General features: G+C 40.6%; 10 protein-coding genes, 3 non-coding genes and 2 pseudogenes across 45 annotated transcripts; 6 read left to right on the top strand and 9 right to left on the bottom strand.

Annotated features, from left to right (window-relative positions):
• The first annotated feature begins 5,395 nt into the window (after positions 1–5,395).
• On the top strand, positions 5,396–40,229 carry OIT3 (oncoprotein induced transcript 3). Of its 2 annotated transcripts, XM_001104470.5 has the most exons (9): positions 5,396–5,688; positions 10,501–10,875; positions 12,218–12,325; positions 17,935–18,057; positions 23,311–23,433; positions 24,893–25,053; positions 36,510–36,925; positions 37,381–37,480; positions 39,553–40,229. In XM_001104470.5, exons 1-9 carry the CDS (start codon positions 5,628–5,630, stop codon positions 39,721–39,723), a joined length of 1,638 nt encoding a protein of 545 aa, XP_001104470.2. In that variant the 5' UTR covers positions 5,396–5,627; the 3' UTR covers positions 39,724–40,229. The 2 variants fall into 2 exon arrangements, with proteins under 2 accessions (XP_001104470.2, XP_077802757.1); XM_077946631.1 differs by lacking the exon at positions 23,311–23,433 and having other exon boundaries at positions 5,420–5,688.
• On the bottom strand, positions 29,462–30,532 carry LOC708236 (nucleophosmin pseudogene; annotated as a pseudogene).
• A 548-nt stretch (positions 40,230–40,777) lies between the features above and the next one.
• On the bottom strand, positions 40,778–75,690 carry PLA2G12B (phospholipase A2 group XIIB). 4 transcript variants are annotated; one of them, XM_077946632.1, is made up of 4 exons: positions 75,326–75,684; positions 57,475–57,551; positions 55,996–56,161; positions 40,778–42,963 (listed from the first exon to the last, which is right to left on the bottom strand). In XM_077946632.1, the coding sequence occupies exons 1-4, from the start codon at positions 75,534–75,536 to the stop codon at positions 42,845–42,847; spliced, it is 573 nt and encodes a 190-aa protein (XP_077802758.1). In that variant the 5' UTR covers positions 75,537–75,684; the 3' UTR covers positions 40,778–42,844. The 4 variants fall into 4 exon arrangements, with proteins under 4 accessions (XP_077802758.1, XP_015002888.1, XP_001104302.1 ...); XM_015147402.3 differs by having other exon boundaries at positions 42,413–42,966; positions 57,463–57,551; positions 75,326–75,690; XM_001104302.4 differs by having other exon boundaries at positions 42,413–42,963; positions 57,463–57,551; positions 75,326–75,690.
• Positions 75,691–119,700: 44,010 nt separating this feature from the next.
• Positions 119,701–220,072, bottom strand: P4HA1 (prolyl 4-hydroxylase subunit alpha 1). 5 transcript variants are annotated; one of them, XM_077946626.1, is made up of 15 exons: positions 219,817–220,072; positions 191,447–191,554; positions 190,378–190,474; positions 188,365–188,516; positions 185,227–185,364; positions 168,934–169,173; positions 166,631–166,827; positions 163,788–163,964; positions 160,736–160,806; positions 140,410–140,509; positions 129,460–129,513; positions 126,815–126,880; positions 123,312–123,380; positions 122,224–122,320; positions 119,701–120,385 (listed from the first exon to the last, which is right to left on the bottom strand). In XM_077946626.1, exons 2-15 carry the CDS (start codon positions 191,520–191,522, stop codon positions 120,315–120,317), a joined length of 1,605 nt encoding a protein of 534 aa, XP_077802752.1. In that variant the 5' UTR covers positions 191,523–191,554; positions 219,817–220,072; the 3' UTR covers positions 119,701–120,314. The 5 variants fall into 5 exon arrangements, with proteins under 5 accessions (XP_077802752.1, XP_015002886.1, XP_015002887.1 ...); XM_015147400.3 differs by lacking the exons at positions 160,736–160,806; positions 219,817–220,072 and adding exons at positions 161,820–161,890; positions 206,421–206,517; XM_015147401.3 differs by lacking the exon at positions 219,817–220,072 and adding an exon at positions 206,421–206,517.
• On the top strand, positions 205,973–220,476 carry LOC144331145 (uncharacterized). Its single transcript, XM_077946629.1, has 2 exons — positions 205,973–206,737; positions 220,286–220,476. The coding sequence occupies exons 1-2, from the start codon at positions 206,338–206,340 to the stop codon at positions 220,315–220,317; spliced, it is 432 nt and encodes a 143-aa protein (XP_077802755.1). The 5' UTR covers positions 205,973–206,337; the 3' UTR covers positions 220,318–220,476.
• Positions 219,999–277,947, bottom strand: ECD (ecdysoneless cell cycle regulator). Of its 4 annotated transcripts, none has more exons than XM_028853440.2 (15): positions 277,735–277,947; positions 273,590–274,189; positions 270,282–270,399; positions 266,444–266,531; positions 266,151–266,329; positions 264,127–264,319; positions 262,151–262,279; positions 259,853–259,981; positions 257,849–257,934; positions 250,865–250,971; positions 250,539–250,725; positions 249,248–249,315; positions 247,954–248,168; positions 245,859–246,069; positions 219,999–220,440 (listed from the first exon to the last, which is right to left on the bottom strand). In XM_028853440.2, the coding sequence occupies exons 2-15, from the start codon at positions 273,858–273,860 to the stop codon at positions 220,319–220,321; spliced, it is 2,103 nt and encodes a 700-aa protein (XP_028709273.2). In that variant the 5' UTR covers positions 273,861–274,189; positions 277,735–277,947; the 3' UTR covers positions 219,999–220,318.
• NUDT13 (nudix hydrolase 13) lies at positions 220,410–261,473 on the top strand. Of its 6 annotated transcripts, none has more exons than XR_003719355.2 (10): positions 220,410–220,476; positions 224,466–224,557; positions 231,060–231,199; positions 233,201–233,335; positions 235,260–235,366; positions 236,162–236,287; positions 236,442–236,553; positions 237,759–237,913; positions 259,877–259,994; positions 260,984–261,473. XR_003719355.2 is itself a non-coding variant. In XM_028826488.2 (10 exons), the coding sequence occupies exons 3-10, from the start codon at positions 224,475–224,477 to the stop codon at positions 242,176–242,178; spliced, it is 1,059 nt and encodes a 352-aa protein (XP_028682321.1). In that variant the 5' UTR covers positions 220,410–220,476; positions 221,769–221,860; positions 224,466–224,474; the 3' UTR covers positions 242,179–243,106. The 6 variants fall into 6 exon arrangements, 3 of the variants coding, with proteins under 3 accessions (XP_028682321.1, XP_015002878.2, XP_015002875.2); XR_013398086.1 differs by having other exon boundaries at positions 237,722–237,913; XM_028826488.2 differs by lacking the exons at positions 259,877–259,994; positions 260,984–261,473 and adding exons at positions 221,769–221,860; positions 241,978–243,106.
• LOC114670230 (small nucleolar RNA SNORA11) lies at positions 237,154–237,281 on the bottom strand. Its single transcript, XR_003719711.1, has one exon. It is a non-coding gene; the product is annotated as a small nucleolar RNA SNORA11 (small nucleolar RNA).
• Positions 277,948–277,994: 47 nt separating the features above from the next.
• Positions 277,995–359,860, top strand: FAM149B1 (family with sequence similarity 149 member B1). 3 transcript variants are annotated; one of them, XM_015147347.2, is made up of 14 exons: positions 277,995–278,254; positions 285,299–285,403; positions 288,552–288,681; positions 304,879–305,021; positions 305,805–305,921; positions 321,921–322,010; positions 327,942–328,129; positions 345,845–345,969; positions 348,214–348,317; positions 350,673–350,897; positions 352,863–352,986; positions 353,240–353,365; positions 357,613–357,685; positions 359,200–359,860. In XM_015147347.2, exons 1-14 carry the CDS (start codon positions 278,208–278,210, stop codon positions 359,271–359,273), a joined length of 1,671 nt encoding a protein of 556 aa, XP_015002833.1. In that variant the 5' UTR covers positions 277,995–278,207; the 3' UTR covers positions 359,274–359,860.
• Positions 312,015–313,980, top strand: LOC107000159 (eukaryotic initiation factor 4A-II-like; annotated as a pseudogene).
• DNAJC9 (DnaJ heat shock protein family (Hsp40) member C9) lies at positions 350,035–365,724 on the bottom strand. 3 transcript variants are annotated; one of them, XM_015147398.3, is made up of 5 exons: positions 365,479–365,724; positions 365,156–365,296; positions 364,412–364,666; positions 362,338–362,424; positions 350,035–350,866 (listed from the first exon to the last, which is right to left on the bottom strand). In XM_015147398.3, exons 1-5 carry the CDS (start codon positions 365,656–365,658, stop codon positions 350,831–350,833), a joined length of 699 nt encoding a protein of 232 aa, XP_015002884.2. In that variant the 5' UTR covers positions 365,659–365,724; the 3' UTR covers positions 350,035–350,830. The 3 variants fall into 3 exon arrangements, with proteins under 3 accessions (XP_015002884.2, XP_015002883.2, XP_001103305.3); XM_015147397.3 differs by lacking the exon at positions 350,035–350,866 and adding an exon at positions 359,909–360,009; XM_001103305.5 differs by lacking the exon at positions 350,035–350,866 and adding an exon at positions 361,353–362,014.
• MRPS16 (mitochondrial ribosomal protein S16) lies at positions 365,660–370,799 on the bottom strand. Of its 4 annotated transcripts, none has more exons than XR_003732787.2 (4): positions 370,637–370,799; positions 369,922–370,182; positions 368,640–369,157; positions 367,312–367,791 (listed from the first exon to the last, which is right to left on the bottom strand). XR_003732787.2 is itself a non-coding variant. In XM_077945228.1 (4 exons), the coding sequence occupies exons 1-3, from the start codon at positions 370,647–370,649 to the stop codon at positions 369,018–369,020; spliced, it is 414 nt and encodes a 137-aa protein (XP_077801354.1). In that variant the 5' UTR covers positions 370,650–370,799; the 3' UTR covers positions 367,312–367,791.
• Positions 370,800–371,932: 1,133 nt separating this feature from the next.
• On the bottom strand, positions 371,933–487,160 carry CFAP70 (cilia and flagella associated protein 70). 10 transcript variants are annotated; one of them, XM_077946616.1, is made up of 28 exons: positions 487,129–487,160; positions 482,453–482,555; positions 481,072–481,258; positions 476,004–476,102; positions 475,736–475,815; positions 472,335–472,514; positions 468,800–468,982; positions 462,886–462,980; positions 458,587–458,686; positions 456,589–456,723; positions 436,515–436,685; positions 435,875–435,955; positions 434,186–434,277; positions 422,927–422,991; positions 422,235–422,425; positions 420,376–420,507; positions 416,570–416,695; positions 415,205–415,338; positions 414,964–415,079; positions 414,547–414,768; positions 395,690–395,848; positions 394,439–394,560; positions 392,667–392,819; positions 391,921–392,082; positions 390,406–390,495; positions 387,053–387,154; positions 374,328–374,375; positions 371,933–372,226 (listed from the first exon to the last, which is right to left on the bottom strand). In XM_077946616.1, exons 2-28 carry the CDS (start codon positions 482,513–482,515, stop codon positions 372,146–372,148), a joined length of 3,369 nt encoding a protein of 1,122 aa, XP_077802742.1. In that variant the 5' UTR covers positions 482,516–482,555; positions 487,129–487,160; the 3' UTR covers positions 371,933–372,145. The 10 variants fall into 10 exon arrangements, with proteins under 10 accessions (XP_077802742.1, XP_077802744.1, XP_077802743.1 ...); XM_077946618.1 differs by having other exon boundaries at positions 435,875–435,952; XM_077946617.1 differs by lacking the exon at positions 487,129–487,160 and adding an exon at positions 486,919–487,055.
• LOC114670164 (U6 spliceosomal RNA) lies at positions 396,262–396,365 on the top strand. Its single transcript, XR_003719652.1, has one exon. It is a non-coding gene; the product is annotated as a U6 spliceosomal RNA (small nuclear RNA).
• LOC114670237 (small nucleolar RNA U13) lies at positions 425,067–425,170 on the bottom strand. Its single transcript, XR_003719718.1, has one exon. It is a non-coding gene; the product is annotated as a small nucleolar RNA U13 (small nucleolar RNA).
• Positions 487,161–499,351: the final 12,191 nt, after the last annotated feature.

Raw genomic sequence — 499,351 nt, 5'->3', positions numbered from 1 at the left:
TGTTCAAACAGCCTCTGTAGCTGTGGTCCTGCCTTCTGGCAGCTTACAGCAGCCTAACACAGACAACCCTCACCCACATGTAAGGTGTAAGAATTTAAGGTTTGACAGAGCAGGAGCATCGCCATCTTGGACAAGCACCGCCATTTTAAGTTCCCTTTGATTAAAAACCGCCTAAATCCAGCCCAAAATCATCAGCTTAATGGCTAATGTCAGCATGACCATAAACCACAAATGACACCTTAGACCAGAAACATTCCAACCCTGAGATAAAGCCCCCTCTGACCAGAAACATCCCAGCCCCGAGATAACCTCTCCTCTGAACAGACATTCCAACCCTGCAATAAAATTCTCCTCCACCCAGAAATACTCCGAGCCTGCGATAGGCTCTCCCTCACTAAACCCTGAAGTACCCATAGTCTGTAAGAGAATGCTCCTGATCGAAATCAGCCAGAATATTCTCCAAAATAAACCTGTCTTTGACTATGGAGCCACTTTTTGTGTTTCTTTCTTCTTCAATTCTTACAAGGTTGAAAATATTAAGTCATTTTTTGCATTCAATAAATAGTATCTACATACTGCACACATTCTGTTAAGCTTTGCAGGGTTGTTTTTGTTTTGGTTAGGTTTTTTAAGGAAAATAAAAACATGATTCCTGCCTTTAAGGAGCTTACAATTTAAAGTTTAAAGCAGGAGTGTCCAATCTTTTGGCTTCCCTGAGCCATACTAGAAGAAGAATTGTCTTGGGCCACACATAAAGTACACCAACACTAATGATAACTGATGAGCTAAAACAAAACGCAAAAAAACCTCAATGTTTTAAGAAAGTTTACAAATTTGTGTTGGGCTGCATGCGGCCTGCGAACCATGGGTAGGACAAGCTTAAAGTATAGTGAACCTAACAACAAAGGAAACCTGATTTAAAAATGATCAAAGGAGTTGAACAGTTCTCCAAAAAGATATACAAATGGCCAATAAACACGAAAAGATGCTCAACATCACTAATAATTAAGGAAAGGTAAAACTACCGTGAAATACCACGTCACACCCATTAGAATGGCTATTATCAGAAAAAGCAGAAAATAAAACGGTGGTGAGGAAGCAGAGAAATTGGAACCCTTGGCACTGCTGGTGGGAATGTAAAATGGTTTGTCTCCCATGGAAAACAGTATGGTGGCTCCTCAGAAAGTGGAACAATTACCATATGATCCAGCAATTCCATTTCTGGGCATATGTCCAAAAGAATTGAAAGTAGGGACAAACAGACGTGTACACACATGTTCACAGCAGCAGCATTCACAATAGCCAAAAGGTAGGAGCAATCCGAGTGTCCGCCAACAAATGAATGGATCAACAAAATATGGTGTGTACACACAGCTGATTATTATTCAGCCATACAAGAATGGAATTTGGTCACATGCTGTAATGAGGATGAGCCTTGAAGACACATGCTAAATGAATCGAGCTAGTCACAAAAGGACAATTACTGTATGATTCCACTTATATGAGTAGTCAAATTCATAGAAATACAAAGTAAAATAGTGGCTGCCAGGGATAAGGGAGGGGAGAATGGGAAGTTATTGTTTAATGCATACAGAGTTTCAGTTTGGGAAGATGACAAAGGTCTGGAGGCGGGTGGTGGTGATGGTTGCCCAACAATGTGAATGTACCTAATGCCACTGAACTGTACACTTAAGTGGTTAAAATGATAGATTTTATGTATATTTTACCACAATGGAAATTTTAAAAGCATAGTGGATTAGAGGCAAATAATGATAGCATCAAATCTATTACTGAGTGTAAGTAATGCAGTTTCGCTGAGGGAGCATAGACTTTAGAGGTGGAAAAAGTAAAAGGGTTCTCAGAACATGGTCCCCAGAACAGCAGCATGTCATCTCCTGGAGTTGTTAGAAATGCAAGTTTTCCAGTCCCTCTTGCATCAGAAACTAGGAGTGGATCCAAGTGTTCAACAAACCCTCCTGGTGATTCTGATGAGAACCCTTGATCTAGCCTAACCATTGCTTTAAAGAGAAAGGAACGAAGGCACAGAGATGGCGTCTATGTCACAACTCCTCAGAGCGTCCTGTAGTCAAGTACCAGATGAAGTGACTGGAGGACTGCTGAGCATGGTGACTGGTGAGTAGAAAAGATGTAACCAGGGGTCATGTTAACGCTAATGTGGTATCTTGCTCGTCAGGGTGCAGCGGTAAGCATGTGGTAGACGCTTTCAAACACAAATACAAATAGGTTGACTTTTAAAATCTATCTGGAAAGATTTCACAGAAAAATAGGACTTCTTAGATTTTAGAGCTCAGTTTCACCGAAACACTTCAGAGTTTTAATTCAGTTTCATCACTGCCAACCTTTGTTGCTCTTCCAAGTAAGTCCAAACTCCTTGTTTCCCATGGTGCACTTGTGATATTTCCTTAGGATAAATGTATAGGTCATTTTTAATGAATCCTACTGAATATAAGATTATCTACTTTGCCTGTAATCCCAGCACTTTGGGAGACCAAGGTGGGTGGATAGCTTGAGTTCAGGAGTTCAAGACCAGCCTGGGCAACATGGCAAAACCCCATCTCTACTAAAAATACAAAAATTAGCCGGGCGTGGTGGTGCACACCTGTAGTCCCAGCTACTCGGGTGGCTGAGGCAGGAGAATCACTTGAACCCCGAAGGCAGAGAATGCAGTGAGCTGAGATCGCGCCATTGCACTCCACCCTGGGCGACAGAGTGAGACCCTGTCTCAAAAGAATACTTATTTGATAAATGTTTATATTTTATAAATGCATCATACACTGAGCAACCCCTCCTCTTTGAATTTCGGCTCCTGTGACTCCACCCTTGCATTTCCTTTCATAAATCTGTGATTACTTCTTGGTCTCCTTTACAGCGTTGTATTCCTCTGTCCATATCTTTGATATCAGGCTTCCCCAAGGTTCCATCTTGGACCCCATTTTCCATGGGTGTGATCTCACCCCCCTCCCCTATTTCAATTACCATTTATATGTTGGTAGCTCTCAAATTGTTACTCTAGCTCAGATGCAGATCGTAGACTGATTTATTCACTTCCTAACTGGTCTATTTCTAGCATTGCCTTCTGTACATTAAATTCTCTCAGTGTCACCAGAGTATTTTTGTTTTTAAATTCTAATGGCACATAATTAAGAAAAATTATAACATATGACCAAGCATCAACATTAAATATGGGGGAGGAGACAAGACACCACAAAGAAGCAATTCACCAAACCCAAAACTTGGAACATTCTGTAGGACAAATGGTGGGGTTTCGTCAACAAATGGAAGAAAGAGGGGAAGACCATTATGGATTTAATATATATATATTTTTATATATATTAATATAAATATATATATTTTTGAAACGGAGTCTCCCTCTGTTGCCCAGGCTGGAGTTCAATGGTACAATCACAGCTCACTGCAACCTCCGCCTCCCAGGTTCAAGTGATTTTCCTGTCTCAGCCTCCCAAGTAGCTGGGATTATAGATGTGCACCATCACACTCAGCTAGTCTTGCATTTTTAGTAGAGATGGGGTTTCTCCATATTGGCAGGGCTGGTCTCGAACTCCTGACCTCAGGTGATCCACCCGCCTTGGCCTCCCAAAGTGCTGGGATTACAGGCATGAGCCACTGCACCCAGCCAATAAAAATAAATTTAAGTGACAACCAAAGTGTAATATATAAATCTTGTTTGAATCCTGACTCGATCCAGGATTAAAAGGAATATTTGGAACTATTGGAGCAATTTAAATATGGTTTGGGTATGAGTTAAGGAATTATTACTAATTTTCATAGTTGTAATAAAAGCATCATGATTATGTAAAAAAAAAGACCATGTGTTAGAAATGCATACTGGTATGTAAATGAAATGAGATTGACAAAATGTTAGTAATTATTATAGCTGGGTGTTCATTATCGTTCTTTATACTTTTGTATATATATTTGAAATGTTTCATCATAAACAGTAAAAAATGAAAGGGCAGGTCAACTAAAAAGGAAAAAATAGAAATAAGGTGGAAAAAAACTTACCATCCTGGGAATTCTTGTTTACAGAACCAAAAGCTATCTGGTGAAAGTCCTTGACTCCAGCAATCAATCCTCGCAACAAGTCTGGGTTTATCTCATGCACACGTCCTCTGTTTCTCTGCAACACATATGAAGCCCTCAGATGGCTTCCTAGGCACAGGAAGTTGTGGGGGTTTGGTTTTTTTGTTTAAAGCACTAATACTTAGCAACACTATCCTGCAATGAGACAGCAGGGTCATCCATTGCTGCCATCAAACCACAGCTTAATAAGTTAATGGTCAAATTGCCTGTGTCCCACTGATGTTAGTAATAAAGTAGCTAACTAAAATTTTAGATCAATGGAAACCCCTTGCTTGACCATAAACCCTGTGCTTCTGGAGACCATTTGTACTTTTGTCACTGGCAAAAACCAGTGATTGGGCGGGCTCGGTGGCTTACACCTCTAATCGCAGCACTTTGGGGGGCCAAGGCAGGTGGATCACGAGGTCAGGAGATTGAGACCATCCTGGCTAACATGGTGAAACCCCGTCTCTACTAAAAATACAAAAAAGTTAGCTGGGCATGGTGGTGGGTGCCTGTAGTCCCAGCTACTCAGGAGGCTGAGGCAGGAGAATGGCGTGAAGCTGGGAGGTGGAGCTTGCAGTGAGCCGAGATCAGGCCACTGCACTCCAGCCTGAGCGACAGAGCAAGACTCTGTCTCAAAAAATGTGCTATGAAGCACATTTTCTCTCCTTTGTCTAAATGTGAAACTTCAGTAAATTTTGACATTTAATTTTCCAGAGTGTTAATTTAATGAGTAGTTTCTAATTTTAAGCTCCTACCCCATCTTAATGTGAGAATTAGTGAAATAAATAACATAAAACCATTTTTTAATTTTGGGAGTAAAGACAATAAAAACATGAGGTATTGCTGCTTGAATTGGTAAAAACACAATTTAAATCTTGTTTCTTTTAGAAGTTTTGATGTCAAAGACCGTAATAAAACAAACTTAGGAGCTCATTTCAAGAGAATACTGTCCTTGTCCCATACCTGTCCTTACTACTTTGTTTTGTGTGCTATTGTAAGCTCCTTGACTATCTGACCAAGACAGGTTCAGTGATTTGGCTTCATCCATTCTTGTTTAGTGTGCAATGCTATGGCTGCAACATTGTGAAATCAATTCCTATAAGTCACAAAGCAAGAATTTGATGTGAGGGGATGTCCCTCATTTAGAATTCCCTTCTGGATAAGATACTGGAGGTTCCGTTGCAGGGAATTCTTGAGAGAAAACAATAGGAGGATGAGGGATTATGGTTTGGTTTTGTTTTGTTTTCCTAAAGAAAACTATCAATAAAGGAACCGTGTTGACAGTGTAAAGCAGTGCTTCTCTCTGGGGCCAAGGCCAGAGCTGTGGACACCTTGTCCCACTCATCCTCATCCTCTTCCTCTGATAAAGCCCCTGCCAGTGCTGATAAAGTCTTTCTCGTGAGAGCCTAGAGGCCTTAAAAAAAAAAAAAAAGAAAAAAAAAGTGCTTGAAAGAGAAGGGGACAAAAGAACACCAGTATTAAGAGGATTTTCCAGTGTTTCTGGCAGTTGGTCCAGAAGGATGCCTCCGTTCCTGCTTCTCACCTGCCTCTTCATCACAGGCACCTCCGTGTCACCCGTGGGTGAGTCTCACGTCAAGAACTTGGCACAATGCACTTTTTGTTGTGGCAATTTGCTATAATGTACAGATGATTAAGAACTAGATTCCAGTACCTTAAATGCTAGCTCTAGAATCTTGTAAGAAAAGTCCCTGAAAATAGATTTCCAGAGAATTTCTGTTACATGTTCCATTTAGCCTCTCGCCTGGACATCCAAAATTTCCATGGATCTGCCATATCCCACAGCTTTCACTAGCTAAAGAGTTCCTGGAGTTTGTGTAAAAATAATTCTGTCTTCTTTGTGTTCTAGGCACTTTTATAGTTCCAACTTGAAGAGCAAAAAAAAAAAAAAAAAAAAAAAAAAATTTAAAGTTGAGCATAGAGTTTTTCTTTAATGAAGGCAAGGGACTGAAAGCTCTGTTGCCATGAGGGGCACAGATCTGGATAAACCAAACTTACCAGTCTTTATATCAGAATATACTTTTTGCACAGATCGAGTGAATCTTAAATTGTCTCCCTCCTCAGACTTGGTGCAAAACTGGCCAATCAGACAAAGAAAAGTTTCAATTCCAGTTACTAACAGATTTCTCTCTTGCCTCTTTTTCTAGTAGAATATCAGTACTAACTGGAAGAGAGGGTGGGGGTGAGATGGAGAGAACCATCCTTCTTGACACTTTTGAGTAGTTCAGTATTTAATTGACCCTGGTCTATTTCTTCATGGTTGCTCTAGCACCTTAAAGGATACACATTAAACAAAAGCTTGTGGCCAGGCACGGTGGCTCACACCTGTAATCCCAGCACTTTGGGAGGCCAAAGTGGGCAGATCACCTGAGGTCAGGAGTTCGAGGCCAGCCTGGCCAATGTGGTGAAACCCCATCTCTACTAAAAATACAGACACACACAAAATTAGATGGGCATGGTGTCGCATGCCTGTAATTCCAACTACTTGGGAGGCTGAGGCGGGAGAACCACTTGAACTCAGGATGTGGAGGTTGCAGTGGGCTGAGATCGAACCACTGCACTTCAGCCTGGGCAACAGAGGGAGACTCCGTCTCAAAAAAATAAAAAATAAAAATTCATTTTAAAAAATGGCGGTTTGAGACCCTCAGGAGACCTGATACCTAAATGTAATGTGGGATCCTGGAACAGAAAGATATAGGTGGAAACTAAGGAAGTCTGCATAAGTGTGGACTTGAGTTAATAAGAAGGTATCAATAGTGGCTCATTAACGCGACAAAGTTACCATGCTAATGTATGGTAAGTGTATGGCTAAAGGTAACACGCCATAACAAGGGAAACTGGGTGTAGGGCATGTGGGATCTCTTTGTCCTATCATCTCAATTATGCTGTAAATCCAAAACTGTTCCAAAAAATATGCTTGAGCTACCTGTCATTAATCACCCCATATCTGCTGCCAATAACTAACCCAAGGTTCTCTCAGAAAGTTGTCCTCCTGAAAAATCTCCACTCCCCTTTCTTCCCACCCTTCTCCTTACCTATTCTGCCTCTAGTACCTCCTGTATTCCCCATTCTTTCCATATACCCTTGCCCTTCCCAGATCTTTTCCTCCAACCCCCAACTCCTCAAGGATGATATATGGCTCAATGCCAGAGGCGTGATAAAGGGGGAACTTTGAGGACTGGAGCTGGTGTTTGCCCTGGAAGTGAGAGAAGAGGGAAAAGAAGGGATGAGAAAGGGGGAAGCAAAGTGGGGTGATGAGGGAGGAGGATGGAAGAGGAGGGAGCAGGAAAGAAGGGGTGCTTCCCAACCAAGCTCAGGCGCAGGGTCGAAAGTGGGCTGTGATTCAGGGGAGGCTGTCTGTTGGATAGGACCTGGAGGGTTGGAGGACTCAACACTGGGGCGAAAGGGTGGGGACACAGACATCGGTTCTCTGCCCTTGGCCCTACATGGTCCTGGTGGAAGACGCCAGAGGAGTGGCTGGCAAGTGGGCATCTTAGCAAACCATTGAGGAGCTTCTGGCAGGCCAGGAAGGAACCCACAGGGCTGTTCTTTTTGAAGCCCTCCCAATTAGATGTATAGATCAGCAGTTTAGGATGAATGTGTGCAATACCAGATTCTGGGCTTCACACTGAGATTGAAAACAGGATATAAAACCAGCAGCCAGATTATTAGATTGGATTGCTGCCTTAAAAGGATGTAGAGTGGGATGGGTACATTTAACGTCAGAAAGTATTGGATGGTTAACTTTTAAAAATACGTATGTATTATTTAGTTAGTTACAGAAGGTGGCAGATAAATTTCTCCTCCTCATACCCTATCTCCCCTACAGCAGGGGAGCAAGTGAACTTTTAGCAGACAGCCAAGAAATGACATTTTACTTGAAGGAAAACTTTATAAATAAGGAAATAGTTACTGAGAGAGGTTTAGGAGTTTCTGTAGAAGCCATTAAAAGTTGAGTATCTAGCCATCTCTTATAAAATTAGAGCCAGGGAGAGGAACCAAATATTTCCATGACTCTATAATCACCTGTGAAACTGCTCTGGAAACTTGTTTGTAAGAAAAAGCCACAGCTGGGAGAGCAAAGGAGGAAATTTGTCCCCTTTGAGGAGAGAGAGAATCTGAGGATCTTTCTTCCCCTCAAAGGATTCTGGTCTAGGGCTCAGCTGAGATACATAAGGGGCATTTTAAAGAAAGAGGGTTGTTTCTGCCATTTGCATCCCTGCGTGTTATTTCCAGAAAATGCAATATCCCACTTCTTTCTTACCTTAAATTGTCATATTTTCTTGGAGGCCATTAGCAGTGGGCTATACTTTTCTCTACGTGTGACTGAAGTTTAGAGAGTAAACTTAACTTTGAAATATGGATATGTAGATTGGAAACATCTAAAGTATTTTCTGGACAAGTTAGATTTGGTGATCATGGCCGATTCATATTTAATCGTTGTGCAGTATTTGCGAATACTGAATTCCCTGCCCACGAAATATATTGGCCCTAATGTGAATTCCCTGCCTACGAGATCAGTTACGTAAGTCAACCTCATGTGCATTAAGAAGAATAATATAGTACTCTCTGGCCAATGTTCCTTTCTAGAATTTCTTGGTTTCATAGATTCTTCATAAGGACCATTTACCTATGTTGATTCATTAATTAGTTTCCCTGGAGCTAAGGGGAGCAATGAGAATATTGGAGATATTGGTGTCTTCAGTCATTGAAATGTTGTTTTTCTATTTATTTATTTATTTGTTTGTTTATTTATGAGACAAAGTTTTACTCATGTTGCCCAGGCTGGAATGCAGTGGCATGGTCTTGGCTCACTGAAACCTCTGCCTCCTGAGTTCAAGCGATTCTCCTGCCTCAGCCTCCCAAGAAGTTGGGATTACAGGCACACGCTACCACACCTAGCTAATTTCTGTATTTTTAGTAGAGATGGGGTTTCACCATGTTGACCAGGCTGGTCTCGAACTCCTGACCTCAGGTAATCCACCCACCTCACCCTCCCAAAGTGCTGGGATTACAGGCGTGAGCCACCGCACCCAGTCAAAATGTTGTTTTTCAATGTCTTCATGACATATGATAAAATGTTTTGGTTGAGATATGGTAATTTATGCACTAAACATATATGCCTGAGAAACTTGGCTATATGACAGCTAGGATAATAATGCCATGGTTAACTACGAATACACAAAGTTCTTGGTATTTTCAATAAGCTGGTAGAAGATATACCAAAATTCACTTTGAGAATATTTCTGGTAACTACATGCTAGTATACTGTGTATTTCAAAGTAGGTGGCATGTGCCCGAGGCTTTTATCTTTTCAGTGGAATGAGCTTTTACACATTCCTGATCAAGTCAAACTTTCTAACAATGCAAAATTCCACCTATAATCTTTACAAATAGTCAGCCAAATACTTTTTTGAATATTTCCAAGGATTGGAAGCTAACTGCCCTGTGACATAGCCTCTCCCATGACTGGATAGCTGAACTGAAATGTGCTTCCCCATAATTCGTACTTGTTCTTGTAACAGAATAGCTAATTCCTCTTCCACAAGCCTATTCCAGATTTTTAAAAAACGAATATGTGTTTTCTTCAGTCTTCTTTTTTCAAAACCATAATTCTCAACTTCACCAGTAAATAATTTTTAGGACCCCTTCTAAGTCTGGTCAACTTTCTCTGAAGTTTGTCAATTGCTTTCAAAAAATACAGTCTCCAGCAGAGCGCCAAGTTCATGCCTGTAATCCCAGCACTTTGGGAGGCTGAGGCAGGAGGATCACTTGAGCCCAGGAGTTCAAGACCAGCCTGGACAAGATGCCAGAACCCTATCTCTACCAAAAAAAAACCCCCAAAAATTAGCCAGGTGTGGTGGCATACACCTGTGGTCCCAGCTACTTCAGAGGCTGAGTGGGGAGGATCACTTGAGTCCAGGAGGCGGAGGTTGCAGTGAGCCATGATTGTACCACTGCACTCCAGCCTGGGCGACAGAGCCAAACCCTGTCTCAAAAATAATAATAATACAGTTTCCAGGTAATGAACAAAATACTCAGAGTATGGTCTGACTCGCGCAGAGTTCAGTGAGTCTTTAATCCTAACCTCCCTTGGTCTGAACACCTATCCTTCTATCAAATAATTATTATGGATAAAAATACAGTTCAAGCTAACGCTTAATATTAGGTTTGAAATAATTTTGAAAAGGGCATTTATGCAGCATGTTTAAATCAACCTAAGGAACCTTAAACAACTAATTTTTTTGGGACCTTAACTAATTTCTCTTTTGAATTCAAAAATGTCCAAATGCAAGACCAGGAAGGTGGACTTGGGCTGTTGGTGCTGTGATCTGAAACACTCCAGGTACTCTGAGGTATCCTTTTCATTTCCAGCCCTAGACCCTTGTTCTGCTTACATCAGCCTGAATGAGCCCTGGAGGAACACTGACCACCAACTGGATGAGTCTCAAGGTCCTCCTCTATGTGACAACCATGTGGATGGGGAGTGGTACCGCTTCACGGGCATGGCAGGAGATGCCATGCCTACCTTCTGCATACCAGAAAACCACTGTGGAACCCACGCACCTGTCTGGCTCAATGGCAGCCACCCCCTAGAAGGTGACGGTATTGTGCAACGCCAGGCTTGTGCCAGCTTCAATGGGAACTGCTGCCTCTGGAACACCACAGTGGAGGTCAAGGCTTGCCCTGGAGGCTACTATGTGTATCGTCTGACCAAGCCCAGCGTCTGCTTCCACGTCTACTGTGGTCGTGAGTACCTTCCCTGTGCTCTTTTTCTCCACCAACAAGGCCACGGATGGAGTCCAAAAGTGCCAACTATAGGATACGCAGTTACAGTGACAACTATATCTCAATCTGAACAACATTGATGTGGGGCCAAAGATACCTCTAGATTGTGATTTCTGAGATCTCTTCATAGAACTTCTGAAAAATTCCTGAAGAAATAGAAGGGGAAAGGGGCTATGACTTTAATCAGTTATTTTTAATTTTGTCCGAATTCCATTCAAACAACACATTAGAAAATGAAATATTGGGCTAGGTGTGATGGCTCACATCTGTAATCCCAGCACTTTGGGAGGACGAGGCAGGTGGATCACATGGTCAGGAGTTTAAGACCAGCCTGGCCAAGAGACCAGCCTGGCCAATATGGTAAAACACCGTCTCTACTAAAAATACAAAAATTAGCCAGGTGTGGTGGCGTGCACTTGTAACCCCAGCTACTCGGGAGACTGTGGCAGGAGAATTGCTTGAACCCGGGAGGTGGAAGTTGCAGTGAGCCGAAAAATCACGCCATTGCACTCCAGCCTGGGTGACAGAGTGAGACTCCGACCCAAAAAAAAAAAAAAAGAAAATGAAACATTGATTTAGGTTATCTAAATAGTGGATTTCCAACTTGTTTGAGTATGGAGAACCCCTTTTTAAGATAGATAGATAGATAGATAGATAGATAGATAGATAGATAGATAGATAGATAGACAGACAGATAATCAGCCACCCATATGGTTGGATTGTGTTTGGTGTCCACTGATTTTTAAAAATGATATATAATGGGAAGAAGCTACTTTGTGTCAGCAATACTTCTAATTTCTGTGTTATTAATCCTGTCAAGATCTGTATTCATTTTAAAAATAGAGCACTAGAAGAGTAAGACGTAACACTTTCTTAGTCTACAGCTCATTTATGGTGAGGTTTTAGATTTGCAGACAGTCTGTGGCCACTCAAGGGCCTATGGATCTGAAGTTGGGAATCATTGATCTAGAAGACAGAAGATGCCCTAGTTTGTTGTTTTCCATTGGGTTATATAAACCCTGAACAATGAGAATTCCCTCGATGGTGGCTGGAAACTCATCCCCCAGGCTACACTCATGAGGCTCTCTCAAGGAGAGGGTCAGCTGGATGCAGTGGCTTATGCTTGTAGTGCCAGCTACTTGGGAGGCCAAGGTGGGAGAATTGCTTAAGCCCAGGGGTTTGAGGCCAGCCTGGGCAACATAGGGAGACCACCCCTCCTGCCCCACCGCACCATCTCTAAAATGAATGAAAGCGTGTCCTCTGGTCTCCTCCTCTCATGAAGATAATCTTTATTCTTCCGTAGATTTTTATGACATCTGCGACGAGGACTGCCATGGCAGCTGCTCAGATACCAGCGAGTGCACATGCGCTCCAGGAACTGTGCTAGGCCCTGACAGGCAGACATGCTTTGGTAAGAAACTCATCAAAGGTAGAATCAGGCTATTAGGATTGAAAGGACAAATCAAAAACTCTTCCTGCCTCAGAGCGCCATCATTTTCCCAGTTTGTGTCTCCAAACACTTGGAATGGCGTTTCCTTTTTAGTTTATACCTGGACTGAAAGCCCCACACCAAATTTGTATCACGGTTAGGGACAGTGGAGAATTGTGCCCTCCACTAGAGTAGCCACAGGTGGCCATGGCTCACTTGAAATGTGGCTAGTATGACGGAAAAACTGAATTTTAATTTAATTTTATTTTAATTTTAAAACCAATGTTTGGCCATGCACGGTGGCTCACGCCTGTAATCCTAGCGCTTTGGGAGGCTGAGGCTGGCAGATGGCTTGAGCCCAGGAGTTCAAGACCACCCTGGGCAACAAAGAAAAACCTCATCTCTACAAAAAATATGAAAATTATCTGGGTATGATGGCATGTATCCATAGTCCCAGCTCCTCAGGAGGCTGAGGTGGGAGGATCACTTGAACTTGGGAGTTCAAGGTTACAGTAAGCCATGACACCACTGCTCTCTAGCCTGGGTGACAGAGCGAGACTCTGTTTCTAATAATAATAATAATAATAATAATAATAATAATACTATCTTTAATATTGGTTATATATAAAAGTGAAAATATTTTGCATATAATTGGGTTATATAAAATATTCTTAAAATTAATTTCACCAGTTTCTTTTTTAAAAATTTTAATGTGACTACTAAAAAATTTTAAATATGTAATTTGCTTTATATTTCTATTGGACAGCACTGGTTTAGAATTATCTAAGGACTTACTCCTCTAGCTTCACTGATATAATTTTGGTCATTCTGAGTAGCAAGAAAGATGAGTCAGATTATCCATAGGAAATCCAGAGTTGTTGAATTGTATACTATGTTGTCTATAACTAGAAGAGAACAGAGATGAAAACCCCAAGATTGAATATCATCTCTCTTTCTCTGTAATGTTATGAAGGTTTTGGATTCAGACTCAAATAGATTTAAAACAAGTCTAGAGAGAAAGGGGAAGATTGCCCTACCTGGTCCCCCAAGAAGAACAGTAACAGGTCAGGATTGAGGCAGGAGATTAAGGTGAAAGGAGCATAAAAGGCTTATTGGTATTTGTTTGTTTGTTTTTGAGACAGGATCTTGATCTGTCACCCAGACTGGAGTGCAGTGGTGTGATCTCAGCTTATTGCAGCTTCGACATCCTGGGCCCAAGTGCTTCTTGTTTTAGAAAAGCTTTTGCTCTTCAGTCTCCTAAATGAGCCAGGGGCAATGGCTCATGCCTGTAATCCCAGTGCTTTGGGAGGAGGAAGCAAGAGGATTGCTTGAGACCAGGAGTTTAAGGCTAGCTTGGGCAACATAGTTAGACCCCATCTCTATAAAATAAAAAATAAATTAGCCAGGCATGGTGGCAGCCTTCCAAAGTAGCTGAAGTTTCAGCTGAGGCAGGTGGATTGCTTGAGCCCAGGAATTTAAGGCTGCTGTCAGCTCCAATTGCATCACTGCACTCCAGCCTGGGCAGAAGAGCAAGACCCTGTCTAAAAAAAAAAAAAAAATCATAAATACATCAATAAATAAAACCTCCTAAATGAACCCCACTGACCATCCTGTGGAGCAGGTTTCAGCCCTGCCATAGGAGTTGTTAGGGGTCTGGTGTGGTTGATTCTGAGTATGTGATTTAATGCTAAATGGCTTGGGGTAGGGGCAATAGTGGTTCCTGAAATCTCTCCCTACCCTCATGTATTCCTGTTCAAAAATATTTGGCTTTATTTTAAACCAGGAGTTGTTTATGCATTTCTTTGCTTTTGTTTTAATACAACTCTTGAAGAGGTAATACATTTAAATGGTTCTCAAATTAAACAACATGAAAAAGTATACAGCAGGCTGTCAACTCTCAGTCACCCTCTTGCCCCATTTCCCTCTTCCTCAACTCCATCCCAAGGAAACGGCTGTATTATTTTCTTATATGTGCTTCCAGGGTTTCTACAGTCAGATTTTAAAATGCAAATATATATATGTGTATTAGCCTGTTCTCATGCTGCTAGTAAAGGCATACCCAAGCCTAGATTTATAAAGGAAATTTACAAAGGAAAGAAGTGTAATTGACTCACAGTTCCACATTGCCGGGGAGGCCTCACAATCATGGCAGAAGATGAGGAGAAGCAAAGTCACATCTTACATGGCAGCAGGCAGGAGAGCATGCGTAGGGGAATTCCCATTTATAAAACCATTGGATCTCGTGAGACTTACTCACTACCAAGAGAACAGTGTGGGGGAAACTGCACCCATGATTCAATTGTCTCCACCTGGCCCCACCCTTGACACGTGGGGATTATTACAATTCAGGGTGAGATTTGGGTGCAGACAGCCAAATCATATCAATATGTTTACTTATTGGCCATTTTTAAACATCAAAGGTAGCGTATCGTTCACTTCTCTTCCTTAATTTATCTTAGACAATCTTTTTCTATCAAAGCCCCAAGTTCCTTTGAGGGATCTGTGGGACTTCAGGGAGGTGAATCCTCTGAAACTGTAGACAGTGTTTTGTGTTTGTGAGCATGTGTCAATTTTCCTTTAGTTTTTATTTAAAAGTAATAATTTTATTTATTTTAAATTACATAATTTGTTCAGGCAGCATACAAGAAAATAATATAACAGACCCTCATGTACCTAGATTTAACTAGAGTTAAGTTTTGCTTCCTTTTTTTCTTTTTTTTGAGATAGAGTTTCACTCTTTTGCCCAGGCTGGAGTGCAATGGCACCATCTCAACTCACTGCAACCTCCACCTCCTGGGTTCAAGTGATTCTCCTGCCTCAGCCTCCAGAGTAGCTAGGATTACAGGTGCCCACCACCACGCCCGGCTAAATTTTTTGTATTTTTAGTAGAGACAGGGTTTCACCATGTTGGCCAGGCTGGTCTTGAGCTCCTGACCTCAGGTGATCCACCCGCCTTGGCCTCCCAAAGTGCTGGGATTACAGGCGTGAGCCACCGTGCCCAGCCCTCTTTTTCTTTTAATTTAAATAAAATTTTGTAAATACAATAAAGCCATCCTACCCCATCCTGCTTTCTTCTCTCACCCTCCAGCGGTAATGACTGTTTTGAAGTTAGCATGTGTTCTTCTGGTCCCATTTTAATGCTTTTATTATTTATGTATATACCCATAACAGTAGATAGCATTGTTTTGTGTGTTCTTAGAATTAACATAAAAATGGTACCTTCCCCAATGTGTGAGATTTTCTCTAGCAGGTACCCGTAAGAATGGAATTGCTGGGGCACAGAGTGTCTTCACTGGCTATAAACAATAAACCCCCAAATAATGATGGCTTTAAAAAGTAGAAGTTTATTTCTCTCTCATAAGATAAGCAGTCCAGGCTTGGAATGGAGGCTTCTAAGGGACCTACCCAAGCATGGGTGTCACCATGTCCACATCTGGGAAGGCTGTGAGCCTCTAACCGTCTACTTTCCAGGCAGTATAATGAGGAAAGGGAAAGAAGGGGCCCTGATAAAGATTCTTAATATTATCAACTACATTTTGCATTTCTACAAGTTCTGTTTGTTTGTTTTCAGTTCTGCCTTGTCTTTTTACACACTTCTTTTATTTTGCTTATTATCCTTTCTTTTATCTTTTTACTAATTCTTTAAATACTTGTATTATGGACTTTTCTGGATAATTCTGTTATCTCCAGTTCAAAGCCTCCAAAGATCACGCCAACGCTGTCTCACAGTGGATTGTTCCTCATTTAGTGTCTTGTGGCAAACCATCTTCTGTTGTAGTTTTTTTCTGTAGGACACCACTCTTGTCATCTGGTATCTTTGTTTAGTGTGGCTATAAAGGAATACCTGAGGCTGGGTAATTTATAAACAAAATGGGTTTATTTGGTTTATGATGCTGCTGGCTGGGAGACTGAGCATCTGGGGAGGGCCTCAGGCTGCTTCCACTCATGGAGGAAGGTGAAGGGTGCTGGCATGTGCAGAGATCTCATGGCAAGACAGGAAGTGAGAGTGAGAAGGGGGAGGTGGCAGGCTCCTTTTAAACATGCTGAAACTAATCTAATAGAGCAAGAACTCACTCATTACTGCAAAGATAGCACCAAGCCATTCACAGGGGACCTGCCTCCAAGACCCGAACACCTCCCATTAGGCCTCACCTCCAACATTGAGATCAAATCTCAATATGAGGCCAGGAATGGAGGCTCATGTCTGTAATCCCAGCAGTTTGGGAGGCCGAGGCAGTTGGATCACTTGAAGTCAGGAGTTCATGACCAGCCTGGCCAACATGGTAAAGCCCCATTTCCACCAAAAATACAAAAATTAGCTGGGCGTGGTGGCGCGTACCTGTAATCCCAGCTACTCGGAAGGCTGAGGCGGGAGAATCGCTTGAAACCTGGAGGCGGAGGTTGCGGTGAGGTGAGATCATGCCACTCCACTCCAGTCTGGGTGACAGAGACTCTGTCCCCAAAAAAAAAGAAAAATCTCACTATGAGATTTGGAGGGGTCAAATATCCAAACCACATCACCTGGTTTGAGGAGGTTTTACACAGAGCACTTTTTCAAATGCTTCTGTTGGCATCACAGATTCTTTATCAGACCAGGCCAAATTTTCCATCAATTTCTCAGCTTCAAGATTCCCCATACCGTGTGGGAAGTGTAAAACCATACTTGAGCCATGGTAGAGCCCTGGCTTGGGGTTTCCATTGGTTGTGAAGGCTTTTCTTTCTCCTAGAGCCTTGGGCGGAGTTTCCTTATTGTTTCCCTGGGCCGCTGGGCAAAGTTCTCCCCATCTCATTGAGGGGATACATTTTCTGGGGTTTAGACTTAAGCAGGGTTTCAGTCACAGCTTATCTCCTCTCCTGGGGCCAAGGTCATGACTCCTGTCACCGCATGGGTGTTTAAACCTCAGTCCATGGTTTATGTCCTATCTAGGCCTGTTATTCCTGAAGACCATGACAGATTTAGCTCCCAAGCTTCCCTTTCCTTGTTTGTAGAAAGAAAGGCATAGACATTTTCTGCCAGCTGTGCATTTTTTTACAGCAAGAGTCCACACCCTCCATCAGATTCTTAAAAAGATTAGCAACCATTGCTTAAGTACAGTGTGAGAATATACTAATTTAAAAAACAGATTTTGAGGGCAATAGTTCATATTATAAAAGAAAATTGCCTTACAAAATATTTTATCAGCTATTTCCTTCTGTAATGTAAGCTCCTCTCATGACTTAAAACAATTTACTTTATAAGTTTGTATTTATTTAGCAACTTCTCAGGAACTCATTAAAGAAAGTGAAATTCACCAATACAAATAAGTAGGCGTACCCAGGACACAAAAGGAACTTCATTTTCCCATTGTTTTTCCCTGAAGAGAAGGTAATTGGCAAGCAGTTAGGTACCTTCCACTCAGTAAAGGGCAGATGAACCAATAACATGGTTAAGGAGATCAGGTAGATGGGAGCGATGATAGTGGATCAGAGGGGGAGCTGGGTGGTGGAAGGTCCATCAACAGGATCTGAAAAGATGTGGAAACTCTGCCCGGGGGTTTGGGAAAGGCTGAATCACTCAGCAGTATAGAAACAGTGTGGTTTCTCTTCTGCAGATGAAAATGAATGTGAGCAAAACAATGGTGGCTGCAGTGAGATCTGTGTGAACCTCAAAAACTCCTACCGCTGTGAGTGTGGGGTTGGCCGTGTGCTGAGAAGTGATGGCAAGACTTGTGAAGGTGAGAATGGGCAAGAAGGGACCCAAATCAAGAGCCAAAGGAAGCCACTGGCTTATTCTCTGATGTTCAGGAAACTGCCTTAGTGTCCGAAGAGAGCAACAGTTTGGCTGTGCAAAGAAACGACAAAGGGGTTCATCAACATTGAGAATACTCACACTGTGGACAGAATTCAGTTTTGATTTTGTCTCTAAGATTTAACAGGAGCGAATTTTGCAAGAGGCAGAAAGCCACATTTTTATACGAGAAATAAAAATAGGGTGTTCTGGCCAGGTGCAGTGGCTCATGCCTGAAATCACAGCACTTTGGGAGGCTGGAGTGGGAGGATCACTTGAGGCCAGGAGTTTGAAAGACCAGCCTGGGCAACATAGTAAGACACTATCTCTACAAAAAATTAAAAAATAAAAATTAGCTGGGTATGGTGGTGCATGCTTGTAGTCTCAGCCACTCAGAGGACTGAGGATTACTTGAGCCCAAGAGTTTGAGGCTGCATTAAGCTATGATTGCACCACTGCACTCCAGCCTGGGCAACAGAGAGAAAATATCTCAAAAAAAAACAAAAAAAGGAGGGGGGATATTCGGTATTTCTCAAACTTTAATGTGCCCATGAATCACTTAGGATCGTGTCAAAATGCAGATTCTGATTTAGTAGGTCTGAGATCAGGTCAATATATTGCATTTTTAAAGACGTTCTAGGAGTCACCTATGCTGCTGGTCCAAGGAGCACACCTGGACTAGCCAGGTAATAGAGGCAGTAGCATAACCACTGGCCGACAGCTGTGTTTCCCAAACTTCCCTGCTGCTGAGAAGCACCTGGGGCTTTTACACCCAGCCCCTCCGAGACCCTCTCCTGCAGCCTCAGCTTCAGAGGAGCTAAGATGGGGCCTTAGAGTTTGTGTTTTCAACAAGTTCCACGGGTGACTTTTATCATCTTGGAAGTTTAAGCCATTTCCTCTCCTCCCCATATGCTTTGTGTTTATGGGAGATGAATACAGTTTGGGGGGATAAATAAAGTAATCTATTTAATTTTACTTTTAGATCTGTTTTTAATAGCAGACATATTATAGGACTTTATACATTTATATAACTAATAACAAAAAAGAATTCATAATATATATCAAATAATTGAAATGGAAATTGCCTACCATTATTATATGAAACTTAGATAATATCCCTTCTCTAAGGCACATTTACCCTTGCAAATTGTCACAGCTAAAATTCGCCAGGCACGGTGGCTCATGCCTGTAATCCCAGTACTTTGGGAGACTGAGGTGGGTGGATCACTTGAGGTCAAGAGTTGGTGATCAGCCTGGCCAACATGGTAAAACCCCATCTCTACTAAAAATTCAAAAATTAGTTAGGTGTGATGGTGGGCGCCTGTAATCCCAACTACTCAGGAGGCTGAGGCACCAGAATCACTTGAACCTGGGAGGCAGAGGTTGCAGTGAGCTGAGATAGCGCCACTGCACTCCAGTCTGGGCAACAAAGAGAAACTCCATCTTAAAAAAAAGAAAAAAAAATTCCATCACTTCTACTTTAATAAGTCAGAGTTCTCATGACACCTTGCAGATTATATGGAGAGATAAATGGTATAATTGTTATTATTTACAGAGGATATATATTTGTTCCTTAGGATAATTAAATTTGTGGAATAATAGAGCTGTGGTACTACTTACAAAAGTTCACTTTATTCTAGCTATATTCAAAATAATAAAATACTACGCCAAAGGGAAAAATTATGGCTAGTGTCCATATTTTATTTCATGCAACAAACTTTGCATTATTAACTGAGAGACCATTAACTGGAATATTAAATTACTGTTCCTTATAATAAGACTAAATGTATTTTAAACTTTATTGAGTAGGGGTAATATCCAGAGTCCTCCTTAAATCTTAATTATTTTATGTATGAATCTTTGCATATTTGAATGTTAATAAAATGTTCCATAAAAACATTTGTAATTATTTATGAGTACTTTATTGGAAAGATTGCAGTTAATCCTGCCTCATATAATCTTAAAACCTAATAACCGGCCGGGCGCGGTGGCTCAAGCCTGTAATCCCAGCACTTTGGGAGGCCGAGACGGGCGGATCACGAGGTCAGGAGATCGAGAGACGATCCCGGCTAACACGGTGAAACCCCGTCTCTACTAAAAAATACAAAAAATTAGCCGGGTGAGGTGGCGGGCGCCTGTAGTCCCAGCTACTCGGGAGGCTGAGGCAGGAGAATGGCGTGAACCCGGGAGGCGGAGCTTGCAGTGAGCTGAGATCCGGCCACTGCACTCCAGCCTGGGTGACAGCGCGAGACTCCGTCTCAAAAAAAAAAAAAAACCTAATAACCATAACTGAAAAAATATTTTAGCAGAAGATGAAAATTAAGTGTGAGTTATACTTTAGGATTAATATTCCTGTTTATAACCCTTAAGTTTTATTGATAGTCCAAACATATATGTTTCTTTAGCTAAGCTATTTGATAATTATATGTTCATTTTTTTTTTAATGGCCTTTTTAATTTTTTTTTTTTAGATTCAGGGGGTACATGCACAGGTTTGTTACATGGAGACATTGCTTAATGCTGGGGTTTGGGTTTCTATTGAGCCTGTCACCCAAATAGTGAATATAGTACCCAATAGGTAGTTTTTCAACCCTCACCCTGCTCCCTCCTCCCACCTTTTGGAGTTCCCAGTTTCTTTTTTTTTTTTTTTCTTTTGAGACAAGGTCTCACTCTGTCACCCAGGCTAAAGTACAGTGATGCCATCTTGGTTCACCGTAGCTTCTGCCTCCCTGAGCTCAGGTGATCCTCCCACCTCAGCCTCTCGAGAAGCTGGGACTATAGGCATGCACCACCACGCCAAGCTAATTTTTGTAGAAACAGGGTTTCACCATGTTGGCCAGGCTGCTCTCGAACTCCTGAGCTCAAGCAATCCGCCTGCCTTGGTTTCCCAAAGTGCTGAGGTTCCAGGTGTGAGCCACTGTGCCAGGCTCCCTGTGTCTATTTTTATATAGTTTATATTTGTCCCATCTTTATGCCTGTGTGTACCCATTGTTTAGCTCCCACTTGCAAGTGAGAACATGCAGTATTTTTCTGTTCCTGCATTAATTCAGCTCTTGTTAGTTTTTAAGTAATTTTTATTTTTTGTTTTACTTATTATTTATTTATTTATTTATTTATTATTATTATTATTTTTAAGACAGAGTCTCACTTTGTTGCCCAAGCTAGAGTGCAGTGGGGCGATCTCAGCTCACTGCAACTTCTGCCTCCCAGGTCAAGTGATTCTCCTCCCTCAACTTCCTGAGTAGCTGGGATTACAGGTGCCTGCCACCATGCCCAGCTAATTTTTAGTAGAGACAGGGTTTCACCATGTTGGCCAGGCTAGTTTTGAACTCCTAAGCTCACACAGTCCACCTGTCTTGACCTCCCAAAGTGCTGGATTACAGGTGTGAGCTACCACACCTGCCTGTTTTGTTTTATCACAAAAGTGTAGAAGAAAATACAGAGGAGCAAGAGAAAAATAATTAAAATGACCCACAATCCATTTGCCAGACATAGCCATTCTAAACATTTTGGTATATCTTCCTGAGAGACTTAAATATTTTAAGCTAATTTAAATTTTCAGTTTCTTTTATATTTTGTATTTTTAGACCTGGAAATATCCTGAGTGAACATTTAGTACAACCTCTTCATTTTACAGATATTGAAATTGTGACTCAGAGAAATAAAATGACTTAAGGAAGGCAATTTTTAAGGAAAAAAAGTGCTATTAATGTTCATTTTAACATCTTACAACATATTTTTGTGCTTTCTTCTATAGTATTATATATAATCTTCAGCCATTTCAAAAGCCCTTAGGTATGCTTTTATCCTTCAAAAATATACAGATGTATAATGGCCAGGCATGGTGGCTCACACCTGTAATTCCAGCACTTTGGGAGGCCAAGATGGGCGAATCACGAGGTCAGGAGATTGAGACCATCCTGGCTAACACGGTGAAACCCCGTCTCTACTAAAAATACAAAAAACAAACAAACAAAAAATACAGATGTATAAACTAGTATTACTTAATCTCTTTTAAGTGTTGCAAAGAGTAATTCATTGCCATATTTTTCTCTATATACATTTCACAAAAACTAATTCATCCTAAGTTAATTTATTGATGTTCCAAATAACTGCTTTTTAAAAACTATTATTGAACTGAGAGAGTTATTGCTATAACTGGAAATCAGCTTTTATCTTTCCCTGAGCATCTCAGATGTTTTGAAAACATTCCCTTTCTTTATTTTAACCTAGAACAGGGGTCAACAAATTTTTCTCCAAAGGTCAGATGGTAAATACTTTAGGCTTTGTGGACCATACAGAATCTGTAGAAACTACTCAACTCTGTTCTTGTAGTGAGAAAGCAGCCATGCAGGTAAATGAATGCACACGGCTATGTGCCAATAAAACTTTATTTGTAATAATGTGTAGCAGATTAGAATTTGACAACCTCTGACCTAGAAGATAATGTCCAAGTCCCACAAAGGTCATTTTTTTTTTCTCTGTTAAACATGAAATCACCTTATAGATTCTTCAGTTTTCAATGGAATATTTTTCCTTTTTGTCCATTGCCTTGAGTTTGCTTTTTGAACATGCAAAACATTAAAAAGGGAAAATTAAACAAAACCATCTCATAAGAGGACAATCACCAAGAATTTCGTTGAATGGACTCAGCATGTTGTCCAGGCCTCATTTTTATAGTTTGCTGTCAGCCCAAAGCCCTTTACCCCCAGTGCTCTTGTCCTAGATATTTGAGGAGAGGGCCAGGTGACCCAGCCAGTCCACAATAAGTCAGATCTATCCAGCCAATTCAGGTGAATTTGTATTCTGTCAGTCTCTTTTACGTCAATAATGCTCTATAAAATGTCAAATTGGTTGGATTAAATGTTACAGCAAATAAGAAATCACTTTTGGGTCCTAGTCCTAAAAACTCATAACCCCCAGCTAACCATAAGAAAAACATCAGACAAACCCAAACTGAAGGACATGCTACAAAATTCCTGACCAGCTTAATTGGGTAGAGTTACCGATATTGGAAGATTGCTCTTTGTAGCTATGATATTTCATAAACATTCTTTGAGGTCTTGCCCAAATGTCTCAGTCACTAGGTTAGGCACCAGGGATGCTGCCATAAGTTAAGTATAATCCCTGATGCAAAGTGCCAGAATTCTAGGGGTAGAGGGTTGCAAGATGATTCCCTTTTCTGTTGGCTTCTACTGCAGACATTGAAGGATGCCACAATAACAATGGTGGCTGCAGCCACTCTTGCCTTGGATCTGAGAAAGGCTACCAGTGCGAATGTCCCCGGGGCCTGGTGCTGTCTGAGGATAACCACACTTGCCAAGGTAGTACATGGGGCGGAACGGGGGCTTGTCTCTACTCTGATTACACTTCTTCCTCTCCCAAAGCTCTTTGTCTTCCTCCCCCAAGTGTGTCAGGGTTCTCATCTTTTAGAACAATGGGTCTTTGAGCAGTGTATATTGCTGAATCATCACTCTGGAATCATTTAACAGAGAAGATCTCTAAGAAAGGATTACCAGAAAGTTAACTTTCCTTTGCTGTTTATCTTTGGTTTTTGACTACTTTCTATGGTTAGTTGTATGACTAATACTCAATATGGAAGCATAAGTCATTGATACAGCTCCTCTCTTTTCTAACAGGGTTTGAAACTAAGTGAACTCAGTTGAAAGCCCTGAGGAACATATTCCTCTCCCTACACTTAGGATATGAGGGTTAACAATCCTCTGATAATTATTTTCTGGAAATCTAATTTTTTTTTTTTTTTGGCAGAGTCTCACTCTGTTGCTCAGATGGAGTGCAGTGATGTGATTTCAGCTCACTGCAACCTCCACCTCCTAGGTTCAAGCAATTCTCCTTCCTCAGCCTCCTGAGTAGCTGGGATTACAGGCTTGTGCCACCATGCCTGGCTAATTTTTGTGTTTTTAGTAGAGGTGGGGTTTCACCATATTGGCCAGGCTGGTCTCGAACTCCTGACCTCAAGTGAGCCGCCCTCCTCGGCTTCCCAAAGTGCTGGGATTACAGGCACGAGCCACCGTGCCTGGCCTGGAAATGTAGTTCCTGATGTCCAGAATATTCATCCATTCATCTACCAAACATATAAGGGGCACCTGTGTCTGATTTCTTTGCACCACTACACCATCGTTATGATGTGTCTTCATGTATTGGACGCTGACAGAACTCAAGTATTCTTTTCAGGATATTTGCAGAGTCTAGAGAAGAACCTGGGAATGCTAAGGAAAAGCAATCTTTTTTATATTAAGCTAAAGTGGTGAAATTTATAGTCAGAGTTTATGGTTTCCTGAGCAATGCAAGGACAATTTGGAAGCCTTTCCCAAGTGCGCTAACACTGTTTTTATTGTCTCTGTTTTACTAGGCAGTAATTAATGGTAAAGTCACAGCAGTATCGTTATGTACCTTAGGCCTATATCAAAGCAGCACTTTTTCTGTATTGCCAGTAAACTGTGTTTGTGCTGAAAGTTAATCTCTTAGGTGTTTCAGTTCACAGAGTTATGCTGGCTACACTTTGAAACCAATGTTTGGTGAATTGAAAGTCGAACCTGGTATTTCCTAATTCGGGGAACCATATATTTGAGGAACATTATTTCACCATAATCTTGGGAGTTAGGAATAGTGGTTTTATTCACCAACTTGTTTTCAGCCCCTCTGATTTCCTTGGGGATGGAACAAAAAACTCAGGTTGTGTGAGGGTGAAATTATTTCTCCTAAAAGCCTTCCTCTCGATTCAGGTTTCCTGGCTCTAACAGTGGCCTCTTTTCTCTGCAGTCCCTGTGTTGTGCAAATCAAATGCCATTGAAGTGAGCATCCCCAGGGAGCTGGTTGGTGGCCTGGAGCTCTTCCTGACCAACACCTCCTGCCGAGGAGTGTCCAACGGCACCCATGTCAACATCCTCTTCTCTCTCAAGACGTGTGGTACAGTGGTCGATGTAGGTTCCTCCTGGAGGGCACTCGGGGAATGGCCAAAAGCCGGTTATTTGGGAGGTGGTGGACAGAGGTATGCCACGTGGCTTGTGTCATAGATGAGATATTTACGCACAAAAGATTTGAGCTCAAAACATCTTATGTCATTCATTTAACCAACACGTTCTTGAGCATCTGCTGTGGTCCTGGCACTATGAAGAATTCTGCTATTCCTGTTTTCAAATACCCCATCTCTCCAGTATGCGCAGACATTTTCCTGAATGCATCAGTACCAGTGGTACTGGAAGGCTGGCTACATCCCCTCTGACCAACTATTTTATTTGAAGAAAGTAACTAATACAGATGATGGTTCATTTATGGTGGAGAGTTCAAGTATTGAACCAGGTTGAGTGAAAAGGTTTATATTTTCATCCCAAAATCTGCACACAGCCCTGTGCTGGAGAGTTAGACATGTATGAAGTCCTGCCTTTTAGGAACTTGCACAGCAAAATTGAGATGATGACACAGAAAACGTAAGGAAAGGATGAACAGTGAGATGGATGACAGGTCCTGTAGGAGTCCAGTCAAGGGACAAACACAGGAGCAGTCAAGACAAGTGGGACTTGGATCCAGGTGGAAGTGTGTGTGTGGTTTACACAGCAGAGAGGAAAAGAAAGGGCCTTTCAGATGGGAAACAAGTGAGCTAGTCTCTGAGAGGGGATATGCAGGCCTGTGCGGAGGCATGTGGAGAGTGCAGCCGGACTGGCCGGGAATTCCTACTGGAAAATGAAACCAGAAAAGTAGATGGGGCGGGCTGAGCTTCCAAAGGCCTGCCTTGTGTGCTAGGGTGAGCCGTCTGGATTTGATCCCACAGAAATGGGTTTAGGCAGGGACTGTGGTGATGAATGCCATGATCTGACAGCAGCTTGCAAGATGGATAGAGCAGAGGGGGCCTGCATGTGGATCAGCACGGAGGCCTTTGCCATCATTTGGTTAAATGAATATTTATTTATGACTCTAATTAAATGAAAATCAGAAAGCTGATTCGACTTGCAGTGAGACAAGTGGGGGATATCCAAGGAGCAGGTGGTCCCACTTGAGGCAAGTTATGTTGATCATATCGGTGGATAATCAAATGGACATGCCGCATGGTAGCTTGGCGCTATTCTCCAGTGTACGGCAGAGCAGAGGAATCTGGAGATAAAGAGCTGAAGACCATCCGGTGAATGCCACAGCCGAAATTCTGAGTGTGCAAGAGTTCACACAAGGTCATGCTGCCGCCGCATCACCAGGTCTAAAATTCCTGAAAGAAACATAACGGGCGGAAGCTGTCCTTTTCTAAAATACCAGAGCTTTGGATTCGCTGATTCTGCAGAGATCGGGTATTATGAGTAATACTCTAAAGGAATGTGTGGGGCTGCCCAAGAAGTAGTGTGTAAAACTCTTTTTTTTTTTTTCTTTTTTTTTTGAGATGGAGTTTTGCTCTTATTGCCCAGGCTGGCAATGGAACAATCTTGATTCACTGCAACCTCTGCCTCCTGGGTTCAAGCGATTCTTCTGCCTCAGCCTCCCAAGTAGCTGGGATTATAGGCACCTGCCACCACGCCCGGTTGATTTTTGTATTTTTGTTGAGACGAGATTTCACCATGTTGGTCAGGCTGGTCTTGAACTCCTGACCTCAGGTGATCCACCCGCCTCAGACCCCCAAAGTGCTGGGATTACAGGTGTAAGCCACTGCACCCAGCCTTTTTTTTTTTTTTTTTTGGTATTATTTTCTTATTTATTAAAAAGTACACAGCAAAGAGTTAGGCTGTATAATACCAATAGTTAGGATATAAAGCCATGTATAATAATGGGCTAATTAGGAGGTAGAGAGAAGCTCTAAATGCGAGCCATGTGAGTTTAAGTTACAGTTGATTCTTGTTATTCACGGTAGTTATGTTCTACCAAGCTGCCACAAGCAATGAATTAGGTAATACGGAAGCTAATTTCTTTAGCAATTAAGCATTGCTCCTAGGGGAAACACTGGGTTAGGTTCCTGTAATCCTCTGGTTACAACATTTTTGTTAACCAATCAGTTAACAGTCTTGTTCTGTGTGTGTTTCCGTTTAAAGATACCTTATTTAATATGCATTATAGATTCATTAACATTGCACTCATGGCCAGCAGCACTGCAACTCATATCTGGAGTTCATCAAACACCTATTTTCCCATTTTCCCTGTAAGGCTGTCATAGCCTCCTTGTGCTTGGGATCACTAGACAGCCCATCTGCATTGCATGTGTGGGTGCCTTTCAACAGCAACATTGCTCACAAAACACAAACATGCAAAAGCATGCCGTTCTGTAGATCACAAAAAGGATCCTGGTTTACAGTATGAGAGCTAAAACAAGAAGGCAGTGGTGCCTTGTTGGACCTCAGCTGGGAATGTGCCACTGTGCACATTCTGAGAATAACCTCAGAAGCATAGTGAGTACCGATTTTGGGGTTATAAATAAATGTTAGCTGCTAGATGAATTCACACATACTAAATGCACGAATAATGGGCATCAACTGTACATGGTAAACCTGGGGGGACTTCATAGAAGAGATGAGTTTGAGTGAGGCATTGAAGGATGGGTAAATGAAGATGGGAATGATGGATGAGGAGAGATGTCAGCCACTAATGAGTTCTAGTCTCATCATCACACTCGTCCCTTTCTGACCACAGATCATTTCTTTTTTTTTTTTTTTTTTTTTTTTTTGAGACGGAGTTTCACTCTGTTGCCCAGGCTGGAGTCCAGTGGCGCAATCTCAGCTCATCACAACCTCTACCTCCCAGGTTCAAGCAATTCACCTGCCTCAGCTTCCCAAGTAGCTGGGACTATAGGTGTGTGCCACCACGCTCAGCTAATTTTTATATTTTTAGTAGGGACAAGGTTCCACCATGTTGATCAGGCTGGTCTTGAGCTCCTGACCTCATGATCCACCCGCCTCGGCCTCCTGAAGTGCTGGGATTACAGGCATGAGCCACCGTGCCCAGCCGACCACAGATCATTTCTTACTCTTGTATACCATAGTCTTTGAAGCTGAGTTTTATTTTTATTTTTATTTTAAGCTCAGGGGTACATGTGCAGCATGTGCAGGTTTGTTACATAGGTAAATGTGTGTCATGGGGGTTGGTTATACAAATTATTTCATCACCCAGGTATTAAGCCTACTGCCTGTTAGTTATATTTCCTGCTTCTCTCCCTCCTCCTACCTTCCACTCTCTGATAGGCCCCAGTGTGTGCTGTTCCCCACTATGTGTCAGTGTGTTCTCATCATTTAGCTCCCACTTATAAGTGAGAACATATGGTATTTGGTTTTCTGTTCCTGTGTTAGTTGGCTAAGGATAATGGCCTTCAGCTCCATCCACGTCCCTGCAAAGGACATGATCTCATTCTTTTTTTTGTGGCTACAAGTATTCTTTGGTGTATATGTACCACATTTTCTTTATCCAGCCTATCATTGATGGGCATTTAGTTGGATTCCATGTCTTTGCTATTGTGAATAGTGCTGCAGTAAACATACACGTGCATTGCATGTGTCTTTATAATAGGACGATTTATAATCTTTTGGGTATATACCCAGTAATGGCATTGCTGGGTCAAAGGGTAGGTCTGTCTTTGGGTCTTTGAGGAATCACCACACGGTCTTCCACAATGGTTGAACTAATTTACACTCCCAACAACAGTGTAAAAACATTCCTTTTTCTCCACAACATCACCAGCATGTTATTTCTTGACTTTTACTAATAGCCATTCTGACTGGTGTCAGATGATATCTCATTGTGGTTTTGATTTGCATTTCTGTAATAATCAGTGATGTTGAGCTTTTTTTTCATATGTTTGTTGGCCACATGTGTGTCTCCTTTTGAGAAGTGTCTGCTCATGTCCTTTTCCACTTTTTAATGTTTTTTTCCTTATAAATTTAAGTTTCTTGTAGATGCTGGATATTAGACCTTCATCAGAGAAAAAAAAATTTTCTCCCATTCTGTAGGTTGTCTGTTCTCTCTGATGATAGCTTCTTTTGCTGTGCAGAAGCTCTTTAATTTAATTAGATCCCATTTGTCAATGTTTGCTTTTATTGCAATTGCTTTTGACATCTTCATCATGAAATCTTTGCTTGTGCCTATGTCTCAAATGGTACTGCCTCGGTTGTCTTCCAGGATTTTTATAGTTTTGGGTTTTACATTTAAGTTTTTTTTTTTTTTTTTTTTTTACTTTATGAAAATACTGAGTTTTATTTTATGTGTATCTTTTTGTCTCTCCACCATTTCCATGTCCAACCACTGCTACTACTATGTCCTATCATAACATTCCACACATGCTTAAACCCAAGTAAAGGGTGGAGTTCCATCTTTGAAAACTAAACAGGTATTTTGGACAACACATTCTTGGCAATGGAACCTGGACAACATTTATCAAACATAGTAGGGAAAGTTCTCACTCTGCATTACAAAAAGGACAGCCAGATATCAACTGTTACAGAAACGAAATAAGATGGAAAATTTTTAACAAATTGTTTAAACTATTTTTTTAAAGAGACTTCCTCCATTGCCAGAGATCTTGAATAGCCTCCTGGTCAGTCATCTGGAAGCAATTCTTCACATAATTGATGAACTTGGCTTCCACTTTGGGAAGAGAATCACGTTTTTCTATACTTGCTTGCATTTTTGCTGTAATGTCTTTTACAGAACTAGATCCTTTTGGTGTTTTAGGAGTTTTTCTGTTTTTTTGAAGGGTTCTTGTCCTTTTGATCTTGGTGTTGATGATGGTTTTGAGTCTTTTCCATTCTGATTTAAGTTTTGTGCATTTTTGGCTGGAGTATCTTGTATAGATTTCTTCACTTTTTCTTCAGCTTCCTCATCATCTTCATCATCATCATCATCTTCATCATCATCTTCATCAGCAGCAAGTTTTACTTTTTTCTGTGGAACCTTGCTACTACCTCCAGGGGCAGACTGCTTTCCAGATATACTTAAGAGTTTCACATCCTCCCCCTCTTCATCTTCTGACTCTGCATCTTCCTCCACAGTTACTCAGTACTGTCCACTAATGTGCAGTGGACCTGAACCACACTTCAACCTTAAGACCACTGGTGGTGTTATTTCAAAGCCCCCAAGGGAAATGGTTGGCTGTACAGACATTTGCAAAGTTGCCAGTGTTACTTTAATTGGACTGCCTTTGTAATTCATTGCCTCTGCTTCAACAATGTGCAATTCGTCCTTTGCACCAGCCTCTAAACTGACCGTTATTAAAGATAACTGGTGCTCATTTTCATCATTATCCACCTTAAAGTGATAATCTTTGTCAGCCTTTAGTTCACAACCAAAAAGATAGTTCTGGGGCCTCAGGGGGCTCATGTCCATGTCCATCGAATCTTCCATTGGGTGGCGGCACACACTTAGGTGGGAGAGAAGGCGGACGGAGATAAACAACCACTGCTCAAGAGAACAGCCGCACAGGACGGAATCACACCAGGGTACACTTAAGTTTTTAACCCATCTTGAGTTAATTTTCCTATATGGTGTAAGGAAGGGGTCCAGTTTCAATTTTCTGCGTATGACTAGCCATGTATCCCAGCACTGTTTCCTCATTGCTTGTTTTGGTCAGGTTTGTTGAAGATCAGATAGTTGTAGGTGTGCAGTCTTATTTCTGGGTTCTCTTTTCTGTTCCATTGATCTGTGTCTGTTCTTGTACCAATACCTTGCTGTTTTGGTTACTGTAGCCCTATAGCATAATTTGAAGTTGGGTAGCATGATGCCTCTAGCTTTGTTATTTGCTTAGGATTGCCTTGGCTATTCAGGCTCTTTTTTGGTTCAATATGAATTTTAAAATAGATTTTTTCTGCAAAGAATATCAGTGGTAGTTTAATGGAAAAGCATTGAATCTATAAATTGCTTTGAGCAGTATGGTCATTTTAATAATATTGATTCTTCCTATATATTTCCATTTGTTTGTGTCATCTCTGATTTCTTTAAGCAGTAGTTTATAGTTCTCCTTTTAGAGATCTTTCACTTCCCTTGTTAGCTGTTTTCCTAGGTATTCTTTTCCTGGCAATTGCAAATGGGAGTTCATTTGTTATTTGGCTCTCAGTTTGACTGTTGATGGTATATAACAATGCTGGTATTTCTGCACATTGATTTTGTATTCTGATACTTTGATGAAGTTGTTTATCAGCTTAAGAAGCTTTTGGGCTGAGATGATAGGGTTTTCTAGATACAGAATCATGTCATCTGCAAACAGGGATAGTTTGACTCCTCTCTTACTATTTGAATGCCCTTTATTTCTTTCTCTTGCCTGATTGCTCTGGCAACTTCCAACACTATGTTGAATAGGAGTGGTGAGAGAGTACATCTTTGTCTTGTGCTTGTTTTGAAGGGGAATGCTTCCAGCTTTTGCCCATTCAGTATGATGTTGGCTGTGGGTTTGTCATACATGGCTTTTATTATTTTGAAGTATATTCCTTCAATACCTAGTTTATTGAGAGTTTTTAACATGAAAGGATGCCAAAATTTATTGAAATCCTTTTCTATATCTGTTGAGATAATCATATGGTTTTTGTCTTTAGTTTTATTTATGTAATGTATCACATTTATTGATTTGCATATGTTGAACCAACCTTGCATCCTGGGGATGAAGCCTACTTGATTGTGGTGAATAAGATTTTTGATGTACTGCTGGATTCAGTTTGCCAGTATTTTGCTGAGGATTTTTGCATCAATGTTCATCAAGGATATTGGTCTGAGGTTTTCTTTTTTTGTTGTATCTCTGCCAGATTTTGGTTCAGGATGATGCTTGCCTCATAGAACAACTTAAGGAAGAGTCTCTCCCTTTCAATTTTTTGAAATGGTTGCAGTAGGAATGGTACCAGCTCTTCTTTGTACAGGGGGTAGAATTCAGCTGTGAATCTGTCTGGTCCTGGGCTTTTTTTTTTTTTTTTTTTTTTTGGTTGTAGGCTATTACTGCCTCATTTTCAGGGCCTCATTATTGGTCTCTTCAGGGATTCAACTTCATCCTGGTTCAGTCTTGAGAGGATGTATGTGTCCAGGAATTTATCCATTTCTTCTAGGTTTTCTAGCGTATATGCATAGAGGCATTTATAATATTCTCTGATGGTTGTTTGTATTTCTGTGGGGTCAGTGGTAATATCCCCTTATCATTTCTGATTGTGCTTATTTGATTCTTCTCTCTTTTCTTCCTTGTCTAGCTAGTGGTCTATCTATTTTATTAACTTTTTTGGAAAAACCAGCTCCTAGATTTGTTGATCTTTTGAATGGTTTTTTTGTGTCTTTATCTCTTCCAGTTCACCTCTAAGTTTGGTTATTTCTTGTCCTCTGTTAGCTATGGGGTTTGTTTCCTCTTGGTTCTCTAGTTCTTTTAGTTGTGATGTTGGGTTGTTAACTTGAAATCTTTATAGCTTTTAATGTGGGCATTTAGTGCTATAAATTTCTCTCTTAACACTGCCTAACCTGTGTCCCTGAGGTTCTGGTATGTTATATCTTTGTTCTCATTAGTTTCAAATAACTTCTTGATTTCTGCCTTAATTTCATTATTTACCCAAAAGTCATTCAGAATCAGGTTATTACATTTCCATGTAATTGTATGGTTTGGAGTGAATTTCTTAGTCTTGGGTTCTAATTTGATTGTGCTGTGGTCTGAGAGACTGTTATGATTTCAGTTCTTTTGCATTTGCTGAGGAGTGTTTTACTTCCGATTATGGGTCAATTTTAGAGTAAGTACCATGTAGTGATGAGAAGAATGTATATTCTGTTGTTTTGGGGTGAAGACTTCTATAGATAATTATCAAGTCCAACTGATCAAGAGTTGAGTTCAGGTCCTAAATATCTTTGTTAATTTCTGTCTTGATGGTCTAATATTGTCAGTGGGGTGTTGAAGTCTCCCACTATTATTGTGTGGGAATCTAAGTCTCTTTGAAGGCTTCTAAGAACTTGCTTTATGAATCTGGTTGCTCCTGTGTTGGGTGCATATATATTTACCATAGTTACCTCTTCTTGTTGAATTGAACCCTTTATCATTATGTGATGCCTTTCTTTGTCTTTTTTGATCTTTGCTAATTTAAAGTCTGTTTTGTTGGAAACTAGGATTGCAACTCTTGCTTTTTCCTGTTTTCCATTTGCTTGATAAATTTTCCTCAATCCCTTTACTTTGAGCCTGTGTGTGTCTTTGCATGTGAGATGGATCTCTTGAAGACAGCATATCAATGGGTCTTAGCTCTGTATCCAGTTTGCCACTCTGTGTCTTTTAATTGGGGCATTTAATCCATTTACATTTAAGGTTAGTATTATTATGTGTGAATTCGATCCTGTCATTGTGTACTTCAGTATGTTTTTATAGTGGCTGGTAGTGGTTTTACCTTTGCATATTTAGTGTTTCCTTAGGAGCTCTAGTAAGGCAGGTGTGGTGGTAACAAATTCCCTCAGCATTTGCTTCTCTGAAAAGGATCTTATTTATTCTTCACTTATGAAGCTTAGTTTGGCTGGATATGAAATTTTGGGTTGAAAATTCTTTTTCTTTTCTTTTCTTCCTTCCTCTTTCTCTCTCTCTCTCTTTCTTTCTTTCCTTCTTTCTTTCTTTTGACAGAGTCTTGCTTTGTCTTCCAGGCTGGAGTGCAGTGGTATGATCTCAGCACACTGCAACCTCTGTCTCCCAGGTTCAAGTGATTCTCCTGCCTCAGCCTCCTGAGTAGTTGGGACTACACGCATGCCTGGCTAATTTTTATATTTTTAGTAGAGATGCGGTTTTATCATGTTGGCCAGGCTGGTGTCAAACTCCTGACCTCAAGTGATCTGCCTGCCTCAGCCTCCCAAAGTGCTGGAATTACAGGTGTGAGCCACTGTGCCTGGCCATTTAAAATTCTTTGCTTTAAGAATGTTGAATATTGGCCCCCAGTCTCTCCTGGCCTGTAGGGTTTCTGCTGAAGGGTCCACTGTTAGTCTGATGGGCTTCCCTTGTAGGTGACTTAGCCTTTCTCCCTGGCTGCCCTTAACATGTTTTCTTTCATTTCAACTTTGGAGAATCTGAAGATTTTGTGTCTCAGGGATGATCTTCTTGTGGAGTATCTTCCTGGGGTTCTCTGCATTTCCTGAATTTGAATGTTGGCCTGTCTAGCAAGGTTGGGGAAGCGCTCATGGATATCTTGAAATATGTTTTCCAAATTGGTTTTATTCTCCCAGCTCTTTCAGGTACTCAAATCAGTCGTATATTCAGTCTCTTTACATAATCCCATATTTCTTGGAGGTTTTGTTCATTCCTTTTTATTACTTTTTCTCTATTCTTGTCTGCCTGTCTTATTTCAGAAAGACAGTCTTCAAGCTCTGAGATTCTTTCCTCTGCTTGATCCATTCTGCTATTAATACTTGCAATTGCATTATGAAATTCTTGTGTTTTTTTTAGCTCTATCAGGTTGGTTATGCTCTTCTCTATCTTGGCTATTTTCTTTTCTTTTCTTTTCTTTTTTTTTTTTTTTTTTTGAGATGGAGTCTCACTCTGTCATCCAGGCTAGAGTGCAGTGGCATAATCTCAGCTCACTGCAAGCTCCGCCTCCCAGGTTCATGCCATTCTCCTGCCTCAGCCTCCCCAGCAGCTGGGACTATAGGCACACACCACCATGCCCAGCTAATTTTTGTATTTTTAGTAGAGATGGGGTTTCACCGTGTTAATCAGGATGATCTCGATCTCCTGACCTTGTGATCCACCTGCCTTGGCCTCCCAAAGTGCTGGAATTACAGGCATGAGACACCACGCCTGGCCTATCTTGGCTATTTTCTTTGTCAGTTTCTATAATGTTTCATCATGATTTTTAGCTTCCTTGCATTGAGTTAGAACATGCTCCTTTAGCTCAGCAAAGTTCGTTTTTATCCACATTCTGAGGTCCACTTCTATTATTTCAGCCCTGTCAGCTGCAGCCCCATTCCAAACCCTTGCTGGAGTGGTGATGTAGTCATTTGAGGGAGAGAGGGCACTCTAGCTTTTTGAGTTTTCCCTGTGTTCTTGCACTGATTCTTTCTCATCTTTGAGGGCTTATCTACCTTCAGTCTTTGATGTTGCTGATCTTTGGATGAGGTTTGGGGGGTTTTGTTCTCCCACTTTTTTTTTTGAAATGGACCCTCACTCTTGTCACCCAGGCTGGAGTGCAGTGGTGCAATCTTGGCTCACTGCAACCTTTGCCTCCGGCATTCAAGCGATTCTCCTGCCTCAGCCTCTTGAGTAGCTGGAATTACAGGCCCATGCCATGACACTTGGCTAATTTTTGTGTATTTTTAGTAGAGATGGGGTTTCACCATGTTGGCTACTGGTTTCGAACTCCTGACTTCAGGTGATCCACCTGACTGGGACCCCCAAAGTACTGGAATTACAGGTGTACTGATTTGGCCTTTTTTTCCCCCTTTTAACAGTCTGGCCACCTTTCTGTAGGGTTGCTGTGGTTAGCTGGGCATCTGCTCCAGTCCCTAGTCACCTCAGATTTTCCAGTACCTGGAGGTATCACCAGTGAAGACTGTGAAACAGCAAAGATAGCAGCCTGCCCCTTCCTCTGGGAGCTCCATCCCTGCACAGTACAGACCTGTTGCCAGTCTTAACATACCTGTAGATGGTGGTTGGAAACCCCGGTTGGGAGGTCTCACTCAGCCAGGAAGAAAAGGATTGGGGACCTGCTTAAAGAAGCAGTCTAGCCCTGCTTTCATAGAGCAACTGAAGTGTGCTGAGGTACCATTTCCATCACCCCCCAGTCAGGTTGAGCTCTCCAAAGCCTGGAGGCTGAAACAGCTAAGTTGCTGAAACAGCAAAGATGGTGGCCTGCCCCTTCCTCTGGGAGCTCCATCCCAGTGGGTACAGACCTGTTGCTTACCTGAACACACCTTTAGGAGGTGACTGGTACCCCATTTGGGAGATCTCACCCAGCCAGGAGGAAAAGGATCGAGGACCCGCTTAAAGAAGCCGTGTGGCCATGCTTTCCTAGAGCAGCTATGCCATCCTGGGGTACTGCGTCCACTTCTAGACAGTTTGGACTCCCTGCAGGCTAAAATGGCTGAGTTGTCCAAACAGTTGTCCAAACAGCCTACCCCTCCCCCTTGGCACTCCATCGCAGGTAGAAATCAAAACTCTGTCTGCTGGAGAATATGGGCAGAGCCAGTAGGAGGCCCCAGTTGGGAGGTCCCCCCCAGAGATAAGGAGCAGAACAGGGTCCCACTTAAAGAAGCAGTCTGGCTGTGTTTTGGTAGAGCTAAGACTCTTAACAGTCAGGATGGCGTGATAAAAAGAGGAGGGCAGTGGGAAAAAACAAAACAAAACAAAACTCAGCCTTAGGCAACCAAATCTCTAATATGTTTTGAGTTAGATAGACACTGGTAGAATGTTAAGGTGAGAGGGGAGGATAAAAAAAACTCTGTAGAAATAAACAGACAATCTCTTTCCTCTCCTCACCCTCACCTGGCTCAGGTGGTGAATGACAAGATTGTGGCCAGCAACCTCGTGACAGGTCTACCCAAGCAGACCCCAGGCAGCAGCGGGGACTTCATCATCCGAACCAGCAAGCTGCTGATCCCAGTGACCTGCGAGTTTCCATGCCTGTACACCATTTCTGAAGGATACGTTCCCAACCTTAGAAACTCCCCACTGGAAATCATGAGCCGAAATCATGGGATCTTCCCATTCACTCTGGAGATCTTCAAGGACAATGAGTTTGAGGAACCTTACCGGGAAGCTCTGCCTACCCTCAAGCTTCGTGACTCCCTCTACTTTGGCATTGAGCCCCTGGTGCACGTGAGCGGCTTGGAAAGCTTGGTGGAGAGCTGCTTCGCCACCCCCACCTCCAAGATCGACGAGGTCCTGAAATACTACCTCATCCGGGATGGGTAATGCTGCTGCGGGAATAGTCTCATCACCCCTAGTTCGCATCCAGCCTCTAAGTTCACAGCACACCCAGTTATTTACTAAAACTGCATGGCACGACTGTCAGCTCTTTATTAGTTCAGGAACCACTTACTGACATTTTGGAGGTAAAACTAGTGAAGGAGAGGAGAGTCAAAAATGGCTCCTAGGCTGGGCGCAGTGGCTCATGACACAAACTGGTGTCCAGTTTGTGAGTACAGCGAATGATAAATGGGACAGACGCTATTAGTGAAAAAGGCTAGGTCTGAAGAGGCCTTCACAGGGAAAACTTTAATTTTTCTTTCATTCCCAAAAAGCTTGAGTACACTCCAGCCTCCTCCACCCCTTTGGCTCTCCTTGGGCCAAAATGTTGGGCTAGATTGTTTTTCCACCTCTGTTGAAGCAATCAAGTCTTATGTGCTATCTGCCCTACTTTCAGCTGCGTTTCAGATGACTCGGTAAAGCAGTACACATCCCGGGATCACCTAGCAAAGCACTTCCAGGTCCCTGTCTTCAAGTTTGTGGGCAAAGACCACAAGGTGAGTTGAACATCTTTAATTTATAACCCCTGAACCTGAGCCTTTTTTTTTTTTTTTTTTTTTTTTTGGTGTCCCAATACATTGACATTCCAAGAGCCCACTGTGAGGATCTGCATGGGCTCAAGAAAAAATACAGAGAAACTGGCCATTGAGAAGCTTAACCCTTTCATGCATGTCACACCCCACTGCCTGCCAAAATCACTGTGCTGTTCAAAGAAAATATTATAGGATCATAATTTAATTTAAAATCTTTGCGGGCAGTTATGGTTGAAAAGTCAGTGTGGTGATTGGTCAAATGGCAAGGGATATGGACAGGAAATTCACAGAAAAGACAAATAGTGAAATGTTCACTGAAAATAGTACTTAAGTGCTGATGAAAACAATTATAAGACACCATTTTATACATATTAAATTTATGAAAATTATAAAATACAACACTTACAAGGTTACAGGGAGAAGTATACAGTGACAGTATAAATTGGTACATTTTCTGGAACATTGTCTGATAATATGTAATAATAATCATAAAATCATCATATTCTTTTATCTAAAAATTCCAATTCTGACAGTTTCTTAAAAACAAAACAAAACAGAGGCAGGTGGATTGCTTGAGGCCAGGAGTTTGAGACCAGCTTGGGCAACATAGCAAGACCTCTTCTCTACAAAAAATTTTAAAATTAGTTGGGCATAGTGGCACACATCTGTAGTCCTAGCTTACTCAGGCAGCTGAGGCAGGTCACTTGAGCCCAGGAGTTCAAGGTTACAGTGAGCTATGATCAGGCCATTGTACTTCCAGCCTGGGTGAGAGAATGAGACCCTGTCCCTAAAAACAAACAAAATTTTTTTTTTTTTTTTTTTTTTTTTTTTTTTTTTTTTTTTGAGACGGAGTCTTGCTCTGTCACCCAGTCTGGAGTGCAGTGGTGTGATCTCAGCTCACTGCAAACTCTGCCTCCCGGGTTCACGCCATTCTCCTGCCTCAGCCTCCCAAGTAGCTGGGACTTCAGGCAGTCCCCACCACACCCGGCTTATTTTTTGTATTTTTAGTAGAGACAGGATTTCACCGTGTTAGCCAGGATAGTCTTAATCTCCTGGCCTTGTGATCCGCCCGCCTCGGCCTCCCAAAGTGCTGGGATTACAGGCGTGAGCCAATGTGCCTGGCCCCAAAAAGATTTTTAAGCCAAAATGGACAAGATGTGTTGGAAGTGTCTGTAGAGCATTGTTATAAGGGGGTAGAAGAAAAAGCCCCAAACAAACAGGGCTAAGGGCCACAGTATATCAATTTAATGCAATATTAAGAGTTATTAAAATGATAAATACGGGAAAAGCAGACATAAAAACTGCTGTCATAGCAATTTACAGGCATATTAAATATGTTACATTTAAAAAACATGTATACTCATGGATAGAGGTTATAAAGGGCTATATAGAAAAGGTTGTAGTGAGATAAGCTGAAAGTTTTTTTATCGTTGTTGTTAGAGTGTAGTTGCGCAACATTTAAACAAAAGGAAGTTGAAGAGGCCGACATTCTTTTCCACACTGCTTGTAAGTATATGCGGGTCCATTGCAGCTATACCATGGTTACAGAACAACTGCTGACAATGATGGCTGATCCCGATCGCCCTCAATCAGGCAGGTAGCCCAGGCAGTTACCTACAGAAAGGCGCTTGCAGAGAACACTGGTTATTTGACAGCGCAAGTGCATGGGAGCCAATGCTATCCCCAGACCTTGGTGTGAAGAAGGAAGATGTTCTAGTAGATGTTGCTTCACAAAGGCCTCTTCTGTTCCAGCTCCATGCAGGAGTTATGAATATGGGTTTTTTAATCACCCACGTGACTTAAATGCAACCTTTGCCACATTTTTTACTAAATGTTTACATTTTGGCAAGTTCCTTAACCTCTCTGTCTGTTTCCTTATCTGTAAAACGGGGATGATAACCTCTGCTTGTGGGTGTCCTTGTTAAGATTACATGAGTTAATGCTTGGGAACATTGAGTATTGTGTCTGGCTCCTTAAGGTGCCCCCCAAGTGGCAGCAGTTACTGTTTTTATTAACAATCGTGACCATCTCTTCAGGAAGTGTTTCTGCACTGCCGGGTTCTTGTCTGTGGAGTGTTGGACGAGCGTTCCCGCTGTGCCCAGGGTTGCCACCGGCGAATGCGTCGCGGGGCAGGAGGAGAGGACTCAGCCGGTCTACAGAGCCAGACGCTAACAGGCGGCCCCATCCGTATTGACTGGGAGGATTAGTTCGCAGCCACACCTCGAGTCCCTGTATTGGGTGGCTCTGCTCTTTGGAGCTTCTCCCCCCGGACCTCTAAGAACATCCGCCAACACCTAGGCTCAGACTTCACACTGTGAGTTCAGACTCCCAGCACCAACTCACTCTGATTTGGTCCATTCGGTCGGCACAGGCCACAGCACTGCTGAACAACGTGGCCTGGGTGGGGTTTCATCTTTCTAGGGCTGAAAACTAAACTGTCCACCCAGAAAGACACTCACCCCATTTCTCTCATTTCCTTCCTACACTTAAATACCTCGTGTACGATGCAATCAGATCACAAAATCAGAAGCCGGGTATAATATTTCAAGTAATAAACCCTAGAAAAATTAAACAGTTACTGAAATTATGACTTAAATACCCAGTGACTCCTTAAATATGTAAATAATAGTTATACCTTGTAATTTCAATTCAAATGCAGACTAATGATAGGGGAGTTGGAAGTTTATCAATAAAATAGTATATAATTTTAAAAGTAGTATTTAGTTTTTCTGTCTCATACTAATTTCTTTTTTTCTCTCTCTTTTTTTTTTTTTTGAGATAGAGTCTTGCTCTGTCACCCAGGCTGAAGTGCAGAGGCGCAATCTCAGCTCACTGTAACCTTTGCCTCCAGGGTTCAAGCAATTCTCCCGCCTCAGTCTTTTGAGTGGCTGGGACTACAGGCATGCGTGTACCACCACACCCAGCTAAATTTTGTGTTTTTAGTAGAGATGGGGTTTTTCCAGGTTGACCAGGCTGGCTCGAACTCTTGGTCTCAGGTGATCCACCCACTTCAGCCTCCCAAAGTGCTGGGATTACAGGCGTGAGCCACCGTGCCCGGCCATCTTTTGATACTTCTAATATATTGCCTTAAGTGAAATATTTTTACCTAATAAATATTAATAAATTCATCAACATGTATTTAAGTGCTTCAATGAGATGTAACAGAATTAAAGTTTGGTACCATATTCCCTGTTATTTGGTATTCTGTACCCTCAGGTTGATAAGATAATAGAAAAAAGTATACAATTCTGCCACACTCTGTTTTGTAGGTACTTAATAAGTTTTATTGAAATAAAGTTATAAACCACAAAAAATAAAAATATAAACCACAAAGATAAATTTTATCTGCAGTTAACTCCAATTTCTTTATATGCCAATTAATTTTATGGCCTTTACATAAGATCAGAAAAGTTTTTCTGCTTTTAGTTTTTAAAAGTTGCTGCAGTCTGGGCTCAGTGGCTCATGCCTGGAATCCCAGCACTTCAGAGGCCAACGTGGGAGATTTCCTTGAGCCCAGGAGCTCAAGACTAGCCTAGGCAACATAGTGAGACTTCGTCTCTACAAAAAAATTGTTTTAAATTCGCCTGGCATGGTGGTGTGCCACTGTGGTTCCAGCTACTTGGGGAGCTGAGGTAGGAGGATTGCTTGGGCTCAGGAGGTTGAGGCTGCAGTGAGCCATGGTAGTGCTCCAGCCTGGGTGACAGAGTGAGACATTGTTCCAAAAAACCCCAAATCCCAACAAACAAACAAACAAACAAACAAAATGCTACATTTAATAGTTCTTAGTAGAAAAGTAAAATTAACAAAAGTAAGGGCAAGGAGAAAAGGATTTAGATAGAAGTCAGCAACTTTTTCTGTAAAAAGCCAACCGGTAAATGTATTAGGCTTTCTGAGCCCTGCAGTCTTTGCCACAGCTACTCAACTCTGCTGTTGTAGTGCAAGGACAGCCACAGAGAATATGTGAACAAATATGAGCATGGTTATTGCAAAAAAGGATTCAAAACCAGGCTTTGAGCCAGGTGTGGTGGCTCATGCCTGTAAACCCAGCACTTTGGGAGGCCGAGGCAGTCGGATTATTTGAGGTCAGGAGTTCGAGACCAGCCGGGCCAACATGGTGAAACCCCGTCTCTACTAAAAATACAAAAATTAGCCAGGCCTGGTGGCAGGCACCTGTAATCCCAGCTATTCAGGAGGCTGAGACAAGAGAATCGCTTGAACCCAGGAGGCGGAGGTTGCAGTGAGCCAAGATCTAGCCACTGCACTCCAGCCTGGGTGGCAGAGTGAGACTCCCTCTCAAACAAATAAACAAACAACAACAACAACAACAACAAAAACAGGCTTTGGGCTAGGCTTGGTCCACAGGACTTAGTGAGCCAATTTCTGCTGTAGATTAGTGGCCCCCAGCCCTTCTGTGCAGCAGAATCACCTGGAAAACATTTATAAAATACCAGTGTGTATTCTTTATTGGTTTGTTTTAAAGGATTCTCAGGTGATTCTAATCCATGGTTAGGGTTGTGACCCGCAAGTTGGGGAATGGCCACTTGTCTCTCACTCCCGACAGGCTGCAGGGACTTTTCCTAGCCAGCTCCGTTAGTAACTCTTACCAAGTACATCTCAGATCTTAGCATGGCTCTAACGTCATTTAGTAACTGGGAACACCAGCAGGGTCAGGTCACCGAAGGGAAAAGTGAATCCTCAGAGACCTAATTCCATCTGACCTTCCCCTCCATTGGCCTTAATCAGGTAAGCCTCTGAACCTGCCCACCTATTTTCTCTTTTTAGCATCAGTGGGAATAACTGTGGTCATCGGTGGAACTTACCAGGTTGGGTTTTGGTCTCTTCTAAGTGAAATGGAAGCATATTGGTGATAATGGAATTCATTCATCTCTATCCAAATGTTCTAAAAAGTACACTTTATTAAATGTGAGATGCTTACTGGCAACTGAAACATGGGCCAGCAGAAAGTCATTGCCTCCCAAATGCCTGGACTCCCCACAATTTCACTCATGAAAATAATTGTCAGGTCCAGGAATTGCAGGGTTTTCTTGCATTTTAGTCTTTAAGCTAAGAACTGAATTTCCAGGCAACGTGTCTTGGTTGGGGAGAGCAGTCTTAAATGAAGAGTAGCCTTCAAACCACTCCATGTTTTTTTCAATTTTCCTCAAAAGATAGGACTCACTTTCCAGGTGTAGAAAAATGTTTCCTTTCTCCTGCTTTGTGGTGTCCAAACTGTTGGAAGAACGAATGAGTCACGCTGACTCGAAGATTGACATCTCGAAGGCTGACAGCTGTGGTGTCACTCAAAACCGGGAAGGAATCACTTCTTCCTCATAACTCTTCCTTCTCCTCCTCTGCACAGATGCAAGCTGCCCGCTGACTATTCATAAAGGGGCGGCAGCCCAAAGTCCACACGGTGTTGAACACAGTGTCAACCAGGGAATCACAGGCTACTTGAAAAAGATGAAGAGGGACAGAAAGGTTAACATTGAGTAATTCTGAAGAGGAACTGTATTTCCAGAGATGACATGATACCCAGAGGAAAGTAGAGACAGTAATCCAAATACAGAATTCAAAGGAAGAGCATACATTTCAGAGAACATTCTCAGAAAAGCTCCCGCCCAATCCAGTAAAGCAGAAGACACCCGGAGGTGCCCTCGCAGGTGGGCCCTTGGTCAAAACAATGGTGAGCAACCAGAACCTCCCACACCACCGTGCTCACTCCATGGAGAATGTTTTTTCCGGAAGACTCCCTCTTTTATGTTTCCATAGCTTTCCCATCTATGGACATACCACCTGGAACACACCCAATCTCGCCTATAGTTTTCACTGTTCAGGTATTGGATGAACAACCATTCGCTGATGGAAAAACATTTGCATGTGTTGGATATGTTCGTTAGCCACTGTCTTAGGAGCCAAGGATACAGAGACAAAAGGCATCATCCTCAACTTAAGGACTCCACAGTTTGGATAAAGAGGTGGACAGGTAAACAGATAGCTACACTACTTCATGATGAAAATAACCCCAAGGTGGTATGGGAGCCCACAGAAAGGGTCCCTATCCCTTCGCAGCAAGGGTTATTAGGGGAGGTATCTTAGGGGAAGTAATATATCTAAGTTTAAACTTCAAGAATGGTCAGGAAAACGAAGTACTGATGCATACTAAAACATGGATGAATCTTGAAAACATTATGTTAAGCAGAAGAAGCCGGACACAAAAGGCCACATATTGTATGATTCCGTTTATATGAAATTTTCAGAATAGGCAATCCATATGGAGAGTAAAACAGTGATTGTCTAGGGCTGGGGTGGGGTAGGGAAGGTAATGAGTAATGACTGTTAATGGCTACAGGGTTTCTTTTGGGACTAATGAAAATGTTCTAGAATTAGATTGTGGTGATGGTTGTACAATTCTGTGAATATACAAAAACCACTGAAGTGAAGGGTATATTTTACGGTATGTGAATGATATATCAAATTTTTTAAGTTGGTTCATTGAAAAGATAAAAAATGTTGACAAACTTTTAGCTAGACTAACCAAGAAAAAAAGAGAGGATTCAAATTACCAAATTCAGAAATAAGAGAGAAATGTCACCAACAATCTTACAGAAATAAAAAGGATTAGGGCCAGGCACAGTGGCTCACGCCTGTAATCTCAGCACTTTGGGAGGCCGAAGCAGGCAGATCAGAGGCCAGGAGACCTCCTGGCTAACGAGACCCTCTAGGCTAACACAGTGAAACCCTGTCTCTACGAAAAATACAAAAAATTAGCAGGGTGTGGTGGCGGGCGCCTGTAGTCTCAGCTACTCGGGAGGCTGAGGCAGGAGAATGGCGTGAACCCGGGGGCAGAGATTGCAGTGAGCCAAGATTGCACCACTGCACTCCAGCCTGGGCTACACAGTGAGATTCCGTCTCAAAAAAATAAAAATAAAAAGGATTATAAGGGAATACTATGAATAACTACATGCCAAAAAATGTGGAAAACTTGGATGGAATGGACAAGTTCGTAGAAAGACATGAACTGCTGAAACTGACTCAAGAAGAATAGAAAATATGAATAGACTGTTAGTGTATACAAATACAATTACTAACCCAAGCTGGTGATTTAGTAATTAAAAACTTCCCCAAAGAAATCCAGTTCTACTTGGCTTTACTGGGGAATTTTACCAAACATTTTAAGAATTAATATCAATCCTTTCTAAACTTTTTAAAAAATTAGGAGAGAAGGGATCATTGCCCAACTCATTTTACGAGGTCAATATTACTCTGATACCAAAACCAAAGACATCACAAAAATAACAAACTATAGACTAGTATCTCTTGTGACTATAGATGCAAAATCCTTAACAAAATACTAGTAAACTGAATCCACCAACATATAAAAAGGTTTACATCATGACTAAGTGGGATTTAGCCCACGAATGCTAAACTATACTAAAATCAATTAATATGATACACTACATCAATAGAATATAGAACAAATACCACATGATCATCTCAATAGATGCAGAAAAAACATTTGAAAATATCCAACACTTTTTCATGATAAAAACATTCAGCCAGATGCAGTGGCTCATGCCTTTAATCCTAACACTTTGGGAGGCCAAGGCGGGTGGAGCACCTGAGGTCAGGAGTTCCAGACCAGCCTAGCCAACATGGTGAAACACTGTCTCTACTAAAAATACAAAAATTAGCCAGGCATGGTGGCGGGCGCCTGTAATCCCAGCTACTCAGGAGGCTGAGGCAGGAGAATCGCTTGAACCCGGGGTGCGGAGGTTGCAGTGAGCTGAGATCACACCACTTCACTCCAGCCTGGGCATAAGAGTGAAACTCTGTCTCAGGAAAAAAAAAAAAAAAAAGAAGAAGAAGAAGAAGAAGAATTAAAAAAAAAAAAAAAAAAAACTCAACAAACTGGGAAAAGAGGAGAACTCCCACAACCTGATAAAGCCCATCTAGAGACAGCCATAGCTAACAATCATGCTCAATGGTGAAAGATGAAATGCTTTTACTCTAAGATCAGAAACAAGACAAGAATGTCCACTCACAACACTTCTATTCAATGTTGTATTGGAAGCTCTAGCCAGGGCAATTAGGCAAGAGAAAAAAATTTTAAAAATCCAAATTGTAAAGGAAGATGAAAAGCAGATGGCATTATCTTATATATAGAAAAACCTATGGAATCCATGAAAAAAATCAATTAGAACTAAGGAGTTATTTCAGCTGTGTTGTAGGATATAAGATGAATGTACAAAAATCAAATGTATTTCTATACATTATTAGTAAATGATCTGAAAATAAAATTTAAATACAATTACATTTCAATAGCATTAAAAAGAGTAAAATACTTAGGAATAAATTTAACAGAAGTCCAAGATTTGTACTGTGAAAACTATAAACACATTGTTGAAATAAAGAAGACCTAAATAAATGGAAAGGACATTGATATAAATATAATTTTGTTAAGATGGCAATATTCTCAAATTGATCTATAGATTCAATGATAACCCTCTCAAAATTCTACCTGCCATTCCTTGGAGAAATTGACTAACAGTTCCTAAAATTCATATGGAAATGTGAGGGATCCAGAATGTCCAAAATAGTTTTGACAAAAAAGTACACAGTTTAAGAACACATCTTGATTTCAAAATTTACTGCATAACAACAGTAACAGACAGCATGGTCCTGACATAGATCAGTGGAATAGAACTGAGCGTCTAGAAATAAATCTTAACCTTTATGGTCAATTGATTTTTGACAAGGGTGCAAAGATAATTTAATGTAGGAAAGAATAGTCTTTTCAACAAACGGTGCCAGAACAACTGAATATCCACATAGAAAAGAATGAAATTGGACCTTTTTCTTACATCATATACAAATATTAATTCAAAATGAATCACAGACCTAAATGTTAAGAGCTACAACAATGAAACTCTTAGAAGAAAACATGAGTAAATCTTTGTGACCTTGGGTTAGGCAAAGCATTACTACATATGACACCAAAAGTACAAATGACAAAAGAACAGATTAAAAAATAGATAAATTGGACTTAGAATTTGAAACTTCTGTGCTACAAATAATACCATCAAGAAAGTAAGGGGAAAAAAACAAAAAAAGGGGGGAGAAAATGTTTGCTAATCATATCTCTGATAAAGGACTTGAATATATAAAGAACTCTTACAATTCAATAATAAAAAGACAACACAATTTAAAAAGAGACAAAGAATCCTAATAGACATCCAAGTATATATGCAATGGCCAATAAGCACATAAAAAGATGCCCAACATCAGTAACTGTCAGGGAACTGCAAATTAAAATCACCATGAGATACAGCTTCACAGGGAGTAGGGTCTATAATTAAAAAGACAGATAATGACAAATGTTGGTGAGGATGTGGAAGAGCCTGAGCCTTCACAATTTGCTGGTGAGAATGCAAAATGGTGTGGCCACTTTGGAAAACAGTTTGGCAGCTTTTCAAAATGTTAAACATAGAGTTACCATTTAACCTAGCAATTCCTCTCCTAGATACATACCCAAAAGAAATTAAAACATATGTTTCCACAAAAATTTGTGCATAAATGTTCATAGCAGTATTATTCATAATAGCCAGAGGGTAGAAACAACACAAATGTCCATCAATTGATGAATGGATAAAGAAAGTATGTTGAGGGAGGTTCCAAGATGGCCAAATAGTAACAGCTCCAGTCTACAGCTCCCAGCGTGAGCGATACAGAAGATGGGTGATTTCTGCATTTCCAACTGCATTTCCAACTGAGGTACCAGGTTTATCTCACTGGGGTTTGTTGGACAGTGGGTGCAGCCCACGGAGTGTGAGCCGAAGCATCGCCTCACCCAGGAAGCGCAAGGGGTCAGGGAATTCCCTTTCCTAGCCAAAGGAAGCCGTGACAGACAGTACCTGGAAAATCAGGACACTCCCACCCTAATACTGCACTTTTTCAATGGTCTTAGCAAAAAGCATACCACATTATATCCTGCACCCAGCTCAGAGGGTCCCATGCCCACGGAGCCTCGCTCACCACTAGCACAGCAGTCTGAGATCAAACTGCAAGGGGGCAGCGAGGCTGGGGGAGGGACGTCACCATTGCTGAGGCTTGAGTAGGTAAAAAAAGCTGCTGGGGGCCGGGCGCGGTGGCTCAAGCCTGTAATCCCAGCACTTTGGGAGGCCGAGACGGGCGGATCACGAGGTCAGGAGATCGAGACCATCCTGGCTAACACAATGAAACCCCGTCTCCACTAAAAATACAAAAAAATTAGCCAGGCGTGGTGGCGGCGCCTGTAGTCCCAGCTACTCGGGAGGCTGAGGCAGGAGAATGGAGGGAACCCGGGAGGCGGAGCTTGCAGTGAGCCGAGATCGCACCACTGCACTCCAGCCCTGGGCAACAGAGCGAGACTCCGCCTCAAAAAAAAAAAAAAAAAAAAAAAAAAAAAAGCTGCTGGGAAGCTCGAACTGGGTGGAGCCCACTGCAGCACAAGGAGGCCTGCCTGCCTCTGTAGACTCCACCTCTAGGGGCAGGGCATAACTGAAGAAAAGGCAGCAGAAACTTTTGCAGACTTAAACATCCCTGTCTGACAGCTTTGAAGAGAGTAGTGGTTCTCCCAGCATGGAGTTTGAGATCTGAGAACGGACAGACTGCCTCCACAAGTGGGTCCCTGACCCCCGAGTAGCCTAACTGGGAGACAGCTCCCAGTAAGGGCCGACAGACACCTCATACAGCTGGGTGCCCCTCTGAGATGAAGCTTCCAGAGAAAGGATCAGGCAGAAACATTTGCCGTTCTGCAGTATTTGCTGTTCTGCAGCCTCCGCTGGTGATACCCAGGCAAACAGGGTCTGGAGTGGACCTCCAGCAAACTCCAACAGACCTGCAGCTGAGGGTCCTGACTGTTAGAAGGAAAAGTAACAAACAAAGGACATCCACACCAAAACCCCATCTGTAGGTCACCATCATCAAAGACCAAAGGTAGATAAAACTACAAAGATAGGGAGAAACCAGAGCAGAAAAGCTGAAAATTCTAAACATCAGAGAGCCTCTTCTCCTCCAAAGGAACGCAGTTCCTCACCAGCAATGGAACAAAGCTGGACGGAGAATGATTTTGACGAGTTGAGAGAAGAAGGCTTCAGACGATCGGTAATAACAAACTTCTCCAAGCTAAAGGAGGATGTTTGAACCCATCGCAAAGAAGCTAAAAACCTTGAAAAAAGAATAGACAAATGGCTAACTAGAATAAACAGCATAGAGAAGACCTTAAACCACCTGGTGGAGTTGAAAACCATGGCATGAGAACTACATGATGCATGCACAAGCTTCAGTAGCCAATTCAATCAAGTGGAAGAAAGGGTATCAGTGATTGAAGATCAAATTAATGAAATGAAGCGAGAAGTTTAGAGAAAAAAGAGTAAAAACAAATGAACAAAGCCTCCAAGAAATATGTGACTATGTGAAAAGACCAAATCTACGTTTGATTGGTATATCTGAAAGTGATGGGGAGAATAGAACCAAGTTGGAAATCACTCTTCAGGATATTATCCAGGAGAACTTCCCCAACCTAGCAAGGCAGGCCAACATTCGAATTCAGGAAATACAGAGAATGCCATAAAGATACTCCTCGAGAAGAGCAACTCCAAGACACATAATTGTCAGATTCACCAAAGTTGAAATGAAGGAAAAAATGTTAAGGGCAGCCAGAGAGAAAGGTCGGGTTACCCACAAAACAAAGGGAAGCCCATCAGACTAACAGTGGATCTCTTGGCAGAAACCCTACAAGCCAGAAGAGAGTGGGGCCAATATTCAACATTCTTAAAGAAAAGAATTTCAACTCAGAATTTCATATCCAGCCAAATTAAGCTTCATAAGTGAAGGAGAAATAAAATCCTTTACAGATAAGCAAATGCTGAGAGATTTTGTCACCACCTGGCCTGCCTTACAAGAGTTCCTAAAGGAAGCACTAAATGTGGAAAGGAACAACCAGTGCCAGCCACTGCAAGAACATGCCAAATTGTAAAGACTATTGATGCTACGAAGAAACTGCATCAACTAACGAGCAAAATAACCAGTGAACATCATAATGACGGGATCAAATTCACACATAACAATATTAACCTTAAATGTAAATAGGCTAAATGCTCCAATTAAAAGACACAGACTGGCAAATTGGATAAAGAGTCAAGACTCATCAGTGTGCTGTATTCAGGAGACTCATCTCACGTGCAGAGACACACATAGGCTCAAAATAAAGGGATGGAGGAAGATCTACCAAGCAAATGGAAAACAAAACAAAACAAAAAGCAGGCTTGCAATCCTATTCTCTGATAAAACAGACTTTAAACCAACAAAGATCAAAAGAGACAAAGAAGGCCATTACATAATGGTAAAGGGATCAATTCAACAAGAAGATCTAACTATCTAAATATATATGCACCCAATCGAGGAGCACCCAGATTCATAAAGCAAGTCCTTAGAGACCTACAAAGAGACTTAGACTCCCACACAATAATAATGGGAGACTTTAACACCCCACTGTCAACATTAGACAGACCAACAAGACAGAAAGTTAACAAGGATATCCAGGACTTGAACTCAGCTCTACACCAAGCAGACCTAATAGACATCTACAGAACTCTCCACCCCAAATCAACAGAATATACATTCTTCTCAGCACCACATCGCACTTATTCCACAATTGACCACATAGTTGGAAGTAAAATACTCCTCAGCAAATGTAAAAGAACAGAAATTATAACAAACTGTCTCTCAGAACACAGTGCAATCAAACTAGAACTCAGGATTAAGAAACTCACTCAAAACCACTCAACTACTTGGAAACTGAACAACCTGCTCCTGAATGACTACTGGGTACATAATGAAATGAAGGCAGAAATAAAGATGTTCTTTGAAAACAATGAGAACAAAGACACAACATACCAGAATCTCTGCGACACATTTAAAGCAGTGTGTAGAGGGAAATTTAAAGCACTAAATGCCCACAAGAGAAAGCAGGAAAGATCTAAAATTGACACCCTAACATCACAATTAAAAGAACTAGAGAAGAAAGAGCAAACACATTGAAAAGTTAGCAGAAGGCAAGAAATAACTAAGATCAGAGCAGAACTGAAGGAAATAGGGACACAAAAAACCCTTCAAAAAAATCAATGAATCCAGGAGCTGGTTTTTTGAAAAGATCAACAAAATTGATAGACCACTAGCAAGACTAATGAAGCAGAAAAGAGAGAAGAATCAAATAGATGCAATAAAAAAATGATAAAGGGAACATCACCACTGATCCCACAGAAATACAAACTACCATCAGAGAATACAATAAACACCTCTATGCAAATAAACTAGAAAATGAAGAAGAAATGAATAAATTCCTGCACATACACCCTCCCAAGACTAAACCAGGAAGAGGTTGAATCTCTGAATAGACCAATATCAGGCTCTGAAATTGAGGCAATAATTAATAGCCTACCAACCGAAAAAAGTCCAGGACCAGATGTATTCACAGCTGAATTCTACCAGAGGTACAAAGAGGAGCTGGTACCATCCCTTCTGAAACTATCCCAATCAATAGAAAAAGAGGGAATCCTCCCTCACTCATTTTATGAGGCCAATATCATCCTGATACCAAAGCCTGGCAGAGACACAACAAAAAAAGAGAATTTTAGACCAATATCCCTGATGAACATCGATGCGAAAATCCTCAATAAAATACTGGCAAACCGAATCCAGCAGCACATCAAAAAGCTTATCCACCACGAACAAGTTGGCTTCATCCCTGGGATGCAAGGCTGGTTCAACAAATGCAAATCAATAAATGTAATCCATCATATAAACAGAACCAAAGACAAAAACCACATGATTATCTCGATAGATGCAGAAAAGACCTTCAACAAAATTCATCAGCCCTTCATGCTAAAAACTCTCAATAAACTAGTATTGATGGAACATATCTCAAAATAATAAGAGCTATTTATGACAAACCCACAGCCAATATAATACTGAATGGGCAAAAACTGGAAGCATTCCCTTTGAAAACTGGCCCAAGGCAGGGATGCCCTCTCTCACCAATCCTATTCAACATAGTGTTGGAAGTTCTGGCCAGGGCAATCAGGCAAGAAGAGAAATAAAGGGTATTCAGTTAGGAAAAGAGGAAGTCAAATTGTCCCTGTTTGCAGATGACATGATTGTATATTTAGAAAACCCCATGGTCTCAGCCCAAAATCTCCTTAAGCTGATATGCAACTTCTGCAAAGCCTACAGATACAAAATCAATATGCAAAAATCACACACATTCCTATACACCAATAACAGACAAACAGAGAGCCAAATCATGAGTGAACTCCCATTCACAATTGCTTCAAAGAGAATAAAATACCTAAGAATCCAACTTACAAGGGATGCGAAGGACCTCTTCAAGGAGAACTACAAACCACTGCTCAATGAAATAAAAGAGGACACAAACGAATGGAAGAACATTCCATGTTCATGGATAGGAAGAATCAATATCATGAAAATGGCCATTCTGCCCAAGGTAATTTATAGATTCAAGGTCATCCCCATCAAGCTACCAATGAGTTTCTTCACAGAATTGGAAAAAACTACTTTAAAGTTCATATGGAACCAAAAAAGAGCCCACATTGCCAAGACAATCCTAAGCCAAAAGAACAAAGTTGGAGGCATCATGCTACCTGACTTCAAACTATACTACAAGGCTACAGTAACCAAAACAGCATGGTACTGGTACCAAAACAGAGATATAGACCAATGGAACAGAACAGAGGCCTCAGAACAGAGGCCTCAATGGAACACCACACATCTACACCCATCTAATCTTTGACAAACCTGACAAAAACAAGAAATGGGGAAGGATTCCCTATTTAATAAATGGTGCTGGGAAAACTTGCTAGCCATATGTAGAAAGCTGAAACTGGATCCCTTCCTTACACCTTATACAAATATTAATTCAACATAGATTAAAGACTTAAATGTTAGACCTAACACCATAAAAACCCTAGAAGACAACCTAGGCAATCCCATTCAGGACATAGGCATGGGCAAGGGCTTCATGACTGAAACACCAAAAGCAACGGCAACAAAAGCCAAAATTGACAAATGGGATCTAATTAAACTAAAGAGCTTCTGCACAGCAAAAGAAACTACCAGCAGAGTGAACAGGCAGCCCACAGAATGGGAGAAAATTTTTACAATCTACCCATCTGACAAAGGGCTAATATCCAGAATCTACAAAGAACTCAAACAAATTTACAAGAAAAAATCAAACAACTCCATCAAAAAGTGGGCGAAGGATATAAACATACACTTCTCAAAAGAAGACATTTATGCAGCCAACAGACACATGAAAAAATGCTCATCATCACTGGTCATCAGAGAAATGCAAATCAAAACCACAATGAGATACCATCTCACACCAGTTAGAATGGCGATCATTAAAAAGTCAGGCAACAACAGGTGCTGGAGAGGATGTGGAGAAATAGAAACACTTATACATTGTTGTTGGGACTGTAAACCAGTTCAATCATTGTGGAAGACAGTGTGGCAATTCCTCAAGGATCTACAACTAGAAATACCATTTGGCCCAGCCATCCCATTACTGGGTATATACCCAAAGGATTGTAAGTCATGGTACTATAAAGACACATGCACACGTATGTTTATTGCAGCACTATTCACAATAGCAAAGACTTGGAACCAACCCAAATGTCCATCAATGATAGACTGGATTAAGAAAATGTGGCACATATACACCATGGAATACTATGCATCCATAAAAAGGATGAGTTCATGTCCTTTGTAGGGACATGGATGAAGCTGGAAACCATTATTCTCAGCAAACTATCACAAGGACAGAAAACCAAACACCGCATGGTCTCACTCATAGTTGAGAATTGAACAATGAGAACACTTGGACACAGTGTGGGGAACATCACACACCAGGGCCTGTCGTGGGGTGGAGGGATGGGGGAGGGATAGCATTAGGAGATATACCTAATGTAAATGACGAGTTAATGGGTGCAGCACACCAACATGGCACATGTATACATATGTAACAAACCTGCACGTTGTGCACATGTACCCTAGAACTTAAAGTAGAATTAAAAAAGAAAAAAAGAAAAAAAAAAGAAAATATGTTACAGCCATACAATGGAATATTATTTAGCAATAAAAAGGAATGGAATACTGATACATTCTACAATATGGATAAACCTTGCCAAGTAATGTAAGTCAGTCACAGAAAACCATATATTATATGATTCCATTTATACTAAATGTCCAGAATAGGCAGTTCTAGAGGTAGAAAGTAGATTCGTGATTTCCTCAAGCTGGGCAGGGGGAGTTTGGGGAGAGACTGTTAATGGCCCTGGGGTTCCTTTTCAGGGTGATGAATATGTTCTAAAATTGACTGTGGGATTGACTGCATAATTCTGTGGACATATTTAAAAGCATTTAAATGGGTGAATTGTATCGTGTGTGAATTGTAACTTAATAAATCTGTTTCAACAACAACAAAAAATGAATGATTAGTGCGTTTCACACAGGGGCAGAAAGGAATGGGCCATCTACCCAAGTAGTTTATTCACCAGGTCGGAAACACTCTGTGCAGAATCTACGAAGGGACATTTCTGAGCCTACTGAGGCCCATAAGGAAAAATAGAATATTCTGTGATAAAAATGAGAAATAAGCAATCTTTGAAAATGCAGTATGATGGGTGGATTCATCTCACAGAACGGAACCTGTGTTTTGATTCACCAGGTTGGAAACACGCTTTTTGTAGAATCTACAAAGGGACATTTCTCAGCCCATTGAGGGCTATAAGAAAAACATCTAATATCCCGTGATAAAAACTAGAAGCAAGCTATCTGAAAATGCTTTGTGATGTGTGGATTCATCTCGCAGAATGGAACCTGTGTTTTGATTCACCAGGTTGGAAACACTCTTTTTGTAGAATCTACGAAGGGACAGTTCTGAGCCCACTGAGGCAGGAGTCAGGAGAGAGACCAGGAATGCCCAAGATGATGGTGGAGAGGAAGGCTAGGGCTGAATCAGAAAGGGCCATGTACGGCATACTGAGGAGTCTGGATTTAATCCGTAAGGAGGAATGTATTGAATGATTTACACAGGGGGTCAAGATGATCAGATTTGTGTGGCATATCTGGTCCCAATGGTGACCATCAATTAGATGGGACACAGAGACTGGGTTAATTTGCAGTAACCAGGCAAGTGGGATATGAAAGAGATACTTGGGAGAATGAATCAATAGGACATTGCTTGCAGAAAGTAACTTGACCTGACCAGAGATTAGCAGCAGGCACTTTTTCATCCTCTGTAGAAACAAAATAGGATGATACTCCCTTTCATAGGGCACACTGAATTATTCACATTTCCAAGCCCTCACACCTTCACCTCCAGACTGCACTCTAGACATTGATCTATGAAAAGATCCAAAATTCTCTCTGCTGCAGACACTGTCTGTGGTGTGGAGCCAGCTCTTTATCAGCCTGCATTTCAACTCTTGTCTTCTAAAAATAGAAAATGCTAATTCACACCTGGATACAATATCCTGGCTTCGAAAACTGAGAGTAAAAACTTCCTAAGTAAATTAGGAAAAAGAAATAGTCAGTGCTAGAAACTAGGTAGCAAAGCAGTTGTTTAAAATAACTATCCTTGCTGGGCACGGTGGCTCACGCCTGTAATCCCAGCACTTTGGGAGGCTGAGGCAGGCAGATCACTTGAGTTCAGGAGTTCGAGGCCAGCCTGGGCGACATGGCGAGACCCCCCATCTCTACTAAAAATACAAAAATCAGCTGGGCATGGTGGCACATGCCTATAAATCCCTGCTACATGGGAGGCTGAGGCACAGGAATCACTTGAACCCGGAAACAGAGGTTGTAGTGAGCCAAAATCACACCACTGCACTCCAGCCTGGGTGACGGAATGAGATTCTGTCTCAAAAATTTTTTTAAAATTTTTAAATAAAATAATTGTCCCCAAGTGTATAGAGATCTTTACACCGAAAAGGTTTTTTGAATTCCTACCCTGACTGAAAACAAAACAAACAAACAAAAAAGGCTTAAGCCAAACCAAGTGGTCCTATAAAGAATAATTCCTGATATGGAAAATTATTTAACAGTGGAATGGATAATCCAAGCCAGTTGGGCAATTCCTTCTCCAGCCTTAAATGATAGATTTTTATTTTTTCTGGGAAGGCTTTGGTGTAGTAGTTTACCTTCAGGAGTGGTGCCAGCAGCTCGCGGGCAGGACAGCAAGAACTTTAGTGAAGGAGTGCCCAGAATCTTTCCTTCACCATTTCTTGCTCAGCCACAGTGTTCCGTCAAGAATATTCAGTTAGCTCTGATGATCTCTTTGAGTCTAGGGGTTCTGGCTATATCTCAGTGTGAAAACAGGAACAAAACTCCCTGTGCACTGTACATGCCATTGAGATACCTACCTTCCACTTTGGAGACAAAGCCCAGACTCCGCTTGAGGTCAGAGCAGATGGAGTGGAGACACCATCGGAATTTTGCATCGCAGCGATATTTGTTGGCACCGCACGTGTCATAGCAGACGTCCAGCTGGTTGCAGCACTTGGTCATTGCTGGAATGCCCAAGTCCATCTGGGGAAAAGGGAAGGAAGGGAAAAGAAGGGGAAGAAATGCCACGTTTAGACTAAGGACCTTAGGCAACCTTGCCCACCTTGTTATTAACTAGCCGGTTCTCACATTTCTATTGCATATCCCAATCAATTCAGAAACACCAATGACTCAGTAAAATGCCAACAGTCACAGGATTACAAGTTTTCATTGTTACTTAGTTATTAGTTCAATAAGCGATTCTGGCCCATTTTTCACCTTTTTTTTTTTTTTTTTTTTTTTTTAGATGTTAGTAATTTTACAATTCAGAGGCAGCTTACAGTAATGAAAATAGAGACCGGAAGGGTAGTCAAGAGAGCAGAGCCACAGGGCTTCTAAATTAATTAACACTTAACATTCCCATGTGAGATTTTGTGTGAGCAAAGGATTCTATGGCTAAGAAGTATAAAAAAATTCAGCCTCAGTTCATCAAGAGATCACCAGCATCCCAGACAGCACTATTTTAAAGGTGTGTGTGTGTGAGTGTGTGTGGATGTGTTGGAAAGTAGAGTGGGTATAGAACACACAGCTCCTGATCACAAGAGGGCTGTAGTTAAACCACAACATCTCACACACACCCATGCTTACTAAGCATCCTATAAACAACTGTAAATGTAGTGGCATAAACTGTGTAACTAAGTTCATAAAATGCCACATGTGTCTGGGCGTGGTGGCTCACGACTATAATCCCAGTCACCTTTGGGAGGCCGAGGTGGGTGGATCACTTGAGGTCAGGAGTTCGAGACCACCCTGGCCAACATGGTGAAACCCCGTTTCTACCAAAAATACAAAAATTAGCAGGGCATGGGGTATGTTTGTGTGTTTGCAGATTTCTACGATGTCAGCACTCCAAACATAGCCAGTTTGGCACTACTAACATGAAGTCAGCTGCTTGCAAAAGTCATGATGATATGTAACAATCAGCTCTCACTGGCCAGCACCAGCTGGCTCCGGCACATCACTGGAATGGTCCACTAATTTCAATAAGTCAAACCTGTCAGATCTATCTCAAATTAAGTTATGTCGTGATGTCCTAAGTCTCAGCTGACATTTTCAGTGGTGATTTCAAAGTTCTGATCCACTACCAAGGGTTTATCTGAGGGACAGCTGTCCCTGGGAAAAGGAAATCACATATCTTCTTTGAAAATTCTCTCCCTCATATCCTTAAAATACTTAATTGTATTGCTCAACTTTTTTCCAGAAACAATCACTTCCATCAAGGATAACTCTAGGATTGCTCTCAGTCAGAACCAATGAACCAAGAAGGTAATGCTGGCAGTACATACACTTTCTGGTACCTTGAGACCCAGGAAATAGGAGCCGCAGCCGTTGGGCTCTTGGGGCTTGTAGCCAGGTCTGGGCATCGGTGCCTTTCCTTGCAGGAGGAAGAAAGGAAAGCAAGAAGAAATATTTAGAAATCAAGCATTTGGGAACATTCATCAAATGAAAATTTTCTAAAAGCATATTTCACTTTTTCTTTAAAAGTCACTGTTCCTCACATCCAAATCAGGTGATGATGATGATGATGTCACAGAAGAATAATGACTTTCAGACGACTCTGACTTTTTCTCCTAATCTCAAAAAATCTCATGAGCTTTTTTTTTTTTTTTTTTTTTTTTTTGAGACAGGTTCTCTCTGTCACCCAGGCTGGAGTACAGTGGTGTGATCTTGGCTTATTGCAACCTCTGCCTCCTGAGTTCAAGCAATTCTCGTGCCTCAGCCTCCCAAGTAGCTGGGATTACAGGCATGGGCCACCACGCCCAGCTAATTTTTGTAATTTTAGAAGAGACAGGGTTTCACCATGTTGGCCAGGTTGGTCTCGAACTCCTGACCTCGAGTGATCCACCTGCCTCGGCCTCCCAAAGTGCTGGGATTACAGGCGTGAGCCACCGCACTCAGTGAGCACTTCTTTACTGACATTTCTAATGTTTTTTAAATGCATAACCTTGAAGATAAGGGCCATGGCAAAACCCAACTAAAGCTCAAGTTTCCTCATTCCTTAACCACTGCAAGACCATACGCCACTCAAAGAACAAGCAGAACACAACTTATCGTACACTGAAGGAATCGGAGTTGTAACAACACCACAAAAGGGTTTTAACTTGCAGGAGATTCAAGCAAGATTCCATAAACCTAGAGCATGATTGAGCAAAGAGCAAAGAAATCACCCTGATGTGGTATCTTAGGCATTTATTTCATAGAAGTAAGCAGAAATGATCTGAACAGCTTTGAATTTCTGTTTTTTATGATCTTTCAAATGTGTAGAGAGAAGCTTTATCAGTTACATCGATGGCAGTGCCCACAGGTAAAGATAACCTTGACCTGACATGACCTCAAGACAGCCATCTGCAGTGGGTATTTTATCCCATTATCCAGATAAGAAACTCAGGCTAAAAAGTCGCATGACTTACCTAACATCATAGAAAAAGTGGGGGAAATAGGATATAAAGTCAGATTTCCTGTTTGTCTCCAAAACCCATGCTCCTTCACCACATCTCTGCCTCTTTTTAGGAGATACAAGACCTTAGAGTAAGGCATAAGACACTCCTTCTTTCTTTCTTTCTCTTTTTCTTTCTTTCTTTTCTTTCTTTTCTTTTTTTTTCTTTTCTTTCTTTCTCTCTCTCTCTTTCTCTTTCTTTCTCTTCTTCTTCTTCCTTCTTCTTCTCCTCCTCCTCCTTCTTCTCCTTCCTTCCTTTTCTTCTTCTGCTTCTTTTTTTCTTTTCTTTTATTCATTCATTCTTTCTTTCTTTCCTTCCTTCCTTCCTTCCTTCCATCTTCTCCTACCAGGTATTTATTTTTTAATTATTTCGTATTATGAAATATTTCAAAACTGTTGAAAGGCCGGGCGCGGTGGCTCAAGCCTGTAATCCCAGCACTTTGGGAGGCCGAGACGGGCGGATCACGAGGTCAGGAGATCAAGACCATCCGGGCTAACACGGTGAAACCCCGTCTCTACTAAAAATACAAAAAATTAGCCGGGCATGGTGGCGGGCGCCTGTAGTCCCAGCTACTCAGGAGGCTGAGGCAGGAGGATGGCGTAAACCCGGGAGGCGGAGCTTGCAGTGAGCTGAGATCAGGCCACTGTACTCCAGCCTGGGTGACAGAGCGAGACTCCGTCTCAAAAAACACGGAGGTTGAGATCTGAGAAGGGACAGACTCCCTGCTCAAGTGGGTCCCTGACCCCTGAGTAGCCTAACTGGGAGACATCCCCCACTAGGGGCAGTCTGACACCCCACACCTCACAGGGTGGAGTACACCCCTGAGAGGAAGCTTCCAAAGCAAGAATCAGACAGGTACACTCGCTGTTCAGAAATATTCTATCTTCTGCAGCCTCTGCTGCTGATACCCAGGCAAACAGGGTCTGGAGTGGACCTCAAGCAATCTCCAACAGACCTACAGCTGAGGGTCCTGACTGTTAGAAGGAAAACTATCAAACAGGAAGGACACCTACACCAAAACCCCATCAGTACATCACCATCATCAAAGACCAGAGGCAGATAAAACCACAAAGATGGGGAAAAAGCAGGGCAGAAAAGCTGGAAATTCAAAAAATAAGAGCGCATCTCCCCCGGCAAAGGAGCGCAGCTCATCGCCAGCAACTGATCAAAGCTGGACGGAGAATGACTTTGACGAGATGAGAGAAGAAGGCTTCAGTCCATCAAATTTCTCAGAGCTAAAGGAGGAATTACGTACCCAGCGCAAAGAAACTAAAAATCTTGAAAAAAAAGTGGAAGAATAGATGGCTAGAGTAATTAATGCAGAGAAGGTCATAAACGAAATGAAAGAGATGAAAACCATGACACGAGAAATACGTGACAAATGCACAAGCTTCAGTAACCGACTCGATCAACTGGAAGAAAGAGTATCTGCGATTGAGGATCAAATGAATGAAATGAAGCGAGAAGAGAAACCAAAAGAAAAAAGAAGAAAAAGAAATGAACAAAGCCTGCAAGAAGTATGGGATTATGTAAAAAGACCAAATCTACGTCTGATTGGGGTGCCTGAAAGTGAGGGGGAAAATGAAACCAAGTTGGAAAACACTCTTCAGGATATCATCCAGGAGAACTTCCCCAACCTAGTAGGGCAGGCCAACATTCAAATCCAGGAAATACAGAGAACGCCACAAAGATACTCCTCGAGAAGAGCAACTCCAAGACACATAATTGCCAGATTCACCAAAGTTGAAATGAAGGAAAAAATCTTAAGGGCAGCCAGAGAGAAAGGTCGGGTTACCCACAAAGGGAAGCCCATCAGACTAACAGCAGATCTCTCGGCAGAAACTCTCCAAGCCAGAAGAGAGTGGGGGCCAATATTCAACATTCTTAAAGAAAAGAATTTTAAACCCAGAATTTCATATCCAGCCAAACTAAGTTTCATAAGTGAAGGAGAAATAAAATCCTTTACAGATAAGCAAACGCTTAGAGATTTTGTCACCACTAGGCCTGCCTTACAAGAGACCCTGAAGGAAGCACTAAACATGGAAAGGAACAACCGGTACCAGCCATTGCAAAAACATGCCAAAATGTAAAGATCATCGAGGCTAGGAAGAAACTGCATCAACTAACGAGCAAAATAACCAGTTAATATCATAATGGCAGGATCAAGTTCACACATAACAATCTTAACCTTAAATGTAAATGGACTAAATGCTCCAATTAAAAGATACAGACTGGCAAACTGGATAAAGAGTCAAGACCCATCAGTCTGCTGTATTCAGGAGACCCATCTCACACGCAGAGACATACATAGGCTCAAAATAAAGGGATGGAGGAAGATTTACCAAGCAAATGGAGAACAAAAAAAAGCGGGGGTTGCAATACTAGTCTCTGATAAAACAGCCTTTAAACCATCAAAGATCAAAAGAGACAAAGAAGGCCATTACATAATGGTAAAGGGATCAATTCAACAGGAAGAGCTAACTATCCTAAATATATATGCACCCAATACAGGAGCACCCAGATTCATCAAGCAAGTCCTTAGAGACTTACAAAGAGACTTAGACTCCCATACAATAATAATGGGAGACTTCAACACTCCACTGTCAACATTAGACAGATCAACGAGACAGAAAGTTAACAAGGATATCCAGGAATTGAACTCATCTCTGCAGCAAGCAGACCTAATAGACATCTATAGAACTCTCCACCCCAAATCAACAGAATATACATTCTTCTCAGCACCACATCGTACTTACTCCAAAATCGACCACGTAATTGGAAGTAAAGCACTCCTCAGCAAATGTACAAGAACAGAAATTATAACAAACTGTCTCTCAGACCACAGTGCAATCAAACTGGAACTCAGGACTAAGAAACTCAATCAAAACCGCTCAACTACATGGAAACTGAACAACCTGCTCCTGAATGACTACTGGGTACATAACGAAATGAAGGCAGAAATAAAGATGTTCTTTGAAACCAATGAGAACAAAGATACAACATACCAGAATCTCTGGGACACATTTAAAGCAGTGTGTAGAGGGAAATTTATAGCACTAAATGCCCACAAGAGAAAGCAGGAAAGATCTAAAATTGACACTCTAACATCACAATTAAAAGAACTAGAGAAGCAAGAGCAAACACATTCGAAAGCTAGCAGAAGGCTAGAAATAACTAAGATCAGAGCAGAACTGAAGGAGATAGAGACACAAAAAACTCTCCAAAAAATCAATGAATCCAGGAGTTGGTTTTTTGAAAAGATCAACAAAATTGACAGACCACTAGCAAGACTAATAAAGAAGAAAAGAGAGAAGAATCAAATCGACGCAATTAAAAATGATAAAGGGGATATCACCACCGACCCCACAGAAATACAAACTACCATCAGAGAATACTATAAACACCTCTACACAAATAAACTGGAAAATCTAGAAGAAATGGATAATTTCCTGGACACTTACACTCTTCCAAGACTAAACCAGGAAGAAGTTGAATTCCTGAATAGACCAATAGCAGGCTCTGAAATTGAGGCAATAATTAATAGCCTACCAACCAAAAAAAGTCCAGGACCAGATGGATTCACAGCTGAATTCTACCAGAGGTACAAGGAGGAGTTGGTACCATTCCTTCTGAAACTATTCCAATCAATAGAAAAAGAGGGAATCCTCCCTAACTCATTTTATGAGGCCAACATCATCCTGATACCAAAGCCTGGCAGAGACACAACAAAAAAAGAGAATTTTAGACCAATATCACTGATGAACATCGATGCAAAAATCCTCAATAAAATACTGGCAAACCGGATTCAGCAACACATCAAAAAGCTTATCCACCATGATCAAGTGGGCTTCATCCCTGGGATGCAAGGCTGGTTCAACATTCGCAAATCAATACACATAATCCAGCATATAAACAGAACCAAAGACAAGAACCACATGATTATCTCAATAGATGCAGAAAAGGCTTTTGACAAAATTCAACAGCCCTTCATGCTAAAAACGCTCAATAAATTCGGTATTGATGGAACGTACCTCAAAATAATAACAGCTATTTATGACAAACCCACAGCCAATATCATACTGAATGGGCAAAAACTGGAAAAATTCCCTTTGAAAACTGGCACAAGACAGGGATGCCCTCTCTCACCACTCCTATTCAACATAGTGTTGGAAGTTCTGGCTAGGGCAATTAGGCAAGAGAAAGAAATCAAGGGTATTCAGTTAGGAAAAGAAGAAGTCAAACTGTCCCTGTTTGCAGATGACATGATTGTATATTTAGAAAACCCCATTGTCTCAGCCCAAAATCTCCTTAAGCTGATAAGCAACTTCAGCAAAGTCTCAGGATACAAAATTAATGTGCAAAAATCACAAGCATTCTTATACACCAGTAACAGACAAACAGAGAGCCAAATCAGGAATGAACTTCCATTCACAATTGCTTCAAAGAGAATAAAATACCTAGGAATCCAACTTACAAGGGATGTAAAGGACCTCTTCAAGGAGAACTACAAACCACTGCTCAGTGAAATCAAAGAGGACACAAACAAATGGAAGAACATACCATGCTCATGGATAGGAAGAATCAATATCGTGAAAATGGCCATACTGCCCAAGGTAATTTATAGATTCAATGCCATCCCCATCAAGCTACCAATGAGTTTCTTCACAGAATTGGAAAAAACTGCTTTAAAGTTCATATGGAACCAAAAAAGAGCCCGCATCTCCAAGACAATCCTAAGTCAAAAGAACAAAGCTGGAGGCATCACGCTACCTGACTTCAAACTATACTACAAGGCTACAGTAACCAAAACAGCATGGTACTGGTACCAAAACAGAGATATAGACCAATGGAACAGAACAGAGTCCTCAGAAATAATACCACACATCTACAGCCATCTGATCTTTGACAAACCTGAGAGAAACAAGAAATGGGGAAAGGATTCCCTATTTAATAAATGGTGCTGGGAAAATTGGCTAGCCATAAGTAGAAAGCTGAAACTGGATCCTTTCCTTACTCCTTATACGAAAATTAATTCAAGATGGATTAGAGACTTAAATGTTAGACCTAATACCATAAAAATCCTAGAGGAAAACCTAGGTAGTACCATTCAGGACATAGGCATGGGCAAAGACTTCATGTCTAAAACACCAAAAGCAACGGCAGCAAAAGCCAAAATTGACAAATGGGATCTCATTAAATTAAAGAGCTTCTGCACAGCAAAAGAAACTACCATCAGAGTGAACAGGCAACCTACAGAATGGGAGAAAATTTTTGCAATCTACTCATCTGACAAAGGGCTAATATCCAGAACCTACAAAGAACTCAAACAAATTTACAAGAAAAAAACAAACAACCCCATCAAAAAGTGGGCAAAGGATATGAACAGACATTTCTCAAAAGAAGACATTCATACAGTCAACAGACACATGAAAAAATGCTCATCATCACTGGCCATCAGAGAAATGCAAATCAAAACCACAATGAGATACCATCTCACACCAGTTAGAATGGCGATCATTAAAAAGTCAGGAAACAACAGGTGCTGGAGAGGATGTGGAGAAATAGGAACACTTTTACACTGTTGGTGGGATTGTAAACTAGTTCAACCATTATGGAAAACAGTATGGCGATTCCTCAAGGATCTAGAACTAGATGTACCATATGACCCAGCCATCCCATTACTGGGTATATACCCAAAGGATTATAAATTATGCTGCTATAAAGACACATGCACATGTATGTTTATTGCGGCACTATTCACAATAGCAAAGACTTGGAATCAACCCAAATGTCCATCAGTGACAGATTGGATTAAGAAAATGTGGCACATATACACCATGGAATACTATGCAGCCATAAAAAAGGATGAGTTTGTGTCCTTTGTAGGGACATGGATGCAGCTGGAAACCATCATTCTTAGCAAACTATCACAAGAACAGAAAACCAAACACCGCATGTTCTCACTCATAGGTGGGAACTGAACAATAAGATCACTTGGACTCAGGAAGGGGAACATCACACACAGGGGCCTATCATGGGGAGGGGGGAGGGGGGAGGGATTGCATTGGGAGTTATACCTGATGTAAATGATGAGTTGATGGGTGCAGCACACCAACATGGCACAAGTATACATATGTAACAAACCTGCACGTTATGCACATGTACCCTACAACTTAAAGTATAATAATAATAAATAAATTAAAAAAAAAAAGAATGAAAAAAAAAAACAAAACTGTTGAAAAGTCAGAGAAACAAACAACTCGTACCAAATGCACAAACATAATAAATGTTAACATCTGCCGAACTTGCTATAAATGTTTTTTGTTTTTTAATTAAATGTGACAGTTAAAGTACAGGTTTAGGGTGCTGTTGAAGCCTCTTTGCACTCATCATTCTGTTTTAACTTTTAGACACTAAGTTTATATTTTAAAGCCCTCACTTTGTATCATTCTGCAAAATTGTCTTGATTATGCTTGGACCTTTACTCTCACAAAGAACTTTGCAATTTTTTTGAATTTGTAGAACCAACTTAGTAAATTCTGCAAGAAAGATGGTCAAGAGTTTTATTGAAAAATTCATCGAATGTATAGATTTGGAGACAGCTGCCTTTCTTAGGATACTCAGTCTTCCCAAATACAGACACGGTATAGTTCTCTGTTTACTTATGTCTTCCTGTATGTCATTCAACAGAGCACTGCAATTTTCTCCATATGTGTATTATACTTTCTATATACCTATATTATTCAGATCCTTAAACAAGATGGAATATCTCATAAAAATCCGGAGCTAAGACTCATGCCTCTGGTATAGTAAATCTGCACTTTCCTGGAACCCAGGCTGCTTCCAGCTTTCTACTCTACCAGCTGTAGAGTGTAGCCCTGGCTCTCATGGTCTAAGATGTCGCTTCAGCCAACATCCATATTACCTGTAACAGGACGGGAGGAGTTGGAAGCGTCCAGCCCCTCTCTTCAGTAAACACACTCCAGAATGTTATACCCGTCACTTCCTCATACTTCCCTCTGGCCAGACCTTAATCAAATGGCAAAATCTGGTTGCAAAGGTGGGCTAGAAAATGAAGTGGGCAGCCATGAGCCCAGCTACAACGTGGAAGGAGGGGCTTGATACTGTAGAAAAGAGGAAGAATGGACATTAGGGGACACTAAGCAGTTTCTGCCACACTTTGGGTATTTGTTGCTGTGATACATGTGGTTATAACATTGTGGTCCAAGATGACTTCCAATAATCCCCACCTCCTGGTATTCACCTCCTTGTATATAGTCCCAGGAGTGGTCTGTGTGACCAAGAGAATACTGCAGACGTGGAGGTGTGCTCCTCCTAAGACTAAGCTATAAAAGACCACAATTTCTGTCTTGGACTCTCTTATTCTCCCTCTCTCACCGTTCACTCTAGGGGAAGTTATGTCATGAACAGTCCCATGGAAAGACCCATCTGGCAAAGAACTAAAACCTCCTGACAATAGCCACATGAATTTAACAAGAGATCCTCCAGCCCCAGCTGAATCTCCAGAGATGGCAGCATCAGCTGGGCAACATGACCTCAACCTTACGAGAAACTGAGCCAGAATTGCCCAGCAAAGCCACTCCAGGATCCCCGACCCTTAGCAACTGTGTGATATAATCTTTGCTACTGTAAGCTGCTAAGTTTTGAGGTACCTTGTTGCTCAATAATATATAACTGTTTCAGTTGCCATTAGATTTTTTTTTTTGAGACGGAATCTCACTCTGTCGCCCAGGCTGGAGTGCAGTGGTGCAATCTTGGCTCACTGCAGTCTCTGCCTCCCAAGTTCAAGTGATTCTTCTGCCTCAGCCTCCTGAGTAGCTGGGGTTACAGGTGCACACCATCACACCCAGCTACTTTTTGTATTTTTAGTAGAGCTGGGGTTTCACTATGTTGGCCAGGCTGGTCTCGAACTCCTGGCATCAAGTGATCCACCCACCTTGGCCTCCCAAAGTGCTGGGATTACAGGTGTGAGCCACCTTGCCTGGCCTGCCATTATGATTTTAATCTCTTTGTTATATTTTTTTCTATGACAGCTTTATTGAGCTATAATTCATATATCATATACATTCACTCATTTAATGTGTACGATTCAATGGTTTTGGCATATCCACATAGTTGTCCAGTCAACACCATAATCTAATTTTAGAACATTATAATCTCAAAAAGAAACCCTGTACCCATTAGTCACCACTCCCATCTCCCTACCCCCAGCCCTAGGCAACTCCTTCACATGAATTAAATCATACAACAGGTGGCCTTTAGTGTCTGGCTTCTTTCACTTAGCATAATGTTTTCTGGTTTCATACATGTTGTAGTATGTATCAGTACTTAAGTTCTTTTTATTGCCAGAAAAACCTTCCATTGTATAGGCATACTATATTTTGTTTACCCATTCATCAGTTAATAGACATTTGCGTTGTTTTCACCCTTTAGCTATTATGAATAATACTGCTACTAATATTTGTAGACAGGTTTTTGTGTGGACATGTGTTTCATTTCTCCATAAGAATAGGATTGCTGGGTCATATGGTAACTCTGTTGAACATTTTAAGGAATTGCCACACTGTTTTCCAAAGTGGCTGCACCACATTCCCACCAGCAATGCATGAGGGTTCCAGTTTCTCCACATCCTCACTAACACTAGCTATTGTCTGTCTTTTTTATTGTAGCCATCCTGGCGGGAGTGAGGTGGTGTTTCATGGTAGTTTTGATTTGCATTTCTCTAATGATTATGTTGAGCATCTTTTTATGTGCTTATTGGCCATTCATATAAATTCTTTTGGAAAATGTCTTTTTAAAGCCTCTACCCACTCTATAATTGAGTTATTTATCTTTTTACTGTTGAGTTGTAAGTGTTCTTTATGTATTTTGGAAGCAAGTGCCTTGTCAAATCTGCAAACATTTTCTCCCATTCTGTGGGTTGTCTTTTCACTTTTTTGATGGTGTAACTATTTATTTTTTTCTTCTTCTTTTTTTTTAAGGGATGGGGTCTCACTGTGTCACCCAGGTTGGAGTGCAGTGGCACAATCATAGCTCACTGCAGCTTCAAGCTCCCTGGTTCAAGTGATCCTCCTGCCTCAGCTGTCCACGTAGCTATGACTGCAGGTGCATGCCATCATGCATGGCTAACTTGTAAATTTTTTTATAGAGATGGGGTCTTGCTGTGTTGCCCAGGCTGGTCTTAAACTCCTAGGCGCAAGCAGCTCTCCAACCTCAGCTTAATGAGCTGCTAGAATTACAGGCATGAGCCACTGTGCCCTGCCTCTTTTCATTTTCTTCTTTTCTTTTATTTTTTGAGACAGGGTCTCTCACTCTGTCACCCAGGCTGGAGTGCAGTGGTGTGATCTTGGCACACTACAGCCTCAATCTCCCAGGCCCAAGCAAGCCTCCCACCTCAGCCTCCCTAGTAGCTGGGACCACAAGTGCTATCACTGCACCTGACTAATTTTTGTATTTTTTTGTGAAGATGGGGTTTTGCTATGTTGCCCAAGCTAGTCTTGAATTCCCAGACTGAAGCTATCCACCCGTCTTGGCTTTCCAAAGGGCTGAGATTATAGGCATGAACCACGGCACCCAGCCTTCTTTTTCTTATTGAGGTGAAATTCAGATAACACAAAATTAACCATCTTAAAGTATGCAATTAAATATATTCACAATGTTGTACAACCATCACCTTTATCTAGTTCAAAAACATTTTCATCACCCCCAAGGTAGACCTTGTGCCCATTCAGCAGTCACTCCCTGTCTCAGGCAGTTTGGATGCTATAACAAAAATACCATAGACTGGATGGCTTACACAGCAGAAATTTATTCCTCACAGTGCTGAAGGCTGGGAATTCCAAGATCAGGATGCCAGTGCATTCCATATCTGGTGAGGGCCTTCTTCCCGGCTTGCAGATGGCCTTGTCTTCTCTTCTTTCTCTTTCTCTTCTTACGAGGACCCTAGTCTCATCATGGTGGCCCCACACTCAAGATAGCATCTCAGCTCACTGCAACCTCTGCCTCCTGGGTTCAAGCCATTCTCCTGCCTCAGCCTCTGGAGTAGCTGGGATTACAGGTGCCTGCCACCACGCCTGGCTAAGTTTTTGTATTTTTAGTAGAGACAGGGTTTCGCCATGTTGTCCAGGCTGGTCTTGAACGCCTGACCTTAAGGGATCTGCCCTCCTCGGCCTCCCAAAGTGCCAAGGTTACAGGAGTGAGCCACCACGCCTAGCCAGAGAAGGAAACATCTTTTTCACAACTTTGCTGAAAAGGGCATTCGCTACAGACTTGGCTCAGTTTCTTGGGTTACCCTCTGCCTTTTTGCCCTTGATAACTCACAGAAGATAAAACTCTGCTATTCTAGTTTGAAAGATACCGGAATGGAATTCCTATCCAGCCTGCAGCTGATGATGGTTATTTTTATTTTATTTAATGTTTTATGTTAACTGCAGAAATTCTGTTTAGAAATGAAGCTGAAAGTATAAGTTCTAAGACAAAAGGTAATGGTTTCAGTCTAGGCAGAAACAGAAATCATTCAAGAATACCATATCCTCAAATTATCGTTTGAGGAGCTTATGGTTGATGTTTTAAGTCTAGGCATTAATAATGTATCATATCCACAGATGTTTTATTTTCTGGCTGGAGCTGTTTATAGGAGTGAGAGGCCGACAACTTGATCCTGTTCAAATTCACATTTTAGTGTTCATAAAAAAAGTTTTATTGGAACACAGCCGCACTCACGATTTAGCTATGGCTGCATTCACAGAAAAAAACAGCAGAATACTGTTCTAATCTTGATGTGAGGATGGTTTTCTAATCAAGACATAAAATTCAGAAGCCATAAAGAAAGAGACTGACAGATTTGATCTTATAAAACTTAAAAGCTTCTGAATAAAGTGAAATACCATAAAAGTCTTAAAAGACAAACTGGAGGGAGATTGAGAAGAGTTAGCCAAGAATCCAAGAGCTCTGCCTGCCAGTGGTGGACACTGCCTCCTGAGCCCACCCTTTTATCTCTGTCACTGGAAAGAGCAGCACAAACTTTCAGGGCTTTGTGTCCCAGGGCAAGAGTTTTGCCTTCCCGGGAGGGTGCATCCATCCTTTCCACCCAGCTGGTTCCCCGGGAGGTGCTAGCAGGGAGTGAGTACGCTTTATTGAAAGGTACATCTGCAGCAAACCACCGTGGCACACATTTGCCTGTGTAACCAAACTGCACATCCTGCACATGTACCCCAGAACTTAAAAATCTACATTAAAAAAAGGATTAACATTTGTATTTCCAAAAGAAATTCACGGGAGTGATTTTTTCCTCTCTGGCAGCAATAGTTCTTATCACTCTTCTTTTAAATTTTGCCACTCTGTTGGCTAAAAGTGGCATCTCATTGTTACTTTAATTTGTAGGCCCCTGATCAATACTGAATTCAACCATATTATTTGTATGCAAACCATTTGGTTTTTCTTTTCTGTCAATTGCCTATTTCCATTCTTTGCTCATTTTTCTTTTAGACCTTTCGCCTATTTCTTCACAGTTCGTAAGAACCTTTTTGTAGTATACATATTGTGTCTTTGTCATTTGTTTTACAATTTTCCACTTAATAGTATGATTTTTCTATTAATGTTGTATTGTTATAAAGAACAGATAATGATACCAAATGAATAATAAGAGTATTTACTAAACTATTATAGGCATGGCTTCATCAACAACCCCGACTAGCTGTCTCAAACGTGAGAAAAAATAATTTCCAGGCGGGGAGCAGTGGCTCACACCTGTAATCCCAGCACTTTAGGAAGCCCAGCAGGGGGATCACCTGAGGTCACAAGTTCGAGACCAGCCTGGCCAACATGGTGAAAGCCCGTCACTACTAAAAATACAAAGTAGCTGGGTGTGGTGGCGCATGCCTGTAATCCCAGCTACACCAGGAGGCTGAGGCAGGAGAATCACTTGAACCCAGAAGGTGGAGACTGCAGAGAGCCGAGATGGTGCCACTGCACTCCAGCCTGGGTGACAGAGGGAGACTCCATCTCAAGAAAAACAAAATTCCAGAAAAAAAAAAGAAAGAAAAGTATGTCTTCCTTCCTCCCAGAAACACTCAGATGCAACATGACTAACACATCAACGGAACACAGCAGGACAGAGGCAATTCTCCTGAAGAGAAGAACTCTGTATTACAGTTGCGAAAACAGATTAAGTTACTGCAAAAGGTAGGGTGACCAACTTGTCCTGGTTTGCCTGGTACCATCCCAGTGTTAGTACTGAAAGTCCCACATCCCAGGAGCATCTCCCCTACTCCCTGAGTCCCCAGCAGACTAGGAGGTCAGTCACCCAAAAACAAGAATAATCTGTTTGCCTCTAAGCCAGTGGCTGTTTTCATTTTTTGGGCTCTGGATCCCCTGGAGAATCTGATGAAGTCTGTGAGTTATTTCCCTGGAAAAAGATACAAACTCACAGGTTTATAAAATTTTGCTGTAAAACGTCAGATAAAAATTCTCTTTAAAAAATAGACTGATATTTATTTTTATTTATGTGTTTATTTTTATTTAATCTCGCTCTGTTGCCCAGGCTGGAGTGCAATGGTGTGATCTCGGCTCACTGCAACCTCTGCCTCCCGGGTTCAAGTGATTCTCCTGCCTCAGCCTCCCAAGTAGCTAGGATTACAGGTCGCGCCACCACACCCAGCTAATTTTTGTATTTTTAGTACAGATGGGGTTTCACCATGTTGGCCAGGCTGGTCTCAAACTCCTGACTTCAAATGATCCACCTGCCTCAGCGTCCCAAAGTGCTGGGATTACAATAGACTGATGGTTAAAGAAACTTTTAAGATACTTTTACTCTTGGAACTAAATCCAGGAAGAAATTCATTTTCAGGATCTTTTATTAAAGTGTGAAAGCGTGAACAGCATCATCATAGAAACTCTGCTCCATTGACCCAGCTCCAGAGACCTTCGTGAGGCAGGTAACTCTCCAGTCATTGTTCCCTCGAGGGACTTCTTCCAGAAGCTGAGAGGCTGTTGTCCAGCCACTGGGATTTCTGGGATTTTTCATTTTTATGTTGAAAGAGAACTGGAAGAATCTGAATGCAATTAACCTGTTCACTAGATTGTCTTTCTCATAACGTTTATAAAATTTGTTTGGTACCTACCATGCTCTCTATATACTACTGATTCTTTATGTATATTATCTTTAATTCTCACAACACCTTTGCAAGGTGGGTATTAGTAACACTATTTTTACATATTTGAGGAAACTAAGGTTGAGAGAGTCAGATAACTCACCCAAGGTCACCAGCAATGGGATATTTTCCCCTAAATTCAAATCCATGATTTTTCCATTACCATGCTTATTTCTCAAAGTCTGGTTCAAAGACTACCCATTAAAAGTGCAGTTCCAGCCGGGCGAGGTGGCTCACATCTGTAATCCCAGCACTTTGGGAGGCCGAGGGGGGCGGATCACGAGATCAGGAGATCGAGACCATCCTAGCTCACAATGAAACCCCGTCTCTACTAAAAATACAAAAAATTAGCTGGGCGTGGTGGTGGTGCATTCCAGCCTGGGTGATAGAGTGAGACTCTGTCTCAAAAAAAAAAAAAAAAAAAGTGCAGTTCCAAGGTCCCTCCACAGGCCTACTGCATCAGAATCTCTGGAGATGGAAAAGGGTATCTACATTTTGGAAACAATTCTCAAGGAAATCTTGTTTGCATTGGTACAGAGTCTTTTTTTTTTTTTTTTTTTTTTTTTTCAGACGGAATCTCGCTCTGTCGCCCAGGCTGGAGTGCAGTGGCGCAATCTCGGCTCACTGCAAGCTCCACCTCCCGGGTTCACACCATTCTTCTGCCTCAGCCTCCCGAGTAGCTGGGACTACAGGCGCCCGCCACCACGCCCGGCTATTTTTTTTTGTATTTTTAGTAGAGACAGGGTTTCACCATGTTAGCCAGGATGGTCTCGATCTCTTGACCTCGTGATCTGCCCACCTCGGCCTCCCAAAGTGCTGGCATTACAGGCTTGAGCCACCGCGCCCAGCTGGTACAGACTCCTTAATGACAGCTGTGCTAGGTATGCCATTGACACACGCTGGATCTTGTCATATTTATAGCCCACTTGTTTGACAAGTACAGATTTTGTGTGTTGGCACGAGAACAAATTACTTTAGATACGAGAAGCACGGAAAACAATGTTGACATGCTATCATGGGCTACCAGGATACATACACAGTTTTATCTGCCTGCATAATTTAACCTGTGGGCTGAAGTTCTCTAAGAATGACGTCATAGAATGGCATTCCTTTACCTCGGCTGTGCTTTGCAATCACCTGGGAAAAACGTTAAACTACTGATGTCTGGGACCAACCCACAGAAATTTTGATTTAATTGATTTGGTGCCAGGTGTTGTTAAAGCCCCTCAGGTGATCTGAAGGGTACCCAAGTTAGAAAGCCGCTGTTTTAAATAGTAGTTAGTACCTATCAAAGGTAAGATCTGGCTGGTGCTGTGGCTCACGCCTATAATCCCAGCAATTTGGGAGGCCAAGTTGGGAGGATTGCTGGAACCCCGGAGTTGGAGACCAGCCTGGGTAAGATGGTGAGACTCCCTTCTCTACAAAAAGTTACAACATTATCTGGGCATGGTGGCGCATACTTGTAGCCCAAGCTAACTGAAAGGCTGAGGCAGGAGGATCTCCTAAGCCCAGAAACTTACTAATCAGAAACACCTGGAGTGGGGCCCGGTGACCTATTTAAATCAGCCCTCCAGGGGCTTCAATGCACAGGCGAGTTTGAGAATCACTACTTAAAAAACAAGCACGGTGCGTGAGAGCTGTGTCACAGAGCAAACTACAAAAGCGCAGACTCGTTAGTAGGCGTTGTCTGTTCCAAAGATTGCTCGATTCACAATCAATTTGAGAAGATATTTTGTACTCTTGGGCACAGCCGACAGGTTTTTGGCTCCACTGGGTTCCAAGGTAAGGAGGCGTAGTCCCCTATTTTTCTAAGTGTTTTTCAGGCCTCTCATTGAGCAGGCCGTTTTACACAAAGTGAGAAGAGTTATTTGCCTTCCTCTTCTCTCTATTTACTCTTCCCATCCCCCACCAGTTGCTGCTGGCGTCCACCCTGCCCAGCCAGAGGCTCTGCAACTAAAATTTGCTGAAGTCTTTTAATGCTGTTTTGCTAGAGAAGGAAGAAGAGGGTTTGGTTCTTGATTTCCTAATAGAAATTCCTGCTGTTACCTATTTGCTGAACCACAGATATTAGTCTTGTGTTGCCTTTAGGAAGGAAAACACCTGTGTTGATTCCAATGTCTGAAGTGAGTCAACCCCTTCCCTGCCCCATCTGTGCAAACGAGGTGAGCATAATCCAGTGGCAAGGCCTCTGCATTGGTCTAACTGCCTTGGCCAAATACACGGTTTCAGGGCCAGGTGGGTCCTAACAGACCAGGCGTTTTTCTCTGTGAAGCTTTCACAAAGAAGCTGCAGCATAGATGGTTAAACCATAGATTTTAACTATAGATGGTTAAACCATCTATGCTGCAAAACTTTGGGTCCTGATGCAATGATTAACCATTACCTCCTAGTCACTGTTAGTGTATAAGGAAGCGATTTTCCCCACTCAAAAACGAATAGAGAGACTTATGGGGTGAGTCCGGGAAGTTTGTAGTTTTTTTGTGCATCTCTTGAAAGCGGACTTTTTCTCTGTTATTTGGAGAAAATATTTCTCAAATAATTTTTCCTGTTAGGCTAAACTGACCATTTTCATTTCTAATCCCATGATGAGATAGTTGACTAATTAAACCATAAAACTAATGCTACCCATGACCTGAGACTGTGCATGCTTTCATGCGCATTGGCAATTACAAGGTGCTACCCAGCTTCAGGGCCTGGGGCTCCACATTTTGCTCCCGTTACATTAATTTCCAGGGCCCAGTGAAGGAAGCACTTGTGCCAGGGACTCCGTGCCGGCAGTCAGGTGTGCACCTTAGCTCCTGTGTACCCCAGTCCTACTCAGGCAAGGTAGGGGAAGTGCTCCTGCTAGCTCACAATTCTACATCTGGCGCCAAGCCCAGGGGACAGCCCTTGGGATCCCTGGTGAGCCACGAACCCTTCCTCTCCACAGCAGGCCTGTCATTGCCGAGGCCGCAGGCAGGGACAGCTCCCCTGGGAAAGTCCAATAAATTGATGGCAGTCAGGGACCGAGAGCTGGGAGGACGGTGTGAACTGCAACAGCGGGGAGGGACAATTTGTTTCCAAGCTGAGCACAGAGCAACTGAAGAGGCGGTTTTGCCCCGTGGCAGATTTTCCTCTGCATGTTCAGCTTCAGTTTTCATCCCTGGGAACTCCTCACAGAGACCTCTCACACCCACCCTCCTTCTTCCCACCCCAGGTACCCTTTTCCTAAGAACAGCCTCACAACAAACTCATAAAATGGCCCAGGGAAGGTTACCCAGATACAATACAGGAAGCTCAGTGAAATGTGAGTTTGAGATAACAAAGATTTTGTCAGGATAAGTATGTTCCAGATATTTCACTGGATATACTTATACTAATGACTTATTTGTTGTTCATTTGGATTTCACATTTCACTGGGTGTCCTACATTTTTATCTGCTAAATCTGGCAGCTCTAAATGGTTAACAGGAAAAAGTCCAAGACAGATCGTGGCCTCTCTGGGGCTGCCCATGGGTCCATCAGCGACAGTTTTCACAGAAAGAGAAACCGCACACTCACCATATCGGCACCTGTACTGACAGACTCCATTCTTCCCTCCCAGCAGCTCCAGAAAAGAATCGAAGTAGCTGTTGACAGATTCAAAGCTTCCCCGGAGGTGCCGAAGGCCCCAGTCTGAATAGGACTCCTCTGCATCAGGGCTCGTGTCACTCTGAGCCAGGACAACCCCAAGGCTGAGCCACAAAACCAAGAAGCCACTGGCCAGCTTCATCCTGCAGCCAGGTAGGTACTGGGTTCTCTCCTCAAACCCCAGCCAGTGTCCCAGAAGTCCAGGGACAAACCCCCTACCCAGATGTCAGGCAGGACTGGGAAAGGGATTATCTGGAACATTCAATCTGTCTGTTCCCCAGAGGTGGACTTTAAACATAGCTACGGAGGTTGGGATGAGATCAGGGCAATTAGAAAGAGGGCAAAGGTTAGGGAGTGGGAGGGCCAGGGAGAGAGAACACTTCAAAGTGGATTCTGCCACCCTGGAGGAGGGAGATGTTGACCAACTTCGAGGACACAGAAACGGTGGAGCATTCGGAGTTCTACCCCCACCAGCTTGTTTACCTATTGATCAGTTACAAGTGTGGCTCTTCAGGGCCAGTCTCTTGGTAGAAGAGCTTGCCTGAAGGTCCTAGCCGCACCCCTCAGCCAGCTAGCTACCTACACAGTCTCCAAGGAGAGTCAGGAGGATGTGTAAAGGGCTCAGGAAAGCCCCAGTGATAGGGGTTAATAGTCACTTTACCAAGGGTCACAATATTGTCAGAGTTTGTACCAAGTGTGTGTTAAGTAGAAGTTCAGATGTGAGACCCCGGCTTCTGCTTTGGAACCCACATGGCTCTCAGACTCATAAATCCTCTAATTTGGCAGAGCTCCCAGATGCAGCCATCTGAGTGCAGGGACAGTTTTGCTTCTATTTACAGCAGTGTCTCTGTTTACACTCAGCAGCACTGAATCGTAAGACAAGATCTACAGATGGCCCAAGGACGATTCCGGGGGCACTCTGCTCTCCTGCTGCTGTTTTTCCTTTGAGTTACTTAAAAGTCAGAGGGTTTATCAAATAGTGTATTTGAGAGTTTAGGCTTTTAAGACTGTTGACTGAAGTCTAGTGTTTTCGTATCATTTTCAGTTTAGACTCTTTTAGTCGTGTGAAGAAATGCCATCTATAAAATCACTAGTCTAGGGCCAGGCATGGTGGCACATGCCTGTAATCCCAGCATTCTGGGAGGCCGAGTCGTGTGGATCACCTGAGGTCAGGAGTTTGAGACCAGCCTGGCCAACATGGCGAAACCCCGTCTCTACTAATAATACAAAAATTAGCCGGGCGAGGTAGTGGCTGCCTGTAATCCCAGCTACTAGGAAGGCTAAGGCAGGAGAATCGCTTGAACCCAGGAGGCGGAGGTTGCAGTGAGCCAAAAACACGCCATTGCACTCCAGCATAGGCGACAAGAGCAAAACTCTATCTCAAAATAATAATAATAATAAAATAATCACCAGTCTATAAAAATGATACCTTTATGGACCACATGAATCATTTAGCTCCTTTCTCAAGCGTTTGTCTGGAAAGCCCCATGGAAAATAATGAATTAAATGAATTAATTTCTTCATTTCAAGTAAATGTGTTTGGCTAAAGAGTCAGACTCCAGGAAGGGCAGTGGTTAAAAATTATTCACAGTCACAACAATGCCACCCAATATTTTAAAGCATCTATACTTTTTCAAACCACTTTCACACACACACACATACACAGACACGGAGACATACACATGCACATATGCACAAATGTTCACGCAGGGTAAATATTCCCATTTGGGAGGTGAGAAAACTGGTGCAGGGGGTAAGTGACTTGATCAAAGCTGGACAGGCTATCAATGGGTAAGCTGGCACCAGGGCCAGCTACATAATTTGTGGGGCTTCGCCAAAACAAAACTGAGAATACAGAGCTCCTTTTCCAAAAGCAGAGGAACGTGCCATTAATATACTAACTATAGGCTGGGCATGGTGGCTCACACCTGTAATCCCAGCACTGTGGGAGGCCGAGGCAGGCGGATCACCTGAGGTCAGGGGTTCGAGACCAGACTGGCCAACATGGTGAAACCCTGTCTCTATTAAAAATACAAAAAGATTAGCCAGGTGTGGTGGTGCGTGCCTGTAATCCCAGATACTCAGGGGGCTGAGGCAGGAGAATTGCTTGAACCGGGGAAGTGGAGGCTGCAGTGAGCCAAGATCGTGCCACTGCACTCAAGCCTGGGTGACAGAGCGAGACTCTGCCTCAAAAAAAAAAAAAAAAGCTAACTATAAAGCTTTTTCCTTTAAAAAATGTTTTATTATTTGTAAAATATAATAAGGTTAATAGAGATACATGGGTATCAATATATACATAAATTTTAAAAAAATTTGTTGGTGTCATAATTTTATATGATACTATATATTACTTTATGCAATATCTTGATCATAGGATTTTTCTGACCAGCTTTTCTGAAAATTCATTGATTAGGTCATCAAAGTTTATGCTTTTTTTTTTTTTTTTTTTTTTTTTTTTTTGAGACGGAGTCTCGCTCTGTCGCCCAGGCTGGAGTGCAGTGGCGTGATCTCGGCTCACTGCAAGCTCCGCCTCCTGGGTTTACACCATTCTCCTGCCTCAGCCTCCTGAGTAGCTGGGACTACAGGCGCCCGCCACCGCGCCCGGCTAATTTTTTGTATTTTTAGTAGAGACGGGGTTTCACCGTGGTCTCGATCTCCTGACCTTGTGATCCGCCCGCCTCGGCCTCCCAAAGTGCTGGGATTACAGGCGTGAGCCACCACGCCCGGCCAAGTTTATGCTTTTAACAACCTAATTTTCAATCAGTATAACTGAATGTGATGTCAGTTGCTCTTGGCAGTTGTAAGATAGCAAGGAATATTTGATACTTTTTCATTTTGAGAAGGATCTTTTTGCTGATGCAACTGTTACTAGAGTTGTTAATAGTATTTTCCCCCCATTTCTTGAAACTTTATACATTTTTTAACTGTGATAAAATATACATAACATATTTACCATTTTAACAATTTTTAAGTGTGCAATGCAGTGACATTAAGATTATTCATATATTGTTATGCAACCGTCACCACTATACATCTCCAGAACTTTTTCATCATCCTGAACCAAGATTCTGTTCCCATTAAGTGGTAAGTCCCCATTCCCCCTTTCCCCAGGCTCTGGCAGCCACTATTCTACTTTCTGTTCTTATGAATTTGCCTATTCTAGGTACCCCACATAAATGGAATAATATAATATGTGTCCTTTTGTGTCTGGCTGATTTCACTTAGTATAATTTTCAGTTCATCCATGTGGTATGTATCAATACTTCACTGAGAATACTGCTGCTATGAATATTGGTGTACAAATACCCATTCAAGTCCCTGTTTTCAATTCTTTTGGGTATCATATACCTAGAAGTGGGTTTGCTGGGTGGTAATTCTATGTTTAACTTTCAAAGAACCATTATACTGCTTTCCACAGTGGCTGTACCATTTTACATTCCTGCCAGCAATGGACAAGATTTCTAATTTCTCCACATCCTCGTCAACACTTGTTTCCTTTTTTTTTTTTTTTTTTTGACAATGGTCATCCTAATGACTGTGAGGTAGTATCTCATGCATGTCCCTCATAATTAGTGATGTTGAGCATCTTTTCATGTGCTTTTTGGCTGTTTGTATATTTTCTTTGGAGAAACATCTATTTAAGACCTTTGTCCATTTTTCAATTGGGTTTTTTGTTATTGTTGAGTGTCAGAAGTTCTCTATATACTCTGGATATTAATCTCTTATCAGGGCCAGGCATGGTGGCTCATGCCTGTAATCCCAGGACTTTGGGAGGCTGAGGTGGGTGGATTGCTTGAGCTCAGGAGTTCAAGACCAGCCTGAGCAACATGGCAAAACCCCACCTCTACAAAAAACAGCCAGGTGTAGTGGTGTGTGCCTGTAGTCCCAGCTACTCAGCGGGCTAAGAGGGGAGGATGGTTTGAGCCCACGAGGTTGAGGCTGCAGTGAGCTGAGAACATGCCACTGTGCTCCAGCCTGGACAAAAGAGCAAGACTCTGTCTCAAATCATCATCATCATCATCATCTCTTATCAGATATATAATTTGCATATATTTTCTCCCATTTTGTTGGTTGCCTTTTCACTCTTTGGTAGTGTCCTTTGCACAAAAGTTTGAAATTTTGATGAAGTCCAATTTATCTATTTTTTTGTCCTTTGTTGACTGATTTTGTGTCATAGCCAAGAAAGCGTTGGCAAATCCAAAGTCATGAAGATCTTGACCCTATGTTTTCTTTAAGAGTCTTAGAGTTTTAGCTCTTATGTCTTTGATCCATTTTTAAAAATCACATAACAGGGTTGGGAGCTGTGGCTCACCCCTGTAACCCCAGCACTTTGGGAGGCCAAGGAGGGCAGATGGCTCAAGACCAGCCTGGGAAACATTAGGAACGTTGTCTCTACAAAAAACACAAAAAATCAGCCGGGCATGGTGGCGTTTGCCTATAGTCCCAGATACTCTGGAAGCTGAAGTGGGAGGATTGCTTTAGCCCAGGAGGTGGAGGTTGTGGTAAACTAAGATTGTGCCACTGCACTCCAGCCTGGGTGACAGAGCAAGACCCTGTCTCAAAATAATAATAATAATAGTAATAATAGTTTTGTTTATGTTGCTAGGATTGAGGTACAAGTCTATTTCTTTGGAATTATAGTTTTTTATGAGACAGAATATCACCCTGTCACCCAGGCTGCAGTGCAGTGGCACAATCTTGGCTCACTGCAACCTCCATCTCCTGGGTACAAGCGATTCTCCTGCCTCAGTCTCCCAAGTAGCTGGGATTATGGGCACCCACCACCATGCCCAGCTAATTTTTGTATTTTTAGTAGAGACAAGGTTTTACCATGTTGGCCAGGCTGGTCTTGAACTCCTGACCTCAAGTGATCCACCCATCTCAGCCTCCCAAAGTGCTGGGATTACAGGCATGAGCCACAGTGCCTGGCCTGGAATTATAGATCTTCTGTGTTGGCAGGAATATGAAAGTTAATCTCGTCCAGCAGGTCTTCTAATACTTGAATTCCCTCTATGCTCATCAGCTTTCTTGGTAGCTTCAGAGTTAGCTATTACATTTTTAATATGTAAGGCAGGAATGATTATGTTTTAGTTTGAAAATTTAAACATGCTTTTTTTTTTTGAGACAGGGTCTCACTCAGTCACCTGGAGACAGTGGCTTGATCATGGCTCACTGCAGCCTTCACCTCCTGGGTGAAGCAAAGCTTTCTCTTAATAAAAAGAAAATTTAGCCTATCATGACTCCCAGTGTTTTTCTCAAAATTGTAAAGAATGAAGCAAATGGATTTCTAGAGAAAGAATATAGCACATTCCCTTCCTGAGTTGTTTCTACCTAGACTCTAAGGTTTGACTTCTGCAGTTGCTGACATGCCATCATTATGATGAGAGATGCTGTCAGTTTTGAATGAGAAACAGAAGAATATCGTTGGAATACGTAAAGAAAAATTGAGCATTACTTATTTACAAGATGCTTTTCTCTATGTGACAACCAGCATTCACTACCTAAATTAATAGCATATTTTAGAAATCAGCCTCTTTATACCATGGGTTTTCTAACTCAACAACTTGGTTAGGGATTTAGTGAAGAGAACAGGGTATTTCTGAATGTCAGTCTCACGAATTCTAGCTACACTTTCCATCTGTTTTCATCAAACTCTTGGGTTCCAAATGTCTTCATTCTTTCACAAAGTTTTCCTCCCTCTTTTATTTCCATATAGAAGTTTTTGGAATACCCTTACTTTATGTATGAGAAAGGATGAAAAGTAATGAGATCAATTTCATCAATAATGTATGTGCTAATGAACACTGACCTTCAAAGTTAGTTAAAACTTGTCTCGGGGGCCCAGTGTTGTCATTGTTAAAAATAGCTCAAAAATGTTTCGGAACTGCTTTAGGAGCCACATAGCCTGTTCCACTGCACTGGGGCTAGATCGGTTGTTCTAAACCTTGTTTCACATTAGGATCACATAGGGAGCTTTAAAAATATGATGTCCAGGCCCGCCCCCAGAAATTCTGATTAATTTATATGGGATTTGATTTATTTTGAGTTAATTTTTGTATGTGGTGTAAGGTAAGGTATCAAATTCATTCTTTTTCACGTGGATATCCAATTTTCTTAGTACCATTTGTTGAAAAGACTATCCTTTCCACCATTGAAAAGTCTTGGCATCCTTGTCAAAATCATTTAACCATATATGTATGGGCTCTTTATTCCATTCCATTGGTCTGTATGTCTGTGTATAAGCCAATACCATACTGTTTTGATTAGCTCTGTATCAAATTTTAGTGTTTTATTTTTATTTTTTGTAGGTACATAGTAGGTGTATATAATTATGGAATACATGAGACACTTTGATACAGGCATGCAATGCATAGTAATCACATCATGGAAAATGGAGTATCCATCCCCTCAAGCATTTATCCTTGGTGTTACAAGCAATCCAATCATACTGTTTTAGTTAAAGTGTACAATTAAATTATGATGGACTAAAGTCACCCTATGGTGCTATCAAATACTTTGTCTTATTCTTTCCAGCTATTTTTTTGTACCCATTAACCATCCCCACTTCCTCGCTATGCCCACTACCTTTCCCAGCTTCTGGTAACCATCCTTCTACTTTCTATCTCCATGAATTCAGTTGTTTTTATTTTTAGATCCCACAAATAAGTGAGAACATGTAAAGTGTGTCTTTCTATGCCTGGCTTATTTCACTTAACAAACATAATGATCTCCAATTGTATCCATGTTGTGGCAAATGACAGGATCTCATTCTTTTTTATGGCTGAATAGTGCTCTGTTATATATATGTACTGTATTTTCTTATCCATTCATCTGTTGATGGACACTTAGTTGCTTCCAAATCTTGGCTATTATGAACAGTGCTGCAAAAAAACGGAGGAGTACAGATATCTCTTCAATATACTGATTTCCTTTCTTTTAGGTATATACCCAGCAGTGGGATGAATGGATCATGTGGTAGTTCTATTTTTAGGTTTTTGTTTGTTTGTTTGTTTTGGGGAAACCTCCAAAGTGTTTTCCATAGTAGTTGTACTAATTTACATTCCCACCAACAGTGTATGAGGATTCCTTTTTCTCTGTATGCTCGCCAGCATTTGCTATTGCCTGTCTTTGGATAAAAGCCATTTTAGCTGGGATTAGGTATCTCTTTGCAGTTTTTATTTGCATTCTCCAATGATGTTGAGAACCTTTTCATATACCCCTTTGCCTTTCATATATCTTCTTTTGAGAAATGGCTATTCAGAATTTTTCTATTTTTTAAATTGAATCATTCACTTCCCACCCCTCCCCCCCACCCCATGGAGTTGTTTGAGCTCCTCATATATTCTGGTTATTAATCCCGTGTCAGCGGAGTAGTTTGCAAATATTTTCTCCAATTCTGTATGTTGGTTCTTCACTTTGTTGATTGTTTTCTTTGCTGCGCAGAAGTTTTTTGTTGTTTTTGCTTTTTACCTTGATGTGATCTAATTTGCTCATTTTTGCTTTGGTTGCCTGTGCTTGCAGGGTATCACTCCAGACCAATGTCCTGGAGAGTTTTCCTGATGTTTTCTTGTAGTTTCATAGTTTGAGGCTTAGATTTAAGTCTTTAATCCATTTTAGTTTGAGTTTTGCATGTGGTAAGAGACAGGAGTCAAGTTTCATTCTTCTTCATATGGGTATCCAGTTTGCCCAGCACCATTTATTGAAGAGACTTTCTTTTCCCCAATGAATGTTTTTGGCACCTTTGTCAAAAATGATTTCACTATAGGTATGTGGATTAGTTTCTGGATTCTCTATTCTGTTCTATTGGTTTATGTGTCTGTTTTTATGACAGTACCATGCTGTTTTGGTTAGCATAGCTCTGTAGTATAATTTGAAGTCAGGTAAAGTGATTCCTCCAGTTTTGTTCTTTTTGTTCAGAATAGCTTTGGCTATTCTGGGTCAAATTTTAGGATTGTTTATTCTACTTCTGTGAAGAATGTCGTTGGTATTTTGATAGGGATTGCATTAACTCTGTAGATTGCTTTGAATAGTAATGGACATTTTAACAATATTGATTCTTCCAATCCACGAACATGGAATATTTTTCCATTTTTTTGTGTGTCCTCTTCAATTTCTTTCATCAGTGTTTAATAGTTTTTCTTGTAGAGATCTCTCACTTCTTTGGTTAATTCCTAGGTATTTAATTTTATTTGGGGCTATTGTAAATGGGATTACTTTTAAAATTTCTTTTTCAGATTGTTCACTGTTGGCATACAGAAATACTACTGATTTTTGTATATTGAATTTGTATCCCACAACTTTACTAAATTTGTCAGTTCTAATAGTGTTTTGGTGGAATCTTTAGGTCTTCCCAAATATAAGATCATATCATCTGCAAACAAGGATAATATGACTTCTTCCTTTCTAATTTGGAGGCCCATTATTTCTTTCTCTTGTCTTACTGCTTTAGGTAGGACTTCCAGTACTATATTGAATAACAGTGATGAAAGTGGGCATCCTTATCGTACTCCATATCTTAAAGGAAAGGCTTTCAGTTTGTCCCCATTCAGTATGATACTAGCTGTGGGTCTGTCATATATGGCTATTATTGTGTTAAGGTATGTTCCTTCTATCCCCAGTTTTTTTTTGTTTGTTTGTTTTGTTTTTTTAGGATTTTTATCACTAAGATATGTTGAATTTTATCAGATGTTTTTTCAGCATTAATTGAAATGATCATACAATTTTTGTCCTTCATTCTGTTGATATGATGTATTACATTGATTGATTTACATATATTGACCCATCTTTGCATCCCTGGGATAAATCCCACTTGGTCATGATGAATGATCTTTTAAATGTATTGTTGAATTTGGTTTGCTAGTTTTTAGTTGAGGATGTTTGTATCAATATTCATCAGAGATGCTGGCCTATAGTTTTGTTTTGTTTTTTTAATGTTTTTGTCTGGTTTTAGTATCAGGGTAATACTGGCCTTACAGAATAAATTTGGAAGTATTCCTTCTTCCTGTGTTTTTTAGAATAGTTAACGTAGAATTGGTATTAATTCTTCTTTAAATGTTTGGTAGAATTCATCAGTGAAGCCATCAGGTCTCAAGCTTTTCTTTGCTGGGACACTTTATTGCAGCTTCGATCTTGTTACTTGTTATTGATCTGTTCAGGTTTTGGATTTCTTCATGGTTCAATCTTGGTAGGTTATATGTGTCTATGAATTTATCCATTTCTTCTAGATTTTTCAATTTGTTGGCATACAGTTGCTCATAGTAGCCATTAATAATCCTTTGAATTTCTACAGAATCAGTTGTGATGTCTTTTTTTTTTTTTTTTTTTTTTTTGAGATGGAGTCTCACTCTGTCGCCCAGGCTGGAGTGCAGTGGCGTGATCTCGGCTCACTGCAAGCTCCGCCTCCTGGGTTCATGCCATTCTCCTGCCTCAGCCTCCCGAGTAGCTGGGACTACAGGCGCCTGCCACTGCACCCGGCTCATTTTTTGTATTTTTAGTAGAGACGGAGTTTCACCGTGGTCTCGATCTCCTGACCTTGTGATCCGCCCACCTCGGCCTCCCAAAGTGCTGGGATTACAGGCGTGCGCCACCACGCCTGGCCTGTAATGTCTTTTTTAGCTCTGATTATTTATTTGGATCTTCTTTCTTTTTTCTTAGTCTGTTTAAGGGTTTGTAAGTTTTATTTATCTGTCTAAAGGTTTGTAAGTTTTATCTTTTCAAAAGATGAACTTTTCATTTCATTGATCTTTTGTATGCTTTTCAAATTACTTATTTCTGCTCTGATCTTTATTATTTCCTTTTTTCTACTTTTGGTTTGGTGTGCTCTGCTCTTGCTTTTTAGTTCTTTAAGGTGCATCATTAGGTTATTTGTTTGAAATTTTTCTTTTTTGATGTTGACACTTACAGCTATAAAATTCCCTCTCAGTGCTGCTTTTGCTATATCCTATAGGTTTTGGGATATTGTGTTTCCATTATTTGTTTCAAGAAAATTCTCAATTTCTTTCTTAATCTCTTCATTGACCCACTGATCATTCAGTAGAATATTGTTTAATTTCCATGTGTTTGTATAGTTTCCAAAAATTCTTCTTATTGATTTCTAGTTTCATTTTGTGGTCAGAATGATGCTTATATTTCAATTTTTGGATGTTTAAAGACTTGTTTTGTGACCTAACATATGGAATATCCTTGAGAATGATGTATGTGTTGAAGGAAAGAATGTGCATTCTGCAACTGTTGGATGAAATGTTCTGTAAATATCTATTAGGTCCATTTGTTCTGTAGTGCAGATTAAGTTCAACGTTTCTTTGTTAATTTTCTGTTTGGAAGATCACATCTAGTGCTGAAAGTCGGATGTTGAAGTCTCCGGCTATTATTGTATTGCGGTCTCTCTCTCTCTCTCTCTCTCTCTCTCTCTCTCTCTCTCTCTCTCTCTCTCTCTCTCTTCCTCCCTCCCTCCCTCCCTCCCTCCCTCCCTCCCTTCCTCTCCCCCCTCCCTCCCTCCCTCCCTTCCTCTCCCCCCTTTATCTCTAATAATATTTGCTTTATGTATCTGGGTGCTCCACCCTGGGGGGCATACATATTTACAATTGTTATATCCTCTTGCTGAAATGACCCTTTTATTATTATATAATGACTTTCTTTGTCTCTCATTACAGTTTTTGTCTCGAAGTCTATTTTGGGCATAGAGATGCACGGTGGCTCATGCCTGTAATCCCAGCACTTTGGGAGGCTAAGGCAGGCAGATCACTTGAGGTCAGCAGTTCGAGACCAGCCTGGCTAACATGGTAAAATCCCATATCTACTAAAAATACAAAAATTAGCTGGGCATGGTGGCATGTGCCTGTAATCCCAGCTACTTGGGAGGCTGAGGCAGGAGAATTGCTTGAACCAGGGAGGCAGAGGTTGCAGTGAGCCAAGATTGCCCCACTACACACCAGCCTGGGTGACAAGGCGAGACTCCATCTCAAAAAAAGAAATCTATTTTGTCTGATGTAAGTATAGCTACTGCTGCTTTTTCATTGTTTCCTTTGACATGGAATATCTTTTTCCATCCCTTTATTTTCAGTCTGTGTGTATCTTTACAGGTGAGGTGTGTTTCTTATAGGCAACAGATCAGTGGGTCCTGCTTTTTTATCCATTCAGCCATTTTTGACTGGAGAGTGTAGTCCATTTACATTCAGTGTTGTTATTAATAAGTAAGGACTTACTCCTGCCATTTTGTTATTTGTTTTCTGGTTGCTTTGTGGTCTTCTCTTTCTTCTTTCCTTCCTTCCTATCTTCCTTTTAGTAAAGGTGATTTTCTCTGGCATGATTTAATTTGTTTCTTTTTATTTTTTGGTATCTGTTGTATGTTTTTCTTTTCTTTTCTTGAGATGGAGCCTTGCTCTGTCAATCAGGCTAGAGTGCAATGGTGCAATCTTGGCTCACTGCAACTGCCACCTCCCAGGTTCAAGTGATTCTCCTGCCTCAGCCTCCTGAGTAGCTGAGACTACAGGCATGCGCCACCATGCCCAGCTAATTTTTGTATTTTTAGTAGAGACAGGGTTTTGCCATGTTGACAAGGCTGGTCTTGAACTCCTGACCTCAGGTGATCCACCCACCCCGGCCTCTCAAAGTGCTGGGATTACAGGCGAGAGCCACCACACCCGGCCATGTTGTATGTTTTCCAATTTGAAGTTAACATGAGGCTTGCAAATACTATCCTATAATCCTCTATTTAAACTGATGACAACTTAACAATGATTGCATAAACAAACATGCAAAAAGAAAATAAAAACTGTACACTTTAATTTCATTACTCTACTTTTAGCTTTTGGTTGTTTTTCTTTGTCTTATTGTACTGTCTTAAAGTAGTTGTAGATACTATTTTTGATTGGTTCATTTAGTCTTTCTACTTAAGACTAGTTTATACACCATGATTACAGTGTTACAATGTTCTGTGTTTTCTTCGTGCTATTACTAGTGAGTTTATACCTTCAGATGCTTTAGATATATATATGCAGGGTCTCACTCTGTCACCCAGACTAGAATGCAGTGGCACAATCATGTCTTACTGTAGCCTCGACCTCCCAGGCTCAAGCAATTTTCCAACCTCAGCCTTCCAAGGAGCTGGGACTACAGGTGCATGTTACCACTCTGGCTTGCTTGCTTGCTTATTTATTTATTTATTTATTTATTTAGTAGAAATAAGGTTTCACCATGTCACCCTGGCTGGTCTTGAACTCCGGGGCTTAAGTGATTTGCCCTCCTGTGCCTCTCAAAGTGCTAGAATTACAGGCATGAACCATCATGCCTAGCTGAGATGATTTCTTATTGCTCATCAATCTCCTTTTCTTTCAGGTTAAAAAACTCCCTTTAGCATTTCTTGTAGGATAGGTCTAGTGTTGGTGAAAGCTTTTAGCTTTTGTTTATCTGGGAAGGTCTTCTTGCTTGAAGGATATTTTCACCAGATATATTATTCTAGGGTAAAAGTTTTTTCCTTCAGCACTTTAAGTGTGTCATGCCACACTCTCCTGGCCTGTAAGGTTTCTACTGAAAAGTCTGCTGTCAGACATGTTGGTGCTCCGTTGGGCAACAGAGCAAGATTTGTCTCCAACAACGACAACAACAACAAAAAAAAAACAAAAAAAAAAAAAACAAGACTCTGATGCATTCTTTAGTATTTAAATTGCATTTTTCAACTCTAGAATTTCTGCTTGACTCATTTTAATAATTTCTCTGTCTGAAAGGCCACATAGCTCTGTTTCTCCAGAATTGGTCCCTGGTGACTTATTTAATTTGTTTGGTGAGGTCATGTTTTCCTGGATGGTCTTGATGCTTGTAGATGTCCATGGGTGTCTAGGCATTGAAGAGTTAGGCATTTTTTGTAGTCTTTGCAGTCTGAGCTTGTTTGTGCCCATCTACTTAGAAAAGTTTTCCCAGTATTGGAAGGGACTTGGGCTCTAAACTCAGTAACACTGTGGTTCTTGCAGACTTATAGAAGTATGGCCTTGGTGGTCTTGGATAAAATCCAGAAGAATTCTCTGGATTACCAGGCAGAGACACTTGTTTCCCCTGCCCCCCGCCCCTTCCTTTCTCTTACTTTGTTCTCCCAAACAAAGCCTTTCTCACTGTGCTGGACTGCCTGGAACTGGGGCTGGGGGAACACAAGCACCCCTGTGGCCACCACTGTTGGGACTGTGCTGGTTTAGACCTGAAGCCAGCACAGCACTGGGTCTTGCCCAAAGTCTGCTGTAATCACTACCTTGCTACCACCTATGTTCACTCAAGGACCTATGGCTCTTCGATCAGCAGGTGGCAAAGCCAGCCAGGTTTGTGTCCCTTCCTGTTCAGAGCAGCAAGCTCCCCCAGGCCCCAGGTGGGTCTAGAGATGCTGTCTGGGAGTGAGGGATTGGAGTCAAAAACCTTAAAAATCTACCTGATGTTTTGTTCTGTTGCAGCTACGCTGGTACTCCAGCCACAAGACAAAGTCCCACCTGGTCTTCCCTCCCCTTTCTGCAAGCAGAGGAGCCTCTCTCTGGGCATCACCATCAGTGGCCCAAGGGGTGTTCTGCCAGGCCGCTGACAGTGTTCACTTAAACCCAAGAGCTCTTCAGTCAGCTTGTGGTGAATGCTTCCAGGCCGGGAACTCACCCTTCAGGGCAGTGGGCTCCCCTTTGGCCCAGGTCCAGAAATGCTTTCCAAGAGCCTAGGTTTGGACTCAAGGACCCCAACAGCCTGCTTTGTGCTCTACCCCACTGTAGCCAAGCTGGTACTTAAGGTACAAGATGAAGTTTTATTTACTTTTCCCTCTGCTTTCCTCAAACAGAAGGAATCTTTCACTGTAACACCATACCCAGGAATGTGCTGGGTCACACCTGAATTCAGCCCTTCTCAGAGCCCAAGGCCCATGGCATATTCCCTGGGTATCACTGTTGGTTATTCAGGGCCCAAAGGCTCTTCAGTAAGTAGGTGATGAATCCTGTCAGGATTGGATCCTCCCCTTCAAGGCAGCAGGTTCCCTTTTGACCCAGGGTATGTCTAGAAATGTCTAGGAGCTAGGGCTGGGAACAGGGGCCTCATGACTGACTGGTACCCTATCCTGCTGTGGCTGAGCTGGTATCCAAGATGCAATACAAAGCCCTCTCAACTCTTCACTCTCCTCAAGCAGAAGGAAGGAGACACTTCCATTGCTGTGAGGGGGGCTGCCTGTGGTGTGGGGAGGGTGGCACAAGCCCACACTTAGCTGCCCCATCTGCTATCTTCCTAAGTCACATGCCACCCTAGTCTACTGGCTCTGAGTCCTGCCCAGTCCTGAGTCAAAAACCTTAGAAATCTACCTGATTTCTAAGAGTTGCCTAGGAATTGCAATCCTTGTGTCCTAGACTGCCTTTCGTTTACCTAGAACCCCAGAGCACTTTGGCCATAGTGGCGAGAACTCAGGTTCTTACTGCTGGCATGGGCACTTCCTTTCTGGCTAGGGCTGGTCCTGATGCTGTCTCTGCGCATGAGCACTGGCTGAGCCCCGCACAGCTTGCTCTCTGCTGTGTCAGGACAGCACCGAGTCCAATGTAAAGTCCCCCAGTTGGCCTGGCACAGTGGCTCATGCTTGTAATCCTAGAAATTTGGGAGGCTGAGGCGGGTGGATCACTTGAGTACAGGAGTTTGAGACCAGTCTGGGCAACATGGCAAAATCCCATCTCTACAAAAAATAACAAAAGTTAAGCAGGTGTGGTGGCATGTGCCTGTAGTTCCAGTTACTTGGGACTGAGGTAGGAGGATTGCTTGAGCACAGGAGGTTGAGGTTGCAGTGAGCCAAGATTGCGCTACTGCACTTCAGCCTGAGTGACAGAGTGAGAGTCTATTTCAGAAAAAAAAAAGAGAGAGACAGAGAGACAGAGAGCCCCCCAGTTACTGTACCTTCCCTTTCCCAAGGTCACAGATTTCTCCCTGCCGAATGGTTGTTGCGGGGGTGTGGGGTGGCAGGGAGGGGTGCAATTCAAGACTGCTTCTCTTACCTTTTCCAGTGCCTCCTTCAGTAGTATAAAGTTAAAACCAGGTACTGCAATTGCTCACCCGATTTTGATTCTTGTGATGATGCTTTTTGTGTGCAGTTAGCTGTTAAAATTTGGTGTTCCTGAAGAGAGGACAAATGGTATACGCTCCTATTTTGCCATGTTGCTCCACACCTCTCCCCCACCCCATATCAAGTTCTTTGTTTTTTTGTTTTTTTGTTTATTTGTTTGTTTGAGATAGAATTTCGCTCTGTCACTCAGGCTGGAGTGAAGTGGCATGATCTCAGCTCACTGCAACCTCCGCCTCCTGGGTTCAAGCAATTCTCCTGCCTCAACCTCCCAAGTTGCTGGGACTACAGGTGCACGCCACCATGTCCAGCTAATTTTTGTATTTTTAGTAGAGATAGGGTTTCACCATGTTGGTCAGGCTGGTCTCAAACTCCTGACCTCAAATGATCCCCCAACCTCGGCCTCCCAAAATGCTGAGATTGCAGGTGTGAGCCACTGCGCCCAGCACCATATCAAGTTTTGAAATCAGGAAACAGGAGTTCTCCAACTTTGTTCTTTTTCATAACTGTTTAGGCTGTTTGGGGATCCTTACGATTCCACATGAATTTTAGGATGGACTTTTCTATTTCTGCAAAAAAATCATTGGGATTTTTAACAGGAATTGCATCAAATCTGTAGACGACTTTGGTTAATATTGTCACCTCAACAATATTAAGTCTTCCAATCCATGAACACAAGATGCCTTCATTTATTTACATCCTCTTTGATTTATTTTAACAATGCTTTATATTTTTCAGTATATAAGACTTTCACACTGGGTGCAGTGGCTCACGCCTGTAACCCCAGCACTTTGGGAGGCCAAGGTAGGCGGATCACAAGGTCAGGAAATCGAGACCATCCTGGCTAACACAGTGAAACTCCGTTTCTACTAAAAATACAAAAAATTAGCCAGGCACGGTGGTGGGCGCCTGTTGTCCCAGCTACTTGGGAGGCTGAGGCAGGAGAATGGCATGAACCCAGGAGGTGGGGCTTGTAGTGAGCCGAGATCGCACCACTGCACTCCAGCCTGGGCGACAGAGCAAGGCTGTCACTTCCTTGAAGTGAAAAAGACTTTCACTTCCTTGAATAAATTTCTTCCTAAGTATTTTATTCTTTGATGCTTTTGTAAATTGAATTATTTTCTTAATTTCCTTATCAATTGCCAATTATTAATGTATAAAATGCAACTTATTTTTTGTGTTGCTTTTGTATCCTACAATTTTGCTGAATTCATTGTTTGGTTCTAACAATGTGTGTGTGTGTATGTATATGTGTGTGTGCACACATGCACATGTATCTTAAGAATTTTCTACATATAAGATCATGTCATCTGTGAACAGAGATTCTTTCACTTCTTTTTTTCCAATTTAAATGCCTTTTGTTGCTTTATTTTTTCCTAATTGCTGTGGTTAGAACTTACAATACTATGGCGAACAAAAGTGATATAAGCTGGTATTATCGTCTTATTCCTGATCTTAGGGAAAAAGCTCTCAGTCTTTCACCATCGAGTATGATGTTAACTGTGGGTTCTTCACACATGGCCTCTATCACATTAAGAAGATTTCTGTCTATTCCTAGTGTGTTGAGTGTTTTTATCATGAAAAGGTATTGAAATTTGCCCGATGCATTTTGTATATAAAGTGAGATGATTGTGTGGGTTTTTTCCCCTCCATTCTATTAATGTGAGGTTTACATTATTATTTTTTTTTTCCCCAAGACGGAGTCTTGTTCTGTCGCCCAGGCTTGAGTGCAGTGGCACCGTCTCAGCTCACTGCAACCTCCACCTCCTGGACTCAAGCAATTCTCCTGCCTCAGCCTCCCTAGTGGCTGGGATTACAGGTGCCTGCCACCATGTCCAGCTAATTTTTGTATTTTGGTAGAGACAGGGTTTCGCCATGTTGGCCAGGCTGGTCTTGAACTCCTGACCTCAAGCAATACACCCACCTTGGCCTCCCAAAGTGCTGAGATTACAGGTGTGAGCCACCACACCCAGCCTTAATTGATTTTTTAATACATTGAACCATCCTTGTATTTCAGGAATAAATCTCAGTTGATCAAGATGTATAATCCTTTAAAATTTATTATTGATTTTGATATGCTAGTATTTTTTAAGAGTCTTGGCTGGGCACAGTGGCTCATGCCTGTAATCTCAGCACTTTAGGAGGCCAGAACAAGAACATCACCTGATACCAGCAGTTTGAGACCAGCCTGGAAAATAGGCAACATAGCAAGACTCCACCTCTATAAAAAAATTTTAAAATAGCTGGATGCAGTGGATGCGTCTATATTCCCAGCTACTTAGGAGGCTGAGGCAGGAGGATCACTTGAGTCCAGGAGGTCAAGGCTGCAGTGAGCCATGACCATGCCACTGCACTCCGGCCTGGGTGACAGTAAGACCTTGTTTCAAAACAAAAAAAAATTTTTAAACCGGTGGCTCAAGCCTGTAATCCCAGCACTTTGGGAGGCCGAGACGGGTGGATCACGAGGTCAGGAGATCGAGACCATCCTGGCTAACACGGTGAAACCCCGTCTCTACTAAAAAAATACAAAAACAAACTAGCCGGGCGAGGTGGCAGGTGCCTGTAGTCCCAGCTACTCGGGAGGCTGAGGCAGGAGAATGGCGTGAACCCGGGAGGCGGAGCTTGCAGTGAGCTGAGATCCGGTCACCGCACTCCAGCCTGGGTGACAGAGCGAGACTCCGTCTCAAAAAAAAAAAAAAATACAAAAACAAAACAAAAATAATAAAAAAACAGAATCTCATTATGTTGCCCAGGCTGGAGTGCAGTGGCTATTCACAGGCATGATTGTGTATACTACAGCTTCTAACTTCTAGGCACACAGATGTGTGCCACTGAGCCTGGCAATTCACTAGTACTGTTTGTTTGTTTATAGACATAGGGTATCACTCTTGCCCAAGCTGGAGTATGGTGGCATGATCATAACTCACTGCAGCCTCAAACTCCTGGGCTCAAGTGATCTTCCTGCCTCAGCCTCCCAAGTACCTAGGACTACAGGCTCACACCTGGCTAATTTATTTTTATTTTTATTTTTTATTTTTTAAGAGAAGAGGTCTTACACTATGTTGTCCAGGCTTGTCTCAAACTCCTGACTTTAAGCAATCCTCCTGCCTTAGTCTACCAATGTCCTGAGATTACAGATGTGAGCCACTATACTCAGACTTGCTAGTATTTTGATGAGGATATTTGTATCTTTATTTGTGAGGGATGTTGGTCTGTAGTTTTCTTGTAGTGTGCCTGGCTTTAGGATTCGAATTTTGCTGGGTTCTTAGAATAAGTGAGAAAGTTACTTTTGGAGGCCGAGGTAGGTGGATCATCTGAGGTCAGGAGTTCGAGACCAGCCTGGCCAATATGGTGAAACCTTGTCTCTACTTCAAAAAAAAAAAAAATTAGCCAGGCGTGGTGGCAGGCACCTGTAATCCTAGCTACTTGGGAGGCTGAGGCAGGAGAATTGCTTGAACCCAGGAGGCGGAGGTTGCAGTGGGCCAAGGTCATGCCATTGTACTCTAGACTGGGTGACAGAGCAAGACTCTGTCTCAAGAATAAGTGAGAAAGTGTTCTCCTCTCTTTAGTTTTTTGAAAAATTTGAGAAGGTTTGGTGTTAATTCTTTAAATGTTTTGTAGAATTCACCAGTGAAGCCATCTGGTCCAGGGCTTTTCTTTATTGGTAAATTTTTGATTACTGATTCAATCCCATACTCTGTTCCTATTTCTTCATTAGTCTGTTCCTATTTCATAAGTCTGTTCCTATTTCTTCATTATTGAGTTTTGGCAGATCATGCATTTTTAAGGAAGTTGTATATATATATATATATATATTTTTTTTTTTTTTTTGAGACGAAGTCTCGCTCTGTCGCCCAGGCTGGAGTGCAGTGGCGCAATCTCGGCTCACTGCAAGCTCCGCCTCCCGGGTTCACGCCATTCTCCTGCCTCAGCCTCCCGAGTAGCTGGGACTACAGGCGCCCGCCCCTGCGCCCGGCTAATTTTTTCTATTTTTAGTAGAGACGGGGTTTCACCATGGTCTCGATCTCCTGACCTTGTGATCCGCCCACCTCGGCCTCCCAAAGTGCTGGGATTACAGGCGTGAGCCACCACGCCCGGCCGGAAGTTGTATATTTCATGTAGGTTATCCAACTTGCTTGTGTACAGTTGTTCACAGTATTCCCTTATAACCCTTTTTATTTCTGTAAAATTAGTAGTAATGTCCCTACTTTCATTTCTGATTTTAGTGATTTGAGTCTTCTTTTTTACTAAGTCATTCTAACTAAAGGTTTGTCAATTTTGTTGATCTTTTAATAGACCCATCTTTGGTTTTGTTGATTTTTCTCCATTGTTTTACTATTCTCTATTTTATTTTTTTCTTGTTCAAATCTTTATTATTTCCTTCCCCCTTAGACTTTTGGGTTTAGTTTGCTCTTCTTTTTCTTTTCTTTTCTTTAATTTTTGTTTCTGTGAAGGGGTCTCACTCTGTCGCCCAGGCTGGAGAGCAGTGGCATGATCTCATCTCACTGTAACCTCCACCTCCCAGGTTCAAGTGATTTTCTTGCCTCAGCCTCCAGAGTAGTTGGGACTACAGGTGTGTGCCACCATGCCTGGCTAATTTTTAGATTTTTAATAGAGACACGGTTTCACCATGTTGACCAGGATGGTCTCAAACTCCTGACCTCAAGTGATCCACCTGCTTCAGCCTCCCAGAGTGCTGAGATTACAGGCACAAGCCACCGCACACAGCCTGCTCTCCTTTTTTTTCTTTTTTGAGATGGAGTTTCAATCTTGTTGCCCAGACTGGAGTGTAGTGGCATGATCTTGGCTCACTACAACCTCTGCCTCCTGGGTTCAAGCGATTCTCCTCCCTCAGCCTCCCAAGTAGCAGGGATTACAGGCATGTGCCACGACACCTGACTAATTTTTGTATTTTTAGTAGAGACAGGGTTTCACCACATTGGCCAGGCTGGTCTTGAACTCCTGACCTCAGGTGATGCCCCCTCCTTGGCCTCCCAAAGTACTGGGATTACAGGCATGAGCCACTCACTGTGCCTGGCCTTTTCTATTTCTTTAAGGTATAAAGTTAGGTTATTTACTTAGCTCTTCCCTCTTTTTTAATACATTTACTTACAACTATAAATCTCTCTCTCAGCACTGTTTTTACTGTATCCCATAAGTTTTAATATATTTATGTTTTCATTTGTCTCAAGGTATTTCCTAATTTCTCTTGTGATTGCTTCTTTGACGCATTGGTTGTTTAAGACTACATTGTTTAATTTCCATATATTTATGAAGTTTCCAGTTTTTCTTCTGTTGATTTCAAATTTAATTCCATTTTGGTTGGAAAGATACTTTGTATGATTTCAATATTTTAAAATTCTTTAATTTTCTTTATTTTAAATTGACAAATAATAGGCCAGGCTTGGTGGCCCATGCTTGTGGTCTCAGCTACTCAGGAGGCTGAGGACTGCTTAAGGCCATGAGTTTGAAAGCAGCCTAGGCAACAGAGCAAGACCCCACACCCCATCTAAAAATAAATAAATAAATAAACAAATACAAATTAGCTGGATGTGGTAGCATGCACCTGTAGTCTCAGCTACTTGGGAGACTGAGGCAGGAGGATCACTGGGGCCCAGGAGTTCAAGGCTACAGTGAGTTATGGTTGTTCCACTGCACTCCAGCCTGGGCAAAAGAATGAGACCTCCATCTCTAAAAATAATAATTATTATTGTATATATACATGGGGGCTACATAGTGATGTTTCAATACATATATAGTGATTAGATCAGGGTAATTAGCATATCAATCATCAAACATTTATCATTTCTTTTTGCTGAAAACATTCAATATCCTCCTCCTAGCTATTTGAAACCATATATTATTAACTAGAGTCATCCTACAGTGATATAGAACACTAGAACTTCGTCCTCCTGTTTAGCTGTAATTTTGTATCTTTCAACAAAACTCTCCCTTCCTCCCACCCTTCCCAGTCTCTAGTATCCTCTCTTCTAGTTTTTACTTCTGTGAGATAAACATTTATTAGCTTTCACATAAAAGTGTGAACATATTCATTTATTATACTTAATAGAAAGTATTTAACTTTCTGTTCCTGGCTTGTTTCACTTAGCAAAAGGTCCTCCAGTTCCATCCATGTTGCCACCAATGACAAGATTTTGTTCTTTTTTATGGCTGAATAGTAGATACATATATATATATATATATCACATTTTCTGTACCTATTCATCTGTTGTTGGACACCTAAGTTGATTCTATCTCTTGGCTATTGTGGATAGTGCTGAAATAAACATGGGAATGAAGACGTCTCTTTGATATACTGATTTCCTTTCCTGTGGATAAATGCTCAGTGGTGAGATTGCTGGATCACTTGGTAGTTCTATTTGTAGTTTTTTGAGGAATCTCCATACTATTCTCCAAAACTAGTTTACATTCCCACCAACAATGTATAAGAGTTCCATTTTCTCTACATCCTTGACAGTATTTGCTATTTTTCAGTCTTTTTGATAGTAGACATTCTAACTGGGGAAAAATGATACCTCATTGCGGTTCTGATTTGCATTTATCTGATGATTAGTGATGCTGAGTATTTTTTCATATATTTGTAGCCATTTGTGTGTCTTCTTTGGAAAAATGTCTATTTGGATCATTTGCTCATTTAATCATAGTGAGTTTTTTTTTTTTTTTTTTTTTTTTTTCTGTTGAGCTCTTTGAGTCCTTCACATATTCTGGATATTAATCTCCTATCAGATGAGTAGTTTGAAAACATTTTATCTCATTCTGTAGGTTGTCTTTTCACTCTGTTGATTGTTTTGTTTTGTGGTTTTCTGTGCAGAAGCCTTGTAGTTTGATATAATCCAATTTGTTTATTTTTGCTCTTGTTGCCTGTGCATTTGAGGTTTTATTTATGTTTTCCTAGATGAATGTCCTGAAATTTTTTCCCTGTTTTCTTCTAGCAGTTTGATAGTTTTGGGTCTTATGTTTATGTCTTTGATCCATTTTTATTATTAAACAGATTTGCCTATAGAGTGATAGGTGGGGTTCCAGTTCCATTCTTCTGCATGTAGATATCCAGTTTTCCCAGCATCATTTATTAAAGAGACTGTCCTTCACCCATGAGTATTCTTGGTACCTTTATCAAAAATCAGTTAGCTGTAATATGGATTAATTTCTGGGATTCCCTATTCTGTTCTGTTGATCTGTTTGTCTCTTTGGGTACCATGCTGTTTGGGTTACTACAGCTTTGTAATATATTTTGATATCAGATAATGTGATTTCTCCAGCTTTCTTCTTTTTGCTCAGAATTGCATTGGCTATTTGGGATCTGTTGGAGTTCCAAACGCTTTTTAAGATTATTTTTTCTATTTCTGTGAGGATGCAATTGGTATTTTGATATGGATTGCATTGGATCTGTAGATTTCTTTGAATGGTATTGTCATTTTAACAATATTCTGCAATCTATAAGCATGAGATGTCTTTCTATTTGTATCCTCTTCAATTTCTTTCATCAGTGTTTTTCAGTTTTCCTTGTAAAGAGAGATCTTTTATTTCCCTGGTTAAATGTATTCCTAGGTGTTTATTTTTTGTAGCTATTGCAAATGAGTTTGCCTTCTTGATATCTTTTTCAGCTAGTTTGTTGTTGGTGTATAGAAACACTACTGATTTTTGTATATTGATTTTGTAACCTGCAAATTTACTGAATTTTTTTCCCAGTTCCAAGAGTTTTTTAGTAGTCTTTAGGTTTTTCTGTATATAAGATCATGTCCTCTGCAAAAGACAATTTGACTTCTTCCTTTCAAATCTGGATGTCCTTTATTTCCTTCTCTTGTCTAATTGTTCTAGCTAGGACTTCTAGTACTATGTTGAATAAGAGTGGTGAGAGTGGACCGGGCATGGTAGCTCACACAGGTAATCCCAGCACTTTGGGAGGCTGATGTGGGTGGATCATTTGAGCCCAGGAGTTCAAGATCAGCATGGGCAACGTGGTGTGACCCTATCTCTACAAATAATAATAATAATAATAATAATACAAAAAATAAATTGCTAGGTGTGGTGACATGTGCCTGTAGTCCCAGCTACTCAGGAGGCTGAGGTGGGAGGATCACTTGAGCCCAAAAGTTCAAGGCTGCAATGAACTATAATCATGCCACTGCACTCTAGCCTGGGTGACAGAATAAGACCCTGTCTCAAAAAAAGAGAAAAAAAAAAGATGGTGAGAGTGGACATCCTTGTCTTGTTCAAGTTCTTAGAGAAAAATCTTTTAGCTTTTCTCCATTCAGTAAGATGTTAGCCATGGGTTTGTCACATACGGCCTTTATTATGTTGAGATAATATCCTTGTATATCTAATTTCTTAAGAGTTTTTATTGTGGGCCAGGCACGGTAGCTCACAGCTATAATCCTAGCACTTTGGGAGGCTGAAGCAGGCGGATCCCTTGAGCCTAGGAGTTTGAGACCAGCCTGGAAAACGTGGCAAAACCCTGTCTCTACAAAAAATACCAAAAAAAAAAAAAAAAAATAGCCAGGTGTGGTGGCAAGTGCCCATAGTCCCAGCTACTTGGGGGGCTGAGGCAGGAGGATCGCTTGAACCTGGAAGGTCAAAGCTTCAGTAAGCCAAGATCATGCCACTGCACTCCAGCCTGGGTGACAAAGTGAGACACTGTCTCAAAAAAAAAAGGGGGGTTTTATTGTGAAGGGATGTCTATCAGATGCTTTTTCTGCATCTATTGAGATGATTATACAACTTTTGTCTTTCATTCTATTGATGTATAATGTTTATTGAGTTGTGTATGTTGAACCATCCTTGCATTCCTAGGATAAATCCTACTTGATCATGGTGTGTTATCTTTTTGATGTACTGTTGAATTTGCTTGCTAGTATTTTGTGGAGGATTTTTGTGTCTGTTCACTAAGGATATTGGCCTGTAGTATTCTTTTTTGTTGTGTTCTTTCTGGTTTTGTTATCAGGGTTATCCTGACCTCATAGAAGGAGTCAGGAAGAATTCCCTCTGTTTCAATTTTTTAAAATAGTTTGACAAAATTGGTTTTAATTCTTTAAAACTTCAGTAGAATTTAGCAGTGAGGCATTCTGTTCCTGTGTTTTCTTTTGCTTGGAGACTTTTTATTATTGATTCAATCTCATTACTTGTTACTGGTTTGTGCAGATTTTATATTTCTTCTTGGTTCAATCTTGATAGGTTGTATCTGTCCGGGAATGTACCCATTTTCTCTAGGTTTTTAAATGTATTAGAATAGTTGTTCATATTAGTCTCTAATGATCCTTTATATTTCTGTGGTATCTGTTGTGTTGTGACAACTCCTTTTTTGTTTCTTTTCTTTTCTTTTTCCTTTTTTTTTTTGATACAGAGTCTCACTCTGTTTCCCAGGCTGGAGTGCAGTGGCATAGTCTCAGCTCACTGCAACCTCTGCCTCCCAGGTTCAAGCAGTTCTCCTGCCTCGGCCTCCTGAGTAGTTGGGATCATAGGCTCGTGCCACCATGCCTGACTGATTTTTATATTTTTAGTAGAGACAGGGTTTCACCATGTTGACCAGGCTGGTCTCAAACTCCTGACCTCAGGTGATCTACCTGCCTTGGCCTCCCAAAGTGCTGGGATTACAGGTATGAGCCACCATGCTAGTCCTGTTTCTAATTATTTTATTTATTTGGGTCTTCTCCCCCTCGTTTTTTTGTTTTTGTTTTTGTTTTTGTTTTCAGTCTAGTTAATGGTTTGTTGATTTTAGTTTTTTAAAAAAAAAAATCTTTTTGTTTAACTGATCTTTTGTATTTTTAGTCTCAATTTTGTTTATTTCTGGTCTGATTTTTTTTTCTTCTATTGATATTGGGCTTGGTTTGTTCTTACTTTTCTAGTTCCTTGAGGTATATTGCTAAGTTGTTTATTGGAAACCTTTTTACTTTTTTGGTGTAGGCATTTATCTCTATAAACTTGCCTCTTAATACTGCTTTTGTTGTATCCCATAGATTTTGGTGTGTTTCTATTTTCATTTGTTTCAAGGAATTTTAAATTTTCATTCTTAATTTCTTCCTTTACCCCTTGGTCATTCAGAGGCATGTTGTTTAATTTTTGTGCATTTATATAGTTTCAAGTGTACCTCTTGTTATGTCTACTTTTATTCAATTGTGATCAGATAAGATACTTGATATATTTTTATTTTAAAAAAAATTTTGAGAACTATTTTGTGTCCTAACATATGGTCAGTCTTGGAAAATCCAATCCATGTCCTGATGAGAAGAATGTATATTTTGCTGCTGTTGGGTGAAATGTTCTATAACTGTCTGTTAGGTCTATTTGGTTTATGGTACAGTTTAAATCTGATGTTTCTTTGTTGATTTTCTGTCTAGATGATTCATCTAATGCTGAACATGGGGTGTTGAAGTCCCCAATTATTATTGTTTTGGGGTCTATCTCTTCTTTGGTGTTGGGTGCATATTTATTTACAATATTCTCTTGCTATATTGATCCCTTTAGTACTATATAATGTCCTTCTCTCTCTGTCTTTTTCTTTTAACAGATTTTGACTTGAAGTTGTTTTGTCTGATGTAAGTGTAGCTATTCCTGCTTGATTTTTGTTTCTAATTGCATGGAATATCTTTTTCCATTCCTTCCCATTCAATCTATGTGTGTCTTTAAAGATGAGATTAATTTCTTGTAGGCAGCATAGAGTTAAGTCTTGTTTTTTTTTTAATCCATTCAGCCAGTCTATATCTTTTAAATGGGGGAATTTAATCATTTATATTCAAGGTTACTATTGACAGGTGAGGACTTATTCTTATAATTTTATTGATTGTCTTCTTTTGTTTCATATATCCTTTGGTCCTTACTTCCTCTGTTATTTTAGTGATTGAGTGGTTTTCTGTAGTGATAAAGTTAGATTCCTTCTCCTTTTTTCTTGGTATATCAGCACTACCAGTGAGTCTTATATTTTTCATGTTTTCATTATGGCGATTATCATATTTTCATTTCCAGATGTAGGACTATTTTGAGCACTTCTTGTAAGCTGGTCTAGTGATGAATTCACTTTGTTTTTGCTTGTCTGTGAATGACTATTTCTCCCTCATTTTTGAAAGAGAGTCTTGCTGGGTATAATATTCTTGGCCAACAGGGTTTTTTTGTTTGTTTGTTTCCTTTCAGTCCTTTGAATATATCCTCCCATTCTCTCCTTGCCTATAAGGTTTCTGTCAAGAAATCCACTTTTAGCCTAATGGGGACTCTCTTGTACATGATCTGCTGCTTTTCTCTTGCTGCTTTTAGAATTCTTTCTTTGGCTTTGACTTTTGATATTTGACTAGAGTGTGCCTCAGAGATTATCTGTTTGGGGTGAAATATATTATTTTTTGAGATGCCTGGACCTGGATGTCCATCTCTCTCCCAAGACTTGGAAAAAGTTTTCTGCTATCATTTCATTAAATATGTTATCCTCACCTTTCCCCTTCTCTTCTAGAATGCCCATAATACAAATATTTGTTTACTTAATGGTGTCCCACAAATCCTGTAAGCTTTCTTCATTTTTTTTTCTTTTCTTGTCTATTTTTGTTATTTCAAAAGACTTGTCTTCAACTTCAGCAATTCTTTCTACTGGTTGGTCTAGTCTACTGTTGATGCTCTTAATTGTATTTTTATGTCATTCATTAAATTATCTAGGATATCTGCTTCATTCTTTTTTATAACTGTCCATCTCTTTGGTGAATTTGCCCTTCAAATCATGAATTGTTTTCCTGATTTCATTGAATTGTCTCTGTATTATCATGTAGCTCAGTGAGTTTCCTTAATATTATTATTTCGAATTCCTTTTCTGGCATTTCATATATTTTCCTATGATTGGAGTCTGTTGCTGGAGAATTATTGTTTTCCTTTGGAGGTGTCATGTTTCCTTGCTTTTTCATGGTTTATATATCCCTACATTGATTTCTACGCCTCTGATACAGAAGTTGCCTCTTCCATTTTTATGGAGTTGGTGTTGTAGGGAAAGATTTATTTGTATGAATGAATCTTGGGCTGTTGGTTTGGTGGGGTGCATTGATTTCTAGGTGGATGCAGTAGTAGTATAGTCTCCATGTAGTTGCTTCAGCTGTAATCCATACTAATGATGCTTGTGTGTTTCTTAGTGGCCTAGGCTGAGAGAGTTTGTGGTGATTGTGGTGCAGCTTTGCCAAGTATGGGCTTGCCAGGCTATTTCTCAGGTTGGAGGCATGTGCATGCACACAGTGGGTCAGCCAACTTGGAGTCTGACTCATTGGGATTGGGGGTATGGGGCTGTTACACTGGCCAGAAACACAGGCACAAAGTTGGTTGGCTGGCCTGGGGTCTGTTTCTCAGGCCTGGGACATAGCATGGCAGCTTGGTTGGCCTGGGGTGTGTTTGCCCAGAGTGATCCACAGGGTTGTTTGTAGGCTTGGGACATGATCACAGGGCTGCTCAGCTAACCTGGGTGCAGGTCTGCTGGGCTGGCCCACAGGTCTATTTCTCAGGTCCAGGACATGAGCCCTTGGCTGATTGGCCAGTCTAGGGATATGTCTGTCAGGGGTGGCCCATAAGGCTGCTTCTCAGGGGTGGGCATATGACTATTTGGCTGGCCTGGGTGCATGTTTGCTGGGGGTGGCCCACAGGGCTGTTTCTCTGATCCAGGACTTTGGTGCTGCTTGGCTGCCCTAGGAATATGTCTTACAAGGGTGGCCTACAAGGCTACTTCTCAGGCCTGGGATGTAGGCACAAGGCTGCTTGGCTGATCTGGTGGTGTCTGTTGAGGGTGGCCCATGTTACTGTTTTCTTGTCCAGGACTTGAGTGCATGGCTGCTTGGCTGGCCTGGGGGCGTATTTGTCAGGAGCAGGTACAGGACTGTTTCTAAGTCTCATGACACAGCTGCACAGCTGCTCAGCTAGCCTGGGGGCATTTTTGCAGGGGATGGTCCACAGGGCTGTTTTGTAGGCCTGGGATGCGGGCACAGAGCTACTTGGCTGGCTTAGGGGTGAGTCCACTGAAGGTGTCCTGTGAAGCTGCTTCTCAAATCTGGAATACTGGTGCAAGGCTGCTAGGCTGGCTCAGGGATGTGCCTAACTAGGATGGCCTGTAGGGCTTTTTCTTAGGCCACAGACACAGCTGCATGGCAGCTCAGTTGGTCTGCAGATGTGTTTGCTAGGGACAGTCCATGGGGCTACTTCAAAGGCCTCAATCACAGGCACACATACAGCTGTTTGGCCAGCCTGGGGGCATGCCTTCTAGGGACACCCCATAGGACTGTTTCTCAGGCCTTGATTGTGAGAATAAGGCCTTTGGGCAGGCTAGGGGTGTGTCTGTGGGGATGGGGGCTCTGCAGGGCTGTTTCTTGGGTCCTGAGTGTGCGTATATATGCATAGCTCCTCTGCTGGCCTAGGGGTGTATCAGCTGCTCAGGAGCCTCTCCTGCTTGGGGGAGAGCATGCCACAGTTTGGGCAGGTCAAGGGAAGGTTTGCCCTGCATGAGACTGCCAGGCTGATCCTCCAACTGGAAGTACATTGGCAGGGGTTGGTTTCCCTGCTATGCAGGGTCAGAGTCACAGCCAATCCTGGGCCCAGGCTCCACACAGCTGGGGTTGTGGCATTCAGCTACCATTGTGGGCTTGGTGGGATGAAGAGGGAGTCACAGTGCTGGAGAGGTGCAGTGGCTACTGGTGCCCCCAGGGCAGGAAGCACACCAGAGGTGACTCTCATCTCAAGATGGTGCCATGCTGCAGCAGCTTGGTTCACAGAGGGTTGGGGTGGGGAGTGCACACATTGTGTCCCTAATCTGGGGCAATGCAGCTGCATGAATTCCTGGCAGTTCTCCAAACTGGGCTCAGGGCTGTGAGGCCTATGGGATTCTCCTGTTGTAAGGACTGTAGGTGTTTCTGGTGGCAAAGGGGGCTGGTGGAGATCTTCTGCTTACCTTCTCCCCACAACACCAAGTCCCTAGTGACTCTGAGCAGATCCCATCTGGGGAATGGTTGCCATGTGGAGTAGGGGACAAGGTTGCAGTGGCCGGGTGCCTCCATGCTGTCCTCCTGAACTTCCAATCACCAAAGCTGCATCTCCCCTCCCCTGCTGCACTCTAGTGCTCTCCTGTCAACACTCCAGTCAAATCTCAGCTCTCAAATCTTGTTTTGTAGCCTAAAATGTGGTCTATTCTGGAGAATGTTCTGTGTACACTTGAGGAAAATGTGTATTCTGTTAGGTGGAGCGTTCTGTATGTGTATTTAGGTCCGTTGTTTTATAGTATTGTTCGAGTCCTCTATTTCCTTAGTAACTTTCTGTCTGGTTGTCCTATCCATTATTAAAAGAGGGATACTGAATTCTATACCTCTTACTGTAGAACTGTATACTTCTCCCTTCGATTCTGTCAATATTTACTTTTTTTTGCATTCTGGTGTTAGGTGCATATATGTTTATACTTGTTATATCTTTTTGATGAATTGACCCTTTTATCAATATATACTGTCCTTTGTCTCTTGTAACAGTTTTTTTTTCACTTGAAGTCTACTTTGTCTAAAATTAGGACAGTCACCTCAAATCACTTTTGGTTACTTGCTGTTTGCATGGAATATCTTTTTCTATCCTTTCATTTTCAGCCTCTTTATCTTTAAATCTACAGGGAGTCTCTTATAGATAACATGCACTTGGATCATGTTTTTTTTTAATCCATATTTGCTAATCTCTGCCTTTTAGTTGGAGAGTTTATTTACATTTAAAGTAATTATTGATAAGGATTTACTCTTGCCATTTCGCTATTTGTTCTGTATATATTTGATAACATTTTTGTTCCTTATTTCCTCCATACTGCCTGCTTTTGTGTTTTTTTGTTTTTGTTTTGTTTTTTGTTTTTTGTTTTTTTGTAGTGACACATTTCTATTCCATTCTCATTTAATTTGTGTATATTCTATAGATATTTTTTTGTGGTTACCACGGGGATTACATATAACACATTAAAGTTACAACAATATAACTTAAATTGATACCAAGTTAATCATATACAAAAAACCCTATTCCTATTTAGCTCTACCCATCCATTTATGAATGTCACAAATTATATCTTTATGCACTGTATGCCCAATAACATAGATTTGTAATTACTTTTCAGGTGTTTATCTTTTAAATCCCTTAGAAAATAAAAAGTAGAGTTCCAAAACAAAATTATAATAATATTTTATAGTAATCTTTTGTATTTGCCCATGCATTTACCTTTCATAAAAATCCTTCTGTCTTCATGTGGCTTTGAGTTGTTGTCTAGCATTTATTCATTTCAACCTGAAGAATTCCCTTTAGCATTTCTTGTAGGGCAGGTGTAGTGGCAATGTACTCCCTCCATTTTTATTGATCTGGGAATGTCTTAATCTCTCAATTTTGAAGAACAGCTTTGCTGGATAATTCTCAGTTGATGTTTTTAAATTTATAAATTTTAAAATTTATATATATATATATATCTTTTTTTTTTTAACAAGAAAATCAAAGATGCCATCAGTTGATTTTTTTTTTTCCTCTTTCTTTCAGCACTTTAAATGTATCATCCTAGGCTGGGTGTGGTGGCTTACACCTATAATCCTAACACTTTGGGAGGCCGAGGCAGGCGGATCACTTGAGGTCAGGAGTTTGAGAACAACCTGGCCAACATGGTGAAACCCTGTCTCTACTAAAAATAAAAAAATTGGCCAGGCATGGTGGCATTCACCTGTAATCCCGGCTACCAAGGAGGCTAAGGCAGGAGAATCGCCTGAACCTGGGAGGCAGAGGTTGCAGTGAGCCGAGATTGCACTGCTGCACTCCAGGCCTGAGGAACAGAGCAACACTTTGTCTCAAATAAGTAAATAAATAAAAATCAGTCAATCAATCATCCCACTGCTTCTGGCCTCTAAGATTTCTGCTGAGAAATTGGCAAGACGATCTTATTGAGGCTTATCCCAGCTGCCTCAAGTTCCTGCAGAGACCCGAACAGCCCTGAGGCATGTAGAGTAGACATACCAGGGGGACCTGAGCTTCCTCCTGTGCCCACAGGTCCGATTGTGTCTCCACTGCTCACCTACATGCTCTATTCTCCCATTACATTTCATGTACAGAACACGAGTTCAAAGATAAAAATTTTAAGAACTTCAAGACAGTAACAGCAGAACATTAAACCAACCACGGGGCTTTTCTGGGGGGGATGGCACCCATGAAGCTGACCCTGGCTGGGACTAAAACTCAGCTATCCCAATTCACAGCCCCACATACTCTCTATTCCAGAAGCAGCAGAGCCGCTCTTCAATTGAAATCTTAAGTGGGACACATGATAACCACATGATTATCTCAATAGATGCAGAAAAGCCCTTAACAAAATTCAACAGCCCTTCATGCTAAAAACTAAACAAACTAGGTATTGATGGAACATATCTCAAAACAATAAGAGCTATTTATGACAGACCCACAGCCAATATCATACTGAATGGGCAAAAACTGGAAGCATTCCCTTTCAAAACTGGCACAAGACAAGGATGCCCTCCCTCACCACTCCTATTCAACATAGTGTTAGAAGTTCTGGCCAGGGCAATCAGGCAAGAGAAAGAAATAAAGGGTATTCAATTAGGAAATGAAGTCAAATTGTCCCTGTTTGCAGATGACATGATTGTATATTTAGAAAACCCCATTGTCTCAGCCCAAACCTCCTTAAGCTGATAAGCAACTTCAGCAGTTTCAGGATACAAAATCAATGTGCAAAAATCACAAGCATTCCTATACACCATTAACAGACAAAAAGAGAGCCAAATCGTGAGTGAACTCCCATTCACAACTGCTTCAAAGAGAATAAAATACCTAGGAATCCAACTTACAAGGGATGTGAAGGACCTCTTCAAGGAGAACTACAAACCACTGCTCAATGAAATAAAGGAGGACACAAACAAATGGAAGAACATTCCATGCTCATGGCTAGGAAGAATCAATATCTTGAAAATGCCATACTGCCCAAAGTAATTTATAGATTCAATGCCATCCCCATCAATCTACCAATGACTTTCTTCACATAATTGGAAAAAACTACTTTAAAGCTCATATGGAACCAAAAAAGAGCCCACATAGCCAAGACAATCCTAAGCAAAAAGAACAAAGCTAGAGGCATCACGCTACCTGCCTTCAAATTATACTACAAGGCTACAGTAACCAAAATAGCGTGGTACTGGTACCAAGACAGATATATAGACCAATGGAACAGAACAGAGCCCTCAGAAATACCACCACACATCTACAACCATCTGATCTCTGACAAACCTGACAAAAACAAGAAATGGGGAAAGGATTCCCTATTTAATAAATGGTGCTGGGAAAACTGGCTAGCCATAGGTAGAAAGCTGAAACTGGATCTCTTCCTTACACCTTATACAAAAATTAATTCAAGATGGATTAAAGACTTAAATGTTAGACCTAAAACCATAAAAACCCTAGAATACCTAGGCAATACCATTCAGGACATAGGCATGGGCAAGGACTTCATGACTAAAACACCAAAAGCAATGGCAATGAAAGTCAAAATACACAAATGGAATCTAATTAAACTAAAGAGCTTCTGCACAGCAAAAGAAACTACCAGCAGAGTGAACAGGCAACCTACAGAATGGGAGAAAATTTTTGCAGTCTACCCATCTGACAAACAGCTAATATCCAGAATCTACAAAGAACTTAAACAAATTTACAAGAAAAAAACAACCCCATCAAAAAGTGGGCAAAGGATATGAACAGACACTTCTCAAAAGAAGACATTTATGCAGCCAACAGACACGTGAAAAAATGCTCATCATCACTGGTCATCAGAGAAATGCAAATCAAAACCACAATGAGATACCATCTCATGCCAGTTAGAATAGCAATCATTAAAAAGTGAGGAAACAGATGCTGGAAAGAATGTGGAGAAATAGGAATGCTTTTACAATGTTGGTGGGAGTGTAAATTAGTTCAACCATTGTGGAAGACAGTATGGTGATTCCTCAAGGATCTAAAACTAGAATTACCATTTGACCCAGCAATCCCATTACGGGGTATATACCCAAAAGATTATAAATCATGCTACTATAAAGACACATGCACACGTATGTTTATTGCAGCACCATTCACAACAGCAAAGACTTGGAACCAACCCAAATGTCCATCAATGATAGACTGGATTAAGAAAATGTAGCACATATACACCATGGAATACTATGCAGCCATAAAAATGGATGACTTCCTGTCCTTTGTAGGGACATGGATGAAGCTGGAAACCATTATTCTCAGCAAACTATCACAAGGACAGAAAACCAAACACCGCGTGTTCTCACTCAGGTGGGAATTGAACAATGAGATCACTTGGACACAGGGCTGGGAACATCACACACCGGGGCCTATCAGGGATAGCATTAGGAGAAATACCTAATGTAAATGATGAGTTGATGGGTGCAGCAAACCAACAGGGCACCTGCTTGCCTATGTATCAAACCTGCACATTGTGTACATGTACCCTAGAACTTAAAGTATAATTAAAAAAAAAAGAACAATATTGAATTTTGTCAAATACTTTATCTGCCTCTATTGAAGTAATCATGTGTTTTTTTTTCCTCTTTTTTTCTGGTACTATGGTAAATTACATAGATTTAATTTTGAACGTTAAACCAATTTTGTATGCCTGAGATAAATACAACTTAGTCATTTGTTTATTGTTGGGCTAGACTTGCTAATATTTTATTTTATTTTATTATTTATTTATTTACTTATTGTTGTTGAGATAGGGTCTCTTCCTGTCTCCCAGGCTGGAGTGCAGTGGTGCAATCTCGGCTCACCGCAAACTCCACCTCTTGGGTTCAAGCAGTTCTCCTGCCTCAGCCTCCCGAGTAGTTGGGATTACAGGCACCCACCATCACGCCTGACTAATTTTTGTATTGTTTTAGTAGAGATGGGGTTTCACCTTGTTGGCCAGGTTGGTCTCAAACTCCTAACCTCAGGTGATCTGCCCACCTCAGCCTCCCAAAGTGCTGGGATTACAAGCATGAGCCACCATGCCCTGCTGCTAATATTTTTTTAAGGTATTTTGCGTCTGTGATCATGAGAAATATTGATGGGTAGTTTTTTTTTTCCTTTGAATGTCTTTGGTTTTGGTATTTGTGTAATGCTCATCTCTTAAAACGAGTGGGAAGCTTTCCATTCTCTATTTTCTGAAGCAGTTTCTATAGAATGGGTATTCAACATGTTTGATAGAATTCACCAGTAAAGTTATCTGGACCTCCGCTTTGCTCTGTGGTAATATTTTAAATTATTAATTCAATTTCTTTACTTGATGCGAGGCTTATTCAGACTTTGTTTCTTTGTGAGTAAATTTGTATATGGACTTTGTAATTAGTTTCTTTCAGTAACTGTACATTTAAATACATTGTCAAATTTATTGGCATAAATATGGTAATAATATTCCATTATTGCCCAGGTACAGTGGCTCACACCTGTAATCCCAGCACTTTGGGAGGTGGAGGTGGGCAGATCTCTTTAAGCCCAGGAATTTGAGACGAGCCTAGGCAACACAGCAAAACTCCATCTCTACAAAAAAATAAAATAAAATAAAGAAGTGCTCTTATTTTTTAAAAATTCCATTATCATCCTTTTAATGTCTGTAGACTCTGTAGTAATGTCTCTTTTCCCATGCCAGATACTGGCAATTTGTTTCTTCTCTCTGTTCCTTACCAGTTTAGAAGTTTGTCTATTATATTAATCTATTTATGAAATCAACTTTTATTGTAGTCCTAGCTACTCAGGAGGCTGAGACATGGGGACCACTTGAGCCCAGAAAGTTCGAGGCTAGACTGGGCAACATAGCAAGACCCTGTCTTGAAAAAAAAATAAATCAACTTTTGGTTTCATTTCTCTATGGTTTGTCCATTTTCAATTTCTTTCATTTCTGTTCTTTGTCACCATGCTTCTGCTTACTTTGAGTTTAATTTGATCTTTTTCTAGCTTTTTAAAAATAGCTTTATTTAGATATAATTCACATACCATACAACTTACCAACTTAATGTATACAATTCAATGGCTTTTAGTATATTCACAGAACTGTGCATCTACCATCATAATTTTAAAACATCTTCATTACCCTAAAAAGAAACCTTATACCCCTTAGCTATTATCTCCCAATTTCTCTCCTCCATTCCAAGGCTACCATTAACTACTTTCTGTTTCTATAGATTTGCCTTTTCTAGACATCTCACATATAAGGAATCATTCACTGCATGGTCCATGATGACTACCTTATTTCTTCACTTCTTTTTATTAGTCAAACAACATTCCATTATATGGTTTTTCTAGCTTCATAAGGTGGAAACTTAAATAATTTTGAATGTTTCTTCTAACATGGATATTTAGTATTGTAAACTTTCAGCAAAGCACTACTTATTTTCAACCTACTTTGGGTTTTTCTATTAGAATACACAAATTTTAAATCTTTTTTTTTTACTATGCCATAAACATTAAGTTTATGTTAAGTAGTGTTTATGGTAAAATACCAAAAACATTAAGATTTGATAACTAGTGAATGCTCTCATTGTCTTTCACATCTATTTCATAATTTCCATTTGAGTGCCTGAAGCTCATTCTTTAGTAGATTCCTTTTCAAGGGATTATAGAAAGAATATTTTCTGAATTCCTGCATGTTAATAGATTTGTCTGTATGCTTTATACTTAAAGGTTAGTTATGCTGGATATAAAATTCTTTGTTCACGTTTTCTTTCCTTGACTATCTTAAACATACCTGTTTTTCTTCTGGAATAAAGTGTTGCTGTCAATATCTGATAATCTAATTTTCTCTTCCTTGTAAGTCATGTGCTTTTTTTTTTTTTTAAGACAGAGTCTCACTCTGTCCAGGCTGGAGTGCAGTGGTGTGATCTCAGCTCACTGCAACCTCTGTCTCCTGGGTTCAACACATTCTCCTGCCTCAGCCTCCTGAGTAGCTAGGATTACAGGTGTCTGCCACCATGCTTGACTAATTTTTTGTATTTTCAGTAGAGACAGGGTTTCACCATGTTGGCCAGGCTGGTCTTGAACTCCTGACCTCAAGTGATCCACCCACCTTGGCCTCCCAAAGTGCTGGAATTACAGGTGCGAGCCACTGTGCGTGGCCCAGTCACATGCTTTTACTGCCTAAATCCCCACAGGATTTTCCTCCTCTTTAAAATCTGGTAATTTTGTAAGAATCAATTCGTGTTGGTCATTCTGACTCAATATTCTTACATATATAATATGCTCTTCAATATGTGGTTTTTAAATACTGTTGTTTATGAAAGTTTTCTTAAAATATAATTTTTAAGCTTTGTTCTTTTCCTTGGTTTTGTTTTGGACTTCCTATTATCTATATGTTAAATCTTTTTTGAGACCCATTGGAGGCTCTCACTCCTTCAACCAGCCTGGGGCTGGAGTGCAGTGGTGTGATCATGGCTCACTGCAGCCTCAATCTCCTCAGCTCAGGTGATTCCCCCACCTCAGCCTTCCAAGTAGCTGGGACTACAGGCATGTGCCACCCACACCCAGCTAGTTTTTTGTAGAGATGGGGTTTCACCATGTTGCCCAGCCTGCCTTTGCTTATTTTCAATGTCTGTCTCTTTGAGGTCTTTTACTTCTATTTTTTCTCTTAATTATCCTGTTTTTCACCTTTAAGATTTTTGCTAATCTCTTCATCTGTAGATGGACACTTGGGTGACTTCCACTTTTTGGCTATTGTGAATAATGCTGCTACAAACATGGATGTACAAATATATTTTCAAGTTCCTGCTTTCAGTTATGTAGGGTATAAATCAAAAAGCAGAATTGCAGGACCACATTGTAATTCTGATTAATTTTTTATTGTGATTATGTATGTATTTTTATTGTGATTATGTTTGGATACATATTTTATTGGGATTATATGTATCCATACATAATCACAATAAAATTATACATAATCACCATAAAAAAATCCAAATTTATGTATGTACATGTTATATATACATAATCACAATAAAATATGTATAATGTAAAACTTATCAATTTAACCATTTTAAAGTGTACCATTTTGTGGCTTTTAGTACATTTACATTGTTATGCAACCATCACCACCATCCATCTTCAGAACTTTTTCATTTTCCCCAACCGAAACTCTGTACCCATTAAATACTCACAATTCCCCTCCCCCAAGGTAAACATCGTTCTTCTGTTTCTATGAATTCAATTACTTTAGGTACATCATATAAGTGGAATCATACAGTATTTGTCCTTTTGTGTTTGGCTTATTTCACTTACTATGTCTTTAAGGTTCATGCATGTTAAAGAAACTTTAGAATTTCCTTCCTCTTTTAGCTGAATAACATTGTATTATGTATGTGTATATATCACATTTATCCATTCACCTGTCTATGTACAACTTAATTGCATCCACTTACAGTTATTGTGAATAATGCTACTATGAACATGATGTACAAGTACTTCTTTGAGTCCCTGTTTTCATTTCTTTGGGGTATACGATTCCGGAGGTGGAACTGCTGGATATGTTAACTGTATAATTTTTTGAGAAGCTGTCAGGCCACTTTCCACAGTGCCTGCACCATTTTACATTCCCCCTAGTAATGCAAAGGTTCCAATTTTTCCACATTCTAGCCAACACCTGTTATTATCTATTTTTTAATAGTAATAATCCGAACGTGGTATTATAGTTTTGATTTGCATTTCCCTAATGACTAGTGATACTGAGCATCTTTTCATGTGTTTATTGGATGTTTGTATATTTTCTTTGGGGAAATGTCCATTCAAGTCCTTTGCCCATTTTTGAGTTGTTTTCCTATTGAATTACAAGGATTTCTGGGCTGTCTATATGTGTCTTTATGCCAGTACCAGTTTTGATTACTGTAGCTTTGTAGTAAGTTTTGAAATCAGGACTTGTGAGACTTCCAATATTATTCTTTACCAAGATTGTTGGCTGTTCAGAATGCCTTGAGATTCCTTATTTTAGGATGGATTTTCCTATTTCTGCAAAAATCTTCTTAGTCTTTTCTGTAGCTGTAACAGAATACGTACCACTTGGTAATTTATAAGGAAATTTACTGGGCTTACAATTCTGGAAGCTGGGAGGGCATGGTGGTGGCATCTGGTGAGGGCCTCATGGTGCTTCATAACAGGGTGGAAAAGTGGAAGGGGAAAGAAGTGTATATAAAAGAGACAGGACACAGGAAGATGAACCACTTTATGACAACATGCTCTTGCAAGAGTCTCGACTAACCGTCTTCTCATGGGAAAGATGTTAATCCATCTTAATTATCTCTTAAGACCCAGGCTCCCAAAACGATTACATTGGCAATTAAATGTAAACATGAGTTTTGGTGGGGACAAACCACATGCAAACCATAGCACCCTCATTGGGGTTTCCACAGGGAATGTTTTTCCATCCCCTTACATTGTACCTGTGTCTCTAGATCTAAAGTGAGTCTTACAGACAGCAGGTAGTTAGCTCCTGGGTTTTTTTTTTTTTTTTTCTCTCGATCCATTATGCCAATCTGTATCTTTTGATCAGAGGGTTTAATCCATTTAGTCACTGATGGGGAAGAACTTCTCTGCCATTTTGTTTTCATGTCTTAAGATTTTTTTTTCAGACAGGATCTTGCTGTTGCCCAGGCTGGTGTGCAGTGGCACAAGCACAGCTCACTGAAGCCTTGACCTCCCAGGTTCAAGCAATTCTCCCACACCAGCCTCCAGAGTAGCTGTGACTATAGGCATGTACCACCAAACCTGGCTAATTTTTTGAAAAGATGGCGTCTATGTTGCCCAGGCTAGTCTTGAACTCCTGGTCTCAAGCAATCTTCCTGCCTCAGCCCAAAGTGTTGATATCAGGTGTAAGCCACTGCCCCTGGCAGTTTTTTTTTTTTTTTTTTTTTGGCCTCTATTACTGGCTTCCCCCACCCTTTTTTGTAGTAAACACATTTTTGATACCCTTTTGTCTATATTCAATACATATTTTCTTTGCAGTTATGAGGATTACATCTTAATGTCGTAACAATCTAATTTGAATTCTAGCCTGATGTTGAAGTGAATTTTTCAATTCAGGTACTGTATATTTCAGCTCCAGAATTCGTTTTGTTCCTTTTCTGTCTCTTTGTTGATATTCTACATATCATTTCCCTAACTTCTCCTGGCTCTCTGTCCATGCTTTTCCTTTAGCTTGTTGAGCTTATTTAAGACAGGTGTTTTAAGTATTTGTCTAATATCTGTGTTTCTTCAGAGACAGTTTCTGTCACCTTTTCTCCCTTTGAATGGGCCACGTTTTCCTGTTTTTGCCTTGTGGTTTTCTGCTGGAAAAATGGGAATTACAAAAAAAAAAAATCATCTCTCCCAGTTTTTGCAGACTGGTTCCATGATGAGGACAACCCTCCTTCACTAATTAGCAGGCATGTTCTGAGCCTTGGGAGCAGCCTGGGGTGACAGCTTCAAGTCCTGCAGCTTTTCCCAGACATGTTGCCTTTCCCCATGTGAGCGCTCTGTTAAGTGAAACAGACACTCCTTCAGAAGCCCCCAGATGAGTTAGAATGCTGGAAATAAGTTCTGCTCCATTCCCTCCAGTTCAAGGGAGGGAACTGAGCAACACTACTGAAAAGTTCTGGTTTTCACTGAGATTAGAAGTTTATACTATAATGTAAATAACACTGCTTTCTTTATCTAGAAAGACTTGCTACAAAGTCAACTGAATTAAATGAAGGAGGTACTTACTGATGTAGTTTATTTTGATGTAAACGCCTTTGTGGAGAAGAAACCCCATGGCAGCTCATCTAGAAGCCACACTGACTAGCACTGTTTCAGAGCACTTTCAATATTCCCTTACTTGAACTTTTCATGGACTATTTTCCCCATAGTTGCAGAAATAAGAAAAGAATGTGGGAAAGATAGCACTGATTATTTTTAGTACGGACTACTTTTTTTCTCTTACAAGTCAAAAGGTGTTTCACGTAACAGAACCTCACTTTTTTGCCTTTTAAAAGCAAAGTAAAAATAGAACTAAATTCAACTGTTATGTAAGTTATTTCGTTTTCTCAGACTTAATGCTTTAATCATGCATGTATCAAAAGATGACATTAATATTTCTTATAAGTTAACCATTATGTAATTATTATATATATGACTCATGATATATCGAAACCTGTGTAAAACCTACATTGGAATGGAGTTCAACTATACTTATTACTTTAAAGTAGGTATTACAATAATTCTGACTCTTTTTTGGACTTATGTGAATGCCTTTTCTAACTTAAAACACAATCCTTCTCCCTAAAAAGCACTGAAATGTAAAAGTGTACATCAATCTATATTTAAAATGTTCTATTCTGAATTTGAAGTGCTTAGCCTAAAACAGGTTTCTTTTAGAAATAAGCCTATTATGAATTGAAAAGACCAACTGACAAAATTGGAGATATTTTCCTTTTTCAGATTTTAGAGCTTATTTCATATGTGATTATCTTGCTCTGTATAACACTACAGTCAGGTGCCACCTAACCTTTCAGTCAGTGACAGACTGCTTATCTGGTGGTGGTCCTGTAAGATTAAAATACTCTATACTGTATCTTTTTCTACTTTTAGATACATACATTGTTAGCTCTGTTATAATTGGTTACAGTATTCAGTGCAGTAACATGCTGTATAGGTTTGCAGCCTAGGAGCAATACGCTGTATCACATAGCCTAGGTATGTAGCAGACTATACCATCTAAGTTTGTGTAAGTACACTCTATGATGTTCCCACAACAACAATCTTCTAATGATGAGGCATTTTCCTCTCATTAAGCAACATATAACTAATTTCAACAGAATAGTGCTACAATGAAAGTTCAACAAGACCTCAAAAGCAGATGATGGAGGACTTCCACTCCTTTTGGTTGCTCCTTTTACTTAACATCTGCTTGTATATAAGTTAGAGTAAGGCATTCTTACCAGTTTTCCTGAGTCAAAATTTGTATTTAACTTAAGGCTACATTTACACAGAAAGTAAACTTTAAAGTCCTCAAATTTAAGAAAGTAGGCAACCAAAAGAACTTTACTGGTCTACTACAGTTAATTTTGCAAAACATCATTAAAGTGATTGAATAATATCCAAGGACATTAGGAACACAGGATTATGAAATTTTATTCTGATAAATCTGGTAACTTATGGTTCTCTATTAACTCATTCCTTTTTGTCTAAGTTACCCAATATTGTTCCCTCTAAAACACTAACTTTTACTATAGTAAAAATAAGCACTGCCAAGAGAAGAGATTGGTCCTTGTGTTGCTGGCTATCTGGATTAAGATGTCATTTTTTCCATTCTGCTTTCTCCTAGCAATCTTTATTTCATAATTCTGTCTGTTCAAGTGATTTATAATTACTTAATCATGATTTGGTGTGTGTATGTGTTTTAGTATCACACTGTTTTTTCAGGGTCTTGCTCTGTTGCCCAGGCTTGAGTACAGTGGCACAAGCATAGCTCACTGCAGCCTTGACCTCCCAGGCTCAAGGGATCCTGCCACCTCAGCCTGCCCAGTAGCTTGGGACCACAGGCATATGCCACCACAGCTGGGTAACTTGATTGTTAGTAAGAGACAGGGTCTTACTATGTTGCCCAGGCAGGTCTCAAATTCCTGGGTTCAAGAGATCCTCCCACCTTGGCCTCCCAGTGTGCTGACATTGTAGGCATGCACCACTGTGCCCAGCCTATATATTTAACAGCAATCCAGTCATTCAATAGTTTAGTCCATTGGGCTCTGCATACAACCTGTTCGTTTTTCAGCTATATGGACTTAAGTGGTATGGAAGTTACATATAGCAGTCAACACATGGCTATGTAAAGATATTTAGATTCTTTTAAGCAGCAAGATTTTTTATACACACACATATTAGTTTATAAATTATATACATATATATGTGTGTGTTGGTTTACTATTTGTAACTTCTCTACACTCTCACACCGTAATAACCATTTTATTTTAATTTTTTCAGATGGAGTCTCGCTCTGTTACCCAGGCTGGAGTGCAGTGGCGTGATCTCTGCTCACGGCAACCTCTGCCTCCCACATTCAAGCGATTCTCCCACCTCAGCTTCCCGAGTAGCTGGGATTATGGGCGCCTGCCACCATGCCCGGCTAATTTTTTGTATTTTCAGTAAAGATGGGGTTTCAACATGTTGGCCAGGCTGGTCTCAAACTCCTGACCTCAGGTGATCCACCTGCCTCGGCCTCCCAAAGTGCTGGGATTACAGGCATGAGCCACCATGCCCGGCCAATAACCATTTTATTATAATTTCACTGAAGTAGATGATTGATCACTTCTTTCATTTATTGCATTTACCATTCAGCTTTCCAAAGAATCCTAAAGTCAGTTCATTGTTCTTTTTATAATCTTACTAGGTTATTACCACCTAGTTACCACATTTGCTTACCCCACTGTTAAGATGTTCTGGTGGATACTTCAGTTAACTCCATATTTGTGATAACTCCCTAAAGTTAATGAGAATAAAATTAATGAATGATGAAACTTCCAATATGGAAGAAAAGGCTTAGGGTTGGTGAGGAAACCAGTTTCCACATTTTCCACATTATCCAAGGTAGTTTCCAGCCCTCCTTTGTGTGAAAGTTCAGCATTAAAAGAAATACAGAATTGTAATAATGGAACTAAAAGCTTCATACTGGATTTTTCCCTCTTTTCATTTGGAAAGAAGAATAATTGGTAATTATAAAACTTTAAAGGGTACTGTATGATCTAATTCTGAAAGAATTTACTAATTCCCACGTGGGGTTCCAAGTTGAATATAATGAAATTTGTAAGATTATGGAATATGTAATTTCCTTCTGAAAGATACTTGTATTCTACTTTCTATAACACACATGGCAATAAACGGTATTTTACATCCTTTGAACCCCTATATTCTACATTTTTGAGTTTTTTGCTTCCATTTACTTTACTAAAAAAGTTTTTAAAAAACCATCAATGGTCACAAAATCTGAGTGGATGAAAGTGCTGAACTTAATTCTCCATATTTCTAAAATACTTATGTTGGAACAAAGGCTAGTCAGAAGAAAGGAACTTCAGAGTTCACTTTTAAAATGGGTAAAAACACCCACTTTCCCAGAGAATCAAACCAAATTCTTCCTTCAGTATTTAAATACTACATAAAGGATAAGGATAAAGAACCCTTGTGTGAACTAGGATTCACAGTAAGTAATGTAAATAGTCTAAAGCATCAATTAACATACTTCATTAAGCTCACAGCTTTGTATCACCACACATTTTTTAATTGGAGAAAGTCTTAAGTACCATTATTGTAATAACTTTTCTTTTTTGAGACTGAGTCGTTCTGTCACTTAAGCTGGAGTGCAGTGGTGCAGTCTCAGCTCACTGCAACCTCTGCCTCTTGGGTTCAAGCTATTTCCCTGCCTCAGCCTCCCAAGTAGCTGGGACTACAGGTATGCACCACCACACCCAGCTAATTTTGGTATTTTTAGTAGAGATGGGATTTCACAATGTTGGCCAGGCTGGTCTCGAACTCCTGGCCTCGGGTGATCTGCCTGTGTCAGCCTCCCAAAGTGCTGGGATTGAAGGCATGAGTCACTGTGCCTGGCCCGTAATAATTTCATAACCACAGTAAAGTATTTTAGAGCTCTGTTTGAAGGAAACACATTTGGACTCATGAAATATCTGAAACTTCAGAGAGCCCAAATTTTTCTTCCTTAACCATGTGACATTAGTGTGAGTGGAAACCAACAGTATAAACCTAAGCCCTATGTGTGCTAAAGAAATAACATAAGTTAACCTGTTACTGCCACATCATACATTTGGATTTAAATACAAAAAACACCACACAGAGAACAAACATTTTTTTAAAAAAGATTTAAGATCATAAATAGGTCATTGTTGTCACAACACATTTCAGAATCTTAAAAAAACAAACATTTTGGCTTCCTAAGAAAAAGACTTTAAAAAAAAATCAATTCCCTCATCACTGAAAGGACTTGTACATTTTTAAACTTCCATTCTCCTAAGGCACAGTATTTAATCAGAATGCCAATATTACCACCCTGCTGTAGCAGGAATAAGAGGCAAGGTATTAGCACTAAGAAAAACAGCAAAATTTCTGGACAAAATCATCTGTCATTTTAAAAAAGGGATTAAAAAACAGACTAAGTGGTGAGTATTTTAGTTAAGAAGGCCCAGTGTTGTTATGCAGGACTTTGTTTAAAAAAAAAAAAAAAAAAAGCGAAATATTTTAACTCAAGTAGGTTTAATTCACCACAGAAGAGCTATGAGAAAAGAGAGGGGGCTGGTAAAATACAGTATACTTTCTTTAAAAAGGACTCGGGAGGAAAAAAATCAACTTAGAAGATCATATGAAACATCACATGGAACCCAGTTAGTGTCCTAGTTTATTACTAGTCTTCAGATCCAGAAAATAGAGTAAGACACTAGGTAAACAGAACACCTAGACACATCTGTAAGGCATTTGTTTCCTATCACACGGCCCATTCTAGCTTAACACCCACCGACTGAGATGTAGTAAAACAGTAAAATTGGATGCTCAAATTATATTTTTATCTAACCAAAAAGTTCTTTAAATATAAAATTCCTCACTTTAAACTCTCGTCTTCTGTGATACCAACAGAACTTTAAGGTTGTACATATGCAATATGGTGATTTAGTGTTACTTTTAAAAGAACCCACAAAGTAAGCGATTGTCCACAGATGAAACACGGGATGAGGTTCATGACTGAATCAATCATGGAGTGTTAGTCAATTGTAAACTCCTGAAAGTTAAGACTAGGAAATGTGTATATCAGACACATAAGAGTACAACAATAGGAGAGGAAGGGAAGCCTGTTGGTCATTCCAATTCTGACAAGGTGCAAGGTCTTCGAAATTCTTGTCCACGTTCATGGAGCCATTTATTGGATACTGTGAGAGAAAAGTAATATATTAATTTCCCCCCTTAATCTAATCAGTATTTAATTAGTGTTTTTTCTTTTTTTTTTTTTTGGAGACGGAGTCTCGCTCTGTCGCCCAGGCTGGAGTGCAGTGGCCGGATCTCAGCTCACTGCAAGCTCCGCCTCCCGGGTTTACGCCATTCTCCTGCCTCAGCCTCCCGAGTAGCTGGGACTACAGGCGCCCGCCACCTCGCCCAGCTAGTTTTTTTGTATTTTTTAGTAGAGACGGGGTTTCACCGTGTTAGCCAGGATGGTCTCGATCTCCTGACCTCGTGATCCACCCGTCTCGGCCTCCCAAAGTGCTGGGATTACAGGCTTGAGCCACCGCGCCCGGCCTATTTAATTGGTTTCTAAAAGCTAGGTCTATAACAAAGTTTCAACATGGGATAAAAGTTCAACACCAAAACTGGATAAAGGCAGATGCTACTTAAAAACTTGGCTAAATGCTGAAAACACAGATTTTATATACCTATATACATATGTGTACACACTTGTGTTTATGTACATACATGTATGTATACACATATGTGTATATTTGCAAGTCTATGTGCATCTCCTAAAGTTTCCAATGTTCAATGTGAGGCTTGAAATGAGACACAAATGGACTTAAGATACAGGTACAGATAGAGTAGAATATTGCTTTATGTACTGTTTTCAAAGTACAACCTCCAAAATACAAAGACATTTTAATAATGAACACAAACTTTCCACTCTAAAGGAACAACCCTCTAATCAACCATTGCTATTGTATGCTCATTAAGTTTCCAAAATACCTTTAAAAAATGTATACCATGTAAAAATGTATCCCAAAAGGAGTTAATTTTCTATTTTTTTTTGTCTCCAGTACCATAGAACCCAATCAAAATATCTGAAGCAGAAACTTTAATTCTTAACTCCTTTTTCCTTTTTCAACCCTTGTATCTACTCTTTATTCATCAAACCCTGACAATTTTCCTTATGTCTCTCTCGAATCTATTTGCTCTCCAACCCTTTCACGGATGCTTTAATCCAGGCTGTTGTCATCTCCCACTTAGACAACAGAAAACAACTTTCTAAACTCTCTCTCACCAACTAGCCTTTCCTCATTCTAGTCCAGTGGTTCTTAAACACTATAATCATGAAGGGAGATTTTAAAATCCTGATCAGGCCTCACTCCTTAACTTTGTTATGTCTTTATGTAACCACTAAACAGGTGGCTAGTAACACAGACTGAAATGGCTACATGGGGCTAATTAATAGATATTAAAGCTAATTTCACCTGTTTCTGTTTTTTTTTTAAATGTAACCATTCCTGCACTTGCATGTCCCTGAAAGTGAGTGCGTCTTTAAATTTTGCACATTAGGTGCTACTCGAGCCTCATATTAGAACCCGGTGTCTAACATGTTTAGAAAACTGCTGTTCTATCTTTTGGACCAAATTTAAAGAATAAGCTTTGAAGAAGGCTCCCCAAACTTAGGCAGTCACCATCTTCTGTTTACGTTTTTGTAATAATATGTACTACATTATAATCCATTAGTATGTCTCAATCATATTATTAACCCTTTGAGGGGAAGATATTGTCTTATTCAATTTTGAGTTAGACAATGTTTCTTAGGATAAGTGAAAATAGAGTTAAAAATAAAATCTGTCATCAAAATTCTGATTACAAATTTATATTAAGATTAGGCACTTGTTTGGTTGAATCCTGTACAATGTTAAAATCATATTAAGCAAACATTGTGGGGGCTTTTGTTTTTAAGACACAGATAATAGTTTCAAAATAGAAAACAAAAATTACATTCTCTTCACAGAATATATGAAATATTTACCCCATTTGTTGCCAACTAGCACTGGACAGGCTGCATGCCGTGTACTATAATCTCCTTCTCCACTGGCAAACAGATTATACCAGAAAACAGCAGTTCCCTATGGAGAACAATTCACAATTATCCCCAAGTATACAATGCCAGGTAATCGCTTTCGGCAGTGATTACTTTTTTTTTTTTTTTTGAGACGGAATCTTGCTCTATCACCCAGGCTGGAGTGCAACCTCTGCCTCCTGGGTTCAAGTGATTCTCCTGCCTCAGCCTCCCAAGTAGCTGGGATTACAGGCGTGCACCACCAGGCCTGACTAATTTTGTATTTTTAGTAGAGACGGGCTTTCACCATGTTGGTCAGGCTGGTCTCAAACTCCGGACCTCAGGTGATCTGCCCATCTCGGCCTCCCAGAGTGTTGGGATTACAGGCGTGAGCCACTATGCCCAGGCGCTTTCTTAATTTTTCCTTTGTTCCTGTGGAAGAACTCCTCTAAAGCAGCATTTTATCTTCCTCTAATATAATTCTGAAAATATGGTTATATCACTTTAAAAACTGTTTTTGATCATATGAAAAATACCATAAAAATGCTTGACAACAAAAGTATTTGCCAAAACAAAGCTAACATATCTTACATAGCAAGATGGAGGGGAAAACAATACAGAACCCATTTTAGAAATGAAAAAATTAAATACTAATTCCTGGTCATTCATTACCTCTACACACTTGTGGCAAAGACCATAAAAATACCTCTAAAAATGTAATTTGGCCAGGTGCAGGGGTTCAGGATCACTTGAGCCCAAGAGTTCAAGACCAGCCTGGGCAATACAGGGAGACACTGTCTCTACAGAAAATTTAAACATTAGCTGGGCATGGTGACATGCACCTGTAGTCCCAGCTATTTGGGAGGCTGAGACTTGAACCCAGGTGAGCCATATTTGTGCTGCTGCACTCCAGCCTGGGCAACAGAGCGAGAACATGTCTCAAAAAAAGAAAAGAAAAAGAAAAAAAAAATGTAATTCATTAATTAGACCATGAATACTAGTGCATCTCTTCCTTAGGGAAAAAATTAATAAACCAAAAACAAACCAAACAGGCTTACTTTTTTGGGCCAAACACTAGCTCCAACTTCAGGAAAAACAGTGGCTCCTCCTGCAGACACATCACTCATCTATAAGAAACAAGAGGGTGTTATCGAAAGCGCTGGTAGAATAAAGTAAAACACGCCATTATAAAGACTTGATATTGGATACTAGAATATTGGGAACATATGGACTTGTTCTTATATAGCGGGGTTGGTACATGCTACTCAGTTTTTAATGAATAAAATGCCATTTAGGTTTATACACATAAGTTAAAAAACTAAAAGCAAAGGAATGATTAACAAAAAACCGTCAGATGGGAGAGTGGGGATATAATTTGAGATAGGAATTTATTTATAGCCAGAGGGAAAAAGAAATGACTTAAAACTAATAAATCAATACAGAGATATAAATATGTATTTTATTGTATTAGAATGTAATCTCCATGGAGGCAGGAATTTTCGTCTGTTTTGTTCATTGCTGATCATTAGTGTCTAGAACAGTAGTACCTCAAGAACAGTAGGTGCTCAAGAAATATTTAAATAAATGTAAAAAATAACGAGAAAAATAAACTAAAATCAGTTTTGCCATTTCTTATGGTAGGGAATCAAACATATTAAATAAAAGTGAGAAAGTTAAAGGATTATATAAAGATAACCTAGAAAAATATGGAAACCTTTTAAATTAACCGAAGAATCACATAAAACAAGGCAAAGGAAACATGGATCATAAATATTTTTTTTAAAGCAACATAAGTAGAATGCATAGACTGATTAGATCACAGAGCAAAACCCAACTATATGTTGTATCAGAGCTGCATCTAAAACAAGTGACTTAGAAACACAGAACACAAAAACGTAAGATTTGGGGCAAATGCTATCCAAGGAAAACAGGGTATGATCTTAGTATGAGACACAGTTTAAATCAAGGTAAAAAGCATTAAATAAAAGGTATTTTACAATGATAAATATATAACTAATAATAAAGAACTAAGAACACTTAACCAATGAAAAAATTAACTTTGGCTGGGCGTGGTGGCTCACGCCTGTAATCCCAGAACTTTGAAAGGCCAAGGCAGGCGGATCACGAGGTCAAGAGATCAAGACCATCCTGGCTAACACGGTGAAATCCCATCTCTACTAAAAATACAAAAAACTAAATTAGCCAGGCATGGTGACAGGCGCCTGTAGTCCCAGCTACCTGGGAGGCTGAAGTAGGAGAATGGCATGAACCTGGGAGGCGGAGCTTGCAGTGAGCTGAGATAGCACCACCACTGCACTCCAGCATGGGCAACAGAGAGAGACTCTGTCTCAAAAAAAGAAAAGAAAAGAAAAGAAAAAACTGACTTTGAAGAAATTAAAAAGTTGTGCATGAGAGAAAAGTAATTTGAGATATTCTATGTGCCCCTCTGGGGAGGTATTTAAATAACGGGAAAAATGATAATCAATTAAAATGCTATGCAACTGTTTTAGAAAAACAGGAAGGCTGTTTACATTAAGAGGGAGAAATGGATAGTGGGCCAAATAATACAGCATCAATATTCATAAAACAAAGAAATACAAGGAGAACCAGGAACACATAAACACTAATGGCTTTTAAACATCTGAAAAGATGCTCAACTTCTATAATAAAAGAATGCAAATTAAAGCCACAATAACTGCTAATTTGATAAGTGAAAGATACACAGATCAAAAAGTCTGACAAACATACTTCACAAATATATCCCACTTAAAATTGGGATATAAATTGGTACAACCTCTAAGGAGACTCACCTCTAGAAAATATGCAAGCCTTCACAGCATGAATTTGTGCACTGTACTAACCCTCTCCTGGTTTTCCCTTTGTGATATTTCTCTTTTCTATAATGTACCTTGCCTCCTTTTGGAAACAAGATGGAATTGTGAGAGGAATACAAATTGGGAATTGGGGAGAAAAGGAGGCATATGGAGAGGAAGGAAACAGGGAAGGTGGCAGGGAGAGAAGAAGAAAATAGACTGAACAGAGAGAGATTTTGGCAGGGAGTGAGATACTACAGACAGCAAAAAAATGTAATTCAAATAGGGCTAAGGAATGGAAAGAGCAATGAAATAACCAAAATTAAGTATAGATATATATATAGGTGTTTTTTTTTTTGTTTTTTTTTTTTTTTTGAGATGGAGCCTCACTCTGTTATCCAGGCTGGAGAGTACAGTGGCGTGATCTTGGCTCACTGCAACCTCTGCCTCCCAAATTCAAGCGATTCTCGTGCCTCAGCCTCCTGAGTAGCTGGGACTACAGGAGTGTGCCACCACGCCCAGCTAATTTTTATATTTTCAGTGGAGACGGGGTTTCACCATGTTGGCCAGGCTGGTCTTGAACTCCTGACCTCAAATGATCTGCCCACATCGGCCTCTCAAAGTGCTGGAATTACAGGCATGTGTCACTGTGCCTGGCCTAAAATATCTTTAAGTTAACAAAGGTTATGACATTATGGCAGATTGCATTTTCCAAATATAATACATCCCAATATGTCCCATCCTACATGCTATTCTTATGTGACACTGACATTCGTCTGCAGTGGTAGGGTCTATGTGCCCTCTCCTTGAAGCTGGGCAGACCTTTGTAATTGCTGTAACAGAATACAGCAGGATGACATCTGTGACTTCTGAGGGTAGGTCATAACAATACCATGTACTTTTGCATTGTTCTTTTGGGATGCTTCGTCTTGTAATCCAGTCACTATGCTGTGAAGAAGCTCAGCCGCATGTATTGGCCAGAATTTAGGCATTCTGGCTGACAGCCAGCCTCAACCTTAGCCTTCAAGATACCCCAGTGCCAGACATTTGATGGCAAATGCATGTCAGATTTGGAGCAGGAACCATGAGTTGAGCCCAGTCAACCTCATAACTGTTAGAGATACATTAAGAAAATCATTGTTATTTTAAACCACTCAGAAAAGAGAGTTTTGGAGTGATTTATTTGGGGTAACTAGAACAAACACTATAAACAATTTTAAAAATTGAATTATGACCATACTGTTTTAAAAGTTTGAGGTAGGGCTTCTGGGGACTGTAATGTGCTATTTCTTCACCTTAGTACTGAATACACCAGAAGTGTTCACTTTGTGAAAATTAATCAAGTTACAATACTTAATTTGTGCACTCTTCTGATATACTTCAATAAAAAAATGGAATTCAGAAGTTTACTGAAATAATGTGTATGTACAGAAATTCAAATATAGAGAGATTCTTATATGCACATATTATATGTGACTAAACAGAGAGCCTATATGTCAAATTATTAATGATTATCTGCACGTAGTGGCACTATAAATTTTAAGTTTGTCCAAAAGTTTCTATAATGAACATCTATCTTACAGCCTGAAAAAGTTGCAAATGCAAAAAAATTCTTAACTCCCTTTACTCAGTTATAAAAATGTTAAACTAGGATGGTGAATCAGAGCTACACAGAACAAACTTAACACATTAAAATGAATCATGTGATCAAATCCCAACTTAACCTAAAAATTTTAGTGACAACTTACATAAAACAGCCATGTAGCAATTCTATTTCCTGTCCCCAGCTCTTTGAAAGCATCTGGCTCATCTTTCTGTGAATAAAAACACAGCAAATTCAATGGTATAAAAATTCAGTAATACAAATACTCTAGTGGCAACTAAACATCAGTAGTAACATCCTGAAGAATATGCCAACAACCCCAAAAGTTTCCCTTGTAATGTCCAGTGCACTATAAACATCAGGCACTCTTTTTGTAAAGATGGAGTCTTGCTATATGGACCAGGGTGATCTTGAACTCCCGGCCTCAAGCAATCCTCCTGCCTTGGCCTCCCAAAGTGCTAGGATTACAGGTGTGAGCCACTGTACCTGGCCTCAAATACTTGCTCACTGAACTTGTATACTGGATACTTTAGACAAGATTACAGGATAAAAGGCAGACTTATTAGCCTAAATGACAGCCATTATTTGCTGACTACATATTATTTTAAAAATCAATACCCACAATTTTGGCTTCCAAAAAAATACGACGTGACAGCCATCTCTTAGCTACATTCCTGAAGCTTAATGTACCTTGAGACTTACTTTGAACTCATGACCTACTGAAATATTTCCTAGTATTATTTTTCTTTTTTTCTTTTATTTTTTGAGACAGTCTTGCCCTGTCACCCAGGCTGGAGTGCAATGCCATGATCTCAGCTCACTGCAACCTCCACCTCCCGGGTTTAAGCAATTCTTCTGCCTCAGCCTCTCAAGTAGCTGGGACTACAGGCATGCACCACCATGTCTGGCTAATTTTTTTGTATTTTTATATATGTAGAAATGAAGTTTTGCCATGTTGGCCAGGCTGGTCTTGAACTCTTGACCTCAGGTGATCCACCCACCTTGGCCTCCCAAAGGGCTGGGATTACAGGCATGAGCCACCACGCCTGGCCCCTAGTATTATTTTTCTAATAATGCTAGTAAAGTGACTTTCAGTACTATAATCAAGCTAGATAATTAATATCTAAATATTTATATCTAAATTAAAATACAATACAACCTCTTGGCATTTCTCCCAGAAAAATAAAAATGTATTTTTCATACAGAAATATATACACATCTTTATTTGTAATAGTCAAAAACTAAAAACTATCCAAATATCCTTCGATGGGCGAATGGCTAAACTGTGGTATATCCATAACATGGAATACAGGTTGAGCATACCAAAAGTCCAAAATTCAAAATGCTCTGAAGTTCAAAACTTTTAGTGCTAACATGACATATGTGGAAAATTCCACACATAGTACTCCCTGAAGTAGCTCCCCTATCATACACACTATGCCCTAGCCAGGATGGAAACACACAGTTCCCCATAAGGCTCCTGCATCACAAGAGATTTATTTTCAAACCCATTCTTTCTTTACTGAAGGTGTAATCTTTGCGGAGATTTAGATTTTATGCTGGGGTCTCAAATTCAGCAGCCTACACTGTGGCAGATCTTCCTCTTACAGAGCTGTTTATTCCCAAAGCTCTAATTCCTGCAGGCACAGACCTCCAGCCTCTGTGCTTTGTCCCCCCTCTTTAATTCTCTAGGTTTGGGATCACCTCTGTTCAGTTTCCCTTTTGGAATACCCTTTACTTTCTTCCAGGTTTGCCAATGCATTTAAAAGTATCTTAAGTGATTTTATTGGGTATCTAGGTGTTTTTGTTTTTGTTTTTTTAAACTGCTAAAAAGGTTTCACAGAATATCTGCCACACCATATTTCCATAAATTCCAAATAGGCTATGAATTTTTAATGTTAAAAGAACAGAATTAACATGTTGACAAAGAATCTCTCCTTGGCCAAACTACTCAGGCTCCTCTGAACTTTCTTCTCAAGTAGGCCCTGACTTTGGGCTTCTAGTATTTATCTCTGCATTGTCCAATTTGAGCAAGAACCCTGCTAAGTCAAGTGAGCCAGAATCCCCCATCCTTGCCATGTGATCACCCTCAAAATCTAACTGGGTTCTTCATCTTCCACTATCCCCTGGGTGATGATCACTCTGCCCTGACTTCAGCAAGGATCTCGTTAGGTCAGTTTAGCCTGAATCCTCCCTTACCTCTTAGTAATTTTCCATCTACTAACACCCACTCTTGCTCATTGGCTATAAATTCCAACTCTTCCTTGTTGTATTTGGAGTTGGGCTTAATCGCTCTCCCTTACTGCGAAATCCCACTGCAACTGCCGTGGTCCCTATACCTATCGCAATGGTCCCCTCTTGAATGAAGTCTGGTTACCATCTTTAACAAGTGTGAAGAATAATTTTTTCTTTAACAATGTAATGCGGCCAGGCAGAGTGGCTCACGCCTGTAATCCCAGCACTCTGGGAGGCCGAGGTGGGTGGATCACCTGAGCTCAGGAGTTCAAGACCAGCCTGGCCAACATGGTGAAACCCTGTTGCTACTAAAAATACAAAAATTAGCTGGGTGTGGTGGTGCACATGCCTGTGATCCCAGCTACTCGGGAGGCTGAGGCAGGAGAACTGCTCCAACCCAGGAGGCAGAGGTTGCAGTGAGCCAAGATCACGCCACTGCACTCCAGCCTGGATGACAGAGTGAGACTCTGTTTTTTTGTTTTGTTTTGTTTTGTTTTGAGACAAACAATGTAATGCATAAGCCTCAGTGAATTTCTCCATTTCTTTTTTACTTACCCGTGCAAAGTCAAAATGGGGTTCATACTGTCCTCCAACTCCATAATTTGCTACCTGAAGGAAAGACACAAAGCATGAAAGAAAAGAACTATAAAGATTACTATTCAAAAAAATCTATGAACCTCATTTTTTGGACTTTTATAGACCATGGTCAGGTATTTACAGAGAAATGAAAACTATTTAAAATCAATGAGAGTTCCTATGAAAACAGGGATGAAAAACAAAAGACAGCTACTGTATATCTATAGATATAGATCTTTATATCTATAGATCTATATATATTTATATCTATATATATGTACCCCCCCGCCAGAGACAGGCTGAAGTGCAGTGATGAAATCAGAGCGCACTGCAGCCTCAACCTTTGGGGGCACAAGTGATCCTCCCACTTCAGCCTCCTGAGTAGCTGGGACTACAGGTGCATGCTACCACACCCAGCTAATGTTTAAAAATTTAATACATAAGCTAAAATTTGAGATTTCTATTATTTTGTTTCACTAAACACTTTCCTTTGGAACTTAAATAAAAAAAATGTTTTCCAAAGCCCCAAATGCTGGCGAACTTGCAATCTACTTTAATAAAATATCTTTTCTTACATATTTTTTCCCTGCTAAAAAAGGAAAGAAGTTAACACCAATTTAATTATTCCTGCCGAGGGGCCCTAACAACTTCAGTTGCTTATGACAATGTCCCAGTGTGACGCAGCAAAATGTAAGAAAAATATTTGGTCTGAGTTCAAGTTCCAGCTCTCTTAATTACAATGTAACTTCGGATATGATCTCAGTTTTCTTATTTGTTAAAATGAGAATGATACTTAACTCTTTCCCTCAATCACACAACACAATAAAGTGCTGACAAAATCAAAGGAGAACATAAGTAAGAGTGTTAATGGTGAAACTGGAACTACTGCTGGAATGTGTCTTGCTCTGGGGGCCAGCACTCACAGCACCCCTTCATCCCTGAAGCTAAGCCAGGAATGAAGGCCTAAGGCCTATTTGGAAGCCTGACATTCCCAAGTAGAGATGCCAGCAGCTGTTATACCCTTTCCGGTGGGGTCAAGGGAGATGGAACTGCTCTACCCACCCCTCCTCCAACTCCCTGAGGCAGGAGCTGGAGCCGTGTACTCCCTCCCAAGAAAACAGTACTTTGGTAGAACACTGCATCCCAGGGAAATGATGCCTGGGCCACCCAGAGCAGTCATGTCCCCTCAGCCTGAGCTGAAACAGCACATCGCCCTTGTGGAATTGCTGCACTGGCCAAGCTGAGGAGCTGTACATCCCAGGGCTGAAGTAGTACCCAAGGACCCAGGGAAACAGAGCAGTGGCTAAGCTGAGAGATGTGCCCTGCAGGACAAATAACTCTAGTACCCTGCTTCCCTGGAGAGTCTGTGCTGCTGAGACAATTCTCTTTCTGGTGAGTGAAGTCATTGCTGTGCTGCTCTCTGCCCCACAGGGCCCAAACAACAGGCATGGTTGGCCATTCAGGGGTGCTTGTTCCTGCTGTACCTGGCCTCAGAGTCTGGGATCCATCTGAGCCCACCAATCCAGGTTCTGGAGTGACTACTACATGGTGCCTCATCCCCAGGGATAGGAGTTGCCACTAACCCTATTGGCTCAGGCTCCTAAATCATAGCCAAACCCTGCATCCCAGACTCAAACCTCCAGAGCATCCTCTCTTCCCTAGAGTTGGGCCAGGGCTGTGCCCAGTCCGCCAGGGGTAGACTCACAGCTACATACTGACACTCTTTTCCCAAGCAGCTAGAGGGTGCCTCAGAGTCACAGATCCTGGCACTATAGGCAACCTACATCCAACCCTGCCATGAGAGTGACCCTATACCCTAAGACCCAGGTGTTACAATAGTATGTGAGACCCTGAGACCAAGATCCTAGCCCCACAGCCACTCCAAACGCTAGAACCTGGATTGCAGCACTATGGCAGCTGCTTGAAGGATATGTCAGACCTGCCACAAGAAGACTCCCACTGGCTAAAACTCCCTACTGTGCGGAAAACAAGAATGGAAGGATTCCAAAAGCTCTTGCCACTGAAGATACTAACAATGTACTCCACAGCGACCACCACCACAAACTTCTCCAGCCTAGGCTGCTGAGGCACCCACAGTTATTGTTGACAATGAATACAGCTGAAGAAGCTACAAGAGACTACACTACTGAACCTACCTGGAAACACAGTCACCACACCCTTCCCAAACAGTCCAACTGAAGCGGAAAGTTTAAAAGAGCCAGCTGTTCCACTAGATGCAAAGACATCAATGCAGGAAACAAGAAACATTAAAAAGCAATGAAATATGACACTGCTAAGAATGCAACTCTCTAGTTACAGGCCCAAATGAAAAGGAAAACACCTAGCTTGAAAAAAATTCAAATAATGATCTTAAGGAAACTCAAACAGATAAAAGAAAATACAGATAGATAATTCAATGAAATCAGGAAAACAATTCATGATATGAATCAGAATTTCAAAAAAGAAAGATATCATAAAAAGAACCAAACAAAATTCTTGCAGCTGAAGAATTCAATGAATGCAGGAGGCTGAGACAGGAGAATAGCTTGAACCTGGGAGGCGGAGGTTGCAGTGAACTGAGATCTCGCCACTGCACTCCAGCCTGGTGATAGAGCGAGACTCCATCTCAAAAAAAAAAAAAAAAAAAAAAAAAAAAAAAAAAAAAAAGCTGCACCAGCACACTTGATTAAGCAAAACGATGTCTGAACCTGAAGATACATTGTTTGGTATTACTCAGGGGGAAAAAAGGAAACATAATGAAAAAGGACAAAGAGCGCTTACAAGACTTATGGGACACCATTAAACATTTGTATTACAGGAGTTCCAGAAGAAAAGACGGTAAAAGGCATAGAAAACCTATTTAATAACAGCTGAAAACTACCCAAGTCTGGGGAAGAGAGAAGGGTATCCAACTCCAGGAAGTTCAAAAGTCCCTAAATAGATTCAACCCAAAAAAGTCCTCTCTGAAGCACATTTTAGTCAGATTGTCAAACATCAAAGAATTCTAAAAACAGCAAGATAGCTAGATTAACAAAGAAAAAGAAAGATCCAAATAAGCACAATCAGAAATAACAAAGGTGACATTACAACTGACCCCAAAGAAATACAAAAAGTCCTTAGAGATGATTATTAACACCTCTATGCACACAAACTTTTATAAAAAGCCTAGAAGAAATGGATAAATTCCTGGAAACGTACAACCTCCCAAGACTGAACCAGAAAAAAACTGAAACCCTTAACAGACCAATAAGGAGTTATGAAATTGAATTGTAATTAAACAAAACAAAACAAAACAAAAAACCTACTGACCAAAAAAAGCCCTGGACTGGATGGATTCACAGCCGAATTTTACCAGACATACAAAGAAGAGCTAGTATCAATCCTACTGAAACTATTCCAAAAAACTGAGAAGGAAAGACTCCTCCTTAACTCATTTTATTAAGCCAGCATCATTCTGATACCAAAACTCATCAGAGACATGATGAAAAAAGAAAACTTCAGGCTGATATTCCTGATGAACATAGACACAAAATACTCAAAAAAAAATTAGAAAACAAAACCTAGCAGCACATCAAAAAGTTAATTTACTACAATCAAGTAGGCTTTATTTGTGGGGTGCAAGGTTGGTTCAATAAATATAATTCACCACATAAACAGAATTAAAAACCATATGATCATCTCTGCAGATGCAGAAAGAGCTTTCAAAAAAATTCAACATCCTGGCCGGGCACAGTGGCTCACACCTACAATTCTAGCACTTTGGGAGGAAGAGGTGGGTGGATCACCTGAGGTCAGGAGTTCAACACCAGCCTGGCCAACATGGTAAAACCCTGTCTCTACTAAAAATACAAAAATTAGCTGGGCATGGTGGCAGGGGCCTGTAATCCCAGCTACACAGGAGGCTGAGGCAGGAGAACTGCATTAACCCAGGAGGTGGAGGTTGCAGTGAGCCAAGATCACACACTGCACTCCAGCCTGGGCAACAGAGTAAGACTCCATCTCAAGAAAAAACAAACAAACAAAACCAGAAATAACAGATACTGGGCAAGGATGAAGAGAAAGGGGCATGCTCATACACTGCTGGTGGGAATGTAAATTAGTACAATCACTATGGAGAACACTGTAGAGGTTCCTCAAAAAACTAAAAATAGATCTACCATATGATCCAGCAATCCCAATGCCAAGTATATATCCAAAAGAAAGGAAATTAGCATGATGAAGAGATACCCGCATTCTCATGTTTATTCACAATAGCTAACGTATGGAATCAACCTAAGTGTCCATCAACAGATGAATGGATAAAGAAAATGTGGTGCTTATATATAATGAAACACTATTCAGCCATAAGAATGTAATCTTGTCACAGGGATGGAACTGGAGTTCATTATATTAAATAAGCCCAGCACAGAAAGACAAATATCACATGTTCTCACTTACATGTGGGATTTCTGCATTTCCAACTGAGGTACATGGTTCATCTCATTGGAACTGGTTGGACAGTGGGTGCAGCCTATGGAGAATGAGCCAAAGCAGGGCGGGGCATTGCCTCACCTGGGAAGCACAAGGGGTCACGGAATTTCCCTTTCCTAGCAAAGGGAAGCCATGACAGATTGTACCTGGAAAAATGGGACACTCCCGCCCACATACTGTGCTTTTCCCATGGTCTTAGCAACTGGCAGACCAGGATATTCTCTCCTGTGCCTGGCTCAGTGGGTCCCACGCACATGGAGTCTTGCTCACTGCTAGTGCAGCAGTCTGCTGGCTGCAGGAGGGGCGTCTACCATTGCTGAGGCTTGATTAGGTAAACAAAGCAGCCAGAAAGCTCAAACTAGGTGGAGCCCACCACAACTCAGCAAGGCCTACTGCCTCTATAGACTTCACCTCTGTGGGCAGGGCAAAGCTGAACAAAAGCCAGCAGAAATTTCAGCAGACTTAAACATCCCTGTCTGACAGCTCTGAAGAGAGCAGTGGTTTTCCCAGAACGGCATCTGAGCTCTGAGAACAGAAGACTGCTTCCTCAAGAGGGTCCCTGACCTCCACGTAGCCTAACTGGGAGACACCTCCCAGTAGGGGCCAACAGACACCTCATACAGGTGGGTGCCCTCTGGGACGAAGCTTTCAGAGGAAGGATCGGGCAGCAATATTTGCTGTTCTGCAGCCTCTGCTGGTGATACTCAGGCAAACAGGGTCTGGAGTGGACCTCCAGCAAACTCCAACAGACCTGCAGCTGAGGGACCTGACAGTTAGAAGGAAAACTAACAGAAAGGAATATGTCAACATCAACAAAAAGGTCATCTACACCCAAACCCCATCTGTAGGTCACCAACATCAAAGACCAAAGGTAGATAAAACCACAAAGATGGGGAGAAACCAGAGCAGAAAAGCTGAAAATCCTAAAAATCAGAGCACCTCTTCTCCTCCAAAGGATCACAGCTCCTCGCCAGCAACAGAACAAAGCTGGATGGAGAATGACTTCAATGAGTTGACAGAAGTAGGCTTCAGAAGGTCGGTAATAACAAACCTTCTCCCCACTAAAGGAGCATGTTCTAAGTCATTGCAAGGAAGCTAAAACCCTTGAAAAAAGGATTAGACGAATGGCTAACTAGAACCAACAGTGTAGAGAAGACCTTAAATGATGGAGCTGAAAACCATGGCACAAGAACTTTGTGACGCATGCACAAGCTTCAATAGCCGATTGGATCAAGTGTAACAAAGGGCATCAGTGACTGAAGATGGAATTAATGAAATAAAGTGAGAACACAAGTTTAGAGAAAAAAGAGTAAAAAGAAACTAATAAAGCTTCCAAGAAATATGGAACTATCTAAGAAGACCAAATCTACATTTGATTGGTGTACCTGAAAGTGACAGGGAGAATGGAACCAGGTTGGAAAACACTCTTCAGGAAATTATCCAGGAGAATTTCCCCAACCTAGCAAGGCAGGCCAACATTCAAATTCAGGAAATACAGAGAACACCACAAAGATACTCCGCGAGAAGAGCAACTCCAAGACACGTAATTGTCAGATTCACCAAGGTTGAAATGAGGAAAAAGTGTTAAGGGCAGCCAGAGAGAAAGGTCAGGTTACCCACACAAAGGGAGGCCCATCAAATTAACAGCGGATCTCTCGGCAGAAACCCTACAAGCTAGAAGAGAGTGAGGCCCAATATTCAACAATCTTTTGTTGTTGTTGTTGTTGTTGTTGTTAAGACGGAGTCTCGCTCTGTCACCCAGGCTGGAGTGCAGTGGCCGGATCTCAGCTCACTGCAAGCTCCGCCTCCCGGATTTACACCACTCTCCTGCCTCAGCCTCCGGAGTAGCTGGGACTACAGGCGCCCGCCACCTCACCCGGCTAGATTTTTGTATTTTTTTAGTAGAGACGGGGTTTCACCACGTTAGCCAGGATGGTCTCGATCTCCTGACGTTGTGATCCGCCCATCTCGGCCTCCCAAAGTGCTGAGATTACAGGCTTGAGCCACCGCGCCCGGCCTCAACATTCTTAAAGAAAAGAATTTTCAACCCAGAATTTCATACCCAGCCAAACTAAGCTTTGTAAGTAAAGGAAAAACAAAATCGTTTGCAGAGAAGCAAATGCTGAGAGATTTTGTCACTACCAGGCCTGCCTTACAAGAGCTCCTAAAGGAAGCACTAAACATGGAAAGAAGCAACCAGTACCAGCCACTGCAAAAACATGCCAAATTGTAAAGACCATCGATGTTATAAAGAAACTGCATCAATTAACGGGCAAAATAACCAGCTAACATCATAATGACAGGTTCAAATTCACACATAACAATATTAACCTTAAATGTAAATGGGCTAAATGCCCCAATGAAAAGGCACAGACTGGCAAACTGGATAGAGTCAAGACCCATCAGGAGACCCATGTCATGTGCAAGACACACACAGGCTCAAAATAAAGGGATGGAGGAAGATCTACCAAGCAAATGGAAAGAAAAAAAAAAAAAAAAAGCAGGGGTTGCAATCCTAGTCTCTGATAAAACAGACTTTAAACCAACACAGATCAAAAGAGACAAAGGAGGCCATTACATAATGGTAAAGGGATCAATTCAACAGGAAGTGCTAACTATCCCAAATATATATGCACCCAATACAGGGGCACCCAGATTCATAAAGCAAGTCCTTAGAGCCCTAAAAAGAGACTCATACTCTCACACAATAATAATGAGAGACTTTAACACCCCACTGTCAATATTAGATCAACAAGACAGAAGGTTAACAAGGATATCCAGGACTTGAACTCAGCTCTGCACTAAGCAGACCATTATAATAGACATCTACAGAACTCTCTCCACCCCAAATCAACAGAATATACATTCTTCTCAGCACCACATCATACTTACTCTAAAACTGACCACATAACTGGAAGTAAAGCACTCCTCAGCAAATGTAAAAGAACAGAAATTACAATAAACTGTCTCTCAGACCACAGTGTAATCAAATTAGAACTCAGGATTAAGAAACTCACTCAAAACCATACAACTACATGGAAACTGAACAACCTGCTCCTGAATGACTACTGGGTACATAACAAAATGAAGGCAAAAATAGATGTTCTTTGAAACCAATGAGAACAAAGACACAACGTACCAGAATCTCTGGGACACATTTAAAGCAGTGTGTAGAGGAAAATTTATAGCACTAAATGCCCACAAAAGAAAGCAAGAAAGATCTAAAATCGACACCCTAACATCACAATTAAAAGAACTAGAGAAGCAAGAGCAAACGCATTCAAAAGCTAGCAGAAGGCAAGAAATAACAAAGATCAGAGCAGAACTAAAAGAGATAGAGACACAAAAAACCCTTCAAAAAAAATCAATGAATCCAGGAGCTGGGTTTTTGAAAAGATCAACAAAATTGATAGACCGCTAGCAAGACAAAGAAGAAAAGAGAGAAGAATCAAATAGATGCAATAAAAAATGATAAAGGGGATATCACCACTGATCCCACAGAAATACAAACTACCATCAGATAATACTATAAACACCTCTACGCAAATAAACTAGGAAATCTAGAAGAAATGGATAAATTCCTGGACACATACACCCTTCCAAGACTAAACCAGGAAGAAGGTGAATCTCTGAATAGACCAATACCAGGCTCTGAAATTGAGGCAATAATTAATAGCCTACCAACAAAAAAAAGTCCAGGACAAGATGGATTCACAGCCAAATTCTACCAGAGATACAAAGAGGAGCTGGTACCATTCCTTCTGAAACTATTTCAATCAACAAAAAAAGAGAGAATCCTCCCTAACTCCTTTTATGAGGCCATCATCATCCTGATACCAAAGCCTGGCAGAGATACAACAAAAAAAGAGAATTTTAGACCAATATCCCTGATGAACATCGATGCGAAAATCCTCAATAAAATACTGGGAAACTGAATCCAGTAGCACATCGAAAAGCTTATCCACTGCAATCAAGTTGGCTTCATCCCTGGGATGCAAGGCTGGTTCAACATACACAAATCAATAAACGTAATCCATCACATAAACAGAACCATCACAAAAACCATATGATTATCTCAATAGATGCAGAAAAGGCCTTTGATAAAATTCAACAGCGCTTCATGCTAAAAGCTTTAAATAAACTAGGTATTGATGGAACATATCTCAAACTAATAAGAGCTACTTATGACAAACCCACAGCCAATATCATACTGAATGGGCAAAAACTGGAAGCATTCCCTTTGAAAACTGGCACAAGACAAAGATGGCCTCCCTCACCACTCCTATTCAACATAGTGTTGGAAGTTCTGGCCATGGCAATCAGGCAAGAGAAATAAAGGGTATTCAACTAGGAAATGAAATCAAATTGTCCCTGTTTGCAGATGACATAATTGTATATTTAGAAAACCCCATTGTCTCAGCCCAAAATCTCCTTAAATTGATAGGCAACTTCAGCAAACTCTCAGGATACAAAATCAATGTGCAGAAATCACAAGTATTCCTATCCACCAATAACAGACAAACAGAGAGCCAAATCATGAGTGAACTCCCATTCACAATTGCTTCAAAAAGAATAAAATACCCAGGAATCCAACTTAAAAGGATGTGAAGAACCTCTTCAAGGAGAACTACAAACCACTGTTCAACAAAATAAAAGAGGATACAAACAAATGGAAGAACATTCCATGCTCATGGATAGGAAGAATCAATATTGTGAAAATGGTCATACTGCCCAAGGTAATTTATAGATTCAATGCCAATGCCATCCCCATCAAGCTACCAATGACTTTCTTCACAGAATTGGAGAAAACTACTTTAAAGTTCATATGGAACCAAAAAAGAGCCCATACTGCCAAGACAATCCACTTCTTCTTTTTGGCCAGACCTGGATGACAGTTTATTACTTAAAATTGAAAAGAGGCCAGACATAGTGGCTCATGCCTGTAATCCCAACACTTCGGGAGGCCAAGGCAGGCAGATCACTTGAGGCCAGGAGTTCGAGAACAGCCTGGCCAACATGGTGAAATTCCATTGCTACTGAAAACACAAAAATTAGCTAGGCATGGCGGCATGTGCCTGTGGTCCCAGCTACTTGGGAGGCTGAGGCAGGAGAATCACTTGATCCCAGGGAGCGGAGGTCACACTGAACCAAGATTGCACCACTGCACTCCAGTGAGACTGTCTCAAAAACAAAAAACAAAAAACAAAAAAGGTTGAAAAGAAGCAAAAGCAAAAGTATCACCTTTCTAATGAATTTATGAGCTGCATATTGACTGCATCTGTCTTAGAATTTTGCAACCAGGCCAGGCACAGTGCCTCACGCCTGTAATCCCAGCACTTTGGGAGGTCAAGGCAAGTGGTCAGGAGTTCTTGAACTCTTTGAGGTCAGGAGTTCAAGACCAGCCTGACCAACATGGTGAAACCCCGTCTCTACTAAAAATACAAAATTAGCTTGGTGTAGGTGTGCATGCCTGTAATCCCAGCTACTTGGGAGGCTGAGGCAGGAGAATCGCTTGAACCAGGAGACGGGTTGTAGTGAGCCGAGATCATGCCACTGCACTCCAGCCTGGGCCACTCCATCACAAAAAAAAAAAAAAAAAATTGCAACCAGAAAGGCTATAATAAAGGCATTGGTTTCTTTAGTGCATATTTTGATAATTAAAAAAAAAAAACTAATACAGAAAAGGGAACTCAAATATTTTTTAAAGTATTTTTCTATAGGAAAAGACTAAGGAATAGACATAATGCTGACAAAGGGGAAGACTAAGCTGTTTCTTTTCTCTGGTTTATAGGCCTATGCTTATTTATTTATTTATTTATTTTTTACTATTGAAACCAAATGAGATTATTATACATTGATTTTATGTTTATTCTCTATAACTAACATTCCTATATATACCTGTTTACTACAGATATTCTGAGTCAAGTTGTGATTATGACAGAGTGAAGAAGAATTATTTTGAGACAGCTGCTTTTGATGACAAATGATTTATAGACATAAAAGTAACAGTAGAAAAAGAGAAGTGATAAAAGTCAGTCCTATGTTTCACTATTACAAATAAAGGAAAAGTATTTGCTTAAAAATAAATAAATGAATAAAAAGAAAAAAAAAATTATTTCTTAAAACCCACCCTGGCCACTTGACAGGCAAACTGAGGTCTGGGGGATAGAAAAAAAAATTACAGTGTACTTAATATTAGTGATATGTATTTTTCATTTCCCTAGACATCTATACTCAACAGGGAGAGTTTTCATGTTTTAATAAGAAATTTAAAAGTCACAGAACAATCATAATTTTTCCCATTATTAAAATCACTTTGCATGGTTGCAGCTTGCAGGTCACTTTTTAAGGTCCCAAACTATCATGCAAATTGAGGACTACCTGTTCAGTGTAAAGGAAATCTCCTCTGAAGCATCTCTTGAAGAGTAAAAATGACTTAAGGATAATGTGATTACCTACCTGTAATTCCTCTGCTGTGGAAACATCTAGTCCTGTTAGATCCTGTATTCTCATATTAATTCGAGACACCACAGGGTTTTCATAGCCAGAGAGCCAGGCACTAAGAATAAGAAGAATATTAGTTTTATTGATAATGTTTCATTACATGGAGACTAATAGCTGTTATTTTGAAAGCCATAATATTTAATAAATAGGACAATAAACCTTTACTGACGGCATTTAGTTCATTTTCTTGCTTACTATCATCTTTATGAATGGATAATGTAATTTTTTTTTAATGTCACATTCTACTGTTAGAGGTTGGGAAGGAAAAAACTAATTAAATTTATTATAACACTTCTATGAAAACAGTTGGATTAATGTAAGGAGGCTACATTGAAAGCCACCTACATTGAGAACTTCAAAAAATTCTTCAAAAAACCATACCAAACAAAACAATGTTCCTTCCAGGTAAGGTATAGGAACTGACTATGGTGGAAGTCATGGGGTCTTTAGCTTGATCTACATAATGCTAATATTTTGTAAGAAAAAAATTCTGCTTACTACCTAAATTTTGAAAAGGTACCCAAACACACCTACTGAAGGATGGACAATTATAGCCGTTGGTAAGGATGTGAAGAAACTGGAACCCTCATACATTGCTGATGGGAATGTAAAAGGTGCAGCCACTTTGGAAAACAGTTTGGTACTTGCTCAAAATGCTAAACACAGCTACCAAATGACCCAGCAATTTACTTCTAGGTATATATCCAAGAGAAATTAAATCTTATGTCCATACAATAACTTGTACAGAATTTTTTATGGCATCATTACATATAATAGCCAAAAAGTAGAAATAACCCAAATATCAATTTACCAATGGACACATAAAATATGGTATATCTATAAACTGGAATATTATTGTGTCACAAAAAGGAATAAAGGTACTGGTGAGGCACAGTGGCTCATGCCTGTAATCCCAGCACTTTGGGAGGCTGAGGTGGAAAGGTCACTTGAGGCCAGGAGTTTGAGACCAGCCTGGGCAACACAGTGAGACCTCAACTCTACAAAACATTTTAAAAATTAGCTGGGCATGGTGGTATGCACCTGTAGTTCCAGCTACTCTGGCAGCTGAGGCAAGAGAGCCGCTTGAGCATAGAAGTTTGAGGCTGCAGTGAATTATGATCACACCTCTGCACTCCAACCTGGGCAACACAGTGAGACCCTGTCTCTACATACCTGGATGGAACATCATATTAGGTCAAGCCAGATAAAAAGGCCACATGTTATATAATGCCACTTCTATGAAATATACAGAAGAGGCAAATCCATAGATAATAGAAAATAGATTACTGGTTGCCAGGGGATGGGGCTGGGGGGAATGGGAAATGACTCCTAATGGGTACAGGGATTTTTGACAAAAATGTTCTGGAATTAGACATTGGTTATAGTTGCACAAGGCTAAAAACCACTGAAATGCATACTTTAAAAGCGTGGATTTTATGATATGGGAACTACATCTCAATTTTAAATGGTACCTCCAAATTCAACTATATCCCTTTTTCACATATGCTTTTAACCAGTCAATCAGTCCTTCGCTTTCTTCACTTCTCCTCTCACTGAGCTTTGATTCCATAGCTCATCATTTATAACAACATTCTTTCTAAATGCCTAAACTCAACTGTCTGGCAAAAACAATCCTGGATAAATCTCTTTTCTCCAAGCTTATATCTGTGTCACCAAACCCTACTGGAGAAAGTCATGAAATAGGGCAGATATGTCCCACTAAAAATTCACGAATACCACCTTCAAATGGGCTCTTCACTTTTACTTCCTCTTCCACTCTATACCCTAACTCACTTCAGCCTCTCCCGTCACTCAGTAGATAATGTATCTCCTACTTCAGAGGAAATAAACACCTTTACAATTAAAAATTATTTCTCCAACTCTGTATATCCCTCCAGTTACCAATCTTTCTTTTCCCTCTTCAAGCTAACTTTGTCAGATTCCTAATCTCTGAACTCACTGTACTCTAGCTTTAGTCACTTATATCACTCCCTCAAAATTGCTCTTGCTAATGTTACCCATAGCCCTATTGTGCTTCTCAATCTAATGACATTTTTTCAATTCTCATTGTATTTGTTCCTTTGGTAACATTTGTGACAACACTCATCCTTTTGGAAACTCTCTCAAACACTCATTCTCCAGGCATTCCTCCAGTGTCTCAGGCTGGTTTGTCTTGGTCTCCTAATTTACAGCCTCCAACACTATATTCTGCCTCCCTCTCAGGACCGCAGCAACATTTCCTCAAGAATGTATTTCCTCTAGCCCTAAGGCTAGCGAGTATGCTCTTCTCTCTGCCCAGAATATTCTTTTTCATTTTTGCAAAATTAAGACTTTGGATATCACCTTAGTTACCACTTGTTTAGAGGAGCTTTCCTTTACTTCTCCCCCGCTGCCAGACGAAGCCAAAGCTTCCAGAGGCAGACAAAGGAAGCGAGCAAGCGTGAGAGAGCGAGCAAAAGACAGTGTGTGCGCGTTTCTTTAACAAGAGGAAGACATGGAGAAGAAAGAAGTTTTTACTAATCCAACATGAAACTAACACGACAAACAGGGTGGATTCTTAGATGAATCTAAGGTTTATCCCATATTACTAAAATTACTTGCTTGGTGATCTCTTGCAAATTTTTTGGGACTGGCTGAGTATTACAGAATTCCTCAGTGTAGCAAAAATGGGACGAATCAGTGTTACTGTTGTAAAGAATACAGCTGCTTAAGTATATTAAGAATTTTTGGCCGGGCACGGTGGCTCAAGCCTGTAATCCCAGCACTTTGGGAGGCCGAGACGGGCGGATCACGAGGTCAGGAGATCGAGACCATCCTGGCTAACACGGTGAAACCCCGTCTCTATTAAGAAATACAAAAAACTAGCCGGGCGAGGTGGCGGGCGCCTGTAGTCCCAGCTACTCGGGAGGCTGAGGCCGGAGAATGGCGTAAACCCGGGAGGCGGAGCTTGCAGTGAGCTGAGATCCGGCCACTGCACTCCAGCCTGCGTGACAGAGCGAGACTCCGTCTCAAAAAAAAAAAAAAAAAAAAAAAAGAATTTTTTTCTTCTAATTCTGCCCCAAGTTCCTGGTAGCACTAATCTAGTGTATGTCAATGTACCTGTCTTTCCTGCCTGGCACTATTTGATGGATGTCTGAACTTTATAAGGAACCAACCAACTACTGACTTGATTTTTACAGGTAATTGCAATGCTAAATTGGCAAGTATTCTAATAAAGCTTCGAACTAAATGCCTCATGAACAAATTGTTCCTATTCCGTCCTAGAACCTATCACCCACAGAGAACCTGTCTTCTGATATCTTCAACTTCCCTCCCTGCTACCAACAACTTTTAAATATCTAGTCTTACCATTTCCTCTTGTACTTTGGTGGAATCATCGTCCTTCAGCCTTATAGAGGCAGACTTTCTATCTAGGCTTTTGATACTATCCTTTCTAACTCTAGATGCCTTACTCCAGCAGTTATTGCCTCCCTTTTATCTTTAATCTCCTCCTTGTCAATGCTTGCTTATTGAAGTCTCCTGCTACCAAAAAAAAATACCTTCACTTTAGCCATTCTAGCAAATTACCACTCCGGTCTTTCACTTTACTCCTTTAAAACTGCAAAAGCAAGAAATGCTTATTACATTCCACAAATGGTCATGGGACACTGGTTATCTACACGCAAAGAAAGAAGCTGGACTTCTGCTTCACATTATATTAAAAAGAATTACTCAAGATGGATCAAAGACCTAAATGTAAAAGCTAAAATTATAAAAACTGTGGGAAGAAAACACAGGAGCAATCTTTGTGACGTTGGACTAAGCAATGGTTTAGCTATGACATTAAAAGTACAGGCAACAAAAGGAATAAACAGGACATTATCCAAATAAAAACCTTTTGTGCTTCAAAGAATAACATCAGGAAAGTTAAACAGGATGGGCATGGTGGCTCAAATCTGTAATCCCAGCACTTTGGAAAGCCGAGGCAGGAAAATCGCTTGAGTTCAAGACCAGTCTGGGCAATCTAGCAAGACCCTGTCTCCACAAACAAAGTTTAAAAATTAGCCAGGCATGGTAGTGTGTGCCTGTAGTCCTAGCTACTCATGATGCTGAAGCGGAAGGATTACTTAAGCCCAGGAGTTCAAGGATGCAGGGAGCACAATCACACCACTGCACTCCAGCCTGGGCCCCAGAATGAGAACCTGTCTCTAAAAAAATAAAAATAAAAGTTTGTGGTAAAATATATGTAACATAAAATTAGCCATTTAGACTATTTTTTAAATTATGGTAAATATATATAATAGAAATTTTACCATTTTAATTATTTTAAGTGTACAATTCACTGGTGTTAAGTACATTTACAATACCTTGCAACCATCAGCACTATCCATTTTCAGAACTTTTTCATCAAAACCAAATAGAAAACTGTACCCATTGAATAACAACTCCCATCTCTCCCTCCCCAAAACCCCTGGTAACCCTCTATTCTACGTTCCGTCTGTATGGATTTGCCTGTTCTAGATATCTCCTATAATAAGAATCATACAATGTTTGTCAATTCTAGCTTATTTCACTTAACATGTGCTTTCTTTTTTTTCTTTTTTCTTTTTTGGAGACAGGGTCTCACTCCAGTTGCCCAGGCTGGAGTGCAGTGATGCAATCTTGGCTCACTGTAGCCTCAACCTTCCAGGCTCAGATGACTCTTCCACCTCAGCCTCCCAAGTAGCTGGGACTATAGGCGTGCACCACCAAAATTTTTTGTATTTTTAGTAGAGACAGGGTTTCATCATGGTGACCAGGCTGGTGTCAAACTCCTGGACTAAGGCAATCTGCTTGCCTCAGCCTCCCAAAGTGCTGAGATTACAGGTGTGAGCCACCACACCCAGCCAACATGATTTTTTCAAGGTTCATCCATGTGATAAGCAGGGTATCAGAATTTCGTTTCCTTTTTTAAGGCTGAATAATATTCTGCTATCTATATATACCACATGTTTATCCATTCATTTGTTGATAGACATTTGGGTTGCTTCTAACTTTGGGCTATAGTGAATAAATGCTGTTATGAAGATTGGTGTGTATCTGACTCTTTGCTTTAAATTCTTCTGGGTATGTACCTAGAAATAGAATTGCTGGATCACGTGGTAACCCTAAACTTTTTGAGGAGCTGGCAGACTATATTCCACAGCAGTGACACCACTTTACATTCCCATTCCTCACTGCCTTTTAAACTACTGCTTTTAGGAAAAAAAAAAAAAAAATCTAATAACCTCCCAGCACTTTGGGAAGCCAAGGCAGGAGGATCGCTTGAGAACAGGAATTCAAGACCAGTCTGGGAAACATAGTGAGACCCTGTCTTTACAAAAAAATAAAAATAAAAAATGAACAAAGTGTGGTGGCACATGCCTATAGTTTCAGCTACTTAAAGGCTGAGGCAGGAAGATTGCTTGAGCCCAGGAGTTCGAGGTTGCTATGCCCATACCACTACACTCCAGCCTTGGCAACAGAATGAGACCTCATCTCTTAAAAAAACAATGGAACAACAACACAAACCTTTAATTCCAGGAGTGGCCATGAAAGTCTACCAATTAAGTACTGGTTAAATAATAGGTTATTTCTAATTTTTCTCTATTATAAACAATATTGTAACAAAAATGCTGTGTCTATATCTTTGCACACTTGTGGGAGTATCTCTGTAGGATAAATTCCTAGATGTGGAATTGCTAAATGACTTTTACATTTTGATAAATGTCAAACTTCCATCCAAAACAGTTGCAATGATTTACACCTACCCATTTCATAAAACCCTTGCCAGTTTCAATCCTTGTATTCTTTGACAATCTTAGCAAGGCAAAAATATTTTAATGGTTTAAATTTTTTAAGTTTTTATTTGCACTTCTTGTTATATCATAACATATCTCGGCCAGGCGCAGTGGCTCACGCCTGTAATCCCAGCACTTTGGGAGGCTGAGGCGGGTGGATCTCTTGAGGTCAGGAGTTCGAGACCAGCCTGACCAATATGGTGAAATCCTATCTCTACTAAAAATACAAAATTAGCTAGGTGTGATGGTGCACGCCTGTAACCACAACTACTTGGGAGCCTGAGGCAGGAGAATTGCTTGAACCCGGAGGCGGAGGTTGCAGTGAGCCGAGAGCACGCCACTGCACTTGAGTCTGGGCAACAAGAGCAAAACTCCATCTCAAAAAAAAAAAAAAAAAAAAAAAAACCTCAATGAAGGGTTTGAGTCTTAGCAGTTAAAGCCAATGTTGATTGTAGGTTAAAAAACAAAAAACTGTCAACCTGTCATCTTAATTGTAGTTCTGTTGTAATCACTACAGAGGAAAATGAATTCTTGATGCATGGGAAGTTATTTAATTTGGCTTTCATGTAAAATCCCCTCCAAAACATAGTAACACTCCCTTTTTTTTGAGATGGGGTCTGGTTCTGTCACCCAGGCTAAAGAGCAGTGACCCTATCTTGGCTCACCTTCCACCTCCAGGGCTCAAGCAATCCTCCCACCTCAGGCCTCCCGAGTAACTGGAACTACAGGCATGCACCACCATGCCCGGCTAATTTTTGTATTTTTTGTAGAGATGAGGTTTCACCATATTGCCCAGGCTGGTCTCAAACTCCTGAGCTCAAGCAATCTACCTGCCTTGACCTCCCAAAGTACTAGAATTACAGGTGTGAGCCATCACACCTTGCCCAAAATATATTAAGACTTTCCTTAGTTTAAGAACTATCTTCGGCCGGGCACGGTGGCTCAAGCCTGTAATTCCAGCACTTTGGGAGGCCAAGACGGGCGGATCACGAGGTCAGGAGATCGAGACCATCCTGGCTAACACAGTGAAACCCCGTCTCTACTAAAAAAAATACAAAAAAACTAGCCGGGCGAGGTGGCAGGCGCCTGTAGTCCCAGCTACTTGGGAGGCTGAAGCAGGAGAATGGCGTGAACCCGGGAGGCGGAGCTTGCAGTGAGCTGAGATCCGGCCACTGCACTCCAGCCTGGGCGACAAGCGAGACTCCGTCTCAAAAAAAAAAAAGAAAAAAAAAAAAAGAACTATTTCAAGTTATTCATCTGGATCCCATCCTTAACAAACCATTACTGCTAATCTGTCTTCATTATTATAGACATATCAGGTTATCTAAAAACTCAGCTCTGAATTTACATTGTAACATTACTAAAAATTCAGTGGAGATCATTATACTGTAATGTATTTTAACTGTCCATTCTTCTAGGACCTGGAAGTCTTACTCCTGTGTTAGATTAAATCTTAAGAAATCCAGAGGTTTTTCTTTCTAGTACTCAGTGCTTTAAAACCATTTGAAGATCATTTATCTTTCATATAACTGTAATTGAAAATGTCAACTAATTATACAGTGTTTTTCCCCATAAAACACAATTTAGTGCCAGGAGAAAAAAGAACTATTTCTTCAGATAACTTTATATGTGTCCTTTTTTTTCCATTAAAAATTAGATAGCCCAAAGTATCTTCCTTTTGGCTTTAATGACAGGACCTGAGGCCAAAGCTGCACGTTCAATTAGAGTAACATTTCTATGCTTTTTTCCTTTCTATTGAGTTTCTGCTGTAAAAAAAAAAAAAAAAAAAAAAAAAACTTTATGCTTTTGTAAAATATCACTAGAATGCACACAGTAAGGGAGCAACATTCTTACACAGCAAGACTACACTTCTAATATGTGAGTAAGGAAGGCACACTGAAGTAGACAAGACCGTTTTGGAGGTTTTGGAGATTGTTACAAAACCTCCAAAGAAAAATGTCAGTAATATAATTTGAACATGATCACTACCCTTCTTCTTCTAACCCGACACATCCATAAAAATATTCTATGATTAGCTAATCTAAAACCACTATATTTTATTTTTTTTACAAAGGCAAAAGATAAGTCACACCCTAAAATGCCAGTAACAGAGTACAAAATTTCCAATAATCCTTCTCTAGGTGCTTGGTTAACAAAAGCTAATAATCTAGACTGGGAATTCATGCAGTCCCTTTGCTTCTTAGTGGGAAAATTATACAATAACACTGTACATCCACCCATTTCAGTTATCTCAGTCTGAGTACCACAGTTCAACCCATTAGAGGGCAGTGTTGTTAAAAGTTATGCCGTTAAAAAAAAAAAAAAGCTGAATAACTCAAAACTTTTTGTATTTGTTTATATATATAATACTCTAACACTAATTTGCTCCTTAGTAACGAGGTAAACAAAATCATAAGCCAAAATATCATATTTATGATATATTTAAGCCAGGCATGGTGGCTCATGCCTATAATCCTAGCACTTTGGGAGGCCAAGGTGAGAGGATCACTTGAGCCCAGCCAGGAATTCAAAACCAGCCTGGGCAACAAAGCAAAACCACATCTCTACAAAAATACAAAAATTAGCTGGACATGGTGGTGTGCACCTGTAGCCCCAGCTACTCAGGAGGCTGAGGTGGGAGGATTGCTTGAGCCCAGGAGGTGGCGGCTGTAGTGAGTCATGATTGTGCCACTGCACTCCAGCCTAGGTGACAGAGTGAGACCCTGTCTCCGAAAGAAAGTAAAATTATTTTTTATGTTACATTTATGATATCATAAATACCATATTGTAGGAAATAATTACTTCAGAGAAAAAAAATGAAAATCACTTCCCCACCAGAATCAAAAAAGTTTTTCTACCACTCTAAATAGATTATTGTTTATTTGCATAGGTTATTTATATTACTTTAACTAGACTTTATGAGTTCACTTAACTATCTTTTCAGGGCACAAAACTGAATGTTTACATTTCAAAAACTTCAAATTCCATTTCTCTGCTCTAGTCAAAATTATTAGCTTTTCCATTTACAAGCTGTAGTAAATTCTTAGAGTTTTTGTTTTTTAATACCGGAAGACAGAGATGACTTGCCAAAAGTTAACAGATGGTCAGTAACATAAGTAAAGCCTTTTTTGGCTGGATACAATGACTCGCGCCTGTAATACCAATACTCTGGGAGGCTGATGTGGGAGGATCACTTGAGCCCAGGAGTTTGAGAACAGCCTAGGCAATATAGTAAAACCCTGTCTCTACAAAAAAAAATTTAAAAATTATCCAAGCATGGTAGTGTGCACCTGTATTCCCAGCTACTCAGGAGGCTGAGGTGGGAAGATCACTTCTGCCCAGGAGTTGGAGGGAGCAGTGAGCTATTATCATGCCACTGGACTTAGGCCCAGATGACAGAGCGAGACCCTGCCTCTATTTAAAAAAAAAAAAAAAAAAAAAAAAGCGTTTTGTTTTATGGGGTTTTTTGTTTGTGTTTTGAGATGGAGTCTCGCTCTGTTGCCCCGGCTGGCGTGCAGTGGCACAATCTCAGCTCACTGCAAGCTCCACCTCCTGGGTTCATGCCGTACTCCTGCTTCAGCCTCCCGAGTAGCTGGGACCACAGGCACCCACCACCACACCTGGCTAATTTTTTGTATTTTTAGTAGAGACGGGGTTTCACTGTGTTAGCCAGAATGGTCTCGATCTCCTGACCTCGTGATCTGCCCACCTCGGCCTCCCAAAGTGCTGGGATTACAGGCGTGAGCCACCGTGCCTGGCCTGTTTTATGTTTTTTAAATAGCAAAGGAGTTCCAAAAATATCTTGCCAAAAAAATTCTATTTGCTAAAATGCTGGAACAAATTATTACTTCCACTGAAGGTGATGTCATCGCTTAGACAGTTCTCTAAATACAGATATTTGAAATTCCTTTCTAAATCATTCAAAATACAGATGTTCCCAGGCTACAAGGGATTAAACTGACTGACATCAGAACACAAATTTTCTTCCATTTGGCAACTGAGATACCTTTTTTCCTTTTTTTGAGACAGAGTTTTGCTCTGTCACCCAAGCTGGAGTGCAGTGGTGCAATCTCAGCTCACTGCAATCTCTGCTTCCCAGGCTCCAGTGATCTTCCCATCTAAGCCTCCTGGGTAGCTGGGACTACAGACATGCAGCACCACTCTCGGCTAATTTTTTTCTTTTTAATTTTTTGTAAATAAAGACAAGGTCTAGCTATACTGTTCAGACTGGTCTCAAGCTCCTGGGCTCAAACCATCCTCTCACCTCAGCCTCCCAAAGTGCTGATATTACAGGCATGAGCCACCATGCCTGGCCTTCTAATGCTAGTAGCTAAATACCTTCTGCTGTGATTTATAATATGTAAGAATGGTTGTACCTTTCTCAAAAATTCAATAAAACTGCTTGAGCCACAAAACTAGAATATTTAAAAAATAGGTTTGAAATGTTTAGAAATATTTATTATTATTATTATTATTTTTTTTAAGTGTATAGATCACTTTCCTACAGTGATTTATTTTGACTTATTGGCAACAGTCCATTGACTGTGGGCTGGATATTTCTTCAAAAGGGCCATTGTATATATAGAAAATTTCCAAAAAACAGTCTCCCAAAACATTGAATTCATGAAATTTTTTTTTTTTTGAGAGGGAGTCTCACTCTGTCGCCAGGCTGGAGTGCAGTGGCACGATCTTGGCTTACTGCAATCTCTTCTCCCGGGTTCAAGCCATTCTCCTGCCTCAGCCTCTTGAGTAGCTGGGATTACAGGTGCGCCACCACACCCAGCAAATTTTTGTATTTTTAGTAGAGATGGGGTTTTACCATGTTTGCCAGGATGGTCTTGATCTCCTGACCTCGTGATCCACCTACCTTGGCCTCCCAAAGTGCTGGGATTACAGGTATGAGCCACCACTCCCAGCTGTAATTTTGTTTTATATGCTTCCTAGAAGCATGCAAATCTAGAGAATTTAGCTATTTACAAACTTTATGACAAAAAATGTGTAAAACCATGCAATAATCTGATAAAATCTGTAACCATTTATTTTTTATTTTTTTAAAGGGATTTTTGTAGATATGAATTAGGTTCTGTAACAGAATGGCAAATTAGCTTAATGTAAAAATCGGGTTAATTACAATGTTCAGAAGCACTGTAAGTCACATATCAAAACATGTCTATGCAAATTAGTTTCTGCAAATCCTTACTATTAGTGTTCCTTAAGGATAATTGCTCCTGTGATTAAAATGAAAGCATATTATGGCAAATTTAAATTTTCTTCATGTCTTCTAATGGGGTTCAGGACACTCTACCCTAAAATACGGCACTGTATCATTTGAGCAGAAGCAGAAGGTCTCTCTGACCTTCTCCTATTCTTTTCCCCTTAAGCAGACCACAAAAGAATTCTCTGGGCTGGGCGTGGTGGCTCACACCTGTAATCCCATCACTTTGGGAGGCTGAGGTGGGTGGATCATGAGGTCAGGAGATTGAGACCATCCTGGCTAACATGGTGAAACCCATCTCTACTAAAAATACAAAAAATTAGCCAGGCAGCGGCGGGCGCCTGTAGTCCCAGCTACTCGGGAGGCTGAGGCAGGAGAATGGCGTGAACCCGAGAGGTGGAGCTTGCAGTGAGCCAAGATCGCGCCACTGCACTCCAGCCTGGGAGACAGAGTGAGACTCCGTCTCAAAAAAAAAAAAAAAGAATTATCTGACTTTCCTCTCGAGCAGTATAAGACTTTCAATCCAGAAGTATCCTCTCTCCACCTGGAGGAAAGGAACATCCTTATCCTGAGACACAGAGATACCAAGAAGTATCTGAACAAACAGGCTTTGCTAATTTCCCCCTAGTTTATTACCATTAGATCATATCCTCTTTGTTCGTCATACTTCTGCATGACTATCCACTCATCAAACCTAGCATAAAAATACACAGGTTTCCTCCTCTGGGGAGAGGGCATAGCTAAACAGAAAGCAGCAGAAACCTTGGCAGAGGTAAATGCCCCTGTCTGACAGCTTTGAAGAGAGCAGTGGATCTCCCAGCACAGAGGTTGAGATCTGACAACGGACAGACTGCCTGCTCAAGTGAGTCCCTGACCCCTGAGTAGCCTGAGAGACAACCCCTACTAGGTGCAGACCGACACCTCACACCTCACACAGTGGGGTACACCCCTGAGACGAAGCTTCCAGAGCGAGAATCAGACAGCAACACTCGCTGTTCCGCAATATTCTATCTTCTGCAGCCTCCACTGCTGATACCCAGGCAAACAGGGTCTGGAGTGGACCTCAAGCAAACTCCAACAGACCTAAAGCTGAGGGTCCTGACTGTTAGAAGGAAAACTAACAAACAGAAAGGACACCCACACCAAAACCCCGTCAGTACGACACCATCATCAAAGACGAAAGGCAGATAAACCACAAAGATGGGGAAAAAGCAGTGTAGAAAAGCTGGAAATTCAAAAAATCAGAGTGCCTCTCCCCCTCCAAAGGAACACAGCTCATCACCAGCAAGAGAACAAAGCTGGACGGAGAATGACTTTGACAAGTCAAGAGAAGCAGGCGTCAGTCGATCAAACTTCTCAGAGCTAAAAGAGGAACTACGTAATCAGCACAAAGAAACTAAAAACCTTGAAACAAGATTTGACCAATGGCTAACTAGAATAACCAATGTAGAGAAGTCCTTAAAAGAACTGACAGAGATGAAAACCGTAACATGAGAACTACGTGACAAAAGCACAAGCTTCAGTAACCGACTCGATCAACTGGAAGAAAGAGTATCAGCGACTGAAGATCAAATGAATGAAATAAAGCAAGAAGAGAAGTGTACAGAAAAAAGAGTAAAAAGAAATGAACAAAGCCTCCAAGAAATATGGGATTATGTGAAAAGACCAAATCTACGTCTGATTGGAGTGCCTGAAAGTGACAGGGAAAATGGAACCAAGTTGGAAAACACTCTGCAGGATGTCATCCAGGAGAACTTCCCTAACCTTGTAAGGCAGGCCAACATTCAAATTCAGGAAATACAGAGACCACCACAAAGATATTCCTTGAGAAGAGCAACTCCAAGACACATAATTGTCAGATTCACCAAAGTTGAAATGAAGGAAAAACTGTTAAGGGCAGCCAGAGACAAAAGTCAGGTTACACCCAAAGGGAAGCCCATCAGACTAACAGCAGATCTCTCGGCAGAAACTCTACAAGCCAGAAGAGAGTGGAAGCCAATATTCAACATTCTTAAAGAAAAGAATTTTCAACCCAGAATTTTATATCCAGCCAAACTAAGTTTCATAAGTGAAGGAGAAATAAAATCCTTTACAGACAAGCAAATGCCTAGAGATTTTGTCACCACCAGGCCTGCCCTACAAGAGATCCTGAAAGAAGCACTAAACATGGAAAGGAACAACAGGTACCAGCCATTGCAAAAACATGTCAAAATGTAAAGTCCATCGATGCTAGGAAGAAACTGCATCAACTAGCGAGCAAAATAACCAGCTAATATCATAATGACAGGATCAAGTTCACACATAACAATATTAACCTTAAATGTAAATGGACTAAATGGTCCAATTAAAAGACACAGACTGGCAAACTGGATAGAGTCAAGACCCATCAGTTTGCTGTATTCAGGAGACCCATCTCACATGCAGAGACACAGATAGGCTCATAATGAAGGGATGGAGGAAGATCTACTAAGCAAACGGAAAAACAAAAAAAAGCAGGGGTTGCAATTCTAGTCTCTGATAAAACAGACTCTAAACCATCAAAGATCAAAAGAGACAAGGCCATTACATAATGGTAAAAGGATCAATTCAACAAGAAGATCTAACTATCCTAAATATATATGCACCCAATACAGGGGCACCCAGATTCATAAAGCAAGTCCTTAGAGACCTACAAAGAGACCTAGACTCCCACACAATAATAATGGGAGACTTTAACACCCCACTGTCAATATTAGACAGATCAACGAGACAGAAAGTTAACAAGGATATCCAGGAATTGAACTCAACTCTGCACCAAGCGGACCTAATAGACATCTACAGAACTCTCCACCCCAAATCAACAGAATATACATTCTTCTCGGCACCACATCACTTATTCCAAAATTGACCACATAGTTGAAAGTAAAGCACTCCTCAGCAAATGTAAAAGAACAGAAATTATAACAAACTGTCTCTCAGACCACAGTGCAATCAAACTAGAACTCAGGACTAAGAAACTCAATCAAAACCACTCAACTACATGGAAACTGAACAACCTGCTCCTGAATGACTACTGGGTACATAACAAAATGAAGGCAGAAATAAAGATGTTCTTTGAAACCAATGAGAACAAAAATACAATATACCAGAATCTCTGGGACACATTTAAAGCAGTGTGTAGAGGGAAATTTATAGCACTAAATGCCCACAAGAGAAAGCAGGAAAGATCTAAAATGGACACCCTAACATCACAATTAAAAGAACTAGAGAGGCAAGAGCAAACACATTCAAAAGCTAGCAGAAAGCAAGAAATAACAAAGATCAGAGCAGAACTGAAGGAGATAGAGACACAAAAAAAAAACCCTCCAAAAAATCAATGAATCCAGGAGCTGGTTTTTTGTAAAGATCAACAAAATTGATAGACCGCTAGCAAGACTAATAAAGAAGAAAAGAGAGAAGAATCAAATAGACACAATAAAAAACGATAAAGGGGATATCACCACCGACCCCACAGAAATACAAACTACCATCAGAGAATACTATAAACATCTCTACGCAAATAAACTAGAAAATCTAGAAGAAATGGATAATTTACTGGACACTTACACTCTCCCAAGACTAAACCAGGAAGAAGCTGAATCCCTGAATAGACCAATAGCAGGCTCTGAAATTCAGGCAATAATTAATAGCCTACCAACAAAAAAAAGTCCAGGAGCAGATGGATTCACAGCCGAATTCTACCAGAGGTGCAAGGAGGAGTTGGTACCATTCCTTCTGAAACTATTCCAATCAATAGAAAAAGAGGGAATCCTCCCTAACTCATTTTATGAGCCAACATCATCCTGATACCAAAGCCTGGCAGAGACACAACAAAAAAAGAGAATTTTAGACCAATATCCCTGATGAATATCGATGCAAAAATCCTCAATAAAATACTGGCAAACCGGCCGGGCGCGGTGGCTCAAGCCTGTAATCCCAGCACTTTGGGAGGCCGAGAGACGGGCGGATCACAAGGTCAGGAGATCGAGACCAGCCTGGCTAAATACGGTGAAACCCCGTCTCTACTAAAAAATACAAAAAACTAGCCGGGTGAGGTGGCGGGCGCCTGTAGTCCCAGCTACTCGGGAGGCTGAGGCAGGAGAATGGCATAGACCCGGGAGGCGGAGCTTGCAGTGAGCTGAGATGTGGCCACTGCACTCCAGCCTGGGCGACAGAGCGAGACTCCGTCTCAAAAAAAAAAAAAAAAAAAATACTGGCAAACCGAATCCAGCAGCACATCAAAAAGCTTATCTACCATGATCAAGTGGGCTTCATCGCTGGGATGCAAGGCTGGTTCAACATATGCAAATCAATAAACGTAATCCAGCATATAAACAGAACCAAAGACAAAAACCACATGATTATCTCAATAGATGCAGAAAAGGCCTTTGACAAAACTCAACAGCCCTTCATGCTAAAAACTCTCTAAAAATTCGGTATTGATAGAACGTATCTCAAAATAATAAGAGCTATTTATGACAAACCCACAGCCAATATCATACTGAATGGGCAAAAGCTGGAAGCATTCCCTTTGAAAACTGGCACAAGACAGGGATGCCCTCTCTCACCACTCCTATTCAACATAGTGTTGGAAGTTCTGGCCAGGGCAATCAGGCAAGAGAAAGAAATAAAGGGTATTCAATTAGGAAAAGAGGAAGTCAGATTGTCCCTGTTTGCAGATGACATGATTGTATATTTAGAATACCCCACTGTCTCAGCCCAAAATCTCCTTAAGCTGATAAGCAACTTCAGCAAAGTCTCAGGATACAAAATCAATGTGCAAAAATCACAAGCATTCTTATACACCAGTAACAGACAAACAGAGCCAAATCATAAATGAACTCCCATTCACAATAGCTTCAAAGAGAATAAAACACCTAGGAATCCAACTTACAAGGGATGTAAAGGACCTCTTCAAGAAGAACTACAAACCACTGCTCAGTGAAATAAAAGAGGACACAAACAAATGGAAGAACATTCCATGCTCATGGATAAGAAGAATCAATATTGTGAAAATGGCCGTACTGCCCAAGGTAATTTATAGATTCAATGCCATCCCCATTAAGCTACCAATGACTTTCTTCATATAATTGGAAAAAACTGCTTTAAAGTTCATATGGAAGCAAAAAAGACCCTGCATTGCCAAGACAATCCTAAGCCTTTTAAAAGAACAAAGCTGGAGGCATCACACTACCTCACTTCAAACTATACTACAAGGCTACAGTAACCAAAACAGCGTAGTACTGGTACCAAAACAGAGATATAGACCAATGGAAGAGAACAGAGCCCTCAGAAATAATACCACACATCTACAGCCATCTGATCTTTGACAAACTTGACAAAAACAAGAAATGGGGAAAGGATTCCCTATTTAATAAATGGTGCTGGGAAAATTGGCTAGCCATAAGTAGAAAGCTGAAACTGGATCCTTTCCTTACTCCTTATACGAAAATTAATTCGAGATGGATTAGAGACTTAAATGTTAGACCTAAAACCATAAAAACCTGAGAAGAAAACCTAGGTAATACCATTCAGGACATAGGCATGGGCAAGGACTTCATGACTAAAACACCAAAAGCAATGGCAATGAAAGTCAAAATACACAAATGGAATCTAATTAAACTAAAGAGCTTCTGCACAGCAAAAGAAACTACCATCAGCTTCTGCACAGCAAAAGAAACTACCATCAGGCAATCTACAGAATGGGAGAAAATTTTTGCAATCTACTCATCTGACAAAGGGCTAATATCCAGAACCTATAAAGAACTCAATCAAATTTACAAGAAAAAAAAAAAAAACCATCAAAAAGTGGGCAAAGGATATGAACAGACACTTCTCAAAAGAAGACATTCATACAGCCAACAGACACATGAAAAAATGCTCATCATCACTGGTCATCAGAGAAATGCAAATCAAAACCATAATGAGATACCATCTCACACCAGTTAGAATGGCAATCATTAAAAAATCAGGAAACAACAGGTGCTGGAGAGGATGTGGAGAAATAGAAACACTTTTACACTGTTGGTGGGACTGTAAACTAGTTCAACCATTGTGGAAAACAGTGTAGCAATTCCTCAAGGATCTAGAACTAGAAATACCATTTGACCCAGCCATCCCATTACTGGGGATATACCCAAAGGATTATAAGTCATGCTGCTATAAAGACACATGCACACGTAAGTTTATTGCAGCACTATTCACAATAGCAAAGACTTGGAATCAACCCAGATGTCCATCAGTGACAGACTAGATTAAGAAAATGTGGCACATACACACCATGGAATACTACACAGCCATAAAAAAGGATGAGTTTGTGTCCTTTGTAGGGACATGGATGCAGCTGGAAACCATCATTCTCAGCAAACTATCACAAGAACAGAAAACCAAATACCGCATGTCCTCACTCATAGGTGGGAATTGAACAATGAGATCACTTGGACACAGGAAGGGGAATATCACACACCGGGTCCTATTGTGGGGTTGGGGGAGGGGGAAGGAATAGCATTAGGAGATATACCTAACGTAAATGACAAGTTAATGGGTGCAGCACACCAACATGGCACATGTATACATATGTAACAAACCTGCACGTTGTGCACATGTACCCTAGAACTTAAAGTATAATAATAATTTTTTTAAAAAGTTAGAAAAAATGAATAAGACCTACTGTTTGATAGCACAACAGGGTGACTACAGTCAATAGCAAGTTAACTCTAAAATAACTTAAGAGTTTGCAACTCAATGGATAAATGCTTGAGGGGATGGATACCCCGTTCTCCATGATGTGATTATTTCACATTGCATGCCTGTATCAAAACATTTTCTGTACCCCATAAATATATACATCTACTATGTACCCATAAAAATTAAAATTTTTAAAAAAGTTTAAAACTAAACTGTCATCTACTTGTTATTTTTCTTACAGATGTAAATTTGATTCTTGTTAGTTCAATTTGTGTTGAGCTAAAACTAGAAACTATCTTTTATTTGTAGAAATGAAAGAAAAATGAAAGTTTATATTCATCCTGGTTTTTAAAAAGTTAGAAATGTTCATTACAAATACCTCCCCAAAGTGTTCTAGAGAGGATTTAATGGGATAATCTAAAGTTTTCAACATAATTCTTGAATAATATGAGTTTCTCAATAAACGTTTAAAAAAAAAAAAAAAAACGGTTTCCCTGTTTCTTTGGGTTCTTATTTTTTTCCTATGTCTTTTCTTTTTTTGAGACAGGGTCTTACTCTGTCACCCTGGCTGGAATGCAGTGTTGTGCTCGTGGCTCACTGTATCCTCAACCTCCTCAGGCTCAGGTGATCCTCCGCCCACCTCAGCCTCCCAAGAAACTGGGTCTACAGGTACATGCCACAACACCTGGCTAATTTTTTTGTATTTTTTGTAGAGATGGAGTTTTACCATGTTGCTCAGGCTGGGGTCTTCATTTCTAAAGTCTTCTTGTCATGTCAATTTTGTATTAAATAAATTTGTATGCTTTTCTCTTGTTAATCTGTCTTTTGATATAGGGGTCTCAGGTACGAAGCTAGTGATAGGCAAGAAAAAAACTTTTTCTCTCTTACTGGGGCAAAAGGGCAGGTGGTGTTATACAGCAGAGACAAGAAACCACGACATATGTATAGTAATGTTTAAGGTTAATATATAAAAGGCATGTGGTTCTGCCCAAAAAAGAAAAAGGAAATGCTCAATCAATGCATTTGGTCCAGCCTCATCTTTCTGTCTTTTTGAAGACAGCAGTAATCTTCAAAATTTCTCTGAGTACCTCCTAAAATGCTTGTTAAACATCTATGTTCGCCTTTGCATAATTTTTTTAGTTGACAACTAAAATTTTTCATAATTTAGTTTCAAATGATTTGTCATATTGAAAATGTCGGTAATTTCTAAAAAATGATTACTTTAAAAATGTATCCACTGCAATCTAAATACCATAATGATTTGCTATCCATCATCATCCACTTAAAATATGTGAACAAAATTTTTTTTAAATACTTGGACATTTTACATCTTTTTTTTCCTTGATGGTACATTTTCATTCCATTCTTATCCTAGAACAGTGATTCTCAACAGGGGTGGAGTCACTAGAGGTAGTGGGAGGTATTTTACCTATCAGGGGACATTTGACAATGTCTGGAGACATTTTTGATTGTCACAAATTAAGGAAGGGTGCTACAGGCATCTAGTGAACCACAGATGCTATTAAACATCCTACAAAGCTGAAGATAGCCCCCAACAACAAGAATTATCTGACTCAAAATGTCAATAGTACTATTGAAAAGGTTAAACCTTGTCCTACAGTGACACATTTTTATGCCTGAAAATCTTTTATCACATTATACTTCTCTATATTAAAAATATTTATACAATTAACAAAGATATGAATTTCCTAAAACAAAAAGCCTGTGTTAAAAGTCCTATAACAAGGCTGTGTTAAAGATAGCATCTTCTGGATTGTTACTATAATTATTATTCACATATGTTAATCTAAATAACATGACTAAACAATCAATATCAAATATACATAAGTGAAAATATATTAAGATGTTCCTAATGCGATGGATGGGGTTTATGTTTGTTATATTTCATTAGTTATTGTGTCTGTGGATAAATACTCTAATTGTTAGAATAAAAATTCAGCACAAAGATATTTCTATTTTCATGAGAGCCGAGAAACCTTCACATGTAGATGGAAAAGGAGTTCTATTGTAATAATGTCACTCAATTCTGTGAGCTCTAAGTTACACAGTGAGCTCTTTTTAAAAAATTATTTTAGTGATCAATCAACTAACAACCCAATAAGATTCTCTTTAAACATTGTTAAAAGCAAGGAACTTGCAAAGGCTTTGTTATATAGTCATTCAAGGCACTTACTTACACAATACCTGCAGCTACTGGGTGACCCTGAGATTTTTAAACCCCTGCTTTACTACAGAGTCCAAAAGAGGCCTTGTTTAATGAAGGGAATTTGGGAACTTCTCTTAGTTCAATATGAGAACACATTTCATTTATCAAAGTTTGGGGAGCCTCAACATTTTGTAAGTTAATGTTACTTTGGAAAACCTCTATTAACTGCCCATAACCATGTTTATTAGTCCATCATGAAAACTCCAGCACAGATATTATCAAGTATCTATGCTTAATCGCCTACATTAGAAACGATATCATGGGTTTTCAGAAAATTAGATTCCCAAGAAAGAAATGGTCCAAATATGACTGAAGTTCTCTCCATTACTCCCTTACCTCTTAGACACTCTGTACTGTGCTGTGGTCAATTTTCCAGTCTCAGGGTCATGTACTGTAGCTCGGCTCAGCTACAAAAAAAGAGAAAGGACAAGGACTTACTCCAGTAGCAGGCAATTTTGGGCTTTTTGTTTGTTTTATTTTGCCAAGCCACAGGTGATTGGAAGGGTTCAGATTGGTCTGGATGGTGGGTAATGGTCTCAAATCCACAAAAACATTTAGAAAGGTGGCAGTAAGAACAGCCACTTCCAAATCAAGAGAAAATGAGTTGACAGATTTTTGTTGTAGATTTATTGTCCTTTCACTTTTTTTTTTTTTTAAATCATTTGAAGCTGTATGTAAATGATTTATAGCACTGGGTTTCACAGAAACTTTCTCAGATCTAGAAGTTATTTAAATATTTTGAAAAAAAAATAGTAGACTCCTTAAATTCATTTTTTAAAACTCTCACTGAGATAAAACTGTTTTCAAATCTCTCTGGCAAAGTAAAAGGCAACTAAGTTTACAACTAATTTCTGGAAGACTGAGCTCAGAAGCGTAATTCTGTTTTTCCTACTGCCAACTTTTGAGTCAGCGGATTTTTTTAAATAAAAAACTCCAATGGGAGGAATACAGATTACTACATAATGACAATGGTATTTTACAAGATGTATGAACAAATGCCAACACAATCACCATGAAGGAGGATGTGAATCACTGCAGTATTTATGAATGAGAGAAAACTGCATAGGTGAAGACTACCACTCCCAGATTCAGGAGGCTGCTGCTTTATTTCCCCTTTTGGCAACAAAAGGGAAAAAGAAAACAAGTATCAGGCCACTTCCTGGATATTTGACACCTGATCTGAAGAAAGATAAAAAGCATATTAATTCCCGAAAAATAACATACCAATTAAAGATTAAAAACAGAACTTCTAGTGAAGGAGAAAGACCTGTGAAACACAAAGCAGTTTACCCATGCGTATCCTGTGGTGGTAACTTGAGCTGGTGACTGAAAATGACCTACTTCCCTTAAATGAATAATTCCTGTAGGATGTACCAAACACTCATTAGAGGGCAAAATATGCAGCATACACATCTCTTACCTTTTGCTAATTCTGTAATGTACCGTCTCCAAGTCTCCTGTTATTGGGTTTGAAATGGTGGCTCGCCTCAGCTGTGAAGCCAACCATCAAAATAGTTGCATTACAAGACAAAAAACTGAATCACATTTACCCAACCAGTCAGAATTCTGGGGTTTTTACAAAGGAGGCTAAAAAGAGAAAATAACTCCATACACTTCCAGTCACCTTGTGCTGAGCCTTGAAAGACGGTTAGTTTTTTAGGTTTTGGGTTTTTTTTTCCTCAATTTTTTGTTTGTTTTGCATAGACGGAGGACATACAAACAAAAGAGATTGGAAATTAAATTTCTTTCAATGGTGAAAGGACATGACAGTGAGAAAAAGAGACATTTCTGAAATTTGAAGTCTAATTTACAGTTAAAAGAATGACCATCTGGGGGTGGGGAGAGAAGGGGAAAAAAAAGAAGAATGGCTATTTGCAATTAATGATCCATTCCAAAATCTCTGACTTTAATTTTTTTTAGTGATGAAACTGTTTGCAAAGGTTAATGTTTTAAATTCATTTTAAGGTCAATCTTTTGTCCCTTCCAGATATCCACTTATTAACATATATAGTGAAATAATCTTGGACTGAGAAAAAAGGCAGAGGAAAAGAACTCATAAATGTTAAAAACAGTAAGAGGAGACAGCCTAGATAATAATTTCAATTTTTTTTTAATGGAAGGATGATTCTGAGGTTGTAAGAGCATGAAATTTTATTGCCATTAAATTTATTGACCAAAAACAATCCAAATTGAGGAATCTCCAGAATATAACTTGATCTCCAAGCTGAAATGAATTAATTACCTTGGATGGCATCAATAATACATATTAATGTTAGACCAATGTTTTGCATTTATAATGTAATCTTTGGCCAAAAAAAAAAAAAAAAAAAAAGAAAAACCACCAATTTGGAGAAGGAGTAAAACTCTAAAAGAAATTCTAAGTTCATTTTGTAGTATAGATATCCCAGATAATTCAAACCTTTGATATAATAAGGGTTAACAAACTATGGCCACAGACCAAATTCAGCCTGCTGCCTGTCACTGGAAATATAATTTTACTGTAATATAGCCACACTCTTTCATTTACATATTTTCTTTGGCTGCTTTTGCACTATAATGGCAGAACTAAATAGTCACAACAGAGATCACATGGCCTCCAAAGCCTAAAAAATATCTAACATTGACCTTTATGGAAAAAATCTGCCAACTCCTTTGTAGCAAGAGAGCAAGGCATGCCTAGAATTTATTCAACAATCTCTTTATGAAAGTGATGGCAGCTTGTACTTTACTATCAAGAAGACCAAATATGTTTTAAGAACAAGCTGATGGGGGAAAAGGCAAGAGCATAAAGGGTAGTCTTTTCCACATTCTCACTAAAGAAGAGTTTTCATGCTAAACACTAAGCTTACAGATTGGGTTTACATTAGATTCTTTTTCTTTTAAGGTAAATTATGTGGGTTAAAGTCAGAAAACTATCACCATTTCAAATTAACATAATGCTTGTGCCCAATTATATCCTGTTATAATAGTAATAATGGTGCCTAAAAGGGAATAAAAATACTTCCACGGTATTCTTTCAATAAAAATATAGAAGTTATGAAGAAGCTGGGCTTTAAGTAGCCTCTGAGATTAGAACTCCAAAATATATAGAAAAGTTTATCAGGAAGACAGTGAAACACAAATTTGTTAACGGTGAATAAAAATCTCATCAATAATTTTCATAATTCAGTGGTTAAAAACCAGCTGAAGGGTACATTACTTGTGTTTATAACAAATGGAAAAACTGGCATAAACAGAGCATCATTAGTAACTCCATTATGCTGAGGCAACAATATCTTTACAAAATCTGTGGCGTTATTAGTATATCAATTATCCTATTTTCTTACAAAGAAAAATTGATACAAAGGTACAGTATATTGAGGAGAAATTAAAAAAAAACATTATTTACCCTTGGTTTTGCTAGGTCTTTGACGATTTCAATTTCTGCATCAGAAATAATATCATGGAAGCGAATAATACGAGGCTTGTCCCATTCATCCTCCTGTTTAGCTGGAGCTAGAATAAATTTAGGATTCCGGTTTCCATCATGGTAGCGGCAAAAGAGTTTTTTCTGTCTCCGAGGGGTCTAAAGTTAAGAATATGATGAATATATTAGAATAATAATACTTTTAATATCTATTCCTATGCAGATAAGAGACAATAATCATGCTTGCATATACAGAGTATCTTTGGAAAAATATACAAGAAGCAGTACTCTGCAAATATTTTGCCTCAAACAGGATGTTCAGAATTTTAAATACAGTATTAATGATGATTTTCTGGGTGAGAGAGGCAAAGTCTTAAATAAGTTCAAATGTTTAAATATGAAAAAAATAATGCCATGTTTATGAAAATATTAAATGCCCGGCATTGCTCTAAATGGCACAAAGTAACTGGCAAGCACCCAGAGACAAAATGTTTCTAGAAGAAAAAAAAAACTAGGTTTTCCTAAATACTTCACAGTTAAATGCTTGTGGCAAAAAAAAAAAAAGGAAAATTTTAAGTGCAAAATCAAAAATTGACAGCTCTGAAAAAGAAAAAGTTATTAAACAAAGATCCCAGATGCTTTTATTAGGCAGTATAAAAATAGAGCAGTCAACAAAACAAATTCCCTTCAATCATCTATGTATTATATTAATAAGTTATTTTGTTGCCTACTTCTCTTAATTAAACAAGTATGTCAGGCCTGGCATGGTGGCTCATGCCTATAACCCCAGTACTTTGGGAAGCTGAGGTAGGAGGATCACTTGAGCCCAATGAGACCAAGACCAGCCTAGGTCACACAGCGAAATCTCATCTCTACAAAAAATTTAAAAAATTAGCCGGACATGAGGGCACTTGCCCGTAGTCCCACATACTTGAGGGGCTGAAATGGGAGGACTGCGTAAGCCCAGGAAGTAGAGGTTGCAGTGAGCCATGATCATGCCACTACACTCCAGCCTGGGTGACAGAGCAAGATGCTGTCTCAAAAATAAAACAAAACAAAACAAGTATGTCACATAAGCAGGAATATGAGTAGTTTGTTTCAATTATTATACTAATAATATACTAAAACAAATAATGATTTATGTTTATTCTCCATGCACTTTACCTAGAGTCAAATCCAAGGCTTTAATTTTTACTAAGTCTTTTATATAATGATGAGATGAATTCAGCTATTCTGAGAAAAAGAATTTTTTGTTTTTGTTTTTGTTTAGACAGAGTCTTGCTCTGTCACCCAGACTGGATTGCAATGCCTTGATCTTGGCTCACTGCAGCCTCTGCCTCCTGGGTTCAAGCAATTCTCCTGCCTCAGCCTCCCAAGTAGCTGAGATTACAGGTCCCTTCTACCATGCCTGGCTAACTTTTTGTATTTTTAGTAGAGATGGGGTTTCGCCATGTTGGCCAGGCTGGTCTTGAACTCCTGACCTCAGGTGATCCACCTGCCTTGGCCTCCCAAAGTGCTGGGATTACAGGCATGTGCCATCGTGCCCAGCAAGAATGTTCTTTTGATCTTAGGCAAAGTTGAGTACGTGTTACATTAACAGACTGGCAAATTAGCAGACTCTTGTTTTATATCTACAGTTTTGTTCCCTAAGAGTTATTAAGAGCAATAAAAATTTCTGCTTATTATGGAAATTTGAACACTAGATATTTGACATTACAAAACTTGTGAATTTTTAGGTGACAATGGTATTGTAGTTATTTTGAATTTGTATCTTTAAAAGATACATACTAAAATATTTAGTAATAAAACAGAAGAGAAAATGTTTAATGAGGGGACGGGCACAGTGGCTCACGCTTGTAATCCCAGCACTTTGGGAGGCCGAGGCGGGCAGATCACGAGATCAGGAGATCGAGACCATCCTGGCTAACACGGTGAAACCCCATCTCTACTAAAAATACAAAAAATTAGCTGGGTGTGGTGGCAGGCGCCTGTAATCCTAGCTACTCAGGAGGTTAAGGCAGGAGAATGGCATGAACCCGGGAGGTGGAGCTTGCAGTGAGCCGAGATCACACCACTGCGCTCTAGCCTGGGCAACTGAGTGAGACTCCATCTCAAAAAAAAAAAAAAAAAAGAAAAGAAAGAAAGAAAAGAAAAGAAAATACTTAATGAGTCTAACAGTGTCACTATCTTTGTATTTACTCATTAGCTGAAGCATATCCTCCTAGGACTCCATGAACCTAGCTATCAAAAGTGTCCCATAGGTATTGTATACTTTGCTGTTAGTGGTTAAGCTGTCAACAGTCATCAATATCAAAATGTAAAGCCCCGCTTGAGTTTACTAGTAGTAAAGAAAACGTTAAACGCTTTTCAAATGTTTACACTTAAAAGTACTTACTCCGAAAATTCATTAACTCTTTCTATGCATGCCTGCACTCTAGCCTGGGCGACAGGGCGAGACTCTGTCCCAAAAAAAAAAAAAAAAAAAAACTTTTTTAGAGACAGGGTCTTATTCTATAGCTCAGGCTGGAGTGCAGTGGTGTAATCATAACTCACTGTACCCCTGAACTCCTGGATTCAAGTGATCCTCCCACCTCAGACTCCTGAGTAGCTAAGACTACAAGTGTGCACCAGCATGCCCAGCTAATTTTTAAATTTTTTTGTAATGGCATCTATGTTGCCTAAGCTGACATACTGTAGTATTTTATGCAGCCATTCTGATTTTTATCACATAGGCTTAAATATAAAATGACTGATTCTCTCCAGAACTGTGTACGAACACATACACACACACATTCACATACACACAATTGGCTTTTCCACTTTACCATTTTGATACCCTCCCCACGGCACAGCATTTCGTACTTCTGTCTCTCTGGCAGGTAATCCACAGCAACCCCTTTTTTCTTTGGTGTAGTTTTCTGATCAGATTGGTCATCTGAAGCAGACTTATTGACATCTTTTTCTTTAGCCATTATATACTCAAAATATTTTAAGTTACCATTAGCTCTCTGATGTTCAGGATCTATTAGAAGAAAAACAAAGCATGTCCACGGGTAAGTTCACACTTGTTCAAGCATCAGAATACAGTAATATAAAAATAGGAGACATTATAATTTATCTTCCAAACCAGGTTGCTTCTGTGAGTGAAAGGAGGCACTAATGAAAATTATTATACCAAAATAATAGGTATTAAGTTACTAATGCCCCCAAGTAAATCAGGACATACAGTCACCTATATAAAAACAGTTCTGGGCCGGGCCTGGTGGCTCACGCCTGTAATCCCAGCATTTTGGGAGACTGAGGTGGGTGGATCACCTGAGGTCAGGAGTTCGAGACCAGCCTGACCAACATAGCGAAACCCCGTCCCCCCTAAAAATACAAAATTAGCCGGGCATGGTGGTGGGTGACTGTAATCCCAGCGAGTCAGGAGGCTGAGGCAGGAGAATCACGTGAACCCGGGAGGCAGGGGTTGCAGTGAGCCAAGATCGTGCCATTGCACTCCAGCCTGGGCAAAAAGAGTGGAACTCTGTCTGAAAAAAGAGTTCTGGAGACAGAAACAGTCACTTATTTAAAGGTGGCAACTGGTGCTTTTACTTTGAGAATTTACTAATCAGCTAAAGGAACTAAGTTCAATTTGATGTCAAATGAATTTTAAAATCTTACTCATCCTACTTATTTTAAGCAATGAAAATGATTTTTCTAAGACTGAAAATAATCACATGAGGAAGACAGGGGATAAGCAATTCAAAAGCAACCTTTACCACAGATACATTATAAATGTAGCCTACTTCTAAGGGCCGAATGAAGTTCAGTCCCAAATTTCTAAGTAAGAAGGAAAAGGGAAACTAAAGATATAATTTTCAAATAAGCTAGAATCCACTAACTGCCTCAGAATTGCTAGTCATAATTTTCAACTACCTTTTAGTAGGAGAAAAGAAGACTAAGCTGCCCATCTGAGAGGGAAAAAAAAAACTAAAGAACCACACACATAAAAATAAAAAGGCAGAAGAATATATAGAGACTTCCATTGTGACAGTAAGTGTTTAGGCTACCTAGGCTTAGATTGTAAAATATTTCTTGTCCTTCAGAAACTGCTCACAATAAATGTTACGATATTCAATATTAACCTGATTTTGTAAAAGCAAAGGAAACGTGTGTGCAGGGAAGAGGAGTATACACTAAAAGGAAATAAATTTGTAGTAGGTGTCTTTGAGTGACTGGCTTATAGATGACTCTTCTGTATCTTTTTCTGTTTTAACAAATTTTCTATAATGAGTACAAAGCATATTTTAAATCAAGAGGAAATATCACTGGAAAATACTGAAAGGAAAAAAGATTACTCGAACCAATATCTTAATTTATTATCACCCAACTAAGAAATAACCCAATTATCCAAAGTTCATTTTCAGCACATCAATCCTTTTGAGCTGTTTGATTCTAACATACGCATATTTTCGTATTTTGTAAAAATAATTTTTAAAGTTTTAAAACTTCATTATATACCAAAGGCCACCTAAACTTACTGTCATACAAATTCTGGACTCCATCTCCAGAGATTACAATTTAGTACATCTAGGGTAGAGATCAAGAAATTTTCATTTCTAACAAGTATCCAAGTAATTCTGATGCATGTGGTGCTTGGGCCATACTTGAAGAAACACTACATCTTTGTTCAAAGTACTACTGATAAAATTCTCCTAAGATATATTTTTCCAACATTTGAATTTGATAAATACATTTTGAGCCCATCTATTTTAAATCACTTTATTTTAAAATATGAAATGCAATAAAACAAAACACCCTTCAAAGGAAACTGATTAACATTTAAAATGGCAACATGGTAAACAAACATTTTTGACTGAGTTAGTTACATTAGCTTTAATTTTGAAATTCCTGGAGAATATAGAGCAGAGAAACACAACCACTGTTGCAGCACTATTAGGTGAGAAAAATCAGTCATCATTTACTTTGAGAAAAAAGAAAAAGAGGATAATGTATGTTTAACAAGTAAAGCTCCCGACTTATAACAAATGAGAAAATACCAGAAGTATATAAATGGGGAGACACACATAGAAAATATATATCTCTCATTATAACTATAACCTTAAATTAGGCCCAGATAACATACCTAGTTCAAGAAGCTTCTTTGTGAGCACAAGTGCCTTATCCAGGTCTCCCTGCTGATATACCGCATAGCTCAAATAATCTAGAACAGATACTTTATCTATGGTAGAAATCTCGCCTTCGTCCAGTTGCCTTAGGGCTTGTTCCATCCACAGTTCTGTATGGTAATAATCTGCTTCTGTATAGGCCACTTTGCCCAACTCAAAGCAGTCCTCAGCTGTTAGAAAAGATTTGTGTTTCACTCCTATGAAAAGAAAATACAGAGAACTTTAGGAATCTTAACACTACTGTCTTTATTTAGGACTACACAGCTTTCAAAATGCTGTCTCACTTCCATTTGAAGTTCACAATAATCCTCTGGATAAGCAAAAATTACCCTAATTTCATAAACAAAGGAACAATCTATAATATAACGTAGACTGACAAGAATCACACAGCTGGTAATAGGGGACACGGAACCTACAGAACCCAAGACTGAAGTTATCAGCCATCATACCAAAATGAAACATCCATTAAGTTGAAACATACTATTTTCTAACGGTAGGAATTACCATATGAGAGAGAGAGAGATATATATATATATATTTTTTGAGACGGAGTCTTGCTCTGTTGCCCAGGCTGGGATGCAATGACACAATCTCAGCTCACTACAACCTCCGCCTCCCGGGTTCAAGTGATTGTCCTGTCTCAGCCTCCTGAGTAGCTGGGATTACAGGCATGTGCCACCATGCCCAGCTAATTTTGTATTTTTCGTGGAGACGGAGTTTCCCCATGTTGATCAGGTTGGTCTCGAACTCCTGATCTCAGGTAATCTACCCACCTCAGCCTCCCAAAGTGCTGGGATTACTGGCGTGAGCCACCACGCCCGGCCACCATATGAGATATATCTATCTCACTCCTAACCAACAATCTGGGCAAGAGATGAATGTACGGAAGGAGAGGTAAATATATCAACTAGATTCTTTCTTTTAAACAGCATTAATATGTCATTTGAATACCAGAAATTCACTCATTGAAAAATTACAGTAGTTCTTAGTATATTTACAGAGTAGAGCAACCATCACAACAATCTAATTTTAGAACATTTTCATCACTCCAAAACGAAACCCTGTAACCATTAACAGTCACTACCCATTACCTTCCCCACCCTGCCCCAGCCCTAGACGACCACTAATCTACTTTCTGTCTCTACAAATTTGCCTATTCTGGACATAATGCTACTGTGAACATTTGTGTATAAGTATCTATGTGAACATGTTTTCATTTCTTGAGTATATATATATGAGTGGAACTGATTGGTCCTATAGCAACTCTATGCTTAATGTTTTGAAGAACTGCCAAACTGTTTTCCAAAGTGGCTATAACGTTTTACATTCCCACCAACAAGATATGAAATTCCAATTTCTCCACATCCTTGCTAATACTTGTTATTGGCCTTCTTTTTTATTATAGATGTTCTGGTGAGTATGAAGAGGCATTTCATTGTGGTTTTGATTTGCATTTCCCTGGTGACTGATGATGTTGGGCCTATTATCGTGTGCTTACTTCCATTTGTGTATCTTCTTTGGAAAAAATATCTTTTCAAAGCTTTTGCCCATTTAAAAAATTTGGTGGCTAGGCATGATGGTTTCACACCTGTAATCCAGTGTTTGGGAGGCCAAGGAAGGAGAACTGCTTAAGGCCAGGAGTTTGAGATGAACCTGGACAACGTAATGAGATGCTCATATCTAACAAAAAAAATTTTAGAAATTAGCCAGACATTGTGGTGCATACCTGTAGTCCTGGCTAGCTGGGAGGCTAAGGCAGGAAGACTGCTTAAGCCCAAGAGTTCAAGGTTACAGTGAGCTATTACTGCACCACTGCTTGCACTCTGTTAGAGTTCTTTATCAAGACAGAGTCTCGCTCTGTCACCCAGGCTGGAGTGCAGTGACGCGATCTGAGCTCACTGCAATCTCTGTCCCCAGGTTCAAGTAATTCTCCTGCCTCAGCCTCCCAAGTAGCTGGGATTACAGGCGTGTCCTACCATGCTGGCTAATTTTTGTATTTTTAGTAAAGATGGGGTTTCACCATGTTGGCCAAGCTGGTCTTGAACTCCTGACCTCATGTGATCCACCTACCTAAGCCTCCCAAACTGCTGGGATTACAGTTGTGAGCCACTGTGGGTGCCTGGCTCAGCTATATGACTTTTAAATATTTTTCCCATTCTATGTGTTGTCTTTTCAACTCTCTTGATGGTGCACTTTTGAAACTGTGATGATGAAGTCCAACTTATTAATCTTTCAGCACTTGTGCTTTTGGTGTTATTTTGTCAACTTGCTTCTGCAGTGAAACTTCCATTTTAAGAAAAGGAGGTATTTGATAGTTCACACGAGATAAAATATAAATAGAAAACACTTCAGAAAATACTTAGTCTCATTCATCACTGAAGAAATAAAAATTAAAACCACCACAAATAAAAATATTTTAAAATAATGGCCTAGATTTATTGAGGTCTTACTATCTGCCAAGTATTTGTCACTTATTTAATCCTCAAAGCCATCTTACTACAGATGAGGAACTAAAATAGAGGTTAACTAATATGCCCAAGGTCACATGTTTAAAAGCAAGAAATGGAATCGGTTCAATACAACTCCAGAAGTTTGTGCTCCTGATGTTGTAACATTAAACAGCAAAACCTAATAGTGGATGGAAGCAGCAATATAAACTGGCAACTTTGCTTTTAAGAAATTCAGCAATATGAGAAAAGAAGAATTTAAACTCTGTGACTTAATACTACTATTTTTCAGTTATTTCATTGAGATTTAGTACTAGGGATTGGGGACCTTCCTGTATAACAGATTTTTGTGGCTGAACCATATTATAGCTAAAAACTGTAATAAGCTAAAAGCAAGGAAATAAGGAAACATATAGGCAGATATATCAATTTAATGGGATAGCATTTTTCATTAAGAAAGATAATTTCAATGATATAGAGAAAATGATAAGACATTTAAAAATAGAAAATATGAACAAATAAGATACCCCAGGCCAGTCGTGGTGGCTCACACCTGCAATCCCAGCACTTTGACAGGCCGAGGCAGGTGGATCACCTGAGGTCAGGAATTTGAGACCAGCCTGGCCAACATGGTGAAACCCTGTCTCTACTAAAAATACAAAAAAATTAGCTGGGAGTGGTGGCAGGCACCTGTAGTCCCAGCTACTCGGGAGGCTGAGGCAGGAGAATGGCGTGAACCCTGGAGGTGGAGCTTGCAGTGAGCCGAGATCGCGCCACTGCACTCTAGACCTGGGCGACAGAATGAGACTACATCTCTTAAAAAACAACAACAACAACAACAACAAACCACACACAAAGACAAAAAAACTAAAGTCTAACTATGTCTACTTGGAATTCTAGAAGAAGAGAATAGAAAGAATATAGATAAGATAGTATTTAAAGAGATAATGGTAGAAAAATTTCCAAAATTAAAATGCATGAAAGTTCAGATTCAGGAAACAAAGAATTCCAAGCCAAACAAAGCTCATTTGAGGGCATCTTAAGAATGTGTTTCAAGGAGGAAAATTCCAAAAGGAAAGTCTAATGAGGTACAATAAACAATGATGAACAATGAAAATGGTATACATAAATGCCAGTCTAAATTAAAGAAAGGGCCAGGCACAGTGGCCCACACCGGTAAATCTGAGCACTTTGGGAGGCAGGTGGACTACTTGAGCTCAGGAGTTCGAGACCAGCCTGGGCAATATGGCAAAAGGCCATCTTTACTGAAAATACAAAAAATTAGCCAGGCATGGTAGCGCACGCCTGTAATCCCAACTACTGGGGAGGCTGAGGCATGAGAATTGCCTGAACCCGGGAGGCAGAAGTTGCAGTGGGCCAAGATTGCACCACTGCACTCCAGTCTGGACAACAGAGCGAGACTCTGTCTAGGGAAAAAAAAAAAGGTGAATAAAGACAACATTGATGGGGTGAAACTAAGGGAAAAAAGAAAGGGGATGGTCACGGGACACGCTGCAGCATGGTGGCAATCTTTAGATGGCTATTAAGAAATAGGATGAATACGGCCAGGCGCGGTGGCTCAAGCCTGTAATCCCAGCACTTTGGGAGGCCGAGACGGGCGGATCATGAGGTCAGGAGATCGAGACCATCCTGGCTAACCCGGTGAAACCCTGTCTCTACAAAAAATACAAAAAAACTAGCCGGGCGAAGTGGCAGGCTCCTGTAGTCCCAGCTACTCGGGAGGCTGAGGCAGGAGAATGGCGTAAACCCGGGAGGCGGAGCTTGCAGTGAGCTGAGATCTGGCCACTGCACTCCAGCCCGGGTGACACAGCAAGACTCCGTCACAAAAAAAAAAAAAAAAAGAAATAGGATGAATAAAGTAGAAACTGACGGGTGTGAAGACAACAGTGACTCCATCTTGCATGCTAATCTACCATGTTTACTTTTGATTAACCTCAGTCCCACAAATGCCTGCTGATTTCTACTTTACTTGCTGTCCTTAGTGTAAGAACATGTACTTACTATAAATCCTGCCTTTAGAGCAAAGCAACCTTGATGTTATCACAAAAATTATAGGCTATGACACACATAGCATTCTTGCCTGTTCTAGAGCTTGCCTTTGTCCCTATAGAGCATGTACACCCTTTCCCTATGGCATTTAAGTCATGGGTCTGGGGACTAATGGTGCAGAGATCTACCTGTCTTGCTGCTGCCCAAGACCATGCTTCCATCTATAAGTTTCCCAATAAATCATCCTTTACTGACAATAAGTAAAAAAAAAAACTGTAGAAACTCCACAAAATAGAGTAATAACATGTACCTATAAAAAGAAATGAGGATTTCTATACATGATATGAAGTAATGACTAGGGCATATCAATATCAATAAATTAAAGCACCAAAGTACATAACAGTATTTACAGTATGCTTTTTTTTTTTTTTTTGAGACGGAGTCTCACTCTGTTGCCCAGGCTGAAAGTGCAGTGGTGCAATGGCTCACTGCAACCTCCATGCCCCCGCTGGGTTCAAGCAATTCTCCTGCCTCAGTCTCCCGAGTAGCTGGGATTACAGGCGCCCACCGCCATGCTCAGGTAATTTTTGTATTTTTAGTAGAGATGGGGTTTCACTATATTGGCCAGGCTGGTCTCAAACTCCTAACCTCAGGTGATCCACCCACCTTGGCCTCCCAAAGTGCTGGGATTACAGGTGTGAGCCACCACACCTGGCCAGTATGCTATCTTTTGTTTATGTTGACAGAACATAGGAGTAGACATACATTTGCTTATATTTTAAAAAACTGGAAATAGTAAAACTAACAAAATGGTCACATAGAAAAAAGAAGGGAATAGGTTGAAAAGTACAGGAATGAAAGTGAGATTTCTGTTAATGTATCTTACTAGTCTAGTTTGGACTGTCAAAGAATTTAAAAGTTTTACATAATTTAAAACAATAAATTGGCTGGGCATGGTGGCTACAGCCTATAATCCCGACACTTTGGGAGGCCAAGGCAGGACGATCTCTTGAGCCAGGGAGTTCAAGACAAGCCTGGGCAAAAGAATGAGACAATGTCTTCATCTAAAAAAAAAGAAAAGAAAAGAAAAAAAAGCCTGGGCGCTATGACTCACACCTGTAATCCCAGCACTTTGGGAGGCCAAGGTGGGCGGATCACGAGGTCAGGAGATCAAGACCGCTAACATGGTGAAACCCCGTCTCTACTAAAAATACAAAAAATTAGCTGGGCATGGTGGCGGATGCCTGTAGTCCCAGCTACTCTGGAGGCTGAGGCAGGAGAATGGCGTGAACCCGGGAGGCGGAGCTTACAGTGAGCTGAGATCACACCACTGCACTCCAGCCTGGCGACAGAGCAAGACTCCATCTCAAAAAAATAGTAATAAAATAAAAAATAAAATTAAAAAATTTTTTAAATTAAAAAAATTTAAAAATTAGCCAGGTATGGTGGTACATGCATGCCTGTAGGTCTAGCTTTTTGGGAGGCTGTGGCAGGAGGATCCTTTGAGCCCAGGAGTTCAAGGCTGCACTGAGCTACAATCATGCCCCTGCACTCCAGGCTGGGCAACAGAGCAAGATATTCTTTCTAAAACGAGCAAACAAATGAAAATAATGAATCAAAAGAAAAAACGAGGACAAACCCTAAAAATCTGAGGAAATGAAATAAATGAACCCAACTGTGTAACATTTTAAGGGCATAGCCACAAAGAGAAATGAATTACCTCAGACGTCTTTAAAACAAGATTTTGACTGATCATATCTAGAGTCATGTATTTTAAGGATATAAAGTGCAAAAAAACTGTATTCAGTAGTCTTAATGTTATTAATAGTATGACTAAAATAGTATGAGTTAATAGTATGAATAAAAGAATAATCATGTTAATATCCTCAGGAACCAAATTTTCAAAAGAGATAGAAATATAAACCCTGTGGTTTTCAATTTGAATTAAACAATATAAACTTCATATTTCCCGACTGTTTATGACAAACTTGACAGCAATAATCACCCCTAGAACCTAGCCAGACTCTGCAGCTTAAATGTCATCCCTGTTCAAAGGAATCAAGCCTTGCCAGGCAAGGGGTGGCACACCTGTAGTCCTAGCTACTCAAGAGGCTGAAGCACAAAGATCACTTGAGCCCAGGAGTTCCAGGCTGCAGTGCACCACGATCACATCTATGAAGAGCCACTATACTCCAGCCTGAGCAACATGGCAAGACCCTATCTCTTAAGGGGCGGTGGCGGGGGAAGGACCAAGGCTCATTAAAGAAGTGCCTGGTTGCTACTCTGGAGTAGAAAAGAAACCTGGGAAAAAACTGTGCTAGAAAGCAAGGAAGTTTCCTCTCTATCAAAGATTAATAACATAGTCAATTCAAAGAAACAAGCCTATCTAAAGATGCTCTCCACTGGCCTAAAATGGGATAATCTGAGATCGAAGTAATACTGAATAGGCTGAAATACAAAAAAATAAAATAAAATCCATGGGTTCATGGTATGTCGTGAAAATTATATATCACTACTAAAAATGGCTAGGACACTAACTCATTACTCGGAAAACTGATAAAGAAGACTAATTATAGACTTATCCTGCCTTTCCTATATACGGTTCAGGGTAACCAAGAGGTTCATGAAGGAACGTTCGTTCCTGTTTATAGACTTCCAGTTAATAAAAGTAAAAGGAATAATGGAATGAAAAAAATCACCATTTTGTAAACCCTAATGAAATAGTGGTTCTAGGCAATGATCATCAAAGGTTGCCAAAACCAGTAGATAAAACTTAAGGAGAACTTTATATGGAGGGATCAGGCTCTCATCACCTGAACTCCACTCATCAATCAGCATCATAAAAAGTGGGACAGGACATTAGGTGTTGGTTCATGCAGTTCAACAGAAAGTCCATAGCACCACCTATGGAGTTAATTTTAAAATTTAACTTGAATCTAATCGAGCCTCAAGTTCTAACCAATGTGTAGGAAACATAGACATTAAAGGAACATGTTAACCACCAAGTAGTCAACTCCAGAATGTGGAACATTCCACGTAACATATGACTAGGCTTCCTCAGCTAACCAATATCATAAAGAGAAAGAAAAAAGAGAAAAGGGGATAAAAGGGACTTAACAGACATCATAAAAAAAATACAACTGTAAAAAGACAACTTTGAGATCACCAGAGAAACAGTATTGACTGGGTATTAAATTATATTAAGGAAATATTGTCAATTTGTTAAGCAGGGTGACAGTAAGTGGTTATGTTACTTTATTAAAAAGACCAGCTGGGCGCAGGTGTTTTATACCTACAGTCCCAGCTACTTGGGAGGCTAAGGCAGGAGGATCACTTGAGCCCAAGAGTTCAAGGCTGCAGTGAGCCATAATGGTACCACCACTGCACTCTAGCCTGAGCAATAAAGTGAGACCCTGTCTCTAAAAAAAATTAAAAATAAATTACAAAGACCTACTTGAGGCCAGGAGTTCAAGACCAGACTGGGCAACATAGCAAGAGCCCATCTCTACAAAAAATTTAAAAATTAGCCAGGTGTGGTGGCACGCACTTATAGTCCCAGCTGTTGAGAAGGCTAAGGCAGCAGGATGGCTTGAGTCCAAAAGTCCAAGGCTGCAGTGAGCTATGATCATGCCAATGCACTCCAGCCTGGGTGACAGAGTGAAATCTTGCCTCGAAAAAAAAAATTTTTAATAAAGACATGATCAGTTAGATACGTGTGTTGAATTATTTATGGATAAAATGACATGATGTCTAGGATTTGCTCTTAAAATACTCCAACAAAAACAAAAAGAAAGGGTGGAAGGAGTAGATAAACCAAGAATGACAAAATGTTTAAAACATCTGGAGCTTGGTGATGGCATAGGTTCATTATGTTATTACCTTTATTTTTGTGTGTGATATTTGATATTTTCCATAATAAAAGAAGTTTTATAAATAATGAAAAAAGGAGAAAGTCATGTCCTACAGGGCTCTTTTTATGTTATTATACAGAAAATCACATAGTTCCCTGACACTATCAAAAAAAAAAAATGACAGGTATGTGAAAAAATAACAACAAGCCTAGACAAGAAAATACTACTTATCCAAAAACATTTCTCTCAGAATATACAGTTCTGAGACTAAGTCAATATTATACTAGTAGTCATGATTCCAGAAGAGTAGTTTTTAAAAGAAACTACTGGTCAAAGACAGACTAGCCTACATTTTCTCTGATAAAACAGATAAAACTGTATACATTTTTTAAGTGTCTGATAACATCACAAAGAAAACTGGTAGAGAAACAAACACATTGGTGGCTTCTTTAATAAATTTTGATTGAATACACTTCAAAGAGTCACTAAAATGGCCAGAACGAGACTTAGCTATAACCTATCCAGTGGTGGTCACATATGTTTTTAAAAAGATGCTAACAGAAAAGGAATTCATGAGAAATAAATCAAAAGGAAGTAAAGTTATGGGCACGTTTTGTTAATGATCAGACATTTGTAAACTACAGAAAAGCATGCCCTCATCTGACAATGAGCTGTTGAATTCCAGTATCAAACAGAGTCCAAGCTTGGAGGTGTAGGCACTGGAGGATCACATGACCCAATATAATCAAATATTCAAATCAATCACCTCCATTTGCATTTTTTTCTGGCCCCCCATTAGTCACTTACAGACAGTAACTGATTATCAGTATACTGCTAAAATGAAGATGAAGACCCACATTTTGATGTTTTTCCCTTAAATAAGTCTCTATCCCGCCTTCCACTCTAGGAAAGGATACTATCTTAGTGCATTTGTGCTCCCATAACAAAGTAACAGAGGACTGGATAATTTATTAAAAAAAAAAAATGTATTTCACACAGTTCTAGAGGCTGGGTAGTCCAAGATTCAAGGCACCAGCAAGTTCAATTGTCTAGTGAGGGCTGCTCTCCTCTTCCAAGATGGCACCTTGTTGCTGCATCCTCCAGAGGGAAAGAATGCTATGTCCTCACATGGTGAAGGTGGAAGGGCAAGAGAGCTAGGGGTTGCATAAAGCCTCTTTCATAAGGGCCTTAAATCCCATTCCTGTAGGCCCCACCTCTTAATACTATCACACTGGCCATTAAATTTCACCACCTAAATTTTGGAGGGACACATTCCAATAATAGCAGATGCTAAGAAACTAACTTCTTAATAGTTTAACATGACTTAGTTCCAGAAACGAAAGATGCATATTAAATTTTGACAATGCTATTATTTTTTCAGTTACGAGAACCAGTAAACTGAGAAGATGAGCTCATAATGCAGCAATTATAAATGTTTCTCTTAGGGACATGCAAAACACACGAGATAATAGTATGCCATTAATCCATTCAGATAACACCAGTAATATTTTTTTACATAACCGGGTATTCTGGTAACATTATTTGAACAAGCATGGCAGAGATAGTAGAATATCTTTAGCTATTCTGCTTTGGTAAAGTATTTCTGCTTGTCTTACCTACTGCTGTATTAACAACATTAAAGGCAGACTGCCTGGGAATCTGATTTTTAAAATAAATGAAAAGTAATGCAGTATTTGAAAAGGAAGACTGTTTCCAAAGTAGAGAACATGAGAATAAGAAGTAAATAGGCAAGAAAACAAAGAAGAAAGTGAAATAAGGAAAGTGGTATGGGCAGAAAGAGACTGTAAAAAGCTTCATATAAAAAGCAAACTGGGCCAGGCACGGTGGCTCACGCCTGTAATCCCAGCACTTTGGGAGGCCAAGGCGGGCGGATCACGAGGTCAGGGGATTGAGACCATCCTGGCTAACATGGTGAAACCCCGTCTCTACTAAAAATACAAAAAAAATTAGCTGGGCATGGTGGTGGGCGCCTGTAGTCCCAGCTACACGGGAGGCTGAGGCAGGAGAATGGCGTGAACCTGGGAGGCAGAGCTTGCAGTAAGCCGAGACTGTGCCACTGCACCCCAGCCTGGGCGACAGAGCAAGACTCCGCCTCAAAAAAAAAAAAAAAAAAGCAAACTGAATTTGATGAGAAACAAGTTGTAAATTCCTTTAGTTCAAAGGAAGAGGTAGGGATGACAGACACGAACATACCAAATTGAATATAATAAATCAAACTGAAAGTAACACTAAAAACAGTCCTTTAATTTATTGTCACAGTAGAAACTATAATATCAGGCCAGGTACAGTGGCTCTTGCCTGTAACCCCGCCACTTTGGGAGGCTGAGGGGGGTGGATTGCTTGAGCTCAGGAGGTCGAAACCAGCCTGGGCAACATGGCAAAACCGTGTCTCTACAAAAAATACAAAAATTAGCTGCTTGTGGTGGCACGTGCCTGTAGTCCCAGCTACCCGGGAGACTGAGGTAGGAGGATCACCTTAGCTTGGGAGGTTGAGGCTGTAGTGAGCTGTGATTGTGCCACTGCACTCCAGCCTGGGCAACAGCAGAGTGAGATCCTGTCACAAAAAAAATTTTTAAAATAAAGAAAAGAAAAGAAAGAAAAAGGAAACTATAATATCACAGGCACTATAGGAAAAACATTACTTAGAAATACATTTTTAGCCAGACGTAATGGCTCATGCCTGTAATTCTAGCACTTCCGGAGGCTGAGGTGGACAGATCACTTGAGGTCAAGTGCTGGAAACCAGCCTGGCTGACATGGTGAAATCTCATCTCTACTAAAAATACAAAAATTAGCCAGGCATGGTGGTAGGCACCTGTAATCGCAGCTACTTGGGAGGCTGAGGCAGGAGAATCACTTGAACCCAGGAGGCAGAGGTTGCAGTGAGCCGAGTTGCGCCACTGCACTCCAGCCTGGGTAACAGAGTGAGACTCCATGTCAAAAAAAGAGAAAAAAAGAAAAAGAAATACATTTTTATGGTTCATCCGTTAAACTGAGAGAGACATGTAATTCAAAAATTCTTGCACTTCACAAGAACACTCAATGGATCAAAACTTAATTTGTAAGGGAGAATTATGTTTAAAATGCATATACTTAGAAGTTAATGTCCCACCTCTGAGGCAGTGTGGTACACTCATAGCTGAGTGAGCTCCAGAGATGTCTGGAGAATCTGCTGCTTGCTGCAGTTACCTTATTAACTTACCAGGACAGTGATGCAAGTGACCAGAAGGGTGAACATTCAACTTTCACATGAAGCAAATTGAATTTTATATGTAAGACATTTTCTATTACTGACCCCCACCCCCTAAAAAAAAAAAAATCACAGCTTTAAAAAAAAGCATGATATCTTTGGCAGATACGGATCTATTCAACAAATCAGGGTTGGGAACAAACAATCTGAAAACTAAAGGAAGTCCTTAAGAACTATAAGGACAACACTGATGTCGAAATGTATATAACCTATCAGATTTTACATGAAAATATCAACAAAGCATTTCAACAGGTAGGCTCAAAGCGGCAAAAGAAACAGATGAAACTAATCAAGCAGTGATGTGGCATCAATATAAATCCACTAAGCATTTCTCTTTTTTGTTTGAAGAAAATTTAAAATACATGCCATCCTTCCTCCCTCACCCCCACCATTTCACACCCAAATTGCTAAAATTTTTAAAGTCTGACAAAACCAAGAGCTGGCAAGGATATGAAGAAATGGGAACTCTCATACAATGCTGGTGAGAGTATAAATACACGCTCTGGAAAACAATCTGGCCACATCTGGTAAGCATGATGAAAAACCAAATACCCTATGATTTCTTATACCCTAAGAGAAACTCTTGCACATAAGTACATGGTCACAAAAAAATCAACAAGGATGTATCAAACCTCATTTGATAAAGCAAAAAATTGGATAAAATATAAATGTACATCCATCCCCAGAAGAATGAATAAATAATGTTATACAATACCATATAAGCAGTAAGATGAATGTGATCAACATAGATAAATTTACTAAACATATTAGGTTAAAAAAAGGTTGTAGAAAGATACATAGGGTGTGATGCACTATTCACGTAAAATTTATTTTTATTTTATTTTATTTTTTTTTTTGAGACAGAGTCTTGCTCTGTCACCCAGGCTGGAGTGCAGTGGCCGGATCTCAGCTCACTGCAAGCTCCGCCTCCCGGGTTTACGCCGTTCTCCTGCCTCAGCCTCCCGAGTAGCTGGGACTACAGGCGCCCGCCACCTCGCCCGGCTAGTTTTTTTGTATTTTTTAGTAGAGACGGGGTTTCACCGTGTTAGCCGGGATCGTCTCTCGATCTCCTGGCCTCGTGATCCGCCCGTCTCGGCCTCCCAAAGTGCTGGGATTACAGGCTTGAGCCACCGCGCCCGGCCTATTCACGTAAAATTTAAAAACACAATACAATGGACAATATATGTGATAGTTTATAAAAAGATGACAGGATACACACCAAGTTCAGAACAGTCATCAGTTCTAAAGAAGGGAAGGTGCACAAGAAAGCCTTTGAACACATCTGTGATATTTGACTATTAACAATAGAAAATAATCTGGGTTGGGGGAGCCTAAAAACTCTTATGCTAGCATTCATGCTATTATTTTTACCACTTATAGGATATAATGTGATTAAGAAATTTCAGACATTTTACTTATAAGTAATTTGCATGAAAGGAAAAGTCAGTAAGAACTAGCCCAAAACTGTGATAAAAGAGGGAAAAAAGTTAACAAGGAGGTAAAAAGTAGCTGAGAAAGAATGAATATTGCCCCTAAGACTAAACACAGTGAAATCAGGGTTAAATAATATTCAAGACCATTTTGATGAGAATATAATCATGCTTTAAACAAAACACAGAGAGTAATCTAAATAACGTTTATTACCCACCACCACACATTTGGGAGGCTAAGGTGGGATGTTTTCTTTTTTGCTTTTTGTTTTTTGAAATGGGGGTCTCTGTTGCCCAGGTTGCAGTGCAGTGGCGTGATCACAGCTCACTCCAGCCTTGACTCCTGGGCTCAAGTGATCCTCCCATGATATGGTTTGGCTCTGTGTTCACACTCAAATATCACCTTGAATTGTAATAATCCCCACCTATCAAGGGCGGGACAAGGAAGAGATAACTGAATCATGGGGGCAGTTCCCCCATGCTGTTCTTGTGATAGTGAGTTCTCATGAGATAGGATGGTTTTATAAGCACCCGGCATTTCCCCTGCTGGCACTCATTCTCTCTCCTGCCACCCTGTGAAGAAGTGCTTTCCACCATGATTGTGAGTTTCCTAAGACATCCCTAGCTATGCGGAACTGTGAGTCAATTAAACCTCTTTTTTAAAATAAATTACCCAGTCTTGGCTATTTCTTTATAGCAGTGTGAGTACGTCCCACTTCAGCCTCCCAAATAGCTAGGACTGCAAGCAAGCGCCACCACACCCAGCTAAGTTTTCATTTTTTTTGTAGAGTCAGGGACTTGCTATGCTGTCCAGGCTGGTCTTGAACTCCTAGCCTCAAGGGATCCTTTCCACCTTAGCCTCCTAAAGTGCTGGGAATATAGGCATGAGCCACCATGCCAGCCCTATTTTGTTAAATGGAACCTATCCAGTTGATGAAGCCAGAAATTCCGATCAAGCACATCATCAAATTCTACTATTCTACTCCAATAAGTAGCTTGATAATCTATCCACTATCACCTCTTACTTAAATATTTGCAACAGCCTCCTCCCTGGTTCTTTGTCCCTTGGCCCCAACCCAATCTCCATTCGGCAGCCAGAATGGTATTTCTAAAAGGAAAAATCATAAATTCCCTTTATAAACTTTTTAATAGCTCCGCACTGCACTCAGGACAGTTCAGTCTCTTCCACATGGCTTACAAAGCTCTCCAAGAGATGGCTTCTGCTTACCTCTCTAGTCTCAGCTCTCACTACTCTCACAAACCCAAACCCCCATATCCACCTGGTGCATTCACCTCTTGCACTCTACATTAAGCCATACAAACTACATGTTAGTTATCTGAATATGATATGCTCTCTCCTTTTGACCTTTCTACATGTTCCCTCTGTCTGGAACACTTCTCCCACACCCATTACGCATTCCTCTCTCCCTCTCCCCCATTTTTCTGGCTAATTCCTTATCCATTGGATCTCAATTTTTTTTTTTTTTTTTTGAGACGGAGCCTCGCTCTGTCGCCCAGGCTGGAGTGCAGTGGCCGGATCTCAGCTCACTGCAAGCTCCGCCTCCCGGGTTTACGCCATTCTCCTGCCTCAGCCTCCCGAGTAGCTGGGACTACAGGCGCCCGCCACCACGCCCGGCTAGTTTTTTGTATTTTTTTAGTAGAGACGGGGTTTCACCGTGTTAGCCAGGATGGTCTCGATTGCCGGACCTTGTGATCCGCCGACCTCGTGATCCGCCCATCTCGGCCTCCCAAAGTGCTGGGATTACAGGCTTGAGCCACTGTGCCCGGCCGGGTCTCAATTTTTTTAACGTCATATTTTCCAGGAATTCTTCCTTTACCATCTCTTACGAGGTTCAGCAATAGGTTTCTTTTGACGTGCTCACATGGTGGTATCCTGAATTTCTCTCATCCAAGCACTCATCTTACATCTGTAAGAATGTTAAATACCCTAATGGCAAGGGTAGTGTATGTCTTGTTCATTATGTGTGCTCAGTACCTAACATAATAGCTGGCACATATTATTTAATATCTATTAAATGTTTTAAACCTGAAGCCAATTTTAAAAATAAGGTTATAATCTTATCAAAAGTGTTATAATGTATAATATTAGTAGAAACTGAAAATAAAATTTGCAAATTTGTACATTTTTGGAAGTTCAAATTAATGGAATTATATTCCAGCTTAACATAAATTTTATTTACTATTATAACATGTTTAGTTTTTACCAATAGATACCTTCATCTCAAATAAAGGGAGATGAGCAAGAAAATATTTTGATAAACTGATTTTTCTTGCTGAGAAAATCAATTACAGCCGGGCGCAGTGGCTCAAGCCTGTAATCCCAGTACTTTGGGAGGCCGAGACGGGTGGATCACTAGGTCAGGAGATCGAGACCATCCTGGCTAACACGGTGAAACCCCGTCTCTACTAAAAAACACAAAAAACTAGCTGGGCGAGGTGGCGGGCGTCTGTAGTCCCAGCTACTTGGGAGGCTGAGGCTGGAGAATGGCGTAAACCCAGGAGGCGGAGCTTGCAGTGAGCTGAGATCCGGCCACTGCACTCCAACCTGGGCGACAAAGCGAGACTCTGTCTTAAAAAAAAAAAAAAAAAAAAAAAAAAAAAAGAAAGAAAATCAATTACAGTATGAAGACAGAGACAACATATTTTATTTCTGCAGCTGACAATGACAGGAGATACTAGTGTTAATAAGTCACAAACTTTGAAAAAGTGAGGGATGGCAGAAGTAAATTATCATGAAAGTAACTAACTTAATTAAAAAGAGGACTTTGCCAAAAAATAGGTAAGAAAGTAGGATGTTCCACACTATGGAACACTTTAAACATATGTGGATACCCAAAACATCTTGGCTTTTAATTATTTAACATATAAACTTTGACTATCAATTCCCTTATAGCTTTACATACAAAGCTTACGAATAGTATTAGGTGTTCTGAATAAAAACATTTGGTAAAATGATAGTTTCTTTTCTTTACACACTAAAATTGCCTACTTAAGTTAGCCTCTATCAATACAAGTTTTCAGAGTAACAAGCTAGAAGCCTACCTATAACTATTAAGCCCTAAGAGAAAGGGAAGGTGATTCTTTAGTCTTCAAAGGCTATGAAACAAACTACAACTTAAAATCTTAAAATGCAAAAGTCTTTTTTATACTAACATTGTCTTAATGGACTCAACAGAGAAGCTAGGTGATGGTATTTTATAGAATGGAAGAATGATCTTACCTGGAAGATTACCCTTTGAGATGGTATCTGTATCCAAATTGTAGGTATCCTGGAGACGTAACAGAGCTTTGGCTGCCCCAACCTGATCTTCATCATTAGGAAAGTACTGTCTCTGAATGGTTAGGTTAGAGATAAAGCCTTGAAATAGATAAATAAAAGAAAAAAAGAATGTAAAACCTCATTAACTTCCCATAAAGAGACTTAATAAGGACTGTTCAAAATCTATTTTATTATTTTCTACCATACCATGAAAAGTTCTACATACTCAACAAGAAAAACTTAAATACACTGAATGAGACTTGGCACACTTCTAACTTGTTTAATCTTCCAAAAGCCTAGTATTGTTTAAGAACTGTAACGCTGTTATATAAATTATATCTGTATTACCAGGTAAAGATCACCTAACATAATAGTTATGAGTTTTTAGTTATAGCAAGAAAACAAAAGTGCATCCACTAAGTTTGGGAAATGAACACATTTATGGGTTTGAAAATAACATTCACTGACAATCATATTTCCAGATAACAGATGGTAAGTAAAATGTGTGCTCTTAAAGTTGTTTTCTTCTTCCATGTATTACACATTATATAAATATGTAAATATATAAAGTTTGGTGGAATTCTTCAAGGACAAGGAGGCGATATTAATTATATATTTAAGATCAACAGCTAAGCTAGTTTACTAAAATATATTTAGATCAGTTTAATTATTAAACATGGTGTTGATCCACCAAAATTTACAATATATAAAGCTAATCTTAAAGAGGATTTACATAAACTACAGCAAAAATCAAACTAACAAACCAATTACTGATAACTATATAACCTCAAGGAGAATGGATGCTAAATACTCCTTAAGAAACAAAGTAGTTTAAAATTTTAATATAAGTATCATTACTTGTGAATAAAAATTAGGTATGAGACTTCCCTCTCGTACTGATTAACTTATAAGCAACTATATGGTTTTTCTGTGAGACAGAGTCTCACTCTGTCATCCAGGCTGGAGTGCAGTGGCACGATCTCAGCTCACTGCAACCTCCACCTCCCAGGTTCAAGCAATTATCATGCCTCAGCCTCCCAAGGAGCTGGGATTACAGGCATGTGCCACCACACCCGGTTAATTTTTGTATTTTTAGTAGAGATGGGGTTTCACCATGTTGCCCAGGCTGGTCTCCAACTCCTGGCCTCAAACGATCCACCTGCCTTGGCCTCCCAAAGTGCTGGGATTACAGGCGTGAGCAACTGTGTCCAGCTGACTAAGTATTTTGAACAGCAAGACACCAGGCTTTTTTTTTTTTTTGAGATGCAGTCTTGCTCTGTCACCCAGGCTGGAGTGCAGTGGCACAATCTCGGCTCACGGCAACTTCTGACTCCCGGGTTCAAGCGATTCTCCTGCCTCAGTCTCCCGAGTAGCTGGGATTAAAGGTGCCCACCACCATGCCCAGCTAACTTTTATATTTTCAGTAGAGACGGGGTTTCACCATGTTGGCTGAGCTGCTCTCGAATTCCCAACCTCAAGTGATGTGCCAGCCTCAGCCTCCCCAACTACTAGGATTACAGGCCTGAGCCACCGTGCCTGGTTGAGACCTGGCATTTTTATGTAAATGAAAATGTACAAATGAACAAATAACTAGAAGAGGGCTAGAGTTTATATCAAGCATATTTTTATGCTGTTTTGTCTCTTTTTAGAGAGAGAGTCTTGCCATGTTGCCCAAGCTGACGTGCAGTGGCTTTTTATTGGTGTAATTCCATTATTAGATCAGCATGGGAGTTTTGACCTGCTCTGTTTCCAACAATATTTTTAGTTTTATGACCAACTCTCAGTCGCAATTTCTATAGGGAATTTCACTAGCAAGTTTTACAAATTTTATAAAAGGCTGTAATATTTCTTATGCTACAAACAAAATTCTAAGAAAAATTAAAAATATATAGCATTATAGCATTATAGAAATGACTACTACAGATTCAAACAACGAAGTCCCAAGGTTCACATTATAAAACAACTTAGTTCATTACTTGAGAATAAATATGTGGATTTCCTTTAAAAAATGTTTTCAGGGGCCAGGAACCAGGGCTCACATGTGTAATCCCAAGCACTGTGCGAGGCTGAGGTGGAAGGATCACATGAGGCCGAGAATTTGAGATCAGCCTGGGCAACATAGCAAGACCTTGTTTCTACGAAAGAAAAATTTTTTAATTGGCCCAGCGTGGTGGTCTATGCCTGAAGTGCCAGCTACTGAGGAGGCTGAGGTGGGAGGATTGCTTGAGCCCAGGAGTTCAAAGCTGCAGTGAACCATGATTGTGCCACTGTATTCCAGCCTGGGCAACAGTGAGACCCTATCTCCAAAAAAAAAAAAAAAGGTTCCCAAGGTATTATATAGTACAGAAAATAATCACGGACACTTCCCTCTCACAGTAAAGAAGTATTCACAAGTACTTGCCATATTTTTTGTTTCAAGGCTTCCTGACCCCTGTGCATAATAGTCACCGCTTACAAACACTGGTAAGTACCCTTGGCGTATTTTATCTACATAAGTAGCTCAGCTCTTTTCCGTCTCTTTTTCTTTTTTTTGGGGGGGGGGTATAATTCCCTTTACCTCCTTACTGAAGTCCAGATTTAGTCTTCTACGTCTGTTATTAAAGTATCTAAAACATTTCAACACTCCAACTACAATTGCATCACTTATTCACTATTACGGTTTGCAGCCTCAGTTTGATTGTCTACATTGAGCAAACTACTTCTAAACTTCAAAATACTAGATAGAACACAGCTAATATTTCTCTTTATAGTAACACTCCCAACATTTTTAAAAATTGATTGCAGATACATACTTTTTTAAAATTTGAAGGTAATCCTAAAATAAAAATGATTACTCTCAGAAACGAAGCTATATGCCAAATAATCTATTCACTTTTGCAGATTTCAAAACAAAAGTCAACAATAAATGAAATTACTTCTTTTTTAGTCAAAGAATTCAGGATTTTGACTAAATTAACTCTATTCAAACCAAATGCATCCAGGCAAAATCCAGTTATAACACTGAACACTTGGTTTCCTGGGAACTGAATTTATCACTAATTTTATTATTTCTACAGATGGTGGCAATATTGCCTTACTCAGGAATCTCTTCAGACTTACCATCTGACATATCCTTAAGGACCAGATTCTCCAACTCACTCCACTCAGTATTCAGACGTTTCATTAATTTGAATGCATTTACTGGATGACCAACAAATCCTTCTGGATCTTTTGTCGCTGTACTAGTTAGCCGATCTAACTTCTCTGCCCATCTACAGATGTAAAACATAAAAACTGAGAATAGGTATATTTCATAGGGAAAAACACAATTTAGTGAAATGCTCAGAAAAAATAATGACTAGAAGTTTTTGAGTTAAACTATACCTATAGTTTCTTTTTAAAGTAAAATTAAAAGGTCTCTTTAAAAAGCAAGAGCCTCTTGGCAGAATCAATACAACTATAGGACTTTTTGTTTTAATTTTGTTTCTCCCAAATGGCTACAGTAAATGGAACCTCCCTGTCTTAGTAAAAGTTGTGACCAAATCCCTCTAGTAAAAGTCTAAAAATTCATTTCCTCATAGGTTCCAGGGCCAAATAACTGATTATTACAAACTACAAATTAGCCCAACCCAAATTCAGTCACATGTTCATTTAAATTAACTTATACTAAGTCTTTACATCCAGTTTCTAGAAACTGTATCTTAAAACAAAAAAACTGAACACTCAGCTTAAACAAAAGACAGGAATTCTCAGGTCAGGATTAACTATGAACATGAGTCAATTAAATTCATATTTGAGAAAAACTGTATCGGCCGGGCGCAGTGGCTCAAGCCTGTAATCCCAGCACTTTGGGAGGCCAAGACGGGCAGATCACGAGGTCAGGAGATCGAGACCATCCTGGCTAACATGGTGAAACCCCGTCTCTACTAAAAATACAAAAACTAGCCGGGCGAGGTGGCGGGCGCCTGTAGTCCCAGCTGCTCGGGAGGCTGAAGCAGGAGAATGGCGTGAACCCGGGAAGCGGAGCTTGCAGTGAGCTGAGATCCGGCCACTGCACTCCAGCCTGGGCGACAGAGCGAGACTCCATCTCAAAAAAAAAAAAAAAAAAAAAAAGAGAGAGAGAGAGAAAAACTGTATCAATTAAATAACACTAACCATACTTATCACTATAATCTCTACAGTGGAACCATGGAAGTAAAGGATAAGTAGAATTGGAAAATTGCAGCAGCAGGTGGGTTGACTAAGAGGTTAGAGGAGGATAGAAGATATTAGCAATACTTTTAAAATTATCAGTCAGGCTGGGTACAGTGGCTCACACCTGTAATCTCAGTACTTTGGGAGGCCAAGGCGGGCATATCACCTGAGGTCAGGAGTTCGAGACCAGCCTGGCCAACATGGCAAAACCCCGTCTCTACTAAAAATACAAAAATTACCCAGGCGTGGTGGCGCACACCTGTAGTCCCAGCTACTCGGGAGGCTGAGGCAGGAGAATCACTTGAACCTGGAAGGTGGAGGTTGCAGTGAGCCGAGATCATGTCACTGCACTCCAGCCTGGGCAACAGAGCAAGACTCTGTCTCAAAAAAAAAAAAAAAAAAATTATTAGTTAACTTCCCATATCCATCCTTTTTTTTTTTTTTTTTTTGAGATAGTCTCTTGCTCTGTAGCCCAGGCTGGAGTGCAGTGGCACAATCCTGGCTCACCGTAGCCTCCACCTCCCGGGTTCAAGTGATTCTCCTACCTTAGCCTCCCAAGCAGCTGGGATTACAGGCACGTGCTACCACACCCAGCTAGTTTTGTATTTTTAGTAAAGACAGGGTTTCACCATGTTGGCCAGGCTGGTCTCAAACTCCTGGCCTCAAGTGATCCACCCTCCTCGGCCTCCCAAAGTGCTGGATTACAGGCATGAGCCACCGCACCTAGCCAATATCTATCCATATTCTTATCTCAACCCATATTCTTCCATGTGAAAGTTGGCCCAAGTCTAACTTGTTCTCTATACTCCTATTTTAGCCACTTCAACTGGCTTTGTAAGGTTCAAAAATGGGTTTCATTTCTACTTAAAGAATATTTTAGCTCGAGAAAGAAAACATCCAGGTTTAGTCAGAGTCATAATAAGTAAACATTTTGCTTACTTTTTTATTTGTTCTAACTTGTCCTCTTCTGCCTTAATATAATCTTTCAAGGAAGTCACCAGATCTTTCTCAGTATGAATCAAATCAGTCATCTGACCTAGTAGAAGGGGAAGAAGGTTATCAAATACTCATATCCTTAACAGGTATGTTAAGAATAAGAATGATTAAGACTGTTTCATTCTATGAGACAATTTAACTGGCATGAATCAGATATGCTGGAGACGATCTTTTCTTCCTTTTTTACCAGATAAACCAAAATAAAGCCAAAAACTTCTAATCAAGAGTTCCAGTTCTGATTTTCAAGCCACTTAATTTTGCAAGCTTTAGACTGTGCTAGCAAATTGTCTTTACATCTACAAATGTATTTTTAAATTGCAAATCAACACTACTTTCCAAAAATTAATGTTTCTTCACCTTTACTTCTTTATTTCTCGAACCCTTTACCTTTGTTTTTGAGACTAATTAGAATTAAATTTTTATTTAATAAATAAAAGCCACACTAAAAAAGCTTCAAATAATCTGTTTATGTATAACAGGATGCAAGAACCCATCATTTTATATACTGGAATCAAGAGTCATAAGTATATACTTATGGGCCAGGCGTGGCGGCTCACGCCTGTTGTAATCCCAGCACTTTGGAGGCCCAGCCAGGAGAATTCCTTGAGACCAGGAGTTGAAGACCAGTCTGGCCAACATGGGAAGACCCTGTCTCTATTCAAAATAATAATGATAAAATATTTTTTAAGTTATAATACAAAAAATACTGGTGTTCACAGTAGATTCTTAAGTGGAAAAAGCAGATTAGATACATATGCAGTATATTACTTGTATATCTGTGCATTAAGAATAAGTATATGCATTAAATTATTTTAACCTGAATATGTATCATTTTTATAATTAAAAAATTAAAGAAAATATCAAATTATTTTAAAAGGACCTTTTAAAGGGGCAGCAAATAAACCTATACTCTGGGAAAACACTGTGTTTGTTTTTGCTGATTTTAAAACACTAAAAAATGGAAATTAAAAAATGCAAAACCAAAAAAAAATCAACAAGTAGTAAGACTTACCAATTGAAGTAAAAAAGCCTGGATGAGCCAAAGACTGGGGAAGCAGAATTCCTATAATTAATATATACCAGATCATCTTGGAAGACTTAATTTTACAGGATCACACACCTACAACAGAAATAGAGAAATGCAGCCATTACTTAAAAAATACAAAAGGAGGGAAGGAAAAGTTCCTTATCTATTATTTCTATGAAAAAGTAAAAGATTCCAAGGTTGCCCATAAAATTGATGTTATTATCTATTGTGTAATAATTTAATAATAGCTACTATCTTGTTTTTCATATAATTAGAGTACTGCCATGACATTTCTTTTTTGTGGTTTTATTCTGTTTCTTTTTTTTCTTTTTTTTTGAGATAGAGTCTCTGTCGCCCAGGCTGGAGTCCAGTGGTGCGATCTTGGCTCACTGCAACCTCCGCCTCCCAGGTTCAAGCAATTCTTATGCCTCAGCCTCCCAAGTAGTTGGGACCAAAGGTGTGTGCCACCATACCTCGCTAACTTTTTGTCTTTTTAGCAGAGACAAGGTTTTGCTATGTTGGCCAGGTTGGTCTTGAACTCCTAGCCTCAAGTGATACACTCGCCTCAGCCTCCCAAAGCGCTAGGATTATAAGCATGAGCCACTGCACCCATATTAGAAAAGAATGTATGTTTGTTATCACCTGATAATTTGTGCTTAAAAATTCATGCTGAGTTTGTTCTCCTTAGTCACTATTACAATTAGAGTAAATGAATAGCAGGTGGCTTTTTTGTATAGCCTGAAAAATAAGTTTTCTCTGTGATTTGGACCTATCCCATGAATTTTCCATAAAAATATACCAACTTATCTATTTAAATATTAAATATTACCAATACATTTTCAAAATGTTAGACTATATTTTAAAGGAAAAAGATGTCAGAGCGGATTAATCCTTAAAATTCCTAATTTGTTTCATCTTTTTCATATATATATATATATATATATATATATATATATGTATTTTTTAGACAGTCTCAAACTCCTGACCTCAGGTGATCCGCCCGCCTTGTCCTCCCAAAGTTTTGGGTGGATAGGCTGGTGCGTGAGCCATAGCACCCAGCCCATCTTTTTCCTATAACTTAACTTTTTAGAATAAATTCAATCAAAAGTTGTAGATTTGGGGGCAATAAAATGTTCTAAAATTGACTGGCCAGGCACAGTGGCAGGTGCCTGAAGTCCCAGCTACTTGGGAGACTGAGGCAGGAGGATCACTTGAACCCAGGAGTACAAAGCCAGCTTGGGCAAGATAGTAGGACCCCATCTCTAAAAAACAAATGAATAAATGAAATAAAATTGACTGTGGTGACTGACTGATGGTGGAATGACTCTGTGAAAGTACTAAAAACCATTGAATCATGAATACTAAATGGGTGAATTATAAGGTATATGAATTATATTGCAATGACACTGTTCTCTTGGTTTGGTTTTTTAAGAGACAGGGGTCTTGCTACGTTGTCCAAGTTGAACTCAAACTCCTGGGCTCAAATGATCCTCCCACCTCAGCCTCCTGAGTAGCTGGAAATACAGGTCTGCACCACTGTGCATGTCTTTTTTTTTTTTAAAGTTATAGAGAATCCAAAATGAATAAATAGCCATGTCCATTTAAACAAGTATTTTCTCTCAAAGGACCCAGACTTTAGTTTTGTTTCTCTTATCAACTGTGTTCTATGTAAAAAAAAACAAAAACAAAAACAAAAAAAACTTAGCCTAAGACATCTCTGTGGCCTCTATTCTTTCTTTTTTAAAACCTGGCAGCAAAGCCCATTTGTGTTTTTGCTCTATATCCATGGTAGCACTATCTTTTCTAGTGAGGATTCTTCACGGCAAATGAGGATATAAACTAACCAACAGAAAGGCTTTACCTCACTTTCCCAGATGCCCTGCTAGCACTCTTCTCTTCACCTTCTCCCCTACAAACATGAACTTTGTCTTTCTTATTACTTTACAGGAGAGTAAGTTACCATTACAATATAGTTTGCTCCAGTAACAGGCTCCCATTGGTTAAACTGACTTGTCAACCTGTTCCTCTTTGTGCAGGCCCCTCTGACTCGTCTTCCTATGTGACATGAGCTAAACCAAAAGGCTCAAGTTCAAACTGAAAGCTCCCCATTCTACAAGAGCTAAAAAATAACCCCACTGTCCCCCTAACTTGAATCTCAATAAAAACAGATCACCACAAAAATTGGAAGTACTCCTTAGTCTCCTCCCTCGAGTTTGCGGCAAACTTCCAGATATTTCCAGAACCACAAAGTAATGAAATACACTGCTCTTTTGGCTACGTTACAGTGATTTGGGGAAGGCTTCTAGAATGTAGCAGATGTAGACACTTCCTATCCTGGGCTCCTGCCAAAGCACAAGGCTTTTTGAAAAGCCTGAGCTGTCTGAAGAGTCTAGAATTTTCCATTTAAACAGATTTTTATTCTAATTTTCTTCATGGATAAATGCTATTTGCAGAAAATACAAATGTTTTCACTGTACTAACAGAAGGCTAATCACAAATGTTATCTAAACTTTTAACTCTGATAAGAGAGTTTAGATTTGTCAGAAAACAGGTTATTTTGCCATTGTTAAAATATATTGTCACTAAAGTTTTTTGTCATCTCCCATTGTCCTTAAATCTCACAAGGAATTAAAAACCATTAGCCTACAGAAATAACTAAAAATAACCAGCTTAAGATAGTATTTTTCTTCACATAGCATGAAAATATTTTAAGAATGACAGAGCCTATGTAAAAATTCAAAACAATCATAGAAAGAATAAGTATCTTTACCGTACATCATGTTTCAAAATAAATTCTAGATGGATTACATAGTTATAATCAACAAAACAAAGTAAAACAAACAGCAACAACAGAATAGTTATCAGATCTCTAAAAGCAGAGAATTTCTAAACTTAAAAATAAGAAAATGCCTGGGCACAGTGGTTCACACCTGTAATCCCTGTACTTTGGGAGGCCAAAGCAAGAGGATCGCTTGAGCTCAGGAGTTTGAGACCAGACTGGGCAACATAGCAAGACCTCATCTCTACAAAAAAAAAAAAAAAAAAAAAATCAAAAAATTAGCTGGGCATGGTGGCATACACCTGTGGTCCCAGCTACTTGGGAGGCTGACGCAGGAGGATCACTTGAGACCAGGAGGTTGAGGCTGCAGTGAGCCATGATCTTGTCACTGCTCTCCAGCCTGGACAACAAAGTGAGACCTCATCTCAGGAAAAAAAAAAAGAGAGAGAGAGAAAGAAAACAACCTATCAAAAGCCAGATGGAATTTGAATACACAAAATAAGCTTATGTGTGGGAAAAAAAAAAAAAAAACACTTTAAAACTCAAACTAGAAAATCATTTAAAGAAAATAGAGCACTTTTAAGGAGCTCATACAAATCAATAAGAAAACCACTAAGATGTTAATAGACAAGTGGATAAAGAACTTGGAACTCACAAAAAGGAAAAGTTGTTAGCTCAACAAAAAATGCTCAAACTTATTAGTAATTAATGACATAAAATAAGACACCATTTTTGCCCATCAAGTGAACAATTAACAAGCAAAATTATTTAATGTTGTTATATGCCAAGAAACTTAAAATGAACACATCCTTTAACTTGTAGAGTTAAATGAAAAAACAAGATTTAAAAATTATCATACAACCCTGGTGGAATCTATACTGACTAAGATTATGTTTTCATTACCACAACACAAAGTTATAAATTAACACTGGTCAAAACAAAGAAAAAATTAACATCATAATATGGTCATAACTATGCAAGAACATATGCAGAGGAAATTCACCAAAGTGTAATTGTCTCTGGTTAGTAAAACAGTAGATAATTTTCTTTTTTTTTTTTTTTTGAGACAAGAGTCTCATTCTGTTGCCCAGGCTGGAGTGTAGTAGCGCAGTCTACTCACTCTGGCTCACTGCCACCTCTGTGTCCCGGGTTAAAGCGATTCTCCTGCTTCAGCCTCCCAAGTAGCTGGGATTATAGGCATCTGCCAACACGCCCGGCTAATTTTTGTATTTTTAGTACAGACGGGGTTTTGCCATGTTGGCCAGGCTGGTCTCGAACTCCTGACCTCACGTGATCTGCCCGCCTCAGCCTCCCAAAGTGCTGGGATTACAGGCGTGAGCCACCACGCCCAGCTGATAATTTTCTTTTATATCTCTGTATTTTCCAGACCTCCTGTGATACATTTTTATAGTAACACAAAAATTAACTTCGTACAAAATAATAAACCTAAAGCATTAACTCTTATATTAAGATACCCTAAACCTTTTAAGAAGTAGTTAATTACTCTCTAACAAAAGAGTAACTAACAAATAATATAAGGTTTTGAGCATATTCCACTTTCTAGTTCTATAAGCCTCTACATTTCACTTTCTTTTTCAAAGATACTTAAGCCTAAACTGGGTGCAGTGGCTCATGCCTGTAATCCCAACATATTGGGAGGCTAAGGCGGGAGGATCACTGGAGGCCAGGAGTTTGAAACCAGCCTGGGCAACACAAGGAAACCCCAATTCTATTAAAAAAAATTTTTTTAAATAGCCAGGTGTGGTGGTAGTCCCAGCTACTCAGTAGGTTGAGGCTGGAGGATCACTTGAGCCTGGGAGGTAGAGGCTGCAGTGGGCCATGAATGGGCTACTGCACTCTAGCCTGGGTGACAGAGACTCTGTACCCATAAAAATAACAGCAAGGACAGGTGTGGTGGCTCACGCCTGTAATCCTAGCACTTTGGGAGGCCAAGGTGGATGGATCACCTGAGATGAGGAGTTCAAGGACTAGCCTGGCCAACATGGTCCCCGTCTCTACCAAAAATACAAAAATTAGCCGGGTGTGGTGGCAGGCGCCCATAATCCCAGCTACTCAGGAGGCTGAGGCAGGAGAATCACTTGAACCCAGGAGGCAGAGGTTGCAGTGAGCCGAGATCACGCCACTGTACTCCAGCCTGGGTGACAGAGCGAGACTCCGTCTCAAAAAAAAAAAAAAAAAAAAAAAAAAGTATTGTTTGTACAATATGCATTTTAGATTTCTTAAACTTAAATATAAATTATTAAGTGAAGTAAGGCAAACAATTCCAAATTCAGCAGTTTTCATGAAACTTCATTCAAGACTAATTGTGTTGTTTCGGAGACAGGGTCTGGCTCTGTTGCCCAGTCTGGAGTGCAGTGGAGCAATCACAGTTCACTGCAGCCTTGACCTCCAGGGCTCAAGTGATCCTTCCACCTCAGCTTCCTGAGTGGCTTGGACTACAGGCTTGTGCCACCATGACCGGTCAATTTTTTAAATTTTCTTTTATTTCTTGTAGAGTTGGGATCTCCTTATGTTGCCCAGGCTGGTCTCCAACTCCTGGACTCAAGCAGTCTTCCCACCTGAGCCTCCCAATGTGCTGGGATTACAGGTATAAGCCACCGTGCCCAACCCAAGAATGAATTTTATACAGCAGTTATACTACTTGAAAAATGATTATTTGAGGGTAAAAACTGGCATTCTCTTTAGAAAATGACCGTTATATACAAAGAATAACCAATCACAGGAAAAAATTTTAAAAAGTTCATTTGCAAAAGCAACACTTAATTACCTGGGAATAAACAAGAAAACTTTAAATTTGCCCTAAAATTAACACATTAAGACCATTTTGAAGTTTAAGACAATAAACTGGCCAGGCTTGGTGGTTCATGCCACCGAGGTGTATGTAATCCCAGCACTTTGGGAGGCCAAGATGGAAGGATCACTTGAGTTCAAGAGTTCAAGACCAGCCTTGGCAACATGGTGAAACTCAATCTTTACAAAAAAATACAAATATCAGCCAGGCATGGTGGCATGCTCCTGCAGTCCCAGCAACTCAGGAGGCTGAGGTGGAAGGATTGCTTGAGCCCAGGAGGCAGAGGGTACTATAAGCCATGATTGTGCCACTGCACTCCAGTCTGGGCGACAGAGTGAGTCCATCTCATTAAAAAAAAAGAAATTATCTTCATAACTTTGGATTAGGCAATTAATCATAACGCTTAGGCAACAGTTTCTTAGATATGACACCTAAAGCACAAGAAGCCAAAGAAATAAACAAATTGAACTTTGCCAAAATCTAAAACTGCTGTGCTTCAAGAAAGTGAAGACAACATAAAAAAGTATTTGCAAATCACATTTCCGATAGTATCAGGTTTAGTATCCAAATATATAAAGAACTCAGAACTCAATAATTTTTTTTTTTTTTGAGACAAGAGTTTTGCTCTTGTTGCCCAGGCTGGAGTGCAATGGCACAATCTCAGCTCACTGCAACTTCCACCTCCTGGGTTCAAGCAATTCTCCTGCCTCAGCCTCCCGAGTAGCTGGGATTACAGGCACAAGCCACCACACCTGGCTAATTTTGTATTTTTAGTAGAGACGGGGTTTCTCCATGTTGGTCGGGCTGGTCTTGAACTCCCGACCTCAGGTGATCTGCCCGCCTTGGCCTCCCAAAGTGCTGGGATTACAGTTGTGAGCCACCGCACCCGGCCAGTAATTTTTTTTAATGGGCAAAAGATTTGAATAGACATTTCTCCAAAGAGGCAAGTACATGAGAAGATGTTCAACATCATTCATCACTATGAAAATGCAAATCAATTCCACAATGAGATACCACTTCACTGCCACTTTGATAGCTACAGTAAAAAATGACTAGTGGGTACAGTGGCATACACCTATAGTTCCATCTACTTGGGAGACTGAGGCAGGAGGATCACTGGAGTCTAGGAGTTTGAGCATATAAGTGCACTATGATTGCACCTGAGAATGGCCACTGTACTCCAACCTGGGCAACACAGTGAGACTTCATCTCTTTAAAACAAAAAGTGACACACAATTACAAGTATTGACAAGGACAGGGAGAAACTGGAACTCTGATACATTGCTGGTAGAAATGTAAAATGAGGCAGTTGGTCTGGAAAACAGTTTAGTTCCTCAAAAAAGCTAAACAGAGTAACCATATGGCCCAGCTATTTCACTCATAGGTCTATACCCAAAAGAAATGAGAACACATGTCCACACAAAAACTTGTGCATGAATGTTCATGGCAGCAGCATTATTCATAATAGCCAAAAGGGTGGAAATAACCTAAATATCCATTAGTGGGTAAACAAAGTGTGGTTCTATCCATACAATGGAATATTATTTGGCTATAAACGGAAATGAAGTACTGATATATGTTATAACACAAATGAAACTTGAAAACATTAAGTAAAATAATCTCTAGAGACAAAAAGTAGATTAGTGGTTGCCCAGGGCTAGGCAAGGGACAATCGGAGTGACTGCTACTGGGTCTGGGGTTTCTTTTTGGAGTGAAATAAATGTTTTAAAATTGATTGTTGTGGTAACACAACTGTGAATATATTAAAAGTCACTGAAATGCATACTTCAAAGGGAAAATTGTATGGTACAAGAATTATTACTCAATAAAGCTGTTTTTAAAAAATTAAAAAGAAAACAGGCTAGGAGCGGTGGCTCATGCCTGTAATCCTGGCACTCTGGGAGGCCGAGGCAGGCAGATCACTTGAGGTCAGGAGTTCAAGACCAACCTGGCCAACATGGTGAAACCCCATCTCTACTAAAAATACAAAAATTAGCCAGGCGTGGTGGCATGTGCCTGTAAATCCCAGCTAATTGGGAGGCTGAGGCAGGAGAACTGCTTGAACCCAGGAGGCGGAGGTTGCAGTGAGCCGATATTGTGTCACTGCACTCCAGCCTGGGCAAGAGAGTGAGACTCCATCTCAAAAAAAAAAAGGAAGTCAACCTAAGTTCTCATTTCACTTGGGTAAATACCTAGGAGTGGGAATGTTGGGTCATATTACAAGTGTATATTTACCTTCATAAAAAACTGCCAAACATTTCTCCACAGTAGCTATACAATTTGCCCTCCCAACAGCAAAGGAAGAAAGTTTCCATTGCTCCACATTCTTACCAGCATTTTGTATTGCCGTTTTTCCTTACTTTCTCTTAATATCTTAATTTTCACAATAGGCATATAGTGGTATCTCATTATGGGTTTAATTTGCAATTCCACATTACTAATGATGTTTAATGCCTTTTTTTTGATTTTTGAGACAGAGTCTCACTCTGTCACCCAAGCTGGAATGCAGTGGCACAACCTTGTCTCACTGCAACCTCCGCCTCCTGGGTTCAAGTGATTCTCATGTCTCAGTCTCCCAGGTAGCTGGGATTACAGGCACGTGCCACCACATCTAATTTAATCTTGTACTTTAGTAGAGACAGGGTTTCGCTATGTTGGCCGGGCTGGTCTTGAACTCCTAACCTCAGGTGATCCGCCCACCTCAGCCTCCCAAAGTTCTGGGAATACAGGCATGAGCCACCATGTCCGGCCTATGTTTAACACCTTTTGGGGTGTTTATCTGCTGTTCATACACCTTCCTGCATAGTGTCAACTCAAATCTTTTGCTCTTTTAAATTAAGTTGTTTACTTACTGAATTTTTTTTAATAGAGATGGGGTCTCACTGTGTTGCCCAGGCTGGTCTCAGACTCCTGGACTTTCAAGCAATTCTCCAGTCTTGGCCTCCCAAAGTTCTGAGATTACAGAAGTGAGCCACCATGCCCAGCTTTGAGTTCCTTATACAGTCTATTTTTGGTCAAATATGTGATGGGGAATATTTTCTCCTAGTCTGTGAAGTCTTTTTATTCTCTCAACAGAGTGTTTAGAAGAACAGAAGTTCTTAATTTTGATGAAGTCTAATTTATCAGTTCGCTCATTTATGAATCATGTTCTCGGTATCATGTTCAAGAAATCTCCGCCTGACCCACGGTCAAAAAGTTTTGTCCGGCCGGGCACGGTGGCTCATGCCTGTAATCCCAGCACTTTGGGAGGCCAAGGCGGGCGGATCACGAGGTCAGGAGATCGAGACCATCCTGGCTAACACAGTGAAACCCCGTCTCTACTAAAAATACAAAAAATTAGCCGGGCGTGGTGGCGGATGCCTGCAGTCCCAGCTACTCGGGAGGCTGAGGCAGGAGAATGGTGTGAGCCTGGGAGGCAGAGTTTGCAGTAAGCCAAGATCCTGCCACTGCACTCCAGCCTGGACGACAGAGCAAGACTCTGTCTCAAAAATATATATATTTTTTTTTTCCTATGTTTTCTTTCAAATATTTTATAGCCGTACATTTTACTTCACAATCTATGAACCTTTTAAAATAGAAATGGGTCTCACTCTATTGCCAAGGCTAGTCTCAAACTCCTGTGCTCAAGCAATCCTCCTGCCTCAACCTCCCAAAATGCTGGGATTACAAATGTGAGCGACCAGACCCAGCCTATGAACCATTTTGAACTAATTTTTGCATAGAGTGTGAAGTACAGATTGAGGCTCTAATAAAGAAAAAGATTTCATTTTGATGTTTGAGTGCGGATTGCTTTTAAGTCCCACACCTCTCTCCCTTTTGTCCCACATCTGGGTAAGTCTGTAAGAAAGCCCAGGTATTCCCTCCCTTGGTATTGGTGTGAAGTTGAAACCATGTAAATACCACACATAGGAACCATCAAACAATTTCCACCTTTTGGTCACAATGAAAACCAAAGCCACCCACCCTGTTTCACTTTTGCTTCATTCTGGACTAAACCTAAGTCCCTGACCTTGAGGAATCCTTTTGCTGTTTACTGTGTAAGTAAACTTTATTTCATATCCATTGGTGGATTCATGTCATTTGTCCCCATATTCATATAAATTCCTGGGCAAGGGACTGCCCAGTGTCCAACAGTGGATACTTGGTGTCCAAATAAAACAAAGATTCTTTTTTTTCTTTGCATATGAATATTCAACTGTTCCATACTATCCTCTACTGAATTGCCCTTACACTGTTTCAAAATGAACTGACAATTTTTGTGTGACTCAATTCTCTATTTTGTTCAATTGATCCGTATGTCTATCTTTTCTCCAATGATAGTTCTCGGCTATTCATTCTTGGGTTTTACTGAAGTTCCAAAAATCAAAGAACTTTGATTCCTGTAATGGAAATATCTGGAGAAACTTGTGTTTAACTGACTCTGCAGAGATGAAGGCCAAATTCTCATATGTACCTATAGCATTACTCAAATACTATTCTTAGTACAAAAAAGTTAAATATATTCTTATCTCTGAATATGAGCTATTCAGACCAAGGCCACTCAGGTCAAAGTAAAATACTCAAAAGCTAGCTTTAGCAGTCCCTTTCCTCCTAACAAATGGATTATTGCTCTGAGGCCCAGGTATACTCAGCTTCATCCCTCCCAAGGCTATTCTGCCAAAATTCCACTTTTATTTACCCCAGTCTACCCCTTCTCTTTCTAGCCTTCAGTTCTCTCTCTATTCTAATGCCAGATCCAAATTTCTCAAGTTAAGGTAAAGACAGACAAAATAAGACCATATATACTACAATAGGGATAAATGAATTAGTGGTTGTAGAGGATGTGAATCTAGATATGCATTGCCATTCAGTGCTACAGATTTAATATCTAGTAAAATGTTAGCCACATGATGATACATCATGTACTTTTTATGACCTACTTCTCCTATGAAACAGTTCTCATCATTCTTGATTCTCCTACAGTCTACTGGGCATATTGTAAATGCCTTTTTTTTTTTTTTTTTTTTTTAAAGAGACAGGGTCTTGCGCCATTACCAGGCTAGAGTGCAATGGTGCTATCATAGCTCACTGCAGCTTCCAACTCTTGGGCTCATGCGATCCTCCCACCTCAGTCTCCCAAGTAGTTACACTACAGATGTCTGCAACCTCATGCCCCATTAATTAAAAAAAATTATTTTTGTAGACAGATGGGGTCTCACTATGCTGACCAGGCTGGTCTTGAACTCCTGGCCTCAAGTGATCCTCCTGCCTCAGCCTTCCAAAGTGCTGGGATTACAGGCATTAGCCACCATGCCTGAGCAACATAGTAAGACCCTGTCTCTAAAAAAAAATTTAAATATAAATTTAAAAATTAAAAAATTGGTTCAAGTTTACTGTAGTTATACAGGTTGATAAAATAAACCACTAAATTACAGTCCTCTCTTTGCACTACTTATAATGGAGAAACAGCTCAAGTGTCCAACAAGAGAGTAAGGATGACCAGGCATGGTGGCTCACGCCTATAATCCCAACACTTTGTGGGGCAGATGGGAGAATCACTTGAGGCCAGGAGTTCAAGACTAGCCTGGTCAACAGAGCAAGATCCCATCTCTACAAAAAATTAAAAAATTAGCTAGGCATGGTGGTGTGCACCTGTACCCCGAGCTACACCCGGAGGCTGAGGCAGAAGAAGGATTGCTTGAGCCCAGGAGTTCAAGGCTGCAGTGAGCTATGATCACGCCACTGCACTCCATCCTGGGCAACAGAGCAAGATCCTCTCTCTTTAAAAAAAAAAAAAAAAAAAAAAGAAAGGTTGAGTGTACTAATTCCACATAATATTACTATTTAAGAAAGAAATGAATAAACAAAATATGGACACATTTTTATGAAACACTAAACATGAGGAAGAGGAAGTCCCAATATAGTCCCCATTCACTAATGACAACTAGGTAAGAAGTCTGAATCTCTATAATGTATTTTTAGCAAATATCAAACCAAATATACTAACAGTCATACTGATCATCCAAAGGAAGACAAGGAAAAAGAATGTTTTTCATCACACAGAGTTTAAAAACTGCTGAAGTAACCTAAATGAGAGTCCTTTTGAATTGCCGAAGCTTTTGTTTAGGTACAATACTTATTCAGCTAGAGAAAAACTAATGACAGGGCAGCTTCATAAATACAAATAAATTTTGTTGAATAGAAACACAAAGCTTTGGCCAGGCACGGTGGCGTGATCACACCTGTAATCCCAGCACTTTGGGAGGCCGAGGCGGGCGGATCACAAGGTCAAGAGATTGATACCATCCTGGCTAACACAGTGAAACCCCATCTCTACTAAAAATACAAAAAATTAGCTGGGCGTGGTGGCGGGCAACTCTAGTCCCAGCTACTCGGGAGGCTTAGGAGAATGGCGTGAACCCAGGAGGCAGAGCTTGCAGTGGGCCGAGATTGCGCCACTGCACTCCAGCCTGGGTGACAGAGCGAGACTCCGTCTCAAAACAAAAAAAAAAAAAAAAAATATATATATATATATATATATATATGCACACACACATATACTCATTTTATTTGGATTTTTTTATATATATTCATATATTTATACACACACAACACATTATGGTTTAATTACAAGATTCAAGATCTCACTGCAAGAAAAGCAATAAAGCTTAATGCCAAGAGCCTGTGCAATTTATTTTTGTTTACTTCCAAGCCTGTTCCACTTTCAGAATGGAAAACCAAAGATAAGTTACCATATATAGGAGGGAGCATACAATGTGATGATATACTTTCACAGACTACACAATTTAGCAGTTTAACAATTCTAACAACCTATTAACTTTTGCTAAAACCCTTTTGGCAAAAATGTATTAGGGTCACCCACATATACAAGTCCAGTCAGACTTACCCACCCAAATCAATTTTCAGAAATATTCAATACTGCCTCAAGACACCTAGATACCCTTAAAGAGTAGCTTCACATCTCTTACTTTTTAGGGGTTCTTGTAAGAGAGTTCATGGATGGACTTGAGTGGGGGAGCAGGAAGTGACATATAACATTCCATGAAGGGTGTATTTGCATTATCTGACCTAGGACCACAGATTCCATCAGATTCTAAAAGGATTTCATGACCTTAAAATAGTTTGAGAACCACTATTATATATCTCACAGGTCAATCAAAGAGCAATAATTATATCCTAGTTGATAACTGGTTACTAAGTAAAATAAAGCATTCCTTCCACAGAAAGGCAGGCTCACAAGCTTTATGGCTGTCCCAGCTCTTGCTGCATCCCTGGAATAAATGCCGTCTGAACTTAATTGCCCTACTGAAAAATACTGCTTTTCAGTATACAACTTCCTCTGCAGTAATAGAAAAAGTTAACGACTGCTTGCCGAAAAGCCAAGATTCATCCCCAACAACCCAGACCACACAGGCAATATAAAACTTTTTTTTTTAATTGTCTTTTGCACTAATTTTTTTTGGCATAATTAAAAGTTGTACACATTTTTCATCTGTTTTACCATCTAAGTTACCAAAACACAAAATGGTCAATGTAATTATCCTTCTACCAAAGTCCTGGTTTTCAGTACTTCAAAATGAAACTCATTTCAAAATGTCAATAAAAACAGCACTACCCATTTAAAAGAGAAATGATCCTTTTCCTAGTTAGTCTATGTAAATCTAAGAGGCATTTGCCATCAGCTATCAAAAACAATGGCAGGACTTAAGGCACAACGTCTCAAAACCAAAACTGACTATGACTTTTATTAAAGGTAAGTGATAAAATCTCTGTTTCCCACATAAAGAAAAAGGCAAAATTTGAAGTTCACGTTTCAGATTCTTAAATTACGCTCACAAGATTAAAAAAAAAATCACGGGGTGTGTATTCACATTTCAAATCAAAACAAAATATAGTTGAGGTTGTTCACGTTCAGCTTCTTGAATACATCCTCTTAGGATACCCATTTTCTCCATAGAAACTTGATTTTAAAAATCCCTTTAAATGTTTAAATTAACTTCCAATGTTCCTGCTTTGCAGACTGAATTTTTCATCTGATTATTTTAGGAAAAGACAAGCCTCATTCATAAGCTATGTCTAAACCTAAAAGGGGAAATACGTTTCTAACCAGAACTTTAAAAAAAGGAGAGTAAAAAATTGATGAAAGAACACTGCTGCCACGTCTTTGCCCCTCCCCCACTTCACGTAGTGGCTATTTCATCCCCTCCGAGTGCATTCCAAGGGAAAGTCCAAGAACCACCGCTCTCGGAGAAACCAGAAACAGTTAAGTGGAAATTGGCAAGTCTCTTTGGCCTTTTAGATCAATTCCTACAAGAGCATCTAGCTGCTTCTTTAACCCTTTTTTTAAAGAAAACAGTGCAAAATTCCAAGAGTCTTCACTCAATCCGGAACGCATAAGATGTTAGCATCTAAACATTGAATTTGTATTCAACAGATTAGATTATTTAGGAGAAAGAGACTCATAGTTATCATACCATCCTTCCTCCCCATTGAAACATACATCCGGGGGCCAGCCATGTAATCCAACTCAAAATCCTCACACAACCATGTAATTTGTTGGACTGATGTGGACTTTTAAAAGCTGCAAATTCTCGGGAGACAGAGCCAGAGAGACACAGAGACAGAGACTGAGAGAAGAGCTCTTATCTCTTTTTTTAAAAAGTTGTGGGGAAGAAGAGGGAAGGAAGCTTCCCTGACGACGAGGTGACCCGAGAGCCTACTTCCTCGGTGCTAGGAGCACAAAACTCGGCGCCCCGGGCTACGTCTGGCTGCTAATACTGCACCGCTGCGCGCAACAGATGAGTTCAGCCGGAACTTTCTGGGGAGGTCCCCCCAGCTCCCGGCGACTTTCGATAGGGCAAAAATGCCTGGCGCGTTTCGGATTCAGCTCCAAGCCTTAAAATCCGCTCTCCACCGCCACTTGCGAACCATCTGCGGCTGTGGCGGTCAAAAACCCACGCCCCGCGCTCGCATTCCCCTTAGCCTCGTTAGGGAGGACCAGGTGCAGGGAAACTTGGAAAAAAAAAAAAATCAACAGGGTGATTCCTCCCCGGGAAGGAAAATTCAAGAAAGTCCTGGTCCCTGGGGCGGGGACTGAGGCTGCAGCAGCCCAAGCGGTCCGAGGCGCACTGAGGACGGAGGTGGAAAGGGGGGCACGAAGGAGCAAGGTCGCCGGGAGTCGCGTGGCGCAGGGAGAGGGGCCGAGTCTCCCGAGGGGAAGGTACCGAGGCTGCTGTGGTAACCTGAGGAACCCCCGGCCCAGAAGTCCCACCACAGCTGGGAGGAATGGATCGCCGCAGCTGTCCAAAAAGGTCCACGGCTGCCCAGTGGCCTCAGCCTCAGTCTCCCGGGTCGAGGGAGCGTCTCACCTGGAAAGTGGGACAGGAGGGCGGCGCGCTCTTCAGTCCCCTGTTGCCTCCACTCGGAGCGGCTACTTCCTGCCCTCAGCCCGCTGGCGGCGCAACTGGGCAGCAGAGGGAGCCCGTTAGCCCTTTTATAACCTCTAGGCCGCGACGGCAGCGCCAGGGAGGAGGCGACTGCAGCCCTCGCTACGTGAGCTCGATCACACCGGCGCTCCGGCGACTGCGCAGGCGCCAAGCTCGGGCCTCCCTGCTGCCCCCACCCGTGGCCGGCCCGTGGAGTCTGAGGCTGAGAGGAGTGGGTGGGACCGGCCGCCGTGGTGTGGGTAAGCGGGCCTGGGATGTAACGCGCCTGCGCAGGGTTCTCGCCCCGCCAGCGTTACCGTAGTTACCACGGGGTTTCCCCGCTCCTGTTCAGTTTGCCTCTTTGATTTCAGGGTCCGCGTCAGGCCTAAGCGACGAGGCCACCAGCCATAAAGTATCTTAAAATTGAGAAGAGGAACGTGGGAGTGTAGAAACTAAAGAAGAATTTTTATAGGGTGGAAAATAATAGAGATTCTGTCTTGGTAGCTCAGCTGTCTTGTCCCTAAAGGCTTTTTGCTTTGCTAAACTCCCTCTCACATCTCAGCACTCATTTTATACTAACCTTGCTCTATCTCCTACCTTTATACCTTATCAGTAGATAATAGACTGAGAGCTCCAGGGTCAGGTTATCTGAATTCAAATCCTGCCTCAGTCCTGTGTGTAACACTAGGCGTTAACAACGTCTCCGTATCCGTTTACTCATCTGTAAAATAGGAATGACGATACTATCCATCTCGTAAGCTTCTTGTGAGAATAAAATGAGGTACGTGCCTCACACACAGAAATGACTTGGTAAATATTAGATTCTCCAGTAACATTAATTTATATAAGGCACCCAATGTTGCGTTTGATCTTAGTCTAACATTTGCCTTAGTTATAAAGTAACCCCAAACCAAGGGTTTCTTTATATCTCCCTGTACTATGAGGGAGAATACAATGAAGGAGATAATTTTTCCCTTGTCAGTGAAACAGAAAAATGAGTTGCTAAGACTTGTTATTCATTAAGAATTGTGGTTTCTAAAGTTTTCCATGTATGCTAAAAAGTATAGCAATAATTAACATTTGACTCTTAAATGCAGGAGGTGAGGTTGATTACGTAGCTACAGAAAGAGAGAGAGGGTACTTCGGGAGCACGAGGCAACTAAAAAGTAGATATAATGATGTCTAAATCATTATATCTGAATCATTACTTCTGAAAGTATAGTCAGGGAATCCATAAGGTCAAAATTATTTTCATACTAAGACTTCATTTGCCTTTTTCACTCTAGTAACAATACAGTGAGGTCTTCCAGAGACTACATGTCTGTGATATTGCAACAGATTGAACGCAGACGTGGATATGAGAATCTTCTATTAGCCCACTGAGGAGATTTGCAGAAATGTAAAATAATGCCATTCTTCTCACTAAATTCTTTTGCTTTGGAAAATAGTTATTTTTCATTAAAAATATGTTATTAGGCCAAGTGAAGTAGCTCACACCTGTAATCCCAGCACTTTGGGAGGCCGAGGCGGGAAGATACCTGAGCCCAGGAGTTCAAAATCAGCCTGGGCAACATGGCCAGACCCTGTCTCAAAAAAAAAGTTATTTATTTTATGTTAACATATATCAGGTTTATTGTTGTTTTAAATGAATATTTTACGTTTGTTTTAATTCCTAATATAGTAAATGTTGATAAACGTGATCCACATAAAAGCTTTTTGGAGTCCTCAATACTTTTTAGGAGTGTAGAGTAATTATGAGACCAAAGAGGCAGGGCACGTGGTGGCTCACGCCTGTAATCGCTGCACTTTGGGAGGCCGAGGCAGACGGATCACAAGGTCAAGAGATTGAGACCATCCTGGCCAACATGGTGAAACCCCGTCTCTACTAAAAATACAAAAATTAGGCTGGGCGCGGTGGCTCGAGCCTGTAATCCCAGCACTTTGGGAGGCCGAGACGGGCGGATCACGAGGTCAGGAGATCAAGACCATCCTGGCTAACACGGTGAAACCCCGTCTCTACTAAAAAAATACAAAAAACTAGCCGGGCGAGGTGGCGGGCACCTGTAGTCCCAGCTACTCGGGAGGCTGAGGCAGGAGAATGGCGTGAACCCGGGAGGTGGAGCTTGCAGTGAGCTGAGATCCAGCCACTGCACTCCAGCCTGGGCGACAGAGCGAGACTCCGTCTCAAAAAAAAAAAAAAAATACAAAAATTAGCTGGGCGTGGTGGCACACACCTGTAATTCCAGCTACTCAGGAGGCTGAGGCAGGAGAATCATTTGGACCCAGGAGGCAGAGGTTGCAGTGAGCTCAGATTGCACCATTGCACTCCAGCCTGGGGACAGAGTCAGACTCCATCTCAAAAAAAAAAAACAAAAAAAAAACCTGCCTCAAATGGAGCTGTAATGAACATATTCACTGGCTCTACATGGAGCTGACTCTGAAAGTTGACAGTTTACTCAGTAATTAAAATGGCCGTAGACTCTGCAGCAGATTTACTGTGAAGCTAAGGAGGCTTCAACTTTAGGGGCCGTCATTTGCACTAGCCCTTTCCAAGTCCCTGGAAGGGTCCCTAGTAATATGTTTACACTGTCCTATGCTTTTGTAAAATTTGTAAAAGTAATGTATTTTAAACCACAATCTTTAGTCCTTAGTGACTTTCCTCCACCATGTTTCTCTTTGTCTAGTGTTGGAGTGGCAAGCAAACATTTTTGAAATTTAGCTAAAGGGAAGTTGAGTTAGGAATACATTTGGTTCGAATTTACTGGGATATATTTTTATAACCCACAGTCACTTCCATGTGTAGTTAAGATATTGCCAGCTGTCCCAGTGGCTTCTAAGAATACTCCAATTGCCCATTGTGCTGATCCACCCAGCATTATAAAACAAAGGTGCAGGGCCAGAACTCTTAAAGTTATTTTAATGTGTCCAATGTTCTAGCATCAAAAGCTATGTGGATAGTAGAAGAGAAGCAGGGCTGAAATTTTGGGAACCTGAAGCTAATCTGTGGGAAATTATTCCAATTATTGGATGTATAGAATTGTAAAGATTTAGCATTTATCAACACCTAGCCAAAAAAGTTTTTTTTTTTTTTTTTTTTAAGAGACAGGGTTTCACTCTGTCACCCAGGCTGGAGTGGAGTTGCATGATCATAGCTCACTGTAACCTCCAACTACTGGGCTCCAGCAATCCTCCCACCTCCCAAGTAGCTAGGACTACAGGCATGCACGACCACGTCTGGGTTTTCTGTGGGGTTTTGTTTTGTTTGCAGAGACAGGGTCTCACCATGTGTCCAGGATGGTCTTTGAACTCCTGGGTTCAAGCAATCCTCCCGCCTAGGCCTCCTAAAGTGCTGAAATAACAGGCGTGAGCTGTGGGGCCCTGCCCAAAAAAGAAATTTATATTTTTTTCTCAGAACTTGATGAGGACATCCACAACAAACTATAGTTTAAAGAAATCTGATGGGTCCTGAACTCTTTAAGTCATATATAAAATAATCTATTGGAAGCGGATGTGGTGGCTCTCCCAGGTAATTCCAGAACTTTGGGAGGCCCAGGTGGGAGAATCCATTAAGGCCAGAAGTTTGAGACCAGCCAGGGCAAGATGGTGAGACCTTGTCTCTACAAAGAAAGTTTTTTTAATCAATTGGGTGATACGTGTCTGTAGTCCCAGCTATTCAGGAGGCTGAGGCTAGATGATCAGGATATAGGATGCAGCAAGCTGTGGTCTCACTACTGCACTCCAGCCTGGGCAAAAGAAAGAGACCCTGTGTCTAAATAAATAAATAGCTTATTGGAGATTTTTCCAAACTGGACAACAAGCCTAATAATGTATATGACATTACCAAGAATGAGTTGTGAACTTTAATCAATCACATATGCTATGTGAATTAGAAGAGAAAGAGAGTCTGGGTTAGTAATCCAAGATTCATAGAATAAATATTTATAGAGCCGGGCGCGGTGGCTCACGCCTGTAATCCCAGCACTTTGGGAGGCCGAGGTGGGCGGATCACAAGGTCAGGAGATCGAGACCATCCTGGCTAACACAGTGAAACCCTGTCTCTACTAAAAATACAAAAAATTAGCCGGGCGCGGTGGCGGGCGCCTGTAGTCTCAGCTACTCAAGAGGCTGAGGCAGGAGAATGGCGTGAACCCGGGAGGCGAAGCTTGCAGTGAGCCGAGATCGCGCCACTGCACTCCAGCCTGGGCGACAGAGCGAGACTCTGTCTCAAAAAAAAAAAAAAAAAAATTTATAGAACACCTACCTTCTGTGTCAAAGGCACTACCTACTGAGCTGTGGAAGATCAAACTTTAATTAGACAATCTCCACTTTTAAGGAGCTTATAATCTTTGTTGAAAAGAATTAAAACCTGTACTGTGGCAACAGAAATTCACTCATCCATAAATAATTGCCTGCCCATATAAGCCAGACTATGCTAAGTGCTGGGTACATCATTCCTGCTGTTGTAGAATTTGGAGTCCTTTGAAGGAAACTTACAACATAAAAATGTATGTTTCAGCTGGGCACGGTGGCTTACGCCTGTAATCCAAGCACTTTCGGAGGCTGAGGCAGGTGGATCACCTGAGGTCAGGAGTTTGAGACCAGCCTGACTAATATGGTGAAACCCCACCTTTACTAAAAATACAAAAATTAGCCAGGCATGGTGGTGTGCACCTGTAATCCCAGCTACTCCAGAGGCTGAGAGGGGGGAATTGCTTGAACCTGGGAGGCAGAGGTTGCAGTAAGCTGAGATCACACCACTGCACTCCAACCTGGGCAACAGAGCAAAAAAGAAAAAAAAATGTATGTATGTATGTATGTACAACATTAAAAAACGCACACACACAAATATACATACATACACATTTGACAAGTGAAAATAATAAGGAAACCAGGCGTGGCTCATACCTATAATCCCAGTACTTTGGGAGGCCAAGGTGGGTGGATCACCTGAGGTCAGGAGTTCGAGACCAGCCTGGCCAAATGGCGAAACCCCTGTCTCTATTAAATAAATAAATAAATAGGGCCGGGCGCGGTGGCTCAAGCCTGTAATCCCAGCACTTTGGGAGGCCGAGACGGGCAGATCACGAGGTCAGGAGATCGAGACCATCCTGGCTAACACGGTGAAACCCCGTCTCTACTAAAAAATACAAAAAAAAAGTAGCCGGGTGAGGTGGCGGGCGCCTGTAGTCCCAGCTACTCGGGAGGCTGAGGCAGGAGAATGGCGTAAACCTGGGAGGCGGAGCTTGCAGTGAGCTGAAATCCGGCCACTGCACCCCAGCCTGGGCGGCAGAGCAAGACTCCGTCTCAAAAAAAAAAAAAAAATAAATAAATAAATAAATAAATATATACATATACACAAAGAAAAATTAGATGGACATGGTTGCGCATGTCTGTAGTTCCAGCTACTTGGGAGGCTGAGGTGTAAGAACCACTTGAAACCGGGAGGTGGAGGTTGCAGTGAGCTGAGATCATGCAGCTGCCCTCCAGCCTGGGTAACACAGTGAGATTCCATCTTTAAAAAAAAAAAAAAAAAGGCTTGGCATGGTGGCTCACGACCGTAATCCCAGCACTTTGGGAGGCCAAGGCGGGTGGATCATGAGGTCAAGATATTGAGACCAGCCTGGCCAACATGGTGAAACCCCGTGTCTACTAAAAATACGAAAATTAGCTGGGTGTCGTGGGCTCGTGCCTGCAGTCCCAGGTACTTGGGAGGCTGAGGCAGGAGAATCACTTGAACCCGGGAGGCAGAGGTTGCAGTGAGCCAAGATCATGCCACTGCACTCCAGCCTGACAACAGAATGAGACTCCCTCTCAAAAAAAAAAAAAAATATATATATATATATGTATATATATGGCCAATAAGCATGTTTGGTGGGGCACAGTGGCTCACACCTGTAATCCCTGCACTTCGGGAGGCCAAGATGGGCGGATCGCCTGAGGTCAGGAGTTCGAGATCAATCTCGGTGAAACCCGGTCTCTACTAAAAATACAAAAACAAAAAACAAGAAAATTAGCTGAGTGTAGTGTGATCATACTAATCATATGATAGGAGAATCACTTGAACCCTGGAGGCGGAGGTTACAGTGAGCTGAGATCGTGCCATTGCACTCCAGCCTGGGCAACGAGAGCGAAACTCCGTCTCAAAAAAAAAAAAAAAAAATGAAACCATCAGGGTGCTATGGGAAAGAATAATGCAAGGGACATGGCTTAGATTGATATCACAAGAAAAGTATCACTATAGAAATGACATTTAAACTGAGAACTGAATTAGCTAGATGAAGTGTGTGAATTTAGAGAGAGAGAATATTACTGTGTATCTTTATATGTGAGGTCCATGTAGCCACACACACACACACACACACACACACACACACACAACTTGGTGCATTTGAGGAGCTAAAGAAACTCAACGTGGCTGCAATGCAGTAAGGAAGGAAGGAACCCATATGAGAGGAGATTGGAGAGGTATGCAAAAGCTATGTCATGCCGACCTGTTAAGTACTGTAACAAGTACAATGGGAAAGTATTAAAGTATTTCAAGCAATGGAGTAACCTTATGTTGTTTACCTTTAACAGAGAAGAAACTCAATGTAAGAGGATGGATTTACCTGTGAATGCCATGTCAGCGGACATGTGGATGGGCCTTGGGAGTAGAAGTGATAAAGACTTCTTCCTTGCTTATGAATAGGAACATGACAATCAAGACATAAGGGATTCTAGAATGTAGCTGAAACCGGAAACGATTCTAGTCATTAACAAGCTGGCACTCTGGCATTGTGGGAGATGGCGGCAGTGAGGTAGCCAGACCACCTACGTCATGTGGCCTCAATGGGGATGCTCACTGTGGTAGGCAGAATAATGGCCCCTCAAAGATGTCCACATCCTAATTTCGAAAACCTATGAATATGTTACCATACATGGCAAAAGAACTTTGCAGATGTAATTAAAACTGGCAAAATAATGGTATCGACAACCAAAATAAGAATACTGGGACTGAGCACAGTGGCTCATGCCTGTAACACCAGCGGCTTGGGAGACCAAGGTAGGAGGATCACTTGAGCCGAGGAATTTGAGACCAGCCTTAGCAACTTGGCGAGACTCTGTCTCTACAAAAAAAATAGAAAAATTATCTAGGCATGGTGGCGCCCACTTGCAGTCTCAGTTGCTGGGGAGGTTGAGGTGGTAGGGTTGCCTGAGGCTGGGAGGTAAAGGCTGCAGTTAGCTGTGATTGCACCACTGCACTCCAACCTGGGCTACAGAGCAAGATCCTGTCTCAAAAAAAATTAAAATAAAAATTGGGAAATTGAGCTGAGTCTGTAGAGAAGCTAAAAAGTTTGATTTTGAATCTTACTGGGTTTGAAATGACAGATGCTCTCACAGGGTTGAAACACAATCTTCCAACTGACAGGTTTGTCCATATGAAGCAGATTTCCATATCACATTGTTCATTCACTCAAGAAATATTTGTTGAGCACTTGCAATGTGCCAGGAATTGTATTAGATATTAGAATTATATTGGTTAATTTTAGTTTGTGAAAAGTTATGAATACCATGACAGGTGTAGCAGATTCCATTTTCTCCTTTTCCATTTTCTAGTATCTTTCCTTAGTAATATATTCACTATACATTATTCTTTCAATATCAATAGTTTGAGCCCTGAATAGTAAATATTTTCTAGTTCTATAATTTATTGTGGGATATCTAACAGCTATTCTATCAACCATAGAAAATATTTATAAATTTTAAGAATATTTTACTCAAAACAATAGGCTACATTTCAGAAGAATGCTTCTGCTTCTAAACAAACAGAATCTGAGTTGGCTATATGAAAGATTTGTAGACCTTGGCTGGTCCATGCATTCTTCCACCCAAATGAACTTATCAAGAGCTCAAACAAACCAGGCAAGAATGCCAGGAATCTCAGTTTTCTTTGGTGAAGCAAAACTCAGAGTTTAGAACCTAGAGTTCATTCAGTCACAAAATTACAGAAGTTGGTAGAAAGTATAACTTCTTACTTGGAAGGAACAGTAGTTGAATCAGTGAACCCAGATTCTAGTCCACCATTAACAGCATCTGAGTGAATTCTTTTAACTTTTATGCAAAAATTTCTTCATTCACCAAATGGCCATAATAATATTTGCCTCACCATCCACACAAAGACATTATAAAAGTCAATTGATGTTATTTTGAAATTTCTTGGAAAAGTATGAAGTACCAGATTAATATGAGTAATCATCATTGGATGCTGTATGATATACGATTGTGTAGTATTTTATTTTGTTGTTGTTTGTTAATCATAGAGCCAAAGCTGGTAAGTTTTAGACCTGTTTCAGTGACTTTGAGAAAATAATGAAATGAAAAAATAATTATAACTAATCTTAATGCAAAGAGTAAAGGAGAGAGAGATATACTTGTGGTATCTATAATTTGTCTAAGGTTAATGTTTGTTCTTAAGTCAATCCAGAAGTGAAACATCACTGCTTCATATCCTGTATCAATTTAAGAAATACTTTGTTGTTGTTGTTGAGTCAGAGTCTCCCTTTGTCACACAGGCAGTGGCACCATCTCAGTTCACTACAACCTCTGCCTCCCAGGTTCAAGCGATTTTCCTGCCTCAGCCTCCCAAGTAGCTGGGATTACAGGCACGTGCCACCAGGCCCAGCTAATTTTTGTAATTTTAGTAGAGACAGTTACAACATGTTGGCCAGGCTACTCTCAAACTCCTGACCTCAAATGATCCACCTCCCTAGGCCTCCCAGAATGCTGGGATTACAGGCGTGAGCTACCGAGCCTGGCCAATTTAAGGAATACTTTTAATGGAACTACTGTGGCAGATTGGTTGCATTAATAAATCCAATTCTTCTCCACTTTCTGTATTCATGTCTGTGTACTAAAAAATAAACCTTGCCCCAACAGTTATATAAAAAGATGCTCAACATCATTATCATCAGAGAAATGCACATCAAAACTACAAGATATCAGTTCACCCCAGTTAAAATAGCTTTTATCCAAAAGACAGTCAATAATGAATGCTGGTGAAGATACGGAGAAAGAATTCTCATACACCATTGGTAGGAATGTAAATTAGTATAGCTGGATCACTTGAGCCTGGGAGGTTAAGGCCGCAGTGAGCCGTGATTGCGCCATTGCACTCCAGCCTGGGCCACACAGCGAGACCCTTTTTTTTTTTTTTTTGAGACAGAGTCTCACTCTGTTGCCCAGGCTGGAGTGCAGTGCAGTGGCACGATATTGGCTCACTGATACCTCTGCTTCCCGGGTCCCAGTTCAAGCAATTCTCCTTCCTCAGCCTCCCGAGTAGCTGGGATTACAGGCACGCGCCACTATACCCAGCTAATTTTTGTATTTTTAGTAGTGATGGGGTTTCTTCATATTGACCAAGATGGTCTTGAACTCCTGACTTCGTGATTCCACCTGCCTTGACCTCCCAAAGTGCTGGGATTATAGGCGTTAGCCACTGCGCCCGGCCAAGATCCTGTCTTAAAAAAAAAATCCCATAAAAACCAAAATCCTGTTTCCATTATCAGTTACTCCTCATTATCTTTGAACACTACCTCGTCCCCATCCCTAGGCACTTTTTATCTCATAGATTTGCCTATTCTGAATATTTCACGTAAGTGCAATCACAACCCTAGGTATATTTCATATAAATTGCCCCCATTCCTAGCCGATCACTAATGTGCTTTCTGTCTCTATATATTTGCCTATTATGAACATTTCATATGATTACAATATGTACTCTTTTGTGCCTGGATTATTTCACTTAGCATAATGTTTTCAAGCTTTATCCATATTGTAGTATATATAATTCCTCTTTGTTGCCAGAAAAATGTCATTGTATGGTTGGATATGCCACCTTTTCCTTCTCCATTTATCAGTTGATAGTTATTTGGGTTATTTGTACTTTTTTTGGTTATGGTGAATAATGCTGTCACCAAAATTAATTTACAAGTTTGTGTGGACGTTTGTTTTCAATTCTCTTGGGAATATAAACCCAGCAGTTAAATTGCTGGGTCATTTGGTAACTCTATATTTAACTTTACGAGGAACCACCAAACTGTTTTCAAAAGCAACAGCACCATTTACAGTCTTACCATCTGTGTATGAGGATTCCAATTCCACCACATCCTCACCACTTCTTGTCATTATCTGCATTTTGATTGTAGCTATCCATTGGGTATAAAATGATATCTCATTATGATTTGATTTGCATTTCCCATGCAAATCTTTTCATGTGCTTATGGGTCATTTTTTATCTTCCTTGAAGATATATCTATTCAGATCCTTTGCTCATTTTTAAATTTGGTTGTTTATCCTTTTATTACTGTGTTGTTTAAGTGTTCTTTAGATATTCTAGATACAAGTCTCTTATCAGATACATGTCTTGCAATAATTTTTTCCCAATTCTATGAGTTGTCTTCTATATTCTTCATGGTATTGTTTGTAGCACAAAAGTTCCTAACATTTTGATAATGTCTTATTTTTCCCTTTGTTGCTTGTGCAAAAGAAGCCAAATGAGGTTTTAATAGAAATTGCATTGAATCTGTAGATCAATTAGGGGAATATGCCATTTTAACCAAATTAGGCCTTCCTATTTATGAACATGGGATTTTTTCCATCATTCCAATATTTTCCAATATTTATATTCAATTTCCCTACCTCACACCCAGACAGAGATACAATCCAGATCTAGAGTATGGTGGTCAAAAGCACAGATTATTTCTTAAGACAGATTTAGGTTAATATACCATTCCTTCTACTGATTAGCTGTGTAAATATGGACAAATTACTTATTTATTTTATTTTTTTTTTAGATGGAGTTTCGCTCTTTTACCCAGGCTGCAGTCTAGTGGTACAATCTTGGCTCACTGCAACCTCCGCCTCCTGGGTTCAAGTGATTCTCCTGTCTCAGCCTCGCGAGTAGCTGGGACTACAAGAGCATGCCACCACACTCGGCTCATTTTTGTATTTTTAGTAGAGATGGGGTTTCACCATATAGGCCAGGCTGGTCTCAAACTCCTGACCTTGTGATCTACCTGCCTTGGCCTCCCAAAGTGCTGGGATTACAGGCATGAGCTACTGCGCCTGGCCTACTTAATTTTTCTAAGCCGTATTTTCTCATCTGTAATGTGCAATTTTTTTTTTTTTTTTTTTTTTTAGACAGGGTCTCTCTGTCACCAAGCTGGATGGAGTGCAGCGGCATGATCTCGGCTCACTCCTGGGCTCAAGCAATCTTCCTATCTCAGCCTCCTGGGTAGCTGTGACCACAGGATTGTGCCACCATGCCCGGCTAATTTTTGTATTTTTTGTAGAGATGGTGTTTTGTCATGTTGCTCAGGCTGGTTTCTTGAACTCGTGAACTCAAGCAATCTTCCCACCTCAGACCCCAAAGTGCTGAGATTACAGGCGTGTGCCACCACACGCATCCTAAAGTACAAATTTTAATGCGGATTTCATAGGATGTGAGGATTAATGACAAATGTGGGACACTTAGCATAGTGCCTGGAACACAGCAAATGCTCAGTCTGAGCTATTTTTATTATTATAGCACTTAACAATTACTACAAAAAATAGTTATTTTGACTTTTAAAATTATTAGAGCCCCAATTTCCCCTTAAGTGTGTTTCTCCATCTCCTTAGAATCCATTGACTTTATATCTTGTTTCCCTACAATCTTCTGTGTCTTCTTTAAGGATAATGAACCAATCTGATTGATTGATTTATTTATTTATTTATTTATTTATTTATTTATTTTGAGACAACGTCTCGTTGTGTCACCCAGGCTGGAGTGCAGTGGCGCAATCTCAGCTCACTGCAACCTCTGTCTCTTGGGTTCAAGCGATTCTTGTGCCTTAGCCTCCCAGGTAGCTGGGACTACAGGTATGCGACACCACACCTGGCTTAATTTTTGTATTTTTAGTAGGGTTTCTCCATGTTGGCCAGGCTGGTCTAAAACTCCTGACCTCAAATGATGTGCCCGCCTCAGCCTCCCAAAGTGCTGGGATTACAGGCATAAGCCACCGTGCCCGGCCTAATCCGATCTCATCTTTGATCACCATGCTCTTTCCTAACCTTTCCTAAAACGTGCAAGGCACACTCCCACCCCAGTGCCTTTGCATATGCTCCTTTTGCTCTGTCTACAAATCTCTTTCCATAGCTATAAACTTGGTTTATTTATCACCTTCTTCAGGGTCTTTGTTTAAATATTATCTTAACAGTGAGGCTGACCATCCTATATAAAATAGCAAAATAATCCCTCTACTTACCTTGCTTTATTTTTCTTCGTAAGCTTTATAGCCACATGACACATTGTATATTTACTTGTTTGTTTCCCCTTCTAGAATGTAAGTTACACGAGGACAGAGATTTTCATGTTTTGTTCCCTGCTGTATCCTATCTCTATATCTCTATATCTCTCTAACAGTCCTAGGCACATTGGGTACTCATTAAGCACATGTTGAATGAATGGACTTCTTCTCTTGGCTAGGTGCGGTGGCTCACACCTGTAATCCCAGCACTTTGGGAGGCCGAGGCGAGTGGATCACTTGAGGTCAGAAGTTTGAGACAGCCTGGCCAACATGGCAAAACTCTGGCTCTACTGAAAATACAAAAATTAGCCGGGCATGGTGGCATGCACCTATAATCCCAGCTACTCGGGAGGCTGAGGCAGGAGAATCACTTGAATCCTGGAGGAGGAGGTTTCAGTAAGCCAACATTGCACCACTTCTCTCCAGCCTGAGCAACAGAGTGACTCTGTCTCAAAAAAAACAGTGTTTTCTCTCATAGGCAAGTAACCTTAGTAGTAAAATGAGAAGAGAGCAGCACCCAAGTAGTTCTGCTGAGAGGTGAAGCCAGCTGGACTTCCTGGGTCGAGTGGGGACTTGAAGAACTTTTCTGTCTAGCTAGAGGATTGTAAACGCACCAATCAGCACTCTGTAAAAACACACCAATCAGCACTCTGTGTCTAACTAAAGGATTGTAAATGCGCCAATCAGCACTGTGTCTAGCTAAAAGATTGTAAATGCACCAATCAGCACTCTGTAAAAATGCACCAATTAGCACTCTGTGTCTAGCTAAAGGATTGTAAATGCACAAATCAGCACTCTGTAAAATGGACCAATCAGTACTCTGTAAAATGGACCAGTCAGCAGGATGTGGGCAGGGACAAATAAGGGAATAATAGCTGCACCCCAGACAGTAGTGGCAACCTGCTCAGGTCCCCTTCCACGCTGTGGAAACTTTGTTCTGTTGCTCTTCACAATAAATCTTGCTGCTGCTCACTCTTTGGGTCCGTGCCACGTTTAAGAGCTGTAACACTCACCACAAAGCTCTGCAGCTTCATTCTTGAAGTCAGCGAGACCAAGATCCCACCAGAAGGAACCAATTCCGGACACACTGCTAGGAGACTGCTTCCAGTCAAATGGAATGTTCTTCCTCTGATCAAGAAATGAATCCTACCATAAATTCAAACATATCTATACATACCTATACAGAGTCCCATCCTTTTAAATTGGAAGAACTTTATGAAATTTTAGAGCTAGTTCTAAAGTGTGCAGAGAGAGAACTAAGATATACTAAGATTGAAAGGTATTTGATTCCCACCCCTACTTCATCCTCTCTCCAGCCTCATAATATATGCCTTCTGTGTACGAGGGTGGACTTAATGACTTTATCTTTTTTAAATTAAAAAACGGATCTAATACTAGTTTACTTTCTCCAAGGATACAGTAGTTCTCTTGGTAATAAGATCTTAGATGTTCATGCTTTTGACAATCATGGTTAACTTGCAGTTGGAGAACACGGCGGCATGCCTGGTAACTGAACTACAAGTCCCAGAGTGCATCTCTACGAGGATTCTGGGAAGTGTGGCAGAAGCTGCAATGGTCCTTCTGGGGAACGGAAGCCGTTGAACGTGAACATTTGGTTTCCTCCTTTGTGCTGATTCCTGAGGAATAGGAAGGTGCCCCGAAAAGAATTCAGAGTGAGTACAGTGAAACAGAAACCTGCTCAGCTTCTAAGTGCAGGAAGGACTTCACAGGGAGGCATGATCAGAACTTGAAAAAAGGTCGTGGTCACAGCATTTTAACATTTTAGCTTAATCTCTTCCTTTTTGCAAAAACCACGGATATAACCATAGTTTTGCCTCATAAGTGTGGAGCTACCTCAGTAACCACAGCTAATAATTTTCTGATACTTTTTTGGAGAGTCATTTTAAAATGCAACTTGCTAACTTCTCACATTGTGCCTTAATTTTTATTTTTTTTTTAAAGGGAGGAAAAAATATTCTTTAGAAAGCAAACTATAAAGCAGGTCAGTGAGACCTTCAAAGTTGTTTCCCCGTGGTTCCTCAGTTCTCCATATTTCCCCATCCCATGGAGGTCCACAGTCGTGGAGAAATGGACTCTAAAAAGAGCTCTTTTTTTTTGAGGCGGAGTCTCACTCTGTCGCCTAGACTGGAGTGCAGTGAGGCGATCTCCGCTCTCTGCAAGCTCCGCTTCCCGGGTTCACGCCATTCTCCTGCCTCAGCCTCCCGATTAGCCGGGACTACAGGCGCCCGCCACCACGCCCGGCTAATTTTTTTGTGTTTTTAACGGAGATGGGTTTTCATCGTGTTAGCCAGGATGGTTTCGATCCCCTGACTTCGTGATCCGCGCGCCTCGGCCTCTCAAAAGTGCTGGGATTACAGGCGTGAGCCACCGCGCCCGGCCTAAAAGAGCTCTCTTAAATACTAGGGAACCTGGCCTCTTCTCGGTGGAAGTAACCACTAGATTCAAGATGAGCTTTTTTGTCACGCTCTAGTGCTTAATTAATCTTTCTTCTGGAAAGATGAACAGGATAAGAAACATGTGTGAATCATTTGTTATGGGGAGTTCAGAGAAACTATTAATGTTAAAGCACCTTGCCTCATCATTTAGTAGCTGGGTAAGACTGCTATTACCTTTCATCTCTATCAAACATTGTACTTTTAACAACATAAATAGCTCTGTGACCATCAGCTCATGAATCAGCAGGCCATGATAATCTACAACTGGCTAAGCTTAATTTAGTAGCAGAAACTAGGCAAAACATCTGGCAACAGTTCCCAGGGTCCAAGAAACTCACCAAATGAATTCCCTTTGGCTCACGGAATATGGTGAGGTGTTTTGGGGTAACAGTGGCATGGAGGTAGCCCCATTAACCAGTTAGTCTCAGGAACTACTATTTTATTAGGCTTTTCTTTTGTCTTAAAAGGAGTAAGTACACATGGCTTTTTTTATTTTTTATTTTTTCCAGTACAGAAAAATGAATAAAGCAAAAATTACCGGCACCGTTTTCAATCTTTATCGTCATCCCACTCCCCCAAATTAGTCACTCTTAACAGTTTGGTATGTATACTTCTAGTCATTTGAAAAATATAAATAAGGCCAGGGGTGGTGGCTCATGCCTGTAATCCCAGCACTTTGGGAGGCCGAGGCAGGCAGATCACCGGAGGTCAGGAGTTCGAGACCAGCCTGACCAACATGGAGAAACCCCGTCTCTACTAAAAAATTACAAAATTAGCTGGGCGTGGTGGCGCATGCCTGTAATCCCAGCTACCTGGGAGGCTGAGGCAGGAGAATCGCTTGAACCCGGGAGGTGGAGGTTGCAGTGAGTCGAGATTGTCCCATTGCACTCCAGGCTGGGCAACAAGAGCAAAACTCGGTCTCAAAAAAAAAAAAAAAAAAGAAAAGAAAGAAAAATATAATTAAATACATATAATTTATGTATATTGGTATGTCTGTGTCCTTTTCTTTATAAATTAATTAGGTCATGTTAACCAACTGTTCTTGTTTTTTCTCCAGCTTTATTAAAGTATACCAAAAAATGTATATATTTATAGTTTACAATGTGATATTTTGATACAGGTATGCATTGTGAAATGATTAAATCTAGCAAATTAATATATCCATCACCTCACATAGTTTGTGTTGAGAACATTTAATATCTACTTTCTTAGTAATTTCCAAGTATACAATACATTATAAACTATAGTTACCACACCAGCACAATAGATATCCAGAATTTATTCATCCTCACTGAAACTTTGTACACTTTGACTAGTATCTCCTCCATGTCCTCCTTGCTTTTTTTGTTTACTTAATAATATATTCTAAGTATCTCTCCCTGTTACTATATATATTTTTTCACTGTTATATTATTTTCTATTTGTTCTTTTTCTTTTTCTTTTTTTTTTGAGACGATGTTTTGCTCTTGTCATCCAGGCTGGAGTGCAATGGTGTGATCTCGACTCACTGCAACCTCTGCCTTCTAGGTTCAAGCAATTCTCCTGCCTCAGCCTCCCGAGTAGCTGGAATTACAGGCATGTGCCATCACGCCCAGCTAATTTTGTATTTTTAGTAGAGACAGAGTTTCTCCATGTTGGTCAGGCTGGTCTTGAACTCCTGACGTCAGGTGATCTGCCCGCCTCGGCCTCCCAAAGTGCTGGAATTACAGGCGTGAGGGACCGCACCCAGCCCTTCTATTTGTTCTTAAGTCACGTATTAATCCATTTTATCATAATTTTCAGCTAACATTCTTGTACATATCCTTTCCTTCCTAGGGTAAATTTCCTAAACATGGAATTGCTGAGGAAAAAGGCTTATGATTTGACACTTTAATAGATATTTCCAAATCAACCTGTAAAAAATCATACGAGTTTACATTCTGAGTGGTGTATGAGCCAGAAATAATGACTTTAAATACATTTTTTCTAGTATATCACACTAGTTTTGGGGTTATTAAAGTAGGAATAATACTTTTAACAACCTCCTAGAGTGCTTTGCAACCCACATATTGCATACTGCCTTCTGTGAAAGCTGGCTATCTATTTGTTTTCTCTCTCCTGCTAGAGTTCCTTGAGGGCAGGGATTTCCATCCTTTATATTTTTGTGTTCTTTAAGGGACCCTGAATAAAGTCAGTACTCAATAAATACTTTGTTGAATGTCATTTGCTAAATATATTTTACTCATGGCTAGGACATAGATTGTAGCCAAAACTGTCCAAGGATTCATCATCAGTGATTCATAATTATGCAACCAAGAAGCAGGACTAAATTTTAGATGTTCTTCAGTCATTTAGTGTCAAAGCTTGCTTTCCTCAGACACAGTGAAAAGGGTGGTTGGTTATTTAACTGTAATGAATTCTTGACTTTTTTTACTGCCAATGTGAAAGGTACTTTTCATGGGGAATAAAATACTGATACACAATTTAAAGGGACCATCTCTGCCAGAATGGATTCTTTAGTTACCGTTTTTTTTTTCTTTCCCAATGAGCTACAGAAAAATAGAAAATATCTTGGATCCATGTGAATTTGCATAGCTGCCTTCTGAAAAAATGTCCTAATGCTGTGACTTTATATATTCTTATCTTTTTTTTTTTTTTTTGAGACAGAGTCTTGCTCTGTCGCCCAGGCTGGAGGGCAGTGGTGCTATCCCAGCTCACTGCAACCTCCGCCTCCCAGGTTCAAGCAATTCTCCTGCCTTAGCCTCCCGAGTAGCTGGGATTAGTGGGCGCCACCACGCCCAGCTAATTTTTGTATTTTTAGTAGAGACGGGGGTTTCAACATGTTAGTCAGGCTGGTCTTGAACCCCTGACCTCGTGATCTACCCACCTTGGCCTCCTAAAGTGCTGGGATTACAGAAGTGAACCACTGTGCCCAGCCCTATATATTCTTGTCTACAGGATTCCTTCTACTTCATTCTTATTCTAGGTGGGTAGAACAGGTTTCAGTTTTCTAGATGATGAAAGAAGTACTGAAATGTTGAGATCCCATAGCTACTTAGGGGTAGAAATGCAATTTAGAAACAAGATCACCTGACTCCTATTGAGTTTGTCTTTCCTTAATATTACAAAGTGATCCCATCCTGGCATAAAATATAACCCTCTTGGCAATTCATTACTTTAAATTTCATATTATGACTTTTTTTAAAACTCCTGTTTTTTTTCCTAAGGACCTGACAATGTTCCTGTATTGTGGAATAGCTTGCAGGAGAAAATTTTTTTGGTGCTATAGGCTGCTGTCAACCTATGTTACTAAGACACGGTGAGTTTAGCCAACCTGAGCTTTGATTATTCTGTATGGCCCATTAAGTTATTGTGATATTATGATTTTACATATATAATTAGGTTTATGATTATTATATATACATTATATATTATGTTTGTGTGTGTGTATGTGTGTATATATATGTGTGTATATATATATTCATCTGTGTTTTCTGGCTCATAATTCCTATGGCCCTTATTACAGTCTTTTGTTATAATGTGGGGCACTTTAGACCTCAGGGGCAGGCCTCAGGAAACAAAATCTCTTGTACCTTCTCCTGTCCTCCTTTTACCTGTCCATGGCAGGACTCTAATCTGATTGTGGGTCCAAAGACCCTAATTCCAGAGAGGGTTGTGCCCCATACTCCGGAGGAAGGAAGGCTGCACAGAGAGGCCAAAGAGAACCTGAACAGACAGACATTGCTGGGTTTCCGGTCAGTCTGTTAGTATGAAATCATAACCATTTTGTCCAATCACATTTCTACATGGTTGTCAATCATGCCTATGTAATGAAGCCTCCATAAAAACCCAAAAGGACAGGGTTCAGAGAGCCTCTGGATAGCTGAACACATGGAAGTTCCTGGAGGGTGGCGCACCCAGGGAGGCATGGAAGCTCCACACCCTCCCCCCACATACCTGGCCTAAATGCATCTCTTTATTTGTATCCTTTGTAATATCCTTTATAATAAACCAGTAAACATAAAAAAAGTATTTTTTAAATTTTTTTAGAGATGGAGTCTCACTCTGTCAGGCTGAAGTGCAGTGGTACGATCTTGGCTCACTGCAGCCTTGATCTCCTGGGGTCAAGTGATCCTCCCACCTCAAACCCCAAGTAGCTGGGACTACAGGCACATGCCACCATGCCTGGCTAATTTTTGTATCTTTGTGTAGAGACAGAGTTTTGCCATGTTGTCCATGCTGGTCTGAACTCCTGAACTCTGGCAATCCACCTGCCTTGACCTCCCAAAGTGTTGGGATTACAGGCATGAGCCACCACACCTGGCCAAAAAATTTTAAACTAAATATCCAATGATATCTAAAATATCTCACACACTTGAATATAAGTTCTATTAAGATCAGACTTTGTCTTTCCACTGTGGTACCCCTACTTCATAAAACAGTGCCTGGCACATGGTAGGCACTAAAGTACTGTTGAATGAATGAACAGTAAGGGAGAAATTAAGTAAATTAAGGTACTATAATAGAATAATAAACATGTTAAAACTATATTGTTCTATACCTGTCACTTCAGATGAGAAAAACTGTATTGAATAATATTTCATGAAGTTTCCTGTAAATAAGGTAGATAACCCCACCCCCCCTCCCCAAGAACTAAACTTCAGTGAAAGGTAGAGTAGGAAATAAAAATCTACAATAGCACATGAAGATGATAAAGACTTTTTTGTCTCAGCCTGGAGAAATTAGAAATCTGTGAATTTGAAATCACTAGACTGCTTTCATACACTTTTGGGGGTTAAATTTATACTATCCGTGTGGTGTGGTCCTAGAACCCTTAACCTAAGAAATAATTTTTTTTTTCTTTTTTTTCTTTTTGAGACAGGATCTTGCTCTGTCACACAGGCTGGAGTGCAGTGGTATGATCATAGCTCACTGCAGCGTCAACCTCCCAGGCTGAATCAATTCTCCCACCAAGTAGCTAGGATCACATGCGAAGCTACTTGTGCACCACCATGCCTGGCATGCGCATATATATATATATATATTTTTTTTTTTTTTTGAGGCGGAGTCTTGCTCTGTTGCCCAAGCTGGAGTGCAGTGGCGCGATCTCGGCTCATTGCAAGCTCCGTCTCCTGGGTTCACACCATTCTCCTGCCTCAGCCTCCCGAGTAGCTGGGACTACAGGTGCCCACCAGCACACCCGGCTAATTTTTTGTATTTTTAGTAGAGACAGGGTTTCACCCTGTTAGCCAGGATGGTCTCAATCTCCTGACCTCGTGATCTGCCTGCCTCAGCCTCCCAAAGTGCTGGGATTACAGGCGTGAGCCACTGCACCCGGCCAATATTTTTTTTATTGTTTGTAAGCTAGGGTCTTGCTATGTTGCCCAGGCTAGTCTTAAACTCCTGGGCTCAAGCAATCCTCCTGCCTCTACCTCCCAAAGTGCTGGGATTATAGGCATGAGCCACCATGCCCAGCCTAAGAAATGAATTTAAGTAGTAACCTTGGACTGAAAATACCCCTGGGGCACCATGTAAACACAAATATAAAACTCCTTAGGAAGTATATACTCACAACCAGTGATTCCTACATATAAAGCCCTACCAAGCATGAGTGCCCAGTCCAAAATTTAGAGGCATATAAAGGCTGGGTGCAGTGGCTCACACCTGTAATCCCAGCACTTTGGGAAGCCAAGGTGGGCAGATCACTTGAGGTCAGGAATTTGAGACCAGGTTGGCCAACATGGTGAAACCCTATCTCTACTAAAAATAGAAAAATTAGCCAGGTATGGTGGCGTGCACCTGTAGTTACAGCTACTCAGGAGGCTGAGGTGGGAGAGTCACTTGAACCTGGGAGGTGGAGGTTGCAATGAGCCGAGATCATGTCACTGCACTCCAGCCTGCGTGATGGAGTGTCTCAAAAAAAAAAAAAAATTAGAAGCACATAAGCATAAAATCCTACATGAACAAGGGTGAACAAACAACAAAATTGTGACACTTGTTTCAGATGTTGGATGTTTAGGTTGCTTGTACTCCTTTAACAAACTACAAGAATTTTTTTTTTTTATTTTTTTGAGACGGAGTCTTGTTATGTTGCCAGGCTGGACTGCAGTGACATGATCTTGGCTCACTGCAACCTCTGCCTCACCAGTTGAAGTGATTCTCCTGCCTCAACCTCCCGAGTAGCTGGGACTACAGATGCACGCCACCACACCCAGCTAATTTTTGTATTTTTAGTTGAGACAGGGTTTCACCATGTTGGCCAGGATGGTCTCTATCTCTTGACCTTGTGATCCACCCGCCTTGGCCTCCCAAAGTGCTGGGATTACAGGAGTATGCCACAGCGCCCAGCCAAGAATAGTAACATGATTATTGAATAGAGTTTAAATATGTTAAAGTGATTAAATAGGCCGGGCGCAGTGGCTCAAGCCTGTAATCCCAGCACTTTCGGAGGCCGATCATGGCGGATCATGAGGTCAGGAGATCTAGACCATCCTGGCTAACACGGTGAAACCCCATCTCTACTAAAAAAAACCAACAACAACAACAAAAAAAACTAGCCGGGCAAGGTGGCGGGTGCCTGTAGTCCCAGCTACTCAGGAGGCTGAGGCAGGAGAATGGTGTGAACCCGGGAGGCGGAGCTTGCAGTGAGCTGAGATCCGGCCACTGCACTCCAGCCTGGGCGACAGAGCAAGACTCTGTCTCCAAAAAAAAAAAAGTGATTAAATAAATCTATTTAAGAATGAATAGGCCGGGCGCGGTGGCTCAAGCCTGTAATCCCAGCACTTTGGGAGGCCGAGACGGGCGGATCACTAGGTCAGGAGATCGAGACCATCCTGGCGAACACGGTGAAACCCCGTCTCTACTAAAAAATACAAAAAACTAGCCGGGCGAGGCGGCGGGCGCCTGTGGTCCCAGCTACTCGGGAGGCTGAGGCAGGAGAATGGCGTAAACCCGGGGGGCGGAGCTTGCAGTGAGCTGAGATCCGGCCACTGCACTCTAACCCGGGCGACAGAGCCAGACTCCGTCTCAAAAAAAAAAAAAAAAAAAAAAAAAAAAGAATGAATAAAAATAATGAGGCCAGGCACGGTAGCTCACACCTGTAATCCCAGCACTTTGGAGGCCAAAATGGGTGGATCACCTGAGGTCAGGAGTTCGAGACCAGCCTGGCCAACATAGCAAAACCCCATCTCTACTAAAAATACAAAAATTAGCTAGGTGTGGTGGCGGACACCTGTAATCCCAGCTACTTGGGAGGCTGAGGCAAGGGAATCACTTGAACCCGGGAGGCAGAGTTTGCAGTGAGCCGAGATCACGCCACTGCACTCCAGCCTGGAAAACAAGAGCGAAATTCTGTCTCAAAACAAAAACAGAGAAAAGAATAAAAGTCTATCAATAAAGAATATGATGTGAAAATGTTTACATATGTTTAAGAAAAAAGGCTACAAATTAGTAGGTTTGATGGATTCTAAATATATATGTATTGATATGTAATATTAATCACTTAAGAGAATTCCAAGGTGTAAACAGTGATTATCCCTGAGTGGTGGGATTTTGATGATTTCCTTTTAAAAAAATTGACAACTGTATATTCTGATTATTAAAGACTGACTATTTTTTACTGTTAAAATAAGGAAAAACTTTGTTTTAAAATAATCTAAATATTTTCAGCTTTGATCATCGTAGCAATTTCCATACTATTATAACTGAAAAGGGAAAATAAATTTTTGAAAATAAGAGTTCCTGATCCAGAGGAGTGTAAGGAACTTTTGGATCTCAATTCCAGTTCCAGTAAGGCCTTGGGTCTAAGACCTTAACCTGGGTGTTTTTGTAGGTGTTTTGCTTTTTAGGGTCATTAGGGCAAGTACAGGTTGTACCACTCTTTCTGTTCTTTTACGATGGCAGCAGTGTTTGTTCTATTGTTTATATTTGGTAACTTCTGAGTGACACATGTCTCTCCTTTGACATGCATTGAGTCTTTGCCCCAGGAGGCTACAGTGACTCATAATAAGTTTAAAAATATCACAAGTCTTAAAAGATCAGGTTTCTTTTGTCTTCTATTTATAAAGAGCTCATTGTAACCCCTTTTATCACAGTCAGAATAGGTTCTGAAAGATACCACTGGGTGCATTTGTCTTTTTGCTTTTTATTTTCATGTTGAGCCAGCTCTGCCTACTAGTATTACAAGAGTTCTCAGATCCCACAGGAAATATCTGCAAACTATTTTTCCAACTTGACAAAAGCAGCCAGTTTTTACCTGAGTGTCTGTTTTAGGGCTTTTGACAGGCAAAAATGGCTAACCCCAAGGCCCCAGGGGAATCTGCATTCTGTCCCTGCTATTCACAAGGATTTGAAGGGAGAGACTCAGCCCACCCTTAATGAAGGTACTGGAAAAGCCTGGTACTTACCCCATTACATTATTGCCTTTTTTTGAGAAACCAAGAATAGGAGGATGTTCCCTTTTTCCACATTTTCATTTTGGCTACTGAAAATACTATGGCTGGGCATGGTGGCACACGCCTGTAAATCCCAGCACTTTGGGAGGCCGAGGGCAGATCACTTGAGGTCAGGAGTTCGAAACCAGCCTGGCCAACATGATGAAACCCCACCTCTACTAAAATACGAAAATTAGCTGGAGCATGCCTGTAATCCCAGGTATTCGGGAGGCTGAGGCACGAGAATTGGCTGAACCTGAGAGGCAGAAGCTGCAGTCAGCCGAGATCATGCCACTGCACTCCAGCCTGGGTGACAGAGTGAGACTCTGTCTCAAAAAAAAAAAAAAAAAAGAAAGAAAATGAAAATACTATCCTTATTAAATAGGTTAAGTATAGGTTTCATCAGTGCTCCCTTTGTCTGTTTTTTTTTTTTTTTTTTGAGACGGAGTCTTGCTCTGTCACCCAGCCTGGAGTGCAGTGGCGTGATCTCTGCTCACTGCAACCTTCGCCTCCCAGGTTCAAATGATTCTTCTGCCTCAGCCTCCTGAGTAGCTGGGACTACAGGCGTGTGCCACCATGCTCAGCTAATTATTGTATTTTTAGTAGAGACAGGGTTTCACCATATTGGCCAGGCTGGTCTTGAACTCCTGACTTCGTGATCCACCTGCCTTGGCCTCCCAAAGTGCTGGGATTACAGGTGTGAGCCACTGCGCCCGGCCAGGTGCTCTCTGTGCTAGAGATAAGGAGTTAATGGTATCTACTTTGGGATCTAGATGTTTGAAATAAGGGTACATTGAAGGTAAAATTTGTTCTTTATCTTCCCTAGATTGAATGAGGGTCACTGAAGATACAGTGTTTACTCTTTGTCTGCTGTGAAAAAGTCTGTTCCCATCTCTAGGTATTTTGTGGTTGATGTTTTATCACTGTACTTGTTTTCCTTTCACTCCACTGCATGTAAATTCTTGCCTCACAGTGTAATATTGGCAGAGTACCTTGAAGGTCAATTCAGTAAATATTTATTACCCTTGAAGTTCAATTCAATAAATATTTATTGAATCGAGCCATTCAATATGCTAACTACAGAGATACAGAGCTGAGTAAAGCATACATTCCCCTTAAGGAGATCATAGTCTCTCAGAGGAGACAGACAAATGAACAAATAAACCAATAGTGCAACCACAGAAGCATAGGTGAGGTACACAGTAAGACAAAGGAGGGAATGAATGATTACCTATAGCCACCTCAAACCCTTTTTGGAGCAAATTAGGTTGTAAATAAATAAAGGGAAATAACCATGGTAGGAGAGGGATGCAGCGGCAGCATTCTCAAAGATGAACGCTATACAGGTAACTAAGGGTGGTTTTGTAATGGTTTATTTCCCAAATACAGGTATTTATTTGAACTGAAGGAAGATGATGATGCATGTAAAAAAGCCCAGCAAACAGGAGCGTTTTACCTCTTTCATGGTCTGGCTCCTCTGCTTCAGACTTCAGCACATCAATACCTGGCCCCCCGACATAGCCTGTTAGGTAAGTCCAGAGTGGACCAGTGGTGTTGACCAGCCTGTGGCCACTAAGCAGAATTCAGCCCATAATGAATTCTAAGAAAGATCCTTGAACTTTGGAGTCTAGATTTTTCAAAAAGCTTTTGAGTCTCGTGCTTGTATAACTGCTTCTGCCAACTAATAATTTATTTTATGAACTCTAGTTGTCCAGTCAAATATTATTTGTTGATGAAATGAACCACTAATGCCTTAAACCAGGGGTTGGTAAAACTGCTGTCCAAATTGTACCTGCTACCTGTTTTGTAAATTAATTTTTATTGGAACATAGCCATACTCATTCATTGACATATTGTTTATAGCTACTTTTGCACTACAATGCAGAGTTGTGACAGAGACTGTATGACTCACAAAGCCTAAAATATTTAGTATCTCTTTCCAGAAAGTTTGCCTGTCTTTGCCTTAGAGCAGTGAATTCCAGCCTCCACTGAGGTATACACTGTTATGCTAATTAAGAGTTCTATCATGGCCGGGCAAGGTGACTCACACTTGTAATCCCAGCACTTTGGGAGGCTGAGGCAGGAGGATCACGAGGTCAAGACATTGAGACCAACCTGGCTAACAAGTCTCTACTAAAAGATACAAAAAAATTAGCCGGGCATGGTGGCAGGCACCTGTAGACCCAGCTACTCAGGAGGCTGAGGCAGGAGAATGGCATGAACCTGGGAGGTGGAGCTTGCAGTGAGCCGAGATCGTGCCACTGCACTCCAGCCTGGGCAACAGAGAGAGACTCTGTCTCAAAAAAAAAAAAGAGTTCCATCATAACTTCATTTTTATTAGAAGGGTCAAGATTAAACGTGAATTAAAATAAATTTGCTTTTAGAACTCTTTTAACATATATAACTAAAGATATCTAAGCCACTGGGATTTGTCATTCAAAATGCAAACTTTGGCTGGGTTGGGTGGCTCATGCCTGTAACCCCAGCACTTTGGGAGGCTAAGGTCGGTGGATTGCTCGAGCCCAGGAGTTCAAAACGAGCCTGGGCAACATAGTGAGACCCTATCTCTACCCAGGAACAAAAAATTAGTCAAGCCTGGTGGTGTCTCAAAGACAAAACAAAATGTGAACTTTCAGTTTTATATGAGTCACTATATACTGACTAACTTCTGTATTGCCAGTGAATTTCCCCCATAGGTTAGAAGTTGGAGTACTTGGATAGGTAGTTTCTAGCAGTGCAGAAGAATATGAGGACTCCATCAGAAGGCACTATACATTATTTAGAGATTTAGCAATGTTTATGTTGTATTATGATTTTTTTTGTGTTATGTTGTATTATGAACAAATAAATATGAGTCCATCATGAACAAGTGTATAGGATTTCTCCCTACACAGCACTCATCTCTTAGAGATTGGCATCTCAGATGAGTATTTTACTCTACTTTGGTCCACAAAAGTAGCACATTCTGGAGGTTAATTACAGAACTGGTTTGGTCTTTAACTGCAGCCTTGAACTCCTGGGCTCAAGAGATCCTCCCACCTCTGCCTTCCAAGTTTTTGGAACTACAGGTGTGCACTTCTGCACCCGGCTGATTTTATTTTTTGTAGAGACAAGGTCTTGCTGTGTTGCCCAGGCTGGTCTCAAACTCCTGGCTTCAAGCGATCCTCCCTGCCCCCCAGCCTTGGTCTCTACCATTTTAAGTGTGACACTTATTTTTTTTTCAATGACTTAATAAGTTAACTATCATGCATCTTACTACTAGGGGATATTTTCCTTTCATGATACAGTCATAGAGTAACACAATGTTATACAAGAATTCCTTCTTTGGTCTAAAGTCCTCAGATTGCTAAGGAGAAAACAGGCCTGGAAAGGTTAAACGGTTAGACCAAGGTTACATAGCTAATTAGCTGCAGCTGGAAGCCAAGTATACCTACTTTAAGCTGAAGCAGACGATTTTCAGTGAGTCTAATATGGCTGTGGTGATTTAATAGAAACCTTTGTGTTTTGCTTTTCTCCTTTCTGTTTCTTAGAGTTGGAAAGGCTCCTGGGTAAATTTGGACAGGATGCACAAAGAATAGAAGATTCTGTGTTGATTGGATGCTCTGAGCAGCAGGAGGCATGGTTTGCTCTGGATCTAGGTCTGGATAGCTCCTTTTCCATAAGAGGTACATAACATTATTCCTAATGGGTACTTCCCAGTGGTCTTCAGAATTTGGGATTTCACGTAATGGTAAAATTTAAAGGAAAATTTGGGGAATACGAAAGGCTATCAACTTTCTATTTTTTTAAAAAGGACATTAAAAATACTGTCATCTGCTATCATCATTTAAATGAAAATAAAGGATATTTTAATACCTTCTAAGTTAGGTGATGGGTACATGAATGTTTATGGTATTAGTCTCTGTACCATTATACATTTTATTTATTGAGACAATGTCTTGCTGTCGCCCAGGCTGGAGTGCAGTGGTACAATCACAACTCACTGCAGCCTTGCCCCCCTGGGCTCAAGTAATCCTCCCACCTCAGCCTCCTGAGTAGCTGGGACCATAGGCATGTACTACCATGCCTGGCTAATTTTTAATTTTTTTTTAAATAGAGATGGGGGTCTCCTTATGTTGCTCAGGCTGTTCTCAAATTCCTGGGCGCAAGCAATCCTCCCTCCTTGGCCTCCCAAAGTGCTAAGATTATCGGTATGAGCCACCACACCTGGCCTATACATTTTATATATATATATATATATATTTTTTTTTTTTTTGAGGCAGAGTTTCACTCCTATTGCCCAGGCTGGAATGCAATGGCGCAATCTCGGCTCACCGCAGCCTCTACCTCCCGGGTTCAAGCGATTCTCCTGCCTCAGCCTCCCTAGTAGCTGGGATTACAGGCATGTGCCACCACGCCTGGCTAATTTTGTATTTTTAGTAGAGACTGGGTTTCTCCATGTTGGTCAGGCTGGTCTCGAACTCCTGACCTCAGGTGATTTGTCTGCCTCAGCCTCCCAAAGTGCTGGGATTACGGGCAGGAGCCATGGCGCCCGGTCACATTTTGTATATTTCAATATTTCATAAGAAATGTTAAAAAAAAACTTATGACATCATTCTTATTTCTTTTATGAATACAGGTGAATAAAAATGTTTCCATAGAGTAGCTCTGGGTCCACAGACCGGCAGTTGGGAACCACTTTGCTATTGGCTCATGGCTCCTGTCAGGCTTTCCTTCTGTCTTTAATGGTCTAGGTATAAATGTAGTGATGCTGGGATGAGGTTCAGATAGGAGCCATGAGGTCCCACTTCACCTCTTTTCCAAGGATAAGCTAATGCAAATGTTCTTGTTGCCGCGAAGAAGATCTTGAGACATACTATGTGCTAATGTTTCCCAAACTAGCCTGAATATAAGAATCACCTGGTGCTTGTTAAAAAATAGAGATTGCTGGGCCTCACTCCATGCCAGCTGCTTTAGAATCTCCAGGTAGGGGCCTGAGAATCTTGCTTTTTAAAAAAATTTTATGTATATATTTATTTATTTTGAGATGGAGTTTTGCTGTCACCCAGGCTGGAGTGCAATGGTGCAATCTCGGTTCACTGCAACCTCTGTCTCCTGGGTTCAAGTGATTCTCCTGCCTCAGCCTCCCGAGTAGCTGGGATTACAGGCACCCGCCACCAAGCCTGGCTAAGTTTTGTGTTTTTAGTACAGACAGGGTTTCATCATGTTGGCCAGGCTGGTCTCGAACTCCCGACTTCACTTGATTCACCCTGCTCGGCTTCCCAAAGTGCCGTGCCTGGCCTTTTTTAAATTTTAGAGATGGGGTCTTGCTGGAGTGCAGTGGCTATTCACAGGTGTGATCATAGTGCACTGTATGTAGCCTGGAACTCCTAATGGTCTCAAGCCATCCTCCTGCCCCCACCTCCTGAGTAGCTGGGACTACAGGCACACACCCCCACACCCAGCTGAGAACCTGGATATATTTTACTTTCTCCAGTTCAATCTCAAGAGGCAAGTTTGGGAAACACTATTTTAACAGGACAGACTGGAGAGAGGCCCTGAAGCAAAGTTTGTCATTGTTTAATTTCATTATCTTTTCTGATTTTCTAGCCTCCTTACACAAACCTGAAATGGAGACAGAGCTCAAGGGGTCTTTCATTGAGCTGAGAAAGGCTCTCTTTCAACTCAATGCAAGGGATGCCTCCATGCTGTCCACGGTAGATTCTGGTTTCTCATTCTGCAGGAAATTTAGTAGGGCACTATGTGTGGGTAAATCCACGTGTAAATCCAAGGCTACAGTGACGTTTGATTTCTTCTTTTGCAGATTCTAGTCCTTTCTACAAACACTGGCAGGACAATGTGCTGTAGGAAGACTGCTTATTCTCCCTTCTTTTGCCCTTGTTTTTGGCAGAACCACTGTCAAGATCATTGTCTCCTAAAGACATGCAGATCTATGGCAATAGGATCTGACAGCCTCATAAACATTTTTAATGACCCACACAGCATGACATACAGCATCATGTTTTCCCTAAGAGAAATTACTTTACATTGCTTTAATGACTTGCCCTCACAGCTTTAGATTTCACTTGCTAAAGTATTTTGATTGTGCATTTAATTTAAAAAGAAACTTCTAAATATTTTTTTAGTTGCAAAAAATTCCAACTTTACTGGGGAGGAGAACATTTTAGGATGTTCAACTATACTGGGAATGTTTTATTTTTAAGCTGGTTAGTGAATACATGGGTGTTCATTTTATTACCTTATATACTTTATATGTTTTAAATCATAATACATTTAAAAATATGCTTTCTTTTATTCAGATTTCTGATGCTACAGGAATATATTCAGTTAGTTTACTTGTCCTAAAATTTAAACAGTAACCATTTAAATTACGTGGGCTGGAAAGAGATTGGCATTTCCCTGTGAGTTGTTCCAGATAGTAGGCCCAGTGCTGTTAAAGATGAGCCCCGCATTCTCTACAAATGAAACCAGGCCCATATTTGTGTCCCTAGGCTCAAGCTCTTCTCCGCTGGCATGATGCTCATCAGTTCTGCAGCAGAAGTGGGCAGCCCACCAAGAAGAACGTGGCTGGCAGCAAGCGTGTGTGCCCTTCCAATAATATCATCTATTATCCACAGGTAAGTATTGCTGTAAGAGGACAGTAATCCAAGAAGACTGTGCACTGCTTTGTCCTGGGGAAGAAAGCCTGTGCAGTTCCTTAATTATACATTGCTTTAGCTCATTGGCAGGCCCCCAAGTGCCAGCATCTCAGTTTCCATTCCCCTTTCCTAGATGGCTCCTGTGGTAATCACACTGGTGTCAGATGGGACCCGATGCCTGCTTGCCCGCCAAAGCTCCTTTCCCAAGGGAATGTATTCTGCCTTGGCAGGTTTTTGTGATATAGGTAAGGAGTTAAAGGGATATACAGGTGACACTGGAAGATACACAATCTTACTAATACAATCTTCTCTGTCTTGTTGCTATGGAGTTTGGATTCCCAAGCACATTCTTTTCTATCATGTCAAGAAAACTGCCTTCTGGCATTATATATATATATATAAAATTTCTGGCATTATAAACACACACACACACACATATATAAAATTTTTTCCTTTCCTTTTTTTTTTGAGACAGAGTCTCACCCTGTTGTTCAAGCTAGAGTGCAGTGGCACAATCATGGCTCATTGCAGCCTCAACCTTCTGGGCTCAAGCAATGCTCCCACCTCAGCCTCCTGAATAGCTAGGACTACAGACGCAGGCTATCATGCCCGGCTAATTTTTAAAAATTTTTGTAGACACAGGATCTCGCTGTGTTGCCTAGGCCAGTCCTGAACTCCTGGCTTCAAGTGACCTGCCTGCCTTGACCTCCCAATGTGTTGGGATTACAGGTGTGAGCTACACTATTTTTTTAAGCAAATTTTCAAACATAGGAGATTGTTGAAAGAATTATACAGTGAACACCCATACACCCACTACCCAGATTCTATAATTTTTTTTCCTCTTCACATGTAGGCATTTGTTTGTAGGGAGGCCACAAGCTTCGTGCCTCTCATCACAATGACCCCAGATTCCTGTTGGGTGTGTTATAAACAGAGGAGCCATTCTTTAGGCCCCCTGCTCTGAGCACACCCCTAGATTCCATAAATTTTTACTACACTTTATCACAAAGCTATTCATCTATCCATTAATTAATCTATCTTATTTTTTGATGCACAGATTTAAGATATTAGTACACTTCTTCCTATTTCAGCAGGCATAACATTAGCTAAAATTCAGTATTTATTTACAGGTTGGTTTTTTTCTCTAGTCTATTGGGGTCAAATTTGCAAATGGTGAAAAGTGGAATTTTATGAAAGCTGAGGGCAGTAGTCCCTCCTACTGTCACCCTTACTTTGCATTATAATAACTAACCTAGCAGGCTTAAGCACTGTGGTTCAACACACAGCTCTGGACCTGATTCTTATTGTTGGAATGACTGGGAGTTTTAGGACACTCCCAAGAGCATTTCATTGAAACTTTGGAGCCAGTGTTGTGTGCCTTTCTCAAATGGGCTGTCTGTATCACCCTTCTAGCTACAGGGCTGTCCTGAATTAATCTGAGTGCTTGTAGGTGAAAGTGTGGAAGAGACCATCCGTCGAGAAGTTGCAGAAGAGGTGGGATTGGAGGTGGAAAGCCTGCAGTACTGTGCATCCCAGCACTGGCCCTTTCCTAGCGGCTCACTCATGATTGCTTGCCATGCAACTGTGAAACCAGGGCAAACAGAAGTAAGTTCTTATGTTTCCCTTATGCTGTGATAGTTCTTTTGCTTCGTCTAATCTGCTCATCAGCAAGTACTTATTAAGCACTTGTCTAGTCCAGCATCATCTAGATTATATAAACATTTGTAAAATATGATTTAGGGCTGAGCACGGTGGCTCATGCCGGTAATCCCAACACTTTGGGAGACTGACGTGGGCGGATCACTTGAGGTCAGGAGTTCAAGACCAGCCTGGCCAACATGGCAAAACCCCATCTCTACTGAAAATACAAAAATTAAGGCTGGGCGCGGGTGGCTCATGCCTGTAATCTGAGCACTTTGGGAGGCTGAGGTAGGTGGATCACAAGGTCAGGTGTTCAAGACCAGCCTGGCCAAGATAGTGAAACCTCATCTCAACTAAAAATACAAAAATTGGCTGGGCGTGGTGGCAGGCGCCTGTAGTCCCAGCTACTTGGGAGGCTGAGGCAGGAGAATTGCTTGAACCCAGGAGGTGGAGATTGCGGTGAGCTGAGGTCGAGCCATTGCCCTCCAGCCTGGGCAGCGGCAAGAATGCATCTCGAAAATACATAAATTAATTAAATTAAATATGATTTATGCCCTCAAGGAATTTGCAGCCTATTAAAGGAAGCAAATAATCTCCATTCTTCCTTGCATATATGTCAGTCATGAGATAATTTCTTTTCTTTTTTTTTTTTTTTTTTGAGACTGAGTCTTACTCTGTCACCCAGCCTGAGTGCAGTGGCACAGTCTCAGCTCACTGCAACCTCCGCCTCCTGGGTTCAAGTGATTCTCCTGCTTCAGCAGAGAAGTATATACCCTTGAAATTATCAAACCATCATCACTATCAATGCCATAAACTTATCACCTACAAAAGTGTCCTTCCACCTTTTATTTTTCTCCCACCCCACTATTGTTTTTTTTATTTTGTGGTAAAAGCACTTGACGTGAGATCTATTTTCTTAGCAAATTTTTATGTGTATAATATAGTATTATTAATTGTAGACCTTATGGTATACAGATCTTCAAAACTTATTTTGCATGACTGACACCTTGTACCCTTTGACCAGTGGCCACCCCCGCCATTTTCCCCTCTCTTCAGCCCCTGGCAACCACCACTCTACTCTCTGCTTCTATAAGTTTGCCTATTTTAGATTCCACATATAAGTGAGATCATACAATATTTGTCTTTCTGTGTCTGGCTTATTTCACTTAGCATGTCCTTTGGACCCATCTATCTTGTTGCAAATGCAGGATTTCCTTCCTTTTTAAGGCTGAATAATATTCTATTCTATGTATATACCACATTTTCTTTATCTATTCATCCATTGTGAATAATGCTGCAGTGAACATGGGAGTGCAGATACCTCTTCAAGATCCAGATTTCAGTCCCTTTGGACATATATCCAGAAGTTGGTTGCTAGATCAAAGGGTCATTCTATTTTTAATTTTTTGAGGAACCTCCATATCTTTTTCCATAGTAGGTGCACCAACTCACATTCCCCCCAACAGTATACATGGGTTTCCTTTTCTCTACATCCTTACCAATACCTGCTGTCCTTTGTACTTTTTTAATAGTAACCATTAAAGAAGGTATAATAGTAGCCATCAAAGAAGGTATGAGGTTTTCATTTGCATTTCCCTGATTATTAGTGATGTTGAGCACCTTTTCACACACCTGTTGGCCATTTGAATATCTTCTTTGGAGAAATGTCTATTTAGATCCTTTGCCCATTTTTAAGTTGGCTTATTTATTTTTTGGTTTTTTTTTTTTTTTTTTTTTTTTTTGAGACGGAGTCTCGCTCTGTCGCCCAGGCTGGAGTGCAGTGGCCGGATCTCAGCTCACTGCAAGCTCCGCCTCCCGGGTTCGGGCCATTCTCCTGTCTCAGCCTCCTGAGTAGCTGGGACTACAGGCGCCCGCCACCTCGCCCGGCTAGTTTTTTGTATATTTTAGTAGAGACGGGGTTTCACCGTGTTAACCAGGATGGTCTCGATCTCCTGACCTAGTGATCCGCCCATCTCGGCCTCCCAAAGTGCTGGGATTACAGGCTTGAGCCACCGCGCCCGGCCTATTTTTTGGTATTAAGTTGTAGGAGTTCCTTATATATTTTGGATATTAACTCCTTATTAGATATAGGGTCTGCAAATATTTTCTCCCATTCTGCAGGTTGTCTCTTCACTCTGTTGATAGATTCCCTGACTCTGCAGAAGCTTTAGTTTGATAGAATCCCTACTTGTCTATCTTTGCTTTTCTTGCCTGCGCTTTTGGTGTCATATCTAAGAGACCGCTGCCCAGTCTAATGTCTAGAAATTTATTCCTTTATGTTTTCTTCTAAGAGTTTTATTGTTTCAAGTTTTACATTTAAGTCTTTAATCCATTTTAAGTTGGTTTTTGTATATGGTGTAAGATAAGGGTCCAATTTTGCATGTGGATATCCGATGTTCCCAACACAGTTTTTTTTTTTTTTGAGACAGAGTCTGGCCCTGTTGCCCAGGCTGGAGTGCAGTGGCCGGATCTCAGCTCACTGCAAGCCCCGCCTCCCGGGTTCACGCCATTCTCCTGCCTCAGCCTCCCGAGTAGCTGGGAGTACTGGCGCCCGCCACCTCGCCCGGCTAATTTTTTTTGTATTTTTAGTAGAGACGGGGTTTCACCATGTTAGCCAGGATGGTCTCGATCTCCTGACCTCGTGATCCGCCCGTCTCGGCCTCCCAAAGTGCTGGGAATACAGGCTTGAGCCACTGCGCCCGGCCCCAACACAGTTTTTATGAGACAATTTATCTTTTATTGTCAGGACTTAAAGAGTGTCTTACATATAGTAGGCACACAATCAGGCATCATTTAATGACTGACTGCAGGATTGGTCTTACTGCTCAAGTCAGTTAGGATGCTGGGAACTAAAAATAGAGTCTCACTCTTGTCGCCCAGGCTGGAGTGCAGTGGCACAATCTCAGCTCAGTGCAACCTTTGCCTCCCGGGTTCAAGCAATTCTCCTGCTCAGCCACCTGAGTAGCTAGGATTACAGGTGCCTGCCAGCATGCCTGGCTAATTTTTGTATTTTTATTAGAAATGGGGTTCCACCATGCTGGCCAGGCTGGTCTCAAACTCCTGACCTCAGGTGATCCTTCCACCTCAGCCTCCCAAAGTGCTGGGATTATGGGCATAAGCCACCATGCCTGGCTAGACATTGTCTTATCCAATGTCATCTTGCACTTCCCTGACCGATGGTCTCTGCCTGCCAAAGTTTGCCTATTGTATGTTTTGGTTTTTATAGAATCTTTTATAGAATATCTAATCTATTTCAGCTTCCTCAGCATGAAGTTCACGTTACTTTGCTTCTTGCAAAGATGAGACTATGCTTTTGACTATCGTTAACTCTTATCCTTTAAAAAAAAAAACAGTGGCTGGGCACGGTGGCTCACGCCTGTAATCCCAGCACTTTGGGAGGCAGGTGGATCACCTGAGGTCAGGAGTTCTAAACCAGCCTGTCCAACACAGTGAAACCCCGTCTCTGCTAAAAATACAAAGAAATTAGCCGGGTATGTTGGTGGGTGCCTGTAATCCCAACTATTCGGGAGGCTGAGGCAGGAGAATCATTTGAACCTGGGAGACGGAGGTTGCAGTAAGCCAAGATCACATCATTGCCCTCCAGCCTGGGCAAAAAGAGCAAAACTCCATATCAAAAAAAATTTTAAAAAAAGTAATATTTGTATGTTCTTTTTTAATTGAAAAATTTATACAATCAATAGAGACACAAGGAAAAATAGGTATTATTCATAATTTATTCTCAATGTTAACCACTCTCAACATTTTAGTATTTGTACTTCCAGGATTTATTTAATATATCTTATCTTTTTTTTTTTTTACTATATTAAAAATATATTTAACTCTCATTTCTTAATTATGCCTCTTTTGCTTCTGGGCAGTATCTAGAACTGACTTTCATCTAACCTGGAGATCCCAGGTATTATCTTCTAAGATTGCTTAGTTCTAGAATCATTTTCTGACCTTTGGCTATAGTATTCTAAATTTTGTAGCTCCTGATCTTACATCCTTTTCTTCCTTATGTCTTTCAGATCCAGGTGAACTTGAGAGAATTAGAGACAGCTGCCTGGTTCAGTCATGATGAGGTAGCCACAGCCCTGAAGAGAAAGGGCCCCTATACTCAGCAACAGAATGGGACTTTCCCATTCTGGCTGCCCCCTAAGTTAGCCATCTCCCACCAACTGATTAAGGAGTGGGTGGAAAAACAGACCTGTTCTTCCCTGCCTGCTTAGCCCAGACCAAGTAACTTAGATCGCTCCTTGGTATTCCTGAGGGACAAACTAGAGATCAGTTGACAAAGAAGTGACAAAAGACAAGCTACAGGACCTCAGAAGGTCAGGGCAGAGGGTGAGCCTACAGTAAGACACTTCTATCAGCAGCGTTAATGGAAGAAATTCCTACCAATGGGCAATCAAAAAAGCCAGTGTGAGAAGAAAACTGATGAGCTGTCAACTGTCAAAACTCAGGGGGAAGGCGGAAGCATTAGTTTGGATGTAGGCCCTTGTTCAGTCATTTTCTCCAAGGCCTTGGAAACAAACATCTTTTGGCATATGGCTTGTTAATGTTGCGTTTACACTAACTGCCAAAATGTGCCTGTTGTAAGTTTGGTTAAAACTTTTATCTTAGTATTGAAAATATATAGCAAGTTTCAAGTCATTACTGAGTTACTTGTTACTCTTACAGAATTAAGAAAAATAGCACAGTATAACATATTTAAATTCATGTACAGGTGCATTCTAGTTACATGTACATGGTAGTTAAATAAAAGTCATAATTAAGTCATTATGACTCAGAGTACTTTATAATAAACCAGATGCCATGAGGCTCTGTTGAGGTAGTAGAATCTCAATGGGACTCCAGAGAGTAAGTCTTTTTTGCTGTTTTCAGCTCTGTCACATGCTCAGTTCGTGACCCAGGGAAAAGACTCTCGCTTTGCCATGCCTGTTTTCCTAAATAAAACAGTTGCTGGCATTTGCATATCCACAATGTGTTGATTAACTTTAACAAAGGGATTGGTGGAGATAAACAGATGCCAAACCTGACCTATTTCTTAAACTTTATGGAATAAACTAAATTTAGGATTTCTCATCATTCATATATGATGCCATAAGGGAGAAGAGATTATTTGGGGAAAATAAAATGTCCACACCTTTGTTCTGATGTCTTTTTCTGTTCTATGAATTGAGAAAATTTTACAAGGTGAGAATTTGGGGGTAGGGGAAAGGATCCCTATTGGTGACAATTAAACAATTAAGTCCAGGTTTCAAGTCAGTGGAACAACTGAAGCAATGTGCAGGAGAAATGTTAGAGGTCTTGCTGAAAAGAGGAAATAATCATATCTTCAGAAGATTCTAGGCACTAATTTGTGATTAAAGACACAAGCTCCAGAGACCCTAAGGTTATTTACACGTCAAAGTCCCATAGGACTAAGTTCCAAAGTCCCATAGGACTAAAGAGATTCTAGAACTAGAAAAGTTAAAGCACTGAATTTCCTTTTGATCTCAAAAGGTCATTGCTCTCTCCACAGCCAGCAAACCATCATTGCTTTGGGGAAATCAAAGTGCCTTCATCAGGAAATGTTGAGGGATAATATGTGATGGGACTTGATTGTCTTGTTAGATTGGCAGCTTGCCTTTACCTGGGCTGAACCCAGCATGCAGAAGGGTAAAGCACTCACAAAAGAGAGGTTCTGAGATTTCTTCATATCTTGCAGTTAGAAGAAAACAGTTCAGGGTCCATGTGTATTACCATCTCCCAATCTTTTCTATCTCTATGTGGGTGTGTTTGTGAGCACATGTGTACACATCCCCAATCTGAAAATACTGATAGAAAGGGGAGTGTGCGGAGTTCCTGGTTATGAGTTTCCCAAACTTACCATGGAGTAACTGTTTGTTTTTTGATTAATGTGTTTTTGGGAAAGAAAAGATGAGAGTGGCTAGCAGCAGGAGCTGCAACATTGAACTTTGCTTCTCAGTAGTGAGTGGGAAAAGAACTTTGCTGTAGAACTCCAAGGATATCTGAAAGCTGAGGCAGAAAAGAACAGGCTTGGGATACTGAAAATGGCAGATAAATAAAAGAAACTTTGGTACAGGGCCTACCTGACCTGAGAATATATATGTGGGCAATGAATTATGAAGGTGCTAAGGATAAATATAACTCATCTGGGTCCATGATGCAGAATAGAAAAACAGGTGAAAGTCAGTCAGCCCTGGTAACCAGAATTTTAAAAATTTTCATTTATATTTTTGCCTGTCTGTCACCCCTTCTCTACCCAATATTTAATCCTCAATGAAGATAAACCTAATGTACCACAAGTGCAATGGGGGGAAACCTTTTTCTCATAGTTGAGCTGGGATGGCATTCTGGACCCCATTTTTAACATGAGAAATGTAGCTTCAAAACAAACAATAAAAATATATTTAAAATAATTATTATTTAAAATGTTAAAATGTTGCACAGTATCATCTGATGTGTTACTTTAGTCAATGTGTAACACTTACCCTCTTCCTTAGTTCACTTCAGTGAACACTAGGAAGAGAAAGGATTGGAGTGGGGTATGGTATATTTAGTATTTATTTATTTATTTATTTTTGAGACGGAGTTTCGCTCTTGTCGCTTGGGCTGGAGTGCAATGGTGCAATCTTGGCTCACTGCAACCCCCGGCTCCCGGATTCAAGCTATTCTCCTGCCTCAGCCTCCCAAGTAGCTGGGATTACAGGCACCCACCACCACGCCCAGCCATATTTAGTTTTTATTAGTTTGTGATAGTAAGTTCTCAAATGAGAACTCTACTACACCATTCTCCTAATTCTTCCCTTGGTCACTGGAGAGGGAACAGTATGAATCTATTTCCATTGTTTTTACTTGGATAGGGTAAGATATAGTAAGGGCATCTCTCTGCTGCATGCGATAATAAAGAAGAATCCAGAGACCTAGATTATAAAAACATGGTCAATATATGGAGCTGTCTGTAGAGAAGACTTTTTTTTTTGCTTTTAATGGTGAATTTTATGATATATAGATAATGATTTATTTTAGGAGGAATATGAGAATCATTTTAAGAAACATTTCATCTTAGCAATAGATATATCAGCTATATTAAATATCAAACCAATTAATTAATTAAAACAATTAAGTACAGTATCAGGTATGAAATGTCCAAAATAGGCAAATCCATAGAGACAGAAAGTAGACTAGTGGTTTCTAGGGGCTGGGAGTAGAAGGGAATGAGAGACTATTAGTGAGTATGGGGTTTCTAATATTCTAGAATTAGATGGTGGTGATGGTTGCACAATTTTGTAAATATACTAAAAACCCCTGAATTGTATAAAGGGTAAATTTTTTGGTATGTGACTTATATCTCAATATAGCTGTTATTTACAAGTAAATAAGTTCTATATCTTGCTTCAGGTACATACATACATGTAAAAATTCACTGACTGTACACTCAAGATTTGTGCACTTAACCATATGCATGTTATGCCACATTAAAAAAACTGAAAAGAAAAAGTGAATGAGTTATCAAATCCAAATCTGTCAGCTTGAAATTTTGATCTGAGGATGAATAGCAGTAAGGGAGAAATTTAAATATTTAGAATTACTCCAAGGGTATATTGTGGTAGGCCATGTCCTTAGCACAAAGTGTGTGAATTTCATCTCAAAGTTGTCTAGGGGTTAGATTCTACCCTGCCGAGTTCAAAACCTGTGTGTAACCCACAGCTGAGATCACAAAGACTTGTGCCAAGAGGGCCACAATTCTCATGTAGGAGAAGTCAATCTGTAAAACTTGTAATGAAGAAACATTTTTACTAAATGAGTAATCTAAACTAGAAATGAACAGAATCATATTCAATATTTATTTAAAAAGAGAAAAGAGAAGCTAAATGTGCTGGTTAATTTTTCGTTGGCTTACTTGTTGGTCTGTGATCGGTGTTGTCAGGCAGCTGCACTCCCATGCTTTGTAAAAGATTGGAAGCGGGTCCTGCCAGTCCAGCTTGGGAGCTATAGGATTCCAATATATTTGAAACCAGGTTCAGGTCCACATCTACTGGTGCCATAACAGATTCTCCTGTATCAGAATCTTCCTGATCTGAATTGTTGTCAGTAGTCTGGGATACAGGTTCCTTATTCATGGAGGGAAAAGAAAATTATGGGATAATATATCATTAGGTTGCATGGTGGTTACAATAAAAAGATAACTAAGCCACAATGTAAATTTGCATTCCAAATTAAAAAGGAAACTTCTTATCCTTGGTGATATAAACTGAAAATGAAGTCTAATAAGTTATATGGCTTAGCACAGATATTAACACTTGGTTCTAAAGATTATAAGACACTTCTCTCCAGGAAAGATTCCTGCAAATCAAATAAATCGCATGTCTATTTTGAAATAGCTCAAGGGCTAACAGAATTAAGAAGGTACATTTATAACTTGTCTAAGAGTCTTAAAAGAAAGAAACATAAAAGTGAGTATTAAATGAAACAATAATGTAAATTTTCTTCAAAATGAAAGAAGCGAGTGTTCCTTTCTTTCCCAGTGAAAAAGCTTAAAAATGAAAACACAAGGCTTTGTGGTTGCAACCACAAAGACTCTAAATTGTTAGTTGGGCCTCTGATTCCACAAGCTGGGGAAAGGATTTGAAAGATTACAGCTCGATAGACTTTTATGTCCTTGCTACCCAAAGTGTAGTCCATGGAGCAGCAGAATCTCCATCGCTTGGGGCTTATTAGAAATGGAAAATCTCAGCTGGGAGCGGTGGCTCACACCTGTAATCCCAGCACTTTGGGAGGCTGAGGTGGGTGGATCACTTGAGGTCAGGAGTTTGAGAGACCAGCCTGGCCAACTGTCTCTACTAAAAATACAAAAATTAGCCAGGCATGGCGGTGCACACCTGTAGTCCCAGCTACTTCAGAGGCTGAGGCAGGAGAATCGCTTAAACCCAGGAGGCAGAGGGTGCAGTGAGCCAAGATCGCACCACTGCACTCCAGCCTGGGTGATAGAGGGAGACTTCCATCTCAAATTAAAAAAAATAATAATAATAAAATAAAACAAAGTGATTTTTTAAAAAAAAAGGAAAATCTCAGGCTTCACCCAGGCCTACTTAATCAGAATCTATGTTGTAACATGATCCTTTGGTTTATATTCACATTAAAATTTAAGAAATACTGCTGCTTTAGATAAATCTAATGTATGGTTTCTACTAGATTTTGACAATTCTGGAAGTGATTATAGTTTTAAAAGTGGTTTAGATGACCAAAGCAAGGGGAATTAACATTAATTAAAGGCCTATTGTAGGTTTTTCTGCTGTCTAATTTGGTTCTCATGTTAATTCTATGACATGAGGATTACTGGTTTATAGACACATTGACAGTGGACAGCTGAGGTAGACTTCAAACCCTCACCCATAAGACTCCAGGGTCCTTGCTCTTTCCATAATGCCTCTGTTTAGGATTAGACAGTGGTGGCATTAAAAACTAGGATGAAAACATAAATGGAAGGTGAATTCTAAATTTGGCTCTAAATTAGGGAAACATACAAAATAAACTGTCAAAACTGGAAAGTTATTTGGATGTTTAAGATCCTTTCTATTTATTTACTTATGTTATTTTGTTTTAATCCACTGTGGCCCAAGGCACAGTCTCAAAAGGTCTTGAGAACATGTGCCCTCTCTTTTTTAAAATCCATTTAAGCTGTAGTTTTTTAAAACTACTTTTGAAGAAAAATCTATTTAAGAAGTTGTAGTGTACAATCGCATTCTAATTTGAGCATATTATATGACCTTTTATTTTAAATCCTGATAGATAACATAGAATAAGTAATATAATGAAGCTTATGTTTAGGAAAATTAAGTCTATGATCCTTTATCCCACCAGAGTTAGGAAAACAATTAACATTCTTATTTATTTCAAATCTCACACACCAAAAAAAGAAAAACTATGATAAAATATGGTTTTAGCTATCTGACATACTAGACTCAGAAAGAGAAAAAGGTTAAAAACACACATACCACTTGATTTCTAGTGGTGAAACTTTTGCCGATGCAGGTGTGTGCTAGTTCCTGGTCCATCTGGGCCATATATGACTTGAGATTATCAAGAGTTCCTTTCAGAGAAGCCTCTTCGCCAGGTTCGTGTGTTTCGAAGTCCAAGTCATCATCACTATCTAAACATTCAAATTCTTCCTCATCCAGATCATCAGAATCTGACTCATGAGGCCTTGGCCCTACATAGCCCCCAAGAAAGAAAGAGCCACTTGGTAATTATTATTATTATTACTTTTTAGTTACTACACATCTCAAAATAATTAGAATGTTACCCACAGAAAAAGACACATAGTCTACTTCACAAAAATCCCTTTTACAAATGGTAATGCTGTGCATTTAATGTTGTAGAATATGTGTGCATTTAATGTTGTAGAAAAGCGTACAGGCTGAGTCAAAAGATTTAGCTTTAAAAAAAGTGAATTCAATTAATTAAAATATTTTTCTTAAAACATTTAAAAACTACCTAATAAATGAATACATTTTGATGTAAACATTCAAGCCATACAAATATTGTCTCAAATCTCACACTCTCCCCAGAGGTAAGCATCTTTTAGCAGTTTCTGGGTATCCCGATCTTCATCTCTGCAGTTCTGTATATATATACATATTATAATGATTTTTTAATTGAGTTATCTTTTTCTTATTGATTTGTAAGTACAGTAATTCCAAAAAAGAACAATATAATATGGGAGCCAAGGTAAAACCCTATTTAAACACACAGCATTCAGTCACTCTCAAATATTTAATGAGGCCAGGCGCAGTGGCTCACACCTGTAATCCCAGCACTTTGGGAGGCCGAGGCGGGCGGATCACGAGGTCAGGAGATCGAGACCACCCTGGCTAACACGGTGAAACCCTGTCTCTACTAAAAATACAAAAAAATTAGCTGGGTGTGGTGGCGGGCACCTGTAGTCCCAGCTACTCAGGAGGCTGAGGCAGGAGAATGGCGTGAACCCGGGAGGCAGAGCTTGCAGTGAGCCGAGATCGTGCCACTGCACTCCAGCCTGGGTGACAGAGCGAGACTCTGTCTCAAATAAAAAAAAAAAAATTAATGAGCAGCTACTATATATGTCAAGCACTGAGCTAGGCAGCCTCTACAAAATTATTCATGGGTAGTAATTCATGGTTGAAAGCAACTCAAAACCAGGAAGAGAAAGCAAATATTTTGGCTTCTGAGATATCTAATAACCCAATGCTCTAGCAACAGCTATACGACTTACAGTTTCAAAATGAAAGTCAACATCACACCATTACTTACCTAAAATCTTATCAAAATAATTAAGAAAAGAATCTGCATCAAAAGTTATTGGAGCTTCAGAAGGTTCTCTGCAATATTAAAGGACAAAGACAATTTATTCTAAATACAACTGTTTGAAACTTTTCTAAAGTAGTGCCATTCTTAGGAAAGCTACCAAAGATAGAATTTCTAAGGAGGCACAGCAAGAAAAATTGTAGTTTTAAGTTTTAAAAATTCTTGAGTTTATTGGCCTTGAAGGACAATAGAAATGGGAAAGTCTGATAAATGAAAAGTAAAAATAGCATCTTGTTTATGTACATTTAGCTTATGCTGATTTAGGGACCTACCCACTCTCTAGCCCCAATAAGATATCTAGCATTAGCAAAACCATTATTTATTTGAGTTACTTTAAATAAAGCCTGTTCTTTTAAGAACTAAAGCTTAAAAAATAAACAAGAACATATCTTCCCTTATCCCTGCTTTCTTAAAGAGAGAATACCAAATATAAATTTAGATCTTTCATCAGGTTCAAGAGTATCAACACTAATAGTGATATATGTGATACACAAGTAACAATTATTATTATTATTATTATTTTTTTTTTTTTTGCTCTCTCTGTAGCCCAGGCTGCAGTGCAGTGGCGCGATCTCAGCTCACTGCCAGCTCCACCTCCCAGGTTCACGCCATTCTCCTGCCTCAGCCTCCCAAGTAGCTGCGATTACAGTCGTGCGCTACCATGCCCAGCTAATTTTTGTATTTTTAGTAGAGTTGGGGTTTCACCATGCTGGCCAGGCTGGTTTTGAACTCCTGACCTCATGATCCACCCGCCTTGGCCTCGTAAAGTATGGGGATTACAGGTGTGAGCCACCGCGCCCAGCCTACAAGTAATAATTCTATCTACCTGTTTTTCCTGTTACTTGCCAAATGTAATTTCACATTTCTGTTATTATTTCTGCCTTTGAGTTTTCAATATCCAATCTGTTTGCAGGGCGGGAGATCAGAGGTCTGAACTTGTTGAAAGCTAAATGTTGAGCCCATAAAGCTACTAAAGAGTAAAGTATATGGTTTCCCTGTGTGGTTCTGGATGATGGTTTTTAGGGTGATCTTTCTGGCTTATTTCAAGGATTGCAAAGGATAAGACTTCTAGAAATCTGACTTCAGATAAGTAAGTTATCACCATACTAGGCACAAAAAAGAAAGAAATCTGTACAACTCATTTACTCAAAAAAAAAAAAAAGTGGAAATGGCAATGACTATGACTTCAACATTTGGGTTCTAACTATTTATATATTTATACTTTAACACAAATTACCGAGGCAGCTCTGCTCCCTTGTGGGTTGAGACTTTGGATATGAAAGCTTTCATGCTCTCTGAGACTTGAGTTAAGTCATAGTTCTGCTCCTTCTCCTCCTTGGAAATAGACTCTGAATCTTTTTTGCCAGCAGCTTCCTGCAGCAGCTGGTCCAGCTGATCTGGTGAGAGATCTAACCACTGGTCATCTGAAAAAGAAGAAAGCATGATATTGCCATTCTACATTCACATGATAAGTCCTCTTAGGAGAGGATCCTGTGAGACTTAGAAGAACATTTTAATTTTTTTTTTTTTAACCCTTCCACTGTATCCTGGTCCATCACTTACCATCCTCTGGAGGAAGATTAGCTGCTTCTTTCTTAAGGTCTTCTATATCAAATGGTATTGTCTGTAATAAGGTTAAGATTTCTTCACCAGGGCTCATAGCAAGAGAACTATGAAAAATAAAAAACATGAGTATTTCTTCATAAGAGAACCTAGAATAGTAATCATAAATACATAGTATTTTAAAGTTGGAAGGGATTAGCTAGTCTAATTTGGGGAGTTTTTTTTTTTTTTTTTTTTAAAGAGATGGGGGCCGGGCGCGGTGGCTCATGCTTGTAATCCCAGCACTTTGGGAGGCCGAGGCGGGCGGATCACGAGGTCAGGAGATCGAGACCATCCTGGCGAACATGGTGAAACCCCGTCTCTACTAAAAATACAAAAAATTAGCCAGACGCGGTGGTGGGCGCCTGTAGTCCCAGCTAGTTGGGAGGCTGAGGCAGGAGAATGGCGTAAACCCGGGAGGCGGAGCTTGCAGTGAGCCGAGATCGCGTCACTGCACTCCAGCCTGGGCGACAGAGTGAGACTCCGTCTCAAAAAAAATAAAAATAAAAATAAAAAAAATAAAGAGATGGGGTTTCATTGTTGCCCAGAATGGACTCGAACTCCTGGGTTCAAGTGATCCTCCTACTTCAGCCTCCCAAGTAGCCGGCACTACAAGTACATGCCAAAACACCTGGCTCTAATTTGTTTGTTTGTTTGTTTTTGACAGAGTCTCACTCTGCCACCTAGGGTGGAGTGCAGTGGCACGACCTCGGCTCACCACAACCTCTGCCTCCTGGGTTGAAGCAGTTACCATGCCTCAACCTCCCAAGTAGCTGAAACTACAGGCATGCGCCACCACGCCTGGCTAATTTTTGTATTTTCAGTAAAGATGGGGTTTCACCATATTGGCCAAGTTGGTCTCGAACTCCTGACCTCGTGATCCCCCTGCCTCGGCCTCCCAAAGTGCTGGGATTACAGACATGAGCCACCGTGCCCAACCTTCTAATTTGTTTTTAAGCATATTTTTAGGTTACAGATCCCTTTTTCTCAAAAAAAAAAACTTTTACCAGGAATTCTAAAATATAGAAGGGCTCAAAGAAAAATGGCCTTAATTAAAGTGGAGGATAGGCCAGGCACGATGGCTCATGCCTGTAATCCCAGCACTCTGGGAGGCCAAGGAGGGGAGATCACTTGAGGTCAGGAGTTCACTTGGCCAACATGGTGAAACTCCGTCTCTACTAAAAATACAAAAATTAGCTGGGCATTGTGGCACACGCCTGTAATCCCAGCTACTCGGGAGGCTGAGGCAGGAGAATTGCTTGAACCCGGGAGGTAGAAGTTGCAGTGAGCCACCCCAGCATGGGCAACAGAGCAAGACTCCGTCTCAATAAATAAATAAAATAAAATAAAAATAAATCAAGTGGAGGATAGAGGTTCAGAGATCTACACAATTTGCCTTCCCTTTTGGCTCTGAAGCAGGCTCCATGGAACATCATTATGAAGCCACTGATCTCGTATAATTCTTTCTATACATATATGTATAGACAGGGTCTATATGTATATATATGTACATAGAAAGAGTTGTATTATATTAATAGTACATATACATATAAAAGACGTACTAAAAATACATAAAGACATACATATAACATATGTATTTTATATATAAAGAAAAGAAGATCCAGAAGGAAAGTATCAATTAAAATTTATCTAGCATGTATTAAATGCTATGCTAACACTTTAAATACATTTTCTTATTGAGTCCTCTCCTCATTATTATAGAAGGTAATAATCCTGTTTTACAGATGAGAAAACCAGAGCCCAGGGAAGTTCTATAACTCTTGCAAAGTCTGTACTACCCAGGAGGCAGAGGTTGCAGTGAGCCAAGATCATGCCATTGCACTCCAAGCTGGGCGACAAGAGAAAGACTCCATTGGGTGGGGGCCGTGGCTCACGCCTGTAATCCCAGTACTTTGGGAGGCCGAGGCGGGCGGATCACGAGGTCAGGAGATCGAGACCATCCTGTCTAACACAGTGAAACCCCATCTCTACTAAAAAAAAAAAAAAAAAGCCAGGCATGGTGGCGGGCGCCTGTAGTCCCAGCTACTTGGGAGGCTGAGGCAGGAGAATGGCATGAACCTGGGAGGTGGAGCTTGCAGTGAGCTGGGATCACGCCACTGCATTCCAGCCTGGGCTACAGAGCGAGACTCCATCTCAAAAAAAAAGAGCAAGACACAGTCAAAAAAAAAAAAATCCTCATTCTTTAAGACTTAACTGAAATACCTCCTCCCTGAAGCCTTCCATTATCTTTCTTTTTTTAACTTCTCTGCTTCAACCTTTGTGAAAGTTTATTACCTTCTCACTATGACTCTCTTTAGCATTGATATTCCACAATGATTTTTATTTTGCCTTTTGTTATGATTATTTGGGTTATTCTTTTCTCTCTCCTAGTAATGTTTACATATTAATAATACAGAGTAGAGACAGTTCCCCATCACCTATGTGATTTTGCAAGATATGCAAATGTTTATTCAATTAAAGCAAGTCCTTTATACAACTTGATCTGGTCCATTCTTAATAGTTCAGACAGGGTGCCATCAATTTATGTAACAAATCATGTCAGCATTATGTCACTCACTCAACACATAAGTATCTCTGTGCATAGTTTCTTTTTTTTCTTTTTCTAAGACAGGGTCTCACTCTGTCGCCTAGGCTAGAGTGCGTGGCATGATCACAGCTCACTGCAGCCTTGACTCTTGGGCTCAAGCAATCTTCCTACCTCAGCAAGTAGCTGGGATTACAGGCATGAGCCACTGTGCCTGGCTATTTGTTTGTGTATTTTTAATTTGAGTAGCTGGGATTACAGGTGCCCACCACCTCATCCGGCTAATTTTTTGTACTTGTAGTAGAGATGGGGTTTCACCATGTTGGCCAGGTTGGTCTCAAACTCCTGACCTCAGGTGATTCGCCCACCTCGGTCTCCCAAAGTGCTGGGATTACAGGCATGAGCCAATGCGCCCGGCCTATTTATTTATTTTTAATTGACAAAAAAGGGTATAGGTTTATCATGTAACTTAAAAATATTGTAGAGATGTAATCCCAGCACTTTGGGAGGCTGAGGAGGGCAGATCACAAGGCCAGGAGATTGAGACCATCCTGGCCAACATGGTGAAACCCTGTCTCTGCTAAAATACAAAAAGATTAGCCGGGCTTGGTGGCATGCGCCTATAGTCCCAGCTACTCGGGAGGCTGAGGCAGGGGCATCGCTTGAACTGGGGAGGCAGAGGCTGCGGTGAGCCGAGATCGCGCCACTAAACTTCAGCCTGGCGACAGAAAGAGACTCCGTCTTAAAAAAAAAAAAAATACTGTAGAGAAAGCTAATGTTTCCTTTGATGACCACTGCCACCCATCCCAATCCATTGTCTTGTTCCCCAGAGGTGACTGCTTTCTCAAGTACTCTTCGGCGCTTTTCTTTCTCTCTGTGTGTGTGTATATATATATATATGTTTCTATTTATTGTATTTGCTGTCTGTCCTTTTGCTGGAATGTTATTCCCCTAAATACCTGAATGCCTCACTTCTTCACTTCATTCAGGTCCCTTCTCAAAGAAAACTTCCTTAGAAAGGCCTAAGGAAGTTTAATCTTCTAGAAGATTAAACTTATCTATCTAGAAGAGCAGTCTCTACCCCTGTATCCCCACTCACTGCTTTTTCTTCATAGCACTTACTACCATCTAACATTGTATAATGGCTTGCGGTCTTTCTCCTACATTAGCATGTGAGCTCCATAAGGACGAGGACACTTTGGGTTCATTTATTATATTCCCAATGCCTGGAATAGGACCTGGCACATAGGAGGCACTCGATAAATATTTGTTGAATAAATGAATATATATGTATCTATAAATAATGTATAGTTTTGTTTTGTTTTGAGACAGAGTCTTGCTCTGTCACCTAGGCTGGAGTGCAGCGGCACGATGTCGGCTCACTGCAACTTCCGCCTCCAGGGTTCATGCGATTCTCCTGCCTCAGCCTCCCGAGCAGCTGGGACTACAGGTGCATGCCACCACGCCCAGCTAATTTTTGAATTTTTAGTAGAGACAGGGTTTCACCATATTGGCCAGGCTGGTCTTGAACTCCTGACCTCGTGATCCACCTGTCTTGGCCTCCCAAAATGCTGGCATTACAGGTGTGAGCCACTGCGCCCAGACTGTATAGTATTTTGTGTATTTAAAATTTTTATATGTGTAACATCCACATGGTATATATTTTATTCTTTTTCATTTTAATTTTTAATTTTTGTGGGTACATAGTAGGTGTATATATTTACAGGATATATGTTTTGATACAGGCATGTAATGTGAAATAAGCACATCATGGAGAATGGAGTATACATCCTCTCAAGCATTTATCCTTCAAGTTACAAACAATCCAATTACACTCTATGTTAAATGTATAATTAAGTTATTATTGACTAGAGCCACCCTGTTGTGCTATCAAATAGTAGGTCTTACTCATTCATTCTGTTTTTTTTGGTACCCATTACCGTATGTATTTATAACTTGCTTTTTTTTTTTTTTTTTTTCACTGACATTGTTTTTGAAATCTATTCATTTAGATCAGGGGTTCCCAACCAGGGAAAATTTTGCCCCCTAGGTACATCTGGCAATGTCTGGAGACATTTTTGGTTGTCATTATTGGGGGATGAGGGAGAAGTGCTATTGATATTTACTGGATAGAGGCCAGGGATGCTGTTAAATGTCCTATGAAGCGCAAGCCAGTCCCTCACAACAAATTATCAGATTTAAAATGTCAGTAGCACTAAGGTTGAAAAATCCTAAATCAGATATATGTAAATATAGTTAATCTCTGGTTAACTACTAGATAGGTTATCATATAAATAAACTGCAATTCATTTATCCATTATTGATAGATACTTCGGTTGCTTGTAATTTTTCACTATTACAATCTCTAATAAATTGGGAGAAAGTCTATGATATTATGTGTAGGAGCTAAAAACAATTCTGAACTGAGAGATAGAGAGCAGAATAATGGTTGGCTGGGTTCTGTGGCTCACACTTGTAATCCCAGAACTTTGAGAAGCCAAGGCAGGAGGATCTCTTAAATCTAGGAGGTCAAGATTGCAATGAGCTATGACTGTACCACTGTACTCCAGCCTGGGCAACAGAGTGAGACTCTGTAAAAATAATAATAATGAAATAAAAAAGGTAGAATGATGGTTACCAGAGGCTGGGAAGGGTAGCAGAGAGCGGGGGGAAAAGAGGGAATAGTTAATGGTTACAAAAATTAGTTAAATAGAAGGAATAAGAGCTAGTGTTTGCTGCTCTGCCTATGGAATAGCCATTCTTTATTTCTTTACTTTCTTAATAAACGTACTTTCACTTTACTCTATGGACTCGCCCCAAATTCTTTCTCGCACGAGATCCAAGAACCCTCTCTTGGGGTCTGCATCTGGACTCCTCTTTAGTAACATCTTCCTGGCAAATCCCAAAAAATATTTTTAAAAAAATTAAAAAGAGCTAGTGTTTGGTAGCACAAGAGGGTGACTACAGTTAATAATAATTTATTATATAGTTCCAAATACCTTTAAAAAATTGAATAACTAAGAATTTTCCCAACACAAAGAAATAAATGCTTGAGGTGATGGAAAGCTTAATTACCCCGATTTGATCATTATACATTGTATGCCACATGGACATTATACATGTAATCACGTGTACCCCATAAATATGTACAACTAGTATGTAGCCACAATAATTAAAAATAAAAAATTAATGACTGGGTGCATTGGCTCACGCCTGCAATCCCGCACTTTGGGAGGCCAAGGTGGGTGGATCACCTGAGGTTAGGAGTTTGAGACTAGTCTGGCCAACATGGTGAAACCCTGTCTCTACTAAAAATACAAAAATTAGCCAGACATGGTGGTACGTGCCTATAGTCCTAGTTACTTGGGAGGCTGAGGCAGGAGAATCACTTCAACCCGGGAGACGGAGGACTGCACTCCAGCCTGGGCGATTAAGTGAGGCTCTGTCTAAAAAAATAAAAATAAAAAATAATAACAATAAATGAAAAAAAGTGAAAATGAAAGGTAAATCTAAAATAAAAGTCTACGATATTAATTCAGCTATTTTTTAAAAACCACAAACATTGGAAATTCAACAACAGGTCTGGAGGGAGATGGAAGTTTGGTTTTAAACTGTTTAAAATTTATCCTGGTGTGCAGAATGGGAGCCTCTCCTGCAACATAAATTAAAATATTGGAGGACATTTAAGCTACTTGTAATTTTTTCCCCAACAGTAAAAAACAGTTGAGTAAATTATGGGGGTACATCCATTTGCTGGAATATTGTGCAGCTTTTTTTTTTTTTTTTTTTTTTGAGACGGAGTCTTGCTCTGTCACCAGGTGCAGTCTCAGCTCACAGCAACCTCTGCCTCCTGAGTTCAAGCAATTCTGCCTCAGCCTCCCAAGTAGCTGGGACTACTGGCGTGCGCCGTCGTGCCCGGCTAATTTTTGTATTTTTAGTAGATACAAGGTTTCACCATGTTGACCAGGATGGTCTCAATCTCTTGACCTCGTGATCCGCCTGCCTTGGCCTCCCAAAGTGCTGGGACTACAGGCGTCAGCCACTGTGCCTGGCCATATTGTGCAGCTTTTAAAAATTATGTTTATAAAGACATAATTTTTCCATAATTGCCATGGAAAATGTGATATCATAATGAGTAAAATTACACAGAGGAGGATGCAAAATTTCTTTCGTTGTTTTTTTTTTCTTTTTTGAGGCAGAGTCTCACTCTGTCATCCAGGCTACAGTGCAGTGGTGTGATCACTTGAGTCCAGGAGGTGGAGGCTGCCAGCCTGTGTGGCAGAGTGAGACTCCATTTCAAAACAATAAACAAGTAAGAATAATAAATAAACAATAAATAAAAAATAAAAAGAACTACCTAAATACCAATCTTTGTAGTAGGAGTCTTAACAATAACTCACCTTTCTGGCCGGTTTACTGAGAGCTGGAAGTAATTCTCTGCCATTTCTAGCCTTTCCCGGTACTGAACAGAACCTTCTATCAGTCCCTTAAAAAAAAAATGGTCTTCAGAACATTGCTCACAAGTCGTCATGAAAAAAATGTGTTCACCAGCAACTTTCAGGCAGGCAGCAAATAGTCTACTACTCAGGAATCACGTGTCCCAAGTCCTAGGCCCTGATTTGTCATTAATGGGCCTGTTTGAGCTCCAATTTCTTCAAATGAGGGGACTCGGCTAGATGTAGTGATTCCTAATCTTTTTCACCATTAAGGGCCTATTTCCAGTTTGAAGAGTTTTCTACCATTTTCTTTTAAGATATAATTGGTTGGGTGTGATGGTTCACACCTATAATCCCAACACTTTGGGAGGATGAGGTGGGCAGATTGCTTGAGCTCAGGAGTTCAAGACCAGCCTGGGCAACATGGTAAGACCCTGCCTCTACGGAAAAAAAAAAAAAAAGTTAAAGATATAACTGATTAACTAGTAATTCACAAAACAAAGTACAGAAAGTTTGCCAAGTAGAATAAAAAATGGCAAAATCCCACCACTACTATCATTTGTGTTTTCTAAATGCATATTTATAGTGATAGTCATACTTAGTATTTTACATTTTTTAAGAATATACTGGCTGGGCACTGTGGCTCATGCCTATAATCCCAGTACTTTGGGAGGCGAGCTGGAAGGATCACTTGAGGACATGAGTTTGAGACCAGCCTGGGCAACATAGCAAGACTTCGACTCTACTAAAAAGAAGAAAAAAAAAAATCATTAGCTAGGCATGGTGGCACATGCCTATAGTCTCAGCTCTTTGACAGGCAGAGGCAGGAGGATCACTTGAGCCCAGGAGTTCAAGGCTGCAGTGAGCTATGATCCTACCACAACGATCTGGCTTGCATGACAGAGCAAGACCCTATACAACAACAATAACAACAACAACAGTAATAGCCGGGCATGGTGGCTCATGCCTGTAATTCCAGCACTTTGGGAGGCCAAGGCGGATGGATCACCTGAGGTCAGGAGTTTGAGACCAGCCTGGCCAACATGGTGAAACCCCATCTCTACTAAAAATACAAAAATTGGCTAGATGTGGTGGTGTGTGCCTGTCATCCCAGCTACTCAGGAGGCTGAGGCTGAGGAGAATCCCTTGAACCTAGGAGGCAGAGGTTGTAGTGAGCCGAGATTGTGCCTTTGCACTCCAGCCTGGGAGGCAAGAGCAAAACTCCGTCTCAAAAAAAGAAAAAAACAAAAACAAAAACAAAAACCACCATATATATGCTACAGTATCTTAAGTACTTTTTGTATTGCTATGACATCTTTATCATCATCATATTCTTAGGGACTTTTCTACTTCTTGGATATTTCCTTTAAAAAGATTATTCAAAGTGAAGGTTCCAAGTCTGAACCTTTCTATACCTCTTGGAAGACACTACCAAATTACTTTCCAATTAAGATTCTACCAATTTGCAATGTTACCAGCAAGGTATAGGAGTATTATTTTTACCATACTCTTGACAGCACAGAATATCATGCATATCCTTTTGTACATACATGAAAGACATTCTTCATTACTATGTTCATATGTGTATCTTTACTACTTGTGAAGTTGAATATTTTAAGAGAAATTTACTAGATATCTTTTAATAATTTTTAAAATCCACACCTTTGCTAATTTTCCTATCTGGTGTTTTTGTGTTTGCATTATCAAGTTTTTGCAAGTTGTTTTATCTGGTACAAATAATCACTTTCATCATTTAGTACCAACAGTATTAATTCTCCTCTAATACTGGAAACAGTTCATAGACACCTCCTTCATTAGCACCTGAATACCACTGAACTAGAAAGGTCTGCTTTAACTCTAGCTTCCATAATTATGTCACACATTTAAATATGGACTATAGGACTTTAAGTCACTGGCTTGATTTTCCCTGGATTGTATACTTACAAACAAATACTTTCCAAGTCCTACCTTAAAGTAATCATTCTTTTTCAGACTTGCAAGGAAACTGGCCCAGAGTGGTGAGGCAGTCACAAGGGATTTCTTGCAATCAGAAAAATGTGGGCTACATTTGGAGCATAAGATCTCAAATCCATGAGCCTAGATGAGACAGGTAGAATTTTTGTTACTAAGTTCCTTTTTTTCCCATATGTTATTATAACACATTACTTTCTTTCCACTGAGCCACACTCTAGAACTAGGTGACTGGATACATGGGCATTTGGACAATTATAACACTTTTTTAATTTTATGAAAAATATAAACTTATTCCCAAGTTTCTCAATCATTATAGATTACTAAAAAATAAAAGGAAAGAAAATGATATGCAACAAAGATTCCTGTTCTCTTCAAAGAGATTCCTTTTCCTGCTGATTACAAAACCAGAAATTTACATTTATTGTTTGATTATGAAAAGGGTTACAAAAGGTTTCTTGTCCAATAGAAATTATACATAAATTGAACATGATCTCAGACATAGTAAAGGGAGGAAATCACTTCATTCTAAAAGTCTTTTGATTAAAAAAATATAATAGATGCACATGGCTAAATGTGATGATCAGGGAGCTTCCCTGATCAAGCTAGACAACACCGTTACCAACTTCTTGCACATCCTTTCAGAAGTAACCTACACACTGAAGTAGGTATGTGTGTGCCTCTCTGTATGCATAGCTTTCTACTCCACCCCTTTTATTGCTCAATGGACACATACACACTATTTGACACCTTGCTTTTGACACTTAACCATATACCTTGGAGATCACTTACATGAGCACACACAAATTCATCCATCTTACTTCATGGCTAAAGCATAATTTATTCCCCTACTAATGGACATTTAAGTAGTTTCTAATCTCTTGCTACTATGAACAATGCTGTCATGAGTATGCTCCATATATGTCCTTGTATATATGTAAAATACATAGAGAATCATTTCCTAGAAGTGAAAATGCTGATCAAAAGGGTTTGTGCATTTTAAATGTTGATGGATACAGATGGTCCCCAACTTATGATGGTTTGACTTAACACTTTTTTGACTTTATGATGATGTGAAAGCAATATGCATTAGGTAGAAACCTTACTTATAATTTTTATCTTTCGCAGGCTAGCAATATGCATACTCTCTCATGATGCTGGATACACAGTGGCAGCAAGCTGCAGTTGGCAATGTGATCACAAAGGCAATCAACCAATACTGTACTCTACACTATACTGTATTCAATAAATTACAAGACATATTCCACAGTTTATTATAAAATAGGCTTTGTGTTAGATGATTTTGCCCAACTGTATGCTAATGTAAGTATTCTGAGCCCATTTAAGGTAGGCTAGGCGAAGCTATGATGTTTGGTGGGTTGGATGTATTAAACATATTTTTGACTTATGATATTTTCCATTTTTGATGGGTTTATCAGGAAGTAACCCCATTGTAAGTCAAGGAACATCTGTTTTGCCAAAATGTTCTCCTAAGGGATACAATCAACTTATATTCCTATCAACAATGTCTGAGAGTGTTTTTCTCTATATATTCTCAACAACCCAGTATGTATTATCAAGTCATTTGATACTTGCTAATAAATGATGAAAAACACTATTTTGTAGCTTTAAAGTACATTTGTTTTATTATGAGTAAGATTAAATATTTTTCGTGTGTTTAACTTAAAGGTCACCTGTATTTCCTTTCCTGTGGACTATGTTCATAGTTCCTGAACATTTTAAAATTAATTGGCTAGTATTATCTTTTTCATACTGACTTAAAGGAACACTTTATATATTAGAGAAGTCAGCTTTTTTTCATTTAGATTGCAAATATAACACTTTTTCCAGATTTGCTAACTTTTGACTTTATTTATGGAGTTTTTCTTTCCCGTGCAGAAATGCTTAATTTTTGCAAAATCAAATTTATCAGTCTTCCCTTCATAGCTTCTGGTTTCAAGTCATGCATAGAAAGGCCTTTCCTATTCAAATTATAAAAGGCTCTTTTTTTTTTCAAATTTTATACTTTTAATTTTTATGTTCAAATATTTGATCCAATTGGAATTTATTTTGGTATAGGTGTTAGGGAATCAACTTCAATTTTTCAGGTGACTTTACACTTGTCCCATCATCACTTACTAAGTAATCCATTTTTTTCATTCTAAATTGAAATGCCACATTTTACTGCATTCTTACATAAACGGTGTATTTCCGGACTTTTTATATTGTGCCACTGTTCTATTAAAAGCCCATTTACATAAAAAAAGAAAACAACATGTTCTGGCTCAATATTACCAATTTCATGCCCAATTCATGGGCTCGGTACTGGGGATCAGATGGAGGGGGCAGCCTGTATCCACTCCGCCGGTCCGGCACAAACCTTTGTTGCACCAACTGTGCATATAGACATTTAGTGAATGTGACCTGGGCATCAAGACACAAAATACATGAGTCTTTTCCTGAAATTAAAATTGTGAATATCACTTCACAGTTAAATATAATAAGAAGTCCATTTATAAGCTTCATCTTCATATGAAATGCAAAGAAAATTCAACCTATTCACTGCCTACTTGTTTTTCGTAACAGCTTTATTGAGATACAACTCACATACCATAAAATTTACCCTACTGCTGGCCAGGCATGGTGGCTCACACCTGTAATCCCAACACTTTGGGAGGCCAAGGTGGGCAGATCACCTGAGGTCAGGAGTTTTGAGACCAGCCTGGCCCATGGTGAAACCCCATCTCTACTAAAAATACAAAAATTACCCAGGCATGGTGGCGCATGCCTATATAATTCCAGCTACTCGGGAGGCTGAAGCAGGAGAATCACTTGAACCCATGAGGTGGAGGTTGCAGTGAGCCGAGATTGCTCCACTGCTCTCTGGCCTGGGCAACACAGCAAGATTCCATTGCAAAAAAAAAAAAAATGTACTCTACTGCCTACTTTTTAGTAATCACTAGTAAAATTCTTATCATTAGTTATATTACACAGCAATTAAATGGGTGGAAGATAAAGATAATTCATTTTTTTTTTCTTTTTCTGAGACAGGGTCTTGTTCTGTTGCAGAGGCTGGAGTGCAGTGGAGCAATCATGGCTCACTGAAGCCTCAGGGATGGGGTTTCACCATGTTGGCCACGCTGGTCTCAAACTACTGACCTCAGGTGATCTGCCCACCTTGGCCTCCCAAACCTCCTGGGGTCAAGTAATTCTCCTGCTTCAGCCTCCCAAGTAGTGGGGATTACAGGTGCCCACCACCACAGCTGGCTAATTTTTTTATTTTTTGTAGAGATGGGGTTCATTATGTTGCCCAGTCTGGTCTCAAACACCTGGGTTCAAGTGATCTACCTGCCTTGGTCGCCCAAAGTGCTGGGATTACAGGTGTGAGCCACCATGCCTGGCCAAGAATAATTCTTAATTCCCTGGAAGAGATGAAATGTTTTATTGTCAAGAAGGAAATAATTAGGCCGGGCATAGTGGCTCATGCCTGTAACCCCAGCACTTTGGGAGGCTGAGATGGCTGAATCACTTGAGGTCAGGAGTTCGAGACCAGCCTGGCCAACATGGTAAACACTGTCTCTACTAAAAATATAAAAATCAGCTGGGCGTGTTGGGAGGTGCCTGTAATCCCAGCTACTCAGAAGGCAGGAGAATCACTTGAGCCCAGGAAGCAGAGGTTGCAGTAAGCTAAGATTGCTCTACTACATTCCATCCTGGGTGAGAAAGTGAGACTCTGTCTCAAAAAAAAAAAAAAAAAAAAAAAGGAAATAATTACAGAAATAGAAAAATATGGTCAAAAATAGCTATGAAACATTGAGTATAAAATGGGGAGGCAGGTCTCTTGAAAATTTCCTTCACTGGGTGCAAGAAAAGAAAAAAATGTGTATAGTTTGAGCATCCCAAATGTAAATATCTGAAATCTAAAATGTTCCAAAATCCAAAACTTTTTGAGTCCCAATGATATGCTCAAAGTTTTGAGATTTCAGAATTTTCAGATTTGGAATGCTCAACTAGTAAGTATAATGCAAATATTCCAAAATCCAAATAAATCTGAAATCCGAAATACTTCTGGTCCCAAGCATTTCAGATAAGGAATATTCAACCTATATTAACACGCTATGAAGAAACAGAATATTTCCTTTTTCTTTCTAGAGAACAATTAAAGTAATGTTTCATTCACTGAGCACTGAGAAATGTAAAAAGAGAAAAATAATAATGTTTCAACTCTGTTTCCAGTAAGAGAAACTAAATGACCAAGATAGAAATCTTACCGATGTCATTATTCGTGTTTCAGGCAAGAATGTCTTGAAAACACGACAGGCTCGCAGGTCAATAGGGTCTCGTAGGTAAAATGCCTGGACTGCTGCAGACACCAATCTGGGGCGCTGCTTTAGCACTGCCACAATGCCAGCTGGAAGGAAGCAGTGTGCTCGATGAAGGGAGACCTGAATTTTTTCTGGGTACCTGGGACAGGTAACATAATTACTTTCATTTTACAGTATATAAATACCTAGAATTCTTATACCATTCACATTCTTTTTGACATCTTCTCTTTGTTCATCGAGAGCAGTATGTAGAGAGTGACAAGAGAGATGAAAAAAGATACTGTATATACACTTAATACTATAAGAAAGAAGAGAGGGAAAGAAAAAAGTAGGAAGAAATGGAAAATAAAGAAAAGGGATTATGGTAGCTCAATAAAAACAAAACAACTTTGGGAGGCCGAGGCGGGTGGATCACTAGGTCAAGAGATTGAGACCATCCTGGCTAACATGGTGAAACCCCGTCTCTACTAAAAATATAAAAAATTGGCTGGGTGTGGTGGGACATGCCTGTAGTCCCAGCTACTCAGGAGGCTGACGCAGGAGAATTGCGTGAACCCGGGAGGCGGAGGTTGCAGTGAGCCGAGATCACACCACTGCACTCCAGCCTGGGTGACAAGAGCAAAATTCCACCCCAAAAGCAAAACAAAACAAAACAAAACAAAAAAACCAATTATACTTTGGAATAAACATAAAATCAGAGTTTATTTTTCTAAAATAATGGTGCAAAGTATGCTGAAGCTAAAAGAGATTTTTATTTTTTATTTATTATTATTTTTGAGACAGAGTCTTACTCTGTCGCCAGGCTGGAATGCAGTGGTGCAACCTCGGCTCACTGCAACCTCCGCCTCCCTGCAACCTCCACCTCCTGGGTTCAAGTGATTCTCTTGCCTCAGCCTCTCCAGTAGCTGGGACTACAGGGGCCTGCCACCATGCCCGGCTAATTTTTTGTATTTTTAGTAGAGATGGCGTTTCACCATGTTGGCCAGGATGGTCTCGATCTCTTGACCTCGTGATCCACCCGCCTTGGCCTCCCAAAGTGGTGGGATTACAGGCGTGAGCCACTGCACCCGGCCAAAAAGATTTTTAGTATTGTTAATACCTGAACGGTGCTTACTATTTAATAGGCACCCAAATTTGAATGGATGAACTAATATGTTATTAAGCTAAGACTTTCTTTTCTGAATAAAACTTCAGCTTTAAATAAAGCTGACATAGGTCAAAGAATTCTGACATAGGTCAAAGAATCCCATATATAGACCCAAAACAACAGAAAAAACCTGAGCACCTTGTTTGGGCTCCATTAGGTTTCTACTTTTTATTTATTTATTTATTTTTTTGAGACGGAGTCTAGTGGTGCGATCTTAGCTCACTGCAACCTCCGCCTCCCGAGTTCAAGCGATTCTCTTTGCCTCAGCCTCCAAAGTAGCTGGGATTACAGGAACCTGCTATCACGTCCCGCCTTTTTTTTTTTGTATTTTTAGTAGAGATGGGATTTCATTATGTTGGCCAGGCTGGTCTTGAACTCCTGATCTCATGATCTGCCCTCCACTTAGCCTCCCAAAGTGCTGGGATTACAGGCGTGAGCCACCGCTCCAGGTCCAGGAAGTTTCTATTTTTAAAGGTCTCAAATTTTTTACCCATGGATATAGCTAATACTTAGCCACAATATCTAAGGTGTATAAATGCAAAAATATTGGGACAAGATTGTAACACTTCTGAATGGGAATTTAAAGATGTATCTATTGCCCCCGTTTAAAATCTCTAAGTTTAATGTATTAGTCTATTCCATAAAGAAGAATGAAGACAAAATGAAAATTAGCATTAATCTAGGTGAAAGATATTTTACAGTCAAAGAAAGACTGATCAACTCCAACAGAGCTTTAAGGAAAACAAGCAAAAATCAAAGAAAGACTGAACTACACGAAACCAAAAGGTTCCTTAATTAGCAATGTAAGTGATATTTTTCTTACCCTCTGATGCGCCTACTCACAGCAGCTCGTATAGATTCTGAAGCAAGTATTTTTTCTGGATGTGCTGCGATTATATTCAATGCTTGTGGAATTGTTGGGGGTGTGGTGGGTAACCAAGATTCCGCTCCAGGTTTTCTTGGTGCAGGAATAATACACAATTCTCCATGGTGGAAAAATACCTGCAAATGGTACATTTTAATTTTCATAGTGGGCACTGGCAAACTGTAGGTACATATGACTGTAATGCAGCATGATTTCATCTCTACAAATTTTCTAAACTTGTATATACTTACCCTATTGGTGCTATTATCAGGATCCAACCATTTAGGGAGAAAGTCAGCAGCTTCTATTAACAAGAATTCACCATCATTGTCTTCAATCCTAATGCAAGAAAATTTCCAATTTTGCATTCAAAAAGCACATATCTGCTAGTAACCAGAAAAGTTTTATTCTAATACATTTTCCTCTTCATCTTAGTAAATATTTGAATAGGTACTATGTGCAGATGGCTATAAGAAAGCAAAATGTTTAAGATAACATTAAGCACTGAAGGAGACAATAAGATTGTAAGGAGGAGTTGAAGGTAGAGATAAGGAGAGAAGATAAGCAATTTACATAAAGAAATATTAGACAAAAATATGAAAATATACAAAGTACTATAGGGTTCCAAAAGCAAAAAAAACATATAGCTGAGATTAGAAAAGCCTTCATGTAGGAGGTGTTATTTGGGCCTGAAAAGATAATTATTTCTGACTCATTTGCATTACTTTTTTTCTTATTTTTGAGACGGAGTCTTGCTCTGTCACCCAGGCTAGAGTGCAGTGGTGTGATCTCGGCTCACTGCAACCTCCACCTCCTGTGTTCAGGCGATTCTCCTGCCTCAGCCTCCCGAATAGCTGGGATTACAAGTGCCCACCACCATGCCCAGCTAATTTTTGTATTTTTAGTAGAGACAGGGTTTTGCCATGTTGCCCAGGCTGGTCTCAAACTCCTGACCTCAAGTGATCCGCTCGCCTCAGCCTCCCAAAGTGCTGGGGTTACAGGTGTGAGCCACCATGCCCGGCCTGCAACACTTTTTAAAATTTTACTTTTAAAAATAGGTTATACATTCATATGGTTAAATTTTTTTAAAAATATATTAAAATTTACATGGCCAGGCATGGTGGCTCACGCCTGTAATCCCAGCACTTTGGGAGGCCAAGGTGGGCGGATCACCTAAGGTCAGGAGTTCAAGACCAGCTTGACCAACATGAAGAAATCCCGTCTCTACTAAAAATACGAAAAAAAATCAGCCAGGCATGGTGGCGCATGCCTGTAATCTCACTTACTCGGGAGGCTGAGGCAGGAGAATTGCTTGAACCTGGGAGGCGGAGGTTGCGGTGAGCCAACATCGCACCATTGCACTCCAGCCTGGGCAACAAGAGCAAAACTCCGTCTAAAAAAAAAAAAAAAAAAAAAAAGTTGCAAAATGAAAAAGTTTTCCTCCTACTTTTGTCCCTATCTGCTCAACCCTACACGCATCACTGCTGTTTCTTGTATATCCTTCTAGAGTTTGCTTACACATAATCTAGCTATATAAATATATATTTATATTTTCTCCCTGTTTTACACAAGACATAGCATATTTTCTATACTGTTATATACCGTTCTAGCTCTATACTTCTATTTTTATTATTTTATTTTATTTTTGAGACAGAGTCTCACCCTGTCGTCCAGGCTGGAATTAGTGGTGCAATCACACTCACTGCAACCTCTACTTCCTGGGCTCAAGCGATTCTCCTGCCTCAGCCTCCCGAGTTGCTGGGACCACAGGTATGGGCCACCACACCTGGCTAATTTTTTGTATTTTTAGTAGAGATGGGGTTTCACCATGTTGGCCAGGCTCGTCTGGAACTTCTGACCTCATGTGATGCTTCTGCTTCAACCTCCCAAAGTGTTGGGATTACAGGCGTGAGCCACCGCCCCAGGCCTACAATGTATTGTGTTCTTGAAACTTGCTAAGGCAGTAGATTTTAAATGTTCTCACCATACACAAAACAATAAGTATGTGAAGTAATGTATGTTATGAGCTCAATTCAGCCATCCTACAATATATATATATATTTCTTTTTTTTTTGAGACGGGAGTCTCGCTCTGTCGCCCAGGCTGGAGTGCAGTGGCCAGATCTCAGCTCACTGCAAGCTCCGCCTCCCGGGTTTATGCCATTCTCCTGCCTCAGCCTCCCGAGTAGCTGGGACTACAGGCGCCCGCCACCTCGCCTGGCTAGTTTTTTGTATTTTTTGTTGTTGTTGTTAGCCAGGATGGTCTCGATCTCCTGACCTCGTGATCCTCCCGCCTCGGCCTCCCAAAGTGCTGGGATTACAGGTGTGAGGCACCGTGCCCGGCCAATATATATGTATTTCAAGACAACATGTTATACATAATAAATATACACAATTTTTATTTGTCAATTTTAAAAATAGCCTTCATGCAGTGGTTCACACTTGTAATCCCAGCACTTTGGGAGGCTGAGGCGGGTGGATCACTTGAGGTCAGGAGGTTGAGACCAGCCTGGTCAACATGGTGAAAACTTGTCTCTACAAAAAATACAAAAATTAGCCAGGTGTGGTAGTGCACGCCTATAGCCCCAGCTACTCAGGAGGATGAGGTATGAGAATCGCTTGAGCCCAGGAGGCAGAGGTTGCAGTGAGCCGAGATTGTTCCACTGCAGTCCAGTATGGGCAACAGAGTGAGACGCTGTCTCAAAAAAATAAAATAAAATGAAATAAAATAAAGCACAGTGGCATGTGCCTGTAGTACCAGCTACTCGGGCGACTGAAGCAGGAGGATGGCTTGAGCCCAGGAGTTCAAGTCCAGCCCAGGCAAAACAGTGAGACCCTGTCTTTAAAAAACTAAATAAATAATAAGTAAACTTAAAAATTTTAAAATTTTAAATAAATGTATTTAAAGATAAAGATAAAATGAGTTATCACTTAGATTTACATCCTGAAGTATTTAAGGATCAAATGACAGCCACAGATCAAATAATGATGACCATGAGTTGGTAATTGTTGAAGCTGGATAATGGGAACATGTGGGTTCATTCTCTCTACTTTAATGTATGCTTAAAATTTAAATACTAAGTTTTCAAAGGTTTTTTTTTCCCCCTTCTCTTTTGTTCTGTTGGGAAAGAGGTTGGTTGGGTAAAAAAAGATCAGAATTTGGGTGCTGACTAGGAAAACTAGGATAAAATATAAGTGGGCGGAACGCCCTCTGCTGGCAATACGTGGTAATTACAGAAAACTCGGGTCCCATTTTTAACGGTGTTACCTACTTAGCTTCCTATACGATTGTTCACTGACTTCTCTTTAAATTGTTTCTGTGTATGAGTTCTCAAAAAATATAGCTATGGTCTAGTACAGGAATACACATTTAAAAATATGTGAACTATGTATGTATGTGTATGAATGGAATTTTATTTTTCAAAGATTCATAAGGAATTTAATGGTGATTACTTCTGGGAAGTAGAGCAGTAGAACCCTTTGTATCATCTGAATTTTGTTTACCACATGTATTTGTTTTTTCATAATTAGAATTTTAAAAAGAAAACCTAAAATAAGTAGGTTTTATTTGAAATCTTTTGGAAGTTGAACTCTTTGATACTACCTTAATTCTTTCTCAAGAAAAGGAAGTCACAAGAGAAGAGAAAGAAAATACAGATAAGGCTGGGCATGGTGGCTTATGCCTGTAATCCCAGCACTTTGGGAGGCCGAGGTGGGTTGATCACCTGAGGTCAGGAGTTTAAGACCAGCCCGGCCAACATGGTAAAACCTTGTCTGTACTAAAAACACAAAATTAGCCAGGCATGGTGGCACGCGCCTGTAATCCCAGCTACTTGAGAGGCTGAGGCAGGAGAATCGCTTGAACCCGGAAGGTGGAGGCTGCAGTGAGCCAAGATCACACCACTGCACTCTAGCCTGGGCGACAGAGCAAGACTCTGTCTCAGAAAAAAAAAAAAAGCACAGATACTTTTCAAATCTGTACAATTTCCAGCAGACTACAGGAGAAAAATAAATTACTAAATATATAAAAATGTAGTCACACTGTTTCAGTAATATAATTCTTTTAGAATAATTAAAATAACTACAATACCTTGCTACTAACTCTGGAAATTCCTTTGTGATCTGCTTTATTACATAAACAATAAACCATTCATCCTCAATATTATCCCCAAACTTTGTCACGCCAAACATATGAGCAGGAACACTTCCTAAAAACAAGAGAAAAGCAACCATGTAAACAGATAAATTTGTTACTGCAAATAAAATGCACATAATCATTCAACTGAATAAACATTCATTGACTGATTGCTCTAAGTACTAGGGAGCAGGGGTTGCACTCCTGAAGAAGAAGCCTACTCCTGAGGAGCTCAGGGTAAAACAAGACAACCAAATGATCTCAAAACAAGATAATGAACTCTAGAACAGGGGTATGCAGTAAGGCCTATGTGAGTATAAAGGAGGGGATATCTGTGCTATGCTTGCCTGGAGGAATGACAAGAGGTGAGCTTTCCAGAAAAATAGAAAAGCATGTACAAAGGCACAAAGGCATGCTGTACAAAGTATGTATGTATAGAGTATTCTGGGAATACCACGACGCTAGATTTGGATGGAGCACAAGTTTTCAAACATGTGCACTATTCACAAATACATGGAAACTAAACAACACACTCTTGGAATAAAGCACAGGGAAATTAGAAAATATCTTGGGACGAATGAAAATGAATGCACATCATACCAAAACTTTAAGGAATTCAGTGAAAGCAGTGCTAAAAAGGAAGTTTGTAGGTGTGAAAGACCTCAAATCAACAACCTATACCTCAAAAAAACCAAAACAAAACAAAAAATAAAAACTAAACCCAAACCTAGCATACGGAAAATAATAAACATTACAGCAGAGATAAATAAAATAGAGACCAGAAAAAATAACATAAAAACAAAACAACTGAGTTGGGTTTTTTTGAAAAGATTGACAAACTATTAACTTGATTAACCAGGAATAAGAGCAAATACTCAAAAAACTAAAATCAGAAATCAAAGAGGAGACAGTACAACTTATGTCATAGAAACAAGAAAGATATAATTCTATGAACAATGGTATACCAGTAAGTTGGATAATGTAGAAGAAATCGACAAGTTCCTAAAAATACACAACCTGTCAAGACTGGATCATGAGAAATACAAAAATCTGAACAGATCTATAACTAGTAAGGAGATTGAATCAATAATCCAAAAGCTCCTAACAAAGAAAAGCTGGCTTCACTGCGGACCTCTTCCAAACATTTAAAGAATTTGACATCAATCCTCAAAATCTTCCAAAAAAAAAAAGGGGAGGGAATTCTCAAATCCCTTCTGAGGCCAGCATTACCCTAACACCAAAGCCAGACAAAGACAATGTAAGAAAACTGTAGATCAATATCCTTGATGAATATCAATGCAGAAATTCTTAACAAAATATCAGCAATCTGAATTCAACAGCACATTAAATAGATTATTCACCATGACCAAGTAGGATTTATTCCTGAGATGCAAGGATGGTTCAACACATGAAAATCAATGTACAGTAATATCCCACATTAACAGAATGAAGGTCAAACAAGTGCATTACAGAGTGTCTCAAGAGTTGCCATGGCAAACAATAGGTAGAAGAACAGCCCAACCAACTCTTCTTCTCCCCACCCCAGATCTCAAGTTTCTTCAACTAGAGAATACAATTAAAGTAACTGTTTTTGTCTATATTAGACTTCGATTTAAATTTCATCTTGAAGCAATGGGAACTACTGAAGGATATTAAGCAGGAGAGTGACACAATCAAGTTTGTTTTACAAACGTAATTGGCAACAGTGTGAGGAACTAGAAAGACAGGAACCAGAGAGGTAAGTTAGGAGGCTGTTGTTGTTTTTTAAATGTAGAGATAAAGAGGGCCTACATTGAAGCCAAATAGATGTAGAGAAGGGGTCATATTTTAGAAGCATTCAGGATTTAGCATCTGACTGAACATGGTGAAGTGAGGAACTGATTATGATTTTGAATTACTGACTAGCTTGGATAACTGGGTGGATGGCAATGCCATTAAACAAGATAAGAAAACAGTAAAAATGGTTTTCTAGAGACAGAGAAAGGGTTGGTTTTAGATGTGCTGCACCAATGTGACAGTGTTCTTGTCAATAAATATCATATGTATGTCAATGAATAAGAGTTCAATAAAATTAACAGTAGGGAAGATATGTAGCAATTGCTAGCCAAAAGATAAGAGATAAGCACTAAACTGAGAGTATCACAGTGATGTATACCTGTGATGTATACATGGGGGTATCTTGTGATGGTATCACAAGATGCCAGGCTCCTGATCCTAAATAAGACCTCACATAAGTCACTGTGTAAAGAGAGACTTGGTCACCTATCCATGATTTATTTTCATAAAACTATAAGAAATGACATAACTGTAGTGTGACCAGTTCCCCACCAGGCTACTTAAGGGTATATGTCTGCTGCTTAAACTTCAAAGGCCAGCTGGCAAGCCAAAGCCATCATGCCCAGCAGAGGAGCAGGTCCTGAGAACCCAAACATTGCAGGGCATAGCTGGGAACATACCAAGGAAAACAGTATCATTGCATATACGCAGTAGGCAAAGAGCCAAAAAATTAGCTTACAAGCAGCTTAAAGATGGGAGGTGGGGCAGATTTCTGGAGCTGTCCTGATGCTGCCCAGGAGTGTCCTGTCTGTAAGTCCTAATAAACTCATCTACTTGCTAAGACAGACCTGTCCGAGTGATTCTTTGGTCTCTCCGCTCCCTCCTACTTTAATTCTGGGTTTTTCTCATAACAGGACAGAGTGCCGTATTTTGCCAGAGGTCAGATCTCAAGCACCAACAACACAGGGAAGCAATGAAGAAACCTCAAAATGCTTATAAGTGGCAAATATTAGCCATAAAGCCCAATTATTTATCTTTATAAGCCGGGCAGAGCCACTCAGATCCTCCCCAAAATGGCTATATGAAACAAGGCAGCCTACTCAACACATCAACATAAGGAATACTGAGTAACAGCAAAAAAGGAACCATAATTAAAGCCAGATACCTGAAACTGTTTAGTATAGATACTTAGATACATTATGCATAGTATAGCAACTAAAGTTCAAAAGAATAGCCATGAGTTTAATAATGTTTAGTATATGCTAATTCCTAAGGCAGATTTAGAAAGTTTTCATTAATATGATTTTTTTTAAAAACAAAGCTTTATGGCTAACTGATTATAGACAAGTATTACTTACCTAAAAAGTTTAGTGCATTAATCTCTTCCTGCCAACACTGAATGAAGTGTGGACTATTACACATACACATCACTGTTGTCAGGATAACATTAAAAGTCACACTAATCCACACAAGTAAAAGAGCCTTACCTTTCCCAGGTTTATATTTGAGATTGAAAGGCTGATTCTGCCAGATGTAGGGGACCAGCATAGGTGCAAACCGAGTCATTATTCTCTCAATATACTTCTGAAGAACCTCTTCGTGTTTATCTGAGTCCCTTGATTCATCTGGTATCAGGAACAGGCAGTACTCCACTGTGTCTTCCATTGTAGCAAGCTTCATGGTTTCTTCCATTCTTCTTTGAAAACTACATTTAAAGTTCCAAAATATAAACCACATAGAACAATGCAGAAGTAACATCTGAACTCTTTTAGATGACTCTATGAACACTGTTTTCTAAAATTTAGTTAGGCCGGGCACAGTGGTTCATGCATGTAATCCTAGCACTTTGGGAGGCTGAGGCAGGCAGATCATTGGAGGTCAGGAGTTTCAGACCAGCCTGGTTGACACGGTGAAACCTCGTCTCTACTAAAAATACAAAAATTAGCTGGGTGTGGCGGCAGGCACCTGTGATCCTAGCTACTCAGGAGGCTAAAGCAGGAGAATCACTTGAACCTAGGAAGCAGAGGTTGCAATGAGCCGAGATCATGCCATTGCACTCCAGCTTGGGTGACAGAGCAAGACTCCATCTAAAATAAATAAATAAATAAATAAATAAATAAATAAATAAATAAATAAATAATAAATAAAATTTAGTTAGCCACATACCATCATCATGGTTTTTGCCTTGACCACACACCACCTACAGTAATATTTATTTAATGTTTTAAACTTCATTTATTTATTTATTTGAGTTGGAGTTTCACTCTTGTTGCCCAGGCTGGAGTGCAGTGGCATGATCACAGCTCACTGCAACCTCCACCTCTTAGGCTCAAGCCATCCTCCTACCTCAGCCTCCCAAGTAGCTGGGACCACAGGTGTGTGCCACCATGCCCAGCTAATTTTTTTGTGTATTTTCAGTAGAAGCAAGGTTTTGCCATGTTGCCCAGGCTGGTCTAGAACTCCTGAGCTCAAGCAGTTCTTCCGCCTTGGTCTCCCAAAGTGCTGGGATTACAGGCATGAGCCACTGCACCTGGCCTAATATTATTTTTAGTGACACTTTACACTTAAAACTTTATCTTTAAAATTACGTTACAAGGAAACCTTGATATAATACAGTGAATAGAAATCCAGTATCACATTCCCCAATTAATACGTATGTAAGAATAAAATCTTTTTTATATTTTTCCTATTTTGGAAGTAAAGAATGAAATTTTTAATGTTTGCCCTTGTACTAGCAGTGGTATGTGTAACATATTTCGAGAAACACTGCACTAATATCCACTGTTTACATACTATATCAAAAACCCCAGTTCTGCCACTAATTAGCTGTGCCACTGTGGACACTTCACTTTCTCTTTCTGGGTTTTTTTCTTTAATTTAGGATAAGTTATCTACCATCTCTAAAATCTCTCCCTGCTTTAAAATTTTGTTACTTAAACTCTAAAGCATAATCTATCTTGCTCTGCAGAATGTACATTTCTCTCTTTTATGAACATTGTATGGTGTAGAGAACTACAAAACATTCGTGTCCTGTCATCTTACCTCTGTCCTAAATTTGCCCCTTTTTCAAGTCTCATGGGATGGTAGGTATATCTTTCTTTTCTGTTTTTTTTTTTTTTTTCCTGAGATGGAGTCTCGCTCTGTCACCCAGGCTGGAGTGCAGTGGTGAGATCTCAGCTCACTGCAACCTCTGCCTCCCAGGTTCAAGCGATTCTCTTGCCCCAGCCTCCCGAGTAGCTGGGACTGTAGGTGCCTGCTACCACGCCAGGCTAATTTTTGTATTTTTAGTAGGAATGGGGTTTTACCATATTGGCCAGGCTGGTCTCGAACTCCTGACCTTGTGATCCGCCTGCCTCGGCCTCCCACAGTGCTGTTTTTTTTTTCTTTTTTAATTTTGAAGAGTACATAGTAGGTGTATGTATTTGTGGGGTACATGAGATATTTTGATACAGGTATAAAATGCATTATAAGCACCTCAAGGTAAATGAGATATCCATCGCCTTAAGCATTTATCCTTTGTGTTACAAACAATCTAATTATTCTCTTTTAGTTATTTTTATTAAAAAAATTTTTTTGTAGCTAGGACGTGCTCTCATCTGAACTTTTAGTTATTTTAAAATGTACAATTAAATATTATTTACTACAGTTACCCTGTTGTGCTACCAAATACTAGTTTTCATTTGCTCTATTTTTTTGTACGCTTTAACCATCCCACTCCCCCACCAACCCTCTGCAACCCTTCCCAGCCTCTGGTAACCATCCTTCTAGTTGCTATCTCCATAAGTTCAACTGTTTTCATTTTTAGCTCCAACAAATTAGTGAGAACATTTAAAGTTTATCTTTCTGTGCCAGCCTTATTTCACTTAACATAATGATCTCCAGTTCCATCCATGTTGTTACAAATAACAGAATCTCATTTTTTCTTTTTAATGGCTGAAAAGTACTCCACTGTGTGTATATACCACATTTTCTTCATTCATTTATCTGTTGATGGACACAGGTTGCTTCCAAATCTTGGCTACTGAGAATAGTGCTGCAATAAACATGGGAGTGCAGATATCTCTTTAATATACTGATTTCCTTTCTTTTGGGTAAACACCCAGCTGTGGGATTGCTGGATCACATAGTAGCTCTATTTTTAGTTTCTTGAGGAATCTCCAAAACTGTTCTCCATAGTGACTGCACTAATTTACATTCTCATCAACAGTGTTTTCTCCAAATCCTTGCCAGCATTTGTTATTGCCTGTCTTATGGATAACAGCCATTTTAACTGGGGTGAGATGCTATCTTACTGTAGCTTTGACTTGCATTTCTCTGATGATCAATGATATTGAGAACTTTTTCATAAACCTGTTTGACATTTGTATGTCTTTTTAGAGAAATGTCTATTCAGAGCTTTTGTCCAATTTTTAATCAATTATTAGACTGCTTCCTAGAGAGTTGTTTGAGCTCCTTATATATTTTGGTTATTAATTCCTTGTCAGATGGGTAATTTGCAAATATGTTCTCCCATTCTGTGGGTTCTCTCTTCACTTTGTCGATTAATTCCTTTGCTGTGTAGAAGCTTTTTAACTTGATGTGCTCCCATTTGTCCATTTTTGTTTTGGTTGCCTCTGTTTGTGGGGTATTACTCAGGAAATCTTTGCCCACTCCAATGTCCTAGAGAGTTTCCCCAATATTTCCTTTTAGTAGTTTCATAGTTTTAGGGCTTAGATTTAAGTCTCTAATCCATTTTGACTTGATTTTTGTATATGGTGGGAGGTAGTGGGTCTAGTTTCATTCTTCTGCATATGGGTATCAGTTTTCCCAGTACCATTTATTGAAGAGACTATCTTTTCACCAATGTATGTTTTTGGTACCTTTGTTGAAAATGAATTCACTGCAGACATATGGATTTGTTTCTGGGTTCTCTATTCTGTTCCTCTTTTTATGCCAGTGCCCTGCTGTTTTAGTTACTATAACTCTGTTGTATAATCTGAAGTCAGGTAATGTGATTCTTCCAGTTTTGTTCTTTTTGCTCAGGATAGCTTTGGCTATTCTGGGTCTTTTGTGGTTCCATATAAATTTTAGGATCTTTTTTCTATGACTGTGAAGAATGTCATTGGTATTTTGACGGAGGTCACATTGATATTTCTTAATTTCCTAGGGGTTTTCCTTACTTATCTCTTAATTTTCTAAGGGTTTTCCTAAATAAGAGTACTAGTTTATTCTTGCTGCCAGGTGATGCTTGGTAAAGGAAGGAACCGCGGTGGATGCACCACCCTAACTCCACGATTCCAATCTTACTCAGCTTTCTAAGAGATTCATAAGGAACCTACTTCTTCTGTCCAGACACCCACTCACCACAGTCTGGCCAAATCATCATTTTGCCTTTCAACGCAGAGGGACAGACAGTAATTTTACCCATTCACCCCATAACGCCAAACACACCTCATCATGCAGAATTTGGTGTCAGAACTTGAAGGGACTCTATGATCACTACTCAGGTGAATGCCTCACTGTACATATGAGAAAACCCAGAGCACAGAAAGAGAAGCGACTAAGCAGCAGGGGCTTGACTTGGAGTCTAGTGCTCCTTATCCGGTCTAGGCTCCCTCCTGCCATCTAACAAAATGAAGCCAATTTATCTTACGGTTCCAGGGCCTCTCCTGCGCGTCTCTGCTGTGGCACCTTTCCTTAGCCGCCTCTCCGACTCCGAGAGCTGATCGAGAGCTGATCGAGAGCTGCCACAGGCCGCCGAAGCCTAGATCAGGCTCTGTCCCGACGCCTGCCCGGGACCTGTGGCCAGCAGAAATCCTGAAAGCCTGAAACCCGCTCAGTCCCCGGAACCTTGTGTGTCGTCACTGCTGTGCGTCGGTGAGAGCATTCTGCGGGTGCCCGGGTGCCTTCGTCACTTCCGCCCCCGCGGCAAGGCGGGGAGGTCGGAGAACTGGAGAGGTGGGGACACTGGGGAGGTGGCGGCTCGGAGTCTAGGCGACGGGGCAAGACGGGGCCGGTAGGTGGCGGGAGGGGGCCGGGCCGGAGCTGGCGGGAGGGCCAGGCCCGGAGGCCCCCACCCTGGCGTGCCCGCCCCGGCCGCGGCTGAGGAGGAGGAGGAGGAGGAGGATGATCTCCAGATACAGTAGGAAGACGGTGCCACAGAGCTTGGAGCTGTGAGTGGACTGCTCAGCCACCCCAGCCGGGGCGGGCCGCGGGCGCTCTGGGGACCCTCCTTGACCAGTCCTTCGTTCCTTTCCTTTCCCAGGGCTAGGGAGAGATTTTTCTTCGGAATTCTCTCCTCTCTGCCCTGCTGGACGCTGCCCCTTCTTCCTCCATCTCCAGCTGAGGGCGTGTCGCCCTTGGTCTGTAATTCCTGAACTCAGGCACTGGGTCCGCTGAAGCATTTGTAGCATCCGCAGTGCTTCAGGTCCCATTGTTAATGGCCACGATAGCTCGAGAAGTTATTAATAGCTTAATAACTAAGCTATTAAGGCTTAGTTCCTGAGGGCTCCAGGAAAGTGCTCACTTGACACTGTGCAAAGCTATTTACATACATTTGCTCACTCCTATCAATGATATCAGTTTGGGAACATTATTTTGCACATTCTACAGATAAAGATCCCAGAATTAAAGGTTGTAGCATGCCAAAGATCACACAGCTTGAAGGTGGTAGAGCTGAGAGGTACAAACCTGATGTCGATCTGATGCTGAAGCCTGTGGTCATAACCATCACACATACTGCCTCCCCACCTCTGCAATTAAGCACCAGAATCCATAAAGATCAGTTTTGCTTTTGAGACTTTAGAGAGCAAATATTTCTGGCTTTAAAAAGATCCACCCCCACGGCCGGGCGCTGTGGCTCACACTTGTAATCCCAGCACCTTGGGAGGCTGAGGCGGGCGGATCATTTGAGGCCAGGAGTTCGAGACCACCCTGGCCAACATGGCGAAACCCCATCTCTACTAAAAATACAAAAAAAAAAATTGGCCAGGCGTGGTGGCAGGCGCCTGTAATCCCAGCTACTTGGGAGGCTGAGGCAGGAGAATCACTTGAACCTGAGAGGCAGAGGTTGCAGTGAGCGGAGATCACGCCATCGCACTCCAGCCTGGGTGACGAGTGAAACTCTGTCTCTAAATAAATAAATAAATAAATAAATAAATAAATAATAAAAAAGATCCATCCCTTACCCTGATTAAAGTGTTGTATAATAATTTAGAAAGTAATAATAGTGTCAAACATTTATTAATGCTTTACACTTCCAAAAGGGCCTTCACTTTATTTATTTTTTTTTTTTGGAGACATGGTCTTGCTCTGTTGTCCAGGCTGGAGGGCAGTGGTGCAATCCTTGCTCACTGCAGCCTCCACCTATAGGCTCAGATGATCCTCACAATGTAGCCTCCCGAGTAGTTGGGACTACAGGTGCACACCACCACAACTGGCTAATTTAAACAAAATTTTTTTTTGGTAGAGACAGGGTCTCACTATGTTGCCCAGGCTGGTCTCAAACTCCTGGACTCGAACAATTCTCACACCTTGGCCCCCCAAAGTGCTGGCTTGAGCCACCATGCCCAGCTGACTTCACTTTTTGATCTTCTTAACAACTCTGTAAAATGAGTATGATTATCTTCAGCCTCTCAGGAGGTGAAATTATATCAGAAATGTTACACATTTTAAGATTATATAGCCAAAAAACTCAGGAGTTGAGCTTGGGTTTTAACCCCAAATTTCAATTTTTTTTCCTTCATGGAACTATATAATTTTAGCAACCATAAATATATTAATTACATATTAACTATAAGTGAATTTATTAATTAAATATTAACTTTTTCTCTTCATTTAGCTATGTAATTTTAGCAACCATAAATATATTAATTAACTATTAAGCGTTAATATGTATTAAATATTAACTAATTAAATTTAATTAAATGTATTGATTAAATATTGTTAATTATCATACACATACATGATAATTGCAAGCATGATATTTTGAGTCATTCTTGAGTTTCTGACCAGGCTCTCTTCCAGCCACGTGACTTAGGCAAATTACTACATCACTGAGCCTTCATTTCTGTAATATAGGAATAAGACCTTATCCAAAAGCTTATTTAAAATGATGGTGTGGGCTCCCACGCCTGTAATCCTAGCACTTTGGGAGACCAAGGCGAGTGATTGCCTGAGCTTAGGAGTTCAAAACCGGCCTGGGCAACACGGTGAAACCCCATCTCTACTAAAAATGCAAAAAATTAGCTGGGCATGGTGGCACATGCCTGTAATCTCAGCTACTTGGGAGGCTGAGGCACGAGAATCACTTGAACCTGGGAGGCAGAGGTTGCAGTGAGCCGAGATCACGCCACTGCACTCCAATCTGGGTGACAGAGCAAGACTCTGTCTCAAAAAAATAAAAATAAAATAAGAATAAAATGATGGTGTAGAGCTTGACACACATACATTCTCAATAAATGGTATTTTCCTTGTCCCTTCCCACTTTTACTTGGGATACAATAGGCATACAAAGAAAATAAGTCTGAAACCTCTCTTTGCCTTTTAGAAGCTTATTATTTATTAAGGAACAAGATATCTACATGGTAGCAGTTTAGTTCCTAGTAAACTCTTTGGGAACTAGGAAGAAGAAACAGTCATCTCTTAGATTTGGAATGTGTTGTTTCTACTTAAACAGTCGTTTCTCAATAAAGTGACTGAGGTTTAATTGAAAATCTGCTTTTATGATTAATTCCAACCATTCTGAAAGTTTAAAAAAAATCTTGTATGGAAAAAAATGATAGGCACTTATTGGGCCAGAATTATTATTAACTAGGATAGTTATACCAGTTTTCTTTCTGTTTTTTTTGTTTTTTGTTTCTTGTTTTTTGAGACAGAGTTCTCTGTCACACAGGTTGGAGTGCAGTGGTGCCATCTTGGCTCAGTTGCAACCTCCACCTCCTAGGTTCAAGTGATTCTCCCACCTCAGCTTCCCAAGCTGCAGGACTACATGCTCAGCTAATTTTTGTATTTTTTAGTAGAGATGTGGTTTCGCCCCAGGCTGGTCTTGAACTCCTGAACTCTAGCGATCTGCCTGCCTTGGCCTCCCAAACATCTGGGATTATAGATGTGGAGCCACCGCACCTGGCCTACTTGTTCTTGATTGTTGATTTGATACTCCCTATAAGGCCCAAAAGATGATTCTGTAACTGGAGTCAAGATGAAGTGAATAATGAAGATAATGAAGATAAAATGTATCTGAATGGGAGCAAATTCAAAGCAATTTTTACTTTAGATGTTATAATAATGATAACTTGCTTTGAAGCAGTAACTTTAGTTTTCTACCTAACCATTAAAAATTATAATTGTTGAAGAGAGTTTGGGAAAGGAATGATTTTCAACATACAGCTTAACTTTTTTTTTTTTTTTTTTTTTTTTTTTTGAGACGGAGTCTCGCTCTGTCGCCCAGGCTGGAGTGCAGTGGCGGGATCTCAGCTCACTGCAAGCTCCGCCTCCCGGGTTCACGCCATTCTCCGGCCTCAGCCTCCCGAGTAGCTGGGACTACAGGCGCCCGCCACCTCGCCCGGCTAGTTTTTTGTATTTCTTAATAGAGACGGGGTTTCACTGTGTTAGCCAGGATGGTTTCGATCTCCTGACCTCGTGATCCGCCCGTCTCGGCCTCCCAAAGTGCTGGGATTACAGGCTTGAGCCACCGCGCCCGGCCACAGCTTAACATTTTTTAATGAAAAATTTCAAACATAAACATATAGAGAATAGTATCATGAACTACCTGTCACCCCACATTCAACAGTTAACAAAGTTAAAATGTTTGCTTCATCTATCTTCCTTATCCTTTTGTCTTTTCTTTTTTTTTTTTTTTTTTTTTTGAGAGGGAGTCTCGCTCTATTGCCCGGGCTGGAGTGTAGTGGCGCCATCTCGGCTCACTGCAAGCTCCGCCTCCCGGGTTCACACCATTCTCCTGCCTCAACCTCCCAAGTAGCTGGGACTACAGGTGCCCGCCACAACACCCGGCTAATTTTTCATATTTTTAGTAGAGACAGGATTTCACTGTGTTAACCAGGATGGTCTCGATCTCCTGACCTCGTGATCTGCCCGCCTCAGCCTCCCAAAGTGCTGGGATTACAGGCGTGAGCCACCGTGCCCGGCCTCCTTATCCCTTTCTTAACTTCTCTGTGCCTGTCTGTGAAATAAGGAAAGCAAAACCGCAGATACTGCCATTTCACCCCTATATATGTCATTATGTATCTCTAAAAATTATGGACATTTTTGTATGTAGTCATAGTGCTATTATTAAATTTAATGATATTTCTTTATCATCTAATTGTCAATTCATAGATTTCCCTGGCAGACTAAAAAAATGTCTTAAGTCTCTATTTCATAGCTTGAATTTGTATTTATGATCCTTTCCACTTTTTCAAAGACAAACTCTTGGTTGTAGATCACTGAATGAGAGACATACAGATGACTCTGCACAAATTGATCTCCACTATTTGAGAAACAATTTAAAGTGCGAGCTCCACTGACTGGACTCTTAGCTTTATCTTTATATAGAACAATGGTACAATTCACTAAAATCTCCAACTCTTCATTTCCTTCTAGAGGCCTTCCTCTGAGAGCCAGACTACTAGGATTTGAATCTTGGCTTCATCACTTACTAACCATGTGACCTTAAGCAGGTTACTTAATCTTTCTGTGCCTTAGTTTCCTTTGAAATAAGAGTATTTGAGATTTATGACATACATTTGCATATTAAAGACCTGGAAGACCTCTTGTAAAGACCTGTGTAACTTTGTTTAACCTATTACAGTTGCTAAATTTATTTGACTACAGAATTTTGTGAGGAAAGTCTACCGTAGATTACTAGGAACATATATTGATTGACCCCATAGATTACTGGAACATATAATGATTGACCCCATAGCTTAATCCAGTGCACACATTGGAGTCTCTAGAGCAGCAATATTCAATACGAATATGATAAAAGCCACATATGAAATTTAAAATTTTCAGGTGGTCACATTAAAAAAGGTGAAATTGGCCAAGTGCAGTGGCTCATGTCTTGAATCCCAGAACTTTGGGAGGCGGAGGTAGGAGGATCATTTGAGGCCAGGAGTTAGAGACCAGCCTGAGCAACATAGCAAGATCCCCATCTCTAAAAAAAATTAAAAATTAAATAATTGGCCAAGTGTGGTGATGAGCACCTGTAGTCTCAGCTACACAGGAGGCTGAGACAGAAGAATCCTTTGAGCCCAGGAAGTCAAGGCTGCAGTGAGCTATGACCACACCACTGTACTCCAGTTTGGACAACACAGCAAGACCCCATCTCAAAAAATAAAATAAAAGTGAAATTTTTTTACCTTTTTAATTTGAAATAATTATACACTCACAGGAAGTTGTAAAAGTAGTACTAAGAGTCCCATGAACCCTTCACTCATCTTCCCCCAATGATGACATCTTATGTAACTGTGGTATAATTTCAAAGCCAGGAAACTGACATTGGTACAATACTGTTAACTAGACCTACAGACCTTATCCAGTTTTTACATCCGCTCCTATGCATGGGTATATGTGTACATAGTTCTTTCTATGCAAGTTGGTCCCATTTACAGATTACTGCAAATATGACTATAAATCAAGATAGCTGTTTCATCACCACCAAGGAACTTCACTGGGTATCCCTATCCCTTTATAGTTATATCCACTCTTGTCTTCATCCATGGCAACTATTAATCTGTTCTCTACCACTATAGTGTTGTCCAATATACCATTATATAAATGGCCCTTAAACAATGCAGGGGTTAGGGGTATCAACCCCCTGTACAGTAAAACATCCACGTTTAACTTTTGACTCCCCCAGAACTTAACTACTAATAGCCTACTGTTACCTAGAAGCCTTACCAATAACATAGTCAACACAAAAATAGACTGGTAGTTACGCATATTTTACACATTCATGACATACCTTTTTCTGAAATGTTTTCGATATTTCTAGGTTACATGGTTCATCTGTTGAGTTTCTTCAAATTGTTGCAAATCTCCAAAAAATTTTCCAATATATTTATTGAAAAATTCTGCATATAAATGGGCTCACACAGTTTAAACGTGTGTTGTTCAAGGTAAACTGTAGTATTTAATGGTTTTTTGTATTGGCTTTGGCTTTTTGCACTAAAAAGCATGGTGCTCTTGAGATCCATCCAAGTTGTTGCATGTATCAATAGTTTATTTCTTTTTATTGCTGAATAATATTCCATTATGTGGAAATATCAATGTTAAAGGACATTTGAGTTGTTTCCAGTTATTTTTTTCAATTGTAAATAAAGCTGTTGTGAACATTTGTATACAGATTTTTGTATGAATGTAAGTTTTCATTTCTCTAGGCATAATGCCCAAGAGTGCAACTGCTAGGGCTCTGGGTAAATGCATATGTTTAGTTTTATTAGAAACTGTCAAACTATTCCAGAATGGCGATACCATTTGACATTCCTGCCAGCAATGTATGAGACATCCGGTTTCTCCACATCCATGCCTGCATTTTTTGTTATCATTATTTTTAATTTTAGCTGTTCTAATTGATGTGTGGTGATATCTACTACATTTTCAACTTGTAGTGACATTAATTTTAAGAATATATTTTGTTTAACCCAATATATCCAAAATATTATCATTTTAATATGTAATCAAGATAATATAATTAGGCCGGGCGCGGTGGCTCATGCCTGTAATCCCAGCACTTTGGGAGGTCGAGGTGGGCGGATCACGAGGTCAGGAGATCGAGACCATCCTGGTTAACACGGTGAAACCCCATCTCTACTAAAAATACAAAAAATTAGCCGGGCGTGATGGTGGGCGCCTGTAGTCCCAGCTACTCGGGAGGCTGAGGCAGGAGAATGGTGTGAACCCAGGAGGCAGAGCTTGCAGTGAGCCAAGATCACGCCACTGCACTCTAGCCTGGGCGACAGAGCAAGACTGTCTCAAAAAAAATAAAAAATAAAAAAGATAATATAATTAATGAGGTATTGCAAATTCTTCTTGAAATCCAATATGTTTTACACTTAAAACACAATTCTGACTAGCCACATTTTAACCACTGGTGGCTACCATATCAAACAGTGCAGTTCCAGAGCAGAGGAAGTAGGTGACTCTAACATCTAGATTAAATTATTGAATTGTATGTATTTTTTTATAGAGGAAATATAACTTTGTTTTGTGTTTCATAGGAAAGGAATAACAAAACATGCTCTTAACCATCGTCCCCCTCCTGAGAAACTGGAGGACGTTTCCCCCACCAGTGACAGTCATGAGAAAGACACAAGTTCCCAAAGGTAATAACACTTTTGCATTTGCTCATGGCAACGGTTTTGTTTTTTGGCTTAGGATTGGTGTCAAGCCTGGTGCTACTGAAAACAAAGCAAGAATTTTTGTCATGTTTTCAGTACCATTTAGTTTTCATTCTGAAACAGCTAATGAGAACATCATACATATTTTCATAACCTTTGAGAGGTAGTATTATAAAGTAGTTAAGAACATGGATAATCTGCCATGGGATTAGAGTGAAAAAACAAACAAACAAACAAAAAACAGAACATGGAGCGCGGTACTTATAATCCCAGCACTATGGGAGGCCAAAAGGTGGGAGGATCATTTGAGCCTAGGAGTTTAAGACCAGCATGGGCAACATGGCAAACCCCATCTCTACAAAAACAACAACAACAACAAAAAAAACATAGCCAAGTGTGGGGATGTGCACTTGTGGTCCCAGCTACTACGGAAGCTGATGTGGGAGGATTGCTTGAGCCCAGAAGGTCAAGGCTGTGTTTACACATATAATTAGGCTGGGCGCAGTGGCTCATGCCTGTAATCCCAGCATTTTGGGAGGCTGAGGCGGGTGGATCATGAGGTCAGGCCTCTGTCTTGGTTCACTGCAAGCTCTGCCTCCCGGGTTACACTTAGTGGTGTAAACACTGTGTTTACTTACTATACTCCAGCCTAGGTGAAAGAGCGAGACCTTGTTTCAAGAAAAAACATAAATTGGTCCAGTGCAGTGGCTCACACCTGTAATCCCAGCAGTTTGGGAGGCCGAGGCAGGTGGATCACAAGGTCAGGAGATCGAGACCATCCTGGCTAACATGGTGAAACCCCGTCTCTACTAAAAATACAAAAAAATTAGCCGGGCATGGTGGTGGGTGCCTGTAGTCCCAGCTACTCGGGAGGCTGAGGCAGGAGAATGGTGTGAACCTGGGAGGCAGAGCTTACAGTGAGCCGAAATCACGCCACTGCACTCCAGCCTGGGCTACAGAGCAAGGCTCCATCTCAAAAAAAAAAAAAAAAGAAAGAAAAAATACAAATTAAATAAATATTAGAGCAAGATTATAAAAAACAAACAATAAAATAGCATAACATAAATAAAAAAGAACATGGACTCAGGAGGAGTCCAACATCTGATTTTTAATCCTGGTCCTGTAAATTATTAGCTGAGTAACATTGGGCAAATTACTTACCTGATAATAGTATATCTTATAGCAGCAGTCCCCAACATTTTTGGCACCAGGGACCGGTTTTGTGGAAGATAGTTTTTCCATGAACTGTGTGGTGGGGTGAGGGATGGTTTCAGGATGATTCAAGTGCATTACATTTATTATATACTTTATTTCTATTATGTTTACATTGTAATATATGATGAAATAATTATACAACTCACCATAATGTAGAATCAGTGGGAGCCTTACAGCTTGTTTTCCTGCAACTAGACAGTTCCATCTGGGGATGATGGGAGACAGTGACAGATGATCAGGCATTAGATTCATTAGATTCCCATAAGGAATGCACAACCTAGATCCCTTGCATGAGCAGTTCATACTCCTGTGAGAATCTAATGCCACCACTGATATGACAGAAGGCAGAGCTCAGGTGGTAATGTGAGCCATGGGGAACTGCTGTAAATACAGATGAAGCTTCATGCACTCACCCCCTACTCACCTCCTACTCTGCAACCCAGTTCCTAACATTGGTCTGTGGCCTCAGGGTTCGGGACCCCGTCTTATAGGATGTTGCAAATATTAATGAGATAATGTATGTAAAACTTGGCACAATGCTTGGCATGTAATAAACGCTGAGTAAATATTAGCTGTAGTTATTTTAAGTAATAGAACAGGAAAGATGGTTCTTCAGTCTCTCAGAACTTCATTAGTGTCTGAGATGCAATGTGTGATAAAAAAAAATATTGTATAATCATAGGCTGGGTGTAATGGCTCACACCTGTAGTTTCAGCACTTTGTGAGCCCAAGGCGGGTGGATTGCTTGAACTCAGGAGATCAAGACCAGCCTGGGCAATATGGCAAAACTCTATCTCTAACAAAAATACAAAAAAAAAAAAAAAGGGCTGGTCACGGTGGCTCACACCTGTAGTCCCAGCACTTTGGGAGGCCAAGGTAGGCAGATCACTTGAGGTCAGGAGTTCAAGACCAGCCTGGCCAACATGGCAAAACCCAGTCTCTACTAAAAATACAAAAATTGGCTGGGCATGGTGGCTCACACCTGTAGTCCCAGCTACCCGGGAGGCTGAGGCAGGAGAATCACTTGAACCCAGGAGGAGGGGGTTGCAGTGAGCCGAGATCATGCCACTGCACTCCAGCCTGGGCAACAGAGTGAGACTCCATCTCAAAAAAAACAAAAACAAAAGTACAAACAAAATTAGCCAGCCATGGTGGCACGCACCTGTAGTCCCAGCTACTTGGGAAGCTAAAGAGGGAGAATCACTTGAACCCAGGAGGCAGAGGTTGCAGTGAGCTGAGTTTGCACCACTGCATTCCAGCCTGGGTGACAGAGCGAGACCCTGTCTCAAAAAATAAAAAATAAAAAGTGCCATACAAGATCAGATACTACTATTAGCATTTTTGAAATGTCTTTAGTTGTCAAGAGTATGTTATAAGCTGGGTACGGTGGCTCACGCCTGTAAATCCAAGTACTTTGGGAGGCCGAGGTGGGCAGATTGCCTGAGCTTAGGAGTTCAAGACCAGTCAGGGCAACATGGTGAAACCCCTTCTCTACTAAAATGCAAAAATAAGCTGGATGTGGTGGTGCACACCTGTATTCCCAGCTATTTGGAGGCTAAGGCAAGAGAATCATTTGAATCCAGGAGGCTGAGGTTGCAGTGAGTCAGTATCGTGCCACTGCACTCTAGCCTGGGTGACAGCATGAGATTCTGTCTCAAAAAAAAAAAAAGAGTATGTCATAGGTGAGATGAAGTATTCATTGTAAACTATGACTAGAATTATTTGGGATGACGCCATCAATTCTATAGGAATTAGGACTTTTCCATGATGCTCGAATTTCAAGCTCTTCATTTATTTTTGCCTATGTGGATATATTTGTACACATGTTTATCACCTAGTAAGTTACTGAGTAGTTAATGCTACAGAAACTTGAGGACATATGAAAAATTTTCTTTTTTCTCTCCTTTTGTGCCTTTAGCAAGTCTGACATCACAAGAGAATCATCTTTTACATCAGCCGACACTGGGAATTCACTGTCTGCTTTTCCAAGTTATTCAGGCGCAGGGATATCTACTGAAGGAAGCTCGGACTTCTCCTGGGGATATGGTGTGAGTTGTATGTTATCAGTCTGATGGAGTGCTTGGGAGACGATTCTGGGAGTTAGGATTTGTCAGTATATTTCATTCTTTCACTCTCCTGCATTGTTTCTTTACATTTATCATACTTCATAATAGCTGTAAAGAAGCATCATTTCTCATCTTCTTTCAGTATTTGCTTTGTTTTACTGATATAGTAGTTGAGCCTTAGACATGCTAAGTGTTCAACTTAAACAGTTGCAGGTTGGTGGGGCGCGGTGGCTCACGCCTGTAATCCCAGCACTTTGGGAGGCCAAGGCGGGCGGATCACCTGAGGTGGGGAGTTTGAGACCAGACTGACCAACATGGAGAAACCCCGTCTCTACTAAAAATACAAAATTAGCCGGGTGTGGTAGCGCATGCCTGTAATCCCAGCTACTCTGGAGGCTGAGGCAGGAGAATGGCTTGAACCCGGGAGGCGGAGGTTGCTGTGAGCCGAGATCGCACCATTGCGCTCCAGCCTGGGCAACGAGCAAAACTCCCATCTCAAAAAAAAAAAAGAAAACAGTTGCAGGTTAATATGGATTTGGGCTCTGGGTCTATTCCTTTTGCCATGCTCAGTCCACTAATGTATGTCTTTACCACTAATGTTACCTTGTTGTTTAAAATGTTTTTGAAAGTTTATTATTAAGCCATTATAGCCTGGGAAAATATTTATGATATATTGGTAATGAAAACAAACAGGTTATAAATCATATGTGTAGTGTCACTCTAATTTTGTTTTATGTATATTCTTGCCTATATTAGTGAAAAGGACGAAGAATATTTACTCAAAATATTGTTCAGTTATTAATTAGGTGATGAGATGAGTGATTTTTACTTCTTTACTTATTTTTGGCTATTTCCCATTATAAAATGTTATTTTTAAAAGACCAACAACCCTAAAAATTTTTTAAACACAATTTTTATGCATAATTTTATCACCTTGATGCAAGATGCAATAGACATTTTTATTTCTTGTGGTTTTTCTTTTGGAACCTAGTCTCGCTCTGTTGCCAGGCTGGAGTACAGTGGTACGATCTTGGCTCAATGCAACCTCTGCCTCCCGGGTTCAAGCCATTCTCCTGCCTCACTCTCCTGAGTAGCTAGTACTACAGGCATGCATCACCATGCCCAGCTAATTTTTGTCTTTTTAGTAGAGACGAGGTTTCATCATGTTGGCCAGGATGGTCTCTATCTCTCGACCTTGTGATCTGCCCGCCTCAGCCTGTCAAAGTACTGGGATTACAGGTGTGAGCCACCACTCCCAGCCAACATTTTTATTTCTATATCTTTTTTTCAATCTGTATTTACTTTGGCTTAGTTATAATCATGATGTACATGTAGTATTATGCTGTATTTTTTCACCTAATGTTTTATAAACACTTTTCCACAATACTGATTTTATACAATATTATTGTTAGGATCTTTCTTTCTTTCTTTTCTTTCTTTCTTCTTTCTCTGTCACCCAGGCTGGAGGACAGTGGCACTATCATAGCTCACTGCAGCCTCAAACTCCTGGGCTCAAGCCATCCTTCTGCCTCAGCTTCCTGAGTAGCTGGGACCACAGGTGCATGCCACCACACCCTGCTATTTTTTTTAAGAGGTGGGATCTGGAACTCCTAGCCTCAAGCAGTTCTCCCACCTCAGCCTCCCAATGTGCTGAGGTTATAGGCATGAGCCACTGCACCCAGCCAGAAACCTGCTTTATTTTTTTTTTAAACAAAAAGCCTGCTAATTGTTAAAACCTATTTACATTACACTGAGTTATTTTCTAATCATTTTGAATGTATATATACTTTCCTTATATAGTTGTATGATACATGTACATACTATTTTGTGGCCTATTTTTTTCATTTACCGTCATTTCATATAGATATTTACTACCTCCACACTGGTCAATCTGAATGTTATATGATATTTTCCTGTCTTGATATATCATAATTGGATCTTTCCCTTATTATCTGATGCTTGGGTTTTCACGGTTTTTTTTTTTTTTCATTCAATAAATATTTATTGAGCATGGTTGTTTTCCCTGTACTTGGCCTTGGGAATATGGGGTGAGTGAGACTTACATTATTCAATGGTCTAATGAGGGAGATTTTCAAAAGTAAGTACAAAAGGTGATAAGCGCTCTAAGGAAGATGATAAGGTGCTGAAATAGAACATTATCAGGGGGATTCACTTTAGATAGGGATCTCAGGTAAGGTAGACCTGAGACTTGAAGACAGAAGAGCTAGCCATGTGAAGAGTGAGGAAAAGACTTTTCCAGACAGGTAACCAGCAGCATATGCAAAAGCCCAAGGAGGAGAAGAGCTTCATGTTTCCAAGGGAAAGTTTTTGGTGTATTCTTGGAAGTGATAAAAGGTCAGGATGGTTGGATGATGGAAAACCAGGGGGAGGAAAGCACAAACGAGATCAGAGAGGTAGGCGGGACTAGATCATCAGGGCCCTGCAGGCCAAAGAATTTAAACTGTATTCTAATAATTAGATGCCTCATCCGGAAGATTTAGTGTACTGACTATATATTTCCATTAGGTCTCTCTATATTATTATTAGTATCTCTTTATAACTTATAAATGTCATACAGATGTTTCCCATATCCTTGCTTTCCTTTTGGCATTTATAGACTAACAAGTTTTTAAAATATATTCACATGTAACCATCTTACTTTTGATCTTCATTTCTTCACTAGTCAGGATTTTATCTTTAGAAAAATTGAATGTTGGCCAGGCGCGGTGGCTCAAGCCTGTAATCCCAGCACTTTGGGAGGCCGAGACGGGCGAATCACGAGGTCAGGAGATCAAGACCATCCTGGCTAACACGGTGAAACCCCGTTTCTACTAAAAAGTACAAAAAACTAGCCGGGCGAGGTGGCGGGCGCCTGTAGTGCCAGCTACTCCAGAGGCTGAGGCAGGAGAATGGCTTAAACCCGGGAGGCGGAGCTTGCAGTGAGCTGAGATCCGGCCACTGCACTCCAGCCTGGGTGACAGAGCCAGACTCCGTCTCAAAAAAAAAAAAAGAAAAATTGAATGTTATGATATTCTTTTTTATGGCTTAAAACAAAATCCGTCACTTCAGGCATTTATCCTTTGAATTACAAACAATCCAATTGCACTCTTTTAGTTATTTTTAAATGTACAATTAAGTTATTATTGACTATAGTCACCCTTTGTGCTATTAAATAGTAGGTCTTATTCATTCTATTATTTTTGTACCTAATAACCACCCCATCTCCCCAATTCTCACCCCCCACTACCCTTCCCAGCCTCTGGTAATCATAAATTTCATTAATTTCTACCCTGATCTTTATTATTTATTTTGAGTTTGGTTTGCTCTTGCTTTGCTTTTCTAGTTCTTTTTTTTTTTTTTTTTTTTTTAGATGGAGTCTCGCATTCGTCACCCAGGCTAGAGTGCAGTGGTGTGATCTCGACTCACTGCAAGCTCCACCTCCTGGGTTCATTCATTCTGCCTCAGCCTCCCAAGTAGGTGGGACTACAGGCACCCGCTACCACGCCCAGCTAATTTTTTGTATTTTTTTTAGAAGAGATAGGGTTTTACTGTGTTAGCCAGGATGGTCTCGATCTCCTGACCTCATGATCCTCCTGTCTTGGCCTCCCAAAGTGCTGGGATTACAGGCATGAGCCATTACACCCAGCTGCTTTTCTAGTTCTTTAAGATGTATCATTAGATTTTTCATTTGAAGTTTTTTCTCTTTTTTGATGTAGGCACTTACAGCTATAAATTTCCCTCCTAGTATTGCTTTTGCTGTTTCCTATAGGTTTGGATATGTTGTGTTTCTAGTATCTTTTGTTTCAAAAACTTTTTCCGTCTCCTTAATTTCTTCATTGACCCACTGGTCATTCAGGAGGATCTTGTGTAATTTCCGTGTAGGTTTGGATATGTTGTGTTTCTAGTATCTTTTGTTTCAAAAAATTTTTCAGTCTCCTTAATTTCTTCATTGACCCACTGGTCATTCAGGAGGATCTTGTGTAATTTCCGTGTGTTTATAAGTTTTCAAAATTCCTCTTATTATTAATTTCTAGTTTTGTTCCATTGTGAGCAGAGAAGATACTTGATATTATTTCAGTTTTTTTGGTCTTAAGACTTGTGTCGTGACCTAACATGTGGTCCATCCTTGAGAATGATCCATGTGCTGAGGAAAAGAATGTGTATTCTACAGCTGTTAGACGAAATGTTCTGTAAATATGTTAGATCCATTTGGCCTATAGTGCAGATTAAGTATGATGTTTCTTTTCTTTTTTTTTTTTTTTTGTCTCGCTCTGTCACCCAGGCTGGAGTGCAGTGGCGCGATCTCCGCTCACTGCAAGCTCTGCCGCCTCCCAGGTTCACGCCATTCTCCTGCCTTGGCGTCCCAAGAAGCTGGGACTACAGGCGCCTGCCACCACGCCCGGCTAATTTTTTTGTAGTTTTTAGTAGAGATGGGGTTTTACTGTGTTCGCCAGGATGGTCTTAATCTCCTGACCTCGTGATCCACCCACCTCAGCCTCCCAAAGTGCTGGGATTACAGGCGTGAGCCACCACGCCTGGCCAAGTGTGATGTTTCTTTGTTGATTTTGTCTGGAAAATCTGTGCAATGCTGAAAGTGGGGTGTTGAAGTCTCCAACTCTTATTGTATTGGTACCTATCTCTCTCTCTAGCTCTCATAATATTTCCTTTATATATCTGGGTGCTCCAGTGTTGGGTTCATATATATTTAAAATTGTTATATCTTCTTACTGAATTGATCTCCCTTTATCATTATATAGTGACCTTCTTTATCTCTTCTTATAGTTTCTGTCTTGAAATCGATTTTGTCTGATACAAGTATAGCTACTTGTGCTCTTTTTTGGTTTCCATGAGCATGCAATATCTTTTTCCATCCCTTTATTTTCAGTCTGTGTGTGTCTTTATAGGTGAAGTGTGTTTCTTGTAAGCAACAGATCAATGGGTCTTGTTTTTTCATCCGTTTCCCCAGTCTGTGTCTTTTTTTTTTTTTTTTAATGGAGTTTAGCTCTTGTAGCCCAGGCTGGAGCACAATGGCACAATCTTGGCTCACTGCAACCTCTGCCTCCTAGGTTCAAGTGATTCTCCTGCCTCAGCCTCCTCAGTAGCTGGGATTACAGTTTTGCACCACCATGCCTGGTTAATTCTTGTATTTTTAGTAGAGACGGGATTTTGCCTTGTTGGCCAGGCTGGTCTCAAACTCCTGACCTCAAGTGATCCACCCACCTTAGCCTCCCAAAGTGTTAAGATTACAGGGGTAAGCCACTGCACCCAGCCTTGCTGCATGACTTTCTAGGTTAGAAAGCAACACAGCTTCTGGCTGGCTCTTTCCATCTCTCTCTTCTGAATGGTGGACTTCAGAATCCAGCCATCATATTGCAAGGAAGTTCAGACCACATGAAAAGGCTCATATAGAGAGGAATTAAAGCCCCAGTTGAGAGCCAGCATCAGCTGCCAGACATGTGAGTAAATGAGCATTAAGATGTTTTCAGCTCCCAGCCTTTGAGTCTTCTGACTAAGGCCTCAGATATTGTGGAGCAGAGATAAGCCATTCCTGCTATGATCTATATAAATTTCTGACCCATATAAATCCAGAGAGATAATACATGATTATTGTTGTTTTAAGCCGTTAAGTTTTGCAGTAATTTGTTACACTGCCAGAGTAACTGAAGCACTCCTCTCATGCTGCTTAAGGTCATAAAAACTGCTTAGGCACTCTCTTACCTCTCTTGGGCTCCTGTCGCACACCAGGCCTTCCTCCTGTACAGATACCCACCTGTTGTCTCTAGCTCCCTGCCTGGGGACAATTTTCTGACTGTGTAAAAGTGAACTAGAGTCCAAGCAAAGCAATGGTGGCCCCACTGTGCTGAGGAGCAGAGACCAGAGTTCAGGGCAGAAGAAGAGAAGAGAACCAGAAATTAATTAACGGGTGAATATAAAAGTCTATATTTTTTGTCTGATTTCTTTAAAGGACAACTGACTGATTAAAGCAAAATATATGCTTGTATTTCATATGTGTGTGATATATAAAGTGTGTGCTGAAATGTGTCTAAAATGTATAAAGAGGGAGTTTATATTTGTAAAAGTAAATATAGCTCAAATAATGGGTGACTATAAGTGGAATTATACTTCTATAAGGTTATTACATTTGTGGATTATTGTAAAATTATTCAAGAAATTAAATGGGCAGGGCACGGTGGCTCAAGCCTGTAATCCCAGCACTTTGGGAGGCCGAGACGGGCGGATCACGAGGTCAGAAGATCGAGACCATCCTGGCTAACACGGTGAAACCCCGTCTCTACTAAAAAAATACAAAAAACTAGCCGGGCAAGGTGGTGGGCGCCTGTAGTCCCAGCTACTCGGGAGGCTGAGGCAGGAGAATGGCGTAAACCCGGGAGGCGGAGCTTGCAGTGAGCTGAGATCCGGCCACTGCACTCCAGCCTGGGTGACAGAGCCAGACTCCATCTCAAAAAAAAAAAAAAAAAGAAATTAAATGATATAATTTTTACACAGAGAAAGCTCTAGGCCCAAGTGAATTCTCTCATCCATTTGTGGAAGAAATAACATGATGCAAACTTTTTTCCAAAAAGTATAAGGAATACTTCTCAATTCAGTTTATAATAAGGTCAGCAGAGTCTTGATGCTAAAACCTGAGAAAGACAATGTAATAACAGAAAATTATGAAGTGGGACTTTTAGTATCAGAGTAAGTAGCTTGGCAAATACTCCTCCCCAAAAGCAACAATGAAACTGGATAAAATGGTAAGGTGCAACTATTTAAAGGGTTTGCAAATTGACAAAAAGCATATAATAAATAAAGAAGCAATTATTCATGAAAACCAGTAGAACTTTGGGTTAAGAACAGTGAGAGTCTATTCAACTACAGAGGGACAAGCTGTGAAAATTAGCAGCTTCACTGTTGGAGAAGGCTCAGTAGGTTTGGAGTGAACCTGGAGAGACCCTAGGCCCAACAGCATGTAGGTAACAGTAGTAAACTTGATGGGAAGAACAGTTGCTCAGATAGCTTGAGGTTTTAGTCCTGGCTGGGACAAACAATGGATTGGCAAACTATCCAGGAATTTATTAAGGATATCTGGGAAATAAGACGGTCACAGGAGGCCTTGATAAGCTTTCCATACATCCACGCAGGACTGACCAAGCTATCTACATATCCCTAGCTGACCGTGAGTCAGCTTGCAAGTGCAGAGAAGCAAGAGGGCATCCAGAAACTAAAAGCAGATGCAAAAACTGCTTGAATTTGAACTAAGACAAAATAAACTTTAAAAGAAAAAATACTATTAGAAACAAAGAGGGACATTTTATAATGATAAAAGGGTCAATTCAGGAAAATAGAGCAGTTATAAATGTAACATCTAATAACCAAGTCTTAAAGTTCCTGAAGCAAAAAAATAACTGAATGGAAAGGAGAAACACTGTAGCAATTATAGCTGGAAACTTTAATACCCAACTCTCAATACTTGTAGACCACCTAGACAAAAAATCAGCAAGGATATTAAATACCTGAACAATACTATCAACCAACCTGACCTAACTCACATCCTACCTAGTGACAGCAGTATAGATACTCTTCAAGCATACATAAAACAAGTTTTTTTAACTATAAAAAGATGTAAATTATACAAGGTATGTTCTCCAACCACCTTGGAATTAAATTATAAATCAACAACATACATTTGGGATATCCTCAAATATTTGGCAATTAAACATCACTCTTCTAAATAACACGGGTTGAAAAAGGAATCTATAAGAGAAATTAGAAAATATTTTGAACTGAATGAAAAGGGAAAAGCAAAATATCAAAATTTATGGGATGCAGCTAGGAGGAAATGAATAGCTTTAAATGCCTACAGAAAAACAGGGAGGTCTCAGTAATATAAGTTTCTACCATAACAAACTAAAGAAAACAAACTAAATCCAAAGCAAAGCAGAAAGAAGGAAATAATACAGATAAGATAAAAATTAATAAAACAAAAAAGAGAAAATAAAGTCAAAAGTTGTTTCTTTGGAAAGAAGTCAGTAAATTGACAAATCTTTAGTTTGTTTGATCAAGAAAGAAGAGAGATTGACATGATCAGGAATGAAAGAGAGGGCATAACTCAACTCTACAGAAAGTACTAAGAGAATTCAGTAAACAACTTAATGCTAACAAATTAGATAACTTAGATGTAATGGACAAATCCCTACAAAGACATAAATTAACAAATTGACTTACACAGAAATTTAAAATTTAGATAGAGCCATACCAATGTAATTGGGTTATTTCTATCTATGTAATTTCTATTTAAATAAACTAAATTAATAATTAAAAATCTTTCGACTGATCACAGTGGCTCCTACCTGTAATCTCAGCACTTTGGGAGGCAAGGAGGGAGGATCACTTGAACCCAGGAGTTCAAGACCAGCCTGAGCAATATAGTGAGACCCCCATCTCTACAAAAACTAAAAAATTAGCCAAGTATGGTGGCACGTGCCTTTAGTCCCAGCTACTTGCGAGGCTGAGATGGGAGAATCGCTTGAGCCTGGGAGGTCAAGGCTGCAGTGAGCCATGGTCACACCACTGCACTACACTGGGCAACAGAGTGAGTCTGTCTCAACAAACAAACAAACAAAAAATCTTCCCACAAAGAAATCCAGGCACAGATGGGCTAGTAAATTCTATCAAATATTTAAATTCTAGTAAACTCTATCAAATATTTAAAGAAGAAATAATAACAATATTTCAGACTCAGAAAATCAAGGAACATTTTCCAATTCATTCTATGAGACCAGTAATACCCTGATACCAAAACCAGACAAAGACAAGAAAAGAATTCTTTATATAAGAGATTCTAAGGAATAGAAAGAAAAAAAGAAAAAAATTAGAACTGATATATGAATTTAACAAGGCCACAAGGTCCAAGGTCAATATGTAAAAATCAATTTATTTCTATATACACTTAAATATTTAAGAAGAAATAATACCAATCCCTCACAAACTCTTTCAGGAAAGAAAGAACAGTTCCTACCTAATTCATTCTATGAAGCCAGTATGACCTTGATATCAAAGTCAGTCATCACAAGAACACTACAAACCAGATGCCTCTTGAAATTAGACACAAAAACTTTATTAGCCAACCAAATCCAATTACATAAAAGGATTATTTACCCTGACCAAGTGGGTAAATAGGATTTATCCCAGGAATGCACGACTGGCTCAACATTAGAAAAACAACTCTTCATCTGGGTAGACAGACGTTGAAAAAAAGAAAAACAACTAATTTAATACATTATATTAATAGAATAAAGGACAAAAATGACATGATCATCTTAATAGTAACATAGAAAAAACCATTTGACAAAATCTAACACCCATTCATAATAAAACACTCAACATACAAGAAATAAAAGAGAATTTAATCAACCTGAAAGGCTGGGCATCTACAAAAAACTTAGAACTAACGTTATTATATGTAGCAGGAAAAGACTGGATACTTTCCCCTTACGATTTAGAACAAGGGAGGCTGGGCGCGGTGGCTCAAGCCTGTAATCCCAGCACTTTGGGAGGCCGAGACGGGCGGATCACGAGGTCAGGAGATCGAGACCATCCTGGCTAACACGGTGAAACCCCGTCTCTACTAAAAAAATACAAAAAACTAGCCGGGCGAGGCGGCGGGCGCCTGTAGTCCCAGCTACTCGGGAGGCTGAGGCAGGAGAATGGCGTAAACCCGAGAGGCGGAGCTTGCAGTGAGTTGAGATCCAGCCACTGCACTCCAGCCTGGGTGAAAGAGCGAGACTCCGTCTCCAAAAAAAAAAAAAAAAAAAAGATTTAGAACAAGGTAAGGATGTCCACTCTTGCCACTTCTATTCAGCATTGTATTACAGGTTCTAGCCAGTGTAAGACAAAGAGGCATTCAAATTGAAGAGGAGGAAATAAAAATGTCTTTATTCACAGATGTCATGATGTAAAAAAAAATCCAGAAAATTTACATTCCCTCTATTACCACCCCCCAAATCTAGTAGAACTAATAAATGAGTTCAGTTAGGTCACAGTATACAAGAGCAATTTACAAAAATATGGTTTTCATACAATGCGATATTTTTCAGCTGGAAAAATGAAAGAAGTTCTGATATATGTTACAACTTGGGTGAACCTTCAAAACATGCTAAGTGAAAGAAGCCAGACATGACACATCACATCTTGTTTGATTCCATTTATATGAATTGCTCAGAAGAGCAATTCCATAGAGACAGAAAGTAGATTATTGGTGGCCAGGGACTGGGCAGAGAGAGGAATGGGGAATGACTGCTAATGGAAACAGTTTCTTTTGAGGGTGATGAAATATTCTAGAATTAAGATATTGGTGATAGTTGCACAACTGCGAATATACTAAAAACACTGAATTTGACAATTTAAAAGGGTGAATTTCATGGTGTGTGAATTCTATCTAAATTTAAAAATTTGTATTTCTACACATTGGCAGTGAACAATCTGAAAATGAAAATTTAAAAATCACAATAGAATAAAAAAAGTTCTTAGCAATTAATTTAACAAAAGCAACACAAGACTTGTACATTGGAAATTTCAAAACATTGCTGAGAGAAATTAAAGAAAATCTAAATAAATGAAGAGACTTCCATGTTCATGAATTGGAAGACAAAATAATAATATGGCATTTCTCCCCAAATTAATCTATGTATCAGTGCACTCTCTATCAAAATCCTAGGAGACATTGTTATAGAAATTGATAAGCTAATCCTAAAATGTATATGAAATTGTAAAGGATCCAGATTAGTAAAAAAAAAAAAAAAAAAAAAATTGAAACAAATAGAAAATTAGAGGACGTATATTACCACATCTCAAAACGTAATATCAAAACATTAGTCAAAACAGTGTGGGCAGGGCGTGGTAGCTCACGCCTGTAATCCCAGCACTTTGGGAAGCCAAGGCGGGTGGATCACCAGAGGTCAGGAGTTCGAGACCAGCCTAGCCAACATGGCGAAACCATGACTCTATTAAAAACACAAAAATTAGCTGGGCACGGTGGTGCAGGCCTGTAGTCCCAGCTACTCTGGAGGCTGAGGCAGGAGAATCACTTGAACCCAGGAGGCGGAGGTTGCAGTGAGCCAGGATTATGCCACTGCACTCCAGCCTAGGCGATAGAGCAAGACTCCATCTCAAAACAACAACAACAACAAAAACAGTATGGTACTGACAAAAATATGGTCATATAGTCAATAGAACAGAATTGAGAATTCAGAAATAAACTCTTACATTTAGGATCCATTGATTTCTGACAAAGGTACAAAGGCAATTCAATAGAGAAAGGATTTCTTTTTCCTAACAAATGTTGCTGGGACAATTGGATGTCCATGTGCAAAAAGATGAATTCACATCATATAAAAATTTTACTCAAAATGAATTATAAACTTAAATATAAGAACAAAAACTATAAATCGTTTAGAAGAAAATGTATAACCAAATCAAGACCTTGGATTAGGCAACAAGTTCATAAATAGGACACACCAAAAGCATAAGCTATGAAAATGGATAAATTTAACTCCTTCAAAATTTACATATTTTTTGCTTTCACATACCTCATTAAGAAATGGAAGGACACCAGCCTGGCCAAGATGGTGAAGCCCTGTCTCTACCAAAAATACTAAAAATTAGCCAGGTGTGGTGACGGGCACCTATAATCCCAGCTACTCTGGAGGCTGAGGCAGAGAATCGCTTGAACCTGGGAGGTGGAGGTTGCAGTGAGCCAAGATCACACCACTGCACTCCAGCCTGGGTGACAGAGAGAGACTCCGTCTCAGAGAAAAAAAAAAAAAGAAAGAAAGAAATGAAAGGACAGATCACAGATTGGGAGATTCCAATATCTGACTTGTATCCAAAGTATATAAAGAGCTCTTAAAACTGCATATTAAAAAGAAAAAAAGAAAAAAGGCTAGGCACAGTGGCTCATGCCTATAACCCCAACACTTTGAGAGGCTGAGGCCAGCAGATCATTTGAGCCCAAGCATTTGAGACCAGCCTAAGCAACAAAGTGAGACCCCCATCTCTAAAAAGTAAATAATAAATAAATAGATAAAAAGGAAAAATAAAAGCTGAAATAATGGGCAAAAGACTTGAAAAGACATTCCATGAAAGAAAAATACATAAATGGCCAAGTAGCATGTAGAAAGATGCTCCATATGATGAATTATAGAGAAAATGCAAATAGAAAACTGGGAAGATAGACCACTCCACATTCACAAAAATTGGTAAAATTAAAAAGACTGACCATACCTAGTACCGGAAAGGATGTGGAGCAGGTTTAACGCTCACACATTTCTGATAGGAGTGCTAAATTGTATATCTATCCTATAAAATAGTTTAGTAATTTCTTTAAACATACATTTATTATGTGACAGCAATTTCACTGCTAGGTATTATCCAAGAAAAATGAAAACATGTCTAGAAAAAGACTTGTACATGAATGTTTATATCAACTTTATTCATAACAAACAATATAAACAAATACTGAAAATAACATAAATGTCCCTTAACAGGGGAATGAATAAACAAATTGCAGCATAGTCTTAAAACAAAATACTTTTCAGCAATAGAATGTAATGAATAATTAATATATGCAATAACATGAATGAACCTCAAAAAGATTCTCCTGAATGAAGACAAACACAAAAAAGTACATCCTGGACAATCCCAATTATATGAAGTTCTAGACCAGACAAAACTAACTTACAGTGATAAAAATAACTCAACATTTTGGAAAACTTCAGCTGCAAAGGAATGTGAGGAGAAATGTTTTATATCTGGAAAGGAATGGTAGTTACTAGGTGAATATTTTGTCAAATCTCATTGTGCTGTACCCTTAAATGTGCGTTTTGCTGAATGTAAATTATTCCTCAGCAAAGTTGATTAAAATTTTAAAGTCCTCAAAGAGTTAAAGGACAAGATAACATCTATTTAAATTATTAGAGGTTTTTAAACAGAGCAGGTAAAGCTATAAACTTAACAGGCAAATATGAAGAACCAGTTAAACATCTTCAAAGTGAATAGCATTTGAAATATCTCAACATATAAAGTAAGCTGGACCCAGTGAAGCAGATAGTAGCGAATTGAATGCTAGAACTAAGAAAATCACCTAGAACCGGGGAACTAAAGACAGAATTTGAAGAGTAGTTAGGAGACATGGAGGATGGATTAAGAAACTACAATATATTTCTGACAGAAATTTTAGAGAATAAGAAAGAGGCAGTATTCAAAGAAGTAGTCACTGATTTTTTTTTTTTTCAGACCTGAAGAAAGATATGTTTGAAAAGCCTATCAGGTGAAAGACAATTTTTTAGAGAGGGGTCTTGCTATATGATCCAGATTGGAACACAATGGCTAGCCACAAGTGCCACCATGGCCCAGTACAACCTCAAACTCTTGGGCTCAAGCAATCCTCCTAACTCTGCTTCCTGATTGATTCACTGGGACTACAGGTGTAGGCCACCATCCCCAGCTTTGGACAAATTAAAAAAAAAAAACTCCCAGATAGATAGATACAATTTTTATTGGGTAGGGGTTGACTTTCATGTTTAGGGTGAAAATACATTATTTTCATCTTATACTTTTAAAAGAAGATACGATTTTTCTCCCACTGGAACACTGGAATGTAAAAGGATGTGTAAATTTAGATGTAGTAGAGGGTAAGCAAGGAATCTGAAAAAATGATCAGATTTGCATTTTGTAACCATCCCTCTGACTGCTTTTTTTTTTTTTTTTTTTAAGAGATGAGGTCTCACTTGGTTACCCAGGCTGGAATGCAGTGGCACAATCATGGCTCACTGCAGCCTCGAACTCCAGGGCTCAAGTAATCCTCCCACCTCAGCCTCCTAAGTTGCTGGGACTATAGGCACAGACCACCATGCCTGGCTAATTTTTTATTTTTGTTAGAGATGGCTGTCTTGTGATGTTGCCCAGGCTGGTCTCAAACTTCTGACCTCAAGTGATCGTCCCCACTTAGCCTCCTGAGTTGCTGAGATTACAGGTGTGAACCTCCATGCCCAGCCCTCTGACTATTCTGGGTTTTTTTGTTTGTTTGTTTTGAGACAGAGTTTCGCTCTTGTTGCCCAGGCTGGAGTGCAATGACACGATCTTGGCTCACCGCAACCTCTGCCTCCCGGGTTCAAGAGATTCTCCTGCCTCAGCCTCCCAAGTAGCTGGGATTACTGGCATGTGCCATCATGCCCAGCTAATTTTGTATTTTTAGTAGAGGCAGGGTTTCTCTATGTTGGTCAGGCTGGTCTCGCACTCCTGACCTCAGGATCTGCCCATCTCGGCCTCCCAAATTGCTGGGATTACAGGCGTGAGCCATCCCCCATCCCCGACTTTTTTTTTTGAGACGGAATTTCGTTCTTGTTGCCCAGGCTGGAGTGCCATGGCGCAATCTGGGCTCACTGCAACCTGTGCCTCCCAGGTTCAGGCGATTCTCCTGCCTCAGCCTCCCGAGTAGCTAGGATTACAGGCGCCTGCCATCACGCCCAGCTAATTATTTGTATTTTTTGTATTTTTGTAATTTTTGTATTTTAGTAGAGACAGGATTTCACCATGTAGGCCAGGCTGGTCTGGAACTTCTGACCTCAGGAGATCCACCCACCTTGGCCTCCCAAAGTGCTGGGATTATAGGTGTGAGCCACTGTGCCTGGCCTGACTATTCTTTTTTTTTTTTAATTATACTTTAAGTTCTAGGGTACATATGCACAACGTGCAGGTTTGTTACATATGTATACATGTGCCATGTTGGTGTGCTGCACCCATTAACTCGTCATTTACATTAGGTATATCTCCTAATGCTATCCCTTCCCCCCACCCAAAACAGGAACTGGTGTGTGATGTTCCCCTTCCTGTGTCCAAGTGATCTCATTGTTCAATTCCCACCTATGAGTGAGAACATGCGGTATTTGGTTTTCTGTTCTTGCAATAGTTTGCTGAGAATGATGGTTTCCAGCTGCATCCATGTCCCTACAAAGGACACGAACTCATCCTTTTTTATGACTGCATAGTATTCCATGGTGTATATGTGCCACATTTTCTTAATCCAGGGCCTGACTATTCTTAAAGGGTGGACTACAGAGGGCAAGGACATAACATAAGTTGTCAATTGCCAAGTGAAAGATGCAGTATACAAAGTAATATACACAGGATTTTCTGTCTACCTTTTCTTAAAAATGGTAGAACCAGGCCAAGTGTGGTGGCTCATGCCTATAATCCCAGCACTTTAGGAGGCCAAGGCGGGTGGATCATGAGGTCAGGAAATCGAGACCATCTGGCTAACATGGTGAAATCGTATCTCTACTAAAAATGAAAAAAAAAAAAAAAAAAAAAAATTACCCGGGGATGGTGGTGGGTACTTAGGAGGCTGAGGCAGGAGAATGGCGTGAACCTGGGAGGCGGAGCTTGCAGTGAGCAGAGATCGCTCCACTGCACTCCAGCCTGAGCGACAGAGCAAGATTCCATCTCAAAAATAAATAAATAAATGAAAATATATAGAGACTTTTTTTTTTTTGAGACACAGTCTCATCTGTCACCCAGGCTAGAGTGCAGTGGCACAATCTTGGCTTGCTACAGCCTGTACCTCCCAAGTCAAGTGATTCTTGTGCCTTAGCCTCCCAAGTAGCTGGGATTACCGGTGTGTACCACCACGCCCGGCTAATTTTTGTGTTTTTAGTAGAGACGGGGTTTCACTATGTTGGCCAGGCTGGTCTTGAACTCCTGGCCTCAAGTAATCCACCCATCTCAGTCTCCCAGAGTGCTGGGATTACAGGCCTGAGCTACCATGCCTGGTCTTTTTTTTTTTTTTTTTTTTTTAAGGCTAGTCAAGTGAAGCAATAGGAGTGGAGAGGAAACAAAGAAATCCGTAAGTGGTTGTGATCAATTAGCTGTAAACACCACTGTACTTGGACCAGCCTAAAAAACAGACATTTATCTAAATTTTCTTTAAATATGAATGGAGAAGATATCTGAAAATTCCAAGATCTGAAAACTCACTAATTTAATTTTTCTTTCATGGAAACACAGCAGTATTTCAAGTAGACTAAACATTTAAACAAAACAAGTCTTACTGCTTTCAATCTTTACAATTTTTAACAGAGAGTGAAGCTCACCTAAATATTTGGGGGGAATATTTTCTTTTAGGAACTTGATCAAAATGCCACTGAAAAAGTCCAGGCAATGTTCACAGCCATTGATGAACTCTTGTATGAGCAGAAGTTGAGTGTGCATACCAAGAGTCTACAAGAAGAGTGCCAACAGTGGACAGCCAGCTTTCCTCACCTCAGGTACTGAAGCCCTCCAGTGGACTTGTATTCATGGATAATACTAAAATATTAAAAGTAGATTTTTTTTTTAAAAAGCTTGTATTCTAAAATCTTTCTGAGCATGACTTTAATGAATATAAATAAGGCCATGTGGTATAAAGCCTCAGCTAAGAGAAAACTTAAGTTGGTAGAAGTTTCTTAGAGTTTCCATAACTAACAATATGTGATCCTAATGAAGTAAAACTATTTCTACAACAGCAGCTGAGGTCTAGTATCTGGGTACCAAAAAGCCCTTCTTTTGAACAGGATGGTCAGAAAATGTAACTGTTGTATACAATTAAATTCTTACATATACTTGAAACTAGACAGAGGCTGTTCAAGAGCTTCCTTCAGAAACTGCAATAGTACCACTTATTGCACATACTCAAAATTTATAAAGCTTCATGTTCTTAAGAATGTAATTCATAGTTTTCACTAATTTGACTGGGCCTTCATCCCATTTTGGCTGATTTAATGAGGACTATTATGAAGCATGAAGGGCAGATTACAGATGTTTGCTTAGATTTCTTGGATTTTTTTTTTTTTTTTAACACCAGGCTATAGGTTTATCTTTTCCATCTCCATTCTATGGAAGAGATATACCTGTAGTAAGGCTCTGGATTTACATTTTCTCATTCTTAATCAGTATCAGACTGTATACTGGACTTTTTATGTAGAGCCATCAAATATGTTCAAATTATATCTAGATTTTGTATGTATGCCAGTGAAAGTGCTTAATTGTGTGTGTGTTTCTTCATTTTGAAGGATTCTAGGTAGGCAGATAATCACTCCAAGTGAAGGTTATAGATTGTATCCTAGATCCCCTTCTGCTGTTTCTGCTTCATATGAAACAACCTTGTCTCAAGAAAGAGATTCTACTATGTGAGTATTCCATTATGTAAGTATTTCAATGTGCCCTAATATGCAAGTATTATATCCTACCAGTTGTATTAAGGGATTAAAATACTTCTTCCTACTTACTGGTATTTAGTAAAGCATAGCAAATTCTGTAAGATGGTCCGTAGTCTTTGTGTATATTAAAATTTTATTATGTAATTTTGTTCAAAAAGTTATACCTTTCTTGGAGTGTATTAATCTGTTTTCTGTTGCTTATAACAGAATACCTGAAACTGGGCAATTTATAAGGAAAAGGAAGTTATTTCTTACAGTTCTGGAGGCTGAGAAGTCCAAGGTCAAGGGGCAGGATCTGGGAGGACCTTCTTGCTGGTGGGACTCTCTGCAGGGTCCCAAGGCAGTGCAGGGACTCACATGGCAAGGGGGCTGTTCATGCTAATATGCCAACTCGGGTTTCTCTTTTTTTTTTAATAAAGCTACCAGTTCCCCTTCCACGATAATCCAATAATCCATACATGGATTAAACCATTCACGAGGACAGAACCCCCGAGATCCAATTACCCTTAAAGGCTCCACCTCTCAACACTGCCAAATTAGGGACTAAATTTCAACATGAATTTTGGAGGGGACAAATATTCAAACCATATAATAGTGCTTAAGGATATTCTTGTTATTCAGGTCTCTATATCTATATATATTTACATACATCTATAAATATGGACACTTCCTTCTTGACATAAATGTGTAAATAGAATGGTTTTTTAAAAATGTTGAAGTCTAAGAAAAAGACTTTTAAAACTTTTTTGAAAAAATGTTGAAACTGATTTTTTAATAACATGTAATATTAATTACAATTTAATATCTTTAAAGAAATTAAACTTCAAAGTACTTTATTTTTTTTTTTGAGATGGAATCTCCCTCTGTCACCCAGGCTGGAACAGTCTTGGCTCACTGCAACCTTTACCTCCCAGGTTCAAGCATTTCTTCTGTCTCAGCCTCTCGAGTAGCTGGGACTGCAGGTGCGCACCACAATGCCCGGGGTTTCACCATACTGGTCAGGCTGGTCTCGAACTCCTGACCTCGTGATCCACCCGCCTCGGCCTCCCCAAAGTGCTGGGATTACAGACATGAGCCACCACACCCAGCCTTTTTTTTTTTTTTTTTTTTTTGAGATGGAATCTTGCTCTGTCACTGAGGCTGGAGTGCAGTGTGCAATGGCACAATCTCAGCTCACTGCAACCTCCGCCTCCCAGGTTCGAGCAATTCTCCTGCCTCAGCCTCCCAAGTAGCTGGGATTACAGGCGCCCACCACCATGCCCGGCTAATTTTTGTATTGTTGGTAGAGATGGGGTTTCACCATGTTGGCCAGGCTGGTCTTGAACTCCTGACCTCAGGTGATCTGCCTGCCTCAGCGTTCCAAAGTGCTGGGATTATAGGTGTGAGCCACCATGCCCAGCCCAAAGTAATTTTTTAATGGCAAGATCTTTTGAACACCTCAGACTTTTTAAATAGTAGCAAAATAAACCTAAATAGGATTACTTTGAAACCTATACCTATACTTAAATCTACTGTAAAATATAATATCATAGTTTTAATTCATTTAAAAAATTATTCGTATACTTTTTCCCATGGCTGCAGTTTTACTTATTCGATACCTTCCAATAGTTGTAGTAATACTTACTTTTGGAGCCTCCTTGAGTCTGTGGTAATCTCACCAGACCATAAAGTAAAACATTACTGTTAGGGTTATGGGATCTGGGTTATCAACTGATTTTTGGTCAGATAATGATATTTGTTTGCTGTTCCTAAAGTGATCTAAACTCAAGCTGCTGGTCATTAGGCATTCTTTTTAAATTAAATCTCATGCATTATATCGATAAGTTTACTCCTTTAATATAATATAAAAAATTTTACAGCCTAATGTCACCCACAGAAATGATGTATTCTTTCATTCTCTCTGATCAAAATTATATAACTCATATTCTGTTATTAGAATATATCAACCTGATCTGTTAATGTAAACTTTATATGTGCCTTATTTTATAACTATCAATGGTAAGTTCATTTAGAAATTTAATCTTCAAGGAAATAAGAAATCAAGTCTGAGCAGTTAGTCATCCTTTTTAGGACATCTGACTATATCACCATTCTGCGACATATTGCTAATACCCTTTCCTTTTTACTTGCTACCACCAGTGTTGATTAGTCTTCCTATTTTTGGTTCTCCTTTTTGCTGGGATATTTGACTTACAGTTCTCAATACTTTTCTTTACTTACACAAGTAAAACAAATACCTATTTACACTTTACACACAGACATATACTTAGAAGAAACAAATTATCCAGGTATATTAGCACACCACTACTTATTGGAAGCCATAAAAAATTAAACAAAATCCATGATATTTACTTCTTTCATGTAACAGCTACTTTGTTCATACTTTATATTTTTATTCTTGAGTACCATTATGAACTCATAGCATTTCAAAATATTTATATATTTACTTAGCAATAATTAGTATTGATGCTGTAATTGTTACAAGTTAGCCACTTAAAGCTAGTACTTTTGGTTTTGTTTTGACTATATCTTTGCTTTCTGGTACAGTAGGATGTGCCAGGCCCATCCTTAACTTTTTCTTCCTTTAACATCTAGAATCAGCTGAACTTTAAGGAGACTTACTCCTTTGAGAGGCTAATACAGTTGTATTAAAGAACCAAGTTGGGTGGTGAGGGTATGTAAGTTGTGCTACTGCTATTTTGCCACTTTATTTTATTTATTTATTTATTTTTCAAGAGATAGGGTCTTGCTCTGTCACCCAGGCTGGAGTGCAGTGGCACAATCATAGCTCACAGCAGCCTTGAGCTCCTGGCCTCAAGCAGTCCTCCCACCTCAGCCTTCTGAGTGGCCAGGCTATTTTGCCACTTTTTGCTGTGAGAGGTATGAAGAAAATGTGTCATTAATTCATTTTGATTTTTCAGTTTAACAAATCAGGTTATCATAAAATATAAGGTTTATCAACTGCTAAGACTTTCTATAAAAATAACATTTCAGATTATATCCATTCTTGCCCTCTCCAGCATATTCTCCACATTAAATCAGATTTTTTTTTTAATTCAGGGTTGATCCTTTCTGTCTCCCACTTAAAAACTTTCAGTAGCTTTCCACTGAATTTAAGATAAAAATCTAAAATCGTATCATCAGCTGGCCCCTGCCTACTTCTCTAAGACATCTATCAGTCTCTCTCTCTCATTCATTAATCCTTCCAACACTGGCTTTCTTTCAGACCTCAAATGCACGAAACTAGGTATTTGGTTCAGTTCTCTAGGAGTTCTTGGCCAGAAGAAAGTGGTAGAGTAAATAATATAGTAATACAGCATCTTCCTGTTTGTATCTCTAATACCTAGGACAGTGCCTGTAACATGGTTAGCAGTCAACTTGCTGCTTCCTTTTCTTTTTGGTTTTGTTTTTTGTTTTTTGAGACAGGGTCTTACTCACTTGTACAGGCTGGAGTGCAGTGGTGCAATCACAGGTGACTACAGCCTTGACCTCCTGGGCTAAAGCAATCCTCCTGCCTCAGCCTCCTGAGTAGCTGGGACCACAGGCGTGCTCTACCACATCTGGCTAATTTTTGTATTTTCAGTAGAGATGGGGTTTCACCATGTTGCCCCGGCTGGTCTTGAACTCCTGAGCTCAAGTGATTTGCCCACCTTGGCCTCCCAAAGTGCTGGGATTACAGGCATGATGCGCCATGCCTGGCCACTCTTTTTTCTTAACTAAGTAAAAGCAGATCATATTTACATTTTTAGAAAAACTACACAAAAATGAATTAATGTATACATTGACATTATGGTTGCAAAACAAAGTAATTAATGTCTAGGTCAAAATGAAGTTCCTCAGCACTGTAAGACAGGGTGAGAGAAACAAACACACAAAAAGAAGAAATTCCAGCCAGGCACAGTGGCTCACGCCTGTAATCCTGGCACTCTGGGAGGTTGAGGCAGGTGGATCACTTGAGGTCAGGAGTTTGAGACCAGCCTGGCCAACATAGTGAAACCCTGTCTCTACTAAAAATAAAAAAAATTAGCCAGGTGTGGTGGCACACGCCTGTAATCCCGGCTGCTTGGGAGGCTGAGGCAGGAGAATCCCTTGAACTTGGGAGGCAGAGGTTGCAGTAAGCTGAGATCACATCACTGCACTCCAGCCTGGGCGACAGAGCGAGACTCTGTCTCAAAAAAAAAGGAAAATCCAGGAACTTGTGGCAACATACAGGGGAAATACAGGCCAAAAAAGGATCCCGAAAAGATGAGTTTGAAGACATTTCCACTTGAGAAAAACTATGCATTCTGCTACTTCAAGTTAGCTAAGGGGCTTATTTATACTTAGATATATATCCCAACAAAAAATAACTAACTATAATATCTAATGAGTTGCTAAAGTACATGACTACATGCTGAATTATAACCCTTTAAAAATCATTAAAAGAATGGAGAACCCAAAAATAAACCCTTGCAATTATGGCCAAATGATTTTCGACAAGAGTGCCAAGACTTCCTGGGTAAAGGACAGTCTCTTTAACAGATGGTGTTAGGAAAACTGGACACCCACATGCAGAACAATGAAGTTGGACCCTTACTTATGCCATATACAAAAATTAACTAAAAATGGATCGAAGACCTAAATGTAAGATGTAAAACTGTGCCAGGCGCGGTGGCTCAAGCCTGTAATCCTAGCACTTTGGGAGGCCGAGACAGGCGGATCACGAGGTCAGGAGATCGAGACCATCCTTGCTAACACGGTGAAACCCCGTCTCTACTAAAAAATACAAAAACTAGCCGGGCGAGGTGGCGGGCGCCTGTAGTCCCAGCTACTCAGGAGGCTGAGGCAGGAGAATGGCGTAAACCCAGGAGGCGGAGCTTGCAGTGAACTGAGATCTGGCCACTGCACTCCAGCCTGGGTGACAGAGCGAGACTCCGTCTCAAAAAAAAAAAAAAAAAGATGTAAAACTGTAAAACTCCTAGAATAAAACATAGGGGCAAGGCTTCAGGCCATTGGATTTGGCATTGATTTCTTGAATATAACACTAAAAGCACAGGCAACAAAAGCAATAACAGACAAATGGAACTACATCAAATATAAACACTTCTGAACATCAAAAGAATGAAAAGGCAATATATGGAATGGGAGAAAAGATTTGCAAATCATATCTGATGAGGAGTTAATATCCAGAATATATAAGAATCATCTATAACCCAACAACAACAAAAAATAGTAATCCAGGCTGGGCATGGTGGCTCATGCCTGTAATCCCAACACTTTGAGAGGCCAAGGCGGGTGGATCACCTGAGGTCAAGTGTTCAAGACCAGCCTGGCTATACATAGTGAAACCCCATCTCTACTAAAAATACAAAAATTAGCTGGGAGTGGCAGTGTGCACTTGTAATTCCAGCTACTCAGGAGGCTGAGGCAGGAGAATTGCTTGAACCCAAGAGGCAGAGGTTGCAGTGAGCTGAGATCGCACCATTGCACTCCAGCCTGGGCGGCAACAGTGAAACTCCATCTCAAAAAATAATAATAATAATTCAATTGAAAAAATGGACAAAGGACTTGAATAGACAATTCTACAAAGATATGCAAATGGCCAATAAGCACCTGAAAAGATGCTAAGCAGGAAGGATAGCTCTTGGCCACTTGTTCCTTCCAATCATCCCAGAGGGCCTTGGCAGTAATCACTTTTTTAGAGATGCGGAACTGTACTTCCTAATGCCTACACCTGGAAGGACTGGTTCCAAATTAAACTCTTTGTGTAAATAAAAAACCTAGCAGTCATTTTATCCTCCATGAATGTGGGAGAAGAATAAAGTTATGTCACACAAGAAAACACATCTCTATTTAAATATAACTACCAGGGCAACACAGTATTAGGTAAGATAACTGTTATTCTTTTTGTTTGGTTGTTTGTTTTAGGAGACAGGGTCCCACTATGTTGCCCAGGCTGGCCTCAAACTCCTGAATTCAAGAGATCCTCCTGCCTTGGCCTCCCAAATAGCTGGGACTGTAGGCACATGCCACTGTATCCAGCCTATTCCTTTGTTAAATAAATGAATTACAGACATTATATAAATTAAAGGTTATTTTCCAGATATAGTAATCTCCAAAGTCCAATGATTTAAAAGATTCCTTTGTTAAAAATAACATATGCAGTTTTCCAGTCAGATGCTAAGTAGTTTTTCACATCATGTCTGGTGGCTCCGTGGATTATAACAGCAGAGAACATGGCGGCCCACAGAGAATGGACCCTGATGGTGTCATCGAGAGCAACTGGAAGGAGGTTGTTGATAACTTTGATGATACAAACTTAAAGGAGTCTCTTCTTTGGGGTATCTGTGCTTATGATTTGAGAAGCCTTCCGCTATTCAGCAGAGACCTATTATTCCCTGTATTAAAGATCCAAAAGATGGCCGGGCACAGTGGTTCACACCTGTAATCCCAGCACTTTGGGAGGCCGAGGCGGGTAGATCGCCTGAGGTCAGGAGTTCGAGCCCAGCCTGGCCAACATGGTGAAACCCCATCTCTACTAAAAATACAAAAATTAGCTGGGCATGTTGGTGGGTACCTGCAATCCCAGCTACTCGGGAGGTTGAGGCAGGAGAATCAACCCTTGAACTTGGGAGGCGGAGGTTGCAGTGAGCCGAGATCGCACCATTGTACTCCATCCTGGGTGACAAGAGCAAAACTCCATCTCAAAAACAAAACAAAACCAAAAGTACCCGAAAGTTATTTCTGGCACTTGGAGACTATACGGGAGCAACATGTCATGCCTGCATTGGTGGAACAGATGTTCAAAATGAATGCAAAAACTGCAGGCTGAAGCACCACATATTGTTGATACACCAGGGAGAGTATGTGATATGTTAAACAGAAGAGGCCGGGCGCGGTGGCTCAAGCCTGTAATCCCAGCACTTTGGGAGGCCGAGACGGGCGGATCACGAGGTCAGAAGATCGAGACCATCCTGGTTAACACGGTGAAACCTCGTCTCTACTAAAAAAATACAAAAAACTAGCCGGGCGAGGTGGCGGGCGCCTGTAGTCCCAGCTACTCGGGAGGCTGAGGCAGGAGAATGGCGTAAACCCGGGAGGCGGAGCTTGCAGTGAGCTGAGATCCGGCCACTGCACTCCAGCCTGGGCGACAGAGCGAGACTCCGTCTCAAAAAAAAAAAAAAAAAAAAAACCAGAAGATACCTTTTTCCAAAATGGATCAAAATGTTAGTTTTGGATGAAGCGGATGAAATGTTCAGCCAAGGGTTTAATGATCAAATCTATGAGATTTTCCCAAAAATTAAATATAAGTATTTAGGTTGTGTTGCTTTCTGCCACGATGCCAACTGATGTGTTGGAAGTGACCAAAAAATTCACTAAAGATCCAATTCAAATTCTGGTGAAAAAGGAAGAATTGAACCTTGAAGGAATCAAACAGTTTTATATCAATGTTGAGCGAGAGGAATGGAAGTTGGATACACTTTGTGATTTGTACAAAACACCATTAAACAGGCTGTTATTTTTCTCAATACAAGGTGCAAGGTGGACTGGCTGGCTGAGAAAATTCATGCCAGGGACTTCACAGTTTTTGCTCTGCATGGTGACGTGGACCAGAAGGAGAGAGATATTATCATGAGGGAATTCCGATCAGGGTCAAGCCCTGTTCCGATCACTACTGACTTGTTGGCACGTGGGACTGATGTCCAAGTGTCTTTGGTTATAAACTATGATCTACCTACCAGTCATGAAAACTATATTCACAGAATTGGCAGAAGGGGTCGATTTAGTAGAAAAGGTGTGGCTATAAACTTTGCTACTGAAGAAGACAAGAAGATTCTTCGTGACACTGAGATTTTTCTACAATACTACAGTGAAGGAAATGCCCATAAATGTAGCTGATTGTATTTAATTCCTGGGGTGAGAGAGTTTTATATGCAATGCTCCCTGTTGTCGAATAGACAATTACAATGTGCATTGTGCTTCTTTCTTTAGGAATATTTGAATCTTGTCTCAATTCTCATAACAGATCAGAAATACAGATTTTGATAGCAAAGCAACATTAGTCGTGAGCTCTTGTGAGGAAAGTCATTGGCTTTATCCTCTTTAAACTGTTAGGATAGGTATAAAAGAAAAAAAATTTTCTTTCTTCGAAATTTATTTCCTAGTTCTGTAGAAATAGTTGTATTAGATGTTCTGTATTATTTAATAATATATTTGGGGACTAAAATATATAAGTGCTGTATAAAGTCAGCCAATTATATTAAAGTAGTATATCTGCCCTTATTGTGTTTGTCATTAGCCTGAGTAGGAAGGCCTTTAAAATTGATTTTTTTAGAAAGCATTCAAATGCATTTTATTTGGTATTGTATTTATTGCAATCAAGTATTTAATTAGTGCTAAGTGTGAACTGGACCCTGTTGCTAAGTACAAGCAAGCAATCATATCCTAAGTAGGGTTAGATTCACAGTAAAATTGCCATATTGCACATGTCTTAATGACGTTTGAGTGTTAAATAAACTGTATATTCACTTAAAAAAAAAAGAAAAAAAAAGGAAATAACGGCCAGGCGTGGTGGCTCACGCCTATAATCCTGGCACTTTGGGAGTGTGAGGTGGGCAGATAACCTGAGGTCAGGAGTTTCAGACCAGTCTAGCCAACACGTTGAAACCCCATCTCTACTAAAAAGACAAAAATTAGCCAGGCGTGGTGGCGCACACCTGTAATCCCAGCTACTGGGGAGGCTGAGACAGGAGAGTCGCTTGAACCCTGGAGGCAGATCTTGCAGTGAGCCAAGATCATGCACTGCACTCCAGCCTGGGTGACAGAGCGAGACTCTGTCTCAAAAAAAAAAAAAAAAAGAAAAGAAAAGAAAAAAAAGAAATAACATTTACAAAGACAACTTTATGGTTGTAGAATACTATCTTATTTTTTGCTGCAGCTTTAGGGGAAATGGGAATATTTTTCCTTCTTATCTAGCTAAGATTTCTTCTAATAGCAGTTATAAAGGCCTATAGTTGTTAGAAATTCCTATTTGTTTTTCAACACAAAGAATTCCATTAGTTACCACTGACTAAAAATATAATTGGTTATTAGTATAAATGGAATAATACAATAGCAGAATAACATAATGGAATGTTGGGTATACATTCCATATGTTTGATAGCTTTTTTTTTGTCACCCAGGCTGGAGTGCAATGGCGTGATCTCTGCTCACTGCAACCTTTGCCTCCCAGGTTCAAGGGATTCTCCTTCCTCAGCCTCCCAAGTAGCTGGGATTACAGGCGTGAGCCACCATACCCGGCTAATTTTTTATATTATTATTATTTTTTTTTTAAAGGAGAGACGGGGTTTCGCTGTGTTAGCCAGGATGGTCTCAATCTCCTGACCTCGTGATCCGCCCACCTTGGCCTCCCAAAGTGCTGGGATTACGGGTGTGAGCCACTGCCCCTGGCCTAATTTTTGTATTTTTTAAGTAGAGACAGGGTTTCACCATGTTGGCCAGGCTGGTCTCAAACTCCTGACCTCAGGTGATCTGCCTGCCTCAGCCTCCCAAACTGTTGGGATTAGAAGCATGAGCCACTGTGCCCAGGCTGTTTGATAGCTTTTAATTTTATTATGGTAAAAAAAAAATTACTGTCACCACTATTTTATACAAGAAAAATATTAACACAAAAAAGCATGAAGTACATAATCTCAAAATAATGATAATCCTTTTTAAGAAAAGATTTGGCAATATTACTAGGTATTATCACTAATATTACTAAGTATTTCACTAATTTTGGTGTGGAACAGTAAAAATTTTGTCATGGATTGGCATAAATCTGCTGACTGGAATTTGGGAACCATTGTTTTAGAATTTTAGAACAGAGACTTAAAGAATCTTAAATCGGCCGGGCGCGGTGGCTCAAGCCTGTAATCCCAGCACTTTGGGAGGCCGAGACGGGCGGATCACGAGGTCAGGAGATCGAGACCATCCTGGCTAACATGGTGAAACCCTGTCTCTACTAAAAAATACAAAAAAACTAGCCGGACGAGGTGGCGGGCGCCTGTAGTCCCAGCTACTCGGGAGGCTGAGGCAGGAGAATGGACTGAATCCGGGAGGCGGAACTTGCAGTGAGCTGAGATCTGGCCACTGCACTCCAACCTGGGCGACAGAGCAAGATTCTGTCTCAAAAAAAAAAAAAAAAAAAAAAAGAATCTTAAATCTCCAACTTAAAGATTTTTAGAAACAGTAGTATCAGCTGATTTAGACATATTGGATCTTCAAATCGATTCCCTCCCTCCCTCCCTCCCGCCCTTCATCCCTTCCTTCCTTTTTTTTTTTTTTTTTTTTTTTTTTTTGGTGAGAGAGGGCCTCACTTTGTCACCCAGACTGGAGTACAGTGGCGCAATCTGAGCTCATTACAGCCTTGATCTCCTGGGCTCGGGTGATCCTCCCACCTCAGCCTCCTGAGTAGCTGGGACTACAGGTGTGCACCACCACATCTGGCTAATTTTGTATTTCTTGTAGAGACAGAAAAAAGCTCGCCTTTTGCCCAGGCTGAGCTTCTCTTATCTCTTACCATCTCCATCCCAGTGCCACCTGCCATGGTCAAGGATCTTATCTGCTTACCAACTCTTGCCTAAGAGAAGTTTACTTCTTTTTATGTTAAAGAAGTCTGGAGGAAGGCAATGTAAAGTGGTGGCATGGTGTTTTCAGGGACTAAGACACTTCATCTTTCTGTCATATCATGTTAGCCCACTATGTTTTTTCTGAAGTTTTCTTCATGGTTCAAAATAGCTGATAGAGCTCCAAACGTGATATTCACCTTCCAGGTAGCAGAAAGGAGGAAAGACAGCAGGGCCAAATGGTATTCCTTGCAGTCACACCAGTTCCCTTTAAACAGCCTTCCCAGAGTCCTACAAAATAATTCTGCTCATATTGCATTGACTATGTCTGGCTGCAAGGTGACTGGGAGATGCAGTCTTTGAGATGGATATGTTGTTTCCATGAATTGGGATGATTTTACTAGGAAAGAAGGAGAGAATGGATATTGAGGGGCATGTAGCATTCTCTACCATGTATGTATATGGTTTTTATGAAATTATATATTTTGTAATCTCTTTATACTTAATATTTTATTGTGGACATCTTCCATTTTTCCCAATATTAACGTAAGGACTTTATTCCATTGCATGAATATATCACTATTTAAGAAACTCATCCCCAAATCCTCTATTTTGAAACAGTTCGGCTAGTTTCTATTTTTGGCAATTATAAACAATTCTGTGATCATAATTCTTTTTTTTTTTTTTTTTTTTTTTTTGAGATAGGGTCTCCCTCTGTTGCCTAGGCTGAAGTGCAGTGGCACAGTCATGGCTCATTGCAACTTCTGCCTCCCAGGCTCAAGTAATTCTTCTACTTCAGCCTCCTGAGTAGCTGGGACTATAGGTGCATGCCACCATACCTGGCTAATCTTTGTACTTTTTTGCAGAAATCAAGTTTCACCATGTTGCACAGGCTGGTGTTAAACTCCTGGGCTCAAGCGATCCACTCGCCTCAGCCTCCCAAAGTGTTGAGATGACAGGAATGAACCACTGTGCCCCACCAATCATAATTCTTATAGCTAAATCTTACAGGTCATATCCTTAAAGGAAATCCCTACAAATGAAACCACTGAATCAGAGAAAATGTGTATTCTAAAGCTCCTAATACATATTTCCAAAACGTCTTCCAGTAAGATTTTCCCACCAGCCTTGTTTAAAAGTGCCATGGGTTTATTTTATGTATGTATGTAGGTATGTAGGTATGTATGTATGTAGGTATGTATGTATTTTGTGACAGTGTCTTGCTCTGTCGCCCAGGCTGGAGTGCAGTAGTGTAATCTCAGCTCACTGCAACCTCCACCTCCCAGGTTCAAGCAGTTATCCTGTCTTAGCCTCCCAGGTAGGGATTACAGGCATATGCCACCACACCTGGCTAATTTTTGTACTTTTAGTAGAAATGGGGTTTCACCATGTTGACCAGGCTGGTCTTAAACTCCTGATCTCAAGTGATCCGCCTGCCTTGGCCTCCCACTGTGCTGGGATTACAGGCATGAGCCATGGGCCCAGCTGCCATGGGTTTATTCTGTTTTCCTAGTTAAAAAAAAAATACTTAAGGCACAAAAAAATATAAAGAGCAATACAAAGTGTAAATTGGTTATATTTAACATTTGATTAAACTGAGATCCATTTTTTAAGATTTTATTTCTCAGATTCGATTGACTTTCTCCAAAGTAAACCCACTGAAACAAATGAGTCATCACATATTTATTGAATGCCTAGGAAGGAAGAGAAATTTAAATATTAATAAGATAAGATCCCTGCCCTTAAGGAGCATATATTTTGGGCAATGATGGAGTTACTGAAATAAGGATATAACCTCCTGAGATATCTTAAGATGTAATTAGGAATGTGATTATTCTTAGTTTTTAAAAAACTTGTTTGTTAGCCTGTTATCGTTTAGATATTTGTCCTTGCCTAAATCTCTTGTAGAATTATAATCCCCAGTGCTGGGAGGTGGGGCCTAGTGGGAGGTGTCTGAGTCATGGGGACAAATCCCTCATGACTTGGTACGATCTTTGCAATAGTGAATGAGTTCTCATGAGATCTAGTTATTTAGAAGTTTGTGGCACCACTCCATACACACACTCTCCTTCTCCTGCTCTGGCCACGTGATATGCCTACTCCTGCTTCACTTTCTACCATAAGTTAAAGCTTCCTGCAGCCTCTCTCAAAGCAGATGCTAGCACTATTAGCACCATCCTTCCTGTACAACCTGCAGAGCTATAGGCCAATTAAGATTCTTTTCTTATAAATTACCCAGTCTCAGGTATTTGTTGTTGTTGTTGTTGTTTGAGATGGAGTCTTACTCTGTTGCCCAGGCTGAGGTGCAGTGGTGTGATCTCGACTCACCACAACCTCTGCCTCCCGGGTTCAAGCAATTCTCCTGCCTTAGCCTCCTGAGTAGCTGGGACTACAGGCGCGTGCCACCGTGCCCAGCTGATTTTTGTATTTTTAGTAGAGATGGGGTTTCACTGTGTTGGCCAGGCTGGTCTCAAACTCCTGACCTCATGATCCGCCCGCCTTGTCTTCCCAAAGTGCTAGGATTATAGGCGTGAGCCACCACACCTGGTTAGGTATTTCTTTATAGCAATGCAAGAATGACTTCATACAGAACACTGATACCAAGGAATGGGGTATTGCTATAAGGATACCTGACAATGTGGAAGTGACTTTGAAACTGGGTAATGGGCAGAGGTTGAAAGATTGGAGGGCTCAGAAGACAACAGGAACATGAGGGAAAGTTTAGAATTTCTTAGAGACCAGTTAAATGATTGTGACCAAAATGCGAATAGTGAAATGGACGATAAAGTCCAGGCTGACAAGGTCTCAGAAGGAAATGAGGAACTTATTGGGGATTGGAGCAAAGGGCATGCATGTTATGCCTTAGCAAAGAACTTGGCTGTATTGTGTCCATGCCCTAGAGATCTGTGGAATTTTGATCTTGAGAGTCATGATGTAGGGTACTGGGTAGCAGAAATTTCTAAGTTGCAGAGTGTTCAAGAAGTAACATGGCTGCTTCTAACACCTGTGCTTAGATGTGGGAGCAAAGAAATGACTTAAAGTTGGAATTTATATTTAAAAGGGGAGCAGAGCATAAAAGGTTGGAAAATTTGCAGCCTAGCCGCGTGACAAAGAAAGAAAAAGCTTTTTGGCATGAGGAATTCAAGCAGGCTGTGGAGCAACAATTTGATAGAGATATTTGCATAACTAAAAAGCAGCAAAGTGCTAATAGCCAAGACAATGGGAAAAAGGCATTTCAGAGACCTTCATAGCAGCCCCTCCCATCACAGGCCCAGAGGCCTAGGAGGGAAGAATGGTTTTGTGGGGCAGACCCAGGACCTTGTTGCCTTGAGCAGCCTTGGGACACTGCTTTTTGCTGGGGCTCAGCAGGGCCCAGTTACAGCTTGACTTGCCACTTTAGAGAATGCAAGCTGTCCTGATCTCAAGTGATCCATGGTGAAACCTGACTCTACTAAAAATACAAAAATTAGCCAAGTGTGGTGGCGGACGCCTGTAATCCCAGCTACTTGGGAGGCTGAGGCATGAGAATCCCTTGAGCTCAGGAGGCAGAAGTTGCAGTGAGCCGAGATCATGCCACTGCAGTCCAGTTTGGGTGATTCAGTGAGACTCTGTATCAAAAAAAAAAAAAAAAAAAAAGGGTTGCAGGCAAGCTGTAAGCCTTGGCAGCTTCCATGTGGTGTTAAGCTTGCAGGCACTCAGAGGGCAAAGAGTGAAGGCTTGGCAGTATCTGTATAGATTTCAGAGGATGTATGAGAAAGCCTGGGTGCCCAGGCAGAAGCCAGATGTAGGGGTGGAGTCCTCACAGAGAACCTCTACTGGAGCAGTGCAGAGGGGAAGTAGGGGGTTGGAGGCCCCACACACAGTTCCCACTGGGGCACTGTCTAGTGGAGCTGTGGGAAGTGCGTCACCATCCTCCAGACCCCAGAAGGATAGATTCACCTTGCACCCTCTACCTAGAAAGCTGCAGGCATTCAGGACAGGTGCTCACGCCTGTAATCCCAACACTTTGGGAGGCTAAGGTGGGCAGATCACTGGAGGCCAGGAGTTTGAGACCAGCCTGGCCAAAATGGTGAAACCCCGTCTCTACTAAAGTACAAAAATTAACTGGGTGTAGTGGCGCTCACCTGTAATCCCAGCTCCTCAGGAGGCTGAGGCAGGAGAACTGCTTGAACCCAGGAGGTGGAGGGTACAGTGGGCCAAGATCCCACCACTGCACTCCAGCCTGAGCGTAAGAACAAGACTTTGTCTCTCAAAAAAAAAAAAAAAAGAAAAAGGAAGCTGCAGGCATTCAACTCCACCCCGTGAGAGCAACCTTGGTGGCTGAACCCTGCAAAGCCATGGGGTAGAGCTCCCTAAGGCCTTGGAAGCCTACCCCTTGTACCTCCTTGTGGGACATCAAGGGGCTCTAAGAGTTAATGACTCCCCTACTGGGTTTTGAACTTGCATGGGACCTGTAGCCCCTTTCTTTTGGAACAAAAATGTTTAACGCCTATACTCCCATTGTATCTTGGAAGTAAATAACTTGTTTTTGATTTACAGGCTCATAGGTGGCAGGGATGTGCCTTGTCTCAGATGAGACTTGGGACTTTGGACTTTTGAATTAACACTGGAATGAATCAAGACTTTTGAGACTTTTCGGAAGGCATGATTGTATTTTGCAATGTTAGAAGGATATGAGATTTGAGAGGAACCAAGGGCAGAATGCCCGCATCTCATATTGAATTGTAATCCCCCATGCTAGAGGTGGGGCCTGGTGGGAAGTGTTTGGGTCATGGGGGAGGATCCCTCATGGCTTTGTACTGTCTTTGCGATAGTGAGTTCCCATGACATCTGGTCATTTAAAAGTGTGTGACACCTCCCCTCCCACACACATTCTCTCTTGCTCCTGCTCCCACTTAACATTCCACCATGAGTAAAAGCTTTGTAAGTCCTCTGCAGAAGCAGATGCCAGCACTATGCTTCCTATACAGCCTCCAGAACTGTGAGCCAATGACATCTCTTTTCTTATAAATTACCCAGTCTCAGATATTTCTTTATAGCAAGGCAAGGATGACCTAATACACAGCTATAGCTGTTTGCATCTAAAAAGACAGCAAGCAGCATCAGATAGTCCATAGTACATGTAGGCAGAATAGTTCTATGACCAGAATTTAATCTTCCTGTTCTGAGAAATGGTAGGTTATTGAGGCTTAGAATAGGTATTGCCAGGGCAAGGGGTGTTTGAGCCAAAACTCATGTAACTGTGTTGCCATAAGAACTGTTTATGTTTAGATAATTAATATTTACTTCTTCTTTCCTCTCCAAGATTTGGTATAAGGGGAAAGAAGTTACATTTTTCATCTTCTTATGCTCATAAAGCATCTTCCATTGCCAAATCCTCCAGCTTTTGTTCTATGGAAAGAGACGAGGAAGACTCTATAATCTTCTCGGAAGGAATAATTGAGGAATACCTAGCATTCGATCACACAGATATGTGAGTATTGTGTCTTTTAAGCTTTTTACTCCCCTCTTATTTTGTGTATTAATACCTATTTTTTCTAAATGACGCTACCAATGTATACAATTAAATATATGCCAGTTTCTGTTATTTATTTTCTCAGGTATCCAGAATTTATATTCTTATTGCTTCCATATACTAGACTTCCTTGTGTATTTTATACCTTCACACATCATTTACCTGTTCCTGAGATTAGAGATTTTAAAATAAGTTTATTTTTTCCCCACATAGTTTGATTTTACCCTTTTGCAAATTACCACCAGTGGGAACTTTTAAAACCTTTTAAAAAAGCAGTTGAAGAGAAATGAACTTTGTTTACATAAATCCTGTTTGAAAAAGGTATATACAGGCCAGGCGCGGTGGCTCACACCTGTAATCCCAGCACATTGGGAGGCCGAGGTGGGCAGATCACTTCAGGTCAGGAGTTCGAGACCAGCCCGACCAACCTGGTGAAACCCCATCTCTACTAAAAATACAAAAATTAGCTGGGTGTGGTGGTGCATGCCTCTAATGTCAGCTACTTGGGAGGCTGAGGCCAGAGAATCGCTTGAACCTGGGAGGCAGAGGTTGCAGTGAGCTGAGATCACGCCACTGCACTCCAGCCTACGCAACAGAGCAAGACTCCATCTCCAAAAAACAAAAAAGAAAAGAAAAAGTTACAAACAGTTTGTTTAAAACCTTATGGTTGGCACAGATTTTATAATTAATGTCTATTTATATCTATTCTTACTATATTCTAATAGTTGTCCTATCACATAGATATGATTTATCTTCTTTACAGGATAGGTGAGAATCAGAGTAGTTAATGATCTGTCTAAAGTAAAGCTAAAACCAAAATCTTACTCATCTGATTCTCAATCCAGTCTTCGCTTCACTATTCCTTGCTACCTTTCTGAAACATTAACCTGTTAAACTATTCCTGTAAGCCTTTAAAAGTCCCAGATTTGATAGTCACAGCAGCATATTTGAAAATAAGTGAGAATTTCTCTTTAGGATATGTGGCTGTGGTTAGGTCTAGTAGTTAGTATTGCGTCACATGATTCTGGATGCATTTTTTTTTTCCCATTGTATTTTTTCCCATTGTATTTCCTGCTGAGCCATGTTCATTCACGTATCACTCATGTGCACACAGCCCTAGGGCCAGCTAAATATAAGCCAGGCTTCTATACGTAATACCACTGAGCTAGAATTGGAAGCAGGTTCTTTTGGTTTTTTCCAAAGACTGCCCCCTTCCCTTTCACTTCTCCTGTATCAAATTACTTCTATTTTCTATTTATTACTTCTAGTTGGCCTGTTTCACATTACTTCTATTTTCCATTTTTCCTCAAATCAAAATGAATTTTCAGGTAATACACGGATGATTTTAGAAAGGCAGCCTTCCCTTTAGAAATACCTCTAAGATGTTTTATAAAGTGACAGAGTAGTTGAACGTTTAGAATGTTCCTAATTGAAAAGATTGAGGGTTGAAAAATAAACCAAAACACTTATGGGAAATTAGAGTATACAGTAATTTCAGCAAATGATTTTAGTACAAATGGAAAAACCATCTGGAAAAAAATATAAGGTTCCAAATTTATTCTTTCCATAAAAATAAACTTCACACATTAAAAAAATTAAATGTGGCAAATGAAATCATATACATTTAGAAGAAAATATAACATGGAAGACTGTTTTTAAAAAATATAATTTGAGAATGAAGGCCTTTTTAACCATAACACAAAACCTACAAGTCACATAAGAAATTCTTAAATAACTACACAATATGAAATTTCTGCCTAGACAAAAACCTCATTTCTATGATACAATGCTGCTGTGAAAAACAAATTTAAAAAAATAGAAAAAAACTAATTTCTGCAGTAGGAATTGAAAAAATAAACTCAAAGTCAAAAAACAAATGACACACTAGGCAAAAATGTTTGTTGTTCATTCACGGATAAAGAGTTAATTTCTTTAATATGTACGTCAATAAGGAAAAGACTAAGGACAAAACAAGCAAATAATATCAATATAAAAATAAAATGGATTTTAAACATAAATGAAATTCAACTTTGAAATTAGAGATATAAATTAAAACTATAATTAGGTACTTTTATCTTTTAGATTGGCAGCGAACAAAAGATAAAGAAGTTTCATCATTCCTTGAGTAGGTAAACAGGCATATTCTTTCACCATTGGGCCATCTGACCTCTTTAGAGGAAATTTGGCAGTATCTTTTAAATTGAAATGCACATACCCTTTAACCCAATAAGTTTATTTATAGGAATTTATCCTGCACACATAATCACTTGTGAAGCCAAAGAACTGTGCATAAGGATATTAATTACAGCATTGACTGTAAGAGCAAAAGATTGGTTGGTTGATCAATAAGAGGCAAGTTAAGATACAGTACATACAATGGAATATTCCGCAGCTGTTTTTTAAGAGGCAGATTAATATGTTTTGTTTTGTTTTGTGTTTTTGAGACAGAGTCTCACTCTGTCACCCAGGCTGGAGTGTAGTGGCGCGATCTCACTCACTGTAAACTCCACTTCCTTGGTTCAAGCAATTCTCCTGCCCCAGCCTCCTGAGTAGCTGGGATTACAGGCGCCCGCCACCTCGCCCGGTTAATTTTTGTATTTTTAGTAGAGACGGAGTTTTGCCATGTTGGCCAGCCTTGTCTCAACTCCTGACTTCAAGTGACCCACCTGTCTTGGCCTCCCAAAGTGCTAGGATTACAGGCGTGAACCACCGAGCCCAGCCTGGATTAGTATGTATTGATAGGGATCAAGGACCAAGACACATTGTTAAATAGAGAACAAGGGGCAGTAGAGTGTATAATGTAACTTTCTCTGGAACAATGTATAATATTTGCTTCTGGGGATGGGGACTGGGGGACAGAAATGTAGGAGACATCTTTTTCACTATATATCCCTCTGTACAATTTGAATTTTTCTCATCACATGGATGTTATCTCCTCTAAAAAGAAATATAAATTTAAACACAATTAATACTGCTCACCATACTCCCCCACCTAATGCCAGGCCAACTCTTCTTAGGGAAGGCAGAGATGAGAGTCTGTAGCTAGGCTGCATAAGCCTTGTTGCACCCTTCTTTCCTGCCTACATTTTCCTAATACTTGAGATCTCTGTTTCCCTAGGGGTAACTTTCACTGTAGAGACCTGGAGTTATTTATTCCTCTTCTAAGCCAGCTTCAGAATGTGTTTTGTCTTAGTTTATATAATACATCTAACTTAGGTGAGCACAACTACCAGCTAGATTTTTTCCCCCAGAACTCCAGGGCTATTGGTATTCCTGTCTGGAGAAGCAAAGATAACTTGGCTAACTGAGACTTTCTGGGCTACAGACACAAATGTCCCCAGAAGAGCCTCAAGAGAAGCTCCTGTGCTGTTTTGCTCCCCTCCTTTTCCTTTCTAACCAATTACCAAATGTTTATTTGGCTTAGTAAAAGTATACTAATTTTAATCAGTTAGGTGGAATGTTTCTCTAATGAATCATCGCCTCAAGTATAATAATTACACAGCATCATGACACTGCCATGCACATCATTAAATATCACATTAATATTAATCTAAGGGCCAGGTGCAGTGGCTCATGCCTGTAATCCCAGCACTTTGGGAGGCCGAGGCAGGTGGATTGAGGTCAGGAGTTTGAGACCAGCCTAGCCAACATGGCGAAACCCCATCTCTACCAAAAGTACAAAAATTAGCTGGGCATGGTGGCAGGCTCCTGTAATCCCAGCTACTTGGGAGGCTGAGGCAGGAGAATTACTTGAACCCAGAAGATGGAGGTCACAGTGAGCCAAGATCGCGCCACTGCACTCCAGCCTGGGCGACAGAGTGAGACTCCATCTCAAAAACAAACAAACAAAAATTAATCTAAGTTTTCTCCTGTTACAACAAAAATTATTTCCGGTGCTTAATCATCATAACTGCGCAATTAACAATGCTCATTCATTTAAAGCTAAAAAACACAAAATCAGTAGTTGGACCTTTGGAATGTTCCTAATTGAAAAGATTGAGGGTTGAAAAATAAACCAAAACACATATGGGAAATTAGTGTATACAATAATGTTGCGGGAAGTCAGGGACCCCAGAGGGACCGGTTGAAGCCGTGGCAGAAGAACATAAATTGTGAAGATTTCATGGACATTTATTAGTTCCCCAAATTAATACTTTTATAATTTCTTATGCCTGTCTTTACTGCAGTCTCTGAATATAAATTGTGAAGATTTCATGGACACTTATCACTTCCCCAATCAATACCCTTGTGATTTCCTATGCCTGTCTTTACTTCAATCTCTTAATCCCGTCATCTTCTTCGTAAGCTGAGGACGATGAATGTCGCCTCAGGACCCTGTGATGATTTGTGCAGTGTCAGCTGCACAAATTGTTTATAGAGCATGTGTGTTTGAACAGTATGAAATCTGGGCATCTTGGGAAAAAAAACAGGATAACAGCAATGTTCAGGGAACACCAGAGATAAGACTTCCGGGCCGGGCGCGGTGGCTCAAGCCTGTAATCCCAGTACTTTGGGAGGCCGAGGCGGGTGGATCACGAAGTCAGGAGATCGAGACCATCCTGGCTAACATGGTGAAACCCCGTCTCTACTAAAAATACAAAAAACTAGCCGGGCGTGGTGGCGGGCGCCTGTAGTCCCAGCTACTCGGAGGCTGAGGCAGGAGAATGGCGTAAACCCGGAAGGCGGAGCTTGCAGTGAGCGGAGATCGCGCCACTGCACTCCAGCCTGGGTGACACAGCGAGACTCCGTCTCAAAAAAAAAAAAAAAAAAAAAAAAAAGACTTCTGGCCACCGGACGCAACAGAGCCATATTTCTCCTCTTTCAAAAGCAAATGGGAGAAATATCGCTGAATTCTTTTTCTCAGCAAGGAACATCCCTGAGAAAGAGAATGCGCCCTGAGGGTAGGTTTATAGGCTCTTCTAGAGACACTTGGGTCTGTAGCCCAGAAAGTCTCAGTTAGCCAAGTTAACTCTGCTTCGCCAGACAGGAATACCAATAGCCCTGGAGTTCTGGGGGAAAAAATCTGGCTGGTAGTTGTGCTCACCTAAGATAGATGTATTATATAAACTAAGACAAAACAAATTCTGAAGCTGGCTTAGAAGAGACGCCTTAAGGCGTGCTGTCTTTTATGGTCCAAGCCGAAGGGATGAAATAAGCCCTGGTCTCCTGTAGCGCTCCCAGGCTTATTAGGACGAGAAAAATTCCCGCCTAATAAATTTTGGTCAGACAGGTTGTCTGCTCTCAAACCCTGTTTCCTGATGAGATGTTATCAATGACAATGCGTGCCCGAAGCTTCATTAGCAATTTTAATTTCGCCCCATACTGTGGTCCTGTGATCTCGCCCTGCCTCCACTTGCTTTGTGGTATTTTATTACCTTGTGAAGTATGTGATCTCTGTGACTCACACCCTATTCCTGCACTCCCTCCCCTTTTGAAAACTGCTAATAAAAACTTGCTGGTTTTACGGTTCGGAGAGGATCACGGATCCTGCAGACATGTGATGTCTCCCCGGGACACCCAGCTTTAAATTTCTCTCTCTTGTGCTCTTTCCCTCTATTTCTCAAAGCAGCTGAGACACCTAGGAAATAGAACCCACGTAACTTTCGGGAGCGGGTTCTCCCAATACAATAATGATTCTCAGCCTTCTTTTTCTTGTTCTAGTTTTTGGCAGAATAGTGGGATAGAGTCGGGATAAAAAGGGAAATGGAATCTCTTATGTTGAGAACTGCCTTAGTTCCCAAGACAGCTTCATACATGTGCTCCACATGCTGGGCAGGCAGCAGGGCAGGCAGGGTGGGAGCACCAGTCATTCCTAAGAAGCACAAAGGACAGTGGTGAACACTCAGTGAAGAATCATCATGAAGTTTTTCCCTCTTGCTTCTGTTACAGGAAAGAGGGATTTCATGGCAAGAAATCAGAAGCAGCTACAGAGAAACCGAAATTAGGGTATCCTCCCATTGCTCCATTTTACTGCATAAAAGAAGATGTCCTTGCTTATGTGTTTGACAATGTATGGAGCAAGGTTGTGAGCTGTATGGAGGAGTTGACACGTAGTCACTGGGAAGGATTTGCCTCTGGTAAGGATCTTTGTGAAAACAATGTAAAGATCAATTGTTTATGATTTCTAAACCCTAACCAGTCTATTAGATGATATGCTTCATAGTGCAAAAGGTGGGTATGGGCCAGGCACAGTGGCTCATGCCTATAATTCCAACACTTTGGGAGGCCAAGGGGAATGATCACTTGAGCCTAGGAGTTTGAGACCAGCCTGGGCAACACAGTGAGATCCCATCTCTCTAAAAAAATTAAAAATTAGCCAGGCATGGTGGCATATACCTGTAGTTCCAGCTATGCAAGAGGCTGAGGTGGGAGCATCACCTGAGCCCAGGATGTCAAGGCTGCAGTGAGCTATGATTGTACCACTGCACTCTAGCCTGGGCATAAGGTGAGAGACTCTGTCCTCTCACATACCACAACATGTCTAACACCAGTGGGTGGGGTTTTTCCCCCACAACCCAAGCAATTCTGACACCACATTCTCCAGCAGACACCAATGGAGTGTCCTGTAATTCAATTCAGTTCTGACACAATCTACCAGGAGATACTGTCAGATCCCACAAATTAAGGGCCCAGTCCCACAAGACTACCCCCAACTTCAGATGCCAGTTGCAGGCTCCAAGTTGTGACCTGAATTTCTGACCTACCGCTATTTAGGGCTCTCTGAACCTAGTCCTTTAGGGTTTTTATGGAGGTTTCATTTTGTAGGCATGATTAAATTGTTGGCTATCGCTGATTAACTCGACCTTCAGCCCATCTTCTCCCTAGAGGACAAGGGTTGGGGCTGAAAAAGTGAAAATGTTCCAACCTTCTAATAACATGGTTGGTTCCCCTGCCAACCACTATCTCCCTACCCAATCCTCAGACTATCCAGGAGTCCCTAACCACCAGTCATATGATTAGCATACAAAAAAACACTTACCACTTTGGGTATTATAAGAGTTTTAGGGCTGGTGTGGTGGCTCACGCCTGTAATCCCAGCACTTTGGGAGGCTGAGACGGGCGGATCATGAGGTCAGGAGATCAAGACCATCCTGACTAACACGGTGAAATCCCATCTCTACTAAAAATACAAAAAAAATTAGCCTGGCATGGTGGCGGGTGCCTGTAGTCCCAGCTACTTGGGAAGCTGAAGCAGGAGAATGGCGTGCACCTTGGAGGCGGAGCTTGCCATGAGCCGAGATTGTGCCACTGCACTCCACCCTGGGTTGACAGAGTGAGACTCCATTTCAAATAAAAAAAAAAGGGCAGAGACCAAATGTATGTTTATTATCATCTCATGATATGGTATGATATGACCATATATTTAGTCTCTGCCCCGATTTCAGATCACAGTAGGTCTGACTTATGTTTGTATTTCCCACAGAAACTAACAGGTATTCAGCAAATATTTGAGAATAAGTAGATAAATAAAAAGGCCTAGTCTATGATGATTAGACAGAGCTTGCAGTTTCTCTTTGAATATAATGATTTACGAAGAAAAATCATGTGCAAGTAGCATGTTTTTTAAACTGCTTTATTAAAGCATAATAGATATATAATAAACTACACTATTTTTTTCTTTTCATTTTATTTTTATGTATTTGAAGGGTCCAAGTGCAGGTTTCTTATGTGCATGTATTTCTTAGTGATGAAATCTGGGTTTTTAGTGTACCCATCACTCTCAAATCGTGAATATTGTACTCAACAGGTACTTTTTCAACCGTTGCCTCCCTCCCACCTTCCCACCTTTCGGAGTCTCCAGGGTTTCTTATTCCACTCTGTACGTCCATGTGTACCCATTTAGCTCTCACTTATAAGTGAGAACATGTGGTATTTGACTTTCTGTTTCTGAGTTAGTTTGCTAGGATAATGGCCTCCAGTTCCATCTATGTGGCTGCAAAAGACATGATTCATTATTTTGTATGGTCAAGTAGTAGTCCATTTTATTTATCCAGTCCTCTGTTGATGGACACTTATGCTGATTCCATATCTTTGCTACTGTCAATAATGGAGCGATAAACATATGAGTGTGAATAAATATGTATTTTTTGAGACGGAGTTTCACTTGTCACCCAGGCTGGCGCTCTGTGGCGTGATCTTGGCCCACTGCAACCTCTGCCTCCTGGGTTCAAGCGATTCTCCTGCCTCAGCCTCCCAAGTAGCTGGGATTACAGGTGCACACCACCACACCCAACTAATTTTTTGTACTTTTATTAGAGATGGGGTTTTGCCTTGTTGGCCAGGTTGGTCTTGAACTCCTGACCTCAAGTGATCCTCCTGCTTCAGCCTCCCAAAGTGCTGGGATTACAGGCATGAGCTACTGCACCTGGCTGTAAATATTTTTTGATAATTTCTTTCTCTTTGTGTATATACTCAAGAGTGGGATTGCTGGATCAAATGGTAGTTCTATTTTTAGTTCTTTGAGAAATCTCCATGCTTCTTTCCATAAAGGCTGTACTAATTTACTTTCCCACAAACAGTGTATAAGTGTTCCCTTTTCTCCGCGTCCTTGCCAACATCTGTCATTCTTCATATGGTCGTTGGATACTTGTATGTCTTCTTTTGAAAATGTCTGTTCACGTCTTGTTTCTCTCTCTGTTTCTGTCCCCCTTCCCCCCCACCTCTCTGTCACCCAGGCTGGAGTGCAGTGGCACAATCACAGCTCACTGCAGCCTTGACCTTCTGGGCTCAAGTGATCCTCCTACCTCAGCCTCCTGAGTAGCTGGGACCACAGGTATGCACCACCACAACTGGCTAATCTTTTGTATTTTTTTGTAGAGACAGGGTTTAACCATGTTGCCCAGGCTGGTCTCAAACTCCTGGGCTCAAGCCATCTGCCCATCTTGGCCTCCCAAAGTGCTGGGATTACAGGCGTGAGCCACCATGCCCAGCCTGTTCATGTTCTTTTTCCCCTTTTAAATAGGGTTATTGTTTTCTTATTGAGTTGAAATCCTTGTAGATTCTGGATATTAGTCATTTGTCAGATGCATAGTTTGCAAATATTTTTTGCCATTCTGTAGGTTGTCTGCTTATTTTGTTATTTCTTCTGCTATGCAGAAGCTTTTTAGTTTAATTGAATCATTTGTCTATTTTTGTTTTTGTTGCTTTTGCTTTTAAAGACTTGGTCTTAAATTCTTTGCCTGGACAATGTCCAGAAGACTTTTTCCTAGGTTTTTTTCTAGGACTGTTATAGTTTCAGGTCTTGGGTTTAAGTCTCTAATCCATCTTGAGTTAATTTTTGTATATGGTGAGAGGTATGGGTCCAGTTTCATTTTTCTGCATATGGCTAACCAGTTTTCCCAGCACCACTTATTTAATAGAATCCTTTCCCCAGTGTAGATTTTTGTTGACTTTGTCAAAGATCAGTTGATTGTAGGTATATGGCTTTATTTCTTGGTTTTCTATTCTGTTCCATCGGTCTGTGTGTCTATTTTTATACCAGTACCATGCTGTTTTGATTACTATACTCTTGTATAATTTGAAGTGAGGTAATGTGATTCCTCCAGCTTTGTTCTTTTTACTTATGATTATTTTAGCTATTTGGGCTCTTTTTTGGTTCCATATGAATTTTAGGATTTTTTTTTCTAATTCTGTGAAAAATGGCATTGGTAATTTGATAGGGATTGTGTGGAATCTGTAGACTGCTTGATCTGTACAGTCATTTTAACAATATGGATTTTTTCAATGAGCATGGGACGTTTTTCCATTTGTTTGTATCATCTATGAATTCTTTAGTCAGTGTTTTGTAGTTCTCCTCATAGAGATCTTTCACCTCCATGCTTAAATGTAATCCTGGATAGTTTACTTTCTTATAGGTATTATAAATTGAGTTGCCTTCTTGATTTGGTCCTTGGCTAGATCATTATTGGTGTATTGAAACCCTACTGACTTTTGGATCTTCATTTTGTATCCTGAAACTACTAAATTTATTTTATTTTTATTTATTTATTTTTTTTTGAGACGGAGTCTCGCTCTGTCGCCCGGGCTGGAGTGCAGTGGCCGGATCTCAGCTCACTGCAAGCTCCGCCTCCCGGGTTCACGCCATTCTCCTGCCTCAGCCTCCAGAGTAGCTGGGACTACAGGCACCCGCCACCTCGCCCGGCTAGTTTTTGTATTTTTTAGTAGAGACGGGGTTTCACCGTGTTAGCCAGGATGGTCTTGATCTCCTGACCTCGTGATCCGCCCGTCTCGGCCTCCCAAAGTGCTGGGATTACAGGCTTGAGCCACCGCGCCCGGCAAAGTTCTAACTAAGCGTCCCTGGGTGGGCACGAATAAATTTATTTATCAAATATAAGTTTTTTGGTAGAGTCTTTCAGGTTTTCCAGATATAAGATCATACCATCAGCAAACAGGGCAATTTGACTTCCTCTTTTCCAGTTTGGATGCCTTTTGTTATTTTCTTTTGCCTGATTGCTCTGACAAGGACTTGTTGAATAAGAGTGGTGCAAGTGGGCATCCTTGTCTTGCTCTAGCTTTAGGGAATGCTTTCAGTTTTTCCCTGTTAAGTATAATGCTAGCTATGGGTTTGTTGTATATGGCCTTTATTATGTTGAGGTATGTTTCTTCTATGCCTAGTGTGTTGAGGACCTTTATCATGAAGTAATGTTGAATTTTATCCAGTGCCTTTTGTGCATCTATTGAGATGATCATTTGTTTTTTGTCCTTAATTCTGTTTATATGATGTATCACATTTATTGATTTGCATATGTTGAATCATCCTTTCAACTCTGGGATAAATCCCACTTGGTCATGTTGTAGTGTCTTTTTGATGTGCTGTTGGATACAGTTTGCTAGTATTTTGTTGAGGATTCTTGTCTGTATGTTCATAAGGGATATTGGTCTTTTCTTTTTTCATTGTGTCCTTGTCTGATTTTGGTATCAGCTGTACTGGCCTCATAGGGGCCATAAGCAAGAAGATGTGAGGAGTACAGTCCACTTAAGTCTTGGTCTCACAGCAGCCTATACCAGGGAATCAGGTATTGTCCTAGGTATGCATAGGAGAGCATGGCTTCCCTGTCCCTCCTCTACCAGGTGGTAGCTACAGCAACATCAACTCAAACTTGGCTCAAGGATAGGGTGCAGCCCAGTATTAAATTCTCAAAATGTACCTTGGGCCTGCCACCAGGGAGGGTAGAGCCCCTCAAACTACATATTTAAAGTGTGTTATAAGTTCTGACCTATGTATATACCCATAAAACCGTCACCACAATCAATATAGTGAACATATCCATCACCCCCAAAAGTTTATGCCTTTTGTAATCCCTTCCTCCTGCCCTTGCCTATCTCTGCATCTCCAAAGTGATTATCACAAAAAGAGTGATCTGCTTTCTGCCACTGTAGATTAGTTTGCATTTTGTAGAGTTTCATGTGAGTGGAATCACATGTACTCTTTGTCTGGCTTCTTTCACTCAGGATAATGATTTTGAGATTCATCACTGTCATTATGAGTATCAACAGTTTATTCCTTTTTATTGCTGAGTAGTATTCCATTGTATCACAATTTGTTTATCTGTTGATGGCCAATTGTATTCTTTTCAGCTTTGGGCCATTACATGTAAAGGTGTTATAAGTGCTATTGTACAAGAAATTGGGGGCATACATATTTTTTTTACTGGGTAAATTCTTCATAGTAGAATGGCTGGCTTATAGTTAGATATACATTTCACTTGTTAAGAATTGTTTATGTAGGTTTTCTGTGCTGCTTAACAAACTGTCACAAACAGTGGCTTCAAACAACATACCTCATATATTTGTGAGTCTGAAGTCCAGAAACAGCTTAGCTAGTTCTCTGTTTAGGGTTTCACCTGGCTGCAATCAAGCTGTTGGCCAGGGCTGGGCTCTCATGTGGAGACTCAACCAGAGAAGAAGCCACTTACACTTTTGTGCATTCTTAGAAGCATACAGTTCCTTATAGCTGTAGTATTTATGTCAGCTTTATTCTTCAAAGCCAGGAAGAAAGACTGAGAGCTAGTAGACTAACAAGACAAAAGCCTATATAATATAATGTGATCATGGGAATGACATCCCATTACCTTTACCATTATCTATTGGTCTGAAGCAAGTCACAAGTCTTGCCCACACTCAGAGTGAGGAGATTACACGTAGGCATGAACACCAAGAGGTAGGAATCATGCATGGGCCACCTTAGTGTCTGTCTACTACATGCCTCAATGATTCATGTTCTTCCACATACTAAATACATTCACCTCACTCCCAAGGTTTTCAAGAGTCCCATCCCATTGTAGCATCAGCTCAAAGGTCTGGAATTTTATCATCTAAATCAGGTCCTGGTGTGGATGATGTTCCTAGATGTAATCCATTCAGTACAGGTTCTATACACAATTTCTCTCCATTTGTAGATCTGTGAAACTAAAGAGACAAGTTGTCTGACCCCAACACACCCAGCATACAAGAGTGGGACAGGCAAAGGATAACAGTTATAGACAGTACAGTTAAAAGGAGCAGGGAATGGAAGGTTAAAAAAAGGGTTCACAGCAATTCTGAAATCCAGCTGGGTAAATATTGGAAGTTCCATGACTAAGTTTCAAGGGACTAATCCTCTGCAGTTCTTTGCTCCATTCTCAGGGTGCCTGGTTTCACCCTCTGAATCATCTTTCCTTTTTTCATGAATGGCAACATGTGTTTATAGCTAAGTGGTTTTATCAGTCTGTTTCTTGCCAGTAGAATTTTGGGGGTCTGACAACTTTATTCCATTTTGTAGTGACTCTGTCCCTTTAGTCCAAATTGGCAGTTTTTCTGTTGAAATAATTTTCTCAAAAACTTTCTGGCTCTTCATGGTATCAGTGGGGTTTACCAAATTAGACAAGAGCCACATCTCTATCTTTTCAGATCATTTCTTCCCTATCTTAGGGTCCTGCTTGAACGGCTGGCTGAGAGACAAAGCCCTTATCTGTGGTTTAAGAGGATTTTCGAGATCAACCCTTGATCTCTTGAAGGGACCCTTTGTGTGGGCGAATACTCTAACCTTTTGATCTTTCTGAGATGTTAGTAAAAGGCTGTCTACTCGCACCTTTTTTTCTCTAGATCACTCTGGCCAGTATTAGCATCTTTTACCCTCTAGAGAAACCGAGAATTTTCAAAATCATCAAGTCCTGGTTACTTTTTGTTGATCAGCTTTCCCCTCAATTTTTCTCTCTCATCTTAAATTTTATTATAAGCACCAAGAAAAAACTTGGGCCTCACCTTCAACACATGGATTGGATCATCACTTAGAAGTTATGCTTTCTACAAGACCACAGGAGACCATTTCACTAAGCTTTTTGCCACTAAATAACAAATGTCTCCCTCCAGTGACCAATAACATGTTCCAGGTCTAGACTTCTGCTCTCAGTCTGTTCAGAGCAATTTATGCATTTTTTATCATGCTTCTCAAAATTCTATCAACCTCTATCAATAAATAGTCAAAAAGGAAATTAAGAAATGAATTCATTTACAATAGTATCAAGAAGAATAAAAGAAATAAATGTAACCAAGGGAGTACAAGACTTCCACACTGAAAATTATGTAATATTATAGAAAGAAATTAGAGGAGACCTAAAGAAATGGAAAGACATCGCATGTTTTTGGAGTGGAAGGCTTAATATTGTTAAGATGTTATTACTCCCCAAATAGATCTACAGTTTCAGTACAATCCCTATCAAAATTCCAGCTGCCTTTTTTGTAGAAATGGGCAAGCTGATCCTGAAGTTCATATGGAAATGCAAGAGACTTTGAATAGTCAAAACTGTATTTATAAAGAATAAAGTTAGAGGATTCACACTTCCTGATTTAAAAAGTCACGACAAAACTGCAGTAATCAAAACTGGTTGTGTGAAACTGGCATAAGGACAGACAAATAGATCAATGGAATAGAATCAAAAGTTCAGAAATACACCCACACATATGTGGCCAATTAGTTTTCAAGGGTGCCAAGATCATTCAATGGGTGAAGAATAGTCTTTTCAACAGATGATGCTGGAACAACTGTATATTCACATGGAAAAGAATGAAGTTGAATCCTGACTTCATACCATATACAAAAATCAACTCACAATGGATCAAGAACCTAAATTTAAGAGCCAAAATCATAAAACTCTCAGAACAAAGGAGTAACTCTTCATGACCTTGAATTTGACATGACATTGTTAGATATGACACCAAAAGCATGAGCAGCAAAAGAAAAAATGATAATTTGGACTTCATCAAAATGTAAAACTTTGTGCTATAAAAGACATTATCAAGAAAGCAAAAGACAACCTGTAAAATGAGAGAAAATATTTAGAAATCATATAACTGATAAGGATCTAGTTAAAGAACTGCAACTCAATAATAAAAGCAATTTTATTTTAAAATGGGCAACTAATTTGGATAGATGTTTCTCCAAAGAAGATATACCAATGGTCAATAAGCACATGAAAGATTTGGATAGATGTTTCTCCAAAGAAGATATACCAATGGTCAATAAGCACATGAAAGATGTTGTCTTTGTTCCCTAATGACATCGTTAGTCATTAGGGAAGTGCAAATAAAAACGCAATGAGATACCACCTCAATGCCACTAGGATGGCTATGTGTATATATATTTTTAATTACATTTTATTTCTTAAAAGAAAAATAACAAGTGTTAGTAAAGATATGGAGAAATTGGAACCCTCATACATTGCAATGGGAATATAAAATGCTGCAGCTATTGTGGAAACAATTTGGCAGCTCCTCAGCATGTTAAACACAAAATTGTCAAAAGACCAAGAAAATTCCACTCCTAGGTATATAAAAAAGAGAACTGAAAACAAATGTCCATACAAAAACTTGAACATGAATGCTTATAGCAGCATTATTCATAATAGCTAAAAAGTGGAAACAACCCAAATGTCCATCAGCTGCTGAATGAACAAAGTTTGGTTTATCCATGTGTCATGGGATGAATTATTTCCCCCCTGAAATTCGTATGTGGAAACCCTAACTCCCAAAGTGACTGTATTTGGAGACAGGGCTTTTAGGGAGGTAATTCAGGTTCTGAGGTTATAAAAGTGGGCTCCTAATCCAATAGGGCTGGTGTCCTTATTAGAAGAGGAAGGGACACCAGAGATCTCTTTGTACACACACGTGGAGAAAAGGCCATATGAGGACAGAGAAAGAAGGTGGCCACCTGAAGGCCAGGACAGCACCTTGATCTTGGACTTCTGGCCTCCAGAACTGTGAGAAAATAGATGTCCATTGTGTAATCCATCCAATCAGTGCTATTTTGTTATGGCAGCCCTAGCAGACTAGTACACCATGCAATGGAATATTATTCAGCCATAAAAAGGAATTAAGTACTGATACATGTTAAGTACTGATACATGGATGAACCTTGAAAATATGCTAAATGAAGGAAGCCAATCACAAAGCATGATGTATACGGTATGATTCCATTCATATGAAATGTCCAGAATAGGCAGAGCCATAGAGACAGAGTTTAGTGGTTGCTGGGGGATGGATGAAGAGGGACATTGAGAGGTACCGTGTTTCTTTTTGTAGTGATAGAAATTTTTTGAAATTACATAGTGGTATTGATTGCACAACATTGTGACTATATTAAAAACCACTGAACTGTATACTTTAAAATGGTTAAAATGATGAATTTTATGTTATATGAATCTTAAAAAAATTTTTTTTAATTCTTTCAGCCTGAAAAATGTCCATTAACATTTCTTGTATGTGGGTCTGCTAGTGATGAACTGTTTCTTTTGTAGATGTGAAAATTTCTTTATTTTGCTTTCATTTTTGCAATGAAATTTTATGAACTCTATGTGAATAGTTTGCCTTCTAGTACTTTTAAAATGCTGTCCATTTCTTCTCGCTTGCATTGTTTCTGAAAAGAAATTTGTTGTCATCCTTATCTTTGTTCCTGTGTGCATGTATTTTTTTTTTTTTTTTTTTTCTGGCTGCTGTTAAGATTTTCTCTTTATCACTGATTTTGAACAATTTGGTTTTTTTTTTTTTTTTTTTTTTTTTTTTTTTGAGACAGAGTCTCACTCTGTCGCCCAGGCTGGAGTGCAGTGGCCGGATCTCAGCTCACTGCAAGCTCCACCTCCCGGGTTCATGCCATTCTCCTGCCTCAGCCTCCCGAGTAGCTGGGACTACAGACGCCCGCCACCGCGCCCGGCTAGTTTTTTGTATTTTTAGTAGAGACGGGGTTTCACCTTGTTAGCCAGGATGGTCTCGATCTCCTGACCTCGTGATCCACCCGTCTCGGCCTCCCAAAGTGCTGGGATTACAGGCTTGAGCTACCGCGCCCGGCTGATTTTGAACAATTTGATTATGATGTGCTTTAATGTAGTTTTCCTCATGTTTCTTCTGCCTGGAGTCTGTTGAACTTCATAGATCTATAGGTTTGTTTTCATTGTTTGGAAAGCTTTCGGCCATTATTTCTTCAGATTTTTTTTTTCTGTCCCTCATCATCCATCAGGACTTCAGTCACTCATAAATTAGTCCATTTGATCATTGATCCCTCAGGTAACTCATGCTTTAAAAAATTTTTTTTGTATTCTTTTTTTTTCTGTGTGTATTTCATTCTGGGCAATTTCTATTGTTATGCCATCAAGTTCATTAATCTTCTATAATGTTGAATCTGCTCATTTAGTGTATTTATGTGAGATATTGTCATTTTCATCTCAAAGTATGATTTGAGAGAGACATATATATTTTCCATGTCTCTATTTGATGTTTTGAAAATGTGGAATAACTTGAATATCTGTATTAATTCTAGGTTGGTTTCAGTTGATACTCTCTTCATTATGGCTTGTATTTTCCTGCCTAGTGATCTTTGATTAGATTTCAGACATTGTGAATTTTACCTTACTAAGGGATGAATTTCTTTTTATTACTGCTTATTTTCTTTTTTTTTTTTTTTTTTTTGAGACGGAGTCTCACTGTGTCTCCCAGGCTGGAGTGCAGTGGCGTGCTCTCGGCTCACTGCAAGCTCCGCCTCCCGGGTTCACGCCATTCTCCTGCCTCAGCCTCCCGAGTAGCTGGGACTACAGGCGCCCGCCACCTTGCCCGGCTAGTTTTTTGTATTTCTTAGTAGAGACGGGGTTTCACCGTGTTAGCCAGGATGGTCTCAATCTCCTGACCTCGTGATCCGCCTGTCTCGGCCTCCCAAAGTGCTGAGATTACAGGCTTGAGCCACCGCGCCCGGCCCTATTACTGCTTATTTTCTTGAGCTTTGTTCTGAAATGCAATTAAGTTACTTGCAAACAGTTTGATCCATTCTGGTCTTTCTTTTATGATTTGTTAGGTCTGGAGCAATGTTCAGTCTGGAGCTAATTATTACCACCTGCTCAGGCAAGATCTTATTCTGCCCAGTGCTCCATGAATTGAGTTTTTCTGGTCTGGTGGGTAGGAACAGGCAGTATTCCTTGTTTCATGTGAGTAGCAGGTACTGTTCCTGTCTTTCAGGTTTTTGTTTTTGTTTTTGTTTTGCTAGCCTCAGGTGGCTTCTTCTCATACGTGCACTGATCAGTACCTTTTGAATGCTCAAACAATGCCCCACCCTCTGCAGATATCATGGGTTCTCTTCCTGTGTATTTCTCTTTTCTAAGATACTCTGTTCTATGAATCCGAGCTGCCTTGGTCTCTGGACTCTCAACTCAGGGGAGTCCACCAGGCTTGTGCCTCAGTTCCCACTCTTTATGCCATATCTTGGAAACTTTTTCAAGGCAATTGCAGGTCCAGTCTCATTTATCATCTCAGGGTTTACTAACTTTCATTATCTGATGTACAGTGTCTTGAAAGCCATTGTTTCATTGTTTTATTGGTTGTTTTAAGCAGGAGAGTAAACCCAGTTCATGTTACTCCATCTTGGCTGGAAGCAGAAGTCCAACATTTTTAAACTTCTTATTTAATCACAGCTTGCCAGGAGTAAAAGGGAAAAAAAAGTTTTTATTGAAGTGTAATATACACATAGAAAATTATAAAGTAAGTTTACATCAAGTAAGCTTGAGGATTTTTTTGTCTCTACAAAAAATAAAAATAATTATCCAGGGTGTGGTGGTGCATGCCTGTAGTCCTAGCTACTCAGGGGACTAAGGCAGGAGGATCCCTTAATCCCAGGAGTTTGAGGCTGCAGTAAGCTATGACTGTGCCAATATACTCCAGTCTGGATGACAGAGCAAGACCCTGTCTCTAAAAAGAAAAACAGTATACTTGTATGACCAGCACCTAGATCAAGAACAGACTGTTGCCAGTACTCCAGAAGCTCTTCTCATGCTTTCTCTCAGTCAGCTACTTAATCCTGCCCCCACAAGAGTAACCTCATCCTGACTTCCGACAACACAGATTAATTTTGACTGTTTTAAAATTTTGTAAGAATGGATTCATACAGTATATACCCTTATGCATCTGGTTTCTTTTATTCAATATTATGTTTGTTAGATTCAGTTACATTTTGTTCGCAACAAGTTTATTCCCATTGCTTATATTGTTCCATTGTATGACTATATCACACCCTACTGTTGATGGATATGTGGGTGGTTTGTCTAGAATATAATACTATTATGAATATTTTTGTATATGTCTTTTGATGAACTCAAGTACTAGATACATATGGGTAGAATTGCTAGGTCAGAGGATATGCTATTCTAACTTCAGTGGATACGGCCAAAAGAATTTTCAAAGTGGTTATACCTACTTACAGCCTCTCCAGTATTATGTGAATTCCAGTTGCTCCACATTTGCCACCCTTGATGTGTGGTCTTCGTGGGTTTATTTTTAAGCCACTATGTTGTATGTGTGTTAGGTTTTGTTTTTGTTTTTGTTTTCTAAAGCTTGTATTAGAGAACAGGACTAGCACTCTCTTTAAAATGAACCAGTTTATATTATATGAGGTTAATTTTTTTGAGACACGGGACAGGTAGTAATTAAAAGTCCAGAGTAGGCCGGGCGCGGTAGCTCAAGCCTGTAATCCCAGCACTTTGGGAGGCCGAGATGGGCGGATCACGAGGTCAGGAGATCGAGACCATCTTGGCTAACGTGGTGAAACCCCGTCTCTACTAAAAAATACAAAAAACTAGCCGGGCGAGGTGGCGGGCGCCTGTAGTCCCAGCTACTTGGGAGGCTGAGGCAGGAGAATGGCGTGAACCCGGGAGGCGGAGCTTGCAGTGAACTGAGATCCGGCCACTGCACTCCAGCCTGGGCGACAGAGTGAGACTCCGTCTAAAAAAAAAAAAAAAAAAAAAGTCCAGAGTCATACCCAGACTCCCATAATAATAAACCCTGGTAATAAACAAAGGAACTCCTGGTTTCAGTATATCAACCACCATGTACCAGATAAAATCTTATTTCACCTTTCACAATTTACCAGTGTTGGGCTGTGAATTAATATTCTTTTATTTTTCTGTGCATTCATAAAGATTATTTTATTGTATTATAACTGTAATTTTGAGACTAAAGTCTAAAAACAAGACATTATGAAATGGAGCTGGAGGATCTCTAATTGGCCTTTAGTAGGTTGACTGAAATACCTTAAAACAGGGGTCAGGAAACTACTGTCTATACAGAGGCCGGTGTATAGTCTTTGACTATACAAGACTATGGTTCGTCTTTGACAACCATACAGTCTCTGTTGCAACTACTCAACTCTGCCCTTGTAGCATGAAAGCAGTCATAAATAAGATGTAAATGATTGGGCTTGGCTGTGTACAGTAGTATATACTCAGTACATATGTTCGCCAAAAGATATGTGCAAGAATGTTCATAAATATCACTATATGCTAGAAAACATACATCAGAAACTACCCACATGTCCATCAACAGTAGAACATGACATATTCATACAATGGAATATTATACCACTATGAGAATAAACAAATGATTATTACTTTTTTTTATTCTTCTTTTTTTGAGACAGAGTCTAGCTCTGTTGCCCAGGTTGGAGTGCAGTGGTGTGATCTTGGCTCACTGCAACCTCTGCCTCCTGAGTTCAAGTGGTTATCCTGCCTCAGCCTCCCGCGTAGCTCTGATTACAGAAGCCCGCCACCACCCCCGGCTAATTTTTGTATTTTTAGTAGAGATGGGGTTTCACCATGTTGGTCAGGCTGGTCTCAAACTCCCGATCTCAGGTGATCCACCCACCTCGGCCTCCCAAAGTGCTGGGATTACAGGTGTGAGCCACTGCGCCCAGCCACAACGTTATTTTCAAAAACAGGCATTCGTATGGGGTTTTTTTTGGGGGTGATAAAAAGTTATTTAACTAGAGGTAAGAGTTGCACATCATGATGAATGTAACTAATGCTGCTGAATTGTATACAGTCATGTGTGGCATAATGACATTTTGGTCAACGTTGGACCACATATATGATGGTCTCGTAAGATTATAATGGAGCTGAAAAACTCCTATCACCTAATGACATTGTAGCTGTCATAAAGTCAAAGCACAACTCATTACTGATGTGTTGATGTGTTTGTGGTGATGCTAATATAAACAAACCTACTGCACTGCCAGTCATATAAACATACAGTGTAAACAATTATGTACAGTACATATACTTCATAATAAACGATTATATTACTGGTTTATGTATATACTATATTTTTATCATTATTTTAGAGTGTTCTCCTACCATGTTTTTTAAAGTTAACTGTAAAATAGCCTCAGGTAGGTCCTTCAGGAGGTATTCCAGAAGAAGGCATTGTTATCACAGGAGATGACAGCTCCATGTGTGTTACACACCCTTTGAAGATCTTCCGGTGGGACAGGATCGGTAGGTGGAAGACAGTGATATTGATGATCCTGACCCTATATAGGCCTAGGCTAATGTGTGTGTTTGTGTCTTAGATTTTAACAAAAAGATTAAACAGTAAAAATTAATTTAAAAATAGGCAAACCTCATAGAATAAGGAAATAAAAATATTTTTGTACAGTTGTACAGTGTTTTGTGTCTTAAGCTGTTATTTCAAAAGGATCAAAAAGTTAAAAAAATAAATTTATAAAGTCAAAAAGTACAACTAAAGGTAATTTATTGAAGAAAAAGAAATTTTAAAAATTGTAGTATAACCAAAGTGTACAGTGTTTATAGACAGTACAGTAATGACCTAGGCCTTCACATTCACTCACCACTCACTCAGTGACTCACTCAGAGCAACTTTCATTCCTGTGAGCTCCATTCATGGTTAAGTGACCTATACCAGTGTACCATTTTTGTCTTTTGTACCATAATTTTATTGTACTCTTTCTATGTTCAGGCTTGTTTAAATATACAAATACCATTGTGTTATAGTTGCCTCCAGTAATCAGTACAGTAACATGCTGTACAGGCCTGTGCCTAGGAGCAGCAGGCTAAACCATTTAGCTTAGGTGTGTAATAGGCTGTACCACCTAGGTTTGTGTGAATACACTCAGACATTCACACAACAACAAAATCACCTAATAATGCCATTCTCAGAAGGTATCCCTGTTGTCAAGTAACATGAGTGTAAAATGGTAAAATGGTAAGTTATGTGTATTTTACCATAATATTTTTTTTTTAAGTAGTAGGCCCGATTTGACCCATGGGCTATAGTTTGCCAACCCTGCTCTACAACATGATCCCCATGAGAAGCAGTGTCATATAATGATTGAAAGTACAGACTTTGGGCCGGGCGCGGTGGTTCACGCCTGTAATCCCAGCATTTTGGGAGGCCAAGGTGGGTGGATCACGAGGTCAGGAGATCAAGACCATCCTGGCTAACATGGTGAAACCCTGTCTCTACTAAAAATACAAAAATTAGCCGGGCGTGGCATTGGGCACCTGTAGTCCAAGCTACTTGGGAGGCTGAGGCAGGAGAATGGCGTGAACACGGGAGGTGGAGCTTGCAGTGAGCAGAGCTTGCGCCACCACATTCCAGCCTGGGCAACAGAGCGAGACTCCATCTCAAAAAAAAAAAAAAAAAAAAAGATACCGACTTTGTTGCCAGACAACCTGGGCTTGACCACTGGCTCTGACACTAACTTTATTTAGATTCTTGGCTAGTTGCTTAACTTCTTTGAGCCTCAGTTTATCTATAAAATGAGTATAAATACTAATATATATTTCATAGAATTGTTTAAGAAATAAACCAGTTACATGAAAGTATATAGAGTAGTTCCTGGAATATTTAAGAGCTCAATAAATGTTAGCTATTGTCATTACTTTTTATTATAATAACTGGAATTATAGGAAGAGAACACTTGCAGTTTTGGCTTTGTTACAGACCAGTTGGTTCATTGTTGTTAGAACAAACTGACAGGTGCTGGTACAAACCTATCTCTTTTTTTTTTTTTTTTTTTTTTGAGGCGGAGTCTCACTCTGTCCCCCTGGCTGGAGTGCAGTGGCGCGATCTCGGCTCACTGCAAGCTCCGCCTCCCGGGTTCCCGCCATTCTCCTACCTCAGCATCCTGAGTAGCTGGGACTACAGGCGCCCGCCACCGTGCCCAGCTAATTTTTTGTATTCTTAGTAGAGACAGGGTTTCACTGTGGTCTCGATCTCCTGACCTTGTGATCCACCCGCCTCAGCCTCCCAAAGTGCTGGGATTACAGGTGTGAGCCACCGCGCCCGGCCCCTGTCTCTATTATTAGAGCAACTTTCCCAACCGTTGTGTGAGGAGAAAAGCCTAACTGCATGCAGGTTTGCAATATATACAACAGGGCTACACGGTCTGTGAACTGTAACCTCAAAGTGTATAAAACTCTGGTGAAATGTAATCATATATTTATAACTTGTTTTTATAATCATTTTAACTTTTAATCAAGATAGTTTTACAGTCTACATTAATGAAGAAAAATATTTTGTATTTTTATTTATTGAAACACGGTTTCACTCTGTTGCCCAGGCTGGAGCGCAGTGGGGCCATCAGAGCTCACTACAGCCTCAATCACTTGGGCTGAAGCTGTCCTCCCACCTCAGCTTCCCAAGTAGCTGGGACCAAGGGCATATGCCACCATGCCCAGCTAATTTTAAATTTTTTTTTGTAGAGATGGGGGTCTCCTTATGTTGCCCAAGCTGGTCTTGAACTACTGGCCTCAAGCAATCTGCCTCAGCCTCCCAAAGTGCTGGGATTACAGATGTCAGCCACCATGCCCAGCCTGCTTGGTCATTTTTATGGTGTCTTGTTCTTAGTCGTATTTTCTATTTCTGCTTTTGTTTTACATTCTATATCTGTCAATTCCAATTTCTGAAGTCCTTACTGATCTGATTATGTTGTTTCTGCTTGCTTTTTTTCAAGATGCCTTGTTTCTTCGTGGATGTGATTCTTAACAATGGTTTCTAATCTCATAACTTTACCTGTGGGAATTGAGATCTGGATTAATGAAGGTTTCCCTAGAGCTACGCTGTCCAATAGAGTAGACACCAGCCACGTTTGGCTGTAAGTTAATCAGTTCCTCACTCCCTAGCCACATTCTAAATGCTCTATAGCTACAGGAGGGTGGTGGCTGCTGCCACACTGGACAGCACAGTTGTAAAACATTTCCGTCAGCTCCAAAGGTGTGTGGGACAACTGTGCCCTAGAGATCTTTTTCTCCTTCCGCCAGGTACCAGTAGGCATCATCAGCCTGGGAAACCACTTTCAACTAGTCTTGGGTGGAGGGGTTTTTTGAACCATGCAGGTGGTATAAAATTGGGCTGCAAAGGTAAGTGAAGCCTTGTTTGAGATTATGAATTCTCAGGAGAATTGAGAGGAGAGATCTTTTTTCACAATACTGTTGCTGTGGGCCAGAAGATTATCCATGGATAATATATTCTGTTCCTTTGCCCAGATGATGAGAGTGATGTTGCAATTACCAGACCCGATTCAGAAAGTTCATGTGTGCTGAGTGAACCACATCCTTTGGTGTTACCACGAGTGCCACAGTCTAAGGTGCTGTCCATTACCTCAAATCCGGTAAGCCTCGGAGGGATCAGTTGGAGACCACAGGGCTACTCTCACCAGAGGAAATTTGCTCAGAGTTGTTTGCCTTACTTGTATGATTTCTGACTCAATATGTTTTAGTAGAGTTATGTGTTTATCATAATAATCCAGTGACTCTTTGCATTGGTCAGTTTCAGTTTAAAATATTAATAGCAAATTAGAGTTGATAAATACTTCTCAGTCAGCTCTTCTGAGGAGGCATCCATAAGTTGTGCAACCTAGAATCAACCACGTGGTCAGCCTAAGTCTGTTTTGGGAAGAGTGGAGGATACCCTTATGATAAAAATGACTCATCTTAGATTCTCACAGCCTTGACATTGTCCTTGGAATGTCTCCTTCCTTTTGAGTTTTTCCTTCCTTTTTCCATCAACTTGGCCCACCCTGTTTTTTTGTTTTTTTTTCCCCCCAAGTTTTTTGAGACAGAGTCTTGCTCTGTCACCCAGGCTGGAGTGCAGTGGCGTGATCTCGGTTCACTGCAACCTCCACCTCCCAGGTTCAAGCAGTTCTCATGCCTCAGCCTCCTGAGTACCTGGGATTACAGATGTGCACCACCACACTCGGCTGATTTCTGTATTTTTAGTAGAGACAGAGTTTCACCATGTTGGCCAGGCCCGACTCGAACTCCTGGCCTCATGTGATCCGCCTACCTCAGCCTCCCAAAGTGCTGGGATTAAAGGCATGAGCCACCGTACCCTGTCCCTGTTTGTTTTTTAGAGACAGGAGTCTCACTGTGTTGCCCAGGCTGGTCTCAAATTCCTGGGCTCAAGCCACCTTCCCACCTCAGCCTCCTGATTAGCCACCATACCCAGCCTGTTTTTGTTTTTTAATATTTAAATCTGTTAACTTTTTTGCCTTTTGGATGTTTAGTACTCATAAACCAGGTATAAACATCAAACAAAAACAAAGAGAAAAGCTATTTCAAGTGAGTCTGAACAAGCACAAAGATAGTATTTCTTGCAGGAGGCAGATGAGGTTGGTCTTATCCCTGTGTAATGATTTATGTATCTCAGTTCCTACACAACAGTTTCCTGATGTTACTTTTGGGGGGAAAAAAAAAAGAGAAAGGTGTTGGTATATCGGCCAGATGTTGTGCAGCTGGATTTACAAAACAGGTATTTAAAAAGAAAATTAGGCCAAGGTTGGCGGGTCACTTGAGGCCAGGAGTTCAAGACCAGCCTGGCCAATATGGTGAAACCTTATCTATACTAAAAATACAAAAATTAGCTGGGCATGGTGGCAGGCACCTGTAGTGCCAGCTACTCTGGAGGCTGAGGCAGGAGAATCACTTGAACCTGGGAGGCAGAGGTAGCAGTGAGCCGAGATTACGCCACTGCACTCCAACCTGGGTGACAGAGCAAGACTCCGTCTCAAAAAAAAAAAAAAAAAAGAAGAGAAAATTAGGAGGGCTCGTAAGTCATCACACCAGGGATGAACCAGGTAAATTAATGTTCCCTTCGTGGTAGTAAAGCACTTCTGCATGTTGAACTGTTGTGGCTGTGGTTTAGTAACTTAAGCCCTGAATAGTTAGACATTCTGGTCACTGATGACCTACGGAAGGAGAAGAGTTAACTCAAACATTCTGAAGAGAAAGAGGAAGGAAAATACATTCTGTGGCAGCGGAGATTGCCAGAAAAGGCAATGAGCTGATGACCTGAGAAAACAAGCAGGGCTCTAGAGGGGCAATGCCAGTCAAAGAAACATTACATCCTGCTAAAATTAGAACAGATAAGCTTACCTCCTAGTACAGAGTCTTTAGGATTTAGATTTTCATTGAGGGGTGACCTGCCCCACAGGTAGTGAAAGAGAAGGACTAGTTTGCAGAGTGCAGGATTATGTGATGATGAAAGAGATTAAGTTAGAGTTTCCCCTTATTATTTTCTATTATTGTTCCATATTTTGTCTGAGTTTTCTCTTATATTTTAATGTAAACAATAACAACAACAAAGGTCCTCACTCCCCATGAGAGGGCTACTGTTTTCATCCAGATTGATCAGGCTTCCCCTACCTGCTGTCATTTAGGAATGGAGAGGAAAGGAGGGACCCTATCACATGGACAGTTGACTTGGGGCCCCAGCTAAGGGCCCCAAGATGTTACAAAAATTAAAGCATGGGGAAAAAGTATAACCAAATTGGAAATATTAACTTTTGGCAAAGTTGGAAAACCAAACAGGTGTCTTCTCCAACCGATCATGAGTACTGTCTTCTTTCAACATGTAGATGAGTCTCTGTCAAGCAAGCAGTCATCAGCCAAATGTGAATGGTCTTTTGGTTCATGGGATGCCTCTACAGCCAAGAAATCTCTCCCTAATGGACAAGCTCCTGTAAGAAGTTCAACATTTTCAGACTATACAGTGTAAAAGGGAAATAGAGGGAAAGCAAAATCAGTTTATCAGTATGCATGTACTGAGTGCCGACCAAGCAACCACAAAAACTCCTGTGGAGTAAAACATCCAAGGGACATGTTCTCCACCATCAGGGGGCTGATAATATAACTGGAAAGAGAAGACATACATGGGTAAAAAGACCCCTAACCATATGCGGCACTTTTGTAACTGAGTGCCATGTGTATGCTGTCCAGAATGAGTGCTATGACAGCCCCAAAGCATTCTGGTTTAAGTGTAGGTTTTGAACTTGTCCTTGAAAGATGGGGCTTCAGATAAGCAAAGGAGAGCAGCAAGGGAATTCTAGGTAGGAGGAATGATATGGGGAAAGGTTTGGAGATAAGAAAATACAAAATACTTTGGAAAGATCATTTTTGAGATAGAAGAATGGAAGATAGGTCAGAACTTTAATGCTTGTGATCAAAGATAGCTGACAATCTTCTAAAATTAATAGGCCATGGTGTGGTTAGCGGGAAAGAAGTGACTATGGAACTAATAATGAATGTTAGGACCAGATTGTGGAGGGTTTTGAGTGCCATGGTTTTGGGATCATCCATGTTATGTATGACCTCCTCCCTTGCTGAGGAGTATTCTGTTGTAAGAATACACACGATTTATCTACCTGCTCTCCTGTTAATTAACACAGGTCATTTCCAGGTTAGAGGTATTACGCATAAAGGTACTCTAAATATTCTTGTATAGGTCTTTTTTGTGGTTTTACAGTTTCATTTCTCTTGAGTTGATACCTAGAAATGAAAGGGTCCTAGGACAGGTATATGTTCAGTTTCATAGGAAACTGCCATATGGTTTCCCAAAGGAGTTGTACCATTTTACACTCCTTCCAACAATGTATGAGTTTTGGTTTGGGAGCACATATATTTAAATCAGGAATCTGAAAGATCGATTTCACAGCAGTGTAAATGGAGTGGAAGGAACTGAAGGTAAGGGGTCAATGCAGGAATCCACGCGCGAGCTACTAAGGGTCTGCACTTGTGCAGCCACACAGGGTGAGAAAGGAATGAGCTATTTTGGGAGATACCGTCAAATAAGTGAAATTCTATAGAAATAGAGGAATCAAAGTTATCTCAGATTTCAAGCTTGAGAGAAGCCTGTGTTAGAAAAGATGGGTTTCTTTTGGGGTGTGTTTTCAGTGATGGGCCATCTCACTGGAAATGTGGAAGAGGTCGGATCTGGAGACTGATCTAAAAGTCACCTAGCTAGAGATGACAATCAAATCCAGAAGTTCATAGAACAAAATAAAGGTGAACATAGGGCAGCTAAAGCCTAAACCTTTTGTAATTAGAAAGCAGTTAGGGTGTGTTTAAAAAAAAAAAAGAAGGCATAAGTGAATTGCTACAGAGGCAGGAAGACCAGAACAGTCTCCAGGTTTAGCCCTATTCCTTGATGGGGAGCATCCCTTCACAGTCCTCCAAGCACGGTGCCATGTTTTGCACTAGAGGACACCAAAGTGGACTGAAAGGTTGAGGAACTTGCTGAAAGCTGTAGGAGCAAACGGCAGAGCTTAGCTGCTTTATTCACTTTTCTTCCATTTAATTGTGCAGATACTCTTAGATGTCTTAACATAGTCACTTGCTTTAAAAAAAAAAAACACAAAATACACCTGAATCTGTAGGCCAGTATTTAAGCTACTGAACTGTTTAGGTATGGTATTTTATTTATTGGATGACTTACAGAAGAGGGTTGTAGTTCAGTTATTGATGCAGATGGGGCTACTGTGGTCCCACAGCTCTGGCTCTGGGCAGCACAAGACCCTTTGCCCACTCCCAGCTTTCCAAGGAACCCAAACTCAAATCCCTGCCAGCTCCAACTTGCTCAGCACTTCAGTCTCTACAGTGGGAGCCACACTGGTGCCACAACTGCTCCCAAGCAGCAATATCTGTCTTTCAGTTGTCTTTCTGGTGACAATCTTTCAGCACAAAAGAATGCCTCAGACAGAGTAAGAATCAGCCTGTGGCAATTTTTGGGAAGCATTTTGTAGTAGGTGTCCTTCAGGCTTGCCTTCACTGGTGACTAAAAGTGACTGTGATGACGGGTGGATAACGGACTTGCTTTCCCAAATGTCCATTCTAGTAAATTATGATTGAAATAATGAATAGATTCTCACACCTTAGCTAGAGTACCATCTGGAAACTAGTGTTACTTATTGAAAGGTTTTAATTTTTGCTTTATTTCCCCCTAAATGTAGTTTCTAGTCTAAGGCTTTTTACCCCGTGAGTCTTGTCTTCCTGACATAGTGATCTTTACTTCATTGTGGGTTTCTGATTTGGCTACTAGAGATCTTGATGACAAGCTACTTATGAGGCCTGGGTCCAGTACCATCCTTTCAACTCGAAATTGGCCAAATCGAGCTGTGGAGTTTAGTACATCATCTCTGTCATACACAGCGCAGTCCACCAGGAGACGCAATCCACCGCCACGAACCCTTCATCCGATCAGCACCAGCCATTCACGTGCTGGAACACCAAGACCTATGGAAGAAATCCTCAGAGGAGCCCGAGTGTAGGTTTCAAAAGCAGAACTTCTGGAAACCGTGGTAAAACTAATTCAGTTTACATACAGAGTTAATTTAAACATAAGACTGAAATCTATGCCTAGAAACTAATCATTAAGTAGTCTTATGACAGATTGCCCATGGGTTTAGATCCAATAGAAAATTTTTTAGTGGGGTTAAAATTTATTTTATTTTTTAAGGTAGAGTCTCACTCCTGTCGCCCAGGCTGGAGTGCAGTGGCATGATCATGGCTCACTGCAGCCTCAACTTCTGAGCTCAAGTGGTTCTCCCACCCCAGCCTGCCAAGTAGCCGGGACCACAGGCGCGTGGTGCCACCATGCCAGGTTTATTTTTTGTGTTATTAGTAGAGACAGGGGTCTTGTCATGTTGCCCAAGCTGGTTTCAAACTCCTGAGCTCAAGCAATCTGCCTGCCTCAGTCTCCCAAAGTGCCGAGATTACAGGCGTGAGCCACTGCACCCAGCAGGGGTTAAATTTTAATGAAATAGATACTGAATCTTTCTGTTGATCTAGCTAAAGAGTTCTATGTCTATTTGTAAAAATAAAATGTTGGCTAGAATACTATATTGGGGTTACAAAAGGAATAAAGAACCTATTTATTTAATCAAACATTTTCCGTGGTGGGAACATATTTAGTGAAATTCACTCCAAAATAAGTTAATTCCCCTTTAAGGTTTTTCTGCACCATTGGGATCCGTTTATTCCATTGACAATGAAAACTTTATAAACCTCAGATAAGAAGTTGCTTACATACCAGGAAAAATATCCCTTACCACTTCCTAGGAAGTGACACTAAAATTAATCTCCTTTCCCACCCTTCATTCACTACACACTCTGAGCCTCATCATGCAAAAAATACCTAGGAACCAATTTTAAACATATAATTCTTTTAGCTGTTGATTCACAAAATGTCTTAGGATGATTAGTTTCTTTTTTTTTTTTTTTTTTTTTTTTGAGACAGAGTCTCACACTGTTGCCCAGGCTGGAGTGCAGTGGCGCGATCTCGGCTCACTGCAAGCTCCGCCTCCTGGGTTCACGCCATTCTCCTGCCTCAGCCTCCCAAGTAGCTGGGACTACAGGCGCCCGCCACCGCGCCCGGCTAATTTTTTTTTTTTGTATTTTTAGTAGAGACGGGGTTTCACTGTGGTCTCGATCTCCTGACCTTGTGATCCGCCCGCCTGGGCCTCCCAAAGTGCTGGGATTACAGGCTTGAGCCACCGCGCCCGGCCAGGATGATTAGTTTCTAAAAATATCCTCCAAGGTATGAAATAATAAGGCCACAGCAGTGTTTTCAATTCAGCTTCCAAGTTAAGCATTATTATGTGGATGTAGATATATCTATACCAACAGAGCTATAAATTCATTCATTTGGGGATGAGTAGTCTTGATGTATGATTAATCTCTCATTCCTTCTTACAGTACTTTTTTTCAAAGTTGAAAAGTAAGTTGCTTTATTACTTCTGGGGCATGAAATTATCATTCAGTTTCAATTACTGTCTTAAGGATGAGGAATACTGCAAGCTGCTCCAGATCCTACTGAAGGGAATGAAGGTTTAGGAACTCTACCCGAGAACTATGGTTATTAGGGAGAAGGATAACCAGAAGGTCCAGAACTGTCAAGAATTCCATCATCAGCTGGGAATTTACAAATCTAAATCAGCAGAGAAGTGCAATACCAGATAAGGACAAATGTTTTATTCCAGTTCTGTGGGAGAGAAAAGGTCAGCTTCTGTTGTATACCCAGAGTATAGAGCTTCAAAACAAAATCAGAAAACACTATTTTAAAAACTAATTTTCCAAAAATCCTGAGATCTCTACTTAAAAACATAGGCAGCCTAAAGCTTTCTGTGCACATTAAACTCATCTGCTTCATTTATCTGATTTCTAATCAATTTGCTGGTATTGTTATAACTTCATGCTTTCATACCTTGGTGTTTGTTGGTGGTATCTGCAGCCCAGTGGCAGCCGACTCACTCTCCTCTCCCTCACCAATGCCCCTGAGTCGAAATAATCTGCTACCACCTATTGGCACAGCTGAAGTGGAACATGTGAGCACTGTGGGGCCACAAAGACAGACGGTATGTTTCTTTCTTATTGCCTCTCCATGTACTTACCATACAACCTCATGGGCAGTAATTCTGCAGGATCTGTGCCCTGATCTTGATTTATACTGTGTTTTGTCAAAAGTACAAACAGTGTGATAATTTATGACATGGAATTGGAGCTGTTTGGCCTGCACTTATCATATCTGCCATGGTCAATAGGGTTTTTAACTACATACCACACTACGGATAGTTTTCACTGTTTCTGTAACTTCTGTCTCCTCTGCAGAAACCCCATGGCGACTCTACTCGAGCTCAAAGTGCGGTGGTGGATGAACCTAACTATCAGCAGCCACAAGAAAGGCTCCTTTTGCCCGACTTTTTCTCCAGGCCCAACACAACTCAATCATTTTTGGTAGAGTGACATACTTCCTAGAATGGTCTTGATAGTTGGGGAAAGAAAACGTGGGGGAATACTAGTTTGGCAGACTTAAGACTTTATCTAGAGGCTTAACTCAGAATAAAAGTTGAGTTTCCAACAATAAAAACAGTGTTATAAATACATTTTGTTCAAATTCTCACTAGTCCCTGATGCCTATTCTTTAATGTCTTATACAGAAATCACAAATTCTAAGCAATTTAACACTTAGATATGTCTGACCACAAGCAAGAATATTAAATCCCAGTGCATATCAGATAAGCATAACTTCATTGTGTAACCCTTTTCTTCTGGAATTACATCAAAAGTGGTCTCAGATTATGATGAATCCTGATGGATGAGTGGGTTGGGACTTTTAATAAAAAATTTTTTTCAGAAGCAGGCTCTTGCCATGTTGGCCAGACTAGACTTGGAACTCCTGCACTCAAGCAATCCTGCCTTAGCCTCCCAAGTAGCTGGGACTACAAGTGCACACCACTGCACCCAGTTTAGGACTTTTTCTTTCTACTGGTGTTTTAAATGCTGATACTACCTACCATTTATTGTGCATTTACTAGTCTTATCAGCAATGGGGTCATGCACTGACCTTCCCCATTTGTAGGCTGGGAGCTCGACCCCACATAATCTGCTTTGTGGCAAGAGCGCTTGGAGAGCCTGGGGAAGTAACCAGGGACCCCACATCCTGGAAGTTTTTGGGATGGTGGTGTTTACAGCACACTTGTCCCAACTCATGACCCCTGAACCACAGCAGGCTAAAGCACTGCAAAATTTTTCTTCTATGAGAAGAGTGGTAAGGATAATCAATACCAAGACCTCTGTATTAGTTTCTTAGGACTTAAGAAATGACCAACAACTAGGTGCCTTAAAACAGCAGAAATTTTTTCCTCACAGTTCCAGAGACGAAAAGTTCAAAAATCAAGGTGTCAGCAGAGCTATGCTCCCTTTGCAGGGTCTAGGGAAGAATCTTTTTGTCTCTTCCTGGATTCTGGTGACCACCTGTGATCCCTGGTGTTCCTTGGCTTGCAGCTGCATCACTCCCAATTTCTGTTTTTTTTTTTTGAGACAGAGTCTCGCTCCGTCACCTAGGGTGGAGTGCGATGGCGCGATCTCAGCTCACTGCAACCCCTGCCTACTGGGTTCAAGCAATCCTCCTGCCTCAGCCTCCCCAGTAGCTGGGACTACAGATGCCCAACACCACGCCCAGCTAATTTTTGTATTTTTAGTAGAGACGGGGTATCGCCATCTTGGCCAGGCTGGTCTTGAACTCCTGACCTCAAGTGATCTGCCCACCTCAGCCTCCCAAAGTGCTGTGATTACGGGCGTGAGCCACTGCACCTGGCCTTTTTTTTTTTTTTTTTTTAAGACAGGGTCTCACTCTGTTGCCCAGGCTGGAGTGCAGAGCACAGCTCACTGCAGCCTCAACAGCCTGGGCTTAAGTGATCATCTCACCTCAGCCTCCTGAGCAGCTGCGACTACAGGCGCATGCCACTACGCCCTGCTGAATCTTTTATTTTGTAGAGATAGGGTGTTACTATGTTGGCCAGACTGGTCTCAAACCCTGAGGCTCAAGTGATCCTCCCACCTCAGCCTCCCAAAGTGCTGGGACTACAGGCATGAGCCACACACCCAGCCTGCCTCTGTCTTTACATGGCTTTCCTCCCTGTGTGTCTGTGTCCAGGGTTCCCTCTTCTTATAAAGATACTAGTTGCTGAATTTAGGGCCCACCCTAATCTAGTGTGACTTTACCTTGATTCATCTGTGAAGACCCTATTTCCAAACTTGGTCACATTCACAAGTTCCAGGTGGGCATAAATTTTGAGGGAACACTGTTCAACCTAGTAGACCCCATAAGGTTGACTTAGGGAGAAACTCACCAAAAACAAGAACAAAAAGGAAACATGAGCATTTCTGATTCTTGGGGTTCAGTGTGAACCCCAGAAAGTTTGAGAACTTCTACTGAATTTGCCTTCTCATAATCTGATATAGGACATTTGTTAAGTAGTACTTAATGATTGTATTACACAGCTAGATTCTCTCAAACTTTTTTTTTCTTGAGACGAAGTCTCCCACTGTCGCCCAGGCTAGAGTGCTGTGGTGCAATCTCAGCTCACTGCAGCCTCTACCTCCTGGGTTCAGTCGACTCTCCTGCCTCAGCCTCCTGAGTAACTGGGACTACAGGCATCTGCCACCACACCCAACTATTTTTTGTATTTTTTTAGTAGACAGTGTTTCTCCAAGTTGCCCAGGCTGGTCTTCAACTTCTGACCTCAAGTGATCCCCCTACCTTGGCCTCCCAAACTGCTGGGATTACAGGTGTGAGCCACCACTCCATTCTCAGCCAAACATTTCATTTTTTTAAGAGACAAGTGTCTCACTACATCACCTAGGCTGGAGTGTAGTGGTGCAATCAGCAGCCTCAAACTCCTGGGCTCAAGTGATCCTCCCACCTCAGCCTCCCAAGTAGCTGGGATTACAGGTGTGCACCTCTGCACATGGCTAAAAATGTTTAATTTTTTATTGCTTTAGGAATAAAACCGAGCAGATGAAAACATTTCAGTCTTCTCTTTAGGTTTATAACAAAAAACAAAGTAAAAATTACTTACCATTTCTCTCCCCATTTGCTGTCATAAAAAGGGAGATAGATAGTTGCTCAGTTTATTAAGAATGCTAGCTGTGAGACAGGCACAGTGGCTCACACCTGTAATCCCAGCATTTTGGGAGGGTGAGGTGGGCAGATCACCTGAAGTCAGGAGTTTGAGACCAGCCTGGCTAACGTGGTGAAACCCATTTCTATTAAAAATACAAGAAAATTAGCCAGGCATGGTGGTGCACACCTATAATCCCAGCTACTCAGGAGGCTAAGCCGGGGAGGCGGAGGTTGCAGTGAGCCGAGATTGCACCATTGCACTCCAGCCTGGGCAACAGACCGAGAAGACTCTGTCTCCAAAAAAAAGGAATGCTAGCTGTGAGTCCTGGGCCTGGCACTACAGACTAGCACTTCGCTCCTTGCTGTTTTCATCTAGAATAGGGGCCAGTAAACTACAGTTCCTGGGCTACTCATTCGGCCTACCACCTTGTTTTGTAAATAAACTTTTATTGGAACAGTGCCACCAAGCTCATGTGTTTTTTTTTTTTTTTTTGAGACTGAGTCTGGCTCTGTCGCCCAGGCTGGAGTGCAGTGGCCGGATCTCAGCTCACTGCAAGCTCCGCCTCCCGGGTTCACGCCATTCTCCTGCCTCAGCCTCCGGAGTAGCTGGGACCACAGGCGCCTGCCACCTCGCCCGGCTAGTTTTTTGTATTTTTTAGTAGAGACGGGGTTTCACCGTGTTAGCCAGGATGGTCTCGATCTCCTGACCTTGTGATCTGCCCGTCTCAGCCTCCCAAAGTGCTGGGATTACAGGCTTGAGCCACCGCGCCCGGCAAGCTCATGTGTTTATGTGCTGTCTATAGCTGCCTTCATACCATAACAGCAAGGCTGAGTAGTTGCAACAACCACCCTATGGTCCACAAAGCCTAATATAATAACTATCTGGCCCTTTACAAAAAATAAGTTTGCTGACCCTTGATCTCAAAAATATAGGGGCTTCACCAGAAAAAAACTTCCTGAAATCTCTTGATTTCAGTGCTCTCTCAAGGGAACTACTGGGGGATGTTTTTAATCCATAAGCCCCAGCAGGATGTCATATATAGCTTTATCTGATATTTGTATTTTAATATTTTAGTCATATCTCTACAATTTTTAATTCCTTGAGGTAACTGTGAAATGTTTGCATTTCATAACGCTAAAAAGTAAATGTAAAGTTAAATTTCAGTATGGTGGTAAAGTCATAAGTATTTCAATGTTGCTGAAAAGGCTGGTTCTGTTTTAAATGAAAGCATTCATTTAAAATATATGCAGCAGCCAACAAAAAGAAATCAGACAAACTCCCTTAGAAGCTAACTGAAATATTAAACCATACAGATTATTTATAAATGCTGATTTTCTTAACGGCATAGTAATAACATTGAAGAATATGCAATTTTTACAATAAATGGCTTTGTGGGCATCTGGCTTGGGGTTTTCTACTTGAAATTCAACACAGTGCACTCAGCTGACTTTTCCCTCAGGTTGGTAGTCTATGCCTTTTACACTGTTGATTTCAAGGTTTTCCTGTGAACCTGATAAATATTATCCTTTGTGAGAAGCTGCATCCTAAGAAGTGTCTCCTCTTTTTCTCTTTTAGCTGGATACACAGTATCGTCGCTCGTGTGCAGTTGAGTATCCGCATCAGGCCAGACCTGGCAGGGGATCTGCAGGTACAGGTGGAGCCACGGCCCTTATTTACTACTGTGTGGTTAAGACTCAGCCTTTGTCTTTTTTCCTACATCTGTTTCCCCTTCTTTCAGATTTTCTTGGATTTATTGTTTTCTCACATCTTTGTAAATCACCTAGAATTCATTTTGGAACATGAGGTATAATAAAAAGCTAGGAGGGTTCTATTGCTCAGAGCCAAAAAGTTTCAATTCTTGTTTTCTTCACACCATGTAAATTAACTTCTCACTACTTTCGTAAACTGCTTTGTTTTTTAATCTAATCTAAAAAGTTTAACCCAAATTAGTCCTTATTATAACGTTCAAAATATTCTTTGAGAACATGGCATGGATTTTGTTATGTAAGCAAAAGTCATATTCCTATGGATTAAACTGCTTTGATTAGTTAATCTGTTAGGCCAAGGTAAGAAAAGAAATTCTAAACCATCAGGATATGCTAAGTCTGATTCTATCCCATTAACTCTTTTTATCTTTAAACTATACTCTGTAGATATACTAACAAAGAAGTGATGGGAGAAAATTGAGGGATTTTTTTTTTGAGACAGTCTCACTCTGTTGATCGGGCCAGAATGCAGTGGCACGATCATGGCTCACTGTAGCCTTGAACTCCTGGGCTCAAGGGATCCTCCCACCTAAGCCTACCACAAGGGGCTATAAGCAGTGCCACCATGCCCAGCTAATTTATTTTTTGTACAGACAGGGTCTCACTATGTTGCCCAGGCTGCAGGATGTCTTAATTCTTCCTGTGACAGTCTTACCACCATCAGGGTCATTCTTATATATGCTCAAGGTAAATTTATAAGTAATGAACAGTTGAGATGTTTCCTGTTAATAAGATTAATCAGCAACTACAGTAAAAAACTAGTCTGCCTCAAACCATCTTTGTAGTCCAAGTGATTTCCCAGCTCAGTTCCCGGTAGCACTGTCTGGTAGAGTCTTTGAATGCTTTCAGATCTGCATTTGAACTACCATTTCAGCTACATTGAAAGTCAGGTATAACTGGCCGGGTGTGGTGGCTCACACCTGTAATCCCAGCACTTTGGGTGGCTGAGGCGGGCAGATCACGAGGTCAGCAGATCGAGATGATCCTAACACAGTGAAACCCCATCTCTACTAAAAATACAAAAAATTAGCCGGGTGTGGTGGTGGACACCTGTAGTCCCAGCAACTTGGGAGGATGAGGCAGGAGAATGGTGTGAACCCGGGAGGCGGAGCTTGCAGTGAGCTGAGACAGTGCCACTGCACTCCAGCCTGGGCCACAGAGCGAGACTCCATCTCAAAAAAATAAAGAAAGGTGTAACTAATGTTAACACTGAAGTGAGTAAATCAGACATCTTGGTTCTTTTTAATTAGTGGGCTCTTCTGCAAAACTAGTTCACTGCTTTCATACCTTAAGAAAGTCCAATTCATAACTGGAGCAAAAAAGCCCTTAGCTATAAACTTGAGAGTTATTATCAAACCTAGACTGCCTACTAATGTTACTCTATGTCATCTGACAGGTCCTCAGTTACATGGGTCTACAAAATCTCAAAGCAGAGGCGGACCAGTCTCTCGAACCAGGCAGGGACCATAAGGCAAATGAGAAGAACCTGTCAGGCTGCAGGAAACACGAGATTTCATGAAGCCGTATTCAGTCATCAAGTGATGTAGAGCTTGTATAGAAGATCGACTAGAAACCATCTTCATGAAGGGTGATTTTGGCACAAGTGACTGAAGAACAAAACAGCACAGCCGCCAAAAATGACATGCGTGTTTTTTCTATCTCCAGTTACTGTCTCTTTCAGCAGAAATTAACCTATTCCATTGGAAAGAAAAGTTTGTACCCAAAGATGCAACAATGAATAATAGCCAAATCACTGCTCATGTTGTCTCTTAACAATGATCAGTTCAATCATATAGGATTTGATGAGCTCACACATACATAAAAAGCAGCAAATGGTCAGTGACAATATCACTGGCTTCAGAATACTTCAGCTTGTGTTCATTTCTGGAGAGCTATACTCAGTTTTAAGTCATTTTGCTATCAAAAATCTGACCTCATCCAACAGACGTCATTTCTAAAACTCTCTTTAGATGTCCTACCCTATTAACAGATTAAAATGGAAGGGGTGTGTAACTAAAGACATAAATGTTAAGCATTAAAGTAACTTCTGTAATAAAGTATATTGCATATTTTTTTAGATAGGACAGTTCAACCTTATGATGCCTACCTGATGCCGGGTTATGCTTATTTTCTTCCTAAAGTAGGTTACTGGTCATATCTTTTTTCCAAATATTAAATGCACCTTGCCAGATATTCTCCTGCAACTCTAAGGAAAGGAAGTCAAAAAATAATTTGTAGAATCTACTATTGGGCCAAAGTATAATTCCCTAAAAGTTTAAGAAACCCTGGCAATTAATTCAGCATAAACATATCCTATAAACAGCAGGAGAGGTTCAGCTTTCTGACTTTACTGTGGACCTAAGGGCATTCATGAAAGCAGCAACAGTTTTAACTATGGCTTAAATTTATTTTAAATTTCACTAAATACAAATCTTGATTGTCATGCCAGTTTTAGATCTTATTAATTTTCAGAATGGATAAATTCAATAATCATAAATTGCAATAACTTTTTTTTTATACCAAGGTGTTCTAATGCCATCATATGAAGACAGATGCTTCAAAGAACCTGCACTAAATTATATTTTTAATACAATTAAAAACTATTTTTAACCTATTTGTAGTCACAAACTGAAAATGTGTGATCTTTACCTTAGAGCTAAAGGCTTACTTTATGCATATGGCATATTTAATAGTCTAAAAATCAAACATTTAAACAGTTCCTAAAAAAGTTCCATATATTCTCATACCAACTCATCTAAATAGAAATGAAAATCTCTGTATTGTTCTCACAAACCATTACCAAAAGTTCACTATAACAATTAGATCACCCGGGCGCGGTGGCTCAAGCCTGTAATCCCAGCACTTTGGGAGGCCGAGATGGGCGGATCACGAGGTCAGGAGATCGAGACCATCCTGGCTAACACAGTGAAACCCCGTCTCTACTAAAAAATACAAAAAACTAGACAGGCGAGATGGCGGGCGCCTGTAGTCCCAGCTACTCGGGAGGCTGAGGCAGGAGAATGGCGTGAACCCAGGAGGCGGAGCTTGCAGTGAGCTGAGATCCGGCCACTGCACTCCAGCCTGGGTGACAGAGCCAGACTCCACCTCAAAAAAAAAAAAAAAAAAAACAATTAGATCAATATGGCTTGCCTTTCAAAGTTAAAGAGTCAGAAAGGGGCCTCTAAGAAGTCATTTAGCCCAATTCCCTCACCTTGTTTTCCCTCAAAGCCGGTGCAATTTTTTTTAAACCAAAAAACTGGACATATTTAATACATACAGTTTGACAAGTTTGTATTTCACTCTTTGTTTTGATGTAATAACTTTTATAAAAGGAGACAGATGTTCAGACAAGCTCAGTGAAAGACATTCAGCAATCAGTGGCAGGACTACAACACACATCTCTCTATGCTAGGGAAACCAAGCTCTCTATTATAAAGCTGACAGGGGCTATTGTTTTCCACTTTTCTCTCATCCTAAACACCATTCGCATTTATTCTAGGTCACATTTTTACTGGGATCATTTACAAAGCCCCCAGAACTTAATCATCGTGTTTTACTTTTTTTATTTAATCATATACAACTCTTACAAAAATGCTTGAAGTAATTTAACACCCGTACATCAGTACAAAACCTGGCTGAGTAAAATGAAGAGAGGGTCTATTCAAGATCATTAAGACCAAATGTAAACTGGGAAGTATGTGGAAGACAGCTGTCCAGCAAGTATTTGGAAGATGTTCTAGCTGGGTAGAGAGCCTAATCTAACAGACACGCACACTGCAGAAAACAGCATGAACAGAACCACATCTTAGATAAGAGTTCTGTGTACCGAAGATCTATGGAGGCAAGTGCTGTCAGGAAGGACACTACCTCCCTCCGCCCTCCCAACCGTCACCACCAAGTTCCTTCTGGTAAGACCTCACACAATGTCAAGTGCTTTCTAGGAAATACTAAGATGCTTGGTCTAGTCAATCTGAAAAATTCAGGCTGGAAAGACACCTTTTCTCAAGAGTTGACTTTTGCCTTCAAATCTTGCCTGCACCTTGCCTACCATGGCATCAATTTACACCTAAGGACCTTTGAAGAGAAAAATTCCATTATTTCTTTTCTTTCTTGAGAGATTTTTTCCCTCCTCCTTTGGAAGATTTGCAGTACTTTGCTTCCATCTGAGCCAGAAAATTGTCCATTTCCTTTTGCCGATCCTTTTGTCTGCTCTGTTTGAGAAGTTAAAACACAAGCTTTCACAACATTATCCATAGACAGAAGGTACTTAGTGGATGCCAGGGGCTGGAAAAGTGGAGTAACTACTAATGGGTAGGAGTTTTTTTGGAATGGTGAAAATGTCCTACAATTGGTGTTAATAATTGTAAAACTTTGTAAATACATTAAAAACCACCAAACTGTACACTTTAAAAGGACAAACGGATGGTATGCGACTTATGTCTTAAAAGAAGAAAACAAAATACAACATTCCAAAGAAAATATTAGCAATAGGAATCAGATCATTAAAGATGTGGCAACAAACTGCCAAGTTTACCTGAATGGCTGCCTTCAGGCTATCCACGCCTTCATCAAGCCCCAACTCCTTTCTGCTCATTTCTGCTTCTTTCGCCTCTTCCTGAGCCTGAAACAGAAACTCACATGAGACTCAGGGCCACCAGAAAATGCTTAAAATACATTCTCTTTCCCAAAAACAAATCTATAATACTGTTTCAATTTGAGGATTATATGAATAGACAAAATGAACAGAATTACATAACTATGTCATTCATTAAAAGGCAACAATGCTGATAGCAAGCATAGATCCTCCGATTCCAATTACCATTTGTTTTTTCCCCCAATTCTACTTACTAGAGGTAGGAAGTACTTTGGCACTCATAAATCATATGGTGATAAAAGGGAACATGAGGCCAGATATGGTGGCTCACACCTGTAATCTCCATACCTTGGGAGGCCAAGGTGGGAGGATTACTGGAACTCAGGTGTTTGAGACCTGCCTGGTTAACACAGCAAGACCTCATCTCTACAAAAAATAAAAGAAATGAGCCTGGTGTGGTGGTATGTGCTTGTAGTCCCAGCTACTAGGGAGGCTGAGGTGGGAAGATGGCTTCAGCCTGGGAGTTCGAGGCTGCACTGAGCTGTGATCATGCCTCTGCACTCCAGCCTGGATGATAGAGTGAGATGCCATCTCTTAGAAAAAAGAAGGAAAAAAAAAAAAAGAAAGAAAGAAAATGATGCAATTGCCAGGATACAGGTACTTCCAATTCCTCCCCTGGAAACCCAATTTACTACATGGGACTGGTGGTGCCTTGTGAACAACCCCAGTTTAAAATGACTTCTGGGTAGTCAGAAGAAACAACATCAATAAACTCAGTTTTAACATTTACTTACCTGATTTCAAAACAGCCTTCCTTTGCCAAGTGTTCCTAGAGCATTGTTTACAAAATACCACAAGCACACCTTAGGGTAACAACTATAAGATGCCCCAACACCCCTTGTGAATTTTCTAACTAGCAATTAATGCTATTAATACTGAGGATGATGATACATTAGAATCCCCATCCCAATAAGACACCCATTTCCTTGTATTCAAATTATCTCTTTAAATTCAGCATCCCCCTAAGGTTTGTTGAACAGTCTCTCAAAACTATGCCATTTTTCTCCTCAAACTCTAGGGAAGTTTCTCAAGTTAACAGTCTACTGTGAATGCAGCTGTGCTCAGTTTCATCTCAGGAAATGAACAACTTAAGATTTGACTGTCAGCTTGAGTCTTAGCAGGTGTAGCCTATGAACCAAAATGCTCTTGATATACACTCCACTGCTCCCCTCAGCTCACCAGAAAGGTCAGCCTCTTATTTAGGCAAAACAGGCCCTTTGAATTTTCACCGGAATCAAAAACGTCAGCTTTCTCTCCGCATGCATCTCCTATGTAAAAGCTGCAGAAAAGTTCCTGAGGGCACTCATGAGAGCAGCAATGGTTCTAAAAGTTGTGTGCTCCTTAAGAGAATCTAATGCCTGATGATCTAAGGTTTCATCCTGAACTACCCGCCCCCCAACTCTCCTCACCCCCACTGTCACTGAAAAAACTGTCTTCCACAAAACAGGTCCCTGGTACCAAAATGGTTGGGGACGGCTGAAGTTTTTCTTTAAAAAAAAGAAAAGAAATTCTGTGTTCAACTCAAGAATCAAACTCTGGGCAAAGGCCCAAAAATCTGCACTTTTAACAAGACAGTCTCTCTCATTCTCTTTTTACCCCCTCAACCGAGTAAGGATCACTGCCCATCCTGTGTACCTGGGTTCCACTAACTTTATCTCCTGAGAAATGCCTCAGCAATGCTATAAGAATTGGCCCAGAAGAAAAAAGATTTCAGTGCTACTTTACTATGGTAATTTTAAACAATCTATGCAATAAAAATCATCTTAAGCACAACATACTAGAAAAAGGTTTCTCTTGATGAACTGGTATGCCCATTTTATTAGATCAGAACTGTAGATCAAGTTAACCCTAGTCCTTACTTCTGGAGTTTTATATTTACTTCCACTGCTGTAAATACCCTCAAATCCTTTTTGGAAGCAGTCAAAATATAAATCAACAGTATTCAAAATCTTACCCTTCTTTTCCTTGCATTCATCTTTTGTTTCGATTCTTTGACAAAGGCATTATAGGATGGGATCTCTCCAGCGTCAATAGCCTGCTGAATGATACTCCTTATCCTAGGTTCCTCTGTGTACTGCACGCAAAGCACAGACTCCATGATCTGATCCATGTCACCCTTGAAGTCCAGATAGGCCTGTTTAATATCGGCCAGCTCTTCTTCCGAACCTTTGTATGTCTTTTCAAAAGCTTGAATGTCCTCTAAAGATATCTGATAACAAAGGAGATTTGCTTTAACTTTGAAGATTTTACTTTAAATAAAAGATACATTAGTAAAACTAGAGTTAGGTGTTGAATTGCTGCAATGCAACAGTTGCTTGAGTTGAAATTATTGAACCAAATTTTCTATGCTTTAAGCTTTTCCGGAGTCCTCCTTTTTAAATCCAATCTTCGTATCTGCTAACTAGGGACCAGAGAAGTTTCCAACGGTGAAAGGAGATCCAGAATCAGGACTTACATTTGGATATGTAAAATAAAGAACATCCTGCAAAAAAAAAATAAATCTGCCCTTTTCAGTGCAACAATCACATTAACAGGAAATTTAAAGCCTGTTTAAGTGTGCGTGTATTTATATTTCAAGGCCAAACTCAAAAATTCTAATTCCTACAAAATTAACACAAAATACAAGATCTTAGAGGCAGTCAATAAAGGTTTGTTGATGGATGGTAACAGCCATAAAGAAATCTCCAGAGTCCTTTACCTTTTTAAAGAGTAGCCGCCAATACGCCTCCCAGTCTCGGTCTTGGGTGAGCACAAGAGAGTCCTCGTCCACTGTTCCCTGCTCATCGTACACTGCTCTCTGTTCTCTGTCACTGAGAACGGAATAGACTTTTCCCAGGATCTGAGGGCAGAGAGTATCCGTAAATCGCCCCTGCTCCTCCCACCGAAACCGCGGCGCGAGAAATAAAGATCAGAAGGCGGCGCCAAGCGGAGCTCAGCGCGCTCCCCCGGGACGGGGCCCGGCGGCCAAAAGGCTGGGGACATCCTGGCGGCCCGTCGGCCTCGGGGCGTGACCCCGCATACCTGGAAGCGACGGGTGGCGTCCTCTTTGTCGCCCTCGCCCACCCGGTCCGGGTGTACCTGCAGGGACACCTTGTGGTAGCCTCGTCGGACCTCGCCGTCGGAAGCCTCGCGTCGCACACCCAGCACCCGGTAAAGGTCGGCGGTGCCGAACACTTCCTCGCAAAGCTCCAGCAGCCCCATGCCGGGCAGGGATACGACCTCAGAGGAAGCAGCTGCTGCCAACCGTGCCGGGTACAACCCAGGACTGCTTCTTTTTCCCGCCCAAAATGCCCAGGGCGCCTGCGTCACAAGCACTGAAGGGGCGTGACCACCCCCCCCCGCCCGCGCGCATCCGCGCTTTACGGCGGCCGCAAAACGAGCCGTGACGAGGCAGGCGCGGGCCCGAGTAAATAACACTGGCGCGTGGAGTCGGAGTCCTAGGCCGGCCGCGCGCAGGAGCCAGGTCTTCAAGGAAGTGATGTTGCTCGGTTCTCTCCTCCCCTTGCTCTGGAAATCTGGCGTCCGTCTTACCTTTTAGTGTCCCAGAACAGCTTTTTCAAAAAGTTCATATATTAGCTTGAATTTACAAACTGCTGGCCTATTTTTTAAGTAGAAAATGGCCAAACATCAGCATTCAGCAATTTCACATGGTTCAACAGATTTTTTTTCAAAAATGTTCCCGAAAGGAACAGGTAAAGCTGTAGGCCCAAATAATTTTGCACCCCACTGGTTGGAAATGCTGGGGTACTTTCCCTCTAGCCCTGCAGGAAAAACTCTATACTGAAACCCAAAAAGCACAAAACACAAAAACTCTTACCCAACAGGACTTTCACCTTACACATTGGTGGAGGTAACATGACCCAAGCCCCCGTCTTAATAACAAACTGCTGAAGCAAAGGCGCTTTCTTTTAATCTGTGAAGTTCACAGCTGGGTTTGAACATGTTGGATCCCAGGTGGCAGCAGGGTAGGCTGGAGCAATCATCCAAGAGATGGTGAGAAACTTGGGCCTGGAGACCCAAAGCAAGGCTGAAGCTGGGGATAAAACTTTGGAAGTAGGAGAAGCTCACAAAGGAAGTATGCGTATACATGTATTAGACAAAGGATAAACAATGCTAAGTGAATACCCGAGTTGGCAGAAAAATACCTTATCAAATCTTATCCCGACTGATTTAGCATTTTTCAGAATCATTCTGCTCTGCCAATAAGTTTCTGCAAAGCCTCAAACTCTCCAGGATACATTAATATCTTTTAAACCTCCCAGGGTTGCCCTGATTTTCAAAGCATTTCTCTTTCCCACATCCAAGATCAAACTCAGCTGAAGTCAGTTCCTCTCAACCTGCCCTGGCATCAAAGTCTCAAAGCAAGCAGGGGCCAACCAGCAACAACCCCGGGGGGGGGTTGCCAACCACAGAATTTAAGATGGCTGGTAATCGTTCTCAGAACATAAAACACAAAATAAGTGGGCACATTGACAGAACCTCCTCTATAAATTTCCTATATCTTAGTCACATAACAGAGTTAAGACATCTGTCTTTGCTCATTTTTTTCCCCTCTATGGACAACATAATATGTTGGGAAGGGCTTTCCAGGAGGGCACAACTGGGGTATGAATCTTACATCACTGGGCAAGTTTCCACCTCTAGGCCTCAGCTTCCCTATCTGTAAAACAGAGATAATCCTACCTACCTTCATGCCTTACAATCGTCACGAATAATCTTGTACACAAAAGGCCTAGGACATATGTAGGTGCTTTACGATATTATCTTTCTTCCAGTTTCTCATATTTTTTAAGGTACTCAAATACATCAATTTTAACATTTTTCTATATACACATTTGCTACTGAAAATTGAAATAGCACATTGAAATACTCTTTTATTGCAACTAAAATTTTCAAAAAACCAGAAAATCAAATTAATTATTATGCTGTAGCCAAATTATGTAATGTTTTCTTTTCTTCTTGAGACAGGGTCTTACTCTGTCACCCAGGCTGGACTGTAGCGGAACAATCACAGTTAAGTATCGGCCTCCTGGGCTCAAGTGATCTTACTGCCTCAGCTTCCCGAGTAGCTGGAACTATGTGTGAGCACCACCACACCCAGCTAATTTTTAAATTTTTTGTAGAGATGGGGTCTTGCTGTGTTGCCCAGGCTGGTCTCAAACTGGTCTCAAGTGATCCTTCCACCTCAGCCTCCCAAAGTGCTGAGATCACAGGTGTGAGCCATTGCCCCAATGGTATCTTTATATTATTTCCTCACAAGTTACTTCAAATTCTTGATGTTGAATTTCATCTCACTGACTTCAGGCTTTTAAAACACATGGGAATGCTTGAGACCTATGGATAGTTGTGAGTCAAATAAAAAAGTAGAGCTAAAGTATACTGAAGTTATTCAAATACATTCAAACTGTAAGATCCCTTATAAATTACTGGCATCAAAGTAGGAAGGAAAAGATACAGGAAGTAAAATGCATCACTCATCACAGGTTGTCAAAATTATTGGTATACAGTTTATCCTAACACAGAGCAGGTTTCTTAACCGTCTCCATAAAATTACCAGCAAGAAAGAAAAGTACAAGAATAAGGTTCACAGCTGAATTGGCTTGGTGTCCTAATTCCCTATTCCAGTATTCTCAGAAGGATCCCATCTATGATATATGCAGAAATCACAGCCACATTTGAATGGTTCAATCTTGATTCATTCTGAACTCCCTTAAGCCCAGCAGTTTCTCATTCTTAAAAGGTAGGTTATTAAACCCCAAAAGCAATTTTCATAACAAATTTACATTTGTATATTTAAGAATATGCATTAAGGCCGGGAGTGCTGGCTCACGCCAGTAATCCCAGCACTTTGGGAGGCCAAGGTGGGCGGATCACAAGGTCAGGAGATCAAGACCATTCTGGCCAACATGGTGAAACCGCATCTCTACTAAAAATAAAAAAGTTAGCTGGGTGTGGTGGCACACACCTGTAGCTCCCCAGCAACTCGGAAGGGTGAGGAAGGAGAATCGCTTGAACCCAGGAGGTGGAGAGTACAGTAAGCTGAGATTGCACCACCGCACTCCAGCCTGGCAACAAAGGGAGACTCCATCTCAAAAAAAAAAAAAAAAAAAAAAGAATATGCATTAAGCAAGACAATATAAATCTCCAATTACAAAATCAGTAAGAAAGGTAACTGTTCTTACACTTGCGAGATGAACATGAAGATTTGAACAAGCCGTGAATAGTCTGGCTGGGGGTTTTGAAGCAGGATGTCTTGGAAGCCAGTAGATTGTAAAGTTGTCCAAGAGACCCAGAGCCCCACTCAAAAGTCCAATCCTCCCACAGTCACTGTCTATCCCAAGACAAAGTCCAAAAAAGCTAATTAGTACCCACATCCAGCGCTAAGTCACACAAGAATAAATCTCTCCATGGGCCCTGTGCAGGTCAGGCCAGAAGAGCAAGGACAACTCAGGATACTCCATTTATTGAACTCCAAATCTAACAAAATTAAGATCTCTGCAGAGTGTTTCAAGAGAACCTTGACTTTGTTCCCACTGCTATGCTCACTAAAGTCAGCTCACTTATGTTTCTGTAGCCTCTGTATCTGTAGCTTCTGCATCTGTTTTCTGAGAAGCTAAGAGGACTTCACATGCCCGTTTCCTTCGCAGTCTCTCAGCATTTGTGATCATCATAGGATGCAGAGGGAAAAAGCCAGCAAGACCTAAAAGCAACAGATTTTTCACTTATTATAACACCGTATAAGCCAATGCTTCCCTAGGAACTCTGTCTCACAGAACTGAGGTCTGAGATCTGACCCAGTGCATGGATGCAAACCATGCTCCTCACTTGCCAAACTCTGTACTGCTTCTCCCCGGCAAGGAGACAGTGGATGTCTACTTCCTAATAATATTCCCCTTACTTTAAAAAAGATAAACTGACAGATGACCATTCAAAACATACTATTCCCATTTTTAGCATAAAATACCAGTCACCCAAAAAGTCTTACAAAGGAGTCCACAAAAGGGGCCTCCAGATTCAAAATGCCAATTAGATCACAACTTCAGCTTCCACTTCAGTCCTGAGCAGTGTAGAGGGAACGAAAATAATTCTTTTTTTTTCTTTGAGATGGAATCTCCCTCTGTTGCCCAGACTGGAGAGCAGTGATGCGCTCTTGGCTCACTGCAACCTCCGACTCCTGGGTTCAAGTGATTCTCCTGCCTCAGCCTCCCCAACAGCTGGGACTACAGGCGTGTGCCACCACGCCCAGCTAATTTTTTTTTTTTAGTAGAGACGAGGTTTCACCACGTTGGCCAGGCTGGTCTCGAACTCTTGACCTTAAGTGATCCACCCGCCTCAGCCTCCCAAAATGCTGAGATTACACGCATGAGCCACCATGCCCCGCCAAAAATCATTCTTATACCCACTGTCCTGGAGCTGACTTCAGTTTAAAATCCCCTCAATAAGGTAAGACCAGAACTGAGTTACCCAGAAGCTTTTCCATAGGCTTAGTGAGGTGGGCCCCGCAGCCAATCCAATGACAGATCCTGTCTAGGTTGAGGGCAACGATTTTTTCTCCATGACTGTTGGGCAATGGATCATAGGATCCCAGCTGCTCTACGAAACGGCCATCCCTGGGACACTTGTTGTGAGCAACCACAATGCGGTAGAAGGGCCGGTTGGTGCAGCCACCCAGGGCAAGGCGGATGGTTAAGTGGCCCCCACGGTAGGACTTGTAGAGGAGAGGACCTGTAGAAAAACAGGTGGTTAGGATACACAAAAAAAAAAACAGCACAGAAAGGGCAAAATGACACAGACAGCACAGTTCCCTTTTTCCACTGAAATGTCTCACTTCCAATCTATTCCTGTCAATTCAGTTTAGATGCTATTCTTCTTTGTGAAACCCCTCTTGGCCACTCCAGCCAGCAATGACCTCCTCCTCATACCCAAACCCACTCGGCATGGGCTTCCCATTCACTAGGCTCTGTGACCTTGTGCGAACCTTAGCTGCTTCAGTGGGGTGGAAATTTTTCACAGGTGATTAAGTGGGGAAAAAACTGAGAGGAGGATCAAATGTAAGGCAGTGTGGCTGCTTCAGGTTCGGGTTGCCTCCATCGCGCCTGGGAGAGCACCGCCCGACCCGGCCCCGAACTCCCGAGCCCCGTGACCGCCCGGTACGTCTCGCGGGGACCCGATGACTCACTGAGGTGGACCATGGCGCCGCCGGCATACGGCTCCTCGGAGCGCCCCGCTACCCGCACGCACCAGCTCTACGGCCTTAGCAAGGCAGAAGACAGACAGAAACAAACTGCAGGCCGCACCACCTAGACGTCCAAACCCCGAAAACCTTGACTCCGGAAGCGGATGGTCCACTCGCCCCGCCTCTTCCGCTTGCCGCCCTACACTTCCCACAATGCAACACGGTGACCCCTAACGTACCTTAAACTGCTGCAAAAGAGACGTTTCTCCTGGTGTCTTGTGGGCGTGACGGTGCGATCCCTCTCAGGCTTCTGAGTCTCTGCTGGAGTCAGAAGTTTTGGGCGAATCCCAGGCGCTCCAAGAGAAATGCTACACCATCCATCCATCTTGCAGGCGTTGCTGCCCAGGCGCAACGCTGAGAAGGCAAATACTAAAGGGCGCTGTCCTTTCCTCGTGGAGCTCACAGTCCGCTGGGGAGACCGTGAGATGACAGCGGAGAAACTAGGGCGATCAATAGTACTCAGTGCAAGGAGAGCGAGCAGAGAAGGCAGACTTAATGCTTGCTGAGGAAGACTTCACAGAGGAGGTAGTGTCAGGGCTGAGACTAGAAGAAGGATTATAAGTGACTAGAGTTTACTTTATCCTTCTCGTTAACTAAAACTAATTTACCTCTCACCTTTCCTCCTATTGTCATCCCACCCCTGTCGAGGCAATCACACCTTAAAAAATAAAGGAGAGGTTATTCCTGCTTTTGCCGTGCTGTGATCCAGGGCAGAGGTGAAGTATAATTTTTTTTTTTTTTTTTTAAACATCTGTAGCCCTAGAATATGGCCTCAGTGATGAGGGAAATGGTGTCTCCTTGGAGCCCTAGTGGTTTAGATCCATGAAGATGCCTGTGAGAAGGTGTCAGTAGTGAGAAGGTGTCAATAGCTCCACCTTCAGCAAAGACCTCTCTATTCAGCTTTTTTCGTTTATTGTTAGTTCCAAAGGGCTAACATGCTCTTTGCCCTAATACAGTGACCCAGCATAGCAGTCTTCCTCCAGGGCCACCTTTGAAAATGATGCCTTAATTCTTGTATTTCAGTTAACTGAACCTGGCCAGAGACCTTAGCACCAGACTTCCTCCAGGAGTGATCCAATAAGCTTTCATCAGAAACCCTAATAATGACCCCATTATACCTTAATTTTATTATATGTATATATATGCCATATAATTATAGCAATTACACTATAGTTATTTATATAACTAAATACCTACATATAATTCAGTATACGTTAACTCCAGAACCACACTGATGAATTTTGAGTTTCATATCTTCGTTTTTTATTGTGACCCAGTTTCTTGTCAACCAGTAAAACATCCAGTAACACAGCCAATGGAAATAAATGAATGGGTCTCTGTTTATGGTGAAGATTCTTTCATTCTCCAGCTGCAGACTTGATATGGTGAAACTCTCTGGGAAGGAAAGGAACTCAAGAGTCCCATACGGAAAATTGTTCAGCTGGAGGGGTATCAGAAAGATGGATTTCCAAAGCCAACTGTTTCCTGTAGTGTGTGGATCTCTGCAAGCAGAGCCTCATCTTTCAATTTCAGCTACATGAAAGAGAAAGAAATGGAAATATATATGTCATACGTGATATACTTTATGTGGCTTTGAAGACCCCGCTTTTGTGGGGCTACAGCTAAAGAACATAGTTCCCGGGGATGGAATTGGCTCTTCCTCTTTCCCTACTTCGTGAAAACTCCAGTAGAAGACCTTAGAACCTTGTCCTGGTTACATGGATATGTTTACTTTGTGAAAATTCATCAAGCACTTTGAACAGTCATGATTTGTACATTTTTTTGTAAGATAACTTCATTAAAGTCTACTTTTTTATTTTTAAAAAGTGTTCACATTATTACCAGCATCTCTTGGCTAATGCATAGTATTCCCATCTGGCAAGTGATATCAGGGAATCAGAGACAGAAATCATAGGCTTATATTAGATCTGGTTTTAGTGTTAGAATCTAGAAATGTAGTAGAGGCATCTAGGAGCCTACTGAATACCGATTTTTTCTTAGTAACAAAATCTTAATTTCTTTTCAAGGCAGCAATGCAATCAGCTAAAAAGCCACATTTTCCTGCTTCCCATGCAGCTAGAGGTAGTCATGACCAATTGTGGCCCAATTAAATGTAAACTAAAGTCATTGGGTAGGACACCTGGAGAAGCCCTTTATTTAGGGAAAGTCCTTTAAAGGGAAGTGAAGTAGCATGGCCCCTTTTTCCTTTTTCCCTTATTGTTCTTTAGCTTGCCTGAGACATGGATATGATAGAAAGTTACACTGGCTGTCTTGCAACTATGAGGGATAGAAACTGCATGCTACAATTAGTGCAGCACAAAGATAGATGTTGGGTTCCTTGATGACATTGTGGAGCTGTGGTATGAGCCCTGGACTTTTCATTAGATGAGAAAAAACTAACTTGTTTAAACCACTGTCTTTCAAGTCAAGTTACTTGGAATTCATAACTAATAGAACAGGCCAGGCATGGTGGCCCCCACCTGTAATTCCAACACTTTGGGAGGTTGAAGTGGGTAGATCACTTGAGACCAGGAGTTTGAGACCAGCCTGGCCAACATAGCAAAGCCCTGTCTCTATTAAAAATACAAAAATTAGCTGGACATGGTGGCACATACCTGTAATCCCAGCTACTTGGGAGGCTGAGGCACAAGAATCGCTTGAACCGGGAGGTGGGGGTTGCAGTGAGCTAAGATCGTGCTACTGCACTCCAGTCTGGGCAACAGTGCAAGACTCTGTCTCAAAATATATATGTATATGTAACTGATAGAACAGACCAGGGGTTGTTCATGAGCCAAATCCAGCTCATTACCTGTTTTTTATTTGTTTGTTTTTGAGACGGAGTCTTGCTCTGTCGCCCAGGCTGGAGTGCAGTGGCATGATCTCGGCTCACTGCAAGCTCCACCTCCCGGGTTCACACCATTCTCCTGCCTCAGCCTCCTGAGTAGCTGGGACCACAGGTGCCAGCCACCACACCCTGCTAATTTTTTTGTGTTTTTAGTAGAGACGGGTTTTCACCGTTAGCCAGGATGGTCTCCACTTCCTGACATTGTGATCCAGCCACCTCAGCCTCCCAAAGTGCTGGGATTACAGGCGTGAGCCACCATGCCCAGCCACTACCCGTTTTTTTGTCAGTAAAATTGTACTGGAATACAGCCATTCACTTATGTATTATCTATAGCTGCTTTTGTACTACAAGTGCAGAGTTCAGTAGTTGCAACAGACTATTTGGCCTACAAATCCCCCAAAATTTCCTATTTTGCCCTTTACAGAAAATGTTTGCTGACCCCCTAGACTAGACCAACCCCTACATATTACACGAGGAAAATGAAGCCCACAATATTAACACAGTAAGTTAATGGCAAAACCAGAATCATAATTCAGGTTGACTGACTCCCAGGCTACCTTTCTATTAACTATTATATATTCTCTCTAAAGAGTTGGAAGAAAGATCACCCATGATAATACATAGGTTATTATTACAAACCCAGCAGCCCCACAACAATGGCAAAGATGCTAAGAAAAGCCTCTAGAAAAATATTCACATTATGAAAATCCTGAATTAAGCCAGTACCTCCCTCCTAATTTCCCACCCTCAACATGGGGCAGGCAAATGACAGAGGCATCTGTGTCATACCTTAATCATGTACTTGTAGGCCTGCTCAGCTTCTAATTGCCGCCCAACCTGAAAAAAAGGACAGCAGCTGGTGATGATGACAGGTCATAAACATTATGGTAAGGAAAATACATTGCCTCAGTTAAGGCAGAGGCACCTACACTTAGGCAGAGGCTTCTACACCTTCCAGTTAAAACTTCTGAATTCAGAGGGAAAGCTAGCAAATGAAAGATGGTAGGGAGAAAAAGGTTTTAAAAAAAAAAAAAAAAAAAAATCCTCCTGGTTGGGCACAGTGGCTCATGCCTGTAATCCTAGCACTTTGGGAGGCCGAGGCGGGTGAATCACGAGGTCAGGAGATTGAGATCATCTTGGCTAACACGGTGAAACCGCATCTCTACTAAAAATACACAAAATTAGCTGAGTGTGGTGGCACGTGCCTATAGTCCCAGCTACTCGCAAGGCTGAGACAGGAGAATCGCTTGAACCCAGGAGGTGGAGGTTGCAGTGAGTTGAGATTGTGCCACTGCACTCCAGCGTGGGCGACAGAGTGAGACTCCATCTCAAAAAAAAAAAAAAAGGAAAAAAAATTCCTCCTTCATTTTGAAAAGCTTAAAGATAACCTGGCCTCTCACCTTTTTGAAAGCACCATGAGTCATTTGTTCCTCTTACGATTGAAGCCATTCTGTTAATAATAATTAACACTTACCAGTCCATACTATGTGATTTACATTGTTTTCATTATTGATATTGTTTTTAGTGCTTTAAGTTCATTCTTAATCCTCAAGACCTAGGAGATAACTACTGTTATTTATTATTCCCAGTTTACAGAGAGGATAAGTAACTTGCGAGGGTTATGAAGCTAGTAAGTAGAGGAGCCAGGTTTAAAACAATGCAGTTTGACTCCAGAGTCCAAGTTTTTAACTACTACATTACTCTGTCTCTAGGAATTAGAAAAAGTAGGTATCAGAATTACTACTATGAAGATCTGGATATGAGATAAGAACACTACTCCCCCCAGTTGATATTATTCTTTGCATGAAGCACTCCTCCAGAAGTTAAATGAGATAATATGAATCCACTATTCTACTTCTTGAGTTTGTCACATAGTAACTAACTTAGAGTATCCAAAGTCACTTAGTAAAGCTTAAATATGTAAGAACCACAGAATGTTCAGGTCTGAAGGGGACCTGGGGAATATCTAGTCCAATTTTCTGACTAATGCTAGTCCATATGAAAGTTTTACTAGTTCACAAAACTTTCATACCCTAAACCCTTACTTCCTACAAATCTACACTTTGAAATGTTCCCACCTGAAGTTCACTGAATTGCCAGCAGCATTTTCCAGCACACCTTCCCTTCCTACCACTATTACTTTGTTTCCCTCCTGCCACAAGGAGGCAGAGGCCCAAATGATGTGAAGATCCAGAATAGCCAAAACAATTTTGAAAAATAATTTTTCTGCTATCATGAACACTGCTGCAGTAAACATACTTGTACTTATCTTCTTCTTCTTCTCCTTCCTCTTTTTGTTTTGAGACAAAGTCTCACTGTCACCCAAGCTGGAGTGCAATGGCACGATCTCAGCACTCTCGCGATCTCAACACTGCAACCTCTGCCCCCTGGGTTCAAGCGATTCTCCTGCCTCAGCCTCCTGAGTAGCTGGGATTACAGATGTTATACATATCTTCTTGTATTTTTCTTAGGATTATATCTAGCTATTGCATTGCCAAATTGTAGATACTAATATAACTAAATGATGCCACATTGTACTTAAAAGTGGTTGTGCCAATTTACATCCAATTGCAATTATGAGAATCTTCATCAGTGCTTGTTGCAGGAAGTCAGGGACCCTGAATGGAGGGACCAGCTGGAGCCATGGCAGAAGAACATAAATCGTGAAGATTTCATGGACATTTATTAGTTCCCCAAATTAATACTTTTATAATTTCTTACACCTGTCTTTAGTGCAGTCTGTGAACATAAATTGTGAAGATTTCATGGACATATATCACTTCCCCAATCAATACTCTTATAATTTCCTATGCCTATCTTTACTTTAATCTCTTAATCCCGTCATCTTCATAAACTGAGGATGTATGTCGCCTCAGGATCCTGTGATGATTGCAGGGATTCACAAATTGTTTGTAGAGCATGTGTGTTTGAACAATATGAAATCTGGGCATCCAAAAGGAACAGGATGGCTGCAATTTTCAGGGAACAAGGGAGATAACTATTGGTCCTCACTGCCTGTGGGGCCAGAGAGAACAGAGTCATATTTCTCTTCTTACAAAGGCGAATAGGAGAAATATCGCTAAATTCTTTTTCTCAGGAGGGAACAGCCCTGAGAAAGAGAATGCATTCCCAGGGGTATGTCTCTAAAATGGCTGCTCTGGGAGTGTCTGTCTTATACGGTTGCAGAAAAGGGATGAAATAAGTCCCGGTCTCCTGTAGCGCCCCCAGGCTAATTAGGATTAGGAAATTCCTGCCTAGTAAATTTTAGTCAGACCAGTTGTCTGCTCTCAAACCCTGTCTCCTGATAAGATGTTATCAATGATAATGCGTGCCCAGTGGAACATGAAATTTCATCAGCAATTCTAATTTCGCCCTGGTCTTGTGATCTCGCTCTGCCCCCATTTGCCTTGTGATATTTTATTCCCCTTGAAGAATGTGATCTCTGTGACCCACACCCTATTTGTACACCCCTCCCCTTTTGAAATCCATAATAAAAACTTGCTGGTTTTGCAGCTCAGGGGGCATCACGGAACCTGCCAACATGGGAGGTCTCCCCCGAACACCCAGCTTTAAAATTTCTCCTTTTGTACTCTTTCCCTTTATTTCTCAGACCGGCCGACACTTAGGGAAAATAGAAAAGAACCTACATTGAAATACTGGGGGCTGGTTCCCCCGATAAGTGCTAATACCATACTTAAATTTTTGCCAATCTGATGGCTGTGAATTTCTGCCACATCATTATTCTAAGTTGCATTCTTATGCTTACTAGTGACACAGAGCTTCTTCTCATACATGTACTAACTTTTACAATCTCCACATTAGCAAACTGCATATTCCTATGTTGTCCCCCATGCCCCTCCCCCTCCTTTTTTTTTTTCTTTTTTGAGACAGGGTCTGGCTCTGTCATTTAGGCTGGAGTGCAGTGGCACAATCACAGCTCACTGCAGCCTCAACCTTCCCGGCTCAAGTGATTTTCCCACAGTTTTAAAGTTGGAAACTCAGGTATAAAAAATGACACTAAAATAAAGTTTAAGGACTTTATTATAAATATTTGCAGAATTTATAACAGAGGATTAGCATCCAGGTTATATAAACAGCTGCTACAATAAGGAAAATCTCTACAATCTGATTTTAAAATGGGCACAGGGCTGGGTGCAGTGGTTCATGCCTGTAATCCCTGCACTTTGAGAGGCTGAGGGGGAAAGATTGCATGAGCCCAGGTGTTTAAGACCAGCCTGGGCAACACGGTGAGACTCTGTCTCTATAAAAAATGAAAAAATTAGGCGTGGTGGTACACATCTGTTGTCCCAGCTACTTGGGGGGCTGAGGCAGTAGGATCACTTGAGCCCAGTAGGTCGAGGCAGCAAGTGAGCTGTGTTCCTGCCACTGCACTCCAGCCTGGATACCAGAGCAAGAGCCTGTCTCAAGAAAAAAGAAAAAAAAAGGACTCAGATCTTAGATCTTTAGGGTTGGGCACAGAGGCTCATGCCTGTAATCACAGCTCTTCGGAAAGCTGAGGCATGAGGATTACTTGAGGCCAGGAGTTCAAGACTAGCCTGGGCAACATAGTGAGACTCTGTCTCTACACAAAATAAAATAAAATAAATTATCCAGGAGTGGTGGTGCATGCCTGTAGTCCCAGCTACTCCGGAGGCTGAAGCAGGAGGATCCCTTGAGCCCAGGATCATCCCACTGCACTGCACTCCAGCCTCAGCAACAGAGCAAGACCCTATCTCTTAAGAAAAAAAACTTAGGTCTTTAAACCAGTTGGAATTGTGTGTGGTGTGTGAGGTAAGGAACTAATTTTTTTTTTTAATGTGGATAGTAGCCAGTTGTCCTATCACCATTTAGTGAAGAATCCATCTGTTTCTCATTTTGCAGGTGCTATATAGTGTCTTTATAAAAAATAGCTATATTAAGGCATAACTTACATGCCATAAAATTCACTAATTTTAATGTTATGTTGTGCAAGCATCAGCACAATCCAGTGTTAGAAGACTCCTACTACTCCAAAAAGTTCTTTCATGCCTGTTTGCACTTACTCTCCATCCTCACCTTTGGCTCCAGGCAACCATTGATCTATTTTCCTTATTTCAAGTAAATAGAATCAAATAATATATAGTCTTCTGTGCCTTGCTTTTTTCACTTACCATAATATTTTTGAGGTTTATCCATATTATTACATGAATCAGAATTTCATTTTAACTGCTGAGTAGTACTCCATTGTGTAAATATTCCTCATTTTGTTTACCCATTCACTGATGGACATGTAAAATGTTCCCAGTTTTGTGCTATTATTAAATGCTGTGATAAAAATTCGTATACAAATTTTTGTGTGGACATATGTGTTTGTTTCTCTTAGCTAGATATAGAGAAGTAGAATTGCTGGGACATATGGTAAATATATGTAACTTTTTTAGAATCTGACAAACTGTTTACCAAAGTGTTGTACCAATTTACAACCCTATCAGTAATGTATGAGGATTCCAGTTTATCACATCCTTGTTACTACTTGGCATTGTCTATCTTTTTTTTTTTGAGACAAGATCTCATTCTGTCACCCAGGCTGGAGTGCAGTGGTGCCATCACAGGGGCTCACCGCAGCCTCAACCTTCCAGGATCAGGTGATTCTCTCATCTCAGCCTCCCAAGCACCTGGGACTACAGTCACCCGCCACCACACCTGGCTAATCTTTGTATTTTTTAAATTTTTTTAATTTTTTATTTACTGTATTAGTCAGTTTTCATGCTGCTGATAAAAACATACCAGAGACTGGGCAATTTACAAAGGAAAGAGGTTTAACTGGACTCACAATTCCAAGTGGCTGGGGAGGCCTCACAATCATGGTGGAAGGCAAAGAGGAGCAAGTCACGTCTTACGTGGATGGCAGCAGGCAAAAAGAAGCTTGTGTAGGGAAACTCCCGTTTTTAAAACCATCAATCTTGTGAGACTCATTCACTCCAGGAGAGCAGTGCAGAAAAGAGCCACCCCCATAATTCAATCACCTCCCACCTGGTTCCTTCCACAACAAGTGGGAATTGTGGGGGTTACAATTCAAGATGAGATTCGGGTAGGGACACAGCCAAATCATATCAGATGGGGTTTCACCATGCTGTCCAAACTGGTCTCAAACCCCTGGGCTCAAGCAATTTGCCTGCCTTGGCCTCCCAAAGTGCTGGGATTACAGGCATGAGCCACCATGCCTGGCTTATCTTTTTGATTTAAGCTATTCTAGTGGGTGTGTAGTGTGTTGTCAATCTGCATTATTTTAAGGGGTATTTAAAATTTTTTCTGACAATTTCAGATTAAATAAAAGTTACAAAAACAGTTCTCTCTTCCTTCTCTCAGGAAGGAATACATGTACTGTATACATATACAAAATATATGTATACATATACAAAATATATGTATACAGTAGTCCCCCTTATCTGAGGTTTTGCTTTCCACACCTTCACTCACCCAAGGTCAACCTCAGCCCACCAAGATCTGAAAATATTACATAGAAAATTCCAGAAATAAACAACTCATAGGTTTTAAAATGCACACTGCTGTTATGAGGAGCGTGATGAAATCTTGTGCCATCCCTCCCAGGACATGAGTCATCCCTTTGTCCAGTATATCCCCACGTAGACGCTACCTGCCAGTTAGTCACTTCATAACTCTCTCCGTTATCAGTTCAGCTGTCACGATCTCACAGTGCTTGTATTCAAGCCACCCTTATTTTACTTAATAACGGACTCAAAGCACAAAAGTAGTGATGCTGGCAATTTGGATATGCCAAAGAGAAGCCATAAAGTACTTCCTTTTCATGAAAAGGTGAAAGCTCTTGACTTAATCAGGAAAGAAAAAAAATTGTGTGCTAAGGTTGCTGAGATCTGTGGTATGAACTTATCTTTTATCCATGAAATTGTGAAGAAGGAAAAATAAATTGTGAATATTTAGTAGCACCTGTGGGCTATTAGAAAAAAAATTTAATAATTATTTTTGAAAATAAATTCATGCATAGTATATATAGGATTCAGTACTATCCTTTGTTATAAGTATCCACTGGGGGGGTCTTGGAACATATCCCTGGGGTACAAGGAGTGATTACTGTATGTGTGTGTGTATAAAAGTTAGAAAAATATAGAAAAGTTAAAAATATATAGAAAAGTTAAAGTATATATGTGTGTGTATATCTATATAAACACACACCTAACTTTTCCTGAACATTTGCAAGTAAATTAGAGATATAATTTAATTTTAGTACTTTAGGGTGTGTTTTCTAAAATCAAGGATATTCTCCTATATAACCACAGTACCATTATCACAATCAGGAAGTTAGTATAGATAGAATACTATTATCTGATCTACAGACCTTATCAAGATTTTTCCAATTGTTCCAATAATATCATTCATTCATTTCTTCATTCACTCATTCACTTCTTTGAGACAGGATCTTGCTGTATCGCCCAGACTGGAGTGCAGTGGTGTGAACATAGCTCACTGCTGCCTCGACCTCCTGGGCTCAAGCAATCCTCCTCCCACCTCAGCCTCCCAAGTAGCTGGGACTACATGGTGCCATCATGCCCAGCTAGTTTTTTTTAATGTTTTGTAGAGATAAGGTCTCACTATGTCGCCCAGGCTGTTCTTAAATTCCAGGGCTCAACTGGCCTCCCAAAGTGCCAGGAATACAGGCATGAGCTACTATGCCCAACCCAATAATGTCCTTTATAAGAAAATAAAATCCAAGATCACGCATTGTATTCATTATTTATGTCTCCAGTTTCTTTTAATCTGGAATAGTTCTTGAGTCTTTGTGTTTCATGATATTGGCATTTTTGTTTTAAAAATATAGAGCGCTATTTTGTAAACTATTCCTCAATTCATGTTTGTCTGATGTTCCCTCATAATCATATCAGGTTATGAACATTTAACAGGAATACCATAAAAATGCTGTGTTCTCAGTGCACCATATGAGGAAGCACAAGATACTTATCTCAATACTTGTGATGTTAACTTTATTACATTGCTATCTGCCAGGTTTTTCTACTTTAATGTTACTATTGTCCCCTTTGTAATTAGTAAGTATTTTGTGAGGAGATACTTTGAGACTATGAAATATTCTCTTACTCCTTGAACTTTTCAACCATAATTTTAGCATACACTGATGACTGTCCACTGAATCTATTGTGATGGTTTCCAAATTGCGATTTTCCAATTCCATCATTCTTCATACATTTAGCAGTTGGCCTTTGACCGTAAGCTTTCCTTTCTCTCACCACTTATTTGTTTAATTATATCACAGTGGGCTCATAGATTCTTATTTGTAATCCTTTTCTACAATTATATATTTGGATGCTCAAATTATCCTTGTTTTAGCCAGGGGGAGTCCCCACTTTAAGCTAGTTCCTGTTTCTTTTATTTTTTCCCTATGCCATTTTGATATGTGCCAGTCTTTCTTTCAACATTTTTTATTTTCTGACTCAACAAGACATCTCAGACTCATCTTTCACTTTCCGGGCACTAGTTCTGGAATTTTTGGCCATCTTTCAAGAAGCCTCTGGTTCCCCGACAAACCCTTTCCTTCTAAAGTGGACAAATGCCCTATTTCTTAAATGGATTTAGAAACCAAGACCTGAGCATTAGATGTGCTTATGGCCCCTGCCACCACTATTTATTTTTGAGACATAGGTATTTAGACACATTTCTATAAATACACATATATTTCTACCTATTTATACCTGTATCTATTTAATCTATCAAACAAGGAGCTCTTATCAGTATCTCCCATTCTAATTCACCACTACAAGGTTATTCTATCCTTCTTGTTTCCACATTTGTAACTTCCTTTGAAGCACAGTGAAAAATGTGACTCCCATTATCCACAACATAATTATTTGTTAAATCATAGAATACCTAGTAATTTCAGAACTGCTAACTCATGCCTCTGCAAAAATGAAGCCTAAAACTATACTTTAAATGTGTATAAAGGTTTTTTTTTCTCTTTAGCCTGATACATAGTATGTATTAGTCTACATTGCAAAGAATGTTTTCAAAAGTACCACGAGTTAATTATTTTTCTGCATTGTCAGTGTAATTACGTTATTCACTTGAAATACAATTTTATTTGGTTTTGTTTGTACGTAATTATGTGGTCTCCCCATTTCTTGCTGATTTTCTTTTTTAAAAAATACATGAAATATTAGCATGGTCCCAAAAGTCAGAACTCTACAAATAGGGACAATCACAGTGTCATTCCCCTCATTTCCTCCCTCCTCTACCCATGCCCACTCATGTCCTGTAGAATCTACTCTCATTAATCTCTGGTTTATCCTTCCTGTGCTTCTTTTGGCACTAAAGAAGAGATTCGTGTATATTTTCTTCTTTTTCCTTCTTTCTTTCTTTCTTTTTTTTTTTTTTTGAGACGGAGTCTCGCTCTGTCGCCCAGGCTGGAGTGCAGTGGCCGGATCTCGCTCACTGCAAGCTCCGCCTCCCGGGCTTATGCCATTCTCCTGCCTCAGCCTCCCAAGTAGCTGGGACTACAGGCACCCACCACCTCGCCCGGCTAGTTTTTTGTATTTTTTAGTAGAGACGGGGTTTCACCAGGTTAGCCAGGATGGTCTCGATCTCCTGACCTCGTGATCCGCCTGTCTTGGCCTCCCAAAGTGCTGGGATTACAGGCTTGAGCTACCGCGCCCAGCCGACATTGATTTTTATATTGATCTTTTATCCAGCAGCTTTGTCCATCCACTTCTTTGTGTTAATCTTCATTGACTACATTTATATTATTCAAAAGTCAAAAGGATATAATAAAGCATACATTGAGTTTTGCTTCCACCTGTCTCCTTATACACCCTGTTCCCCAATGACTGCCCTGTGTAGTAACCATCATTGTTAGTTTATTATCTACCATTTCAGTACTGAACTCTTTTATTACATATTTCGGTTTGCTTGTAGATTTTCTTGGGTTCCTACCTAATCCTTTTACCTTCAATTTCTTTTATGTGTGTATGTATGTGTGTTATTGCCTTAATGGAACCTCCACTATAGTTTCAAGTAGAAGTGACAATAACATTTTCCTTATCTTGTTCCTGACGTCAAAAGGAATGCTTCTAACTTTTCACCATTTCATATAATAGTTTAGATTTTGGGACATGTAATTTCAGATTTTAAAAAAGCTAGTTTGTTTTTATAAAAAGTCATGAATGGGTATTAACTTTAGCCAATGATTTAGTTTTTTTAATAATTAATAGAATAAGAATAGCCAATGATTTTAATTTAGTTCCCATTTTGCTGCTAATATTATTTGTGTCTTCCCATTTTAAACAAAATTCTTAGTCATGCAAGAGGTTTGTCTGTTCACTAGTCTCTGCAAAAAACAGCTCATAATTTTGTTAATCCTATTATGTCTTTGTTGAAATTTTCATTTATTTCTACTCCTTATCATTTTCTCAATTATTTCTTTGGGTTTCCTTACTTTCCCTTTACTACTTTATTTATTTAAATAATTAATTCATTGATTTTCAATCTTTGTTCTAACATATGTATTTAATGCTATAAATTATCCTCTATTTATTGCTTTAATTTTATCCCATAATTCTAATATGTATTGGCTTTGCTTTTATTCAGCCTCATTTCAGTTACTTACTGAAGTATAATAAACCAATCCAAAACTTAATGGCTTAAAATACAATATGTTATTTCTCAAAATTCTACAGGTAATTTGGACTGTTTTGCTGGTTTTCCCGGAGATCACTCATGCAGCTGAGGTCATATGACAATTTGGCTAGGACTTAAGGATCCAAGAAAACCTTACTCAAATAGCAGTGAATGTTGGCTGTTGGCTGGAGTGATTCAGTTCTCTTCCATGTGGACTCCTATAGCTTTCTATAGGCTAAACTGGGCTTCTTCACAGCACAGTGGTCCCACAGTTTCAAGAGAGCAAGAGTGGTAGCTGAAGGCTTCTAAAAGCCTAACCTCCGATAATTCACACAATGTCACTTCCATCATATTCTACTGGTCAGGGAAAATCACAAGTTTAGCTTAGATTCAAGGGGGTGGAGAAATGAGAGACTCCGTCTCTTGACGGGAGTGAGTGGCAATATAACATTGCAAAAGATGTGGACATGACAGCATAATTAAATGGGGACCATTATTATAAAAATCTACTACAAGGCCTAATTTTCTACTGCTGTGTATAACACCCATTTATCATATCACATTTTCCATAGATCAGAAGCCTGACATTATTCAACTAGTTCTTTGCTTAGGGTCTCACAAGGCCAAAATGAAGGTGTCATCCGTGCTGGGTTCTCATCTGCAGGCTCTGGAGAAGACTGTACTCCCAAGCTTATTCAGGTTGTTAGTAGAATTCAGTTCTTTGTGCTTGTAGGTTCCTATAAGGTCCCTATTTCCCTGCTGGCTCTCAGCAGGGGCTGCTGTTAGCTTCTGGATGCCACCCACATTCCTTGACATGTGGTCCTTCTCCATATTCAAGCCAGGGATGCTATACTGAATGATTCTCTCCATATTCAAGCCAGGGATGCTATACTGAATGATTCTTATGTTTCAAATCTGACTACCTTTCTGCCCCCATCACCAGAGAAAACTCTGCTTTTAGAAGATTTGCCTGACTGGGTCAGGTCCACCCAGATAATATCTGTATTTTAAGGTCAACTGATTTGGTATTTTACTTACATCTGCAAAATCATTTCACAGCAGTACCTACATTAGTGTTTAATAGATTAATCTTACGGGAGGGGGCCATCTTTAGACTTCTGCCTAGCACAGAAGACTTCATATTTGAAGTGTCACAAGGTTTCTTCATTGACTTATTAATTACAAGCATGTTTTCAGTTTCCAAAGGTATATGAGTCCTTTTTTTTTTTTTTTTGAGACGGAGTCTCGCTCTGTCGCCCAGGCTGGAGTGCAATGGCCGGATCTCAGCTCACTGCAAGCTCCGCCTCCTGGGTTCATGCCATTCTCCTGCCTCAGCCTCCCCAGTAGCTGGGATTACAGGTGCCCGCCACCTCGCCCGGCTAATTTTTTTTGTATTTTTAGTAGAGATGGGGGGGTTTCACCATGTTAGCCAGGATGGTCTCGGTCTCCTGACCTCGTGATCCACCCGTCTCGGCCTCCCAAAGTGCTGGGATTACAGGCTTAAGCCACCGCGCCCAGCCCAAGTATATGAGTCTTTTGGGCTTTCTTTTAGTTGTTGATTTATCATTTCACTGCCATGTGATCTGTATGTATTTGTTGAACTCCTCTTTCTGGTTTTGCATGTGGTCAACTTTTATAAATAACTCATTTGAACTTGAAAAGAATATGTGTCCTCTCATTGTTAAGTGAAGAGTTCTATATTGGTGTTTGAACTCAAACCTGTTGAATGGGTTATACATCTGTGTATATATATATTCTATTTTTTTCCTATTTGACTTATCAAGTTCTAAGAGAAGCATATTATGGTATTCCATACTGGCCCTTTTAGTTTAAAGATGAGAAAATTGAGGCCCAATAAAGTAAGGTGACTTGCCTCAGATCCTAGAGCTAGTTAGGGGAGAGCTGGGGTAAGAACTCTTTTTATTTTCTTTTATTTATTTATTTATTTATTTATTTATTTATTTATTTATTTGAGATGAGGTCTCACTCTGTCACCCAGGTTGGAGTGTAGTGGCACAATCTCAGCACCCTGCAACTTCTGCCTCCCAGGCTCAAGCGATCATCCCACCCCAACCCTTGAAAGTAGCTGGGACCACAAGCTCTCCACACCATCCCTGGCTAATTTTTTGTAGAGGCAGGGTTTTGCCATGTTCCCCAGGTTGGTCTCAAACCCTGAGCTCAAGTGATCCACCTGCCTCAGCCTCCCAAATTGCTGGGGTTACAAGTGTGAGCCACTACACCCGGCCAGACCTCAGGTATTTTTAAAATATTGATATTTGGAATATTTACACTAAACAGAAAATCTAGTAATTTTTGTTTTGTTCATTTCACTTATAATAATACTCCCCATCAATTTGGTGTCATATTGGCCAGTGGAAAACTGAGGGCTGCTCTCATTATTCCCAATGTGGTCTTAGACTGATATGCAAGTTATTTAAGTCTAACTATGGGAGAGTTACTTTTAATAGGTAAAGCACCTACCATGAACTCCCACATTACCCTCCACCCAATATCCCCTCTAAATCAAGGACAAGCACCCTCAGCCAGCATTTCAATGGGAAGAAATGATTCAGAAACACTAGTAGAACATCTCCTTCATCAATCTTTGACCTAGTTTATGTTGTGATACAAGATTGCTCCTATTTTTAGAACTTCCTTTCCAGAGAAACACACCTAAATATATTATTTTTAAGCATGTTTCAAGTAGATCCTGCTCAGACTTGGCCCTTCCTTTGTCATCAGCATAATCATTACACCTAGAGCTTATCAGATTTCAGCTACCATGCATTAATAGCCATCTGCTGCCCCTTGCTTACTTGACCCCTCACCTCTGTGCTCTAAAAGGGCATTGTGTAAGGATAATAAACACTCACTTTCAGGCAGACCAGAGCCAGATATGCCCATACTTCAGCATTGTAGTTGTTCAGTGCATTGGCTTCAGAGAGAGCATCCTCAGCCTCTGTGAGCTCCTCCAGCTTGGCAGAAAAATGAGACATGTGAGTTAGCTTAGCTGAAACCACTATGTCCCAATAATACTGGTGTACACGACCTATAACAATGGTTTTCAACTTTTTAATATTTTTAGCATCAGAACTCTTTTCTGCAAATGAAATCTTATGTGGTGGTTCAATATACGAACCAATAAAAGTAGAAGAGCTCTGATTAAAAAGCCAGGTTGGGGATTCTGGAACCCTGCCTAGTAAGCTCTTAACTTATACCCCTTTCATCCTTCCCTCTACAGCGGTTCCATCAGGACATCTATAAACCATGGAGCTTCAGGTGCAAGGTTGGAAATTCACAGGAACTCAACTCTCATGTGTGCATCATTCAGTGATTTATCCACATACTGTGGGCTCTCAGATACATTTATAGCTTTTTAAATTTACATTGTGCATCCTTTTCCTGAGGTAAAAGTCTGATTTGCCTGTTGAAATAGTATTGTCCAGAAAGCTTTCTTTCCCCTAATATCAGTTATTAACAGCCCAATCCCGACCAATCAGTGCAGTATTCAGAGACTCTAGGGTGCAGTCTGAGCTCTGGGCACATGGAAATTGTTGCTGCTTCCTAACTGTGAGTTTGCTTTGTTGCTTTGTAAAACATTCCAAAAGGTTCTCCCTTCTCCAATGAAGTAGCTCTTCTCTTTTCTTTTCTTTTCTTTTTTCTTTTCTCTTTTCTTTTTTCTTTCCTCCCCTCTCCTCTCTTTCCTTTCCTCTCCTCTCTCTCCCCTCCCCTCCCCACCATTCCCCTCTCTTTTCTTTGTTCTTTTTTCTTTTCTTTTCTCTTTTCTGCCTCGCCTCACCCTGCCCCTCCCTGCCTCATCTCACCTCTCCTCTTTGACAGAGTCTCGCTGTGCTGCCCAGGCTGGAGTGCAATGGCATGATTTTGGCTCACTGCAACTTCTGCCTCTCAGGTTTAACGGATTCTCCTCCCTGAGCCTCCTGAGTAGCTAGAATTACAGGTGCCTGCCACCACAGCCGGCTAATTTTTGTATTTTTAGTACGGATGGTGTTTCACCATGTTGGCCAGATGGTCTTAAACCCCTGGCCTCAAGTGATCTGCCCACCTTGGCCTCCCAAAGTGTTGGGATTACAGGTGTGAGCCACTGTGCCCAGCCCACTTTTTCTGCTTTAAAATAATTAAATAATGGGTTTCTAGGCTGAAGACAAGATGAAGAATGGCCTTTCACCCACATCCACACTTTGAAGTCTCTAAGACATTGATTTACTATTTAATCAACCTACATTTGCCAAGGATTTGCTCTGTGTCAGGCAGTATGCTAGATGCTGGGAATAAAAAAATAAAATCCTGTAGTCCCAGGTACTCAGGAGGCTGAGGCAGGAGGATCAACCAAGCCCTGGAGGCAGGGATTGCAATGAGCTGAGATTAAGCCACTGTACACCAGCCTGGGTGACAGAGCAAGACCCTGTCTCAAGTAAATAAATAAAATACAGTATCTGCCCTCAAAGAGCTCACTGACAGATGTGTGAAAAACAAAACACAGGCCGGGTGCGGTGGCTCATGCCTGTAATCCCAGCACTTTGGGAGGCTGAGGTGGGAGGATCACCTGAGGTTAGGAGTTTGAGACCAGCCTAGCCAACATGGTGAGACCCCGTCTCTACTAAAAACACAAAAATCAGCTGGGTGTGGTGGCACACACCTGTAATCCCAGCTATTCAGGAGGCTGAGGCAGAAGAATCACTTGAACCCAGAAGGCGGTGTGAGTCGAGATGGCGCCACTGCATTCCAGCCTGGGTGACAGAGCTGTAAGAAGATACCAATACTATACTGTTAAGTAGAAAAAAAGGTTACAAAGGAGTAAATATTTACATTTTATACATTAAAATTGCTTTCATATATATGAAAAAAAGACGGGAGAAAAATGCATTCAATGTTAACAGTAGTTATCACCAACTTGTGGAGTTATGGATACTTTAATGTTTTCTTCATATTTTGTATCTATTTGCTTCATATTTTGTATCTGTATATGTTTTCTTCATATTTTGTATCTGTCTATTTACTTTTAGAGATGAGGTTTTGCTCTGTCACTCAGGCTGGAGTGCAGTGGCACGATCATGGCTCACTGCAGCCTCTAACTTCTGTGTTCCCACCAAGCAATCCTCCCAACTCAGCCTCCCAAGTATCTGGGACTACAGGCACATGCCACCATGCCTGGTTAATTTTTAATGTTTTAGTAGAGATGGGGTCTTGCTCTGTTGCCCAGGTTGGTTTCTCTCAAACTCCTAGGTTCAAGAGATCCTTCTGCCTCAGCCTCCCAAAGTGCTGGAATTACAGGTGTGAGCCACTGCTCCTGGCTTCTTCTAAAGTTTCTATAATGAACACATATTATCTTTATGGTTGAAAAATAGCAATGAGGGGCTAAGTGAGGTGGCTCATGCCTGTAATCCCTGCACTTTGGGAGGCTAAGGCAGGTGGATCACTTGAGGTCAGGAGTTCAAAACCAGCCTGGCCAATATGGTGAAACCCCATCTCTACTAAAAATACAAAAATTAGCCTGGCATGGTGGTGGGCACCTGTAATCCCAGCTACTCAGGAGGCTGAGGCAGGAGGATCACTTGAACCCAGGAGGCGGAGATTGCAGTGAGCTGAGGCGACACCATTGCACCACTGCACTCTAGCCTGGGAGACAGAGCGAGACTCCCTCTCAAATAAATAAATAAATAAGTGAGTAAGGTATTCAAAGAAAAGGAGAGGCATGGAATCAATAATATACCTGAAGAAATTAGGCAGGAACAAGACGATGTTTGCCTCTTTGAAGACTGGAGGAAATGAGAGAAGGTTAAGTAAAGAGTTTTTAGGAGAAGCAGAGCAAAAGCTTCTACCAGAAGCTACAGCAACTCCTCCTCCATATTGAAGGGTCACAGTGCTTAGTGTCAATCAATTTCTTTAATTGACTTGAATAGATTCTTCATCTCCCATATCACCTTTTTCTTACAGATAATATCACAAAAGAGTGTCTATACCAAATAACATGAATTTTTTTTATTATATAGCTTCTTGGTTCAGGTTTTTCTGGGATTTTTTTAAAAGATCTTTTATTTTTCTAGTTAGAGTTAAGTGACCTTCAGTTCACTGAACACCTGTGAAGAACAACTTTTCATTACAGCAGACAGCCCTGATGGCTATTCCAACGTCATTACAAACTTCCAGGAGGCTTGGAAGGCCAAGCTGTATGCACAGCCCTAGTCTCAAGCCTTCATCCTCTTACCCGATAGCAGGCGATTCCCAGTCCTAGCCAGGTAAGGCATGAAGGTGATCTCTTACAGGCTTGCATGTAGGTTTTCTTTGCCTTTTCATACTGTAGAAAGAAAGCACCACTAAGCTACTGTTCCAGAAGCTTCAAACCCCGTATTGCTGGGATGATCACAGGATCTCTGAAGTTGCTCTCCAGAACAATCTAAGTTAAGTAAGACCTTTAATTGTACTTTTACATCTACCTTAAGGGAGTTATTGCAAGAAGATTGGTGAGAGGAGATGGATAGATCACATGAAAGGGCAGACTTTCACTTGGAAGTAGTTCCAAAGACATTTATAGTCTCTGTAAGAGTTGAGGCAAGGAGTTACACTGAAAGCGGGGGAAACCATCATGATTATCTGAATTCCACCTCGACTTCATGGATTACCCTCTTTCACTTAAATGCAACATCATGTGGTGGCATGACAAACATACAATCTCTGGACTAAAAGGTGTACTTGATATAGCCTCATCATTCTGGAAATCTATTCCCTTTGTTGTAAAGGATCTTAGAATTTTAGAAAAACTCAAAAGACAAACTTTCAAAGGACATATCCCTGAAGGGACAATTTCTTGTCCTGTATCTCCAACATGAGATGCATCTATAGCTGAGCCTCAGCAAACAGCCTAAGACCTGCTTGCCCAGGGTCTGCCTAAGTCAGCAGTGCTCTGAAGATGCAGCTTTCAACGACAACAGAAAGAGAACTTTTCCTTATATACTTCACTACAGTGGGATAGGGATTTCTGTCAAGCCTATGTGAGCTTTCCACTACGTCATACAGCATTGTAATTTCTTGTTGCTGTTGCTGTTTAATATTAAATAAAAGGACAACTGGGTGTTCTGACAGGAAAAATACAATAAAGTCAAAACAAAAGCAGGGGAGTCAAAAGGCCTTTGGCAGAATGTTAACTGTTATAGTGAGATGATGGGTCCATGGTGGTTCATTCTACTATTCTGTTTGCTTTGTATGTATTGAAATTTTCCATAAAAGAAAGGTTTGTTTGGTTTTTTTTTTCAAAGAACTCGGAATATTTCCCAAAATATGGGGAGGGGCTGCTTCCATGGTCAGGTCAGAGTGCCCTATGGAATGGGGTTAGCTTCAGCTAGATTAAATAGAACCCTTTGTGTTAAGGAGAAAGTTTGGAGATAAGTCCTTTTGAAGCCCATGATACCTTCTGTTAGGTAAGTCAAGCTAAGGATGTTTCGACTACTGAGAATACAATTTTAGCTAACATAACATTTACTGAGTTCTTAAGAACTGTTTAGTAGCATAACGGTTAAAATCACAAACTCTGGTTTCAGCCTGCCTGAGTTTGAATGCTGCTTCCACTAATTACTGGTTGTCTGATGTTGGGCAAGTCACTTTACCTTTGGATGTAAAAGTGTCATTATTATAATACTATTTTAGTCCACACAGACGGATATTAATGTTTGAATTACAATCAGGTCCCAGACCATGGGGTTACTCCCCATCCTCTACCCCTCACCTCTTTCTCTTCCAGATAGATGAGCCCCAGCCGCAGGAAGATGAAGTGCATCTCAGAAGCATCCACTACAAAGCTAATGGTTCGTTCATAGCATGCTTTGGCCTCAGAATGATTTCCATTCAGAAAATAGAGATGGCCCTTCAGGCCCCAGACATTGGGGTTCTGGGAAAGTGAAAAACAAAGAGTACATGGGATAAGGTAGCATTTAAAAGTACCTTGATGATCTTTGTTTAACATTTAAATTTAGATAGATTAAGTCCATTTCCTTTCTCTTTTCTTTTTCAGATCAACTGTTTTCTTTTTCTAAGAGCATTCAGAAACATAACCATTTAATTGTACTGGAAGACATTTTTCTAGGTCTGCCCTCAGATTTCTTTCTTGCAGTCTTCAAAGCCATTTTGGGTGTGGAGTAAATATTAAGAAAAACATTCAAGCATAACCCCGATACTGTTCACATGAGAAAACAGAAGAAATATAGAAAAACTGAAATAAACACTATCAGCTAAATATATCCTTTTCTCTGCCCTTTGCAAAACTCATGATTATTTTATTTTTATTTTTTTGAGACAGAGTCTTGCACTGTCACCCGGGCTGGAGTGCAGTGGTGCAATATCCACTCACTGCAACCTCCGCCTCCCAGGTTCAAGCGATTCTCCTGCCTCACCCTCCCGAGTAACTGGGAGGCATCACCACCTTTAAATAAAGCCCCTTCTCCAGACTCAAGAGGCTTTAGCAAAAGTCATTACCAGGTAGTCCATCTGGGCTGCTTGTTGAAGGTATTCCTCTGCCTTGGCAAAGTCCTTCTTAAGAATGTGTGTCTGGGCCAGCACCAAGTAATATTCACAGCTGGGGCCTCCTTGAGGGCATAACAGCTCATGTGCAAGCACTCTGTGCACATACTGCAAGGAAAATCAGATTATAAGGAGCATATAAATGGCTGCATTGTGTCTTTTTTCGGTTGAAGGATTCTGCCTCTAATAATAAACAACAAGAAATGTATTACAGAATGAAATAATTATCCTCAACTTCAAAAGGTAAAGGGTGAATTACAAACATTCTGCACTTCATAGTTTCATTACCAGCTATTCACCTAGTCACCAAATGAAGACATTTCCAAGTGAATAACCTGCAATACTGTATAACTCTGGTCTTGCTAGTCATCATACTAGGTGAGTGTTAGACTGTATGTATTATGCAGCAGACAAAGGCACATCATCAACCACCCCATTTACAAAGGAGGTAATATTTTCAGGCAGTTGACATTGTAAGGAAACTTAAGTGAGGTAAAACTGCCTTTCTAACAATCTAAACTTGAAATCTTAGAAACATAAATGTGTGTTTTGGATCTACCTCCAAACATTAGTTATGTTTACCAGTTTTGTACTTTGGATCAATTTTTTTTTTTTTTTAGAGACAGGGTCTTGCTCTGTCACCCAGAGCTGCTTACTGCAGCCTCCTGGCCTCAAGCAATCCTCCTGCCTTGGCATCTCAAAAGTGCTGGAATTATGGGGGTGAGCCACCATGCCTGGCCAAATCTTTGCTTTTTACACTTTGTAAGACCTACAAATTTAACAAAGTTAGATATACTTCTTAAGTCGAAGGTAAATCCTTCTTTTTATCTCCCACTGTTCCCATCTCAGTCTATAATGTAGAAAATTCTACATTACACTTACACCTTTTTAGGAGAATACTAGAGGGAACGCAGCTATTTTTTCTACCTGCCTTCTGGGTCTCTGACCCGGGGGTGCTAATGACTTATTTAGCTGTGGAAGAAGAGAGTCTGTTTCTATTTTGGGGAGGGTTAATCTGTTAAAGGCTCCTGCTTAATGTGGCTCAGTCCCACCCAGTTGATAATTCTTGTCCTTTCTTGAGTTTGCCTGCCCTCGAGTAGGGCATGCACTTGGCAGGATCAAAACCAAACACTCTTGGCTCCTGCATCTTGCTCTCTCCTACTGCTTGCTCATGAATATGTTTCTTGCTTCCCATGTGATAGGCAGACCTCCTAGGATGCTCTTCTTCTCTGAGAGGAGACTTCAGTTCTTCAGCTGCTGTACCTGTGACTGCATGGGTAAGTCAATTGTGGGACCAGTTACGTTCTCCAGCCCAGTTTTACCCATAAAAATAAGCTAATATTTTTATTCCCCGATATAGTACTATGTATGTTTCTACTTGGATCAAACCTAGAAGGGAAGAAGGGAATTATTTGGCTCCTGTGAACCCCCAACACTCACAAAATGAATTCCCATAATAAAGTGATATCAGGCAACATATGCCTTAGAGTCTGATTTAGCTCTGTTGGTATTCTACAGGGAGCAGAACTTGCAGTGAGGTCTTCTGCTGCCATGTGCAAAGAGTGGTTCATGTTTGGATGTTCTTCCCGTTGGGCTTAAAGTATGCTCTCAAAAGCATATTTGATTTCTGTTTCACAAATATCTAAGCTTGAAAGATACCATTATGGATAGAATAAGGAGTTTGCTAAAATCTTTCCATCTACTTGCCCTTTTCCAAATATTCTGACCTGCACAGCCTTGACTTTCATCAAGAAACGTATGGTCTCCATGAAGATGGTGGTAGTTTGAGAAACACCATAATGAAGGCCAGGATGCAGAAAAGCTGATGAATCTTGACATTTTGATGCTTCTGAAAATATTACATTAAAAGGATTGAAGATTGGATATAATAGAAAAAGTGTCAGAAATTCAGACACACTCTTCCAGGCATGGTGGCTCATGCCTGTAATCCCAGCACTTTGGGAGGCCGAGGCAGGTTGATCATGAGGTCAGGAGTTCGAGACCATCCTGGCCAACACAGTGAAACCCCATCTCTACTAAAAATACAAAGATTATCTGGGCATGGTGGCACGTGCCTGTAATCCCAGCTACTTGCGAGGCTGAGGCAGGAGAATCCCTTGAACCAAGAAGTCGGAGGTTGCAGTGAGCCAAGATCGCGCCACAGCACTCCAGCCTGGCGACAGAGCAAGACTCCATCTCAAAAAAAAAACAAAAAAAGAAATTCAGATACACTCACGTAGCAGAGAGTCTTCTTATCTAATACATGAGAGGGATCATAATCTAGAAAGCTATTGACTGCTCTCTAGCAATGGTCCCCAAAAAGGAGAACTCAAAGGTTCTCAAGGTAAATCTACTTGTGGTTCCAAATGCAAGAACAACTAAATAAAAAGGTTTTAAAAAGTATTCAGATCTTCTTGAATGTGAAACACAGTTTGTAGATGTTTTTTAAAAATGAAGAACTGTTAGGAAATCATAGGTCTGTAGTTGGCTACTTCTGTGAGCTAAATATAAAATCCTTGCTGGCCGGGCGCGGTGGCTCAAGCCTGTAATCCCAGCACTTTGGGAGGCCGAGACGGGTGGATCACGAGGTCAGGAGATCGAGACCATCCTGGCTAACCCAGTGAAACCCCGTCTCTACTAAAAAATACAAAAAACTAGCCAGGCAAGGTGGCAGGCGCCTGTAGTCCCAGCTACTCAGGAGGCTGAGGCAGGAGAATGGCATGAACCCGGGAGGTGGAGCTTGCAGTGAGCTGAGATCTGGCCACTGCACTCTAGCCTGGGCGACACAGCGAGACCCCGTCTCAAAAAAAAAAAAAAAAAAAAATCCTTGCTTACTGAGAGAGTTACACCATTGAGTTTGGATTTCAGAGCCTAGTTATCAACTTCAAACAAGTCAGGATTGCCATTTCATCATAAGAGTCTTCATTTTTGTCTAGCTTATGCCCCTCTTCCAAGTGGAAATCTTTATTTCTAGTTACCTTTCTTTGTTGGTATCTCCTTGATAAATGTGTTAGATGGTTTTTGGTTTATACTTGGATCCCAAGTTTGTGTAGTCAAAATGGGTTCTTGTGAATCAGACTGCAGTTTGGAGGATTCTTCAAGAAATTTGTCTAGAATAGATAATGCAGCTCCTGGTCCTAAACAGATTAAATTTTAACGAAAAATAAAACTTCTTACATTGGGTATTTAAAGGTTATTGTAAGAGATACATTTTGCAAAGCATAAGAAACATATTCCCTAAATATTTCATGAAGGACAGACTTGTTTGGTAGACTTGTTTATATTTTTGAATAATTTAAAGAGTACAAACTAAACTGACAAAACAGTTTTGTCACTGTGACCCCCCAGTACAACTGTGCTGCTAGTCCAAGTCATGATAATATCAAACAGATCCCTATTTTAAGTTATTTAAATAAATAAATCTTTTTATTTAAACATTTGCATACAGATCTTTGCAAGGATATGTTTGTTTCAGTTGGGTTAAGATCTAGGAGTGAAACTGCTGGCATGTGTATGTATGTTTAAGCTTATTTCAAAACTTGGCAATTTTGTCCTCACTTTAGTAGCACATATACTAAAATTGGAACAGCACAGAGAATAGCATGGCCCCTGCACAAGGATGACTCACAGACTTCTGAAGCAATCCACATTTTAAATGGATGTAACAAAATATCACTCCACAAATACATACAAATACTATACATCAATAAAAAAAATAAGGGGTTGGGGCCAGGTGCGGTGGCTCACACCTGGAATCCCAGCATTTTGGGAGGCCAGGTGGGTGGATCAGGAGGTCAGGAGATCGAGACCATCCTAGCTAACGTGGTGAAACCCCATCTCTACTAAAAATACAAAAAATTAGCCGAGCATGGTGGCAGGCGCCTGTAGTCCCAGCTACTCGGGAGGCTGAGGCAGGAGAATGGCGTGAACCCAGGAGGCGGAGCTTGCAGTGAGCCCAGATTGTGCCACTGCACTCCAGCCTGGGCGAAAGAGCAAGACTCTGTCTCAAAAAAAATAAATAAATAAAAATAAGAGGTTGGGCAAGGTGACTCACGCCTGTGATCCCAGCACTTTGGGAGGCTGAGGTAAGAGCACTGCTTGAGCTCAGGAGTTCAAGACCGGCCTGAGAAACATGGTGAGACCTCATCTCTACTAAAACAAAAATTAGCCAGGTATGGTGTTGCACACCTGTAGTCCCACGCTTGAGGGACTGAGGTGAGAGGACTGCTTGAGCCTTGGAGATAGAAGTTGCAGTGAGCCATGATTTTGCCACTGCACTCTGGCCTGGGTAACACAGAGAGACTCTGTCTTAAAAAAAAAGAGAAAAGAAAAATAACCTTTAAAAATTGCCATTTATTGGAAGGCCATGTAAGTATATGAAAAAAAAAAGAAAAAAATTACCAGTTTTCTCAAGTGGTTGCACCATTTTGCATTCTTACCAGGAATGTTTGAGAGTTCCAGTTACTCCACATCCTTGTTATAAATTTATCTTATCAATCATTTTAATTTTAGCTATCCCAGTGGTAAATTACATTGATTTTCAAATGTGAAACTGATCTTACAACCTGCTTAAATATATTATCTTTTCTATATGTTGCTGAAATTGAGTGGCTATTTGTTAAGAATTATTGTGTCTAACCTGGTGTGGTGCCTCATGCCTATAATCCCAGCTATTTGGGAAGCTGAGGTGGGAGGATCGCTTGAGGCTAGGAGTTTGAGACCAGCCTGGGCAACATAACAAAACCTTGTCTCTTAAAAAAGAATAATAATAATAAAATTAAATAAATAGAGAAGTATTGTATCTAGGCTTATGAAAGTTATTTGTATGTACTCTTCTTTCTTTGGGATGACTTTGTCTGGTTTGATACCAGGGTGATTACTGTTCTCAAATTATGAGTTTGGACGTGTTCTCTTTTTCTCTATTTTTTGAACATGTGGTATGATTGAAATTATTTCTTCCTTATTTAATAAAATACACTAATAAAGCCTTTTGGGCCTGAAGTTTTCTTTGTGAGAGGTTTTTATTACGCACTTAACCTCCTTAGGAGATACAGGGCTATTCAGATTGTTTCTTCCTGAGTATGCTTTGTTAGTTTATGTCTGTCAAGGTATTCATACATTTCATTTAGGTTGTTAAATTTGTTGGCATTAAGTTGTTAATAACTTCTCCTTATTATCTTTTTAATATTTATAATATTTTCAGTGATGTCCTCTCTCTCATTTGTGATATTGGTAATGTGACTTCTTTTTTTCCTGATCAGATTTATCTGTTTCATTGATCTTCTGAAAGAAACAGCTGTTGGTCTCATTGATTGTCTCTATTTTTGTCTGTTTTCTATTTCATTGATTTCTATTCTGGGCTATTATTTATTTCCTTTTACTTATTTTGGGTTTAATTGGATTTTCTTGTTCTAGCTTCTTAAGGTAGAATCTTAGATCATTGATTTTAGACATCTCTTATTTTCCAATATAAGCATTTATAGCTATAAACTTTTCTCTAGAAAATAATTTAGCTAATCCCACACATTTTGATTTGTTTTGCCATCATTACGATTAAGTTCAAACTATTTTCTTTTTTTTTTTTTTCTTTGAGACAGAGTCTCGCTCTATCGCCCAGGCTGGAGTGCAGTGGCGCAATCTCCACTCACTGCAAGCTCCACCGCCTCCCAGGTTCACGCCATTCTCCTGCCTCAGCCTCCTGAGAAGCTGGGACTACAGGCGCCCACCACCACACCTGGCTAATTTTTTTGTATTTTTAGTAGAGACGGGGCTTCACCGTGTTTGCCAGGATGGTCTCGATCTCCTGACCTCGTGATCCGCCCGCCTTGGCCTCCCAAAGTGCTGGGATTACAGGCATGAGCCACCGCGCCTGGCAAGTTCAAACTATTTTCTAATTTCCTTTGTGATTTATTCTTCGACCTGTGGGTTGATTATTTATTTATTTAGATCCGTATGTATTTATTTATTGAGACAGACTCTCACTGTCACCCAGGCTGGAGTGCAGTGGCACAATCACAGCTCACTGCAGCCTCGACCTCCCATGCTCACATGATCCTCCCATCTGAGCCTCCCTAGTAGCCAGGACTACAGACATGCCACCACACCGGGCTATATATATATATTTTTAACTTTTGTAGAGACGGAGTTTTGCCATTTTGTGCAGGCTGGTCTCGAACTCCTGGCCTCAAGTGATCTGCCTGCCTTGGTGACCTGTGGGTTATTTAGAAGTGCATATTTCCAAAAACTTGAAGTTTTCCTATATGTCCAGTGATGAGATGGTAAATGTTTAACTATTGGTTGTCAGGGGTGTGTGTGGAGCCTGGTTTGCTGATTTCCATGATGTAAATTTTCCTACCATGGCCAATATCAAGCTACCGATGTCATGTCATTGAATATAGAGTTTCAATCCCATTACTGGGTATATGTCCAAAATAAAATAAATCTTTCTACCAAAAGGACACGTGCTTGCAATATTCACAATAGTAAAGACATAGAATCTAGCTAAGGTGCCCATCAATGGTGGTCTGGATAAAGAAAATGCAGTACATATACACCATGGAGTACTGCACAGCACAAAAAAGAACAAAATCATGTCTTTTGCAGCGACATGGATGCAGCTGGAGGCCATTATCCTAAGCAAATTAATGCAGGAACAGAAAACCAAATACTGCAAGTTCTCACTTATAAATGGAAGCTAAACACTGGGTACTTGTGGATATACAGACACGATTCTAGCGAAAGAAATGGTGGGGAAAAGGGGCTGACTGGGTTCTCCCCCAGCTCCTCCTAATGAAGAGAACAAAAAGGCCAGGGATCCCCCAAAGCCAAACAAGCTCATGGATCAACTGATCCTTGCTGAGGCTGGGGAAGGCTGGGGAAGGCTGAGGAAGGCTGGAGAACGAAGCAGCCATGTAGATGGTCTGAGCCACATGCAGAGAGGAGGAGCAGAGGGGAGGATTGGGCAGCTGGCCTGGCTAGCTATCAGGGTGGAGGGGCGAGGCCAGGGCCAGCTTACCCTGAAAATCCCCCTCACACATATCCAAAACTGCACCACTCATATTACACAGCTGTAAGAACACAATGATAGGATTCGGAGAAAGGAATGAACATGACAAAACATGTATGTCACACACACACACACACAAACTATGCCAATATTACAGTCCCAGGCGGGCCACACCAAACCATGATGGATTCCACACTGGCTCACAGACCTGAATGTATGGGACAGAACAACAGTCTACTACCAAAAGGATGTTAAAACAGGGCTTGCATGGGCCTCCCTGTAACTGGGATTACAGGCGCGCACCACCACACTTGGCTAATTTTTAAATTTTCAGTAGAGACGGGGTTTCACCATGTTGACCAGGCTGGTCTTGAACTCCTGACCTCAGGTGATCTGCCTCCCTCAGCCTCCCAAAGTGCTGGGATTACAGGTATGAGCCACTGTGCCCAGCTAATAAGTTATATTTTTATTTTCATTCAGTTCAATATATTTTCAAATTTCCCTGTGACTTCATCTTTCATTAGAGGAATATTTAGTAATGTATTGATCATTTCTAAGTGTTGAGAAATTTTCCTGTTATCTTTCCTTTTTTTTTTTTTTTGAGACAGAGTCTTGCTCTGTTGCCCAGGCTATAGTGCAGTGGCCCAGTCTCAGCTCACTGCAACCTCCGCCTCTGCTGTCCAAGCGATTCTCCTCTTTCAGCCTCCCAAGTAGCTCAGATTATAGGTGTGCACCACCACACCCAGCTAATTTTTGTGTTTTTAGTAGAGACAGGGTTTTGCCATGTTGGCCAGGCTGGTCTCAAAACTACTGACTTCAAGTGATTTGTCAGCCTTGGCTTCCCAAAGTGCTGGGATTATAGGAGTGAGCCAAGAGCCACCACAACTGGCCAGATTTTCCTGTTATCTTTCTATTGATATGACATAGGGGTGAGACACACCCAAATGTAAGTATGAATTTGTCTGCATCTCCCTTCGGCTCTGATAGTTTTTGCTTCATTATCTTGCAAAGCTGTGTTGTTTAGTGTAAACACACTTAGAACTGGTATATGTCTCCTTGGTGAATTAACCCTGTTATTGTTATTTAATGTTTCTCTTTGTCTCAACTTATTTTCTTTGCTCTGGAGTCTTCTTTGTCTAATATTAACATAGCTACTCCAGCTTACTCTTATTGGTTCATAAGCTCTTATTGTCTATCCTTTTATGCTTAATTCATATATATCACTATGTTTGAGGATTTTTGGGGACAGGGTCTCACTATGTTTTCCAGGGTGGTCTCAAACTCCTGGCCTCAAGCGATCCTCCCACCTCAGCCTCCCAAAGCACTGGGATTACAAGCATAAGCCACTACACTCAGCCTATATCATTATATTTGAAATGAGGTTCCTGTACACAACATATAGTTGAGGTTTTTAAAATTGCTATTTAAAGCCAGTCTCTGTCTTTTAATTTGTATGTTTAGACAATTTCCATTGAATGTAATTATGTTAGTTTCCTATTGCTGCTGTAACAAATTACTACAAACTTAGTGGCTTAAAACAACACAAACATATTATCTTATAGTTCTCAAGGCCAGAAGTCTGAAATCAGTTTCACTGGATTAAGGTCAAGATTTGGCAGGGCTAGCTCCTTCTGGAGGCTCTAAGGGAGAATTTATTTCCTTGTCTTTTCAGCTTGTAGAGGCTACCTATATATCTTGGTTTGTAGCCCCTTTCCTCCAACTTCAAAGCCAGAAGCATAGCATCTTCAAATATCTTTCTCTGGCCCTCTGATTCCGTTATCACATTGTCTTTTTTTTTGTCTGTGACTTCTCTCACATCTCTCATATAAGGACCCTTGTGATTACATTGGACCTACCCAGACAATCCAAGATAATCTCCCCGTTTCAAGATTCTTGACATTTGCAAAGTCTCTTTTGCTATATAAGGTAACATTCCCCGGTCCCAGGGATTAGGACATGAACATCTTTTGGGGAGCCATTGTTCAGCCTACCATAGTATTTATCTATATTAGGGTTTAAGTTTGCCATTTTATTATTTGTTTTCTATTTGTTCTCTCTGCTTTTTATTCTACTATTTTCCTTTTTCTGCCTTCTGTGAATTATGTGAACATTTTTTAGTATCCCATTTTGACTTATCTATAGTGTATTAGATTATATCTGTCAGGCCTCTGAGCCCAAGCTAATCCATCATATCCCCAGTGACCTGCACGTATACATCCAGATGGCCTGAAGCAACTGAAGATCCACAGAAGTGAAAATAGCCTTAACTGATGACATTCCACCATTGTGATTTGTTTCTGCTCCACCCTAACTGATCAATGTACTTTGTAATCTCCCCTACCCTTAAGAGGGTTCTTTATAATTCTCCCCACCCTTGAGAATGTACTTTGTACGATCCACCCCCTGCCCCCAAAACCTATAAGAACCAATGATAATCCCACCACCCTTTGCTGACTCCTTTTTCGGACTCAGCCCGCTTGCACCCAGGTGAAATAAACAGCCATGTTGCTCACACAAAGCCTGTTTGGTGATCTCTTCACACGGACGTGTGAAACATTTGGTGCCGAAGACCCGGGTCAGCCGGACTCCTTCAGGAGACCAGTCTGCTGTCCTCATCCTCACTCCATGAAGAGATCCACCTACGACCTCGGGTCCTGAGACCAACCAGCCCAAGGAACATCTCACCAATTTTAAATCGGGTAAGCGGCCTCTTTTTACTTTTCTCCAACCTCTCTCACTATCCCTCAACCTCTTTCTCCTTTCAATCTTGGTGCCACCCTTCAATCTCTCTCTACTGTTAATTTCAATTCCTTTCATTTTCTGGTAGAGACAAAGGAGACATGTTTTATCCGTGGACCCAAAACTCCGGCGCTGGTCACGGACTCGGGAAGGCAGCCTTCCCTTGGTGTTAAATCATTGCGGGACGCCTCTCTGATTATTCACCCATGTTCCATTGGTGTCTGATCTCCACAGGGACGCCTGCCTTGATCATTCACCCACGTTCCATTGGTGGCAAGTGAATTGCGGGGACGCCTGCTTTGGCTGCTCACCCACGTTGCAGCCCAGGGCTGCTCCCCACCCCCTTTTCCGCGTCTCTACCCTTCCCTTAAAACTTGCGTCCTTCACTATGGGCAACCTTCCACCCTCCATTCCTCCTTCTTCTCCCTTACCCTGTGTTCTTAAGAACTTAAAACCTCTTCAACTCTCGCCTGACCTAAAATCTAACCATCTTATTTTCTTCTGCAATACCGCTTGGCCCCAGCACAAACTCGACAGTTGTTCCAAGTGGCCAGAGAATGGCACTTTGAATTTGTCTATACCAAATTATTTTGCCTATCCACCCTGTGGCGCCCAACCCATGTACTCTTTTGTCCTCAATACCTTCCTCCACAACTCACTACTCCATTCTTGATCTTAAAGATGCTTTTTTCACTATTCCCCTGCACCCCTCGTCCCAGCCTCTCTTTGCTTTCACTTGGAGACTGACCCTTATACCCATCAGGCTCAGCAAATTACCTGGGCTGTACTGCTGCAAGGCTTCATGGACAGCCCCCATTACTTCAGTCAAGCCCAAATTTCTTCCTCATCCATTACCTAGCTTGACATAATTCTTCGTGAAAACACACATGTTCTCCCTGCTGACTGTGTCCGGTGCATCTCCCAAACCCGAACCCCTTCTACGAAACAACAGGATTTAAATCTTAATTACCATACAATGTCGACCAGACCTAGCAGGAGCTCCCTTCAGGACAGGATGATAGATGGTTCCTCCCAGGTGATTGAGAAAAAACCCCAATGGGTATTTAGTAATTGATATGGAGACTCCTGTGGAAGCAGAGTTAAAAAATTGCCTAATAATTGGTCTTCTCAAATGTGCGAGCTGTTTGCATTCAGCCAAGCCTTAAAGCACTTATAGAATCGAAAGACTATCTCAATCCTGACTCAAAAGGTTAGCTACACCCTCTCTGAAATGAATTTGCATAAGAACTGTTGTTTATAGGAATGCATCTTGATGGGGCAGTTGGTTTGTTATGAAATACTCAGGAGCCCAGTTCAGCTCTAGGAGTCACCCTGAGTGCACAGGCAATATTGGACACGCTGGCCGGGCGCGGTGGCTCAAGCCTGTAATCCCAGCACTTTGGGAGGCCGAGACGGGCGGATCACGAGGTCAGGAGATCGAGACCATCCTGGCTGACACGGTGAAACCCCGTCTCTACTTTAAAAATACAAAAAACTAGCCGGGCGAGGTGGCGGCGCCTGTAGTCCCACCTACTCGGGAGGCTGAGGCAGGAGAATGGCGTGAACCCGGGAGGCGGAGCTTGCAGTGAGCTGAGATCCGGCCACTGCACTCCAGCCTGGGCGGCAGAGCGAGACTCCGTCTCAAAAAAAAAAAAAAAAAAAAATATTGGACACGCTGGTAAGGGACCACCAGAATCCAGCAGCCCAGACCCCTTTCTTTGTGGTCAAGGCAGGAAAACAGGTGCAGGATTGCTATATCGGGAAGCGTAACTAATCCGATAAGCAGAGGTCCATGGGTGGTTACGCACCCTGGAAAGGAACTCACCCCTGAGTGCAATGGCAATGTTGGCCACGCTGGTAAAGGACCACTAGAATCCAGCAGCCTGAACCCCTTTTTTTGTGGTTAAGAGAGGCGAGAAAACAGGTGCAGGACTGCTACATCGGTGAGCATAACTAATCCGATAACCAGAGGTCCCTGGGTGGTTATGCACCCTGGAAAGGAATAAGCATTAGGACCATAGAGGACGCTCTATGGCTAATGCTCGTCGGAAAATGACTAGGGGTGCTGGCATCCCTATGTTCTTTTTTCAGATGGGAAATGTTCCCCCCAAGGCAAAAACGCCCCTAAGATGTATTCTGGAGAATTGGGACCAACTTGACCCTCAGACGCTAAGAAAGAAATGACTTATATTCTTCTGCAGTACCGCCTGGCCACAATATCCTCTTCAAGGGGGAGAAACCTGGCCACCTAAGGGAAGTATAAATTATAACACCATCTTACAGTTAGATCTCTTTTGTAGAAAAGACGACACATGGAGTGAAGTGCCATATGTTCAAACTTTCTTTTCATTAAGAGAAAATTCGCAATTATGTAAAAAGTGTGATTTATGCCCTACAGGAAGCCCGCAGAGTCTACCTCCCTTCCCCAGGGCCCCCCTGACTCCTTCCCCAACTAATAAGGACCCCTCTTCAACCCATTCGGTCAAAAAGGGGTAAATAATGAGGGGATAGACAAAGGGGTAAACAATGAACCAGAGTTCCAATATTCCCCGATTATGCCCCCTCCAAGCAGTGGGAGGAGAATTCGGCCCAGCCAGAGTGCACGTATGGTTTTCTCTCTCAGACTTAAAACAAATTACAATAGACCTAGGTAAATACTCAGACAACCCTGATGGACTCCTTTCCTTCCTAGGCATGGTTAGGTATTTCCACCTTTGGATACCTAGTTTTACCATCCTGACTAAACCATTATGTAAACTCACAAAAGCAAACCTAGCTGACCCTATAGATCCTAAATCCTTTCCGCACTCTTCTTTCCGTTCCTTAAAAACAGCCCTAGAGGCTGCCCCAACACTAGCTCTCCCTAACTCATCCCAACCCCTTTTCATTACACATAGCCAAAGTGCAGGGCTGTGTGGTTGAAGTTCTTACACAAGAGCCAGGACCGTGCCCTGTAGCCTTTCTGTCCAAACAACTTGATCTTACTGTTTTAGCCTAGCCCGCATGTCTGCATGTGATGGCTGCTGCCACCCTAATACTTTAGAGGCCCTCAAAATCACAAACTATGCTCAACTCACTCTCTACAGTTCTCATAACTTCCTCACACCTGACACATACTTTCTGCTCCCCGGCTCCTTCAGCTATACTCAATCCTTGTTGAGTCTCCCACAATTACCATTGTTCCTGGCCCGGACTTCAATCCAGCCTCCCACATTATTCCTAATACCACACCTGACCTCCATGACTGTATCTCTCTGATCCACCTGGCATTGACTCCATTTCCCCATATTTCCTTCTTTCCTGTTCCTCACCTGATCACACTTGGTTTATTGATGGCAGTTCCACCAGGCCTAATTGCCACATACCAGCAAAGGCAGGCTATGCTATAATATCTTCCACATCTATCATTGAGGCTACTGCTCTATCCCCCTCCACTACCTCTCAACAAGCCGAACTCATTGCCTTAATTTGGGCCCCCACTCTTGTAAAAGGACTACGCGTCAATGTTTATATTGACCCCATATCCTGCACCACCATGCTGTTTCATGGGCTGAAAGGTTTCCTCACCTCGCAAGGGTCCTCCATCATTAATGCCTCTTTAACAAAAACTCTTCTCCAGGCCTCTTTACTTCCAAACGTCCATACACAGCAAGGGCCATCAAAAGGCATCAGATCCCATCTCTCAGGGAAACGCTTATGCTGATAAGGTAGCTAAAAAAGCAGCTAGCTGCCGGGCGCGGTGGCTCAAGCCTGTAATCCCAGCACTTTGGGAGGCCGAGGCGGGTGGATCACGAGGTCAGGAGATCGAGACTATCCTGGCTAACACGGTGAAACCCCGTCTCTACTAAAAATACAAAAAATTAGCCAGGCGTGGTAGCGGGCGCCTGTAGTCCCAGCTACTTGGGAGGCTGAGGCGGGAGAATGGCGTGAACCAAGGGGGCGGAGCTTGCAGTGAGCCGAGATCGCGCCACTGCACTCCAGCCTGGGAGACACAGCGAGACTCCGTCTCGGGAAAAAAAAAAAAAAAAGCAGCTAGCGTTCCAACTTCTATCCCTCATGGCAGTTTTTCTCCTTCTCATCCAGCCACTCCCACCAACTCCCCCGCTGAAACTTCCACCCATCTCTTCCCATACAAGGCAAATGGTTCTTGGGCCAAGGAAAATATCTCCTTCCATTCTATTCTGTCGTCATTTCATAACCTCTTCCATGTAGGTTACAAGCCGGTAGCCTGCCTCTTAGAACCTCCCATTTCCTTTCCATCATGGAAATCTGTCCTCAAGGAAATCACTTCTCAGTGTTCCATCTGCTATTCTACTACTCCTCAGGGATTATTCAGGCCCCCTCCCTTCCCTACACATCAAGCTCAGGGATTTGCCCCTGCCCAGGACTGGCAAATTGGTTCTACTCACATGCCCAGAGTCAGGAAACTAAAATACTTGGTCTGGGTAGACACTTTCACTGGATACGTAGAGGCCTTTCCCACAGGGTCTGAGAAGGCCATCGTGGTCATTTCTTCCCTTCTGTCAGACATAATTCCTTGGTTTGACCTTCCCACTTCTATACAGTCCGATAACGGACTGGACTGTATCAGTCAAATCACCCAAGCAGTTTCTCAGGCTCTTGGTATTTAGCAGCCCCTGGTTTTACCTCAAACTGCCACCCTTAAGTCTCTCTTTAAGTGGATAGAAGATCTTCAGTAACAAAGTACACTCCAATACTTTCACCCTGATGAAGTCCTATTCTTTACTTTTTTTTTTTTTTTTTTTGAGATGCAGTCTCACTCTGTCACCCAGGCTAGAGTGCAATGGCCCAATCTTGGCTCGCTGCAAGCTCCACCTCCCAGATTCACACCATTCTCCTGCCTCAGCCTCCTGAGTAGCTGGGACTACAGGCGCCCACCACCATGCCCAGCTAAATTTTTGTATTTGTAGTAGAGACGGGGTTTCACCGTGTTAGCCAGAATGGTCTTGATCTCCTGACCTCGTGATTCGCCCGCCTCGGCCTCCCAGAGTGCTGGGATTACAGGCGTGAGCCACCGTGCCTGGCTATTCTTTACTTTTATACTTACCCTTATTCTCATTCCTGTTCTTATGCCACCATCTACCTCTCCCCAGCTGTCTCCACCACACTATCAATCTCAGTTACTCTCTCCTAGCCATTTCTAATCCTTTAACAAACAATTGCTGGCTTTGCATTTCTCTTTCCTCCAAAATCATCGAGGCCTTGACTTACTTACTGCTAAAAAAAAGAGGACTCTGTATATTTTTAAATGAAGAGTGTTGTTTTTACCTAAATCAGTCTGGCCTGGTATATGACAACATTAAAAAAAAAAAAAAAAAAACTCAAGGATAGAGCCCAAAAACTCGCCAACCAAGCAAATAATTACACTGAACCCCCTTTGACACTCTGTAATTAGATGTCCTGGGTACTCCCAATTCTTAGTCCTTTAATACCTGTTTTTCTCCTTATTCAGACCTTGTCTTTTGTTTAGTTTTTCAATTCATACAAAAACTGCATCCAGGCCATCACCAATAATTCTATATGACAAATGCTCCTTCTAACAACCCCACAATATCACTCCTTAACCTCAAAATCTTCAGTTGAATCTCTCCCACTGTAGGTACCCATGCCGCCCCAATCCCACTCGAAGCAGCCCTGAGAAACATCGCCCATTATCTCTCCGTACCACCCCCAAAAATTTTCGCTGCCCCAACACTTTACCACTATTTTGTTTTATTTTTCTTATTAATATAAGAAGACAGGAATGTCAGGCCTCTGAACCCAAGCTAATCCATTATATCCCCAGTGACCTGCACGTATACATCCAGATGGCCTGAAGCAACTGAAGATCCACAGAAGTGAAAATAGCCTTAACTGATGACATTCCACCATTGTGATTTGTTTCTGCCCCACCCTAACTGATCAACGTACTTTGTAATCTCCCCGTACTTTGTAATCTCCCCTACTCGTAAAAGGGTTCTTTATAATTCTCCCCACCCTTGAGAATGTACTTTGTGAGATCCACCCCCTGCCCCAAAAACATTGCTCTTAACTTCACTGCCTAACCCAAAACCTATAAGAACCAATGATAATCCCACCACCCTTTGCTGACTCCTTTTTCGGACTCAGTCCGCTTGCACCCAGGTGAAACAAACAGCCATGTTGCTCACACAAAGCCTGTTTGGTGATCTCCTCACACGGACACGTGAAACAATATCTAACTGTGGTTTGTTTTTTAGTGGTTCCTGTTAAGACAGAGCTGCAAACTATAGCCTACGGGCCATATTTGGCCTGCCACCTATATGTATAAAAAAAAGTTGTTTTAGGACACAATCACATCCATTTTTAAATGCATTGTCTATGACTGCTTTCACATTACAGTAGCAGAGTTGATTACTTATGACAGAGACCAGATGGCCCACTTTCAAATTACTGTTTTAAAAAATATTTTATACTTGCACCTTGTAAGAGAGTTTGCCACACCACTTCATGCTGCTTCCATTACTGCAAATAGAACATTAGTTTTATAAATGTGACTTCCGCTGATAGAATGGAAACTAAATTACAAGAGGTAGGTAAATTAGATATATAAGAAACTGAGACAAATTAAATGGAACACATGTACATTGCTCCATTAGTGATATATGGAAGTAGAGAAATACAATATTGGGTTAAATGAAGGCAGGCAAGAGATTGGGCTATTTTGAATTACCAACAGAAGAATGTGTTGGACATGGGCTATGAGTCTAGATGAAGAAGATGGAGACTTACGGTTAAACAGGGTAGATAGGTTACATATATATATTTCCTTATTCTTATTTCGAAAATCTCACTAAAATGAGAATTTAAAATGTATAAAACTACAAAGATGAAGAAAACAGCAGAGGAAAAATCAACTACAAGAAATATCAAAAAACCTTTGAAGGACAGAAAAGTAGATGGGAAGGACTTCTGCTTCTGGCAATTATTGACTGGGTCATTCAGACCAATTTCCCACTGAGGGCAACCAGAAAAGGTGAACAAAATATATGTTTTAAAAACATGCTTGAATATACCAGAGAGCTAACAAGATAGACTCTCTAAGCTCAAATCTAGGAAATGCAGAAACCCAGGGTTTCAGCTCATCATTTGAAACTACACTTTTTTTTTTCTTTTTGAGATGGAGTCTCACTCTGTCGCTGAGGCTGGAGTGCAGTGGCACTGTGTTGGCTCACTGCAACCTCCATCTCCTGGGTTCAAGCAATTCTCCTGCCTCAGACTCCCAAGTATCTGGGATTACAGGCGCCCACCACCATGCCTGGCTAGTTTTTATATTTTTAGTAGAGATGGGGTTTCCCCTAGTCTGGTATCGAACTCCTGACCTCAGGTGATTCACCCATCTCAGCCTCCGAAAGTGCTGGGATTACAGGCATGAGCCACTGCGCCCGGCCTGAAACTATATTTTCTTGCAGGGGTATACGAGTCTCAAGCATGACATTGGGAGTCTGGCAGGCTCCACTTTACTTTTGATTGACTCTCAAGGATGTGTATGGCAGACACTGGTAGACAATGACCACCAAAAGGAATTTGAGTTGAGACACCAAAGAGCTACACTCTAAAGGATGAAACTGAAATAGGCCTTCACAGGAATTATAAGTCATCTTCAAATCCTCTTGATCCCTCAAACTGAATTAGTTTACCAACAGAGTGTCCTATATATGATTTAAAAATAACGAGACACACAAGGATACCTGACAATACGAACCAAAACAAATAAAAAGGAGAGAAAATATAAGTAGTGCCACAGGAGGTGGTGACACAAACTTTACAGTTGCCAAGGCCAGCTTGGTCGTGGAGACCCTAACCCAGCGGCACTAGACGAATTAAAGACACACACACACAGAGATATTGAGTATGGAGTGGGAAATTGGGGCTGACAACCTTCAGAGCTGAGAGCCTTGAATAGAGTTTTACCCACATATATATTGACAGCAAGCCAGTGATAAGCATTGTTTCTATAGATTATGGATTCACTAAAAGTATGCCTTAGGGGAAACAAAGGCACGGGCTCTGGCTAGTTATCTGCAGCAGAAACATGTCCTTAAGGCACAGATCACTCATGCTATTGTTTGTGGTTTAAGAATGCCTTAAGTGGTTTTCCACCTTGGGTGGGCCAGGTGTTCCTTGCCCTCATTCTGGTAAACCCACAGCCTTCAGGGTGGGGCGTCATGGCCATCACAAACATTTTACAGTGCTGCAGAGATTTTGTTTATGGCCAGTTTTGGGGCCAGTTTCTGGCCAGATTTGGAGGCCTGTTCCCAACAATAGTCACTGTGGTCAAGAAAATAAAGATCAGATTAAGAATTTAATCAGAACAGTAAACTATAATAAAAGTGATGAAATTGGAATTTCAGAGCCTATTGCTCCTACACTACAAACCTGTACAGGCTGTTACTGTACTGAATACTGGAGGCAACTATAATACAATGGTAAGTATTTGTGTATCTAAACATAGAAAAGGTACAGTAAAAATACAGTATTATCACAGGACCACTGTCACACACGTGATTCATCATTGACTGAAACGTTATGTGGTACATGACTACATTTTTATGTGTATGAAAAAAAGATCTTTTGATTATGTAAGAAAATATTGTTAATCCTAGGTGATAGAGGCAAATATATTTTTTCTATTTTACTATTTATTAATGTGTATTGTAGAATAAACTTATTTTATGCATGCATGGCCTCAATATGTTTATTACTCATACTTTTCTTAGGAAGCTACTGGAGGATGTGCTCCACCAAAATGAGGAAGCAAAGTATGAAAGAGGAAGGCACAGAATCCAAGAAACGATGCATCTTGAAGTTAAAGGAGATTTTCAGAATCATAGCAAAGGAACGTCCCAGGAGAAGAGTTACCCATCAGGCCTAGAGGGTAAGCACTGAGAATTGAAGAAGGAAGATAGAAGGCTTTGGAGGAAGAAGTATCTCTAGGGGGGAAAAATGGACTGATGCATTTTAACGTATCTATCTATCTATCTATTTTTTTGAGACGGAGTCTTGCTCTGTTACCCAGGCTGGAGTGTAGTGGTGCAATCTCAGCTCACTGTAACCTCCGCCTCCCAGGTTCAAGCGATTCTCCTGCCTCAGCAGGAGTTGCTGGGACTACAGGTGCTCACCACTACACCCAGCTAATTTTTGTTTTTTTAGTAGAGATGGGTTTCGCCATATCGGCCAAGCTGGTCTTGAACCCCTGACCTCAGGTGATCCACCCGCCTCGGCCTCCCAAAGTGCTGGGATTATAGGTGTGAGCCACCGTGCCCAGCCAAACATATCGAAAATATGGATGGGCACTTGACAATACTTTTGAAGCATGTGGGGAAGAAGGCAAAAGGAACACAGAACTCTTAAGTTTTCTGAATAAATTAGGCAATTATTAGTTCTTGGAAAAATAAAGCTATAAAAGAACAAAAAAATACAGCAAGTGGATCAGCAGAGAACAGTATGGTTATAGAAATAATAATATAAACATTGATATTGATGTGTCTTACCTGTCTAATATATCTCAGGTTCTGTCAATGCCATAGTCTTCTGGACCCTCAGGTACATGCTCTGTATCAGGCACTTTGGCAACTGCTTCTCTATGAGAGGCCCAGTCACAGTCCTGCTGATAAGGCTGACTGCCAGCACTTGGGTTCATGGAGGCCTACTACCTAGGAGCTACTTATTTCTTCACCAAAGAGAGCCAGGCCCTCCCCGACCCCTTGGTTGGACAGTTAGTTCAACCAGTCACATAATCTGAGTTCCTGGCTCTTCTCACCACTTCTGGATGGGAAAAAATTCTATACTTTAGGGTATGGCATATGACTTCCCAAGCAGGTACCAAGAGGACCAGACTATAAAACTTAGAAGTATGGGTGCAATTAACTCCACAGTTGATTAATTTTGACCAACGGAAGAGAAGAGACAAAAGAACAGATTCTCCTTCCTTCTTCCCTCCCATATTATTCAGATTCATGGTTTCCCTGTATAGCCTGAATGCTTGGAGATGTCCCATAAGACTGAGCAAGTTTACCTGCAAAGCAACCAGTTGCATTCTTTGCAGTTTATCATAATGAAATGGCTAATGTAGACATAAGGTGTCACCTTATATTGGTTCATAGCCTTTGTTGCCTCTCATACCATTTTTTCTTCACCCTGCCTGTACTGAAATTAACTCTTCTAATTAAAGTATTAGCATTAAATTCTTGACTCAGGCTCTATTTTACATTAAATTCAGGCTAATAGAATTGATTTTACAACAAAAAATTGATATGAGTACGTAAAGATGATGAACATAAACTGAAAAAGAGTAACATTTCAAACTCAAAAAAATAAAGAGAAACATTTAAACTTTAGAAGCATAAATCAATGATTTAAAGAACATATATAGAGAAGAGTAACAAAACCAAAGCTGGTTCTTTGAAAAGATTATGTTAGGCCTTTGTCAAGACTTACCAAGAGAAAAAGGCAGAGGATGCAAATAAACAAAATGCAAGTTGAATGGGGTAAATAATTACTAACAAAATCCATATTAAAAATAACAAGAGGCTGGGCGTGGTGGCTCATGCCTATAATCCCAGCACTTAGGGAGGCCAAGGCAGGCAGATCGCCTGAGGTCAGGCATTTGAGGCCAGCCTGGGCAACATGGTGAAACCCTGTCTCTACTAAAAACACAAAATGAGCCAGGTGTGGCAGCACATATCTGTAGTTCCAGCGACTTGGGAGGCTGAGGCAGGAGGATTGGTTGAACCTGGGAGGCAGAGGTTGCAGTGAGCCAAGACTGCAACACAGCACTCCAGCCTGGGTGACAGAGCAAGACTCCATCCCAAAAAAAAAAAAAAGACTTGTAGATGAATGTCCATAGTACTTTTATTTTAATAGTTCCCAACTAAAAACAACACAGATATCTATCAACAGGTGAATGGATGAACTAATTGTGGTATATCCATACAACGGAATACTACTTAGCAATAAAAAGGTATGAAGTATTGATATAAGCAACAACATGTTTAAATCTCAAAGTAATTATGCTTAGATAAAAAAAGATTCTGCTTAGATAAAATTATGCTTAGATAAAATTATGCTTAGATAAAAAAATCACTGTGTGATTCTATTTAATTCTGGAAATTCTAGAAAATTCCAGGTGTTTTCTAGAATTCAAAAATTCTAGAAAATGCAAACTTATCTATGGTAATAGAAAGCACATCAGTAGTTGTTTGGAAATGGGAGCAGGAGAAAGAGATGCCCACAACTGGGCATGAGGAAAGTTTCAGGGACAATGAATATGTTCACTATGTTGATTGTGGTGATGTTTTCTTGATTGTGCACATATGTCAAAATTTATCAAATTGTACATATTAAATATGTGCAATTTTTGAAATGTCAGTTACACCTCAAACTGTTAAAAAACGTAGGCACACAAAATAATAATGCACACATGCAAGGAACACACAAACAAAAACACACATACCACACATTAGAATGGCTGATATCCTAAAGTGGAAGAAAAGAGAATCACAGAACAGTGGGGGAAAGGGAGTACATAAATACATTTGAGAATCGTAAGAGAGGGACTTCATGTGGTAGAGAGAAAAGTGAGGGGGGGAAAATTAAATTTACTCTGTTAGAATGGTACTCCTTTTAAAGACAGTAAATTCTCTAAGATTAAAACAATTGAATCTCAACAGTAGAAACTTCAGATCACTAATCATATGAATGAGGAAATATTTAGAAGTTAAGAGTTTTTCCTGGTATCCCTGAAATAACTTAAACTCCATGTATTCATTCATTTGACAAATATTTACGGAGTGCCTACCATGTGCCAGCTTCTGTTCTTAAGGCCAGTACTTTTCTTTTTATTTTTTAAATTTTGTTTTAGAGATGGGATCTTGGTCACTCAAGTTAGAGTGCAGTGGCATGATCACAGCTCACTGCAACCTTGAACTCCTGGGTTCAAGTGATCCTCCCATCTTAGCCTCCCAGGTTGCTAGGACTACAGGTGTGAGCCACCACACCTGGCAGTAATTTTTCTAATAGCCACTCATCACCTCTATTCCCTGGCCCTACCTGCTGGGGCTTCCACCTTGATTGCTGTTGCAGAACCATTTGTGATTCCCCAAGGGCCTAAACTAGATTCTCTCTTCCCTCTTTCCTCAATGTCTTCTACAACACCAGCGCTCTTTTGCTTTGTTACTTGTGCCTGAAGCATCTGTGCCTGAAGCTGTTTGGAGGCCTCATGAAATGCCATTTCCATTCGAATATCATTGTTTTGAATTTCATAGTACAAACCTGGGGAAAGAAAAATGTTGAAATAAATATGACTATTTCCCCACTATCATATACTAAAGAATTGTATTTCACTTATTTTTTCCATATTTTACCAAAGTTTAAGAACTACATGATGAGCCATTGAAGAAGAGAAAGGAAAAAGGGAGAATCTTATAATGGGGAGAAAACACATTCAGATTACAGGAAAATATCTACCAAGTAAAGTCCAGGCTACAACATTAGTTGGTTCCAAGCAAGTAGCATCCTCAAAGAAAATTTCTGCTTGCTCATAGTTCTCCAACAGGACAGCCAGGACACCACACAGCAACAAGCTGAGAAAAGATCACCAACATGATTAACAACATGGTCCCATGTCACATTTATGGAACCAAGACAATTTCATGTAGAAACTTATCTGTTCCTTCCCACTGATTCCTCATCTCCTTTCCACCTATACCTGTGGATATGACTCTGGTTGAGGGAAAGGGCTTTCCGAAAACACTCTTGTGCTTTGATGTTGTCTTCAGTTAGGAGGCAGAAGGCACCATAGTCCAACCAGTGATCCAGATTCTGGGGCTCACGGACCAATCTCTATGCATCAGGAGAGCCAAGATTATTTGTGATACTATGTCCTATTTTTATGCATACAACATCACATGGTAAACATGATAAATACTGTAAGTTCTATGAAAGCAGAGATTGTGACTTCTTTTTTGCTTATCACTGAATCTCAAACGCCTAGCGCAATCACTGTTCTGGCCTTTAGTAGGTGGTTGAAAAAAGTATTAATATAATTAAAAATTTGAATCATCAAGCTATTTATTCCTAGTGTCAGTATTCTGGTCACTTTAAACTCACCTTGGGAGCCTAAAGATTCATTGTATTGTATATCAACCATATATAATAATTTCTGCAGTAATCTTCAGATAGCAAATATAAGTTTATCTACAAATCTGAAAAATTCACTTCATGATGAGTGAAAACTATAAAAATTGCTTAAAGAAATTTAAAAAGACATAAATAAATGTAAAGACATTCCATGGTCATGGATTGGATGACTTAATATTGTTAAGATGCCAATCCTATCCAAAGCAAGCTGCAGATACAAGGCAATCCCTATAAAAATCCCCGTGAAATGCCTCAAAATTCTCAAAAAGTTAAACACAGAATTACTGTATGTCCCAGCAATTTCATTCGTAAGTATATAGCCAAAATAATTAAAAATAGGTACTCATACGAACGCTTATGTACAAATATTTTTGAGTTTTGAGAGTGCTTTATATTCTGGATACAAATCCTTTGTGATACATATGTTTTATAAATATTTTCTCCTAATCTGGACTTTTTCTTTTCTTTCTCTTATGACCTCCATAGAGCAAACATTTTCAACTTTGATGAAATTCCATTTTATCACATTTTTCTTTGATCGATCATGTTTCGGTGTCATGTCTAAGAACTCTTCCTGATTCCAGGTCAAGATTCTGTCCTATGTTTCTTCTAAAAGTGTTATAGTTTTATGTTTTACATTTAGATATATGTTCCATTTGGAGTTGATTTTTGTAAAATGTTTAAGGTTGAGGTTTATTTTATTTTTTGCAATTGTTCTAACACTATTTACTGAAAAGACTATCCTTTCTCCATTGAATTTCTTTTGTCAAAAGTTGAATGACCTTATTTGTGGGGGCCTATTTTTGGACTCTATTTTATTGTTCTATGTGTCTACACTTTCACCCATCAAGTTGGATTTTAAACAATCAAAAGCAACTATTTATTATGCCCATATTTCACAAATAATACTAGCAATCACTGTGAAGATGTTTACCTCTTTATAATATGCTGCTGCCATCTCAAAGTTCTCATTGACTTCTGCTTCAAATGCAAAGAGTCGAAGCTGTTCACTGCTTGTAAAAATGGTTGCAATAGTGCCTTGGACATCATCTGGCATGGTCTTGTCAACGTCAAGATGTTAGGTAGACAAAAATGAAACAATTACAAGTACAGAGATTTCATAAGCATAAATCCAATATGAGATCCAGTCATGACAACTAAAATGATACTGATTGACATCTATAATGACAGTCTTGCCAAAAAAGTAAAAGAATAAGAGTGAACCAGGAGAGAAATGTCAAGGGTGAAAGAGAAGCTCAGGTATCTGAATACCAACAGTCTGAACTCATGGAAGTAAGTAAAAATTGCTTAGGGCAGAAATGACTGCCTCAACCCTCAGGGCATTCATAGTCCCTGTGCAGGTCACCTCTGAACTCAAACAGCTTCCTTCATTTTCTCTAGTGTATATGACAAATATTATCTTTTTTTTTTTTGCATCATGACATGAAAAAGGTTGGCAAGCCCTGGCTAGGGTCTTTAAATGTGAAGAAAACAGGATATTAAGGGTAAAGCTTTAGAAGACAAATCTATAGTTTTATTAAGAAATATGGACTGATAGATCCTTCAAAGGAAACAAAAAGGTAGGAGGAAAACCAGAAAAAGAATATATCCTACACACACAGATTGGGAGAGCAGGTCTGGTGTAATTAGGAATCTCCTGAGTCAGAAGCTATGGTCAAGAAAGAGTCCACAAAATTATTTAATTAGAAGTCAAAATAACATCAGTGACTTTAATAAGGACAACTGCTAAGAAATGTGGACAGTAAAGCCAAATTTGAGATAGGCCAAAGAGAGTTTCCGACCATTGATTAATGCTTTTGTCCTGTTCTTTTTAGTTTTGATTATCTTGAGCCCCAAATCCCTGCAGCAATGCACTTCTGCACCCAAAACAGAATACTCTAATATCCCACTCCCAGATCCAACATTCCACGTCTTGTCTTCCACCTTTTTGTTACTTAGTGCACTGAAAACTGCTGACTTTATTTCCTTCAGTTCCAATAAGCTCATCACTTCCCAAATGGATCAGTCTGAACCTCATGATTACCCACTCAGGCTACTCTCTCACCAGCATACTTTCATCTCAGGCATCCTTGTCCCTCTCCTGCATTTGTCCTGAAAATTCTCAAATTAAAACAATCATACAATCTGACTTCTTCATTCTAAAACAAGAGCAGCTAACTGGTCCTAAGGAAAACTGCATAGACACAGAGACTGGTATCTAAGCTGCCACAAACTCTTGTGGCATTCAGTCTTAGCTGGAGACCTTTAATACCCTTAGTAATCTATGTATTTGTCTTTGCTTAGCAGCATATTCCATAATGCTACGCAGTATCTAAGTTTTCTTCTCTTTCTTCAAGTTTTTCATTCAATCCTCATCCCCTTCACTTTCAGTAAAGACCTTACTTCACAGAGATAATAGAAATCATTAAGTAAGAAATCCCTCAACTATTACACTCCCTAGCTAAATTATTTATTTCTGGATCTATTGTATCACTTTCTTTTCAGTCTCAGAGAAAGAAGTGTTGCAGCCTTCTCTGTTTCAAAGTTAATCCTTCCATTTAAAGTCTTGGCCCTTTCCCAGGTGTATACCCTGAGCCTGCCATCAATTATCCCCTCTTTCCTCAATTTTCAGCTTCTCCCACTCTGCTGACTTTTTCCCAAACCTGTGCATGTGCTCAAGTCTTTTTCATCTTAAAAAGAAAATCCCAGGCCAGGAGCGGGTGGCTCATGCCTATAATCCCAGCACTTTGGAAGGCCATGGCTGGTGGATCGCTTGAGTCCAAGAGTTCGAGACCAGCCTGGGCAACACGGTGAAACCCCATTTCTACAAAAAAAATAGAAAAATTAGCTAGGCATGGTGTGCACCTATAGTCCCAGCTACTTGAGGGGCTGAGGTGGCAGGATTGCTTGAGCCTGGAAAGTTGAGGCTATAGTGAGCCACAATTGCACTGCTGCACTCCAGCCTGGGCGAGAAAGAGAGAAAGGGAGAAAGAGAGGAAGGGAGGAGAGGGAGGAAGGGAGGAGAGGGAGGGAGGGAGGGAGGGAGGGAGGAAGGGAGGAGAGGGAGGGAGGGAGGGAGGGAGGAAGGGAGGAAGGAAGGAAGGAAGGGAGGAAGGGAAGAAAATCCCTATAACTTCTAGCTACTACTTTTCCACTTTTTTCCTTCATCATCCAACTTGAATTTATATTCATCTGTTTCTTGATTGCTCATTTACTCCTCAATTCATTATAATTTGAATCCCCCCATTAGCCCAATAATACTGCTATGTAAAGGTTAACAATAACTTCCTTATTGTCAAATCCAATGAAGACTTCAGATTTGTTTTTCTTGAATTCCTAGGAGGATTTGACAATGTTGACTACTTTTCTTTAAAATTCTTTTCCTTTGGCTTCTGTGACACCATTGTCTCTGGCTCTTTGCCTCTTTAACAATCCCACTTGTCTCCTTCAATTTTTCATTCATTCCTTAAATGTTGTTATTTCCTAGGGTTCTACTGCCAGCTGTCTTCTCTCATGTTTTTCTCAGGCAGCTCATCTATGACCATAGCATCCATATATCATGGCTCCCCAAATCTGATCTCTAGCTCAGATCTCTATCTTGGGCAAAACCCCACTAGAGCCTATGTTCAAAAGTGAATTCAGTACCATCTGCCTCCCACCAAATTTACTCATAATTGCTTTCCATGTCCTGGTTAATGTTTTTCTTTTCTTTTTAGTATCAACCAAGAAGGACTGAATGGTATCAATCACCCATTGAAACTTAACTTAAACTTTTTCCTCCTTATTATGCAATAATCAACTAATATCACAGTTTTGTCACCTCTAACTCATCCTCCATAGTGCTATCAGAGTGTTTTAGCAAATGTAAACCCGATCGTATTATACCTCAGTGTAAAATAATTCAATGTATTGTTCCCAACTACTAGTGAGGAAAAAGTCAAAACTTCTTTTTCTCAAGCTCTACTCTCAATTGCTTTTCAAATCAAATCATCCATGCCCAAGGCAGGACTGTTCTCTTAATCCTTTGATGCTGGACACTCCTGTCCTACCCTCCTCCAGGAAGACAGAACAAAGTGAAATAAGAGGTGATGGTGGTAGAGAAGAAAAACAAGGAAGAAAAAAGCAAATAGAATAAAGAATTTGAGGAGGCACAGATGGTTAGACACTACCAGGGGACAAAAAGACTCCAACTTTGTCACTGGTTTCAAATAAACTACCCCTGAATACATACAAAAATAAGCAAATTAAGGCAAGATGCAAGACTTACAAATATAAACAGAAAAGTGGGTGGGACAGCAGACCACCAAACAGAAAAGCCATGTTTGAAGTGTCACTGTCATTTGGGTATAATATCTGAAAACTCATAATTTTTCTTGCTTTTATGATCTTCAATAAAAAATTAAGAATTGTACCTGTTCACAGAATAAACAGAATGGTAATTTTCATTTCACAATTTGTGCAACCTATTTTATCTGTTTTTGACAATTCCATCACATTTTTTAAAGTTGTGAAATTTATTTTTCTAGGAAAGTGAAAGAGCATATCTCCTTGTTTTTTTCCAAAATTAGTCCTAAACTAATTAGGCTTAGGCAGTTTCTTACTCATCCTTGTGTTTTCAGTGCCTAGCACAGAGCAGACACTTCAATAAATATTTGTTGAATAAACAAAGGAAGGAATCATTCATAGAAGACTCTGATGCTCTACAGAGAAAAGAAAGTGCTCTCAGTTCTTGACACTTACCTGGTTTAGGGCTACATGCATCTGATCTACTAAGAACACATAGAGCTCACTGATAAATGTCTGCAGTTCCTCCTGACTTTCAAATGATGTTGTCTTCAAGTATTTCTCTCTCACAATCTTTACCACAGCATGCTGCAAGACATAGATCACCCATCTGATAATACAGTCCAGCACTATGCTGATAGCATGGGTCTCTCTAGGGCTTTCTGGTCTAAAGCTGATCAAAATTTCAGAAGGCGATTGATTTCTCCCTTGGTGGGTGGTATTGGCTCTCCAAATTCCCCCCAATCAACATACTCTGTATGATTTCTTCTTTCCTTAACATCACCATCATCACTAATTGAAGCAACGCAAAGTTCATACTATATGAAGAGAATCATAAAGCTGAAGAAAATCTGAGCATTAGGTTTAGGCATTATGTCTCTCATGGTGACCATATGGTTCAAAGGGGAAAGGGAGAAAGGGCTGGGCTGAGAATCCAGAGAATGGAATTCTGGTTCTAATGCTGCCACTGTACAACTTCATAAATTATTTTATACTTTGGTACCTCAGCTTTCTATTTGTTAAGAGGATATGTAGTTCTGGTATTATTATTTTACTTTAGAAGATGATTGAGAAGCCAAAGAGAGATAACAAGTATAGAAGCTTAAAATGCTGTACAAATATAAACACAGCATGTTGCTATAGCCAGGACAGCTTCTTTTTTCCCCACTAAGGTAACATTATTGCCAGGTTTTATAATCCATGCATTATATTATTTAATTATCATAATGACCTTATGTGATAATATTAACCTCATCCTTGTTGCTAGGTAAAGAAACTGAGGCACAGAGAGATAAAGTCACATTTCAAGGTCACCCAACTAGTAAATATGGAACCAAGAGTCAAACTGAGACATGAGTACACCACCTGCTGAGAATACCCTCTTGCTTCCATGAACATTTGTTGCTTTTCGCTCTATGACTTCCGTGTTCTTTCTTTATATCTGTTTAGTACAGTGCAGGACACATAGTAAATGTGTGTACAAAGGCACTGTAGTGTAGCAGTTAAGAATGTGAGTTCTGGAGCCAGACTGCCTGAATTTAAATCCCAACATTGATCTTTACTATCTCTGTGACTTTGGACAAATTCCTTAGCCAAATAATATTGCATTTTCCCATCTATAAAATGAGCAACACCTACTTTATAGGATTGTTATAAGGATTAAATTAGTAAAATATGAAGCATTGATAAATATGCCTGGAAAACAGCAAACATGTAATAAATGTTAGCCATTATTATTCAATAAATGATTATTAAGTTAACTATTTCTCAAATCTTAGTGATTCTATAAATTAGGGAAAGATTTGGAGTTTTTTGTTTTTGTTTATACATTCTGAATTTTAAAAAGTAAAATGTAATGCCAGTAATTAAATGTATCCTAACTCAAGACATGCTACTGTAGTCCTAATGATTAAGGCCTCCTTTCTGATAACTGTCTCATCTTCAATTTTAAAACTAAAATTAATTTTTTTAGAGAGATTTGAATGGGAAGCAAGAAGAATTAATTATGGAGTCAGTACCAGACAGAGTTCCTGCCTCCTATAGTGACAATGAAATCTGGTCCAAAATCTGGCCCAGCCTCAAGTAAATAATTAGTTTCTTAAAAGCCCTCATTCAGGATATTTGTAATAATTTATTCCAAGACTGCAGGAATGGAGCTTCTCCTGACACTCTATCATAGAGAACTTAGCTCTTTGCCCCAACCAAGAAAGGTAAGAGTATAGCTGAACATAATCAGAGGAGAAAATGTGAACTGAGTATGTGGAGAAGTTGCTCCATAAAAACCCATGGAGTAATTAAACAAGTGAATGTTTTACCTTGAGTTGTTCTTTGAAAGCAAAGTATTTTCCAGAGCAATTAAGTTCATAGCTGAGCTGGCACTTCTGCTCCTCCAAGGTTTCACTATCCATATCACTCTCCAGTTTGGCCACCTGTTTTCCAAACATTCTGTAGTACTCATCTAGAATGGCTCTAGAAATATTCTTGATCTGTGTGTGGTAGTCACTCACTGCCTAAGAAAACACAAAACATCTGGTAGACACCTCAGAGAGGTCAAGAGCATGGATTGGAAGTCTAAAACTGAATTTGGTTTTGTGTCCCATGATACTTTGTTTGTTTGTTTGTTTGTTTGTTTTAGAGACAAAGTCTTGCTCTGTCACCCAGGCTGGAGTGCAGTGGTATGATTGAGGGAATTCCCCCTTGAACTCCTGGCCTCAAGCTACCCTCCTGCCTCAGCCTCCCTAGTAGCTGAGACTACAGGTGCGTGCCAGCACACCCAGTAATACTTTAAATGTAAAATGCCCTTTTCTTCCCAGCTTAGAGACTACCAGCCAAAGATTAAACACTGTATGCTATATGCCATCGATCACAAATGGAACCAGCAATGAAAATATGTAAGGCTTCAAACAAGTTTTCACCCCTTCTGGAAGACATATGAAAGAGTCCATGCAATTATCAAGTGCATGCACTCAATATCTTATTACTTATCGTTTCATCTTGGCTTTGGCACTTGCCTTCTGAGCTCCTCCTGTCCGACGGGTAAGAGGAGGCCTTGGAGGAATCATTTCCTTGACCCTGTTATCAGGAAAGAATAAAAATAAAAAACAAAAAACACTTTATTATCTACAGATGTATATTTTCTTACATCTTACCCTCAAAGTGTCTGGGTCGGGGAGATCTGAGGTCTCTTCCCCCACTGCACTTGAGCACTGTGCTATTTTATAATGTAAAACCCTAGATGTGAACCACAGCAAAGTATATGGCTATGGATCATACAGGAGGGAGGTCAGGAAGCAGCTACTCAGGGAGTATCTAAGTTGTATTTTTGGTTAATTTGAGCCCTGGCTTTACCCTTACATATTTAAAAACTTGTGGCATACAAGGGCTGTTTGGGGTTTTGGAAAGAAATGGGTATCAACATTTTAGAGGCACTCAGTAGCATCTCTGAAAACAGAATGATTTGGAAATCTGAGTGGAACAGGCAAATAAAACCTCTTCTTTCCTCCCCGTCTACAATAAAAGTGTACTCTTGGCATAATTTATAGGACTGCATTAAATTACAATAATGCTATCAAACCTTAAGGTGAGTAAAAAACCACATTTTGTCAATGTCAATCTACTTATGCCAAAACCTCTACCTTCTGTTTTCAGAAGCCCTTACAAGAACCTAGAAGGAATTAAGTTATAGCTCTTCTCCCTTTTAGTTTCAAGTTCTTGCTAAATATATTACACTACCTTGAAGTTCACAATTAAACTCACAAAATCTATTTTTCTTACTAGGTCCTATGTAATGATATACCTCTGTTCATAATTACTAATATTAATTCTATTTATTTAAATAGGTAATCCATTTATATTATTCAAAATCTAGAAGGTATGAAACTGTATAGCAAAATATCTCCTTCCAACCTTATTGCCCAGCCTCCTAGTTTCCTCTCCAGAGACAATGTTATTCATTCATTCAAAATAGATACTGACAGGCCAGGCGTGGTGGCTCATGCCTGTAATCCTAGCCCTTTGAGAGGCCGAGGCGGGTGGATTGCCTGAGCTTAGGAGTTCGAGACCAGCCTGAAATCCTGTCTATACTAAAATGCAAAAAATTAGCTGGGTGTAGTGGTGTACTCGGGAGGCTGAGACTTGAGAATTTCTTGAACCTGGGAGGCGGAAGTTGCAGTGAGCTGAGATCGCACCAGTGCATTCCAGCCTGGGCCACAGGGCAAGACTCTGTCTCCCAAAAAATAAAAAAATAAAAATAGATACTGAGTGCTTACTGTCCATCAGGTAGTTTTCTAGGTTTGGGAATAGAGCATTAAACAAAATAGACAAAAACTCTTACTCTCATGGAGCTTACATTCTAGTAGGGAAAGAAAGACAATAAATAAGATAAACAAACAAGATAAATATGCTAGTAATATGTCCCATAGAGAAAAATAATGCAGGAAGGCAGACAGACTCTATTGGGGATTGAGGGTGGTGGAATGCAGGAGCATATTTCACCAGGAAGGCCTCGCTGAGATGATAACATTTGAGTAAAGACCTGAGGGAAATGAGGAAGCAACTGATGTAGTTTGGGTATTTGTCCCCATCCAAATCTCATGTTGAATTATAATCCCCAATGTTGGAGGTGGGGCCTGGTGGGAGATGTCTGGGTCATGGAGGTGGATGCCTCATGGCTTGGTGCTGTCTTCATGATAGTGAGTAAGTCCCTGCAAGATCTGGTCATTTAAAAATGTGTGGCACCTCCCCCAACTCCCTCCCTGCTCTCTCTCTTTTGCTCCTGTTTTGACAATGAAATATTATTTGGTAATAAAGATATTAAGTATCAATATATGCCACAATATGAATAAACCTTAACAACATTAGATTAAATGAAAGAAGCCAGTCACCACATATTTTATGACTCCAGAGTTGGCAAATCGATAGAGAAAAAAAGCAGATAAACGGTTGCTTAGGCTTGGGGGTTCAGGGTGGAGGAGTTGGCACAATGGTTGAGAGAAAAAGGAGAATGACTGCTAATATACATGGAATTTCAATTTTTGGGGTAATGATAGTATTTATAAAGTTGATTATGGAATGGCTGCACAATTCTGTGAGTATACTAAAAGCCACTGAATTGTACACTTTATTTTATTTTTATTTTTCTAAGTTCACATCAGACAGCTAATATGATGATGTCACAACAAGGCTTGAGGGAGGCACAGCTCATGCATGAGCATAAACACCCAATCATCACGCTTATGAACTACAAAGGGATCAGAATTGGATACTTTAAATGGGTGAACAAAATGAAAGAAAAGATGATGGTGGTAGAAAAGTATATGGTATGTGAATAGTATCTCGATAAAGCTATCATTAGAAAATAAAAAGGAAGAAATTGAAGGGTAGAATGGTAGATGTAAGGAAACTTACATCTAAGTACATATTACATCTTACATGTAAGTCCCAGATGAGGGACTACTATGGCTTGGACCAGAGAGTATGTGAGAATTAGGAGAGGTTCAGCTTGAAATATAAATGTGGGAACCATCAGTGTACTGATGGTATTTAGAGCCGTGAGACTAGATAGAAACCAAGGAAGTAAGTATAGATAGATAAGGTGTTCAAGCACTGAGCTCTGGGGGACTCCAACATTTAGATGCTGGAGAGATAAAGAAGGCCAGGGAGGGAGGAATAAAGCCAGGAGAGTATAGCATCCTCACAACCAAGTGAAGAAAGTTCCTCAAGGAGGGTTGGGTAGTTAAATGTTGATGACAGATCAAAATGACCCCAAGAACAGACCGCTGGATTTAACAATGTGGTGATCAATGATGACCTTAATAACAACATTTATCTGAAGACAAATTATTGGAAGTGAGTTACCTGATCAAAGAGTTAAAAGATCCATGAATTTGTATTTAGATAGCATTACCAAATTGCCCTCCACTGGAATTTTACCAGTTTATACTCGAACCAGCTTATATGAGAGGACCTGTTTCCAAACATCCTCAACAACAAAATAAATTATCAAGCTTTTTTTATTTTCAGCAATTAAAAAACAAGGTACTTCAGCATAGTTTTGAGTTTCTTTTATTGTGGAAATAGTTGAGCTTCTTTTCATATGTTGAAGACTGCTTTAAATTTAGGCATATTCTTTTTTTTTTTTTTTTTTTCTTTTTTTTTAGACGAGTCTTGCTCCGTCGCCCAGACTGGAGTGCAGTGGCGTGATCTTGGCTCACTGCAAGCTCCGCCTCACAGGTTCATGCCATTCTCCTGCCTCAGCCTCCCGAGTAGCTGGGATTACAGGCACCCGCCACCGCGCCCAGCTAATTTTTTGTATTTTTAGTAGAGACGGGGTTTCACCGTGGTCTCAATCTCCCGACCTCATGATGTGCCCGCCTTGGCCTCCCAAAGTGCTGGGATTACAGGCCACCGCATCCAGCAATTTAGGTACATTCATATACAGTGACATAGATTTAGCAGTTTGGTATAACATGCCTCAGGCTCAGCCTGCAACCAAAGGCAAATAATCTTTCATAAGTATTGAGTATAATTTTCTTTTTTATTTTCTTTTTTTTTCTTTTTGAGACAGGGTCTCGCTCTGTTGCCCAGGCTGGAGTACAGTGGCATGATCATAGCTCACTGCAGCCTGGGTCTCTAGGCTCAAGCAATCCTCCTGCCTTAGCACCCCCACCGCCCCCCACCACTGGGTAGCTCAGACTACAGGTGTGCACTACCACACCCAACTAATTTTTTTATTTTTAATAGAGATGAGGTCTTGCTATGTTCCCCAGGCTGGTCTCAAACTTCTGAGATCAAGCAATCTTCCTGCCTCAGCCTCCCAAAGTGCTGGGATTACAGGTGTGAGCCACCATACCCAGCCTAAGTACAATTTTCCACTGTTGCCATTCTTTTTTTTTTTTTTTTTTTTTGAGATGGAGTCTCACTCTGTCACCCAAGCTGGAGTGCAGTGGTGCAACCTTGGCTCACTGCAAGCTCTGCCTCCTGGGTTCATGCTATTCTCCTGCCTCAGCCTCCTGAGTAGCTGGGACTACACACACCCACCACCAGGCCTGGCTAATGTGTTTGTATTTTTAGTAGAGACGGTGTTTCACTGTGTTAGCCAGGATGGTCTCGATCTTTTGACCTCATGATCCACCCACCTTGGCCTCCCAAAGTGCTGGGACTACAGGCGTAAGCCACCACGCCCGACCTATTGCTGCCATCCTAATTAGCTCTTGCTCTATAATTTTATCACTTGGCCTAGCTTGGAGAAGAAATGCCTTCCAATTCCCTACAGACAAAAAAAAACCTTATTGCTAATAAATGTTTCTCACAAAAAAGTCCAAGAACATTTAAACATTGATAAACCACAGTTTTTAAAGTACTATATAGAGTACTTTATATACTATAAATGGATAAAAAGTTTCAGGATATAAAAGTCATAAAAATTGCCGGGCGCGGTGGCTCAAGCCTGTAATCCTAGCACTTTGGGAGGCCGAGACCGCCGGATCACGAGGTCAGGAGATCGAGACCATCCTGGCTAACACGGTGAAACCCCGTCTCTACTAAAAAATACAAAAAACTAGCCAGGCAAGGTGGCGGGTGCCTGTAGTCCCAGCTACTGGGAGGCTGAGGCAGGAGAATGGTGTAAACCCGGGAGGCGGAGCTTGCAGTGAGCTGAGATCTGGCCACTGCACTCCAGTCTGGGCGACAGAGCAAGACTCTGTCTCAAAAAAAAAAAAAAAAAGTCATAAAAATTGCTTCTGCATTTGTTGTAAAACTGTCATTAAGGATACTGTTATACTGTCACTCTGTATTCCCCTATGTAAGAGCCCAAATTAGAAACCTGTTTTAGAATTTAATGCCAGGAATAAATGTGGTCTTTTTTGTGACTAACATGCTTCTCCCTTTATGATTAGAATTATAGAACTTATAGGGCTTCCCTTTTTGTTAGACAGCTCAGATTTGATGCTTATTTATGAGAGCTGTATTTAATGAGGGCTTCCTTTTCCATCATTTTGAGTTTTTGACTATTTCTAGATTATCAGTTTTATTTTGTATGTCATTTATTATAAATATTATCAGATTATTTTTGGAAGGGCACTAAATGCAAAGTTTTTAAAAACTCAAGAACACTCAGGTATAAAAGATGAATGTTCCATTATTAGCAGGTAATTCTCAAAGCAAACTTCCAAATTATTAATAATTATGTGTAAAAATGTTTCACTACACAATTTACAATGTGGATTAAAATTAAAATGAGAAACTTTTCTCCCCATCAAAATAGCAAAAATAAAAAAGTATTGTGTTGGTGAATATGTGAAGAAACAGTAGTCTCACTTATAAACTTAATTAAAAAAAAAACCCAGAAACTGAAACTGTCAGAACCAACTTGTTAGAATGTTGGGAAAAAAAGGTTTACAGTAATGAAGAGAATGCTGAATCCAGAAAAAGGCAATTCTAAATCAGCAGGAAAGTTTTGTGACATTTTTACTTGCTCTTGCCCCACTGCACACTGCATCCCCAGCTCAGCAGCACTCTCAAAGGTGGCAGCCTGGATTTCCAGTGTGGCACACTGGTCCCTGATTCTGGAGGGAGCGGAGCAGACCTTATTCTCAAATTACTATGTTTGTTCTAACTTTTCTGGGACTGCCTGAGAGACCGGTGCAAGGCACTCATCTCTGTTTCTCCTAACTCAGTGTGGAAAAGCACTGAAACCTATACAGGGTAGAAAAGTATTGTTCAAAAACATTGTAAGGTTATCGAATCCCCACAGCTGTTTGGGGCAAAGCATTATGGTTGAGACATACAATAGACCACCTAAAGTCTGAGAAGAAAAGCTGGAGAGTTTCTTTGGAAATTAGAACATTCAAAAGTACTTGGGTGTACTGGGAAATTCAGAAAGCCACATGTATGCCCAGGACAGGATGTATGCTTAAAGTTGACCAGAGAAGACCCTATGCTTTCACCACTGATTGATCTACAGGTTCAGTATAAGCAGGAAGTAAAGGCTGAGGCAGAAGTATAAATGGCCTGGTTAAGTGTTAAAAGAATGCCTCAGCACAGAGCCATCTGTAAAGATTGGCACAAAAAAATTTTTGTTTTGTTTTTGTTTGTATTTAGATCCTGGCATTCAAGGAAATCTGTCAAAACACTGGCTGAACACAAGTTATACCTTAAACAGTAAAAAGCAGTCAAACCTAATGAAGGGAAAAGTTTGATTTCCAAAATTCCCATATGATAGTATCCACATGTCCAGTTTTCAACAATGATAAAATACAAATAGTACAAATAAATAAAAGTATGACTCTTTCAAAGAAAAAACTATAGCAATTCTCCCTAAAGAAGCCCAGCCATCAAACTTACTACGCAAATACATTAAATCAACTTTCTTATACACACTCAAAAAGCTCAAGGAAGCCATGGAGAAAACAAAGAGAAAAAAGGAAAGCAATGTATGAACAAAATATCAGTAGAAATAGAAATTATTTTTTAAAAAACACAAGAAGTCTAGAGCTGAAGAGTACAATATTTGGAATAAAAAATTCACTAAAGGGTTCAACAGCAGATTTGATCAGGCAGAAGAAAGAATCAGTAAACCTGAAGACAAAACAATTGAAATAATTCAGTCTGAGGAACAGAAAGAAAAAGAATGAAGAAAAGTGAACAGAATTTAAGACCTATAGGATGCCATCAAGCTGACCAGCTACACATCATGGAAGTTCTGGAAGAAATTTCCCCCTTTCTAGAGAAGAAAGGGGGAAGAAATAATTTTGAAGAAATAATGGCCCAAAACTTCCCAAATTTGGTGAAAGACATGAATCAACACATCCAAGAAACTTAATAAACTCCAAGCATGAAAAATTCATATATCCACACTAAAACACACCATAGTCAAATTGTCGAAACACAAAGACAAAGAAAAAATATCAAAAACAGCAAGAGAAGTGTGACTTGTCACATACAAGTGATCCTCAATAAGATTAACAGCTGATTTCTTATCAAAACCATGGAGGCCAGAAGTCACTGAGATGACATATTTAAAGTCTGAAAGAAAAAAAAAATTGATAACTAAGAATTCTATATCCAGGTGTCTCATGCCTATAATCCCAGCACTTTGGGAGACTGAGAAGGAATGACCACTCGAGGCCAGGAGATTGAGACCAGCCTGGGAAACATAGTGAGACTATGTCTCTACAGAAATTACAGAAAAAAAGGTAAAAGAATTCTATATCCAGTAAATTATCCTTCAAAAGTGAAGAAGACATTAAGACAATCCCAGGTTAACAAAATTAAGATAGTTGATAACAGGACCTACCTCATAAGGAATGCTAAAGGGAGTCCTTCAGGCTGAAATGACAAGACACTAGTCACTAACCTGAAGCCAGATGAAGAAACAAAGAACACTAGTAAAGGTAAATATGAAAGCCAGTGTTGATGTATTTTCAACTTGTAACTCCTCTTTCTCTTCTTTTTTGATGACAAATGCATAAAATAATAATGATAAGTCTATGTTAATAGGCACACAATAGATAAATATGTAATCTGTGACAGTAACAATGTAACCGGGGAGGGACAGGAGATGTATAGGAGCAGAGTGTACAGTACTGAAATTAAGTTTGTATTCAAACTAAGCTGTTACAGGTTTAAGATGCTAATTGTTGTCTCCAAGTTAACCACTAAGACGACAACTAAAAAATATATACAGAAAAGGAAAGAAGAGGGAAATCCAAATGGTATACTGCAAAAAATCAGCTAAATATAAAAAGGCAGCAATAAAGGAACTGAAGAACAACAACAAAAAAGACATGTAGACAACAAACAGATAAATGACAGAAGTAAATCCTTCTTTATCAGTAATCACATTAAATGTAAATGGATTAAACTTTCCTATTAAAAAGCAGACACTGGCAGATTAGATTAGAAAAACTCACACAGAATCCATCTATCTGCTGTCTACAGATACTCCCTTTAGATATAAGGACAGAAGGAAGTCAAAGGTAGGATAAAATCAGATATTCCATACAAATAGTAAAAAAGAGCTGAGATAGCTATATTATTGTCAGACAAAATAAACCACAAATAAAAAGAAGGTACAAGAGACAAATAAGGACATTAAATATTGATAAAAGGTTCAATATAGCAATACAATACAACATTTATAAATATATACAACAGAACCCCAAAATTTATAAAGCAAAAACTGACAGAATTGAAGGGAGAAACTGATAGTCCTACAATAATAGAGACTTCAACACTCTACTTTCAATAATGGATAAAACAACCGGACACGAGATTAATAAAAAAATAAATGATTTAAGCTGGGCATGGTGATTCACGCCTGTAATCCTAGCACTTTGGGAGGCTGAGGCAGGCAGATTGCCTTAGCTCAGGAGTTCGAGACCAGCCTGGGCAACACAGTGAAACTCCATCTCTACTAAAATACAAAAAAAAAAAAAAAAAATGCTATAGTCCCAGCTGCTTGGGAGGCTGAGGCAGGAGAATTGCTTGAACCTGGGAGGCAGAGGTTGCAGTGAGCTGAGATCATGCCACTGCACTCCAGCCTGGGTGACAGAGCGAGACAAAACAGAAGAGAAGAGAAGAGAAAAGACAGGAAGACAAAAAGACGGAAGTGATTTGAATTACCCTATAAACCAATTAGATCTAACAGACATATAGAGAACATTCCACTCAGTAACAACAGATTACACATTCTTCTCAAGTGCACATAGAACATTCTGCAGGGTATACCATATGTCAGGCCACAAAACAAGTATCAATAAATTTTAAAAGATTGAAATCATGGGCCGGGCGCGGTGGCTCAAGCCTGTAATCCCAGCACTTTGGGAGGCCGAGGCGGGCGGATCACGAGGTCAGGAGATCGAGACCATCCTGGCTAACACAATGAAACCCCGTCTCCACTAAAAATACAAAAAAATTAGCCGGGCGTGGTGGCGGCGCCTGTAGTCCCAGCTACTCGGGAGGCTGAGGCAGGAGAATGGCGGGAACCCGGGAGGCGGAGCTTGCAGTGAGCCGAGATCGCGCCACTGCACTGCAGCCTGGGCGACAGAGCGAGACTCCGCCTCAAAAAAAAAAAAAAAAAAAAGAAATCATGGCGAGCATGATGGCTCATGCTTGTAATTCCAGCAATTTGGGAGGCCAAAGCAGGCAGATCACCTGAGGTCTGGAGTTCGAGACCAGCCTGACCAATATGGAGAAACCCTGTCTCTATTAAAGATACAAAATTAGCCAGGTGTGATGGCACATGCCTGTAATTCTAGTTACTCAGGAGACTGAGGCAGGAGAATCGCTTGAACCCAGGAGGCAGAGGTTGCCATGAGCTGAGATCACACCATTGCACTCGAGCCTGGGCAACAAGAGTGAAACTCTGTCTCAAAAAAAAAAAAAAAAGATTGAAATCATATGAAGCATATTTTCTGATCACAAAGAAATAAAACTAAAATTGAGTAACAGAAGACTTAAAATTAAGAAAATAAGAATATTAAATAACTGAAATAAGAAAATTTAAGCAACACACTCAACCAACGGTTCAAAGAAGAAACCACGAGGGAAATTTAAAAAAAATAAAATCCTTTAGACAAATGAAAACAAAAACCAAATAAAAAGTTATGAAATGCAGTGAAAGCAGTGCTCAGAGGGAAATATATAGTTCTCTACACATACACTAAAGAAGAAGAAAACTCAAAATCAATGACATAACTGTATACCTTAAGGAACTAGCAAAAGCGGGGCACACTATGCCCAAAGCTAGCAGAAGACATAATAAAAGAAAGAATGAATATTAGAGTAAAAACAAATTAGTGGATAGAAAAATAATGGAGAAAATCAATAAGCTTTAAAAGTTGGTTTTTCAAAAAGATCAACAAGATTGACAAACTTTTAGCAAGATTGACTAAGAGAGAAGACATGAAAGTGGAAACATTACTACCAATTTTAGAGGGATAAAAAGGAGTATTAGAGAATACTATGAACAATTGTATGCCAACAAGTTGAATAACCCAGATGAATGCACAGCTTCCTAGTAACACACAAGCAAAACACTATGGTACAATATAAACAGTTCTTTAAAATTACATATATGTATATGTAACGTGCATGTGTGTGTTTATGTATGTGTAACATGGGGGGCTTTCTTAAAATAACTCCAGAAGGATAACACCAAGGTGTTAAAAGCAGTTATCACTAGGTGAGTAGAGATCTGGATGTTTTTATTTTTTAATTTTTTAAAATTTTAATTTAATTATTACAATTTTTTATAGAGTTGGGGTCTCACTATGTTGCCCAAACTGGTCTCAAACCTCTGGGCTCAAGTGATCCTCGTCTTGGCCTTTCAAAGTGCTGGGATTGGCCTTTCAAAGTGCTGGGATTGGCCGGGCACGGTGGCTCAAGCCTGTAATCCCAGCACTTTGGGAGGCCGAGACGGGTGGATCACGTGGTCAGGAGATCGAGCCCATCCTGGCTAACACGATGAAACCCCGTCTCTACTAAAAATACAAAAAATTAGCCGGGCGCGGTGGCAGGCGCCTGTAGTCCCAGCTATTTGGGAGGCTGAGGCAGGAGAATGGCGTGAGCCTGGGAGGCGGAGCTTGCAGTGAGCCGAGATTGTGCCACTGCACTCCAACCTGGGCGACTGAGCGAGACTCCATCTCAAAAACAAACAAACAAACAAAAAAACAAAACAAAAAAAACACAAAGTGCTGGGATTACATGAATGAGCTACCACACTTGGCTTTGGGTATCTTTATATACTTTCTTGTTCATCCGTATTTCCTATAATTTTTTTTTTGGAGACAGAGTCTTTCTCTGTCTCCCAGGTCGGAGTACAGTGGCGCAATCTCGGCTCACTGCAACCTCCGCCTCCCAGGTTCAAGCAATTCTCCTACCTCGGCCTCCCGAGTAGCTGGGATTACAGGTGCATGCTGCCATGCCCAGCTAATTTTTTGTATTTTAGTAGAGATGGGGTTTCACCGTGTTGCCCAGGCTGGTCTCAAACTCCTGAGCTCGGGCAATCTCCCCGCCTCGGCCTCCCAAAGTGCTAGGATTACAGGCATGAGCCACCACACCCAGCTTCCTAAAAATTTTTATAATAAGTATGCAATGCTTTTGTGATAAGGTAACAACAATAACAACAACAACAAAAACTTCATCTAGAAAAAAACCAGATAACTCCTGCTTAGCCCAAGGGAAATTACAATCATGGGGACAATCTGACTTTCTCTTATTTACACCCAAATTGTACAAAACTAGTATAAGCACCATAGCTACAAACCTTCTGGCTAGCTCCTCTGGCATTCGCTTTGGAACCAAAGCTTTGTCCAGCTGAATTTCCAACACAATGTATGTCCCTGCTTCTACATATTGCTGTAAAGACATTATTTTCTTATTATTTCCAGAAAAAAAACATATTTATGAAAAATTTAGTAACATAAGATGATGCTCACAATAAGTGAGAAAACTGCATATATAACTACATATACAGTGTGATCTCAACTGTTAAAATACTTTTCACACAGAAAAATAACTGGAAAGAAATAGAGCAACAGTGGTTATCTCTTAGAGGAAAGGATTTTCAATTTTATTCTTGGAAGCTTCTACAGTGTAACAGTGCTTCAGCCCTGTTTAACTTGTTCTCAATACTTTCCCAGGAACTGTTTTAAGTGAATGCCATCCTCTCTGCCAGCAACCTTCTTTCAGGTGGGTCCTGCAGAAAAATTCTCTTCATAAACTTCTTACATTCCCACTCACAGTCTCCTCATTACCATCTACCAACTCCAGCTGCTGGACAGCTCTACCCAGATTTTTGCCAGCATCCTAAATACACGTCCAAAATTGAATTTATTATTTCCCCAATGTCAATCTCTCTTGATTTTTCTCTCAATGGTGTTGCCATCCTTCCAGAAAGTGAGGCTTGCAACCTGAGTTATCCTTAACTTTTCTCATCAATACCCCCAAAGCTTCCCAATTGCAAATTCCTTGCCTCTGCAGGTTTCTGACTTTCTTTACTGCAACCCCTGCCCTAAATAAAACTGTCATCAACGCTCATCTATACTACAAGAAAAGCCTGCAGCTCTACCCCACCTTCAATCTCTTTTTTTCATACCCTTGCAAGAATTCTGACCTGAAACACACATGAGGTCTTATTTCTATCTGACTTTAAAACCTTTGATGTGAATCTCCTAGAAGAGGTTCAAGAATCTGTCATCAGCTATACAATAAAGTCCAAACTTTTAAATAAGCCTTTCAAGTCTTTCCATTACCTGATTCAGCCTCTTTCTTCTTTCCTAACTCTTTATAGAATCTTTCCTTTAATTTATCTATATACCATACACTGTAACTAACTGACACACCCTAAATTCTGCTCTTGCAAATTCTCTGTGTTGTTCTCTCTCAAGCTGCTCCCTGTCTCTGAAATGCCTCTCCCTCCATCTTCTTATGGCAAACAGGTCTCTTCATCTTTCACTACTTAGTATGGATATCACCTCCTCCATGAAGCCTTCCCTTAGACTTCCCCATCCCAATATTTGCCTCCTCAGAGCCCACACAGAACTTTTATTTGTACCCTTATTATAGCACTTATCAAAATTATATACTATGGTTATCAAAATTATATACTATATACCAGTCTGTTTCTCCTACCAGATGCTGAGTTTCCTGAAGGCAGATGAATAAATGCTGCAGAAGATGCATCTCTGCATCCCTTATAATGTTTAACATAGTAGAATTAATAAAAGATATAATATTTTAATGCTGGAAAGGACCTTAAAATTAACCTGGCACCAGTTCATTTTACAGAATTTCAACAAGACAAAGAAATTTGCCCAAAGTCACAGACAACTAGTCATGGGCAAATATGGAATGATAACTAACATCCTGCCCGAGCATTTTCCACTGAAAATGCCTTGCTTAATAAAGGTCTGGTTAACTTAAACTTAATTTTCCAAACTTTATGCACAATTACCTGTCCTTCAGGATTGTGACTTAGAGGGGGTTCACCTTCCAAAGGAGTATCTGAGCTCTGAGATTTTATACTAGGTGCCTGCTGAAAGAAAATGAACACACTTCAAAAACTGAATTCCTACATGGTCTTCATAGTGACAAGAACAATGATCTCTATATTGCATCAAAATGCAAACTAACTGCAGCCATAAAAAAGAATGAGTTATTGTCCTTTGCAGGGATGGATGAAGCTGGAAACCATCATTCTCAGCAACTAACACAGGAACAGAAAACCAAACACCGCACGTTCTCACTTATAAGTGGGAGTTGAACCATGAAAACACATGGACACAGGGAGGGGAACATCACAAACCCGGGCCTGTCAGGAGGGCCAAGGGGAAGGGACAGCATCAAGAACAAATACCTAATACATGCGGGGCTTAAAACCTAGATGGCAGATTGACAGGTGCAGCAAACCACCATGGCACATGTATACCTATGTAACAAACCTGCACATTCTGCACATGTATCCCAGAACTTAAAGTAAAATTTTTTTTAAAAAAAAAGCAAACTAATATTGATACAAGTCACCAAGTGAGTAATCAGTGAAGTCTCTGGAATGTAATCTAACAGGCAAAATCATCACCTTCCCAACAACCTACCACATCCCCAGGCCTAGGCCTTCCATCTATATCCTTTTCTTTCACTGGTTTATCTTCTTTCAGATTCTTAGAAACAGCTTGCTTGGACAGCAGAGAATTAATTCCTCCTATTTTATTATTATGAATCAAGTGATGGCCAATATCCCGGAACAAGCTCAGTAAACATTTGGTCTGAAAACAAACAAAAAAAGCAATACATGAGACAAACCTGAAAGAAGTACACGTTATTTTTTTACCATTTAGTTTTCCAAACAATTTCAACATTTAACATCAGAGAGAAAAAAGGGACTTGAAAGACTTCATTGTATTTCCCTCCTTCTAGAACAGGTAAAAACACCACAGAAAGTTAGTTGCCTACTATAGCATTTAAAGGATTTAGAGGAGACCTTACGACCTGGTTTGATTCTGGCATCTCATAACTCTTGTAATCAGAATGCTTTTAATCTTTGACACAGAATTTCAAACCAGGCTGGACATGGTGGCTCACACCTGTAATCCCAGCACTTTGGCAAGAGGATTGTGTGAGATCAGGAGTTCAAGACCAGCCTGGGTAACATAGTGAGACTTCATCTCTACTAAAAACAAAACAAAAAAATCAGCAAGGTGGGGCCGGGCATGGTGGCTCACGCCTATAATCTCAGCACTTTGGGAGGCCAAGGCGGGTGGATCATGAGGTCAGGAGATCGAGACTATCCTGGCTAACACGGTGAAACCCTGTCTCTACTAAAAATACAAAACATTAGCCAGGCGTGGTGGTGGGTGCCTGTAGTGCCAGCTACTCGGGAGGCTGAGGCAGAAGAATGGTGTGAACCTGGGAGGCGGAGCTTGCAGTGAGCCAAGATCACGCCACTGCACTCCAGCTTGGGCGATAGAGCAAGACTCTCTCAAAAAAATAAAAATAAAAAATAAACAATAAAAAAATCAGCGAGGTACGGTGGCACATTCCTGGTAGTCCTAGCTACTAGGGTGGCTGAGGTGGGAGAATCACTTGAACCCGAGCAGTCAAGGCTACAGTGAGCCATGACTGCTCCACTGCATTCCAGCCCAGGCTACAGAGCAAGACTCTGTCTCAAAAAAGAAAAAAAAAAAAGGCCATGTGCGGTGGCTCACACCTGTAATCCCAGCACTGTAGGAGGCTGAGGCAGGTGGATCATTTGAGACCAGAAGTTCAAGACCAGCCTACCCAACATGGTGAAACCCTGTCTCTACTAAAAATATAAAAATGAGCTGGGTGTGGTGGCATGCACCTGCAATCCCAGCTACTGGGAAGGCTGAGGCAGGAGAATCACTTGAACCCAGGAGGCGGAGGTTGCAGTGACCTGAGATGGTGCACTGCACAGCAGCCTGGGCAATAGAGTGAGACTCTGTCTCAAAAAAAGAAAAAAAATTAAAATTAAATTAACATTAACAGGTTGAATTCACTTCTATACAAGAAATAGTATCTATTTAATTACCACTGCCCTATCAGTTATAATTGGAAGGATAAGGCAAGTTTAAAGTTCAAAGCAAACTCTTTGTATGGAAAAATTCAAACTATAGACAAATCACCAGAAAAGGATTTTACAACAATTTTTCCCTAAAAATTATTTTTTGAAATAAACAATTTTTAAATTAAATAACATGGATGATTCTCAAAATAATTCATGTTGAACAAAAAGAACCAGACCAAAGGAGGCCAGGTGAGACGGGAGGGGTAGACAGAGGTGGGCAAAGGAATAATAGAAGACACAAAAATCTTTGGGGGGTAATGTGTGTATGTTCATTATCTTGATTGTTGTGATAGTTTCACAGATGTACAGATATGTCAAAACTTTAATATTGTACAATTTAAATATATGCAGTTTATTTATCAATTATACCTCAATAAAGCTGTTTGAAAACAATCCAACAATATTAATTGTAAATACTAAAAATCACTCACAATCCTGCCACCTCTGTGATAAATACTGTATTTCATAGATTCAAAGACATAAGCTTTCTCAAATTTTAACATCGCTGGGGTATGTTCTATAAAAAGAGTATTTCATATAAGTGGTATCATACAATACATAGTCTTTTGCATCTGCCTTCTTTTACTTAGCATGTTTTTGAGGTACGTCCATGCTATAGCATGTGTCAGTTGGTTCATTACTTTTTTATTTTTTATTTTAGTTATTTATTTGAGACAGAGTCTCACTCCGTCACCTAGACTGGAGTGCAGTGGCACAATCACAGCTCACTGCAACCTCTGCCTTCTGGGCTCAAGCCATTAGCTCACCTTAGCCTCCTGAGTAGCTGGGACTACAGGCACATGCCACCACCCCAGCTAATTTTTGTATTTTTTGTAAAGATGGGGTCTCACCATGTTGCCCAGGCTTGTCTCAAACTCCTGGCCTCACTGATCTGCCCACCTAGCCCTCCCAAAGTGCTGGGATTACAGGTGTGAGCCACCACACCTAGCCCAAGTTTACTACTTTTTTAAAAAAACAGGTTGGGCATGGTGGTTCACACCTGTAATCCCAGCACTTTGGGAGGCCGAGGCAGGAGATTGCTTGAGCCCAGGAGTTTGATACCAGCCTGGGCAAACACAATGAGACTCTGTCTCTACAAAAAAAATTTTTTTGTTTTAATTAGCTGGATGTGGTGGCCTATGCCTGTAGTCCCAGTTACTCAGGAGGCTAAGGCAAAGGATCACTTGAACCCAGTAGTTCGAGGCTGCAGTGAGCTATGACAGTACCACTGCACTCTAGCCTGGGTGACAGAGAGAGACCCCATCTCAAAAAAAAAAAATTGAGATATTCACATATACACAACATACCCACTTAAAGTGCATGATTCAGTGATTTGGGGATTTTATATCATTAGTAGTTCATTCCTTTTCACTGCAAAATAGTATTCTCTTGTATAGATATACCACATTTTGTTTATCTGTTCACTATCTGCGGACATTTGTATTATTGTGAGCTTTTAGCTACTACAAATAATGCTGCAATAAACATTCACATATATGTCTTCTTGTGAATATAGGTTTTCTTTTTTCTTAGAAATTCCTAGAAATGATTTGTTGGGTTCTATGGTAAGTTTATACTTACTAAAGATATTCTTTTTTGTTGTCGTTGTTATGAGGCAGGGTCTCACTCTTGTCACCCAAGCTGGAGTGCAGTGGCATGATCACAGCTCATTGCAGCCTTGATTGCCTGCTAGACTCAAGTGATCCACCTACCTCAGCCTCCCAAGTAGTGGGACCACAGGCATGCACAAACAACATACCCAGCCAATTTTTTTTATTTTTTGTAGAGATTAGAGATGGGGTTTTGCCATTTTGCCAGGCTGGTCTCCAACTTCTGAGCTCAAGCAATCCACCCATTTCAGCCTTTTAAAGTCCTGGGATTACAGGCTTGAACCACTGCACCTGGCCAGATTTTCTATACAGTTGTCTTTTCCAGTATTGAGAGCTGAATACTAAAATTTCTAAATACTATTGCCAAATTGCCTATTTCTCCTTTCAATTCTGTTGGGTTTTGCTTCAAGTATTATGAGATGATTGTGTTGTACTGCTAAGGGTGTATACACTTATAATTGTCCTGTCTTCCTGATGAATTGATGCTTTAATCATTGTGACATCCATTCTGTCTTCAGTAATATGTATTTCTAGTCTTAAAACTATTTTGTCTGGTATTATTGTAGTTACTCAGCTATTACCCTTTCTGTTTCCATAGTATATCTTTTGTACCTTTTTACTTCAACCTTGTGTATTTGAACCTAAGGTGTGTCTACTTTAAACAGTATATAGTTGAATCTTGATTTTTTTGTAAATCCAATTCAATAATTTCTATCCTTTTATCGGTGTGTTTAGACCATTTACATACAATAATATTGTTGAAATACTTAGATTTTTATTTTCCATGCTATTTGCTTTCTATATATCATCTGTTTTTTGTTGTTCTGTTCTTCCTTTAACTACCTTATGTTAAGCAAATATTTGTGATATCCCACTTAATTCCTTTGTTGAGATATATATATGATATACACATAAATATATGTCCGGAGCTGCGTGGCCCAGCCATAGCGATTAATAACTGATGATTGACGCCTGAGCTCTATACATTTCCACTCTATACCTCCTCCCTAGATTTACCTTCTTCCCTGTACTGATATCTCATACAAAATGGCGCTCTTCCTGGTTCTTCATCACCCATTTTCCCGCGCCCGGGAAAATGATCAACTTACAGCGCAGGCGCCATCCCGCACCCGGGAAAATTACCAACTGACGGCACAGGCGCAACATGACGTCGGACCGAAGAAACCGAAACCTACCTGGCCACGCCCACCGCAGGGCCACCATCATCGCCCTGGCCCAACCTCTGCCCCTGCCGGTCTATATAAGGCATTACACTGCCACCAATAAACGAGACTTGATCAGGATACTGTCTTGTCTCCATTTCTCGTGTCTCTTGTTCCCCCAAGTTCCCACTCCCTCTTCTAGGGCCTACATTGACGATCCCGCGGGTCGGGACACGTGGCGCCTCAACGTGGAGCCTGGAAACGAGGGATTCCGTGAGGAAGAGGACGCAAAAGAACAGTCAACTGTCAAGGTGAAACTAAACTCCTCCGATCACCGCGGGAACCTGCCGCGTCAGAATCGAAGGTAAGTGACGCGTCCGAAATGGGACAAGAATTAAGCCAACATCAAATCTATGTAGGACAATTAAAAGAGGCTTTAAAGATACGAGGAGTAAAGGTTAAAGGTAATGATTTGTTTAAATTTTTTGATTTTGTAAAAGACACTTGCCATTGGTTCCCACAGGAAGGAACTATTGATATTAAAAGATGGCGTAGAGTAGGAGATTGTTTTCAAGATTATTATAATACTTTTGGGCCAGAAAAAATTCCTGTGACCGCCTTCTCTTATTGGAATCTCATTAAAGATTTGATAGATAAAAAGGAGGTCGATCCACAAGTCATGGCCGCGGTTGCTCAAACAGAACATATTCTAAAGGTTAGTTCCTGCTCTAACCTCACAAAGCCTCCGCAAGATACGGAGGAGGATCTCATTTCCCTTGAGAGCGATGATGAGGAAATCAAGTCTCCTTCTGTAACAGATAAAGAAATGTTACACAAAAACAAACAGAAAAAATATCCAGTTTTACAAACGCCTCAAAAAGAGGAAGAAACTAATAAGCCTGATCAATCAGACATAAATTGGGATGATTTAGAGGAAGAGGCGGCTAAATATCATAACCCCGACTGGCCTCCCTTTACTCCACGCCCGCCCCCATATAATGGGACACGTAATGGGGCTTCTGCGCCCATTGCTATGGCAGTAGTAGATCCCAAAGAAGAATTAAAACAAAAAATTGCTCAACTAGAAGAACAAATTAAACTTGAGGAGTTGCATCAATCATTGATAATTAGGCTCCAAAAATTAAAAACAGGAAATGAAAAGATACCTAACCCAAATGTTATGGAGGGTTCCCTGCGCCCACCTCAGCGGCCTGGACAGCATGTTCCAAGAGAGGGGTTAGTTGCTAGCCGACATAGAGAAGACTCCTCCCCCAAAGACATCTTCCCAGTTACTGAAACCACAGATGGGCAAGGACAAGCTTGGAGACATCATACTGGGTTTGATTTCACTATCATAAAAGAGTTAAAAACTGCTGCTTCTCAATATGGGGCTACTGCTCCATATACTCTTGCAATAGTGGAATCTGTAGCTGATAACTGGCTCACCCCTACAGATTGGAATACCTTAGTTAGGGCAGTTCTCTCTGGGGGAGATCATTTAATTTGGAAGTCAGAGTTTTTTGAAAATTGTAGGGACACAGCTAAAAGAAACCAACAGGCAGGAAACGGCTGGGATTTTGATATGCTAACTGGTTCAGGTAACTATGCAGACACTCAGGCCCAAATGCAATATGATCCTGGCTTGTTTTCACAAATCCAGGCAGCCGCTACAAAAGCCTGGAGGAAACTCCCTGTTAAAGGAGACCCAGGGGCCTCACTCACGGCAGTCAAACAAGGACCAGATGAGCCATTCTCAGATTTTGTACATAGACTCATGACCACGGCAGGTAGAATTTTTGGAAATGCAGAAACGGGTGTAGATTATGTTAAACAGTTGGCATATGAAAACGCCAACCCCGCCTGCCAAGCGGCAATCAGACCTTATCGAAAGAAAACAGATTTAACAGGATATATTCGCCTTTGTTCAGATATTGGGCCCTCATATCAACAGGGTCTAGCAATGGCCGCCGCCTTTAGCGGTCAAACAGTAAGAGACTTCCTCAATAACAAAGGTAAAGATAAAGGGGGATGCTTTAAATGCGGTAAAAAAGGACACTTTGCAAAAGGTTGCCATGAAAACCAAAATAAAAATCCAGAAACAAAAATTCCAGGCCTTTGCCCAAGGTGTAAAAGAGGAAGGCACTGGGCCAACGAATGTAAATCTAAAACTGATAGTCAAGGAAATCCTTTACCATCTCAGCAGGGAAATGGGGTGAGGGGCCAGCCCCAGGCCCCAAAACAAGCATATGGGGCAGTCAGCTTTGTTCCAGCCAGCAGCAACAATCCATTTCAAAACTTAGTAGAGCAACCCCAGGAAGTGCAGGACTGGACCTCAGTTCCACCTCCCACACAGTATTAACACCTGAGATGGGACCACAAACCTTAAATACAGGAATATATGGGCCTTTACCACCTGACACTTTTGGGCTACTCTTGGGAAGAAGTAGTGTCACCATGAAAGGTTTACAAGTCCTCCCTGGAGTTATCGATAATGATTATGAAGGAGAAATTAAAATTATGGCCAGAGCTATTAACAACATTATTACTGTCCCTCAAGGGGTTAGAATAGCACAGTTAGTTTTGCTACCCTTAGTTAAAACAGATAATAATATCCAACACTCCAACAGGAATACAAAAGGTTTTGGATCATCAGATATATATTGGGTGCAACCAATTACAAATCAAAAACCCTCTCTAACCTTATGGTTAGATGGTAAGGCATTTACTGGGCTAATAGACACAGGGGCCGATGTAACCATCATTAAACAAGAAGATTGGCCCTCTCATTGGCCTACCACAGAGACTTTAACTCACCTGAGAGGAATTGGACAAAGCAGTAATCCTAAACAAAGTTCTAAATACCTAACATGGACAGATAAAGAAAACAATTCAGGCCTCATTAAGCCATTTATCATCCCTCACTTACCTGTTAATCTTTGGGGACGAGACCTGCTCTCGCAAATGAAAATTATAATGTGCAGCCCAAATGATATAGTTACTGCACAAATGCTAACTCAGGGATACACCCCTGGTAAAGGTCTTGGAAAAAAGGAAAACGGTATTCCACAGCCTATGCCGGTCTCAGGACAACTTGATAAAAAAGGGTTTGTAAATTTTTAGCCCAGGCCACTGACATACCTGCACCCCAAAAGTGCGCTGACCCCATTACTTGGAAGTCAGATGAGCCCGTTTGGGTAGATCAGTGGCCTTTACTTAATGATAAGCTAAGGGCTGCCCAACAGTTAGTGCAGGAACAACTGCTAGCAGGACATATTACAGAAAGTAATTCCCCTTGGAATACACCTATCTTTGTCATTAAGAAAAAGTCTGGCAAATGGAGACTCTTACAAGATTTAAGAGCAGTAAATATCACTATGGTCCTTATGGGTGCCTTACAACCGGGACTGCCCTTACCAGTTGCGATTCCTCAAAAATATTTTAAAATCATTATTGACCTTAAAGATTGCTTCTTTACAATCCCCCTTCATCCTGCTGATCAGACAAGGTTTGCCTTTAGTCTTCCATCTATAAATTTTAAACAACCAATGAAACGTTACCAATGGAAAGTCTTACCTCAGGGTATGGCCAATAGTCCTACCTTGTGTCAAAAATATGTAGCCGCTGCTATAGAACCAGTCAGAAAAATATGGACACAAATGTATATTATACATTATATGGATGATATTTTAATAGCAGGAGAGATTGGTGAACAAGTCTTACAGTGCTTTGCCCAACTCAAACAAGAGTTGACAACAGCCGGACTGCAAATAGCCCCAGAAAAAATACAACTACAAAATCCATATACCTATCTTGGTTTTCAAATTAATGGACCCAAAATCATTAATCAAAAGGCCGTTATACGTCGTGACCATCTAAAAACTTTAAATGATTTCCAAAAATTACTGGGAGACATAAATTGGCTTCGACCCTACTTAAAACTTACCACAGGAGAGTTAAAACCTCTTTTCGATATATTAAAAGGAGACTCTAATCCGAAATCCCCCAGGTCCATTTCAAAAGAAGCATTAACGGCACTCCAACGGGTAGAAAATGCCATTACAACACAATTTGTTACCAGTATTGATTATTCTCAGCCATTAATATTCATTTTTTTTTTTTTTTTTTTTTTTGAGACGGAGTCTCGCTCTGTCGCCCAGGCTGGAGTGCAGTGGCGCGATCTCGGCTCACTGCAAGCTCCGCCTCCCGGGTTCACGCCATTCTCCCGCCTCAGCCTCCCGAGTAGCTGGGACTACAGGCGCCCACAACCGCGCCCGGCTAATTTTTTGTATTTTTAGTAGAGACGGGGTTTCACCGTGGTCTCGATCTCCTGACCTTGTGATCCGCCCGCCTCGGCCTCCGAAAGCGCTGGGATTACAGGCGTGAGCCACCGCGCCCGGCCATATTCATTATTTTTAACACAGCAATAACCCCTACTGGTTTATTCTGGCAAAACAATCCCATTATGTGGGTACACCTGCCCTCCTCCCCCAAAAAGGTTTTGTTGCCTTATTATGATGCCATAGCTGATCTAATTATCTTGGGAAGAGAAAACAGTAGAAAATACTTTGGAATAGAACCCTCTACCATTATACAGCCCTACACTCAATCACACATCCATTGGCTGTTACAAAATACAGAAGCCTGGCCAATTGCTTGCGCTTCTTACACTGGCACAATTGACAACCATTACCCACCTAACAAACTCATTCAATTTTGCAAACTTCATGCGTTTGTATTTCCTCATATTACCAGTAAGGAACCTCTCAATGACGCATTACTAATTTTCACTGATGGATCTTCCACAGGACTCGCTGCTTACACCTACAATAATACAATTGTCAAATTCCAAACCACTTATACATCAGCTCAGCTAGTCGAATTACAAGCCATAATTGCAGCATTATCAGCTTTCCCTTGTCAGCCACTTAATATTTACACAGACAGCGCCTACCTGGCTCATTCAATACCCCTCTTAGAGACCGTGCCTCAAATTAAACATATTTCAGACACAGCTAACCTATTTCTACAATGTCAACAACTTATTCAAAAAAGGACTACTCCCTTTTTCCTTGGACATATTAGAGCACATTCAGGATTACCGGGACCTTTAGCACAAGGTAATTCAACAGCTGACATGGCAACAAAAACCATAGCCACAGTCACTACAGACAATTTACAACAAGCACAAAAAGCACATGCCCTACATCATTTAAACACCCAGACCTTAAGACTTATGTTTAAAATTACTAGAGAACAAGCCCGACAAATAGTTAAACAATGTGCCAACTGCATAACTTATTTACCCGTTCCTCATCTAGGAGTTAACCCTCGAGGACTCATCCCCAACGAAATTTGGCAAATGGACGTTACACATCACTCAGAATTTGGCCAACTAAAATATATTCATGTATGCATAGACACCTATAGTGGGTTCATTATTGCAACTCTCCAGACAGGAGAGGCCACCAAACATGTCATAACTCATTTATTACATTGCTTTTCCATCTTAGGTATACCCAAACAAATTAAGACAGATAACGGTCCTGGTTACATAGCCAAAACTTTCTTACAATTCTGCAGCACCCTACAAATTAAACATATCACAGGCATTCCCTACAATCCCCAAGGACAAGGTATAGTAGAAAGGGCCCATCTGTCATTAAAAACTACTATCGAAAAAATAAAAGGGGGGAGCTGGTACCCCGTGAAGGGTACCCCCAGAAACATACTTAATCATGCCCTCTTTATCCTTAATTTTTAAAATTTGGACAGTCACGGAAAATCTGCTGCCGACCGTTTCTGGCATCCTGAATCTCAAAAACAGTTTGCAATGGTTAAATGGAAAGATCCACTTGATAATTCATGGCATGGCCCTGACCCAGTTTTAGTTTGGGGAAGAGGCTCAGTATGTATTTTCTCACAAAAAAATGATGCAGCCAGATGGCTGCCCGAAAGATTGGTAAGACAAATGAATCATAACCATTGTCAATCCAGGGAAAACAATCCTCCCTGAGAAGTTTCTTCCCTTTTGTTTTTCAGAAAATGAAGCCCAACATGAGATTCTTTTGGAAAATAATCATTTTATATAACATAGTGACAGTCTATGCAGGTTTTGATGACCCTCGTAAAGCAATAGAACTAATACGAAAGCAACACGGCCAGCCTTGTGACTGCAGTGGGGGACAAGTATCTGAACCTCCATCAGACAGAATCTTCCAAGTGACTTGCTCGGGCAAGACAGCTTACTTAATGCCAAACCAGCTATGGAAATGTAAGTCAACCCCAAGAGACACCTCCCCTAGCGGGCCGCTCCAAGAATGCCCCTGTAGTTCTTTCCAGTCCTCTGTACATAGTTCTTGCTACACCTCATATCAACAATGCAAATCAGGCAATAAAACATACTATACGGCTACGTTACTAAAAACACAAACTGGAGGTACCAGTGATGTACAAGTACTAGGATCCACCAATAAACTTGTACAATCTCCTTGTAACGGCCAAAAAGGACAGCCTGTTTGCTGGAGCACTACAGCCCCTATCCACATCTCTGATGGGGGAGGTCCATTAGACACCGCAAGAATTAAAACTGTTCAGAAAAAAACTAGAAGAAATTCATAAAGCCCTGTATCCTGAACTTCAATATCACCCTTTGGCCCTGCCTAAAGTTAGAGATAACCTTATGATCGATGCTCAAACTTTTGATATCCTTAATGCCACTTACAACTTACTCCAAATGTCCAATACAAGCCTTGCCCACGATTGTTGGCTTTGTCTAAAAATGGGTCCCCCTACTCCTCTAGCTATACCTAACTTTTCATTATCCTATGTCAATTACTCGGGTGAGTCCTTGGTCAATAACTCCTGTCCAATTATCTCTCCCCTCTTAGTTCAACCAATGAAGTTTTCTAATTCTTCTTGCCTCTTTTCACCGTCTTACAATAGCACTGAAGAAATCGATCTAGGCTATGTTGTATTCAACAACTGTACCTCCATAATCAATGTCACCAGCCCCTTGTGTGCTATAAATGGCTCGGTTTTCCTCTGTGGAAACAACATGGCATATACTTATCTACCCACAAATTGGACAGGGCTTTGTGTTCTAGCCACTCTTCTCCCCGACATTGATATCATCCCTGGAGATGAACCTATCCCCATCCCCGCTATTGAGCATTTTATATATAGACCAAAGCGGGCCATACAATTTATTCCTTGTTGGCCGGACTGGGAATCACCACTGCATTTACAACAGGAGCTACAGGCCTAGGAGTCTCACTAACCCAATATACTAAATTATCCAATCAATTAATTTCCGATGTACAAACCTTATCCAGTACTATACAAGATCTACAAGATCAGGTAGACTCATTAGCTGAAGTAGTTCTCCAAAATAGAAGAGGTCTAGACTTACTAACAGCAGAACAGGGAGGGATCTGTTTGGCTCTACAGGAAAGATGCTGTTTTTATGCTAACAAATCCGGGATCGTCAGTGATAAAATAAAGACCTTACAAGAAGAGCTAGAAAAATGCAGAAAAGACCTGGCTGCCAATCCGCTTTGGACTGGACTCCACGGACTTCTCCCTTATCTCCTACCATTTTGGGGTCCTTTACTTACCCTTCTACTCTTTCTCACTCTTGGGCCTATAATCCTTAATAAGCTTTTGGCATTCGTCAGAAGACAAATCGAGGCCTTCCAGGCCAAGCCTATACAGGTCCATTATCATCGCCTTGAGATGTCTGAACATGGTGAGTCTTATCTGCCTTTATAAGACCACCGCCCCTGTGAGCTGAACTGGACAGTCAATGACGGGTAAGAGGACACCACCCCCAACTGAGCCTAAGACAGGAGGGCCGCCCTTGCTGCTGCCTAATCCCATGACGGGCTTAAAAGGTGGGGATGAGTTGACCCAACCTAAGACAGGCGCAGTTCCCGAGGGGTTATCTCTCATCATGAAATAATAAAAAAGGGGGACCTGTCCGGAGCTGCGTGGCCCAGCCATAGCGATTAATAACTGACGATTGACGCCTGAGCTCTATACATTTCCACTCTATACCTCCTCCCTAGATTTACCTTCTTCCCTGTACTGATATCTCATACAAAATGGCGCTCTTTCTGGTTCTTCATCACCCATTTTCCCGTGCCCGGGAAAATGATCAACTTACAGCGCAGGCGCCATCCCGCACCCGGGAAAATTACCAACTGACGGCGCAGGCGCAACATGACGTCCGACCGAAGAAACCGAAACCTACCTGGCCACGCCCACCGCAGGGCCACCATCATCGCCCTGGCCCAACCTCCGCCCCTGCCGGTCTATATAAGGCATTACACTGCCACCAATAAACGAGACTTGATCAGGATACTGTCTTGTCTCCATTTCTCGTGTCTCTTGTTCCCCCAAGTTCCCACTCCCTCTTCTAGGGCCTACATTGATGAGCCCGCGGGTCGGGACAAATATATATGTATATATAATATGTATGGACATACACACATATATATGTGCATATGTATATGTATACACACACAATTTTCTTAGTGGTTACTTAGGGATTACAACATACATCCTAACTAATCACAATCTATTTCACATCAATACTATCTTAATTCTGGTAAAATACTGAAACTTTGCTCCACTATAGCTCCATTCTATCCTCCTTCCTTTATGCTATTATCATATAAATTAAATCTATATGTTAACCCAACAATATAACGAATACTTTATCCAATCATGTGTTCTAAAGAAGTTAAGAGTAAAAATGAAAAAGATCTATTTCTAAACTCCTTTATATTAACTTATATTTAACCATTTCAAGTATTCCTCATTTCTTCTTATGGATTCAAGTTAGCAACTGGTATCACTTCCTTTCAAGCTGAAAGACTTCCTTTAGTATTTCCTGCAAGGCATGTTTCCTAGCAACAAATTCTTTCAGCATTTATCTGGGGATGTCTTTATTTTGCCTTTGTTGTTTTTGTTTCTTTTACTGAGACAGAGTCTCACTCTGTCATCTAGGCTGGAGTGCAGTGGCGTGATCTTGGCTCACTATAACCTCCTGCCTCAGGAGTTCTCCCGCCTCAGCCTCTTGAGCAGCTGGGATTACAGGTGCACACCACCATGCCCAGGTAACTTTTGTATTTTTAGTAGATACAGGGTCTCATCATGTTGGCCAGGCTGGTCTCAAACACCTGACCTCAGGTGATCCACCCACCTCTACCTCCCAAAGTGCTGGGATTACAGGCATGAGCCACCGCACCCAGCCCTGCCCTTGTTTTCGGTTGGTAGTTTTTGTGTATGTGTGTTTTTCTTTCAGAATTTCACATATGTTATTCTACTGCCTTCTGGTTTCCATTGTTTCAGATGAAAAAATCAGCGGTTAACCATATTGATTCTCCCCTGTAAGTGATGAATTGTTTTTCTCCTGTTGCATTTGTGATGTTCTCTTTGTCTCTCTCCTTCATTTGACTATATATAATGTGTATATTTTGGGTCTCTGTGTGCTGATCCTAACTGGGATTTTCTAAACTCCTTGGTTCTGTAAATTAATGTTTTCATCAAATGTGGGATATTTTCAGACATTATGTCTTTATACTCTTCCCTGTTGGGACTCTTATTACATATTTGTTGGTTGCCTTCCACCAAGATTGCCATTTTGATGTAGTTTGGCTCTTTATCCTCTAGAAATCTCATGTTAAAATGTGATCCCCCTCCAGTGGGTGACAGCGTGAGAAGACCATGTCTCAAAAAAAAAGGAAGAAAGAAAAAAAGAAAAGAAATGTGATCCCCAATGTTCTAGGTAGGGCGTGGTAGGAGGTGTTAGGGTCGTGGGGTAGATCCCTCATAAATGGCTTGGTGCTATTCTTGAAGTAATGAGTTCTCACTCTGTTAGTTACAAAGAGATCTGCTTGCTAAAAAATAATCTGGCACCGCTCTCCTCTCTTTTATGCTATTTCTCTCACTATGTGACATGTCTGCTTCCCCTTTGCCTTCCATCATGATCGTAATGAGACAGAGTAGGGATGGGACTTGGCATTCAGCTCACCCCCAATGGATAATTCTTTCATGCATTCTTGAGCTAAAGGTAAGGGTGGGGAAGGCAGAGCAGCCCCAGACAAGAAGGCCTCAAACTCCTTAGTTTTTCATGCATTAGTATTTCTCAGCTTGTTGATGCTTTTGGTCAATTTCAAGGATGGTGAAATGACTTTTTGTCCATTTGTCTAGCTTTATGGTTGCTTTCGTGGGGAGATGATTTGTCAACCTCCTCACTTGGCCATAGCCAGAGATATTTCCTTTCCAATGTTTTCTATATATTTTAAAAATTATTGTAAAAAAATGTGAATATATTTATATTTTGACTTTCATTTAACAGACTATCATTTACATTCTCTCATGTTTTAAAATTTTTCATGAGGATAATTTTTAATATATGCACAATATTCCCCTATCATACGTGTATAATAAAAGTGATAGCTAAAATTTTCTGTGTGCCAACTACATTCCTAGTACTTTATATATTTCATCTCATTTAATAGGTAAAACAATTCTAGGAAACAAGTATTGCCTCCATTTTACTGATGAATACAGTAAATGTGAGACAAATTTAGTCACTTGCCTGAAGTCATCCAGCTAGTAAATGGCAGTTCCAGAATTCAAACTCTAGGGTGCCTGAGTGGGTTATCAAACCTCATAACTTTTCTATTATGATTCACTGTTTCCCTCAGATTCACCAAGAGTATCTTCATATAGAAAGGTTTGGATACATTTCCAATTATTCCCTTGAAATAGTTTCCTAGAAGTAGAAGTCCTATTGGAAAGGATATAAGTATTTCAAGCTTTTGAATACATATGGACAATAAATTTTTTTGCAAAAAGTTTTTACCAGTTTACGCTCCTACTAGCTCCTACTAGCAGTGAATGAAAGTTGTTTTACTGAGATTGAGCAAGGATCCTCTTTTTAGAGGCCTGTGCTCCCCAAGCATGGAAATAATGGAAAATTCTGAAGTTCCTTCAAGAGACATTCTAGGCACCCAGCTAGCCCCAGAAATAAATAAGTAACTTAAACAAGAAGGTAATAGTAGCCTAAAACAATAGCCAAGGAAGTTCAAAAGATGTTTGCTTTATAGAAACTAAACATAACGTCTTAACATATGTCCCTGAGTTGTCTTTCTGAGCCTCAGAAAGAACCACTGAAGGAACCACTGAAAGGATCAGATGGCCCTCAGATCAGCTAATGGATCAGCCCCCAGCTAAGAGGGAAGTGAAGACTGAACTATATGGTCCTTTGTTCTAAATTTCTTTCTGGGGTGCTTGGAGAAAGTCACTCCCCCTAGCCAGTTAACATTTTTCTACTGACCCCAAATTTTTAAACAAAGCCTCTCTTCCTTAACAACTGCAAATCAGAAAATCTTTGAATCTATCTACCACTCTCAAGCCTCCCTACCCCTGTCTCAACATATCCTGCCCTTTTAAGCTTAAACCAATGTGTAACTTGCATATATTGATTTATGACTTTGCCTGTAGCTTCTGCTTTCCTGAAATTTACCTCTGCCTTTAAAAATCATTGCCTGCGGCCGGGCCCGGTGGCTCAAGCCTGTAATGCCAGCACTTTGGGAGGCCGAGACGGGCGGATCACGAGGCCAGGAGATCGAGAGACGATCCCGGCTAACACGGTGAAACCCCGTCTCTACTAAAAAATACAAAAAAACTAGCCGGGCGAGGTGGCGGGCGCCTGTAGTCCCAGCTACTCGGGAGGCTGAGGCAGGAGAATGGCGTAAACCCGGGAGGCGGAGCTTGCAGTGAGCTGAGATCCGGCCACTGCACTCCAGCCTGGGTGACAGAGCAAGACTCCGTCTCAAAAAAAAAAAAAAAAAAAAAAAAATCATTGCCTGCAAGCCATCAGGGAGCTCAGGATTTGATAATTTAGCTGCCTGGTCCTCCTTGCTTGACACCCTGCAATGAAAGCCTTTCTTTCTATCACTGCAAACCTTGGTGCATATATGTGGTTTTACTGTACTAGGTGAGCAAACATCAGTTTGGTTCTATAACATTATCACACCTTTGCCACCAATGGGCATTATCATATTTTAAAGAATTGTTGAACTTTTCAAGTAAAATGATAACTATTGTTATTTAAATTAATAATTCCTTAATAAATAAGGCCAGATGTCTCTTCTTATATCTATTGGCCACTGACACTTCTTTTGTGAACTGCTATTTCATGTATCTTGCCCATTAAGAAAAAGTTTGTTATTCTTCTAGATTGAAAAAACTACTATATTTCAGGAATAGTAGCTATCTTTCAGGAAACTACTGTATTTCAGAAACAGTAGCTATCTTTCTGATGTGTATTCAAATATTTTCCCTAGTTCTTCAGTTACATTGTAATTTTATTTATGAAGGTTTATTTTATATATAGAAACTTGACGTTTTTGGTAAACAAAATACTTTATTTCATACTTTTCACTGCTTTCAAGCCTAGGAAGTTTTCTCTTACTTCATATTTTTAATACTCATTTTTATAGTCTTCACATTTAACTTTATTTAATAAATTCATTTGAAATTTATTTTGATCTATGTTATATGCAACACTTGCATTCTTTTCTCCCATTTTTTTATTTTTAATTTTTTTTGAGACAAGGTCTCACTCTGTCACTCAGGCAGAGTACAGTAGCACGATCACAGCTCACTGCAGCCTTGACCTCCTCGGCTCAATCGATCTTCCTACCTTAGCCTCTGGAGTAGCTGGGACTACAGGAATGTGCCACCATGTTCTGCTAATTTAAAAAAATATTTTTTTTTTTTTAGAGATGGGGTCTCACTATTTTGTCCTGGTTGGTCTTGAACTCCTGGGCTGAAGTGATACTCCTACCTCAGCCTCCTGAAGTTCTGGGATTACAGGTGTGAGCCACCATGCCCAGCCTTCTTTCCCATTTAACTATCTATAAAGCATTAATAATTATCCTTTTTGTTTTTTCTTGAGATGGAGTCTCGCTCTGTCTCCAGGCTGGAGTGCAATGGCACAATCTTGGCCCACTGCAACCTCTGCTTCCCAGGTTCAAGCGATTCTCCTGCCTCAGCCTCCTGAGAAGCTGGGACTACAGGCGCACCACATCATGCCCAGCAAATTTTTGTATTTTTAGTAGAAACAGGGTTTCACCATGTTGGCCAGAATGGTCTCAAGCTCTTGACCTCGGCCTCCCAAAATGCTGGGATTATAAGTGTGGCCTATAAAGTATTAATATTTTTAATGGCTACATATTTCATCATTTTTATTTACTATGATTTACTAAACATTCCTCTATTAGTAAACATTTAATCTCATTTTTAGTTTTTGCTATTATAGGTTTCAAAAAGTTTTCATGAATATGAGATGTTTGAACCTATTAAATTATGTCCTTAAAATAAATTTCTGGCCGGGCACAGTGGCTCATGCCTGTAATCCCAGCACTTTGGGAGGCCAAGGTGGGTGGATCACCTGAGGTCAGGAGTTCGAGACCAGCCTGTCTAACATGGTGAAACCCCGTTTCTACTAAAAATACAAAAAATTAGCCGGGCATATTAGCGTGCACCTGTAATCCCAGCTACTTGGGAAGCTGAGACAGGAGAATTGCTTGAACCTAGGAGGCGGAGGTTGCAGTGAGCCGAGATCGCGCCATTGCACTCTAGCTTGGGCAACAGAGCGAGACTCCATCTCAAAAAATAAAAATGAGAAATAAATAAATTCCTATAAATGTGGCTTCTAGTTCAAAAGATACTGATGTAGAAACAGTTTATTACTCAGTTAGTGTACAACTAGATGACGGGGTTTTCATAAATTTATTATTGAAAAATAGCTGTCCCAATAACAGTGACATAATAATACACTTTTGTTATTGTTGTGTTTTACAAAGCCTCATTTTCTCTTAGGAAGCAACATGATAAAACTGACTTCTTGCTTGAATATATGATTTTAACATTTTTACACCTAGTAATGGAAAAAAAACATATTCTAGTTCATTAATTACCACATGGATTTCAGTTTTTCCATATTTAACAACAATAGACTTTTTTTTTTCTTTTTCTTATATATATATTTTTAAGACAGAGTCTTGCTCTGTCGCCCAGGCTGGAGTGCAGTGGTGCAATTTGGGCTCACTGTAACCTCCGCCTCCGAGGTTCATGCAATTTTCCTGCCTCAGCCTTCCGAGTGGCTGGGATTACAGGCAGCTCCAGCCACCACACTCTGCAAATTTTTGTATTTTTAGTAGAGACGGGTTTTAGCCACGTTGGCCAGGCTGGTCTCCAACTCTCAGCTGCCTGCCTCAGCCCCCTACAGTGCTGGGATTATAGGTGTGAGCCATCACACCCAGTCACACTTATAATGCTAAAAGTTTTTTTTTTTTTTTTGAGACGGAGTCTCGCTCTGTCGCCCAGTGCACTGGAGCAATCTCGGCTCACTGCAAGCTCCGCCTCCCATTTTCACGCCATTCTCCTGCCTCAGCCTCCAGAGTGGCTAGGACTACAGGTGCCTGCCACCACACCCGGCTAATTTTTTGGATTTTTAGTAGAGATGGGGTTTCACCGTGTTAGCCAGGATGGTCTCGATCTCCTGACCTCGTGATCCACCCACCTCAGCCTCCCAAAGTGCTGGGATTACAGGCATGAGCCACCGTGCCCGGCCTATGCTAAAAGTTTTATACCCAAATTTATTGAGGTAAAATTTAAGTACAATAAAAATAAACCATACATATTTAAAGTATATAATTTCATCAATTTTGACATATGTGTATACCTATGAAACCATCACCACAATCAAGATAACCATCATTTCCATATCCCTAATATTTTCCTTTCATTCCTTTGTAATCCATCTCTCCTTCTATCCCTGTTCCCAGGTAACCATAATCTGCTTTTTATCAATATAGATAAATTACTTTCCCAGAATTGCATATAAATGTAATTATATAGAATGAACTTTTCAAGACCCTGTCTCTATATAAAAATTTTTTTTTTTTTTTTTTGAGACGGAGTCTTGCTGTGTCCCCCAGGCTGGAGTGCAGTGGCGCGATCTCGGCTCACTGCAAGCTCCGCCTCCCGGATTCACGCCATTCTCCTGCCTCAGCCTCCTGAGTAGCTGGGACTACAGGCGCCCACTACCGCGCCCGGCTAATTTTTTGTATTTTTAGTAGAGACGGTGTTTCACCGTGGTCTCGATCTCCTGACCTTGTGATCCGCCCACCTCGGCCTCCCAAAGTGCTAGGATTACAGGCGTGAGCCACCGCGCCAGGCCAAAAAATTTTTTTTAAATAGCCAGCCACAGTGGTGCACATCTGTAGTCCCAGCTATTCAAAAGGCTGAGGCAGGAGGATCCCTTGAGCCCAGGAATTTGAGGCAGTAGTGAGCTATGATTGCACCACTGCACTCCAAAGCGAGACCCACATCTCTTAAAAAAAAAAAAAAAAGTACTCTCTTTTCTCCCTTTTGTCTAGCTTCTTCTATTTGGCATAATGCATTTGAGATTCATCCGTGCTGTTGCATGTATCATTAGCTCATTTCTTTTTATTGTTGAGTAGTATTCCATTGTACAGAGGTACCACACAATTTGTTTTTCTATGTTCTCTGTTAACCTGTTGATAGAGATCTAGGTTTTCAGTTTTTGCCTTTTCGTTATCCTAAATTTTTTAAGGTCCAATGCAGAATGACTATAAAGCTATATATTTAATATCCTAGTATACCAACTGGTTCTAAATATCAGTTGTAAAGATGTATATGCTAAAGATGTAAGTAAACAGATATATAAAGGATAAATTACCATGATGCTTTTTATGCAATTTTTTCTTACCTTTTCATGGACTACACTGTCCAGGTAAGGGTAAACATGAAAAGCTCCCCGAATTCTCTTCACACCTGGATACAACAATGGGACCATATTAACATAAGCCACACCATGAAATGAAAGCTGACCTTCTTCATCAGTCTAAAGGAATAAAACCAGAGAGTTATTAGTGCTATAAGCAATATAATATAAGGTATGGAGCTCTGACTCAGCAGTTCAAAGGCCTGGTTTTAGAAACTAACTCTACTACTTAGCCAGTTACGTGACTTTGGATCAGTTACATAAGACATTTTGGGCCTTCTTTATCATGAAAATGGGTTCAATAATACCATGATCACTGAGAAAATGCATATAAACAGTGTTAATAGTAAAGGCAGTAGTTGCATCAATACAAACTCAAATTAATTGATAATATATATATTCAACCAAAAAGTCAATTTCACCATGTGGCTTCCTAGGAGAAAGTGAAGCTTTATAAAAAACAACAACAATAACAATAACAAAAAACTTAAAAGGAATCAGAAGCTATGGCTTTTAGCTTTAGTTCACAGACTCATACAAATAAAAGGGACCTTACAAATTATCTGGACCAGTGATGACAAATAGGCTTTAACTTATATCTAAATTCTCATTAATTGGTGGAGGTGTTTTAGCATAGTTGGTTGAGAAAAATTATCTGCATTTATCTTGGTTCAAAAGGAAAGAGTGCTTTGATTGATCAGCATTATCCACCATGGATGAAGGCGGATGAATGACAGTCTCCTGTCATGTATTTACCATACTTGATTTCATCTAAACTTTCATTGCAAAGATGAAGAACATGTTAATAAATATATTTTAACAGCATTTTTTAATGGTTGTATGGTTTGCCACAGAAAATTTTTATAGGGAAAAAAATCAATTTTGTGAAAGAAAATAAATTCCAAGCATAAAAGTAACCTCTTTGATTTCACCTATTATAATAATTGGCAACTAGATTAAAAAGTCCTATGCTCGGCTGGGCGCAGTGGCTCACGCCTGTAATCCCAGCACTTTGGGAGACTGAGGCAGGTGGATCATGAGGTCAGGAGTTCGAGACCAGCCTGATCAACATGGTGAAGCTCTGTCTCTGCTAAAAATACAAAAATTAGCCGGGCGTGGTGGTGTGTGCCTGTAATCGCAGCTACTCAGGAGGCTGAAGCAGGGGAATCACTTGAACCCAGGAGGCGGAGGTTGCAGTAAGCCGAGATTGCACCACTGCCCTCCAGCCTAGGCAACAGAGTAAGACTCCATCTCAAAAAAATAAAAAAAAAGTCCTATGTTCATGTGATAACAGATAGTTTAGAAATCTAAGGAAAGTTTGCCAATACTTATATACAACAAAGGGAGAAATGGTTACATAGTGATAGTATTTTTATTATGTGAAAAGCCTATGTTTAAAGTCAGCCAAACAATTTAGATACTTATTAAATGTCTGCTATTTGCCATACATCATGCTAGGTACCATGGAGGATACACATCAGCCTACTACATGACCCCTACTCTCAGGGAGTTTATGAACAAGCAGAAAAGACCAGACATGCACAGGTAAAACAATAGATAACATGTAATAGGCTCATCAAAGCTAAGCCTTTTAAAAATAGTAGTATATCTAAGATTCCTATTACACTAATTAGCAGGCTAAAACATTTTAAGTAGGCAAGTTTAACCTATGGTAAAACTATTGTGAAGGGCTAAAGAGAAATAGGATATCTGGTAATAAAGCCTAGAGAGTTTTTAGTGAACAACGGGGAACTAGGGTGGCCAATAATCCTGGTTTTTCCCAGGACAGAGGAGTTTCCTGGGACATGAGACTTCCAGTGCTAAAACAAGTGAAGTTCAGGGCAAATCAGGATGAGCTAGTCACCCTTGGGAGAACAGCTATATTAATTCACATTTTCTTTTGGTATCAGAATTGAAGCAGAATAACAGGTCGAGTCTGATTCCACATTTCTTATATAAATAGTTTTGAGGGCGCATATTTACCTTTTCAGTTTTGCCAGCTTTCCCTTTGGGTACAGTGACCAGAGGAACTCTTGTGATCTCTACAGGCCAAAGCCGGCAATCAGCAATTCGCTTCTGAAAACTGCAAATCAAGAATCAGTCCATTAGCATTATATGTAAAAATAAAGTCAGTATAATTTAGGTTAAAGGGAAATATTCTCTTTTATTAGGTAATATAGAGTATACATATATAAAAATAGCGGGGCTGGGCTCAGTGGCTCATGCCTGTAAATGCCAGCACTTTGAGAGACTAAGGCAGGCAGATGGCTTGAGCCCAGGTGTTCAAGATGGTCTGAGCAACATGGCAAAATTCCATCTCTATGAAAAATACAAAACATTAGCTGGGCATCGCAGTGAATACCTGTGGTTCCAGCTACTTGAGGAGGCTGAGGTGGGAGGATGGCTTCAGCCCAGCAGGTCAAGGCTACAGTGAGCCGTGATGGCACTACTGCACTCTCACCTGGGCCACAGTGAGACCCTATCTCAAAAAAAAAAAAAAAAAAAAAAAAAAAAAAAAAAAATTTAAATAAAATAAATAAAAATTTCTTACTGGGTTGGTGGTTTTTAAAACTTTCCCAAACCTATAACATTCCAAAAATAATTCTGCTCAACTTCTAGTGAGGCAAATTGAACACTTTTAGAGCAATTTAGCAATATGAATCAAAAACCTTCAAAAATCCATAATCATTCACTATAAATTCTACTTGTAGTGATTTATTCTAAAGAAATAATCAGACAAGTTTACAAATGGTATAAAATTGGTTATTTCTACTGTGAAAATACTATCCAGTTTCAGCTCCAACACAGTTTTGAAGTAATCCCACCAGTCCTCGCAACAAGAAAAATGTTGACCGAATTGAAATAAATAACATTTCTTAGATCCATCATAGAATTGAGGTCACAAGGCAAAAACTGCCATCCTGAAATTGAGAAAGACAGGAAAATACAGAGGATCACAGCTGCAGTCAGCTTAAAGACAGCAGAAGCCAGTGGTGCCAGCAACCAGTAGAAATAGTTTAATGATAATTTTGACAAATTGTTGGAGACTGAATGTAGACTAGCTGGGAGTGAAAAACTCCAGGGGGCCCACTGTTAAGGGTCCCCATACTTACATAAGTTTTAAATCCAGGAGCCCCACCAAGTTCTCACAGTGAAGATGGAAGAAAAATACCCTCATATTTCAGGCAGGGAGAGAAGAAAAGTAACCATTTTGAAATATGGCCGCAGCATTCTCCCTATCAAAGGGTTGATCTTTAAGGGAAACTACTTTACCAGATCCTTATCTGATCTCAGGGAAGGGCATTTAGACAACTCCAACCTATCTAGCTTCCACAGGGATAGGAGGAAAAACAATTATGAAACACTTCTGAAAGTCACAGCCCAGGGACCCAAACCTATTTACTGAGACTTCATCACAGGTAATAGAATACTTCTCCCCAACAATTTGCCACTACATCAACAGAGTTTCAATATAATAACAATGAATTACAACTGAGAGGGCTACACACCACTCTATTAGAGAAGTTCTTGGGCAAATCCAAAGACAACAGGGGAGGTGGGGGGGGAAAGGAAACTGAAGCCTCTGGCACTTACAACTATAGCAAACAAGAAACACAACCCAGCTCCTAACCAGATTAACATAATACCTCACACTAAAAATACTAGTTACCTCAATTCCTATTACCCAATATATAATGGCTAGCTTCCAAATTAAAAGGCTATAAAGAATGCTAAAAGGCAAGAAAAAATATAGTCCAAATAGACAAAGCTACTATAAGACCTAGACTAAGATATGACATAGATTTTGGAATTATCAGATAGGAAATTTAAGTAAATATAATTATATTAAAGACTCTTAAGGAAAAAGTAGGCAACATGCAAGAACAGATGGGTAATGTAAGCAGAGATGGAAACTCTAAGAAAGAATCAAAAGGAAATGCTAGATATCAAAAACACAAACAAAAATGAATAATTCATTTGATGGGCTTCTAAGTTGACTGGACATGGCTAAGGAAAATAAAATCAGTGAACGTGAGTATATGCGAATAGAAACTCCCCAAACTGAAATGCAAAGGAAAAAAAATGAAAACAAAAAATCATAACAGAATATCCAAGACTTGTGGAACAATTTAAAAAGGTGTAATTAGGCATAACGGAAGAAGAAAGAAAAGAGCAGAAGAAATATTTGCAGTAATAATAGCTAAGAATTTTCCAAAATTAGCTGACAGACACCAAACCACAGATCCAGGAATCTCAGAGAACACCAAGCAGAATAAGGACAAAAACAAACAAACAACTATATCTAGGCATATCATTTTCAAACTGCAAAAAAGAAAATCTTGAAAAAAAACCAGAGGAAAAAACACTTTACCTATGGAAGAACAAGGGTTAGAAATACATTGGACTTCTCTTCAGAAACCATGCCAGCAAGAAGAGAGTAGGGCAAAATATTTAAAGTTGTGAAAGAAAAAACCACCAACTTAGAATTCTGTACCTACTAAAATTATCCTTCAAATGTGAAGGAGAAATAAACCCTTTCTCGAACAAACAAAAATGAGAGGAGTTTCTGGCCACTAGACCTGCCTTACAAGAAATGTTAAAAGTTTTTAGAGAAAAGGAAAATGACATGGGTCAAAAAACTTGTATCAACATAAGAAAGAGCATCAGGAAAAGTCATAAATGAAGGTAAAATAAATTTGTTTTTTTATTCTTAATTGATCTGATAACTACTTGTTCAAAGGAATAATGACAACAATGTATCCTCAATAAAATATTAGCAAATCAAATCTAACAATGTGTAAAAAGAGTTATACACCATGACCAAGTGGGGGACCAGGGGTATATAAAAACTCTCTAATACATCTGCTCAATTTTTCTGCTCGATTTTTCTATAAATCTTAAGCCGTCCTAAAAAATCAGATATTCTTTTTTTTTTTTTTTAAGTCAGAGTTGTTCATTCAGATTGTATATATATTGGTAATCCCTCAACTGTCATCTCTAAAGACCAGGTCATTGTGACAAAGACTGATAGTTACCTACACAATATGTGTACCTGTTCTTTACTAATTAAATCTTGATTTAGCCTGGGTGACAATGTGTTCAACTAAAACATTTTATTGTCTAGCCTTCTTGCATCTAAAGGTTGGCTAATGAGACATAAACAGAAGTTGCCAGATTCCAGGAAGGTTCCACAAGAGGGGTTAAGACAGCCAGCATGTGTCCTTTTTTATAACCATTCTCCTCTTCCAAATTTCTGCCAGAAATGTGAGTGTGCAAGCTGGAGCTCCAGCAGCCACCTTTGCACCATGACACAACCTTGTGGATGGAAGTCATGTAGTAAAGAAGGTAGAGCAAAAGGAAAGATAGAGCCTGGATATCTAATAACACTGTGTAATCATCATACATACCAATTCTGGACTTTTTTTTTTTTTTTTGAGATGGAGTCTTGCTCTGTCACCAGGCTGGAGTGCAGTGGCGTGATCTCGGCTCACTATAACCTCCGCCTCCTGGGTTCAAGCGATTCTCCTGCCTCAGCCTCTCGAGTAGCTGGGACTACAGGCAAGCACCACCATGCCCAGCTAATTTATGCCCAGCTAATTTATGCCCAGCTAATTTTTCTATTTTTAGTAGAGACAGGGTTTCACCATGTTGGCCAGGATGGTCTCAATCTCTTGACCTCATGATCCGCCCGCCTTGGACTTTCAAAGTGCTGGGATTGCAGGTGTGAGCCATTGCACTCAGTTGACTTTTTTTTTTAAGAGACAAGGTGTCACTCCATTGCCCAGGCTGGAGTGCAGTGACTCAATCACAGCTCACTGCAGCTTCAATCTCCTGGGCTCAAGCAATCCTATCACCTCAGCCTCACAAGTAGTAAGACTACAGGTGTGTATCTGCACCAAACTAATTTTGTGTGCGCGTGTGTGTGTGTGTGTGTGTGTGTGAGCCAGGGTCTTACTCTGTTGCCCAGGCTGGTCTTGAACTCTTGGCTTCAAGAGATCATCCTGCCTCCCAAAGTGCTGGCATTATAGGCATGAGCCACCAGGCCCAGCTCAGACTTCTTTTATACAAAAGAGGAATAAGCATTCACCTTGCTTAAACCACATTATTAGCTGTTTCTGTTATTAGCAGATGAACACAACGTCACTCTAATATATAGATGTGATAAATGAAAGTCTCAATCTAAAATCACCTTAACTCAAATATAAATAAAATTAACAAAAGTAACATTTCTTCCCACCTACAAGCCTTTGTGGGTTAGACATATTTCCTTCCTCTTCTTACCTGACCACTGCAGAAGGATCAAGGTAGCAGCGACTTTCCAAGTCCCAAATAATCCTTTTCTTTATGCACTCTGCTTGATTCCTAAATTCACTGTCCTGTAAAATATAAGATAAAGACTTCTGTTCTCTGTATCTGTGCCATGATTTCATTCTGCTCCATCTATAGGGCATTCTTTTAATGGATTTGTTCACAATACTTTTCTTACGACTACTATTACTACTATAAGTATGACTACTATTGCAAGTACTACCACCACCTTAAAATTATGAGTACTTTATTAATAAAGTATATAAGATAAATTACATATATAATAGTTACATGGATCCGGTACTAAGATCCAAATACTGACTAAGATAACCCTAATCAATGATTCTCAAATCTAGATGTACATTAAAATCATCTGGATTTTTTTTTTTTTTAAAATAACACCTGGACCCGGTGCAGTATCTCACACCTGTAATCCCAACACTTTAGGAGGCCAAGGCAGGAGTACTGCTTGAGGCCAGGAGTTTAAGACCAGGCTGGGCAACAAAGTGAGACCTCCATCTCTAAAAAAATTTAAAAATTAGCCGAGTGTGGTGGCATGAGCCTGTGGTCCCAGCTACTCACGAGGCTGAGGCAGGAGAATTGCTTGAGCCTAGGAGGTTGAGGCTACAATGAGCCTCAATAATCACACCACTGCATTCCAGCCTGGGTAACAGAGTGAGACCCTGTCTCAAAAAAATAAAAAACCAAAAAAGCAAAAAACACCTGGCATTGGTACTATTTTAAAAGTAAATTCTTACATAGTTTACCTGGGTTAAGGCTTGGCCATTGTCATTGTTTTCAATACTTTCCTGGTGACTGTAATGTGCAGCCAGGACTGAGAATTAACAATCTAATCTAAAACATAAAATATAATCTGAATGTCTAAAATAAAATGTCTGATCTAAATTCAAATAGAAATCTAAGAAAAGTATGAATTTTCACTAATCACAATGATGAGAAAAGATACTGCGCAGTGTTTTTCCAATATTCCTAGCCTCATCTCTACTATTTTATATATTTAGAGTCAGACAATGAAAAATAATTCAACCATCCTTATTTTACAAATTATTTTATTAAATGTTTCCATCAGTGGATTATCAGCTCATTCAAGAAACATCTGCAAGTGTGTTATACTATTTTCTATGCCCTTGACAAATTTGTGGTAATTTATATAATTAATAATAAGTATATTAAAGTATGTCCATACAATGTCACATTATACAGCAAGTACAAATAAAGAAAAAGAGTGAGACTGCTTTTTATGTAATGTGCAAAAATCTCAAAAATACACAACAAAGTAAAACAAAGCAAGTGCATATAGTGTGTTTAAGAATGTACTCTTTACATTTGTGTAATAAAAATGATGGGGAAAGAATATATGTATGTATTAGTGTATGCATATATATATGATTAAACACAACTCAGTTTTAAAAAATGAAAAACCGGCAGGGCGCAGTGGCTTGCGCCTGTAATCCCAGCACTTTGGGAGTTGGAGGTGGGCAGATCACTTGAGGTCAGGAGTTTGAGACCAGCCTGGCCAATATGGTGAAGCCCTGTCTCTACTAAAAATACAAAAATCAGCAGGGCATGGTGGCATGCGCCTGTAATCCCAGCTACTCAGGTGGTTGAGGCATGAGAATAGCTTGAACCCAAGAGGCAGAGGTTGCAATGAGCTAAGATAGCGCCACTGCACTCCAGCCTGGGCGACAGAGTGAGACTCTGTCACAAACAAACAAACAATAATACCTTGAGATAAAGGAAAAATAGCAGTGTCTTCCCAACAGATTCTAATTCTACAAGACTTTGAATACTTCCTGAAAATCTGGACTTCTTTTTTTTTTTTTTTTTTTTTTTGAGACGGAGTCTCACGCTGTTGCCCAGGCTGGAGTGCAGTGGCGCGATCTCGGCTCACTGCAAGCTCCGCCTCCTGGGTTCACGCCATTCTCCTGCCTCAGCCTCCTGAGTAGCTAGGACTACAGGCGCCCGCCACCGCGCCCGGCTAATTTTTTGTATTTTTAGTAGAGACGGGGTTTCACTGTGGTCTCGATCTCCTGACCTTGTGATCCGCCCGCCTCGGCCTCCCAAAGTGCTGGGATTACAGGCTTGAGCCACCGCGCCCAGCCGAAAATCTGGACTTCTAAAGATAAGAACTTTTATCGGCCGGGCACAGTGGTTCACACCTGTAATCCCAGCACTTTGGGAGGCCGAGGCAGGCGGATCACCTGAGGTCAGGAGTTCAAGACCAGTCTGGCCAAACATGGTGAAACCCCATCTCCACTAAAAATACAAAAATTAGCCAGGTGTGGTGGCAGGTGCCTGTAATCCCAGCCACTTGGGAGGCTGAGGTAGGAGAATCGCTTGAACCCAGGAGGCAAAGGTTGCAGTGAACCGAGATCACGCCATTGCACTCCAACCTGGGCAACAGGAAGGAAACTCCATCTCAAAAAAACAAAAAAAGAAAAGAACTTTTATCCCTGATGTTTATTATGCTGATGTCTGAAGATATTTTATAACCTTTGTATATCTGAGAATCAAGTGAAGAAACCTGCAGTTTTGCCATCATGAATAGACTAATGTAAATGGGGTAACGTTGGTAATTTTGTGTTGCTTTCTTATAAAAACATTTGACCTTGAACAACACAATTTGAATTGCCCACTTATATATATGCGGATTTTTTTTTTTTTTTTTTTTTTTGAGACAGAATCTTGCTTTGTTGCCCAGGCTGGAGTGCAGTGGTATGATCTCGGCTCACTGCAGCCTCTGCCTCCTGGGTTCAAGCGATTCTCATGCCTCAGCTTCCTGAGGAGCTGGGATTCAGGCACACACCACTATACCGGCTAATTTCTGTGTTTTTAGTAAAGACGGGGTTTCACCATGTTGGCTGGGCTGGTCTCAAACTCCTGGTCTCAAGTGATCAGCCCGCCTTGGCCTCACAAAGTGCTGGGATTACAACCACTGCACCTGGCTCATATGTGAATCTTTTTTTTTTTTTTTAGACAGAGTCTCACTCTGTTGCCCAGGCTGGAGTGCAATGGCACGATCTTGGCTCACTGCAACCTCTACCTCCCGGGTTCAAGTGGTTCTCCTACCTCAACCTCCCGAGTAGCTGAGATTACAGCTGTATGCCACTACACCCAGTCAATTCTTGTATTTTTAGTAGAGATGGGGTTTCACCATATTGTCCAGGCTGGTCTCGAACTCCTGACCTTGTGATCCACCCGCCTTGGCCTCTCAAAGTGCTAGCATTATAGGCATGAGCCACCACATCTGGCCACGTGGATCTTTTTTAAACCAAACATGGATTAAAATACAGTATTTGCGGGATGAAAACCCACATATATGGAGGGCCAACTTTTCCTATACATAGTTACTATAGGGCTGACTGAAGGACTTGAGTATGCACGAATTTTGCTATTTGCAGGGGTCCTGGCAACAATCCCCCAAGTATACCAAGGAATCACTATACTTTTTTGTTTGTTTTGTTTTTGAGACAGAGTCTCGCTCTGACACCCAGGCTGGAGTGAGGTGGCACAATCCTGGCTCACTTCAACCTCCGCCTCCCGGTTCAAGTGATTCTTGTGCCTCAGCCTCCCAAGCAGCTGGAATTACAGGTGTGTGCCAACATGCCCAGCTAAGTTTTGTATTTTTAGTAGAGACAGGGTTTCATCATGTTGGCCAGGTTAGTCTCGAACTCCTGATCTCAGTGATCCACCTGCCTAGGCCTCCCAAAGTGCTAGGATTACAGGCATCAGCCACTCCGCCCAGCCAAGATGACTATACTGATTTTTTATTTGGTGAGTCAGTCCTGAAGTCTGACTCCCTTTCACAATTTCCAAGGAAACCTTTTCTTTACTTTTCTAAATGCTTCTGTCTCTGAGTCTTCCTTTGACTTATGTATTTCCTTTTATATACATAAGAAAGTATCTAGAAGGAAACACAAGAAACTGTAACAAAGGTGATGACTGTCACAGAATCCTTGGTCTGTTGCTTTTCCAGCAGAAAACCTCTGTGGCTGGTGGCACCTTTGCCCAAATTTTGGTTGGGCCTGGTAGGCTCGTTTCACTCACTTGGCCTGGCAGGCTATGCTAGGCTTGCATACTGGCCAGGATCCCACGCCTGCCAAGGGTGAGCCAGGCATGGAGCATTGAGGGGTGTGTGAGTAAGCGATCATGGGGTCTGGCCATTGTGCACAGCCAGGCATGCTGGCTGCAGCAGAGCCAGAAGCTCCAGGCACCACCACAGGTGGCAGCTCCCTGTGAGGCTGCGGCTGAACCAGGCATACTGCAAGCAGCTTCCATGGCTGGCACCAGGGAATGTGGTGGTGCTCAGAAGCTTGGAGACACCAGAAACTGAAGAACCCCTGGTGTCACAGCCCTGGCTCAGGGAGCTCCTAGGTCTGGGCTTCCCAAAGGACCACAACTCTTCTCTCTTCTCCCCTTTTTGTCACCCACAATGTGATGAGCAAGGGACATGTTTCAGCCCTGTTTGTGTTACAGCTCTTTCAGCCCCACCATTCCGCAGGTCCTGAGTTCTTGTTTTGCATCCAGGAAGAATGAGGTACACAGACAAGTGGAGGGTGAGTAAGGCAAAGAGGTGCTTTACTGAGCAACAGAACAACTCAGAGGAGACTCACTGAGTAGTGGTAGCTCCTCTCTGCAGGCAGGTAGTCCTGACAAGTGTCCAGCTCTCAGGAGAGGGGAGACCCACAGTGGGTAGCTCCTCTCCACAGGCGGGACGTCCTGACGAGTGTTCAGCTCTCAGCAGAGAGGAGACCGACAGTGGGTAGCTTCTCTCCACAGGCAGGTCATCCCATCCTTTGCCTGAGTCTGGTTGAGTCCTGGGTTTTTATGGGCTTCAGAGGGGAGGAAGTGGATGCTGATTGATCCATGGGAGGCCATGGGTGGGGCCAGAAAAGTACCTTAAGTTCTCATCCCGGTCCATGGGAACTAGCAGCCTGGCCCCCAGACCTAAGGCAGTCCCTGGCCTGAAGGTGGGGTTTCACTGGGGACCTGCCCCTTTTCGCCCAGGAACCTGTCTGCCTCCTGCTGCCATCCACAGTGCCCTGGCTGTTCATGCTGAGGGGTGCCTGCAGGCCCATGCCAAGCTGCCCTCAGTGGTCCCTTGGACTTTCTCCCATGCTCATGGGTGCCCAAAGTCTGGAGGGGGATCAAGATGGCAGAGGGTTGGTTTGTCAGCACTGCCCTGAGTACATGCACACCTGGCCAGGTTGTGACAGCACCGGGCTCGGCCACAACTTTGCTCTGAAATTGGAGCAGGCACCAGGAGTAAGCAGAGGCCAGGCATCAGGAGCAGGCACTTCCAAGCCTGTGGGGGCAGGAGGGCTTCCCAGATTCCGAGAGTGCAGCGATGCCTGGGTATGCAGCTGTGGCTGGGCAGCTGCAGCTGCACATGGGAGGGAAGGGCTCCCACTTGTTCCCAACTCCTGCCAGCTCCATGGAGCGTGTAGGCCCAGCCAGGACTCCCCCACTGCAGCCAGCATCATGGCAGGAACTGCTCCAGACTGGCTACTGCTGCCATCGCTACTAGGGTAATGAGATGGGGAGGAATTAGAAGGAAGAGACATGACTAGAGGGACACTTTCACTGCATAGATCTTCATTTTTAATTTTGACAGTAACTGATAATTACCTATTCATAATTCAATAAATTTAAAATAAAATAAAGAGTATATGTGATATAAATTATTTTGTTTTCTGGACTTAAGAAGTCAGAAGATATCTGAATCAGAATTAGATATGTGTTTTATTTTGGCATGTAATTATTTTGACAGGTGACAAATGTATATAAATCAGAGTAATTCACAAAATGTTTTATCATCTGTCAGTACACTAAGTTTATCACAAAAACCCGTATATCAGGCTCTCACCTCAGGATGGTTGAGTTCTCCTTCTTCTTCTTCATAGGGACCACCAACAATGAATGCATCAGGAATGTTATTAGCTCCTGGAGCCAGAATGTTGGCAATTGGCCACTTTTTGGGCCGGGGAACAGGTTCTCTTTCCCCTCCAAGCTTCAAAGTTCCATTCTTAAATAAAATGGGATAGTCCTTCTACAGAAATAAATACCATACGTCAGGAAAGTTTATAAAGGACTTTGAAATGGACAAGAAGATTAATCAAGTCTTTTCAATGGAATGCTGAGTGTTGTCAAACATACCCCACTATGATTAATCTGATTCTAGAGAGCGGCCTGTGCCTTTCATTGTCTTTGCACTATTTTACAACTCTGTAACCTATAGACATTTGATAATAATGCAAATTATTCTGGTTCATAAATATGCAGATACAGTTTGTCCAGTGGCAATGTAACTGATTATTTCCCTGAAGCTAATGACAAGTTTTGAATTATCGGCAAATTCATTTCAGCATTCCTGATGCCTGTATACTCCTTTGAACTCATTGTCACATTTTACTGATTCCCTCACTAATAAGTTAAATAAAATCTTGGACCAACTTTTGTGTTATTTATTTTATACGAGAGTTGTGTTTATACCTGTTTAAAAATTATCCTTTAGAAAACAAACTAAAATCTGGCAAGGGGCTAAAAATATAGGCATTTTCATGTCTTATAACTTATCCAAAGAATACTTGCAGTAGAAAATTGGTAAAATATATAAGTAGGCAATCTATAGAAGGGGAAATTAGAACATCCAACATTTAAAAAAAAAACATGCTACATTTCATTAATAATCAGTAAAGTGCACATTAAAACAATGAGGTAACAGCCAGGCAAGGTGGCTTAATGCCTATAATCCCAACACTTTGGGAGATAGAGCCAGGAGGATCACTTGAAGCCAGGAGTTCGAAACTAGCCTGGGCAACATAGCGAGACCCCTACATCTACAAAAAAAAAATTAAAAATTAGCCAGATGCAATGGCATGCACCTGTAAACCCAACTACGTAGGAGGCTGAGGTGAGAGGATTGCTTGAGTCCAGAAGTTCAAGGTTACTGTAATCTATGCTTGTGCCACTGCACTCCAGCCTAGGTGATGGAGTGAGACCCTGTCTCTTATTAATAGATAGACAGAGAGATATATAGATAGACAAAGGACAGGAACAAGAAGTTTACTGGAAAAGAAAACCAAATGGCCCTTAAATTAAAAGAAAGTTCTATTTCCAACACTATAGCAAACTAAAGTACAACAGATCCTTTATCAGCAACAAACACACAACAAACTAGATAAAGTAGAACAGCAACAACAACAAAAAGTTATATTTTATCACATAGCCAAGGTCAAAAGAAGTAAATGAAAGTCTAGGCTGGGCACAGTGGCTCATGCCTATAATCCCAGCACTTTGGGAGGCCAAGGCGGGCGGATCACAAGGTCAGGAGTTTGAGACCAGGCTGGCCAATATGGTGAAACCCCGTCTCTACTAAAAATACAAAAATTAGCTGGGCGTGGTGGTGGGTGCCTCTAGTCCCAGCTACTTGGGAAGCTGAGGCCAGGAGAATCCCTTGAACCCAGGAGGCAGAGGTTGCAGTGAGCCGAGATCCGGCCACTGCACTCCAGCCTGGGCGACAGAGCAAGACTCCGTCTCAAAAAAAAAAAAAAAAAAAAAAAAAAAAAAAAAGAAAGTCTAAAAGTGCCAGAACTGGCAGCAGCAGCAACTCAATACCCAAGGTATAAGCTCATGAGCTGATGCTGTGCCAACCTAGGAAATGTCAGACCCAGACACTACTATACAGAAGCAAGCATGGCCCTGTGCCCAGGCAGGACAGGAAGCTGGAACTAAGGCTGCTGCATTAAACTAGGACCTGGGCGTGGTGGCTAATGCCTGTAATCCCAGCACTTTGGGAGGCTGAGGCATGCAGATGACCTGAGGTCAGGAGTTCGAGACCAGCGTGGCCAAGACGGTGAAACCCCGTCTCTACTAAAATACAAAAAATTAGCTGGGCATGGTAGCGGGCACCTGTAGTTCCAGCTACTCAGGAGGCTGAGTCAGGAGAATTGCTTGAACCCGGAAAGCAGAGGGTGGAGTGAGCCGAGATCATGCCACTGCACTCTAGCCTGGGTGACAGAGCGAGACTCCATCTCCATCTCCAAAAACAAAGCAAAAAAAAAATCTAGAACCTGGAAGGGCAACCTTTCATCAAATATCAGAATAAAGGAGCCGTTTTCAAGTTTAAAATGATGCAAGAAACCTAAAAGAAAAAAATTTAACTATTAAAAAACTTTTGTATACCAAAGCAACGACCCAAATTAAAAATAAATAATAAACCAGAAATAAACATGATAAACTATAAATTGACAAACTTTCAAGAAAACATTATTTTTCTCTACATATGAATTTTTTTGTTTGTTTTTTTTGAGACAGCATTTCACTCTTGTTGCCTAGGCTGGAGTGCAATCTTGGCGCGATCTTGGCTCACTGCAACCTCTGCCTCCTGGGTTTAAGCGATTCTCCTGCCTCAGCCTCCCCAGTAGCTGGGATTACAGGCACCCACCACCATACTCGGCTAATTTTTTGTATTTTTAGCAGAGACAGGGTTTCACCATGTTGGCCAGGCTGGTCTCGAACTCCTAACCTCAGGTGATCTACCTGTCTCAGCCTCCCAAAGTGCTGGGATTAGAGGTGTGAGCCACCACACCCCAGCCAGAATTTAAAAAATCAGTAAGAAAAATACTAAGACCTCTAGAAGAAAAAAAAAATAAAAGGCACTTTCAATTATCAAAATTAGCAAAAACAAAGAAAAAATTTTCAATACAATCCCAAAGTTGGAGAGAGGGCAATGCACAGATCTGCCTCATATAGCTATGTGAGTTGTTCCCTGGAAGGGTGATCAGCCATCTCATTTGCCTAGGACTGTCCCAGTTGTGGTAATGAAAGTCCCATATCCCAGGAACCTCCTAAGTCCTCAGCAAACTGAAGAGTTAATACACAACTTTAGTGGGTCATCACATACACGGCCCTGGAAATAAGACAAGTGAAAGTGTTAACTGAATAGAAGTCTTTTAGCAAGCAATTTAGAAATCTCCATCAAGAGCCTAAGAAACTCCATATCCAATCATTCCTATACCTGGAAATGTGGCCTAAGAAAATAATCTGGAATTAAGAGAAAGTTTTGTTTAATAAAGCACATTGCACAAAATCTGCAAAATGTACACGCAAAAATAATCTGTATAGAAATACACCAAAATTGGCCATTTTAAATGTCTTACATATTTTCTACCATACATTTATATAAATTATATGTAATGCACAATATATAATAAATATGTAAATCATAAACATTAAAATCTGTATATAAAATAGAGATAAACTGTATTTTTCAAGCCTAAAATAAATCTCAGCTATTAGCAGTACAATGTTTTGAATGAAATCTTAGAGGTGAGGAAGAGATGACCATATGAGTACAGACATGTTTGAATCTCTATAAACATCTGGCAGTAGGGCTTTACCTCTCCAAGTGATGGAACTTGCAGACCGACCATGTAGTTCTGCCCAGGACCTGTTGGAATGAAGGATTCAGGCACAGAGTAAGCAGCCTCCAGCGTGACCTTTAGTAGATTGCCCCCTGAGATCTGGGCTGTGGTCAGTAAAGGCTCTGCCACTAATACTTTAACTTCAAGACTGCACTGCTGTAAAAGAATAAAATCATGGAACATTTTGAAAATTGCCAGAGATCTTCCTTTTTTGCATTACCTCATTTGAATCTCATATTACTGTTCAAGATAAGAAGGTAAAGCTTAATTATTTCCATAAGTTGAAATCATGTTCTCTAGGTCCCGTGAGTTGGAGATAGAGCCAAGAAGAGAATCTATTCTTAAACTGTTCCCTTCCCACTCTACCATATTGAGGTAAAGTATATATATAAATACATATAAAACAGGAATTGTAAGAGTCTATTGAAATGTTGGCCAGGCATGGTGGCTCACTCCTGCAATCCCAGCACTTTGGGAGCTAAGGCAGGTGGATCACCTGAGATCAGGGGTTCAAGACCAGCCTGGCCAACACAGTGAAAACCCATCTCTACTAAAAATACCAAAATTAGCCAGGCGTGGTGGTGCACGCTTGTAGTCCCAGCTGCTGGGGAGGCTGAGGCAAGAGAATTGCTTGAACCCAGGGAGGCAGTGAGCTGAGATCGTGCCATTGCACTCTAGCCTGGTCAACAAGAGTAAAACTCCATCTCAAAAAAAAAAAAAAGGTCGACAGAAGTTGCACATGAGTAAGTGAGATTGGGTGCTTTTTTGCTAGTCTATATTTTATTATTATTATTGTAATTTTTAAATTAAATTAAATTAAATTTGAGACAGAGTCTCGCTCTGTTGTCCAGGCTGGAATACAGTGGCACAATTTCGGCTCACTGCAACCCCGCCTCCTGGGTTCAGGTGATTCTTCTGCCTCAGCCTCCTGAGCAGCTGGGAGTACAGGCGCACACCACCACGCTCAGCTGATCTTTGTATTTTTAGTAGAGACGGGGTTTCAACATATTGGCCAGGCTGGTCTTGAACTCCTGACCTCGTGATTCGCCCGCCTCAGCCTCCCAAAGTCCTGGGATTACAGGCATGAACCACCGCACCCGGCCTATTTTTGTAATTTAAATGTAATGCTTTGTAATAAGAAAATTTTTTTTTCTGATAGATATGTATATATTCCACATAAATAGGTATAGACATATATGTGTATACCTCTGACATTTTCACTCAGGATACATACAAAGTAGGTTTTAAATGTGTATTGAGGCTGGGCAAGGTAGGCTCTCGCCTGTAATCCCAGCACTTTGGGAGGCCAGGGCAGGCATATTACCTGAGGTCAGGAGTTTGAGACCAGCCTGGCCAACATGGTGAAACCCCATCTCTACTAAAAGAGAATATACATAAAAATTAATCGGGCAGAGTGGTGGGTGCCTGTAATCCCAGGTACTCGGTAGGCTGAGGCAGGAGAATCGCTTGAACCCAGGAAGTGAAGGTTGCAGTGAGCTGAGATCATACCGTTGCACTCCAGGCTGGGCAACAAGAGCAAAACTCCATCTCAAAAAAAAAGAATGTGTATCGAATGCTAGGCACTCTGCTCCATCACTAGGGATATAAAGACAAAGAAGACATAGTTCCTTTCAACATAGAACTCATGTCATAGTGCCAAGATTTATGCGAAATCTATACTAGAGACCTGTACAAAATGCTGCAGTCAAGGAAACCAAGGAGGCAGTGAATAATTATTTGGCTGGGTTGACATTTATAGGATAAATAGGCATTTACAACCTGGATTAGCAGAGGAAGGAAAGAAAAAACCATTCTGGATAAGAACAGTTTTTGTGGGCTGGTCCAAAGGTAGTGAGTTATTTCAACTGACTGTTCGCAGTCAGTTACAGATCAAATTCTTTGTTCTATTCTTTCCCGTGTCTCACTACTGCACTTGGCTGGTCTTAGGGGGCAAAAACAGTCTATGTAAAGAGGGATTGGAACAGTATGGTATCTTCCATTTAGGTATATGTAAGTAATTCAGGATTCTGGAACTTGAAGTATTAATATAAGGAAAGGAGTAATGAGAGATGAGGTTGAAGGGGGAGGCTTCCATTATAAAGGATGCTGTATCCCTGCTAAGCAATCTGGACCTTAACTTGTAAGCAGCGGGTGAATCCATGAACTACACAGTACTAAGTAGGGGAAGAGATAAGATCAGATTCACTTTTAAATCATTGTGCAAGCCATGGGGAGGCTGAACTAGAGGGAGGTAAAGGTAGGTACAAGGCTATTTGTAACTATCCAAGTGAGAGATAATAAGGCAAAAGAGTAGGAATGAAGCCAAAAAGAAAACCTAAAGACACTTAGAAGATGGAAAAGGCAGGATTTGGTGAAAGGCAGATTTGAGGATTGGCTGTAGTTAGGGTCTGAGGGAACAGTCATAGATATAATTTAGGTTCTATGTTCCATGATTTCATGGATGGGTGATGCCACTAGTCAAAAAACTAAGATAAAAGGAAGAGTAGGTTTCAGGGAAGATACTGAGTTCCGTTTTGGAATGTTGAGTTTTAGGTGCCTATGAGATAACATTATAGAGGTATACAGTAGGTGCTTATAAAGTCTGATACTCTAGAATTCCCGAAAGGGGTCTGGGCTAGAACTGTTGGATTAGAAATTTTCAGTGAGAGGCATGCTACCATGCCCTAAAGTATATGAGGTGCTTTCATATACTATTTGATCCATCAGGACATAGCTCAAGAGTTATTTCCATGGTTAAGCCTTCCTTGCCTCTACCCGTGGACAAAGTAACTGATACCTGCTCTATGCCCACGTGCCTCGCTTCACCATTTAACCACACTGGGTTGTAATCTATGATATGTATATTGTGGGCTTTTCAAAGCAGGACTCCGCCTTATTATCTTTGTCTCCCAGAATCTAACACTAAGTGTGCTGTGAGAAGAAAATGCCCGGCTGGGCGCGGTGGCTCAAGCCTGTAATCCCAGCACTTTGGGAGGCCGAGACGGGCGGATCACGAGGTCAGGAGATCGAGACCATCCTGGCTGACATGGTGAAACCCCGTCTCTACTTTAAAAATACAAAAAACTAGCCGGGCGAGGTGGCGGGCGCCTATAGTCCCAGCTACTTGGGAGGCTGAGGCAGGAGAATGGCGTGAACCCGGGAGGCGGAGCTTGCAGTGAGCTGAGATCCGGCCACTGCACTCCAGCCTGGGCGGCAGAGCGAGACTCTGTCTCAACAAAAAAAAATAAAATAAAATAAAAAAAGAAAAAAAAGAAAATGCCCAATGCATTACACTTAACTGAACTGAACCTTAATAGCAGACAGAATTGTTACACTGAATGGCAGGCTGAAATGTTGAGAGCTAAAACTCTGATTACCTTAGCACTTGATCTAGGAGTTTCTAAGGGTGAGCCTTGCACAGGGTGCAATGGAACTGTTGTTTGAAATGAACTCTGTCCTGCAAAAAGAAGCCCAAGTTGAGCCAAAGAAGAAAGGGTTAAGTTGGGATGACTGCAGGCAGCGATAAATGTGCCCACTTTACCCCTCAAATGCCTCAAATTCATTGAGGCTAATTTCTATATCTCTCTGGGGCTAAGTTTTTATGAGCTTTGCCATTTCTGCTTTTGGGCAAAGCACACATCTGACCTTCCAGTAAGGGAAGAAGGTCCACCACCGCCTGACCAAGAATTAAGGTCTTCTCTTCTTTCTGTTTCTTTTCCTTTGGTAAAACTTCAGTCACAGTTACTAGAAAAATCAAAACAAAGAAAATGAGACATTTAAAACATCCACCCGATAACCAAGGTGCAACACACAAAGCATTGGCAAAGATATGTACGTTAAAAAAAATTAACTTGAAAGTAAAGAAGGCATCAACATCAGTGACTTCTGGTGGAAAATACCGGACCACTTCAGAGACTTTTGAACATTTTGCCTGCAAGTTATAATAAGAAATAGGTTTTAGATCATAATCATGTACATGCATGTGTATAAAAGTAACTGAGGCTGGGCACAGTGGCTCACGCCTGTAATCCCAGTACTTTGGGAGGCCGAGGAGGGCAGATCACCTGAGGTTGGGAGTTCGAGACCACCCTGACAAACACGGAGAAACCCCGTCTCTACTAAAAACACAAAATTAGCCAGGCATAGTGGCCCATGCCTGTAATCCCAGCTACTCGGGAGGCTGAGGCAGGAGAATCGCTTGAACCTGGGAGGTGGAGGTTGTGGTGAGCCGAGATCAAGCCATTGCACCCAGCCTGGGCAACAAGAGCAAAACTCCATCTCAAAAAAAGAAAAGAAAAAAAAAGTAACTGATACATATGATTATATAACAAAGCTTCATATAATATTAATCTTTACTAGGTCAAAATCCTTAGTTATTTTCTATTCTATTTCATATAGAAGAAATTACTGGTCATAATGCCCATCAATTGATCTTACGAATGGCTAAAAAGTCACAATCTGAAGTTTGAAAAACACTGCTCTAGGGTGGGCGAGGTGGTTCAAGCCTGTAATCCCAGCACTTTGGGAGGCCGAGGCAGGCGGATCATGAGGTCAGGCGATTGAGACCATCCTGGCTAATACGGTGAAACCCCATCTCTACTAAAAATACAAAAACAAAATTAGCCAGGCATGGTGGCGGGCGCCTGTAGTCCCAGCTACTCAGGAGGCTGAGGTAGGAGAATGGCGTGAATCCGAGAGGCAGAGCTTGCAGTGAGCAGAGACTGGGCCACTGGACTCCAGCCTGGGCGACAGAGCGAGACTCTGTCTCAAAAAAAAAGAAAAAGAAAAAAGAAAAAGGAAAACATTGCTCTAGATCCCCTATATTGCCTACCATAAGGCTTGACACATTTTGGAGTAATCCTGTAGCACGCAGAGTATGTACAAAGTTTTTCACTGCAGCATTACTCTGTGTGCTTAACACTTATTATAACAATTTCAAAATTTCAAATACACAAAGTAGAATAGTGTAACAACTATCCATATAACCATAATCTAAATTTAACAATTTTTTTGCTTCATCATGTGTAGCTTTGTTTGCTCAAATACTTTTATCATATTTTCTTTGTTTGCTGAAGTACTTTTCAAATAAATTACAGACATCATGACATTTTACTCCTAAATACCAAAATACACAAATCCCAAGTAAGATATTTTCCTAGAAAACCACAATCACTTTACCACATTTGGCAAGTGTGTGATAATAGCATTAAATAATTCCTTAATTCATCTAGTGTCCAGTTGATATTTAACATTTCCCAATTATCCCCAAATTTATTTTATAGCTGGTCTGTTCAAACCAGAATCCACTCAAAGACCACGTGTTGCATTTGGTTGTCATGTTTCTTTTCATTTAGACCAGTCCCCCCTTTCCACATACTTCTTCTCTCAAACATTTCTCTTTTGTTGAAGACACCAGGCCAATAGTTACACAGAATGTTACACGTTCTAGATTTGTCTCGTTTTATTCCTCATAGCATTTAATTTGTTTCTCATTTCCTGTGTTTCCTACTTGGGTTCAGTTTCAGCGTTTTCAGCAAGGATAATAGAGTTTGATAACATATTTACCTATGTGGTATGTTATCAAACTCTGTGACCTTTGTAACCTGACAGATGAAAATAGCATCTAAGCATAATTTTATTTTTTGTATTAGAATCAGGTTGAAATTTTTTCCATATATTTAAGGACCAGTTATAGTTTCTTTTCCATGAACTTTTCATATTCCTTTCATATGTTTTATATACTTTTCCATTAGATTCTTGCTCTTATTAATATGCAAGAGCTCTTTAAAGGTAAATTTGCCTTCTGTCTAGAAATGAATTGCAAATTGTAATCCAGTTTGTAGCTTGTCTTTTGCAGTTGCTAATGAATATATATATATATCATTTTCTGTGGTTTCTACAGTTGTGAAATACTTACAAAGGCTTCATCTCTCGATTATTTTAATTCCATGATTTCTTATGGTAGTTACACGATTTAATTTTTTACCCACATTTTATCCAGCTGGTATTTATTTTGGTAGTTTGTTTGTTTTTCAAGACCAGGCCTCACTTTGTCACCTGGGCTGGCATGCAGTGGTGTGATCTCAGCTCACTGCAACCCCTGCCTCAAGGGCTCAAGTGATCCTCCCACCTCAGCCTCTGGAGTAGCTAGGGCTAAAAGTGCTCACCACCACACCCAGCTAATTTGTGTGTGTGTGTGTGTGTGTGTGTGTGTGTGTATATATATATATATATATATATATATATATATATATATATTTTTTTTTTTTTTTTTTTTTTCTGAGATGGAGTCTCGCTGTGTCGCCCAGGCTGGAGTGTAGTGGCGCAGTCTCAGCTCACTGCAAGCTCCACCTCCTGGGTTCACGCCATTCTCCTGCCTCAGCCTCCCAAGTATCTGGGATTATACCCGGCTAATTTTTTGTATTTTTAGTTGAGCAGGGTTTCACCGTGTTAGCCAGGATGGTCTCGATCTCCTGACCTTGTGATCCGCCTGCCTTGGCCTTCCAAAGTGCTGGGATTACAGGTGTGTGTGAGCCACCACGCCCAGCCCCAAAGTGTTGGGATTACAGGCATGAGCCACTGCACCCAGCCACTGTTTTTTGTTTGTTTGAGACAGAGTCTCGCTCTGTCACTCAGGCTAGAGCGCAGCGGTGTGATCTTGGCTTACTGCAACCTCCACCTCTCAGGTTAAGTGATTCTCCTGCCTCAGCCTCCTGAGTAGCTGGGACTACAGGCACGCTCCACCACCCCCAGCTAATTTTTGTATTTTGAGTAGAGATGGGGGTTTCACCATGTTGACAGGCTGGTCTTGAACTCCTGACCTTGTGATCCACCCACCTCAGCCTCCCAAAGTGCTGGGATTACAGGCTTGAGCCACTGTTCCTGGCCCATTACATTTTTTTAATTCAATTGAGATCTTCCAGTTCTTGGAATGACTTATGGCTTTCAGGTGAAACCTGGACTTTTCCTGTTGTTATGAATCTCTGGATCTCACTTACACCTTCTGTTTTCAGCTGGCGTTTTCCAACACCACCCCAACAGAAGAAGGAAGGAGATGCTGCCTCATTACTGCCAAGTTGGGGGTGGAAGTCTAGGTTCCCTACTCAGCCTCCGCTGACACCTGATGTGGGCAGTTCCTCATTACTGTTGAGCAGGGGAATTGGAGTCCTGATTCCTTACTTGGTTTCCACTGATACCACAGTGGGTGTGGACTCATTACACCTGGGTGATGGTGAAAGCTCTGACTCTAAACTAGGCCTCCTCTGACACCACTCCAGTGGGAAGCAAAAGGGCACCTTGTTACTGACAGTTTGGGAGAGAAGTGCAAGATTCTTGTGGTCTCCACTAACATTATGAGGGGTGGGAAGGGGAATCATTAGCAGAGGGGATAAAAGTCCTGGTTCCCTACTTGGTCTTCTCTGACATCACTAGGGTAATGGAGAATCTCATTTTTGAGCTTTGTGAGAGTGGAAGTCTAAGCTCTCCACTCAGCTTGATTGAGGGTGGGGGCTACAGTTTTTTTTCCTATGGTTTTTAGCTGGAGTAAGGAATTACTCTCTAAAACTTTTCTGTCTTATTAGGCTGCCCCTTTCATAGTCTTTTGGCTAACCAGAGCAGACTTTTATCAGGCTTGCTTTCTTTTTCTTTTTTTGGTCTGTGCCCATTGGTGTCTCCAGGTTGCCACCTTCTTCAGCAAGAAGTATGAGATATATAAGGCAAAAAGAAAACCCAAGGAACTCACCACTGTGTCATTCCCCAGGTCCCAAGTTTCCTTCTCTCCACCTTTCAGGGTCTCTTATTTTTATATATAATGTCCAGGGTTTGTAGTTGTATTCAGTGGGAGGAATAGAGAAAAGTACATCTATTCCATCTTCTCAAAAGTTTTGCTTTTAATCCTTTTTATTTCTAATTAACGCGCTTAAGATTATAAATGTACCTCTAAGTACAACTTTAACTATATCCCACGAATTCTGATATTTGGTGTTTTACTGTTGATCTCTTCCAAATGCTTTGCAATTTTTATTATGACTTTTTTATTTGTCCCATAAATTATTCATAAGTATGTTTTTAAATTTCCAAATAGTATTTTGGCTATCTTTTTGTTATTGATTTCTAATTTTGTTGATTGTTACATTTTGGCAGAAAAGGTGTCTGTATGCTATTGATCCTTTGATCTATGGTAGGACTTGCTTTATCGCTTAGAATGTGGCCAACTGCTATCATAAAAATGCTCCTCCTGTATTTTAAAAACATATATATTCTTTAATGGTTAGTACAAGCCTATGATTATTCCTAGGGAAGACTTTTTTCTCTACCCAGGATCTAGACAGAGATGCTTAAGCAGATTTTATTTTCCTGTTCCATACTTTTTGAGATCTTAACTTGTGATGGGGAGGTGATCTCAGTCTCTATTCCCCCATCAACAGCAGCCAAAGGTTTTCTGTCCTTCTGAGAGCATTAAAATCCAAGCCCCTAGGTTTTGGAGTACTGCCTTCTCCCTGCACACTTCCACTAACACATACACACCAACAGCAGCTGTTCAAGATTTCCAGGTTTCAGTTCCTGCCTTGCTTCTGGGAACAAAGGAAGTGCCCTTTCTTTCTCATGATTTTAGTTACATGTTTAAAAGAATGTTTTGGTTCTGCTTTTCCCATCCAACATGATAGGGAAGAAGGCAATCAGGACATTGATTTTTAGAACCACAAGGACTTACAGAACACAGGTTTGTGAGCGAGGTCATCTAAAGTGATTCCTCCTTCAGGATTAAACTCAAAACTGCTAGTGAAGTTGTATTTTGCACTTCCTTCTGGAGAAACAGTAATTTTTGCAGAGTCTCCCAGAACCACTTGATTGAATTCTGCCCGAATAAAGGTAACTGGAGTATCTCCTTTAAAACCTTTCTGTTGGCAGAAACACACCACTTTACAATTATATTTAAATAGAGAATTTTCCTACACATCTGGCAACCCATTTTGATTTGGGCTAAATAGCATTTTTCATTTTTTCCTAACAAGCAACATCACAAATACAAAAGGAATAGGTAGAAAAATAATTAAACAAATCTAGTTTAACTTAAATGCAACATTCCATTTAAGTGCTGTTATGTTGGAGTTTTGAAAACAACATTTATTGTGTTTCACCTGATAATAGAAGTATACTGAGGAACATTTTTAAAAGAAAGAAAATTAATTACCTGCAATCTTACTGTAACATGTAAGCATTATTAACATTTTAGAATATATTTTCTAGCGTTTTGTTGTGAATATATGGATGTGCACGTGTATACCCATACACACACACATAGATACATTTTTTTCTTTTTTTTTTGAGGCGGAGTCTGGCTCTCTTGCCCAGGCTGGAGCGCAGTGGCCGGATCTCAGCTCAGTGCAAGCTCCGCCTCCTGGGTTCACGCCATTCTCCTGCCTCAGCCTCCCGAGTAGCTGGGACTACAGGCGCCCGTCACCTCACCCAGCTAGTTTTTTGTATTTTTTAGTAGAGACGGGGTTTCACTGTGTTAGCCAGGATGGTCTCGATCTCCTGACCTCGTGATCCGCCCGTCTCGGCCTCCCAAAGTGCTGGGATTACAGGCTTGAGCCACCGCGCCCGGCCGATACATTTTTATATATGCATTTTAAAACAAAGTGGAGCTCATTAATTACATCCTCTTTGAAATGATCTTTTTAAACTTAATATACTGAATATTTTCCCATTTCATTATACTCCTAATTTTTAGTACATCACATTGTTGTTGTTGTTGTTTTAATTAATCAAATAGAATTAATCACAAGGGAAACTCTGGAAGAATTCAGATCCTTCTCAGGAGAAAGGGAAAAAATTATATGTGAACTGCTGTCTAGGGAAACTAAAACCACTGTTTCTTTCATCCTATTAAATTTAGTATTCAAATTGCCGAGTATTTGAGACACACAGTAATGTGACTTGGAGATCACAGACTAACAATAAGGAACACTGAGGCGGAATGCCACTGCTATATAAAGCCAGGAGGTTTGGAGGTAGAGAATGAAGCAAAATTCCATTACTCCTGCAGGTACTCCCAAACTAAGGATTTTGTAAATTTCCAAAAGTAACTTTACCAAATCATATCCCTCTGTCACGGTGATCTGCACGAGTCTGCCTGTTGATGGCACTTGCTCCATATCACCAACTGGGAAAAGTCCCTCTGGTTTTCTTTGGTCTCTGTAAACAGAATGAATCAACCTGTCCCCTCATGTACCAGAGCTGCAAAAGTACCCATATTCCATCATAACCAATACCAGGGAGAACCTAAGGAAATACCATAGTCCAGCACTGTTTTATTCCCCACATCCAACCTTTGCTGCTGGACAGGCAGTGCTTTAGGGAGCTGGTCACAAGGATGATTTCACTGGTTAGCACTAAAAGATGTTTATACAGGTAACTAACCCATTAAGCACAAAGTCTCACAAGACAAAGTAGGAACACCTTGACCTCCCATACCCTACATCAGGGGTCCCCAGCCCGAGTCATGAACCAGTACCAGCCCGTGGCCTGTTAGGAACCGGGCCGCACAGCAGGAGGTAAGCAGCAGGCAAGCAAGCAAAGCTTCAATTCTATTTACAGCCATTCCACATCACCTGCATTACCACCTGAGCTCTGTGTCCCGTCAGATCAGTGGCGGCATTAGATTCTCACAGGAATGTGAACCCTATTATAACTGAGTACATGCAAAGGATCTAGAATCAAATGCCTGATTTGTCACTGTCTCCCATCACCCAGAGATAGAACTGTCTAGCTGCAGGAAAACAAGCAGGGCTCCCACTGATTCTACATTATGGTGAGTTGTATATTTCATGATATAGGCTGGGCGCAGTGGCTCATGCCTGTAATCCCAGCACTCTGGGAGGCGAGGCGGGCGGATCACGAATCAGGAGTTCGTGATCAGCCTGTCCAATATGGTGAAACCCCATCTCTACTAAAAAATACAAAAATTGCCGGGCGCGGTGACTCAAGCCTGTAATCCCAGCACTTTGGGAGGCCGAGACGGGCGGATCACGAGGTCAGGAGATCGAGACCATCCTGGCTAACACGGTGAAACCCCGTCTCTACTAAAAAATACAAAAAACTAGCCGGGCGAGGTGGCGGGGGCTTGTAGTCCCAGCTACTCGGGAGGCTGAGGCAGGAGAATGGCGTAAACCCGGGAGGCGGAGCTTGCAGTGAGCTGAGGTCCGGCCACTGCACTCCAGCCTGGGTGACAGAGCGAGACTCCGTCTCAAAAAAAAAAAAAAAAAAAAAAAAAAATACAAAAATTAGCTGGGTGTGGTGGCATGTGCCTGTAGTTCCAGCTACTTGGGAGGCTGAGGCAGGAGAATCACTTGAACCTGGGAGGTAGAGGTTGCAGCAAGCTGAGATCACACCACTGCACTCCAGCCTGGGCGACAGAGTGACTCCGTCTCAAAAAAAATACATAGGCCGGGCGCGGTGGCTCACGCCTGTAATCCCAGCACTTTGGGAGGCCAAGGCAGGCAGATCATGAGGTCAGGAGATCGAGACCAGCCTGGCTAACATGGTGAAACCCCATCTCTACTAAAAATACAAAAAAATTAGCCAGGCATGGTAGTGGCCACCTGTAGTCCCAGCTATTCTGGAGGTTGAGGCAGGAGAATGGTGTGAACCTGGGTGGCGGAGCTTGCAGTGAGCCGAGATTGCGCCACTGCACTGCAGCCTCGGCGACAGAGCAAGACTCCATCTCAAAATATATATATATATATATATTTTTTTTAAATTATTATATATTACCATGTAATAATAATAAAAATAAAGTGCACAATAAACGTAATGTGCTCGAATCATCCCCAAATCATCCCCGCTGCCCCCAGTCTGTGGAAAAATTGTCTTCCACAAAACTGGTCTCTGGTGCCAAAAAGGTTGGGGACTGCTGCCGTACATCCTTCACAGTGTTCTCTGGTAACCTTTTTTTTTTTAATCTGCAAAGCTCCCTTCAAACATTATTTAACTTCTCAGTTTTACAAAAATATATTTTGAGAGCAGGAAAGAAGCAACCACATAAAATGGTAGTCCATTGGAAAAGGTCTTAATATATATACCTTATTTAGTCAGATATACTGTCAATTTTACAATACTAAGGGCACAAACAATTTCAAAAATAAATTGGATATTTGTTTTTTAGAAAAGGTCTTTTCTCTCTCCTTCCTTCCTTCTTTTTTTTTTTTTTTTTTTTTTTTTGGTTTTTGTTTTTGTTTTTTCAGGCTCTCACTCTGTCACCCAGGCTGGAGTGCAGTGGTGCGATCACAGCTCACTGCAGCTTCAACCTCCCAGGCTCAAGTGATCGTCCCACCTCAGCCTCCTGAGTGGCTGGGACTATAGGCATGCGCCACCACGCCCAGCTAATTTTTGTATTTTTCGCAGAGACAGGGTTTCACCACGCTGTCTAGGCTGGTCTCGAAGGCTAGGCTCAAGCAATTCGCCCACTCAGCCTCCCAAAGTGCTGAGATTAAAAGGCATGAGCCACTGTGCCTGTTGAAAAGGCCTTATTTTCTAACTCAATTCAAACATTTACTGAGGACATACTATGCTAAGTGTATTTGGTGATACAAAAGAGAAAACGACATCTTACAGCCTTCAGACTTTATCATTATCCTGCCTCTTCTCAGCTACTCCAGCATTTTTCCAGACACCTAAAAGTCTCAGATCATTTGTTCAACAACATATTTCTGGGCTGTTTCAGGGCTTTAGTGGCACTGACAACTTCTTTGTCAAATGTACATTTAAAATGCCCTTTTGTATCAGTCTTCTTTCCTTTTCAATAATATGGCATTAGGCCTTCATTACCCTTCTGCTAGACTGTAACAAAAGCCTCCTAACTGGTGTCTCTGACTCCAGTTTCTCACTCTAACTCACCCGCTTCTGTAAGAACTGCTCATTGAAAAAAACTTTGTTAAGCTTGGCACTGTGGTGGGTGCTGAGGATACAAGAGATAAGATGTGAACTCTCTAACCTCAAGAAATTTAAAATCTAGTGAGGACGAGAGATGTGTAACTAGACCAGGAGTCATAATCTGTGAGACAGGTGCTCTGACAGAGGAAAAGAAGGGAGGAGTGAAAGAAGGAAAGGGAGGGAAGAAGTGCTCTGACAGAGGAAAGGAGGAAAAGGGGGGTGGAAATTTATTTTTTCTTTTACAAATATAAAGAATGTGAGAAGTAAGGAAATTAACTGATTATAGCCAGTGTACCAAGTGTGCTTCACATTTATTATCTTAAACGTAGCCTCCCTTCTAAGTGATTCTTAAATCTCTGTTTGAGTGAAAAAAACTGAGCTTCAGAGAAGTTTGTTATCATACCAGCAATCATACAGCAAGGAAGTGCTGCATGAAGCTGGGACCTAGCTGGATTTGAGAATACGTGTGCATGCCAGGAAAATCTTGGAGGAAGTACCCTGGAACTATGTCTTAATAGAGTAAAGGGAAGGATATTCCAAGAAAGGCAACAGATTTTAAAACGTTCAGAGGCAAAACAACACACATAGCAAGTAGCAAGTAGCTTGCAGCGGTGGTGTAAGAAGAAATAGGGAGAAAATGAGATGAGACAAGCAGATAATTACCTTATTAAAGTACAGATCTGATCATACCACTGTCTTGTTCCCTCTCACCTACCAAACAAAGTTAAACTGTAACACTACAGTTTAACTGTAGTTAAATGTAGTACTACATTCAGGGCTTTCTAGGATCTTGCAGTGCCAGTCAACTCCCCTCTTCTAGCTTATGCTCTTGCTTAGTATTTTTCAAAGATCACCTGCATTTAGTCACTTCTGAACCTTTGCATTTTTCCTTCCCCCTGGAATGATCTCTCCCATTCTACTCATTCCGTCTCTACAGCAAATCCTACTCATCCTTTAAAATCCAGCTCAAATGCTTCCTAGTCCATGAAGCTTCCCAGTCAGAAAAACCTGCCTTTCCTCTGAATTCATTTAGCACTTTACACGTCTCTTGTGGCATTACCACAAGCTGTCCTGTTTATGAAGACTGGGTATTCAAAGGACCTTTCCTACTTAGTAACTATGTGCCCCTGGGCAAAAGCCTAACTTCTCTAAGCCTCAGTTTCACCTTCTGTAAAATGGATAACTTCCAACCTGTTTCACATTGTGAATACCCCCTAAAATATTAAAGCTGTTTAAGCTATGAAGCACTGCACAAATGATATTATTAATATGCAGCGTTTGTCCTGAGAGCTCAATTACACCTTCGAAGGCATGTGACCTTCACGCATATTTACGGGCCCCGAGTGCCTGGCACCATGTCTTGTACACAAGAGGCGTTCGCGTCGTCTTTGAACTATGAATGCAAGAAATAGGACTAAAGTTATGATCAGGGCAGCTAGGGTGGGGACTCTTGTTGCCCCCGGCAAGGCACGCATTTCTTGTCATCTGCTCGGAAGAAGCTACAAGGGGAGAGTCCAGTGAGAAAAAGGTTGGACGAAAGAGGCGATGTGACTGGGTCTGGTCTGGGGGACAAGCGCAGTCCGCGCGGAATGAGACCTACGACGAGAAGCGGTTAAGGAGGACCTACGTCCGCGCTCCTGTGGAGGTCGCCGGGCTGGGGCTGGAGGCAGAGTCCGCGCCTGGCCGGGCCAGCGGCTTTTCGGTCTAAATAACGGGGTTTTCAGCCTGGACTTAGCTGAGGGAGCAGAAGATCGGGGTGACGGCTGTGGTGTGGCCGCAGGACCGGGGTGGGGAGGCCGGGAAGAGAGGGTTTCTTCAGGAGGGATCGCTGTCTTACCTGCAGCAGCCTCAGTTATGTTTTTGACAACTATAGCAACCAACTACCTCTCGCGAGAACTTACTTTTGGCAATCGCAGCAAGTTTATTCCAAGACTCGCGATAACCCTCTGGGGACTAGAGCAGTGAGCGCGACCCTGAGCTTCTGCGCCTGCGCCTGTCATTTCGAGTCCCTGCTGTTTCCGCAGATGCTTTACCTTGGCAAGCGTTTGGGTTAAGTGCACAGGTTTCCATCTTTACATTTTGCTTTCTGGACTCTTTTATTTCAATATTTCTCCATAATAGTAGGGAAAAAAGCATATGGAAGTTTAAAGAAAAAGGCCTTTATTAAACTGATTTGAAAACATCATTTAAATATTTGTGCGTGAAATATGCAATATTTTAAAAATGAGCCTGTCACGCACTGTTGATGAGAGTGCAAAATGACCCTGCTTCTAGGTGCTCAATATTTGTACAATAAACAGACCTGAAGTTTATGATGTTAATACAAACTTTTAATATTCAAAATTTAACATTAAAGAGCTAAAATAGCAAAACACAATAGCAACAACCTGGAAACAACCCAAGTGCCCGTCGATGGAATAGTGAATGAGTGGACCAGTAAACTGTGGCATATTCACAAAGAGGCATATTACAGGCAGTCAAAGTTAATGAACTGCACAACGCAGATGAATTTTAGCAATATGTATACTTTAAATTGTTGCAGTATTAAGAGCCAGCTTGAAGGGACTCCCTTGGGCCAAATGAGGGACAATTTGAGCATGAAGTAAACAACACCATAACGGATTACAATCCATTGAATATGCAAGTCCGTGTTGATATAGAGAAACAGGAAAACTCCTTCGAAGTAGGATGCCAACACAGAAGTGTAGCAAGAAGGATGGAAATAGAGAACTACCATTTGACAACTACTGACGAGGATGACTCAGGCAGGAGTGTTCAATGGACGCTAAGGCTGGTGGGTAGATGTTCTGTGAGGCATAGAATACTGGGGTGATTTTGGAATGCTTCTCCCATGGAATACTACTCGATTTCAGAGGGGAAAACAGTGAATGGAAGCAACCAACATGATCAGGTGATCATGGTTAACATCATCAGTGTTGGGAGGAGTCTACATTGTGAGCCTCCTGATGAAACACACTAAAATCCACAAAGTATCCCTTTTGGTTTTCCTACCATCAAAGGAACTCAGGTTGTAGACCATCCAAGGACAGGAAAGACTGGGAACTGTCTCTGACTGAGGTTATATGACAACTAAATGCAATATGTATCTCTGTATAGCATTCTGGACCAGAAAGGAAAACAACATTGTTAGGACAGTTGGCAAAATGTGAATTAGCTCTGTGAATCACATACCACCGCGAACATGCCCGATCTCGTCTGAACTGGATGGTATGTTGTACCAATATTGAATCCCTGATGAGGAAGTTTGTTTGTTGTTAGGTAGGAGAGTGTCCCTGTTTAGGGGAAAATAAACACTGGTGTGTTCAGGAGTGATGAGAAACTATCTCTACAATTTGCTCTCTTGACTCTCAAAAGGTCCAGAAAAAGACTAACAAGGGATACATACACATGTACACACACATATGCACATGCATGCACACATGTACGCATACACACACAGTGAGCAATGAAACAAGTGCAATAAAGTGTTAACTATTTGGGAATCTGAGTGCAGGGGACATGGGACTTCCTTACACGATTTGGGCAACTTTTCTATACATTTGAGATCATTTCAAAACAAATTATTAAAATATATACATACGCATAGCCACTCTACCTGGGAAGTTCTTTGCTTAGGATATAGAGTTACCAGAGTCAAAATTTAAAATTTTTGTTTATGTGAATAAAGAAACATTATAAATACTAAAAGAAATACTTTTTGGAACTTGCAGTGTTACAGGTAATAAAGGTTCTCAAAATAAAACTACTGTGGCACTACTGAGTAAGGATTTCTCTCTGGATTTTTTCCCAAGTGAGGGTTTTGGGTAAATTTGCACTGAGGCAGCTATCTCACTTGCAAATGACACACTTTTTCTACATAATAAGCTGGGTTAGGCCGAGTCTTTAATAGGGAGCTGTTCTTCCAGAAATCGCTCATGATCTTGATCTACTTAGTACTTTGCTTCAAGGTCTTAGGCAAGCAAGGATAAATAACAGATGTCACTTCTTTAAACATAATTAATCTCCATTCAACTGTAGGGTACCTGAGAGCAAGGGCTGTATGTTACAATTTTCTTTTTTCTTTTTTTTTAAGACAGAGTCTCACTCTGTAGCCCAGCCTGGAGTGCAGTGGCACAATCTGGGTTCACTGCAACCTCCACCTCCTGGGGTCAAGTGATTCTTGTGCCTCAGCCACCGGAGTAGCTGGGATTACAGGCACCCATCACCACACCCGGCTAATTTTTGTATTTTTAGTAGAGACAGGGCCATGTTGGCCAGGCTGGTCTTGAACTCCTAACCTCAGGTGATCCACCCACCTCAGCCTCCCAAAGTGCTAAGATTACAGGCGTGAGCCACCATGCCTGGCCTTTTTTTGTTTTTTGTTTTTTGTTTTAATTGAGACAGTCTTGCTCTGGAGTTCGGTGGCATGATCTCGGCTCACTGCAACCTCCGCCTCCCGGGTTCATGTGACCCTCCCGCCTCAGCCTCCCGTGTGTGTGTGTGTGTGTGTGTGTGTGTGTGTGTGTGTGTTACTCTTCTTTTATTCTCCTACAGTGCTTAGCAGTGGCCACTCTATTTGAAAGGCATTCAATACTTTTTGACTGATTTAAAACATCCACTTGTGTATGGAAAAAGCCCTCTTTAGTGGTATGGAAAATATAATAGTACTGGAATCATAATAAAATCATCTACATATGCAAACCAATTTCAGGGAAAAAAAACTATAAAAATCTCTTTCTAATAAAATTCAAATGCCTTGGTCTGAGTTTCAAAGGCCTCCACTAAATGATGCACTAGCTCAACAAATTCCTTTCTCATTACTCCAAAAGACATGTTTCTAATTAGCTAATTTGTTACTTCCAAAGTCAACATATTTCTGACACTCAGTAAAACAATCAAATGTATTGCTCATCCTCAAATTGATCTACAGATTGAGAGCAATCACAATTAGAATCCCGACTTTTTTTTCCAGAAATTAACAAGTTGATCCTAAAATTCATATAGAAAAGCAAGGGACCCACAGTAGCCAAAACAATCTTGAACCAGAAGAACAGTCGGAAGACTCACACTTTCCAATTTCAAAACTTTCTACAAAGTTGCAGTAATCAAGTAATGAAGACAATAATAAAGGCATAAAGATAGCCATATAGATCAAAAGAATCAACTGAATTGAGAGTTCAGAAATAAACTCTTACATTTATGGTCAATTGATTTTTAACAAGAGTGCCAAGATGATCTAATGGGATGTGGGAGGGAGGGCAGTAATATAGTCTTTTAAACAAATGGTACAAGAAAAAACAATGTCCACATTCAAAGAATGAATTTGGACCCTTACCTAACACCATATACAAAAAATAACTCAAAATGAACCAAAGACCTAAATGTAAGAACTAAAACTATAAATTTGAGGGTTTTCTATTTCTGTGAAGAATGTCATTGCAATGTTGATAGAGACTGTGTTGAATCTGTAGAGCACTTTTGAAGTATGAACATTTTAGCAGTGTTAATTATTCTAATCCATGAACATAGGATACTTTTTTTTTGTAGTAATTGTGAATGAGATTGCTTTTTTTTTTTTTCAGATAGTTCACTATGGCATATAGAAATGCTACTGATTTTTGTATGTTGCTTTTGTATCCTGCAACTTTACTGAATTTATTACTTCTAGCAGTTTCTTGGTAGAATCTTTAGGGTTTTCTGTGTATAAGTTCATGTCATCTGCAGACAGGAAGTTTGACTTCTTTCTGTCCAATTTAGATGTCCTTTGTTTCTTTCTCTTGCCTAATTACTCTGGCTAGGACTTCCAGTACTATGTGACTAGAAGTAGTGAAAGTGGCTATCCTTATCTTGTTCCAGATTTTAGAGAAAAAGCTTTCAACATGTCCTCGTTAAGTATGTTAGCTGTGGGTCTGTCATACATGGTCTTTATTGTACTGAGGTATGTTCCTTCCACATCTAATTTGTTGAGAGTTTTGTTTTGTTTGGTCATGAAGGGATGTTGAACATTACCAAATGCTTTTTCCACGTCTACTGAGATTATCATATGGCTTTTATCTTTTGTTCTGTTAGTGTGATGTATCACAAAAATTGACTATCCACATGCAGAAGAATAAAACTAGACCCCTATCTCTCACCATTTACAAAAATAGCCTCAAAGGGGATAAAATATTTAAGCATAAGACCTGAAACTATTAAACTATTAGAAAAAAAAACAACACAGGAAAAAATGCTTTTGACATTGGTCTGAGCAAGGAATTTTTGGATAACCCTCAAAACACAGGCAACAACAACAACAAACATAGACAAGTGGGATTACATCAAACTAAAAAGCTTCTGCACAGCAAAGGAAACAATCAATAGATTGAAGAGACAGCATATAGAATGGGAGAAAATATTTACAAACTATGCATCTGACAAGGGGTTAATATCCAGAATATATAAGAAACTCAACACCAAAAAAGAAAAAAAAATGCAAAAAACAAAAACCCCCACAAATAATCTGATTTTAAAATGGGCAAAAGATCTAAATAGACGTGGCCGGGCGCGGTGGCTCAAGCCTGTAATCCCAGCACTTTGGGAGGCCGAGACGGGCGGATCACAAGGTCAGGAGATCGAGACCATCCTGGCGAACCCGGTGAAACCCCATCTCTACTAAAAAATACAAAAAACTAGCCGGGCGAGGTGGCGGGCGCCTGTAGTCCCAGCTACTCGGGAGGCTGAGGCAGGAGAATGGCGTGAACCCGGGAGGCGGAGCTTGCAGTGAGCTGAGATCCGGCCACTGCACTCCAGCCTGGGCGACAGAGCGAGACTCTGTCTCAAAAAAAAAAAAAAAAAAGATCTAAATAGACATTTCTCGAAAGAAAGTATACAAATGGCCAATAGATTTATGAAAAAATGTTCAACATCACTAAACATGAGGAAAATGCAAATAGTGTATCTACACAAACATAGATAGCATAGCCTACCACATACCTAAGTCATATAGAGTATATCCTATTGCTTCTAGGCAACAAACAGGTATGGCATGTTACTATACCGAATACTGTAGGCAATTTTAACACAATGGTAAGTACTTGTGTATCTAAACATAGAAAAAGTACAGTAAAAATATGGTATAAAAGATAAATAGTACACCTGTAGAAGGCACTCATAATGAATGGCACTTGCTGGCCTAGAAGTTGCTTTGGGTGACTGAAGGAATGAGTAGTGAGTGAATTGTGAAGGCCTACGACATTACTATATACTACTGCAGACTTAATAAACACTATATAATTAGGCTACACTAAATTTATTTTAAAACTTTTAAATAATACATTTACTTTAGCTTACTGTAACATTTTCCTAAACATTTTTTTTTTCCCTTGGAGTTAGGGTCTCGTTCTGTCACCCTGGCTGGAGTGCAGTGGCATGATCATGGCTCACTGCAGCCTCAATCTTCTTGGGCTCAAGCAAACCTCCTGCCTTTTTGTATTTTTTTGTAGAGATGGGGTTTCACCATGTTGCTCAGGCTGGTCTTGAATTCTTGGGCTCAAGTGATCCACTTGCCTCGGCCTCCCTAAGTGCTGAGACTACACGCGTGAGCCACTGCACTCAGCCTAAACTTCTTTTTTTTTTTTTTTTTTTTTTTGAGACGGAGTCTCGCTCTGTCGCCCAGCCCAGGCTGGAGTGCAGTGGCGCGATCTCGGCTCACTGCAAGCTCCGCCTCCCGAGTTAACGCCATTCTCCTGCCTCAGCCTCCCGAGTAGCTGGGACTACAGGCGCCCACAACCACGCCCGGCTAATTTTTTGTAATTTTTAGTAGAGACAGGGTTTCACCGTGGTCTCGATCTCCTGACTCCTGACCTTGTGATCCGCCCGCCTCGGCCTCCCAAAGTGCTGGGATTACAGGCGTGAGCCACCGCGCCCGGCCTAAACTTCTTAACTTTTTGACTCTTATAGCTATACAAAAATATTTTCTGTACGTCCTTATAAGTTTTTTAAAAATTATTTTTTACAGGCCTTCTACAGGTATACTATTTATCTTTTATACCATATTTTTACAGGTGGCTCACGCCTGTAATCCCAGCACTTTGGGAGGCCGAGGCAGGTGGGTCATAAGGTCAGGAGATCGAGACCATCTGGCTAATATGATGAAACCCCGTCTCTACTAAAAATACAAAAAAATTAGCCGGGTGTGGTGGCGGGCGCCTGTAGTCCCAGCTACGCAGGAGGCTAAGGCAGAAGTATGGCGTGAACCCAGGAGGAGGAGCTTGCAGTGAGCGGAGATCATGCTGCTGCACTCTAGCCTGGGTGACAGAGTGAGACTCTGTCTAAATAAGTAAATAAATAAATATTTTACTTTTTGAGCTTTGTTAAAAACTAAGACACAGGTCAGGTGTGGTGGCTCTGGCCTGTAATCCTAGCACTTTGGGAGGCTGAGGTAAGAGGACTGCTTGAATCCAGGAGTTACCAGCCTGGGGTGACATGGTGAGACCACGTCTCTTCAAAAAACTTAAAAATTAGTGTGGTGTGATGGCAAAAGCCTGTAGTCCCAGCTACTTGGGACGCTGAGGCAGGAGGATCGCTTGAGGCCAGGAGTTCAAGGCTGCAGTGAGCAATTATTCCACCACTGCACTCCAACCTGGGTGACAGAGCAAGACCTCAAAAATAAAAAAAACAAAGACACAAATACACACATTAGCCTAAGTCTACACAGGCTCAGGAAAATCAACATGACTGTTTTCCACCTGCACATCTCATCCCACTGGAAGGTCTTCAGGGGCCTAACACACATGGAGCTGTCATCTCCTAAAACAATGCCCTCTTCTGGAATACCTCCTGAAGGTCCTACCTTGGGTTTTTTATAGTTAACTTCTTTTCAATGAGTAGATGGAATATACTCTAAAATAATGATAATAAGTCTAGCATTAGTAAGTACTAAGTGATAGGAATTTTTCAGCTGTGTTATGTTATGGAACTACTGTCATATATGTAGTCTGTTGTTGACTGAACCTTCATTATGCAGTGCATTGTTGGTGAGAATGTAAATTGGTACAGCCACTGTGGAAAATAGTAGAGGGTTCCTAAAAAAATTAAAAACAGAACTACCATATGAACTAACAATCCCATATATCCAAAGGATATGATATCAGTATGTCAAAAAGATGTCTGCACACCCATGTTTATTGCAGCACTATTCACGATGGCCAAAACATGGAATCAACCTAAGTGTCCATCAACAGATGAATGAATATGTGGTAAATTTACACAATGGAATACTATTCAGCCATAAAAAAGAATGAAATCCTGTCATTTGGAACAACTTGAATGAGCCTAGAGATCATTAAGTGAAATAAGCTAGGCACAGAAAGACAAATACTGCATGATCTCATTCATATGTAGAATCCTAAATTTTTTTTTTTTTTTTTTTTTTTTTTGAGGCTGAGTCTCACTCTGTCACCCAGGCTGGAGTGCAGTGGCAAGGTCTCGGCTCACTGCAACCTTCACCTTCCAGGTTCAAGGAATTCTCATGCCTCAGCCTCCTGAGTAGCTGGGATTACAGGCACATGCCACCACACCCAGCTATTTTTTGTATTTTTAGTAGAGATGGGGTTTCACCATGTTGGCCAGGCTGGTTTCGAACTCCTGTCTTCAAGTGATGCACCCACGTCAGCCTCCCAAAGTGCTGGGATGGATTACAGATGTAAGCCACTGCACCTGGCCTTAAAATGTTGATCTAATAGAAGTAGAGAATAAATAGTGGTTACCAGAGGTTGGGAAGGGGAGGGAAGAGGGAGGACAGGGAGAGGCCAGTCAATGGATACAAAGTTACAGTTGATAGGAAGAATAAGTTCTAGTGTTCCATTGCTCTGAATGGTGATTATAGTTCATGGTAATGTATTACATATTTCAAAATAGCTAGAAGAGAGGATTTTGAATCTTCTCTTCACAAAAAAGATGACTGAGATGATGGATATGTTAATTACCCCAATTTATTACATATTGTGTACATGTATCACAATTATACTGTCCCCATAAATATGTACAATTGTATCAATTAAAATGTTTTAAGTCTTGAAGAAAAAATAATTTAAAAATTTTGTACATCAAAAGACACCATCAAGAAAACAAAAGCCAACCGATGGAATGGGAGAAAATATTTTGTGACTTGTGTATCTGATAAGAGTCTACTATCCAAAATATATAAACAACTTTTACAACTCAACAGAAATACAAATTACCCAAATTAAAAATGGGCAAAGTATTTGAACAGATATTTTTTTAAAGAAGATATGCAAATAATCAATAAGCACAAAAAATATGCTCATTAGTCACAAGGGAAATGAAATGAAAATCACAATCAGATGCCACTTCATATCCACCAGCATGGCTATAGTGAAAAACATAGGCAATGATAATAAGTGTTGGCGAGGATGAGAAGAAATTATTAACCAGGTTTGTTCTGCCCGTGCTGGGTAAACCAATCACTGTGATGACACATTTTGCAAAAGAGAAAAGATTTATTCACAAGGCAGCCCAGCAAGGGGGCAGGTAAATAGTTCTCATATCTGCCTTCCGAAAATAAGGCATAGGGATGTTTATGGGTTAGAGAAGCAGGGTGGTCTAAGGCATGGGGAAAGGTGATTGGCAGTGGGGGAAAATGAATCATCCAGTGATCTGCACAAGTGTATTCAGGATTCATGGCACTTCATAGTATGACTGTTCAGAAAATGGTGACATTAGCATCATCTGAAGGTGGAGTGTTTAGCCTGTGATGTCAAAAGGCTACCTCTTCGGCATTTGCTCAGGCCTGGTTGAAGGGTCAGTGGTTGCAACCAGTTTGAACTGGAGAGGAGCTGCCCCAAGTTCCTGAAAAGCAACTTAAGTGACCGTTACCATGGTGACATGTTATTTATAGATTATATAGGAAGCCAGCAAAGGTTAAATGGTGTGGTCTTCAGCTACATAGAAAAAAACAAAAGGCAAATGACCAAATTGCAGGGCAGACTTTTTGTGGATCTAATCAGATTAACCCCCAGTTTCAAAACTTTATTGCTGATAGGATAATAATATGGTACAGCCACCTCAGTAAACAGTTTGGCAGATCCTCAAAAAGTTAAACACAGGCCGAGTGCGGTGGCTCATGCCTGTAATCCTAGCACTTTGGGAGGCCAAGGTGGGTGGATTGCCTGAGCTCAGGAGTTCGAGATCAGCCTGGGCAATACGGTGAAACTCCGTCTCTACTAAAACGCACACACACAAATTAGCCAGGTGTGTGGCGGCATGTGCCTGTAATCCCAGCTACTTGGGAGGCTGAGGCAGGAGAACTGCTTGAACCTGGGAGATGGAGGTTGCAGTGAGCCAAAATGGTGCCACTACACTCCAGCTTGGGAGACAGAGCAAGACTCCGTCTCTTAAAAAAAAACAAAAGTTAAACATAGATATACCATATGATCCAGCAATTCTTTTTATTTGAGACAGAATTGTCTCACCGTGTTGGCCAGGCTGGTCTCGAACTGTTGACCTTGTGATTCACCTGCCTAGGCCTCCCAAAGTGCTGGGATTACAGATGTGAGCCACTGTGCCTGGCCTAATTTTTGTATTTTTAATAGAGACAGGGTTTCACCATGTTGGCCAGGTTGGTCTTGAACTCCTGACCTCAGGTGATGATTCAGCAATTCTACCCCTAAATGTATAGCCAAGATAGTTGGGAACATAGGTCCACACAAAAACTTAAACATGAATGTTCACAATAGCATTATTCATAATAGCCAAAAGGTGAAAAACACCCAGATGCCCATCAACTGATGAATGAATTTTTTAAAATGTGATATAACTGGTCAGGCCTACGTGGCTCATCCCTGTAATCCCGGCACTTTGGGAGGTCAAGGCAGGCAGATCACTTGAGACCAGGAGTTTGAGACCAGCCTGGCCAACATGGTGAAACCCCATCTCTACCAAAACTACAAAAAATTAGCCGGGCATGGTGGCACACACCTGTAATCCCACCTACTCAGGAGACTGAGGCAGGGGAATTGCTTGAACCCAGGAGGCAGAGGTTTCAGTGAGCCAAGGTCGTGCCACTGCACCCCAACCTGGGCAACACAGCAAGACTCTGTCTGAAGAAAAGAAAAGAAAAAGCAATATAGCCAGCCACAAAACAGAATGAAGTACTGATTCATGCTATACCACAGATGAACCTTAGAAACAGTATGCTAAATGAAAGAAGTCAGACACAAAGGGCTACATATTATAAGATTCCAGTATTAGGAAAGTCAAGAATAGGCAAATCCAGAGACAGAAAGTAGATTAGTGGTTGCCAGGGACTGAGTAGGAGGGTGAGGAATGAGGAATGACCACTGATTGGATAAGGGGTTTCTTTTTTGGGGTGAGGAAAATGTTCAAAAATTGATTGTCACGATGATTGCACAAATTTGTGAATATGCTGAGAACCACTGAATTGTACACATTATTTTTTAGAGATGGGGGCCTCACTTTGTCACCTAGGCTGGAGTGCAATGGCACAATCATAGCCCACTGTCACCTCGAACTCCTGTGCTCAAATGATCCATCCTCCTGCCTTGGCCTCCCAAGCAGCTAGAACCACAGGTACGCACCACCACACACAGCTAATTTTTTAAATTAATTTTTTGTAGCAACGGGGTCTTGCCATCTTGCCCAGGTTGGTCTCAAACTCCTGGGCTCAAGGAATCCTCCTGCTTTGGCTTCCCAAAGTGCTGGGATTATGCACAGCTGAATTGTACATTTTAAAAGGGTGAATTGTATATATGAATATATAGCTCATATTTTTAAAAGCTTAAAAATATGTTGCTTGGGAAAGGACTCTGGGAAGATGGCAGACAGAGTAGGAAGTACCAGAAATCTTCCTCCCCACCGAGGTTGTCTGAGGTAACTATTTTGGAATTCTGGAGTCTATTGAAGGTTTGCAACTTCCAGAGGAAGACCTGGATGGCAATTTGGACTATTAATTTCAATTTTTGCTCTTAGCACAGTAGCAGCTACCCATCCTGTGGGAGGCGAGTGTGCATTTGTTCCTGTAGGAGCCTGCACATAGCCTGTGGGAGCCAGGGTAGGCAAAAAAGGATCCTATCCTCCAAATATGAGATATCTGTGCTGATTCCTGAACACTGCTTCTGATCACAGGGGTACAGACAAAGAAGCAGGGGCCATTGCTGCACCTCCCCCAATTGTTGCAAGTCTCTCCCTCGTCAGGTGAAGTGACTTTCAGGGGATTGAAAGGTCTGTCTTTACCCCTACCCTTCATTTTTCTCTTTTTCTCCCTTTGGGGTGCAGACATTAAAGACAAGGACATACATATATGAGGAAAATCAGAAAGTGGCCACCCACACCTAGGGAAAGGTACAGGCTCAAAAAGACCTGAGAAGACCTTAAGTTTATATCTCAGTATGGTCCTTGGCACAGAGACAGCATACAACAATTAAAATAAATAAATAAATAAATAAATAAATAAATAAATAAATACAGTAACAAAAAATAGCAAACCCTGGGGAAAGGGGAGAATCCAATTTTCAGAGTTACCATATTATTAAACCCAAATGTATAATTTTCAATGCAGAAAATCACAAGGCATACAAAGAAACAGGAAACTATCCCCAATCAAAGGCAAAAATAAACAGAAACTGTCTCTAAAAAAAGACCTGGTGACAGATCTATTACACAAAAAAATTTAAAAACCTGTCTTAAAGGCTGGGTGTGGTGGTTCATGCCTATAATTCCAGCACTTTGGGAGGTCAAGGCAAGAGGATCACTTGAGGCTGGGAGTTCAAGAGCAGCCTGGGCAACACAGTGAGACCCTGTCTCTTAAAAAAAAAGAATTTAAAAATAAGCCAGCCAGGTGCAGTGGCCTGTGTCTGTAGTCCTAACTAGCCACTTGGGAGGTTGAGGTAGGAGGCTCACTTTGAGCCCAGGAGTTGGAGGCTGCAGTGAGCTTTGATTGTGCCACTGCTCTCCAGCCTTGGTGACAGAGTGAGATCCTGTCTCAAAACACAGAAACAAAAAACTGTCTTAAAGATATCAGGCCAGGCGTGGTGGCTCATGCC

The sequence above is a fragment of the Macaca mulatta genome, chromosome 9 (genome assembly GCF_049350105.2).
Source record: "Macaca mulatta isolate MMU2019108-1 chromosome 9, T2T-MMU8v2.0, whole genome shotgun sequence".
Classification (NCBI taxonomy): Eukaryota; Metazoa; Chordata; class Mammalia; order Primates; family Cercopithecidae; genus Macaca; species Macaca mulatta.
The sequence above is the reverse complement of the archived record's forward strand: the minus strand, read 5'-3'. Positions and strand labels throughout refer to the sequence as shown.

Excerpts from the sequence above, each read along its gene's own strand:
- P4HA1 (XM_077946626.1), bottom strand. The coding sequence starts at position 191,522 with ATGATCTGGTATATATTAATTATAGGAATTCTGCTTCCCCAGTCTTTG. Across the intron at positions 185,365-188,364 it reads CCTTAAGGATATGTCAGATG|GCTTTATCTCTAACCTAACC; the intron begins GTAAGTCTGAAG and ends ATCTATTTCAAG. Across the intron at positions 120,386-122,223 it reads GCTAGTTGGCAACAAATGGG|TATCCAATAAATGGCTCCAT; the intron begins GTAAATATTTCA and ends TTTCTCTCACAG.
- NUDT13 (XM_015147389.3), top strand. The coding sequence starts at position 224,475 with ATGTTCCTGTATTGTGGAATAGCTTGCAGGAGAAAATTTTTTTGGTGC. Across the intron at positions 233,336-235,259 it reads TAGCTCCTTTTCCATAAGAG|CCTCCTTACACAAACCTGAA; the intron begins GTACATAACATT and ends CTGATTTTCTAG. Across the intron at positions 236,288-236,441 it reads ATATCATCTATTATCCACAG|ATGGCTCCTGTGGTAATCAC; the intron begins GTAAGTATTGCT and ends CCCCTTTCCTAG.
- PLA2G12B (XM_015147402.3), bottom strand. The coding sequence starts at position 75,536 with ATGAAGCTGGCCAGTGGCTTCTTGGTTTTGTGGCTCAGCCTTGGGGTT. Across the intron at positions 56,162-57,462 it reads GTCTCAAGGTACCAGAAAGT|ATGGACTTGGGCATTCCAGC; the intron begins GTATGTACTGCC and ends CCTTTTCCCCAG. Across the intron at positions 42,967-55,995 it reads CTTTGTCTCCAAAGTGGAAG|TAGCCTGTGATTCCCTGGTT; the intron begins GTAGGTATCTCA and ends ATCTTTTTCAAG.
- DNAJC9 (XM_001103305.5), bottom strand. The coding sequence starts at position 365,658 with ATGGGGCTGCTGGAGCTTTGCGAGGAAGTGTTCGGCACCGCCGACCTT. Across the intron at positions 365,297-365,478 it reads ACGCCACCCGTCGCTTCCAG|ATCCTGGGAAAAGTCTATTC; the intron begins GTATGCGGGGTC and ends CTCTGCCCTCAG. Across the intron at positions 362,015-362,337 it reads GCCTGAAGGCAGCCATTCAG|AGCAGACAAAAGGATCGGCA; the intron begins GTAAACTTGGCA and ends CTTCTCAAACAG.
- ECD (XM_028853440.2), bottom strand. The coding sequence starts at position 273,860 with ATGTTACTTCTGCATTGTTCTATGTGGTTTATATTTTGGAACTTTAAA. Across the intron at positions 266,330-266,443 it reads CTGATAATAGCACCAATAGG|GTATTTTTCCACCATGGAGA; the intron begins GTAAGTATATAC and ends TACCATTTGCAG. Across the intron at positions 248,169-249,247 it reads TTATTTTGATAAGATTTTAG|GGCCAAGGCCTCATGAGTCA; the intron begins GTAAGTAATGGT and ends GGGGCTATGTAG.
- CFAP70 (XM_077946616.1), bottom strand. The coding sequence starts at position 482,515 with ATGGAGCAAGTGCCATCAACAGGCAGACTCGTGCAGATCACCGTGACA. Across the intron at positions 395,849-414,546 it reads CAAGGTGGAAGCCCCAGCAG|GACCAGGAGCTGCATTATCT; the intron begins GTAGGGCCAGGG and ends TAATCTGTTTAG. Across the intron at positions 392,820-394,438 it reads TGAAAGTCAAGGCTGTGCAG|TATGTGCACAGAGTGCTTGC; the intron begins GTCAGAATATTT and ends TTTTCCTTGCAG.
- LOC144331145 (XM_077946629.1), top strand. The coding sequence starts at position 206,338 with ATGGATCGCCGCAGCTGTCCAAAAAGGTCCACGGCTGCCCAGTGGCCT. Across the intron at positions 206,738-220,285 it reads GACCGGCCGCCGTGGTGTGG|TTGGAGAACACGGCGGCATG; the intron begins GTAAGCGGGCCT and ends GTTAACTTGCAG.
- MRPS16 (XM_077945229.1), bottom strand. Across the intron at positions 365,989-369,921 it reads GCCTATGGAAAAGCTTCTGG|GTAAGACGGACGCCAGATTT; the intron begins GTAACTCAGTTC and ends GGACACTAAAAG.
- OIT3 (XM_001104470.5), top strand. The coding sequence starts at position 5,628 with ATGCCTCCGTTCCTGCTTCTCACCTGCCTCTTCATCACAGGCACCTCC. Across the intron at positions 12,326-17,934 it reads TGACAGGCAGACATGCTTTG|ATGAAAATGAATGTGAGCAA; the intron begins GTAAGAAACTCA and ends TCTCTTCTGCAG. Across the intron at positions 25,054-36,509 it reads CGTGTGGTACAGTGGTCGAT|GTGGTGAATGACAAGATTGT; the intron begins GTAGGTTCCTCC and ends CACCTGGCTCAG.
- FAM149B1 (XM_015147347.2), top strand. The coding sequence starts at position 278,208 with ATGATCTCCAGATACAGTAGGAAGACGGTGCCACAGAGCTTGGAGCT. Across the intron at positions 345,970-348,213 it reads TGTCCATTACCTCAAATCCG|ATGAGTCTCTGTCAAGCAAG; the intron begins GTAAGCCTCGGA and ends TTCAACATGTAG. Across the intron at positions 353,366-357,612 it reads ACACAACTCAATCATTTTTG|CTGGATACACAGTATCGTCG; the intron begins GTAGAGTGACAT and ends TTTCTCTTTTAG.